Source organism: Pleurodeles waltl, chromosome 3_1 (assembly GCF_031143425.1).
Source record: "Pleurodeles waltl isolate 20211129_DDA chromosome 3_1, aPleWal1.hap1.20221129, whole genome shotgun sequence".
Lineage (NCBI taxonomy): Eukaryota > Metazoa > Chordata > Amphibia > Caudata > Salamandridae > Pleurodeles > Pleurodeles waltl.
In genome coordinates this window covers 533,250,946-533,827,661 of record NC_090440.1, presented here as the reverse complement: position 1 = coordinate 533,827,661, position 576,716 = coordinate 533,250,946, and the positions used below count along the sequence as shown (strand labels likewise).

Sequence of the window (576,716 nt, the reverse complement as noted above, 5' to 3'; positions counted from 1 at the left end):
TACTTGTTGACATTGAGCCATATAATTCCTCTTCCTCTGACATGTCTTCATTAAATTATTCTGAACATTCCTGCCTATATTACTACACCCCCACTCCCCACCACTCCTCTCCCATCCTCCCACCCCTTGCCACCCAACCCTACTACCAACCACACCCCCCCACCCACCCACACTCCCCCATTCCCCTACCCTTACACCCAGTTTATGGAAAGTATGGGATCTCATTATCCCTGATGATGGTAAAGCATCCGCTCCGACCGTCCCAGCCAGTGCCTGTTTTTTGGCTTTTTTTTTTTTTTAGACCTTTTCTCTCTTTTCTCCCTTTCTTTATCTCTATCACTCTCTATCTAAGTACTATTTTATCTGAGTTTTGTAAAGGGGGAATTAATCCTAAGGGGGGAGCACTAAGGGGTTATTTACCACCGCCTCATCTTCTCAACTCTCAGCTCCTAGCCCTTTCTGCTTTCCCCCACCCTTTGCCTTAATCAAAGAACTCTAACTTAAGAAACCGGACCACTGAGTCCACCCATAAAAGCTCTTGCTTTCACCTCTGACGTGAAGTAGTGGGTCCTGTTGTCCATTACTACTTTCAGTTTAGCTGGGTTTGATCAAAAAGCCTGTGCCCCCTTAATTTGAAGTGGTTGAATTAGCTGACGGAGCCTCCACCTTTTTTCAACGGTACTGTGGCAAAAATCAGGTCTCACAAAAAACTTGCATCCCTTAGCCTTACTTCTAGAATTGGGTCGAGCTCGATCATATATGGCCTGTCTTGCCTGATAATTAAGCAAAGAGATTAATATTGCTCTGGGTCTACCACTTCCTCCTTCTGAGTTTGACCCTACTTTGCTAAAGGGAAATCGGTGGGCTCTTTGAATCTCTCTGTCCCAGTCCCAATGATGTAAGTCCGGAAAAGCCTCCTTAAAAAGTGCGACCATAAAGCTATGTGTATCTGATCTTTCAAGTCCTTCTGGCACACCCAGTACGCGCAAATTATTCCTCCTTAATCTATCCTCTAAATCTGTCAATTTCCACTGAGTGTCCTCAAGTTGTTTCTCCATAGCTTCTCGAGTCGATTGGTGAGATCCAGCCTCATCCTCCAGATGCGAAATACGGGTCTCCACTTCTTCCATCCGTGTAGTGAACTCCGAACATGTCTTTGCCACCCGACGAATTTGAATTTGCATCTTACGGCAAGCCAATTGAGTCCTACGGCTCTCAGATTTGGATTCCTCTCGATGTTCCATGATACTTTGATATATGGTTTCCAGCGACACAGGATTAGGCTGTTTTTCACCATTGTCATATAGAGTTAAATCGTCCTTAGAATACTCCCACTGAAGACCCTGAAGACCCTTAGTGTCCAGTGAGTTAATAGAGTGCTTGTTAGGTCCTACTTGCTCACTTCTCTTCCTCTGTTTTTTTCTAACCGTAGCATTCTTGCTACTTTCATGTGATTCCCTCCCAAGTGCCAAGGCGGATACCTCGGAATCAAGTTCAGAAGACGTTTTATCCGCCTCTAAGTCCAGCTGCTCATTACTTGACCAACTTGAATGATCCGATAATGAAAAAAACTTGTCCCCTTGTGTTGTCTCATTATCACGTAACATCACAGGCCCCCGCTTTAACAAACTTATTCCGGCAAGGTGTGGCGAATCTCCATTACCGCTGAGAAGTTCTTGTTGTGATTGTTGTTGACTTCCCTCATCTACCTGCGGCAGTATCATATCACCTTGAGAGTTCTTCCTCTGTTCCACCTGACTTCCAGTAACTTGTTTTTCTAAAGCCGCCACGTCTACAACATCACTCTGCCTCCCGCCATCTTCCTGTCGTGGAGGCCCTTCCGCAGCCGCCATCTCACCGGTTACTAGTTGATCGACCTCCACAGCAATGGGGGGGTATCTATACCCCCCACCAGTATGTCCTTCCCTCTCTCAAGAAACCTGTCCAATGAGGCATTCTTAATTTTAGAGACAACCTTCTCCCCCGAGCCATGCTTTGTATCCATAGTTCCCCCCTGCCGAGATGACAAACTAGCCCTTACCGGCTTACCCCGTCCAGACAAAGTCACATTTTTCGCCCCTTTTGGCGGCATTTTTACTTTCTTTGCTTTCTGAAGCACAGATGCGTTATTATAGTATATACCAAATGCCAAACGTCTATAATAAAGAAAAGAAACTCTGCCCGTTTTCTGAGTCCACATCTGATATTGTCCCCAATTGGTGTCCGGGAGCACAAACCAGACGTTGCCTTCAGGCAGAAGCAGGAGCGAACCAGACCGCATTCCAGGGGGGCGATATGTAATCCTTTGACCCCGTCAGCAATATCCACGTTATTTTACTCCCCTCAAGAAAAAAAACAGGAACCGAGCAAGCTAGAGCACTTCTCGCGAAGGTAACATGTAATCCTTTAGCATTAGCAACAGTATCCACAATTTTTCTTAAAAGCAACAATTCTGCCGGTTGTAAATATCCAGTCAAAAGCGAAGCCGCTACATTGTATCCGAGGACGCCGTTGCTGCTAAGAGAGCCTCTGGCTCGCAGGAAGGCTTCCGCTGCACTGGAGGGTTCCGGCCGGAGCAGACGTTTCGCGGCCGAATTACGCGGCCGCCATCTTGCTTTCCTTCATGAGACAGCATGCTTATTTTTCAATTGAGGATTAATGTTCTTTGGTATCCTCTTGACTTGTTGAAATTCTATAGGGTTTTAATTATCTTTTAGCTTAAGGCATTTTTTAGCTTCAGTTTAAACCACTTTCTACCGACAAGGGGAGGGTGTAGTGTAGCCATTTTTAATGTAGCTTTTTGCGCGTTTGCTTAAAGTATTAGGCCACTGTGCACTTTGCCCTAGATGCATTTTATTTAGCCTTGCACTGTTATTTTACAATAACCAGTTTCACGGTCTTGTTTTATTTTCTTCTATCACACTGTTTAGCTTACTTCAGCACTGAAGTTCTCAAACAATACATTCTTGCTCGCTCTGTGCTTCAGTCAACGATACAGTCTGGTACATTGCCAATAGACGTGGTAGAAGTTTAGTCTTTAGGGTTCATAGAAAGTACACATTCTTACGTAGGGACGTTTCTTAGAACACCAGCGTGTTAGTTATAAAAATACTTCCTAGTCCTGGTACACGTAAGAGGGAGATTCCGACCAGGAACCCACAACTAGACGCTGACTGCCCTGTTGCAGATGCTGATCCCGATCACAGGCCTTTGCTCAGGTATAAGGGTCGATGTCCTCCCGGGGGTACCTGAAAGGCAGGCTTAGAGCTTAACATGCTGTGCTCAAAATAGAACTTAGAAGAGAGAACGTAATCTAGTTGCACTATGATAGCGTTATTCTTATGTTTCACTCTTCTCGTTACTATTTCAATCCTACTGTGTTGTATGGTTCTGGTTAATGCGGCTCACGCCTTGTTATCTAAAATGCAGTCGTTTTATTAAACCAATCTTTAAAACTCAAAATGCCTTTGTCATTTATATATGAGACCACATTGTATATGAGAGAACTGGTTGGGATCTGAGTGACCACGACTTCCCTGGGAAGCACTAAGATGTCATGCGCTCGGCTATCCCAATTGTCTCTTCCCTTTGGGAGAGATGAGGCACTGCTAGTTAGCTGGATCTCAACTCGGATTTGGGGTGACAAGGGTCCTTCGCCGTGGGTTAGACTTAGTCCCCCACACTGTGAACGATCTTGCCGCCCAAAAATCCATTAGTCTCATTAGGATAATGAGAGCCTACGAGACAAAAGGATCACGAAGGAAAGGTGCAGCTGGATGGTTAAGGGAAAGGGAGGAAGCAAACAGGATTGGACAGGGGAGGAGGGATTAAAAGAGGCAGGCAAAAGCGCTTTTAGCAATCCAGCTCCAGGTAGTAGTACAATTTCATTATGACTATACATGTTCTCTGTTATTCTGGACATAAATTAAATAGTTGTACAATTATGTATTTTTGAGTGAATTCCAACGTTATGCTTTAACTTCAGTCAACGAGTGACCAAGACCCATAAAAGGCACCCAGACTGAAAACACAATTTGGACCATATACATGGTATTCCATCAAAGGGGAGCTGAAAACATTTAGGAAACAAGCGGTGATCTCCACTAAACAAAACAATGAACCCCTTATTTCAACACCCTGCGTGCTACGCTATCACATTAGAAAAACCTTTTAATTTGAAACACTGAGCGAGCGGAGCCTAGGGTCAGTTTCCACCTGTTCATAGAGGGTGCTAGTAAGGTAAAACCAGATAGTGGTGGGACTGTGCAAAGAGGTAGGAGACAGCTCACGTGAGCCACCACCTTTAGGCTTCTTAGCGTGCTACCTTTGTGACACATGCAACTATGGCCTCGTGGCGTCGGGAAGTAACCGCTCCTCTTGGGTGCAGGTGATTTCCAGCCTGGTCAGTTTGTTCAACAGAGGTCCAGTTGATAATAACCAGCCGTGGCCCGTCCTTTAGGGCAGAAGGGCCATGTCCACACCACCTTTTGCCCCTCACGAAGAGTGGCTGTCAGGCTGAGCAAAGGTCAGCCTGACAGACGCTCTCCATGTTCGGATCAGGCAGCCAGGAGTTAGACATGCGCGATTTGCGCAGACTCCTGGGTGTCTGGGCTGAAGAGGTCACAGCTCCTAAGGGCGTGACCTCCTCAGCTCAGCAAAGGTGCCTCAAGGCCCTTTCCCTCGGTGATGAGGGGAAGCGTCACCCATTGACTTCGACCTGGGTGCTTCAGGTTTAAGCCCTGAAGTGCCCAGGGCGAGTGTCAATCAGTGACACCTTGTCACAGAGTGGGGAGGGGACAGCAGTCTCAATGACCCCATCAGTGACGAATTAGTAAGGCAGCAGTCCCAACCCTCCTTGGACCTCCGAGGCTGAAGGAAAGTGTGTGTGTTTTTTAAATGAATGTTTGGTACGTGCGTGTATGTTTGAATGTTGATGAGTGCTGTGAATAGATGTGCATGCATGTGTGAATGCATGAGTGTGAGTGTGCTGCCCGCCCCCTCGGTCCTAAAATTACCGTCCGCCACTGAAGCGTTGATTGCACACAGTCTTGGACACCCAGCTGACAGTGAATAGTTATTTATAATACTAATAATCTTTTTTTATTTTTTATTCAGCACTAAGCCGTAGTTTACAAAAGTTCTCCAATCAGTCGACCTTCTATATTTGTGGCTTCAGAATTGAATGTGAAAAAAGCAGAATGTCAATTGTCTGTGCACTGAGTGGGTGAGATGGCGGATTTTACTACACAATAGCGGCTGATGAGCTAAAATCACTTGAGAATGCACTGAGCCTCGTCAAAGGAAACTCATTAGTGTATTTCTGCCATGCACAATAATCTAAGCATCTAAGTGCTCCTGGCACATACATTCTAGTGGTCAAGGGCCCAGCTCTGTGGGAGGGTGGTTCACCATCTTCCAAGGAGCCGGAGTGGGTTCTGCAGACAGCATTTTTCCATGCCAATATGAGGCACATTGTTAAGACTCCCAGGGCAGAGTAAGGATTAAATTAGAAAAATCATTTATTTTCAAATGCATTTAAAATAATTGATGTAATGTTGATGTGACAAACATGGCAAGGGCCATTGGAGGGCAAATAAATGTCATGCACTTTAATGCAGCATTTGCAACATCCATTGCCCAGTAAAGATGAACTTAGACTGTCACTCCTCCAGAATTTTCCCATCCAAATCCTTGAGTATCCGTCATATGCCACCAATCCCACATCACCTTCACAAATAAGGTGCATGCTTACCCTTAGAACGTATCAGCTCACCAACACTGCTGCCCCTTTAACGTTCAAACAGAACTAGTCGACGCACAATGATGGCTAAAGTAAGAGGAAACTAACATACCACTTCCACTGCATATACGTCAAAATGTTTCAACTAAGTAATTTCCCGAATCAAACACTCTTCCTTTCTTTCCCTCCAAACCATACACAATATTTCCACATCTACCATCCCTACTGTCCAGCTCGACTGTCAGTTGGGAATTACATCCCATCAGCTCCCTTTCGCTTTTCACCCTTCAGCAATGTCATCCCCTTCAGCATCATTCCTTTATCATGCACAATCGCATCTCTTAGTCCTTCCTTGCTCCTCTCCCTCCTCTTATACAACACATCCCTACCCACATTTTATTTCCCCTTCTCCTATACATTTTTATATTTATCATATTGGTTCCCTACAGCCTAAATACTTTGACAAACCCGAAGTAGGTGTCATAAGTGTTGTAAATTGACTAGATTGCACACAAACCCTTATAATAGAATGCTATCCACGAAAGACGCATTGCTTCTTTATTTTTGTGCTCCAAAATTCAGTTAATTTCCATATTTGGGGCTGGCCTGATAGCTCTTCTGATACCAAGATCTGGTATTCCCAATAGACATAGAATCGCCTTTGGATCAGCCCACTTCAGACCTCCACCTATTTGCGGGTTAGCAGCCTTCCAGACGTTACGTTGAGATGGTCATTCACATCTCTCACCTCCTACCTTTGGCTGTTTGGTGCATTAGTCTGTCACCAAGAGACCCCTTGTAATGAAATACATGAAGTCCACTTGTTTCATTTTGTGGCGGGAACTAGCTGGAAAATGCAGAAGCCATATTGACATGCTGATTCCCACTATATGTGCCCCGTAGTCTGAGGTTCACATCTGCTTCTGACATTTGAGCTCTCCTTTCCTTTTCTCCCTCACATACACACACAGAAGTTACAATTAGTCTAGCCATGATAGATTTACTCGCCACTACATTTCCATAGTCAATAACCCCAGAACATAGTGAAGCAGCAGAAAGTGCTGGGTGCTTAGAATATTAAAGTGAGTGGCCAAGTGGTATCAGCGTTATGGTCATCTGCCCAGTGGGATCTCTGCAGCAGTTTCTGCATAATACCACTGCACCCATGCTAATTGTTCAAGAAGGGAAGAAGCTTCTGTGATGTTTCATAGTAAGCAAGTAAGGTCATATTGTGCCCCACTCAGCTAGTAATACAGCAGCAGCCCCAAGATGCCTTCTTGGAAAGGGTTGCCAACCATAGATGCACATCTTGTGTAGAAGACATCTGAGAACTATAGTTCTCATGATTCTTCCCAAATTTACCAACCTCTATTTTGCAGAAGAGTCACCAATGCAGCTTTTGATTCTGAAACCCTCTTTACAAGGAAAATTAGCTAAGAAATTATGGAATCAATTACAAAAAACTAGTAAAAATCCCCTTGTGCAGAAAATGAAATGAAAACATGATTTCTTTGCAAAAACATTTGACAAGCATGTTGCAGTCTTATTTAATTTACTCTCAGGACACCTACCAAAAGTATGTGGTACTGAAGGCTTGTGCTCTTTGGGATACCTAGTGATAGCATGTGGTATTGCACTCTTGAGCTGCTCACTCTGGACACCCATCATTGGCAAATGCAGTAGGCCTGACTTTAATGGGTTAACACCTGTAAGCAGCATTTGCCCATGCCTTTCAAAGCATTAGCAAATTAAAACCGAACTTACTAGCTTTGTCAGTGCTTGTTACATTTTAAAACCAGTCTAGGTACATTACCAAAGACAGTTTTCTGCCTCTCAACATCTGATGAGACAATAAACCAATTTACACGTTGTGAATCATCACATGTTATCAACACATATCCAGGACAGCCTTTTCTTTTGCCTTTAATGCCTTTCCAATACATTTTTCACAGCTTTATTGACATATTTATACTTCATTGCTCGTTGCCTGATGGAATGCAACTCTGCCTTATAGTCAATTTTTAATGTGTCACTGGTCGCAGGCTTGACCCTGCATCACCCTTTTTAAAGTATCCCTTCTTGGATCTCATTGACCCTGGCAACTTCCCACCAATCTCTTTGTTGCTGATCGATACAAAAATACTGGAGACAAGTGTAGCCTTGTAGTTAAGATCTAATTTGGAACTCAATGGGCCCCTTGATGACTTATCAGACAGAAACAGCCTCTATCTACCATGCAGTCTTTACCACAAAGCCTTTACCATGCAGATGCCTTAAAAGGTAAGTGTGTACATATAGATTTATATTCACTGAAAAAAACGAAAGGTTAAAGTAATGTTATAGTTAGGCGACTATGTCAGTAACAACATTAACGGTTTGAACAAAATAAAACTGAGAAATTCATCAGTTATAGTTAGCAGAGCTACCTATAACTTTTGCCCCACAATGACCTGTTTATGACCTCACATATTATGTCACACGTGACATGACATGCTTTATGACATCATTTATGACATCACTGGTGACTTCCCAAATGACATAATTGATGACATCACTGATGACATCATGCAATGCGTGTGCTGGTTTGTTTTATAGTTTACATAGTGGCAGGTTGCTACCATATTACTTTCTTACCTAATTTTGTACAGCCTGCATCTAGCTAATGGGTTTAAGTGTTTACAAAACACACATGTTTCTGATGCATCATAGGTGTGTAGAGGAATTTAAACACCGTATAAATCTTTGTATTTTGTGTTTTTTTTAGTTCAAAACATTAATGTTGTTGCTGACATATTCACCTAATTATAACACTACTTTAACATTACATTAGTTTCAGTGACTTTCTAAGGTTTATTTTTAATATAAAGTAATATCTTATTACCATACTGTTTCTGGTTGGCTAAGGCATGCACTCAAGCCAGGCAGAACCCACCACTCTGGACTGGGTAAGTCAGATACACACCAAAGATAACCTGTGATCACCCTCTGGTAGCTTGGCGCAGAGCGGGCTGGCTTATCATCAGAGGCAATGTGTAAAGTATTTGTGCAATACACACTCACAGTAACACAATGAACACACCACAAAAAGTCTCCACCTAGGTTTTTAAAAATGGCATTCTACGTTATAAATAACACAAGACCAAAACAATGTAAATACAGTATACACTTTCCAATATATGCAGTTACAGGTGTTACTCATTATTCTGAAGAAAACAAGGTCAAACCATAGACAGCACATGTAGACTTTTCAAGTTATGAATATCGTACATATGCAGGAAAATACAGTGTTGCAGAACATTGACGTCTACAAAAATCACAGTTATACTTTTCACTTAGGAAATCCACACATATACGATAGGAATCAACTCAGCATTCCTTAAGGTGTGCACACTCGTCGTATGCCAATAAAAAAAGTGTGCAAGGAACCCTGACGCTTGGGCTGTTGATCGTGCCCCTCCGGCTGAACGCACTGGTATAGATCCCAGTAAAGGATCGGTTATTATGATTGCGGGCTAGCGTAGCTTTACACAAACAAGTCACCTCTGGGGTTGGGGAAGCCAGTCACTCGAAAATAAGGGGACCACATGGTTACGGCCTCCCACGTTGTTGCAGATAGAGCTACAGGGACCTTGCGCATACCGAGGGGACACAAAGGGGGTCATTCCGACCCCGGCGGGCGGCGGGCAGGGCCCGCCGGGCGGAGACCGCCAGAAGACTGCACCGCGGTCAAATGACCGCGGCGGTCATTCTGACTTTCCTGCTGGGCGGGCGGGCGACCGCCAAAAGGCCGCCCGCCCAGCGGGAAAGCCCCAGCAACGATGAATCCGGCTCCGAATGGAGCCGGCGGAGTTGCTGGTGTGCGACGGGTGCAGTGGCACCCGTCGCGATTTTCAGTGTCTGCTAGGCAGACACTGAAAATCATTATGGGGCCCTGTTAGGGGGCCCCTGCACTGCCCATGCCTTTGGCATGGGCAGTGCAGGGGCCCCCAGGGGCCCCACGACACCCGTTCCCGCCATCCTGTTCCTGGCGGTTTTTACCCCCAGGACCAGGATGGCGGGAAGGGGGTCGGAATCCCCATGGCGGTGCTGCGAGCAGCGCCGCCATGGAGGATTCTTTGGGGCAGGGGTAAACCGGCGGGAAACCGCCGGTTGCCCTTTTTGGACCGCGGCTTTACCGCCGCGGTCAGAATTGCCCATGAAGCACTGCCAGCCTGTTGGCGGTGCTTCTGCGGCACTCTGCCCTGGCGGTTTTCAACCGCCAGGGTCAGAATGACCGCCAAAGTGCCTTTCTTGTATGTGTGGGGTTACGTTGTTGGGGCCTCCCTCAAGGGGTGGGCTGAGAGTGCGGTGACGAACTGTTCACTAAGCAGGCACTGCAGTTGGGATGACTACTACAGACTTCCTCCATTGGATCAAATATGGCAAACAGGTGTAAACCAGTTATACCATGTTTAGAGGAGAGAGCACATGCACTTTAGCACTCGTTAGCAGTGGTAAAGTGCTCAGAGACCTGACACCAACAAAGAAAAACAAAAAAATAGGAAAAGGAAGGCAAAAATTGGGGGTAACCCTGCAAAAAGTGCTATTCCATCCAACACATACGTAAAGTCAACCCCCTGCTGCCTACGACCGGGACCTGCAGCAGGCAGCCACAGGCCTTTAGCAGTGAACAGTGGGAGGTTGGCAACAGGCCCTGTGGCCAACTCACCTGAAGTCAGCGAACCTCCCCTGCAGGCAGCCATCCTCACAATGCTCACGGCCTTTCATCATACATGACCTGGGGTTGGCCACAGGGCATAGTTTGCAGCAGGCTCTGCACCCAACTCCCTGCAGGCAGCCACCGGGTGGCAGCCAATCCCATGCTGTGCACTGCCTTTGCTCATGTGTGGCATAGGGTTAGCAGCATGGCCTGTGTTGCAGCCAAGCCCTGCATCCAACTCCCCAGTAGCAGCCAACCCCATGCTTCGCACAGTCTTTGATGGTGCGCAGCAGGGTTGATCACAGGGCTTGGCCTGCTGCCAGGTCCTGTGGCTAAACCTCCAGCAGGCTGCCAAACCCACACCACACACAACCTTTGCCGTGCGCAGCATAGGGTTTGCCTTCTGACCCCAGAGACCACATCTCTTCAGGACAAATATAATTAAAAAGGGGATGGAGTTGCACAGCCCCATCCCAAGACTTATTAGTCTTGAGGGATCCCAACCACGGGGTCTTACCAATAAAAAGTGGGAGGAGATTGTGTGGCCCTTCTCCCCAGACTTCATTAGGCACTGAGGACCAAATCTCTTAGGGCCTTATGGATTTAGGGGAGAGGGGCCGCATGGCCCCTCTCCCCAAACCTTTTTTGGTCCTGGGGCCTCCATCCCCAAGGCCTTAAAAAGTTTAAAGGAAAGGAGGCCACGTGGCCATTTCCTAGCGCTTCGTTAGGTCCTAGGGACCCCATCACCCAGGGCCTTTTTGTAAAGGGAAGGAGGCCACATGGCCCACCTCCTGAGCCTCATGAGGCCCTGTGGACCCCATCCCCCAGGGCCTTCCGTATTTTAAAGGGGAAGTGCACCACATGTCCCTCCTCCTCAAGCCTCATTAGGCCCTGGGGACCCCACCCCCCAGTGAAGTTTTTATTTATTTTAAGGGGAGGGAGATGACAAGGCCCTCCTCCCTGAGCCTTTAAAAAACACTGGGACCCCATCCCCTTGGGCCCAATTAATTATTTAAAGGTGAATGCCCAGGTGCCCACCCAGACCATCCACAATGTTGTTGGCTGCAGGGGGGGAGCCCACCTGCGGCCGCTGCCAAGCCATCATTCCTCCCGTCCGCAGGATACAGCTACTTATGCTGCTTCCTCCGAGCAGGAGCTATATCTTGATCTGCTTGCCTGCCCGCATCAGTGCGGGAAATGAAACAGATAAAAAGTCTGCTTTCAGCTGGTGGGAGCAGACTTTGTATTTGCTTCCATTTGGCGGGGCATTTGAAAATGCTTTCACCAGGTGGGAGCAAACACAAGTTTCCCCACTGAGGGTAGGGAAACTGCGGTGTCCTGGGGCTGGGCTCCCCAGGACTCAGCAAGTGAGTCATCCCTGGGGGATGGGGTCCCCAGGGCCTTTTAAAGGCTTGGGGAGGCGGGGGTGTCACATGGCTCTCTCCCTTTTTTGTAAGTTTTGATCCCAGGGTGGGCTCCCTGGGGCATATATTGGTTTGGGGAAGGTGGCCCCACAGCCTCCCTCGCCTTGATTAATAAAATGGGTCTTGGGAGATGGCTCTGCTGGGCCTTTGGAGGCTCGGTTAGGGGAGCATGTGGCCCCCTCCCTTTTTCTCCCCTTTTCGACCTGGGTGGGCTCCCTGGGGCCTATGATGGGTACAGTGTGGGGGCGTCACGTACTCCCTTTCCTTTATGAAACGCAGCCTCGGTAGCGGGCTCCCAGGTGCCTATATTGGCTTGGGGAGACTAAGGGTCTGATTTAGATCTCAGCAGAGGGGTTACTCCCTCTCAGCGGTAACATATATCCCATTTGCCAAAATCTAAATAGCATTCTTTTCTAAAGTATTTAGATTTTGACGGACAGGATATCTGCCACTGTTGCAATAGCGTAACTCGTCCGCTGGGATATAAATCAGGCCCTAAGTCCTACAATGGCTGCCAAAAATGTTTTCTCGTGTTGCTGGAACCCAATCAGAGCGCTCGCTCCTGCGGAAGTCTGACTGCTGTGGGAGTGAATTGGCCTAAGGGAAAAAGAGCTCCATGGCCCAATCAGAACCCTCTATTTCTGAATTGGCGCTCCACAAGACTCTTGAGAGCCTCTGACGGACCCAATTTCCCAGAAATAAAATTATTTTTTACCCTTAATTTCTGAAAATCCACTGAATGGATTTACACCAAATCAGAAAAAGCACTCTCTATGGACCCTGATCCAGCTTCCTGACAAATTTGATGTAAGTCTGTTCAGTTTTTGCTGTAGCCCTGCCTAAAGAAGTCTATGGAAAATGCATGGGGATTTTTGTATTTTGGGACCCCCCCCCTTTTTCTCAGTCTCTGCTTGACAGGTCACCCCGAAACATTACATGCACAAACTAGTCAAAACATTGCACCTTTTTGGAAACTTTTGTGGAGATTCGTTAAAAGGGGGAACAAAAAAGCTTTTCCTATGGAACAGCTGACCTAACTATAGCGACCGCCACATATAGATATAGAAATATAACAGTAAGGCAAAATGTAGGGCTATGGGTGGTTAATGGTATAGAGCAGTAAAGGTCATTTTAGGCTTTAGAGGTGGTAATGATAAAGGGTGGTAGGGTAATTTGAAGATTTAGAGGTGGGTAGTGGTAAAAGATGGTAAGGATAATATTAGAGTTTAAGGGTGGATAGTGCTGTAGGGAGGAAAGGGTAATTTTAGGGAGTAAGGTGCTTAGTAGTAAAGGGAAAGAGGGGCTCGGCTTCCAGCGCTGATCGTAGGAGAAATGCAAAAGCATTTCTCCTCCGATCACGTGGAGGGGGCGAGAGAAGCATGAAAGGAGAGGAAAGGCCTTTCCTCTCCTTTCATGTCTCGCTCAGCATTTCTGCTGCCCGATCACATCAATGCCACTAGACACCAAGGAATTTTATTTTTTTGTTGTTTATGTCATGAAGGGAGCAAGGGTCGCTCCCCAGGGGAGCAATTTATTTTTAGGCCATTTCTGCCCCCCCGGGGGGCAGATCAGCTTATTATAATTAGGCTGATCGGCCCCCAGGGGTGAGAGAAACCGCTAGACACCAAGGAGCATTTTTTTTGTTTTCTTTTGTTTTATGTATGTGGGGAGCGACCCCTTAGGCAAGGGTCGCTCCCTTGGGGGCAAATTTACTTTCAGGCAATTTCTGCCCCCCTTGGGGGCTCCCCAGGGGGGCAATTTAATTTTACGGTTTAAGATCTCTTTTATTGATTTTAAAATAGATTACATCTCCCACCTACAACCAATGGCAGGTGGGGGGAAACAGAAAAAATGGAAGAGGAGAAGGGGAGGAGTGTGGGGGGGACACCTTATTTTAGTGGTTTGCTGTTGTCAGTGGTTAGGCTCATCCAGAGCTCGAATTATCAGCCAGAATTGTTTGTCAGGGGTAAGTCTATGGTTCAGTCATGAGAATCTACTGTCCTTGTCAGCCACAGAATGCGGAGGTATGAGGAGCAGATCAGTTCCCTAAACTCTGCTGACATTTATCTAAGAGCTGGGCCCCTTGTTTTATCGAAGAGGGGCAGTGTACCTGCCGCTGCACCCGTCGGTTTTTCCATGCCCATAAGTGTCCACAATTTGTGTAGCCAGTCAGTGTGAGTGGGGATGGACTCCAAGCCCCAGCGAGCCAGCAGTAGCTGTTTAGCAGCTCCCAAGGCCAGAGTAATAGCTCAGCCCCTAGAGGAGCGGAGCGGGTATATTTGGGGGTTGGGGTGGGGGTCAGCAGGATATAACTAGGAAACTGTGGTATGTTGGTGTGGTAAATATCTTGGTAAATAGCTTGGAGAATCGGGCCCCAAAAGGGGATGACTTTCGGACAGTGCCACAACAAGTGAGTGAGTGTGCCCTCCAGTCCACACCCACGCCAACACCTACCATCGCTATGCACTGCCCATTTAGTCATCCGAGCGGTGTATAATACATGTAGTGGGCTATTTTCAGGAACATTTCTTTGGTGGTTGGGGTGTGGGCTGTCACTCGTGCCCTGTGTAGGATAGCCCGCCACTCAAACTCCCATCAGCATTGGCTGGTGTGGCGAGAAGCTTGGTCGGCGTAACCAAAAAGGCATAAATATCGGACAGGAGTTGCTTGTCCGTTTCCCTAGTTAGGAGCCATTGTTCGAAGCAAGTTAGGGGTCTACTCGCATGGGGACATATTACGGGGGAGGTTACCCAGTGGTGGACAGCCAGGTATTGCCAGTATGCATTATCGGGGGACACCATACACTGCCTGTAGTCTACTAAAGGCCATGACACCTTTCTCATCAAAGAGGTCCCCGATTCTCTTGCACTGTGAATCCTGCCACATTAGGTAAGCTGGCTCCCCAATTGTGGGGGGGAAATCGGGGTTGCCGATAAGCGGTGTCTGGGGGAGATCGGCGTGGACAGCCCCTTTGCTGTCTGTACCCTGTCCCATGCCCCCATCATAACCCGAAGGACTGGGGAAACCTACACTGGGCGGTCTGTGCCATCTAGGTAACCGTGGCACCTTCCATATGTGCATTCCCGATACCGCCTGGTCGATAAAACACCAGTATTTTGCCATACTGGCCCATTCAACCATATAGCACAGCTGAGCTGCATAATAATAGCTAAGCAGATGCGGGACACCCAGGCCTCCCTCCACCTGAGGTAGGTATGCCTGGCCCTTCGACATTCTAGCCCTCTTACTGTTCCAAATATACTCCCATATAAGTGCCTGCAATTTGTCCAGCAGGTGGGGGGTGGAGGGGGCTGCAGCGGCAGAGTCTGCATGAGGTAAAGTATTTTAGGCAGAAGAGTCATCTTAATTGCGGCTATACGACCCAGCCACGAGAAGCCGTAGGCCCTCCATTTCTTCAGGTCAGTGCGAGCACTGTTCAATATCCTAGTGTAGTTACATGCTGCCGGCGCTTCGGGCAAGGGATGTATTTTCTGGCCCAGATACTTGATGTCTTGTGCAGCCGAAGAGAAGGAGAGCCTCGTCTCTAGGGAGCAACGCTCAGCCTCTGGGATAGTTAAGTTCAGTATCGATGATTTGATGAGATTAGTTTTAAAGCCTGATACCTTACCAAATGTTGCCGGTTCTGTCATGACCACTGCCAGGGAGATTTGAGGTTGAGAGAGATGGAGCGGCACGTCGTCTGCATAGAGAGCCAGTTTATGTGTTCTACAACTCATCAGTAGGACAGTTATATCTGGATTATTGCATATACGTTCAGCAAAGTGCTCCATGTATAGGGCAAATAGTAGGGGCGAGAGGGGGCAGCCCTGCAGTGTGCCCCTTGAAAAAGAAAACTGCTGGGACAATCTGCCGTTCACAGATACCATACCTCTAGGTTTTTCATAATTGCAGCGTATCCAGTTGCGAAATCTGGAACCAAGTCTGAAACGCCCCAGAACCTCATGAAGGTACTGCCAGTGGACCCGGTCAAAGGCCTTTTCTGCATCAATAGAAAGAAGAAGGACTGAGATTTGGGTGCAATGTACCTTGTCCAGTAAATGGCATAATCTTTTAGTATTATCCCTAAAGTAGCGCTCAGGGATGATCCCGTTTTGGTCCGGGTCAATCGGGCTCTGCATGTATGGGTTCAGTCTGTGGGCCAGGACTCCCGTAAAGATCTTGGCGTCCACATTCAGTAATGTGATGGGTCGGTATGAGAAGCACAAGCACGGGTCCTTCCCTGGCTTAGGGATGACAGTCACCACACCTAGTTGCATCATGGGGGGAAGAGGGGAGCCGCGCTTAAAGTATTGTATAATCCAGCCAGCATTGGCGCTAGCTGGGTGCTAAAAGACTTATAGAATTCCGCTCCAAAGCCATCTGCACCAGGCACTTTACCCGGTTATAGACACTGTATGGCCGCACGGACCTCCGCTGTAGTGCTATCCCGTCCATTAGTTCACTAGCAGCTGGAGGGATTCGGGTCACGGAGACAGAGTTCAGATAGTCTTCCACTCCCTCCTCATCAAGTTCTTCCGCTGTGTATAAGTCAGAGTAGAACCGCTCAAACTGATGTAAGATTTGCTCCTCTTGGCAGGTCCGCGTGCCATCAGGCAATTGGAGCTCCACCACACGTCATCCCGCAGCCTGCACACAGAGTTGGTGAGCCAGTAGGAGGCCCGCTTTATTACCCCCTGCATAGTATTTCTGCTTAGTCCGTAATAGGGTACATTCCGCCTTATCCCCGACTAAGGCTCTAGCTGCTTACAGAGAGTGGTAATTTGTCTCCGTACTACCAAAGACCCAGTCTGGCCATGGGTGACTTCCAGACTGCTGTTATTTTTCCCATCGGGCCTTATTTAGTCTTGCCGCTATCGCTATGAACTGTCCCCTAATAACTGCTTTAAGAGTTTCCCATAAAGTGGCAACACTAAGCTCAGGGGTATCATTTGTTTCTAGGTAATGCTTTATCATGTCCTCAATTTCCACTAGTGTATCCTTGTATGTCAGGAGTCTCATATTAAGGCGCCAACGTTTTGCGTCTGGGGCGTGCAGTGAAAAGGTGAGTGACAGCGTGAGCGGGGTGTGATCCGACAGGGATGCCACCCTGATCTTAGTCTTGGTTACCCGATTGGTAACGTGTGGTGAGGTGAGGAAAAGGTCAATGCGGGCGTAGGTCTGGTGCAGGGCGGAAAAGAAAGAGTATGCCCTCTCTGTCGGGTGTTGCTTACGCCAGACATCTATGAGTCCTGCCACCCCCACCCACTCCCAAAATTCCTTTGGGAAGGCACCCGTCTGGCCATATCTCTGAACTGATTTGTCAAGCTGGGTGTCTGGCACTAGGTTAAAGTCTCCCCCCACCACTATGTCCTCTTCCAGGATAGCCAGCACCCTCCCCAGGGCATCCCTTAAGAATCGTTCCTGCTGTTTGTTCGGACCGTAAATGGTAGCTACCGTCAGCCTATGGCCTTGAAGGTCTATGTGAAGGGAGAGAAGTCTCCCAGGAATCTCGGCTTGTACACCAAGTACCTTCCGCCCCGGGAAGTTGGTGACCAAAAGGATTGCTACACCTGCCCGCCTTCCGGGGCCTGAGGAGTGAAATTGTCTGTTAAACCAGTGTGATCCCAGCCTTTTCCAGTCTGAGTGAACTAGATGAGTTTCCTGTAACAGGTGAAGATCAGCCCTGGCATCTCTGAGCTGTATCAGTAGTGCTTGACGTTTTACAGTTGCATTAAGGCCCCTGACATTTAGGCTAAGGACAGTAGTCCTGGGGAAGGTGAGGCTTACTGCTACGGTGTTGATTGAACCTTCCACCAAATAGGAAAAGGACCCAGGCAGGTGTACCCGTGACTGGAGAGGGGGTAAGGTGTGGCCCCCTGCAAATTCAGGATAGAGGGATAGGGAATAGGAAAAGACACAACAAACAAGGTATAGGATTGAAAAGTGTTCCCCGCCTGGGAACAAACGCAGATTAACCTGGGGGTGAGCCCGGTCCTAATTCCGTCATCAGGCGACCACCACTCTGGAGGGGATCGGAGCTCCGCCACACGGCCGTCTCAATCAAGTATCCCTTTACCTTCACTAGATCATGCTCTGTTTCTCTAACTGCCCATCGGGCCACAGTTCTCTATCAACAAGAGGATTTTATGTGGATCCTGTGGGTCTTCATTGGTCCGAATCCACATCTGTGATGCTGTCCTGGCTGTGTAGACGTCTAAGTAGTGCTGCCCTCTCTTTTTTTGGCTCTATGCCGTTGAAGGCTTATGATGTTTGGTTCGTCTGGCCTGAGGTTTTGAGGGGCCCACATCAGTTCGAGGTCACTGCTCTCGTTCCTTTGGAGACTGTACCATGTCTCCGAGGGGGGATGGCATTCCCTCCATAGCCTGTGCCTCCTCCAGTGTGCGGATGCTACGAGTTTCATTTTGCCAGATGAAGTGGAGGTAGAAATGATGGCCCCACTTATATCTAATACCACTTTCTCTTAGGAAGTCTGTTACAGGTCGGAGCGCTCTTCGACGCTGTAACAACAGCATCGATAAATCCTGGAATAAGCCAACTCGAAAGCCCTCTAAGTCAATTAATGGTTGGTCCAGGACCACTGCCATTATGGTCTCCCTTTGTTTGTAGTGGTGGAAGCATGTCAGTTTGTCCTGAGCTTGACCTTGTGAGCGGGCCGGATGGCCAACCCTATGTATTCTAACAAGCACCACAGTCTTGTTAGGGCCGGTATCACATGTTGGAAAAGGCGCACCACAAAGTCCTCTTGCACTCCTGTCACCGCCTGCGATGGTACACCCTTTATTCGGATATTGGAGCGCCCTGACCTATTCTCCAAGTCCTCAAACTGGTAATGCAGTTCTTGATTCTTCTCCTGTAGGGTAAGGAGCTCCCTCCTGTGGCAGTCCAGTTCTTCCTCTCGCGCATCACAAGCTTGTTCTAGTGTGTCTACTCATTGTCCCAGCTCCAAAACTTCTCGTTTAAGTTCTTTGACCTCCACCGCTATTTCTTGTTTCAGGGTGGCAAAGTCTCCACGTAGGGACCCAAATAGCTGTTCCATGAAGGACCTAGTCATGGGTGCTTCTCTGTCCCCCTTCGCTCCTTGGTCTACCGACTTTCCACCTTACCTAGCCAGGTGCTCGACTGGCTGCGCCTTTTTGCCAGGAGTCTTGTTGAAGAGGTCCTTGAGGGAACCCTCCTTCTTGTTATGTCTCTGTGACGTCATCGCCGCCATCTTGTGAGCAATCACTGACCTTATTGGAAATATAGTCCACCAGCTGCGTCCTCAGCTTGTTGAGTGTTTCTGTACCGTCGCTGATACTTGAGTCGTCAGGTCCGGTGTCGGCCCTCAGTTTAATCTCCGGGCTGTGCAGAGTGCCCCTTTCCGAGTTCCAAGTTTGCCCCCAAATTTGTCCTCTGTCGCAGTTCTTGTGCTGGGTTGAAGGTGCCCAAGAAAGTCCCACCTCATTCACCTGCCTCGCCGTTGGTGGCCAAACACAGCAGCAGTCACGTAGGTCTCTGGGTCGGGGTGTCCACTCACCCCTCCCCTTGCCAATCCATAGCCCAGGGCCCCAGGCAGTCTCTGGTCCGATCGGTAGGCCACCCTGTCCCAGATCCTCACGTGGAAGGCCGGCTTACTTCTCCGGACGCGCAATGCAGCCACTCTTATTGCATGTCCTCCAATGGCCTCGGTGCTCCTAGGCAGCCATAGGCCCGTATTATGTCCCAGATGCTCCTTTCCTCGCCAGGCCCTGACCTGCTCCCGCTCTCTGCCGTCTGATCACGCCGCCTCCTACCTGCCCAGTAGCCACTCAAGCACCCACGGGCCTCCGATCCGCTAGGCCCGTCTTGATCCTCCTTCAGGCCATTGCGGCTCCGGCACCTCTCGTCCGCTCGATCGACGATCAGGGGGCCAGTCCGACTGCCCCTCGGCATCCGGCTAGGCCTCGAAGGCCCCCAGCAGTCCCCACGTCACACGCGGTCCTCCGCAGCCCACTCCAGGTGGCAACCGGCCAACGCCCAGGTCCTGCGATTCCACACAAGGGCCCCCTGTCCCAGGATACACCCACCAAGCAGATGGGGTACGCGCTGGGGGGTGCTTGACACGACGTCCCCCCATAGACCGGCCCTCCTCACTCCTTCGCCGCCAGCAGGGACACAGAAGGCCCCCGCGCCACTCGTGACCTGCCTCGGCCTCGCTTTCGCCGTCCGCCGGGACATGCTCTGGTTCTGCGGCCTGTCACAGGGGACCTCAAGGCACCAGGGGACACCTCCCATGCCCACTGGCTGCACAATGGGGCGCACAAGCTGGTTTTTCTCACGGCCAGTGGCAGAGCTCCGGAGAAAGGCTCTTACGTGGCCCGGGGGGAGGTGGGGCAGAAACCGCTAGACACCAGGGATCTTTTTTTTTGTTTATTTTAGTTTTATGTATATGGGGAGCACCCCCTTAGGCAAGGGTCGCTCCCTTGGGGGCAAAATATTTTTAGGCCTTTTCTGCCCCCGGGGGCAGATCAGCCTCTTGTAATTAGGTGGGGCAGAAACCCTTAGAAACCAGGGATATATATTTTTTATGTTTACTTTTTTTTATATATATATTGGGGTGCGACCCCTTAGGCAAGGGTCGCTCCCCTGAGGGGCAAATTGTATTTAGGCCATTTCTGCCCCCCTTGGAGGCAGATCAGTCTATTTTTGTTCGGTCGATCTGCCCCCAAGCGGGGGAGAAACCACTAGACACCAGGGATTTTTATTTTTTTGCGTCAATTTCACGCAAGGGGAGTGACCCCTTAGGCAAGGGTCGTTCCCCTGGGGATCGTTCCCCTTTGGGGCAGATCAGCCTATTTTTATTAGGCCGACTAGGCACCAGGGATTTTTTTCTGCGCTAATTTCACACAAATGGAGCGACCCATTAGGCAAGGGTCACTCCCTTGGGGGAAAATTTACTTTTAGGCCGTTACTGCCCCCCTGGGGGCAGATCAGCATATTTTTATTAGGCCAATCTGCCCCCAAGGGGGGGCAGAAACCACTAGACACCAGGGAGTTTTGTTTTTTATTTATGTTTATACATAAGGGGAGCGGCCCCTCGGGCGCTAGGCCTACCCACACAAGTAAGGTACCATGTTTATCGGGAGACTTGGGGGAACGCTGGGCGGAAGGAAATTTGTGGCTCCTCTCAAATTCCAGGACTTTGTGTCACTGAAATGTGATGAAAAAGTGTCTTTTTAGCTAAATTCTGAGGTTTGCAAAGGATTCTGGGTAACAGAACCTGGTCAGAGCCTCACAAGTCAACCCATATTGGATTCCCCTAGATGTCTAGGTTTTACAAATGTGCAGGTTTGATAGGTTTCCTTAGGTGCCGGCTGAGCTAGAGGCCAAAATCAACAGCTAGGCACTTTCCAAAAACAGCTCTGTTTTCTTTGGGAAAATGTGATGTGTCCATGTTGTGTTTTGGAGCATTTCCTGTTGCGGGCCCTAGGCCTACTCACACAAATGAGGTACCATTTTTAGCGGGACACTTAGGGGAACGCTAGGTGGAAATAAATTTGTGGCTCCTCTCAGATTCCAGAACTTTCTGTCACTGAAATGTGAGGAAAAAGTATTTTTGGGCCAAATGTTGAGGTTTGCAAAGGATTCTGTGTAACAGAACCTGGTGAGAGCCCCATAAGTCACCCCATCTTGGATTCCCATAGGTGTCTAGTCTTCACATATGTGCAGGTTTGGTAGGTTTCCCTAGGTGCCGGCTATGCTAGAGGCCAAAATCCTTAGCTAGGCACTTTGCAAAAAACAGGTCTGTTTTCTTTGGCAGAATGTGATGTGTCCACGCTCTGTTTTGGGGCATTTCCTTACACAGGCGCCAGGCCTACCCACACAAGTGAGGTACCATTTTTATTGGGAGACTTGGGGAACTTTGGGTGGAAGGAAATTTGTGGCTCCTCTCAGATTCCAGAACTTTGTATGACTGAAATGTGAGGAAAAATTGTTTTGTAGCCAAATTTTTCAGGTTTGCAAAGGATTCTGGGTAACAGAACCTGGTGAGAGTCCCACAAGTCACCCCATCTTGGATTCCGTAAGGTGTATAGTTTTAAAAAATTCACAGGTTTGGTAGGTTTCCCCAGGTGCTGGCTGAGGTAGAGGCCAAAATCTACAGATATGGCACTTTGTAAAAAGCACGTCATATTTCAATGTAAAAATGTGATGTGCCAATGTTGTGTTTCCTGTCGCGAGCATTAGGCCTACCCACGCAAGTGAGGTACCATTTTTATCAGGAGACATTGGGGAACACAGAATAGCAAAACAAGTGGTATTGCCCCTTGTCTTTCTCTAAAGTGTTTCCTTCCAAATGTAAGACATTGTGTGTGAAAGAAGTCTATTTGAGAAATGCCCTGTAATTCACATGCTAGTATGGGCACCCCAGAGTTCAGAGATGTGCAAATAACCACTGCTTCTCAACACCTTAACTTGTGCCCATTTTGGAAATACAAAGGTTTTCTTGATACCTATTTTTAACTCTTTATATTTCAGCAAATGAATTGCTGTATATCCAGTATAGAATAAAACCCCATTGCAAGGTGCAGCTCATTTATTGGCTCTGGGTACTTGGGGTTCTTGATGAACTTACAAGCTCTATATATCCACACAACCAGAAGAGTCCAGCAGACGTAACTGTATATTGCTTTCAAAAATCTGACATTCCAGAAAGTTACAGAGTTTTACACCCATTTCTGTCACTATCTGGAAGGAGGCTGAAAGCACAGAAAATAGTAAAAATGGGGTATGACCCAGTAAAATGCCAAGATTGTGTTGAATAATTGGGTTTTCTGATTCAAGTCTGCCTGTTCCTGAAAGCTGGGAAGTTGGTGATTTTTGCACTGCAAACCCTTCGTTGATGACATTTTCAGGGGGAAAAAATGCAAGCCATCTTCTGCAGCCCTTTTTCCCATTTAAAAACAAAAACAAATGTATCACTATATTTTGGTTAATGCCATACTCTCCTTCAGGGGAACCCACAAAGTCTGGGTACCTCTAGAATCCCTAGGATGTTAGAAAAAAAGGCCGCAATTTTGGCATGGGTAGCTTATGTGGACAAAAAGTTATGAGGGCCTAAGCGCGAACTGCCCCAAATAGCCAAAAAAAAGGCCTTGCACCTGAGGGGAAATGGCCTGGCAGTGAAGGGGTTGATATAGTATCATTTTGTTATGCTGTCTTTTTGTACTGTTTTATATTTGTATTCTTAATATATATGTGATTGCAAAATGTGTTTTTGTTAACCTGTTAACATGTTACAGTTTTTCTGGGTGGTTTGGTTTAATGGAGAATTTTTTAAATGTATATTCTATTTAATGTTAATTGATTAATATATTAATTAGTTTATTCATTTAAATTATGCAGTTTTTTTACAAAATGTTTATATTTTTTATAAGTATGAAGTAAATCTGAATTTCAGGTTGTGGTCTTTATTGGAGGATTGGGTGGGTTGGATTGCTTTTGCTTTGTAGCCTCTCAGGGCCGATCTACCATTAATACCATGTTGACCAGGGAGCATGTGCCATGCTAGTTTTCTGACAACTGCAGTTAGACTAGTAAATTATAACATCTCTCTGCCCTTCCTCTCTCAATTTATGGACTCACCCCAATGTTTTTGGACTGGAGTTAGAATGGTATATCTGTCCCCATGCTCCAAATGTATGTACTTCCGGCAATGGTTGTTGGGCTGGAGTTAAAATACTAAGGGCCATATTTATACTTTTTGACGCACAACTGCGCCAACGCAGTTGTGCGTCAAATATTTTAACGCCGGCTAACGCCATTACAAAGCGCCATGCGGGTGCCTTATTTATGGAATGACGTTAGCCGGCGGAGCTGACTGGTGTGCGTCAAAAAAAATGACCCACACCAGGCAGCGCCGGCGTAGGGGAAAATGGAGCTTGGCCGTCAAAAAATGGGGCAAGTCGGTCTGAGGCAAAAAATCTACCTCAACCCGATTTGCGCCATTTTGTTTGACTCCCACCCTCCATTGACATGACTCCTGTCTTAGCAAAGACAGGAGTCATGCCCCCTTGCCCAATGGCTATGCCCAGGGGACTTATGTCCCCTGGGCATGGTCACTGGGCATAGTGGCATGTAGGGGGGCACAAATCAGGCCCCCCTATGCCACACAAAAAAATATATATATATACTTACCTGAACTTACCTTAAGTTCCCTGGGATGGGTCCCTCCATCCTTGGGCGTCGTCCTGGGGTGGGCAAGGGTGGCAGGGGGTGTCCCTGGGGGCATGGTAGGGCACCTCTGGGCTCCTTCCGAGCCCACAGGTCCCTTAACGCCTGCCCTGACCAGGCGTTAAAAAATGACGCAAAAGCGGCTGGATGTCATTTTTTTTGACCCGCCCACTCCTGTGCGTCATTTTTGCACAGGAGTTTAAATAAGGTGCACATGCCTTGGAGTCATTTTTTAGACGGGAACGCCTACCTTGCATATCATTAACGCAAGGTAGGTGTCCACGCTAAAAAATGACGCAAACTCCAAGATCTTTGGCGCTAGACGGGTCTAACGCCAAAGTATAAATATGGAGTTAGCTTTGCGTCAGATTTTCCTCAAAAAAAAGACGCAATTCCGGCGCAAACAGAGTATAAATATGCCCCTTAATATAATCAATCCATCCCCCAATGTATGCTCTTTCCCTAGTGTTTGTTGGACTGGGGTTAGAATAGTAAATATGAACAACCCATCCCCCAATGCAACCCATCCCCGAATGTATGCGCTTCCCCCAATGTATGCATTTTTTCCTACATTTGTTAAATTGGAGTTAGCATAGTAAATCTTACCCACCCATTGCAGCTTTTTCCTGAACATCTGTTAGATTACAGTTAGAATATTAAATCTGACCTCTTCACTCGCCCACTATATATATTGTCCCCAGTGTTTGTAGGAATTTAGTTAGAGTAGTGGATTTGAACAGTTTTTAGTGCATTTAGAGTTACTTATGTTATATCAGTAGGATGATATATTTACTACATTCTGTTTTTTTGTTTAGCTCATTTATTTATAATGGTTTGATTAGTATATAGTATTTTTGTAATAAATATAAAATATTTGTGTTTTGAAAAATGATTAATAACTATGAATAATTACATTGCATTATATCTATATTACATTATTAGAGTTGGCTTTTAAAATATATTTATTTGTATAGTACTTTTATTTTAATTTATAATTTTGTATTCGATTTTGTATAATTTGTAAATTGTTTTGTTACATGTATGTTTAAGAATTATTTTTTGAAAGTTAATATATTGTTTATTTATTTTTTGATGTTATATCATCATTCAAATGTATTCTAAAAAATGAATTTCAGAATATTAATTACATTTACATACATATAATAACCCATCCAATGTCCATATTTATGTCCACAATAATTTTGTTGTTGACGTTCTTGTGCTTTATATTATACGTATGTAAAGTCAATTCTTGGGTTGTTGATGTTTTGATAACAATATTTTGTCCACAATATCTTTGTAGTCAAATTTTCTGTGCTTTACATTATATGTATGTAAAGGCAATGCTTTGGTTGTTGATGTTTTGACAACAGTATTATTGTACTACAATAGTTTGATAGTTGATATTTCATCAAACAACTACCTGATAGTGTTTCTGCAATGCGTGAGTAGTTTCTAACCCTCTTCTCTTGCCAGACTGCCAGCCGCTCAGGATGGTAAAAGTGGTTTGAGAATCTGCATACGGGGAAGTCTCTTGTAAAGAATATAAAAAATCTGATGATCTGAAATCTGAAAAAGTTGAATCATCACAATTTTTTGCTTTTCAGTAACTATGAGGTTCTTTGCAAACTGGAATAAATTAGTGTCATGAACATCAGATTTATATGGAGACAGGATCTAATCGTAAACCTGTACCACTTTCGCACTGGCCTTAAGAATAAAATACAGTGATATGAAAGCAATGATCAGGTGCATAAGAATCTGGAGTACTGTAAACGGGCACAACCAGCAGCAGCTCCTCTACTAAGGTGGTGGAACGTCACCCTCTGCTTGCAGCAGAAAGAAAAATAAAATGACAATAACGGAGCGTTATTATCATTTTTATTTTTCGCTGAGCCAGGTTAGGGCGGGGCGGGCTGGAGGGGGCTTAAGGAGGAGTGGTTTGCGCACCATATATGTGCATGTGTGTTTGGCCGGCCGTGTTGGGCTCATGCAGGCGGGAGGAAAAAGTGCAAAAGCCTTCACTCCCTCTGTGAGCACCGAAGCAGGCAGCTCACACGAATCACGACGCTGCTGTCATGCTGGTGACAGCAGCATGCTGGTGACAGCAGCTTTGTTAATGGCTATGGGGAGTCTGGGAGCCTGTGTGCTTCCCAACTAGGATGGAGGAGACAAACCCGTCTAGTTGCGGAGAAGGTAAGGGTTTAAAAATATATATTATCCTCGCCCTGCCACCCTCGTTCAGTGGCAGCCGCCACTGGGAGCAACAAGGCAAAATGCACCACAACCTCTCCTACTCTGCTATTCCGCATCATCAAAAATGTTGAAACGAAAGCATGGTGTGGATCCTAAAGAAGAAAGTGTGATGATAGGAACTAGACCACAGCAAACCCCATTCCCAATTAATTAATTTGTAAGTCATGTATTGTTTCACATGAAACTATAACATGGCTGTTCAGCTTCAGTGCTCAATTCACTCTTCATTTCATATTCCCCCCATGATTACATCCTCTATTGGATCTTCAGGATGAACAAATGTATTGTCTCATATTCAAAACCCTTTCCCTGTGCTACTCCCCTCAAACTCTGCCTATTTATAGGGTCTATTCATACAGACATTACTCCTACCCATCGGTTCTTCCTATTTAATGGTGGGCAGCCTAAGCATTACACGTATGCTGTATGTTGTCTCCGTGCAAAGAGGCACATCAACATTTTGTAGCATTTGCTTCTGTGGGCCACTTTCCCTAAATTGTATACATGAGCTCTTGGAGAAAGGGTTTTACAGTTCATGTACAGTTCAATGAAAACCTTTCTGGTTTCAGAAAAAAATAGCTCTCAGAGATAAAAGCAGCCTCAGATTGAAACATTTGATTTGTTAAAAATAAAAATGAAACCAGAAAAGGTTTGGATGAATTGGATTGCACTGTTACCAGAGTTGATTTTAAACATTTTGGCCCATATTTATACTTTTTGACGCACAACTGCGCCAACGCAGTTGTGCGTCAAAAGTTCTAACGCCATTCCAACGCGCCATGTGGGCGCCTTATTAATGGAATGACGTTAGCCGGCGCTGCGGACTGGTGTGCGTAAAAAAAAAGACTCACACCAGGCAGCGCCGGCATATGGGAAAATGGGGGTTGTGCGCCAAAAAATGGTGCAAGTCAGGTCTGAGGCAAAATTCAGGCCTCAAACCGGATTTGCGCCATTTTTTTTTACGCCCAACCTCCATTGACATGATTCCTGTCTTAGCAAAGACAGGAGTCATGCCCCCTTGCCCAATGGCCATGCCCAGGGGACTTATGTCCCCTGGGCATGGCCATTGGGCATAGGGGCATTTAGGGGTGCCCAAATCAGGCCCTCCTATGCCACAAAAAAAATCGGAAAAAAATACTTACCGAACTTACCTTTACTTCCCTGGGATGGGTCCCTCCATTCTTGGGTGTCCTCCTGGGGTGGGCAAGGGTGGCAGGGGGTGTCCCTGGGGGAAGGGGAGGGCACCTCTGGGCTCCTTCCGAGCCCACAGGTCCCTTAACGCCTGCCCTGACCCAGGCGTTAAAAAACGGCACACATCAGCCTGTGTGCCGTTTTTTAAGGCCCACCCTCTCCTGTGCATCAAAATGACGCCAGAGTATAAATAAGGGGCACAGGCCTTAAAGTCATTTTTTGGAAGGGAACGCCTACCTTGCATATAATTAACGCAAGGCTGGTTCCCCCTTCCAGAAAATGACGCACATGGTGGAATTTTGACGCCCACGGGGTCGGACGTCAAAGTATAAATATGGGGCAGGGTTTGCGCCGATTGTGCGTCACAAATTTTGACGCACATTCGGCGCAAACAGAGTATAAATATGCCCCTTTATTTTTACATATGAAACTGAAACCAGAGAGGTTTTCAGTTGAAATGTAGATGAACTGTATAACCGTTTCTCCAAGAGCTGATTTATGGCCAAGCTGTGGGCTTTTTTTGTATTTCCCAAACCAGCAGAGCTTTCTGCAGAAGCCTGTGTAAACAGAAAAACACTCAGTTAAATAAGATGAAATGTTATACAGCCTTGAATACACTGGAAACAAACAAACAGTTGCATTTCCTCTCCTCCCTCTTCACCCAGCACATGCAATGAGTAGGATGTTTCTCAGTGAAATAGAATGCAGGCCTCTCTCAAAACTCTGATTGGTGTGTTTCACAAAGCTGAAAATGTGTTGTATGACTGAGGGATGAGGAATGAGGAGTAGGGATGATGGATGAGGAGTAGGGATGATGGCTGAGGCATGAGAGGTAGAAATGATGGAAGATGGATGAGAAGTAGGGATGAGAAGCAGGGATGAGAAGAAGGAGTGAAGGAAGAGAAGTAGGGATGATGGAAAAGAAGTATGGATGAGAAGCAGGGATGAGGGATGAGAAGTATGGATGATAGAAGAGAAGTAAGGATGATGGATGACAAGTAGGGATGATGTATGATGGATGAGAAGTAGGGCTGATGGATGAGAAGTAGGGATGATGGATGAGAAATAAGGATGATGTATGATGGAAGACAATTAGGAATGATGGCTGAATAGTAGGGATGAGGGATGAGAAGTAGGGATAATGTATGATGGATGAGAAGTAGGGATGATGGAAGAGAAGTAAGGATGATGTAGGATGGATGAGAAGTAGGGATGATGGATGAGAAGTAAGGATGATGTATGATGGATGAGAAGTAGGGATGATGGATGAGAATTAGGGATGATATGTGATAGATGAGAAGTAGGTGTGATGGAAGAGAAGCGGGGATGATAGAAAAGAAGTAGGGGTGATGTATGATGGATGAGAAGTACGGATGATCTATGAGAAGTAGGGATGAGAAGTGAGGAATTAGGAGGTCCTAAAATGGATGCTGTACATGCCAGTGATTCAGCATTTGATACCTTGTTTTAGGAAAGAAAGGCTACAGTCGCAATATGTAGAGGCAGCATGTCTGATTGAAAGTCGAGGAGTAGCCGCTGGAAAGAGACAAAGGTCTTATTTTACAGACAAAAGTACAGTTATTCCACAGGTTCAGTGAAGGGATACAATATCATACTTCACAACATAAGGTGAGTAAAATGCCTGAGAGATTACTTGTGTTAAAGAAAGTAACGTGAGCAACTATTTCCTATCGCTTGTGTCAAAACAGAAAACTCCATATCAGGATAGAATATACAGATGATATACAATAGCGATGATTACGCGTAGAATGGATAGTTGTAGAAAGGAGAAAATAGAATTGTTTCTGTACTTATTACAGCAACATTGTGAACCCTGGCTTGCCACAAATGCCTTTGAATCAGTAGAATTACAAGGAACCTGGTAATTTAACTGCAAAGAATTGCTTAGATTTGGGATTTAGTATGAAGTTACCTTTTTATATTTTCCCCTAGTTCCAAAAGGTAGAGGCAATCTCCATGGCAAGAAATCTAAGTTTCTGTTTTCCTTCCTGTCAAAAGCATATTGACACTAATAATAAGGATGCTGGTGTGGATCCTGAAGAAGCAGGTGTGACGAGAGGAACTAGACCACAACAAACCCCGCCCCCAATGGGCAGGATAGAGCCCTTGCACCACAAAACCTAGTGCACTCAGAAGAATGCAAAACAAGGCTACGAAACACGGTCTTGTACAAAACCCCAAATGAATTTCAGTACAATCCCCAAATCACAATTTTCAAGTCACCAGAGAAATGAAGACATAAGTAGCCACAGCGGCAGGGCACATGATGAAGGTAGAAAAAGGGGCAATGGAGACTAGGGAATTACATCCTCAGAACTACAACTTTCAGACAGACATTCCCTACAGGCGCACCCACAGGTTGCTAGTACCAAAGAGTATATAGGACCGTCCAGTTACCAGGGCAAGTTGTCTGGCAACATCAGCTATTTTGATTCTCTTGATATTTGCTATAATTCGCATTTGGCTATTTTACTCACCCCGCCTTTCTTGTTTTCTACAAATTAGGTTCCCTCTGTCTCCATGTGTATCTCTGAACTGTGATGTATTTGTACACTACATTGTGACTTTCATATGACAGTTCTCTTCCCTCTATCAGGCTCCCTCCTATCCAATGCTGCAGTGACCTTCCATCCTTGTTGTTCCTAAGCTCGACTCCTGGTATGCCCATGGACTAGATGCAGCTTATCTTCTGCTTGCAATGGGTGGATGCCTGTTCTGCTTTCATTTGTGATCAAAGGCTTTGAGCCCTGTCAACCAATAAGGATATTCTGACAACCATGCCATAGAAGTGTATCCCTCTTTCTCTTGCTAGACACTTTTTCCCTCTACGTGTGGCTCCTCCATATCACCTTTGATAGCTTAGCTGGACGATAGAGCATTAGGTGGAGTCCTAAGGTGGCAAAGGAGGGATTGGTATCAAGCTCCACACATCAGAGCTCCGAGATCTTGTTAAATTGTCAGACCCAAAATAATGGAGTTTTTGAGGCCAATCCTTCGCATGCAATGGCACAAACTATAACCAAGATTCATGAGGATCTTTGATTTTCTCAAAAAGCGTGTTATCCCTGATGAAAATATTAAATCATGTTATTGAGCCCAAACAATACCTTCTTTGTTCTCGGATGACGGAGGAAGTGATTCCATGCTGGGTACTGTTACCATGTCACTTTCAACAGTGCCAATTCTGGTGCCTCCATAAAAGTTTTCAGGTGATCCACATCATTTTAAAGCCTTCACAGCACAGTACAATCTGCATTTCCTGGCAAAATCACAGCAGTTTATCTCTGACCAAGCCAAGGTTGCACTTATGTTATTAAACATGACCAAGAATATCTTGTGTTGGGCTAATCCTTTAATTTCTAAATATTTGATCTTTGTCTGACATTTTACAGTGACTATTGGGAAGAAGCAGGAGCTCTCCATTGCTGATAAAGCACTAATTAGCCTTCGATAAGCGAGAGAGAGAGAAAAAAATTGGTCTCCTAAGTAAGTCACTTCCAGCAATTTGTTTCTGAAGCATTGTGGAAGAGCAAGACTGCTGCAGGGGCATTCTATCAAGACCTTTGGAAAGATCTGAAGGAAGTGCTTTCTTTGGTCATTAATAGACCTACCACTTCTACAGCCCCAATTGACCTCACTCTACAAATAGATGCCCAACAAAGCCAGTGGTGACAAGAATGGGGGGGGGGGGGGTGTTTCCACAGAAACCTCTGGTATCTCTCCAAACAGATTATCCTAAAGAAGAAACAAGTTCTTTGGCAGAGTCACTGCAGTTGGCAAACATCCATCAAACTTTCAAAAGAAGAATGGACAAAGAAAAGAGGGGTTGTGAATATACTGCAGGCAGCCTGAGCATTTTGTCCGAGACTATCCAGTTTGGTGGAAAGCCCCAACTCGACTGACAATGGTGAAACCCAGTGAAGTCTGTGTTTCACACCCTAATATAAGACCAAAAAAAGGGAGCACACTGCCTCACACTCCAGCAAAAAGTTGGCCCCAATGCATCTTGGTAAATGCAGTCAGATTCGTTTCACATTAACAAAAGTAATAAAAGTCTTTCACCTTAGTAGGTGCAGCAAGTGCTGTGTATCTCTGGACACGTGTTTCTGGGTTTCGCCCGTCATCAGCAGAGAGCAGCATACTTTGTGGGGTTGCTTGAAATGCCACCAAACGTCTTCTCAGGTTATGTATCATTCTGGTGCGCAGGTGCCTCACCAAGGCTCGTCAGCCCGTTAGCTCAAGGGAGCCGTCATTCGACACAGTGCAAAAAAAAGGGAGCACACCGCCTCACACTCCAGCAAAAAGTTGGTCCCAATGCATCTTGGTAAATGCAGTCAGATTCGTTTCACATTAACAAAATTAATCAAAGTCTTTCACCTTAGTAGGTGCAGCAAGTGCTGTGTATCTCTGGACACGTGTTTCTGGGTTTCGCCCGTCATCAGCAGAGAGCAGCATGAGTGATACAAAAACCTGAGAATATGTTTAGGCAGCATTTCCAGCAACCCCATCTGCCACACTTTGCTCTCCGCTGATGACGGCCGAAAGCCAGAAACACGTGTCCGGAGATATGGCATTTGCCGCACCAATTTATGGTGAAAAACTTTCTACAACGTTATAGCACTTGCTGCACCCATTTATGGTGAAATACTTTTTGAGATATTATTCAAATTCATTCTAATGACTGCATTTATCATGATGCTTTCGGGCTATTCGAGCTGAAATGTAAGACAGGGTGCTCCCTTTTTGGATTGTGACCCTAATATAAGACTTTAGGAAGAAACATTTCCATTTGAGGATTCAGCACATATGACAACATTTTGAAACAGCAAGAGGAAGATTCTTTTTTTAAATCAGGAGACTTAATTTTTCCCTTTGACATACATTGCAGCAAAGATTACTGGTGAATCAGGTCTGTTGGCATGTATGGTGTGACAGGGCACGGGAACCACTGCAGGACAGTCCGATGTTTGAGTCCCCCAGGGGGGACTCAAAGGAACCTATTTGACACTACCAAGAAGGAACGTGCTAACATCACCTGGGGTGCCTTTTTGCCGGGAGAAGCAGGACGCGAGAAGAAGGAGAGACGTGAGCAAGAAGCAGGACGCAAGGAGAAGGTGAGATGCCAGGACGAAGCAGAACGCCAGGAGGAGGAGAGACACGAGGAGAAGGAGAGCGAAGACCTGGGAGAGCCGGGCCGACACAAAGCCGGAGCAAATCTGGAGAGCTGGGAAGCAGCTGCAAGGAATGGGGAGAGTGGAAAAGCCAACCATATCCCAGGAGGGAGGTGGCTATTCCAGGTACGTGATCCCTTGCGCAATCAACTATCAGAGCTGGTGGGGAAGGCTGGGATGGGCCGGGAGGAGGGCTGGGGAAGTGGGAATCAGGGGCACAAAGAGGTGGAAATGGCAAAGACCTCATTAGCCATTCCAGAAAAGGGGAAGGCATGTTTGAAGCACTATAGAATGTTTTTTATTTCTATAATTATTATTTTATTAAACTGCACCAATTAAACAAACTTAAAAGAAAGCACAAGAAAAAGAAACTACTGAGAAATAAAAAAACAACACTGAGCCCTTGGGCAGCACTAATAAGAAAAAACTCTTGTGTGTTCACAAGGAGGATCACCCCCCCATCTCCCCAATCACCCAAACCTGCATGCTCATAGTAAACATAAAAGAAAATAAGTTAAACGAAGGGAAATACAGAGAAAAGATTTACCTGACAACCGCTTGTCATTTGTTTTTCTCCCCTTCTCTCGCTGGCTACCTGGGAGTGAAAGGAAGAAGAATTCCTGACGTCCTATGGAGACAAACAAAGAGACTGTCACACTGAGAAGGAAACAAGAGATATGATAAATATAGTGTCACAGCATGATCTAAGGAAACATTAGAACTTTGTATTGGGGTACAAATAAAGACCTTCTGTTCAAATATACCTAGTGTAGAGCACTTTATAGACTTAATAGAAGCACTAGGGACCTCCTTGGATACAAACCCTCTATCACAGTGGTGCCAGAAGTGAGATTTAAAGACATTCAGTATAGGAGAGAGAGAGAGCCATGGAGGTGAAACCAACCCTTGCTGACATGATCGCCCAGTTGGCCAAAGGGTAAAGACACCTACAGCTCTGATGGGAAGAACAAGCTAAGGAGGCTCGTTCTGATAGAGACACTCTGCAGAACGCCTTAAAGGATCAAGCTACCATAATAGCCAGTAATCAATTGGTACATGAAACGGCCCAAGAGAAACTGACAGAAACCATTGCTACTTCTAGGGTACACTCAACGGTACCCAGCACTGTGCTGCAAAAATATCAGGAAGGAGAAGACCCTGACTCATTCTTCACTAATTACGAGAGGGTTGCCACATCCGCCACTTGGCCACCTGAGCACTGGGTCCAGTGTATAGCATACCTTTTAACATTAACTCTAGAATCGGCCTACCAAGCTGTCAACCTAGGGGGAGTGACACCTTATGGGGACATAAATAAGGCTATACTAGAGCAGGTGGGACTGGATAAGGAGAGTTATCGCCTATGTTTCAGTCTAACCAAGTGGAATCCATCGGAGAATCCCCAGGCTCTGTTTTATTGAGTACAGGATGAGGGATGTAAGTGGTTGAACCCCACAGAGAGTACCAAAGAGGAACTTTTACAGGCCATATTACTGGAACAATATTTAGATGCCCTGCCAGCAAACACAAGAAATTGGATAAGGCAACATCCCGATATTACTATTTCTTCTGCATGCGCATATCACAGAGCCCCAGACTTTCGAGTGACCCAAGGAATAAGTCTACCGCCAGTCCAAAAGGCTCCACATCCTCCCACATTCACGAAGATACCTACGGGATTCCCCATATATAAAACCCTAGCTTTCCGATTAAGGAACCCCTTCCAACTGAACAATGTTATAATTGTGTGGAGTGGGGACACATAGGGGGTCATTCCGACCCTGGCGGTCAAGGACCGCCGGGGCCGGGGTCAGCGGGAGCACCGCCAACAGGCTGACGGTGCCCCGCAGGGCATTCTGACCGCGGCGGTTTGGCCGCGGTCAGAACAGGAAAACCGCCGGTCTCCCGCCGGTTTTCCGCTGCCCTCTGGAATCCTCCATGGCGGCGCAGCTTGCTGCGCCGCCATGGGGATTCCGACACCCCATACCGCCATCCTGTTCCTGGCGGTTCGCCCGCCAGGAACAGGATGGCGGTATGGGGTGTCGTGGGGCCCCTGGGGGCCCCTGCAGTGCCCATGCCAATGGCATGGGCACTGCAGGGGCCCCCGTAAGAGGGCCCCACAAAGAATTTCAGTGTCTGCTGAGCAGACACTGAAATTCGCGACGGGTGCAACTGCACCCGTCGCACCTTCCCACTCCGCCGGCTCCATTCGGAGCCGGCTTCCTCGTGGGAAGGGGTTTCCCGCTGGGCTGGCGGGCGGCCTCCTGGCGGTCGCCCGCCAGCCCAGCGGGAAACACAGAATCACCGCGGCGGTCTTCAGACCGCGGAGCGGTGTTCTGTCGGGGGAACTCTGGCGGGCGGCCTCCGCCGCCCGCCAGAGTTAGAATGACCCCCATAGTCTGGAATTGCCCCCACAAACTCCCACCCCCTCAACCAATGGAAATAGGTCTGGCAAGAGGAAGATTCTTGTGGGCTGGTGGGAAAACTCCCCGATACATGAGCAGCTTGACTGTAAACTCAACACCCAAACAAGCCCTAGTAGATTCCGGATGTGGCCAGAGCGTCATTAACGAAAACCTCGTTACTAGGGAACAATGGTTACAAGAAGATACTGTGGTCATCACATGCGTACATGGGGACAGCAAGAGATGACCAGTGGCAGAAATATCAATAAGCTGGAGAGGCTGGGAAGAAAAAGTCAGGGTGGGAGGGATTCCCAATCTAGTAGAAGACATTATCATAGGCACTGATTACTCTGCTTTCTAGTTCCTATTGGATAGCATCAACATGCAAAATTCCATGAAGCTGTGGTTGCAAGAGGCACCTTTCTCACAGGAGGAAATTGAACAGTCTAAATTTAAGGATCAAATGACCAGAAGTCAGAAAAGGTATCAAAAAGCAGTATACCGGTTGAATAAAACAAGGGGAGATGTGGGAAGCATTCCTGAAGAGAAAAGAGTACTGTCTAATTTGGGGGAGTTCAGAGTATGCCAGAGGGATGACCCTACCCTTAAGCATGCTTAGACTATGCTACTGCTAGCCCTAACTTTCTTGTCAAAATGGGTTGTTATATAGGTGTGTCCAACAACAAGGATCCCAGAAAATACAGCTGGTCTTTCCCCGAGTATACAGGGAACAGATCCTACATTTGGCCCATTGTCAGGTAGGGGAAGGTCACTTTGGTAGAGACAAGACAGAGGAATACTTACTACGCCATTTCTATTGGCCAGGAGTATTCGGTGACATCAGGAGATACTTTTGAGCCTGTCCCAATTGTCACTTGATTAACCCAAGTAATGAGCCACAAGCCCCACTATTCCCATTACTCATAATCAAAACACCTTTTTCCAGAGTGGGAATGGACTTGGTGGGTCCACTTGTAGCTTCATCTAAGGGTTACCAGTACATATTAGTATTGGTGGATTATGCTACTAGATAACCTGAAGCCATACCACTCACTAGTAAGACAACCAAAAGCATAGCACAGGCCAAGATTGGCTTCTTTTCTAGAGTGGGTTTTCCTAGAGAAATCCTTAGGGACCAATGAATCCCCTTCATGCCCCGCTTAATGTCAGTTGCTAGGTGTCCGACAAATACGTACCTCTGTCTATCATCCACAGACGGATGGGCTGGTAGAGAGGTACAATAAAACTATCAAAAGCTTGTTAAGAAAGACCATAACTGAGACAGGGAAAGACTAGGACAAAAAGTTACCTTTGGTCTTATATGCTATCCAGACTCATGTTCAGGCATCCACTGGACACAGTCCGTTTGAATTGTTCTTTGGGAGACAGCCACAAACTCTTTTAGATGTGGCCGAAGAGCAGTGGGAAGAGACAGAGGAAGAGTCTCGAGATATACTGACCTATACCAGAAAGTTAAAAGAAAATCTACACAATGTATGGGAGGATGTAAGATCCCATGTCGAAGAGAGTCAGGAGAGACAAAAGAAATAATATGACGTGGAAAAGAAATTAAGAAACCTGCCAATAGATAGTAAGGTCCTGATTCTTTTACCCACAAACGACAACAAACTTCTTGCGAAATGCAGGGACCATATAGAGTAATGGAGAAAATAATCCCTCCAGCCTATAGTATTGAAATCCCACAGGGTTAAAAAAAAGCCAAATATACCATATTAATTTGTTGAAAAATTGGGAAGAGGATGATACACCTATCACTAAGAATAACGCAGCCTTACTCATTACAAAAACAAAACCCTTAGATATTCCTCTACTTCCTATACTTCAAGAAGAAGACCAGGTAACAGAACCCTCCTAAGGAGTAGAATTAACCGAAGAACAAAAACACAAAAAAAAATGGTGATCGAAAGAAACAAAGAAGGTATTCTCAAAAAACCCAGGTAGAACTAATTTGATATAACATCGAATTAGAACTACAGAAGGGATGATTGGTAGACAGAAACCCTATCGCCTTCCCAAAGCCCGACGACAGCTGGTAGAAAAAGAAGTGAAAGACATGTTAGAGGCGGGTATTATAGAGGCATCCACTAGTCCATGGTGTTCTCCAGTGGTTTTGGTACCAAAACCAAGTGGAAATATCAGATTTTGCATTGATTTTCACCAGCCTAATTCCATTTCACAGTTTGATACTCATCCCATGCCCTGGGTCGATGAATTAATTGAGCGCCTAGGCCAGGCCTGATTTCTATCTACCATAGATCTAACTAAAGGGTACTGGCAAATCCCTCTGAACTCCTCGGATAAAGAGAAGACGGCATTCTCTACACCTTCCGGACTTTATCAATTCACAGTATTGCCTTTCGGACTACATGGAGCCCCTGCCACGTTTCAAACGCTGATGGATGTAATTTTAAGACCCCACCAGGAATACGCAGCAGCGTATCTGGATGACATTGTTTTATATAGTCGCACCTGGGACCAACATTTGGAACAACTGACTAGAGTTCTACAAGCCCTACAAGAGGCAGGATTGACCGCAAATGCAGAAAAGTGTAACATAGCCAAGACTTCCATTAATTATCTTGGCTATGTTTTTGAGGGTGGGAAAATTAAACCTCAGTTGGATAAGGTCGATGCCATCAAGCGAATACCTGTACCTAAAAGTAAACGTGAAATAAGGGCCTTCTTAGGGATGGTACGGTACTATAGGTGATTTATACCACAATACTCCACCCTAGCAGCGCCCCTAACAAACCTTCTAGAAAAGGTCCAACCCAACAAGATAACTCAGTTGACCGATTCCCAGTATCAAAGTTATCTGACGCTGAAAGAACTCCTGACAACTGAATCCATGTTACAGTGTCCCGACTTTAATAAATGTTTTTCTTTACAGACAGATGCTGTCTTTTCACAGAATGCTGACAAAGGACACCCACATCCTATTGTGTACATTAGCAGAAAGATGCTGCCAAGGGAGAAGAACTATCCCATCTTGGATAAAGAATGTTTAGCTATCAAATGGGCTGTTGAGGCCCTCCAATACTACTTGTTAGGTAGACCTTTCTTGTTCCTCACAGATCAGGCCCCTTTAACCTGGTTGGCTGGACATAAGGACTTGAATGTGAGGGTTCTTAGGTGGTTCTTATCCCTCCAACCCTTTATGTCTCAGGTCCAACATACTCCGGGATCCCTATTGACCAATGTTGACTATCTGTCCTGATATCCTACTGACTCGTGGCTAAAACAGCTACTCTCTGGGGAGAGCGAGTGTGACAGGCCCCGGGAACCACCACAGGGAGGGCTATGTTTGAGTCCCCTAGGGGGACTCAAAGAAACCTATTCAATGCTAGCAAGAAGGAACTTGCTTACATCACCTGGGGTGCAGTTTCGCTGTGAGAATCTGGACGCAAGGAGAAGGAGAGACGCGAGCAAGAACCGGGACACAAGGAGAAGGAGAGATATGAGGAGGAAGCAGGACACCAGGAGGAGGAGAGATGCGAGGAGAAGTAGAGCGAAGACCCAGGAGATCCGGGCCACCACAAAGCCAGAGCAGAACAGGAGAGCCAGGAAGCAGCCGCGAGGAAAAGCCAGCCACGTACCTGGAGAAAGGTGGCTATTCCAGGCACGTGATCGCTTGAGCGGTCAACTGTCAAAGCTGGTGGGGAAGGCCGAGAGGGACAAGGGAGGAGGGATGGGGAAGTGGGAATCATGGGCACAAAGAGATGTAAACCGTAAAAGACCTCATTAGCCGTTCCAGAAAAGGGGAAGGCATGTTTTAAGCACTATAGTATTTTTTTTATTGATTTCTTATTATTATTTTATAAAACTGCACCAATTAAACAAACTTAAAAGAAAGCAAAAGAAAAAGAAACTACTGAGAAATAAAAAAACAACACCTGGCCCTTGGGCAGCAATGATTACAAAAACCCCTTGAGTGTTCACAAAGAGGATTATCCCCCCCCCCCATCACCCCAACCTGCATGCTCATAGTAAAAATAAAAGAAAATAAGTTAAACGAAGGGGAATACAGAGAACGCACTTACCTGACAATGGCTTGTCATTTGTTTTTCTCCCCTTCTCTCGCTGGCTACTTGGGAGTGGAAGGAAGAAGAATTCCTGATGTCCTATCGAGATAAACAAAGAGACTGTCACACTGAGAAGGAAACGAGAGACATGATAAATACAGCATCACAGCATAATCTAAGGAAACATTAGAACTCTGTATTGGGATACAAATGAAGACCTTTTTGCTCAAATACACCTAGTGCAGAGCACTTTATAGACCTAAAAGAAGCACTAGGGACCTCCTTGGATACAAACCCCCATCACATATGGTTAAGCTACTTACTAGATAATGTCCCTTAACAATTCTGGCTCTCATTGATTATGGTGCTTATGGATGTTTTATGAACATAAAGTTTCAATAACAGGACTATCTTCCAAGACAGTCCAAGGAGACACATGACGATAGATTTAGAATAGATTGAAAACACCTGACATCCAGTCAAGTGTGTTGGGAGACACCTTGGTTAGGCATGACATTGAAGAATTAATATTTTGAAATTTGTAAGTTTAATCTTATTGAACTCTGCCCTTGCTATTGTCTTAAGAACTCCATAGCTCAGGAAATATAATTGTTACATAGATTGGGATAAACACACTGTCACATTTTCCACTCAGAAGTGCACGCTGAACTATTTCCCTAGGGAATGGTTGAATAGAGCTCTAACTTTAATTTGCTGTGCCATTCATAAGGAGAAGGATTCAATAATGTTGCTAGAGGTCTATAAAGAATTCCAATATGTGTTTAGAAAGAGGGAGCAGATCAGTTGCCTCCTCATCACCCTTACGGCTACCCCATTGACTTGGCTTCCAAAGCAAAGATCTGGCAAGGGAGAATGTATCCCATACCAGTAAAAGAGAATGTGGCACCCAAGTAATACCTATAACAAATTATACAGAAGGTCTTCATCTGACATTGCACCTGGACTGCAGGTTTTCAGATCAAAACCAGGAGGAAGGTTAAGGCCATGTATAGATCATAGAGAACTCAATTACATTACAATAAGGACTAGATATCCGCTGCCTTTAATCTATGTACTGGTGGACCAAATGAAATCAGCAAGATTTGAGTTTATCTTGAGAGTGGCCTATAGTCTTGTGACAAATGAAAGATCGCTTTCAACACCAGATATGGTCATTTCAAATATCTGGTAATTCCGTTGGTTTAATACCAGCTAATTAGTCAATGACATATTCAGAGATATACTGGATACTACATCACCACCTATCTCAAAAACATTTTGATATTTTCAGAAAACCTTGAAGACCATTATCTGACATGTAAAAGAGGTCTTGAAAAGGTTGCAATACTCCTGCTCCTAACCAGGTTAGAAAGAAATCTCTTTTAGAAGTGGCAGAAGTAGTCTTTTTGGGTCCTTAGATCTCTGAAAGGGAATACACACAGATTCAAGGAATGTAAACACTGTCAAGGACTGACCTGCCATGTCGCCCAAATTGTGGAAGAGATTCAATGATTCTTGAGATCCTCAAGTTTTTATCGATATTTATTACAATATAGTAGTCCTTTAATTACATTTTCTCTTTCTCCCCTCCTTCCTTCTAGTTCCTACGTGGTTGCCTGGTCCATGATCCATCCTCAGGTCGTGGGAGAGGGTTGAATGGTATCTCTTGGTGGAGCTTCGAAAACAACCAATTTTTTGTTTTAGTCTTTTCTTCCATCTCCTCCTCTGCTTTGGCTTTCTGACTCTTAGTCTTCTCACAGTTTCCCCAAAGCACCACCCCTTTCGTCTGCTTTTTCTCCCTCTTCCTGTGACCTCCTGACATCTGTTCTGCTTCTTTTGGTCTCCTGTGGTGGCTTCTCATCCTGCACCATGCACCACTCTTGGTGCATCATCCTGTCTCCCAGGTCCTGTGGGATTCTACACATTTGAGTAACTTCACACTGGTAAATGATTAATAGCTAAAAGTAGTAAAATTACCTAACAGTGCAAAAGTTACTTTACATGTGCGTCACTGATCCTTTAAAACAGACCTGGGAAACAGACCTCATTAGGAAAATCCCCTATAAAGACTGGGCATGTATATGTGAATATCCCAAACGCGTCTCCCGTAATTATAGATTCAAATTTATCCAGTTTTCTATTCTGCACAGGGAGTATCTAACACCATATAGGCTTGCTAGGATGTTCCCCACCGCCTCCTCTGGATTCCCCAATGTAAGGCTCTAGAATATGCTATGGACTTGTCAACGTTTATTTGAATACTGGGCAAGAGTAGCATTGGCCTTGTCGGATGTTATGGGGCTGGATCAATGTGGTACACAGCGAAGTGTCTTCTTGGCCTCCATCCACGGCCACAAGGTTACAAGGTGATATTGTGGGTTGTGGATCTGGCCTTATTATTGGCGAAGAGGCTTATAAGGCAAGTGGAAATTCCAGATAGCCCTGAGGTTGAGCAAATGGAGAGACCAGTTGGCCCACTGGGGACTTATGGAGAGTGATGCTCTTTGTCAAGATGAGTATCGAGGCCTCCACAAATAGCCCATCTCCCTGGAGTGGGATGCTCTTTTAGTGGGGTTTAAAGAGCAGGACATGGCACCTGATTAACCGACCTTTGCACATATTTTACAACAATCTTGGTGCAAGAGCTGCTTTTTTGGCAACCTCCTTACACCCAGTGAGTCTGTCAATGATGCTGTGGGTACCCTTTCAGATGCCGTTTATGATAGAAGTTTAGTCGGGTCCCCTCTCTATCCCCTGTCTGATCAGGCATGGTATCATGTTTTGTTTCCCCCTGCATGTTTATATCACTTCTATATCCCCTATAGGATGTTGATGCATATTTGGATTTCATAGCTTAGGTGACGTGGTCAATGGGTTGAGGGGGAGGGAGGATAGAGTTCATTGTTGCTTCGTTTGCAACACCAAGATATATCCTCTAATATTTATGACTCGACTAGGGCTCTACGTAACTACTCTGCTTCATCGATGTTATTACTATGTCAGTCGTTGTCAGCAATGTCATGTCATAACAAAATGCAATAAACTTTGCTTTAAAAAAACCAGAATGTACTGAACCTTGAACTCTGATTTCTACAGACTTTATAATGAATGTTCTGCCTTCAGAACCATATTGTGTAAGAAAGTTTACTGTTATACATGGCCTTCTTAGGGGATTTTCCTTAACATTTTTGCTTTCTTCTACCAGTTTTTTTTGCTGACTCTCTTCGTGTGGCCTTGGGACTCTGGGCACTTTCCCACTGTACTGCAGTGGGAAATTGCGCACACCCTTCCTATGCATGCCAGGAAGGGGCGCTCAAGGGCATGGTTGTGGTGCTGTACCCAGGAGTGCCCTGTAAAAATGTACACCACATACCTGGGTGGGCATGGTCCGGGCTACTAGTGGGATGCTGCACTGAATGTGCCACTCACTAGAAGAGCCTGTTTACCATGTCTTAGGCCTGACAGTGCAGGCCTGTGGTGGCCGATGAACCTGTGCCCAGGGTGGCATCTTTCATGCTTAGGACAACCCTGAGTAGACCTTATGTTCTCTAGGGCAGGTACACCCAGGTACGCCATGCCCAGGTACAGAAGAACCCCTATAGGGGTGTTACCTGGGGGGTCAGTCTTTCCCAGAGGGTGGGCTGATTCTCTTCTAGCGGCCTTAGGGCCTTGGGCATTATCCCCCTGCCCTGTGTGCACAGGGTGGAAGTGTGTGCGCCCTTTGCCCACCAGTTAAGGAAATGGCACTAACCAGTGGGTACAGGACCTGCTGCAGCAGGCCAGTGTGTGTGCACTTGTACAATAGCATTTTTTCTATGTGCTGAGCCTCTCATTGCAGGCCACTCTGTGTTCACTTGCACAATGGTTTTCAATAAGGTATTGAGTCTGCCATTGTGTCCCAGCTGTGCACCCTTGCACAATGGGGTTTTCATACATATTGAGCCTGGCCTAGCTGGTCAATATATGCACACTTGCACAATTGTGTTTTCATATATACTGAGTCTGGCATCCCTTGCCAATGTGTGCACAATGGCGTTTTCATATATACTGAGCCTGGCACAACTTCCCAGGGGTTGCACACTTGCACACTGGTATTTCGTACACACTGAGCCTGTCACAGAAGGTCTGTATGGGTGCACTTGCACCTTTTTGGTGATCCTAAACTTGTGTCCATCCTGCCCCTGCAGGCTTGTGCGTGTGCCAGGGCACATGTGCCCAGGGAGTGCAGAATGCCCATGTGTGTTCTCATTACCCATGAGGGCTGCTTTGCCCATAGTGTAACATGGGAGGATGTTTAATCCTGACTGTAATAATGGATTGTTATGGAACAGACTCATGATGTTTATATCACTGGATTTCCAATAACAAACCCCTTCTCATGGTAAAGGTGGTTTTGTCAATAATACCCTAGAAATGCCACTTCTAGAAAGTGGACATTTCTATGTTCTAAAAACTCTTTTAGTGTGTCTTTTAATTCAGCTTGATTCCACTGGAAGTGGAGAAAAAGCACATCTGTGCATTCCCCAGCAACAGCTATAAGACATAGGCAACTGGAACAACAGACCGCTGTCATTTGAGGGCCTGGCTGGATAGACTGGAGGGAGAGGTTCTGACACTTGGCCTTTTGGCACCAGATCATGGCACCACTAAAGATAAACATCTGCATTCCAAAGCCCCATGGCAGACAGGACTGAAATTTAGGGGAGACACCTGTGGCTCAAAGTGGACCCCTTTGAACTACCCCCAACTTCAAAGGCACACTTCAGGTATAACTATCAGTACAGCACTTCATAAACTTAGAGATACAGTAGCAGGGACATGGGACTGGTACAGTTGGAGCGTGCGGTGCACACCGCCAGAGGAATCTGTTGTGCACCAGAGTATTTACTGTCCTCGGAAGGGATCTGCACACCCTTCCTGCATCAACATCTGGTTTGTTTTGAGCGGGTTCACCCGTTGCAGGACCCTACGTGGCCTGCTTTTGTCAAGTGCATCGCATTTCTCTTGTGCGACAGCCAACTGAATGCTCATTGTGCGTAGTACACGATTCATAGATCGCGACCCTCGGAGGTGGGGGTGCATCTGGAGCAGTACTGCATTCTAGCTCATGTGACACCACTGAACTTGCTTCTTTGTATGTGACCGGATTGTCTGGTACAATTCAAATCATCGCACACCAGTGTTGTGCCTCATTCCAGGGAGGTACGGAATTGGAGCTCCTTGTGTGTGACCAGACTCTGTGGTGCGACTCAAGTCATCGCACACCAGGCATTGTGCCTCATTCCACGGAGGTACTTAATTGGAGCCCTTTTCATGTGTGATCGAACTGTCTGAGGTGACTCAAGTCATTGCACCCCAGACTTTGTGCCTCATTCCAGGGAGGCACAGCATTGAGCACTTTACTTGTGGGATCGGAATCATCTGGTGTGACTCAAGTCATCGCGCAACAGCCGTAGTGCCTCCTTCCCCAGATATACAGACCTGTTAACTCATCACATACAACCGGAATCATCAGGGCAACTTAAATCGTCACGCCCCAGATGTGTGCCTCCTTCCTGGGAGGTGGAGATTTGGTAACTATTTGGGTACTGGGGTGCCTGGCAGGGCGCCGCTGTGACTATCTTGTGGCCTCTTCCCGCATACTTTGCAGACTTCTGAGTGAACCTCCTGATTGGTGCCTGAACTTCCATATGTTAACTGTTACCTGATCAGCCCTTATCTCTGTCTTCCCCCACCGAGTCCCCAAGATCCTGAAAAGTGTGACTTCAGCTGCGAGCGGCCTAGTATTCGGGGAAAGGTTGCTTCATCCCCAGCAGGCACAGGCGCGGGCGTGGTAACAGAAACAGGTTGGTGGATGGAGGGCAGTTTGGGGCCTCAGGTGTCTGCGAACACAGTACATTAACCAGCCAGATATTAGTGCACCGCATTAGGGTGCTAGGAGCGAGTATGTGGGAGTGTGTCAGTGCTTAATTTGAGCTGGTGGTTTCTGGTGGAGGGCACTGGCACTTATTTTTGGGGGCCGGCACTTATTTTTCTGCATCTGGCATTTACTTAGAGCAAAAGACACATATGGGAATGATAGAGGAATAGAAAGATAAAAAAGTGTCACCAAAGGGAGAAAGCTACAAGAGTGAGCTGAAGGGGCAGGGAGTGGCTGTAATGGATTAAACAGGCCTGAGATGGCTTTAGGATTACGCTCCCTCAGTATTCTGTGCTCGCACATTTAATTGGAGCAGCTGTATGTTTCAAGAAGAGCTTTGGGCACCAGCACATTTTTATTTACAAATTAAGCACTGGAGTGTGTGTTTACGAACCGCTAGATATCCGTGGCACCGCATAGCGGTGCAGAGTGAAGGTAAGGGAGTGAGTGCGGATGATTGATAGAACAACACAGTGGTGTTGCCGTACACAATATTTCTTGCCACTGGCCTTTCATGATTGACATTGAGTTCTGCTTGTGCGGCCCAGGCCGCGGAGCTAATTAAAAGTGCTGCAAGTCTTAGTATGTACATATTGCTGCTAACGTTGTGAACCGGGGTGCACCCTGCAACAGTGTTTTATTAAACTGGGGTAATCTGTAGGGTGGGTCTTGTGCTGACAATGTTTGGCACAGCATGAGGGTGCTGGGAGGGAAAGTATTATTTTTCTCACGGGTACATACTGTTTATGGTGTTTACCAGAGTTGGGCCTTGTACTGCGAGTAATAATTCTAAATGTGATTTATGCCCAGATTTACATGATGATCATGCTGCGTTAATAATGTTTGTGTTGAATACAAATTCTATTTGCATACACCCTTTCTGAAGTCTCTTTTGTGGTGCACAGTATTTGTTGTGTGGAAGTTCTGTGCCATTGCTTTACACATTGCCCCGTGATAAGCATGACTGCTTTGTGCCAAGCTACCTAAGGGTGAGCACAGGTTATACAGTGAGTGTAATCACTCACCCCTGACAGGAGTGGTAGGTTCTGCCTGGCTAGGGCTTCACCTCAGCCAACCAGAACATGCCACCTCCAACAGTGACCATAGAAACTTTTTCAAAGAATGCTAATGTCTCACCTTTGTTCAAATTACTACAGCTCAATAAAAAGGTCATAGTTTTCTCCTTTATATTTTTTTAACTTCATGCTTACCTCACAATATCATTCCTGAGAGAGGTACTTAGTATATTTCTTGTTTTTGGAGATTCTGTATAAAATATGTGGAGTTGAACAATATGTTACTTTGGTTTTCATCCTCAGACAGACAGGCAGTAAAGTGGTCAAAGGCTACAGCAAGATCTGTGATGTTACTATAATATAATTCAAGATAATTGAGCATTCCATGTATAAATGGATGAATGTTCATAGTAATAGAGTTCATAGTGACACCAAAGCTTTCCATTTCCTTTATAGGCAAGATTTTCATTCAATTGTATTTCGTTCTTCTCTTTGCATTAATCATTTGACTTCAGCAGCCACTCAGTACTTGGATGAATTCCAGAAAGACAGACAACTTGTTTCTAAAAATGTATGTCATGACAAAGTCAAGAAGAAGGAATATGCTGATAAATCAAGATCGAATTGTTTTTGTTGCCTAAAAAAAGTTAGGCTGTCTTCTCATTTTGTACCTATTATTTTATTGGCAGTCAAGTTTCAACCGTAATTTTATGGCCCGTTTTTGGTAAGTTATCAGATCAAGCAAGAGACCTTTCAACTAAAATGTACTGTGCTGGGACGATTCCCTCTGCCTTTTTTAATCTGAACCAAAGCTATATATTCCTAATCCTAATTATCAGCTTCCACCTGAAGTTCTGTCAGTTTAGTTTAAGGTAAACTAGAGTATGGGGTTCGAGAAATTTGCGATACTCAAATGTTTCAAGTTCATTTTCTATTTCTCATCCACTGGAAAGTTTTTCCACCTAGTGAGAGTCCTTGGAAAGATGCTTCATCTGTCCATGCTCCCTTGCCAGTTTGTACTTTCTTTGAATGACATCCTGACAAACTCTGAGGTTCAGAAGTATGGCATACTGTTACACCAGCACCAACAACGCCAAGAGTCTTAAGAGCTTACCAGAGGATAGAGGCATGCAGGCAGCATGCTCATGTGTGGCTGGCAGATGTGTGGCGGAACACCACACTCTAGGCATGCTCGGGTGTGCCCGCTATGCAGACAGCAGTTGTATTATCATACTTGTGTTCATCTGGGATGTGTTCTGCTAGTTGTGTAGAACTTCTGAAAGGAAATATGGCAGCATAGCACAATGTGAAACAAACAATGGCAAACTGAGCCTCTTCATATGCATGACTGATGTAATGAGCTTCAGGAAGAAGGCATAGACAAACCTTATAGTTTGCTCTTTCCAAGATGGTAGTGTATGGAGGGAAACCTATCCGAGATTTGTAATCCAAAGTGGATGAAAGGTTTTTGCTGTGATATTAGTTCCTGTTTAAAACATATATAATAAGGCATCTACAAGTGATGAATGCATCACAATACATTTGTTTCCTTATTTTTCATTGCATTCGTTGCCCATTTGCTACTACTTTTGTCCCTGATTTTTTATACTTTGTAGCTAGAGATTCTGCTGGATTTCTTTGGATTCTTCTTGCTTGGTACTTCCACCTACCTAATGTCAGGAACAGCTATGTGTCTTCCAAGATTCACTACATAAATCTTTAGCTATAATCAAGAGCTACGGGACCATCAGCAAAAGGTGGTATTCTTTGCGGTTTCTCATACTGTTTGGGACTCTATTAATGAAACACTTGACATCTTTCACATGTAGTACTACTAAGTTTAGGGTGGCACCGTGGCTACTGGGAGGAGTCACCCTTTTCTCTGGCAATCATAAAGGTGATTCCACAGACCTTTTCATTGTACACATTTTACACTGACACCTTTGCATGCATAGAACTCATAAAACCAGCGGAGACTCCTCCGCAATGGCAGAGGAGCGTTGCCCTGCTGGCTCAGAGCCAGCAGCAGAAAAATAAAACAATATTTCACTATTGTTTTATTTTTGTGCTGCTGGCTGAGCCAGCCTGAACAGGGAGGGGCCGGGCCACGGCAGGGGGGAGGCACTAGGGAGAAGTGGAGTGTGCCCCTAACTGAGCATGTCTATTTGGCCGGCCGTTCTGGGCCAGCCAGACATCATGCACTGTTAGGTTTCTCCAACCCAGCTGTATTTGGCAGCCCGGTTTGAGAAACAGCACAGACTCCCCGTGCCTAAGTGAGCTGCAAACAAGTCCACTCAGGCAATTCCCTGCACTCCTCTCATGCCAGGTAATAGCATGAGAGCAGCACATGGATTGAAAAGGGAGTCTTTGATGCTGGGACCAGGAAGCAGAGGAGTGTGAGGTGGCCGGCAGCATCAGGTAAGTGTTTTTTTTTACTGCTACCCCCTGTGCTCACCCCCCCCCCCGTGTTCTCCCCGCACTCCCCTGTGGCCCCTCCACCTGCCCCACCACTTTTGATTTATGTCAGCCGCCGCTGCATACAACCTTAGCTCTCATGAGATTTATGTGGGCTATAAATGGAAACACTAAGCAACTTTTCCCACCCATGATAATTACACTGATCACATCTATTTATATAGTGTACAATACGACTGAATGTTTTTGATACTTCATCATAAAGGTTCATTATTAGCTAACTCAGCCTTAGAGTAAAGAACTATTGAGTTCAAACCTGGAAGAATCCAAACGTCACCCTTTCAGGTTCCTTGCAGTTTCATTCTAGTGCATAACACACTAAGCTATTGTACCATGAATGTAACCTGTTACAGAAGGATTAACCTGCTAAAGTTCTGCAGCAAGAACATTAATACTGTAAGTGGCAAACTTCTACACTCAAGCCAGTGACAGGAGATCACACACAGAGCACCACCTAAGATATCGAACCAGTATTATACCTTGAAACTTTCTGGCTACACAGGGATATCTGCTGCAGGTGCTTTAAGCCCCTCAGCTGTCTTAAAATATATCCAGTCTGTAGCCAATCACGTAAACCAGAACAGTTGTATTTTTAAGTTCTTATCAATTGCTTTCAGGGTCGAGTTTGTAACAGAATACATCTGTAATGGCAGAACACAGGCAAAGTCTGATTGGCCGTGCTACTAATTATGACACCCCACCCTCCCAATGAAACGGGACCTTTAGATCCCACCCACCATCACCACCCCCTTTTTCGGTCCCCAACTGATTTATGAGTTTCTGGAGAAAGTTATTTCCATTGCTGCAAGGCCAAACCTTTGGAGAGGCGGGAGATAACTTCCCTGATAACTCTCCCGAGTGTGACCAGCCGCCAGGTAAACTTTAGCAGAAACAAATAGTAGTTTAAGGCATGTTATTAAATGTTTCCTGATACTTTTTCAGAGAAAAAAAAGGTTGATGCTGATCTATTCATCGAGAATTCTCGCTTTGCCGTACCAAGAACACAAGGTCTGTGGCTGTCAGAACTGAGAGAACTCAAACCCGTCAATATGAGGTATCCATGTAAAATGGCGGCGGGTTAATCAACTTGGCAGTTCTTTATATAGTATTGAATTGTTATAAAACAGCAAAAACGAGTTCACGGAAGATTTTGTGTTCACATACTTACTCAATATTTAACCCCATCAATTGCAGTTCAATGTTGAGTTAGGCTAGGCTCCCATGGGGGAAGTCAAGGCTGATGCTAGTGAATCGTTTTTCTTTGATAAGCCATCCCATCCTCTTGAAGGAACATTACCAGGTGACAGAAGTGAACCCCACTGATTGTGCCTGTCCATTAGAGCTCTGCCTCCAGTTCAATACTCCGTTGCTAGCTTCATACTAAACAAATACTAGCAGATACTTACATACAAACATGCCAGTGGAAAGGCAAGAGCTGTAATTAAATTTGCCTTTGCACTGGAGAACCACAATCATGAGGAAAGAGGGGCTCAATCGGTCATTGATACGTGTAACCTTCTTCAGTTATGCAAAGTAAACAGCCTCTCACCTCCTGGACCCATAATATAAAAACTGCATTTTGGACATATTAATGATTGTATAAAGTATTTGAATTCTAGTAGCAGTATCAGGAAACATTGGCCCTCATTACGACCTTGGCGGTCGGCAGTAATTTGGGGAAAGCTACTGCCAACAGGCTGGCGTTACCTTTTCCCAAATTATGACATTGGCGGTTTGGCTCAAGCCAAACCGCCAATGTACCACTCCGTCCGCCAGGGTGGTAACAGCTGCTGGGCTGGAGATTTCGGACTCCAGCCAGGCGGCCGTCACAATCCCACCCTCGGGATTATGACCCCGCCTACAGCAATGGTTTTAGTGACAAGCGCACCGCCACGAAAACCATGGCGGTAGGCACTATGAGTGCTAGGAAATTCCTTCCATGGCACTGATAGGGGTCACCCGACCCCCTCCCTAGAGTTCTCCCCCACCCTCTCCCTTCCCCTCCTGCCCCCCTGCACATTGACACACCCACACATACACACTCATACACACACGCATACTCACATCCACCCACGCATGCACACATACATACCCACACGCCGCAACACACACCAACATACATTGTCGCACACATGCATTCACAACACATAACATACACGTACACTCACATTCAGTCATTCACGCACTCATTCACACCCACATGCACGCATACAAAAACAGACCAAACCCCACACACACACACACAACACCCCCACACACGCACTCACCACCCCCTCTCCTGTCAGAAAACCTGACTTACCTGCTTGCAGGGGGTCCCCCGGCAGGAGACGGGATGCGGTGCTGCTGCCAGCAGCAGCGTCCGGCAGCAAAGCACCGCCAGGTCGTATCATTGCTCAGGATACGGTCGGCGGTGTTTTGCTGGCGTGGCGCTGCTACTGACAACAACGCCACCTTACCGCCGTCCGCCGCCATGACTGTCGACGGTATTCCGCCAGCTTTCTGGCGGAATTCCATCTACGGTCATAATGTGGGTGCGCGGCTGGTAGCCACGGCGACAGTATGTTGGCTGCTGTTGCCGTGGCGGTAGGCGGTCAATAGCGCCAATGTTGTAATGAGGGCCATTGTGTGCTTTCCAAACCATTTCCTCTGTCCCGTTATTAATATCTTAGGTGCATGACTCTTCGCAGAAAACATGCAGATGTGTCAAGATTATTATATTAGATATCAGGGCCAAAAATTACGTATTCAAAATGTCATAGAAATATTGATTATTTTGATGTCTTCTGCAGTCAGGCCGCTGAAAATCATTACAACGGAAAGGAGTCACACGCAGAACGGTTTACCACAGAGTCATTCCACTAACGCTTGAATTGTGGCGACGTAATTTGTAGGTAAAGCGGATACAGACAGAAATAATGCTTGGAAGAGGGCTCCTCGACAATGAAGCGCGCCAATTCCCATGGTCTGGAGCAAAACATTTCATATATTGAGAGGTGATGCATGCCTAATGCCTGAAGTGTTTGCTTATGTTCCTAGTTCTGGATACGGGATTTGAAAGATTTGAACAGTCTATGGTGAAACCGAGAGAATTGGTGCTGCATATGATTTCAGGACAGATGCCTTTGTTATGAATGTCTTGTTGCCAGGAAACAGCCGCGCTGCTGTTGAGGGTCTGAGCTGTTATGCGAAACTCTACTTTATGAGAGATAAGCTGAAGCTGTTGCTTCGTCCTTTCCTATATTTGTGCGAGGTGTTTATTGGCATAGTTAATGGATGTGTCTTAGGTTACTGTTAGATAAATTGGTGTATCATATTCACATTGTTTATGTGAGATTCTAGGCTTGTTTAGGAGTTCCCCTAAATCGAAGATTATTAGAGCTAAATGACATGGAACTAAGCTGTAACCGAAGGCTGTGTATTATAAACATCTATCTCCCTGTTAGGATGGATTCAAAGTACTGAAGACCACTCCGCCAAACCCATATTTGGTTGAAGGTATATTTAGTAAGCCTGTGAAGGTAAACAGTATCATAAATGGAAATAGGTCTAGCAGCATCAATCAGCAAGCTTCCATACCATTGAGCCTCTGTTTAGCATCGCCCACAATTCTGAGCAAGATGTGTTTTTTTAACTGCGACCTTAACAGATGCCTAAATGGCTTTCACTGAGTATAGCATTGTTATTTATTAATAATATAACTGTTGGGATACATATTTCTCCAGACGTTTGGCTAAAAATTGGAGGCCTGGGAGAGGTTGTTTTAAATTTTTATTTAATCCAGGATCCGAGTTTGGGATTTTCAGAACTGGCCTTAGTTGTATGGTTTTTCAGGATTGGTGAAAACGTTCAATAAGCAGTGAGGTATGAACTAATTTATCAAAACTGGAAAGAAAAGAGTCTCAGAAATAATATTAGAATTCTTCTATGAAGATTGCTTCTTCAAGCATATCCAGACTGAGTGGTATTAAGAAAGGGCAGTGATCAGTATGTGTTTTGAGTTTAGAAATGTTAGCCGGGGCTTGGCTTGACTGGCCATGGAATGAGAGTGAGCTCCCACTGAAAATGGGGCCCCATGGTCTAATATCCTGATAAACAGGTGGATTTACCATCCTGGTGGAGGCAGTGAGTATCCCGAGGTGCAGGGAGTGAAATCAGCCAAGCTGAGCAACCTGGGACCGAATCCCGGACTGGCGCAGAGGCAGTGGCTGCAAGTGATCAGCAGGATAGGTGGCATACCCGTCACAGCAGCTGGCGCCCTTAAAGTACTGTCAGTGGTGGCGAGGGATGAAGCTGAGGTGCCCAAACAACCTTGGAGAGAGGAGGAGAGGGCGGTCGCAGGTGCATGATCAAGCCGTGAACAAAGGGGGGGCAGGCCCAGAACCTGCTGGAATACTGAAGGGCAGGCTCTCCCGAGCATGGAGTCCGAAATAGTGGCTGCAACAGGCAGTGGCTGAGCGTGTGGATCGCCAGGGCCACCTCTGAGGTGGTCGCAAACCAAGAGGCAGCAATGTCAGATCTGCCTGATTTATTATGTAGTCCCCCCCCAATGGAGAGACTGCAAGGGCCGCGGCTGTGACGGTGGGCCCTAGGGACACTTGAATACTAGCTGACTGAGGATCAGAGGAGCTTGTGGATTGGGGAACTTGCTGGGCACATTGACACAGGCCAGATTGCAAAGGGCTGAAACACAGGGGCCAGGCTGTTTCGGCACATGACAGCTGCTTTCTGAGAAGAGACAGGGCACAGAACGTCTAGGCCTCCATTGCCCCCCTCCCTTCTCCAGCCTGTAAATTGGTGACAAGGGGGGAAGACCCATGCACTAAAGAGCGGGTCTCATGAAGAAATGGCAGAAGTGGAGAAAGCTGCACACAAACAGGCAGAGGGTTCGGATGCCCCCCGGGCCAAGCATACAGCGATGATACTGGAGGCCATCAGGGACACTAAGTTCAGCTCGTTGCAGTTGTCAATGAGGTGGGTTTCTTGTGTGAGGACCACAAAAAACTGCCCGACTGAGTGATGGAGACTGATTCACAGTTCAGCACTCAAATGTCAAGGACCTCATAACAAGGTGCTTGGGCATGGAGAGAGAGATGAAAATGTTGGTGAGCTACTTAGAAGATGTGGAAGACAGGTCCCGACAGCATAACGTGAGGCTGGTGGGGGCCTAAGAAGGGACAGAAGGCTCCAACGTAGAACTGTTTATGGAAGACTGGCCGGCAGAGACTGTACTACAGGGGTAACTGGTTCTTGTCAGTTGAGAGAACACACTAAATACCAGCAACACGACCGGTGCCGGAGCAGGCCCAAGGCTGTTCACAGCCCAGCTAATTAACTTTAGAGACAGAGATGTTATACTGCAGGCATCTCAGAAGCATGCCCTATGGATGCTGGGTGGCTGTGAAGTCAACCTGTACCCGGACTACACCACCCTGGTCCAGAGGCAGAGAGAGCATTTGTACTGATTAAAAAAGTCCTATGTCAGCCGAACTTGAAATACTTGCTCATTTACCCGGCGAAACTGAGGATTGTGAAAGGGTACAAGGCCCATTTCCTTCTGATGGTGCAAGAGGCATGAAACTTATTGGAATATCAGGGCCTGTGGTCGGGCCCGATGCCCAGCACACGGGGAGACACAGGATGGTGGCCAGTGCCTGCCAGACGTCATAAGACATAAGAACTAAGGCTTCACCGAAGAAGGAACAAATGAGAAATGAGCAAGAGAAAATGTGCAAGAGGTCAAGAGCTGCAATTCCAACTTGACCAACAACAAATGGAGAAAGAGAGCAGTGAGTCCGATTGCACAGAGTCTGACCGGATACGTAGGAAAAAAGATTGCAGAAGTTCACGCCGATGACTGCAGCAGACTTTGGGTAAGGGAACCTCCATGGGTGGTGGAATGCTCCCCCCTACACACTGTTGAACTGGGATGCCCACGACCTATGGTAAGACTTGGAAAGCACTCTCAAGCGCCAGATGGCATGGACCTTGCAAAAGTACGTTGGGAACCCAAAGACTGAGGCGCTAAGGTGGCAGAGACAATATCTGTGACTCCTACACAATCTCCCAGCAGCACCCCAGCCAAGGGCATTCAGAAGTTGAAATTATGTTTGTGTTAGGGGTTTACACATACCGTGAATTGGGGGGGATGGTCAGTTACAGGGTCATTGCATGGTAAGGTAAGGAGGGGGGTAGTTAGAGGGGAAGTTTGCAACACATAAGGATATCATGACTTCAGGACAGCAGCTAGACAGGTACCCCAGGGCGCAGGGTGGGGTGGGAAGCATGAGATCTGAAACCACAATGACACAGATACAGCACCTGACGTTGCTCACATGACACACAACAGGCTCAGCAACAGGATGAAGAGAGGCTTGGTTAATAAGGCACTCAACTGGTACAAAGCGGAAAAATTGTGTTTCTGCAGGAAACGCACCTGCTAGATAGTCAGCCCTGCAGCTTAGGGAAAGGACAACATAGTATGGCATGCTACAACACTACACTTCAGGTTTCCAGGGAGTGGTCATTCTCCTTCAGAGGGTGTGGCCTACACACGGTCAGATACCAGTGGTTGTTACGCAGCCCTTATGGGTGAATGGGAGGGAGAGACTATATTGCTAATTATCTATGCTCCTCCGGGACTGCAGCTAGCAATGCTAAAAAAAGCTACGGAGCATCCTAATAGATGCACCACAGGCACTTTCGATCCTGAGGGGGATTTTAACCTAATTATGGACATACACAGGCTGAGCAAAAGAAGTGAAGGAAAAGCAAAATGGGGGAAACTGGAGGGGTTTGCACAAGCACTAGGTTTGTGCGATATCTGGAGGACCCTAAACGAGCAAGAGAGGGGCTACTCATACCACTCGCATGAACATGATATGCAGTCTAGGCTTGACTGCTTCCTCACCCCAGGGGATGACAGCTTCACAGAGGCCAGATACCTGGCATGGAGGATAAGTAACAACACCCCTCTGCAGGTCACATACTCCACTAATAGGAAGATGGAAACCTGGCACCTCACCAATAAGCAGGAGGTCTGGAGACTGGACAAAGCCACAAAGTTTTATTTTAAGGAGAACAAGGGGACAGTGCAGAGCCCGATCACATTGTGGGAGGCACACAAGAACACGATCAGGGAGTTATTATCTTGGGTGAGGTACGAGATAGAAGGGAATGACTCAGCTGATTGACCACCCTGGAGAGGAGGCTGATGCAACTAGAGAGAGATTATGCTCCATGTCCTACTCCCCAGACGAAAAGGGATAAAGGTGTGACACGGGAGGAGTACCAAATAGTGGCCCGGAATGAGGCAAAAATGGAATACATTGCCAGTCAAAGGCGCATTTGTAACGCACGGGCTAAGGCAGGCAAGTTACTGGCATGAGTAAGGAGTAGGAGTGACTGCATGTGTGAGAGCTTATTCTGGAGTTAGGGGCATTTGTGATGGGAAGTTAGCAATTAGTAGAGGTGTTTGTGGGCCAGATGGAATCATTCAGAGGTACTAAAATGCAGGCCTCTGATGAAGGGTGTGGCGTTTGTTAATGGATGCCCGGTGCAACGTCTCAGGCCATATCAGAGAAGGGGGCTGGAGGCAGACATATCAGTGCAGTAGGTGGTATTGGCAATCATATTGGAATCATACAGGCCGATATCTTTGTTAAATGCTCAACCCAAAATCCTGGCAAAGGTGTTAGCAACAAGACTGCGGGTGGTAATAACTGATCGAGTACTCCTGGATCAAAACAAGCTAATGCCGGTCTGTTCGACTAAATTGAACCTAAGGCGGCTTCATAACAACATTGTCGAGGTGGAGAGAATGAGGGAACTGAGAGCCATAGTGTCGTTGGATGTCAACAAGGCATTTGACTCAATGGAGTGGCCCTACCTGTTTGGGATTCCTATCTAAAATGGGGTTCGACCCTAAATACATTAGGTGTATAAAATTGTATAAAAGACCCAGAGCTAGGTTGAAACTCAACAGGTGCATTTCTTAAGGCTTTCAGGTGTGGAGGGGAACCAGACAAGGGTGTCTGCTGCCAGCAATGCTCTTCGCGTTGGCGATGGAGGCACTGGCAGTGGGGGTGCGCATAGATGCCCAGGCATGGGGATGGCTGAGAGGTACAGGATGGGAGGAGCATATTTCGATATACGCAGATGACATTCCACTCTACCTTTACTTAGGCAGTCGATCACCTGCCTAAGTGATATCTTCCAGATCTTTGGTAGATACTCTGGCTTTGCTATTAATTGGGAAAAGCCCCTACTGTACCTGGTGGAGGGTGGGAGCTGGTGGGGACATTGCCTCTTCCACTACCGGTGAAGCGTCAAAAATTCAAATACTTGGGGATTTGGATCACTAGGGATGCAGCCTCCCACTAGGATGTGAATTTGCTGCCCTTGGCTCAGCAACTGAAGGGGGGCGTGAGGCACTGGCATACTCTCCTACTGCCTATTATGGGCAGGTTGGCTATGTTTTTTTGTTTTTTGTTACATTTATATTTTATTGGCATTTCAAAGATTACATTTAGTTTACAACACGTATTCTCAACCATTGTGCATGTATAGTTGCTTCAGGTGTACACAGGTCCAGGGCACCGGCCCAGGCATAACAGCAAACATGTCCCAATTAGTATAGTACCTCAATTTTCAAACATGCCGCCTGTATGTATGATAGTGATTAGAATTGATATCTACATGTTTGGGTTAATGGAGTCAACGGCCGGGCTAAGGCCGGGGTTGTAGGTACTCAGGGAGAAGAGTATTATGTGTTGCCATACCTGCCAATGCATTTTTGACATATATGTGGAACTAACCAAACTTCAAAGACTAGAAACAATGAACTCGCCTGTGGTGTATACCCATCTCAGGTGCCATAAGTAGCCGTATCCTAGCTACATTGTACCACCCATTCAATGCCAACTAAAGGAGCCATGGGGGGTAGGCAATGGAGAGGGGAGGGAAAGGGGGAAGGGGGGTTAGAGGGGCTCCAAACTTCAAGCCCACCAACAACTCATGCCCTCAGTGTGTAAACCTCCTCTACTAAGTCATCACTGTCTGGCTCCGTCTTCACTTCCTGAGGTTCCCTCCGAGTCAGGGTGGCTATGTTCAAAATGATTGCACTGCCCCGGCTACAAAACAACCTCCAAAATTGTCCGCATATGGTCCCAGATGCTCTTTTTAATAAGGTGGATGCGCTGTTCAGAACACTGCTGTGGGTGGGTCAATCCCGAATCGCAATGAATGTCCTCCAGCGACCCAAATACGAGGGGGTGTAGCTCTTCTGAATAGTAGAACGTACTGTGAGGCGGTGCAGGTTGGCGTGGTCAATGAATAGGCTTATTCAGACTGGGACAACCGTGCGTTTCATCTAGACAGGCAGGAAATGGGAGACAGGAGCTATCTTCATGTGCTATATGGGGAGAAGTTAGACCCACAGGTGGTACCAGCAACAATGATTGTGACGTATCTTTGGTGCAGACTACACAGGAAGATGAGGTGAAACAAAAGGGTGATCCCCAAAATACCACTGTGGAAGGGAACTAGACTGTGACCAGTGGCTGCACTACGGGGCTTTTGTGGCTGTGATGCCATCCATCTCTCTGTGCTGGCGGATGTCTGGGATGTAAATGGCATTGTTCTGTTTGATTACCTGCAGAAAGAAAATAGGATGTCAGTGACACAGTGGCTGAGGGATGGACAGCTGCAGCATGCGCTCTAGGAGTGCAAATCCAGTGAGAAAGAAACTAAGAAGGACTCCCCTCTGGAGGGGAGAATATTGCGTGGTCGAATTGGGAAAAAACTCATCTCACTGATGTACAGACTAGCAGGATGTGGGAGAGCTCTATGAAGAGGACTGACGGATGGCACCTGGATTTCCTGCAGAAGTTGTGATAAAGACAAGTTACTGCCTGATCCAACTCAAAATAGTCCACAGGACATACTACCCCAGGGCCTTACTCTACAAAATTTGGAGGGCGGAGAATGCGCTATGCTTGCAGGCACGTAGGATGGAGGGCACACTGCTGCACACACTATGGAGCTGCCCAAGCTTGTGCTCCTTTTGGGAGGCAGTGAGTGAATCCCCAGAGGATGCTACAGGGGTACCCCTGGATTTTCAGCCTAAGCTCATACTACTGGGAATGTGGGGTCCTCAAATCAGACGGAGTAATAGAGGATAATGGTTTACACGGGATGCATTGTGGCCATGTGAGATATAGCCCAAAAGTGGGGTGATGGGTCCCCCAGATATCGGTTCTGGGAGACTGGCATGGAACAGTGTAAGCTTACGGTAAGAGAGATATAGAAGGGAAGAGGATGTCAGCGAAAGTTCAAGACATTCTGGGGCACCTGAGTTGAGGCCAGAATGTAACAGACGGGATGAACACAAGTGTGGGAAGCTTTCCAGAGTGGAGAACTCGCAAGGGAGGAAAGGTGAGGCTTGTTGCCCAATGTGCAGCAGAGATTAAGGATTAGACTCAGCCTGGTTTCTATGGGAGGGGGTTGGTGTGGGATGGACTACAGCACTGAGATATTACTGTTCAGAGAGTCATGGTAATTGGTTCCTTTAAGAATACAGGGGAACAAAGATGGTGTTCAGCACTAGACAACAATGCAGAGGCTGATAAGGCTAACAAATGTTTTGGTCAAAAATGTGCAAATGCATAACTGTGATCTGTTGTTTGATCTGATTGAAGCCACATATGAGAGTGTTCAAAGCGCTGAAAGATGATATGCTTGGACCGCACTTTGATACTCTGTAAGAGAAACAAAGTTTTTAAAAAAAGCTGAGTATGACACATAGGCCAGCATTTGACACAATTTCGTAAATCTTAAATCTTTTGTCTGAGAAGAATTTGGGCAGTTTGGTGGTTGTGTTATCAGACACTGGGGGTGTTTTGAGTAAAGAGAGTGGAGCCTTTATGATTTTGAACAATCTCCTCAGTTGATACTTTGTTGATTTTATCTGGGATTCCAAAACTCTGGACTTGGATTTGGTATTGTTTTACACCTTTTCTTCTCTTTTTATGATCTTGGGCTATAGAAGTGACAGGCCTTTTCTCCATTTACATTCCAAGGAACAGATGTAATATCTCTGTTTTCAGGTGATGGGAGAACCCTCCTTTGACAATTCTAGTCTTGACTCTTTTCTTTGTTGGGGTGAGGAGGGCTAGATCTTGAATAATAAGGAAGAGAGACTAGAAATACAATGATTAACTTGTGAGTCAGTGTTTGCAGGTTCACTGTTTATCTTAAGGGATATTCAAATCCTAGTTTGCAGAGATGTGAGAAGGGTCTTTTTTGTATTCCTGACCCTAGCATATTTGAGATAAGATTTATTTTGGGAGCTTCTGTTTGGAGTATGATAGAACTAGGAATTAAAATAATGAGTGACCAGCCAGGTTCTCTATTTTGATACTGTTGCTGGGAGTAATGATAAGATCTATTGTGATCTCGTCTTTACATATTGCTTTTTGGGCAATTGGAATATGTTGTTTTCACCCAGGGCAGCAATGTTTGACTTTGGCAATTGACGGATAACGTATCTAAGCAATAGGTTATCATTAAATGTTAGCACATGGCTACTTTTAAAATAAATCAGATCTTCATTAGATACTTAATTATCACCCGACAAGTGAGAAACAAGATTAGTTTTGAAAAATCAAGTTTTGGAGACTTGAATGTTAATTTTCTAAGCTCTCTAAATCCGTAACAGTGGCATTTTAATTTGTAACCATTGTTTGTTTAACATTTGTACATTCTTTGTAAATTACAACCACTCACCTTGAATTATGTTTTCCTATATTGTAGTATGACCAAGTATCTCTAAGGGACAATTAGATCCACCTGCCACTAATTCTTAACAAATCACTTAATTTATGGTTCTGTTTATCACTCACTGAAAGCAAGGCAGCAACAGCAGCACTTTCAGATATTTTAAGAGTAGGGCTCAGTTGAACTGTGATTGCTGAGACAATGAGGAATTATTCATGATGGATACATTTATTGGGTCTAAAGGGCCACAGCTTTCTTTTCCAACAGAATTAATTGAGTGTGACAGTTTTCACAGGAATGCAGGATTGTATGAGAAAGAACTATGGAGATACAAGCATTGAATCACTGATATAGTAAAGGGTTTCAGTGCATCTTTTAAAATCAGAAGAAGTCAGCAATGTAGGTCTTGGAAAATGAGTAGTTTGAGGTTAACCTATAAGGCCCAAAAAGGCTTTAAGGTGCCTACAAAGTGTACAGAACCTACTCATGGCTGGGCATAGCCACACATCTGTCTGGGCATCCAGTTGCAATGAGAAAGCATTTTGGTTGCTTATCCCAACTGGAGGAAGACTTGAAAAGTGGAGACAGGAAGTATCAGGGGAATTTGAGAATATACAAGCAACACGAGTCAGGGAATTCCTTTTCTTCATCTATGAGTTCTCTAGGCTCAGAACAGGTGAACGCCTGCAAGACCCTGAAATAAATCTGCTAGAAAATGCCTCTTTTTGACATGGTTAGCCCCCAATTTTTGACTGATGTAGCCTTGAAGTTGTAGTGCCCAGGGCCCCTACTAACCAGGTTCCCTGGTCCAAATCTCTTTCCCCAAAACTGTTGTGATGAATTGGCACAATTGGATACACCCTTAGCTACCACTTTAAGCCCCTAGTAAAAGGATATTTAGGTACCAAGGCATGGGGTACTATGGTTAGGCCCCTGAGGACAGCAGCACTGATTGTGCCACCCTCTAGGGCCATGCATCTAGATGCACCCAGCACTGCCATCACAGGCTGAGTGTCCTGGTGCACATCTAAAACACAAACTCGATATGGCACACTGCCTGTGTGCACTGTCCACCATAAAGTGCATTTACTATGGATCACACACCCCTCTGGCAGGCCTTACAGCCTGCCTTTGAAACTCGACCCCAGGCTGGCTGCAAGAAGGAGATGCTCAACCCCTTTGCAAACCTCCACTTTTGGCTGCAGCAAAGGCGGGAAACCACATAAAGGGTAGGAAGAATGACCCCACCTGGCATGCACCACCTCTAAGATGTTGCCTGCGAGGTGGACACGTCATTTAATTTTCCTCCATCTTGGGTGGAAGGAAAATGGCCAATCAGGTATAGGGAAGTGATGCTTTCCACTATAGAAACTATAGTTGGTGTAGCCACCAAAGGTAGGTGTCCCATTGGAAACTACCAGGTTCCCCCTACAACGCCCACCAAATTCAGTATTTAGTGGGCATCTCTAGACGAAGAAGTTAGATTCAAAGGACACAAACAGGACCAGCACAAATAAGATCCAAGGCATGAGAACTGTGGACCTGCTGCACAAAGAAAAAGGCACCAAGCCCTGCCTGCTGCACCCAGGACCAACAATCGCCACTGAGGAGCTGCTTGTAAAACAGTGCCCTTCCTGGGTGCCTGGGTGGAAGTGCTAACACCCCCTCTGTCAGGAATGTGCACTGCCCTGGCACTGAGCTTCAAAGGGCTTACTGTCATTGAAACTCGACCCTCAGACCTGCTGCTAGCAGCAGATGGTCAACCCTTTTGCAAACCCCCGCTTTTGGCAGGAGCAAAGGCGGGAAGCCACACAAAGGGTAGGAGGAGTGGCCCCACCTGGCATGCACCACCCCTAAGGTGTTGCCTGCAAGGTGGACACTCCATTTCATTTTCCTCCATCTTACATGGAAGGAAAATAGCCAATCAGGGATAGGTAAGTGACCCTTCCCACTATAGTCACTATAGTGGGTGTAGCCACCCAAAGGTAGGTTTCCCATTGAACACTTTCAGGATCTCCCTAAAACACCCAGTAAATTCAGTATTTAGTGGGCATCCCTAGACCAAGAAGCCAGATTTGAAGGACACAAAGAAGGCCATCACAAAGAAGATCCAAGGCACGAGAACTATGGACCTGCTGCACAAAGAAAAAAGGCACCAAATCCTGCCTGCTTCACCCAGGACCTGACAATCGCCGCTGAGGAGTTGCTGGACAACTGGACTGACCTCAAGAAATTCAGAGGCCCTCCAGGCTTTGCCAATTGTCCTAGAACTCCCTCCAGAGTGGAGGTACCACCCTGCAACAAAAAACAAACCAACAACCCATTGAGGGTCACTTCACTGACTGGCCACTAACTCCTGAACCAAACGTTGCAGTCAGGCCAGACAACACTCCAACAACCACAAGGACAAACCCTGCCAGTGTGCCAAGTTTAGTGGCACTGTGCCCTCCAGTGGCTGAACTGTGCCAATACCCTGGGTGCTGGACAGCTGACATTGGACACCAAGAAAACCAGTCTACCAGGGACTGGAAAAAGACCAGTTGGGAGCCCCAGTTGAGGGACTTCAGGAACACCCTAGACCACCTGTCAGAGTGCCCCTGTTGTCCTGCAAGCAGCTCTTAAAGTGACGTACCTCCAGATCCCAAAGGCATATTTGTGCGCAGCTCTTGGCTCACCCATTTGCTCTGCACCCAGCCGCCTGTGCCCTCCAACGAAGAACCTGTTGTGCCCTAAGGGTTCCTCACCCCTTGCAACCTCGACACTCCAAGCAAACCTCAAGGAACCACCTCTAAACCTACCTGTGCAGTGCTTTTCCAAGTGGTCCACTGCAGTGGCCTTGCACCAGCTCCAGGGATTTTCCATTGCTGCTCCCGCCGGCGCAGGGAGCTGGCCGAACTTCTCCAGCTGGCACAGTGTGCGCACTGACGACCTCAACCAAATTGCAAAAGAAGAACTTGGCAACACCACAGTATGATTTTATATGTATTTTTCAGGGGGACTTTCCATTGTTTCCTATAGTGCGTAATTACGCACAAAAAGATTATTTTCATTAAACTTCAAAAGTCCATATCTCCAAAAGTACTTAAGCAATTATAATATCCTTGGTCTTAAAATTTATATAAAACTCTGAAGTACTTTTATAAATTGGTCTTGAGTTATTCTTTTGAATATGTGAGTTGCATGATTGATACTGTGAGTACAACAAATGCTTTGCACTTCTCCAAGATTGGCCTAACTGCTCGACCAAGCTACCATAAAAATTAGAGCATTAGGTGATCTAGTTTTCACCTCTGTAAACCAATGTGTGGTTGCCTGGAACCCCTGCACGGTGTGCCTAACTTTGCACACTACTTAGGGGGGCAGCATCCTACAAAATCTTGGCAGGGTGAGTAGTCTGTTCCTCAAGCACGGAACTAAGAATGTTTTTTCGCTCACTCTGCATGCAAACTCTTGTCCCCACTCTAAATCCCATTGCATTAGGAGTGGGTGAGCAAGTGAGGCCAAGTTAATTTGTAAGTCATATAATAATTTACATGAAACTATAACATGGCTACTCAACTTGAGTGCTCAACTTACTTTTGAATCCCTCGTGTCATGTCTTTGTTTGCAATTCCCCCACATGTTTACCTCCTATAGGCAAGTGCCCTTTTTGTATGGCCACCACCACATTTTTTCTCTAATGCTAAACGCTTTGACTCTGAAAGTACACTGAAGCCTACTACCCAGGCTCCAGTGCCAGTGCTCTCTCCCTAAAATGCATGTGAATTGGTAACCCCATTTGGCAAGGACTTTGATCTCCTCATATGTACCTGGTACCAGTGTTACCCACGGCATGTAAATTAAAGTCACAAGGGCCTTAAGCACTGATTGTGCCACCCAGAGTGACCCATGTAAAAGGATGACAACAGTTCTGCCATTGCAGACTGCATGAGCACTGCAAACTGCTCAAACTTCAATTTGCCCTCACCATGACTGGCAAGATCACAACACTATTTTCAATATATGCCAGTCACCCCTAAGGCAGGCTTCTGGAGCCCAAGAGGCAGGGTGCATTATATTAAAAGTGTGGCCATATAACTGCAAGCGTATATGTACCTATAGTTATCTATTTCCCTTAAGGACTACTATAAGTGTTCAGGGGGCCTTAGGATAACATGGCCTGACAGTTGGACATCCAGAGGTTGCCCGTTCCATTTTGGTCCCACTGAAAAGTGTCATGTTTGGTATCAAACAACTTGTCTCATATAAATCAAACTCGACTTCTTCCCCTGGTCGTATTTGATGTGCCATGCACCCAGGTGGCTACCTTGGAGGTTGCCCACCTGGCTGCTCCACCCTTTCCTGTGCCCTGGCTGACAGCCTGTAGCTGCTGCCACCAAGACAAGAAACTGACCCCATGCTACGAGGTCTGAATACTCCCAGGAGTCAGAAATAAAGGCTTGCCTGGGCAGGAGATGCCACCACCCTCCTTGACAGGATGGCTAGTGAAGTGGAATATCAGAGTGATGAGCTTCAAAGTACACATCACCTCTGATATGCAAGTAGGCTGCCTCCTAGAGGAGAAAAAAGAGAGTTCCTTGCCCCAGGCATATTTGCAACCCAGACAGGTGAGAACATTAGATAGTCAAGAGGTGAACACACCACACCCCTAGGGTGGTCTGCCTGGTCTGTACAGCCGAAGAAGGGTTCTGCCATTTTTTTAAAGTGGCAGAATAGAGGCATCTGGGTACAAAAGATGCCACACTCCTCAGGAAGCAGATTAGTCACATTAGCTCCTTACACCCACACCCCTACCACCCCTAAATCTAGGATTTAAGAAGCTCCCCTGGTCCCAGAACCTCTGATCTCATCTGCTGGCAACACAATACAAAGAAGAGACCAAAGTTTGCGACTTCAGGGCCTGCCCAAATAAAAAGGCACCTTAGACTACCACCCTGCAACTGCACGTCTGTGACCCGTCCAGGACAAGAGATTGGTTCCAAAAAAAAGAGAAACCCTAATGCAAGCCAACGGAAACTCCTAACTCCCTCGGACTAGAGGTACTAGCCCCCTGCAGCAGCACCCAAAAATCGCATTCCAGGAGCCAAAGAATCACTGGCCATCAGGCCTGCCGTGATATTTCTCAAAATTAAATGGTCTATTGTGTTGTGGGAAAATGTAGCACTGAGCTCCAGTAAGTTTCAGGCGGCTACTATTTTCCCTCGGACTCCAGAACATCAAAGTGACCAGAGGCTGAAGATGCTGTTACCAACGGTTGTTGGTAGCCATTTGGGATACCACTATCTTTATCTGATATTGTGCCTCAAGGGAATCCTGCAGCATCTTCAACCCAATGCTCTAGTGGCCTCGTTGTCAAGATTTTGCATCCTTGTCCTCCCCAGCCATGTCTAAGTGGCAAAATCAGCACCCGTGGCTCCCACGTTTAGCACCAGGGACAGCCAGGACTAATCTGCACCTATGCCCTATGAGCCAGGCAAAAATGAGGTGACTGTCTGAGCCTGGTCTTGGGTCCTGCCTCACCTTATGACCTAGTGATTTCCAGTGAACTTGATCTGCAAGTGACTGATTGTCACTAGTGCATTTTGCCATTAACCGCGACATTATCATTTTGCAAGATTTTATTTACTGATTTATTTTTCCTTTAAAAATCCATAACTCTGGTTATACTCATCCAATTGTCTTCATATTGGTGTCTAAAATTATATACAAATCTGCTTTATTTTTATAAATTGATGTTGGACTTCCTTCGAGTTGTGTCAATTACTTACCTTCCATGTTGGTCCTCTCAAATGCTTAAGAGGTTCCTATAGTAAAGCCTGAATACTCTGTGCCACACTACTAGGACTGAGCTTGTGATTTATTAGTGTGAATCTAAAAGATATTTTTGGGGTAATGTAAAGGTATTGCATAGTGAAGGCTAGCCATCTTATTGCATAATACCCCAATCTCCTACTACTCCTCCATTGGATGTTCAGGATGAACAAATGTACTGTCTCTAGTATTCCAAGCCCTCTTCCTGTGCTACTTCCTTCAAACTCTACCTGTGTATGGGGCCTTTTCGGACAGGGATTACTCCTCCCCCTTGGTTCTTCCTAGTTATTGGTGGGTAGCCTATACAGTACACTTATGTTTTGCAGCATTTTGATGAAGGTTCAGAAGTTACGAACATGGTCTTTATTGTCCAGTTGTTCAAACTCCTCTATCTCCTCTTTTGGACAGTTTCTCTAAATGGTATACACTTGTCAAAATAAACTGGACAAAAACGACTGAATAACACTCCTTAGCACTGTTTTGTTACTTTAAAATGTATCATTTTAAAATACTAACACAGAAGGGCTATAAGTGTGCTTCATTATGCTATTTTAGTCGAAGTCTACCCACACAACACTGTATGCTAATTGAAGTGACAAGTGTACAGTGCATGTGTGTCTGCACGCCAGATTACAAAACACCGTCTTTACAAAAGCATATTAGTACATTAGAACACAAAATACATTCTTGCAGCAAATCTATTCATGATGAAATGTTTCAACTGCACCTGCTGGATCTTATTACAGGAATGCATAGTATGAAAGTTTACACTTTTGTTTTTTGCAATATTGTTTCTGAATGTTAATGTGTGATTTTTACAATATTTTTTGTGGATGAGGAGGGGAACAATTCGGCTTATTATATTTTGCCCTTCCAAAATCACAGAGTAAGGACTGTGGCTAATTTCAGAAACCGTAGGCTTCTGTGACCACTGCACACTTCTGTAGTGATTTGGCTCCCAACAAGTAATGGCTCATTTCCTCAATAGATCTCTTAATGGCTAAGAGTTTCTTAACAGTGTCATTTAACTCTGCTAGCGATTTCCTTTTTAGAAATATAAGCTACTGCATGAGCCTGTTCAGCTTTTGTATTTCTTTGAGGTAAAACAACCTCTTCACATGGTAGGAAGCATCAGCTTTGAAAATAAAAGGACATTCCACACTAGGATGTTGCAAAATAGGAGCACTAGAAAAAAGTTTCTTTAAAGAAACAAAAAGTTTCTTCTGCTTTGTTTGACCAAACAAATATGTCCTTCTTTTAGTAACTTGATAATGTGTTTTATGACCTCGGAAAACTGATGAATGAGCCTCTTATAAAAAATGGCAAAACAAAAAAAGTTCAATAGCCTGAACCGAGGATTGCGCGGGCTACAGAACAATTGCTGATACTTTCTTTTCATCCATTTGAATACTTTCATGCGTAATTGTGTATCCCAAAAGCCCTGCATTATTGGTTGGGGAAATACATGTATTCAGCTTAGCAAAAGGATGATGATGTCTGAATCATTGTAGAAGCACTTTAACATGAAGTATGTGAATTTCCAAGGCGGCGGAATACATTAAAATGCCAATTACATAGACAATAAAGAGCACATGCACAATTCCTTCGAAAACCTCATAAAAAAGCACTAAAAATGCTCCTGAAACGTTGCAGGGTTCAAAGCCATAACCTGGTATTCAAATTACCCACACTTAGTGCAAACTGAAATTTTCTATTTGTCTCTCTAAGATTCTGACTAAATGGTAAGTTCCTTTAACACCCATCTTCATGAATACCTGTAAGTTTCGGACGTGCTGCAACAGATATTATGGCAGGAGGTAAAAGCATTTCACTGTGACTCTATTGAAGTCTCAATTGTTTATACACCTTCTCAGTTCACCCCCTTTTGGGAACAAAAAAATAACAGGGAAGAAGCAGAGAACTGTGAGGGATTATCAAACTCATTAACCAGGATTTCCGCTAAGTACTGCTAAAGCTATTCTGTTTAAGCTATTTTGTTTCTGATTGAGTGAGAGCACACTCTTAACTGTATTTGTGCACATGGTCCCCAATGAGTCTTGCAATAATTACTTCATGGGGGTGGGAGGAGGATACATTAGCTTTTTATCTTGCTGAATACATCACTAGGCTCCATATATTAAAAGGGTAGGCAAACTTTGCAATCAATTACTAGTAAAATATTAATTACTGCAAACACTTTAGAGGGACAGCTTTCTCCATATTTAAATGAGGTCAAACAACTAACTTGACAGTAAGCAGAATTCAGTTGTACTGTTCTTGAAGCCCAATCAATACAGGGGTTATGCAAAGTCAACGAAGGCTTTCCAAGATTATGTTGAACTGAGGAGCATTCATGCAATCAAAACACATCATTTTACAATAGTACCAAAGCAGACCAAATAATGTATGTGTGTATGAAACCATTGAGTACATTGGGACAGAATAGAATTATCCAGTGCCTTGACCTCCATGAGACTCTTTTTCTTGATTACAGTGATTTAGCAAACGTAATATCATCTAGATTCCTGAGGCTGCTAAATCAAAAAGCTTGAGAACCACATTCTCCTAACAATTTTCATGGGAACTAACATAGAAACTACAGCTGACTGCATTGTATTCACTACCCATTTGGGAATTGACGATGTTTTTGATCAATAAAATACACATGCAAAACCTTCATGATCGCTCATTGTAGATGGCCAAGCATGTTTTGTTTGTGCATCCTTGTAGCCACCCCCTTGAGTCCACATTTGCAGACACCACTGTTCTGATGGCCTCACAATGTAAGAAACCGTAGTAAACCATGTTTTTAGAGCCATTAAGGTGGTGAATGTCAACAGATGTAGTAAAATTATTTTAGATGGCAAGTGTTGGAACATGAGAAGAGATACCAAATGTAGGGAAATTAAATCCCCATATCATCTAAGGTGTATTCTGAGGATGCTACATGAGCAGATTGGATGATATTCCCCAAAGTATACCATAATACAGCTCCTGATGGGGCCAATGAGAGCTCATGGAACAAATCCAATGTCTATAAATCAGAAAATGTTGAACAAAATGAGAATGCAGTGGTGTAGAAAGTACAGTTGGAGACAAATTAAATGATTTAAAAGTAGCAGGGTGCGGACCTTATATCGAGTGGGAGGGCTTTCCAGATGCAGGGGCCAAATACAGGGAATCTGGAACTGCCAAGTTTCTTACTGTTGAAGGAAGGAATGATGAGGAGATTCAAGGGCATAGATCTCAAAATACAAGTGGGCGTGTTCTTTTGAATGTGGGATGAAATAAAGGCTGGACTGCTACTCTGTAATGATTTATAATAATGCAGTCTGTCTTGAATATGTACCTCTGTTCTACTGGCAACCAGTGTAAATTTCCTCATCAGCGGGATGATGTGGCAGTTCCAAAGTTGCTGTTATAATAGCCTGGTTGCCTGATTTTATACTAATTGAATACTGCGGTTCAAGCCCTGTGGAAGGCCCAAGTTGAGGGAGTTTGCATAGTCTATTCTTGAGGTAACCAATGCAATAATTACCTGAGTAGGAACCTCAAAGGAAAGAAGTTTATCAATCTTTTTGATTTTGCTGAGCTGTAAAAAAGCAATCTGAAATTACAGACCCTAACTGGGTTTCATAGACAAGCTCTTATCAATCAGAATTCTGAGGTTCCTAACTGATTTCTTGGGCACTCATAGTGGCTGGCCAGAGTGTGGAGTTCCACAGACCATATTAGCTTCTAATAATAACAATTTCTGTCTTATCAGAGTTTAATTTGAGTTGACTGTTATCCATCTAATTATGAATATTTTGTATTAATGTTCACAGTTTCTTTGTTGGTTAATTTTCTTTTTATTTAATATTGTGTTTTCCATTCACCTCCCTTCCCCAACCCCCCATCTTTTCCCTTTGGGAGTCTGCATGATTTCATTTGGTGTTATGTTAAAATGTTGGGGACTCTAAAGAGCAGTTGAGGGGGACCATTGGTCCATAGGACTTCAGCCTCACCAGATGCTGTTCATGGGTATTCTTCCTGATATAAAATGTATCTTTATTTATTTACCTGGTTTTTTTTATTACAACTACTGCTTGTTCTACTTCTTTCACACCGATGCCATATTGTGAAGGCCCTGCTGCCTCTTGGGTGCAATGGAACGTGAAACTGCTTTCCTTATTTGACCACTCTTCTTCACCGGCACCCAGTCACCCACTGTTACTCCTTGCATATTTTCCAATATTTGCAAAGGGCAGCATGTCTCATACTTACCACATTCTTCAACTTGCTCACATTCAATTCCTTCTGTCCCATCCACTCCTTATTCATACCAGTATCAGACACTCTACCTGCCAGGAACAGGAAAGATGAGACCCCCGTGTTCACATCTGCTATAGTCTTCATTGCCCACAGCATTTCTCTTACTGTATTCTTCCAGCTCAACCCATTCGCCAAAATCATCTGTAACTGTTTGTTCATTGGCCACCTAGTTAAGGAGTTCCACCAGTCTATTATACTGGAAATTAAACAACAGTGTCCTAGTGTGCTTGATCCCAAATGAAGTACTCCTGCATGGTAGAAGAGGTCAATTGAGTGCCAATATTGGTAACTAACTCCTTGGAAAACCATCACTGCTGAATACATCCCACAAGAACTCCGCTATGTTTTCATACTGGCATTGTAAATAAATGTAATCTTCGGCCACTTGGACACGCAATCAAACAACACTAATTCAAATTTAGGGAATATGCCTTAGAATCCCTAGGATCTCGCTAAATCTAGCACTGATTTGTTCCACGGTAACATGGGCAACTCCACAGACATACTTGTGACATAGACCTGACCTGTGTTTTGTTGCTCAGCAGACATGCAGTAGTGCCTCTCACAAAATGTTCAATGGCCTTAACTAAACTTGATCACAAAACATCCTCAAGTACCCCTATTTTCACTGGACGAATCCCAGTGTGCCCACCCATGGGCTAGTTCTAACACTCTATGCTTCCCTTTCAGGGTTAGAAATAATCCCTTGCAACAGATCAACACTCCATCACATTTAAGTTCTTCTGCCATGCGTATGGAAGTACTGAACTCTTTGCCCAAATGTCTCGTCAGATGCCAATTTTTTATTATGTATTTTCTCACATTGACCAGAACTTAATCCATTATGCTTAATACAACACTTCTCCGAGACATGCTCTATTTGATTCACACTGCATATCACCTCTTGGACTTCACTGTCCTCACACTCTCTCTCTGTCACAAGCCAATGTTACTGCTGTTGAAAAGGCTTAAAGCTGGCCCTATAGTTTGAGTAATTGTAGACCATATTTCATTCTTGCCTGCAATTTCAAAGATTCTTGAGAAACTCGTTAATAGAAAACTACCCCATGAGGTTGAATTTAATAACCTTTTGCAGGAGTCACAATCAGGGTTTCAGCATGAAGTCAGCACTAATGGAAGTTACTGAATTTATCAAATGCAGTCTTGATCAAGGCCTGTTGGTTACAGTGGCCCTGTTAGTTGTGCTGGCTGCTTTTGAAACGGTGTCCCTTTCCAATATGATGGTAGACTGGGAAGCTAGGGATTCAAGGACAGGTATTAGCCTGGATTAAATCCGTTCTGGAGGATAGATCCCGAGTAGCCTACCTTCCTCCCTACACTTCCGCCCCTAAACCATTCTCATAAAGTGCTCCTCAGGGATCGGTATTGTAACCTACATTGTTTATTGCTTATCTGGAACCATAGGCAAGTCTGATTGAACCTTAGCGACTCCAGATGGTATCATCTGCAGTTGACACTCAACTGCTTTTGACTTTTCATTAGGCGTGGGTGGTGTTATTTCAATTACATCAGAGTAATCAGAGTAATTTTGATAATCCTGCGTTACTCTTTGACGCAGAATTACTGATTATAACGGGATTACGCCGTCTTTTGTAATTAAGAGTAGTTTGGGGGAAAAAAATCCAACTGCAAGAGCACATTAGCTCATAATTTGTGTTCTTTTGCATTTAGAGCTATTTTTCGTGCAAAATGCATCCTCGCCTCCAAAATGGCACTAAATGCTGAATTACTTTTCTTGTGCTAAATGCAGAGTTACTCTTCTCGCATTATTCTGTGTAATCTTGGTGAAAGTTTGGGTAATCCTGTGTGATTACACTACACAAAATTACGTAAGATACACCCACCCATACTTTTCATGAGACTCACATAGATACCCTGCCCATATTTAAAAGCTACCATAGAGGAGTCTCTGAAAGGGTTTATAATACCTGTCTCAAATTAAATTCACAGAAAACTGAAATTTTCTTTTTTTGAACTTAATGTCCTCTGCCACTAGTCGAGCAGCAAAATAATTAGTCCCCCTACTCCCACTCCTACATCTAGGAACTTAGCAATGAAATTCGATACCAACCTTACTTTTGCAACACAAATTCAGACAGTTTCCCCTATCTACTTTGCCAAACTCAAATCACTAAACAACAGTTTCTGCATTTAGTCACAGGACACATGCTATGGGCACCTCCGGATTGGATCATTCTAACTTTTTAACTTCGAGTCTCCCTGCATATCTAGAACACTGGTTGCCAATTGTCAAAAATGGTGAGGTGAGGCTTATTCTTTTAGCAAGGACATTGTTACCTTAGGAAAAGGCTTCTCTTTGATCTAACAATCTTTTTTTGAGCGAGTCTCCAACGTGCACAGAACTAGAAGTGGATACATTCTTTCACACTCTTGGCAGCCAAATTAGGGAATGCTCTCCTTACTGCTCTTAGGAAAGCTCCATCTGAATCCATCTTTAAAAATGTTCTAAAACCTTCCTTTTCAACTAATTCAGATTCTATCGTCATTTCTTTTTCCCTGGATGCCTTTCTTTACGGTATTTTGTTGAGAGAATACAGACGAGGGCTTGACAAAGGGGCTGCAGGAGGAGGTAAAAATCCTGAGAGGACAACAGGTGTGTTCAACCAAGGTCACTGTCATCCTGGAGGACCACCCAGAGGTCTCCGAGAGCTGCTCCCGGCGGAACACTCCGGCCTCGTCTGGACCACTGGCGGTTCGGATATTGCCCAGATCTTTCGATTTCTGTTCAAACTTGAACTCAGATTGCACACAGTTGAATTCTGCAATTAGAGTCCTGGAGGGAGGAAGGGACAGTAAGGTGCTGTGTATTGGGGGTGTTTACAATACACCTGGGTAAGCTATCAGTTGGGGAGGAGATTTGTTTGCTCGATGGGAGAGTGGATCAGGAAGTATGGCTATAATGCCCTGGGGGTTGGGGAGGGGGTGTTCAAAAGACATTAGGCCTGATTTAGAGTTTGGCCGATGCGGTTACTCCGTCACATGCATGACGGATACCGTCCGACATATTACAATCCCATTATAGCCTATGTAGATCGTAATACAGTGGGCGGCATATACGTCACATTTGTGGGTGAGGTGGGGTTAGTTCTCAGAATGTGACAGGCGACTAGTATAGATGAAACAACCATGACATGAAATGTACACTTACGACCTGGAATGTCCAGGGCATGAATGGTTGACCCAAGCACTACATAGTACATTCATATCTGAATTATTATAATCTACAGATAGCTTTGCTGCTGGAAACACTTCTTGAGGGTGCGGAAGTGAAAGGTGTGAAACAAATGGAGAGGGTCACTGTATTCTGCTACATATTCAAATTATGCCAGCTGTGTACTGACATGGATTGCTGCTGGGGTCCCCTTTGTCAAATCAAATCAAATCATTAACATTTATAAAGCGCGCTACTCACCCGGGCGGGTCTCAAGGCGCTATGGGAAAGTGGGGGTTACTGCTGCTCGAATAGCCAGGTTTTCAGGAGTCTCCGGAAAGCGGGGTGGTCCTGGGTGGTCCTGAGGCTGGTGGGGAGGGAGTTCCAGGTCTTGGCCGCCAGGAAGGAAAAAGATCTCCCACCCGCCGTGGAGCGGCGGATGCGAGGGACGGCAGCGAGTGCGAGACCAGAAGAACGGAGGAGGCGGGTGGGGACGTAGAAGCTGAGGCGTCGGTTGAGGTATTCCGGTCCCTTGTTGTGGAGGGCTTTGTGTGCGTGGGTGAGAAGTCGAAAGGTGATCCTTTTGCTGACTGGGAGCCAATGCAGGTGTCTCAGGTGTGCGGAGATGTGGCTTTTGCGGGGTACGTCGAGGATGAGGCGTGCCGATGCGTTTTGAATACGTTGCAGGCGATTTTGGAGTTTGGCTGTGGTCCCGGCGTAGAGGGTGTTGCCGTAGTCCAGGTGGCTCGTGACGAGGGCGTGGGTCACGGTTTTTCTAGTGTCGGCGGGGATCCAGCGGAAGATCTTGCAGAGCATGCGGAGGGTGAGGAAGCAGGCGGAGGACACGGCGTTGACTTGCTTGGTCATGGTGAGAAGAGGGTCCAAGATGAAGCCGAGGTTGCGGGCGTGGTCTGTGGGGGTCGGTGCGGTGCCGAGGGCCGTGGGCCACCAGGAGTCGTCCCAGGCGGACGGGGTGTTGCAGAGGATGAGGACTTCCGTTTTTCAGAGTTCATACCCTCTTGTAGGTTGGTCTTGGCGCTGGCGGGGTCCTTGGTGAGGGAGAGTATAAGTTGGGTGTCGTCGGCATAGGAGGTGATGATGATGTCGTGCTTGCGAACGATGTTGGCGAGGGGGCTCATGTAGACATTGAAGAGTGTCGGGCTTAGCGATGAGCCTTGAGGTACGCCGCAGATGATCTCGGTGGGTTCTGAGCGAAACGGAGGGAGGTAAACTCTTTGGGAACGGTTTGAGAGGAAGGAGGCGATCCAGTCCAGGGCCTGGCCTTGGATCCCGGTGGAGCGGAGGCGGGTGATTAGGGTGCGGTGACAGACGGTGTCGAAGGCAGCCGAGAGGTCAAAGAGAATGAGGGCGACTGTTTCACCGTTGTCCATCCGGGTTCTGATGTCGTCAGTGACTGAGATGAGGACGGTTTCCGTGCTGTGGTTGGTTCGGAATCCGGTTTGTGAAGGGTCGAGCAGGTTGTTGTTTTCCAGGAATGTGGTCAGCTGTTTGTTGACGGTCTTCTCTATTACCTTGGCTGGGAAAGGCAGAAGAGAGATGGGGCGGAAGTTTTTCAGGTCGCTCGGGTCAGCCGTAGGTTTCTTTAGTAGGGCGTTGACTTTGGCGTGTTTCCAGCATTCGGGGAAGGTAGCAGAAGAAAAAGAAGAGTTGATGACGGTCTGGAGGTGCGGGGCGATGATGTCATCGGCTTTGTTAAAGATGAAGTGAGGGCAGGGGTCCGAAGGGGCGCCGGAGTGGATAGAGTTCATGATGGATTTGGTTTCTTCAGTGTTGATGTGGGTCCAGTTGTTGAGGGTAATGGCCGGGGGTGCGGGGGTGCGTGTTCGGTGGTGTTATGTTGGGTCTGGTGTCCGAAGCTGTCGTGGAGGTCGCTGATCTTGCGATGGAAGAAAGTGGTGAGGGATTCGCACAAATCCTGTGAGGGCGTGACGGCGTTGGCGTTGGGGTTGGAGAACTCCTTGACGATGCTGAAGAGTTCTCTGCTGTTGTGGCTGTTTTTGTCCAGTCTGTCGGTGAAAAAAGTTCTTTTTAGCAGCACGGATCAGGCAGTGGTGTTCGCGGGTAGCGTTCTTGAGGGCGGTCATGTTGTCAGCGGTGTGGTCCTTGCGCCAGGCCTTCTCGAGGGGGCGACAAGTTTTCTTTGATTCTTTGAGGGTGTCAGAGAACCAGAGAGGTTTTTTGGTGTTGGTCTGTCGATGCGTGCGTTTGAGGGGAGCAAGGTTGTCTGCGCAATTGGAGATCCAGTTTGTGAGGCTGAGGGCTGCGTCATTGGGGTCGGTGGTGAGGGTGGGTTGGTTGGCGGCGAGTGCTGAGAAGAGTTGCTCTTCGGGGATCTTGTTCCACTGTCGACGAGGGATGGGTTGAGTGCGGAGGTGGCGGGTCTCGCGTCGGAATGTGAAGTGGACACAGCTGTGGTCGGTCCAGTGTAGAGCGGAGGTGTGGCTGAAGAAGACGTGTTTGCTGGCGGAGAAGATAGGGTCAAGCGTGTGTCCGGCGATGTGGGTGGCGGTGTTCACCAGTTGTTTGAGGCCGAGGTTGGCGAGGTTGTCGAGCAGGGTGGTGGTGTTGGGGTCGTTGTTTTGTTCCAGATGGAAGTTGAGGTCGCCTAGGAGGATGTAGTCCAGTGAGGCGAGGGCGTGCGGGGAGATGAAGTCGGCTATGGCGTCGCTGAAGAGGGCGCGCTGTCCGGGAGGACGGTAGACGAGGGATCCTCTGAGGGTGGTCCTCGGGTCGGTGCGAATCTGAAAATGCAGGTGTTCAGCGGCGAGAGGGGTGTCTTCGGTGGAGGTGGTGACGCTGATGGAGTCTTTGAAGACGATGGCGATACCTCCTCCTACTTGGTTGGTGTGGTCTTTTCTGGAGATCTTGTAGCCTTCGGGGATGGCGGTGGCGATGTCTGGAGCAGAGGAGGCGTTCATCCAGGTCTCCGTGATGAAGGCGACGTCCGGTGCTGTGGAGTCCAGGAGGTCCCAGAGTTCAACGGCGTGCTTGTGGACTGATCGAGCGTTGACCAGGATGCACTTGAGGTGGTTGATGGCGCCTGGGCTTGTGGTCGTGGTAGTTGCGTGGTGGAAGATGCGTTTGCAGGAGTTGCAGGCGAAGGGTCCATGGGTGCGTTTGGGGTGAGCTTGGAAGCAGGTGTTGGAGCGTCCTGGGTTGAGGGCGAGGAGGGTGGTGGGGTCGTAGCGGATCAGCGGGGTTTGGGAGAGCTGGGGACCAGGGGTCGTGGCGCTGGGCATGGGCCAGGCGCGGACGGGTGCAGACGGGCTTGCCTCTGGCGCGCCGGCGCGCCTGCTGCGCGGTCGCGCAGCGGCCGGCATATGAGGTAGGAGGGGGGAGGGGTCAGCTGGGGGCGAATGGGAGCTGGGGGGGTGGGGGCATGCAGGAGGTCGCGGCGGGAAAGCGCGAGGGAGGGGGGACAGGTAGAGTGAGAAGAGTGTGGAGAGGAAGGTGGTCCGAGACCCAGGCGGGCAATACCTGCTGGTGTCCTGGGTGTTGGACAGAGTGGAGACCTGTTTTGTTAACACGTATGCACCCAACATAGGCAATAAGACCTTTTACTTGGAACTGACAAGGCCTAAGGCCCCGTACTTGCAGACGAGGCTCATGTGGGTGGTAGACTTCAATTATTTGTTTGATTAGAGAGTGCATCGGCATCTCCCCAGGACACATATGGTGACAACCCTTCTGAGGGGGATACAAGATTTTATCCTCCTTACAGGCTCCTTAGTCCTTCTTGGGACTGGATTTACTCCAATTATTCAGTGGTCCACGGGGGACATAGCAGGATAGATTATGTGCTGGGGTGCAGAGAGGATATGGGGATGTATCAACATTCATCGTACTTGAATTGATACCTCTGAGATCATTCCCCGCTGCCTGGTCACGGTGCTTCCAAGAGAGTTCAGGCCCAAGATTCCACAGTGGATGATTAGGGTTGAAATCCTGATGGATTTGCAGCTCACATCACTTTCTGGTTTTTCCAGGATATCCGGGGGACTCCTGTGAGCAGGGCCCCAGAGCGGGAGGCCTACAAAGTGGTGCTGCACTGAGAATGTATCACAAATGTGTTTGAAGTGTGGCGGAAGCTGGAACGGTAGCTGCAAGCACTGGAGAGGGCGCAGGTGGACTTGGATATAAAAAATGACCTGGATCCAGATGAGAGACTCGAGTTCACAGCACTTAAGCAACGTTTAGCAACGGAGGTTTGGAGTAAATTAGAAAAATATGCGCACAAGACCTACCAGCATTCTTCAGGGAGAAAAGGCGGGGAGGATGTACATCCTTATTCTGAGAGGGGACACAAGAGAAAACATTGTAGATCGAACCAGAATAAACAGTGCCTGTGCATAGTACCATAGTTTTTGGATGACTCTTATGAAGGAACTAGTATTTAGTATGGCAATTAGGGTGGAGAGGACGTCACAGATCTGCCTGCTGGGCATCCTTAAGGCTTGGAGGAAGCGAAAAATGGGAAAGCGGATGGTGGTGCTTGATCTAGTGTTGGCTAAACGCAGAATAGCGATACATTAGGTACCATCATAAGCCCCTCAGGTGCAGGTGGTGGAATGGGCAATTGCTGGTACACAGCACATGCGACGAACAAACCACAACAAAAAGGTGGAACAAGCCCTTGAGAAATGGAGAAGGACTAAGGAACATCTTGACGATCACATGCCTGGTGAGGCCACACAGGAGAGTGGCGACACTGACTAACATGCAGCACAGCTTGTGTCCAATAGAGCAGCAAGTGAGATGGACATGTGTGAGCCTGGGATACTGTTCAATCACAATGCCTGATGCCTCTGAATCCTACCGAAATGGTTGCAACTACAATGTTTATCTGTCTAGTATTTTGTAAAGTCTTATAAAGAGACTTAAAAAAATGTTACTTATAACCTGTGCAATCTGTTACTTACAACTCAAGTATTCATTTTGTTCTTAACAGCTCAGTTTACATTTTACGGCCTCAATTTGAGTTTGGTGGACTTGTTACTTTGTCACAAATGTGACGGATATCCCGTCCGCCATTTTATGATTTCCATAGGATATTATGGAATTGTAATACAGCGGATGGGATATCTGTCACATTTGTGAAGAAGTATCCCCAACTGCCATACTCTAAATCAGGCCCTAAGTCTTTGCACTTGCAAAGATGCCGTCTCTGATGCCTGCAGCATCACTTCCCTGTTGATATGGCACATGTGCCACTCCTCCTTCTATTTGTTCATGAGCTTCGTCCAGCTCTTGCATTGGCACACATTGCTGTAATTCAACATGGTGCAGTGTGGCAAAGCATATTTGGATTGTACCCCAAGGCCCCACCAGTATGGTGAAGGTACTTGAAAACCTTTTCAGAATTCCAAAAGAATGCTCAGTGATGTTTTGGGTCCAGATGTGGACCCACTTGTATGCCTACTCCTAGGCAGTCAGTGGTTCACATACAGGAGTCATGAGCCATGGTTTGAGGGGCTAACCAGAGTCTTCTCCATGGGATGTACAGATGAGTAATTAGGAGCAGAAATACGTGGACACACACCAACATGCTAGCTCAAATGCATTTCATTTTTCAAATGGTGACACACATGGGTTATTGTTACATAGTGAAATATATTGTTTTGAACACTGGTTCTCATGCACTTCTAATGAACAACATTGCTGTTGATTGAGTTATGTCAGTCATTATGTCAATACTGTGGTACACAGTTATAAGGGGCGAGGAATGTTGTACTAACTTAGTACCCATGCTCTGAAAGGGTCCTGTGTTTCCACAGTGTAATGTGCATAGTGTGAGTTCTTCATAGCAAGCTCTGTAGATCTTTGATCCCTGTCTGAGCACATACAACTCTCATTGGTGTGTGTTGAAAGCCTTACTGTGGCATGGAATGTGACCCACAGCAGGGTTCTGTGGTCTGCAAGAGCACATCAATTGCGGCTTCCTTGTCGAGCATGATTACTGCCATCTCACCAGGTGGTGGAGGACTGACAGTGATGGCAAAGGTAGACCTTTTTACCCGTTTCTGCCAGGGAGAGCAGCTTCCTGTCCTCTTCCACTTTTCTATATTGGTCTGCCAATGCCCTGCAACCCAATACTTTGTCCAGCCATGTGGAACAATGATGTTGCCTATTTTTACCTTATTTTTGTTCATGAAGGATGCATATGGCGCTTGTGTGACACAAGTGGTGATAGCCACCCTGGAATCCATTTTGTTTTTGTAAATAAGAATGGTACCTGCGATGAAGGGTGGAGAGTGCCCCAGACAACAGATGAAAGTTGCAGGGCTCTTCCTGCACATTCCAGAGATCTTTTGTTCTGGTTTAGACTTTTGAGTGTATGGAAAGGGAGACAGAGAGCACCTGTGAATTTTAACGAATTTCCCCTGTCCTTTCCTGCCCCATTCTTCACTTGAAGGACCTACTCCTATAAGTTAAAAGGTAGCTGAGAAGGACACAGTCCCTCTCTATGACATCCTTTTTTAGATCTCTTCTGAAAGGAGACTGCCAGCTCCAACCCACTTTCCTGTTAACACTTGACAACAAAGAGCATGGCTTGAATAGTCTAAGTATATTAAGCAGGTCCTGCCCAGAACTGGTGCCAAAGCTGACTGCTAGAATACATAACTACTACATAACTACTACCTGCAACTTTGCCATAAAGATAGTATTGCAACTTGCAGCCAGTATGCCAATATTTATCCACCAGAATCTGTCATTTCCACACCTGGTAACATTTACGTGCTCTAGGGTTGGGTTACCTACTGCCAACCTTCCTTGTCAAGTTTGGGACCAGAAACCTAGGGACTTTGACCGACACTGCAAGGATGGCCTACCTGGACCTTCCATCTACAGAAACTGAAGGTTGCCTTGCATGAGAGAGATGGTGACGGTGCCCATGCACAAAGGAGATGCTGTTCAAAAGGGGATGAACCAAAATCATCCTCTAGAACATGATGGATGAAAATGCACCACGTTACAGAAGTATTTCCATAACACTGACTAAATTGTGTAGCCCCATGAATGAAGGGTGTGAACTTTGCCCAAAGTGAAATACCAAAAAGTACCAGGCCACTAGAAAAATTTGGAACATGACCTGCAGTCTCTCTGCAAGAAGAACCAGGGTTCCGGAAGAAGCCTTGCATCGATAAAGAGGGCTGTGCTAATCTCTAAGTACTCAAAGCTACAACCTCGGGCAGCATCTCACTTGTTTTGGTGGTGGGTTTTGTGAGCAAAGCTCAGGAAGAACCCAATCTGTAACACATGTTAGACTGCAAGCTCCAGCACAATGAAGCAGACTCTTCAACTGGTGGTGATGCTGCCTCTGCCTACCTGGATCAGCTGGTGCAGGTACCATAGATGCTGAACATGAATAAGATGCCTGGGCTGGGGCAAGAACATTGCCATTCTCATCCAGAGGGCTCTGCAGCAGCCTGAAGAATAAGTAACACTGCAGGTGCTACCTGCACCCAGAGGCGGAGGAGTGTCATGCACTGTGCACTCTCCTCAGTGTGCATGTATGTTTGGCCGGCCGGCTTGGGCGGCTAAACACACATGCGCACTCTGCTTTCTCCAGCCCGGCACTGTGTTGCTGGGCTGGAAAGAGGAGGCATACGCTCCCAGCCAATCCTATTGCTGCTTTGAGCAGCATCAGGATTGGCAGCAGGGCAGGCTGGAAGCCTGTGTCTGCCTGCTGCTGAGAAGACGAGGATTGATGGAGCGGCGGTAAGTTTTAAAAAAAAATATTTATTGTAATCTTTTAATCATCCTCCCCTGTGCGACGCCCGCCACCTGTAATCTCCACAAGCTGCCACTGTGCATAACATATGCTTTTTTGAGCAGAAAAAAGTGTAAAAGTGCATCCAGGCAGAGTCATAGAGGTCCATCTGTACTTTTTACTTTTTTTGTGAATCAGGTTCAGTAAGTGTTTTGTGGGTGCTTTCTAGTGTTGTCCACACAAATGTTAGGTTATTTCAATAAAGTAAATGCATAAAGTTTAAGATTAATTAAATACATAAAGCTTAAGATTAATTAAACCAATTATTATATCGCACTAACGGTGTTATATTAGTGGGAGTCCACAATATCCCCTATCTCTACCTCCCGACCACCTTCACCCTCCTTTCTTATCTTCCTGTTGTTGAAAACCTATTATGTATATAAGCTGTTAGCGTTACGTGGAAAGTGCTTTAGTTCCAACTGATGAAATGGCTCTTTAGAAAATCTATGTAGTAAATAAAAATATACATAAAATTGGTAATAATCAAGAAGGCAAACAAATAGGTCTTTGCCTTTTTAATGTGTGTCAACTAATATATCCTGTGACTTTGCCTTCAAAATGGGTGTTTACCATTTTTCCTGTAACTGCCACTACCATTACTTTCACTTTTTAGGTTGAGCGCACAAGCTCTTTGACTTGTTGGAATCTATCTGTGGGCTTTTAACTACGCCCACCGCACGCCCATCACTATCACTCAGTTATGGGCTTGCCTTTCAAAACTCCTTTGTTATCATTGGTAAATGCTTTACATTTGTCCCTCCTTGGGGCGGTTTTGTTGCCGCCTTGGACACCGACCCTGTTACTTGGATAATTGCACGATTGCCGATACATTTGACTGGAAGCGAACCTCTTTTTCCTTCTGTGTCTCTCCTTTGCGCTCATGCTCATGGCGGCCGTGGCTCTTTGAATCGGCTTGCTTATGTCAACTGCTTTAATTTTCATTTTCAATTTATGTGGCAAGAAAAGTCCAGTAAGGAATTTACAACGCTAATAGCTCTAACTCGAGCAAACACGAGACCCATTGCATTGTAAATGCTTGTTGAATAATAGAGCGTGGCTTGGGAAACAATGCTCCCCTGCCCTTCCCTTTTGACTGCCCCAGTTTTGGGATCAATAGTGAGGTTAAGACCTGGGACGGCCGATTAACACAAAATGAGCACAGTGATACCTGCCTGCCCCATAGTTGCTAAGTTTCTCACGTCCATGCAGGACTAGTTATTCCAAGTCCCGGAGTTTCTTAGAATTCTAGGATTTATAGTTCTGATTTTACATTGGCTTAAATAAGGCTACAAGTCCCAGAATTCTAAGAAAGAAAACGGGACTGGACTAGCGAATAGTGCATGGACCTGAGAAACTTGCCAGCTATGTTGCTCTGGGGCTCTTCAAAAGGTTCTCACGGTATCCGTGTAGAATGTAATAGTTATTTATGTTTTTTTATGCTGTTTGTTAGTGCATTTCTTGCCTAGCTTTTAGGCCTTATTTCCTCCTCGTGGCAGGTTTTTAAAATGCCAGTCAACAAAAGATAGCTCCCCTCCGACCTTAAAGACCCTTGGGAATTTAAAAAACAAACTCTTTCTTTACTTTTACTTTGTACCGAATTTTCGGTGGAATCGCAGGTCTACCCTACCTTCTCTCGGACATATATTGAACATAAACTAACTTTCGAGTACAAACATTGACTTAGTGATTGTTTACGGGGTTCAACATTCTGCTTTGCTACTCTAGTTTTCTCAATACATTTAGTCATTCATAAACTTCTCCTTCAATCTTAATCAATAATCTGTCATGCATATGTGTCCTTTCTAAATGCTTTCCACCGATAATGGTTTGGAGCATTCAAAATTTTGTTCACCTCACGATTTGTGCAGTTGCTCCTTAAATGTAGGCACGGTCCAAAAAGTATTTTTATAATTCTGGCATTTTGAATGATAACGTTTATAATGTAGCATGGTGTTCCTTTCTGTGGGCTTTGTATAAACTTTCACCTTGAAATGCCCTTCTACTTATTTTACCTTGATGTCTAACAAATTACACTGGTCTCTAGTCACCAGTGATGTGAGTATCAAATTTGGGTTCCCCCCATATTGAGGCAATCTAGAAAATATTTCAAGGTATCAGCATGTACATCTCAAATGAAGAACACATCATCAATAAATCTCGACCATTAGGCGATGTTTAAAACAAAACAGAAAGGGGCTTGAAGTATGTTTGTTTTCAGACTCCCCCAAATACAAACATGCTAGACTTGGTGTGCAAGTGGTCCCAAGTTATTACTTAATCTCATGATAAAAAATAAAAAAACATTTTAAATAAGATGGCGTTCTTCTTCAGATTTATTTTCACACACTCTATTTCAAAGTCAGCATAAGGGACCATTTCATTTAGGATCCTATCTATCACAACGGCCCTCCGCTCGAATACAGGGGTTGCTGACTCAAATGGGTGATGACCTGATCGGTGCAGCTGTTGTCCCCTCACACCTCGCTACAAGGATCCAATCACAAAGATCCCCCACTGGACCTCATTCCATCTAACGCTCTTCTCTTCCTCACAGAGCACACTGGTCTTGGCAAGCAGGCAGGCTCTGGTGCTCCAGGCTCCAGGATTCAGGTGGTATTGAAGTACCTCTGTGATCTGTGATGTCCCCTCACCCAGCTAGGAGACTGGCAGGCATTGGTCCCTCAGTCCTGGCCACAGGCAGAAGTCTTGCAGAACTTTTCTCCTTGCACAGCCCGTCTGGCTACTTGACAGTTGAAATTGTTTGGGGGCCTCAAGCTCCCCTTCTTATATTCCAATTCCATGCACCAAATGTCATTTACAGTATAGGTCTTTGAAGTTTATGTTGTGGGTACTACTTCCCTTTGAAGTGCCCTGTCTTCTGCACTGCCCTCCCACCAGAAAGTAGTCTGTTAAAGCAGGAGTGACTCCAAATCTGGTATCCTCACAACACATGAAAGAGATGAGATTTCCAAACCTGGATGTCAGCCCTAGTGATAAGTGTATCAAACAGTTATCCCAGAGGCTCAGCCCCACTCTTAATGAGCCTTGCATCAGCCCTATCTTCTTCCTGAGATGTGTTCAGGCCTCTTCCCAGTGATCTATCCCTGGATCAAAGAGCACCCTTTGAAGTGTAGTGAAGGGCCTGACTCTACCTTCTTCCAGTGTGTTCCACCCAGCTTACAGTAATGAAGCAATACACACATCCATCTGGGGGGATTCCTCTACCTCCTCTTCTCATGTTCCTCCAGTCAGTGCTTGGTCTCCCAAAATGGAATCCAGAGTCTTCCATGTACAATCTCATTAACAGGCACGCATAAACCAGGCACATGCATGTAGCATACATGCACTGCACAGCACTACGTCTTTCATGAATTGCACCATTCACAGGCATAGCATGTGCCCATTAAGGCTGCTCTCTCAGACACCTCATTCAGGTCCTGAGCCTTATAAGTGACCTCAAAGCTCCAAGCCATTCCAAGATGTCCTGCCATCCCACATACACATGCACAAAACTTCTTGGAACATTGGCTACAACCTGGCCTGAAAAGGATATACAGTTACTTATCTAAGATGGAGTTGTTACTGCTGTGATTCTACGTATCTCTCAAGGGATATTCTTTCCCTCTCCAGCTCTCTTTTCTTTTGCTTCTGTTTCTTCTCCCACTCTCTTTGTTTCTCTTCCCTCTCTCACAATTTCTCTTCCCAGGCCTATTCCTCCTCTTTCTCCCATCTCCTATACTGTTGTGAGCTAGTCTTAGCTTCTTCCACTCTGACTCACTGGCCTTCCCGTCTTCAAAGAGCCAGCTGCAATATCAGGGTCTCCGTTAGACTCAACCCACGCAAGGGATTTACTCATGGAACTAGTGACAGTGGGTCCCTTGAAACTGAGGTGGTGTACACCCCCGAGGCATTCTAGAAACTAGAGGTGGTGAGTATTTTGGTGAAACTCTGGAAAATTAATAAGAGTGCACATCAAGCATGTGTCTGGAATAGATATGTCCTATGGGGATCCTAGAGCCTGAATCCACAGCGCTTTCTTCCTGGGTTTGTACCATGGTTCCCTCCTCACAGTCAAATTGAGGCCTCATCCCTTGCACCCAGTGTCTCAAACTGGTACCTAAAGCAGTTAGTAAGGTCCTCTCTTTCCCTACTCCTAGGAACCCTCCACCCTCTGTCCCTAAATAAATCCTTCATCTTATCTATGGACATGGTGCTCAGGTCTTTTCCCAACCCTGTGTTTTCCATTGTCTAGTGTTTCATAGGTGGGTCCCTGAGTCCCAGTCCCCTCTTTTTCTGGCAGTAGTGGTTATTCCGAATTCACTATAGGTGACACACGACCAGTAGCCTGAGTCTCAGGAGTCCCACAACTGTTCCTGTGCCAAAGCACTATATGGCAGGCAGGTTTCCACAGAGCCATCAGGCCTGTAATCAGTCTTACCTGCACAAGCAGAATCCGAGCAACCAGAGACTTTGAGTGCATCCCCTTCACAGATACTCAAGCTGCAGGGCCTCCAGTATGTCTTTCATATGTGGCCTGGAAGGGGTGCATTCAGGTATCCCCGAGTTCCTTCCATGCAGTCCTCTAACAATCGTGGCTGGGGGTTTCTTGATGCTCCTCCGATGCTGCTAAGTTACTTGGGATCCTCCCCACAGGTGGGGTTTCAGGGATTGCAATGCTCTCAGTGCTGGTCTCCAGTCACAGCTTGTGCCCACTTAGATCACCACAGTGGACTCCTTCTACTGATGACTCACTTGACCAGACGATCCTCCTTGCCTTGTCCCGGTGGCCCACATGGCATATGTGGTCACCATTCCTCCTCTGTACACGGACTATGGCCCAAGCAGCACACTTCATGGCAGCCTCACCTAGTATACGGGTTTCCGACTAAGTTCCACACATGGGCTATGGCCTGATCGGCATGGCAACCCCCGCTGACATACAAGGTTGCTGACTTACAACCTGAAGACGAGTGATAACTCACTCAGTGCAGCAATGTTTATGGGTCACTTCATGATGGCCCTCCTATGGCATACAGGGGTTGACAACTTTTCTCTGCACATGGGCAACAACCCGATTGGTGCACCAGCTGCCACCTCGCTACAGGGATCCAATCACCAGAATCTCCCCTTGGGCCTCGCTCCTTCCAACTCTCTCCCTCACAGATCATACTGGTCTTAACAAGCAAGCAGGTGCTGGTGCTCCAGGGGCAGGTGGTCTTGAAGCCCCTAGGTGATATCCCCTCACCAAACAGAGAGTCTGGCAGGCCTTGGCCTCCAGTCCTGGTCACAGGCAGAAGTCTTGCAGAGCATCTCCTCCCCGCACAGCCTGACTGGCTGCTTGACAGTTGACAATTTTGGGGGCCTCAAGCTGCCCTCATTATAGTCCATTTCCAGACAGCAAATGTGATTTAGAGTCTGAGTCTTTTGAGGTTTATTTTGGGAGCCTGGTTCTTTTTTTAACTACCCTCTCCTCTGGCCTTCTCTTCCTTCAAAAGGAAGACTGTCACAGCTGGGGTGACTCCAAATCTGATAGACCCACAACAAGGCCATGGGAGCAATGAGAGGGTCACACCTGGCTGACAGCCACAGTGATATGTGTATCAAAAGGTTTCCCCAGGGCCTCATCCCTACTCTTTATGATCCTCTGATCACCCTCATCTCCTTTCTGAGAAGTGCCAGTTCTCCTTTCCAGTGACCTCTCTGTGAAGCAAAGCACACCCTTTGAAGTGTACTGAAGAGCCAGGCTCCCCCTTCCTCCAGTGTGTCCCACCCAGCTTACAGGAGCGCGGCAATCTACAAATTTGCCTGGGGGGATTTCTCTGCCTCCTTTCCTCATGTTTTTCCAGGCAGCCCTGAGTCTCCCAAAATGGAACCCAGTATCCTCCCTGTATTGTACCATTCATAGGGACACATACACCTTGCACATGCATATTGGCACTGCACAGCACCTCATCCTTCATGTATTGTACTCTTCACAGACATACCTATCACATGCATAAAATACGCACATGCTGCACAGCACTCCGTTACCCTGTGTTATGCCACTCATAAGCGCACATACACCCAGCACACATGTACTACATGCACTGCGCAGCACTACACATCAACCCAATGTAGGCCATATGTGAGTTAAGCACACAGGAGCAGCAGAACTTTGAATGAGTAAACCTGTAGGCTCCACTCCTGTGACACAGGTAACAGGCATTTGCAATGCAATTGGTCTCAAATTTGTGAAAGTTCGAGCTCTTGGCATTGTAAATGGAATTTTTTTAAAGTTTTTTTTGTATGCAGTGGAATGATGATATTTGATTAGCGCTATTGACATAAGTATGACCTTGCAGCACTCGAGAACCAGAAAATGGGAAATAGACTATGAGGGAGGGGAGACAAGAGTAATATGCTTGCTGAGGAAAAAAGCAATCAACTACATCCTGGAAAAAGCAAACACTCATAGAGAATAATACATTAAGTAAAGCATGTGAAATGTAAGCAGGAACAAGTTGGTTATGTTAACGCTTTTACACTTAGGCTGGCTGAAAAAAACCTGGAACATTTACCGTTCTAATGTGCACAAAGCAGGGAAAGGGTGCAGTACCACATGTTATCACTAGGTGTCCCTTGGGACCTCTTTTGGCCACATAAAGTACTGCACCCTGCAATCTTGAATTCCACACATCCGCAATGACTTTCGGGTGCCGTGCTGAAAAATGGATTGCAGCATCCGTTATAGGCTACTTTTTTTAAAGCACTTAATGGAGCCTTGTGGCTGTCTGAAAGCTCTGGCCTAGAGGAGAAGGGAGATGATATCAGAGTAGAATGAAACCTTCCAAAAACACACAGCAATTACCCAATAAAGCAATTGTTATAAAAAGGCACACATATTATGATTACAGATTCAGAATGTTAGCAACGTGATCATGGAGTTGGTGTTTCAGCAACATAAACACTGAATCAACCATAACTGAAAGTAGCTCTTTAAAATTACCTAATAAAACATGAAATAGCAGAGAAGGCACTTCTGACCAAAACACAGAAGAAAAAATATTATAAATGTGTTTGTAAAGTGCATATGTAAGAAAGTCGCTGTTGAGTGAATTGCATTTTTTTTGCCCTATACATGTATAATGCAGACATATGGTAAGTACTGCCTAGGTTTAAGACATCAAAGTGAAAACAAAGCTTCTGAAATGATGTTAAATGTGCCTGGCTCTTTCATGTCTGAAGATCTTATCTTGTGCGGCAAACATTGCCAAAGACTGGGCTGTCAAAAGGCTGTTACCAATATACATTGGCCTAAATCACTATGGGGGTCATTCTAACTCTGGCGGGCGGCGGAGGCCGCCCGCCAGAGTTCCCCAAACAGAACACCGCTCCGCGGTCTGAAGACCGCCGCAGTGATTCTATGTTTCCCGCTGGGCTGGCGGGCGACCGCCAGAAGGCCGCCCGCCAGCCCAGCGGGAAACCCCTTCCCACGAGGAAGCCGGCTCCGAATGGAGCCGGCGGAGTGGGAAGGTGCGACGGGTGCAGTTGCACCCGTCGCGAATTTCAGTGTCTGCTGAGCAGACACTGAAATTCTTTGTGGGGCCCTCTTACGGGGGCCCCTGCAGTGCCCATGCCATTGGCATGGGCACTGCAGGGGCCCCCAGGGGCCCCACGACACCCCATACCGCCATCCTGTTCCTGGCGGGCGAACCGCCAGGAACAGGATGGCGGTATGGGGAGTCGGAATCCCCATGGCATGGAGGATTCCTGAGGGCAGCGGAAAACCGGCGGGAGGCCGCCGGTTTTCCTGTTCTGACCGCGGCCAAACCGCCGCGGTCAGAATGCCCTGCGGGGCACCGCCAGCCTGTTGGCGGTGCTCCCGCCGACCCCGGCCGCCGGGGTCGGAATGACCCCCTATATGTTACAGTGACCCTAACACAGAAAAAGAGTGTGTTTATTTTCTATTGGAATTTACCAACCAAGTGCTTTACTTTGTAAAACACCCTGTTCCTGAAAATTTTTCATCCCAAAAGAATAACCAGTAGACTTTATTTGCAAAATGTGAAAAATAAAATGAAAACAGCCAGTGTTAAAAAAGCTATTCAGACTAAAACACACATACAGCACAGGCAGGACGTTCTAAGCCCAGCAACATGAGTTGTGAAAAATAGATAGCTAAGTGAGTTGAAAACTCCATGTAAAAATGTATGAAATTAAGCTGTGCGAGAGACTGCTAAATATCTGTTGGTGAATAGGCTGTCCACAGTGCCAGTTCTAGGGTGGTGTGGCTGGCGTCACTGTACCAGGTGTTGACTTTGGATGGGGGTGCGCAGTTTTTTGTAAGTGTATAATAATTTTAAAAGCACCTGCTGTTAGTGTTTTTTGCCACCAGCTACTTTCAGACAACAACAAAAATATCAACGTAACTCCGTGATTAATGTGCTTTCTGGAAAGAGATCGGAAATCTGTCTAGTGTATGTTTTGACTCTATCATAACATAGCGTTGAGGGTTAATATGCCTGTCGCAAAGAACGGTGGTGCCACCGGTGCCAGTGCACCGGGTGTTGGCTTTGGGTGAGTATGCAGTTTTTGCATGTGTATTGTAATTTTAAAAGCACCTGCTGTTAGCGTTTCTTGCCACCAGCTATTTTCAGGCAACAATAAAAATGTCAACATAACTCTGTGATTGCTGAAAGGAACAGTGGTGCGGCTGGTGCCACCTCACTGGGTGTTGACTTCAGGCGGGGTACAGTTTTTGCAAGTGTATTATAATTTTAAAAGCACCTCCTGTTGGATTTTCTTACCACCAGCTATTTTCAGGCAACAATAGCAATGCCAACATAACTCCTTGATTAATGTTCATTCTGGACGGAGAGATCGGAAATCTGTCTAGCATAAGTTTTGACTCTATTGTAAGGTAGCGTATAAGGTCAGTATGCCTGCTGCAAAGAACGGTGATGTGACCATGCCACCGCACCGGGTATTGACTTTGGGTTAAGGGCGCAGTTTTTTCAGGTGTATTATAATTTTAAAAGCACCTGCTGTTGGTGTTTCTTGCCACCGTCTATTTTCAGGCAACAATACAAATGTCAACATAACTCTGTGATTAATGTTCTTTCTGAAGAGTGATAGGAAATCTGTCTAGTGTAAGTTATGACTCAATCGTAAGGTTGCGCAGAGGGTTAATATGCCTGCTGAAAAGATAGGCGGTGCAACCGGTGCCACCACACCGGATGTTGATTTCAGGTGGGGATGCTGTTTTTGCAAGTGTATTATCATTTTAAAACCACCTACTGTTGGGGTTTCTTGCCACCAGCTATTTTACTGTCTAGGTTTAAGACATCAAAGTGAAAACAAAGCTTTTGAATAGTGTTAAATGTGCCTGGCTTTTCCAAGTCTGAATATCTTATCTTGTGCAAGAACTGTTGTCAGAGATTGGGCGGTGAATATGCTGCTAACAATGTAAAGTGGCCTAAATCACCCTATGTTACAGTGACGCCAACACAGAACAAGAGGCCGCCATGATCTGTGATAAAGCACAGCGGCCCTGAAGCGGCAGAGAGCGAACATGTGAATAAAGCCCTAGGGCAGTGGAGTGGGAGAGTGGTAGAAGAAATAGTACCTGATCAAAGCGGATGGACACTGTATTAAGGGGAATTAATCTCTAGTTGAGCAGTGCTTCTCAGCTACAAAAGGAAGCAATGTCTCGGGTGCAGCAACCAATCAGGAGCCAGCAAAGAAGAGCGACGCTGGAGCCAACCTATAGGAAGCAACATGTGGGATCAAAGCCCTTTTAGTAAATACATGTCTCACAGGTAGTGCATGTGCGCTGCCGGGCTCGATCTAAAAATGAATTGCTGACTCCTACTGATCACTACATGGTATGCTAGTGCCACCATCCACGACATTCATGCTGCTTAACTCCTGGTAAAGCCAGTAAGTACATAAGTAAGTAAGTTTGTTCATGTTTGATTAATTAAAATCGCTACATGCAAGTGCAAAACATGGCATGACACTTAGTAGTTAATTCAACTGACACATTGATAAAAAACAGGAGGAAGAAGACAACAGTTTTGCACCTTTCAAAAAGCAAATCAATCTTAAAACTAAAAATGAAAAGACGGGGTCTGCGAAATTAAAATAGCGGTTAAAATAAAAAACACTACTAGCAGCCCAATGAAAAAAAATCACCAAAACAACTAAGCACCATGTGTGGCTCTTACGGTTAAAAGGAACAGGGAATTACTCCTCCGGCATAAAATAGGATTAAAAATTGATGTTAGCAAGTTTAGGGAGTGACTGGCGGATAATGTGCATAAATGTCCGTAGTCTGGCAAGGGAACTGGGGGATGATCCTGTGAAAGCACAGATCCGATGTCTCCCTAGAGTGTCTTACACCTTTGAGGTGAAACAAGGGTGTAAGCAAGAGACATCTCGCCTCGACACAATTGTGACAGCAGCACAACAGGTCATGCCATGATTTGTTACGATAATTACAAAACCTGAATGCGACTGTCTTCCCACCATAGGCCCATCTCTGGTTGAAATCCTGGCAAGGTGACTAATCTCAGATAAAGAATTTTACTGCGGGTCTGGGCTGAAAGAGCTTGACAGATATGAGGCTGTGCTTTCCCCATGGAGTAAGATGCATCTAGGGCCTTAGTCAGGTTACTAGAGCGAAGGCTTTCAATGACCCGCACAAAGGAGACGATCTTTGCCCGCCTGTTAACTATATGTTTCCCGACTGAGTAGGTGGTTTCAGGGAGATGCAGCATATCAGCCTCGATCTTCAAACTGCTACAAGCTTTTGCCAACCAAACCTTCCATGGTGAGCCCAGCTCCTCAAAGATTGCTTTAAGGTGATTCTCAAGCGAGGTCTCAGGGGCACGCCGAACCCTCAGATAGTACTTTAAAATGTCCTCCTGACATGCAAGATCAAAAGTCCCCAAACCCAGTTCTAGTCTCACCCTAGCTCTGCTAGCATGCCAAGGAACAAGCAAAACTTTCTTATACACCTGGCACTGAGCGCCAGTTAGAAGCTTGTCAAAGGTCCACAGAAAAGCCAGGTTGCCATAATTGAGAGCTGGAATCAATCTTGCTCTAAGCAGAGTTAGCAAGGGTTCAGCAGTAGGGCTGTGCAAGCCAACACTTAAATGCTTCAATAAATTAATAACACTGAGGGATTTAATTTTTAGATGCTCTAAGTGGGCAGCCAGGGTGGACCTTTCTGAGAACCATACTCTGAAATAATCTTAAATGGAGGATGTTGAATTCCGTAGACCACCCAGCAGCCAGTATGATTTTTTAAATGTGGGTACTTGCCAAAAACGATAATCTTTGTTTTGCTCTGGTTCACTTCCAGATTGTTCGCCTAGTTCTAACTCTGTAAGGCGTTCAAAGCCCTTTGCAGCCCTCCTTAGGTGTGGTCGAGGATAACGGTGTTGCCAGCATACTGCAGGATTGGCAAGCGCATCTGTTCCAGCTTTGTGGTTACTAAGCAGGCTCTATCCAGGGAACTGCCCAGGTTGGCTGCATAGAGGTTGAATAGGAGAGGAGACAGAACTCAGCCCTGCTTGAGCCAGTTGTTGGTTGGTATTCTGGCGGTGACTGTGTTTGAGCTTGTTTTTACCTGGACCCAGGTCCCCTGGTGTAGGGACATGATTGCCTTAAGAAGCTGGGATGGGATTCCCCACGCAGTTAGCTTCCCCCTATCGAAGGATGTGCTGTAGTCCACAAAACAATGGGGGTGCTCCTTCCTAGTCACCTGGGTGGCTAGGTATGCTAGTGCCATGATATTATCTGTTGAAGAACAATCTGGCCTAAAGCCTGATTGAAATAACGGAAGAATTTATTTTTCCTTAACCCATGATCCTAGGTCCCTCAGGAGGATATGTGCCTATGCCTTTGCATCAGTAACCAAGAGTGCCATCAGTCGATAGTTAGCTCAGTTCGAGCGCGTGCCCTTTTTATAAATGGGGAAGAGGTTGGAGCCCCTCCAACAGAATGGAATTGTGACGGAGGCATACGCATAGTTAAAGAGAGGTGCAAGGGCGGCCACCCTAAAGTCTTCTGCCATTTTATATACTGCTGATGGAATCCCACTGGGACCAGGTGCACCATCAGATCTCATTTGCTTAAGTGCTTCTCTTACAGCATCTTCGGAGATTGATGCCCTCTGCTGGAGATGAGGAACGAGGACCTCTGAAACGGGGGAGAGGGCTCATCCATGTCCTGGTCGACGGTATATAACTTTTTGACATGGCTGATCCAAGCAATTTACGCCACACCATTTACCTTGGGTAGTCCCAGATTACCTAAATGGTTGAGGTGCTGCCACAGGTGCGAGTGGTTTTTCTGCTTTATTAGGGTGAAAATGATGAGCCAAATTCAATGTGCTTTCTTTTGTGCTGTCAGACTTTCAGCTTGTGAGCCGCCCTGAGTCAGTAATTCCTGATTTGTCTCCTACTTTGCTGCATCTTCTGGCAGCCAGTGCTCTGTGGAGTGCGCGTTTGCTGTCTACTAACGCCTTGGGGCATCTAGAAGTAAGAGATGAGAGTCCGCTACAACTTCCTCCAAGTGCCTCAAAGCTGTTATTGCACTTAACGTTTGTCCTACCAACTTTTCTGCTCTCTATCCAGAGTAGTAGTTTGTCACCAAGGCTGCTAGAACGCCATAAGCTTCAACGGAGAAGCTTATGGTGCTCTTCGCCTGTTGGTTCGTCAAGGGCAGGAAGAAAAGTAAGTGGGAGTTTAATGAAACCAGTTGCGTGGTTGCCGCCAGGGGTCTATTGTCTTTTCCGTCCCTGTTATCAACTTCAAAGACTTGGAGCATGAGAGCCAGCTCTGTGCTGATGAAGATGTAGTCAATTGTAGAAATGTTCTTAAAGGTGGGATTTGCATACCATAAATGAGAACGAGCTTCTTTTAGGGACTGAGATGATCTCAGGCTGTGGTTATGAAAAAGAGCATGTACAGGGAGTGCAGAATTATTAGGCAAATGAGTATTTTGACCACATCATCCTCTTTATGCATGTTGTCTGACTCCAAGCTGTATAGGCTCGAAAGCCTACTACCAATTAAGCATATTAGGTGATGTGCATCTCTGTAATGAGAAGGGGTGTGGTCTAATGACATCAACACCCTATATCAGGTGTGCATAATTATTAGGCAACTTCCTTTCCTTTGGCAAAATGGGTCAAAAGAAGGACTTGACAGGCTCAGAAAAGTCAAAAATAGTGAGATATCTTGCAGAGGGATGCAGCACTCTTAAAATTGCAAAGCTTCTGAAGCGTGATCATCGAACAATCAAGTGTTTCATTCAAAATAGTCAACAGGGTCGCAAGAAGCGTGTGGAAAAACCAAGGCGCAAAATAACTGCCCATGAACTGAGAAAAGTCAAGCGTGCAGCTGCCACGATGCCACTTGCCACCAGTTTGGCCATATTTCAGAGCTGCAACATCACTGGAGTGCCCAAAAGCACAAGGTGTGCAATACTCAGAGACATGGCCAAGGTAAGAAAGGCTGAAAGACGACCACCACTGAACAAGACACACAAGCTGAAACGTCAAGACTGGGCCAAGAAATATCTCAAGACTGATTTTTCTAAGGTTTTATGGACTGATGAAATGAGAGTGAGTCTTGATGGGCCAGATGGATGGGCCCGTGGCTGGATTGGTAAAGGGCAGAGAGCTCCAGTCCGACTCAGACGCCAGCAAGGTGGAGGTGGAGTACTGGTTTGGGCTGGTATCATCAAAGATGAGCTTGTGGGACCTTTTCGGGTTGAGGATGGAGTCAAGCTCAACTCCCAGTCCTACTGCCAGTTCCTGGAAGACACCTTCTTCAAGCAGTGGTACAGGAAGAAGTCTGCATCCTTCAAGAAAAACATGATTTTCATGCAGGACAATGCTCCATCACACGCGTCCAAGTACTCCACACCGTGGCTGGCAAGAAAGGGTATAAAAGAAGGAAATCTAATGACATGGCCTCCTTGTTCACCTGATCTGAACCCCATTGAGAACCTGTGGTCCATCATCAAATGTGAGATTTACAAGGAGGGAAAACAGTACACCTCTCTGAACAGTGTCTGGGAGGCTGTGGTTGCTGCTGCACGCAATGTTGATGGTGAACAGATCAAAACACTGACAGAATCCATGGATGGCAGGCTTTTGAGTGTCCTTGCAAAGAAAGGTGGCTATATTGGTCACGGATTTGTTTTTGTTTTGTTTTTGAATGTCAGAAATGTATATTTGTGAATGTTGAGATGTTATATTGGTTTCACTGGTAATAATAAATAATTGAAATGGGTATATATTTTTTTTTGTTAAGTTGCCTAATAATTATGCACAGTAATAGTCACCTGCACACACAGATATCCCCCTAACATAGCTAAAACTAAAAACAAACTAAAAACTACTTCCAAAAATATTCAGTTTTGATATTAATGAGTTTTTTGGGTTCATTGAGAACATGGTTGTTGTTCAATAATAAAATTAATCCTCAAAAATACAACTTGCCTAATAATTCTGCACTCCCTGTAGAGGCGCTAACCTTCCTAGTGGCCCAGAAGGTTTGTGCGGTTTGTTCAGGTCCCTGAGTAGCCAGTATTCTTTCACCACTATGAGGGTAACACTTCGGGTGCGTCTCTCAGTCCACAAAGACTGCAGTCCGTACGACAGGAGTATATCATAGCACACACGCATACTCCCTTGACAATAAAAAGCAGCCTCAGGGATCCAGACATCAGGGTAAGGATGCACGTCCATCGCCATCCATCATCGCGCGTGGGACTTTTCTGTTCCAAACCACGGATTTTATTAAACACGTTTATTTTAAGTTTTGGAATACTGAAGAAACAATAAAAGATGAGTATAGAAAGTAACTGTTCGCTGTGAACCCAGCAGGTGGCGCTCGGGCCCCTTTCATCCCTCAGACCTTGCTACTGCAGCAGTCTCGCCACCCGTTCTGGGGGCTTCGTGCACAACAGCAGCTAGGTCCGCGCACGGCCTGCAAGGGGGCAGCCCCCACCCATCTGAGCCTTGACTGCACCGGGGGACTGCTCACACAAGATGGCCCCCGAGAAGAGGCAGCTCCCGCCTGCGCCGGACACCCTTGACCTGTGACACCCTGGAGGTTCCTGGGGGGCTCCTATGGAGGGCCATTGGCTCATGTGCTTTTGCCTTAGCTGCGCTTGCTGGCTCCTGACAGGTAAGTGTCCACCGCCCTGTTTTCCACCTCAGTAGAGGTGCTTTTTTCAGGGAAAGAGGGACACCCCACCCTACTATGTGTTGGGAAGAGAGGGTGCATGCAACGCACACGGCACGCGCTGCCTCGAACGCATCTGCAGTGGGTTTTTTTCTTTGTCTTCATCTTGTAAATAAAACTGGATAGTGGTATCAAACGCGATACCGTGAGAATGAGATTTCGAAGACACCACCACATGTAAAACATGCTGCACGATAATGAAAGCGTCCCTGTGTATGGGGGCGGTTTTAGGGTAGTTGTGAAAGTTGAGATAGAGAAACCGAGGTTTTTTGGGGGGAGGCAGGGGTCCAGCTCCTGGGGATTCCCCCCTAGGTGTTTTCTCCATTTGGAGGGGACAAGGGATAGGGAGAAAAAGTCAACCTTTAATGTATCTAAACAAGGACTGAAACACGAGTCAGCATTTGTACGCCTGCCTGCATATGCTAGCGTGTGTCTCGTCTTTATGTGTAGAACTTTGTACGCCCGTTTTAACCAGTGGGTGTGTCTGTGTTGTTGTGTGTAGGTCTGGCTGTAGTTGTGTCTGTGGGTGTGTTACTTTGCATGCCCCTTAGACGGCCAGCGGGTGTTTCTAAGGTGGAGGGGTTTGCTCTGGGTTGTGAAAGAGGTGGCAGAGCCTGTCCCGCGTCATGTTTTTTCGGCACCGGGCGGAGGAGGAGCCGTCAGTTACCAGGAGCATCTCTTCAGAAAAGAGGCGGAACCATCGGTGCGGATTCTCAGGCATGGGTGGTGGGCCGTGGAAAAGCGGAGTCTATTCTACTACTCCCGCCAACTCACACGGTGCCACCATGCGACACACAATGTTGGTTACCCCCACACGGTCCGCCGGCGAGGAGCCACTATCACACGGTGGCAGGGAAAACGAGCTGAAAACCACTGTAAGCCGTGGTTTCAGCTCGTTTTCTGACGCTTCTAACCGCCGATGTCTATTACTGGGTTTGAAAACACCCTAAAACATTGGCAACAGCCTCCGCAAGATTTTTTTCTTTTTGTTTGTTAGAGGAGGGGGTTTGGAGTCGGTGTAAAAGTTCTTTTAGGTACTCCTCGGCACGAGGCCGCGCCCCCTTCAAGGCCCCGCCCCTCTTTACACAGGGATTTTTTTGGGGAAGTTGGCAGGTCTGCTACTGAGTTGTGACGGAGTCAAACTGATGCCCACTGGTGAAACAGGCGGGCGAGAATGATGCATCTCGGGTTTTACGTGGGAGTGAAATACTTTTTTAAATATATTTCAAGGTGCAATATGCTCAGTTGGTATGCTCAGAAAGTTTTGCATATGTTAGTTTTGATGACGGCAGACGTATTTTATATTTTAATAATGTATCTTTGTGCGTAGAAATACTGAGAAGAAAGTGTGAAAACGGTGTATCTTTGCTGCGCAAGTCAGAAGCTGCCCAAGTCCACAGGTCCATGTCTGACTAGCTACTTCTGGGTTTTTATTTGCAGTCTGGGACTCGTAGTCCTGGTTTTAATAAGGAGTAACAAAACTACAAGCCCCAGAATTGAAAGTAAAAACACGGACTGGGTCGCCTAGTCAAGCGTGGGCCTGTGTACTCGTTTGAGGAGAACGACGTGCCTGGCACAAGGAGGTGTGAGGAGTGTACGTGTTTATTTATGTAAGTATACTGCTTCAGAAAGCATGTGTTTTTAAAACCCTGCGCGTGTTGGAAGAAGAGTTTGGAGGGTGGATGGTGTGTGTAAGTGCACGCTTTTGTTCGGGTGTGTTGGCGACTGCATGAAGTTTGCTAGTGAGTGTCGGTTGATGCTCGGAGCCTGGGTCTCCTGGTGGTTTCTTACAGCAGTCCATCATGTGGGTAGTCTTTGATGCTGAGCTCCCTGTCGGTTTATAGTTGGAAAGAACGAGGCCGTGGACTGATCGGTTGGTTAGTCTTCTGGGACACGCTGCGGGACATCAGCTTTTGAGAATCATCATTTTCAACCTGTTTCGCAGCTCTGATGCTTTTACATATACTAGCAGTTTTCCCTTTGGATGACTGTCACTTCAGCGTGGATTGGCCTAGTCAGGTTGTGTTCAGAAGGCAGTCCTTAGTTTATCTAGTATTAAACCACAGGATTAAATCCTTTACTCTTGGACCTTTACTAACGCCACATCATCGTGGAATAATCCTCGCCCTCTATTTCCCATTGTTTTTCGGTTTAGCTGCTCACTGGCCTTGCTGGTTCATTTGCTTGGGGCTTCATTCTTTCTGTATGTGGACCACACTCGCCGGTCCATCTGTTTTATGTTCCCATTTGACCCTTGCAGATCTGCCAACTTCAACAAAACAATTGTAGTGTGAGGAGGGGACGTGGCTTCGTGCCGAGAAGCACCTAAGAGGCACCTTTGCCTCCACTTTGGTCCCAAACCCCCTTTTCTGAAAAAACAAAAGCTTGCTGAGGCTGATGCCAATTTTCTGGGGTGTTTTCACACCCATTAATGGCCATTAGCAGTTAAAATCCTCCACAAACATGTTTTTTAGCTTGTTTTCCCTGCCACTGTGTGACCTTGTGATGGGAGCCAATATTGTGTGTCACGTGTTGGAACTGTGTGAGTTGGCAGGTCTGCACTTGACTGTTGATACAGCAACTTACTCGACCTGAACCTGCCTACTAGAATAGAGGGGGCTCACAGCAGGTGAACACCCCAGCTATGGATAAAAGATCTCTGGTTTCCTTTGGTGGATGACCGTTTTATGCCCCCAGACTTTTGCCAACTCCATCTGTGAGCGATAGTGTGCGTGTGGTCAAATCCTCACTCTGACCACTCAAATAGATGATGCCTTTTGTGAGTGGTTCTTTCCTTCTTTTGGAAATATGGAAGACCCCTCAACCCTTTACACCCCGCCCCCAGATGCAGAAGGAACACATCCATTCCCTCTAGGTTAAACAACTGTGTCTTGACAAATCCATCATGCTTCCGAAGTAGATACATGTATACAAGGTAGCAGTATAGAACATTATATGATGTAGGGCAAAGAAGAGAATGCAGCTCTGACTTCCCCCTCCCCAGGCTTCATTGTGCCTGAAATGTTATTGCTATGTAGTTAGGGACTAGCACAATCTAGAACCCACATTTTTTAGGTCTCACTAGGACAGTGCACGCGCTGTCTGATACATATTATCTTACAGCCGTAGAGCTCGCCCATTGCTTACAATTGGGTGGTTTCATTGTCATTTGCTTGCTTCTCATTTGCCAGATTCCATAGGCTTTCCTTTCTCTTCTTGTGTTTGTTCCTCCCCTGGAGCATGAATGATTTACTTGTGTCCTTCTACTTCTCATTTTTCAGTCGCTACTTTTTCTTTTTGTTAATGCACTCTACAAGAGTACATATGTATTCCATCTATATCCCTTGTGTTCTCCCACTTTAGTCTTCCTTGCTTTCCCTTCCTCAGTTGCTGTTCTTGCTTCCTCCTTGCTCACTTTTCCTTTCTTGCTTCCCCACCACCCTCCATAGTATGTTTCCCCAACCCACCGCCATAGTCTGCGTGCTTCTATAGCCCCTCTCACCCACATTGTGTAGTCAGTTCTACCTCTCCCGCTTCCATGTTCCTCTTCCTAGCCCTCCCTCAGTTGTTGTTCTTGCTTCTTCTCTGCCCACCATCCCTTCCTTGCTTCCACACCACCCTTCAAAGTCTGTGTGTTCCTAGCCCACCTGTCGTAGTCCATGTGTTTCCCTAGCTCCTCTCACCCACACTCTGTCGTTCCTGTATTATGCAAGACCCCACGGCCCACCCTCTGTAGTCAGCGTATTATCACTAGTCTGCATGTTTCAGCAGCCCCTCCAGCCCACCTTCCATAGTCCCCGTGTTTCGCCAGCCCCTCCCAAAATCACTCTGTAGTCTGCATGTTTCCCTAGCCCCTCCCGCCCACTATTTGTCTGTGTGCTTCCCCATCCCTTCCACCAGCCTTTCATTGTCTGTTTCCCTCATGTCCTCCTGACTACCCTCTGTTGTCAGCTTGCTCTCCATTACCACCCAGTCTGTTTCCCCATCACTCCCACCTTTGTCCGTGTGCTTCCCATTCGTCCCACCTTTGTCTGTGTGCTTCCCCATCCTTTCCACCCACCCTCCTTTGGCCATGTGCTTCACTATTCTCTCCCTCCCTCTGTTATCACCTTGCTCTTAGCCCCTTCCACCCCTCCATTATCCGTTGCTTCCCCAGCCCCTGCTCACCCTCTGTTGTCCATGTTTTTCATTATCTCCTGTGATTTTCTTCTCTCCACCATTGTTTTTCTCTCCCGTCCTCCTTTCATATTGCCTTGTCTCCCACAGTAATTATTATTATTATTTTTTTTAATAAAAAAGGGCTTTGGGGCTGACTGCGTTGTAGCGCTTTAAAAAAAAAATATTTAAAAAACATTTTGTATTCATGCTGCACAGCAGCAGTGCTCCTGTACAGCAAGGATAAGCCATTGCCAGAGCCACTAGTTCTCATATGTGAGACCTATTGGCTCTGCCAATGATTGTTTATTTACTGTTGAGTTCCAAGTTATCAACTAAAGATAGCCCTCAGATCTGCTGAATAAATAATTTTTAATGGTACTGGACCATCCTGTTGCTTGTGTTGCTGGTCATTTCTCATCTTTTTTTTGGCCAATGAAAAAGGACGTTTTTCTGCTGGTGGTGGATGACTTGGCTATGCTCTCAGTAGACTACTGCATTGAGCAGCCTGTAGATGCACATTTTTTCAGTACCATGATACATTACATGCAGAAAACGAATTGACAAAGTCCACTCTACTCTCATTTAGACTTCCTTTTTAGGTCGAGTGCAAGCACTTTCATCTGTTGTAAGTATTGTGGGCTTTTAATTGCGCCAAGCACTTTCACTCGTTCGTGTGCTTGCCTTTCAAAAATCCTTTGATGTCATTGGTAATTGTTTTATGTTTGTCCTGCCTTGGAGCCTCGCAAATTAACCATGATAGATAGATAATTGCACAATTGCCGATATACTTCAACGTGGGTAAACTATTTTTTTCTGTTGTGTCTCCCCGTCGTGCTTCATGGCAGCCATGGCCCTCCGAGCACTCACAGAGCCAACAGCGCAAACTCTGTCGGCTGTATTGCAGCATATTGTTCTCACTGTTACCTAATTAGAGTAATTCACATTGTTACCTAATCAGAATAATTTCTTTTGGCTCTCCACTTCACCCTCCATAGCTTTCCCAGAAACACTTATAATTGATAACTGCTTTATTAAAAAAAAAAAAAAAAAAGAAATCCACAATGCGAATCTCCCAGCACAGCAGGAGAGCCAATACTACAATATTCACTGCCCCTGTGAAAAGCAGCCCCATAATGCTTTGCAGGCATTATTTTTCAGAACATTTTTGCTCATAACAGTCTGTGGTGGTCCTAGGACAATGGGACTGCCACCAAAATGTTCAGCATTACACACTTGTTCTGTTTAGGTCATCTGTGGGTCCACAACGTGTGGTGAGTTATTGGCAAAATTGTTTTGTTAAACTAACGCCCTGCATAGTATTATGGTGTGAGTTTCCGAGTGCAGCGACTATTGTAGTATCATGACTGTAATGCCCAGAAAAGCCCCTAGAGGGCACCATTATAAAAAAAATGGTCATATAACCATATATTCAGCCCCTAGAGAGCATAACCACACGATAACAGATTGGCAGAACGTAATGCAGTGTAACCATATATTTAGCCCCTAGAGGGCATAGTCCATTTCACATTTTCAGGCCTAGCAGGTCTACTAGAATAATATTACAGACGAGGCCCTTAAAACACAGACTTCTCCCAGGTGTAAAACAAAAGTTCCAGCCATGAGAGAACTTAAAAAGACACTGAGTGTGCCCCCCCCCAAACTAGTGTGGGGATCCAGAGATGACCCAGACAGAACGAGTGCATCGTGCTGCACATTTTGATTGTGGTCCCATTGTCCTACAACCACCACATGGTGAGTTATGGGCAAAAATCTTTTGTAAAAGGAATACCTTGCAAAGGTTATGGGGCAAGTTTGCGAGTGCAGCGACTATTGTACTACCTTGATTGTAATGCTTAGAACAACCCCTAGAAGACACCATATAGTCAGCCCCTAGAGGGCATAATGACCTGAAAACAGAACGCCAGGAGGTAATGCAGTGTAACCATATATGTTGCTCCTAGAGGGCGCAGGGCCTAACACATTTTCGGGTCTACGTCAATACTATTACAAATAAGGTCCTTAAAACACAAACTACTCCCAGCTGTAAAACAAAGGTTCCAGCCATGGGAGAGCTTTAAAAGACATTGGAGAGGTTACTATTTTGCCCCGCCCCAACCTGGTGTGGGGACCCAGAGATGACCCAGACAGAACGAGTGCATCGTGCTGCACGTTTTGATTGTGGTCCGATTGTCATAGGACACCACACGGCGAGTTATGGGCAAAAATGTTTTGTAAGAGGAATGCCCCGCAAAGCATTATGAGACGAGTTTCCGAAGTGCAGTGAATATTGTAGTATTGGCTCTCCCGCTGTGCCGGGAGAGCTGCTTTGAGGATTTCTGTGTGGTTTTTTTTCTGCGTTAAATGCTCCAGCTTGTATATTTTTCAACTGCTAAACTTGTTGAGGTGGTACTCACATAAAGCGCTCCTTAGATTGGGGTCGCGCTATATGAAACTTCATGTAGGCATGTAAAGCACTCCTCTGATCGAGTTTGCGCTACATGAAACTTCACATCCTCGTGTAAAGTGCTCCAAGTTATCTGATCAAGTTAGCACTATATGAACCTTTAAAAAAAAAAAAAAAAATCCAGCTTGCAATCTTTGTGCGCAGACACCACAAAGAAACAGCAGCATGCCCAAAAACAAGGAAGAGGTAGAAACAACATACCGCCAAGAGCGCGAAGACAAAAGAGAAAAGTAGTGTGCCACACTAAGGTATATGGCCAATCATGCAATAATCCACATAACAGGGTCAGTCTCCAAGGCGATAACAAAGCAGCCTGAAGGCAAGACAAATGCAAAGCATTTACTTAAAAACATCAAGGGAATTTTGAAAGGAAGGCCAAGGAGTGAATGAAAGTGATGGGTGTGAGATGGGCGTGTTGCAAGCCCGCAGATGTAGTTTGCAACATGTTGGGAGACAGAGCTTGCGCGCTGCCTAGGCTTGACCTAAAAAAAGACCTTTGGAGCCAAACACTGCCTCCGTTGCGCATTTGTGGGTGGAGAATGAAGTGAAAGGAAGGACAGGAGGCAGAAGTCACACAAATGCTCAGTTCATTTGAGGTTGGAGACCCATAGTAGCCTCGGGCTGAGCCACTTCGGCACATCTAGCTTGAGCCTTAAGGGCCTTGCCTGCACAATGCATGTGGGATTATATTACATCCCAAAAGTACACTGGATGATCACTCATTACATTATTTTTCTCCTAGTTGTTTTGTTTACAGAAAGTAACTGCTTTCTTTTTTTTAGCTGTAGCATCCTTTCTTAAAGGACTCAAAATGCAAATTCGGCATATTGGCTTTGCCAATGCTTGTTCCTTTTCCTGCACACTCACTGTTTTCATTCCTTGTTCAGTTATTTCATGTTTTCACCTTCATGCTTTCTCGTTTTGACCTTTATTTCAAACATAATTTATTTTCTCCTAAATTTCTTCTCAACATGTTCTTTCTTGTCCTTCACTGTCTTTAGCATTTGTGGCGTCCGAGTAAGTACCAATAAACAAAATACCAACAATAATTTCTTGTTTTCGTTTTAAGTTGTCGACTTTCTATCTGCTGCTATCCTTTCTGAGCTCTCGTCTTTTTTCCTGCACTCCGATTATGTTTTCTCCTTCTTCCCTGTACTTTCACTTGTTATTTTCTTCACTTAATTCATGCTATTTCTTTGTGTATACCACACAGAGTCACTCTTTGTCTCAATGTTTACTAGAGCTGGGTGAGCCAACAAATCAACAGAGTGAGTCGAACCAAGAGTTGACTCGGGCTCTAAAAGAAGGCTCACAAGCCGACCCTTGACAATTATTAAGCAAATAAATCATGCAATAAATATTGTGTTAATAAATTATCAGGTGTCTTCAAATTCAGAAAAATGTATTTCATTAACAGGCAGACATGTTTCAGTACATCAGTTATATCTCTTCATTGAGAAGTATTTATTAAAAGGGTCAGTTGTTAAACCTGCATAAAGAAGCATGCCTGCCATGGCCCTCATGACAATGCTATTAGTGAACTAAGAGGCAAGTCAGTTGCCATGTGTAATCCTATATGTGTTGTAAATTCTTACTATACATGGACCAACATTATAGGCTATTAAACAAGAGGTTTTGTACCCTGCCCACCTGAACTCATGTATTTGAAGGTGTTCTCATATGTGATAATGAACAAAAACCAAGGCTCTGTGCAATATAGTATTTGCCTTGAATCATGTAATTTGGTCAATCACGGAAACTGGGACGGAGCCTATATTTTCCCAGTTTCACACTGTTGGGTGGCAGGGTGGGGTGGCGCGTGCGGGGGGGGCAGGTGGGTGGAGGGGAGGATAGTAATAAAATTAAGAAGTCACCCCCGTGGCTGCACCCCTTTACAAGGGAACAATAACAAAAACTGTTTGTTATTGTTTCCTTGCAAAGGTTTTGCAGCTGTCGCTGCTGGCGGGGGTGGGGGGTGGGGAGGGCACACTCCTCCGTCCTCATGGAGTAGCCGCCCCTGTCTTTCTTACATCAGAGGTTAATGCTTTGTCCCTAATCCCTGGAGGATGAGATTAGAGGTGTGACCGCAGAATCCACATTTTGATTTTGGCAGTTTTACATAGTGTGATTTTTGCCCAAGGACATAAGATCACTACTCAAGCGACACAGACTATGTTACACTTTTTTTGGGGCACTGTGAGATGTACACTTATTCACAGGATGCTGAACCAGGGCTGGGATCCCAACTTGGTTCCTCATGTTGCTTGATGGATCACATCGCTACCTCTGCAAGCTCAGCTATTTTTGGTCTGAAGGTTCCCAGAGGGCCTTTAGCTGAACTGAGCCAAGCCAGAGCCAGGCTTCTGGCTCAGGCTGTCAGTGGCTCTGCTACCTCTGCAGTTGCCACTATCTCCCTTTCTGTATTTCCCACCTGTTTTGTTGTGGCAGCCATTTGCCAGAAGTAAGGAGGAGGAATTGCAGGTCATTCCCTATGGAGAATTGAGCTTCAAATTGAGCAGTCAAGTTTTGACTGAGTGTGTTTTTTTTTTTTTTTTTTTACTTCTGGGGGTAAGTTTGGAGGTGAGTAGTAGTACCTTGTGCATCATGTAGGGGCAAAGGGCCAGGGGTGTTGACACGTAGAACTTGTCACAGATGGACTAGTGTGTTATTCCTACCCAGTCCCTTTACCCAAACCATGTCATTGATACCTCCAACTCCTAGTGTGTACTTTAATAATCTGCTTCACCCACACTGCCCACCCAACTGACTGCACTTTTTTCTCAGAGCTAGGTGAAGCCCAATGTCTGTCCTTATCTCTTGAAAATCAGAAAGCATTTCGGAGTACATTTCTGAATTCTGGTAACCCACGAACAGTAAATCATCCATGTAGTTAGTCACATTCCCATGCCTGGTATATCTTTCAAGGACCTATTGTAGAAAGTAGCTAAACTTCTCAAACGGGGCACGAGAAATGAAACAACCCTTGGGTAACACCTTATCCATAAATAAATTCCCTTGAAATTGAATCCACAACAGCTGAAAGTCCTCTGGGTGTACCGGCAGTAACTAGAAAGCTGATTTGATATCAGACTTGGCCAAGTAAGCTCCAACCACCACCACCAATTGGAAGGCCACATCATTAAAAGCATGAGAACCTTTGTCAGCTTGTGCTCTGTGTGATCATTGACAGAGCTACCTTCTGGCCATGATAGGTGCTGAATCAACCTGTTCTCACCTTGGTCGTTTTTATGAAACAACTCGGATCTGCAAAGGCCATTCCTTGAATGGTCCTTTTATGACCCCTTCCCGTACCACCTTCATCAGCTTAGACCAAATCACATCGGGCAAAGCCCTAGCAGAGTGCAAATTCTCCACTCATCTAGCGTTTTGGAGCCCACTGTAACTCAACTTAAAACCACTTGAAAAATACTGCATCACCCCTTGTTATAACTCCAACACAATCCCTGCCCCCCTGGCACTTCAACCATTCCATTTGTGGCACCCAACACTATTTGGGTGCGGCACCCCTGACCGGGCTAATAAATCTACAGAAATCCACTAGCAGTATAAGTCATGGGGACCGGCCTGCTAAGCACCATTGTATGCAGCCATAAATCATTATCTAGCTTTCCACATTTTCCCTCTGCATCTGCTGAGACTCTGGCCCTAAATTCCTCACCATAACATACCCATGCTAGACCTCCTTTCCTCCACCGACTAGTTTCAACATCATCAGCTGACTATTCTTTTTCCTGGTACATTGCATTGGCTAGTGAAAGGTTATAAACCGCTGCTGTGATGCTTCCAAACCTCTGCTGATCTGTCAGTTTGTTAATCCCAGATCTCGGAGTAGTGGGACTCCAGGCCACATCATATTATTGCTGGTTCTATTTCAAAGTGCTGGTGCTAACACATTTTACCTTCCAGTACAATTTAGAAGTAAGCGTGGGTCTGGCTTGGTGCTAAGAGTACAAGAGCTGAGGCATGAGAACATCTGCCATGTAAAGGGTGCAACAGCCATCATGTAGAAATATAATAAAGTCTCTTCAAAACTGAAAATGTGTATTCTTTAACATGCAGAAGTGTTTCAGTTTAGTACATCAGGTTAAATCACTGCCTTTTGGAAGAGTTTATTAAAATTGATAGTTTTTAAACATGAACTTATAAACACTTTTGCCCCTGCCTTGACGACAATGCCATTAGTGAAGTTAGAGGCAAGTCAGTTGTCAAACCAAATGAAGGTTCCAATCAAGAAAAGGAGAAATATACATGCTCTAGAAAATAGGTTTATGAGCAGGAATATAAGGATCATTGAGGTTCAGGAAAGGAAATGAGATGTCCGTGTGGAAAGTTGGACATGAGCAAGTCTTTAAAACCAAAGCAGAGAATGAAGTCGTCAAATTCAAGAGACGATGCGTCTCCCACAGTTCCGACCGTAATAGGATCCAATCACAATTCAGTGTTCCCGCTGTACTTGATGCCTGCCTTCTTCCCACTGATAATACATGCCAGATTTTTCCATCATTGCGGCCTTCGTGAAATCTCACAAAAGAGTGTTTACCTCCTCTGCCTCTTATCCCATGCAGATGCCGAAAATCATTGTCCAGCCAATCATTTGTAACAAACATGATCTTCAGACAGTAAGCTCACAAAAATAATACAGTTAATGAAAAAACAGTGACTCTGATGCCTGAAACAAAAATAGAGTTATGCACATCAAGCTGGAATGCAGTGTTTTTATTTTCAATATGGAGTCAAGTGCGTAGGCCCATGTCGACATATGTCAATTTTAAGATGCACATATCGTAACTATAATTATTTTAAAAAAACATAGAAATCTTTTCAATTACGCTGTGCCCTAAGGTGGCACTCCCTAGGGATAATGGACAATTAGGCTGCTAAATAAATATCAACGGACACCCCCACCACTCCCCAGTCAGCTGGAGCAGGGGTATGAACTTCTGTTGCAGAGCAGAATAAGAAATGTGTAAATGCTGAGATTGCACCAAAGCACTTGAAGATCTCGGGTGCTTGGATCTCTCTTTCTTTGTAAACCATGAAATGATGTGTGATTCTGTATGTTTGAAATATGCTGTTTTTTCCAGGGCCCAGTGGCCACTAATGGTGTTGAATCTCCTCTGCGGGGCTTGCTGGCAAGTGTGTGTGTGTGTATGTATGTATGTATGTGTATATATATGTATTAGTTATAACCTTGCACTGTTATTGCATGTTTAATTTGGAAACCTGATAAAAAGGAGTTATGTTAAAACAACATAGATCCAAATCACTCATTTTTGTAAATATAAATGTAAAATAATGTGTGCACGCTTACAAGTACTGGTTAAGCATGTTGCAAGTTAAGGTTATATTAAGTGCTAATAAATGATGATAACTTTGTCACCAGTTTCAAGTTGTGTAGTTCAGCCACTAAATGAGTACAGTTTTCTCGTGTTTTACAGCAAAGGTTAACACCTTTTCTTTTATTCTTGGTGTATAGGTTAGTGCTTGGGTATCAGTCAAAAGCCACATGAAAGCTCAGTGCATTTTGGCCTCGAGAGTCCAAGAGTACCTTGTGCTGTGTCAAAGCCAAGCATCTGGCTGGAGTCTTCAGCAGCTTGCCCACCTCTGGCCATACTTAACTCCTTACGCTGAAGTTTTCTTCTTTAGTTGCTACTTGGTGAAATTTTACCAAAATCCATGGCTGGTATTTTCATGTCGAAGCATGCAGAAAGAAAATAATACAGTCAAAAACAGTATTTCTCCACTTTGAGCTATAAACACATTCAGCGAATACAAGTGCAAACCAATGTAAATTTACTTTAATTTAAAGTTCTCCAAACCTATGTAATCTTTTTTTTAATTTTATTATTTACAAATGCTTTATTATATGAAAGTATGAACAAAAAGGAACAATAACTTACAGAAAAAAATGATCACTTATTCCAAAAAGCAATACACGAAAATGTAATGTATACAGAGTTTAAGAATAACGCAGGAATTTAGTACTGGCAATAAATACTGAATTATGAGCTAAAAGAAAAGAATGAACCACTTCTAGACTCGCAATTTATATTTTCTTTTTTTTGTTTGTTTCAGAAAAGAAAAGAGAGGATATAAGATAGATACAGCAAAGAGAAGTAAGAAGGAAAAAGTTATAGAAAGAAGAAAAGGAAAAAGAGAGAAATGAATAGATAATAAAATGAAAATACATGATCAGAACCAGCAATTATCATGAAACGACAAACAATAAGAACAGTCATTAAATAGTATCTTAAATATGTATTGAAACTATAATTTCATGGTGGCTGGAAAACGAAAGTGTTATTACGAAATTGAGATGTTGGGAGACATAAAAAAAAGTCGTAAGAGGTGACCAAAATTAGTCTTTTCGAAGAAGTTGTTATGTAGAGAGAGCAGATGCTCTGTCTAATCTGTGATGATGACAAAGCAAGTTCCACCATCCATTAAAAGTGATCTTAGTAGTATCCTTCCAGTTTGACGTGATAACTTGTAATGCTAGAGCAGTGGGCAAATCCACATAACGGCCCACTTTACGGGCGCCAATCCAAATAGGAGAGGAAAAAGATGTTGACAATTTCAAAAGGAAAATTAACATTGCATATCTGTGCAATTTTATTACAAAATTTTCACCAAAAAGAAGCAATAGCTGGGCACTGGAAGAAAGAGTGTAGGTAGGTGCCTGGTCTATCAGAGCAATTACAACAAAAATCCAGAATGCTTGGGTTATACTTAGAGAGACAGAGAGGAGTTTAAAAAAGTCTATGATAAAAATAATAAGTGGTCTGTGTAGTGCTGGCTTTAAAGGATGTATGATGGATTTTGGGCCAAATGCAATTCCATGTTTGAACAGAGAGAGAGCAATTGAGGTCCGATTCCCAAGTAAGCTCTATTTTATTTTTAACACGGCTTAAGAAGTTATAATGTAGGTATTTATATATGTGAGAGACTTTGATAGGGGTGCTGGGAGAAAGCTGCATAGGGAATAAAGTTGGAGCGGGGGTTGTATCTAGCAATAAGATATTTAGTTGTTGTGCCAGAAGCTTTATTAAGCTTTGATATTTTGACACGTGGGAGGCTGATAAATGAAATTTAATTTGGAGTTCAGAAAAAGAGAGGTAGCATACACTCAAACAATTGTTTGACTTGTAACATACCTTTAATTACCCACTGTCTCCAGAATAGAGTACGATTAAATAACTTGATATTTCTATTATGCCAAATAGAGGAGTCCAGGAATGTTTGTAAGGATGATAATGGTTTAGTAAAGAGTGGATAAACAATCAAGATGGAGTGCTTAAGACAAGGAGATGAGAACCCTCTAGGAGAGTACGAAAAATATGATATTGATTGAAATGGGAAAGGAAAAATAATTGCCTCCTCCAATTTATACCAAAGCGATGGAGGAATTTCTTGAGGAGAATAGATATCAGGTAAGACTTGTTTCGATATAAAGGAGGAATGATATTGACGAAGATTCAGAAAATTAACTCCATTTACATCCTTAGGTTTGCACAGTGAGGAAAGAGCAATGCGTGCTTTGCGTCCATTCCATAGAAAGTTCATCAATATGCTATTAAGCGATTAATTTTTTTTAAAAGGTATTTTGACTAGTAACATAGACAGATAAAAATTGATCATTGGGAGCATCATCATTTTGATGGATTCCAACCTACCCCACCAGGATAAATACAGAGGGGACCACTTATCCGTCATGCTACACATTTTTTTAACAAGATCTGCCAAATTAAGCTGAATAGTAGCCGGAATTGAAGAGGTGTACTTAATCCCTAGACATTTTATATGTGTGGGGGTCCATTTAAAATCTGTGTCTTCAAACATATGTTTTAAACAAAATGTATTTAAAGGAAGAACTTTGGATTTATTTGAGTTTAATTTATAGCCTGAGAGGCTAGAGTATGAGTTCAGTAGTTCAATAAATACAGGTAACGATGTCGGCGGATTAGAAACATACAAGATAACATTATCAGCATAAGCAGTAAATTTGATTTGCAAATCTTTATGCACGAACATGGTAACAAATTAGAGTGCTTCAAGGAATATAAGAAAGGTTCCGAAGATAAAATGAATAGTAAAGGGGATAATGGACACCCTTGCCTAGTACCTTGATAAAGGGAAAAATAAGAAGATCGAACTCCATTTAAAAAAATTGATGTGGATGGAGAAGAATATAATATATTAATATATTTTAAAATTACAGGTCCAAAACCGTGCCATTTCAGGGCTCGCATCATAAAAAGCCAATTTATATATTTGAAAGCTGTTTCTGCATCCAAAGAAATGGCAGCCATTAGAAATAGTACTTGTAGAAACAAGAAGTAAAATATTTAGTAAGGCTCTGGAATTATTAGTAATATATCTGCAAATATTTAACAAAGCCAGTTTGTTCAAAACCAATTAAATCCTGTCTAATCTGATTTACCCGAAGAGCTAATATCTTAGCAAATATCTTACAGTCTAAATATATGAGAGAAATTGGCCGATAATTAGCACACAGAGAAAGGTCCTTATCTTTTTTTGGGATGAGGCAAAGCATTGCTTGAGAAAACGTACCTTGAGCCCTATCATTCTGAATAAATTGATAATAAAGAGTATGCAAATGTGGAAGAAGAATGTGTGAAAAACAAATGTAAAATTCAGCTGTAAAGCCATCCGGGACCAGAGCTTTATCTTTTGGTAATTTTGCTAAAGCGGTCTTAATATCCTGCATAGGTATTTCTTTATCTAGGCAAGAACGGTCTTTAGACTGATTTGGTCGAGATGGGAGAGATTTAAAAAAGGATTCAAGAGCTTCCTCAGAGGGGGATGATTCAGGTGTATAGAGATTTTGATAAAAATCAGAAAAACATTGCAAAATATCCTCATTTCTAAAATTATTATTCACCTTGTCGTCTATGATATGTGAAATCTTGGATTTGGGGGATTTAACTTTAAGATAATTTGCAAGCATCTTTCCAGCTTTATTACGCCCACCATAAAATTTGAATTAATTTTTAAAAGCATGCCTGAGGCTTGTTCAGTGGACTTCTTATTAAAATCCAGTTTGGATTCAATAAGGAGTTTGAGTATCATTATCATTTGATGTAAAGTATTTATGCTCCAGAGTTTTAATAGATGATAAGAGAAGAGCCAACTCTGTGAGAAACTTTTTCTTCTTTGTAGCCACATAGTCAATAATGAAGCCTCTGGCTGAGGCTTTCAAAGCGTCCCAGACAGTATGGAATTGCAAAGAAGGCGTCAGATTGAGATCAAAATATTCCGTAAGAAATACTTCAAATTTATCTACAAAGACCTGATCCTTCAGCAAATAATTAGTAAATCGCAATCTCCTTGACCTACAAGATTCAGTTGTTAAATCAATATCTATAAACATAGAAAGGTGAATTCTAAACTATCTGGATTGTATATCCTCCAAGCATCTTTCAAGCCTCTGGAATGAATGGCATTCTTGAATGTTTTTTGCATTTTATAGGGATATATCTGGAAAGGAAGTGCCTGTCGGTAGAGGGGTCCATGACTTGATTACAATCTCCGCCCAATAGAAGATTATCATTCGGACAGGAACGTAAAACCCGTGAAATATTTTCCCAAAATTTTAGATTACCTGTAGGGCCATAAATGTTGACTAAGGTGTATGGGACATTATTGATAGTAAGGTGAAGAACAAGTCACCTCCCTTCATCATCTCTCTCCTCTCTCTCTATCTGTATGGAAAGTGATTTATGAAATAAAATAAGAACCCCATTTTTATTATGGAGTGCCAGAGAACAAAAAATATGTCCCACCCACTGCCGCCTCAAAGAATTAATATCCTTATCAGAGGTATGGGTTTCTTATAACATGGCAACCTTGCAATTTAACTTGGAAAGATGTGAAAGGACTCTCTGCTTCTTAACAGGATTGTGTAAACCTTTCACATTCCAAGAAACAACACGCATGACTTTAACCATTTTGCAGAACACCAAAAAGATATATCTGTAGCAACATTATCAATATAAAATAATTTATATAACAGTAAATTAAAAAACACTGGATCTTATGATACCAAAAGGTATGTAGAATAAACAACCAAATCTCAGTCAAATAAGAAAGAAGGAAGGAAGAAAAGAAAGAAGAAAAAGAGAGCAAAAGGTGATAAAAACAGAGTAGATGGCAAGGATCCTAATGGCTTGAGCCATAGTAAGACAAAGTAAAAACAATACATTGACAATAAAGTAGGAGAGTGGGGAAGCACGGAAAAAGCTAAGATGGTCCACAACCGGAACTACACACGAGACGAAACAGAGGCCACGAAGACATTATTATCAGAAGAAATAAATAATGCAGCATAAATATGAACAGTAATGACTTATAAAAAACACTTACCGACAACTGAGAACAAATTAAGACAATGGGGTCTGGAACATGACACAGGAAAGGGACACATATCGGATTTAGGGAAACAAATGAAGCGTGAGGTATCTGTAAAAAGAATAAAAATAATAAATAAATAAAAATAAAAGTGATCAGTAACGTAGGACAATGCATCAGCAAATAACTTCTTAAGAACCAACAATGAGTAATCAAGATTTGCCACATTTTATTTCATCACCCTTGCATTTGCTACTAAACTTTTTCAGATCAGCAGGAGAGGCAAATGAAAAAGTATGATCTTTGTATGTTACTTTAAAGAAGCAAGGATGAACCAGTCCATAACGAGCGTTTAGTGATGTCAACCCTGGATGCAGTGAAAGAAACTCTTTGTGACGAGCAGCCGTAGCACGTGCCACATCCTGTGAGAAGAAAATCCTATGACCAGACCACAGCATCTGTTTCCTTTGCTTGACTACTTCCAAAACCATGAGTAACTCAGTATACTCCAAAAAAAAGGACAATTATGCCTCTCCGTTGATCAGGTGATGAGGCACCGGAAGATCTGGGCCCCACACGATGTGCACGTTGTTTATTAAGAGCAGTACCATCTTTGAGCCCAATTATTTTTGGAATATTAGTTTTCATGAAAGCGATTATGTTATTGCCTTCCGCCTCCTCAGGAATGCCATAAATTCTAAGATTGTTACGTCGTTTACGATTTTCCAAGTCCTCAGTTTGCTGCTTCAGAAGCAAAATTTCTTTAGACATGGCATCAATCTTAGTAACCTCATCCTGCATATTACTGATCCTTTGCACAGCCTCTGAGACCCTGCATTCCAGACTTGACCACTTTTCTTCAATCCTTTGAAGGGTAGCATTAGTATCCATCACAAAGGGCTTCAAGTGTTTTATTTCATCCATAAGGTCTTCCAGGGTCAGAGGCAAAGGAGATTTTGTCAGAGAGGAAGGATCCTTATTTTGTCGTTTAGAGGTATTATTATAGTCCTTCCGTGACGAGGACATGGTTCCAGAAACCGTTTCAACCGTTGGAGAAGAAAAGGAGGGAGGCTCCATAGAAAATAAGTATGCAGAGAATAATCTCCGAACTAACAGATAACATAAAAATTATCTTAAATGCAGCACTGCAGTCTGAAAAACGCGCAATACACAAAATCTCTTGACCAGCAAAATTATTAATGACACTTATAGCTCCTGAGGCTGTAGATGCTGTCCATATCCCAATTGTAGAGGAAAGTGGCTGGATAAGAGTAATCCAATTTCAAAGGAGACAAAATAAGCTCCATAGAGTACCTGAGTCCTGCAACATTAAAGTATGCAGTCGTTTTTCTCTTCTTTTTTTTCCTTAAAAAAAAAAAAAGAAATTTAAAAAATCGAAATGGCGGCCACCAAAGCTGAGGAGGGGCCAAAAAACACTACAAAACACTCTCCAAAATTATTTCAGCAGTAAAATGCCTGTTGCCCTCATGTTCCCATCTCTGTGCCTCTAATTATCTCTGTCCATAGTGCCCAAATGCCACCAAACGAAGCTAAAACGTCTGTGACGACGTGGAGCTTCAACGGAGAGTGGCCATCTTGCAGGTGTCTCGGCCACGCCCCAAACCTATGTACTCTAAAATGAAACCAAGAGAGAATTGCCATGATGAATTATAATACATGGAGAAACTATAACAACCCTACTACCTAGTAACAGTGTATGTGGCATCAACACACAGTGACTTTTTTTAAAACTTAAATAGGCCCTGGTGCAGGAGGCAGGGTCGGTAGCAGAAAGTCCTGTCGGTAAGTTGCTATTGGTCTTCCTTAGGCAAGCCTCTGTCCTAAGAGGGCTTCATCTTAGGTCTGGGAAGAGTTGATGGCAAGTACAGGTCCGGTCTGATGGGGTTGCGAATGGGACTTTAACGAGCACTGGAAAAGGGCTGATACTGGTCTGGTCCAGGAAGAAGAGTAACTGGTGAAACAAACTCATTCACATTCGAGGACTGGAGAGGTTTTGTGCTGAACATGCCTTTAGTTCAGCCAAGCGACGGCTCGTGCTCCGGGAGAATTAGCACTGGCCTCGACAGATGCAAAGCCAATATACCTTCTATTGTACGGTTTGGAAACCGGCTGTGTGAGCAAGTGATCTGTGTGAATGTGGGCAAAGGTGGCTTATGTCTGTGCTGATGGGATTGTGTGTGATTGCACAAATCCTGTTTTAATGCAGGTGGTGTGTGCTGGCTATCCGTTTATACGCAAGGTGGTTTGACTGTCCTGTTGGATGAACAGACTACACAAGCAAAATGACAAGCTGCATTCCAGCCCATGTTTTGGCCAGTTATATAGTTTAATGCTGACTCTGGGAGTAATATGTGGTTGCCGCTGTCCACGAAGTGACCAGCCGGTAACCTATATAGCTCTAGGTAGATGGGCCAGAAGAAAGCTCCTGATGCAACCAAGAGTCTAGCAGCTGGTGACTGCAGTTGTTGCTCTTATGGAGCATGGGATGGATTAACTTACAGCGGACCCAAGAAAGATGCTTGAGTGGTGACTTTGTCCTGGCTCCCTCAGATAAGAAGTCATCTCAGTTAAGAAGTGTCTCTCTCCTCCCTCTTTACCATGTGACCCCTGCCGTGACTCCCAGGTCACCAGTCCCATTTGTTTTGGCCAAATCGCACACAGGAGCCATTGCAAAGACTGAGAGAGACACAGCATAGGATCTGGTTTCTGTAGGAAGTCCAGAAAAGAAGTGCAGAGGCCTAAGAGAAGAAGGTGAGGTGTCCGAATAAGACCAGTGCTTACAAGTTGTTTTATATCGAACATCTGTACCTTATTGTTTTCTAGTTTTGACTTTTCATTCTGATACTTGCAGTCCTGATTTTACATCAATGAACACGCAGCAGTTAACAGAATGCAAAGTAAACAAGCATTTGCACTGCAACGGGTCTCGCATTTTCTAGAGTTAGAGCTATTAGCGTTGTAAACTCCTAACCAGACTTTTCTTGCCACACAAATTGAACAAAAAAAATTAGCACAATCGCGCTATGTAAAACATAACGCGATCGTGCTGAAATTGAAAACCAAAAAAACACCAGCGTGATTGTGCTGCGTGGTAAAGAAAAAGATAAAGTAGTCTGGAAACCATGCTGAAAACATGGAGCCTCTTATGTTTTCAGTAGTTGGCTGGTGCACTCGAGGAGGGCTAAACCCCGGAAAAGACATGACATATGCATGCCTTTCACTAATGAAATGAAGCAGATTTTAAAAGGCAAGCCCACGAAACAATGAAAGTGACAGGCGTGACATGGGCATGATTAAAAGCCCAAAGAGAGATTACAACAGGGACGCAGCGCTTGTGCGCTCGGCCCTAAAAAACGGCACTGGATGCATAACTAGTGCTTGGCATAGGTTGAATGGGGACCCTCTGTAAGACCGGTGCATGAGGGGCACAGGACTTGGACGCGGGCATGGAGCCTAGAGCTACAGGGAGAACAGAACAGTCAGGGAAGCTGCAAACTAGGAAATGCAGCAGCAGTACAGATCACAAACGGAGTCAAGACCTGTAGCGGCAGTATGCATCTGTAATGTCAGCAACAAGGCAGGGGGGGAACACACCTCAAGATCCTCAGAGAAGACAGGGACTGAAGGGAATCTTCATTGAAAAATAGTAGGGCAGATGGGGTCTCCTTTCAGGGCGCATGACCTGCATGAAGATCATGAAGCTTGGACTGTAAAGAGAGCCAGGAGCTCCAAGAAGAGACTCTAGTTTCAGAGAGAACGATGACCTGAAGGAAAAGCCAGGACTTTCATGATGATCTGCAGTTGTAATGAAGCCAGAAGCTGAAGAAAGGTGAAGAAATGCAGTGACCAGATACGTGTACAGGGTGCTGAAGATTTGCAGGGAGGACAGGTTCTGAAAGGAGATTGATAATAGCAAAGGTAGGACAGTTAGTCTCAGGAAATGCAGTACCACGGATGCTGATGGGAACTTGACACTCGCAACCCTTATTGAGATAAAATACTGCAGTGGAAGTCAGCTGGTGCAGGATTTGCGGTCATAGGTCAGGTGAGAAGGGCACCTACGAGTTAGGTGGAGGCGCTGTAGGGAGCCCCTAAAGCAGACCTCCAGAAATTGAGACCAGGAACGACAGGAGGAAGGTTTGAAGTTTTAGGGAGCACCAAAACCTGAAGACAGAACCAGTCCTGTAAGGTGACCACAAGTTGCAGGGGGTTATTAAGCTGAAGGGATGCCTCAAATTGCATTGGAAAAATAGGAATGCAGTGGCTACAGAAACTGCTATCAGTTTAAGAGCTTAAGGGAGGCCAGATGTGAAGGACAGCAAAAACTGCCAGGGGACCTAGAATAACGAAGTTAGAGAAGATGGAAGATGGATAGGGGCATGAGAAATTCAAGAACAAGAGATAGAGCGTGAGCTGTCTGTGTGAGTACCTTCCAAGAGCGAGTTAGTATTTATGATTAGTATATTGTAGTGCATTCTTTATAGTACAGTTTTGTATAATACATGAGTACAATTTTGCGCAGGCGTTGTCTGCCTCATTTATTTTATAAATATTTATATTGGGTAGAACAATAACAAAGTGACATCAGAATACCTCACACTAATAATTACAAGCAATATACATCTTCAGAATTGATGTGGGCAATGCCACCTTAGCTTACCTTCCTGCAGGTGTCCTGCCTTTCCCACCCCTCCTTAGTACTATCCTCTATTGCCTGATTGCAGAGAAAAATAAATCTAATATCGCTCCAGCTCTATCTTTGTTGAATTGCATTAGAAGCGTGGACAAATTTTAAAATCAATGGTCTCCTTTTCAAAGCTATACACACAGGCAGAGCGAGATACCTAGTTAATCTCATGACCATCTCAGGTTGCTCGAGTCATTCCTGGTGCAAGAACTTGCTTCTTTTGGCGACACAGAAATTCCAAACATTTCAGGCTCCTTTTCTGGGCCTAACACTCCCATCTGGAACTCTGTACCATCACATCTGAGATTAGTACCGAACATCCTGTCATCCTGAAAAGTTCTACAGACTCACTTTGTCAAGATGCACCGTAGTGAAATAGGTCCTAGTGAAAAGTCTTGCAGATAGGAACTCGAGTGTAATAAGTGACTCTGAATGCTTTCTCAGCACACCAGTCCATGGTTCTTTCTTGTTCACCACATTAACCATTAATTTTTAAGTTTCAAAGTAAATTCTCTCCACCTGTCTTCTGCTCCTGTCCTTTCCAGCCTTCCTTCCCCTCTACTCTTCCTCCCTTCGTTGTATCCGAGCCTCTGTTCCTCCACTTCCCACCTTCATTGTTTCTTACCCCCTTTTTTCTTTATGGACACATATGCTTGCATAAGTTTCACCTGGGTTCTGAGTTACGCACCACAATACCGCATTGGTGCAGTAATGCTATAGAACAAATTGTAACTCATATGGATGTAGCAGTCATTTCAACACAATTGAATTAGAGAAAAAGAGCTAGAGGTTTCATTGATTTAATCTATCCAAGTGGTAACTCGTGGAACACGATTTCTTATGGCATTAGAAGAGTTTACGTTTTTCTAAATATCCACTTTAACAGTTTTCTAGATGCATACTCGAAAATTAATTTTTAGATTACGTGATCATTTAAAAATTAACAGCAGGATCATGAATATGGGCTGTACCGCCAAGGTAGTTCCGGAGTAGGTGTATTTTCATGAAGTGCTTAAACTGATAGAAGAAGTTAAGCAGTCTAATGCATACAGGTAAAGAGTTCCGTGAATTAGGTGCATGGTCAGAAAAAGACTGAGAAATGGAGCGTCTTTTCTTGAATCATCAGATTCATAGGCAGTAGTTTCCTGTTGTCTCTCAAGCATAGTGGGGTCCCCAGAGTGGCCAGTTACTACAGGAGATACTTAGACAGGCAATTTAGTAGATGTGTCTCACCTCAATCGAGAGACATTTTTAGAAAGAAATAACTGGTCCGTTATGGCCATACCTAAGGGAATTTGAGACCAGCCTAGTTATCGAATGGACAGCAGTTAAAGTAGTATGCTCTTCGGTGAAAGTCTGGTGAGAAGAGAATTTCCCTAATCGATGAAGAAGAGGACAAGACATTGCTCTGCAGTTTTTGGTCAACAGATTGTTGAAAAGGTTTAAAGTTGTGAAGTAATTGTGCAGAGTTTGCAGATTGTTCTACAGATTCACAATTCATTTATATATTTAGTTGTCATTTATGTGGAAATTGTGGAGTAAGAGAAGAATATATTTTGTTTTTAGTTCTTTCAATTTCAAGTGTCTACTTTTCAGTCACTCTTATAGACAAGCTAAACACAAAGACAGAATTCAGTTATCAGAGCCCGAGGTCACATCAATGTACAACTTTGCATCATCTGCATAGAGATCATCCTGCGTCACCAGTTCTGTCAGAAAGGACCAAAGAGGTTTGTCAGAGATAATTAACAATAAGAGGTGACAATGTTGAGTCATGAGGATTCAACATGTTACAGTGATAGGATTCCAAGCCGTGTAATACAGTCCTAATGCAGAGCCTTTGTACGAGGACAATAGAGGATAGTTTGTGCAACCTATCAAAGGCCAAGAATAAGTCTAGAAGAATTAAGAGCTTAGTGTCATTGCCAAAACTATGGGTTTTAAGATGACACCAATGCAACGAAAGCGGTTTAGGTGGTCACTCCCAAGAGAAAACTTGATTGAAAGTTGCCAATAAGGTTGTTGTTAGGTCTTGCCTGCTGACAGTGCATACGCTGTCACTGCGAGGGGTATTGCTTACAGTGAAGCTTGCTGATTGCTTACCATTCGTTGGCTTCTTTGCTAGCTCCTAATTGGCCAGCACATGCTTAGCGTCACATCCCTTTCTTTCTGTAAAGCATGGACTAAGCACAGATTGCTTTCTCTTGATTAGTGTCTGTCTGCTGTTTGTGTGGTGATTAAGGTACTAGTGCTTCCCATCCCACCCACCCTTTCTCTGTGTTGCTTCTTCCCCTTCCTACCCACCCATTCTTTGTGTTGCTTCTTCCCCCTCTCGTTCCCCCTTCTCTGTGTTGCAGCCCTCCCTTCATCAATGCTTGTTGTAACCCCATTACCACTCTCCATCCTTGCCTGTCCATTCTGCCTGAAAAAAAGCACTATGACATGTCGCCAGCGCTGACAATGTTGTACCACTTTTTTTTCTAACATTACTTATGAAACACACAAAAGTTGATGGGAGGAATGCTTGCAAATTGTTAAACCACTGGTAATAGATCGGAGTAGCAGCCCAAACTATGCCACCTCACTTTGGACCCAGCCATTTGTAAATCAGTCTTGACCCTGCTCCTCATGGGAACAATCCAACCCAAACTGCCTGGCCAGCTCCTCTCTGAACTGAAACACAAGCAACCCAGGACTGGCTCTCCCTGGCTATAACCTCATCAACCGGGTACAACTTGGTTCCAGTGACACAATGAGCATGGGACCCACGTCTGGGAATACCAGTGCCACTTAGGATAGCACATGAAACACACAAAACTAAAAACTTCACTTTTAGCCATGCTGGTGTACAACATATCTAAAAGGCGTCGCCAAGACCAGTAGCTCTTGCTTAGATGAAACCTACTGGTTTTGCCAGTGCTTGTTTTCTTTGAGCTGAGATGCAGCCCAGTTTGTCATGAACTTCTACAGCAAAGGATAAGATGGACATTTTTAAAGCCATTTGGGTCATCAGCGGTTGTCTGAGTAGAGGTTTGATATGTCCAGTTTTTAATAGCTCAAGAACAGTACCACATTCCAGGGAAGAATTATTAATTTCTACCAAATTAGGGTTTTTAGTGTGGGTGATCTGTTTTAGCCAGGTTTGGCGGCATCGGGTTGGGTTCACAGCTAGAGGGTTTCATGTGACTCACTATCTTAGAGTAAAGCCTCTGAAATGAGTGTGAAATAAGTGAAAGATGTATTTGTGTTCTTCAGTACACTTGTCCGTCCTAATTTCACAATTTTTATACTTGTGTATGCATTTGTTTCAACATTTGAAATAATTTTCTAGGAGGTCTGTTTATGCCTCATAGGGTTGGCACTAAATTTGCTCACCTTGAAGGTAGAGCTCTGTTATATTTTTGAAAATGCCTGTTAAAGGCAGGGTGGCATTTTCTCCATTTTATTTCAACACATCAAATGTTTTTTCACCCCAGTAGCAGATAGTGGATCTTTTTACCTTTTTTCATTTTCAGGGAGAGCTGCCTTGTTGCGTGAAGTTAATGCCATATCGTCATATTGAGAGTGGAGGAAGGCTGTGTGGTTAAAAGGGACATCTACTACCTTTGCTTTGAAGGCATCAAGTTCACGTTGTACATCATCCTCTGTAGACTATCAGCATTTAGGTCCTTTAAGGTTGATTCATGTCAACTTTTGTAGTTGTTGTTTGATAGATTTGACATATATATTTAAGACGGGAATGTGATCAAAAGTTGAACCGAACAGTCAATTGCCTGGAAGTAAACAATCATCAGAGAACGTGATTAAGCAATGACAGAGCCCATTCGGTGGGAGCTGGCAGGCAGGGGCTACTGGGCCAAAACAGTGGGGGGCTGAAGCCATTTGCTTCTGTGTCCAAACGCCCGTTACCGGGTACAACCATTTGGCCAAGTACAATCCTTTCTCCACTTGACTCTCAGTGATAGTAATGTTGAGCTGTCACATGCTTTGCAGGGAAGTTAATGTGAGGATACTCAGGAGTAGCAACCAACACTACACCCAGCAACTTAAAAAGATAATTTCCCAGTCCAGTACATCTCCTTGGAAAAGACAAGTACTTTATTATACCAAAAAGCACAATAATACACACTATAATCATGCTAGATAACAGACTTGTCAGTGAAAGTCTCATGCTCTTCTAAGTGGGATCCCAAACTAGGGACTTCATTCACCCTACCTCTCTCTGTCCATGCGTGAGGTCTTGGGGTTTCTTGTGGTGTAGTCTCTAGATTTAGGTATAGTGCCCCCCCCTCACCTTTCGTAGGACAAAGTCTCTTCTGAATACTTTGGCCCGAATAGTCTCATATCTGTGTCCTTCTTGTCCAGCGCTCAACCATGATGGGTATTCTCATATGTGGCTTTTTCTTGGGTGATGCTCTTCAAAGCGGGGCTGTCTCCACTTTGGTGCACCCGCAACAGAGGTGCAAAGAGGTGTGAGCAGCCTGCTCTTTGACTATCAACACCCGTGTTTGACAGTGACCAGGCAGAAAGACCTAGGGCTGCTTTCCTTCTGTAGGACACACTCTAGCAATAGGTTCTGCAGTCCCTCTCATCCTCCTTCCCATCTACCAAATGGCAGTCTCAAGAAGACATGATCAGCCCTCTTTATCAGAAAGGACCCAACTGAATTTCTAGGGGGAAGCATGCCTCCTCTTTCCCCACTTCAGTGTCTGGGTTCCCTCAGCAGTACACTTTCACTGTCTGGAAAGCAACCTCACCTTCATCTTGTGCAAATGGACAGAAAATGGAAATCACAGGCCTGTGTTACCTTGGTTTGCTCATGACTTCATGAACTGCTTACCAACTGCACTAGCACACATGGTTATATTCAGTTGTATGGAATCTCTGTGCTAGGATTGTGGGTTACCGATTAGCAGCAGAACTGGGTGCATGGACCAGTAGGCTTCCACTTTCATGATGCAGGAAAAAGGGCTTGGTCAGACTATAATTACTTCAAGGCACTGTGTGAGTGAAACCGGTGAAAGGGGAAATAGATCTGCTTTCACTATGAGGACTTGCTTGGTGCATCCCTCCAGGTCCATAACGAAGTCCAGAACCCTTTCTAGGTCAAGGGCGGGTCTAGGCCTTCGCGCACATACACTTGGACAACATAGTCTCATTTCTAGCATGCAGGACAGGCTACATAACCATGCAAGAAACATTCTGATCCTAACAATCAATGAAGAGGTCAAGAATGTCTCCTTTGGTGTGTTAATGTGGGGGATTTACCACAAATTTTAAATTGTTATGATTATTTAGAAAGGAATTTAAGTTGTAAGTGGCCTGTTAAAATCTCCCAGATGTTCAGCTGTTATGTATCCCAGACATCAGTAAATTTACCTTACTTTATTGCCAAGGGTGGCTGACAGATGAAGGGGATTATTAATCCATTTTGAGACTGGATATCCACTTGTTTTTAAGAACTTCAGTTCAGTCTCATGAACTAAAGCAACCCTACCAACCACTTTTCCAGTTCTATCAGGTTTTATAACTGCATATCTTGGTGGAGTGAGTAGTTCCATACATGGTGGGACTTGTCCGGGCACCAGGATTTATTTAGCGCCATAAGGGGTACTTACTTTACTTGTAGTTGTCTATTTGAGGACCATGGTTACTGATATATTTCCACAGTATGGAGAGCACTGTATAATTTTCTCTTGGATTGCTCACTTATGTCTGCTGATTACAAGGTTCTTATATGAATTAAGTTTGGATTATTAGTAAATCTTGGGCATTTGTGGCAACAGTTGAGTATGTGTGTGTGGTAGGTCTAGGTACTGTAATCAATGATACATATGTACTAAGAAACTTCACATATCAATAAGTGATTTGTGTTGTTGTATTTTCATGTTAATAAGAATTTTTAGCACCAGGGTGCTAAAGAGGTTACTAAGAAAAGAGAGTAGTGTCATAAAGGAAAGAGCCAGCCCTCCGGCTCTCTGTCCTAGATCGTGGGTCTATATAATTAAGTAGTGGTGTGTGGTTAGCATGCCTTGTCTATGTTCTGCACCTCTTGCTTACAATGTAAGTAAATGGGTCTTGTGTTTGCAGTAGGCATTATAAAGGAGAGACGCTATAAATCAAGGAGCAGCATGCAAACATAACTTAACTCTAACATGACCTTCGGGAGGGAGAGTTTAATGCCTTGGTCCATACTCAGAAGTTCAAGAAAGGAAACGAAGCGCAAAGAGATTACTCCATTTGGCCCCGTATTTTACAAAGTAGTCAAGAGGAGATGCTTAGCCAGTGATTCATCTCCGTGACCATGCATTGCCAATTCGGGCCATAGACTGCATGTATGTTGTGGGGTTGTTATGCATGGCTCCCATAGAAAGCATCGCTTGTTTATTTCAGTTTCTAATTGTCATACCTCATTGTTTTGACATACCAACAGTTGATAACAAAACTGGTTACTCAGTGTTGTGATGTCATAATGGCCTGCTAGACCAGGCTGACAGGCCTCCCCGAGAGCCAGTCAGTGTGGCGCTACATTTTTGCTTTATCTGAAGGCAGAACTCACAGCTGCAGGAGGGGGAAGGAAGCCAAGCAAGGTGGTGAGATAGCTAGGAATTGCAGGTATTTTTTTTTCTAAAGTTGAGACAGGGAGGGGAGGCAGTTTTATTTATGGGTCCCCCCCTTTTACTCCCCTGCCCCTGTGTAGCAGTTGACAACAGAGAAAGATGATTTTGGAGCTATGCATAGCATAAAATTATAGATGAGTAAAAAGTGAATTACAAGCATGTTTTCACCTCTGGGTTCTAAGTAACATCAAGGCAACTCAAGCTTTACTCTTGTCTATATTCAGTGCCTGGAACTGAACTCCTTCATTCCACTTTAGCTTATGATCTGTGCTTGTAATTGTAAGTAATCACAAACCATGGAAACATTTTTGCTCATCTGGTTAACTCTCACAACAATTTCATGAATTACTTTCCTGCCCAACGCCACAATATTGTTGCAACTAAGATGAAGAATACTCATATCCTAGGACAAGAGCCCCTCACAATACAGAATGCTACTGTTGCTTTATGGCGCTGACATGGATGTAGTTGTGGCCTGACTACTGGGACTATAAGTGGCTGCTACTTCACCTTGAGGCTGCCGTGCCCCGTTTAAACATGCCAATTCAACACGCTCTACAGGAGATTTGTGATTGTTGTCAAGTCTCTCCTTGAAAGGGAGCTCAAGCAGTTGGGTCAGGATTGGAGTAATGTGCTGCTGTGTCTGAATATACCTCAATCATTCAGCAGTTACTGTGTGAGGCTCAATCCGAGCCCTCGGCTATAATGAAGCCTGGAGAAAGTGTGTTTGGAGGTGAACACAATTCGAGAGAATTCCAGAAGCACTCTCCTGAAAAGATACTCCTAACAATGGCAAGGTCTAGCACCACTTTCAGAGTGACTCTAGTGTTTTTATCGATTTCTGTGCACCCGTCCCCTTTTCCACTCATCTCTCTTTGCTGGCTGCTATTCTGGTGCTCTTATATATGTATATAGTTCACTGAAAAAGCCAAGGTTAAAGTGGGGTTATGGTTAACCTAACAATATCTTAACATATCTCAAAAATTCACCGTAAAATCACAATTAAAAAACAGTTATGCACTGGTTCTCTGTGGTGGCTACTCTAGTCAAGCACTGCTTTCCTTTTGGGCATCCCCCCTGTGCGGCTCCCACAGCTGCAAGCTTTTTTCTCCTACCCTGTTTACCTAGCTATGATGCTTAATTTGAGCTGGTGGGGATCACCAACACTCATTTTTGGGAACCACCACTTATTTTTCAGCATCAGACATTTACGGAGAGAAAAAGGGAACTCGGATAAAGTGAACTATGTGACAATCTTACTGAAGTACAAGAAGTGTGAAAGGAAAGGCTGTAGGATTCTGGTTCTAACACACAGCATAACATTTAAATACCTAGTAAATGAACTGTACATATATTTCAAAATATCTCAGCAGTCAAGGAAGCAAAAATAAAGCACTTTTTGTAATTCTGAAGTGAGATGTAAACAAATGTTTTAATTAGGATCAAAACAAATAATGACACTTAGTAATGTGCAAATGATAATTTTTCACTTGTCTGATTTCCATACATTATTTGTGCACAATGTCGCCTTCACAGTAAAACTGCATGTCTGTGCACATTTAGTGGCGATATCAATGAAAACTACAGTGATCCACCACACCATGCTTTTAGTCACATATTTGTGACATTGTGCTCCAAAATACATGGAGTGACTCACTTGCTACACTTGCTTTTTGTGAAACGCTCGGATTTTTCACAACCCCTACGACCTGAGTGATGTAAGCAGTGCTTAATTGGTAAATAAAAACGTGCCGGTGCCTCTCTGAAACACGCGGCTGCGAGCGAGCATGGAATACAGAGGCAGCGTAATCCTGAAGCCACCTCCGTCCTCTTTAATGCATTTAGAGCTACTCCTTGCCCTATCAGTTTACTGTTACAGCTTTCTCCCTTTGTGGCCCTTTTTCGTTTTTTTCTTCCTCCGTCTTTCCCATGTGTCTTTTGCTTGCAGTAAATGCTTGAGGCAGAAAAGTGGCGGCCCGCACCGGAAACCACCTGCTCAATGTAAGCACTGGGTGTAGGATTAATGGCGGTACCCCCACTCTGAACATTGATCCAGCACCACTGCTGGTTTCTGTGGTTGACTGCTCACCTCCTGCACTGGCTGGTTTCCTTTGGCAGTTGGTCCCGGCCCCCCCCCCCCCCCCCCCCCCCCAACGCTGTGCAAAGTGGCCCCAACCATTAAGGCTTCTCCCTCGTGCACTGTCCTTGCTGTAAAGAGGAACTGAGAGCCGTACGGGCTCTCTGTATCACGTTAACGTGCTCAACGTGTCTGGGAGGGGCACAGAGCACGAGGGTACAAATAAAGGACGGAACTGTGGTGACGCAGTTCCGAGTGTGGCTGCAACACGAAAGGGTCTGTGCGTGGTCTTTGCATGCAGCGCTGCGTCACGTGTCTACAATGGCGACGAGGATGGGATCGGAGACATTGCGTTACATTTAAGCGAACATCGTAAGGTGGTTGAGGTGTAACGACATACCTGAAAAGTGGTGTGGTGTCGGCCCCGGAAAAACAAAGAAGACCACGTGGTGCGGTGTCGGCCGCTGGGAAGAGGCGAAGGCCGCTGGTGGTGCCCGGGCTCCTTGTGTGGAGTCCTACGTCGGCGAAGGTGGTGCGGTTTGGCTTCCCGATCGGGGAAGCCCAAGACGGTGAGCCCTGCCCCGCCCCGTCGGGCGTGTCCTCGCTGCTATCGGAGCAGCTGAAATTGAAGCCGGGCCCCGGCCCCGCCTTCGTGTCGACTGCCACGTGGGGCAGTGATCGCTTCAAAAAGGAAAAACGCTCTGCTCGCGGGAGCGAAGCAGCGCGTCTGACACGTGGGGTCGTGAGGCCCTGAAGAACGCTCTGCTCGCTGGAGCGAGGCAGCGCGTCTGCCACGTGGGGCTGTAAGGCCTTGAAGAGCGCTCAGCTCGCTGGAGCGAGGCAGCGCGTCTGCCACGTGGGGCTGAAAGGCCGTAAAAAGCACTCCGTTTGCTGGAGGAGGCAGCGGATGTGCTGAAGAGAAGACGTGTAAGCTGAACGCTGCCCATAACAGCGTCTCAGCTATAACGGAGGTGAAACTGACACGCATGTGGGAGCGTGTTGAATAAAAAAAAATTTTTTTTAAAAAATATATATATATATTTTTTTAAATCAAAAAAAAAAAAAAAACAACAAATTCAAACACAGTTAAGAAAAGAAAAGAACATTATTGACTCGGGAAAGACACTATATTGAAGGGGTGTAAAAATGAGTGCACCACCGCCAGACAATGCAAACAATGCCAATCCCCCTCAACCCCCAGGGAATCCCCATCTGCCAGCTCCACTAAACAATAGCGTTCACTCCTCGATTACCTCTTTGCCACCGTTTAGCCAACTGATTGACCCGGCCACTGCTGCGCCAAGGTGGCGTCTATGGATTAATCGCCTAGAAAACTATTTTTGTGCAACCCGAGAAACGGATGGTGAAGTGCGCAGGTCGGTGATGCTGCTGATGGGGGGAGACGAGCTACAAGAGTTGTTTGATTCTTTGCCGGATACAGGTGAAAGGTCGGACTTTGATGCAGCAGTGACTGCGTTGAATAGATATTTTGATCCTCAGCTTAACTCGGATTACGAAAGGTTCAAACTGAGACAGGCGCAACAGACTGAAGTAGAGTCTATGGATATGTTTTACGCCCGATTGAGGAAACTAGCGAGTTCGTGCACGGGACTGAACCAGCAAGAAGAGATCCGAGCGCAGATTATTCAAGGATGTCGGTCCAATGCCTTAAGAAAGCTTATCCTTCGGCAACAGGGCATGTCCCTTGACGATATTCTGATTTTAGCGAGGTCACATGAGTTATCGGCAGTGCGAGCTGATGCGATGGCGGCGGTGAGAGGACAGTCGTTGGCTGCTGCTTCTTCGACTCGTGCAGTTCAAGTCAAAGAGGAACAAGTAGAGGCCGTCCAGACACGTCCGGCCACACCTCGCAAGATGAACCCCAGCAAACCCGGTGAGAGAGTCTGCGGGAGTTGTGGTTATGAACATCGACAGAATGCGGGGTGTCCGGCCAAAGGTCAGTCGTGCAATCGCTGTGGGAAAGCTAATCATTTTGCGAAGGTGTGCAGATCCAGGAGGAACAATCCAGGAGAGCCGAAAGGAAGGGACACGAATGTCCGGGCTGTATCGAAAAGTGTGGAGGATGCAAGGGATCAAGCGATGGCGAGTGGTCCAGTTTGTGAAGAGGATGACGAAGAAGACATTTTTGTAATATCCTTTACGGGAGGAAAGTCGGGGAAAAAGAGACCCCCACCCATGAGTGAGGTGCACGTCAATGGCACGCTGGTGTCTGTACTCATTGATACGGGAGCGTCTGTCAATGTTATGGATGAAACCCTCTTCAAAAAGCTGGTACCTGCCCCGCCACTTACCATGACAGCAACTAAAATATACAATTATGGGGGTAAAGATCCACTCCCCCTTAAAGGAACGGTAGAAGTGGCTGTGAGTAGTGGAAACAGATCGACAGAGGCGAAGTTTTATGTGGTAGCTGGAGATCGTGGCACGTTGCTAGGATGTCACACGGCCGAAGATTTGGAGTTGGTGTTCTTTGCGCGTCAAATATATGATAATCAAGTGGAACGCCTTCTCCAGGAGTTTCCGCAGCTGTTCGAAGGACTGGGTCGTTTGAAAGGAAGGTGCATCAAATTGCACATAGACCCCAATGTAGTCCCTGTGGCTTTGCGACATCGTCGAGTGCCGTTTCATCTTCGCCCGATTGTTGAGAAAGAGCTGCTGTCTTTGGAGGAACAAGGAGTCATTGAAAAAGTGGATGGGCCGACACCATGGGTGTCACCGTTAGTGATAGCGCCGAAACCCAAACAGCCGGGGGCGATCCGTCTGTGTGTAGACATGCGCTTGCCTAATAAGGCTATCAAGAGAGAGAGACATATAACCCCTACTATGGACGATATTATTGCCGATTTGAACGGAGCCCAATGGTTTTCCAAATTAGATCTTAATGCCGGTTACCATCAGCTAGAGCTAGAGCCGGAAAGTCGGAACATTACTACTTTCTCGACGCATGTAGGGCTGCGACGGTACAAACGATTAAGTTTTGGAGTGTCGTCAGCTGCCGAAGTGTTTCAGAATGCAATTCGAGAAACGCTGTCCGGATTACCAGGAGTAATTAACTTGAGTGATGACATTCTGATATACTCTAAAACGAGAGAAGAACACCATCGTCATCTGAGGGCGACCTTGAAAAGATTGGCTGGAGCAGGGCTAACACTTCATAAGAAGAAATGTGCTTTCTTTCAAAACTCGGTAGAGTTTTTTGGGTACGTGTTTTCTAAAGAAGGTTTGCAAGTGGATCCCAGGAAGGCTGAAGCCATCCGTCAAGCCCCTGTTCCGCTGAACCCAACAGAAGTTCGTAGCTTTCTGGGAATGGCTACTTATTGTGGAAGATTCATACCCCAACTTGCCACCATGTCTGAACCGCTTAGACAGCTCACGAAAGGGCAGCACCGGTGGGAATGGACTTCCAGTGCTCAGCAGGCCTTTATAGAGATTAAAAATGCCTTACTGGATAAAGCAACGATGGCATATTTTGACCCAAGTAGGAAAACGGAAGTGGTAGTTGATGCGAGCCCCGTTGGGCTTGGAGCCGTGCTCTTACAGGAACAGCGACATCAGGAGTGGATCCCTGTTGCATACGCCAGCCGGGCATTGTCGGCGGTGGAAACCCGATATGCTCAGATCGAGAGGGAGGCGCTAGCAATTCGATGGGCATGCCGCCATTTTCATCTGTATTTGTATGGACACGAGTTTACAGTAGTAACCGATCACAAGCCTCTGGTCCCGTTGTTTATGGGAAGTCCGCGTCTTGCACCTCCGAGAATAGAGCGGTGGACTGTTTTGCTTCAGCCGTATAGATTCACAGTGGTGTATCGGCCTGGGGCTAATAATCCGGCGGATTATCTGTCTCGACATCCGTCTCCTGATATTGTTGATGGTCACCAGAAACAAGAAGAAGAGAATACGGAAGTTTTTGTGAGCATGGTGGTACAGTCGGCATGTCCAAATGCTCTCCTCGTGACTGACATTGTGAGTGCCACACGGGATGATATGCTGTTGAATAGCGTCAAAGAGGCCTTAGGTCGCAAACAATGGAAGTATTTTCTAGAGAAGACCCAGGTGTCATGCCCTGTGCAAAAGGTGGCCATGCAGAGCCTCTGGAGGGTGCGAAATGAGCTGTCTATGGATGGTGATGGGTTAGTTCTAAGAGGACGGCGAATTGTGCTTCCACAGTGTCTCTGGTCAAGGGTCATCGATTTGGCTCATCAAGGACATCAAGGGGCTGCCAAAACAAAAGCGAGGTTACGAGCTAAGGTCTGGTTTCCAGGAATGGATACGCAGGTGGATGAGATGGTAGGGAAATGCCATTCGTGTGTCATCACGTCTATAGAACCTCCGACTTGCCCAGTAATAACTGAACCGGCCACTCTGAAACCGTGGGCTAAAGTAAGCATGGACTTTGGGAGTTTCCCAGATGGAAGACTGACGGTAGTGTTAATCGACTCTTATACCAAATTCCCAGTAGTGGAGGTGGTGGCGTCGACGTCGTTTGAAAATATAAGGCCCATTCTACAAAAGACTTTTGCTTTGTTTGGTCTGCCGGATGAAATCCGAATGGATAATGGTCCCCCTTTTCATGGACAAGAGTTTAAGTCATATCTCGATGGACTGGCGATTCGTCATCGTAAGATAATGCCTTATTGGCCTCAAGCCAATGGAGACGTAGAAAGGTTCATGCGAACTCTGAATAGGGCTCTTAGGATTGGAGTGGAGAAAAATGAGAACAGTGAACAATGTCTTTATCAATTTTTAAGTGCTTACCGTCAAACCCCTCATAGCACGACTGGTTGTGCTCCCTCATCGTTGATGTTCAAGGTGTCTCCGCGCGATTACATTCCCGCCTACCCTAAATGGAAACCTCCAGCATTGGATATAAAAGCTACTCAAAACAAGCGAAAAGCCACCAACCTAAGGGCGAGTAGCCAACGTCGATCAAAGTTTAGGGGTTTCCAAGAAGGAGATCGAGTGGTTGTGCGATGTCGCCGCGGAGGATGGAAGTTCCGAACGCCTTTTGAGCCTGAGGTGTGGGAGGTGATCGGCATAAGAGGATCCATGATAACAGCAGCGCGAGGGAGACAAAGAGTCACGAGAAATGTGTCACATTTTAAAAGGGCTGGTCTACGAGAGTTCACCAGCGAAAGTGAAGAGATGGAGGACACCTTTGAGGAGTCACCTACTCTGAGTGAAGAGAGGAAATATGGCCTGGAGCCTGCTGGGATTGACCCGGTGGGACCTGGTTCGGTTCCGGAACATGGAAGTGGTAACACCAGAAAGGGAAGATATAACTTACGCCCTAATCCGGCGCCGAGTAGTCATCTAAAAGATTTCGTTTGGTGAACAGTTTGCTACCGCATAAATACCCTGCATGATGAACAGAATGGGGGTGGTTTTAAAAAAAAAATGTGTTAGTAGCGAGAACGAGTTAGTTTGAAAATTGGCATTTAAAAGTGTGTAGTGTTATTACGTTTATTGTTTATTTAAGTTCCGTTGATTAAGCTCTCCCCATGTGGAGTAAAACATGGGGGAGATGTAAAGAGGAACTGAGAGCCGTACGGGCTCTCTGTATCACGTTAACGTGCTCAACGTGTCCGGGAGGGGCATGGAGCACGAGGGTACAAATAAAGGACGGAACTGTGGTGACGCAGTTCCGAGTGTGGCTGCAACACGAAAGGGTCTGTGCGTGGTCTTTGCATGCAGCGCTGCGTCACGTGTCTACACTTGCGGCTGCTCAACTTGCGTGCTGGCTGGCCCCTTCTATGAATAATGGCACTGAGTCCAAATTATGAAGAAAATGGCGGGGTGGAGGGGGGAGAGATGATAACCGCTGCCTCCAAGGGCCCTGTAAATGACTACGATGGTCATTGATGGATTGTCAACCACCCACCTCACTTTATATCTTTGATGGAAAGTTCTACCAATTGTGTGTGAGACGCGTCACGTCTGCAGCCATTTCTCAACCTAATGTGCCCTTGACTCACACTTTCCATTCTTTCAAGCAAAGGTCATTTATATGTTTTAAAATAATTGCTGTCCGGATGAATTGAGAATTTCGACCGACAATAAGACGTGGCTCTTAAAAAAATCATTATATTAATAGAACACTGGGTTCTTGATAACTTTTATTTGGGGGCTGGTTGTATTCTATGCTCACTAGGTGTGCTTTTCCTAAGAAATCTGGTATATTTTATTTTCCGAGCGGTACGTATTTGTATTAACTGATTGAAATTTCTTGAATGAACTGAGTCTATTTTGTTAGGCAGCCTGGGTTTCTCTTTGTGGCACTTAGTATATTTTCTTTATGTGCTGGATATGTTTTACAGTGTAGTGCCAGTGAAGTGCCTATATTTTCGGCGGGTGGTGTGTGTACACATTTTATTAACTGTGATGGAAAGATTTTATTTGAGGGTATGCCTGTTTTATTTAGCTCACTTAATATTTTGTTTAGGGGGCAAGGTGTGATACCTGGGTAGCCGAACATCACTTTTTTGTTGGCTTTGGCAACCTGTGGAAAACTACTCAAAGTTATCTGCTGTTTTTTAGTTCGAATTTACTTATTTGGCAAGTTTTTTGGGAAAATAACCCCAGTTTACGGAGTACTACAAAGTTGTTTAATTACACAGTGAAACCTGTAATTCTTGCTACCCTGACTGTCATGTTCGTTTCTGGAAGATTAAACTGGGTGAACGCGGAAATAAAAGTTCAGTAAAAGAGGTGTAAGGGACACACCTTTATAGAAGCCAAATTGAATGGAAATATGACATTGTACCATTTTGATTTAAAAAAAAAACATTTGTTTTATATTCAAGTAATCCTGGATACTTTATGAAAATAAACAAAATGGATCATTAAAATGACATCAAAATGTTAAAAACAATCTGTATGCCAAGATATTGACTTGCACAGTGCTGTCATCTTTTGGTCAGGATATTTTAGGGATAATGAAAACAGCAAGCACGCACAAAACTCAGCAGTCCCATCCCGACTAGGAGACACAGAAGAGTCTGTTCTTTGGTTAATCTCAATCTTGTACCACACCTTCCAAGTTCTCACACTGAGTTCCGTTTCCAGGTCTTCACACTTTCACAAGGATGCAGCTCGACAGCTGGGAAGGCACATTTCTATTATACTCCGATGAGTACACACCATAGCCAAGAGCTGAAAATTGATAACTCTGAAGGTGGCACATTCCTTGCAGCCGAGCGTGGCATTCTGCCCTTTCAGTGGATCTGTGGTAAAATGGAAGATTCCTTACCTGGTAGCGCAGGGGACTTGCTTCTTCACACATTTCACTGTGGTTTGGTTGTGGGAGGCACATCCCATACAGATGGTTTCAAATTTGAGATGAGCATAGGGCCTAGTTTTTCTAGTGATGTGTCATGGGGGGCAGCTATGTCTGGAGTATTTCGTCAGCAGGCCCCAGTGGCATCTAAAGGGCCAAAGGGGAAGGACGGGTTGGTGGTAAGATGAATAGGAGACCAGAATGCTCCTCTGGGGAACAAGGACCCCTTCTGGGCCACCTCTCTTGGTTTACAGTGTTTTCACTCTACATGGAGATAACAAGGACCTCGATTATGTGTCTTTCAACTAAACCAATGCAGAATGGGGGCAGGAGCATTCACATGGGTAGTCTGGGGAAATGTAAGAGTGGTGAAGTTCTCAGAACAGTTCTCAAGATACATCCTCATTCTTAACATAAGATAGTAATGATCAAGATACTTGCTTTGTAAAGGAAAACATTTAGGGCCTGATTACAACTTTGGAGGAGGTGTTAATCCGTCCCAAAAGTGACGGTAAAGTGACGGATATACCACCAGCCGTATTACGAGTTCCACGGTAAAGTGACGGATATACCACCAGCCGTATTACGAGTTCCATAGGATATAATGGACTCGTAATACGGCTGGTGGTATATCCATCACTTTACCATCACTTTTGGGACGGATTAACACCTCCTCCAAAGTTGTAATCAGGCACTTAGTCTAGTATAAAATGCACAACTCCCACATGAAGGTGCGTTGACCAAGTGTATCCCAACTTTAGCAAAAAAAACAAAATCAGAACTGATATCAAGTTCTCAACCTTATCATCACCCAAATAAATGTAGCTGCCTCTGATGACGCCCTGCAAAAGACTGACCTTTAATAGAGTAATCAGTGCCAAAGGGAAGCCTTCAGCAGATTTCTCAAAGTCTTCCCCTCGCTGTTGCAAGGAATAACTGCCTCAAAACCTGCAGCGCGACAACCATAACAAGAATACCCCAACATCAATCTTTAATTTACACTATAGCCTGTCACTGTCCACCGCCTTATGGCAGAACAATAAAGAAAGGTCTCCTCTAAACAAAAACCTGCTGTTTGCTTAACAAAGAATCTTCTATCTGATTTTTGGCACTGTGAGATTTACAGCGTGCTTCAAGAACAGTAAACTCAAGAGGAAATGTCAAGTGTCTTCAGGTCATCGAGTCAAGCACCATGATCAAATTGGATTTGTCCCAGAACCAGCACAGCAATTTTAACTCATCAAAAACAGTTTCACTTTCCTTGGGTAGGGTGAGACAATCAGTCAGATAGCTTCATTCAGAGCAACAGTAGAACTCAAAATAAATAATCACTAACCACTGTTCAAATAAATAACACTATGCAAAAACTGATTTCTTCTCCTATAATGTTTGTACCTGGAAGGGAGAGAAAAATATAAAGAACAGCCAGGAGGAATTAATATATTGGAGGCAAAGCTGCAACAAGTCACTAGTTTTAAGACGTCTGGTTTTGGCATTGAGTGTGTGAGAAACTGGGGTCTTAGGTGAAGGGGTTGAATACCCACCTCAAATAATAACCTCAGTCCTTGTCAGGGTAAACCACTAAATTCACTAAATGAACCTGAACTCAACCCCCTGGATGCTATTGGACAAAGCAGAAGACTTAACTTTAAGGCAATGTGCAGGTCGACCATAATTGTAATGCCCTTGACCCGTAAACGGGTCTCAAATTTTGCGATCCTAGTCAAATATTTTACTTTACAGAGCTGCCTTTATCCTTATTGTCAGATACGAGTGTACCTTCAAATATGTGAGCTCAGCATTTCTGCTGTTCAAAAAAGTATTTGTTTGATTAAATAGACTAAACATTTGTGCCAAATATAAAAATAATCTGTCCCACATTTAGGGAACGCATGATCGATCATTTGCCTCTTAGTTTACAAATAGCATTGGCATCAGTGAGTGCTTCTCAGTTTGTTTAAACACTCACTTTTCATAAATATATTACTAAAGCACTATTTGGTTGTACATTGTCATCTACAGACAGAACATTTCTAAGAAATGTCCAAAGACCTTCCCTCTAACTTGCAGCTTTACGGATCAAACGATAATGTATTAACAATCTGGAAAAACAGGTTTCAGAAAAACATATTTATGCTTTGCACATACCCAAGTAAAGTGTTCTGATTTGTTTTCATCCTATTATTTAAAAAAAACTCATCACACACAAGTTCAAACAATGGACTTTGACAGCTACTGAAATATATTTTGGAAATGTTTGTACAGTTGACTTAGCTACCTAAATGTTGTGTGTTAGGAAAAACCTCACAAAATCCTGCAACTCTGCAGTGAGAAGGAAAATTTAATTGTAAGACTAACTGACTTTTGACCTCTGTTTCTGAACACAGAGCAAATGTGACAAGAACAAGATTTAAAGGCATCTTTATTGCTCTTTCACTCTCTGACTGACCATAACACCAGTTCTCTGTCAACTCCAAAATGTGAGTAGGTCCTAAAAATAGCTTGACCTGATAAAATATGACTCCCAGTAGAGAGTGGGGGCGAGTAGATTTTTCAAGGCCTGTGTATGCAGTACTTAGAAAATAATAAAGTCAAAACATAAGACAAAAACAATCCCAAAACAATTTTGTAAAAGAGGGTAAATTGTAATGAATAAAATGACACCAAATAGAAAGATTCCAATAAGTAAAACCAGTGTTATGAATTTTTCAAGTTTAAGGTTCAAAATAACTCAAAGCTGTTAAGCGCCAAGCATGGTCATCTAGTTCCACTTGACCAAGACAAGGGCAAGGTTTAAGGCTGACCACGATGGAACTCCAGTCGGATACAGGGATCAGGTTCGTTCCAGTGAAAAGTTTTGCCTTCTGAGTCAGCCTCTAGAGCGGAAGTCAAACATGCTCAGCTGGGCAAAGCAGTGAAGCTTGTATGTGTCCCTGTATCCCAAACAGGATGTTAGCCTTAAGACCGTTGGAATCCACTTCTTTGTCCTGGGTACACGAGATAGAGCAGGCCCAGTCTTCAGGGCTCTTCTCAGATAAGACAGCAGACCAAGTCCTCTTCTGTTTTTCTACTGGTCCAGAAGTGTTTGAGGAGGGTAATGTGGGTGCCACTTTTAGGCCCAGTGCTTGCCTGTGGATGGGGCAAACTCCTGGCCACCTCCTACCCAATGGAGTAAACGTTCCCAGGGGTGACCCAACTCACTGTGTGTTTCACTGCAAATAATCTCACATTGCTCCTTTCTGTGCAAAACCAACATGACAGAATCGTTCTTGCCCTGGGCAGACCTTCTGTGCTACTGTAGAGGTGTGGCCAGGGAAATGAGCACCCACTCCTTTCTGCCACTTAAAACGGGTTCTGGTAGCAGCTTCTCTTTTACTAGGCCTGGTGCCTGACTGACTAGGAGGACAAAGGAAGGGGGCAGGCCCAGATATTAGCTACATATACCTGTGACAGATTAGGCCCCTTCGAGGTAATTAATGTTCCTTAGCAGAGCCCAGGCTTGTCAGCCTGCCAGAAAAATAGAACACTTTACCACACCCAAAGCCTTTGCCGCAGGTCTAGGAGCAAGTTCACATCTCATTAAGGGAGCCATCCAGCGCCATCCATTCCACTGTGACAGTTGGAAGCTCATGCAATTGGGCTTCAAGAAGCTTTAGGCCGGTAAAAGGAAACATTTGAAAAGTACCTGTTCTAAAATATTTATTACAAATCCGACTTTACCAATGAAATGGGCTTGTAGTAAATATTTTAAAAAGTCCAAATTTGCAAAGATAGCAAATATTATTACATTTAATATTGTACCTCTGTGTTTTCCTATGGAAGAGTTACACCTGCTATTGTCAAAATAGGCCTGAGGGCTATTTCACTGCGAGGACATATTTAACATTAAACCGTTACATGTCCTATTTTTAAATACAATGCACCCTGCCTTATGGGCATGTAAGGTCAACTTAGGAGGTAACTTATTAGTACAAAACATGTGAACAAAGGGCTTGTTACAAGGGGTTATTTTGACAGGTTGAATTTGCAGTCTAAAACTGCACGAACGGGTTACTGGTGGTAGGCATGTGGTCATGTTCACACTGCTAGTACAGTGGATGGCAATTAAATGTCACAAGTGGACTGAAGCACTTAACTTACAGGTCCTCGGTACATGGTGGCACCATGTAATCGGGACTTCTAGGTAAGTTAGAGATGCAAATTTCATCATGTTGAAAGGGGGAGCAATAGCACGTTACTACTGGTTAGAAGGGGTAAGGTGCATAGAGTTCTACAGCCATGCAAAAGCAGTCAAGGCAACAATCTTGGGTGGTAACACGCAAAAGATAGTAATTTCAAACAATGTGATAATAATGTTTAAAATATCTTGTATAATAACTTTGGTTTCCCTTAGCATTATTCTTATTTTTTTTTAAAATGTTTTATTTTATTTTTATTATTTGAAGTTTATCCAACCATACAAGCAATTAACATTGATAACATCCAGTCCCACCTTCAGCACCTCCCGGATCCCACCCACAGATGTTGTTCAGTCCAGTTACTTGTATGAATATGTTTTCTCCTCAAAGCTGTCCCATAGTTCTTTATGCTGTCCAGCTTTTATATTTAGTAGGTTGAAGGATTACATCTTTCATGAGTCTGTGTCCGTACACATATCCGTATTCAATCCTCCCCATATTTTTTCATACATCCTCTACCCTGGTACACTTCTTTTTCTATAATACTACAATATTCCATTCCCATTTCCAGTTCTGGTGTGTAGGATGCAAGCCCGAACCCCCATCTCTGAGCTATGTCTCTTTTAGCCACCATGCAACCCAAATCTATAAGTATTTTTTGATAGCGCCTGTGATCTGACATCTCCCATACGCCCAGTAGTGCTAATCTCGGTGTCAGACTTAAGGTCGTGCCTGTTGCACCCCCTAGAGAGCTCTCCACCCTCCTCCAAAACCCTTGAATTTGTGGGCACCTCCACAATATATGTGTAAAGGAGCCTTCTAGTCCACAACCTCTCTTACAGCCTTCCTTGTTTATCCACCCTACTTTATATAGGAAGGTTCGTGTGTAGTAGACCCGGTGTACTAATGTGAGCTGGATCAGCTGAAAGCTTGCTTTAATACCCAATTTTGTTGGGAATTCTAATGCCTCTCTCCATTCTTCTTCTTCTAAATTCCCTATGTCTATTGTCCATCTATCTTGTAGTTTTGTCAATGGGCTTTGTGTATTCCTCATCCCCTTGCTGTACGTCTGTGACACCAGTTATTTCTCAACTCTCCCATCCAACAATCTGTTTTCTAGTGGGGAATCTTCTTGCGTCTCTTCGCCTGGAGGTATGCCATTTTTGAGGGCATGGGACAACTGTTCATATTTGAGCCACTGTGAATTGGCCATTTGGTATTCTTTCTGTAAATATGAGAATGGAACCACCCCATTAACGTCCCACACATCCGCCAGTGTGCACATGCCTATGGCATCCCAACCCGTAACCCCTGCAATGACGAGATCTTTTATTTTGGTACCCTCACATAATGGAGTTCTGGAAGTCAGTCTCTCGTTCCAGCCCATTTCTCATGTGAGTCTCCTCCAACATTCCACAACCCTACGTGTTGCCCAGTACATTTTTAGAGGGAGTCTACCTCCGTATAATGCATGTAGGTAGCCATGTGTCGCAATCCCTGTCGAGTCTCTCCAGAATGCGGGGTTATCAGCCTCTGTAAATGCTCAGTCATTTACTACGCTCACTTGCGCTGCCTCATTGTTCCTTCGCACAACAGGCAGAGCAATGCCCCCATCGAATCTGGACTTTGTAGGGTTTTCAGAGATATTCTGGGTTGTCGCCCCCCCCCCACAGCAGCATTCTTTCTAGGCTATCTTGGTGAAGACTCTTTCTGGTATCTTGTATGGTGTGTTCTGTAGAACGTACAGCACTCTGGGGAATGCCAACATTTTAAACATGACTGCTTTTCCTAGTAAGGAGAGTGACAGCGACTGCCAGTGTTCCACATCTTGTTCAAGGCGATGAAGAAGCGGTGCCAGATTTGCCTCATAATATTAATCCGTGGAGCATGTTATCCATATCCCCAAGTATTTAAATGTGATTTGTTCAACCATTAGGATGAGCTGGGTTCCTAACAGACCGTCACCTACTGGGAACACTAACGATTTATCCCAGTTAATTGTGAATCCTGAATCCTGCTCCAAATATGTCAAATATCTGTCAGAGTCTGTCCATTGTTTGCATCATGTTGGTCAAGTACAGCTGAATATCATCGGCATATAGCGAGACACAATTGCCTTCCCCCTTCCCACCCGGCCACCGCCAAACTTGTGTGTCTACTCTAATCCATGCTGTTAGAGCTTCAATAGCCAGCGTGAAGAGCATCGAAGATAATGGGCAGCCTTGTCTGATGCCTCTCCGGATACTAGACTTCCGTGAGATATGGCCATTAACCCTCACCCTTGCACTAGGATGGTCAAAAAGGAGTCTGACCCATTATATATATTTAGGCCCAAATCCCTTCCCCTTCAATATTCCAAAGCGGTCGATCCATTCTACTGAATCAAATGCTTTGTTGGCATCCAGGGAGACAATTACTGGGTCTGCCATGTTTGGCGGTTAGCCAGGCCACCCAATCCCTTTTTTAGAAGCGAGCGCAAAGCGCTCTGTCCCGTGTTGTAATCTCTCTTTGGGTTTCAAACCATGTCATGTCAGTTTCTTTCATTGGTTCGTGAGCTTGCCTTTTAAAACCTACTTGCTTTCCTTAGTGAAAGGCGTGCATAAATCATGCCTTTTCGAGTGTTTAGCCCTCCTCGAGCGCAGCGACCAAGTACTGAAAACATACGAGGCTCCACGTTTTCCGTCCAGTTTCTGGACTACTTTTTCTCTTTTTTCACAGCACGATCTCGCTGGGCAGAAGTCGAGCGCTATGCATGACATCGACCCTGTTACATAGTTTAGTGCACTTTTGCCGGTTACGTAGATAATTGCACTTTTGCCGGTTACATGAATAATTGCACTTTTGCCTATAGGTTTCACTGCAAGTGAACTTTTATTTCCCTTTGTGTGTCTGCTTTACACTGATGGAGGCCGTCAGCTCGCTTATGTGAAACTTTTACTTTTCATTTTATATGTCAAGAAAAGTCCAGGTATGTGAAACTGTTTTATTTTCATTTTCAATTTATGTTTCAAGAAAAGTCCGATTAGGAGTTTACAATGGTAATTGCTCTAGCTCAAGCAAACGCAAGACCGGTTGCATTGCAAATGCTTGTTATGTTGGCTATTGTTTGCAGTTACATCTGAATTTTTGCCTTACTTATTTTTTACAGCCCTCTTAGCTTTCTTTTACTCCAGTTTTTATCCCACTTCTTCCTCCCTTTTTTGATGTACATTTCTTATTCTGCTGTGATTTTTTCAGTAAAGAACAGTCTGTTTCAATATTGTGTGTAGGGGGGAAATCGGTTTTTCTATGTTATTTTATGATGTATTATGGATTTCTCTGAAAGTGCCAATTTACATTTATTCCAAAAAAGAATAAAAATAAAGACTTGCCCAATGGAGATGGGTTAAAAAGGCTCAGCACCACAGGGCAAATAGATCAATCTGTGTATTCTTCAAGTGTGCTTGTAAATGAAGGTTAGAGGAGGGAAAGGCTTCAAGCACAGATTTCAGTAATCCAGTTAACAGGTCTATTGTAAGTGAAGTTAGTACCCATTCAGTGAAATTCGAAAACTGGGGGCAACGAAAGCCAGAAAGTTTTAGAGTTCACACAACTCCTGGATTGCCAATCTTTTTGTCAGGAATGGCAGTCGTAATGGCACAGAAGGGCTATGATATCCATCTTCATAGAAGGGAAGGAACTATGGGCCAGATGTATCATACAACCGATTTGCGATTCTCAAATAGCGATTTTTAAGAAATCGCTATTTCAGAAAAGCAAAAAGTTATGTATGATTTTAGTGATTTGGTAATAGCGATTTCTAAAAAATCGCAAATGCTATTACCGAATCGCAAATAGAGAATCTGTCCCCATTCGCACCTAAGGGCCTATTAGCCCATATCTGCGAATATTTTGCATTTCCAAAATTGCGATTTCATGACCAGAAATCGCAATTTTAGAAATGCAAAACTCCAGGGTGCTGGGGGCCTTAGGGCATGTGTGCTTTACATGTACATTTTAAAAATGCATTTTAAATGCATTTTTAAATTTTGCACATGGTTACCACCAGGCTCAACCTGGTGGTAAATAGCTGTTCCTAAATGCCCAAATCGCATTTAGGAATGGCTTCATACATGTGCTAAGAAATCGCAAATAAGGAATCCTTATTTGCGATTTCTTATTTAGAGAGTCTCTAAACAGGGTCGCAATTTTAAGGAATCGCTATTTTTGCGATTCCTTAAAATTGCGTTCAGAATGTCTTTCATACATTCTGAACTGGCTTTTTGCATTCCCAAACTGGCATTAGCACTGTTTGCGAATGCAAAAAACCTTGATACATCTGGCCCTATGTTTGCAGATGTGCTTCGTGGTCTTCAAGGAGTTAAGGGGTACTACTCGAGATGAGAACCTACCAACCTCTTAATCTACTGAGATGGTTGGGCTGGTAACTGGCCCAGAAGTTAATTGCAGAGGAACACAAAGATAATCTCTGACTTTATTTGGGCCAAATTGAGCAGTGACGACTGGTAAACTTGGAAAGTAGTGGGGCTCAAGTAACTTCTTGAAATCTGAACATGCAATCATACAAGAATCTAGAGAGCCCAACCTACTTCAGGGGTTCTTTCTGAGAAATGTTTGTAAAACAAAAATAGGGACAAATTGTGCATGCATTTCGGAGCACAACTTCTGCATAAATTAGCTTGAAACCTGGGGATTTGGAAAGGGTTCTAATGACATATTCCCAACGTTTTGTCATGTGCCAGTGTTGTAAAGACTCTTGTTATAGTAACAGGTTTGCTGGATTTGGGCGGCAGCACCACTGGGCGTGAGGGACTGAGTCTGATCCTGCGCAGTGTAACAGCTGTTGGCCTAATCCTTCCAGCCAGCTGGCAGCATCTCACTAGTACCCAAGAGTAAAAGGTGATTTGTGTCAGTCCTTAGCATGTCATATGGATTTCTCAGGGAAATTGTGGTGGACCAAATCTTACCCATTTCTCTCAGTCACATATATCTCACACATACAAAGGCAAAACAGAAGCAGGTCTAGGTTCAATACGTTTTATTGAATCAAATGCATTCTACGTAAAACAGCATGTATTGCAATTACAAGGGTGATAATAAAAGCAAGGCAGTGATGAGAAAAGTGAAACATAGGTAAAGTCCGACCATACTGTCACAACAACGGTTCTAAAATCCCTACCTGCACTACAAAGGTTCACTACAAGAGCATGCAGCCGTAAGCCCTAAACTGCCCATCAGGCGTCCGGGAGAGCCCCCATCCTCTATACCTGTGATGTAAAGAAAAGGTCCATAGGTCTACTGTAAGTTCTCCCACATGGAGGGAGCGACTGCATCAGGTCTCAACAGAAACTTGAAAAGACGACATGCAGTGTATGATAGCAACGGGTTGGAATCCCTCTCTATCGTGTAGGGGGCAGTGAGGTGTTTTATAATAAACCATCTGTTTTTTTTAGAAAACCGCCCTGGCGTGACAGCACGTATATTTCTGTGTATAAGAGTTGGGGACATGAACGCTTTGTGCCAGCAATAATTCGTAACTTATCACATACAACCTTGAATGAGGCACAGAATTAAAATGTCGTGCAGAGAAAAGAATAGCAGACGTCTGTGTAAAAGGATAAGCTGATAAAATAATAAAAACATCTGCACTAAAATAAGGCTTCTGCTAAAATAATAGAAGAATAAAAATGCATGCCTCGGAGTGAAAGGGCACAAGCTACAGGCCTAGGCTAAAATAACGTGTGTGTGTGTAATAGCTAAAGGAACCTCACACCAGGCAATCATGGTGTCTCGGGGCATGTTGCCAATACACATTCTCCAGAAAACATTGACAAATGATTGCAAAACCAGCCACGCTTTAATATTATGTCTAGTCCATGTTGGTTAACTGCCTCTATTAGAGATAATTCAGAAAATAGGGTTACTTGAGGCCAATTGCCTAATAGTTTCAAAATATTTTTATCCTCTTTCTTCACTTCAGTTTTCCATCGAGTCCCTCCTAAGTAGTTCTCATTTATGTCTTATGGCATACTGTACATGGAACAGGAATGGTAAACAAATCAGAGTAACGCAAATGTTACAAATCTTAGCATGTAGAGCTCACAGGATGACACAACAGTCTGATTACAACAGTCTTACATTCGCACGGTTCAGGCAGCAGTAATAGTAGGGAAACAGCTCTGTCACTATAGATGATGAATGTCTCCATGTATTCACAAAATAGCACCTATAGGAGAAAGTACCCTTTAGCACCAAGGAACCAATATAAGCAAACTATTGCAAACTCAATTCAATATAAATTATCACGTAAATATACGCAATAGAGATGTTTCAGAAATGCTGTTATTTTGTCAACCTGCAAATTTGTAAAAATATACTACACTTTGGAAAAAAACGTTTTTAATAACTGCGTCCCCAGACATAAGCATACCATTTTTCAAGAACAAATCTAATTTCGCCCCAAAATATCAGATTTTCATTTTTAGAAAGTGTTTGTTTGGTCCCCAGCTATCAGCATGTTACTTTCACTAAACACTCATTAGTTTCTGTCCTACGTGAATAGATTCTGTGTTTCTTGTCCCTCTAACAGAGGGATACCCAAAGTATGTGTAACTCCGGACCTTTACATATGGCCCTCAGTTGGGCAGCAGCACGGGGCTGCTGATTACTCGAGAGAACACTAACATTCAGAAAGCTGATTATCGGGCAAGCATTTCTGTACACTTAACTGCAGTAGATTAAAAGAAGTAAGAAGCGTGTCCTGCACCCCTTATCTTTAGGAACACATTCGTTCTTAAAGACATTGTGTAACAAACATATAAATATGACAAACTTTCTTCAGAATTCAAAAAAGTTCATTTCCAATAAAATTAATCAGATAATATCACTGCATTGATAAGCATTTAATAAAGGTGATATTTTTCAAACATGAACTTAGAAACATTGATGCCGCCCTCTGATCAAGCAACAATGCCATTAATAACCCAAGAGGTAAGCCATCTTTCATGTACACCCTTCTGGGTGACCTGGGTTGTTGTTATGCTTGGAACAACATTTTAGTTTATAAAAACAAATACAAGAGAAAGTTTTGTACTGCCTAAATCCTGAACGTATGTATTTCGAGGTGTGCTCATATGTGATAATGAAGGAAAAGGTGGCAAAGGGAAATAAAACGATTGCCTGGAATGACCTGATTTAGTCAAGTGGGGAAGCCGGAATTGATCTCAGATTTTCTGGTTTCACATTGTGCCATTCAACGAGGTGAGTAACTTTTTCCTTTGCACGTTTTACATTTAAACGTAACACTTTGTCATTGATTCTTGAGGTTAGAACGTGGGTGTCAGACAGACGCCACATGACGATTTGGTTGGTTTTGTACTTGAAGATCCAAGAGAGCCAAAAGCTGAACCAGAGCCAGGCTCTAGCCTTCTGTGGCTTACCCTCCTCTATTACACAATAGGAATTAGGGGACAAAGTCATCCAAAGGTTATTATTTGACTCTCAAAATACCTCCACGATTGGCTTTCCACACCACATGCTTTGCTTCCTCTACAACCAATTTATACGACCCCGACCTTACTAGCATTATTTTGGCCCTCAGTCTGCCCACCAACCACACATTTTGGCCGCTGGGAAAATGTTTGCGCGTACCCATGTTTTAACATCACCCAATACCTGGGAAAGCAATAATATGGCAGTGGTGTTCTTCTCAATTATGTCACTGATAGCCAAAACTATGCCAAGAATATCCTTGATAAGTCAAGGATGTGCCATTTATCAATGGTTAAATTTTGTAATGAATGCAGACAACGAGTTATGGAAAGGCCAGTGTTATGCAGATGCCAGCATGTCACCACGATTTCCCACATTATGTCACTGATGGGGCACTGATATACAAGGGATGGCATGTGTTGCCATGAATGCTCACAAATGTCACTGATGGGTTTCATAGAGTACGGGTGAGCCCTTCTAGCCCTTCTAGCCCCAGTTACACCACACACATCCACGCACTCACTTAAACAAACACATTCAGTTTACTTAAGGATTTTCTTGCGTCCCTAAAAGAGTTTAGTGGGTTGTCAAAAATTACTGCTTGGGGTTCTTGAAAATGCAGAAACTCTGTTGCTTGTTATTTGGAGGTCGGTTTATTTCCTGGAAGAGCCATATTAACTTGCTGCATTAAATATCTGCAGGTCAGGTGGGTGATAGCAGATATTGGTGCGGCGCTGAGGGCTCTGAGGGGTAGCATGGCATTCTGGCGTACTTTACATCATGCCATTATTGCCCGTGTACCACTGATGCAGACAATCATTTTGCCTTGCCTGCGTTATTTCTTAGCCAACCTCCCAGTCTGTGTTCCCTGGAAATGGTTCCACTCCCTCAGTGTGCTATCACGCAACTTTGTGTGGAACAGGAAATGCAACAGAGGATATCTGCAGACACTGCAGAGGCTGCCACTGAAGGCAGGGTGGGGGGGGGGGGGGGACTAGATTTCAAATTGTATTTCTGCGCAGCAGAACTGCATTGGATGGCCTGATGGGTTAGACAAAGCAGAATTGGGGGAGTTTGGGGACGCCCACGGAGAAGGAGGCCTCATTGTAATGACCTTAGGACAGAGGTATTTAGTGAGAGGAAACTGAGGCTTCTGGCAGTGTCCTTGCACTGCTTGAAGGGGGTGATTAAGCATCTGGGGGAACAACGCTGTAAGCCCCGGCTGTGTCACTGATGGAGGTTATCTCATGGTGGTCCGAATGGCAGATTGGTCGGAGGCTAACTTGACGACCATAGGAAACTGCTACGAAGAGGACACTCTCGGACAGTCTGACGCTCTGATGGAGCACCGCCATCTACCTGGAGTGCAATTCCTGGTGTATGGGGCACTCAACCGGACAATCTGATGGCTCTCTGGGAATCTCGATCGGGAGCCACCTGCCCAGGACCAAACGGTGTTGACATTTGGCAGCCACCAGCACCTAGTGTTGTGGCTGTACTGAATGATGACCGCTATGACCGGGGCTGGGTACCCGCTGCACTGGCCAGATGGGAGGCTGTACTGGGGCAGTAATTTATAGGTAAGGAATGAGGTTGAACTTTGGAACACACCAGGAGGTCCTTGAGAAATGTGCGTTTTAAATATACACAATTTATCTATCGGCACACTACCTACTTGACACCCCATTGAGTGATCGTGATGTATCCCCTGACCGATAGAGGTTGCCCAGGTGTGCCTACCCTGATGCGGACTTTGACCACTTGGTGTGGAGCTATCCAGTGATTATGCGTTTCTGGGGGTGAGAACCTACCTATCTGTTAATCTACCCAGATTGATGGGCTGGTAACTGGCCCTGGAGTTAATTGCAGAGGAGTGCAAAGATAATATCTCACTTGAATTGGGTTCAATTCAGAAGTGACGACTGGTGAACTTTGAAAGTAGTGAGGCTCTTGTAACTTCTTGAAATCTGAGCATGCAAGCATACAAAAATCTAGACAGGCCAGCTTACTTCAGTTTTTTTGGGGCTGTAGGTGGCTAAACAGTAGGGCCTGGAGACCTCAGTGGTCTGCCTTTTTAGGCCTTTATGGCCAACGGCCAGCTGCGAGTAGGGAAAAATACATTTCTGAATCTAGCACTTGGCGCACGCAGGGACATTGCCCGGCATTGAACATTCAAGAGTCCCACCATATGGTAGATGGAAAGTATCGATGCAGACCTGGGTGAGGGGAAGAGGGAAGGTTTGCTGCGACTGGAGGACTATAGAGGGCTCAGTAGGAATCAAATCGCGGATCGATGGCAGGAGGTAATAACCAGCTTCAAAAAGGTGGGTAGAGTGGAGATGTGAGCGCTCAGGGACTTCAAGGCGGTGGCACCCACCTGTGTGAGAAGGGACTGACAGAAGGCGGGCTGTAACGTGGCAGTGCAGGCAGGAGTACTCTCACAACACCCCATACAAAACAGCGACACCTTACTCCTGTCTCTCCATGAATGAACAACCCAGAATCTAAATAGACGTGGACAGTACTTAACTTGTGCTTGTTGTTTCCGGTGCTGGGCACCGGTACTTATTTTTGAGGGCCGGCCCCTATATTTCTGCCTCAAGCATTCACTGCGAGCAAAAGACATATGGTAAAGACAGAGGAAGAGAAAAACGAAAAAGCGTCACAATGGAGAAAGCAGAAAGCTGCAAGAGTGAGCTGAAGGGGCAGCGAGTGGCTGTAAATAGATTGAAGAGGTCCGAAATGGTTTCAGGATTACACTGCCTCATTATACCGTGCTCGCACATTTAATTGCAGCAGCCACGTGCTTTGGGCACCGGCACTTTTTTATTTACAAATTAAGCACTGGGCATGGGAAAGTTAAATGTTGTGCTTGTTATGTTGACGATGTACAGAGGGGAACTTCTAAAGTGGTTAGTAGAGATGAACATGCACTGTGATGACGTGTACCTTAACAAAACTCACTGCTCTACAAGTAAGTGTACTGCTAAAAATAAGAAAATGCAATGAATTAAGATTTATTTATTTTAAGTTGGTTGATACCAGAATATCATTTTTATTTATTATGATGGTCCAGTGTTGCCCCCGTAGCAGCTGTTTTGGGTGTCTGCAGGCACTCTTGTAGTTGTCTTCAGAATGCCAATGGAGTGCTTACTTTAGCCCAGTTGAATGCCTACATGAGCTCATTTGAGGGCCTACTCAGAGTCAGCTGTATGATGGAGTTCGGGTGCCTTCATCATCTCATTTGATTCGTGCATGAGCTCCGTGGAGTTCCTGAACAAACTCACTTCTTTGGCTGCCTGAACTTAGGCCAGTGGAGTGGCTGCAGGAGCTCATTTGGGTGCATGTGTGAACTCAGTGGATTATATGCATAATATAGGTGAAGTGCCTACCTGATCTGCAGGACCTTAGTGATTGAGCACTTCAGTCACACATTTATAAAATCAGCTCAGCATTTGTATCAGACAACACATTCCTACCCATATTACCACCCAATATCACTATACAAAGGTATTGAAATCTCTCATGAAAATATTGGGGATAAAGAGAGGGGGACATATGCAGAAATGGGTCTCCCTCTCTTCTGCATTTTAGCATGGACTCTACTTGTGCCTTGAAACTATTGTTGAAACAGGGGGAATCTTGAAAGAAGTGAATGAATAGCATCGAGCCCCTAGGAGCAGCTGGCGTTGAAGGATTGCAAGAAAAGATGTACATTGTGCAACCAATATGAACTGCAGATCAATTTCCTATATACAATTTGATGCTATTGCACAGTATTCAAAATGTCTGTAGGTTGTACGTTCGCACTGAGCCGGCAGAGTCTTTCATCAATCTGAGGGTGATAACATTTGCTGCACTTATGTGGGTGATGATAACACTTGTTTAATGATAAATCCGATCGTTGCATATGTTCTACAGTCCAACCTTCTTATTATTACTCAACTTCATTCAGACAACCTGTCACTGAAGCCAAAAGCAAACTATTTTGCTCCCTCAAAAACACAGCAAACATACTCTTATAATACAGATATTCGGTTTCTAGGCCACCTACAAATCTGTGTGTTTCTGCTCATAAGCACACAGAAAATGGCACTAAGTGAACCTGGCAACTCTCAGTTGCTGATGGCAGACACTGCGCCGTACTTTCAATCACTTCCACCCGCAGGTATTCAGTGATAACTTTTGGGGTTATTTACACAGGTTTAGATTGCTTTCAATGCATTCGTCCGTTGCCTCCCAGATGAATCTAAGAAATGTTTTGAACTAAAATGCAAATAGCCTCGGCTAACGTTTACGTCACCATTTACTATTGCATCTGATAAATCGGTATGCCCCGCCCTGGCGCTGTCTACTTTTAGAATGAAAGATGCAGCGACTATGTTAGGTTTCGAATGTTCGGTTGCTGCCAGTGCGGTAGCTGTAGGCTCCAGATGCCTATAGCTAGAAGCCTAATGTTACCATCTGTCATTTAACATTCACTAGTTCAAAGCACAGTACGGCCGACTCGCCCAGCTGTCTGAGGATGTTATTGCTGACACAGAAGACGCCCCCCCCCCCCCTTTGCGATGTGCACTCTTTATATAAAGAGTATTATTAATCTTCTCTCCTGGTAAAGAAGAAGAGGCCTACAATTTGCGCTGATTAAAAACTATGGTGAAGCAAAAGGCGCGAAAGAAAGGTAAATGGACTTGGATCTCCCTGAAGGCCAAGTTGGATCACCACAGACATGTGATGCGCAGGGATAGAAAGCTCATGGTTTAGACAATACACTTTTGGGGATTGCAGAAGATTCAGTTCTCATTGCACAGTGCACAGAGCTAGCACATTGCGTGCAGTGCCTGGTGTGACCTGACTCATGCCTTATCTTCAGAGGCACCGCAGACACCCTCCGCAATCCCAGTGTACCTAGAATGTGGGGATGAGGGATATTCTGGTCAGAAAGGACCATTTACAAGGACGTTTAATCACATAATAATAATTTCTGAATGTAATATCTGTACTTTTCAAGCTCCCAGTCATCACGAATTATTAGAAATGAAATGAATTATCGACCCCCAAACGCCAACCTCTCTGGCCAGCTTACTTGCTGGTGACCTTAGCCTCGACTTTTCCTCTTCTTCCATGTGTCCTGTGAGCCTGCGCCTCTACAGGGCAGGAGTGTGCCTGGTTCTAGCTGCCAGATCAGGAGCCAGGATACAGATGTTCTATGACCCTTCACGCATGCTTTATCCTATCTTATAATATGGCGCTGTCCTAAATAGACTCCTGTCTTTCATCTTGCTGCGCTGGGCATATGTAGCTTGTCGAAGGATTGTGAATGTGAGCCAGGGGCTAAAATGAAACCCCCCCCCCCCACACACACACACACACACATGCGCAATTAATGCGGACTTCCGCCCTGTGCGTCGAGTGCGCTTTGAGCTGTCCTCTGTACAGGCCTCGTAAAAGTAACCAGACGCACTGAGAAAAATGTCCGTTCATCTGTTTACGGTTCTGCCGCCCGAAACTGCAGTTAGCAGCTCCTCTTTCCACTGGCGGACATCCTTTCTTCCCCAGTGTACAAGATGCCAAGGCAAGCCGTGGTTAAGGTTTGAGCCCGATATGCAGTCAGCTCTCTTCATCTCCGACAGCGAGCTCGGCTGTGACAAGGCCTGAGAGACTTAGATTAGCCAAAGCGCCCAGGATAGCGGAAGTGACAACACAGGCGCCTTGACCTTGAAGACATAACACGACTGCGCCAGTCCCTTCTAGACTCTCTTGTTTGTTGCTGAAGATTTGAAGAAAGGGAAGATAATGTGAGCTATTGATTGTGAAGAGGAACCTTGAAGCACTTTTTATTACTTTTTCTTGGAAGGGACACAGGTCTGTCACAAGTGGGGGGGCATAGTGGTCATTAAGCCCAGCCCCCCACATTTCTCAGAGCCCTGCGCTCCTGCTGCGCATTTAATTGATACATTTAAAAGCAAGGCTGCCTGCTTATTAATGCTGAGGCACTAAATATGGTCGTACTAATAGTTGGTGCCAGATGCGTGCGCTGCGGCTTCTCTCTCCCATTTGGGTAATTTTTAGTTCTTGCGTTTAGACACTTTTACTTGTTGTGAAATCCCTGTTGTGTACTATATCAATACTTATATTGGGTTTCAGTTTAGTCCGTTCATTATAATTGGTTGGCATTCTTGTCAATCTCATTTGCTTGCTTCTTACTCGGGGGCTTTCCTCTCTCCTGGTTGTTCCTCCCCTTGGTATAGATTATTTACCAAACGTTTGATTGGATACCATGTATGCTTCCACTGCTTACATAGGGAGAGCTACATTTTTCTTTTGCTTTTAGCAGTCCATGGGAGTGCATGTGTTTTCTTGCATCCTCCCCCTTCATATCCCTGCCCTCCATGTTGCTCTGCCTCCCCTAGCTCATCTGGTGCTTTCCTCTACCACTCCCTGTCCTGCTCACTTTTTTTTTTTTAATAGGGGCTCCTCCATTGCTATCCGCCCCTTCTGTGCTCATGCCTGTCTGTTGACAGTGTTGATTTGCTCCCTCGTCTGTCTTCCCTGCTCATTCATTCACCTCTCCCCCCATTGCTCCATGGATCCTTCACTCCATCTGTGGGCTACCAGGCCACTCCATTATATAAATAGGCTTTTTTAATTCACCTCTACAGGGTGGGATTCTGCCATCTTGGAACGAGATATTTTTTTAAATGGGTGCTGCATTATGAGACATACATGTCGGTGCATCGCGATGCTTATAAGTTATCGTTCCGGTGCCAGCACCGTGTCATTACACCTGATGCTTGGTTACATATGTATACGTATTTGTGGTGGGCCTGGCTGTTGTGGCTTTTTTTTTTTTTTAATGCTGTTCAATATAAGTAAAAAACATTGCCAAAGCCAAAAGGTCAGCTAGCATATTTAAAAGCCGAGGCCTGTTGGCTCATGGCAATGCTTGATGTGTACTTAGGAGCAAGTATTCCTGCCACTTGGCATAAACTGAAGAACTGGTAAGGAGGGCTGGCACCTGGCAAGCCTTTTACTGGCCCAGAGAGCATTTTCATGCCAAGGCAAGTGCAATCATGAAAGTCCATTTTTTTTTTTTAATGTTCTCTTGAAAACGATGTTTTAAACAACAAATTGAATATGTAATTCATTTAAAAACAAATGTATTTTGATTTGATCAAATCAAATGCATTTTAAAGCTCTCTGGACCATTCCCAAATGCAATTTAAAGCAATTTGAGGCAGAATATCTGTTCAGAAAATGAAAAGTAACTCTCACACAAAAAAAGCACCCCTCAATGCAGAGGATTTTACAGAATCTGGTACCAGCTCCAGAACCGCAAAACACCAACAACGGGCTAGTTTTCCCACGAGAAGGATGGAACCCTATCACCATTTGATGGGCACCACCATCGTGCGCTGCATGATGTATTTGACCTGGATGCAGCAGAAACATCTTAACGGTATGGTGTGCCCTTTCCTAAAACAACTTCTTGCACCTCCTGAAAACATTTTTTCCTCTCAATGTCATTTTGTTTTACAAAATTGGAGAGTATGCCCACCTCTTTTAAATTATAGTATATCCTGTCCCTGCGTATTCATTACATTGAGGCCAGCTCTGTAGCCTGACATCAGTATACTGGATTTCCCTGTCTACTGTCTCCTAGAGACAGGCACACCACACCTCACTCCAACATGCTGGTACAGATGTAGTTCACCCTCTTTGCCTGCTGCTCCTTACCGCCCTCTCCCCCAGTCCGCTAACACACTCACTGTGTGTCTGGTAGCTGAAGGGGGCAGTTCTTCAAGCTCCGCTTCCTTGACACTGCCGTCCCTAGCCTATGCCATTACAAGGGGTACAACCCCTCCCCCAGGGAAGGAACTTTCTTCTGGGGCTGTTACCAACAATAAGGATCCCACACTATTACTCTCTGCGGCCTTCATTTGTTTCACCACTGGATGGCGAACATGTCAACCCCGCATCTGGAACCCTGCCCTCTCCCTCTCTCTTGGGCCTTGCTAGGCCTACCCAAGCACCAAATGCCAAGCTTAAGTAGATCTTCCCTCTTGACATCTCAAACAAGCATTTGCAATGCAACGGGTCTCACATTTGTTCGAGTGAGAGATATTAGCTTTGTTAACTCCTAACTGGACTTTTCTTGCCACATACATTGAAAGGAAAAAAACAAGCGTGATCGCGCTATGTCAAACCCAGCACGATCGTGCTGAAATTAAAAAAACAAAAAAACAGCACGATCGTGCTATGTAAAACCCAGCGGGATCACGCTGCGTGGAAAATAATAAGATATGGTAGTGCAGAAACCGAGCTGAAAACATGGAGCCTGGTATGTTTTCAGAAGTTGGCCGGTGCACTCGAGGAGGGCTAAACACCGGGAAAAAAGCATGACCTATGCATGCATTTCATTAATGAAATCAGGCAGATGTTAAAAGGCAAGCCCACGAACCAATGAAAGTGATAGGCATGGTTAAAAGCCCAAAGAAAGATTACAACAGGGATGGAGCACTTGTGCGCTCGACCCTAAAAACGCAAAGCACCTCCCTAACAGCCATAATTTCTGCCACGCTACTTAGATACCGCCTCAAAACGAAAGCACAATTGCTACGAATAAACATTTGAAACTACCAACCGAGCAACTCAAAATCATTGACATCACTTAAATAACTAGCAATACCTACCCAAAAGAATAAAGCACGGTATGGAGAAAGGAACTTGGCCCTGGGTTTCCCTGAGCTCTCACTAGAACGACGCCCCTGCCTTAAAGTAACCCATCCCCTGCTGCCCTGTCCCTGGATGGTGCGACTCGCCTGAAAAACCCCGATGAGGTGTCCTAGGGACTCCCCGTACTCCCATTAGAAACACCCGCAGTTCCAGCCCACATGGACAAAATAGTTCTTAAGTAAACACTTAGAAATGTCTACATTCTCGTGCAATGCGTTTCTGGCCCTTCAACTGCTCCTTACAGCTTTGGTAATTTTGACAATTTGACGTGTAAAAAAAAAATGCTGTATCCTCGCATCATATATTAGCAGTGAGGGTTCTTGTCAGCGAATGGCGGGGATGGGTTCTTTCTCCATGCTGATTCTGTAGGAGGCCTGACCTGTGCCGTTGAAAAATACTGTAAATATGATCGCAAGGCCCCACTGCTGTCCATGATTGACTCTGACGGGCAACTTACATAAATAATAAGTCGTATGTAGTCATTGCTGCCACTTTCTTCACTTTCCAAGCTCTCTAAGCCTCTTATTTAATATTCTTTTTTTTAATGTGACAAGACCCAAGGGCGTCAAATTGGCCAAATCATGATATCAAAATATCATGAGGCGATCTATCACAATATTATGAAATCACCATACTAGAATAATTATACAACAGCCAACAATAACTTCAATTGGTTACAATTAAAGGTCAGTAGGGCCACATGCTGTATTTTAAGTGTCCCTGATTTACATCATTGGTACTCTGGAGATGCAAGGGTTATTTCCATAAGGTTTTGCTTAAGTCAATTTTACAAGGCTTCATGTAGGCTCAGTAATTGATATACATTATATGAGAGGTGGGAGGCATGTAGTTCATAGATTTTAGCTAATCACTATTTTGAAATCATCATTTAGGAGTGTTGGAGTAAGCTGTTGACCTAATACCATCAAAACGAAAATTCAGAAAGACGTTCGCAGGAATCTTGCTCGATTGTTATTATTGTTTTTAATACTTTTAATGTTTATTCAGTGCAACTCTGCCAAAGCATCTTGGCACTAGAAAAGGTGATCCCGAAGATATGGTAATGGAATAATTGTCCATGAGAGAGACAAATGCATGATTTACAAGCTGTGACATGGCCAAGAAGCAGGCAATTAAGAGTGACAGGAAAGCTAACCAGTGATAAGCAATAGGTGGGCTCTGTGTACTTGGTAAGCCACAAAATGCCTCACAAAAGACATTGCATGCGTTGTCTAGGAGTCTTGACCTAATGATACCCAACTTTTTAATCTTGGTTATGTGCATTGGGAAATGGCTTAGCTGAGTGAGGCAAAACCTCTTATGACACCAGCACCATACAACATGCCATATTGGCAGGATTTCGCTCTATTTTGTCCCCATTTAGCTTCTGAAATCTGCTTTCTCAGTAGACAATCCTGCAGCCGACCAATGGTGTTAGAAGAGGCCTGACCAAATTTTAGCAGCACCTGGATGTTTACTGGCTTGCATTTTTTAAAAACTTATTTTTATTGAGTTTTTTTTAGAACATAAACATCATTGCATTAGTACACGGCGTGAGTTTGTCATAACAAATGTACCAGTATACAGGATGTTTACGATGCATAATATGAGCAAGCAAATGCATGCACATAGTTACAGAAAGAGGGAGAAAGATAGGGTGGGGGGGGTGAACAACAGAACAGCACACAACCAGCGCACAAGGCGCCAGGGCCCTAACACACACACACACACCTCCCCCATTAATGCAAGGGAAAAGATTGAAAAAATGTTTCACCTGTATTGCAGGTAAGTGACAGAATCCGGGGGAGGCAATGAGTCAGGCCTGCTGCGATGGGCAGTCAGGCAATGCAGCGGCCAAGGCATCTCTGGGAGACAGCAGGTCAGGGGTGCTGATCAGTGAAGCAGATGCTGCGCTAAGGGGGGACAAGCGGGTTCGCTGGTGGGGGAGGGTCAGGAGCAGCCCTGGTTTTGAAAGCCTCTAGCAGGGCATCCCACTGATGTGAGATTGGGTACTTCCAGAGACCCTGCAGTTCTTCTGACTGCTGGGCAGTGCCCTCTGCCTCTGCCCACACCTCCACCGGCTGAGCCCAGGCAAGTGGCTGAGGTGGGGCCTTAAACTTCCAGACGCCTGTGATCCCCGCTTAGCTAAGAGGAGCATCAGGTCAAGAAACCTGGTGGCAGCCGTGTCTTTTTGTGTGCATTTAAATGGACCAAGGGCACGCACACCTCAGGGGCACAGCGAGGGAACTCCAGTGGTATGAGAAAGGCAGGCAGTAACAGCCAGTATTCTGTCACCTGAGGACAGGGCCAAAATATGAACAAAATCCGCATCCACTCACTAGCAGTGGGGGCAGCAGGCATCCGTATGGTGAAAGAACTAATTAATCTGTGCAGGAGTGAGATACGCTCTATGCAGGATAGAAAATTGTGTTCGTTTGAATTGCACATTCTGTGGCAGGGTAAGTCAGAATCACGGCCCACTCCACGTCGCTTCACGCCCTTCCCACGTCCTCGCTCCACCGGTCGCAAAGCTTCGAGATGGGTAGAGAGGTGTGTTCGCACAGGGCCTTGGTGAACCACGTAACCAGGTGACTCCCAGTGCGCAGTACGTGTAGGTTTTGAATCACCTAGTGTGTACTCGGTTCAGGTTGCAGTGACCCCTAGCATGCTCATAAAGTTTCTATGATTGAATTGTACTTGAGAACCTGTCCAGGGTGGAGATCTGTCTGGTCGCTCAAGTCAGCAAATAGGATGAGCGCAGTGTTGGAGAAGAGGTCTCCCAAGGTAAGGATGCTTACTTGGTTTCAGGGGCAGCAGCCACTGTTGTGAGGTGCACTCACCTCCTGGGCGTGTCGATGATTGGGATTAAGTGGACACAGGGCGGCACCAAGGTATTAGTAAGACGTAGACAACGGCAGAAGCAGTGAAGCGCCACAGACAGGAGGCGCATTGGTGGGATGCGAGCACGTATGAGGGGATGAAAGAGAGGTGCAGTAGGCTTGCCGGTGTCCAAAAGGGGAACATCGATGTCGCTGTGTCTTCCAGATTGCGTTTGGAAAACCACCACGGCCCCCACTGCAGCTGAGCAGCAATGTAATAATCCTCGAAATTGGGAGCTCTCAGCTGCCTATGTCGATTGGCAGTTACAGTTTCAGTAGTGCCACTTGGCGGCAAGTGCCATGCCAGATGAAGTCGCCTAGCAGGCTCACAAGTGTAGTAACAAGCATTTGCAATGCAACAGGTCTTGCATTCCTCCGAGTTAGGCCTATTAGCAGTTGTAAACTCCCAACCGAACTTTTCTTGCCTCATTAAATGGAGAAAAAAAAAGTGCGCAATTGCGCTGCTAAACAAGCAAGATCGCGCTGCGAAAAAAGAGAAAAAGTAGTCCACAAACCGGACGGAAAACAGCGAGCCTCGTATGTTTTCAGTACTTGGTCGCTTCGCTCGAGGAGGGCTAACCACCGGAAAAGGCATGACGTATGCATGCCTTCCACTAATGGAAGCAAGCAGATGTGAAAAGGCAAGCCCACGAACCAGTGAAAGACACTGACGTGACATGGACGGGGCTCCGAGCCCTTTTCTAACTACTACAGCGTCTCGCAAGCAATGCGCATGCGCATGCTAAGCAGGCTCGACCCTAAAAAAGGATTTTTGCAAGTAAATTGGGATATTGACAAAATAATAACTTAGGCGTGGCAGCATCACCATTTTAGATAGGGCAATGCGTCCTGGCAACGACAGCGGCAGAGTCATCCAGAAGGAAATTAGCTCAGGGAGGGAAGACCACACTGCGCACATTTCCATCCGCCAGTGTGTCTGCGTCATGATAAATTTGAATACTGAGGTAACGGATCGGGTCCGGCTGCGCACTGCACTAGCCCCTCCCCCAGGTGGAGGGTGGGGTCTATTGCCCTAGCTGGCAAGAGGCAAGATTTGCCTCAATTAACTCAGAGACCCGGGACAGCAGCAAAGGTGGCGAGCAGTCTTTTGATTGCAGGCAGAGGCTCAATAATATCTTGCGTGTAATGGAGCAGGTCATCAGCAAAGAACTAGACAACATGTATTCTATCTCATAGCGGGATCCCCCAGTCTCGCCCTGAGCTCTCAGTCCATAAGCTTGGGGCTCCACAGCCGCAGAGAAAAGGAGAGGGGAGAGAAGACCGCCCTGGCGAGTGCCACATACTATACAGATGGGTTCGGAGATGTGCCTGCCTGGCTTGACGTGGGCAGCAGTGGAGTATAGGAGTTTGATAAGCCTGAGCATGCGGGGACCTTGGCCAATTACAGTCAGCACGGCAAAAAGACAATTCCACTCCAGCGGCCCAGCTCCTGCGCGCAGAAGAGGCGACGGAGATTCTACTCTAATGGCTCGCGTCGTTAGAGTAATATGTTTCTGTTCTTCTATTTTGATATTTTCACTTGCTCTCATTTAATGTACCTTTCGGGTTCTCAATTGTAATGTAAAACAATACTGTGATGCTAGATATTGTTCCGTGTGGATTAGCCCTACAACTTTAATACTGAGATCCTTAATTTTAATTTACGAAAATTCATTATTTTAGAAAACACAACCTTTTCTGTTAATGCCTTCGTTTTCTTTGTTTAATAAAAAAAAAAAAAATTAACCTAAGGAGAAACCAACACTTAGGACCATTAAGGTCTCGGGATCGGCTTAAAAAAGAAAACATAGGCCAAGATATTCATAGATAAGGAGTGTTTTTTCATGGAACGTTTACGTTGGTTGAAGTGACAGTGTAACGCATTTGGTGAAAGTTTTCCATCATGTAGGTGCATGACATGAGAATGCTTATGGAGATGATCCTGAAGGTTCACGTTGTAGCTTAGATGATTACCTGTGCTTCTGAGAATGCAAGAGGTCTCAGAGACTGCCGTTTTGAGGGAAATGTTTTGGGTAGTCACGCACACATACGTGTAGCTAAAACAAACAATTTTACAGACCCACCTCGGTCTGAGCCATTTTATGAAGGAACGGACAGGTGTAACATGGTTCATGACTAGCCAGGAAGTAGCATGCAGGGCAGTTTTTAAAGGTTGACATCTCTTTTAGGTAATCCAGTTGGGATCGCATTGCCCCAATTTAAAAAGGAGAGTACCGATGTTTGCACCTCAGGTTTAGATCCAGTTACAAAGTCACTTTAGTTTAAAAATACCCACAACTCTGCCTGGGTTTTATAAGGGCACCCAGGTTGTGTTTCTTTTCTAATATGAACCCTAAACATTTGGCACAATCTGATGTCTCTACCACCGAACTCAGGGGTACACAAATTGTTGATCTCAGAAGAACGAAAGGCTGAGTATTGTGAATAAGATGCAAGCAAGCAACATTCAGGATATATACGTAGATCACTTCACTGATTAATGAAAACACAGAGCCTATGTGCCAACAATATATCAGGCATTTTTTTTTACCCAGGGCTCTGGAATTACATGGTTGTGAAGGACCAAATTATGCGACAAGAAAGGGTTGACTGTATTAGGCAGGAAGCAGTATTATCTCATTTTTTGTCATTTTAACACACATTGATAGAAACAGGACACCAAATACTGTGTAAGATGCAAAGGTGTCTTAGGAAAGAAAAGTGTGCTTATGTACCTGATCAGACTGAAATTGTTATTCACCAATAAATGATGTTGTCTTGCTTAGGAGCGCATGAACACAATTTAATTCACACTTTTCCCATCTAACTTAAAAAAAAAATACAAGATGTGTGTGCACATCAGCATTTGTTCTTCATAAAAGGCGTGCTTTTCTCATCTGCATATCCGAGTTATGGCTCACAAATGGGGTTCAGTTTGAGTTTCCTCCCCATCTACACCTCTTCCTGTAAAGAAATAAACCTGCTAAACAGTATAATACATATGTCATAAGATAACTGTTTTGCGTAGAGGCTGTGCAGTATTCAGGTCTTAAAAATATATATAAAATGTTGGGAACATTCTGTACTTATATCCCTCTTGGAATAACTTCTTCTCTGAGAATGGTATCTTTATGTCATATTAATTAACAACAATAATGAACATTTTCAGCACTAAAAAGCAATTATTGCCACCCTATTTAAATTACCTTTAATTATGAAAGGATTTTTCAGGATGCAGACAACAGTTCTTCTCAAGTCCATCAACTGGGGTCATTAATGCAGTCTGGGCAACAGTTTAGTTTCATTTGTACCAGTTTAAATCCTGAGTACAGCAATCAACAGCTAAAACGTGAACTCTTAACTTTTGCATAGTGTCCGAGCATTGCACCACGAATGCCTTGCTTTTACAAACTTGGTCCTTTTGAGCTAGGAATACTTTTCATTGAAACGTGCAATTTAAGCAGTGGATAGTGGAATATTCAACAATTCTAGTAAAGCCATAATTATGCAGGAAATGCCACATACGCATAATAGTCCAGTTTCAGTGGCCATGCCTGTACTCCACTCAGGGGCGTGCACAAGGTTACGTCACAGAATCCCATCAGTATCGACAGAAACGTAATGGTGACAAAGGGGATGTGTTTATCTACAAACCGTCACGATTCTTATACATGCATTGAGCAGCTGCAGAACATTAGCGCATGAGTTTCATCACTAAAACATCTGAATGAACGTTTAGAAATGTGCCTGGAAGCCCCGCACAAGAGAGTGGCCACAGAGTAATCTATTTGTTCTTCCTAGCCCCTTCCCTGGGCCTGCTCTCTGTTTATCCTTCTCCTCAGATACACAAGACATTCAGTCATGTTCCAAGTCTGCGGCATCACCGTTCCAATGCGAGACTTCCTGGTTAGAAGCACATTTCAGTGTCTAGAGAGATCTGTTAATCTGCTGTAGCATTTTGTGTTTAGAACCAAATAACTGGGTTCTTGTTAGACTGCTCTTATGCCGTGGAAGACATTATTATTTATTTATTTTACGTTAATCCAACCCCCTCCTCACAAAATTATAAAAATGTTATTAGACCTGCTGTTTTAATGACTCAATATACTCAACCTAATTATAATGCTCTTGACCCATAACCTGATTTCAAATGATGTGATCCTGGGCAACTATTTTACTTCAATGAGCTGCCATTTTCTTCTTTATCACATATGAGAGCATATTCAAACATGCGAGTTCCGCATGCCTGCTGTACAAAAAACAGTTTTGTTTCATTTAATAGACTAAACATTTGCTCCATATATAATACAGTATGAATACCTACACATAGGATACACATGACCACTTACTTGCCTCTTAGTTCATTAACTGCATTGTCATCAGGGCGGGGGCAGGAATGTTTCTTCAGTCATGTTTAAAATCTAGCACTTTTAGTAAATATATACCAGAAGCATGAAGTGATAGCACACTTATTTGCAATTGGCAGATTTTACATTGAAATGGCCACAACATTTCCTACTGACATGTGGTTTTACTGATAAAACTATATAGTGTACAATGTTTGGAAATTTAGTTTCTGCAAATATTTGTTGTTTGCACATCACCAAGTTCAGTGTTCTGGATTGTTTTTCTCCTGAATTGTTGTGCATCACACTTTTGAATTACAAAAAAGTTATTTTGTAATTCCTGATATATTTTTAAATCCTTGTACTATTCATTTACGAGCTGTTTAAATGTTGTGTTTGGAAAAAAAACAGTCATCTTACAGCCTTTTGTTTCACAATGATTGTCAGACAACTCACTTGACAAAAATCTGTAACTGGAATAAGAGAAAGAAAAGTAAACACCATTTTCTAGGATAAGATAAGAAACAATTAGTAAAAAGACAAACTAGCCATTGATATCTGTCCTCGAACAGACAGCAACTGTGTAAAGATATAAACAAGATTTAAAGGTGTCTTTATTGCTCATTCACTTTCTAAATGAACAAAACACCTGTTGCTTCCTTCTTAAGTTCACTGCAATATATGTGTTTGTATTTATATATATTCACTTTCCTTTTTGTTTAGAAAAATCCATTCTGTCAAACGTCACTTTTTTTGTATCGTTAGAGTGAAAATCACAGGACCTGTTGGTACTTTAATTGTCCTGTTAATTGTCCACAGGCTCCTATATTCAACCTCCCAAGACATTACCTATTTCACACCTTCTCATAACTTACTGTGTTTTTTTTTTTCTAATCTGGTTTCATACACACGCCACATGCAGTATTATGTTCTTTGTAAAATACCTTAAGTTGTAGATTCTGCTGCAATAAAGATGTTCTTTTTCTAGCACCCAGCAACTCTTCCGAGTTGGTTTCACACTATTTGAAATACCAAATGTAATATTTGTGCAACTTTGAGGACTCACACAAATGCAAACACAAAGACAGACAACAAGTGCATTAGCCAACTTAGCTCTCCTACTACTGTTGGAATTTGAAACTTCCAGGAGACATACAGATCTTTGCACCAGACACTCAACTTCCTGAGGTCTCTCACTGGAATTTAAGCTTGCAACCTTCATGTAAAATACTTTAAGTGCCTCCATGTGATCAATTTTACAATCTTTTGCTAGTTTTTCTCAAGGGTTTCTGTAAAATTCACACGCACCTTCATAGATTTTTAGTACACTGTCAAAATAAACAAAATAATGTGAAGTGGGGAGACAAAGAAAGGGGAATAATGCCCATCATTGGATGTCATATAAGAAAGTGTTTAACAGATGAGCACATTTTTTAAAATTGTAACTGGTTGTTTTGCATTCTTAGCAATCATGTGAATGATGTTTGATAATAAATAAGTATTTGCAATCACTATCAGCTACATCAGTGTTCTCTCTAATAGGTTACATTGTGGTCCTTCACATGGTTGTCATTAACCATCACCATGATAGTGTCATATATCCCCACACTGCTAACTTGTTTTGGAAGGGCACGTACTGAATAAATTTTGTAGTTGCGGGTGAAGAGGGAGATTATTATGGCACATTGATTTCACATAATGACGATTTCTGTTCCTAGAAAGGGAGTCAGAATACCATGATGGAATTCAAGAAATGAAAGCCTTTGCAGGCAGCAAGAATAAGTGGGATCTCAAACTTCTAATGTGTGTCTGTAGGGTACTCCATGAAAAGTTCAGAGGTATCAGAAATAGACCTGTCTCTGCAGTGATTTGAAGATGCGAAATAAGGCTGTCTGACCTCGGAATGGGTTATGTAGTCCTGGCGCAACATCTGCCAAGTCATACAAGTTACTACTTAATAAATAAAGAATCAATTAGAAAAAGCCCATGTGATTCCCTATGGGTTGTCCAAAAAAACAATCAGTATATGGATTTTGTGTTGCACAGTGCATGAACCTGTTCTGTAAGAGAAACCAGCTGGGGCTTTGATCTCTTGAAAAATACAGTAGGAATATATATGATAGAGACTTCTAGTTGCAGATTCCTTACCTTAGAATTTCTCCCAGGCATCAGACTGGATCCATAGATTTTTCATCGAGCAGTACCCCTGCACGCAGTTATGTGGCGTTGGGTCGACTCCATGGGCGTCGTTGGCGTTGTGGTTGCAGTGATGACATTGGGGTTGTATATAGGTGCCACCCTGGTGCAGTGACATCAGTTCTTTTCTTTCCGTGCCAGCCTACGTGCAGATCTGGAGAAGAGCTACCCCTAGCCATTTTTTTAACTAACTGCAACACTTTAGTCCATTCGTTTTGATGAGTTTTGGATGCGTCAAGGGATTTCCCGAATGACGGGATTCAAGCCCTGCAACTCCTGTCACTGAATGATGACCATGACCCGGAGTCGTGCTCAGAGTGTCTAGCCCTGAATCCAAAAGCTTTGAGGGAGCGGTCCCTGAAGCTCATGGTGGCCTGGCACTCGACTCTGCGTCGCTCCCGGTCTCGTTTGAGAGGAAGGTCAGGAGGCCGGTTGCGGAGTCATCATCACTCTTCCTCGTCCAAGTCATCTGGACATTCAGGTCACAAGAAGAAGTCAAAGTAGGGCAAACGTTCTTCGACTTTGCCCCGCCCTCCGGATGACGCAACACAGGAAGAGCGTCAATGTTCTAGGCCTCTGTCTTCGGAGACTCTGTCTGGGTCAGCTCCGCGCCTCCCCAACTTTCCAGGATCCGGTGCCACCCCTGCCTAACTCAAGGAATTTTATGAGCCCATGCGCCTCATATTTGGGCAGACCGACCAACCCTCTGTGTGTTCGGGCCCAGGACAGTTGGTGAGGGCCCCCTTGGGTTCCAAATGGATGGATTCCGCCCACACTCCGGAGGGTACCTCCGGATCCGTTTCCAGATCTGCCCCGATACCATGCATGCCAGGCTGACCTTCCCTGGGGTCGGGTCAGACGTCAATGCTCCTGATGTCGGTTGGGCCCACAATCGACGTCGACCCTTTACTGATCCCTGACAACCCGTAGCCGGAACGGCATCCCTCTACGCCAATTCTATTTTCCATCGGCTGTCCTGGGCCCAGGGCGGATCCTGACCCCTATAGTGTAGAGGGTTAGCTGGACCCTTTAGAATACCAGCTTGACCATGACATGGACTTGGTTCATGATCTGGGTGACGCCAGCGGGTTGGACTCCTCCCCTGATGCTGGCATGCTTTCTCCCCCTACCGTGGCTATGGAGGAGGGAGCGTCATACTCCCTGGTGGTGAGAAGGGCTGCTGAGGTTTTGGACCTTGAGCTTCCTTCTGTGGAGGTCAGGACTAACCTCCTGACTGAGGTGCTCCAGCCTGGGGCCCCCAATTTGGAACCCCTCCTTCTTTTTAATGAAGTCCAGACCCAGCACAGGGGCTCCTGTGAATAGGATGCTTTCCCCTCTGCCATTGGCCCGCGCTGCCGACCCAAAATTCCTGATGCAACACCCTACGCCTGAGAGCCTTGTCATCCTCTGGCGCATTACCTACCATTCCTCCGGAAAGGGAATCAAAAAGACTGGATAACTTGGGGATAAAGATGTTTTCTTCCGCCAGTCTAGTGCTGTGGTCTGTGAACACCTCATGTCTTTTGGGACTATATTACATACTCTCTGGGATACGGTCACACAAGTGCTGCCTTGAGTCCCGGAGGAGGCCTGGACCATTCTCCCCTAAGCCATTACGGATGGGAGAGATGCAGCCAAGTTCATGATTCGTTGTGGATTGAATATGACCGACTCACTGGGCAGATCGCCATAACCATCACTGAGAATCCATTACCACAGACAGTTGGGCGTTACAAATTGTCCAAAGGGGTTAATCCCTCCCCTTCAAGACTTCTCCTCCAGCCATGCCACCATCATATGATCCTCTATCGGAGGATCATATGGCACTTCTCCACAAGGAGGTCAAGTCTCTCTTGGACAAGGGAGCCATAGAGATAGTCCCTGTGCCAGAAGTAGGTTGTGGTTGTTATTCCTGCTACTTTCTGGTGCCCAAAAAGTTCAAGGACCTTCACCCTATCCTAGATCTCCGGTCCCTCAATCCCTTCCTCAAGAAGGAGAAGTTCAAGATGCTAACCCTAGCTCAGGTCCTTTCTGCCCTGGACCCTGGAGACTGGATGGTAGTGTTTGACTTACAGGACGCCTATTTTCACATTGCCATCCTGCTGGCCCATATGTTATCTTGGCAGCCAGGCGTCCCTCCACTAAAACAGTATACACCTGTCATTGGAGGAAATTTGTGGCATGGTGTATCAACAAGTCTGTTCATCCACTCTCTGCACCTCTCTCAGAGGTTCTCCTCTTTTTTCACTCTCTTGCCCAGCAGGGCTGTGCTCTGGGCACCCTTAAGGGATATTTGTCTACCATCTCTGCCTTTTTAAGGCTACCAGACCAACTTTCTTTGTTCAAATCTCCCATTGTTGGGAGGTTTCTCAAAGGACTCACACATATGTTTCCTCCTATCCCATTCATAATGCCCCAGTTGGATTTGAACTTGGTCCTCACATACCTCATGTGTGCTCCTTTCGAGCCATTCCACAACGGTCCTGTATGGCTCTTGACCCTTAAAACTGCCTTCTTGATTGCCATCACCTCTGCTCGCAGAGTGAGTGAGCTCCAGACTCTCTCTTCGAAGCCACCATTCCTAGTAGTACATCCTGACAAGTTGGTACTTTGTACCAGGTCTTCCTTCCTTCCCAAAGTGGTGACACCTTTTCACGTAAACCAATCGATCACCTTGCCTACTTTTACGCACCCCCACATCCCTCTCATGAGGAGGAAAAACTCCACCGCCTGGATCCAAAAAGAGCATTGACGTTCTACCTAAATTGTACCAAAGATGTCTGGGTCGACGATCAACGCTTTGTGGGTTATGTGGATTCTGAAGAAAGGACCATCTTGCGATGGGTAGTCCTCTGCATCAAGATGTGCTACGTTTTGGCGAAAAAGCAACCCCTTGAGGGTTTGCATGCTCATTCCACCAAAGCAACTGCTGCTACCACAGTGATAGCACGCGGAGTTCCAGTCCTGGATATCTGTTAGGCAGCAACTTGGGTGTCTTTGCATATGTTCACCAAGCATTACTGCCTGGACAGTCAGGTCCGCAGAGACGGCTTCTTTGGCCGCTCGGTCCGGCAGGATTTTTTGGTGTGATCTTAGTTTGTAGCCCACCACCAGGGATCGTATTGCTCGGGCATCTGTTCTAAGGTAAGGAATGTGCAACTTGAAGTCTCTATCAGATTTTCAAGTTACTTACCTTCGGTAATGATATATCTTGTTGAGACATATTGTAGTTTCAGATTCCTTACCGACTTGCCCATCCTCCCTGCACTGCAAACTGATTTCTAGGGACAGGAACTTCCCTTTCAGGGACCTAGTTTTGGCACACCATTCTCAGTATTATTCATGGGTCCACGCTACTGGCTTGGAAAGTCGTGCAAAGAAGCTAACATCCATGTGCCACGGTGGCACCAATATATGACTGCGATGTCATCAAGACGCTCGCGGAGTCGACTGATGCCACCTAACGGCGTGAGAGGTACTGCTCGAAGAAAAATCTCCTGATCCAGACTGACGCCTGGGGAAAATTCTAAGGTAAGGAATCTGCAACTAGAATATGTCCCTACCATATATATCGTTACCGAAGGTAAGTAACTTGCACATTAAGAAGGTTTCTGCATTTCACAATCAAGGTAGACCTTTCCCTGATCACTCGTGGAAGGGCCCTGCCTTTGGCACCGCATTGTCACTTACAGATGTATTGAAGTGCAATGGCTCAGCTTGGGCCGAGGCGCTGAGCAATTTCAATAATGGAAGATCAAAGTCTTGGCAGAGCCTCGATAAATGTTTTGGAGAGCACTGACTAAGGACCTCATCAGATATAAATGTGTGGAGGAGGAGCAGCGGCTTCGATTGAGTCGAGTCACTTATTGAAGAGCAGAGGCAACACTTCGCCTCATCTCTTAAAGCCGTATGAGAGTGCTTGCTCTTACCGAGAGCAGAGGCTGCGGTCAACCATTATAACAAAAGAGGGGGCGTTCCCTAAAGCAGCCAGCTAATCCGGTGCCCATCCCATCTGGTCCACCCTTGCATGTGAAGGCTATTTAACTCTGTGCTGAAAGACAGGTAGGCCACATCAGTTGTCATTCCCTGGTCACCTCTCGCAAACTCATTTCCTCCTTGACAAGAAGGTGAAATGTTTTCGCCCCTAGACGCCCCAGCACACATCCACTTTTAAAAGGAAATGATTGGAAAGTTCTCTTGGGCCCACTTGACTGAAAGTCATAATGTACAGCGGAGTCCGCCATCGGAGCGGCTCCGAGCATCTCGACACTGTCTGATGTTGCCAACTATGAAACATCTTTAAAATATTTACCAGCTGAATAGTATATATTTCAAGCCGAACTGCTTCTTGTCACATAGATGATAGGTGTTTGTTTCATTAAACACTGTCGAAGGTGGTCCAGCCTGTACTGCACTGACTACGAATGAGACTGTGCGTGCGTTTTATCTGGGATTTTTGCAGCAAGCGCCCTAAAAACATACACAAAGAAACAAGGGGGTATTAAAATGTAATTGGATAAAACGGCAACTGAAGAGCCGCAAATTAATACCGCCTCGTCGATTGGGTCTCTACCTTGCTAGTGGCTTTCGTTGTGACCAGGCACTCGGATTAGTAAAGGTCCTCTCGGATCAGCGTCAGCGCCCCGGGCCAAGCATCGTCTTTAATGCCATTCTCCCAGTCAGATTGTGGGGTGAGTCTTCGGTGACTGCCTCGGTCTCTTGTGCAGTACCCTGACTTGAATAGTGCATTTTGTGTTTGACCGTTCGTGCTATCCTCCTTCCACTGGGCTTCAGGGCTGAGGGCTTCAGTGACTGCATCAGATTAGTGTTTTGCCCATGGGGGACAAAATTACAGTAGTATTTGATATGAGCCATTCTGAACAGAAATACTCTTTCTGAGACATTTCAAGCCACCCCTGGCCCAAGAGACTGCTTTGGCGAAGCTAGTTCCTTGTTTGTAGGGACTCTGATGGTGTCAGTTATATATATATATATATATATATTTTTTTTTTTAATAAATTGGGAAGGGCAGCCTTGATATTCAGGATATGATCGCATTGGCTCTTGACCCATGACGACTGTAGGACTATTTATTTTCTGCTTACTGGTGGCCATGTGTGGATCGGTTGATGGGCTCGGAGAGCTTGACTTGTGTTTGGGCAGTTTTCTGGTTAGCTAACCCTGCAGTTGTCTCACGTGCTTCAGTCAGAGGTGCTGCCTGGGTACATTGCTTCTTCATGGTTGATGTAGAATAATTCATCGTAGCTATCTTTTTTAGTGGTCTTTTCCTACATTTGCATTAGCCTCTCAAGCACCTCCTAGCATGGTCAGACTGGGATAGGAAATAGGCCGAGGTACCAAGATAGGAGTGTCCCTGTTTAAACCCTGTAGCTAAGGAAAAAATGACCCACAATTGCAAATCGGAGCAGCTTTGAACTCGTATAAACACAATGTATAGATGTTTTGCAAGGTGTAGGCGACTGCACACATTTGTGCTTGCTGTAGACAATGTTTGTGGTAACACCAGCGAAAATCAACAGTAAAGGGCGGCTCACCAGGCAATAAAGAAGGCCCACAGACAGCCAAGAAAACGGCCCACTAACAGTTAAAATTATCGGCCCACACTCTGACCGGTCAGACCAGCCCTTCTTGCATTGCCCTGTAGGCAAGTCAGGCACCGCTGCGTAGACATTATCCCAATTGGTGTACCCATGTGTTCCTGTCTAATTCCTGGCGCTGAGGATCTCAAGTGCTGTTAAAAGTGGCTCTGATGTGGAATGAGGTTCACTACTAATAGGGTAGATTTCTATTATATAATTCTTTTCTCTTATTTCTGGTGTATAAACCACATTGTTATGGAATTGGGCATTTGGCTATCAAAGCTTGATTGATTTAAGGTGCAAATGATTAGTAGCAAAATTACATATTTGAAGATTTGGGCTGGTCAAGGGTATCTTAGTTTGATTGCATTTAAGTGCCGAACTGATGGCTTCTTCCACATTATATTGTTCCTTCCTTCCAGAATCAAACACTGCATCCTTTGTTCGCTCTGCTCTTGCCTCTGAGTGAGGGTGATCCATGGAGGGGAAGCCTGGCAGGTGCCAGTGTTGGGTAATCGTGCAGGCTGTGATCCCACTTTTCATGGAACCTGGACATTGGAACCTATTGAGGGCAAGGGAGTTTTTAAGTCTAAGGAATGCTTTGTAATGCCATTGCTGTAGGAAGCAGACTCTAACAAGTGCGGTTTAAGTTTGGTGAAGAAATCCCTGCGAGAGCTTTGTAAATCTGGTTACTTGTATCATCGTATTTAACTCACCATTTCATTTCATATTATTTTCATTTTTTTTATTGTCTTCGCTCTTACGAAGACCAAGGGGTTTTGTCCTGAGCTGCCATTTTTAAATTTGCTTTTAATGGAATTAAGCCATCCAGGTTCTTTGTAATCCATTTTTTTTAGTCCTTTATAGATAACGAGACCTCTCTGTCTGCAGTTATGCTGAGGACTGATTTACATAAAGCTTGCTCCCATCTGGCTGCATTCAGTTTACACCATTGCTGGGAAGACGAAAGGTATGTGGCCCTAGGTATGTGATTCCCAACCTTTGGAATCGAGAATAGGATAATAAAATGATCTCTCCATACTGTTGGCACCAGCTAGTCTAATATCATATCGTGAAGATTGGGTCCAAAATGTGACCCCTATAGAGTGTTGGAAAATTAACCATCTGGATTAGCTGGATCACTGATAGATCATGCAGAAAATTGACAACCTGTACACTGTCTGTAGTCTCTACGTGAATATTTAAGTCATTTAGTATCGTACACTTAGCTGTCTGAAGGCTATATGCAGCTCGTATATATCCAGCACAGTAATAATAAACTCTGTGATTGGACCTGGACGCAGATATATCAGTATCCATGCAAAAGTAACATTATGGTACAGTCTGATAGAGAAGGCCGAACTTCCACTACCTGGAATAGACATTGGGGTGAACTTGAAACCTAGATCCTTTTTTTTTTTTTTACTATTATTGAACTCCAACACCTTTCTTATCCGCCCAGTCACATCTGGCGATTTCATAGCCTGGTGGCAGGACTTCTACAATGTCAGGCCCACTATCCTCATTAAGCCACGTTTCTGTTAGAAACAGAGAAACTGGCTGAGTTTCCTCAAGGAAGGTAAACAATTCTAATCTATGCATAGGAGAGATCTGCAGTTAACTAAGTACATATGCCAATTTTAGTTGATGCTCTGTCTCAAAGAAATGCAGTATTCACAAAGAATCATTCTATTCAAGCAATATCTTGCGCTTTCATGGTACATTATCTTTATTGTATGGGATGCTTTTTACATGCATTGAAGTGTAACTAGTGGCTGTGAAGTGAACAGACAGCCTCTCTAGACCTGCCAGTGCTCAGCTCCTCTTCCTGCAGGATAGCCTAGCTGCTCCAATTTGAAGGGTCTCCGGGAACGTATGGTTGGCCCCAGCTTGAAAGAACGCCATCTACCAGGAAAGCTTCTATACCAGGTAGTGTATCTGCCCATCTCTGATGCGAGAGGTCTCCTTGATGTCCAATTGATGTGAAGGCAGCAAATGTTTATCCTTCGTTGTTGGTCAGCGCGAGATGCCCAAATCAGCCAGTGCTGTACTTTATTTAATATCCATTCGGGGAGAAGTGCACCTTCCTTCTTTGTAGTCTTCCGTTTTGGCTCCCTGAAGCAGGCCAGGGCGCTTTGTAGATCGGAGCTAAGACACGAGAATAAGAGCAAGCTACCGTTGCTAGGCAACAGCAGCAGAGAATAGGGCGAGGGATTTGGCCGAAAAATCCTCCACTAAACAAAAGAAGGGGGTGGGAACCTCCTCCTCTCCCCAGTAACTGGTTTTGAGTATGGAGTCCTAAGCTTATGGCCTTGGTAGGATGTAGTGTCTATTATGAACATAGATCTACCTGCTTGGAGACTACCATCTTGCCCACCTGTGCACACAGTGTTTCTTATGAACACGTCCGAGTTATTTTTACACATCACAGCATGCACGGGCACCATAACCCATTTCTCCCATGTCGAACAAGTGGCAAAAGATAAGACCGCATTTACTAAGACTAACCCTCTCCCACACTTAGGAATAGTTACAGGATTAGAGCTGAAGGCGAGTAACTTGCCCTTCAGAGGCGAGAGCCGGAAGGCAGTCTTCTTACATGGGTAGAGGTTAAAAGGCCTGTCTGTGCTTCTGAGTAAAATCCTGCAATCGCCACGGGTCATGTTGGCATCCTGGAAAGAGGCCCCGAACACCTTTATTCTAACTGTAGCTACGAAATCGTTTCAAAGAGTCAGCCTATTGTACATGCGGAACGCCCAACAGCAACTTCCAGGTATTAATGCAGCAAATACAAAAAAAATCTAATTTTCAGTATAATTAAGGATGAAATGTATATTTGTTTTAAAAATATTTTCCTTCCATCCATGTATACGGCTACCACGTTGCCCTTGTACTGTATGATACCTTTAAAATACATTTGCTTCTTAGCCTGCGAATATTGCAATCTGAGACTTACATTTATTTTACCTTAATATGTATAGGTCACAAATACTCAACATGCCAAATGCTGCTGGGCAAAAATGACTGTCCGAGTCTCTTACACACGACATGGAACCTGTTGAGGAGGTGTATTAATGACTGTTGGTTTACGTCATCTGTCTAAATGGGTGCTCATACAAAACATTTTGTATTAAATGTGACTATACAAATGCTAGGAATGCACTATACAAATTCACTTATCATGAGATAACATCTGTCTTTAATGCTTTTTCTTTGTATTCTGGTAGTTACAGTCCTGAGGTTCTAATGGAAAACGGTGCATGTTCTAGAGTGCTGTCGTGACTGTTTGAACTTCTCGCACGTGATCTGTGCCCAAGTACCACACATCAACAGATGCCCCATATCGTACTTCACTGTGTTCCATGCTGTGCATCACCCTGCAATCCCATAATGTACACAGCTCTTTGCCCAGGAGTTGCAGATTACCGAGTGCTTCCCTGATCTACAGCCTGATCAGTGCACTCCTCAAGAACCTCTCCAGTGCTGTCTAGCGGTACATCAATTAGTGCTTCCCTTAGAAGTAGGACACAATTCCTCCCACAAGCACATTGGCAAGAACTCTCTCAGGCGCACCACCCAATGCTCCTCAGAAGCGCACCAGCCACTGCCCATGGGAGTCGCACATTCAGTGCTATTTTGAGATGCTTCAAAGAGTGCACCCCAGAGGCATACCATGGAATGCTCCCGGGAGGCGCATCACCCAGCATTCCCCTGCGGCGGCACTTTTCCACTGTTGCCTGGTGCATATCTAATCTCCGCATCTTCCTGCATAGTGTTGTGTTTGATGGTTGTTCTGGATGCATTGATGCCGCAAAGCATGTGTTTGTATGCAAGGGTGCCTATATTTTTTAAATAGAGTGTTTGTGGAAATGTTGGTTTGTGTGTACATATGCATATTTAAGCCAACCCTGTTGATGCGTTAATCTTTACATGGTTTCTGGTATTATTGTCTGGGTTTCACACTAGGGTTGTGTCTTCTCCGGTTTGGGTTCACTGTTGATTTCACCTGCGCAGCACTATGATGGTGACGGACCCAGGTATGAAATAGTGAACCATCCATATCATCTCTGCCTGCCTTTCTTTCCTTCTGTGACTTGCCCCACTCCCCTCTCTTTGTATATTTCATCTGTAGTGTAGTTTAACGCAGAGTTGCCTGATCACACTATCAGGCAGTCACCTCATTTCTAGTTCTTGGCTTTCCTTTTAGAATTTGCCATCAGATGTATAATTCCAAATAGTTGAAAGATAGGAAACAAATAGGCGTTCTTACCGTTGGCGGCTTGTACCTTTTAAAGTGGTGGGGCGAGTGAAGTGCCCTACCACTTCACAAAAAAAAAACATCCCCCTCCCAAATCCCAAAGTAAACCACCCCTACCTCCAAAGCCCAGATAACACCAACTATAACATAAACACAACCACAAGACTTACATGCACTACATAATTACATACATTACTCACATGCATTACACATTTTGAAAAAAAGGAACCCACCCACTTACCCTAGGCCCTGGAGGCATGTGCCTGGTCTCCACCCAGGTGTCTTAACACAGCTGAGTGGAGAGCTTCAAAGTGCGCATGGCACTTTGGCCGGCACAAATCAGCCGGCCAAAGTGACATGCGCACTTTGGAGCGTTCATTCCAGGCACTGCTCCAGCCTCTGCTGCCGGCAGCAGAGGACACGCCCAGGATGTTGCTGGGTTGGTGCACGGAAAAAATAAAATGGCAATTAAATCTTTTCTTTGCCATTCTATTTTTTCCTGTGTGGCTCTCAGCGGGTGGCGGTAGACACTCTTCCAAACTCGAGAAGGACCCGCCGCTGCTTCTTACCGGGAGAGGGTGTCATGTGTATCACCTTTTTCACTGCCACCCTCTTCTACAGGGATTTGTTGAGGCCTCGAAGCAGGCCCTGGATAGGGTAAGGGAAGGTTAGGGTGCTATCTGGTGCCTTTTAGTCCCGGAAGTAGTGCATCTAGCCTTGTTAGCTCTTCATATTTAGAATGGAATTCACATCTTTCTAAAATACAATGGTTTCAACATACGTTGTTTGTAAAACAACTGCCATCCACCTCACAAACCCACAGGTTCTTGACATAGTGTCAGCAATCTGAGTGGGGAAGATAGGGTACCTTTTTGTACTAGACTACTTTTGTGGTGAAGTACCCATTAGGCCAAACTCTAAATTGGGCCCCAAGTCTACTAGTCTTGTTAGGTTTGGTCATAATTATATGGATACATATTTTTCCTTACAAAAGTCAAATATAAACTGTAGCCCACTAAGTGCTCTTTTATCTGACACGTTCCAAGATATTAGTTTAATGTTGTAGGTTGTAACACCAGACTTACCGTGGACTATTGTGAGCTCACACACCAGCCAGAGAAAATTGTTGGCAACGTCACCCAATACAAAATATATCATCCCAAAATAAAGAGTGATTATCTTGTTGATACGGATAAACAAATTCGTGTTTATTATGATTTTACCTAATTCTTTGCATTAATCAGTGGCGGCCCGTCCTTTAGGGCGGAGGGGCCACGCCCCTCCACCCCATGAAGAGTGTCTGTCAGGCTGAACAAAGGTCAGCCTGACAGACACTCTTCATGTTCAGGTCAGGCAGCCAGGAGTGAGCCATGCGCGATTTGCGCAGACTCCTGGCTGCCTGCGCTGAACTTTGCTGGGCTGAGGAGATCACAGCTCCAATGGGCGTGACCTCCTCGGCCCAGCAAAGGTGCCTCGAGGCCCTCCCCTGGGTGACGAGGAAAGCGTCACCCATTGACACTCTCCCTGGGCGCTTCAGGTTTAAGCCCTGAAGCGCCCAGGGCGAGTGTCAATCAGTGACACTTGGTCACAGAGTGGAGTAGGGTCAGCAGTCTCACTGACTTCATCCCACTCTGTGACGAGGCTGGGACTGCTGACTTCCCTCATTGGCTGACCTCATGTCAGCCAATGAGGGAAGGCAGCAGTCCCAACCCTCCTGGGACCTGGAGGCTAAAGGTAAGTGTGTGTGTGTGTGTGTGTGTGTATGTATGTGTGTTATGTTTTACATTGAATGAGTGTTGTTTATGGATGTGCGTGCGTGTGTGTGAAAGAATGAATGTGTGTGATCTTGTAAAATGAATGATTGGTGTGTGCGTGCATGTTTGAATGGAATGAGTGTTGTTAATGGATGAGCGTGCGTGCGTGCGTGTCTGTGTGTGAAAGAATGAGTCTGTGTGTGTGTGTGTGTGAATGTGTGTGTGTGTTTGTGAGTGTGCCCCGCCCGCCCCCCTCCCAAAGCTGCCGGCCGCCCCTGGCATTAATGGTTCCAAAATAAGTGCAAAGGTCAGTGAGACATATTTACTTTTGTGCTACAATTGTCGGGGATAAAGTCAAACAAACAAAATAAAGATTGAGTGTCAACGCGTCATAACCAGCTATCAGATGTTTGTGTGTCTATGTGACAATGATGAGGAAACTAATCGTTTTCATATGTTCATTCCTAGCTTTTGTTAGCATACATTAAGCCTATGTATTTATTTAGGTACCTCTACATAGTTGTAAATGGGAGTCATTCTTTGACCATAACCTGGAGACAAAGGAGAATGAGGTGTTAGCGCCTGCTCAGAGGGACTTAGGCTGATTTATTTTTTCTTCTTGAATGAGCTCTGTTGAAGCATCTCGTGTAATATCCTGATTTTCTGTGCTCAGCTCCCAGAGAGCTGTATTAATTTCCTGTGTTACCTTCAGGGGCCCTGGTGCCGGTTTGTGAGTAAATGTACACTTTTGTATAGTTTCTCTTGTATGATCAATTGATATAGTCAGGATACAACTTTTACCACAAAGACTGGAGTTGACTGATTTTTATTAAATGAAAGGCAGTGATCTCCTCTCTTTTCCTTAATCACAAATTAAATGCCACAATCCCTTGCGCATGGTAGGCACCTGATATTGTGCCATTACATAATTACAGAATGGAAACTGCATACTCCTGATGTATAAATTCTGTGTGCTTGCGTGAGGAAATTGCAGCACGGGTAGCACTTTTTCAAGTGTTTCTGGTCCACACCTCCTGCACAGCTATCTTCCCCTTACCGATTCTATTTTATCCTCAGATAAATGCTGTACTCTTTGATGGAGCCGCCATTTTGGAAGGGGTACTTTCTCATATGGTGAAGCGGAACAGGCTAGAGCAAAACGCGTGTGCCTTACATGACGTCTTCCTGCGACGTGCACGGAGTTTCACACTAGGAATGTGCGTTCCTCGGTCTGGTTCACTGTTGATTTCACTTGCACAGCACTGTGTTGGTGACAGGTTCAGGAATGAAATAGGGAACTATCCATATCATCTCTGCTTGCCTTTCTTTCCTTCTGAGACTTGCCCAACTCTCTCCTCTACTTGTACATATCATCTGTAGTATAGTTGAGCGTAGGGTCGCCTGATCGCACTGTCAGCAAGGCAACTCCTCATCCCTATCTAGTTTTTGGCTCTGCTGATCTGTTTTCTGACATCTTTGCACGCTAAAACTGTTTATTTGTATTTCCACGGTCCCTACACCAAAGTGCTGTACAGTTGACAAGCAATCATAAACTTACATTACCCTCAACGGAGAAATGGTCAACAAGAAGCAAGTGGCAGTCCAGAGTGAAGTCTGCTGTGGGGTCTAATTCAGAAAATGGAGGTGAAGCTCCCTGGGAAAGCCTGATGAAAGAGCCTTGAAGATTAGGATGCAGTCATCTGCTCACATCCAGGAATCAGTGCTTAATTTGTGCTCGTTGTTTCCGGTGCTGAGCACCGGCACTTATTTGTGAGGGCCGGGGCTATTCTTATGCCTCAAGCATTTGCTGCGAGCAAAAGACACATATGGGAAAGACGGAAGAAGGAAAAACTAAAAAGCGTCATAAAGGGAGAAAGTAGAAAGTTGCAGGATGAGGTGAAGGGGCAGGGGTGGCCGTAAAAGGATTGAAGAGGCCCGAGATGGTTTGAGGATTACGCTGCCTCAGTATTCAGTGCTGGCAGATTTAATTACTGCAGCCTCGTGTTTAAGAGAAGGGCTTTGAGCACGGGCACCTCTTTATTTACAAATTAAGCACTGCCAGAAATGAATTGATGACAGGTGGGTAGAGAGTAGTAGAGGAAACAAAAAGTGAGATAAATAAATATATAACTAGTGTGCTTCTACATGGGCCTTGCATATTTTGAAACTAATGCACACAATTAGCACAATTTTTCTACACTTCCGTGTACTTCTTTTAATACATTTCTTTTATTTGAATGTTATCTACTCAGGCAATGGTCCCCTCCACAGAACGGTTGAATGTTTATTTTGGTGGTGGCTGAAATTGAGTGTTCTGCAAAGCAGCTCTTATTAATCTGAGCCAGATGTTGGTGCAGTGGGTTAGAAATCCCTCCTTTGTCTGTTGTCCTTGGCAGAGGCATAAAACATGACACCTCGTCTGAAAAAAAGGATTTTCTAGACAATTACACCAAGTACATGATGCTCTGTCTGGCAAAAGTAGATGATGTTTCAATTCCCTTTCAATCTCTGTAGGTACTGGGAATAGAGCGTACTAATACTACCTAGTGACTCTGCTAATAGCTTGGAAAACTGGTCCTGCACCTATGCCTCTGACCACACCACTGTGACACTGGAAACTGGACAACACCCGCCATGACACCTAGGTGAATAGTGCCCCAGGCGTCCTCTGTGCTAGCCCTTTTCTCACACACGACAGCACAGACCCAGACATGAAGGCTACGGACCAATAGAGGTTCCAGGCTGCTCGGAGCGCCTCAGAACCACCCCAGACTGCCACCCAGGCAGAAGCACTGTAAACGTAGGCCAGGCCTGTCCGGAGGCCTCTGCCCTGCTGAAAAACCTGGAAACAGGACGTGTTGCTGGTCTCGTCCGTGGTCCTGGGAGCTCACCAACGGATGGAGATCCAGGCAAAATGCTGGAGTCTCCTTATGGAAGAAAATAAGTCTTCCTGCCTACATTTATTGAAGAAAAACGTATACATATTAAGCAATCAGTGAGACAGCCCGTCGTCCCCTGAGATGACGAGCAATACAGAGCTAACGTCTCCCTCAGCTTACTTTTTTTTAATACATTTTTAGCCCAAAGTAGCAGTAAAAAAACACACACGTGGCAGAAACAAACGCTGAACAGTGGGAGTTCAGCAGGAGTCAGTCTTTCTCATGAGCAGGACAGAAAGTCTTTGAAAAGTTATAAATAATACACAATATACATTGCGAAGACTCTGAAGTAGTCATCTGTGTACCCTTTCTTACATGTGCCGATACGAAAAGGAGACTAAACAAGTCAGAAGCGCGAGTACAGAGCAAGTACAGAAGGGGCATACAAAACAACTTGGTGCTTTCATTAAAATGCATTATTTATAGGCATAGATCATGAGAAAGACTGAATGAGTTCACAGTTCCACAGTTCTATACCCTTAGGTACAAACCAAAGTATAGGCCTACAGCCATCTTTGTATTTACTGCAGTAGCACATTCTTCATGATGTCTCACATGATGAGGACTGCAAGAGTTTGCATCACTAGGGTACATTTTCAGCAGTCGTTAAGGTATAAGCAAGGGCAGGTCAGTGCCTTTATCAGCTCCAATAAGATTAATAATTCACATGCATAACTGTATGAGAAAATAAACAACCAACAAAAAAAAAACAAGTATGGCAAGTAATATTTTAAAGATTTTAACTCCCCAACCCCTGAAGATACCCTTCTGTCAGGACCGGACTCCTCGTGCATCTAAGCTGAAAGTATTGTGTATTTTTATTTGACTCTTGTATACTATTGATGCCTATCTGCTTGTGAATACTAAGGGGTGTATTGGGAATGTAACATATATAAAAAAAAACATAAATTTAAAATAAGTACATGCCTCAAAAAACACCAAAAAAGTGAACTAAATTATAAATAAAACATTAAAATATTTATGAAATAAAAACATAAAAAACAAATAATAAATATAAAATGTATTTTAAAACGTTTAATGTTACATACACTAATCAAGAAATTAACAATGAAAATGCAACAAATCTTTGACATAACAAATAACCAGTTACATAATTTACTTTATTATTTAGTAATCTTTTAATTAACCAAAAAACGTTATGACAAAAAAAAATTGCAATACGTTCCCACCATATTCCCTTGCAAACCCACTAGTACATTACAAATTAGTACTTACACAGAATTACACGTGAAACAAAAATACAAAATACACTTGTTATTTCGATAGCAATTAATTAAACAATTTACATAATGGATGACCATTTACAAGTTTAACATAAAAATAATTTAAATAAAAACAATAACTTATAATTTAAATAATGTTCTACTCTATTCTACACCCAACAACCCTCTACTAAACTATAAATTAATTGTTCAAATAATAATTTAATACATATTTATATTTTAAATAACTTCTCACCTTATTTCCCAACAAACCCACTACTAAATTATAAATTACTAACTAAATGTAAACTAATTCTAATTGCACATTAACACCTACAAACTGCGTTAAAAGTTAGTTAGAATAATACTAATGCCTAGAATAACATAACTAATAAATATTAGATTAAGTAAGCACTGTACTGTGATGGAGAAGACAGTTGTGCTTCAGAGGACAGCTCCTCCCAATAAGTATGCATGTGAAGACTCAACCAGAAATCATGTTTGGCGGTACTAAGATCCAAAGTAAGACGGACAAGCTTAGTATTGTTATGAGGTATTTTTCGATTTAAGATTGTGCTTGCATCTGTGGACAAGCACAAGGTAATGGGAGGAACTTGGAAGTCGTAGGGGCAGATTGTTTTGCACCAGTATCAATTAAACACGTGGTGAGTTTAGCACTGATAAAACATTTAACATGAGACCTGTTTTCATCTACTGGAATGAGGGTGTTTACAGCACAGTCAGCACCTCTTGGGCTGTCCTTGTAATCAGGGTATTGGTTGTACATATGTTGCGTAAATGTGGGAGGGCGGGGTTGTAAAGCAATTAGATTAGGGCAATATCTTGTCTCAAGTTACCACAGTTGAAGCATTGCCCTCCAGGAGGGTTTTATTCATTCCTCCCCCTTACATTTGGTTGATCTGTCCACCCCCCTACCCGGCCCATCTCTGAGCACCTTTCCCTATTACTGTTCCCTTTATTATTTGTTGCATCTGTTGCATCTGCAGAGACAATTTTGATTCATTTGATTCTTTTTTGTTCCTCAATGGCAATAGCCCTTATCTACTGTGACCAGTTTAGCTAAACCTTTAGTTTGCTCCCCAATGCAAAGAGTGTGTAATTGATTCTGAACATTGGAAAACAATCCCTGTACAAAGGCTGTCCTCGCAGCTGCCTGAGCAGAATCCCTGGTGTGGCCGATACTGGAGTACTGTTTGAATGATTCTTAAACTTGTCTTAAGTAATGCACTGATTGTTTACCCTCGTTTTGCTTACAGTTAGAGATCTCGGTCATTCGATCTTGACTGGGCACATGTACATCACAGCATAAAATAACCTACCCTTTCCTGCTGCTAGAGCAGCCTAATCCCCTAGAACCTGTTGCCGCCAATCACTTTTATCGACCAACCAGCCTAGAACCTGGTGCCGCCAATCACTTTTATCGACCAACCAGCCTAGAACCTGGTGCCGCCAATCGGTTTTATCCACCAACCAGTCTCTCGTTTCACTCGGTGCCACCAGTCTTGATAACTGAGTCACATCCACCCAATTCGGCTTATACACTTCTAACCCAATTTGCGGCTCCTCACTGTACTTTATGGGATTGTCACTAATACTGGGGAACTGTTTCTTGATGGTAATTAAATCAAATGGGACCAAGGGACATGAACGATGATTCTTCCTGCTGCGCTACGATAGTCGTTGTTTAAGTCAAGGCTGTGAGTGAGTTGCCCAAGCCCCTCATCCTCAGTGTCACTGCTACATGGGGTGTTGTGATTACCTCTGTCACTTCAACTTCTGTGTCTAGCCATACGATTTATAGTGTGTCTCAAACATGTGCAAGTAATAGTTGGGTTACTGTCCCGGTATGTCTGGCACCTCTTGAAGTCCAAACAACAATGCGCTGTGGTTATAGGAAGGATGAGTGGTGGAGTCAGCATCTCATTGTGCGTGCAGCGCTGTCCTCTAACGGTTTATTGCTAATCACTGGTCGTGCCACGCTTGCCCGTGCGTAGCCTCCATGTGGCCCTCCTGCTGGCGGGACTGCTGGCGCTGCCTCATTTCCAGGTTCTCCCCAGTGTCTCCCACGGCCATGTGGAAACTCGAGACATCGAGAATGTCTTTACCTTCTGGTGTTTTTCTCCGGTGGTTTAGCAATTTGGAGAAATGCGTGGGGAGGAGAAGGGGCTGTGGGAGCACAGGAGAACCTTACCCTGCCCTTTAAGTGACTAATTTGATATTGAAGCTTCTTGTGATCTTCCTCATCCTGCCAACTTGAGGCTCATACTTGTGCTTCCTCATACTAATTCAGAAGCACTGGCCATTGTTCTGCATCTATCTTATGTTTAGGGTCCTTTGGCTGTTTTCTAGAATTAGGTAAATATTCTAAGTGAAAGCTACCTCCTTGAGGTAAGGTATTCTTTCTGTCCTCATTAGTGAGCCCCACCCACTTTTTTAAAATACTTGCTAGTACTTTTTTCCACACTGCTGACAAATAGCATGTGCAGGAGCCCTTTTTGTCAGGGCTTTTCTTTCACTTTGGATTGCTAGATTTTGTGGAGGTGGGTAGGGAAGTATTATTTCCTTCATTGACCTCCTTGCGTTCAACCTACCTCAGTTGACAAAACATTACTGGCTGAGTAACCGGACGGCTGTATGAGTGAATTTCTTTCATGCATCCTTATAGGGTCTTTGTGAGGGTTCTGGCACTCTTGACTATCTTTTATGCTGTTGGATGCTCTTGACGTTTCTATCAGCGACTCCTCCCTACTAACTAGTATAAATGCGCTGTTTCCTACTCACTCTACTGATGCTTATCCTTTAGACCAGTGTTTCCCAACCTGTGGTCCGGGGACCCCTGGGGGTCTGCGAAGCCTCCTCAGGGGGTCTGTGACTGCCGAGAAAAATTAAATAATAATAACCGATTAGATCCCCAGCTTTCAGTAACGACTCAGTGGGGGTCCCCGGATTCCAATAATGATGATTCAGTGGGGGTCTCCGGGATCCAGTATTGAAAAAGTGGGGGTCCACAGAAGTCAAAAGGTTGGGAACCACTGCTTTAGACCCAACAAATAGGCATACAAAGCAACAAGAAATAAGCATGTTTCAATTCCACCTCGCACGTAAGCAGCGCTAATGGTGTCAGACCTGATTCTTGGGTCGGGTGCTGGGCCGCGCTCCTCCACAGTTCCCCTGGTGAAATCTCTCCCTTACCTTTGGCGTCTGGGTTTGTTGTGGTGAGTCCTTACAAGCGCTCTTCCCTCCTCAGGCAAAGAGCAGGCGAGTCCCAGCAAATACACCATTTTCTGTGGAAGAAAATCAGTCTTCATGCTTACTTGAAGACTGAACAAGGTTAAAAAAGCAAAAGTATAAATATGAAACACCCTTTGAGACAGTGCTTCACCGCCTGAGGTAATGAGGAACGCAGTGCTAACTTCTCCCACAGCGCACGTGATTTTGTACATTTTTGACCCATAAGCAGCAGTAGAAAAGACACATCTGACAGAAACTGTGAACAGTGGGAGTTTTAGGTGGTGTCGGCCTTTCTTATGACATGGACGGGAACACCCTGAAAATATATAGATAATACACATTTCTGAGGTGCTGAGACAGTCACTCATGAATCCTCACTTACAAAATACGAAGAGGAGGCAGAATATGTCGCAAGTACAGTGTAGACTTGAGTATAACATAGTCATACAGCATGGCTATAATTAAACAACACAGCGCTTTCATTAAATACTTTATAAATCGACATAAATCATTGAAAAAGGCCAAATGAGTTCACCTCCTCCTCCAAATGTAGTCGCGGATCCTCCAGACTTCTAACCTACTGCTGTCATAAGGGCTCCCTGTGCTCATGGAAAGTCAGATGTACTGCAACGAGAAAACCTTCTCCAGGTATGGAGAAACTCCACGTTCCTGTATGCAAACTTCCCACCCACAGGATGCCATATACTGTGATTGCATGAAAGAATCACCTGACCCACATGTTATGCCCATATCCCTCCTCTTTCAAAACTGGAGGTGCAGCTCTGGCTTTGCTCTTATCTTTCACTTACTGCACAACTTTCTGTTCTTTTACTACTGTTCTTATCTCCGCCTTTGCGACAAAGTGTGTTCATGCTTTGACCATTTTTTTCTGCAAAGAAAATGGCAGAAAAAACACCTGGTCCTACCATTGGACGCCCCATGTCACGAATCCTCTTCCATAGCAAGATAAATAGCTATTATTTATATTGGTCACACTGTGCCACTACTGTGATCTTGCACCTCTGACGTAAGTACGTACGTGACGTCGTTTTGGTTGGACTGCTGTCTCTCACGAAACGAATCGTTTATTATAAAGCAGGCAGGTGTAAACTCTAATTCACGCCAAAGGGGCCTTACTATGAACAGGTGACCCGGGAGTCTCTCTGTTTAACTCCATTCATGCAACAGTGAGTGCTGCTCGGCAGTGCTGGGTGTTCACGTTCTATCTGAAAGTGCAGGGATCCAACATACTTCGGCAGTAATTTTGGGAAATCTTGGCTCTGATTTCCCGGTCTCCGCTTTTTCTAAGGCCCGCTTCATATTTTTCTCCTTCCCGCTTTATATGTTCTTCGCCGAACATTGACAGCTTGGCGAGACGAGCTTTCTTTCCTCGGGGCGACTTTGATCTCATGCACGAGACAAGAAAGCTGAGTTGTGAAAGCGCCGATTGTAGCCAGGCCGCAAATGTTTGTTATTCTCCAGATGTCCACAGCAGTCTGTCCCTCGTGCTCTCTTGTCCTGCTGCTTCCATTATGAGGAGATTGGCTGCTTCGCTTTGTTCCTCGATTCGAACAGAAGAACCTGACCCAACAACAGTTTTTTCGTTCTAAATTTCCGTCAAAAACGTGTTTTGATGCAGTTTAAAAACTTAGAATCTGGGCGTGCATTTATGTGCATTTGTGCTTTTTGGTAAACGCACGCATACGTCTTCTTGAATTACATGTCTTCCACATGAATATTATTATTCATGGCTTTGCATGTATTTACATCGGGAGTCTTCACACTGCCATAAGTACAAGAGGAGTATTTTTATATGACGTTATGTTACTCCACAGGAACGGTAGTATTACTTCTGTCCCTACTAAAAAAAACAAAGTTTACAGGGAATTTGTAGTTAGGAAATACAGGTAAAAAAGCCAAAGGTTACAAGAACCTTATAGCTAGGCTGACATTTTAAAGGATTCATAACCAAAGAAAAGCACTTGTTATAGTTATTTCAAGTAACTATAACTCGTGCCCTAACTATAACTCGCGTCCTCGCCATGCACTGTTTTTGCTAAATAATTTACTGCAAATATTTAATTAATATTATCAGTAATGTTATCCAAGATGTAATGAATGCTGTAATAAGTGAGGTAATTAGCAATGCATGGCGAGGGCAAGAGCTATAGTTACGTTAGGGGATGAGTTACAGTTCTTGAAATAACTCTAATAGGTGAATTTATTTGGTTTTGTATGTTTAAACGTGAGCCTTTCTAAAATATCCTTGTTACTTTTGCATTTTTTTAAGTGAACTTCTCTTTTTAAAAAAATTCTATTTCTTAACTATAACGTCCCTGTAACCTTTGTTTTTTTTTTCAGTGAATTTTTATTTTTTCAATGTAAGTAAATTAATTACTATACATTAACCCAGCCACGCAGGGCTTTGGCCATACGTGGCGGAGGTTGGCCTCAAGGCCTGGCCTACGTCCAACTCCATATGACCACCCAGATCACTTTCAAGGTGAGAAAACTGCAGAGAAAACACACTAGGATGATTTGTACTTTACAGTAGTGCTCCATTATTTCTATTTAGCAAAGGGACCGGGGGAGGGGGAAGAGGGTCTGGGGAGCCATTGAAGATTCGTTAAACAGCGCCAAAGATATAGGCAAGTCAAAAAACACTTTTTCTATGGAAACTAGGATCCAACTATAACTACGTACTGGCAACCGCCAGTAGGTTTATATATATATAAACACTACCTATCACTGAACCCTAAAAATCCCATACTGCCCCTAAACATGAATCCTAATAAACCCCTCAGTAGCCCTAAACTATACCCTTCCAGAAGCCCTCTTTACTACTAAACACTACTCATCCGTGTACCCTAAAACACCTTATTGCAGCTAAATACTAAGTATTGCTGAATCCTAAAACCTTTTACTATCTCTTAAAAAAAAAACTGCCCGTCCCTGAACCCTAAAAAAAAATTATTACCCCTAAACACTACATTTCCCTGATGCCTGAAAACTCCTTACTACCCCAAACCTTACCCATCCCTGAACCGTAAAATCTAACTCATCCTTGAACCCTGAAAACTCCCTACTAATCCTATACGTTACTAAGGGTGGGAAGAGCTCACAGAGTTCTACTCTGTAGAATTCTGCTAAGTTGACTAAAAACTTGGTGGAGTTCCACATGCTGTGGAGTGCCGCCTGGCCTGAATGCGCCTGATGTCAGAAGCGCTAAGTAGGGTTGGGTGGCTCGACCCTGCTTAGCGATACTGGGATCGGACACATTCGGGCCAGAGTGGTATGCTGTAGGCAGCGAAAGCTGCTGTTTCAGGCCTCTTGTACTGACACATCCCACCGGCCTGGAGCCTACTGCTCTCCATACCCACACACTTCCCTTCACCAACTGCCCTCCTTCAAAAACTTGTACAGAGTGCCAAGCACCCCCCTGTCTTGCACCAGCCTTACAATTGCTCCCTCTGCACTTACAGCCTCAGATCGCCCTCTCTTTAGGACCCAGCAGCAAACCAACTCACCACCAGCAGCCTGGTATTTTCAGAGTGCCTAGCCTGGCTTGCAGATGGGCTGTAAGGTACTCTCTCAGGCCACACACATCTCTATCTGGCAGGGGCTGCCGGACTACCACTCAGCAGCTGATGGTCGCCAGCTCTCTCTGCTGGCTTCAGCAGGAGCGCACCCCATAACACCACTTCCTTTCCAAGGGACTCTGGGGAGACTGCACGTTTCCTTTTTCCCAAGCACAGACCCCCCTGATATGCAAATACTGTCCATGCCCAGTGCCAGCTGCTGTGTGCACATAGAAGAGAAAGCAAAATTAGGATTTAACCTAGGGCCAGTGTTCAAGAGGGTTCCCGTTGCCAGCAGCCTGGCCCCCTTGCTCCTGGGCTGCTGATGCCAGATAAAGGAGGGAGGCCTAGATCCGGAGCTGGCACTGGTGCAGCCCATCAGCAGCAGCTTGCAGAAGCTCCACACCGACCGTCAGAATAAAGTGCAGCCTGGTTACAGACCATACAGCGCAAGCACAGACTGTGTTTGTGCTGTGTGGCCCATAACTGGGCTGCAGACTAGTGCGCAGACACACTTATGAGCTCTGCTCTGTTCCGTTGCTGGGGCTAGCAGAGTTTTAGGCTGAACTTTGTGCTCCAAGCAGAGGTCGGAGTGCCAAAAACTCTTTTAACTGTGCCAGAGGAGTGGAGCTCACTGCCCACACTAATACATTAGCCATCCCTGAACACATAAAAGTCCTTACGACTCTTATCACTATCCATCATTGAAACCTATACCCATACATCAGATTAAATATTTTTAAAATATTAAAATGTAATCACAACTAAAATTAGTATTCTTTTTTTCGTTCCAGTTCACTTAATATTTTAATGATCTCACCTTAGTTGAAAAAAAAAAAAATTACATGGTCTTACAAACTGTTTTGAAACTAGATTTCATTTCATTTAGAGAACTACTATACATCAGTAACACTAATTTTTAATATTATGTATATATGTGTATATATATGTGTGTATGTATATATATATATATATATATATATGTGTGTATCTACATATATATTTGGGTTCACACAGAATGTATATACACATACACATATGTATATACAGACTCACACATACGTATACTCATTTATGATGTTAAAATATAAAAAAAAAAAAAGAGAAATCTCACCTGTAAAGTGAAGGACTTAAAAGTTACCTGCGATGTAATGACTCCTAATGCAAATCCTGCTATTTAGAGCCTCCAGATGTAGAACTTGGCAACAAAAATGTAACATATCTAACAGGCATTTGTTGTTTACTTTAGGTGGCCTCTGCTCTCTGTTACGCCATCCCACATCAGTTTCCACTCTTCCTGGCCATTGGTGGTATGAGGCACTTTTACCCTGGACTACATCTGTAATGCCTTCATCTCAGATGGGATAATTTGTTGTTGATGTGTCCAGAGGTCCCTCCCTACAGAGTCTACCATTTACATCATCTCCTCCTAGGGTATGCAGCTGGGCGTCCAGGTTGAAGGCTTATTCTTGTGTCTTCTTCCCTATTTGGACATCTGGGAGCAAGGGAGGGGCGTAGGGCCAGAACCACAACCTGTTTCACCACCTGTGCCTCCTCTCATTCACCCTTCAAGGTCCTAATCTAACAACAGCTTTTCTTTGGAATAGTAACCATTGCACCCTAGCTTTAACCCTATTATTGTGCATTCCTCTATTATGAAGAATTAGAAGTTCAACATAAATACAGTAGACTGGTGTTTCTTCTCTTCTTTAGAAGAATTATCTCTGCTTTGTATTTGATGTGAAAATGTCAGCACTGAGTTGGAAAATAAAGAAAACAGCTTTAAAACACTTGCAGATATTAAAGGTTAAACCAGATTTTGGAAACCATTTATTGCATATTAGCACATCATAAATGTACATAACATATTTCCAATCAGTGGTTTAAATTAGTCCTTTGATAAGAAATGCCCATACAGAAAATGAATGGACTTTCGCATGCCCAAATTGCAGTTATTGTAATAAGATATTAGGAGCAGCTCAAAAACTCTTACAGTGACAGAAGCATCAAAATCAAACATTTTTCTACTTGAAACACAGCATATTACATACATTTTATTGATGTCCCTGTGAGAATCTTTATGTTTAAAAAACAGAGATGAAAATGAAAGTGTGCTTAAAAGAACACAGATACAATATTTGGAATACAATTTTTAAATCTACAGTTGCCATTCATTTTGAGGAAGCAAAGCACAACATTAGTCAATTGTTCACATTAATAAAGGCAGTTTTTATTTCCTGCATAAGCGTGCAGCCTCTTGCATACTTTTAGAATACTTACTTCTGTGGGCTTAAAGCCATTTCATCTGTTCATTTCAGTGTCATCTAAAAATCCTTGCTTGCTAGTGGTCAGTCATGCCTGTTTGTCCCTCTTTTTCTCTTTGGGAGCAGGGAATAACTACTGTATAGTTAAGCTTTGTCTTGTTTATCTGTTCTTTGGGGGACTTTTATTGTTTTGGCTTCCTTCTCCTGTGAGTCAATGTGCTTACAATGCTAGGCTCGAGGGCACTGTACAAGCACCCTACTACTTTGTCCAAAGTGCTTAAATCCTGCTCCCCTCTGCCGTATTCTTACTTATCCCTCCACCCAATCACCATTCTCCTCCTGTTGCTTGTTAACTCCTGTGTCACCTTTGCCACTTGCCGGTACCCCCTTGCTTTCTTTTGCCTCACCGTTTTGCACTCATGGTGGTATGTTTTTTCTTCCTCTTCCTTGTTTTCGGGCATCTTGCTATTTCTTTGCAATGTCTGTGGGTTATTTTTTATTTATTTATTTATTTTGCAGTTTTAGTAGCGTGAACTCGATACAAAGGTATTACGGCACTTTACTTGAGCACTGGTTACATTACACAAGAACACATACATTTTTGGTAGCAAGGGGAGATTATGTGATTTGCCTAGAATTACAGGATGTTGAGCCGGGGCCGAGACTTGAACTGCGTTCCCTAGCTCCAAAGTTGTCAGCTCTTGCCCTTATGCCACATCCTCTCCCCTGTGGTCTTTGTCTGGTGCATGTTGGGTCAGTCTGGGAATAACGTGTTTTTTTTAAAATATAGCGCTTGTTAATACAGGTTCTGCCATTTCATAGCGCTGCAAAGCAGATGCTATTATTAACAAAATTGATATAATTCATTTGCTTCAACCGTGCAGAGATGAAGAGGTGAAAAAGCTATGTCAGATTTGTAATCTGTGACATTCTTTTCTGTCAAGACCTGTACAGTGGGTGCATCAACCAACTGACTTGAGTAGAGCTTAACCCTAGGCATAGCACGTGCTCTTGATAACATCTGGAGGTCACCCACCAAGCAAATAGGTTAGTTCTAGGCAAGAAGATGGTGAAAGTTGTCTCCAAAATGGTGGAAAAGTGGTCATGACTCCAGACCCAAGCACTTCACGGCCTCAAGTTTGATAGCAAAAAACATTTAGCCTTTGGATTTAAATTGGGCCTCTTCAAATAGAGTTCAGTTAGTAGAGGCCACCATTTTTCTAACCCTGTAGCACAAAGAAGATAACACAAGGGTGCCGCCGTGAGAGGGGCAGAATCTCATAGGGCACAAAAGTGGAGCAATCTCCGTCACTTCCTCCTTTCAGAATTCAGTGGTCAAGTCTTTGACAGTCCCCTAACAGCTACTGTGGCCTTGCAGATGCCACTTCCAGAAGCGCTGTCTAAAACAGCACTCGAATGGCACTGCTTCCAGTATGAAGAGGCCCCACCTTAAATACCCCACACAGTCGCTGTCACAGGTGCAGAGCGCTTCCCCATCACCCTCTGGACACCTGTGTATAATGATTCACGCATCGTCTTTCACAGTCCTGTAATATTTAATCTGCTCTCCTCTTTTTTCCAACCCCAGGCTTCATGTAACCACTTCACTACATTCCCATACATCATTTGATGTAAACTCTATGCATTATTTCTGATTGCTGTGGTTACCAAGTACATGAAAAATCAATGTCAAGAAAATATCCTTCTAACCCTATCAAGTGGCTGTTTGCTCACTTCTGCTTCTACTGATGCTCCTCTCACAGCTTCTCCACTCCTCCTGTGTCTATAGGAATATACTTGTGACTTGTGTTTGTTTATATGGGTACACACCCTAAGGACTACATCTCAAATCAATCCTGGGCAGTAACAGTAAAGACTCCATGGGCAGGAGATGTTTTAAACAGGAGAACTGTTGTTCCCCAAACTGTGGCCACCAAGACCAGCCATTGCTTGTACTTATGTAACCCAAATGTGTTGTTGTGAAGTCTTTTTTTGTCTAAGACAACACATAGGCAGGATACATACCAGGCTTGCAGTGTAACCACTGTGTAAATAAGTTCCATAAAAATTATTTTTACGTGATTTGTCTTATGTGAGTATCAAGAAACTATGACATGTTTCTGGACCTACCTTGGATCCCCAAAACAAAAAAACATGTGAATCCTTTTCATAGCCTGAGAAAATGGTAGTAAACCAGCCCTGTAGGAGCCTCACTGAGCACCACTGGTCTAGGTGAAAAACACTAGATCGTCCAAACCCCGCTCTACTCTGAGTGGTCCAGATGGCAAGGCCAAGACTTCAAATTTTGAGCAGCCACCCCAACAGAGATAATTCTGACTTCAAAACCATCAGCCAGTGCACAAATGTATGCACCAAAAAGGCACTGTCAAGGCCCAGGAGATTCAGGTACACATATCTGTTCTACAGAGTCCAGTCCTGAGCCAAGGATGTCATAGGAATACTAACCGAAGGCAGTGCTTTAAATGAATACAGAGTACCAGCCCTTCTGTATTGCCATTTAAAACACTGACCCAAGGTCACCGATGTCACACGTCTGGAACCTATCCTGCCGTCCCATCTACCACTGAAGCTCTGTTTCACCAGTCCGTACACATTTGAAGCCTCCTGTTCAGTTAAGGTTCCTCTTCTGTTATTCTCTTTGTATACAATCAATGTTTTTAAAAGTTAGGCTGGTATTGCCAATCTTGAGGAATAATTCCTTAAAAAGTTTAACACACAAATATATGTCTGCCCCCTTTTCTTTGCTCCTAACTCTTTTGACCCCCTCATTCTGTGGGTTAAATGTCACAAAGGTGCCTCTTTGTGGCTTGTTTGGTGCTATAAAAGTTTAGGTAAACACACTAGAAAGGGTTGCATCTCTAGGGTATCACAGCCAGTCTGTAGAAATGAGGCAAAATCAAGATGGCGGCCTTGTTGTGTCCTCTCTCCTGCAGCGACAGGCCTCGGAGTGTTGCTGTGGCACCTGGCATATATCCACTACCCTCCAAACTAAAATACATAGGTAAAAGACATTGTAATTTACACTGCTAATAGCTCGAACTCTCACACATGCAAGATCTATTGCATTGCAAATGCTTGTTTATTCTGATGTCACTGGTGGTAGGACATCTTTCATAGTGATACCACTGCAATAAGGGTAGCATCAAGTGTGATGTTACAAGACGTAGGCACCTAATGTGAATGTGTTATAGTAAAGGAAGCTAACTCCCTGTACGATGTCCCTGCATTAAACTAAGTCCATATTGTTAGGTTAAAGCGTCTGCCACTCAAGGAATCTTCCCAGAAGTTCTCAAGAGAGGCCAGATCCTCCCGCTCCCAAAGAAACCTACTCTAGACCCTGATGACCTGGCCAGCTACTGGCCCATCACTCACCAACCATTCATTGGCAAGATCTTTGAAAAATCAGTTCACGTTCAACTTCAAGATCACACTAATACTAACCTTCACATACAAGATACCCAGTCTGGCTTCAGATCATGTTACAGCACATAGGTTGCTACCTTGCACATAGTAGACGATGTGCTCATGACCACAAATGAAGATGACCCCTGCCTCCTAATATTGATGGGCCTTTCAACTGAATTTGACTCGAGGTCTCAAATGGAATCACTGGAAAGCCCTTCACTGGTTCTCCTCCTGCCTCTTTATCCAGCAACTGTATGTTCACTTGGGAACACCAGGTCCCAAAAGATTTCTTTCACCAGTGGAGTCTCCTAGGGTTCCATATTTTCTCCTGTCAACTTCAACTTGGAGATACGTGGTGCTGTTCTTACAAATAGCAGCATAATTATTTATGAATATGCTGATGTACAACTCTACCGGAAAGTCTTGTCTGATTCAAGCATCCAATCCCTCAAACGCTGCTTGCATATCATCCAGACCTGGGTAATCATTGTCTATCTGAAACTCAATCCTACAAAGATAGAATTCCTGTTATTGCCAAGAACTGCAAACAGGAAACAGTACAAATCTAGCCCAGCGACATGAACTTTCACAGCTTCGAACCTCAATGTTCACAGATTGCCAAATCACTTTTATTCACTCAGAACACCAGGCTGACACTCAAGGAACAAATTACCAAAAACAAAGACTGCCTATGACTATCTCTCTCTTCTGAAGAAAGTGAAACCTTTTCTTTTAGAAAGTGACTTGTGATCTGCTGTTCAAGCCCTTTTACTCTTGCATGGATGGTGGATACACCCTTCTCGATATACTCCCAGACTCCACTGTCTCCCCTTAAGGGCATATTACCTGCCACATCACGTCTCCCTGAACCCAGAAGAAATATGATCATAGTACTACCATCTTGATGGAACTCCATTGGCTCCTCTTTCCAAACTGCACCATCTTCAAAACCAGCTGCATCATTTACTTAGCAATCACAACCCTTATCTTGCAGACAAGCTCACCATCTCTTGTGGTTCTTTGCACACCTCCACCAGGACACCTTCAGACTGCAGATTAAGAAGTGTAAAAGAGAAAACAGTGCAGCGTACACTTTTCATCAAGGCACGCAGAATCGAAACAACATTCCTGTATCTTTTAGGACCGCGTCAATGCTGCTGCAGTTTAGAAACACATTGAAAACTGACCCCCTTAAAGAACACATCACATTGCATTAACAGTCCACAAACCAGCTGCCTCTCCTATGACACATTGACTTAGTTAGACTTTGGCAGTGTACAAACCTCTGCTGCCTTTTGGCTAGGTTTGCGCTATTCAAATACCACATCCAAACATGCCTGCATGCATGTTAATATGTAAACCACAGCTTTCATTGTCATGTTCCTGACATGTCTTGTCAGTACAATATCAGTAGCTTTTATTGTGATGTCACTTCAGAAAAGGTTTCAGTCAGAGTGCTGTCACTGCAGTGAAATAACTCAAATTGTGATGTCGCTTTAATAAACGTAGCTCTGTAGTACACACATTAGAGCTAGTGTGATACCACTGGAGTATGAACAGCTTTCAGTACTACAGTAAGTGTAGCGCCCAGTGTGATCCCACTACAGTTTGGGAGCTCCCAGTGTACCATAATTCAAAATCGTCACCTGGTGATCACCTCTTTGTTCCAGCGGAAAACGTTCAGCCCACTGAGCTATCCCTTCCCCTTCATTTCTAAAGTAGTCTCATTCAAGCACTCATCCTAGTATATATGAATCACTTATTCCGTTCAATGCATAAAGCAACACCTTTTAAACTTGAGGCCGGAGTGGGGTGACTGCATGAATCAAGCAAGTATTTGTCTCCAAGAGACGCAACACTGTGAGGAAGAGATAGGGAATTTAGAGGGAATCTGACGTGAGTCTGCAGGGTACACCAACACTCTTGGAACACGGGGGATTGGACATACAGGAGTCTAGCACTCAGCGCAAGGAACAAGCTGCCACATTGAACCTGATCTACAGGAGCCTCGCATTAGAGTCTTGGACTAAACTCTGTACTCTGGACTGAGAGTATATGGAACAATATTCTGGCATCCATTACCAAGAATACGCCAATTAACAGAACTAAGCGTACATGAATCAAGCGTCCGTCACCTGGTACAAACCAGTATTCTGAGGGAATGTGTAACTTAGTCCACAGAAATATAACATGAATTCTCAGGACTTGAGTACGCGGGTGTGAATATACTGGAATCTAGCATCGATTGGCAGCATTCAACCAATATGCTTTGAATACAGAGCCCTTATTCCCTTGGAACCGAGCATCCGTCTAGAGGAATCGGAAACCACCTAAGACCACATTGTACCAAGGCTAAGGGATTCAAGACTGGATCAAACCATTTCTGTTCAAACACATGTAGCAGAACGTACTGCAAACAAATGAATGGATGTACACTTGCTGCTCACAGGACAGAGTCTCCGATGAGGTATGGGCAGGTACTTGCAAGAATGCTGAGCGGATGGTAAGTAAGAACTTCCTGGGCATAACCCTTGTGTTTCCACGGACATCTTTCTAGTAGATGATAGGTTGCTAGCATCCATGTATTTCGCTGCATTGTATGTGTGTGCAGTTATTGGTAGACTGTTACAATCCATGCTTTTCTTAGTGTACATGATCGCAGTTGCTGGACAGCTAAAATCCATTTAATTCTTGTTGTGTGTGCACAGAAGCACTGCTAGAATCGCTTCATTTCCAGATGTGCGTTTCCAGTTGATTGACTTAAAATCCGTGCACATATAATTGTGTTTATGCTCAGGACATGTACAGCTAAAATCCAAGTTTTGTGGACAGCTAATGTAAAGCTACTCTCCATGCATTTCTAGATGCCTATGGGCATTTGGTGGCCTGATGAGGTGTTAAGTTACTAACACCAAGATCACTGGAAGTCTTTACACTCCTTCCACTAATCGCGCTCCTTGTAGCTGCGGTTTCTTTTGGCTTAGGGTCTGCTAACTCTTGGCCTGGATCCCGGTAAGGCGCGCAGTCAGGTTGGAGCATGCCAGCACTGCCTGTGACAGGAAGCCTGCTGGCCTCCCTCCAGGCAGGGGGAGACCGAGTAGACAGCTTAGTAGCCTTCTAGGAAAATAAAATAACATGTTAATGCCAAAAAAATCCATTCTGATGCCAGCTATAGCTACAGCTTACTGCAGTAGCACAGGTTCTTTCTAGGATCCGGCCATGACCGAGACATGTCTGCTTTATTGCCTGTTATAATAACTGTGGCCTGGGGTTTCCTCTTTTTGTGTCTGCCAGCGACAGAGGTGGAAACCCTAACCTGTTCCGTTTGTATACATCCGCAGTACAGCACACTACTGTGGGAAGAGCTGTCTGCCATGCCATGGCCCGCCGAGCACCCAGGAGGTGGTCAGTGCCAATGCCGCAAGAGGCTGGAGAATCCCACAGGCACTTAGTGCCACAGTGAGGTGGTGTGAACAAAACTTTCACCCACACGGGCTTGGTAAGCAGAGAGTGGAGGGGTTGGTGCCCGCCATGTCACACTCATGACACCGGTGGGGCGGCTCCTCCTACTCATTTGCAAGAACAGCACATAAAACCGCTCACTGTTCCCCCGACGTGCTGATGTGACCCACTTCACATTCCAGGACTAGTCTCAACATAGAGAGTGACAAAAGCTCTCCTTCAGCGCTGGTCCAAGGATGTTTTCTGCCCTTGACGAAGCACTGTATCCCTCACTTGCTGACATTCTATGACCAAAAGCCTTTCGATTTTCAAATTTGAAATATGCTAGTTTGCATAACTTGAACTTTAACCTGACTATAACATCATAGTTAATTGTCTCACATGCGTTTTAGCCTAAATCATATTGCAGGCAAAGACTGTGTGGTCTTTAATACTGACGAGACAGCCATGAGAGGGTAAGGCTGGGCTAACCTGATAAAAATATCTTTGTGTGCGCCACAGAAACATGGCAGCATCTAGTGTACCTATTTGCTACCCATTCTCCATCATCATGCAGTACCCATGTTTACCTTTGCTTTTTGTCTAGTTCTGTGTCTAAGGGGCATCTTGTGTGCCTGTTTCTTATTACGCTCACACCCTACATGGCACACAGTGTAACCCTTCCTCCCTCAGGTACAGAAGCAGTATTGCTGGTACCTTTTTTGGGGTGTGGATATTTATAAAGTATCTACCTGCTCAAAGAACCACGTGTGTCATAAAGCTACTGGCCCATAAAAAAAAGTCGACTTGTCTGATTTGGGACCAGCTGTATGAAGCCTTTTTGCATTTGCAAACGGCCCAGTTCACAGAATCGGGCCTTTTGCGATCGCATAAAAGTTTTTTTATTATGCGTGAACTTCTAATTGCAATACTAAACCACCTCACCTAATCACAATTTGGGTCTGCAACCAATGCTGCAATTGAGTGTGCGATTCACTAATTAGAAGGGGAATATTTAGGGTGTCTCTTCCAAATACCGAATTGGATAGGTAAGTATTAATTTTCTGCGACTGAAATCCGGTTGCAAAACATTAATAGTCTACTGACTATTGAAAGGTAGTGGTAAGGCATTTGCAAATAGAAAGTGGTCGCCAAGGGACCGATTCCCCGTTGAGAATGTTAAAAAAAAATAGTAATAATAAGAGTAAGCAGTACTTCCATGGACCTCTGTCTTCTCTTAAAAATGTTAAACTTTTAGGAAAATGATCTTCATTTAAAAAAAAATGATTTACTTAAAAGCAACCACCAGCGTAGTGGTCAGCTGACCTCAGTAGGCCATCATGCCTGTGATGGCCGCAATTCCTAGTGGGCCACAATTTGCAATCTACTTCTTCAATGTTCATGAGGTAGGCCGAATTGCGGCCCACTAGGAATTGCTTCCATTTTCTTGCGATAATGGCATTACTCCTAGTCCTACTCCCTCGCCTTCCTTTTAAACCAATGAGGCCTCCCGCCTCCCCCCTAGACCCTCCCTTCCCTTATTAAAACCCCCCCCACCCTTATCTCCTCCTGTACAAAAACCAAGCCCGAGCAGCAACTCGGACAGTCCGTACCGGGAGGGCGGGAGGGAACGGAAAAGGAAGGTGAGGGAGTAGGACTAGGAGTAATGCCATTATCGCAAGAAAATGGAAGCATTACCTCCCGTCCCTCCCTCGCCTTCCTTTTAAACCAATGAGACATAGCAAGAAAAACACAGGAGACGGACACAGAGTTGCAAGAACTTTATTCATATCCTGCACCAAGGCCACCAAAAAAAAACCTTACCCCTATTACTTCATAGAGGATAAGACTCGGTGACCTAATACCGACTCCAAACTACCCAAGTCCGATAGCTTATAATGACGTACAAACGTCGAAGGAGAAGCCCAAGTGGCGGCCCTGCAAATTTCCACCACGGAAGTCCCCTGAAGCTTTGCCACCGTTGCCGCCATACCTCTGGTAGACCGACCCTGAATCCCTTGAGGAGGAACCAGCCCTTTTAAGGAATAGGCCAACAGAACCAATGACCGCACCCACCGACTCAAGGAAGCCGTGGAAGGTTTCTCACCTTTACGTGCCGGACCAAAATGAACAAAAAGCGAATCCCCCTTACGAAAAGGAGCCACCACCCGCAGGTACTCCAACAAAGCCCTGCGTACATCCAACAAATGCAAACGGACCTCCTCCCTTGAGGAGGGATTTGGACAAAAAGAAGGCAGGATGACCTCCTGACGAGAATGGAACGAAGAATTGATTTTCGGAATAAAGGAAGGAACCGGAACCAGAACCACCCGATCGTGAAAAACCTTACAAAAAGGAAAGGAATAGGCCAAGGCCCCCAACTCCCCTAACCGCGAGCCGAAGTAATGGCTACCAAAAAGAACGTCTTCAAGGACAGATGGCGCAAATCACAGTCCCCCAGTGGTTCAAATGGGCCTCTGTCAAAAAATCCAAAACCAGAGAAAGATCCCATGAAGGAAAAGAACGTACCGGGCGAGGAAACAAATTAACAAGACCTTGAAAAAATCTAGGCATCAGGCGCCCTTCATCCTGAAGATTACGCCATGGCCCTCTGAATGCCTGAATAGCCGCCCACTGTACCCGTAGAGATGCTACTGACAAACCCAATTTAGCACCGTCCTGCAGGAACTGCATCACCTCAAAGATAGACGCGCAGGTAGGATCCAACTCATGACTCAAACACCAAGAAGAAAAAACCCTCCACTGTCTACCATAGGAAAGTAAAGTGGAACGCCGCCTGGAAGCCAGTAAGGTAGAACTCAAAGCTACAGGTACCCCCATACCCGTCAAGCCCTGTCGTTCAACTTCCAGGCCGTCAAGTGCAACCTCCTCAACGACTCCAATGGGAGGCAGGGAAACTCCAGGGGAGACGGACAAAGAGGCAGAGGCCACATCCTCCCGTCTGCCATCTGCCTCAACAACGGGAACCAATTCGCCCGCGGCCAAAGTGGCGCAATCAGGATAACTCTGGACCCCAGATCCCTCACCCGCAACAGAAAAGACCTGAGTAGTTGAAACGGAGGGAATGCATACAAAAGACCCCTCGGCCAAGGACATGACATCCCGTCCACCTCCCAGGCCTGAGGACACCAAAACCGGGAGCAGAAGCGATCCAACTTTGCATTCTCTGCAGACGCAAACACATCCAGCACTGGAAGCCCCCAAAGCCGAACCAGATGCAGAAACAGAGACTTCCGGAGGGAGAAAAAGTTGAGAGGAAGGAATCACCCTGCTCAGTAGATCCGCCCGAACATTGACCACCCCTCGAATGTTCGTAGCCCTGAGAGAAGGAACCCACTCCTGAGCCCACACAAAAATCTCCCTGGCTAGACTGAACAGAGCCCTTGACCTGGTCCCCCCCTTGTCGGTTGACATAAGCTTTGGCCACTAAGTTGTCCGTCCGAATAAGAACCGCCGCCCCCTTCAGGGACCCCTGGAAATGGACCAGAGCCAGAAAGACCGCTCTCAATTCACGCCAATTCGACGACCGACTCGCCTCCCGAGGTGACCAAAACCCCTGAACCTGAGCCGACCCCATCCACGCCCCCCAACCGGAGAGGTTGGCATCTGTAGTCACCACCACAGGTCTCAGAGGTGACAAAGAAACCCCTACCTTTAGACGATCTGCATCCAACCACCATTGCAATTCCCTGTGAATCAATCCGGACCCCGGATCCGTGTCCTTCAGAGAACCGGACCCCGGCGCCCACCTTCTCAAGAACCATGTCATCAAGCACAGAAGATGGAAACGCGCCCAAGGAACCAGAAATATCACCAACACCAAATGACCCTGCAGACGTAACCATAGAAGAGCTCGTGGTGCAGTCATTAATACAACCTTCTTTACCAAGGACTGGAGCACACCCAACCTCTTCTCTGACACCAACACTAAGCCTAGAAGAGTCTGAAATCGAGCCCCCAGAAAAACCAGATCCTGGGACGGAACTAAATCTGATTTCTCCCAGTTGATTAAAAACCCGTGGTTTTGCAGGACCCCCAGAACTTGGGCCACCTGCCTCTGCAACAGGACCCGTGACTGGGCATGAATCAAGATGTCGTCCAGATATGGATGAATAAACACCCCCTCTAAATGTAGCAAAGCCACCAGGGGGGCCAGCACCTTCGTAAAAATTAGAGGAGAAGATTTTAAACCGAAAGGCAGAACGCAAAACTGGTAGTGGTCCTGATCCACAGCAAACCTCAGGAACCTCTGAGAAGACCTGGCACGTGCAGGTAAGCATCCTGCAGATCCAGCGACACTAGAAAGTCCCCTTGCCTGACCAATGGAAATATAGTCTGAATAGACAGCATGCGGAAATGCACCGTCCTGATCCAAGCATTCACCTCCTTCAGATTGAGCACCGGTCAAAATCCCCCTGAAACTTTCTGCACAAGAAATAAGACCGAATAAGTGCCCTGACCCCGTTCCTCCAGCGGAACGTGGGAAATGGCCCCTTTGACCAGCAAGTCCCGAACTCCGTCCAATAATGCTCTTCTCCTTGACCCCCCTGAAGGCAGAGGGGAGGGACGTACCCCTGAATCTGGAGGTACTACCCCAAAATCGATGACATAACCATTGGCCACAATGTCTAGCACCCAACGATCGTTGACACTCTCCTCCCAAGCTGAAAGAAAGTGACTCAGCCTTCCCCCAACCGGCCCTATGCCAGGCCCACAGTGATTGTCAGGACCCCTTCTTGAACCCACCCCGGTTCGTAGGAGCTGACTTCTTAGGAGAAAAACGTGGTTGAAAACGCTGTTTCCTAAATGAAAAGGATTTGGTATCCCTATTCGGAGAAGATCGGGAATGCTTCTTCCATCCCTTACTTGAAATAGAAACCCCTTTATAAGGCAAGGCATGCTTCCTTTCCTTAAACGCTTTGGAAAGCATGGATGGCAACTGCTCTCCAAACAGGCTACGACCTTCAAACGGCAGTCTCAGCAAGGCCGCCTTTTCCCCTGGGTCAGCTTTCCATGAACGCAACCAGAGGGACCTACGAGCCCCAATCAAAGCACCAGAGGCCAGAGCCGAAGTACGGACCACATCCGATGACACATCCGCCAACAATCTGGCCTGCTGTTCCATACCAGCCAGGAGCTCTGAACATTCTGCCCCTTCCTGAACAGCCACCGCCAGCTTATCAAAGTCTTGCACCAACGACTGGGCCGCATAAGCCGAATATATACCTGCCCTTAGTGCCAGATTCTCAGCGGCAAACGCCCATTTTAGACCTGAATCCACTTTACGGTCCGTGGCATCCGTAGGCACACAATCCTCCGGATTTACTGCCGTTTTGCCAATCAGGGTAGCTAGAAATTGAATCCAGGCGGACCGAAGGAGGCAATACCTCCTCCCCCTCAAGCAAATACAGTTTCTGCAGGAAGCGTGGAACCTGAGCTCTATCCACATCCTTCCATTCACGAAATACCATATCCTTCACAGGTCCCTGAAAAGGCATGGCAAACTTGGCTGGCGTCTGATATTGTGGAAATAAGTGAGAATCCGCGTTTGAAGGTTGAAACACTGGGAAACCCAAATTGTCCCGAACATGTGCCATCACCTCCCACAATTCTTCTCTGGATACATATTTACCCCCAGATGACGTAGAAGGGGCCTCATCACCCTCACTATCTGATGAGGACTTCCTTGCAGCAGCCGATGTATGAGAAACTTTAGACTGACCAGTCCAGGCCACCCCTGCTTGAAGAGCCCTGGTAACAGCCACCTCAATCATCCCCTGCACTTAATCTCTAGACATGAGGGGAGTACCCCTATCCTGTAATTGTGAGCCCCCAGGAGTGGAAACTCCAGCAGCACCCTCTAAAAGGTCAAACACAACTGCCCACACCATAAAACTGCGGGCAGAACGCCCATCCTACCTGAACATCTTCCAAAAAATCGCCGTCCCGCAGTTCCCCGCCGCTCTGCAGCGCGGAAACCTGGAAACCGACGCCCCAGCCACAGAGGGCCGGTTGACCCCGTCAGCCGGCCCTCAGTCCGCGTTTTCCCGAGCAGCCCGGCTGCTCGTCACAGACGCGACCAGCTGCAGCACTCCTCGCGGAGCTCCGCGTCCCGAGGAGTGCCTCCATCGTAGACCTCCAGGCCCCGCCATGCAGGTAAGGGAAAAGAAAACGTCTAGCGTGGGCTAGACAAAAGAAACAGGAGGAGATAAGGGTGGGGGGGGGGGTTTAATAAGGGAAGGGAGGGTCTAGGGGGGAGGCCTCATTGGTTTAAAAGGAAGGCGAGGGAGGGACGGGAGGTAATGTTATTTAGCAAACTGACCTATTAGTACATAGGTTCATTCACAAAATAGCTCACTGGTCGCAAAAATAGTGATTGCAAATTGCAAGCAGTATTTTGTGTCCAGTGCTTTGTATATCTGGCCCTTGGTGCCACGTAACAAGGGTAAAAGTTATGGCAGCATTTTAAAACTATTGGAGCTATGATAATAGCCTCTGTGGTTATGGCAGAGCTCATTTTAGGTCATGGTTTCTTTCTAGGAAGGCTTATGAGCCTTTCTGATTATAAAGGACACTGAACATACCAAGACTCTATCTATTTCGAATCTTTTAATATTCACAGGCTGCGCTATATGCAAAAGGCTTTAAGTATTAATGGGCTGTCTTAAGGTTAGCTCTCTGATCACTGATGGGCTCTGAATATGCCACCATTTTTATTATATCAGAGTTCTAATGATATCAGAGATTATGATACATCCTTACCCGCTTTCTCTCTGTACTTTCTGAGGAAGTGTTTTGTGAAGTGTTCTGGCAGATTTACTTTTAAGCTTCCACTTGATTTTGCAAAATGTTACAGCAAATACAATCATTCTTGTTGCAACTGAGGATCATGGAGATGGCCAACGTTGTGTAATTCTTGGGCAGATTACTTAATTTAATTGTGCCACACTTCTCTTACCTGACATTATTGTAAACACATACTAAGTGTTATATCAGTGCCTGGACATTTGCATTTTACAGCTAGTTAAACTCTGAAAAGTATTGTCAGACTGAAGATGCTATGGGCTGTTTACACATGTGGGTTTTCCTGCACAAACAAAAGTTGTTTTTCACTCATAAAAGGATATACTCCCATGAAGACTTTGGTCTCAGCAGATCTATTTATGGTATTGAGGTTCGTGGGAAATAGTCGTTCCAAAACGGAAATGCCCTGTGAGTTTTCCCGAACCTACAGACTTACATATTTAAGAGCATCCATAAACTTTTCTCAGAAGTTTACACCTGATGGACTGGCTTAAAACGTTTTCCATGGCGGGAAGGGAGTTTCTCCAAGCTGAACAATGTTTTTCCCCCAGAGGAAAAATAGATGCATTTCTATAAGTGAATCTGCACTTGCAATGCAGACATTAGCAGGCACATGCATATTTGTTCATGTGAAAATGGAATTCTCAAAGGTCTGCTAAAAATATGGATTTAAACCTCTGACATCACAGGGTTCAAGGCCTACTTATTTAAACTATAATGAAATCTCCTAAAACGTTAATCTGCATCAGTGCAAGATCATAAACCGTTGAATGCTCTTTTCTGACTTTCTTTAAGCATGTGGTCCACATTGGGGTTTTTCAATCTTTGTTTATTGATGTTCCAGAGCGAACAATGTGTACTACTGTACAAAGTATTTACAGTGACACAAATTACACAGCTTCCTATTATAAATTCAGTGTTTTTTATCTGTACATTTGCACCACAAGTTTGCAGTAGTTGGAAATGCAGGACTCTCGCAAGGCTTAACCTACAATTATGGCTTTGCTGCTCATGTTTGCATAAAACAGAAACTACAAACAGTGATTACAGCGGGTCAGGCTGATTACCCAGCATTACACAACAGAGGGGATGCTTTAGGCAACACAGTAATACACAGTATTTCAGATTAACAGAAGAAAGCAGCAACGCTCATGCAAATCTACGTTTGTTAATTTGTGGCGATACAAAAGAAGAGGACTAAATGTGGCCAGCAGTATCGCTCAGCATGAAACAGTCACAGCCTGCAATAAAAGTCCGAAGTAAAACTTGGTGTGTCCAAAAACACACTAAAGTATACTCCAGATTGAACTGTGTTTTATTACAGATCAATATCTTGGCCAAGGCGGGCGGGCATCATTCCTGGCAGCAGCCTGGAACTCAAGCAGAAGTGTGTTGGGGTTCATATTGGCTTTACAATTACTCTCCAAGATTATTTTTTTAAACGTGTGTACATTAAAGCTGCTTAATTAAATGCAAACCTATGTGAGCTTGTAGAGGGTCGCTGGGACTGTAAGAAAACAGTGAGGGTTAGAAAAATAGCCCACCCCAAGACCCTGAAAAGTAGGTGTAAAGTGCACCTATATTCCCCAGAGAGCACAGAAGTCGTGATAGGGGAATTCTGCAAGGAAGACCAACACCAGCAATGCAACCAAAGTGGATTTCCGGACGAGAGTACCTGTGGAACAAGGGGACCAAGTCCAAGAGTCGCGACAAAGTCGAGATTGGGCAGATGCCCAAGAAATGCCAGCTGAGGGTGCAAAGAAGCTGCCACCGGATGGTAGAAGCTGTGGTTTCTGCAAGAACGAAGAGGACTAGGAACTTCCCCTTTGGAGGATGGATGTCCCACGTCGTGAAGAAGCTTGCAGAGGTGTTCCCACGCAGAAAGACCGCAAACAAGCCTTGCTAGCTGCAAGGGTCGCGGTTAGGGTTTTTGGATGCTGCTGTGGCCCAGGAGGGACCAGGATGTCGCCACTTGGATGAGGAGACAGAGGGGGCGCCCAGCAAGTCAGGGAGCCCTCACATGAGCAGGCAGCACCCGCAGAAGTGCCAGAACAGGCACTATGAAGAGGAGTGAATGGGAGCTCACCCGAAGACACAAAAGGGAGTCCCACGACGCCGGAGGACAACTCAGGAGATCGTGCACTGCAGGTTAGAGTGTCAGGGACCCAGGCTTGGCTGTGCACAAAGGAAATCCTGGAAGAGTGCACAGGAGCCGGAGCAGCTGCAAATCACGTGGTACCCAACAATGCATCTAGCATGGGGAAGCAAGGACTTACCTCCACCAAACTTGGACTGAAGAGTCACTGGACTGTGGGAGTCACTTGGACAGAGTTGCTGAGTTCCAGGGACCACGCTCGTCGTGCTGAGAGGGTACCCAGAGGACCGGTGATGCAGTCTTTTGTTGCCTGCGGTTGCAGGGGGAAGATTCCGTCGACCCACAGGAGATTTCTTCAGAGCTCCTAGTGCAGAGAGGAGGCAGGCTACCCCCAGAGCATGCACCACCAGGAAAACAGTCGAGAAGGCGGCAGGATCAGCGATACAAGGTTGCAGTAGCCGTCTTTGCTACTTTGTTGCGGTTTTGCAGGCGTCCTGAGCAGTCAGCGGTCGATCCTTTGGCAGAAGGTGAAGAGAGAGATGCAGAGGAACTCTGATGAGCTCTTGCATTCGTTATCTAAAGAATTCCCCAAAGCAGAGACCATAAATAGCCAGAAAAGGAGGTTTGGCTACTTAGGAAGGAGGATAGGCTAGCAACACAGGCAAAGAGCCTATCAGAAGGAGTCTCTGACGTCACCTGCTGGCACTGGCCACTCAGAGCAGTCCAGTGTGCCAGCAGCACCTCTGTTTCCAAGATGGCAGAGGTCTGGAACACACTCGAGGAGCTCTGGGCACCTCCCCTGGGAGTTGCAGGTCAGGAGAGTGGTCACTCCCCTTTCCTTTGTCCAGTTTCGCGCCAGAGCAGGGCTGGGGGATCCCTGAACCGGTGTAGACTGGCTTATGCAGAGATGGGCACCATCTGTGCCCATCAAAGCATTTCCAGAGGCTGGGGGAGGCTACTCCTCCCCAGCCCTGACACCTTTTTCCAAAGGGAGAGGGTGTAACACCCTCTCTCTGAGGAAGTTCTTTGTTCTGCCTTCCTGGTCCAAGCCTGGCTGACCCCAGGAGGGCAGAAACCTGTCTGAGGGGTTGGCAGCAGCAGCAGCTGCAGTGAAATCCTGGGAAAGGTAGTTTGGCAGTACCCAGGTCTGTGCTAGAGACTCGGGATCATGGAATTGTCTCCCCAATGCCAGAATGGCAGTGGGATGACAATTCCATGATCTTAGACATGTTACATGGCCATGTTCGGAGTTACCATTGTGACGCTATACATAGGTAGTGACCTATGTGTAGTGCACACGTGTAATGGTGTCCCCGCACTCACAAAGTCCGGGGAATTTGCCCTGAACGATGTGGGGGCAACTTGGCTAGTGCCAGGGTGCCCACACACTAAGTAACTTAGCACCCAAACTTTACTAGGTAAAGGTTAGACATATAGGTGACTTATAAGTTACTTAAGTGCAGTGGTAAATGGCTGTGAAATAACGTGGACGTTATTTCACTCAGGCTGCAGTGACAGGCCTGTGTAAGAATTGTCAGAGCTCCCTATGGGTGGCAAAAGAAATGCTGCAGCCCATAGGGATCTCCTGGAACCCCAATACCCTGGGTACCTCAGTAACATATACTAGGGAATTATAAGGGTGTTCCAGTATGCCAATGTGAATTGGTGAAATTGGTCACTAGCCTATTAGTGACAATTTGGAAAGCAAAGAGAGAGCATAACCACTGAGGTTCTGGTTAGCAGAGCCTCAGTGAGACAGTTAGTCATCACACAGGGAACACATACAGGGCACACTTAAGAGCACTGGGGCCCTGGCTGGCAGGGACCCAGTGACACATACACTAAAACAACATATATACAGTGAAATATGGGGGTAACATGCCAGACAAGATGGTACTTCCTACACAACCCCCCCCCCCCCCCAAACGAAGGACAATAAGACTAGCCATGACCTGGTGAGTCTTCATTGTCTAAGTGGAAATATCTGGAGAGTCCATCTGCATTGGAGTGGGTACTCCCAGGTCTATGTTCCACTGTATAGTCCATTCCCTGTAGAGATATGGACCACCTCAACAATTTAGGGTTTTCACCTTCCATTTGTTTTAGCCAAAGTAGAGGTTTGTGGTCTGTTTGAACAATGAAGTGAGTGCCAAACAGGTATGGCCTCAACTTCTTCAGTGCCCAGACCACAGCAAAGGCCTCCCTCTCTATGGCAGACCAACGCTTTTCTCTAGGGGTCAACCTCATGCTGATAAAAGCAACAGGTTGATCCTGGCCCTCAGAATGGAGTTGTGACAAGACTGCCCCTACCCCTATTTCAGATGCATCAGTTTGAACAATGATTTTCTTGGAGTAACATGGGCTTTTTAGGACAGGTGCAGAGCACATGGCCTGTTTCAGCTCCTCTAAAGCTTTCTGACAGCTAGCTGTCCACAATACCTTTTTAGACATTTTCTTAGAAGTGAGGTCATTCAGAGGGGCTGCAATGGAGCTATAGTTCTTTATGAACCTCCTGTAATACCCAGTGAGGCCTAAGAAGGCTCTCACCTGGGTCTGAGTTGTAGGGGGAACCCAATATATGATAGTTTGGATTTTCCCCTGAAGTGGTGCAATCTGTTCTCCACCTACAAGATGTCCCAGATAAACCACTTTCCCCTGCCCTATCTGGCACTTTGAAGCCTTGATAGTGAGGCCTGCCTTTTGCAGGGCTTCCAAAACTTTCCATAGGTGGACCAGGTGATCATCCCAGGTGGAGCTAAAGACAGCTATATCATCTAGATATGCTGCACTAGAAGCCTCCAACCCTTGCAGGACTGCATTCACCAACCTCTGAAAAGTGGCAGGTGCATTTTTCAAATCAAAGGGCATTACTGTGAATTGGTAGTGCCCTCCAATAGTCGAAAATGCAGTTTTTGCTTTAGCATCCTCTGATAACTTGATCTGCCAATACCCTGCAGTCAAATCAAAGGTGCTTAGATACTTGGCAGATGCCAGTGTATCTATTAGCTCATCTGCCCTGGGTATAGGGTGAGCATCAGTTTTAGTTACCTGGTTGAGACCTCTGTAATCTACACAAAACCTCATCTCTCTTTTCCCATCTTTAGAGTGAGGCTTTGGTACAAGCACCACAGGAGAGGCCCATGGGCTTTCAGAGTGCTTAACCACTCCCAGTTCAAGCATTTTCTGAACCTCTTCTTTTATGCAGTCTCTGGCATGGTCAGGCTGCCTATAGATCTTACTTTTGACAGGCATGCTGTCTCCAGTATCTATAGTGAGCTCACACCAAGAAGTGGTGCCTGGCACAGTAGAGAAGAGTTCAGAAAACTGACCCAGGAGATTTATGCAGTGGTCTTTCTGCTCAGCAGTAAGACAATCTGCTAAAACTACACCTTCCACTAGAGCATCTTGTTCTGTGGAAGAGAAGAGATCAGGGAGAGGGTCACTCTCTTCTTCCTGCCCTTCATCTGTTGCCATGAGCAGGGTGAGATCAGCCCTGTCATAGTAGGGTTTTAGGCGATTGACATGGAGCACCCTAAGGGGACTCCTGGCAGTGCCCAAGTCAACCAAGTAGGTGACTTCTCCCTTCTTTTCAACAATAATGTGGGGTCCACTCCATTTGTCTTGGAGTGCTCTGGGGGCCACAGGCTCCAAGACCCACACCTTCTGTCCTGGTTGGTACTGAATCAGAACAGCCTTCTGGTCATGCCATTGCTTTTGGAGCTCTTGGCTGGCCTGAAGGTTTTTACTGGCCTTTTTCATATACTCAGCCATTCTGGATCTTAGGCCAAGCACATAGTCCACTATGTCTTGCTTAGGAGCTTTTAAAGGTGGTTCCCAACCCTCCTTTACAAGTGTTAGAGGACCTCTTACAGGGTGTCCAAATAGGAGTTCAAAGGGGCTGAAGCCCACTCCTTTTTGGGGCACCTCCCTGTAAGCAAAAAGGAGGCAAGGTAACAGGAAATCCCATCTCCTCCTGAGTTTTTCAGGGAGTCCCATTATCATTCCTTTGAGAGTTTTGTTAAACCTCTCAACCAGTCCATTTGTTTGTGGATGATAAGGTGTGGTGAATTTGTATGTTACACCACATTCCTTCCACATGGCCTTCAAGTATGCAGACATAAAGTTGCTACCCCTGTCTGATACCACCTCTTTTGGAAAACCCACCCTGGAAAAGATTCCCAGGAGGCCTTTTGCCACTGCAGGAGCTGTAGTGGTCCTTAGAGGAATTGCTTCAGGATATCTTGTGGCATGGTCCACTACCACCAAGATAGACCTATTGCCTGAAGCAGTAGGAGGGTCAAGGGGGCCAACTATGTCAACCCTTACCCTTTCAAAGGGAACACCAACCACAGGCAGTGGAATAAGGGGAGCCTTTGGGGTGACACCAGTCTTGCCACTGGCTTGACAGGTGACACAGGACATACAAAAATCTTTTGTGTCCTCTGACATCCTAGGCCAATGAAACAGGGGGACAAGCCTTTCCCATGTTTTCATTTGACCCAAATGTCCAGCCAAGGGAATGTCGTGGGCTAGAGTTAGGAGGAACTCTCTGTATTGCAGGGGAATGACCAATCTCCTGGCTGCTCCAGGTTTGGGGTCCCTTGCCTCTGTATACAAGAGGTTGTCCTCCCAGTAAACTCTGTGAGTCACTGACATCCCCATTTTGCTGTTTGACAGCTTGCTGTCTTAGACCCTCTAATGTGGGACAGCTTTGCTGTGCCACACTCAGCTCCTCCCTGGCAGGCCCCCCTCCACCCAAAAGCTCAGCAGTGTCTGCTTCCAGCTCCTCTGGTGAAGGTTCTGCACAGGGGTGAAATTGTTCTTCCTCAGAAGTAGAATCATCTGTAGAGGGAGGGATAGTACATAGGGATTTACCTTTACTAACACTAGCTTTAGGGAGCACTTGGTCCATTGTTCCAGGATCTATGTCACCCTCTCCTTTTTGCTTTTTGGCCTGAGCCCTGGTCAAAGCAAAAATATGCCCAGGAATGCCCAGCATTGCTGCATGAGCCTCCAACTCCACTTCTGCCCAAGCTGATGTCTCTAAATCGTTCCCTAGTAGACAGTCTACAGGTAAAACTGAGGCAACCACAACTTTCTTTGGACCAGTAACCCCTCCCCAGTTGAGAGTCACAACAGCCATGGGGTGGCTAAGAGTGCTGTTATGAGCAACAATCACTTGGTACTGGTGACCAAGTAGGTGTTGTTCAGGGTGTACCAGTTTCTCTATTACCATGGTAACACTGGCACCTGTGTCCCTGTAGGCCTGAACCTCAACACCATTTATTAGGGGAAGTTGCTTGTACTTATCCATATTAAGGGGACAAGCAACGAAGGTGGCCAAATCAATGGCACCTTCAGAGACTAACACAGCCTCTGTGGTCTCCCTAACAAGACCAACCCCAACTAAATTACCAAAAGTGAGCCCAGCTACTCCCTTGGATTGGTTATTAGTAGGTTTGCTCCCACCACCACTGCTATTACTAGGGGCACTAGGTGTAGCAGTAGGGGTTGTGGTAGTGGGAGGCTTGGTGCTTTTCTTTGGACAACTGGCATCAGTTGTCCAATGGCCAATGGCCTGTCACTGGGTCCCTGGCTGGCAGGGACCCAGTGACACATACACTAAAACAACATATATACAGTGAAATATGGGGGTAACATGCCAGGCAAGATGGTACTTTCCTACACATAGTCATTGGTGATTGCAAATTTTGCAACCTACCCAGGACAGGGAAGGCAGCATCAGAAGCCTTTGTTTGTATTTTGGAGAAGGCAGGAGTGACTGCTGAGGAAGTGCCTGACCCAAAATTCCTACTTCTTTCCATGGTCTTGACCTTTCAATACTCCATACAGGGCTGCATCCCTTCAAGGCTGGTTGGTCCTCCTGTCCCTCCTCTTTTCCTGGGCTCACAGTGTGAAACTATTTCGAGGTTGGGGTGATCTTTGAATATCAGACAATACGGACTACTTTCATTACAAATGTTGCAGGCATATATTGTTTTCAGATTTCACTATTTATTGTGGACTGGTTGCTGTCCTGACAACTTTGATGCTACAATCATTGCTGCATAGCAGGACGAGGATATTAGCTATCTACCTTTTTAGTGACAAACCTTGTTAAAAGCTAGGCTGGAAAGGTAGTGGTCAAACCCATAACCCATCTTGCACCTGTTCACAATGATGCATCACATACAAAACACTAGTGTGTGGCAGAACATGGAGAGGTGTTCAATCCCTCCTCCCTTTTCCCCTCAGCTGTATGCCCTCACTGATTCTACACGCAGGCCTATTAGGCACCACTCCCTTCTCCTCAGATGATGTCTCCTGACACACAGGAAAATATTTGTGACCCGACCCTTTATCCCCATACTGTGGTTAGATTTGCTTCAGTCCTTTAAGCTGTGTATCTGGCTTATGGATCCACACAGTGGAAAAACAGATGGGTGGAAAGAACTCTTCCCAACCTTCTGCTTGGGTGTAGTTCACAGGGAGGGACTAGTATGGAATCTACCTCAGACGTACCAGAGAATCTGTAGGATAGTTGGTGTTCAGAGTTTATGGCATGGTTCTCAGCCAACCAGCATACTCACACCTGGAATCAACAAACATTTGTAATGCAATAGGTCTCACATTTGCTTGAGTTAGATCTATTGGCATTGTAAATTTATAACCTGAGATTTCTTGCCACATAAATTGGTCAACCGTGCCTCATAATTTCATCTTTACCTGCCTCATAATTCCAGTGGCCCTGCATATAACTAATACACTTACATTTACCTTCTTCCTCTATCAGCAGCAAAAATGAAAATGTTGCCATTTAGCATCCTAATTTAAATCAGCCATGCTAATTCCAATAGAATACCACTTTCACCACCCCACCATCAGAGTTGCTGGCTGGCTAACGCAATTCCCCCAAAAAAGACACAAGACAGCCACAGAGGAGAAATAAACTAGCAGGGTCACCCAAACATATCAAGAGTGTTCCAACAGTCATAGTGTAATAGGGATGTTAATCTGGCCTGAATTATGGTCATAATTGTAATAAAGAGAGATTATTAAAACAATTACAATTATCGTATAAACCTTTATCAGAAATACACTTTCGGCGGGACAAATGTGAAGCATTTACCAATGACATCCAGTGATTTTTGAAAGGCAAGCCCACAAATGAGTGAAAGTGATGGGCACGGTTAATGCTTCCACATGCGACTAATGACTTAAACCTGGCAGCTTTATACACTGTTTCTCTCTAAAAATGAGAGAACTGTCCTTATCGCCCTCCGTCAACAAACATCATTTCACTACACGAGAAGTTGTACTTGCTTGAGATACTGAGAAAAATTATGCAAGGAGGACACCTGTCAAAGCCTACCTAAACGTTTTCTCGTAATATTGCTTAAAACATTCATGGGATAATTTACAATCACAGCGTGCATTCCGGTAATTTAAAACCATCCTGAACCAGCAAAATCCTTTGCTTTAGTGTATAAGCATTTCATATTAGATAATTGAGGAGCAGAGATTAGAGGTAATAAGTCATAAATGGTGACAACTCATGACAGCTACGAAGAGGCTTACTGATGAACATAATCCAGCACAGCCGGAATATTCATTAACTGGCTATGCAGTGCAACATTAGCTCTTGCAACCATGAGTTATTTATCACACATACACATTTGCTAGATAAAGGGCACTCTTACTAACCCAGGAGCTATGTAAACAATCTCAAATAAAAAGTCACAGCTAGTTGAAATTGACATACTCACCCCATTCTTACAACAGCAGATCCCACAGCTACATGTGCTGTGTTGTAGGACCTCTTGCCGATGTGTAGAGTGTACTCTTTTGGAATCTGTCGACAAGTCCCCCTCCCTGTGCCGTGACCCATCTATTCTCAGTCACCCACTGCCTTCTGCTTTGTCAGTGACCACCCGTGTGAGAAGGTCTTGCCGTGTTCACACTCCTACTGTTCTCTGCACCAAACTCACTGCATTCCGCAGTGGAGTTCTTGAGTTAAACTCCGTGTCCAGAACTCAGTTAGCCTTTGTATATGCATGTCTCGCTATGTACAATGTAACTGCAGCTGGTGGGCTCTTCATAGCTCTTCTCATCTCTAATCTGACAGAAAGGATACCAGAGATGCTTGCCCTCTAGAATTTCATCTGGTCCATCTGTTCTCATCACCGGAGCGGGCCAGGAAGCATCCAGAAAGGCTGGTGGTTCCAGTGAGAAGTTAGATGATAGTGGTTGTTAGTTGGCTGATGGTGGTGGTGTCCTCAACTGCAACGTCTCATGAGCTCTTCTCTATATTCTGGTCTGCAACATTTCAGTGAACCTCAAGCAACTCCTCTGTGACGCCAACCACACCATTAGACATCCTTTTTCCTTTTTTGCTGCCATGAAAGGCAGGTGTAAATCATGTAAATGGTAGGTATTGTATAGTGAACAAAGTATAAACTAAGTATGAAAATGAAACCCTAATACACAATCTTGTTTTTTTTTTCCACATCATGTTTGCTGTCCTGGCCTTGCCACTTTGTAACTCTGTACCTATTGGTTGTAGCTATTACCAACCTCAAGGGACTTATTTTATTGATATCAAAAGGATAAACAACTATGCGTGACTTTCCATAATTTAGCCTGTGATACGCAAAGTATACAGTGATTTTTTTACCTTGTCAGAATCACTTTTAGGTCGAGCGCACAAGCACTCCGACGGGTTGTAATCTATCTGTGGGCTTTTAACCAAGCCTACCGCATGCCCATCACTATCACTCCGTTCCTGGGCTTGCCTTTCAAAATCCGTTATCATCATTGGTAAATGCGTTATGTTTGTCCCTCCTTGGGGTGGTTTTGTTATCGCCTTGGCTATCGACCGTGTTACATGGATAATTGCACGATTGCCGATACGTTTGACTGCGAGCAAACTTCTTTTTCCTTTTGTGTGTCTCCTTCGCGCTCACGGCGGCAATGGCACTTTGAATTGGCTTGCTTATGTCAACTGTTTTTCTTTTCATTTTCAATTTATGTGGCAACAAAAGTCCAGTTAGGAATTTACAACGCTAATAGCTCTAACTCGAGCAAACGCGAGACCCATTGCATTGCAAATGCTTGTTATATAAAGTCAATCAAATCATACAGGTTGTAGTCATGTTGTTACATAGTCATCGATTCCTAAAGCAAACCAATAATGTAACCATTAACATTAACAAAATGGGTGAAACCAGAGATGGTGACATTGATGGAATAAAGCCACCAACTGCGATGGCTGTTGGGCAGAGAAGTACAGCTCCATTTTGGGCGCCTGCCTTGAGGCCTACAAACAGCTTCTCAGTCTTTAGTCAGGGTTTGAACTCTTCCCCTTACACATTTTCTGCCACCACCATCCTCATAACAGATGGGTGTATGTCCAAGGGACTCATCAGTTAATCATCGCACTCAGTGCTTCGAAAGATGTTAGATGACACTGCTTCTGGACCTTCATACCCTTCTTCTCTGGGTCTCTGTGCACTCTAATTGGGATACATTTCTCTTATCCCCAAATTCCAAAACTTATTCTCAGGCTTCTAAAGATACTCCGGCTTTTTATGCATTTCCAAGGGTTCTGTTATTGCATGTGCACGACTTTCAAAACGTTATATGCTTTTCTTAGATTTTGTTTTTACAACATGTCTTGCTGTCTTTATGCACAATCGCGTCCACTGGCACTAAACTGATCTAATTTGCACACCTTTCTGGCTGGCGCCCTTCCACATTGTGAAACAGCTTGGATACTTTCTTCACCTTGCGCAAAGAGTATTCAGGTGTGTGCAGCATTATGCAGTGTAAGTGAAGAAAGGATGGAAAGCTTTATGTGTGCAGGAAAGGGATCTGGGTTAAAGCATGATTAACTGGAGTATATGTATATACATTAACCTTAGGTTGAGTGCCAGGCCTTGTTGAGAGCTGCGTGACCAGCGTAGTGTAAAAGGCAGCTCAGCTGACCAATGGATGAAGAGATTTGACCCTCATGTGCATACATTCAATACAATACAATACATTTGTATTGTTTTCTTTTTACTTATTTGTTATATATTCTTCGATGTTTTGCCATAAGTACATTTCCTGGCCCAGATCCTTCTTATGTTCCATGGAGAAAGCTCCATTCTACTCAGTTGAATGTTTTTAGAGGCAAGAGTGAGCGTGACCTACTGGTCTTTGGCGTTCCTGTCCTCCGACAAGGCATAACACCTACGATTCGAAGATGCAACAGGTGCTCAACACACTGAGAATAAAGATTTACACAAAACACAAATCAGAGAGGAACTTATAAACTACAAATGGACTAAGCCTAATTTATAGTTCTCAAAACTATCCTCTTCCTCTGGTGAGGAGGAGATGGTAGCATTCACTCCTCAATCAGATCCCAGTGATATACATCCAATGCATAAAGGATGCAGTACATGTAACTGAAAGATATTAGGCTGTATCGGGACTCTAAGACTGAAGCGGGCAAGGTGGCACTCAGCATCCTTTGTGAAGTCACACAACTCGATACTTTAGACCCAGTAGAGATGCTTTCTCTTGTCATCCTTCTGAGTTTGCTGAAAACGTACGTATCTTTTTGCACTGTGCTTGTTCTCTTTAATGATTTCAGTGTCTGTCACATTCTCCATCGCTACATTGTACTAATGTTTAGAATCCTAACCGTCTTGGTGGGCCTGGACGTTAAACAATTTACAGTTAGTGTTGCCTATCCCCTGACACCCTAGATCCGGCTTGTCCATAGATAGATGTAGCCCTTAGAGTTCCAGATACAGTCACCAGAACTAGAGACAAAAATGCAGCTCAGACTCCCAGAACTAGATTCAAAACTTCAGGTATTGCTCCCAGAACTAAACAGGATACTTCAGGTGTGGCCTCCATAATTGGACACAGTATTCCATGTGTGGTATTCAGAGCTAGGCACAGTACTCTAGGTGTAGCACTCTGTATGATACTCCATGTGTGGTCGATAGTTAATCTTGATACTTCAGACACATGGCCTCTAGAACTAGACACAGTACCCCAAGTAGGGTCTTTGGAGTGCTGCGCAGTACTCTAGATGGAGTCTCTAGCATTCCCTGTGATGCTCCAGGTGTGGTTGATAGTTAATCATGATATTTCTGACATAGTCTCTAGAATTAGTATTATAGGTGTGGTCTTTAGAATTGGGCACAGTACTCCAAGCGTGGTCTTTGGAGTGCGGCATAATCCTCCAGCTGTAGTCTCCAGCATTCCGTATGATGCTCCAGGTGTGGTCGATAGTTAATTATGATACTTCTGCCCTGGCATCTAGAATTAGACGCAGTACGCCAGGTGTGGTCTTTAAAATTAGACACAGCATTATAGGCATGGTCTTCTAGAATTGGACACAGTACTCTAGATGCGGCCTCCAGCAATCAGCATGACGTTGCAGGTGTAGTTGATAATTAATCATGATACTCAAGGGGTGGCCTCTAAGATTAGACTTGATACCCAAGGTGTGGCCTTCAGAACTCAGCACTATTTTCCACAAGAGGCCTCTCTTGAAATATGTTCTTGTCCAGCATTTCTTTTGTTCTGTTTATGGATCTGTCACACTGTTAATCATTTTGACGTACAGGCCCCAAGGTTCGTTTTTCTGTGAAGATCTCATCTTCTGTCATGGACTTTCCCCTGACGTTTCTCTTTCTTAAGTGTTTCTAAAACGTGATAGAACTATAAACAGATAAAATAAAGGGTTAAAATGAATCCATTTTTGTATTGTGCTGCGTTGCTTTCTTCCGTATCTTAACACCCTCCCCTCTCCTAACCAATCCAGTGGTAGCAACTTTAAACCGCTCTGAGAAGTTTCATATGTTTTGCTGTGAGTACTGTATAGACTATATTTGTTCATCCTTGGCAGTCCTAATGGCTCACTGCATCTTATTTTACGAGCCCTTTGAGTTACCATGTGCTCTCACTTTTATTATGACTGTGTCGTTGCTCTAATTGAAAGCACAAGACTGAGTGGGTTTATTACGACCATTGGTAGTTAATATATAAATTATGTTATTGATATTTGGTCAAATTAAGTGCTCTTTCTCTTGGGTCTTACTATGCCTATTTTATTTAGTGTTGCTCGATGTATAAATCATAATAATTTATAATAATATTATTGTGGAATTCTTATGCGATTCCTTTTTAGAAATGCAGTTTTTTACAGTGGTATTTTAATTGTAGACTTTGTTCTGATACAGCGTTTCTACTATCGCCTTTTAGGATAATACCATTTACTCTAACTACAGCACTTTATTTATGTTGACTATTGATGTGTGAGGCTTTAATTATAATTATGTTTTTTATCTTAATTTTATTCTGTAAATTCTATGAAACGTTTCTCCAAAATGAATCAATATAACTATGACATTTTGTTTATCTAGAACAATTGAACCAGTGACGTTTTGTGAGTTCAGTGGCACATTTAGTTGCACAGAAAGCAGTAGCAGTGCTTCCTAACCTCCGCATGTGTTTCTTTTCTACGTTTAGGATCCTCGGAGCCTGTGAGCGTGGGCTGCGGTGTGGGCCCTGTGCACGTGATCCTGGAGCCCGGACGCCCGCTAGTGCTGGACTGCCAACTGGGGCCTGCGGATCAGCCTGCCAATATCAGCTGGTGGAAGGATGGGCAGCAGATCCCAGAGCAGACATATGTGCAGACTTTAGCCAATGGGTCCCTCTCCATCTCCCAGGCACCCTTTGACCCTGGACAAGTGGAGCTGAGCGACGACAGTGAGGGGAGCTACTCCTGCGTTCGACAGAGCGCTGTTGGCACAGTGATCAGCCGTGGTGTCGTCGTTAGACTATCAAGTATGTCCTACTTTTTGTTGAGTACGGATGCCAGGCCTGATTGGATGAGTGTACAACTGCATGCATGTAGTAGTACTGGAGTAGCAGAGATCTGCTTAAGTAATGTGGGTCTATCATTGATTTATGAGTGTTGGGTCACAAGGCATAGCATTCTATACCATCAGCTGAAATGGGGATCCCTTACATTGTCGTGATTGCCCGGAAAATAATAAGTTATGGCTACAGCTTACTAGGTCTCCAGCTTTAAAAACCGTGGCTGTTCACTTGCAAGATTTGAAGCGAGCCTCCTGATTGGTTGCTGGAGTTTTGAAAACTGCAAATTTAGTTTGAACTAGGTTATGAGTGGGAACCTTCACCTTAATTTACAAATCTATAGTTCGCTGTTATTCTCAATGTATTTACTTTTTTACCATACTGCAAGATATTTATTTTCTATTTAAATTACACTTGAGACGTTTCCTTTCTTCCTCTTCCCTTGCATTCCTGGATTTGTTAGTCAGTTCCTCATGAGTGATGGGGTTAATTACTCATGGGTATGTTAGCCAGGTGTTAAGGCTGGTACAGTTTGGGACTACATGCACCCATTGACGTGCTTTTGAGATTTCTGACTGTCCCAGTGCAATCCTACGCAGAGGTGGAGTCCAGTCTTCAAATTGATCTGCCCATCTCTGTCATACCAAACATTTACACATTCGTGCATCTGCGACCTGTGGGCTGAAAAGGGATGGGCCCTGGGGGTGTGGAAGGATGAAGGGCACTGGATCCCACTGAAGTTACAGCTTTCAAAAACAGGCTCGGTTTGGTATGTTGAAGAACTGGTATGACCTTGCAGCTGGGTTGGTCCAAGTTGAGGGACCGTCCCACCCTGGTCTTCCACTCTTCCACAGAGCAGAGTCTATTTTCAGTTTTCTTTGTCACTTAATTCAGCACAAATCTCGATCTTACGAGCATGTGTTTGGTTGTAGGTGTGTAGTAATGATTACTGATTTGGATGTGTGCAGCTAAAGGGCTTAACCAGTTCGGGGTGTGCCTTTTGGGGGGTTGGTATGTTTTGTTGTGTCCTCCAGTGATATATTTTTTTGTGAAGAGTGGAGAGTTATTGTGAGAGCACAGGGTAAAATTGTATGCTAGCTCTGACCTGCGATGGTTGCATATGCGTTGTTCTGACTAAAGTGTTCTCGTGTGGGCTTTAATTGTATTTTTATTATTATGGTTGGTACTGTTGTAAACTCCTTGATAACTAACTTTATGAAATACCTGACCTGTGTTGGATTTCTGCTCCATGGTATGCCTACTGTGTTCTGTTGGATAGATGACTGCGAACATTCGACCTCTGTGCTTCGAAACTGATAGTTTCACAATGTCTGCCGTCAAACCATTCGTTGTGTGAGTCCAGTTTCTGTTTGTTCTCATGCATTTATTATAGCTGGGCACAGGACCCAGCATATGACAAGAGAAAGACACCCCAGGCCACATTCTGGGAAGGTAAGACGAGAGTAAAGCCACATGCTGGGCAGGAAAGAAGAGCAACCACTGTATATTATAGAGATTCTGAGAGTCATAATTTTCAAATGTGAAGCACCAAATTTAATTGTAGCAGTAGACAGAACCAGAATCTAGCGAGAAAATGGAGCACTGGTATGTGATGTAGCACCTGGAAGTAACTTTTCCATTATGGCTGTTTGAGGGGTGGGCCTTATGGGGTCTCTGCAAATTGAGTGGTTACCAAGAATAAACATGAAAATATGCTTTTTAAAGAGATGTTTTAATGGATAACAGTATTGTAGGGTTGCCAGCGCCTTTTATACATGATGGCAAACAATACAAAAACAAAATTTGAGCCTTCTTAGAGGAGACCTTAGTTGAATTTTTTATTTAGAAGCACTGAAACTAATAAAACACCAAATTACCGGGCAACCTAGGATGAGAGTTCTTGAGTTCTGGAAGCCCAGGCCACACAAGGCCATGCTAGTGCTACCATTTAGCCTTCTGCACTCCAATAGGGATCACTGACATAACATATGAGAACCAACAATATTCTGCAACAAAATGCTGTGCTAAAAAAAAAAACAATTACAAAAATATTATTTTTCTAACCTTATAGTGGTAAGGACAAAAATATCGAAAAAAATATAGTTTCACCCTAATATCATTCAAAAACATATAGAAATATTGTTTTGTAAATATATATATAGTTTAAAATAGTAAATCCTAAATATCATATTATATAACGTTAATATAATGTAAATTAAATGTAAATATTTGATTCTATATATACATTTATACTCATATAAACACATGCATATGTGTGTGTTTATATACACACACATATATATTATATACATGCACTGTAACTATTATTAAAAACATATCTTTGACATTATAATACATTTTTTTCAATTACTTCTATAAAAAGAAGTGTGTATATATATATATATATATATATAACAGAAGAGAGAACTCTGGGTAGTTCCCAAGATTAGGTGGAGAGCAGCTCCAGTAAGGAGCCCACTGCGACGCTCTAGATTTGCTCACCTCAAATATCTGTTTTTCTAGCAAAGTTTTTAAGCATATGATTGAAACAGTGCCATCTACTCTGAGCTAGAAAGCGGCAGTCTTTTGCCATTTGTACAGCAAAATCTTAAAGCATAGGATTGACACAGTGTCATCCTTCATGAGCTGTAAAATGACAAAAGCCTTTCACCAAACCATGCACAGTATTATAGCTTTGGACTTGCAAAATACCATCCAAGCCAACCTGGAATGAGCAAAAACAATCCCTGGCATGTGTTTTGATGTCATTGCATCTCTTCAGAGAGCTTTGTTCAGACACAAGGGAGCACCCATTATAAGTCAAAACAACACCCTTTCAGGGTTAGAGTGACACATAAATTATGCAAAACTGAAGAGAGAACTCTGGATAGTTCTAAGTTTAGGGTAGGAAGCAGCTCCAATAAGAAGCACCCTGAAACACCACCACCATTCTAGATTTGCTTACCTCAAATGTCTGTTTTTCTAGCAAAGTTTTTAAGCATAGGATTGACACAGTGCCATCCACGCTGAGCTAGAAAGTGACATAGAAAGTGACAGTCTTTTGCCATTTGTACAGCAAAATCTTTAAGTATAGGATTGACCCATTGTCATCCTTGCTGAGATGTAAAATGACAAGGTCCATTTTCCAGATATATTTATTTAGACAATATTAAGAAAAGTATTGGAGTCTGGGAATAATAGACAAAATATTCCCACTCCAGTTTATGCAGCACTAGTGAAAGTGTAGGCTTTCAAAGAGGTAAAATTTACTATTTCCACTCCAGTCTGCGCAACAGTAGGGAAAGCATTAGACTTCGGAGGGGTTACATTTACTACTCTGACTCCAGTCTGAGCAATAGTAGGGAAAGCGTTGGACTTCAGAGAGATTACATTTACTATTTCCTCTCCAGTGTGTGCAACAGTAGGGAAAGTGTTGGGCTTTGGAGGAGTTAAATGTACTATTCCCACTCCTGACTGCGATTCAGTAAGGAAAGTATTAGACTTCAGAAGGGTTAAATGTACTATTCCCACTCCAGCCTGAGGGAAAGTACTTCACTTCAAACACAACATTTTTGAATAACCCAATATTTTACAATAAATATAAAACTGTTAATATTAACTATATTAATTAACCAAAACATATTGTATATATAAAAATAAAAAATATTTAAACACTTTACCTGATTATTAAACACTTCAATAATTATTAATGGGCCTATTTCCTGGTTGCAATGTTCAATCACATGCTTACAACAGGAATTGTCCCAGCAACCTGGAGAGGTTCAGTAATCCACCCCATATACAAGGGAGGGAAGGCTGCTTTGCCAAGCAATTACAGATGAAACTCCCTCTTTGGCGTCGACCTCAAGTATTTTTCATCTAGTGTGCTACAACACTTAGAGACGTGGATTGCAGATAACAACATACTGCCCTTAAATCAATGCGGCTTCAACAGAGTTTATTATCCCTTCCTTCTGAAATGATTTGCAGTGGTTGCTGCTGGCAGGGGGGTGACGCTCCTCCCCCCAAACGGAGGAGCCGCACCTGGTACGTTTATGTAGTCTTCCAAAAAATTGTGGATGACATTATGCAACCACAGATCTTACTGTCCTGGTAACTGCAGCACCTTACTGCGCTCCATCATTTCATTGCTCTTAAGGTTATGTGACATTAAATATGTCATCCCTGAGAGTCCCGATGAAATCACATATCATGACACACCCCTTACATAATTGATTGTAAATCCAACATTTTAGTCTGTTGCCATCTATTCCTGTAAGGCCTAATAAGCATTTTTCTGAAGCATTGCTACATTTCGTTACCATTCTTAATGCACCATGCTCAAGAAGTTGAGGGAACAACTACAACTAGGCACACTTTCTCCCTGACTAAATCAGGTGCACCTTGAGGCTTTACTTCTGCAAAGTCCTTCTGTACTGATAAACACAATTCCTGTCTCTGCTTTATTATTTGCCAGAAATTGCATTATGTTCACGAATAAATTTGTTCACATCAGAACAAACATTGCCAATGAACACATTCAAGCACATAATGTTATTAACCATTTACTTTCCCTTTTCGTTTACAGACTCGACTTCAGCACATATGCTCCGATCTCAAGTAGCATTTTGTCTACTATCATCGGAGCAGACCCTCTGGTTCTCGTTTAGACTTTGGTCCGGCCATCTAGCCCTGACTTTTCTTTTAACAAAAGAACTATGTTATTCAACATCTCTCTTACATGTGGCAGTGGTCCTAGAAGCTTGGAAATCTGTTGTAACACATCCACTTTTAAAAGAAAAAACCCAAGCTGGACCTCTCTGATCATAATACATTTTGCCTGATCTCATAAGTACCATATTGGTCAAAGCGGTTAGATGATTTTTGTATTTAGTCAGTTCCAGCATTATATTGAATCTCACGACCTTCTGGAGTCCTTCTAGTGTGGCATTCAACCTGGCAGGAACATTGAACGTGTGGGCGTGTCTGTAGTGGACATCTGTCAGCTAGTAGATAATAATCCAACCATAGATTAGGCCCTTGCAGACTTGTTGGCTGTTTGATTCCATCAATCATTCTATTCTTATTTCTCGACTACAGGAAATAGGAATTTCACCCATTACTCTTTCCTGGTTCTCCTCTTATCTTTCTAATCGGACCGGATTGGTAGCAATTCTTCCCTACGAAAAAAAGCTCAGAGCACTCAACTGTCGTGCCCCACAGCGTTACACATTTTCACGGTTGCCTTTTGAAATCTATATGTGCCCTTTGGTCCAATTGCTATCTAAATTGATGGTCACATATCCCAAGTATGCAGATGACACCCAGTTGATCTTTGGCTTCGAACAACACTCCTCTTCCTCCCTAGTTCTGCCTCATGCTCTCCGTTTGGTCTGTTGGTGGTTTGCCAAGAACTTTCTCAGATTGAACCCTTCCAAGACAGAACTACTGGTATTTCCAGAAGGGACATCAGGTTATAATGTCCTCAAATAGCCATCCGTTATGTGGCCCCCACAAGAAATTCTTTCTACGATACACAGTCTCGGGTCACTCTAAATTGTTTTTTGGTCCACCCATGAAGAAGATTGCCAGTGCTTGCTTTTACCACCTGAAAACTGTCTGCAGCATTGTAGCTTTTTCTTTTAAATAGCTATCACAATAAAACAGTAATAACTGCTCTGATCGAGAAACTCTCCCAAAATAAACTTCAGTCTATATAGAAGTGAAAGTTACATTGCGTTACTAAATATTAGTTGCTTGAAAATATGAGTACTGATTGCAGGAATTCAATCCTATTAATTGCCTGCGCAAAGACAATGCAATATCTCCAGCTTGTTCAAAACACTGCAGCACTGCTAGTGTGTAACACATCAAAGTTCTGCCATATTTCATAAGGCACCTACATTGAATTCCCATAGTCAACAGATGATTTTCAAGGCTATCATTATTGTCCTTTTGGGCTCTCTATTTTCAGGCTTCTGGCTTCCACTTCGCCTTGTCACTTCGCCTCTTTCACCTTAAATCTAAATGATCTGTCCCTTCTATGCATTCCCAGTATTAAAACAGAGTTGGCTATCACTCTTTTTCTGTGACCACAGCACACCTGTAAACTCCCTCCCATTGTCCCTATCCATTGACTCATCCTTAGCACGCTTTAGACAACTGCAAAGTCTTACTTGTTTCCTAGGTAACTGCCTGGCCCGACTATGTATATTTAGCTCCCGTGCATCATTAGCATCATGAAACTTCATTATACGTGCACTGTATAAATTGATTTAACGTACCATAATTTCCAGCCCATCACAATCCTGTTGCCAAGACAGGAGAGAATGTTGAAAAGTGATGCTAGATTCACAGGCTCATTTTAATTGCTTGTATTTCTTTCCTTTGTACCAGTTTGGGTCATTACCACCCATTGAGGTCCTGGGAGTGGATAAAACACCCCAACAGTGGTGGCATTGGTCTACTGGTGGTGATGTTTCTCATCAAAAGGGCCTTAGGGCCTTGTTTTGTCTTCCCTCGTCAGCTTGAAAGATGTTGTCTTGGACTGATTTGTTTGCTGTCTATATGTTATGTGTGTTTGTAAGGTGCACAACTCTCTCAAGAGGGTGTCCTGGTGCTAAAGCAGGAGATGTATGGGCCGACTCGTGGTCAGGGCTAGGTGAAGAGCCAGATCGTCAGTTTCTTATAGAATTCAAGAACTGAGCAGGTTTTAGGATCGAGGTAGGAGAAGGCTCGACCTCTCGATCTGGTTCTCTGTATATTGGGGACTGGGTACCAATAGGAGTCCGGCTGAGCAAGGTGTCTGGTTGTTTTGTGGACGTTTAGGTTGTTGTGGTGTGTGGGGCCAATGTTGTGTATTGTCTTATGTGTGTATCTGACAGTTCTGCAAACATTGCTGGTGAGTCATTTGAATAACTTCTTGAGCATCATCTCCATGTGTGGGGAAGCAGGAAATGGAGACTGCATTCCCTTGGTCGGTCATGGTGGTTGGTTGTCGATTATTATTTTGAGGTTCTTTACGCGGGTTGCCATGAGAGGTGTCTGCTTTGAGCTTGGGGCAGTTGGTTTTCATCCATCTGGGGATTTTACTCATACAGGTGGAGAAAGAGTCCAGGTGTTTGTCATAGAGTCATAAAAGTCATAAAGAAGACTGTCAACAAGCAACTTACCAACTTCCTTGAAGACAACAGCCTACTCGACCCCTCTAAGTCCGGATTCCGAGCCAATTACAGCACAGAAACCGCCCTCATCTCAGTCACAGACGACATCAGAACCCTGATGGACAATGGAGAAACAGTCGCCCTCATCCTCCTCGACCTCTCGGCTGCCTTGGCACCGCACCGACCCCCTCAGACCACGCACGCAACCTCGGCTTCATCTTGGACCCACTTCTCACCATGACCAAACAAGTCAACGCCCTATCATCCTCCTGCTTCCTCACCCTCCGCATGCTCCGAAAGATCTTCCGTTGGATCCCCGCCGACACCAGAAAGACCGTGACCCACGCCCTCGTCACGAGCCGCCTGGACTACGGCAACACCCTATACGCAGGAACCACTGCTAAACTCCAGAAACGTCTGCAACAAATTCAAAGCGCCTCCGCCCGCCTCATCCTCAACATACCCCGCAACAGCCACATCTCCGCCCACCTGAGACACCTGCACTGGCTTCCCGTCAACAAAAGGATCACCTTCCGACTCCTCACCCACGCACACAAAGCCCTCCACAACAAGGGACCCAAATACCTCAACCGCCGCCTCAGCTTCTACACACCCACCCGTCCTCTTCGCTCCGCCAACCTCGCTCTCGCCGCCGTTCCTCGCATCCGCCGCACCACGGCGGGTGGGAGTTCCTTCTCCTACCTGGCGGCCAAGACATGGAACTCCCTCCCCACCATCCTCAGGACCACCCAGGACCACTCCGCTTTCCGGAGACTACTCAAGACCTGGCTCTTCGAGCAGCAGTAACCCCTTCCCCCTAGCGCCTTGAAACCCGCACGGGTGAGTAGCGCATTTTATAAATATTTATGATTTGATTTGATTTGTCGTCTTGTTGAAGAAGGAGAGTATTAGCTGGATGTCACCAGCATAGAATATGATGTTGATTCCGTGGGTGCAGATGATGCTGGTGAGTGAGGTCATGTAGGAGTTGAAGAGAATGGGGCTGAGTGAGGATGTTTGTGGAACTCTCTAGATAAGGTTGGTGCTTTGGAAGGTGAGGTGGGCTAGACAGACCGACTGGATCCAATAATATTCTAAGTATGAATTCAAATACCAGTCAGACATGGATTCTGTTTCTAGGAATAAGGGAAAAAAACATTTAAATCTCGAAGTATGAAATCAAAAATAGTCTGACCTGGAGACTGCTAAAACTAATAAAAGTTTAATCTGCTGGAAAACATCCCCAAAACAACACTTCTTATAGCATTTCAGTGGCAGAGAATCAGGTCCTAAGCATGGTGTGATATTTCCCCAGGGGTTATACACCTTATGTTGCATTAATAAAATGTAAGTAGTTCTCAGAATTTTCATTAGGTAAAACAAGCTCACTCTAGAAACTCTCCCAAAATAAACAAGTGAAGCCTTCAGCCTATATAGAAGTGGAAGTGACATCGCATTACTAAATAATAGCTGCTTGAAAATATGAGTAAAATACAGTTCTGCTAGCAAAGACAGCAAACTTGAAACATTATATGCATCTTTTTTCGCAACAGGCAGGTTTTCTTTGGAGCTAGTAAATTGTTACAGTGAAAAATAAACACCACCACAGAACAGGACAGATTTTGTCTGTTAATGAAGAAAGGAAAAACATTGTATACATGAACGCAGTGAATGGTGCAACTTTTAAAAGCCACGTTGTCAGTACAGTCAGGCTAAGGCCCAATAGATAGTTTGTGACCTACTCACGCTAATTTAGAAAGACAATTTTATTAATTCTTATTTCGCATTCTCAGTAGTCCGATTCTCCTCCATTAGATTGCCCATAATTCAAGGGATCTTGTAATCTTCCTATAAACGCCCATCTCAAATGTCCTTATTACAGATGACTTGTGGTGCATTAAGTTGCCTGTAATAAAGAAATGATCCAACTGCTCAACTGTAATAGTGTATTACAGTTGAGATCCGACAACACAGTGTCTGCTGCCAAAGTCAACAGCAAAGGTGTAAAGCAGGTAATGGAGCACAGTTGCAGCCTCATTTTAAACAAGGGAAGGGGAACTTCTAGTGTGTTTTTGAAAAATGAAAAGCAGAAAGTAGATATTTATGGCAACCTGTTTATTTTTGTCCATGTTCTAGGTCAGTGCTTTCCAAACTTTACAGAACCATGACCCAGTTTTTAGAACAGCAAATTTACGTGACCCACCTAGTTTTAAAAGACATTAATCGGGCAATTTTTTAATGCAATAGAAGACATGCTTTCAAAATGCTATGAATTACCAAAATAACATAATCTTTACAATTTTCTTAATGTCTCTCCAGCAGCAATTGTCTGTAAATGTCATGCCTTGTTCTCGCCCTTTGATATGTCTTTTTCTATCTGTGGGCAAGATAATGTTCTGCACATAAATGTGGCAGATAGTGAACTACATTGAAGCTTGAATACGTTTCAGAGTGGAGTCCTAGTCTGTGGCATCTGTTTGCTAAAACCATAAGGCTGCTGAGTGTGGGGTAAGGCCTTGTGTTCATTTATGTGTTAACATTAGTTCCAGTGGCACATTTTGGACTATTTGTTGCACTTTTATGTAGCACAAATACTGCCCAAAGGACGATGGAACACTTTACATGAGCATGAGATTACATTACATAAGGTCAGATACATTTTATTTTTTGCACAAGAGATTACATGATTTTCCCAGAGCCAACGCTGGAATTCAATCCTGGTTCCCCAGATCTAAAGTTGGCAGCTCTGGCCGATAAGCCATATCCATATTTCTTACCTTATGTGTAAAAGTCATACACAAGTGGGATGATTTTGCATGATCATACATAGTGAGCACATTTACTGTTGAAATGGCTTTGTGAATTAAAGAAAACAGCAGCAAAGAATACTAGAAGTTTCACCTGGAGTCTTACTTCGGAATACTTGCAAGGGTGTGTTTTAAAACTGGACTTAGTAACAAAGTTCAGCACCTTTTCACCAGTGGTCCTAGAACCATTTTCAGAGTGGATGTCCTGCCATCAGTGTCACATCATTGAAGTCATAGTGACTGTGAAAAATCCTAGCTTCACACAAAGTGTAATGTACTCACCAGGACAGTGGTAACTAGTGTGCATTTTGGAACACACTCGCAAATATATTAGTAAAGCATTGTGCGGTGGTGCACTTCAGTTACAGACAGCACATTTTTAATTGAAATGGCCACTAAATTTGCACAGACTTACGGTTTCACTAATAAAACTATATAGCACACAAATGATAATACGTGGAAATCTGGTTTCATTGAGTATCTTTTGCACATCATCAAGTAAAACTGTCTTGATTTGTTTTGATCCTATAAAGATCTTTGTGTCCATCATACTTCAGGATAACAAAAAAGCGCTTCATTTTTGCTTGTTTGACTGCTGACATACTCTGAATTATATGTTAAGTTCATTTAAAGAAGTCTAACTTTTGATATGTGTTATGACAAAATGACATCCCATAGCCATTGCTTTCTCACTCCCAGCAACTCAGCAAGATTGTTACATAGTTCACTTTAAAAACTCCTCTTACATTGCAGTCAGAGAAAGAAAAGTAAACACCAACACTAAAAGAATAAGCAGCTGTTTGTCAGAAGACATAGCCTGATGTTTAACCTCAGTCTTCGAAGTACAGCAAATTTGAGACGATACATACAAAATGTAAAGGCATCTTTATTTATTGCTCTTCCATGACCCACTAGAAATCACCTGGCAACCCACCAGTGGGTCATGACCCAGAGTTTGGTAAACCTTGGGATAGGTCATTTCAGGAAAGATAGAATCCCACTATGTTTCAATACAGCAACAGAGACTAATCTCTTTTGGCAAAAAGTTAAAACTCTTTTTTGGTGTGTTAAATGTTGCAGTACATGTTCTGCTGTCATTCATTTTGCCTGCAATTAACAAGAAAGAACAAGGCATCAAGGATGCATGTGATTTGTGTAAAGAACGATGGTATGACCATGTATTATAAGGAATAAAGTACCACCTATTTTGCATTACAAAGATGTGGCAAGTCATCTGGGAGTTCCATAACCTTATAAAGGACCTCTGCGTTGGTCTTGTTCCTCTTTATGGCCTGGAACTCCTTGGTGGGTGTGATATCCTTATAATGTACGGAAAGGGGTAATTTATCCCATATATAATACATGGTATTCTGTAATCCCTGTATAAATACCAGTGTCTAATTTCTTTATAATCTGCAACTGGTGACACACGTAGTCGCCGATTATAAAGAAATGACATCAGAACTCTGCTATTGCACTCCTGCTTTTCAGGGGTAAAATTCCTGTTCTTTCTTCCCCATTCAAAATGATAAAATCGGCATATCCCTAATCAGTATATTTAATTTAGCCTGTAAGGGATAAGTACATGGAAAAAGTATATTCAAGGCCTGCAAGTTAAGTGTCACCAGTGAACTGCATCACCCATTGTGTCAGCCACTACAGTTACAGTGCAAACATGACTGCATGCCTACAGTTTGTAACCTGGTTGTTTTAGTTTTAAACTGCAAATTCGACCTGTCAATATAACCCCTTTTGACAGGTCAAAACCTTCTCTTAAATATTTATAAGTCACATATAAGTAGGCCCTATTACTCATAAGGCAGTGTGCATGATAGTTAAAAGTAGGAAATGCAAAAGCTTAATGTTAAAAATGTCCTTGCAGTGGAAATGCCCAATAAGCTGTTTTCACTGTCAGGGGTGTGGAATTCCTATAGCCCGACGCCCAGGAATTATTGTTTGGGGTCAAGGACAACAAGTTTTTAAGGTTATTTTGTCCTTGGGACAAGTAGGCCCCAAACTCCTGCAGCTCAAAACCCTATGGCTGCCAGTTTACAGGGAAGGGAAGTGTCTGCAGTTGAGGTAATATTTGTGTCCATATGATAATGCTGTTCGAACTTGCATTTATGGTTCATTAATGCAGAGTCTTCATTATTACGGTGATAGCTGTAAATCAACACTGTAAGGTCACACTGCACAGTGGTTTCAGTAAAAATAAGTGTACACACATTTGAAAAGTTTAACAATATGAAGCTACGTATAATGCTCCCAGAATGCTGTCTGGTTGGATGCAAATTGTTGCAGAAGCTTGTAAGCAAGATTAATGATGCTTTGCTTTCAAAATAAAAATGTTCAGAAACAAATGCAAGCGCGTAAACTGTTTTGTTAAATTACTGACGCTATTTCTTTGAAGCATCATTTAGTAAAATGTGTTGATGCATGCTAAGATTTTTAAAAAAAAACATTCATAATGGAAAATCAGTGTAACTGTTTTCAACAAGCTTATGGGAAACATGAAAATAAACAAGCCCTGCAAAGCCAACCCATCTGACATTGGCTGTCAGTCTTTTGGTTTTATCAATGAGTGTCTTGTTTTGACATGGCTTTTGAAACAGTTTATTGTTGTGGGAGCTGCCAGACCCTCACCCTCGTAACAAACATTGGCAAAAAGCAAAAAAAGTTTTTTCTTCTCAAACATACATTGCCACAGTAATTCCTGGTACTGAACAGACTTAGTGTGCCAATACGCTCTTTGTGGAAGAGAAGAATGCAATCACTCACAGAAAAGCCAGCTGTTGGCTAGAGAAATAGAATTTTAATAAAAACAAAATGTCTTTGTTAACGCCAAACCTAATCCGGGGCCCAATTCTTAAAGAAAGTCACAAAAGTGCACCCATGGTGTATGTCTTTGCCATAGTGGCTTTCATGAATTTACAAGAATTTACAGACATACACCAGGAAATCGTGCTCTTAGAAAATATTTGTGAACTGTATTTTAGCATGAGCAAATATGCATGTGTAGATTTGCTCATGTGAAAATCTACTGAGCGTTTACAAGTTTACTTTCCCCCTCCAACCACTTTTTCCCCAGCCCTGGAAGAACTTCTTCTACCCTTGTCAGGAGTAAATGTCCAACCTTTCTCATTATGGGAAAAGATTAGAGAAGAGCTGGTGCAAATCCTTAAAACATGCAAATTTGTAGAGTTGCACAGACAAAAAGGCATTCCAGCCGTGCAGCTAGTGCTTACTGCTTCCTCCAGCCCAGGTATGTAGATTTGCGGAAAGGTGGCAAAATAAGGACATTGCTATAGTAGGGGTTGAATTGCTAGAACTCGAGGCCTACTATAGTATTAGCCCTGGCATAATCAGAGAGTATATCATCTGAGCTTTTATATAGTGAGGTTGCTGCCATAATTTGTCGAGGACTACATGGCACCAGAGGGACAAGTAGATTTTTTTAATAGGACAAGTAGATTTAAGAAGCAACCTGTCCCATGGACAAGTAGATATTTTATTAAATTCCACACCCCTGCATTGTGGCAAGGCTGGTTGTTCATTGGAAAACAGTGGGTTACTTTGGTAGGAAACAACTAGAAATATATTCAAAGACTCTTTTTCATCGTTATTCAAAATTTGATTAACAGGATTGGTACTTTTAGAAAGTTAACTTTTCTCTGCCTAAAGCCTCTGGAGGCCCTCACACCTCATGCAGGCCACTTCTTTTGTCCCATTAGCCAGGCAGGCTCCAAACACAGTAGTTATCTTTTTGACATTGCAGTGTCCGGTCCTGCTGGAGTGCCTAATCCTGCATAACATGTCTGCTGGGGTATACATCTAACACATGGGGTGCACTCAAAAGGGCGAGAACAGGATTCCAAAACAAATCTTTTGTATTCACTGTCTGGTTGCTATAAAAATCTGCTTTGTTGTACCACATTTCTGTTTCTGGGTTTATTGAGGGTACAGTGACTCTCCCAAACTGGATTTTATTGTTAGATGTGGGAAGGCACTAGGATTACCATAGTACACTCCCACCTCCCCACCAACACACACACACACCTAGAACCCAGGTTTGTTTTAGCCAAAGACGTCCACTATCTTGAAAATGGGCAAAGTTGGTAGGGTTGGCCCCAGGAGCATTTACCCCATTGGTTAGGGTGTGTCCAGGAGTCTGTGACCTATACCAACCTGGTTGGTGTATCCGACCTGTACTCCATGACAGTCATCTGCGAATTGCGCCTCGGTCATGGTCTTCCTTGACTATTGACCATCACTGGCACTTTATGCTTCTTGATGCCATTCCTATTTAAAAACTAACAGTTTTATAGCTCCGGTTCCACTATTAGATTTTTGTCATTTTGTTTATTCTAACCCCATTTGGTGTTTTTATTGTTCTGCATTTTGAATTTATTAGTGGTTCAGGTCTGCATAAATGCTTTACACATTTCCCTAAGTTAATCCTGTCTGCGCTGTACTAAAGCTACCAGGAGGTGTAATCATCACGGCTAGATGCCCTTCTACAAAGTCCATGTATACTAGGCGCTTGAGCAGGTTTGTGGCTTGGTGTGGTAGCCACAAGACTCTATAAGCTAAGCTGTTTAAGTTTATTTTGTTTGTTTTTTGTCTGTGTCCCAGCAAAGCTTTGCGTTGGCACTAAAAGGTTGTTGACCTTTTTATGGTTACCGAACCAACCGTCGTTGTTTAAATCACTTGTTGTGGTGACGTTTATAAAAGGTTTGTCCCACATTTCCTCACAAACCTTTTGTGATGCCACAATGGCACTGTAATTGGGTCATAACCTTTCTCATGTGCATGCTGTTCAAACCAGCGCATAGCTGTTTGCTACATCTCTTTACTTTGAAGACTTTCATCATCTTTGTGATTACTTCAGCTTGTTGTGTGAGTGTGTTTCAGGCACTTTCAGTGCATATGCCCTCCACCACCTTTTTTCCAGACAAACTGGTGTTGAGAAGGCCTTCTTGTTCAGGGTTGTGATTTATTTCTACATTTGGACAATATGTCACCCTCCCTGTGTTCCTTGCACCTCCTTAACCCTTTAAAAAAGATGAGAGGCTTCATCAGCTGGACCCTATAAGAGTTTTAGTCTTTTTTATTAATCGTACTAATGAACACTGTGTGGACAATCAGCTTTTGTGAGGTTCTCCGAGGGGACAATGGGAAGGCTGTGCAGAACAGGTCCTCTTCGTTAAGATCTGGCCCTGAAGCTGCGATCACAAAGTCTTAGAGCCCATTCTACTAGGGCTAAGGCTGCCTCGACTTAGTTGGAATGTAGAGTGGCTGTCCTTGACATCTTCCAGGCTCTGGCATGGTCGTTAGTGAATACGTTTACAGAGCACTATTGCATTGGTAGTCATGTCCAGCATCAAGGACGGTTTGCATGCACAGTCCTGCAAGCCTGTTTGGTTTGAGTCCTTTCCACAGACCATCCACCTGGAGGAGGTACTGCTTTGGTGTCTATTCTAAGGTGAGAAATCTGTGGTTAGAGGTAACCATCAGATACTTACCTGCTGTAATGCTCTTTCTGACCGATATTCTATCTAACCGCAGATTCCACTACCCTCCTACCTCTCGGTTTTGTGGACTGCCTCTTTTTAACATCTAAAAATAACAAAAGGTAGGAATCTGCACAGGGTTACTGAGAGTTGTTTGTGCTCCGCATCTGAGGTCGCAGAAAGAAACGAGCAAAAAACGGATTTCAGCATGCAAGGGTGGTGCTTATGTGCTGCTCCGCTCCGTCACTTCTGGGGTGGCATGGAACCATCTAGCTGCATTCTGGAGCTTTGCTGAAAAAAAGGTGCTGTATCCAGTGTGGTACCTGGAGTATTGTAGGAAATTGTGGTTAAATACAGAATTTTCCAAAAAGAACATTACCAATGGTAAGTAACGTGTTCATTTCACCCAGCGATCTGCGAAGTGAATCTGTGCAGGACACACCAGCCTCCACTTTCAAATAAAGCCATACATTTTTTATAATTCTTTGTAAACTCAGCGCCATCAAAAGCTGCACGATGCTCCGGCCTTTTGTACAACTAAGCAATGCCCATCTATCCTGATTCACACGATTCATCAGTACCAACACATTCACAAGATCTCACAGTTCACCTCTACCCTGACTGGCAATGTTCTTTAGATCTTATTCCTCAGGCACTCACGTGGCTCTCACAGCCGAACTGTATCCTGACTGGAACATGCTCTATTGTCTTATTTACTGAAACACTCACAACACTCATAGAAATGGCTGAATGTATTTCATTAGGGTTTTGAAGCGCATCCCTGTTTCTGGTCAAATAACTAAAGGATCAATGCGCCTGCTGCAAAAATCTATATAACTTTGTTGTGTAGCCATTTTAGTTATAGCTCCATATATGTTATTTTAGCAAACCAGGCCTGTCGCTGTGCACTTTACCGTAGATATATTTTATTCAGCTTTGTTTATTATTTTAACAATAGCCACATTTGTGGTCTTGTTTTATTTCTCTCTATATAGCTGTTCTTTGCCTAGGTCAGCTCTGCATTCTTAAACAAGACATTTCTTTCACTCTGTGCTTTTCTGAAGGCTGCAGTAAGATAGGTTGTCTGTAAACGTAGTAACACTTTGTCTTTGGTGTTCACAGAAACATACACGTTCTTACATGGGGCCATTTTCTTAGAACATCAGCTGTTTTATTATAAAAACACTTCTCTGTCCCATACGTGCTAGAGGGAGATTCCAGTCAGATGACAACGACTGTATGCTGATTGCTGAACGCTTCGCTGCAGCTGCTTCTGTAGACTACAGGCCTCTTGCTCAGGAATGAAGGATGATTTCTTCCCAGGGGAACCTGAAGGGCAGAACTAGAGCTTAACATGCGGTGCTCTAATATAGTTTAGGTAGGAATTATTTTAATGACTCTAGTGACAACATGGTAGTGTTATTTTTAAGCTTTACTCTCCTTTCACAATTTTAATCCTGTCATGCTTCATCGTCCTGGTTATTGCAGTGTATGCTTGATTTATCTAAGATGCAGTTGCTTCAATAAAATCTTATTGAAACAAATGCTGCCTCTGATTGTCCTTGCATATGTGAGACTAATGTAACTGAGAGAAACAGATGCAACCTGAGTGACCACGATTTCCCTGAGGAGTCATTTGTGTCATGCGCTCGGCTGTCCAATCATCCCTGCTCTTGGGTGGAGATGAAGCACTGCTAGTTAGCCGGAGCAAAACCCGGATTAGGCCGACAGGTGTCACCTGTAGTAGGTGAGACTCATTCCCCCACACCGCAGGTGATTCTGCTGCTCAAATCCAGTAGTCGCATTAGAATAATGAGAGCCTATGCAACATGGCGCCGACAACGTTTGGTTAGGCTCTAATTTTCGGGTCCTCCTGAGTATCTGTCTCACTACATAGAAAGACACCTCAGTACTATATACGGAGTCGTCCGTGGTACTGAGGAGTTTCCTCCTCAGCTAAGTAGGGAGTACCTAACCAAAGCTGTAGGTTGTTCACGCTTGAACCATTTAAAGGATAATACCCATTTGGTGTGCTTATCTCTGAACAAATTCAAACCCTTCAAATCTTAACCAGATGATTTGTCCTGTCATCCTTCTGAGGTTGATAATATATATACTCACAAGAAAACACCATTTATTAAACACCTTGAGGTAATTCATTTTTTTATGTATTATAAAAAGTCTATTTCGATAATTACTCCATGTATTTATATGAAACACTGCATGAATCGGTTATAAAGAAGCCATTTGATTATAGTGAGACGAGTGATGCGCTAAGGAGTGCATAAAATGTGCTACCAAAGCTGTTCAGTGAGGTGAGCACATGCTGATATATGTAACTACGAGTCCACTAGTTCAAGCCCCAGTGAGTGGGCAGAAGTGATCCGAGTGTAGCTTGCAGGTCACGGGTTTCAGTCTCCGCAAGACCGTGCCCTGTACCTCCTGCACGGATGTATGTGTACTCCAGGGTTGAGATTGCAATCTCCGATCGCTCGGGATGCGACCAGTATCTTGGACATGGTTCATAGGTGATTTCGCTACCCTTAATTTTTTTGATGTACAAAGATGTCAAATACAGCGTGTCAGCTGTTGGAATGAAAATCTGAATTTCTTTTGCTGTGGGCTGGAGAGTTGTGGATAAATATATAAATTATTTTTAAGTGTTCTGTTCGATTCATCCTGAGTGCTTTTTGCCAGTTTGAATTAAAATGTAGACGATCCACACCACATGCTCGTGTTTTGTCAAAATGCCACTCAGCGTGAATAACCTCAGAGAAAACACCGCAGCGCTCAGGTGCAGGAGATAGGAGATGGGTCGTGTGTGCGGCGCGATCGGAGTTTGTCGCAGAACTGGTTTATGTTAAAAGTAATGCTGGGGGGAGCGAGTGGGGGCGGGCTGTGGTAGTTACCGTGTGCCATAATGCTTAACTGCCAGTCAGACTGATGTCGGGCCATTCAACATACAGTTCAGCTGAAAATGTCCCAAGCTAAGAAAACAGAAGACGAAAGAGTCTGCGTTCAGGTCAAAGATAGCAAAAGCTGCACATGCCCACTCTCTGACGTCACTTCCCAACACCCTTCCGTGCGCCATAAGTAAAAATGCTCCTGCCACAGTGAACAGAAATGTGATGGCAAAGAAAGCCCATGAGGACATTCAAAGTGAAGCCACCTGACACAATGGCAAACAGCAGTTGGCATTGTAGCGTCGCGCGGGTCAGCTAGCGCGCGGCTACTCAATAAACACACGGAGTCGCGTGTGTTTTAACTCGGTTTATTCTCTCACCAGTACTCCGTCTTCTACTAACCTTCCCGCTCTTCCCACACCCCTTTTATGCCCTCCCCCTCCCGCCAATGGTGCAAACCACCTTGCACCTGTTTCGGAGGGGTCGGGCTCTAGACCCCCCTCTCCTGCTTCCTTCCTCTGGTGTTGACCGCTTCCGCTGTCAACACTACAGGCATGAAGTAAACCTGGAATTATTGCTTTTTTTTTTTTTTTTTTTTTTTTTTTTAAGTGTTTCCCTTCACACCTTGGCACAGTCCTCTCATCCCGGCCCTCCGAGGTTTCACTTTCATGGTGTAATTCAGGGCTCAACAGGGCTAGCAGCAGCACTTGCTGCTTCTCGTCTCGAGTTATGAAGGCTGTGGTAAAAATGGAATGAAAATAAGACTGAAAGAGCTGTGTTTACATTCAGTAGTTTCCAGTCCTTGACCTTCCATTAGTCGCTTAACAAATAGGAGGAAAGTGAAGGGTAAAGTGTGTGGGAACAAGTACTCAACCCTGTGAAGTCATCAGGTGTCAAAGGGGTGTATGGTCCCAGATCTGGAACTCATAGCATTTGGTGAATCGACATCCATGTTCCATTTCCCCTGAGATATAATTCCATCTGATCTGTGTATTATGTACCTTGTGTAGCATAGTCTCAAGGGTAGAATTTCTGAAGTGTTATATTCAATATCCCATAAGGATACATGAAAGAACATCTGTTGTGGGGCTACTATCTCAGAATCGGCGGAAGCAAAGAGGCACAATAAAAATAAGATAAATAGTGTCCTACGTGCAGTGGCAGCTTACTTCAATACAGCCACGTGCATAGTTGTGCACTCGGTGCACAGAACCTGTGACGTGCTGCACAGGGTAAGTGACAGGACTGAACGTTGACACACAGTAGAGGGATCTTGGAGTAATTTTGCAGACGACTTCAGTTCTCCACAGCAGCAAGGCAACGAGGAGAGAGAAGGATGCTTGATATAGTGACATAACGAGCCTTTAAAAAGACGTTCTGTTAGATACACTTTCCTGAACATTTATAATCGTAGGAATATTCCCCAAGCATCAAAATTGCTTTGGGAAAAGATTTTCCAGTAACTCTCCAGTACCACCAGCTGGCGCCATGCAACTTGAGCCGCGACTTCACATGGCAGTCATGACGTCTCTGGCCTATAACCGATGCTAATCAGTGTGCCAATGTTAGTTTCTGCTTTTCTGCACCTCGTTAACGCTCTCCATTGCTATCTTTGGTGCTTCACTGACAACATTTTTCCTTTGCTTGAAGAACACCTAGGTTAAATGTCTACTCTCCAGCTTTCAGGGCTCAAACCCTGAAATGCTTTGCAGCTTTATCAATTATCAATAAGCATGGGAAATTAATCCGGAATAATCACAGCCCCAACAAGGTAATTTACATATTTATTTCATTATTTATAAATCCCGATCAGTTTAATTCATTTTTTTATATCTTTCAAAACACTTTTCCACCTTTCTAATAAAAGGCATCCTAATTACAGTCCTTTACAACACAAGATTTACACATACTTGGTCATTCTGATAAAGCACTAATTGTACTCGATACAGAATTAGCTACAAACCACCCCACTCATTTATACCTGACCACCATACTCATACAAACCCAAGACAAACATCTCCCATAAACCCAGGGTTTTCTTAACAGCCCACCATGGAGATCACTCCTTTGAATATGCTATTGTTGCGTCTAAACTTGGGGACTTCAAACAACATCGATCAATTCACTTTTAAGTGGACTCGATATTTCCTTGACCACCTTATTCATGACCTACATCTGTATATTTACTTCACCAAGAAAAGAAGTTAGGCATGCTAACTTATATTCTATCCATGTGTCAGTACTTCAAAATGGACTTATGTTTCCCTGTGTGATATTCCCCCACCAGAAAGGAGACTAGCAGGCATTGGCACATCACACGCAGAAGTCTTGCAGAGCTTCACAATGTCACACAGCCGGTCTGGCTGCTTGGTAGATTAACCATTCAGAGGAATTTTCGGTCCCAACTGTCCTCTCTTCTTTGTGGTTTCCTGGGCGATGTGTTCAAGTTCAGATGGTCTCAGGAGCTGCTGTACGGGTTACTGCCAATTCTACTTCAGGCCTTTCAGAAGGTGTGGGAGGATCAAGCACAATTCATCCTGATTCACCGGATTTTGGCAAGAAGCCTCTGGTATGCCATCTGTTGGTAGTCGTTTGGCCGCCTCTTACTCTCCTTCACAGAGTAGACCTGGTCTCACAGCAGGATGGTCAAGTCCTTCTTCCTATTTTCTGTGGCTGCACGTGTCGATTGAGCAGTGCTACCTAGATTAATTTTGTCTTCTGGCTTACAGTTACAGATGCTTGAAAACACAGAGGGGAATCCATTTATGCAGGTTTTTGGTTCAGATTTGTGCAGTGGTGGGAGTAAGAATGCTTAGATCTCTGTAAATCACACCATTCTGATGTCCTTCTTTTTGCACTGTCTCTTGCATAGCCAGGGCTCATAGGGGCTACGGTCAGGGATCAAAAGGCTATTCTATTGACTTTAATGTTTCTCCATGTTTGGCCATCATTGTTTAGGTCAGCTTTAGTGCCACGTTTTCTGAAAAGTTTCCTTTGTATGTTTCCTCCTACTCTGTTCATTGTTCCTTAGTAGGATTTTAATTGTGTTTTCATATTCTTGATGGTGTTCTCTTTTGAGCTGAGTTGTCCAGTTAGACTTCTTACTCTGAACACAGTATTGTTGGTTGCAATAACCTATGCTTGTAAGGTCAGAGAACTACCGGCTGTCTCAGATTATCCACCTTTTGTTTGGTATGCTTGCACACTGTGTCCTCTCTTCAGTCGCTGGGCGCTCCCAAGGGACGTGCCTGCCAATGAGAGGTTTTCCCTCTCATGGTATTGCGGGTGCTCTTGCAGGACGGGCTCGCAAGGTAACTTACCTGCAGCATCCATCCAGGGTAGTGGGGTTCTTAGGGAGACCACATGGCGGTTTGGATATTGGGGGGGAGGGGTGTAGTGACAAGAAATGATGGTGCCATGGTGGCGCAGGATCTAATAATCATTGACTCAATCCATCATGAGCGCCATCTCAATTGATTCTATTAGAGTCTTCCCTAATAAATATACAGAAGTAGTAATCCTTTGGTTCTAGTTCTATTTCAAGGTCATATTTGACTATAAAGGCCTGCAAGCGTCTTCGTGCTGTGCGTCGCAACACTCCTGAATTTCAACCTGGTTATTGTCTCCCAGTGTTCCTGCTTAGCCCTATGATTTATCTCTGTTGTTGCTGTTTGCACATTTCTGGAGTTTTCTTTTTGGTGCTGGCTTTTTTCTTCCTGGCAGTTTCCTTTTAGAGCACATTCCAGCTTTGTGTTTCTTTCACTGGCTGGCAAAGTGGCTTCCAGAGGAGATCGTCCTGTCTTCAAGCCAAGAACCTACAGGCCAAAATGATTTTTTATGCACCCAGATCTTGAAACATTTCACCATTTTCTACCCTGACAATTTTTATCTTGAATCCCTGTTCAGCCTTATTGACTTAGGTTGCATCAGCCTTTCACATGACCCAGTTTAAAACTATACCATCCTTCTTTCTTCCCCCTCATCCCACCAAGTAGAAAGAGTGACTGCACAGACTGGATCCCAGGCCCTGACTGCATTTGGCAGGACTGAGAGAATGATGAGCTGTTTGTAGGTTTTGCCAGAGCCAAGAAAGGCAAGGTGGTGATCACATGAACCCTTTCACATTTGGTAATCCTAGGTGCCAATATCTGTTACGCCTTAGCCAAGGAAGACCATCTGGAAGGTGTTTTTGCCCACGCCACTAATGCCATGTCTGCTTTCAATAGTTCCGATTGTTGACATCTGCCGAAGTAGCCATGTGGCCATCCTTGCACACTATTGCTAATCATAACTGCCTCGTAGCCCAAGCTGATACTTCAACAGAGCTATGATGCATGACATCCTTAGTTAATTGGGACTACTCATTGCCACCATCCAGAGGGTACTGCTTTGGACTCATTCTTAAGGTGAGGAATCTGCAGGAAGATGTAGTCACCAGAAGTAACAATATGTTTGATGGCATGTGTAGCTGTATATATTGCCATCTAGAGTTGGGCTTGGAGTATTACAAGTTGTTTTTCTTCAAAGAAGCTTTTTTCGAGTCACTGGATTGAATTGACTCCTCCTCTCGGTGATAGTGTGCATGGGCATCGACTCCTTTGTTAGATTGTTTTCTTTCCACCATTTGGTTCGGACGTGTTCCCTCTCGCTCCGGTACTTTTGGTTTGGTACTATCAGAACTTCTATGTCTTTTATCTTACTGTCGGTATAGTTTTGATCGCGGTTTCCCACTACACTTGATTCGATTGTAACATCGGGATTGATTAAACGTCCTTTCGGGTGCCCGCACCCTTCTCAGGCCTCTTCGGGCCTATTGCGTCACAGCTCTTGGATCGGACTGCATTCCGATTCTGTCCTCGGTGCCACATCAAGTTCCCCTACACCGACCAGCATTCGGTGTGTAACCTCTGCCTTTCTCCAGACCACTGAGAAGAAAGCTGCAAGGCGTGTCGGTCTTTTAGATCTAAGAAGACATTACAAGATCAGAGAGCAAAGCGGGTAGAGATGGCGTTGAAATCCACAGAGCCCATGCCCAACATCCTTGGTGAAGAACAGGCTCAGACGGCAGTGTCCTTTCTAGATTCGGATTCTGACTGACATTCAGAAGAGGACAGCCAGGCACTCCCTGCGGCACAGTACGTGAGTACACCAGCCCCTACCCATCAATCTAAAAGACCATACAAGGCCTTGGGGACACCCCTGCTTGTAAGCTATGGTTCCACCTGAAAACATGAACTCGTCGACCGCCCATCAGGTTCGGTGCCGAAGAAGGCCAAAACTCACCCCCAGCAACAGACTGCCACACCTGTTTCGGTGTCGAGTCGAAAGATCGAGTCTTCCACTTCCGCACCAAGTCGGCTTCCAAGTACATCCGAATAGAAACATCCACGCTCCTCTTCGGAGCCAAGACATCGAAGTCCATCTTCGGAGCCGAAAAAACTTTTTCTATCAACTCAAACTGTTTTTTCGGCCAGTACGAAGCATACTGCCACCAAACTTTCGGAGCATTCTCTAAAAGGCAAAAAGCATGCTTCATCTTCAAAACAAGAGGGGAATGAGTCGGACATCAGACCCATTCTTGAGGTCATGGACCAGAAACAAAGGAGGATTCAAATCCAGAAAGATTATTGCCTCTCCCACTCCATTCACAAAGAGGAAATTAGCATTCCAGGAGAGTTTGGATGCTGGACCTTCACCAGCGAAAATATTTAAGCATAAGGAAAAGCCAAAGACTATTCAGCTTTCTCCTCCACATTCGCCTTATCTTTCCTCTTTTCCACCACCTCCTACTCTACCACCACCAACTTCACCCACACAATCTCATGCTTCTTCACATGGGGACAATATGGGTGATAGTATTTATAAAATGGATCCATAGGACATGTATGACTCGGATCCAATCCCACCTAATGATCCTGAGTTGTATCCCACAAGACCATCTCCACCTGAGGATACCACAGCATATAACCAGGTCATCTCCAGGACAGCAGCATACCATAGTGTGCAGATGCACTCTGAGCCACTGGAAGAGGATTTTATTTTTAACACTCTTTCCTCACCACACAAGCAATACCAATGTTTGCCTGTGCTGCCTGGTATGCTCAAACACGCAGATTACATTTTTAAAGAGCCAGTCAAAGCCATGGTGTTAACACCTAGAATAGACAAGAAATATAAACCAGCACCAACAGATCCAGTTTTCATTTCCTGACAGCTACCATCAGACTCCATTGTAGGCAGTGCAGCCAGGAAACGCGCTAACAGCCAGTCCAGACGGAACGCTCCTCCCCCTGATAAAGAAAGCCGCAAGTTTGGCGCAGCAGGCAAAAGGGTGGCAACCCAGGCTGCAAATCACTGGTGTATTGCTAATTCACAAGCCCTTTTAGCTAGATATGACAGAGCACATTGGGATGAGATGCAGGAGTTCCTGCAATACCTCCCAATGGAACACCAGAACAGGGCACAGCAGGTGGTGGAAGAGGGGCAAGCCATTGCCAATAACCAGATCAGGTCAGCATTAGATGCAGCTGACACAGCAGCTAGAGGCATAAACACTAGCATTACAATTAGAAGACATGCTAGGTTGAGGTCCTCAGGCTTTAAGTCTGAAATACAGCAAGCGGTCCTTAACATGCCCTTTAAAAAGCAGCAACTCTTTGGACAGGAAGTGGACACAACCATTGAAAAAATTAAAAAAAGGTACTCAGAAACAGCAAAAGCATGGGAACCCTTTATACAACGCCTTTCTGTGGATCATTTCGCAAACCTCAATTTAGAGGAGGCTTTAAACCACAAGTTCAGAGGCCTCTATGTCCCAACCAAAACAGGGACAACAATATTTTCCCTGGGGATCTTTCAGGGGCTCTTATAGAGCACACAATTTTAGATCCAGAGGTAAATCTCCTGTCACAAGAGGTGCTTGTACCTCATCGAAGCAGTGACTTCCCTGCATTCCCAAACAGCACACATTTCCTGTGGGAGGAAGACTGCAATATTTCCATCCTCACTGGCAACAAATTACAACAGATTAATGGGTACTGCCAATTATCCTCAGTGGTTATTGCCTAGAACTCATCTCCACTCCACCAAACATTCCACCCCATTCAAAACTGTCAACAGCATACACAGTACACAATAGATACCCTACCCAGGTTAGGGTTCACAATCAATTACCAGAAATCTCACCTTCAGCTAGCATAAATTCAACCACATCTAGGAGCAATTCTGAACACTCAGTCAGCATTAGCCTACCTAAATCCACAACAAATCCAAGCTTTTCACAGTGTCGTATCCCAATTACAAGTCAATCAAACCTATACAGTAACATTTGTCATGAAGCTATTAGAAGTGATGGCATCATGCATAGCAATAGTGCCCAATGCATGTCTAAACATGAGACCACTACAACAGTGTCTCTCGCGACAGTGGTCTCAGGCACAGGGTCAATTACAGGATCTAGTGTTAGACCACCAAACTTACAAATCTCTGCAATGATGGAATCACACCAACTTATCAAAAGGGCGGCCATTTCAGCCCTGTGCCACAGACCATAATTACCACGGATGCATCAATGACAGGTTGGGGAGCCCAACTCAACAATCTTACAATAATACAGGAAGAATTGGACTCAATCCAGCAGACTTATCACATAAACCACTTGGAAGTGCTGGCAATGTTCTTAGCCATAAAAGCATTTGAACCACAGACTGTACACAAAACAATCTTAATAAGTGCAGACAACATGACAAAAATGTATTATCTTCAAAAACAGGGGAGGGGGACTCACTCATCCCAATTGTCACTCCTAGCACAAACAATTTGGAATGTGCAATTCACAATCACATTCACCTGCTACGAAGTACATCCCAGGGATACACAACCGGTTAGCAGACCTCCTAAGCAGGACGCAGCAACAAATACACAAATGGGAGATTCACCCACAAGTAATTCAACATTACTTTCAAATGTGGGGAACACCAAACTTAGACCTTTTTGCAACAAGCAAACATCCAAATGACAAAACCTCACGTCCAGATACCAACACCCTTAATCCAAGGGCAATATTTGATTACGCGTTTCTCCCTCTCCCATTCATTCTGTTTCTAATCAACAAAGTCCATCACACTTTTCCAGCTATACTCATAGCTCCCACATGGGCACGTCAACATTGGTACACAACATTATTGGATCTGTTGGTAGAACCACATCAAAAGGTCCCAAACTGGCCAGACCTACTGACTCAGAACAAAGGTCAGGTCAGGCATTCCAATCCCAGTATGCTCAACCTGGCGATTTGGCTCCTTATGTCATAGAATTTGGATATCTACAGCTTCCACCAGAATGTGTGGACATTCTAAAACAGGCATGTAAACCTACAATCAGGTAGTGTTACGTAAATAAATGGAAATGTTTTGTATATTACTGCCATCCTAAAAACATTGAACCACTTAAAGTATCAGTACAGGATATTGTATGTTATTTGCCTCACTTACAGAAAGCAAATCTGGCATATTCATGTATTAAAATTCATTTAACAGCAATATCAGCCTATCTCCAAAGCAGACAACATACCTCTCTGTTTAGAATCCCTGTATTAAAAGCTTTCATGAAAGGTCTTAAGAGTTATTCCACCTACAGTTCCACCAGCTCCTGCATGGAATCTTTACTCATGCTCACAAGACTTATGTGCCCATCTTTTGAGCCCATGCATTCTTGCGCCCTTCAGTTTCTCTCATGGAAGGTTGCTTTCCTAGTATCAATTACTTCCTTAAGAAGAGTAAGTGAAATTCAAGCATTCACTTTAGAAGAACCCTTCTTCCAAGTACACAAACAAAAAATAGTACTTAGGACAAACCCAAATGTTTTACCCAAAATGGTTTCGCCATTTCACATTAATCAGTGAGTGGAATTGCCAGCGTTCTTTCCACAGCCAGATTCAGTTGCTGAAAGAGCTCTCCACACTCTTGGTCTTAAAATAGCTCTCATGTATTATATAGACAGAACAAAAGACTGTAGAAAATCTCAACAACTTTTTGTGGCTTTCCAACAACCCCATAAGGGTAATCCCATTTCCAAACAAGGATTAGCCAGATGGATAGTAAAGTTTATCCAAACTTTCTATCTTAAAGCTAAAAGGCAACTATTCGTAACTCCTAAAGCACATTCAACTAGAAAGAAAGGAGCTCCAATGGCATTTTTAGGAAATGTACCAATGGTAGACATATGCAGAGCAGCCACATGGTTCACACCACACACATTTACTAAACTCTACTGTGTGGATTTGTTATCTCGACAACAAGCAAATGTTGGCCAAGCAGTGCTTAAGACACTGTTTCAAACTACTTCAACTCCTACAGGCTAACCACCGCTTACTTGGGAGAGGGACTGCTTTTCAGTCTATGCACAGCATGTTTATCTGCAGCTACACATGCAATCAAATGGAAAATGTCACTTACCCAGTGTACATCTGTTCGTGGCACGTAGTGCTGCAGATTCACACGCGCCCTACCTCCTCCCCGGAAACCTGTAGCCATTGTAGTGCTTTATTATGTAAATATGTATAAACATTGCATGGATATCATCTTTACTATATATATATATGTTCGATGGCATGTGTAGCTGCAGATACACATGCTGTGCACATCCCGCCATTTAGTGTTGGGCTCGGAGTGTTACAAGTTGTTTTTCTTCGAAGAAGTCTTTTCGAGTCACGAGATCGAGGGACTCCTCCCATTTCGGCTCCATTGCGCATGGGCGTCGACTCCATCTTAGATTGTTTTCCGCCATCGGGTTCGGACGTGTTCCTTTTCGTTCCGTGTTTCGGGTCGGAAAGTTAGTTAGAATCTCGGAAAAATCGTCGGTATTGTTTGCGTTCGGTATCGGGTTAGTTATAACAGATCTACACCGATTTTTGAAGAGCTCTGGTGGCCCTTCGGGGTTTTTTTGATCCCCGTCGGGGCCTGGTCGGCCCGGCCACGTGTCTCTTCAAGGCTGATCCAACGGACCCCATTCCGCTTCTGCCCAAAATGTCATAACAAGTATCCGTATACAGATCAGCATCTGGTCTGTAACTTGTGTTTGTCTCCAGAGCACAAGGAAGATACTTGTGAAGCCTGTCGAGCGTTTCGGTCCAGAAAGACATTAAGAGACCGAAGAGCGAGAAGACTGCAGATGGCGTCGGCGCCGACAGGACAAGGGCGTTTCGAGGAGGAAGAAGAAACTTTCTCCATCCAGGAGTCGGACTCGGACGAGCTCGATCCAGAAGAAACGCCGAAAACCGTGAGTAAGACGTCGAAACATAAAACTCACGAAAAGACCATGAAAGCCCAGGGGACGCCACCGCCAACAGGCCATGGCTTAACCCGAAAAATAGGTGACCGATCATCGGCACCGAAAAAGGGCACGCTGGTGTCGAAGTCATCCAACTCCGGTCGAGCTACCGTCACTCAGCAATCTCGGGCCCGAGACAGCGGACCGAAATAAGTCGGCACCGAGAGACCACGACGCCGAAAATAAAAAAGGTTTCGTCGGAACCGAAAAGAGCAGCCGAAAAGGTTTCGATACCGAAACATCCGGCCTCGGAACCGAAATTAAGTTCCTACACAGAGAAACAAGGACTGTCCTCACAAATGAAAACACACAGATTTGGACAGGAACTAGAGACAATAGAGCCAGACTACACCCAAAGAAGGCTCCACATCCAAAAAGAAACGGGGAAGATCAGCACTCTCCCTCCTATTAGAATGAAACGCAAACTTGCCTTCCAGGAAAAGACAAGCAGCCACAGGCAAAGGTGGCTAAACAAGTAAGCCCGCCACCGTCCCCACAACGCTCTCCACAACCATCACCGATAGCCACTCCACCAATGATGCAATCCCCGACTCATAAAGGGATGAGTCATGACGATCCAGACGCGTGGGATCTTTATGATGCGTCAGTGTCAGATAATAGTCCTGACTGTTATCCAGCTAGACCGTCATCAACAGAAGATAGTACAGCTTACGCGCAGGTGGTGTCTAGGGCAGTTGGGTTTCATAATGTCAGCCTACATTCAGAGCCAATTGAAGACGACTTTCTATTCAATACACTGTCGTCCACACACAGCCAGTACCAGAGTCTCCCCATGCTACCTGGAATGTTAAAGCACTCCAAAAAGTGTTTGAGGAGCCTGTAAAAGGAAGGGCCATTACTCCAAGAGTGGAGAAAAAATGTAAACCGCCACCAACTGACCCCGTGTACATCACACAACAATTAACACCGGACTCAGTAGTAGTAGGGGCAGCTCGCAAGAGGGCAAACTCACACACTTCAGGAGATGCACCACTTCCAGATAAAGAGAGTCGTAAATTTGACGCGGCAGGAAAAAGAGTGGTGGCACAGGCAGCAAACCAGTGGCGTATTGCAAACTCACAGGCTTTGTTGGCCAGATACGATAGAGCTCATTGGGACGAAATGCAACATTTTATAGAAAATTTGCCCAAGGAGTTCCAAAAGAGAGCACAGCAAGTAGTGGAAGAAGGACAGAGTATCTCAAACAATCAGATACGGTCAGCAATAGATGCAGCAGATACAGCTGCTAGAACTGTAAACACAGCAGTGACAATAAGGAGACATGCATGGCTGCGTACATCAGGATTCAAGCCGGAAATACAACAAGCTGTGCTGAATATGCCATTTAACGGACAGCAGTTGTTTGGGCCGGAGGTGGACACTGCCATCGAAAAGCTTAAAAAAGACACAGATACGGCCAAAGCCATGGGCGCACTCTACTCCCCACAGAGCAGAGGCACATTTCGAAAGACACAGTTTCGAGGGGGGTTTCGAGGACAAAGCACAGAACCCACAACCTCACAAACAAGGCCCACTTATCAAAGCCAATATCAGCGGGGAAGTTTTCGGGGACAATATAGAGGGGGACAGTTCCAAAAAAGTAGAGGAAAATTCCAAAGTCCCAAAACACCACAAAGCAAGCAGTGACTTACACGTCACAAATCCCCAACATATAACACCTGTGGGGGGGAGACTGACCAAGTTCTACAAACAATGGGAGGAGATAACAACGGATACTTGGGTCTTAGCAATTATCCAGCATGGTTATTGCACAGAATTTCTCAATTTCCCACCAAATGTCCCACCGAAGACACACAATATGTCAAAACAACACATGGATCTTCTACAAATAGAGGTCCAAGCGTTGTTACAAAAACAAGCAATAGAATTAGTACCAATTCATCAAGGAACAGGAGTTTACTCTCTGTACTTTCTCATACCCAAAAAGGACAAAACTCTAAGACCTATATTAGATCTCAGAACGTTAAATACCTACATCAAATCAGATCACTTTCACATGGTGACATTACAGGACGTAATCCCATTGATCAAACAGCAAGACTACATGACAACACTAGACCTAAAGGATGCATACTTCCATATACCGATACATCCTTCACACAGAAAGTACCTAAGGTTTGTATTCCAAGGGGTACATTACCAATTCAAAGTGTTGCCATTTGGGATAACAACTGCGCCAAGAGTTTTCACAAAATGCCTGGCAGTGGTAGCGGCGCATATCAGAAGACAGCAAATACACGTCTTCCCGTACCTAGACGATTGGTTAATCAAAACCAACACGCAAAACCAGTGTTCACAACACACAAGGTACGTTATCGAGACCCTCCACAAACTAGGTTTCTCACTCAACTACACAAAGTCGCACATTCAGCCGTGCCAAACACAGCAGTATTTAGGGGCGACAATCGACACAACAAAAGGGGTTGCCACTCCAAGTCCACAAAGGGTACAAGCATTTCACAAGGTAATACAGGTCATGTATCCAAATCAAAGAATACAGGTCAAGATGGTAATGAAACTACTAGGCATGATGTCCTCATGCATAGCCATTGTCCCAAACGCCAGATTGTACATGCAGCCCTTACAACAGTGCCTAATCACAATGGTCACAGGCACAGGGTCAACTTCTAGATCTAGTGTTGATAGACCGCCAAACATACACCTTGCTTCTATGGTGGAACAGCATAAATTTAAACCAAGGGCGGCCTTTCCAAGACCCAGTGCCTCAATACGTAATAACTACAGATGCCTCCATGATAGGGTGTGGAGCTCATCTCAATCAACACAGCAACCAGGGACAATGGGACACTCAGCAAAGACAATTTCACAAAAATCACTTAGAACTACTGCCAGTATTTCTAGCGCTAAAAGCATTTCAACCCATAATAAGCCACAAACACATCCTTGTCAAAACAATACATCGTTGTCATGTTGTCTATCTGAACAAGCAGGGAGGAACACACTCAACTCAGTTATGTCTCCTAGCACAAAGAATATGGCATTGGGCGATTCACAACCACATTCGCCTAATAGCACAGTTTATTCCAGGGATTCAGAATCAGTTAGCAGACAATCTTTCTCGGGATCACCAACAGATCCACGAATGGGAGATTCACCCCAAAATACTAAACTCTTACTTCCAGAGATGGGGAACACCACAAATAGACCTATTTGCAACAAAAGAAAACGCAAAATGCCAAAACTTCGCATCCAGATACCCACAAGATCAGTCTCAGGGCAATGCGTTATGGATGAGTTGGTCAGGGATATTTGCATACGCTTTTCCCCCTCTCCCACTCCTTCCATATCTAGTAAACAAATTGAGTCAAAACAAACTCAAACTCATACTAATAGCACCAACTTGGGCAAGACAACCTTGGTACACAACACTATTAGACCTCTCAGTGGTGCCTCATGTCAAACTACCAAACAAACCAGATCTGTTGACTCAACACAAACAACAGATCAGACACCCAAATCCAGCATCACTGAATCTAGCAATTTGGCTCCTGAAATCTTAGAATTCGGACACTTAGACCTTACACAGGAATGTATGGAGGTCATAAAACAAGCTAGGAAACCAACCACTAGACATTGCTATGCAAATAAGTGGAAGAGATTTGTTTATTATTGCCACAATAATCAAATCCAACCATTACACGCATCTGCTAATTACATTGTAAGCTACTTACTACATTTGCAAAAGTCAAAGCTAGCTTTTTCATCCATTAAAATACATCCCACCGCGATTTCAGCTTATCTGCAAATTACACACTCAACTTCTTTATTTAGGATACCAGTCATTAAAGCGTTTATGGAAGGCCTGAAGAGAATTATACCACCAAGAACACCACCAGTTCCTTCATGGAACCTCAATATTGTCTTAACTCGCCTTATGGGTCCACCTTTCGAACCTATGCACTCATGTGAAATGCAATATTTAACATGGAAAGTTGCATTTCTAATTGCTATCACATCTCTAAGAAGAGTAAGTGAGATACAAGCATTTACCATACAAGAACCATTTATTCAGATATACAAGCATAAAGTAGTCTTACGAACAAATCCTAAATTCTTACCAAAAGTCATATCACCGTTCCACTTGAATCAAACAGTAGAACTTCCAGTGTTCTTTCCACAGCCAGATTCTGTAGCTGAAAGAGCACTACATACATTAGACATCAAAAGAGCGTTAATGTACTACATTGACAGAACAAAACTAATTCAGAAGACAAAAAAAATATTTATTGCTTTCCAAAAACCCCATACAGGAAATCCAATATCTAAACAAGGCATTGCTAGATGGATAGTTAAGTGCATTCAAACTTGTTATCTTAAAGCAAAAAGAGAACTGCCTATTACACCAAAGGCACACTCAACTAGAAAGAAAGGTGCTACCATGGCCTTTCTAGGAAATATTCCAATGACCAAAATATGTAAGGCAGCCACATGGTCTACGCCTCATACATTTACCAAACACTACTGTGTAGATGTGTTAACGGTACAACAAGCCACAGTAGGCCAAGCAGTACTACGAACATTGTTTCAAAGAACTTCAACTCCTACAGGCTGAACCACCGCTTTTGGGGAGATAACTGCTTACTAGTCTATGCACAGCATGTGTATCTGCAGCTACACATGCCATCGAACAGAAAATGTCACTTACCCAGTGTACATCTGTTCGTGGCATTAGTCGCTGCAGATTCACATGCGCCCACCCGCCTCCCCGGTAGCCTGTAGCCGTTTAGAAGTTGATCTTGAACATTTGTAAATTTGTAAATATATCACTTTAAACTACATTATGTACATACGTATTCACTCCATTGCATGGGCACTATTACTATAATACACAACTCCTACCTCACCCTCTGCGGGGAAAACAATCTAAGATGGAGTCGACACCCATGCGCAATGGAGCCGAAATGGGAGGAGTCCCTCGATCTCGTGACTCGAAAAGACTTCTTCGAAGAAAAACAACTTGTAACACTCCGAGCCCAACACTAGATGGCGGGATGTGCATAGCATGTGAATCTGCAGCGACTAATGCCACGAACAGATGTACACTGGGTAAGTGACATTTTCCATATATATATATATGTGTTTGTACATACACAATTCTTCACTCCTTACTTCACTCTCCTGCGGGAAAACAATCTAACAAAGGAGTTGATGGCCATGCGCACTATCACCGAGAGGAGGAGTCACTCGATCCTGTGACTCGAAAAAAGCTTCTTCGAAGAAAAACAACTTGTAATACTCCAAGCCCAACATTAGATGGCGACATATGCACAGCATGTGAATCTTCAGCACTACATGCCACTAACAGATGTACACTGGGTAAGTGACATTTGCCTTCTGGTGGATATGTAATATTCTATAGATTCTCGCCACCTGTCGTCCTCTTTGCTAAATTGGTGCTGATATAAGATCTGAAGGTATGCAAATGTGTTATAAGCTGCTGTTGATTCTTTCTCGGTTGTTCCTCACATGACTCATAGCGGTGCAGAAAAAAAGCCAAGAACTGACATCAGTGCACAGGATGGCACATATTTTAAGCCTGTGGCACCATGCCTGACTGGTGGAGATGAGCCTGAAGCTGCATGACACCACCTGGTGGCAATCGAGAGCTACTGTGGGGAAAGCTCTACTAGACCAGTCTGATTCCTGGGGGGATATTCTGAAGGTGAGGAATCTGAAGGAAAATTATCCACCAGAAATATTGTTACTGAAGGGGAGTATATGTTACTTATTTTGCCACTGGATATATAAGTTACCTCTTCTGGAATATTTTGTAATTCTGTGGGCCCCCTATAGAGTCTTGCACCATTCCACTGAAAACCAGATGGCTGCAAGCATAAAGACAAATATGGGGAATGATGCTAGATTTGTGGAAGACACAAAAAACATATTTCACAGTGAGAGGGTCACATTTAAATAGGTGTATGTGAGAGAAGAGGTGTGAGGGAAGGGTATGCTGGTAACATTCCAGAAACAAGCTTAGAACTAACAGTGAGGATCTGAGCATAGAGGGGATGCAAAGGGATGGCACTAGAAAATATTGAGGATAAAACGAGGGGGAAAAAGGTTGCCCCTGCTTTGAGCAGAAGTGCCTTTTATGCAGAGCTAAGAAGGCAATAAATCTGAAGAAACCATTGTTTGATCAAGTTTGTTTTACTGGTGTGTGTGAGTTAGAGTTTTCTACAGTATTTAGATTCAAAATGGTTAGTGTAGGTTAGTGTGATAGTGAATCAAGTTTATCTAGGAAAATCTTTGTGGTGTTTTACAGGTATCCTTTGGTGTGGAAAAGGCTTTCCCTTGATTGATGGGATCCTTTGTTGCTGTGCCACAGTACAGGGCACACAAGTGAGGTTGGTGACTTACGGAATGCCGTTACTGTGAAGCTGTCATATCTTTCTGCTGAAATGTGTTTCAAGGGTTTATGTTGGTCTAGGGTGTGACATTGCCATGATTTTGTCAATTGCTAACTGTTGACTTTGGAGCTGTGTTCTGTGCATGATGGTGCAGGGATCTGTCTAGCTCGATTTGTCAGCGGGTGGACAATGGTAGGTTACATTTGAATGATGGTGTATGGTGTTGTATTTGGTTGTAGAATGGTTGTAGAATGCGAATTATCAGAGGTGTGTTGGTTTCATCTGGTGAGGTGTAATGATTGAATGCAAGTTCTGTATTTGGATGGTAGGAGTAGCATTTAAAACTAGCTGCTGTAGCTCACCTGCTCACTCCTCCCATCAAACGTTGCATGAAGACATTTCAACTGGGATTTGTTCAATGAAGAGCTTTCAGTTTCAAGGTGATTTGTGATGTCGCCCCAAAACTCTCAATGCACCTGGAGACTGCCCTATAAACTGTTTGTTTTTTTCTGGCATTGATTTTGGGCATATCTTTGAGTCCTCTGCCACCTTCTGGGCTACTGAAACTGAAAACTTTAATGCAGGTGTGGCCCAGAACCCCGAGCTACAGCAAGTGAGGGCTTTGTGTGACCGTCCGGTGCTTCATTACCGATAAGTCATGGTAAGACTCAAGATCATATGAGAATGACTTGTGTGGTGAGAGGGAATGGAGAACACACCTTGTATGTTCTGCTCCATCTGTAACAAGTTCCCATAGTTGGGCTACCATAGCATCTGTAACCTCTGCCTCCTGAGGGACCATGATGAGTCCATCTGTTCGGCCTGTAAAACCGTTGGATGCAAAAAGATCATTTGGCACTGATGGGATAAACAGGAAGTACCTTACAGGATGCACTACCAGAGCTGTTTAGAGCCACCATGCAAATTAGTCATCAAATTCTTTGAGAAAGCTCACTCTGATGGCTGAAGAGTGCAGGTTTTCTGATAGTTCGGAGATCCATGGGGAGCAGACTGCTCAATATATATCATCTAATGAAAAAAGGAAATTCTTTCCACCATACCTAGAGCATACTACGTGCGGACCACTTATCAGAGAATGGAACTTATCATGGTCTGTTGCACTATTACTTGTACCTAAAGATTTTGAACATTGTATCCTACTTATGCAGGCAATGCTACAGAACACACTACTTTTGAACCAGGCTGCTCATATAAAATAGCCGAATGCAGCTTACTCATCTTTGACGTTATCCTAGTACATAGGGACCTTACGTTTCGCTCGATCGGCCTTAAAAAAGTCACTGTGTGATGAAACACGTGTTGGCTGTTGTTTTTTGGACCTCATACGAGCTGTTACTGTATGTACTGTGTGTACATTTTTGGATACAAATAAGCCAAGAAGATTACAAGGAAAAATAATTGATATTGCGCTGCAGTTTCTACTGTGTACTTAAGAACGTGAGCGATTTACTTAACCTGCTATATAATGTTTTGATTGAGTGCTGTGGTTCTTATTTAATTATGGACATGTTGTGTATCCATGTGATACATAAAAAAAAAAATCGGTAGTAAGACAATTGGGCCACATTGCACCACCATATACTGATCTACGTTTACTTTCAGATACTTGTGGGAAGTGCACTGTTGTTACCATGACTACCATTTCTTATTGATGTTCATATCATCTAATGACTCTGACTTCAGAGAGCAATTTTCTCCAGGTCCCTCTATGAAATCCACACGCAGGACTTAGATACACACAGAGCATCTTTGCGCCAGAATTCACCCTCGACCAAAGCCACTGCTCAAGGGCATGAAATGGGCCCAAAAGCGCTATACATTACCCTCCAAACTGCCTTGAGGCAGAGTACCCGCCCATCTCTGAACTGATATTGACCCCAGAGTTGACATGTAGGTCAGCCTCAATCTCAGCTCAGACTGACCACCCTGCCAGCCTGATTAACTACATTGAAGGATTTACATTGGCACAGTCTCCGGCCTTCCTCCCACAGGCCAACCACTTATAAAAAAAAAAAGCATCACTTCACCCTTCAGATAATTGTGGAGGATCCTAGGCCTACTCCCATACAAACGAAGAAGCCCAGGGAACCTCCACTGCCATCACCTACCCCCCCAGTGTTTTTTAGTTCAAGATAGATTTAGACCAGCATCCTCTGCAGATCAGCCATACCCAATGCCAGGATCTAGTGCCCACAGTTTACGGGGCCGACTCGTGGCATGGATTATATTGTGGACCCTCTAGGTGACCCATATTTGGAGCTATATCCAGTTAAACCATCCTCGCCTTACCATATATCATGCAGTCATAAGATGAGCTGCAGACCACTATAAAGTTGAACTCCATATGGTGGAAGACGAGGATGACTTCTTATTGAGAACCTCTCTAAAACAGAATATACGGGTCAGCTGATGCTCGAAAGTATTGTCAAATGTTTCACCCAAAACTACAGGGACAAAGTGAAAGCATGCTTGATCGTGGCTTGCATGGAGAATAAATGCAAAGCTGCTGTCCAAGACCCTGTTTCCGTGTGCAGACATGGACCATCTGATTCCTTCTTTGTTTACACGGCATGAAAAAGGATCATCATGCAGGTCATGAAGGATACCCCTTCACCTGATAAGTAGGGCAAAAGGATTGATGCTGTGAACAAGCAAGTAGCTGTGTGGGCTATTATGGAATTATAAATTGCCATCTCAATTGGCTCGCTATCCAGGTATGAAAATAAGCTGTGGAAGGAAATAGAGGAGGATATCAAGCACATTTTTGATGCGTACTATAACCCAGGGCAATAAATTGTCTAAGAGGGCAACATAATTTCATATGCAGATTTCAGGTGCACCTCCAAAGCTGCTGATACTGCCTCCCAAGAGGCAAACTCTGTATCCTACTTCAATGCCACACTTAACTTACAGTATCTGGCTTTTAACCAGAGGTGCAATAGCCTGGTGAACAACTTTTGGGCAACAAGTTAACTCTATGCCAGAGCAAATAAAGGAGGACGCTGAAACGGCAAAGGCCATGTGAGCCCTCTAGAACAAACCATCAAAGTCAGTATACGTTTTCCCCAAAAAATGATCCTTCACACATTCCCCTCAGCCTCTCAACACTTTTTTGGGGGACTCATTAGGCTACACGTTCCCCAGTGAAAATATGTTACATCACATCAGTGGGTGCCTTTCATCATCATCTAAGGCTTTGGCCTGAAACTCGACACCATCCCACCCAGTATACCACTCTGCTGGCACAGCATCAGGCAAGACTATCTAGAACTGTTGCTTGAAGAAATGCAGTCAATACTTCAAAAGAAAGTATCAAACATTTCCCTCCAGTGAGGACAAGGAATCTATTCTCTGTACTTTCCAATCTCCTAAAAAGATGGGACATTGTATTATGGCCAACATTTGGTTTCAGAGCACTTCCAGATGACAACTTTCAAAGATGTTATTTTGCTACTCTGCATCGAGGACTAGATGATGACCCTTGGTCTTTACTAACTCATACATACATATCCCTATCCTCCCAGCTCACCGCCAGTTTCTAAGGTTTGTGGTAAGTGGAGTTCATTATCAAGTCAAAGCCCTATCCTAGTCAACAGCTCCTTGAGTGTCAAACAAATTCCTGGCATTTGTAGCAGCGCATCTTCAGTGCAATGCAGTCATGTCTTACCATACATGGATGATGGGCTGTTAAAGAGTGGCAGCCATGCACAATACCTCTCTCACACTCAGTAAGCCATTTCACTCTTCCACACATTTGGGTTCACATTCTCTTGTCAAAACATCTCATGTTTGCCCCAGCAAATGTAATACAGTAGTTCTTGGGAGCCATAGCCAATACAGAGACTGCCAAATGCAACCCCTGCAATGAAACAGTGATGGCATTTCAAAGGCTGCTTCCCCCTTTGCAGATGTTGCATCCTCTGACATTAAGAATGATGATGAAACTGTTAGGAATGTTGGCTTCTTGCATTGCATTATTCTCAAATGCATGATTGGAAATGCGCCCTCTGCCAGAATGCTTTGTTAGATAGTGAACACAAGCGACTGGTAAGTGGATAGATCTAGTATTGGTGGAAGCCATTGTTCAGCCCAAACTGCATTGGTGGAATAAAAACAATCTGTTACTAAGCAGGTCGTTCCTGAAGACCTGCTGTAATTGACCATCAACACAGATGCTTCCCTCAGTGGGTGGGGAAGCCCACATGGACCAGCTCACAGACCAGGGCCAGTGGTCTCCTCTGCAACATCATTTGCATTTCCATGTACTGAAACTAATGGCAGTTCAGCTAGCTACGTGAGTTTCTTAGCAACAACAGTGCTCATTCACTCAAACATGACCGCTACGGGCTACTTAAGTAAAACACAAGAGAGTATACACTAATGACAGCTGCCAAGCTAGTGCAGATGATTTGGCACCCAGCGATTTCTCACTAGGTCCTTCCCCCCGTGTGAGCTCACAGTACAGTGTTTATCAAGCACTATCATTATTAATACATATTCTTCTACCAGTACACACAGACTTTACTGCTTTCAATATACGTGCACTTTGCCATAAGCGAAAACACAATTTAAAATGGAATGTGTGACCTGGTGCATTGTGAGTTTTAGGGGAGCTATCACGAGTCACCTCAAATCCGACTGCACAGCACTACAAGCTGCAAACGAATTGTTACAGGTTATTAATATTTTGCTTATATTTATACTTAAGTGTGTTGCTTGGTAAGGGTGTGTAGTACCTGCTTTGATGGCCGGTGTTCGAAATGCACAGAGAAAACCAAAACAAATCTGGCGATACATATTCACCGTCACAGATGCACACATCCTCCTACAGCCTTAAGCTTGGAATTCCACCATTAAGAAACACTGAATAAGTGACTGTACGGTTGTCCATCCTACAGTTACGTGATAGATTATCTGCATTTCTATAACAACTTCAAGTTTCAGTTTAGCGCTGAAGCTCTTCCCAATTATAACCACAGAAAGCTGGAATCCGAAGTGGCTGTTAGAGTGAGTGTGTGTGTGTGTGGTGAGGAGGAATGGGCCTGTCTTTGATATTGGCACTTGGAGAATGTGTAGGTCAGACTGAGCTGAAAGAGGTGGACGGGGATGATCTTCGTTCAGCTGCTACCGAGGAGATAATTCCACAAGTTTGCTTTAAGATGCTTTTCTAAGCAAGGGAAAGTATCTGATCTTGGCCTGTAGGGGAAATGTGCTCTAGAGCTCAGCTGATCGCTTCGGAGCCAGTGAGACCGGGATTCTGATCTCACTTCACTCCATGCCCAGATTCTGTGATCCTAAGAAAATTGGTTCGCTCCTGTCAGTATTCTGTGTGCTTGTAAACAGACGAAGCACTTTTACTAAATGCTGTTTAATCGAAGGTTTTGAGAAACGCACTAAGTGAGTTAATCTGCATTGTTGCAATATCCATTTTATGGCACGATACACAGTTTTGTGTGCCGCACATCTTTCATTTACTGTGCTGTTTGTCACTTCTTGTTGCAGAGCCCAGGGCTGTGATTCTGAGTTTACCCATACAGATCCTCACGGGGGTGTCTGCGTAGCTGCCCTTAACTGATTGAGTGATGTGGCTCATGGGCATCCGTTTGCGAGCAACCAACTAAACCTGTAGTGGGTGTAACTTTAGCATTGTCTCAGTAGGTTTTATGACACTGTGGGTTCAGATTTATGTCACTACTGCCCTTTCTTAGAATTGTAGTGTTTGTTAGTGCGGTGTTTGCAACAGCGATGTACAAGCGTGGTTGTTGTAATTGACCATCCGCATTACTACCCTAGTGCTGATTCTGATGACCTTCTCTATTCATGGTGATTGCTTGGACTGCCTTTTCTAGCTCACTTGGTAGTCTAACTAGGGTTAGTTGGTCTTAGAATCCTAGTTAGTGTTTGCTAGAGTAGGCTTTGTGTAATCGTTTGCAACAGTGAAGTGCTAGTGTAGTTGTTTTGGAATTGAACATCCGCACAGAAATATCGCATTAGCACCCTAATACTGATCCTGCTGGTCTTTTCTATTCATGGTGCTTGCTTGGCCTGTCTTTTCTAGCTCACTTGGTAGTCTACTTCAGGTTACTTTTTGGTGTTGGTATCGCCTACTCTGTCTGGACCATCACACATTTTCCTGTGTTTTAAGTACCTGTCTGTACCTGCTTCTCAATGTTTCCCTTTCTGGCTCAGGTTGCCTCTACTCTTAACCTCCAGCTTTTTTATTCCCAAGACTGTATGAAGGTGGACTTTCTTAACTATGTATCCTTGTTACTATGATCCTTACTTCCTTTTGTTGCATGTCCTTCACTTTTGGCTAGTTTTGTGCACACTGAGCCCCCCCAACACTCCCCCTCCCATTCTGAAGTTAGCCATATTTCTACGTATGGTATTTATTTTAGCTTCTGCTTATTGATTTTTTTCTATAAACAATACATGTATGGTACATATCAGCATTTTTTCTGTTTATATGCGTTAACGGCTTCTTAACATACATATGAGGTCTGTGAATGTGTATGATCGATTATATGCATACTAATACCCATGTAACATCTCCCAGTTCATTATAGAGGCATCTTGAGCTGTGTGAGGAGATGAAAATGAACTACATTCATCATCCGCGGGGTCTGCCACCCCTTCCCTACCATTCAGCATATACTGTCTAAAAGAGCCCCATATGTATTTAGGCAGCACTCCCTGGGGCTTGAGGGTGGCATAGTTATATGTGTTTTATTGTAAAGTATAGCATCTTTGAGTCTATTACACACCTTGGGAGTGCGCCACTCTGCACTTAGCGAGTGCTAAACTGGCTACCAGCTAAGTAGTAGTGTGCAGGGCATCCGCAACATAAACAAGGGTGTGCAAGCAACATTAGTGGAAGCTCTCTTCAACTGTCTCCTTGACATCCGCCAAAAATCGTGGACAGCAAAAGGCTAGGTGTAAAAAATCCGCTGGGTCGATCTAGCATCATGAGCACCTGGAAGGGCATCTAGGGTCTATATTATGCAAAAAAATGGGCTTATAATATAACCTGTAAAGGAAATGGAGGTGTATCAGTTTATGTCTGTAGTTTATTGACACACACTTTGTCTGCTTACAGACACATTCAGGTGCCTTGCAGCGAGCCTTAAGATTTTGGCCAGGAGGAGGGTAAGACCCTCACTGTAAAGTTGTTTGAGCTTCAAGTCCCACCCCTTGTGGTAGGAGCAAGAAAAATGTTTGTCAGCAGGTTTAAGCTCCCAGACTCATCGGGGTAAGAATACCATTAAGCTGTGACAGCCTGTTTTAGGTGAGTACATCTAAAGCATTGGTAACACCAAGGCTGCAAAACTGCTTCTGAAAAGGGAACCATCCCTTTATGAAGAGCTGACTTATCATCAACAAGCCAAGACGGTTGAGTACGCTTCATCAGCCTATCCATCGATGGGAGCAATATTGAGTTTTTAGCAATGGGTAATTTGGGAGAGATTAGGCAACTTCCTGATCTCTTGGTGATAGACCATATTGATCAATCTGTGCTCTTAAATGTTTCTATGAATCTGCTTGATCTAACCCGCATGGTGGTGGGAGCAATATCCAGTGACCCTGTTGTGACTTGTCCCTCTCTAATTTCCAGTTCTGGTAATCCAGTCAACTGCATGGTGCAGAGTCAAATGAACTTCTTGTGTGGCCGCCGGGTAGAGAATCCTGTCAAGAGGCAGTCTAAACATTATTCCTGGTTCTACCACTGAGAAAGTAAGCACATAGAGGATTCTTAATTCTGACCCAGACTCAGGCTCTGGCTCTCAGTCCCGCACAAATTCTGGAGCTTATTCCAGAGGCAAAAAGGAGATAGGTGACAATTTGAGTGCGTTTAATTTCAGTTTGGTTTATTTGTTTTAGGTTGATAGTGAATTGGCTGATTTATGTGCTTGTATGGACGGAGGTTAAATTGAAGGCATGTACACTTCTTGCAGCTAGCTATGGGACCTGGACACAGTTATTAGGTAATACTTCAGTTGATTGTAGATTAAAAGTCACTTTGATGACTTTTAATCCAGAATCAGCCCTAAACGGTACAGATTCAAATGAAGTATTGATTAATTACTGAGTATTGATACCATTGGCAATGTGGAGCTGTGCTGAAGACCAATTGATGTGTCTTTTTTAGTTCTTCCTATAAGGTTTTGTGTTTCTGATACAGACTTCTTTCCACAGATTCCTCACTTTGTGAATATTCCCTAGGTGTCAGACTAGATACAGAAGCTTCTCAGCAGTACCACTGCACCAGTAGGTGATGCTGTGTGTCTCCACACTGACCCTGTTCTGCTCCGGAAATGATATGCAAAGCTTATATAAGTGCCACTCCTTCACACTGACATCAGTTCCTTTCTTTCGGCACCTTCTGACGCTGATGCAGAGCTCCTTCTCGTCTCTCAGAGACACTTTACCTCAATATTTTTCCAAATTTCCAACAGTGTGCAAAAGTTGAAGTGCTGCTTGCTCTTCTACCTTCACACGGAAGACAACATACCTACATTGACTTTTTGGCACAAACTCGGGCAATGATTAGGACACAGGTGATTAGTTTGCTTAGACCTATCAAGATGACAATTAGTATGATCACATGCAAGAGGCTAGTGGACTTGATACCTCCCCTGAAATGGCCGTCTCTTATCCCCTGGACCACCCACAGAGAAGCCCACTTTCTACGCCATGGTAATGTGTAGGACAGCTGAAGTCCTTGATCTCCAGCTACCCACTTTAGAGGTAAAGACAAAAGTATTGATAGAAGTTTTCCAGCTGGGGCAAATATCATATGAGCCTCTCCTGCCATTTAACGAGGCCTTAACAGACACATTATTGGGGGCATGAGCCAAACCTTGCTGTCGTCCACAGTCAACCGCTATATTGCTCAATGCCATCGCCCTGCCCAAGGCAATCCTACCTTTCTATTTCAGGACCGCTCTCCTGAAATTTAGTGGTGCCAGCACCCTCAAGCAAGTGACAATCCCAACATATTGACAAAAGCTCCTCCAAACAGAGAGTCTAAATGGGTTGAAACCTTTGGCAAACAAGTATTTTCTTCCAGCAGCTTGTTGCTCAGGTCAGTGAATGCCTGCTTGCTGGGCGATATTCTCACACCCTTTGGGACTCAGTGTCTCAAATCCTGCCAGGTGTCTCTGAATATCTCTGATTTGTCCTTACTCAGGCTATTTATGATGAATGGAATGATGCATCCAGTTTACGATTCGCTGTGACTTGAATGCTACCAATTTAATCAGGCAGGTCATCAGTACTAGCGTTGCCATTTGCCACCAGGCCTGGTTGCAGTCCATCGTTTTTCCAGATGTACATGCCTTTCGATGGGACTCACCTTCTTGGGGACAAGGCAGACTCAGATCTCAAGCAGTTAAGAGCAGGCCCACGCCATGCTCCCTGAGCTTATTTGCCATACCTCTCCAGCTGCATCAGCCATACAACTACTTTTGCAGTTTCAGCAGAGGTACCCAGTACCACCAGCCAATCCAACCCTAGCATGACACCCAGTGGTTTTACAGCTGTGGTGCCACCTCCCCCATGGACAGGGTCAACGGGCCACCCAGTCCACTAACACTCCTGCAGCCACGCCTGCAGAACCACTTTAGCGTTCTCTCAGTGGAGCACGGCCACCCGGTGGAAGGCAGGATCCGATGATTCTAGCTGAGTTGGCAGGCTATAACATCAGACAGATGAGTCCTAAAAATTGTTCATAAGGGTTATGCTCTTCCCTTCCTTTGTGCACCTCCACACCTTCCACTGCCTCTCCAACAACTGACAGAGGAATATCTTTCCATTTTGTGGTAGGAAGTGCAAGCCCTTTTGGCTAAGTGGGCCATTGAGATGGTGCCTGCGCCAGAAGTAGGACTTGATTGTCTTTTTTAGGCACCAGGAACTAGCAGAAAGTAACAAAGGCCCCTGGCCTGTTTTAGACCTGCGCTCTCTCAGTGCCTTCCTCTGGAAGGAAAAATTCTAAATGCTCACACTGGTCTAGGCCTTGTATGCCCTAGACCCTGGAGAATACATGGTAGCGTTGGACCTGCAGTACCCCTATTTCCATATAACTGGCTTGTTGTCCGACTGACATTACCTGCGGTTCATGATGGGACAGTAGCGTTTTCAGTTTGCTGTGTTTCCAGTGTCCTTCAGGTGTTCACAAAAGCAATGTCAGGGGTGGCAGCACATCTTTTGAGATCAGGGTGTCAGTATTCCCCTTCTTCGATAAACTAGCTCTTGAGGGCGGGCTCACCCCAGGCAGTCATCAACCACCTGCGGTGAACCTCCTGTCCTATTTGGGGTTCACTAGCAACATGCTGACGTCACACCTGACTCCTTCTCGGACACTCCCTTTCATCGGAGCCATTTTGGAAACGGCTTGGTTTTGTGCTTTTTTCTTGGGAAAGAGTCCAGGGCATCCTGGCTATGATCCCAATCTTTCAGCCTTGTTTCTAGATTTCAGTAAGATCGACTGTGATGCTGGGACTGATGGCCACCTGCATCCTGCTTCCTGGTGGTCGAGCACACAAAGTGGAATATGCAGGCTCTGCAGTGGGATCTGAAGTCTGAGGGCCCACCATCAAGGGGACCTCTCCAGCCATGTTCAGATTTCAGAAGAGACTGCTAAAGAGATGCGCTGGTGGTTACTGCAATGCAGTTGGGTCAGCGGTAGACCCCTTTCCCTTGCCCAACCAGAGCTGACAGTGTTAACTGATGTGTCGCTTCTGCATTGGGGAGGCCATCTAGGAAAGGGGGGGAGATCAGGCGTCTGGTCTCTGACACTGTCTAGGTTCCACATCAGCCTTCTGGAGCTGAGGGCCATCCTTATGGTGTCAAAATGGCATTCCTTCCATCCATCAAGATGAGGCTGGTACAGGTACTCACAGACAACACCACACCACCATGTGGCACTGCGACAGACAGGGTGGAGTGGAGTCACACATTTGGTGCCAGGAGGCTTTATGCTTTTGGACCTGGCTGGACCAGCCACGGAGAATGAGCTCAGCCCTCGACGCCTAGCGAATCACAAGTGACAGTTACACCTGGAGGTAGCTCAGGGTCTCTTTGGTGAATGGGGTGAATCTTGACTTAACTTGTTCACCACAGCCTAGAATGCGCAGTTTCAGCACTTGTGCACAAAGGAGTTTCCAAGGTGTCTTTTGCTTGGAGACGTGTTCTTTGTTGAGTGTAACTTAGGAGGCCTGTATGCCTTTCTGCCAGTAGCACTCCTGCCCTGAGTTCTCATGAAAATCAGGACTGATTGGGCCCAAGTCATCCCACTGGCCATGGATTGAGCACGGATAGTATGGTATCCAGAACTTCTGGGCTTAAGCATTTGTCCTCTGATCAGGCCGAGCCTTTGGGATGACCAGCTGTTGCAGCAGCAGGGCAGGGCTGGGATCTGCACCTGGGACTTTGCAATCTCCACCTTCATGCATGGAGATGAGATTGTACAGCAACAGCTGAACACATTTGACCTTCCTCCAGAGGTGGTTGATGTAATCTTGGCAGCAGCCATGTGTTCCTTGACTAAAACTATGTATGCTTGTTGTTGAGGCAAATTTGAGGCTCAGTGCAGTACTCCGCAGGTTGACCCTCTTCAGGCTAAGTTGTCTTTTGGTTTGTGTTGTCCTTAACCTGGCAAGGCCTTGCCCCAGGCACATTTAAAAGATACCTTTTGCCCCTTTCTGCTTTTATTTACAGCTGCCTGATCAGCCCTCTCAAGTCCCTGTTGTTATGAGATTTTTAAAAAGATTACAACATTTGTTGCCTCCCTCTCCCTTTACATTCCACAGTGGATACATTAACTTGGTCCTCTCCTATCTAATGTGTGTTCCATTTGAGCTACTTCACAGCTGTCCCTTGCAGCCCTTCACCCTCAAGACAGTCTTCCTCGTTGCCATAACATCGGTGAGGCTTGTGAGTGACCTTGAGGTTCTCTGTGTCAACCCTTCACACACCACCTTCTTCCCAGATAAACTGGCTCTGCAGACTCCCACATCCTTTCTGCCAGATGTTGTGACGCTGTTCCACGTTGGTCAAACAATCACCCTGCCAGTGTTCTGTGCACTTCCTCACCTCTCTAAGGAGGAGAAGAAACTCTATCACTAGCACTCCAAAAGAGCACTGAGCTTTTACATAGATGGTGCCATAGACCATTGGGTAGACAATCAGCTCTTTGTGGGGTTCTCTGAGGTGAAAAAAGACAATGCTGTGCAGAAGAGAACCATCTCCTGCTGAATTGTGCTCTGCATTGCATTCACCAAAAAGCAACTTCTGAAAGAACTACATGCTCAATCTACCAGGGCCAAAGCTACTACCACTACATCAGCATGTGGAGTCCCAGTCCTAAGCATTTACCAGGCGGCTACGTAGGCATCTCTCCATACATTCAGAAATCACTATTATCTGGACAGTTAGATCTGACCAAAAGGGCATGTTGCAGCTCGGTTCTGTCGACGTTCTGGTTTAAGTCCATCACAGCCCCCCTCCAATTTAGTACTGCCTTGGTATCTCTTTAGAATATTAGGAATCTGCAGCTATGATTGGACTCTATCCATTAATAAGATCCCAAGTCTAGGAATTGGTACACTGGTCCACCAATTTGCTTTTAATGGCTCTACGGACAGTCTCAAAAGTAAGTGACTTCTGCATGCGGGAGTGGTGCCTGAATAGGCTCTGCACATCATTTCTGGAGCGGAATAGCATCAGTGTGGAACAGCACTGTGCCACCTACTGCCATGTAGAGGTACTGCTGAGAAGTTTCCACATCCAGTCTAATGCTTGCAGAATATTGAAAAGGTGAGCAATCTGCACCTAGATAGAGTCCCTACCAGAAAGAATATTACCAAAGGTAAGTAACTTGTTCTTTAGGAATTGTGTTTATTTGTATGTCTATATTTATTGTAATAATTTTGAAATCAATGTATATATTGACTATGTATGATTAAGAGTTTTTTGCACGGGATTTCACAATTTCGTCAAAGTTTTATATGCAGGATTATATACAATTCATTTGGTTATTGCCTTCGGAAGGTTATTGCTGTTTGGTTTCTAACCCTGTGCCCTTCTGAGGGATTAGTCTCTTTCTGATTCTTTGTGTTGGAGGCACAGCCAACGGCAGATGTGAATTGCAGGGTTCTCTCCAGGACATTTCAAGGATCCTTTGTGCTGGATCTGACTGAGGGCTGTTTAGGAGGTGAGTAAAAGGCCCCTTTGAAGCTAAGGAGTTTCCCCTAGCTCCTTTACACCCTTTGTTCTCTGGAAGGGCTTACCCCTGCCCTATGAGTAATATGTGGCTAAGTGGGAATGCGTTTCTTGACTTGTTTTGGTTTGTTTTGGTTTCTGAATCCCACCTTGCAGCTCACTCTTAGCAAATACCTTCACTGGACCAGTCCAAGAGGAATAAGCAAAATACAGAACTGCCCAATACCTGTCTAAGAACTGACCTATTGGATTAAACATTTCTTGTCTGCAACTTTAGACTAATGGTGGTGCTGAAATTTCATGCCTGTGTGCCAAAATGTATCTACTAGAAACCAAGTTTCCACACCAGTGGTGATATGAAAGTCTCATGCTCCAGGGTTGGATTATCCACATCCAACTCCCTTTGCCAGCTTCAGCACCCCAACCTGGAACTTTGATCAAGTATGAGAATTAACCTACTGCTCAGGAGAGAAATATGAGGTGTCCTTGCATGAGGGAGACACTACTCAAGAGAAGAAGGGTAAAGACAAAGAGGTCACTGGGAGGGATCTGCAATATTGCATAAGGGTGAGGAGTCCCAAGGTCCCCAAAGTGCTGTCGCAGCATGACTAAGCTCCGTGACTCTGTGGTCCCAGCTTTATCAGTTGCTCTCATGAGATTTTTTTCGACCCTTTTCTTACATACTACGTTACGATCCTTTAGCTGGTGCATTTTTTATTATTATAAACACCTGTTGCATTTTTGTCCATGCTACATCTGAACCATTTATGTATACTGTTACCTTGTGTGTGTATGTGATGTGATTTAAGTAAATTACTTATTCTTTTTAAAGAACTAGGCACTGATTGGACAGTCCGTTATTAACTTGCTTTGGTTGGTTTGTTGAATTATGTGTCTCTAACCCAAGAATACCTCCATGAGTAAGCATTGGGTTGCTGGACTTCACTACCCTGAGAGTCAGGTGCTAAAGCGGTGTATTTGGTGCTCAGTTTTGTGACTAGTACTAAGGTTCTTCCCCAAGGCATCAGTGGTAAGCTGATGTGATTGACACAGTAACCCCTTTCTGTTCTGGAGATCCTAAAAAGGTTCTCGCAGGCAGCATTCAATAGCGTGATAAACACAGTGATCCTTAGCAAGGGGCCTAACTATGAGTGCCTGACTCTAGAGTGCATATTTCATGAAAGGTGGTCAGAGGCAGACCCTGGAGAAAGTATACACAAAGAATAAGAGGAAGTCCAAGGGGAGAGGCCACTATATCTCTGTTATAGTTAGGGGGAGGGAAGAGCATTATGTCTGAATAAGTGCAAATATTTATGTAGCTTATGGTAGGAAAAATCCATCGGACATCTCTACCATGAGAAAAGTTGGGGTGGGACCCCTTTACGAGAGTGGTCCAGAACACTGAAGCCTTCTCTAAGTGTTATGCTGCCCGGGTGCCGAAAGTTGCTTGAGTGACCAGGCTCGACCTGGGTGACTGACATGTGCATGGAAGAGATGAAGCTGTTAGCAGTAGCATTAAACTTGGGGTCGTACTCTCTGTGGAACAGGGCTGGATAAAAGGAAGCTTTGTAAATGAAAACAGCCATCTAATGTACCACAAAATGAAGAGCAGGGTATTCCACAGATTGCTCCCCTGCAATGCAATGTAGCACCCCCCAGATTATTGTTTAATCTTGTTGCTTTACCCAGGTTCACCCACTGGGTGAGTATATGTTGCTGCTCCAGGTTTTCACTGGTGAAAATACTGACAAGTTAATTCTGTTTCCTCTTTTATGTCCAGGTTTGTCACGCTTTCACCAGCACCCAGAGTCTCAGACGGTTTGGGAGCATGGCTTGGCACACTTCGAGTGCAGTGTTGAAGGTCTGCCAGTGCCCATGATCACTTGGGAGAAGGATCAGAAGAGCCTGCCCCCTGACACCAGGTGAGCATGTCCTTCTACTAAACATGTCCTACACCCAGCACTGGGTGAGCAGGCCCGTCTTTCTAGAACTGTTTAAACATCCCCTGCCCCTTTTCTTCCCATCACTGTGTGAGCAGGCTTTAGAGCAGGGGACCTGTATTGATGGGCTAGACTTAATTTGTTGTTCCTGTTGTGCACAGTTTCAAACTTCTGCTGCCTGTCATCAGTGAAACTTTGACATAACACGAGACAAGCCAAAGCAAGATCTGCTTTTAAGGAGGATTCTCTTTATTGCAGGAATTACTTCCAGTGAATGTTATTCACTCATGCAGCATAACCTACTAAGTAACTACCAGTATGGATCTGGGATGCAATGCTGAGACTGCAACCCTGCATATGTGGATCCTGCTGTGATGGCTGTTGATAGTAGGGACACATCTCCTGGTACTTTTGGACTCTTCAGATGCCATTTACCATGGGAGTTTGCTTCACATACTGGCTATTTGCTTGGAAATATTAGTCAGAACTCCACATTCCTCATCTGAAGAGGCTGACTTGCCCAAATATAATACTCAAACTCTAGAGGCTTTCCTTATGCTTTTGGAGTACCTCAGAGGTTGCTGCTGAACCCCTCAATCTGCATCCTTACTTGCTGACGTCACTGATCTCAGAAGGCCGAGAAGCACCCCCACATCAACATGACAACCAACTGCACTTCTCCCTTTCATTTCTAAATGACATGCAAAATCTAGAAAACTTTCTGTTCAAGTCCTAAAATCGAGCTCCTTCAACCTTCAAAAAGATTCCTTCTCCCAAACTGTGGAAAAGAGCTGCCAGACCATCGATCAACTCTTGTGGAATTTGAACCTTTGATTGTCTCTCCGGCCATAATGTCATGTGCTAAATCTGTGAGCTTCATGATTCCGCAGATCTAAACATAGAAGTTCATGTAGGTAAGATCACCAAAACAAACTTCAATGGCACAGACTTTGAAAAAGTGAGCTACCCATCCTGATAGTCAACATCCTAATCCACATTTGTCTTGATGCAGGAATGTTCATATTGATGGTCAAAGCCGTGGTACACTCACTAGAGCATAGAACATGTACTGTATGTCTCCTGTCTTGATTGACAATTTTGTTTTGAATGCACCTCTCAACGCTCTGAGCTGCTGTGCTGCATTTGGCGAGACTCTGCTTTAAGTATACTTTGCAATGCTCACACCAGATACAAAAGCTTCAAGGTATAAAATGCCATCAATGTGCCCAGACTGGTTTGCAGAATTGGACATTGCAGACTGGGAGCTAGGATTGACTAGCGGGACCCCCTGGGAGGAAGCCCGAAGCATTGCAGCACACTGTACAATTCCAGGCTCCAATTTGTGTGACAGTGGCAGAAGAGGCCGTGCTCAAGGGACCCAAGATACATTGTAAAAATGTACTTATTAGGAGATGGTTTATTTTGTAATGGATGAGTAACTACCCAGCAGCGCAGCCTCAATCTCACTCGGTATCTAGGGGACTTCTTTTGGTTCATAAAGACGCTAGCCAAACCTAAAACCTGCCTGGGCCAAATATACAATAGAGCTCTTAGAGGGAAAAATGTAATTGCTGCTTTTGGTCCTGGCACTTTTTGCAGGGTTATCCCCAAACCTTTTGCCGTCTTCCTCCTATTTGTTCTGACCTGTTTTTGTTGTCTTTGGGACTCTGGGCACTTTGCCATTGCTAACCAGTGGTAAAGTGCATACGCTCTCTGTTCAACATGTATTGGTGAGTGGTTTATCAATGATTGGCATATTTGATTTACTAGCAAGTCCCTATTATAGTGCATCATGTGTGCCCAGGGCCTGTAAATCAAATGCTACTAGTGGGCCTGCAACATTGATTGTGCCACCCACATGAGTAGCCCTGTAAACGTGTCTCAGACCTGCCACTGTAGTGTCTGTGTGGGTAGTTTTCAACTGTCATTTCAACCTGGCAACAGCACCCACTTGCCAAACCTTCCCTTTTATTACATGTAACTCACCCTAATGTAGGCCTAAGGCAGCCCCTTGGGCAGGGTGCAGTGTATTTAAAAGGTAGGACATGTACTGGTGTGTTTTACATTTCCTGATAGTGAAATACTGCTACATTCGGTTTTCACTTTTGCAAGACCTGTCTTGCCCCTATAGTAACATGGGATTGCCTTGAAATAACTTTTAAGTGTCATTTTCCATTGGAAGCAGACGGGGATATGGAGTTTGGGGTCTCTGAGCTCACAATTTAAAAATACATCTTTTAGTAAAGTTGGTTTTTGAATTGTAGGTTTGAAAATGCCAATTTTGGAAAGTGGGCATTTTCTTGCTTAACCATTCCATGCCTCGGTCTGTGGAATTCACGTCTGGGTCACGATAACGGTTAGGCTGTTTGAGAATTCTCTCTAGGCAGTCACACAAAGGGAGCTGAGGTGCTCCCTGCATTTCCTGATGGGTCTTCCTGAGAACTAGAGTGGTGGGAGGGGCTGACGCTTGCACCCAAATAGGACTGTGCCTGTCCTTACACAAAGCAGTCTCCTATTGCCTGGAGTGTGTCTGGGGCCAGGGAAAGGAAAGGCAGGGTCTTGTGCACTACAAAGAATTCTCTTTGAAGTTTGCCTACTTTAAAGACAGAAATGGGTATAAGTACTGTATCTCTGACACCACATGGTTAGAACACTTCTGGACTGAGGACATTTTGCCAGGCAGAAACACTGAATGCTGTAGGAGGGACAGGTGCTCTACCTGTTGCTTTGTTGTGCTGGTCTGCTGCTTGCTGCTTCTGTCCTGGGAATGAAAGAAATGGACATTGCCTTATTCATCCTGCTTTCCAGGATTCTCCAAGGGAATGAGTTGAGCTTGCCTCCTGTTAGGAAGTCTCAAGGCCATCAAAGACTTCACCTGCCAGTGCCTGGGCTCTCTTGCTGAGTCTCTAAATGGTGCCAAATCAAGTCCCTGGGTCACAGGAAGTGAACTCTGATGCAACTAAGAAGAAGCTAGGCACATCAACTCCAAAGCGAGTTCAGAACCAGTGGCACTCTCTGACTCTGCGCTGCCACCTGCACCGGAAATGTGGTCTCTGCTGAGTGCAACGACCACGACCTGCAACCCAGGCCCGCCGCAGCGCCTCCGAAGTCTGGCCACAGTGTAAGTCCAGAGCACTGTGTCACCGATGTCCCAGGCTCTGTGCAGCAGCTGTGGCCCTGTGGTGTGATTGTGACATTGCAAAGTCGACACCTTGTGTCTTCACCTGCTGGATTCATCGACCCCGCCTTGTACGGAACTGATGCCTCGCCACCGACACCACATCACCTCCCCTGCAACTGTAAGGAACCAACGCCTCACCTTCCCTGCCTAGCAGTAAGGAAACAACGCCTCACTGTAGCAGTAAGGAACCAACGCCGCACTGGCTCCAGCGACACCTTACCTCCCCGACTCCATGCAGCGTCTTTGTTTCCTTATCATTTCCCAAGGTACTTTGCCTGGGTTCCGTACAACCCTTTGACTGGCCTGCACTCCCTCACGAGTGGCGTTGGACTGTTGTAAACGACTCTGTCAAGACGTTGTGATAGTCCCAGTTGGAGCGATTGTGTTTCTAAGTGCTATACTACATTTATTCTTTAAAATTCGTATGTCTGCTTGTGTAGGTTGGATTTTTGTTGTTTCGGTCTTGTTTTACTCAGATAAATATTAGCTATTGTTCTATTTGTTAGTGAGTGTGTGCAAATACTTTACACATTGCCTGTGAGACAAGCCTTACTTCTCATACCAGGCTACAAAGGGGGTGAGCAGGGGCTATCTTAGCTGTTTGGCTCCCTTACCCTGACTAGAGTGAGGGTCCATACTTGGACAGGCAGCAAACACCACTGCCAACTAGAGACCCCATTTCTAACAGCTGTCAGTCCACTGCCTCCATGCAGGCAGGTTGAGCACACGCATGCAGTCTCTGAGGAGACATAGAAATCATGTTCCCTGCCTTCAGAGGGCCCGAACCACTCACAAGCTGTCAGCTGGTGTTGTCTGTTGATGCCCCTGTCGCTGAACATCTGACAGCTAGAAGGAGCGAAGTCCATGTTCTCAGAGTACATTTTTGCCTCAAGTTTATAGACATGCGAGTCTGACTCTCTGTTTGCTCTTCAGAACAAAGTACATTTTGGTTGGTCTTACGATATTTTAGAATCTCTGAATAATTAACTTTTTTTATCACCTGATTTCTCTAAATTACTTATCACTTAATGAACAGATGGGAGCACGCAGCATAACACATTTTTCCCTAATTGTTTCCAGCGTGAGGGACAAAAAAACTTGAGCTACTGTCTGGAGTGCTTAGTTTTCAGCTTGTTCCACGAGGCAGAAAAACGTGTGTTTATTTTGCAGATATGTGCAATGTACTGACTCCTACATCACAGAAGTTTGCCAGATGTGTACACTCTACAAAATCGAACACATCTGAAACAGCCGCAGGGGTCTGTGCAGATGATCAGAGAGAATGTGTTTTACTGCAGTCTTGAAAAACAGACGTGCTGCTCTGATATCCTTGATGTTCCCTGTGACTTCATATTATCACGTGCACTGCTTCCATGTGCAGCACTGCTCACAGACATCCCTCCAGGAGAGTCGGGCATCTGGCTATCTACAGGTGATTGCTGGAGGTTGATTTTCAGAAAAACGAAGGCCTCTCTGAAATGGCTGACAATTCGTCACTAACAAAGTAGAAAACTTTAGGATCCAGCATCCAATGGTAGAAAAAAACATCTTCTACTTGTGATTTATTGGACTTCTGAAATGAAAACAAGTTGTACTGTTCCGACACCAACACAAGATTTTAAAACAAATTTTAAAAAGTGTTGGGACGGAAGAGTCCAGTGCATGGTGACAGCATTCACCCCTACTGTGAATGCTCTAGGTGCATGAATATCTGGCTCCCTGGTATAGATCATGCTTGTGCACCATGGCTCATGTCTCATTGTGATGCTGGAGAGGCGCACCAAGTGCTACCCTTGTGTAGATAGAGGACTACTGACCTTACCTGGAGTTAAGTGACATGCGTTTTGTGGTGGCAGCATATCCGTTTTGTGTTCAGTACAATCAGTAATATGAACAGGCCTTTTTTCCCTGTGTTATTGGAGTGGGGCCTACTGGTGCACTTGTGTAAAGTTCAGTGGCTGTGTGCTTAACTCACCCTTGGCCTGCGTGGATGGGGTGCGGCCCGGACAGATCGAATACGTTTGTGTGCCTGCTTTTACACATACTTTCATGTGCGTGCCAGGCTGCACTTTGCCTGTGAATGCTATATAACATGGAGACTTGTTGAGGTCCATTTTAGAAGCACTGGGGTCAGCAGAGGCAGGAGATGTGAGGACTGCAACCCCCATACAGAAGATGTGTATTACTGAGGGCTTGGGAGGGACACATACACACACCACACATACCACAAACCTGTCCACATCGAAGATATCTCTGTTTCCAGAAAGAGATAACTGGTCAGTGGGGCCTGAGCTCATTGTTAGGGATATATTGTGACCAATAAGGTTGGCACTTCCAGGGAAACTGAGGGGAAGGCTTAGACCTTTAAACCTTTATGGGCGTATTTCAGTGGAGGCCGATATGATCCCCGGTTACTCCTGTGTTGTGCATCTATCAGAATTGAAGCCACTCCTTCTATGGCAGACCATCCCTTTGACAAAGGACAGTGCAGAGGAGAGAGCACTTCAAAGGAGCTGACACCCCAAACACAAGTTTCAAAGGCCAGACACGAAATCACATCTGTGTCTGAATTTGGACTACAAAGGTGGGAGCATGAGTTCATCCTAGGTTGAAAAGCTCCATCTCACCATGCAAGAGAAGATTGCCAAGATTTCTTGCTGTTGGAACCAGGTCCGGGGATTATGGTCTGCCAGTCTCCCTGCTGGATGAGGGGACATCACCCAGGAAGTCAAGACTGCCTCCCCTGAATGTGAGTAGAGGAGAAACGCCTAGAGTATGTCTTGCTTCCAAGACCAGTGTACCCTGTGTGGATGAGATCACCTAGAATCTGTCTGTCTGTCAGGACCAGAGAGCCCTGTGTGGAGGAGGAGAGTGTCTTGAGGGATTAAGGCCCACTGAGGATCCTTTCAAGTGGATCCTGGTGAGCAAAGTGTGAGACACTTGATTTTGTCGGGACTGTTGTGGGAGTGCAGGCCTTCTGCTGGAACTTGTGGAAGCAAGAGCCATTGCACCTGTGTGTGATTGCTGTGGTCGGTGACACCCTATGTAGAGCGGTCAATTACTTGTGGGGGAACTGTATTCAGTGACCCCATGTGGCAGGAGGTGGTCACTGGAAAGTGCGGACTGTCGCTCCTGGAAGTGCTGTACTCTGTGTCCCCATGTGCTGTGAGAGGGCTACCATGAAGTGCATGCCATCTCTCGTGGGAGCACTGTAGTCATTGACCCTTTGTACCGGGGGTGAGCACCGTTAAGTTGGGCCTTTGACTGTGAGAGTGCTGTAGTCGGTGGCCCATGTGCCTGGTGAGAGCCACCGTGGAGAGAGGGTCATTCCTCTGGTTCATTGTGTCAAGGATGTTAAAAGAACACTTACTGATTGCTTCTGGAGATGCAACGGATGTCCAAATCCAACGCAGACTGTCCCAGAGCTGAAGAGGTCCGAAGCAATGCTGAGGAAAGACCACAAAAGGACACTGACCCTCTGAGAGGGGAGACTGAAGCTAGCAAAGTAGCTTCCTGGTCCTCCCATGATTGCTTCCTGCCACTGGGTCCGGTAAGGCTGTTCTGGGCCATTGAGGCCGCTAAGGATTTGCACAAACTAAACACTGATCTTAAGAGGGCTGTGTGAATGATTTAGTGTGTTGTACATGCTTTCTGTGTTTACATTAGTACTCCTTTTTGATATAAAAGGTAGTATTTGACTCAACAGTCATCTTATTACTGCTACTGTGCTATTATGCTTATGTTGAGTTATGAGCCTGTGTATACCTGAAGAGCTTTTGACTACTCGGCCCGTGCTAACACTGAGAGTCAAGTGCTGGATGGGATTGTACTTGGCCCAGTTACTTAGGACCCATAGTGGGTTGCGCCCTGAGACTATTTGAGTAAATGACCTCATCACCCACTTTTGGGCCCAGTAGACACTGCTTGCACTGTGCCCCTCTGACTGATGTTCTGACAATGAACATCTTACTTTTAACAATGCTTATCTATCTGTCTGCCTGTCTATCTCTCCATCTATCTATCTATTCATATTAATAAATCTAGCCACTTCATCTATGTGGCCATAGCATATACTGTATAAAACACATGGGTTATTTCAGACACTTTCTTTCTTTGGCTATTGACCATTCCTTGCCATGAGGTATAAAACTGCCCAGTGGTACAGTGTCCTGGGGATATCCACCAGCTGGTTCCCAATCCTCTGTGTTTAAAATGAGAAACCGTGATAAATTTGGGTGGCGTGGAATGCAGAAGTTCCAGAGTGGATGGAAAAAATTTAAATCCTGAGATATAGTCTGACACCCACTTCCAAACAGTGATCTTGCAGAGCCTAGAATCCCCGTGAGGTGACCGCCTCCCATAGAAAAGGCCATTACCATACAAAGTGCTGCACCCTGTGGTGGGTAATTTGTACCACACCAAGATCTGCAGCACTCAGTGGATGGAATCCATTTCCACATCTATCTCCCCTGCTGGTTTCATCTTTTTTCTGTATTGCCTTTGATTTCAATGAAGACACTTCATGCTGTGTCACTCAGTGCATTTACTGTCAGCCAGTGCTTCATTGGGGTATTTGTATGCCTGTTGAGACACGGCAGCTAAACCGTTTTGTATTAATATTAGTGGCCATTTCCTCAAAGGCAGTGTGTTTAGTGTAAGCTCTCCGTGTGCGTGTTTTCGTTGCTGCCGCCCTGTTTCCTGTGTGAAGAATGAGCTTTGGCTCATCGTGTGCACGGAGACCTCCCCTACTAAAGCTCCGCCATTTTCCCTTCTCTAGGAGGAGTGGACTTGTGCTGAAGATGTCAGTGTTGACAAGTTCCTGTCAGTGATACCGCTTGGCTTCTGTACTTCTCAAATTATGTAATTTGGTGAAATTAGAGATAGTCTGAAAGATATCAATGAAGTACAGAAGAAACCCTTGTGGAGAAAGATCTGTTTCCCCAACCGTGACCCTCCATTTCATGTTACCTCCTGCAGTGTTGATGTTCATCAGATCCATATTAGGCACCCATAAGGAATGCACCATTGCTTGGACCAGATTTTACCACTGTCTGTCTGTCTGTCTGTCTGTCTGTCTGTCTGTCTGTCTGTCTGTCTGTCTGTCTGTCTGTCTGTCTGTCTGTCTGTCTGTCTATCTATCTAACTACCTATCTATCTATCCCTCTGTCTATCTATAGATATATACATATATCTATATGTATATATATATGTGTGTGTTCGATGGCATGTGTACACACATACATATGTGTGTGTGTGTGTGTAGATAGGTATTCACTGGAAAAATAACAAAGGTTACAGAGTCATTATAGTTAGATGCACAATTAACTCGCTCAAAACCATAGAAATTCAGCAGTTATAGTTAGGTATCTCAAGTAACTACAAATGGTGCCCTAAGGTGAATATAACTCACGCCCCCGCCATGCACAGCTTTTTCATCAATAATTTTACAGCAATTGTTGCAGTGATATTGCCAATGATGTCATATGTATATATACACTAAAAACAAACAAAGGTTACAGGGATGTTATAGTTAAGAATTAGAATTGTTTTTAAAAAACATAGAAATTCACTTACAAATGTAAAGGTTACAGGGACGTTATAGTTAGGTTTTGAATTTACTCTCACAAAACCATAGAAATTCAACAGTTATAGTTATGGTTATCTGAAGTAACTATAACTAGGGCCCCATGGTAACTATAACTTGCGCCCCCGACATGAGCAGTTTTATCCTCATTAATTTTACTGCACCTATTACATTAATGTTATCAAAGATGTCATGAGTGTTGTAAAATGTGGGGTAATTAGCAGTGCTTGGCAAGGGGAGAGCCTACCCTTATATATACCAAGCCCTGAGCCACGCACGGCCTTTGGCTGTTTGCTGTGGGGTTGGCCGCAGGGCCTGGCCACTGGCCAATCCCTTATAAGCACCAAATCCCGCGCCACGCCTTGCCTTTGGCTGTGCGTGGCAGGAGTTGGCTGCAGGCCAGGCCCTTCAGCCAGACCCTGTGGCCTACCCTCCATAACCACCCAAGCATGCACCACACACTGCCTTTGGCCGTGCGTGGCCGGGGTTGGCCACAAGGCCTAGCCCACAGCCATCCTCCTATAAGCACCAAATCCCATGGCAGAGTTGGCTGCAGCCTACCCCCTATAACCACCCAAGCCCACACTACACAGGCCTTTGGCTGTGTGTGGCCAACACCTATAAGCACCCAACCCCGGCCGTGCGTGGCAGGGGTTGCCCACAGGGCCTGTGGGAATCCCCTAACCCCCTAGCCTTGGTGCTGGGTTCCCCTGGGATCACGCTAAGACAAAACATATTTTTTTTAAACTTTATACCACAAATTTGTGGGTAGAAAAATGCACAGTCTGTGTGCTTATATACAAAAAAAAAAAAAGGCCTGGGTGGGCCGGATCCCAGGGGCATAGACAATTGTGTAAAATAAAAGGGCGGGATTCATGGGCCCCCCTCCTAGGGCTCTTTTTTGCCCAAGGGACCGCCACCTCCCCGGGGCTTTATTTAAAAAGGGAAGGGGCTGTGCAGACCCCCATCCCTCCATTAGACTCAATGAGCCCGGGGATCACCACCTCCCCGGAGTTTTATTTTATTGATGAAGGAGGGGAGCACGGACCCCCATCTTAGGGCTTAAATATGCCCTGGGGACCACCTCCTCCCTGGGGCAAAATAAAGACTAGTGGGGGGACGCACAGACCCCTAGAGCCCCAGAGAAAATCACCTCCCTACTGCCAAACTCCTAAATTAAATTGGGAAGGGGGCATCGTGGGCCCCCTCCCAGGGTCCGGCCACATCCTACTGGGTCCCCTTGCCCCACCTAGGGCACCCACTTTACCATGATGGGGACCGCGGGGGAGCCTTCTCCTGAGGGAGCTGTCATTGCTCCCACATGCAGGGAGCTGCTAAATATGCAGCACCCTGCTTGCTGGAGCGAGCTTTCATCTGTTCCATGAAACAAAAGAAAACTCCTCTCCCAGCAAGCGGGAGCAGGTTTCAAGCTCTTGCCTGCAGGGAGCGGAGTTAGTGCTTGCTTTGAGATTGGTGGGAGCTGTCACAGCATACTCATTAGGGTTTAGATATCAGGAGCTGGCCCTGAGGGGTGGCGGTCCTAGGGCCATAAATGGCTCTAGGAGAGGGGGCCATGTGGCCCCCCTCCTTTGTTGTGCAGGGGCCGGCCTCGGGGAGATGGTGGTCCAGGACATGCATATGGCCCGGGACGCGCCCCCCTCCCGCTTCAAAAAATGGAAATGGAGAGTGTACTTTCCTGGGGCGTTGGGGGGTGTCTGTGCACTAATTTATATTTAGCCCCGGGGAGGTGGTGGTCTCTGGGGCTTCCAACAGCCCCAGGAGGGGGTTTGTGCGACCCCTCAATTAATGAAATAAAGCTCTGGGGAGGTGCTGGCCCCAGCGCCCATTTGAGCCCATTGAGAGGGGTCCTCTTGGCTCCCCCTCCAAAATAATAATTTTTAAGCACTTGGGAGGTGGTGGTACCCGGGGCTCTTAGGAGCCCTAGGAGGGGCCCCCGTGTGCCTCCCTCTTTTTATATATTTTGGTATGCCCCCGGGATCTGGCCCACCTGTTGGCTTTCTTTGAAAACAAGAGCGGAAGTCCAAACTTTTTATTTTCTTTCATGCTGCAAGTTTGCGGCAAAAAATGTAAAGAAAAATGCATTTTTGCCTTTGCCTGGCCCCCAAGGGGCAGCAGGACCAAGACTAGGATGTCAGGGTATGTATGCCCTGTCCCCTGTTCATTATTTTTTATGTTTTTGTTTGGGACTCGGCTGAGTCAGATCTCTGCACAAGATCAGTAGAATTTGCGAATTATCCGCACACTTAGGTAAACAAATTTGGATTTTCTTTAAAATCTCAAACTACTGAACACCAAATAACAATTAGCATGCTTTTTGGACCAGGAGCTACCTTTCTGCCAACTTTAGTGTTATTCCGTCCAGCGTGTCGGGCTGTAGTTGTGTCTAAAATCTTTATGGTAATTAACATGGGAAAGCCGCTTTTTTTTTTTACGCCCCATCTGTTTCTCGGCCCCCGCTTGACAAATCACAGCAAAACTTTCCATGCACAATAAGATCCTAGAGGACACTTTCATGAAGATTCCTCATACAATGCCAAAGAGAGCCAAGTCAAAAAAAGCTTTTCCTATAGAACCTAGGTCCTAACTATAACTACCTACTGACAACTGCCAGTAGGCGATATATCAATCTAAGACCCACAATAGTGACAAAACTGGGTTTTTATGGATATTGGCATGCCCTGTGGGCTACCTGTGGTGGTAGGTGCTTGGGGTGGATGGAAGCTGCCCTTGCCAGTATGCCCAGCTGTGTCTTCGGGCAGTCTCTCAAGATACCGCTCCGTATCTGTCAGTTTGTTTAAAGTCTTGCAATCATTGTTCTGAAGGGCTAGGAGCTGGAAGCAGCGCGGGGTCAGAGAAGTTGTGGTGCTTCCTTTTCATAGGGTATTCAGGAATCCTGTTGTGTCAAATTCACCCTATACTTTAGTTTGAATAGAGGCCTATTTCCACAGTAGAAAGAATATCATGTGCTCTCAGTGCTCACCCTACATTGTTCAACATCAAGAACCCCAGTGTACTTCTTCCAGGACATTTTTGTAACCTTTGTATGCACATGAAGGCAGTGAGGGAAAGTTTCCTGAATGGGGGTAATGTATGGTAGCAAATGAGCTCTCTCTGAAGGATGAAAAGCTGATCCTCATCTGTTGGTAGCCTATGACCTGCACATTACTCTGAGATTGTAATGGATTCTAACAATGCAGCGGCCCATTAACCCCTCTGCTGCCAGGCCTTTCCCCCTCAGGTGCCAGGACTTTTTTGGGCTATTTTGGGCAGTTTGCGCTTAGGCCCTCATAACTTTTTGTCCTCATAAGCTACTCAGGCCAAATTTGCGTCCTCTTTTCCGACATCCTAGGGATTCAGACGTACCCAGAGTTTGTGGATTCCTCTGAAGGAGACCAAGAAATTAGCCAAAATACAGCAAATTTTTTTGTTTGTTTTTTAAATGGAAAAAAGGGCTGCAGAAGAAGGCTTGTGTTTTTTTCCCCTCAAAATGGTATTAACAAAGGGTTTGCGGTGCTGAAATCACCATCTTCCCAGCTTTCAGGAACAGGCAGACTTGAATCAGAAAACCACATATTTCAACTCAATGTTTGCATTTTACTGGGACATACCCCATTTTTACTATTATTTGTACTTTTAGCCTCCTTTCAGTTAGTGACAGAAATAGGTAAGACACCAACGCTGGATCCCAGAAAGCTAAACATTTCTGAAAAGTATACGAAATTCTGAATTTAGCAAGGGGTCATTTGTGTAGGTCCTACAAGGTTTTCCTACAGAAAATAACATCTGAAATACAAAAATATTGAAATTGAGGCAAAAAAAGCAGCAATTTCTCTCCACGTTTTACTATGTAACTTTTTCCTGTCATGTCAGATTTTCAAAAGCAATATATCTTTACATCTGCTGGACTCTTCTGGTTGCGGGGATATATAGGGCTTGTAGGTTCATCAAGAACCCTAGGTACCCAGAGCCAATGAATGAGGTGCACCTTGCAATGGGTTTTCATTGTATACCGGGTATACAGCAATTTATTTGGTAAAATATAAAGAGTCAAAAATAGGTATCAAGGAAACCTTTGTATTTCCAATATGGGCACTAGATAAGGTGCTGAAAAGCAGTGGTTATTTGCACATCTCTGAATTCCAGGGTCTCTATAATAGCATGTGAAGTACAGGGCATTTCTCAAACACACGTCATTTTTAGACACTGTCTTACATTTGGAAGGAAAAAATGTAGAGAAAGACAAGGAGCAATAACACTTGTTCTGCTATACTGTGTTCTCCCAGGTCTCCCGATAAAAATCGTACCTCACTTGTGTGGGTAGACCTAATGCCTGCAACAGGAAATGCAACATGGACACATCACATTTTCCTAAAGAAAAATGACCTGTTTTTTGCAAAGTGCAAAGCTGTGGATTTTGGCCTCTAGCTCAGCTGGCACCTCGGAAAACCTAGCAAAGCTGGACATTTCTAAAAACTAAACACCTAGGGGAATTCAGAATGGGGTGACTCGTGGGGCTCTCACCAGGTTCTGTTACCATTAATCCTTTGCAAACCTCAATATTTGTCAAAAACAAAAAAAAACTTTTTCCACACATTCCGGTGATGGAAAGTTCTGGAATCTTAGAGGAGTCACAAATTTCCTTCCACCCAGCGTTCCCCGACGTCTCCTGATAAAAATTGTACCTCATTTGTATGGGTAGGCCTAGTGCCCACGACAGGAAATGCCCCAAAACACAACGTGGACACATCACATTTTCCTAAAGAAAACTGACATGTTTTTTGCAAAGTGCAAAGCTGTGGATTTTGGCCTCTAGCTCAGCCGGCACCTAGGAAAACCTAGCAAAGCTGGACATTTCTAAAAACTAAACACCTAGGGGAATTCAGAATGGGGTGACTTGTGGGGCTCTCACCAGGTTCTGTTACCCAGAATCCTTTGCAAACCTCAATATTTGTAAAAAAGAAAAAAAAAATCCACACATTCTGGTGATGGAAAGTTCTGGAATCTAAGAGGAGTCACAAATTTCCTTCTACTCAGTGTTCCCCGAAGTCTCCTGATAAAAACTGTACCTCATTTGTGTGGGTAGGCCTAGTGCCCACGACAGGAAATGCCCCAAAACACAACGTGGACACATCACATTTTCTTAAAGAAAACTGACCTGTTTTTTGCAAAGTGCGTAGCTGTTGATTTTGGCCTCTAGCTCAGCCGGTTCCTAGGAAAACCTACCAAACCTGGACATTTCTAAAAACTAGACACCTAGGGGAATTCAGAATGGGGTGACTTGTTGGGCTCTCACCAGGTTCTGTTACCCAGAATCCTTTGCAAACCTCACAATTTGGCTAAAAAACACTTTTTCCGCACATTTCAGTGATGGAAAGTTCTGGAATCTAAGAGGAGCCACAAATGTATTTCCACCCAGCGTTCCCACAAGCCTCCCGATAAAAATGGTACCTCACTTGTGTGGGTAGGCCTAGTGCCCACAACAGGAAATGCCCCAAAACACAACGTGGATACATCACATTTTCCTAAAGAAAACTGACCTGTTTTTTGCAAAGTGCCTAGCTGTGGATTTTGGCCTCTAGCTCAGCCAGCACCATGAAAACCTACCAAACCCCAGACATTTAAAAAAACTAGACATCGCGGGGAATTTAGAATGGGGTGACTTGTGAGGCTCTCACCAGGTTCTGTAACCCAGAATCCTTTGCAAACCTCAATATTTGTAAAAAAAAATAAAAAAAACTTTTTCCGCACATTCCGGTGATGGAAAGTTCTGGAATCTAAGAGGAGTCACAAATTTCCTTCCACCCAGCGTTTCCCGAAGTCTCCCGATAAAAATTGTACCTCATTTGTGTGGGTAGGCCTAGTGCCCACAACAGGAAATGCCCCAAAACACAACGTGGACACATCAACATGATCTATTACAAAACTACCTGTTTTTGGAGTGGGGGAGCACCTGCGTTTTTGGTCCCAGGTGCAGCGGTCATCTAGGGAAGCCTACCAAACCCAGACATTTTTTAAAACTAGACACCTGGAGGAGCCCCTGGAGGTGTGGCATGCATGGATCCCTCAACATTTTCTTACTGCAAACGTCCAATATAGCTAAAGAAAATCAAATTTTCCACACTTTTCTTCGTAGGATCTCTGTGCCGGCATAAATTTCCTACCACCCAATGTTCCCTTCGGTCTGCCAATAAAAATTATACCTCACTTGTGTGGGTGGGCCAGGTGCCTGCAACAGAAAAAGGCCAAAAACCTGTATATAGGGATAGGGATAGCACAGCGAGTTGATAAGCACGCATTTTTCTTTTATACATCTTTAGGCTGACTCTGCTTTGGGGACCCACATAAGTGAGGTATCATTTTACTTGGCAGACTGAGGGGAACGCTGGCTGGTAGGAAATTTGTGCCGGAACGGTGATCCTACAAAGAAAAGTGAGGAAAATATGCTTTTTTAAGCACATTTTGAGATTTGCAGGGGAGTCTGGGTAAGAAAATGTTTGGGGATCCACTCAAGCCACACCTCCCTGGACTCCTCCAGGGGTCTAGTTTTAAAACATGTGTAGGCTTGGTAGGTTTCCCTAGATGAAGGCCGTACCCGGGACCAAAAATGTAGGTGCCCCTATACCCCCAAACACAGGCAGTTTTGTAATAGATCATTTTGATATGTCCACGTACTTCTGTGATGTACCAAACTCAAAAATTGTGAAAAGAAATGCACTTAGGTTATGTTAAAAAGACCCCTCACACATCAACCAAGTCGGTGGCATGCTTCATCATCGGGGTCCCAACCGAGACACCTAGCATGTCACTGGTGTGCTGCAACGTCTGATTACAGAGGAGCAGGTTTTGTTATTTTTACCATACATACTGGTTGGATTTAGCGCAAGGGTGAGTGATGGTTCAGTAGATCAAATTTTATTAACAAGAGATTTCACAAAAATGAAATGCACTGTTAATAACTGAAAGGCCAAAAAACTGAACCAATGACTCACAGCTCGTGAGCTGTAAAGCCGCGACAAGGCACCAACCACTATACAGTCCATTCAGACACCTTTCACACATGACATGTACAAGACGATTCACGCCACGGGCCCAGCACATTACAACACTTACATCGACAGCGCCATTCAAGGGCCTGTCACTTTCGTACTCCCACATGCCTGATACAGCAATCACACCAGCTGATGGGAGTGTGTGGACTGGCGTTTGGCTGGCACGCAAACCACCAGCCAAGCACCATCCCATGCACAACACCAGACAAGTACCACTCCATGCACACTGCCAGCCAAGCACCACTCCACGCACACCGCCAGCCAAGAGCCACTCCACGCACACTGCCAGCCAAGCACCACTCCACGCACACTGCGAGCCAAGCGCCACGCCATGCACACCACTATCACTTTTTTTTTTTAAACAACAAAGAAACCACTAACTAATTATAAATAAGTACAAAACTACAAACACAAATGTTCGAATTGAATACATGACAGTAAGGCAAATAGTGAAACTAAACATATGAAAATATAAAACAGCAGTTTTCATCTCACAGTAGTTCCCAGTAATTCTTCTGTGTGTGGTAGCTCCTGAAACAGCCAGCCACACACACCTCAGGCTTTGAAGGACAGTCCGGGCAGTACATCCAGCTCTCCCTCCAGATACCTCTTTGGGCACAGACTCTACATTTCTTAGTGGGCAAGTCTTTTTTGGGAGTGGGAGGAATGTGATGAGGAAAGTGGCAATCTTTCAATCTACCCACATCCTCAACCACCATGTGCTTATAGTCCAAAATGCATGCAGGTTTGCGCACTTCTGCAACCTGACCTCAAACAGTCACAGGGGAAGTACTCTTGTCTCATCATGGATGGTAGTTAGCATATACACATCCCTCTTGTCTGCAAATTTCAGAGCTAACAGCTCATTATTACGCCAGGCACTGCACTGTCCCCTCTCAATTTTTTTTTTTTTTTTTTTTACAGACAATCTCCCTTGGATAGCCTTTCCGGTTAGAACAGATAGTGCCACAAGCAACAGTGTCCACTACGAACAATTCCTTGAACTGCACTCCAGTGTAGAAGTTATCTACCTACAAATAGTGATCTTTGTTAAACAGTCGTCTACCAAGTTCCCACACAATTTTCTCACTAACTTCAAAAGTGGGCGGACAACCAGGGGGGTCAATACTGGAACCCCTACCAGTGTAGACCCGGAAATTATACGCATATCCTGTACTACTTTCAGACAGCATACACTTCTTAATTCCACACTGTGTCCTCTTGCTAGGAATGTACTGCTTAAAAACGCCCCTTGAACAGGACCAAAGACTCTTCCACACTTATTTCTTTGCCTGGAACATAGACCTCTGAAAACCGATCTACAAAATGATCAAGGATAGGCCTTATCTTAAATAGATGGTCACAATCAGGGTGATCTTGTGGCAAGGCTAAAGCATTGTCAACAAAATACAGGATCCGAAGAAGAAGCAAATACCAATTACGAGTCATGGTTGCATGAAATATAGCTGTTGTCATCAAGGGACTAGTAGACCAATGAGAAGCCAGTGACGGCTTCCTTATCAACCACATCAAAAAGGTGAAACCTAAGAACTTTTTAATCTCTTCCAGATTTGTGGGAATCTACTGGGTAGCTCTAGACCATGGGTACTCGCAAACATTTTCCCAGGGGCCAAAAAGTTTGGTCTGTGATGTGACCGAGTGCCGCATCAATGCCAGCGGAATGGTGGTCGGGTGAGGGGGGTGGGAGGACTGGCGGTTAAGTATTGGTAGGTGAAGCAAAGGGTATACATCTAGTGGCAGAATTGAGCAATATGAAACCAGAAAACCTGGGATTAATGTTAGCTTCCCCACTTTTCCAAATTGTGTGATCCTAAGCAATTGCTTAATTTTAGGTACTGGGTTGGCACCGTACAAATCTGCTTCTGTGTTTGATTTAATAAACTATAATGTTTTTCATCTATAATAGGAACCCAGACCACTCAAAAACTGCACATAACATCTGGCTTGCTTGTTTAATTCACTATTGGTGTATTTGTCAGGGTAGAAGTGTAAATTAATGTTTCTAAATTCTAGTTTGAAAACTATCACATTTAAATTAATACTTCTCATTGCACTGATACAATAAATTATACTTAGGTGAAATGGACTGCGTGTTACCCTAATACACTTTTTGAATTTTGAAGTGACTGTTATATTTGTACACTTTTTCTGCAAGATGTCTTTAAAAATCAACTTGCTTCTAAAGTGAAGCTCAGGACTCCCTGGTTACTTCCTTTCCTTAACACCAGTTAACCTTGAAATTAACAATTGCCTCTTTATTTACGATCGAGTGAAGAGCAACCCTGTACCCCTGTTGTCCCGGGGTCCACATGTAAAGGTCAAGTAGGCCGCATGCGGCCCCCGGGCCGTACTTTGAGTAGTCATGCTCTAGACTGAGGCCTAAGTCTGGCAGCGTTGTCCCTCAAATACTACTCTGCATACAAAATTAGTCTGCTCAACGATCTCTTCCAAAAATATATCACCCACAAACAACTGAAAGAAATTGAACGGCAAATGTTTTCTGTATTCACTCTACACCTGGGAGTCCAGTAAAGGCAGGCAACTGTGGCTGCTCCATGTTTGGGGCAACCCAGAGTTCAGGTCTTCCAATGAGAAACCTTTCAGACCCAGGCTGCTGCACTTATTGGCACATCAGTGTCCTCCTCTAAAACAGGCCCTTCATCTGCATTAAGAGTGGCTTCCTCATCAGAAGATTGCTGTTGGACAGAAAACTCACTGCCAGAAAATCTCACTTCCTCCTCTGCCTCAGATGCAGAGTCAGTCTCATTATCATGGTCAGAAGATGACTCAAAAAGCATGCCAACAACCTGCTGAGCGGTCACTCTGCGGCTAGCCATGATCCTTTCTAAGAGGTGTAACTTGACAAATGCACCAATAACAACAAGCAATGTCTAAAATAAGTAATAAACAAAGTGTGGCTTTATCACAAAGAGTTATGTACTCAAAAACTATACCACACACTTGCCTGAAAAAGCTAGACTCACCAGCAAATACTATGCCGAAACACAGCGATCACCAATGATATCCCACTAATAAGAAAAAAGAAAAGCAAATTAGACATAAGACAACACAAATATTATTGTGCACAAATCTAAGGACAATTTCAATTTAGTACGCCACCTACAAACATGTCATTCATGCATGGCAACAATACTCCTTTGGAGTAAATTGTTTTTACTTACCTAAAACATGCAACTACGTAAACGGCAGGTCAACCAGTGCCAAAACCGCAAGGAGCCACAGCAAAGGAAGCAAAAGCTTTGAACTAGAACAAAAAGAAGAACTAAACTGCTATAATCACAAATGCAAAACCTTCTCCACTTGACAAATACCCCGCCACCAAGCATTTAGAAATTTTCCATGGTGCCTAAGTGGATTCTGGCCCCATTGGGGCAGATGGGCCTACAAAAAATAGGCCGATCTGCCCCCAAGGGTGGCAGAAATGGCCATCACTAATGTGCCCCTTTTGGAGGGTGACCCTTGCCCAAGCGGTGTCCCCCAAGAGACAAAAAACACACACACACAACACAATCCCTGGGGCCTAGTGGGTTTTGACCCCCTACCCCCCCTTCCGGGGGCGAGATCGGCCAAAAACATGGCCGATCTAGTCCCAGGGGGGCCAAAACATATAAAAAAAATCTTGCCACCAAGGCAGCGACCTTTGCCTAAGACATTATAATTCATATAATCCCTGGTTTCTAGTGGGTTTTGACCCCTCCTCCCGTGGGGCAGATCGGCTGAAAAAACAGCCGATTTAGCCCCCAGGCAGGCTGAAACACAGATACAATATTGCCCCCAGGGGAGTGACCCTTGCCCAAGGGGTCGCTCCCCAAAATAAACAAATAAAATATCCCTGGTGCCTAGTGGTGGATACCTGCTCCACGATCGCAGGTCGTGGAGCAGGAATCCATTGAAAACAGGCACAGGGGGAAAGGAAAACTGTTTCCTTTCCCCCTGTGTCTGTTTTCTCCCCCTAAACCACCCCCCAGGAGAAGAACTCACCTTTTCCTTGTCCTCTCTCCTAACGCGCTGGAAGCAAATGGCTTCCAGCGCGTCCCCTGCACCATTTGATGACGTCAGTGCGCTGACATCAGATTGCCAGGAAGGGGAAGAGATTCCCCTTCCATCCCTGATGGGGTGTGTGGGTGGGAGGCCCATGGTGGGAGGGCTAGCGCACCTCCTGTGGGCCAAGTGCAGGACGAGCTGGTCTCATCCCCGGCACACGGGAACCGTGGCCGAGACCATCTCCACCCAGGGGGTTAAAGTGTATGTGTATTAAAATATGTGTGTATTGGAGTCATAGATGAAGCTGCATTAGAGGGTAACCCGACCACAAGTGTCTTCTGGCGTGAAAGGAAGGGTTTCACTTTTAGCTGTGAGTTAGTTAAGTCTGCTCGTTACTCAGCCATAGGTTGTTGTATTTGCATGGAATGATTGGTTTATATCCCATGTTGTTCAGACTCGGAGAACACCCGACCACGTGGCTATGGGCAGAGCACTGGACACCAAGCAGCCAAGTGTGTTTCTCTTCCTTGGCGCTAATTAGTAATATCCTGTTTAATTGCAGGTCTCATATCCAGTCATTAAGGAACGTACTCATTAGGGTTTAGTCACAGCTCCCGGAGGTGTTTTTGGAAAGTCTCAGCATTAAAATTGATAGGAAAATCCAGGCTAATGTTCAGTTGGCAAAATGCGTGATTAGAATGCCTTGAAAAAACGTATTTTCAGTATTTTGTCCCTAGAAAGGATTGAGTTCAGAGCTGGAAACGGAAGACTTATTACTCTTAGCCAATCAGCTTGCAGCTGGGCTCGGTACACAGAGCATCTGTTTGTTACCAGCAGTGCATCATGTCGTTTCTAAATCCTGTTTACCTAACCTCTCGTTACAGACAGTGGAACCCTAACAAGCATTGGCATAGCCAATAGGTCTTGCCTTTGGGACTTATTAGCTTTGACAGTTGCTTTTTGCGGATGCTTACAGAGGCAGGGGTGATATGTGGACGGGGCATCCCGTAGCAGTGTTCCTCGTTCCGACAGCGTTGCAACAAGCTGCGGACATACTGAGGCAGATGGGAGAGCCTGGAGCAAAGTCCCACGAGGTCTGCACAGAGCATGCTCGGTAGGGAGTAGGACTGATCCTGCTGCTGGCGAGAGGCTGGGCTCTGGTTAGAGAATAAAAACAAGGGGGAGGGTTGGGCGGTGAGCCCAAATGTAAAATGGGGAATGGAATGGGATATTAATGTGAAAGCAACACTGGCTTGGGTGGGATGATGGATATGAAAGAAACACAGCTGATGAGTGGGTCTGCTTCCAATGTCCTACGAACTGTGATTAAATGTAGCACCGTGGTTGTTCGATTACTGACTAAGCAAAATGGCATAGCCCAGTTGTGGAATGCTAATAAGTTGTACTGGATGTCAGGCTCCGGGTTTGGCACCGGCATAGCTGCTTCAGCTGACAAGCTGCGGACCAGGTAAGGCAGACAGGAGAGCCTGGAGGAAAGTCCCATGACGCCTGTGTGGAGCATGGATAAAGCTGGGGGGTTTGAAAGCAGTGATTCCAGATGGCAGAGCCTGGAGCAAAGTTCCATGAGGCTTGGGCAGAGCATGTCCTGGGCCAGAGTAGGACTGTTTCTTCAGTGGCTGAAAGGCTAGACTCTGGTCGCAGAATACAAAAAAAATCAAGGGGGAGGATTGGGCAGTGAGCGAAGAGGAAATACAGGGAAGGATGGGGGGATGGATGTGAAAGTAGTATGGGGTTTGGTGGTGAGATAGACACGAAAGCAACAAGAGCAAGGAGCAGGGCTACTTCCAAAGTCCTACATATTGCGATTAAATGTAGCACTGTGTATGCTCAATCACTAACTAAACAGGATGGCATAGCCCAGATGTGGAATGCCGATAAGTTGTACTGGATGTCAGGCTCCAGGTTGGGCACTGTGATGGCGGCTGCAGCCAACAAGCTCCGGACCGGGTGAGGCAGATGGGAAAGCCTTGAGCAAAGTCCCAGGACTCCTGTGCAGAGCATAGATACAACTGGAGGTTTTGAAAGCGGAAATGGGAACACGGGGCAATACAGCAACTGGGGGTCATGGATTCAGGTGGAATTAATTCAGAATCCAGGAATGTTTCTCATACCTAATCTTTTGCAACTCCAGACAATGAGTTCCAGTTCCATTGATGACTGGAGTTAGATAGAGGGGCAGACAAGTCGCACCCCCTTTAATACATCCCACAGAGGCAACCCAAACATACACCATTTTCAGGCACATTTGGGTGGCGGGTTTCAAGGTCACCCCCTGAGGACCTCATCAACTTTGAAAGCCTTCACCCATTTGGTACCACGTTGACATAAATAGACCAGGACATGCCCACAGGCATTCTGCTCACTGAGTCCCCTTCCCTGTGTGCAGACCCTAAATGACAAACAAACTCAGTACCACATGCTAACAAACCAACTACTTCTTGAATATGAGCAATACAAAACTGAGTTACATTACATTGCAGCAAGAAATTATTTCTCTCTTCAACTGATGTAATTGCTTAGCCGGTGATGTTCCCCACTGTAAGGGCAGATAGTGTTCCTCATTTTCCGTGCCCATTCTGACACAAGCCTCTCAGCTGTCACTCGGTCATTGTGCTACTCGTGACAGCGTATTAATTTCTGTGCCATAGGACTCAGGGAAGATTTATTTTAATTATTCATGTTTTTTCTTTGTCCCAATGAGTACTTCAGTTGTTGGCCTGGTTATCCCACTGGTTACCATTCTGAGGTGAGTACTGCTTGCTTATGATTCAAGTCAGGTGAACTCACAGTGAAAATAAGTAACACGGCTTTTTGTGTCATTCTTGGAACGATAATGTTGCCACCATACCATTACTTTCACAGATATTTTCAACTCATTTGCACATTTTATATCCTTGAGAAAATAAATGGTTGTGGAAGTTATGCCATGATTTTTCTCTCTATAGATACTGCAAGATAATGCCCAGATCGCTGCATGAAGCTTTTGTACACTTTCAGATTATAGCGTTACTTGCACTTCATGAATTTCCATTTGTTTTATGGTTTATTACCAATGGAAGTTATTCATATAACGCTGTCTTTGTAAAGCGCTAAACACTTGAAATGTTTAAGGGTCTTTCCTTTCAAGCTTAATGACTTGTGTGCCATTTTCTCCAGTTAGTGATACTTCTTAATATTGAAGGGACTGGAGGTTCTTCCTGGCAAAAAGTTGATATGTTCTACCTTCCACATGATATGTGGTGGTCTTCTTTCCTGAAGATAAGTGGTGGTGCTCTGTCCTGGAGATCTGTATTTTTGATATTCATCTTTCCTTGTGTGTTTGCCCTGTTGTTCTGTATGTGGGGAACCACAATCCTTCTAATATATTGTGAGATCTTCAGTCTGAGATTGTTGGCAGGTTGATTGTAATAAAAGGTTCTTTGGGTTAGCCCTAGTGAAACCTGGTCATCCTCTGCCCTCATGGTTGTGTTTCTTAATTCGCCTGTGAGCATAGGTTTGGATGGTGGTCTTCTGTCCACGTGGCTGTGTGTGGTAGTTCTCAGTTTCTAAGTGGGACTAGCTAACTTAGAATAGGATCCTGCTTGTGATGTTTGTTGTTTTCCTGTCTTCGCGGTAGTGATTGCTGAAAGTGGCTTCGGGTCATGGTTGGTTTCTTAGAAAAGGAGGATTTTGAGATTCCTCCTGGTGCAATATGGTGGCCCTCTGTGTTTGAGATGCTAGTTTTCTGGAATAGAAATGGTGTAAAATCAAAGGGAAACTACTCACCCTTCATGCAGCATCCATGTCAATTTTTCGTCGTTTTACCCCTTCAATCCTCATCACTTTATTTAGATTTTTTATTGGTGGATTCCTTTGGGTGATATTGTTGATGGATGAACTCTGTTTTTGCCCTTAAGCTTCCTCTCAGGGGTTTGTTAGATTAATGTTTGACCAGGCTGACATTTTGTACCCATACGCAAAGATTAATAGGCGCCTTTTAGCTTTGTTATGGTCATTGGGCTGTCTTACATATGTGTAGTCGTTTGCAAACAAGCCTTACTTAATGTTTGTATCTGCAGAAGCAGTAAGTTGGCATTTCTTTAGGACATACTGACTTCTTTTTTTTAAGGATTTTCGTTCTTGCTGTTTTTAAAACGTTCAAACGCTTCCAGATTAAAATATAGTCGTTTCCCCTTGCTTTCCCAAAGAAATCTGACCAATTGCAATTTGTGCAGTACATTCAAGCGAGATATTGCCTGCTTAACAGGAAAAACATGCGAGTTCAGAAAAAAAACATTCTGAACAAATCCGTTTCAGCGGTGTTTTTAGTGGTCTGGTCCTGCCGGTGTATCGGTGAAGCAAAAAAACAGGTGATGGGATGGGTCCCTCCTGGATCCTCTTGTATTTTTATCCTTGATAACTTCTCACTGCATTAAAAAACAAACCTGTGACACAGGCCTGGAGACTGTACCTGTCTCTCCTCCCTTCTGCCTGGCTGCACCACTTCTAGTCTCTGCCGGAAGTGAGAGAAGCAGGTTATATAGCGCAATGGCTCTGTTCTCTGCCTGCACTATTCTCAGTGAAACCATGTCCTGTGTGGACTTCCAGTAGGGCGGGCCTCGAAATAATCTCTTCCCTCAACTCAGAATAGCCAAAGCAGTGAATGAGGCCTAGTACTGTGGCCAGTAAATGAGTTTGCCAGTCACACAGTGCCTCTTTGACACGCATAACGTCGATTGCTGGTCAGGAATATATGAGAGCCAGTCGATGGCCTGATTCAGACCACTTATGTTGCTGTGTCTGTTTTAAATGTGTGCTGACAAATCACTTCATGAATGTAAACGTCGAAATGCAATGCCGAAAGTTATCATCTGCACATACTTTTTTGTAATCTTTGTGTTTACTTATGCAATGCGTGTCTGATTTAGCTTGCAAATTTAAAAATTATAGTTTACCACATGGTTGACTGCCTCGCCCTTGTCAGCTTCTGAACGGTGAGTGGGGCTGGGGAGCTGTCAGTAACACATTTGCGTAGTGCCCACGTGTCAGGGTTAAATCTGCAGCCAGTGCTGGCTTATTAGTAAACAACACTTCATTTGCTGAGATGAGGAAGAGCACACTTATTAAGGATAAATAAAAACTGCAGATCACAGGGGTGGTCAGGTGTTAAATTACATGACACCTGTGAAAGGCTTGTATGGCAGACAGCTAGCAGTAATTAACAATAGCATTCATGTAAAATCTAAGTAGGGCATTCATATCCTTAACATTTACTGATGGGGTACCACCGTTATGTAAAGGAAAATCCAGTCTGTAAACCCCTCCTGTATGTACAAGGGACTAGCCTCTATTCATCACTAACTTATCACACAATGTATATTTACATGTACATTTCTTTTTTTTTTTAAAGTTGAGAGAGAGAGTTTATGTGAACAAACATGTTAACACCTGCCTCGCTTATAAAACTAAAAAATACATGAAATTCACCAGTGAGGTGCTGCCTGCACCTCGTCCGCCATCCGGTTGTATTAAGTTTACCAGTGTGAGATATGACAGTCCAGATCTGTTCCACAGAGGTGGGGTCCATTCTACTGACGTTGGTAATGCTGTCTTTGTGCATAACCTCCAATGTATTTGTATAGTCATTGGCCTTAGCATGTTTCCTCAAAACACAATGACGCTTCCGTGAACTGCTGTTTTGTTTAAATCTATCTTAATTCATACTTCTACTTTATTTAATGATTGTTAATGTCTGCGAACATCAAATGCGTGTCCACACACATTAGATACAAAATAAAACATTTTAGTATCTTAACTTTAATGTTCTCTTCTGCTTTTCAACAGGTTAGCCGCCCATAGGGGAACCTTGGGTAGGATGATAGGCAGTGAGGCTCTGTGCATCTATGTGGGTGCGTTTTTCTTAAGTGGTGCTTGTTACTTACCACTTTTATTATCCAGCCAGGTAGGACTCCTGTTATTAACCCTAGAAGGATGCAAAACTGTTGACATTAAAAGGTGTAAAACGTAAAGTTGCCTACAGATATCCATTGTAGGAACAACAATCCACTGAGCTTTTCTGGCTTTATCCTTAGACAGCGCAACAGTTTAAGACTTGCTGCCAACATCTCCAGTGATCTGCAGATCACAGTTCAAAATCTGACAAGCACAGCTAAGCCATCCATTCCACCTGCATTCTTAGATTGCACCTGACACTTACCAACTTAGTAAATTGCAGAAGTAGAGCATGAATCACTAAATAAAATGTGAAGAGATGCTTAGTAAGTTATGATACTTGCAGAGATGTGTGTACTGAACAGGGCTCATCATTCAATGCTGGTAAAATATCTCAAGTGGTTAAAATGTGTCTGTTGCAATGGAGTCCTGCATTTGTTGCTGGACACCAGGCTACGGGCTAGAAGGTAAGGCACAAGCTGGTAAGTACTGCCTGTAAAGCAAATGGCACACTTTGAACCCCAGCAAGGATACGTCAAACCTTCATTCATCTGATGGTTCTTACATGCGTGTCATTGAGTAACAGGTAGTGATTTCCACTTATTACTGTCTGCTAAGAAATCATTACCTTTATATTGTTTGCTATCCATGTGGCCATTGATACTTCCACTTTCAAAACAGTTCATTTATTGTTAATTCATCAGTAAACAGTTCCATTTATTGATGCAGCACATCTTCGTCTATTGCTAACGTCTCTTTGTTCTGTACACATTTTATTCACTTTATATGGAAAATGTTTTTTCCAGAGAGCTTGGGACAGTTACATCACTTTTATGACTCAGTTTAGCCCTTGGCTTTCAGAAATGAGGCAAAGTGTAATTGTACCATCCAGCTGTGGTACCTCACTCCTCATTTTAGCCAGGACACCAAACTACCCCAAATAAAACTGACTAAATGGTGCTATTGATGTCGAAGGGGAAATCCGGGAAGTCCAGCCCGTACGTGAAGAGATTATGAAAGTTTACCCACGGGAGGCAGTAGGACTGAGCTCCTGCTTCACATCTCTCAGTCACATGGGGCAGTGACCATGTTCATTGTGCACACATCAAGACAAACTTCACTAGTCATGCCTCCTGTGACCCCTCCCACTTGAATGTTTTTGTCGTTAGGTTAACAGAGGGCACTTTAGAGGAGGTCACATTTATTTTCCAGCAAGACCCACCCTACCTGGAATGCTGCCAGAATATTTGAAAGAGTTCTGCATTTAACTTTCTGCTCCAGATAACACTGCCCTCAGTTGACGTGGAGATGGTTGACATTTTAATCAGCTCAGCTCTGCACATCTGAGAGAACTGCTGCTGCCTTGAAGCAGAAGTGGGCGAACACTTACTAATGCATTGTGTGCTTGTGCTATGCATTTAAGTATTACTCGCTCCACCTTTAGTCAGTTCCCAGAGAAGAAACGTTGTTTGCTTAAAAAAATTAAAACAAATAAAAGCTTCCAGGCCCATTCATTTAATGGCGGAATAATGCACCGCGTAAGAAACCAAAATGGTTTCAAGTTACAGGTCAGTAACTAGTTTCATTGTCAGCTGCTCTTGTACTGGGTCATCTTTGTAATGATCAGGAGTGGGATGAAAGCCGGACTTCAAACTAAGACTGGGTGGTATTGGTTGTGAAAAGTTGTACCATTTGAAGAGGGGGGCACCAACCCCTGAGATAAAAACAAAGTTGACAAGTTTCTAATTTTCATCACCCTGATTTTGCAGATAAATCTACCTGTGTACTCTCTGAAGGTGAGCAGGGTTAAAGGTAATTTACAAACTGTGAGGCTGGCCTCACTCACTGAAGGCTTTGTAGTTTTTCACGGGTTCTTGGAGGAGCATTGGGTGATTATATTCAAATATTGTAACATACATATTAATGGCCATTCCTTTCCAGGGCCTGAATGACTATGACAGACACAAGTCAGAAGTGCATACATCTGTACATAAACAAGAGATGTGAGTGATTGAGAGAACCTCTTCTAACCCACAGACTGTTATCAAACCATGTCTTTTATTCAGTCGTGTGGTTTTTAATATTTTACTAGTAGCCCCGGTGGACATATGTTTCAGTTAAGATAGCGTGACCATGTATTTTTCTGAGACAGTGGCCCATATTTCCATGGGGCAGTTTCCAGGGATTCTGAAGCAAGGAATGCATAATGTCAGTGTTTTGTAATTCTACTCACACTTGTTATCTGAAGAGTCTCTTGTGCGGATGGCAGATCATTCGTTCTGTGCAGTTACATTACCAAAGTGTCACATTACAGGTCCTGTGGCTCAAGATGTCTTCTGTACAAGTTTGTTGTATTTCAGTTCTGGTTTTTGCAGCCTTCTGTGCACGAGGAACCTGCAGTTTGTTATCTCTCACTGACCATAGTCTAAGAGCGTAACACAGCCAGTGCATGGTATTGTGGGGTGTGATCATAATGGTATAAGGTAGTAACTCTTTGTCCGTTTTCCTCAGATTCATCTTTTTTCCAAGTGGCATCCTTCAGATTGTGGATGTGCAGGTGTGGGATGCTGGGAGTTATCGTTGCTTGGCATCAAACGTTGCACGTAAACTCTACAGCAATGAAGCTACACTCAATGTGCTGGAAGGTATGTTTCTTTCTAAATGTTCTGCGTCCTTGTACTTTACCAACTCTTTGTTTTCCTTTGACTTTCCTCCGTCTGCCTGTGTTCTTTCAACCCATTAATCTCCTCCCTCTTTTGTCTTCGTCCGCCCTTCCTTAGTATCATCTTTCTCCACGTTCCTCTTATCTGTACTACTCTGTCATCGTTTCTCTCTTATTCTTGTTTTGCTTTTCATGTCTCACTGCCAATGCCTGGTCCTAACCCATATATATCTCCACCTGTGACTCCCATTATTTGCCTTTCTTCTTCTATCTCCAATCAACGTTTACTTGGTTAGTCTCTTTAATTTGCTTTTCCAGTCAGTCTTTGCCAGTTCTTATGGATACATCTTCCAATAGAAATTCCTTTCACTTTGAAAGCGACTAGGTCAAATGTCTTCTCCAAATGTTTTAGGGTAAAACCCTGTCACAGATGCTGCAACTAGATGGCCTTGTCTGACTCGCATTACATCGGTACGTGATGTCTGATTTTGGAGCATGACACCTCAATCTGTGATTCCTTGAATCCGAAGGCAATCAAGAAGTGGAAGGCTAAGATGCTCTGTGTTTAGCCCCACAGCGAGATGGAAAAGCTCTCTTCCTCAACCCCAAATAAGTCCACTTTCGTGTCGGAGAACAATTCCTTGTGAGATCTTCCTATAAAAAATACTAAAAGCACAATAAAAGCCTCCTTCCTCTGGGGAATGGTCCCACTCCCAGTGCCATTCAAAGTCTTGATGCCATTACCTGGCACTGGACTCTCCAGATCCTGATGCCAAAAAGATGTGACTGGAGTATCCTGATTTATCTGCTGACCCATGCAGGTGGGAGGCCTTCTGCGTGGCTATTTTGTATCTTTTCAGGATTGCTGCCGTAGCCCCTGGGATAGTATTCAAGGGGGAGCGTGTGACTCTGAAGGCCATAAGACCAAGACTGCACGGCCTGGGACCCTACAAAGAAGTCAAAGCATGCCAGTGTGCTGCCCCCCAGTTAGTTGAAGCCTCCTTCATTGTGGATGCCACCTACGGATCCGGCTATGCTACCATCCTCAAAGACTCTAATGTAATTGAAAATTGCTTGTGTCGCAAAAAGATACAGTTATGGTGAACTTCAGTGTTGTCCCTTTGGTTGAGCTTGTTCCTAGGGCTCAGAGATTCATCATGATGGAAAGGTTGTTTGGCTCTGACTCCATCCCCTAAGTCAAAATATTATGATGGGGCAGAGTCTCTCTCATTTTGGAGACGACTTACTCCACTATTTCAAAATCTTCTGGCTGTAAGAAGGTGTCCTATTTTTCCACTTACTAGGAGATGAACATGACAGAATACTGGTTCATTCAGCTAATCCACGAGCTATGACCTACCCTTCCTATTCATTCCTCTATACTGCCCACATCCTACCAGGATGTGCTCCAGAGCTCATGCAGTATTTTTGGGATAAACATCCTTGCACTTCTGAGCAAAGGGGTCAAAGAGGTGGTACCCCTGGAAGAAATGGGAATGAGATTCTTCTCCATTCGCTTCTAGATCCCCCAAGAACGAAGAGGTTTGAAACCCAGCTTGGATCTTTGCCCTCTGAATTTGTTTATTCAGCAGAACAAGTTCAAAATGCCAACTCTAGGCCAAGTTGTGCTTGCACTGAATGCTGAAGATAGGTTGATGCCACTAAATCCAAAGAAACCTGCATCCACTTTCCAATCCTTCCTGCCCTAAAGACACTACTTCGGTTTCACTGTGAGAACCAGCATCATCAGTTCACGGTTCTGCTGTTCGGACTTTCAACCATTTAACAAATATGAAAGCAGTCAAGGCAGTGTCCAGAGGCCTTGTATTTCTATATTTAGAGAACCCCACTAGTAAAAGCAGAGGGCCCGGGATTGGTCAGGGAACACCTGTAACAGACAGTGACTCTCCTTCATAACTTGAACTTTACCATCAATGCCTAGAAGTCGCACCCCTCTTAAACGCAAAGGCTAACCTTGATAGTGGTGTACTGGACATGGCCCACATTAAAACCTTTCTTTCTCAGAGTTTCACAGCTGTTTGAGAGATGATTCGCAGTTTCTGACTCAGACGTGGAGTCAGATTCTGCAAGTCTTGCATGGTTGTGGCCTTATGCATCCTGTGCCACATGTTGAAAGGTGGATGATGGCCTTTCCTTGTTGCCTTAGATCACAGTGGCTGCAGCATCTGGGAGCCTCATAGCTGATGTGCATGCCTCCCACTCTGTTCATACATATGTGTACCGGTGGATAGACCCCTCCAACCTTTTGTTGGGTCATAATTTCAGCCCTTCTCACTTAGGCTACCCTGGTCATGGATGCCTTCACACTGGGCTGACGTGCAACCCAAAAGCAGAGTGAATTTGATCCATGTTGCAGATGCACCTGTCCATATATGTGCTCGATCAGCAGGCAGTCCACTTTGCCAAGAAGACATTTCTCACTCATCTCAGGGAGCAACATTCAGATTCTTTCGGCAAAACCACAATCCAATATAGCAAGAGACAGGGTGATGTCGGGTTGTAGACCGCATGTTTTGATGTGATTCAGCTGTGGTAGTGCGTACAGTGGTGGGGAATTCTCCTGGTAGCAACTCATCTCACAGGTCCCCTCTTAAAGAGGGCAGATTCTCTCATTCTTCATACTGTAGAAACACCAGTGATTACTTCCGGATTGGGGTTTGCAACCATGAATTTTTTTTTTTAAGTGTCCTAGTTTTTGTGACATACACTTCATTCTGAATGTTTTTGGGGGGAATTTCTTCAGGTTTGGTTGCTCTTAGGGCTTATTGTATGCGCTAATGCTGATTCTGTCAAACGTCCTAGACAAGGTTTGGAAGGATGAAATGTTGCTGATTCTGATTGCCTCAGATTAGGCAGGGAGGATGTGCTACACCAATCTGCTAGCAGTCAACTTTCATCCAACGTTTTCTCTCTCGCACAGGGCCGAACTGCTCATGCAGTAGGATGGTCGTGTCTATCACCCTAATCCCCAAACACTGCAGATGCATGCGTGATGAAGTTTCAGAAGTTATTTTGGAGGCTAGGGAGCCTGTGACCACATCCATCTACATAGGTTGCTGAAACAAATATTTTCAGTGTTGAGTCGAAAAGCCTAAAACCCTTCAACTCTCACCTTCCCAGTGTCTTGTGATTTGCGTGCCTTTTCCCAGCAGTGTCTGCAAGTGGCTACAGTTAAGACTTACTTGGCTGTGCTGTCTATACTCTTGTTTTGGTAGTTAACATTGGTGCGTTCTTTAAAAGATTTGCTTTACTTGTTTCCTCTCATTATGTTTATTGCTCCTCAGTTCAGTTTGAATCTTGCGTTAATTTTCTCATTGGCATACCCAATTGAGTCGATGCACAGTGCTCTGTTTGGCTTCTTATTCCAAACACACGATTGTTGGTGACAATTACTTCAACTCGTAAGGTTGGAGGAGTTAATTCACTCTGTTAGGCCACTTTTCACAGTTTGCATTCCAGATAAGTTGGTCCTTCGTATCTACCCATTTTTTCCCAAAGTGGGAATCATGATTTGCTACGCTCGGGCCGAGAAAGATCCTTTGAGCATCTGTGCTCACTCCAGTAGGGCAATGGCTGCTCCGTGACGCTTTCTAGGGGAGCCCCAATTACCCACAACAGTTTTGTGACAACATGGTCAGCCTTGCATACTTTACGGAGCACTGTGGTCTTGCATCTGAAGCGTGCAGTCATGGGCACTTTGCCGAACTGCGCTTCATGGCTTCTTTGTTTGGCTGGCACTACCACTAACCACCTCCCATTGCAGTGTTGCTTTGGGACACATTCATAAGGCGATGCGATCTCGATGGGTTGCAAAAAAGGTCTCAGAACTGACACCAGCATGCTGCTTAAAGCTATTCTCCAGAGTCAGCATGTCCGGAGATAAGGTGGGGGCTTAAGCTACATAGAGTCACTGGCTGTGCTGGAGAGATGATTTTTAGGAAAGTATTGTTGACCAGCCTAAAGCCTAGAAATTATAATCATAGGTTTGGGGAATCTGCAGAAAGATTGTGTATCAACCAGAAATATTGCCCAGAGGTACCTAAACTTTTTTATTCAACTCCATCTTCCTAACACTATTTCTTCTCTCTCTCCTCCTCACTTTCCTTATTTCATCCTCCCGTTAGTCACCTACTAGTGCCACCATTTCTACTTCCTGACGTTCATGCTCAATCCTTGGCTTACACCTTGTCCATCTTTTTTTAATTCTTCAGAGGTCCTTGCGTTATCTTGTGCTCTGTTTTTTAGATTAATTTATGTTCTCCCTGTTAGTGCCCTCTGCTCTAGATCCTCTGTGGTGTCTCCCTCTTTGTTCTTCTTGTTTTTGAAACTGTCCTTTTGGTCACTTAGAGTAAGTAGAGTCCATGTATCCCTGGTTATGCCTTTAAAAACGTATTCTGCTGTACCACATTTTCCCATCCATTTTACCACGGATTATTGTGTGTTTGTCTAGATATGCACTGAACCCATCAGCAAATCCACTCCAGGTTTGGTCTGGGTAACATGTTAGGGTTAAACATGTTTTCGACAACTTTGATTAGGATTGTTTCATCTTTCCATTACATAAGTGGACCAAAAATGCTTTTTTCTGTCCTTCTATTTGATCCAGGAAGAGAGGATGAAAATGTAAACATAACAAAGTCTGTCCTTGTTTTCTTGGTGTTTAGTAACAGCTGTGCGTCAGTGACCACAACTCCTAATGCCAAACTTTATTCTGTGTCCCCCCCTTTTCGGTAATCTGTAATCCAAGTCAAAATGTAGATTGAAGTACTTGGTATCCTATAGCTTTTACCTTTTAAATGCTCTTCTATAAATACATCAACTTATTTCTCGTTAATAGGTTACGTTTGTTTTTATACTGTAAAGACATAGATGACTCAATACAAATCTTGTTTCCGATGATGAAGGCACATTTATTAGTTGCATTTAATCCTGATCTGCACACGGTTGCATTTAATCCTAGTCTGCACACATACCCACTGCGATCAACGATTTTGATTAATCCATATGGGAGAAACAGGTGACTGTAGGAAGAGGACAAATGAGCAATTATCACAGATGCTACAGAGCACATGCCATTGGCAGCAGTGCAACAACAGGGCACTGCGAAGAATGCGCTCCATCTAATGGGCCAAGAAGATGTGTCAACCACCTCCTAACTCTAGCGTGTAGTCTGTGAAGTACCCATGCATGTGCATAAATGGCCATAGCAGGACTCGGTGTCTCACCTTTGCCTTTGGATGGTGATGGCACAAAGACCATTGGCAAATTCCTCTGAAAAAAAAATTCTGGCGCTCAAGACTGTTGATTATCATTCCTGCTCTTTGCCTGAGATTTTATGGTGTAATAGTTGTCTGCTCCTTATTCACTTCTGCTAAATTCTAAACTTGGTTTTATTTGTATGTAATAGGACAAAAATATACAAGATGTCAGCAGTTCTTTTGGGCTGTTGGGTCGGGGCACACTAGATTGCCATCGCTCCCATCCTTGGACTTTTCTTTTTTTCTTTTTGGAAACACTAGATTGGCATCACTTCTATCCTTGGACTTTTCTTTTTTTGCTTTTTGGAACCCATCAACCCATCAGTTAATGTGTTCCTGCTCCAGCAGCTTATTTGGGATGCTGCACGGTTGGATGATGGTGTCATTGTTGCTTTTTAAACTGCTTGTTAGGAGACCAGAGGACCCCTCTAGATTATAGATTTTGAGCATAACACCCCTTCAGACATGCCCCAAGGCCTATTTGGAAATTATACAGTAGACAGCTGAAGATTGTGGGTTTTGTTTCGAAAGAGGTGGTTGAGCAATGTTGTCAGGTTCACACATAATGGCTTTGGTTTCACACTTGAAGAAAAAAAGTTTAATTTTTTGGTCAAAAGTAGATTGATCATTCTAACTCCAGCTACTAGTTCTAAGGTATGAATGACGTCGCCTGAATCGAAGAGACAGTGAAGCTGCACAACCTCTGTTAAGGGTAATTAATGTGTTTCTTAAATAATGTGTTCAAGCTAGAGAACATCTCTCATCACTAGAATGTTCATCCTATTAAAAGGAGTCCTTTGAGAAGCAATTATTGGTAGTGGTGTGTCATGGAAGGTTAGGCGTCCTTTGTGGTAGTCCCCTTTTAAGGTACGGAGACATGCCTTTCCCATCCAGTGCAACGTCACTTTAAGGTTTTTTGGTGTCCCTGGCAAGGCGTTTTGTGGAGCTTCCTGTTCACAACTACTTTAAATGTTATTGCCCATTTATTCTAATTAAAACACACATAATGGCGAACAATATTGAATATATTGAATCATATTTTTTCAGAAAAGCTGAAATAGGTCTTGGCTTGTTTCCGGTCCAGGGAGGACCTGGCCTGACATTTTGGGCTGGACTGCTCCCATGGGGAACAGGGTCAAGACTGATTTGCATATGGCTGGGTCCAAACTGGGGTGGCGTGGTGAGCAAAAAAATAATGAATTAAACACAGATCTGTGACTGGGGGTGAGTGGTTGAAAAGTTTCAGCACTCCGTCCATCATCCTTTTGTGTTGCCCCTGCTTGGCTGGGGCCCTAAATATCTAAAAATGACACTAAGTATTGGGGAGAAGGAGGGAGAAAGAGAAAGAGGTTGAGACAGAGGAATATCGGTGTTATAGTGAGAAAATTCACCTTCCCATGGGGTCCCTTGGAAGGGTATGCAGACTTTGTGGCACATTTATATTGGAGAGACACATTTTGCCTCCTGCACAGCAGCGCCTAACACCACAGTGCTGCAGTTGGAGGTGGCGAAATACCCTCGGGCAGGGTGTAGAGTGGAGCGGGGGCAAAGAGAACACCTCCCATACATAAAGCAAAAACAGCAGCCCCCATGGAGCAAACACCAATGACGAGAGTGTGCCAGTGTTTCCCCGGCGGTGAAATGTCTGCACATCCTAATGATGTCCTTATAGTGAACATTATGCTGTTGAAACATTAGCAGTTTTGCTTGAATACACTCGCACCAAAGTCAGTCAAATGCATCATTGCGCACAGGACTTCACCCTGTGCAGGGAGGCACCACACTTCGTTGAGTAGAGCAACGCGCAGATTCAGCACTGTTTTTACAAATGTAACATCTTTTTTGTTCTAAAATGTCTTCAGAACAATATAAGTGACTCAAGTAAGCCTTCTGGGTTTTACTGTAGTATATTACGACATTGCAGCTTTTGCGCACTGGACAGTGTATGCACCCAAAGTCCATCAAAATTTAAATGACAGAAAAAGCTTTAAAAATGGGAGAAGTGGTTTAAGTGTTGTACTAGATTAGCAGTGGCGTAACGTAACTTGAGTCCCCCCTGCACAGTACATGGAGGGGGGCCCCCTCCAGACTCATGCAGGAGCTCCGAAGCCAGAGAACTGTGCTAAGGGAACCCCCTGAAGACCCACCCCCAACCCCCCCATCCCATCCCTCCCAGCTCCCCCTGCCACGACGGGGTCCTTTGTTACGCCATTGTAGATTAGAGCCTTCTTATGGAGCATGGGCAAAGTGAGCAGTCTCTCAGGACCACCATCTTTCAAACTTTCAAAGCTGTGATACTCAAAGTAGGGCCTGGGGTCACATGCGGTCCTCCGTTCAACAGCAGCACTGGGCTGCTGTTTACTGACTCAGCACTATGATTAAGAAGATGCTAACTAAATATACAAGCCTTCATTTAAACGTTAATTGAAGTTAAAGAAAGGAAGTGACTAGTTTGTCATTCACCTTCAAATTTAGGAATACCTTCATTTTTAAAGACATATTGCAGCAAAAGTGTAATATATGATAAGGTCTCTTAAAAAATCAAAAAGTATATTTCATTAACATGCAGACGTGTCACCTTAGTGCATTGAATTATAGCAGTGCATTGCAGAGTATTTTCTTATTAAGTGAAGAAAAATGAGGGAAAGTGAAATAAAACAATTGCCTAGGATAACACAATTTGGTAATGTAGGGAAGCCAGGATTAATCCCAGGTTTTCTGGTTTCACATTGTGCGGTTCAGCCATTCGGTGAATATGCCTCGCTTCCCTATACCCACCATAATGACCCCCACCCAACACTCTTCCAACCATCCTTCCCCATTCGAACCCTACTGGCATCAATGCAGCCCTCTGTCAATCAAAAAACAAACTTTGAAGCACAAGAAAAAAAAGTTTGTGAGTACTCATGTTCCAAAGGATTTGCAACAATTTGGCCGAAGGGGGTGCAAACAGATGTTTGTGCCCGAACTGGAATTGCAAGCTGTGCACAGATTTTTCAAATACCCGGCGAATGTTTCCTGCACACGTTTTTCTAGTTAAAATCAGGTGGAGTTGATGAAGGGAAAGAACTACGTTAGTCAGAGTTTTGCTGCTCGGAGTAGGAGAAAACTTAACATTACTGCATTATTTCCCATTCTGTCCTCCGAACTCAGATGGTAACACCACGCTGGTGAAAAGCCGAACCCCTGAGCATCTTTATTTTCTGAGTGGTATTGCCGTATAATAATGTCTAATACCTAAGAATGAGGCCTAATTGTTTAGGTACATTTAAAAAATGTGTTTCGAGTTCCTGCGTGAAAAGTTGCCCTTATCTAAATTCTGAGCAACGTACGTGTGTCATGTGAGAATGCACGTGCAGAGAAGCCTCACGAGCGTATATGTGACAAATGACTGAGTCGGCATAATGCAGCGATAAAGAACCGTAGATCCTTATTTTGACTGTGATAAGAATCGATCCTCTGAAGAAAAAAATTCTGTAATACTTTGTTACCACGCACTGTGAGGCTTGAGAAAACACTACTGAATTTGTGAACCTTTCTTGATACTCTTGCATTCATATTACATGTGTGTGTGAGTGTTTGTACTTTATATTCTCTGATATGGGTGCTTACCTGTCCGGCTTGTGCCGCAGACTGAAGCTACCAAAGGGTCTGTTTCTTCTTCCTTCATCCCCTATAATTTATTGCCAGCCTCTGGCACAATGGTTTATTCCATCCTTCTGGGCTAGTCAGCTGCCGCATTTTTGTGATGTTTGGTGTGGTTCACATTTTTTCTTTCTGACTGCAGGAAGTAGGAGAGGCTTGTGATTTTTTTGTTTTATCTGATCCCAAGAGTGTTGAGGGGTGCTGCTCTAAAGGGCTCATCCTTCCTGATGAATTTCTAAAGAACATTTTTAGGTCTGACCTCCAGAGGGCTTTTAGCTGTCTATTGTCGAAAAGACCTATTGTGGACATTACATATACTTACAGTGGGATTTGGTTCTAGCCCGTTGCTTAGCATGGGCTGGCTTCCTTGACAATCGCATGTGCTTGCTTCCTATTTGATGGCCTCCTTCCTTCTTTTGTTTGTCCCGCCCCTCGAGCATAGTTTCTTTACCATTCTTTTGACTGAAAGATTTGTATTTTTCACTGCTCACATTCAGAAAACTACTTTTTTTCTTTCTCTATCGGCATTTCATGGTAATGCATGCCTTTTCCTCATGTGCGGCTTCCCTCCCAAACACCCGCTCCCCACGCACGCACAGAGTTGCACCCTCCTCCCTATCACGTTTGGTACCTTGGAGAACTTCGCTGTGTAGGCTCCAAGGACCTTTGTTCTTCCCTCCCTCAAAGTGCCCACCCTGTCAGGTCATTACATTTGCAAACTGCAGATGGCTAGTTTGATAGGAACTACCTGTCTTATTTATGACTTCTTTGTTTCTGTGGACCAGTAGCAGCTATGGCAGTGGTGTTATTACTCCGATAAGCTATCCATCTTTATCAAGTCAGTTCTAGACTGAACACTTTCACAACAGCCTTCACAACTAAGCCACAACTACACTGTAGTTGTAGTCCAATCTTGAATGCCTGCAGCGATGGGATGAGGAGATGGCAGGCCCAGTGTGACAATCAAAATACTGACTGCAAGGCATCTCTGAGAGTACACACGACTACAGGAGCAGCAGACGTTGGCATTTTCTCAACAATTCCTTTTGAATACGGTAGCTAAAGGGTAGCGAGAGGTGCAATGGCAAGGCAGTCGCGACAAATTAAACGTAATAATTAATAGCAAATTTAAAATGACCCCTCTCACTTACTTTAGCACTAGATCCCCACCAAAATCTTTCAAAACCAGCAACTCCATCAGAAGGCGACCTGGTTCTACTGGAGTGTAAAAACACACAAAGGCGTAATTAAAACACTTGAAAGACAGTGGAGAAAAAAACGAATGTGAAAACTTCAACTACAGTGGCTGCAGGATGGATAAGGCCACCCTAAATAAAGCTGTGAGGTACCACTACTCACGCCATGTTCTGGAGGTCCCAGGCCAGACCAAAGAGCTCTTCAAAATGATATCCGAATTCTTTAACCAGGACTTTAGCTGAAACTGCAAAACACTCCTCGGGGACTCTGCAACTGCTTGGCTGATCACTTCATCAATAAAGCTAACAGTATGAAGTATCACTTCCTATTAAATGGCTGACAGCTCTATCTAATACTCCAAGTATCAAAACTTTTCACTTTCAATATACTTTCCACAAACGTAACTACAAATATGTCTGTCACTGGATAACTGACTCACCCATAGTCTAAAAGGTAATCATAAATATTCCTCTAGCACTGACTGTCATCATTCCTGCCAGAACAATCATGATTTCATCCCTCTCAACTGACCAGTTCCCCAATGAGCTAAACATCTCCTCCTTTAAGCCAGTTCAATAGAAGGAAATTGACTGGCCTGTAGCAAACCGACGATGCCATGGCAATCTGTGTGAAAAGGAGATTGCATAAAACTCTCGGATTTCATCAAGCACAGCTACTATCAGTCTGACAACTATAACTTTTTTCCATCCCAGTCGACATTATCAGCAGTAATTTGAGCTATGTCCTCAGGAAACAATACATTTTATTGATGTGCCAGCATTACTCCTTATTGATCAGTCATCACCACTGGACACATTTGACCAATCAACTGCTACTCCAAAGAATGAACGTCACTGGAATCAAAGGCATTGGTATGAGCTGGATAAGGGCCTGTTTTGGAAGAAAAAGTCCAAATAGCCATGCTGTCTCGTTCCTGTCTACCACCATTTTCCAGCAGAGTAGGGTCCATCAAGGCACCCTGATTGCCTGCAACATGTAATGCTTACCTACCGACCCACATAAATCATACAGACTTGCTGCGACTGCTAACAATATCCAAATCATCCTAAAACAGTAAAAAGACACTTGATGTGAAAACATTGAGAGTCAACTAATGCTTGCGAGCAGTAGACACATTGATGCTCCATAACAACCTGGATTGCAACTCTTCAGAACAGAAGTCCTCACATGTGGGCTAGGAAAATAGACTGCCCCAGGCAGCTCCGCTGTGGTAAAGAACAAACCTTGCTGTGATCTGGAACTCGAACCTGTTACTCCCACCAAACACACTAAGGGCCAGATGTATCAAAGCATTATTCCCATTTTGTGTCTATGGGGAAATGCTTTAGTACATATGACCCTAAGTGACTAAAAATGTTTTCTTCTCAGTGTAAATCACATGCAGGCTGTTTCCTCACCAGGGGTTTACCCACAGAGTATTGGCCTCAAGAGATCTAGTTTTGTCACTCCTCAGTTATGCCAGCAGGCTTTTCATTGGACACCCAAAACACTTAATTTGCAAATTACAGTGGATCCAGAATGCTCGAGCAATACAAGGGTTACATTTAAGAAGACATGACCACATCACCCCTGAACTCAAAGCTTTGCACTGTTTACATGGCCAGCAGAATGTTTTTAGCAGCTCTCTGGATTGCCCACTCAGCAGTCCACTAGGTGGGGACCCATTTTCTTTAATCAGACCTCAGGCTCTGCTCCAAAAGAGAAATCTCGGATCCAGAATTGCTCCACTCATATTCGTCCCCTCTTCAAAAATACTCTATTGAGTGGTTCTTTTTTGTATGTAAAGACGCACACAATTAAGAAAGGTTACAAAGAGCTGGATGGTTCCGAAAACATAGCACCAGCTGGACAGAAGCTACAGAACTACTGGTCTGTGTATGCCAGCCGCTATCCTGTCTTTCTCATTCTCGCTATTCCACACGTAACGCTGCACAGGACATGCCTGCCAAGACACCACTGCAGCACATCTCCAGTCTTCATGCATGACACAAAGACATCTTCCATGATAACCTGCTTTACAGATGGAGCATGCAGTACCTTCTCCGCCTGGAGAAACCTTGCAAACGGTATAGAAAGCGCTATATAAATGTCATACAAAACTATTAATCAAACCCTCAAAGTTATAGCGAGTTTACACTTAGACAAAAGTGAATAAATATAATTTAAAAATGTCAAACAGAATTTCTGAAACACTGGTGAAAATGTTGGCGATTCAGCATCGAGCTTGTAACCAAGACCACGGAAATTACATGATTTGGGGCCACCAATGTTTCTATCTGAAATGGACAAAAGGTTACTCCAAACGCCAATAATGCAACGCAGTGTGCAGTCCCTAAAACTTTATAAAACGCAGCCTGACAACTTTCACCGGTTAATTGCTGTATTTAAGATTGAAGAAGTGACTCGGGTCATGGTATTTGTCATGAGTGTATATATAATGATCAGGGTAAGGCTCGTAGTCTAAAGAAGTAATATAAAATCACACCTATTTAAATGTAATACCCCGGAGAGCGAAGAATGAGTTTAAATTATTTGGTTTCACAATTTCTGCTCATTCATATCCATCTCGTGTTCTGAAAGCAACAGTTGTTTCTAGGCGGAGCTCAGGATTTACAGGAATCCCCAAAAATGGGCATCTCTGTATACAGTCTGGTGCTTCCAATATTGTCTCCTGATGTTATGTTAAGTTATCGTAGTTTTTATAGCGCGCTAATCGCCCCTGAGGGTATCCAGAGGCTCTGAGGTAGGTGTGGGAGGCCAGCATAGGTGGAGGGGGCGTATTCGGAAAAAAGCCAGTTCTTCAGCGTCTTGCGAAAGTCCAGAAGAGAGGAGGAGGAGGCTCTGATGTGTTGTGGGAGGTCATTCCAGGCGTTAGCGGCCAGGTACGACAAGGCCCGGCCCCCTGCTCTACTTTTTTTTGTACGCGTGGGGTGTGTCCTAGTGAGAGACTGGCAGAGCAAAGGTGCCTGAAAGTTGGTGGAATTGAATGCTGCTTGTCAGATAGACAGGGCCAGGAGTGCTCTGTAGGTGGGATGTATTGGGTAAAAATAATAAATATGCAGTGTGCAATGCAGTTCTGCAGTGCAGTTTCTTGTTAGTGATGTTTCCTAAACCCAGAAGGTGCAGATGCAGAATGACCCTGAGAGCCGTGCGTTAGACAGAAGGCCGATTTGAAAACATCCAGGCTTGTTTTTCGTGGCGTGAAATGCAGAATCTTAGTCTAGAAAATGGAGAGCTGAGATTGATCAAAACTGCACTGACATGCTTCCTTGCAATAAAAATATTTGTTACTAACACTTTGAATGGTGTTAACTGGCCGAAGAGCTCTCAGGTGGTCCTGGGGCAGCACAGCTCGCTCATGCAGTCCAGGCTTTTGCTTTGCAGGCCTGGACTTCCTTTGATTTTATAATAGGGTAAATAGGACTTAAAGGCCAAAACATCCAAGCACAAAGCCTGTCTGGTTGAGCTACCCATGTACCAGGGAAACTCTGGGTGCCCGTGACCGTGTACAGTTTTCTTTCGTAAAAAAACACAGGATTTTATTTAACATTGTGATCCTTTTTGTGTCTGTATCTGCATCAAAGTCATCGAGTAATAATGCCACGGTACGTGCCGCATAATTTTCTTTTGCTAACATTACCTGCCGAATAATGCACTCAAGCGGGTGTGCTACCGCCCTCCCCGGTAGGAACCTGTAGCGTTGAGATAAAGATGCTGGGATTGTCTGGTTGTGGATTAAAGAGGCATGAGGTGGAATCAAGATTATGCGGCCTTGGTATTTGCCTTATCTACATTCACTAGCTCCAGCTGGAAGCTTCTGGGCACCCGCACTTATTCCTGTTTTTTTTAGAGCAGCTGGGTGTACTTGTTTTCAACATAACGAGCGCTATATAGTCTATACAGTACAGTTTGGTGTGTTTAAAAGGTATGCATGCTTATCACAATTAGGCATAATTTCCTCTAAACTTTATGAAATGTCGCAGTAGTTACTTTCCAGTAGCAAAATATTTCAGTTAGTGCTACTGTATCCTGGAGTTAGGTATTCAGTAACAATTAAAATAAAATAAACGAACATTGACAAAACCAAAATGTGTTTTCTTTCGAACCTATTGGCTTTCCCAGTACAGTGTGCCGATGCTGCACATCAGAAAACTATGCAATGAAGCAAAGGCTGGCTGTGGCTGGTCTCGTCGTTCTATGAGCGTACACGTGTATCACCACGAGACATAAAAACAGAGGAGGTGACATTTTACCTCAGAAATCCAGTTCACCGAAAATAGAGCAACATGTGGATTGTTCTAAGTGGGCCAGGGCTCCGTTTCACACACCTGCCTGCAGGTTAAATGCCCAGAGAGCCAGAGATGCATATGGGGTGGGGTGAAGTGAAATACTGGTATTTGTACCCTGTAAGTGGCACAGGTGTCTAGAGTAAAGTCTTTGGTGCGGCACTGCCCCCTTGTGGACTTTGGTGGGAACCAGGCCTACAGTGGATTCGAGACTGACAGGCCTAAGGGAATTCTCACGGAACACGAGTTGCCAAGCGCTCAGCAGAAACCTAGATAGGATGCTCTTCTTACTAACATAGTTGGGAGGCAATGTTTTCACACTCGATCTGTTCCAGGGGAGAATAGATCTGTCCATGCTGGTGCGCCTAGAGGCGATTCGGCTCGTAGCTTGGTTGCATCTTGAAATCGACAGAAATAAGCAAAATTGTTAGATGAAGTTAGATCGCCGATAACTCCAGGGATTTCGTGACGGCCTGGTTGCTGTTTTTGCGGGGTGAGAGAGAGTTAACTTCTAAGATATGGCTATCCAAGTTTTCTGACCGTGTAAAATCGATGATTTACATGACACAGAAGTTGAACCTTTTATCAATTAATTCTCCACAGCAAATCAAAAAGTTGTACATCTTTCCTTACTTTGTTGGTGCCATTAGATGTCACGTGCATTAGATCGTTTTACAGACACTGACACCGATTTGCATGTATTACAGGACACGGGGGAGTTGCTGACTTTATCGCTTGGGAAACAAATCTGCTGCTTTAGGTGCATTTTATCATCGAGAAATGTGGCTCTATTGAGTCTACCAAGAAGACCCTAAAACGCAGCCCCTCCGTAGGGGGAGACAGAGGTATGATGGTTAGTACACGGCGTTGAGTGAATAGCGCAGACTCGGGCTGGACTCCTTTCTCACACTCCATCTGGGGCAGGTCCCCGCCCTACCCCAGCACCAGTGCTTCGAAAGGGCGCATCAGTGAGCAATTCATAGCCGTTTCTTCGACAGGGAATAACCACAAAACACTGGGCGAGCTCCGATGTGGTATCACCATCAGCCAAAAATCACCGGGCATGAGGACATGATGAAAAGGTTTAGCATGACATGAAGTTGACTAATTCCTCCTTCTTGTAAGATATTTGTGACTTCAGCCCATACGCGTCAATTCACCAAAAGGCAAGGGGTAGCGGAAGTGACGTCAGTCGTCATTTAACCTTTACATTTGTTCACACACACTTACACATGCCCACACATACACACTCTCTCTCACATAAACACGTTCTCACCTGCATGCATGCACACTACAAACATTTAAATAACCTTGTTTACTTATTTCAACTGCTAGGGAGGTTCATATTCCAGCTAATTGTTCTCCATTTCTATTAAACAAATAGCGAATAATATGTTATTATTCAATATTAATGTAATGACAAATTGACAAAAAACGAAGATTGCAGTCCCAGCCTATGTCCATTAGGACGAGCTGCTCCTGTGTTTCTGGCGCTGAATTTGCCACCTATGAGTCCAGGGGTCGCAGATGGTGCGCCAGGGGTCGTAGGTGAACAGCTGCGACCCCTAAATGACGTCCATGCTTCGGCCTCGTGAAACTGAGAAAGGGATTTACGACCATGTGATCAGGCTGCATGTCTTGCACAATATCTCAGGTCAGACATCTCTTCGCTGGCTCATTGACTGCTACCCAAGGCATACAAGTGGTTTTGTATTGTTACAGGCATTGCTCAGCAAGGCCTTGGCAAGATGGTACAGTGGTCTTTTTTCTATTTTTATTGAAAGCATTTGCCACAAAAATAAAACAAGTATTGGCAAAGCCAATAGTCCTCGCGTATGAGAACTATTGACTTCGTCAATGTCTTATACTCATGTTGTACAGCAGTGTGGTTGCTGTGCAGCCTAGCTGAAAGTTAGGAAAAATGAGTTAGCTGCATCATAGCATTTGTTTCTGGCGGGACAGAGGGTAAGCGAACAACGTTCAGCTGTTAAAACGTAGTCACTGAGGCATCCATGAGGCAGCAGTTACTGCAAGGGCGCACCGTAGAAATTCCTTTTCCAAGAAAATCCGTGTTCTCAGGTCTTAAAAAGTAAGGCTAGTTGTCTATTAAAAGCCTATACACAACTGTGCACAAGTAGATGAATTAGAACTTCTTGGGCACAGAGTGAGCTTACAAAAGCCACATGGGCCAAATTCATTGGACCCAGTGGGTAGTGATTTGGGGCCATATGTACAAACACATTTTCCCATAGTCGCAGAATGGGTAAAACCATTTGCTACATCTGGCCCTTGGTTCTGTGTATACGGAGTTCCATATACTTTAAGAGTGAACAGCTAGAAGCTCAATTAAAAAATAGATTTATCCATCCGGCATCCTCCACCAATATTTTACTATGTACACGGAGGCTTGACACTTCTGTTAGTGACAAAGTTCTTTGGGGTGCGTGTGCACCGAATAAATTATTCACTTGAAAATAGGCTTATTTGTGCAGTGAAAGAAGCATCTGGGCCAGACCGAGGCAGGCATCGGACATTTCTCAGGGAGGCTGGAAGGATGGGTTTGCAATGGTGCTGCAATATTGGCCTCCAGTAATAAAAGCAGCAATCCAGCATAATCCACTCACGCTCATTTCCAGTCTCCGTGCGGTGGCTGGTCTGACAAAATTGCTGGGCTGCTTTAGGGTCCCAGTCTGGCCTGAGGCCAGTGCCGAACATCTGCAGAAACGAAACATCTCAACCTCGCTGTATGACTCTGTTGGTGTTCAGCTTGTTTCGAGGCTCTTCCCTTTTTCATGGATGGTATAACCGAGGTACAGTAAATGAACTGACCTGTCCACACTAACATGATTTGATCAAGTGAGAAATTCTGTTCCTGGTTGCATGACAAACAGCTGTGCACAACACATTATCACTCCTGTGGAAAGCTTACAGCCAGATTTATGTCAGTTATTTGTTCGTTCATTAACTCGTTCATTCATTTAGTAGGTCATTCAGAACAGCATGCCTTTCAAGTGGACTGAGCGGGAGATTGATTTAGTAGAGGAAATGTAGTCTATGGGAGGGTGATGTGTTTTTGTGCAGGTGGCTGGCTAGTCTGCAGAAGGGTGATGCATTGGCACAGTAAGGTATTGGGCCACTATCCCTAGCACTGAACTGCACTTCTTTTTAGGTAGAAGTCCACATGATCAGGCAAAATGCTGCCAGTTGAGTTGCAAGACAAACAATGGCTGAAAAGAGCTGACTCGTTGACCCGTGCTCTATGCTGTGGTGAATGGAAGCAAAATGTGAATGGCAGCTGAACAGACCAATGCATGAAGAGGGCTGACCCAAGGACTGACTATCTATCTATCTATCTATCTATCTATCTATCTATCTATCTATCTATCTATCTATCTATCTATCTATCTATCTATCATTTTTTATTTTATTTTTTCATTACATGAGGTTTGCCAGACAGAAATGAGACAAAAATATTATGGCTTGGAGCCATTTGCTCACTCCAGCAATATCCAATCCTTTTTGCACCTCACAGATCCATTGCCACTCTCTATGATTGGATCTCAGCCTAAAATAAAAGCACAAGCAAAAGCTGGGAAGAACACTTTTTCTCTGCAGAACGCATAATTGTAAGTTTCCCTGGACCCACAGAAAAAGATGAGAATTTGCATATCACGAACGCCTGCTTGCATCTTGATTTTTGGTATGAAATGCTTTGATACTGATGGGGCTCAGTTTGTACTGTTTATCTGCACGTTGGGTAGGTTGCTCATTACAGTGGATGCTTTTTTAAAATTCATTTTCTGCACACAAAATAAAAAAATAAACTTCTTTACATAGTATGCACCAATGGTGGCTTCGACAGTACCCAACTTTGTGGTTTCTTATTTCATTAATCTCAAAAATGTGAAATTTAGAGACGACCCTGCTGGGGTTTTCACATAGAAGCTTTGGTTCTAGTTAGATTGCGTGATCCTTTTGTGGCTGGCTAAAGTGACTAGACTCTCAGAATATTTCCTGGGAGGTGGGGGACGGTTTGAGAGGGGAGCTGAAGGTGAGGAAACCTGTAGCCAGCTCCCGCTATCTTTTATGTTTTTTGCAAAGTTAGTTATTCTGCAAAAACAAGTAACTGCTTGTGGCAAAAGACTGAAAGTGGAGTTATGGACGATCCTTTACCTACAAAATAGTTTGGAGTACATTGTTGGACTTCTGCTTGCAGAGCGTTGCAGTTTTTGGATAGAAGGCCTAGAAAGCGCAAATGTTGTTTGTCGTGGGTTGAGAAGGGCCTTTTCATAGCCTTGGATATGCAGCAGAAAGTGCTTAGGAGAAGCAGGGCTGCCATGCTCCACCAATGATATGTAAACCGATGCCTCGCTAGAGTCATTCAAGGTCCCATCACAGTGACTGCAGAACATGCATGTTCCCAGGAGTCTCTGTCACCACAGATCTGATGTTCACTTCCAGCCAGAGGCAACCTTACTCACCAGTGCCTATCTCTACTCGGGTAGAAGGTAGAAGAATGCGGTGAACTGTAAGCACAGCATCCAGCATCTCCGAAGAGAGGCTGCCGCATACTCTCTGCAGAAATTCATCAAAGCAAGAAAACATTGTAAGCAAGCTTGGATCCCAAGTAGGCACTTGACTCAGGTCAAGTTAAGAATCAAAAGGTCACACTCAGTCTTGCCTTAAAACGGGTGAGTAGGTACGCATGTTGTTGGTACAGGTTGTTGACATGTTCCAGTGTGAATGAATGCCTAGGCGGCTATTCATCTGACCTCTTAACTTTTCTGTGGAACTCCCTTGCCTCCCAGGCCCACCTTCAGATGAGGTGCGGTACCTACCCCCTCTAACCCTTCTTTTCTTCGAAATGTGGAGCAATGACTCTGCTGTGGCATAGTTCTTCCACACGACTCCATACATCTCCGTTGGTCTTGCCTTGCCGTATTAGGGTCCATTTAAAATAAGACCGTTCTTTAGTTACTGTAATGTGTTAATCAAGTTAGCAGCTAGTTTCTAGCCAGGCTTGTAAGTAGTGTTGCTTGTCATTGAGTCTCAAAGAGATACTGTTGGTCAAGGTGATATATCTGCAGATGTGTTGTGTTGCTGTCTTGCAAAATATCTGACTTCCAGAAGAGTTCACACAAACTCAATGTAAAAATCATTCATGCACACAAAACCTCGCCGAGAGACCACACCTGGTGTTACTGACATGCTTTAAACAGCTCCGTTCTGCTTCGTAGAGGTCACCATTTTCTGGAGGCTGTGCCTTGGAACATCTTTCTATCATAAGTTTGTGTAAACTCTAGAATCAAACCAGACATCACCAAGTATCATATGCAGGTTCCGAGGACTCAACCTAGGTAGGTTGTTGTAGGAAAGTAGCCTCTTTCTAGCATGGTTACCCCCCTTTTTTTTGGCCTGTTTGTGAGTGTGTGTCAGTGTGTTTTTACTGTGTCACTGGGATCCTGCTAGCCAGGACCCCAGTGCTCATAGATAAAAACCTATGTCAGTGTGTTTTGCCTGTCTCACTGGGATTCTGCTAGTCAGGACCCCAGTGCTCATAGTTTATGGCCTAATATGTATGCCTGTGTAGTGCCTAACTGTGTCACTGAGGCTCTGCTAACCAGAACCTCAGTGCTTATGCTCTCTCTGCTTTTAAATTTGTCACAAGGCCAGTGACTACATTTACCAATTTCAATTGGCATACCGGACTGCCCTTATAAGTCCCTAGTATATGGTACCTAGGTACCCAGGGCATTGGGGTTCCAGGAGATCCATATGGGCTGCAGCATTTCTTTTGCCACCCATAGGGCGCTCAGACAAACCCTTGCACAGGCCTGCCATTGCAGCCTGCGTAAAATAACACACACATAATTTCACAGCCATTTTCACTGCACTTAAGTAACTTATAAGTCACCTATATGTCTAACCTTCACTTGATGAAGGTTAGGTGCAAAGTTACTAACTGTGAGGGCACCCTTGTACTAGCAAAGGTGCCCCCACATAGTTCAGGGGCATTTCCACGGACTTTGAGTGCGGGGACACCATTACACGCGTGCACTACATATAGGTCAATACCTATATGTAGCTTCACAATGGTAACTCCGAATATGGCCATGTAACATGTCTAAGATCATGGAATTGTCCCCCCATTCCAAATCTGATATTGGGGAGCCAATTCCATGCATCTGGGGGGCTCCACCATGGACCCCCAGTACTGCCAAACCAGCTCTCTGAGGCTTGCACTGCAGCTACAGCTGCTGCCACCTCACAGACAGGGTTCTGCCCTCCTGGGGCCTGGGCAGCCCAGTCCCAGGAAGGCAGAACAAAGCATTTCCTCTGAGAGCAGGGTGTTACACCCTTTCCCTTTGGAAATAGGTGTTACAGGCTGGGGAGGGGTAGCCTCCCCCAGCCTCTGGAAATGCTTTGAAGGGCACAGATGGTGCCCTCCTTGCATAAACCAGTCTACACCGGTTCAGGTACCCCTTCTCCCCTGCTCTGGCGGGAAACTGGACAAAAGAAAGGTGAGTGACCACTCCCCTGTCCATCACCACCCCAGGGGTGATGCCCAGAGCTCCTCCAGTGTATCCCAGACTTCAGCCATCTTGCTTTGCAAGGTGTGGAGGCACTCAGGAGGGCTCTGAGTGGCCAGTGCCAGCAGGTGATGTCAGAGACCCCTCCTGATAGGTCCATACCAGAAAAGGTAGCCATTCCCCCTCTCAGGGCTATTTAGGGTCTCTCCTGTGGGTTCTCTTCAGATTCTGCTTGCAAGTTTCCTTCAGGAATGCTCTGCAACAACTTCAGACTCTTCTGACCTTGGATCAACCGCAGCCTGCTCCAAGAAACGCGGTAACTGCAACAAAGTGTCTACAAGAGGCACTTTTCTTCAGCAACCTCAGATCCAAGTCAGCAACTGCAACAGTTTCCATGGTGTGCATGCTCTGGGGACTCCCTGTCTTCATCCTGCACCAGAAGGACCAAGGAAATCTCCCGTGAAGTGACGGACTGGTACCCTGGGACTCCTCTAACTGCGACGAGCGTGCTCCTAAGGACACAGAGGGTGGACATCATCGACATAGACTGTCCTGAGGTCCTGCTGACACAATTTGGAGGAGGTAAGACCTTGCCTTCCCCCGAGAACAACGGTACCCCTGTGTAATGTGCCTTCTTCACCTCCTGAGGCCTCTGTGTACTCTTTGCAAAATTCCTTCATGCACAGTCTGGCCCAGGTCCCCAGCACTCCACCCTATGACGCTCAACTCTCTGAGTTGTTCTCTGGCGGCGTGGGACCTTCTTTTGTTGTGCTGCATCAACCGCGTTTTGCACCTCCTTTGAACCCAGATCCTGTGACTTCTGGGGGTGCTGGCTGGCATCCTGAGGGCTCTCTAAAGTGCTGAGAGCCCCCTCTTCCTCCTCACACAGAGTTAAGGCCCCCACGTCCCTCCTGGGTCCACCCAACACCATTTTGATGAAAAATTCACTTTTTTCGTAGCCAAGGCTTGTTGGTGCCTTCCAACGCGAAATCTCATCTGCAACGATCGTCACGCTGTGGGACATCTTTTGCATCTCACACAGGAACCAGCTGGCATCATCCTAGGGTGCATTTCTGCAGTCTTCAACAAACCAGGGACTCTTCTTTTGCACCCTCTTCTGGGTTGGCAGGGGCTCCTGTCCTTCCTGGAACTTCTTTTGACTTCTGGACTTGGTCCCCTTCCTTTGCAGGTCTTCAGGTCCAATAATCCAGCAGTTGTTCTTTGCAGACTTGATTGGATGCTGCAAAATCCCCAAAACGAAGTGTATTGTGTCCTAGGGAAACTTGCAGTACTTTACTCCAGCTTTTCTGGGCTCTGGGGTGGGGTAATTTACTTACCTTTACTGTATTCTTACTCTCCCAGCGATTCTGCACACACTACACTTGTCTAGGGGGAATTTGTGATTCACATTCCACTTTTTTAATATATGGTTTGTGTTGCCCCTAGACCTATTTTCTCCCATTGCATTCTGTAGGATTTCCGACTGTTTGCATTGTTCTATGGCTATTTACTTGTCTAATTTTGGTGTCTAGTGTATATATTGTGTATAATACTTACCTCCAGAAGGAGTATTGTCTCTAAGATATTTTTGGTACTGTGTCACCCAAATAAATACCTTTATTTTTGGTAATGCTGAGTATTATCTTTACATGTGTATAAGTACTGTGTAACTATAAGTGGTATTGTATGAGCTTTGCATGTCTCCTAGTTCAGCCTAAGCTGCTCTGCTCTAGCTACCTCTATCAACCTAAGCTGCTAGAACACTACTACTTCACTAATAAGGGATAAGTGGACCTGGTTTAAGGTGTAAGTACCCAAGGTACCCACTACAAACCAGGTCATCCTCCTATAGCTGTAAACATGAGAAAGGAAGAATCTATGGATGGAATTCTCAAATAATCCCTTTGGCCTTTACGCATCTTCTGAGATTTGCAAAGGATTATTATCTTAAAATACAGAGACAGAGTTTGATGCGGGAGGTGGAAATAGGAATGCAAATGTGCACACTTGGTCTAAGTGCGCTTAGAACTTTTCTCTCTATGCATAGACAGAAATAAATTACTAAAATACAATGATCAGAGAATTTCTCTGCTTTGAATTGAAAACCTGCGTGAGGTGCATCTGCAAGCTTTTATGAAGATTGCAGTATTACAGTAGAGAAAGCGTTTGCAGATCAGGGCTGAGCTGTACCAGCAGAGCTGCAAGTGGGTCTCCGTTTTCAAACATCAAGGAGGCCTCCTTGGTAGAGCTATGTTGTGGCTGGAATGCTTCAGTAGGAAGGCAGTAGGTCAGGGAGTGGGATGCCTTAGCATACATTTGTGTGGTCCCCATACCTGACCATTATAAGTTGCTTCGGGTTACGATCGGATTGGGAGGGGGAGGTAGCAGTCAGTAATCTGTGTGTATAACAACAAGCATTGGCAAAGCTGATAGGTCTCGCCTATGAAAGAGCTATTGGCTTTGCCAATATGTTTTAGCCATGTTGTTCAGCAGCGTGGCTATTGTTCAGCATGGCTCAAGGTTAGTGGCATAGAGGAAAGTGGTGTGGAGTGTCATAGAGTGGAATGGCAAAGAGTGGAGTAGAATGTTGTAAGGTGGAGGGGCAGAGAGTGTTGTGTATTGGAGCGGCATAGTGCGGAGTCACATAGTGTGGCATACACTGGAGTGGCATAGAGTAGAGTGGACCGGTTTAGAGTGCAATGGCGTTGAGTGTTGCAGAGTATAGTGGCGTAGAGTACAGTGGCATTAAATTCAGCAACGTACAATGCAGCATCATAGGATGTAGTGGCATAGATTAGAGTGGTGCATAGGTGAGTACAGTGGCCTAGAGTGTAGTGACATAGAGTACAGGGGCATAGAGTGGCGTAGACTGCAGTGGCGTAGAGTAGTGCAGAGTGGACTGGCATGGTTGAGTGATCGAGAGTAGAGTTGAGTAGCATAGAGTGCAGTGGCGTAGAGTGGTGCAGTGTTGAGTGTACTGCCTTACAGTACAGTGGCTTAGAGTGGAGTAGAGTGGCGTAGAGTTCAGTGTTGCAGAGTAGAGTGTCCGAGTGCAGTGATGTAGAGTGAAGCAGAGTGGTATGGATTACAGTGATGCAGAATAGAGTGCAGTGATTAAGAGTAGTGTGGCGTAGAGTGCTATGACATACAGTGGAGTGGTGTAGAGTGGAGTGGCATAGAGTGAAATTTCGTAGAGTAAAGTGGTGTAGAGTGCAGTGGCACAGTCTGCAGTGGCGCAGAAGAAGTTAGAGTGGGATAGAGTGGATTAGCATAGAGTGCAGAGGCAAAACGCTGAGTATTATAGAGTTAAGTGCATTGGCTTAGAGTGTATTGACATACAGTGCAGTGCTGCAGAGTGTCATAGAGTAGATTGGTGTGGTCTAGACTTAAGTGGTGTAGAGTGCAGTAGAGTAGAGTGGCGAAGAGTGCACTAGCATAAAGTAGAGTGGTGCAGAGTTGAGTAGAGAGGCGTAGCGTTAAGTGGCATAGAATGCAGTGGCATATAGTGGAATGATGCAGAGTGCAGTTGCATAGAGTGGTGTAAAGTACAATGGTGTGGAGTGGTGCGGAGTAGAGTGGTGTGGCGGATTCATGGTGTGGTAGCACACTGCCTTTATTGGCACATTTTCAATTGTAATGACCGTTACATTTGCACATACATGCAGTTTTACTATTAAAACTATACAGTCCACAGACGAAAATGTGTGGAAATTGCATCATCTAGTGTAACGATTGTTTTGACCATATTACAGTATTTGTATCCAAAAAACTTCAGAAATAACTAAACATGTGCCTCATTTGTGTTCCTAACTCTGATGTATTCTGAAATACTTACACAGTTCATTTAAATGTTGTCGTTGGCTAGAACAAACCTCTCCTATGGCCAGTATCCAGCAAGGCTGTTGCATAATTCCTCTCACTTTGAAGTCAAAGAAAGAAAATTATATACGCGCCCTTGGAAGACAGTGCCTGGCATTTGACCTCGGTCTTTCAATGCACAGCAAATATGATGACATAAGAACAAGATATACAGGCCTATATACAGAAAGGGAGCACTGGGAAAGATACTGTAAATAAAGTTTAGTGAAGGGAATGTACAAACTCAAGTTGGACAGCTTAAAACAAATGCAAATTGAAGGCAAGAAAATGTGAGTTACAAACCACAAAGCCAATGGCAAGCAGTGGGCAGAATGCATTCCTAGGTCAACCTTCTGAGTGTTCTCAAGATGTCTCTAGCAAACCAAACAGTTGTGCTGTCTGGTAGGCTGCGACCTAAAAATGTGTGCCCCGGAAATGGAATAGCAGGAGCTACACTAGTGCTGAGGGTTGATATCCGTATCTGATAGACACATCTAGCCGCAGATTCCTTATCTTAGAATTCTTCCCCAGGCGTCAAACTGGATCCAGAAATTTTGTCCTCAGCATTACCTCTGCGCGTCAGTAGAGGGCATCAAGCGACTCTGCAGCAACGTCATTCCCGTACATGACGTCTGCGGAGTCCATATATTCCCTCCTCCGACGCGCTAATGTCAGTTTCTTCTTTTCTGTGCAGCAATGCAGATCTGGTGTCTCGAGTACGTCAGGCCGTTTGGCCTTTTCTACCCGACGTCAGGTATTTTATGTCATTTCCTAACACATAATAATGTATATGCCTTCTGGGTGTAAGTCCTGTGGATCCTGTTCCCGGTAGATGTCGGCCACGGATCCTCATTCCATCTGTTTGTGGTGTCTGGGATCTCAGCATGACGCCAAAGACTGCAACGCCTGCCATCGTTTGAAGCTGAAGTCTTTGAGGGAGCATTGCATGAAGCTCTTTGCATCACGGGTGGACAAGTCCTCTTCGCGCCGATGTTGCAGTTCGTCTTTGTTTTTATGGTCCCAGGAGAGCTCCAGGAGTCATTCACAGAAGGTTCCGTTGACCTCTGTTGCATCTCTAGATAGGTCTATCCAGGTGCCTGCACGCTCTTCGACGTCTCCGTCTCCGTCTCCTTGTTCTCCTCCAATGGAGTCCGGGCCCATGTCGACCCCATTCCTTCCGCTGTATCCCAGCGCCGGGGCGACTATGGACCAAATGCGATGTTATTACACATCCTTCCATTCTATCTTTGCTCCTTCCCCTCCCTCTGGAGCACCTTTGGGCCCTATGGAGGTGGTGAGTGTTTTGGCAGGGTCATCACCGGCGGTTTCCACCTCAGTGCCTGCTCACACTCTCGAATCCCACTCCGGAGTTGGGTCGGCACACGGCCTCGTATGACCTTTGTCGCCTTCGCCTGATCCTCTTGTCTCGACGCCCCTCACGGCACCGTTGGACCAGTTGACTTCGCTTGACGCACCTATATTGATCTCTCCGGAGTCTGACGATGACGCTTCCAAGGAAGCTTCCCCCATTGGACGTCGGTTGATGTTGCCACTGACGCCGGGAGTGGTGCCGGGGACTTTACATGAGGATTCTGTGCTTCCGCTTTCTGAACCTCTTGCACATCCTCTTGCTCCCCTTATGGGGCCCATTCCTAGTTCATCTTCGGATTGGGTACTTGATTTCGGAACTGCTAGTGGTCTAGACTCTCCAGACCCCCCACCCCCCCAGCGTCTAGCCTGCTCTCGTCCCATGGCTTGGCGATGGAAGCCAGCACTGCCTTTGCAGATGTTTTGAGGCGGGTGTCTGATGTTTTGGGTTTGCATCTTCCTGCGGTGCAATTGTCTATTGATCCATTATCTTTTACTCCAGATCATTCTGACACCGAACCAGTTCTGCCTTTTTGCAAGGCTCCCTTCAACATCCTTCTAGGTGTCTGGACTCAGCCTGTCTCTGGTCCTTTGGTGGATCGTTCTGTTTCTCGCAGGCATCAGCCGGCGCAGACAGACCCCTTGTGTGTTCGCCACCACCCTCCTTCTCAAGGGTTTGTTACTCAAACTGCTTTGGGCGTGCCTGCTCTGGAGCAGGTTCCACCTACTCCGCCGCACAGAGATTCTAGGTAGCTGGATGCTGCTGGGAGGCCTATTTCCACCTCTTCTAGTGCCTCTCTTCGTTCCACCAACACTTCCTGTGTGTTGGCCCACTTATCCCATGCTCCCTGGGACTCTGTGAAACGTTTACTACCATCGCTTTCTGACGTTGTTCGCCCTGCTCTGATGTCTTTGCTCAGAGATGGTCAGCAAGTTGCTCGACTTGCAGTTCGGTCCGGTATGGATTCTACTGATTCCATTGGACAGATTATGGCTGCTTCTGTGGCCATTTGTCGCAGGGCTTGGTTGGCAGTTGCCAACTTCTCATCTCCAGTGCATGATGCTCTCCTTCATATGCCATTTGATGGCAAGTTGCTTTTTGGGGCGCATGCAGATTCTGCCCTGTGTTGTTTCTGTGATTCTCATGGTGGGGACTAGTGTTCTTCCTCTCCTAGCACACATCATCGTCTGTTGTGATTATATGTGGACTGTCATGTTCCTCTCTGGTGTGGCATCCTCATCCCTTCTCTATTGTTAGGGTGCTCGTTGCGTCAGTTGGGTCGCTTGTTATCCACGTTGGATCTGTTTGCACTTCCTTTGGTGCGCACAGTGCTATTTCTATACTGCTGCTCCTGTCAGCGGTGCAGTGCTTTTGGGGCATATCTCTGCTGGAGCAGCCTCCTCTGTACAGTCGGTTACTTCCACAGCTCTTACAGTATGGCCACCATAATGTTCAGGATGAGTTTCCTCTATTCCTGTCTCTTCTATTTGGCGAGACCTCGCAGTGCATGGCAGTATACATGCATTTGAAATGGGCAGGGTTCCCTCTTCTTGTTTGCCCTGCTTCCTAGCGGTACGTCTGCCTTCGCCCAGTCTTTTCTTCCATGGTTCGTGGTTTTCTTTCTGTTGTACATTACTGCCAACATGCCTCTTCTTTGATTTCCCCTTCGCCTTTTGCCGTTCATCTCTGTTGATAAGAGATTGGGTTGGACATTCGCTCTTTGAGCTTTTGGTGGAGGATGCTATTTTACGCATCTTTCTTGTTTGTTCCCCATGTGGACATATATTATCGTACTCCTTCGGAGACAATTCTTTCCTACTTTTGATAGGGTCTTTCACGTCTGGTGTTCCTTCCTAGGAAGGTTTATTTTCCCATCCCTCCAATGGGTTCTCCATATTCTTGCTTTTCCTCTGCCACTGGCTCATATTTGTGCTTGTTGCAGGTTCCACTCCCTGCCCTTTAGGATCAAGGAGCTATGGCTCAGTGGCAATGTCTTCTGCCTCTGGCGGTACAGGCTCCGCAGGACAAGGGTTCACATCCTGCCACTGCTATCAGGGGCTGCTACCCTTTACCAGAGCCATTATGGCCTAGCTGAATGGTTGTACCTTCTACCTTTTGAGACACGGGCTTCCCCGTTCTGGGGATTCCGTGCTTCCTTTAATATATTTTTTTTTAAAAAAACAGTGTTGTTATGCTGCTGTACTGTCCTGGTGCTGTACATTTCATTATGGGGTACTTTCCTCTACTTCACATTGTTTTCTTGCCAGCTCCTTTCTGCTCCTTCCTGAGCTGGATCCTCCCCATGTTGTCGTTCACGGGTTCTTGTTTTCTGTTCCACAGGATGTTGTGGATTCTTTTCTCGTACTCCCTCTTCTTCAGGCAGTGCGGTTTCTCTCTTTGGCCTTTACAGAGGTATCCTTTATTCTTGGATTACTTCCTGGCTCCACTTTCTACTGTTCCCCCCCTAATTGGCGGGGTATGGTGCTAATTCCATTACTAGCTTCTGCAAGATTTTACAAATTCCTTGGTGCACTTTTTGTCCCTCACCCTCCTTGTTCATGGTGATGACCTGGGAGGTGTACTATATTTTGTTTCCTGTTGTCAGTACTCCTTACGTTGCGTTGGTATTTTGCAGCCGACGTATTGTTTGGTCCCCTTCTGGGCATGCCTCTAGGGTCCCTTCCCTAGTGTTCTTATCTGCTTAGTATTGTTAATTAACATGGATCCTTTCAGATCCCTCCCGGGCCCACTATCCTTCTGCTTCCGGGATGGTTCTATATGTTTTCTTCCAGCTGGTGACACCTTGCGTATTTACTATCTTTCTTCCTTGGCATGTGCCATGGTTGTCTTTCAACATCTTTTTACATCTTTTGGGACCTCCTCACTCTTTCAGTCTTATGTCTCTTTACGGGTCTCAGATTCCATGTTCTTTCTCCCCTCATATTCCTTACGGGGTGCCATGTTTGGTTTCTTTGCCATGTAAAGGACCTCTAGCTTGGTGGCTAGGTCCACTGTCTTTGGTGCAGCAGGTCGCCTCTACAGGGGTTCGTATATTGCCAACGCTCTTACATATTAGCAGGCTCCTTCCTTTATTATCTGTGCTTTCTATAGCACAGTTATTTGGCTGCCTTGTTTTGCGGTTGATAATTCTGCCTCCAGTTCCACTGTCAGCTTATTTACTGGCATACATTTTTGCTCTGTGCTCTCACAGGAACGTCTGCTCCTTTTACCTTGTTGTTCCAGTTCTCCTTCAGTGCATCTCTACTTCCCCTCTATCATTCCATGCCTAGTGTATATCTATACACTTTGCACTTGCTCTAGGCCTTACTGGTCTTTCCCATTTTTTTGTTCCTTTTGAGCCTGGAGCTGTTTCTCTGCTCCTTCTGAGCCTACCATCCAGTCTATCTGGGCTATTTCAGTTTCTTCATTTGCTTCTCTCACCGGAGTACTCTCTCATTCTAACTGTGAGATTGTTGTATGTCACAGTTTTGCTGGTCTTTCTCCTTTGCCTCTTTTACACGTTTTATATCACACGTGTGTCTGTTTTTTCAGGTGTCCCTTTACAGGGTTCCATTTCCTCATGCTGCTAGTTTTTTTGCAGATTTCCCTCCCCTATGGGGGTGGTTGCTGCCTAGTCTCTGGTGGAGGCTTTTCCTTACCAGCCACGGCTTAGCTTTTCCATGGTGGATTTGCAGTTTCTTTTCTCGTATGAGTCACATATTTTTCTCTTGCACTCTGTCTTGAGCCTAGTTATTCCTCTGTGTTACCGGACTGTTCTGTGCGAGACTGGTGTAGTCTGTTCACCTCCCCTCTGCCAGGGGTTGGGATTGCTTGGGTATCTAATTCTAAGATAAGGTATCTGCGGCTAGTTGTCTCTATAGATGAACAAGTTACTTACCTTCGGTAACGCCTTATCTGGTAGCGACACAGACTAGCTGCAGATTCCTTATCGACTCACCCATCCTCCCCGCTTGCGAACTGTGTCATCTTCAGTCTTGCTTAGGGTGGTTTTGGGTGGTTTGTGGTTCTGATACGTCCCACGACTTATCTTTTCCTTTCTGGTTGGCATATACACTATTACGCTGTTTCATTGCCAGTTTCTCTGTGGCGCCGCGTTGTTCTGCGGCTTCAAGTCACCAAAAAAATGACGTCAGCGCGTCGGAGAAGGGAATATTTGGACTTCGCTGACATCATGTCCGGGGCCGACGTTGCTGCGGAGTTACTCGACGCCCTCTACCGACGCGCAGAGGTACTGCTGAGGAAAATTTTCCGGATCCAGTCTGACGCCTGGGGAAGAATTGTAAGATAAGGAATCTGCGGCTAGTCTGTGTCTCTACCAGATGAGGCGTTACCGAAGGTAAGTAACTGTTGGCCTAAGTACTGGGCTCCATGCTTAGCAAGCTTAGAGACTGTGACCAGGAAGAACGTAGTGCAGTTTGCTACGACCTGAGCAGTGAGAACAGCAGGCTATATGTGCTCATGATAATTTGGTCCTGAACATTACTTGGTAATTGTGGGCATGAACTCAGTGATGCAGATACACAGGGAGGACTGGGAGGGTGTCTGATGTTTACAGAGGTCATGAACCACTTACATGTAGGATGTGGAGGGCTCTTCAGAGCTGGTGCATTGCTGTACACAGGTGTGCACACAGTGTCTGGAATAAAGGTAAAGTCAGTGGATGCATTAGATGCTACCTAGAATGATTTGGAAACATAAACTTACTGCAACAAAGTTGGAGTTGTTTGTTTGCAGTTAAGCAGACTGCGCTATAAAATATTATTTGAAAGATGTGGGCATGTCCATAAAGAGGAGACACTGTTCTATTGAAAAACTGCCTGTCTTAGCCCTATAAAAGTAGTCAGTCATTCCTTTCTTTCTGGCGAAGTACTGCTGGGTTTCACATTTCTTACATGCCCTTTCCCTTAAATGACTGCTAAGAGTATGGAGTATTGCCTTTGAACAGCTTGCCTTACCTAGTTATGGCCAGCTAAGGGATTGATCGACAGTCAGCTGCAAGACAGGATCCTTACATCAAGGCCCTACAAGTTAATGGCAGCTTCCTGATAAGTTATTTGTCTCATCCTCAAAATACAATGCACATAAATCATGAGTGGATAAGTTTCTTTGAGAAAACAGTGAATTTAATAACATAAAACAAAACATAAGAGTTACAATCTATGCATTGAAATTTGGAATAAAATATTTTCTAGCTGACATGTCAGGAATGTTCAATTCTAATAAGGACATGGCGGTGGGAATTATGCTTCTCTTTCTTTACTGATACATTTAACAGCAGCCAATTAGAACATTACCAAGTCAAACTACTTCTCCCATGATCTCCTGTAGTCCATGATTGTGCCCAATCAGGGGGCCGCTTTCCTTGTATGTCTCTGCAACCATAGATCCTCATCTTTCTTTGCAACTCAAGCAAAACATAAAGATAACCTGAATCACATGTAGAACCTCAGAACACGAGACCATCAGCATGGATAATTCCAAATGGGAATGAGAACTGGAAACGCTGTTGTGCAATGAAATCTGCCTTCCCAGACTCACTCGATCATTCACACAGATTTATTGTCTGACCCTGGAAAAAAGAAATCAAACAGGCAAATAACTAGTTGTGTATCTCCAAACCACACTGGGCGGGCATAGAGAATCACAGAATGGCAAAAAATGAACATTAATCAGAATCCATCATATATGGCAATCATATGCAAACACTTTGTTATATGGATGGGATAATCCTCGCATCTGTGTCCTTAATAGAAATGAAAATTCTTGATGTGTCGGCTAGAAAATGTTTTAATCTATGGCAGGACCGGAGGCTTCGGAATATGTTAGTTCAAAGCTGAGCCACAACCGTGAATGGTACATCAACAATTGGTTTATTATAAAACATTTTGAATGTATAATCTGAAGACCAATTAGCAGCGGTCATGATGTCCACCAGACGAGGACCTGTCTCAAAAGCTTTAGTGGCCATGGCCCAACACACAGAGTGGGCTCCAAACAGTAAAATGTGAATTCGCGCCCCCCCCCCAAACAATCACCTAAGCCACCGGGCCAGAGTAGCTGCTGAGAGCGGACCAAAAGTATTCTGCAAGGAAATAAGCAACTGAGCAGAAACATCTCTGCAAAACTCACAAGTAAATCTTCATAAGTTTTTAAACATTTAACCATACAAAGCTTCTGGTTACGGGGAAAAGCAGGATAGGAAATACAGCAGGATGCAGTTTTTTTAGGTCTAGAAATAGAAAAAAATACACCAGGTGGAGTAAATACTCCACCTGCTAGATCCAAGGCCCGCACGTCAGATGCGCTCCTGCAGAAGACCAAGTACAGCAGAAGAGTTAGCTTTGCCGACAGTTGTTTGCAAGAGAGATCCTCATTCCCAGGCCCTCAAAAAACATAAAGCTGCATTCACGTCTCATAAAGTGCTGTATTTCAGTTGAAGGGGGCGTACCATCTGAATGCCCGTAAGAAGTTTACAAACCAAGGGGTGTTCTCTGACCGGTTTGCCGTCTAAGTGCAAGTGACCTACTGAGACAGCAACTAAAAATTAATGGTTCTATACACTAGGCCATGAGAGGCAAAATCCGAAAGGTAATTGACAGTCCTATGTATCCCTGACTCCAAGGGATCAACACTCCGTTCGCCGCACCAACATACCAATCTCCTCCAGGCTGCCTCGTAGCATTTGAGTGGAAGGAGTCCAGGATTGTGATAAAAAAAACATTGAGGTCTCCAAAGCTCCCGGCTTTAGCAAACATCACCTGAAAGCCTTCACACCACGAGAAACAGTTGATCCGCTGATATCAACGGATGAGGAAGACCCTACGGATCTGAAAAAGGCTGGGAAGGATTGATTGCGTGCTGGGGGAGCACAAGACAAGGACATTGCTACTGGAAACCAGGCCCGTGCTTTCCCACTGTGGGGTCACCAAGACCATCTCTTCTAATTCTCTCCTCACCTGTGAGAGTACTCTGAATCATGGAGAAGGGGCAAAAGGCATAGAGGAGCCCCTCCGTCCAAGACCGAAGGAATACATCGCAACCCGCTGCAATAGGGTTCAGTTTCCAATTGTAGAAGAGAGATAGCGGAGTATTCAGATGAGACGCAAACAGGTCTAAAGCACATGGACCCCACATCTGATTTAAGAAGTGGAAGACTCTAGAGTTGAGTTTCCAGTTGCTGGCTTCTCTCAGGGGCCGAGAGTTTCAGTCCGCTACCACATTGGAGCATCTCGGAATGTAGTCTGCTGTCACTGAAATTTGGTGCTGGAGACAGTAATACCAGAATTCCTTGGCGATCTCTGCCAGAACCCATGATCTTGTCCCCTCTAGGCGACTGATGTAATGAACTGCTGAAACATTGTCCATGCGAAGAAGAATACAGCAGCTCGCTTTGCATGGAGACAGGGAGTGAATCGCAAACGCTCCCGCTAGTAACTTTAAACAGTTGATGTTGAGACGCAGTTCCTCAGGGACCATCTGCCAACCCTCCTCCCCCCCACACACACATTTCCACCAAGCCCCTCAGCCCTAACGGATGGCATCCAACTCTATTATCATTTCCGGAGTCGATGCAAAAATGGCCTTGCTGTTACATGCATCCATGTGCTCAAACCATCAGGCTACCTCTGTCCTGGCATCTATTGCTAAAATTATCTGTTCTGAGTAAGTCAATCCTTTCTGAAGATGTAAAATTTTCAGACATTGAAGGGTCGATAATGAAGGGGCCCTGGAAAAATGGCATGGATTGAAGCAGCTAACAGATGCACCAGGCGTGCCAGGGTCCTTAAGGATATAGTCGGAGAGGCAAGGGCTCTCTTTAACTCTTTGTTGATAGAAATCTGTTTTTTGCCAGAGGCAAACGTAATTGGGCTCTGACAGAGTCCGCCTGAAAGCCTAAGAATCCTATGAACTGGGATGGCTTTATGATCGATTTGTCTGAGTTGATGACAAACAAAGTTCTTGTAATAGTTGGACAGCCCAAGAGAGATAAAGATGGGCTTTATCCTCACTTTTCGCCATGATCAAAATATAATTAAGATAAATAATGAGTCAAACTCCTCTCTCTGAGATATTGAACTACTGGCTGAAGCAGTTTGGTGAAACACCAAGGGGCCGAAGACAGGCCAAAGGGTTGGGCAGTGAACTCGTACCATTGATTTCGTCAATGAAACTGAAGAAAACATTGATGGGGGCATAGATTGAAACGTATGTTTCTTTGAGGTCGAGACGTACTAGCCAGTTGCCCTGCAAGAGGAGATTGTGTAGAATACGAATGCCTTCCATTATGGTATGGAGGTACATGATCCAAGAATTGAAGGCTTTGAGATTCAGGACCAGACGGGAACCGCTGCCCTTCTTCTGAACCAAGAAAATTGTACTTACAAAGCCTTAGGGATGTGGAACAGACTTGGCTATTGCTCGTTGCAGAAGAAGCAAGCCACTTTTGTTGTCTATGAAAGAGCTCTCTGTTTGGGAAAAAAGATGAGAGGGAGGAAGAGTTTCTTGATGCTGGGTGGAAAAAAATTCCTGTTTGTAGCCTGCACTGTCCTGAGGACCCATGATCCAGCGTAATTCGCTCCCAGGCATGCAAATACAACCCTATCCTTTCCCCCGTATAATCTCCGAAAAAGGGATCACTCTTACCTGGTAACTAGTATCCAAGGAGCTGGAGCAACATCAGTTTCCAATCCTGTATGCATGAGTATGACCTCTTCTGCTGCGGGAGGGTAAGAAGTTGGAATTGGCATAGTAACTTCCCTGTTCACGTTGGGAGAATCCTCTTGAAGTCTGGCTAAAACCACAGCCTGGTGCTTGGCCTCAGAAGCATCCATCCCTGCCAAAAAGGCCACCACTGAACATCTTTTTGATGGACATGTGGGCCTTATCCTATGCGGTAAAGGTGGCAACATATTTTCCTAGGTCCTTAACACATTTGTTGCCGAACAACATGCCATTCGCTAGAGTGCATGCTTCTGCAGAAACCAACTCTGCCAATTCCGGGTTAATGTGCATCAAGAGCGATTTCTGGTGCTCCTTGGACATGGCGCAGTTGGCATTCCCCAAAAGGCATATGGCCCTTCGGGGCCATTCCAGGATCGTTTCAGGGTCTGGTTGAGAGATTGTCTCCTTCGTTTAAACCGCAAGCTCAATGATTTTTGTAATGGGATCAGAAATGTCCAAAAGTTTGTCCTGGTACCCTCACCATGCTCTGTCTAGACCCTTCTTAGGGTCCTTCACAAATCCCTTAATGAAGGTCACCTTATTGGGGTCACCTTATTGGGGTCTAAGGGGTGCCAAGGAGAGAGGGGTGAGGACATTCTGAGCACAAAGCACATCACGTTCAAATCCTTTTCTCAGTCTGTCTTGCACATTGAGCGTGACCTCCATACAAGAGACCCGTTCTGTGGAGCATGGGTGTATGATAGTTTCTGGGTCGAAAACCAGGTTACGTGGACCTGGGACATCCTCATCTACGTGATGAGTTTTGCGCTTGCGTTTAGCTGGAGGCTTTGGCTCACCTTGAGCCTGGTCAGAGTCTGAGGATTGAGAGGAGGGCAAGGGAGGAGCCTTTGTCGACTGGGAGGAAGGAACCAAGAAGGTTCCGGAAGAGTTTAAAGCGGTAAAACCCCTCATTGGCATAGTACACCATAGCAGTGAGTAAAGCATGAGGAATGGGAGGAGTTCAGGGGGGGAATAAGCTCCAGCAGGTCCAAAATAGCTCAGAAGAGCAGAAGATTAAATGAGATTAATAGTCTCTGCCAGCAACACTAGAGTATGGAGGGAGCAGCCTGCTATTATTCCCTATGACAAAGCCCTTGCAATTTAATGAGGACCCATCGGCGTTCACTGGGAATAAAAGTGCCGAAATCCATTTGTGCGCTGCGTTTTGAGACGATCGGTTATAAATTCACACTCTGGTCGGCTTTGTGCGCATCCACGACATGGAGATAAAAAGAGGACAGCATCCTCTGAAAGTGCAGAGCGTTCACTGCGATAAATCCATGCTCCCGCTCCACAGCTGGCAATATGACGAGGGAACCACGTGGGAACCCCCGAGGGCAAATAACTTGATCGCACAGTCAAGCATCAAGAAAACATGTACAGTTCAATAAGGAGTAAATGTACTTATCTCAGGCTGCAAGCAGCAAAGAAAGAGGAGGATCTATGGTCGAAGAGACATATATAAGGGGAGCGCCTCCCTGATTGGGCAAGATCATGGACTACAGGAGTTCATGGGAGAAGTAGTTTGACTCCATGATGTTCTAATTGCCTGCTGTTAAATTTATCAGAAAAGAAAGAGAAGCATAATCTGAAGCCTCCTGTTCTGGTATAGAATTTTACTTTTTCTAACTATTTTTGTTTTTCCCTTGACTTGCTTTGAAAAATATTCCACCAAATACAGTCAATTGAATATGTAATGTGCTCCCTCTTCGGAACATATGTCCCTTTTGACATATAGGGCCTCATTACGACCCTGGCGGTCTAATGACTGCACGCTTGCGGTGGCGGTCGGACCACTGCTAATGTAATGGTCCAACTGCCACATTATGACCACAGCTGTAGCGCCGCGGTAGGCAACGTTGCCCTGGGGATTAGGACCTCCATCTCCACCAGCAGTTTCATGGCGGTAACCCTGGCATGGAAAGGCTGGCAGAGACGGGGTGCAGGGTGCCCCAAGGGGGCCCTTGCACTGCCCATGCACTTAACATGGCGCCCCTGGCCAGCCCCGTCACAATGTTCACTGTCTGCTTAGCAAACAGTGAACTTTGCCATGGGTGCTGGTGTACCCCACGCTCTACAGCATTGCTGCTGGCTCTATTACGAGCCTGAGATAATGCTGTAGGCCGTTTCCCGCTGGGCCAGTAGGCAGAAACTGAGTTTCTGCCCACTGACCCAGAGAAAAACTCGTAATGGTCCCGGTTGGAAGGCAACCACAGGGGCAGCAACCTCCCCGTCCAAATTTCGGCCGATGGGCTTTTCCGTTCGCTGAAGTCATAATGAGGGCCATAGTGAGGTTGAGAAGTATGCACTGTTCGTACATAAGGAATTATTTTTGTGATTGAAATTGCAAGATGTCATTTTATGCTCTACTGTTCCTGATAGTTGAAATGTTGCAGTCTGGCCACAACATAGATCTGTAAACATGAAATGATCAGTTTCCAGGTATCCTGATCATTCTCTCTTGGATGCAAGTTTGGTTATACTACGCTTTGTAAACGGCAATAAGAGCAGATTATCGGAAGTTGAGGATGCCTCGTTTACAAGTCAGTAAATTCTACAATCCCTCTGTGTTGCTGACTTCTCAAATGAGGATGTCCCGAGACCCTGATTTTGAAAATGAGGTAAAGGCGTCATAGTCTCCTTTTAATGAGGACCACAAGGAAATTCGAACCATCGACCATCTAGAAAAAATACTTCAAATCTTCTAATCAATAGCAGCATCTCTAACACTGTTATGGTTGGAGGTTTTAATAACACCTGTCTTGGTCCTCGTTATTACCCTGAAGTATAAGAAGCCCTACACAATAGATTTGGGGTTGTGCCACTATTTTCTGGCTTTTACAAGAAACCTGAATTTATTAACTAGATGTTTGCTTTTGACTCTTATTCCATTGTATTTGGAAGATGGTTATTTCCCTGATCTATGTCCACAAAGCCTACCTTTGGAACCGCTTCTAAAAGTACATCTACTTAAGTACATGTTCATTAGCAATTGATTGATGACAAAGAAATGATCATTATCACTATTCCATAGAATGTAGATTCCAAGACCAGTGCCTACTGAGGATGGATAATAAAGCATCTAATAGATGACAAATCGAATAGGAATCCTGTAGTTAGAAGATATCATGTCCTTCCTTTGTAAATAAAGTCCCGGAATTCTGTACATATTTTTTTACCCCGCACACTCTTTTTGCTGAAGTCTCCAGCCACTATGCAGACTACTTTTTAGTGTTTGGCCATCATCCCTATGAAAACTACCTATAGTAATATGCAGCTTGTTGAACTGTGGTTCAATGGAGAGTGTTGCTCAGAAAAGAAGGTGCTAATGAATACACATTTCCTCCGATCATTACACCCTTGTAAAGTAGTGCAGGTAGCTGTGGACTAGAAGCACTGTTTTGACACAAGAAAATGGATTTAGCATAATAATTTGGCACTGTTGCACCATATTATAGTTAGTAACCATCGCGTCTTATGGAAATTTGGCTCCTATGGACTCTGTGTGAAACAAGGCACAAACCCCATAACCTACCATTTATATTGATGGGAATTATTGGGTCGAATGCCCAGTGTGTTGTGATTCATTAAGCAGATAGATGTACAAGCCCCCTCCCCCACGTATCCTGTCTCACAGACTCCATAACACCTACATGCATTCGAGCAGCTTAAAGTTAGTCATGACACAACCACAACCACGCCACGCATGAGGAACTCACGCTTCACAGCAGCGTTGCACACAGATGACCTGGTTCCACCACACACTCCCCCAGCCAAAGATACAGGTTTGGGCTCTATGATGTAACACAAGTGGCTGCAACTATATGTTATATAAATGCTTGAAAATACTGAGAATTTATTTGTGGTGTCTGCCGCTGGACCAGGCAAACTGACCACCAGCAGTGAGAAATAGATGTTTCCTGAAGCTGTTATTGATCAAGTTAACTCGGTGAATTGATAAATCAAGTAAATCATATTTTCAGGCTTGCTGCAGACTTTTATTTGTGGTACCATTGTGGGCATGGGAATTTTTTCTATTTTGCATTGACTTGGACAATACACTTTGGGAGAACTCAAAATATTGTTTCACCTGTTGGTTTTAGTTTTTGAAAGTTGAAGTTAGACTTGCAGCACCTTTTCATGGTCCTGATGATGATTAGCGGACACAAGCCTAAGGGCTGAAATGTCTGAAAATACATTAACAGACTGAATCTACATGTACTCAGCCTTAAACGTTTGTGCCAAATTGATTTTAGTCTGGTATTTAATGCTTTTATGTCATCGTGAACTGGGAGACAGTGTTCACTCTTTTACATTGAGTTTCACATAGTGTAATCAGCACCGATTGGTTCGTTTCATTCACACCTATAATGGAATTCTAAATTGTGATTGAAATAAATTGTTAAAAACCACCCTTGATAAAACGATTGTCTTATAGCTGAGTATTGATATTTGTCATGTTAAGACAAGATAATGAAGGTTTTTGAAATAGTATTCGTTTGTAGACTTATTCTAAAATGATCATGGGCAAAAAAAATAGCATTGATATGAACTAAATAGCAGGAAACTCTTGTTTCTTGAATTTATATGTACAGCCAGTTTCCTTGACAGGAATACAGCGTCTACATGTATTTTATAACAGGTAACATAATATATACTACAGTTAGACCATACCGGTGTTTAGCTCAGCAGTCATAGTGAATATATCTAACTCAGCGAATTGCCACATTTTAACAATTGTAATATGCATACTCTCTTGAAGCAGTTAACTCGAGCAGGGCTCACGACCCAGGTGATGTAGTAGTAAATTGGTGCACCAGTGGATTGGTGCAAGCTGGACACAATCTCCGGCTCCTAGTTAATAGTGTTCTTGTAATGGTGAAGACGCACTGCAGATCTGGCAGTTGGTTCAACAATGAGACCAAACCGGTGCATTTTAATTCACTGCTTTTAAAATCCATTGTAATGTAGACGAAAAACATTGAGCTCCAGTGCTCCTCAGAAAAACAGTCTGTACATTTTATACCCTAAAGAATAGTGATCCCAGGTCTTTATCTTTCTGTCTGAAGTGCACTTATACAGTGCTGTGGATGTTACTTAAAATGCCCTTGGCCTCATGCTGTGGTGTTGTTTTGTAAATCATTGTGCAGTGTTGTTTACATGTACAGGTGCACAAATACAAACGTGTCGCCTACATTGTGCATCCAAGTGCCAGTCGTTGCTTCTGTGGGACAACTGCTTTTTTAAAGTAGTGAAAGTTCGCTACAATAGTCAAATTACCATTTCTTTTGCTTGTTGTAACAAAATCCTTCTAGTGCAGACCTGAAGAATAATGTTGCAGTTTTTATGCGAGTCAGTAATTGACCATAATAAAACAATCTTTAGTAGTGAAATGTACTTTCAATGTATACCTTGCCTGCGTTGTGAAAGGTCACTTGCCCCCCTTTGAACAAATAAACAACACTTTGCTGCATGTCTTGTTGGCAGTGCTTGCCAATGAACTTTGGAAACCTTTTTAGGTGCACAGTTAGCATAACAAGGAGCTAATTAGGCCCCAGAGTCCTTCAGTACATATCTCTGTTTTTATTTAATTGTAGAAAGATGAGTTGCTAGAAGATGTGAAAAAGGAAGTCGAGAAATGCCACTGCTGCACCCTCATCCTGGCTTTTGTGCCTTGAATGCATTAACAAACAGGCCACCTGCAGCAAATTTCTGCCTGGTGGAGACAACTGTTGGCTATCTCATTCTTGTTTGTCAAGCATCCTTTTCATTACTGTAGTTAATTTCCCTTTTTAGGGTCGAGCCTGCATTGCATGCGCTCGCGTATGCGTATCGCAGCGAGACTCTTTAGTATTCAGAAAAGGGCTCGGAGCCCTGTCAATGTCACGTCAGTGTTTTTTATTGGTTCGTGGGCTTGCCTAATAAAATGTGCTTGCTTTCATTAGTTGAAGGCATGCATATGTCATGCCTTTTCCGGTGGCTAGCCCTCCTCGAGCGCAGCGACCAAGTACAGAAACCATGCGAGGCTCGCTGTTTTCCATCGGGCTCATGGACTTATTTTTCTCTAATTTATGAGCGCGATCTCTCTTAGCAGAAGTCGAGTGCTTTACATAGTTAATTGCACTTTTTCGGGTTACGTATATAAATGCACTTTTGCCCGATAGGTGAAAAGTCGGTTTAGGAGTTTACAACGCTATCAGCTCTAACATGAGCAAACTCGAGACCCGTTGCATTGTAAATGCTTGTTTTGATGTGTCATGTGGAGTTACCAAAACAGCAGAATATAGTGATGTCTGGATATGTTTAAAGCTTTGACCATCGATCGATAGGCCAGATTTGTAATTCTTCAGTGCATTTTTGTACGTAACTCAGGGCCACTGGAAAAATGTGATTCTTTGACAAAGAATTTTTTTCTGTGTAGATATTTCACTATCTTATATATAATTTGCATATTTTTTAAAGGTTTGTATCTTTGACGTAAAAGTTATTGAAATTGTTGCTCATTGCTACAAAACTGTCCCTGACACTTTGAACTAGGTAGATGGTCGCCTAGCAGCTCTTGATTGCTATATTTAGTGAGGACAGTATTGCTCAGGTAGTGCAATCATCCCTAACTGATGAACTGTAGCATATGATTTGTACTTGAATTTATTTCAGATAGTGTAGAAAGATAGAGTAGAAATAATGATCCCTTGATCCCTCATTTTCAGATAGCGTAGAAAGAATGATCCCTTGAATGACTGAAACCAGACAGTTTAAAGTCAAGTCCCAGGAGTTTGGAAACAATGCCTGGAGGACCTAAGAATGATCCCTAGTAGATATCTAGGAATACAGATGACCGAGACAGGCGGACAACGTTAACGTTTTAGTGAACATACAGAACAAGCTAGATTACTGGATATCCCTCCCCCTGTTCATGGCAGGCAGAATAGCCACAGTGAAAATGCTGGTGCTCCCCAGGTGCTTATTCCTATTTCAATGTTCTGTGTTCCCTGTCCCTCTTGACATACTCACAAAGCCTAAATCGGCACTGACTGGCCTCATTTGAGGGAAAAAGTGGAGCAGAGTTAAAATGGAAATGCTGAAATACACATATAAACAGGGCGGACTTCGGTCCCTGACCTTGAAGCAAACTACCAGGTCTCTCAATTACAATTCATGACAGGCTGGTATGGCGCAGGTGCTGGTATAGACTAGTCTTTACTATGAGGCTAAAAACACAATGAGAACTCTCACAGAAAGACTATGTATAGAAAGAGAGGCACGCAAAGGCCAGATGAAAGGATTCTGAAACTGTCATTCCATGCGTGGGACATGTTCGGAGCACCTTGGGGGCGTGCTATGCCCCATTCCAGAGAAACATCACTAGGGGATCTATCCAGGATCCAACGTTTAGATAAGGATTTGAACATGAGAAGTTGGAGGACGGGGAAGTGTTTCCGGACCGTGGGCGACTTGTAAGATGAGAGACACATTCTTACATGGGACCAGGCAGAAAACCTCTTCCAGGTCGACACTGTACAATTTATCCATTATGTGGCTGTTCTCCAAAAGGCCCGAAGGACATGGGGCTTCGAGACTCTGAACCACAGGTCTCAGTCACGCTGGCATTGCTTACGCAGCGAGATGGAGAGGCAAGGATAATAACACACCTCTGTTAGGCTATAGAGTGGATACTGACAGGCCTGTGTCACATGCCAAACAGAAATGGGAAACAGATTGTAGCTTGCAGTTCCAGGACAAACAGTGGCAGGACACACACACACTCATTAAAACTGCAGCCAGCAACATTAGATTCTGCATCATACACTTCAACTTTGTACACTTTTAGATGTATAACCGAAGCCATGCTCCATAAACTGGATAGCACAAAGTCACTACTCTGCCCCAGATGTGGTAAGGATGGGGCGACATACCACCACCTAACATGGACGTGCAACAAAGTCCGGGACTACTGGTAACAGGTGGCAGCCACTTATCAAAACAGATTAAAAGTAAACTTGCAGCACATCCTGCAACTCTTCTTACTAGGTATTGGGCTGCGCACTATGGTACACCCAACCAAAAAAGTAATTTGACTGTACCCTGCTGCTGGCCAGGTGCCAGCTGGCGATCCAGCGGAGAGCTGGTTACAGGAGGCAGCTGAGTGTTGTATGGCTGAGGGTGTGCGAATTAAACAGATCAGCACCTAAACTTATGGAAGACCTGGAACTATTGCACCAACTGCTAACCCTCCCCACTTCCGAAAGAAGGGACCATCATGAAGGGCAGCAGTGATAGAACACATAGGCCCCCATTATGACATTGGCGGTAAAGACCAAATACTGCCGTGGTGACTTCCACCAATATACTGCCGCGGAGGCAAGCATCCGTCTGCCAGATAATGACACATGCACACAAAACTGGCAGAAACCATCCACAACCACAAATCCGCTACACTCACTGAATGCAATAAACTGTTGGAACTACCTCCCATACTGTTATGCCACCAAAACAATGCCCTCCAAAGAATGACCCACAAATCACCACAGTGGACACTCAACAGTGGTAAACCATTGGCGTTGCACACCACTGCAGCGGAAACGGCCACCCTAAAACAAAACAAGACAACATTGGCCTGAACAAAATAACCCATATCTGACACAAATACGCAAACCTCACACACCTACCACCAGCACTATAAAACACAGCCTGCAACACCCACAAACCTTTGCAAATACAATAAGACCGCTACACCTTGCCACGCCAATCCCAGAGAGCAATGCACACACATACCACAACTACCCATTTATCCTTCACACACCCCACCACATCACCCTCTGCACAACACACACACCACACAGCACCCATGTCCCCACAAAGGCACCCCTGTTTCACTGATGGGGAGTTGCGGGTCGTGTTTGAGAAAATAGTCGGTGTAGAGCCATAGGTGTTTGGAGTACAGGTACAGCAGATCTCCATTACAAGGAAGATGGAGTTATGGCAGAGAATCGTGGACAGGGTGAATGCCGTGGGACAACGTCCATGTACAAGGGACGACATAAGGAAGAGGTGGAACGACCTACGGGGGAAGGTGCGTTCCATTACAGGAAGGCACCAGCTCACCATCAGGAGGACTGGTGGTGGACCCCCACTTCCTCACCAACAGCTGACATCATGGGAGGAGCAAGTCTTGGCAAAACTGCATCCTGAGGGACTCACTGGAGTAGCCGGAGGACTGGACACTGGTGAGTCACCATTTACAACATATCACCCCCATACCTGCATGCCATCTCACCCCCTCACCCTGACTGTCTTCACCCCACTCCATCCCACACAGTGCACTACCCCAATTACCATACCTAAATGTCCACCCCTGCATGCCATAACCACTGCAAGCATATCCTTTTCAGCTCTGCATGCACACCCACCACACAGCATGAACAGGTACCAATCCCACAATCCATCAGCACACACTACCAAAGGTGCGAGGACAACACCATTAACAGTGGGAACGCTAGGAATGCAGAAAATGTGACAGACATGTACCCTAACACATCACTTACGCCCCCACAGCTGCCCCAGCCAATATCAGCAGCGAGGAGGTGCCACGGCAACCCAGTCCCTCAACAGAAGATGCCATCAGTGATGACAGCAACTCTGCATGTCCTGAGCTGGATGAACTCCCTGGCCCATCAGGGACCACTGGTCAGTCGGCTACCCCATCCCACAGCCAATCCACTATAGAGCCCCCCACTCCCAGAATCTAACACCACAGCAGCCAGCCAACGCCCCCAGACCTCTGTCCCCAGCACACGTCAATCAGTAGTGTGCCCACCTGTACAGGGACCAGAGTCAACACCTCATAAACAAGACAATGAGGGTCCTGGTGTCAGTGGGAGTGGGGACACCATTCAGGCACAGGGGGCCAGAGACGGTCAAAGGACAGCTGTGCGCCAGGGGGAGGACAGGCTCAGGGAACCAACTTCCCAGGAGGCACTCAGAAATGTCCTGGAGGCATAACAACAATCCCAGGACAGGATGGGTCAGGTGTTAAACATCATGCAGGAGAACCAGCTGCTGCAGGGGGAACATCACCAGGAGGTCATGCAACAATTGCAGGCCTTGAATACCACCATGGCCTCCATTGCAGGGGTGCTGGGTGACATGGCCAGCATCATGCGGGAGTACACAGTACACCAGCGGGCCCCTACCACTAGCCAGTGCACTGACCAGCCCTCCACATCTGCTGCAGCTAGTGGACAGAAGGCCCTGCCACAGGACCCACATGCCACCAGCACCCCTCCCCTGCAGAAGGTGAACCACCCCACAAACGTTCCCTGCGACCCAGACAGACACCAGAGACAGTTGCCAAGACCAAGACCACTGCCACGAAATGAGCCTCTCCAGGATGTCCCCCTTGTGCCACCATGGCCACTTTGAAATGCCATTGCTCCTCTTCTTATGGCCCCTTTGACACTGGACCTGTGCTACAAACAGACTGGGCCAATACACTGGACTTTTCCCAACCATCACCCCACCCTATTGCACGTTTCTTTGTAAACCCAATTTATTAATAAATACCCTTGGACACAACTTGAGTAATAGTGCTTTATCTGAAGGAAATGTACACTGTATTGAACTTTATTGAACTGCATGGTCCTGTGAAAATGTCCTGTAATGTGTTCATCCATCCTACATATGCATTACACTTTTGTAACCACACCAACATCTGCAATAAGGGAAGGCCTAGGTGACAGTAAGTTGGGATCCAAAGGTAGTGACAGGCATTATACTACTGTCACACAGCACAACACTTAAATGGAGAAATGTATAGTTCAACAGTCTTACCTGAGTGTCACTGTAAGTACTGTGTGTGATGTGTGTCCTGTTGTCCACATCCTCCCCCTCTTCCTCCTCCTCGCTGTCCTCACTGTCCTCACTGTCCACTGCTGCCACAGGTGCATTGTCAGCCCCTTCCTCTTGGAGATAGGGCACATGCATCTGAGGGCCAAACTGTGCAGCATGCAGCACACAACAACAGTTTTGCAGACCTTTTCAGGGGAGTGGCTTAGGGATCCACCTTTCAGATGGAGACACCTGAACCTGGCCCTCAGGAGAACTAAGGTCCATTCAACAATCCTTCTTATAAGCCCATGAGCATCATTGTAGCTATTCACAGCCCCTGATCTCTGATTCCTACCAGGGGTCAAGAGCCAGGACAGATTTGGGTAGCCGGAGTCACCTGGAAGAAGTAAGGGACACACATTAGCCTTGCACAATGAAATGAGGTATGACTGCTGCAGGCATACACTGACATACATTGGGCGGGGACTCAGGCTAACCTATAAGCAACACTCTGTGCCTCTGTAGTCGTGCCGTCAGCTGTGGGACGCTGCTATTCCGCAGGACAAGGCCTCATGCACAGACCCTGGACACTTGGCAGTGACGTGAGAGATATACTGGTCAGCAAGCCACATCATCGGGACACTGAGTGAGTGGAAACTCTCCCTATTCCTGTACACCTGTTCATTGGCCCTGGTGGGGACTAAGGCAATATGGGTGCTGTCAGTGGCCCCAATCACATGTGGTATGTGTCCCACTGCATAGAATCCAGCCTTCAGAGTGGGCAAATCATCAACCTGGGGTAATGCAATGTAGCTGCACATGTGTTTGAGCAAGGCAGCCAAAATCCTTGCAAGCACAATCGAGAACATTGGTTGTGACATTCTTGTAGCCAAGCCCACTGTCACCTGGAAAGAGCCTATTACCAGGAAATGGAGCACTGATAGTACCTGCACAAGAGAGGGTATTACTGTGGTGCAAGGGATAGCAGGTAGCAGATCAGGCTCCAATTGTGCACAGAGCTCTGTGATTGTGGCCCTGTCCAGACGATAGGTGAGTATGATTTGCCTGTCTTCCAGTGCAGCCAACTTCACAAGGGGTCTGTACACGGGTAATTGCCTCCTCCACCTATTCGTCTGCAGTGGTTGGTACCTAAGGGACCCAAAAGTATGAAGGGAGTGACAACAGGATCAATTAACACACAACATCAAAGTGCACAGAGCATGTATGTATGTTGGGCACTAGAATTTCCTAGGCGTGTACAGTCGACACCAATGACAAACTATTAAATCAATACATGTGTACTAGCAGTAGGAAATGGCAACTGCCTGTCCTGTATGCAGGGACAGGTGGAAGTGACCTCACTCTGCCGGCGTGAGACATCATGGCGGATGGCGGTTTGCACCGCTGTTCAATTCCTCATCGGCTAACATGGGGCTCTGTTGAGTACAGGAACCAATGATGATCAACGCCAGTGGTAACGGTGTTCACCTCCGTGGATGTGACAGCCATTTTCTTCCTACTTCTTCACTTGATTCCTGACTTTCCACTGGACTACATCCCCACTACGTGTACTGCTGTGACCTGTGTCTGGAACCTGCCATGGCCTGTGCTACAGGGGAACGGGCCTCAGCCTTCACGTTGGAGGAGTTGGAGAGGCTTATGAATGGGTCCTACCCCTGTATGTGCAGCTGTATGGGCCTCCAGACCAACAGGTGGGTACATCATGTGTATGTTGCATGTGACATGGATGCATGTTGATGTATGTCTGTGCTGGCAGTGTGTCATATGGGGGGTATGGCTGCAGGCACTGTGAATGAAGAGGTACGGTGATGTGTGTGCCTGATGAGGGACAAATGGTGTATGTAGGCCATATGTGTGACAGGCTGGATTGTCTGGTTCATGGTGTTCATCTGTCTGTGTTTCCTCTGCAGGTCAGCGCCCATCAGAACAAGGGGTTGTGGCATACAATCGGCAAGGACGTGCAGACCCTGCGGGTCCATAGCCGGCGGGGCACCCACTGCAGAAAATGGTGGGAGGACCTGAGATGCTGGGCCGGAAGACCACGGAGTCCCAGCTGGCGACGCCCTCCCAACAAGGGAGGGGTGCCCATCGGAGTCTAACCCCCCCCCCTCCCCCCCCATGGCCTGTATACTGGCCGTGGCCAATCCTGAGTTGGGTGGGTGCTTGAGGGCAGCACAGCAGCCACAAGGGGGTGAGTACAGTGTGTGTGACATTCATCATTTGTTGCCTGGCATGGGATTTGGGTGTAGGGTTATAGGCAGTGGATGCCTCAATATGGCAGTTTAGACATTGCTGTGTGGTCCAGCTACGGTATGCTGGGTGGTATGCATATTTTAAATTGCTAGATAGTTGGTTTTCCATGGCAGACATGGCTTAGTTGGTCCCAGTAGGCGTGCAGGTGCCAGTGTTTGGCTCCTACCAGCTGTAGTACCTAGCCAATGGTATGCCAGTGTGGTCCTTGCTTTCCATTCTTAGTCCCAGTGAGTGATAGTGATGTGTATGCCATCTGTGCTGTTGGTGCTGTCATTGACCCCGTGTTCCCTTTCTTTCTCCCCCGTCTCCTTTTGTCATCCTGTCCATGTGTGCATTAGCATCATCTAGCGAAGGAGCAGGGGCACCGGCCAGTGAGGGAGCTGCAGCCCACAGGACTTAGGAGGCAGAGTCCACCGACGCCGAGGGGACCAGTGGGACGGAGGGCAAGGGGAGCACCACGGGGGGACAGGAGCAAATACTACTGACTCTGATTCTGCCTCTGATGGGAGCTCCCTGGTGGTGGTGGACCTCTCTGGGACCAGCCCAGCTACTCCATCTTCCGCCACCCCGTACCAGCACCGCCCTCCCAATAGCCCCCCACCCAGTTGCCCATGCCCGCTCACCCAGGAGGGTGGGCATGTCCTTCGCCCCAGGCACCTCAGGCCCTGCCCCAGTCAGCCCTGCTGCCCTCAGTGAGGAGGCTATTGACCTCTTGAGATCCATCTCTGTAGGGCAGTCAACCATAGTGAATGCCATCCAGGGGCTGGCATCCCAGATGCAACAATGCAGTGCCGTCCTAGAGGGCATTCACAGTGGCTTGGCGGCCCTACAGAGATCATTTCAGGCTCTGGCCTCCTCTATGATGGCAGCCAGTGACCCTGTTTTTTACGTCCCCCTTCCAACTACCTCTTCCCAGTCCCATTCTCCTCTCCCCAATCCATCCCACGTACACATTCTGACAAGCATGCACCCAAAGCAACAGACAAGACTTGCACAGACAAACACAGGCAGCACACTTCAGTCCACAAGCACACACACAGCCAACATACAGTTCAACACACAACAGCCACTGCCTCCACTGTCTTCCCCCTCCTCCTCCTCCCTCAAAGTCACATCAGCACTCACACCTGCATGCACAGCATCAACAGTCCCAGATCCTGCCACCTGCACAACCTTGCCCACAGTCACCACAACAGCAGACCCACAGACATGCACCCCACACGCGCAGTCACCACCACCTCATGCAGCACACCCACCTCACTTGCAGACACCACCACAACATCCATCCACACATCCTGTTTGACTTCTCCCCCACCCTGTCTGCCCCCTCCAAAGCCACACAAACGCTCCCACTCAGACTCCCAACAGCCATCCTCCTCACACACGCACACTGTCCATGCACCTGCACCCAAGTCCAGCACACCTCCTCCTCCTCTTCCTACAACCACTCCCTCTACCTCCACTCCCATCCCTCTTCCCCAACCCACCCCATTGGTCCTAAGAAGCTTTTCTTTTCCCGCTGTGACCTCTTCCCACCCCTTCCCATTTCCCCTCGTCCTGCCTGTAAGAGGAATGCCCCCCCCAGCCCAGTACCTTCAGCTCCAAATCGAGCCCTGTTCCTCCCCCTAAGACTTCATCTGCCACTAAGGGGCCCAAGAGTGGCACTCCAGCCCCCTGCTCCAAGCCCACTCCTCAGCCCCCTAAACGGAAGGGTAAAGACCCGCCCCTTCCAAAACCCAAGCCAAGGACCCCCTCCCAAAAAGAAGCCCCCTCACCACCCCACTCCACCCCCTGAGGTGCCTGCCTATTTCCAACATGATGCCCCTACCCAGTGGAGTCCCGTTGTTGTCAGGAGTCAAGTTGGGCCCTTGGACGTTGCTCTGTGGCCATATGTGGACTTTGGACTGGCCAGTGGGCCTGCTTGTACATATGTATTTTATCATATTTAAGCTTTACACTCATTCTCCAACATGATTACAGTGGTTGGGCGAGAGGTATGTGTTCAAGCTTTCTTTGTTCCTGGGTTATGTTGCTGTCGATTTACAGTGCAGATTGTCCTGGGTGTGTGTGTTGTGCGTGTGTGTGTGTCACTCTCCCCTTCCTCCCTCCCTCCCTTGTGTGCTAGGCGGCTGTACTCACCGTTGCCGTCTTCATCTGCGTTGGTGCTCCTGGACAGCCATGGTGTGGTACAGCATTGGGAAGACTTCCAGTTCTGGTTCCATGGCGGCCGCTGACTCCTCCGTGTCCCTGGAGGTGAGTGTCTCTTTTTATATGATGTGTTTCCGCCAGGCTTTTGGTGGCATTGCTACTGCCCCAGAAATCCTGGCGGTGTGCGATGTCATAATATGGTGGGCTGTTCCTTATCTTCCGCCTGCCTGGAGATTGCTACCGCCGTGTTCAGCGGTTGTACTGCATTGGCAGTTGGGGTGGTACATTGGCTGTCTATGGGAGGGATCGCTGCCATGGTCATAATTTGGCGGTCATTACCGACGGCCTGGCGGCAGTACTACTGCCATCGCTGGCGTGGTGATCACCTGACCGCTAATGTCATAATGACCACCGTAGTCCTCTATCCCCTGATGAGACACTTAATAACACATGTGATCGGGGATCGGGCCCCCACCAACCTAATTGTAGGCCACAGCTATGCAAGCTTACTTCCTAGCCTTTGATTTATGTATTCCGAAGACCTAACAACAAGTCCATATGCATGACGCATAAAAGTGTACTTCTCTGTTCATTGTTGAGAACAGATTTGTTCATATTCATGTTTTGGCAATGTTGCAGTAGTGCAGCCTTAACAACAAAATAAGACCATCTGCAACGAAGATGTTGTGTTTGGTGTAATATTTGAAAAAAGCAACAAATAAAGTTTTAAAAAGTGATCTCTAATCCGATATCATTTAGACTCTATATACCTTACCTTTCAAATTAAGTCTATCAATCTCAATACAGCCATACCGTCACTATTGCTGCTGCACCTGTTCACTGACATTGGTCATTATACAATGTAGTATTTTTCATGTAAAGCTCAGTAACCCGTGAAGCGATGACAGCACTATTTAAATACAGTTGATGATAAATGAAATAATTTATCATTAAAATGTTTTGTTTCAATATTCATAAACATAATCATAAAACATCATGTTAACTGTAGTCACTGTTCTCAAAACTGTAGTTATTTCAATAGAGCACTCAGACTTAGAAGAACCCTTTGTGTTGCTTCTCTTTTTAATGTGTGATATTTTAAATCGTAAAATACCTGGGAGTGAGAATCGCACAAAATAAACATCAAATGTGCTGTAATCATTTGCTGTGCTAAACTGAAGCTGAAAAAAAGTGTTAGAAAATATTATTGATGCACTGAATAAATGAAGCAAACCTTTTATTTAATTACTTGTGTACATATAGGCTTTTTTCTGTGGTGTGTAATATTGAATATTTTTCACACAGTATTTCTTACTCTGAGAGGTAGAAGAGAATGTCCTAATAAAATGTTATGTTCAAGGTGGGTGTGGCTGTAGATACACATGCTCTGCATAGTCGTGCCTTGTTGTGTTGGGCTTAGACATCACAACTTCTTTGTTTCGAATAAGCTTCAAATCAAATTTTCCTTCTCTGCTATCTCTCTGCACGCTTTCAAGCAAAACTAGTTCTTGTTGGTGAATGTTATGCATATTTGTAAAGCTCACTATTACCCATGAGGTTATCCTGGCGCTGAGTAGGTGTGTGTGTGCCTAGTTCAACCTATGGTAGGTTGGTTAATTGAAAATTGGTTAATTGAAAAGCCAGCTCTTCCGCTTGTTGCGGAATTCAAGAAAAAAGGGAAGGTCATTCCACACTGTAAGAGCGATGTACGAGAACGCTCATCCTCCTGATCTGGTTCTGTGTATGCTTGGGCTTTTGATGAGTAGGAATCCTAGATAGGTGGAGGCTGAGTTTTGGAGTGCCTGAAATGTGTGTTTGAGGAGTTTGAATTGAGCATGTTTGTGCATTGGACGTCAATGTAGTTCCTTGATGTGTGGTGTAATGAGAGTTCTGTATTGGGAGGTTGAGGATGAGTTTGACTCTTGAGTTCTGGATGGTCTATAGTCTTCTAGTGAGTTGCTTTGTGATCTTAGCATAGAGGGTGGTTCCGTAGTCTAACTTTCTGGTGACTAAGGCATGAGTGAATAGCTTTTTTGATAGGATATTCTGACTGTCTATAGTTTTCTTTCTTATGGGACATGTATTTTAAATTCTCAAAATTAATTTATAGCAATCAACGGAATACCAAATAATTTGCCTTTAATTGCATAGTATCCCATAATTTTCATGTCCTTGCCAAATACATTTTTTTCTTTGTAAGGTAATTTATTTAAATGTGCTGCATTATTTGGTCCTTCATTTGCACATAATTCCAGTAATGTCTGATGGTTGTTTACATGTTGTTGTGTTCCATTACCCTGCATTATTGTGCTGCTGTTTCCTGCTTTAAGGCCTGTCCGAATGTCTTGATGCCAGCTGTACAAATGTTAGTGTCCAAATTATACCTAAGGGGAGAAAATGCCACCCCTAACTATCCCCATTATCATACTAATTGCTAAATAAGGAAGCATGGATCCATTCCTGCAAAGCGTAATCTGTTTTTCACAGAGGGGTGTGGGCAGGGGAAGGATTCTTGGAAAATCCTAATGTGATTACGATAGACTGTTAGCCACCTTCCCACAAGAAGTGAGCAGTGATGCTTGGGTTCTAGTGCTGGAGGACCTCATCAGGGTGCATATTCTGGCTAAATGAGAGGGCATTTTCATGCTCTTCTTGAACCGTTTGTAGTTGGCTTCAGTAAAGGGGTGTTACATATGGACCTACAAATTCCAGATCCCTGGTAGTTTTGTACGAAATCTGCATGTGTTACATTTCCATAATGTGCATCTAAATGAGACTAATTACATATTTTCCATATATCCTTTAAACCTGGCATGAGACCACATGCACCAGTGCTGGACACCCTGGCACTAGAAAGAACTTTCAGCAATTGTCCAGTGCAGGACTGTGCTAAACACATTCACATTTGTTTCATCAGCAAAATGATCTTCTCCCCAACTGGCCTGAAAGTAGAATTCTCTTTGCATCTACAAAACCCTTTAAACTAAGGTAATTCAGTATACCCTGTTGTTTGTCTGCAACTGTGTAGAGTGAGATCATAGTTTCTGCATGTTCATTTATGTGGTGCCATCTAACACCCTTCTAAACCCATTCATCATTGACAGGTTTTAGAGGTCTGTTAGTTATGCTTATTACTGAGGGTCTTTGGCCCCAGGGTAGTCCTTATGTCTGTGAGAGTGAAAGATGAAGGGGGTATTCTGCAATTTTATTTGAAAACCATTGCCTCTCTGGCATGTCATGGCGGATTGATGATGATCTGCCAGTGGGCCTTCCGTAGCTAGGGGCTTACTGAGAGTTGGCTGCAATTAACTTAAGCCACATTTTTAGGTCAAGCGTGCAAGCGCTTTTCAACCTGTTGTAAGTATTCTCTGGGCTTTAACCACGCCCATCACTTTCACTCATTCATGGGCTTGCCTTTCAAAAAACCATTGATGTCATTGGTAAATGCTTTGCGTTTGTCCCGCCTTGAAGACTGACCCTGTTACATAGATTATTGCATGATTGCTGATATGTTCTACTATGGGCAAACTACCTTTTCTTTAGTCACTCTCCTTCGTGCTCGTTCTCATGGCGGCCATGGCGCTTTGAAGTTTTATACAGTGCGAACTCGATCGGCAGTATTTGAGTGCTTTGCATGACTACCAGTTACGTCACATTGTTTCTTTTGTCTCTCCTTTGTGCTTCGTGGCAGCCATGCTGCTTTGAAGTTCATAGAGTGTGAACTTGTTCGTTTTGTAGGTTTCATAGGCTCCCGCTGCTGATCAGATGCTAGCCGACGGAGGGGTGGAGTTGCCGCTGCTGATCAGATGGTAGTTTTGTGCAGTTGTCATCCGGTGTCCCCCACGGGGTGCTGTTAATCGTAGTGTACATCAGCAACATCACAGCTGTCTTCTGTGCGACCAAGCAGACGCAAGTTTCTGGTTTTCAACAGTAGAAATACTGTAAGGGCATTTGTACCTTATATGAAGTTCGCTGTGCATTTGGTGGGGTGATTAATATGCCTACAGACATACCTTATATAATCTGTTGTGTCTTACTTTATCGACAGCGCCTCCATTGTGCCCCGCTTTAAGAGCAGCGACAACTCTATCATATCTGGTTTTAAAAGCAGCAGTTACTGTATCGAGCCTCACTTTAATAGCAGCACCACCATTATGCCCCAGCGACGCCATGGTGGCCCACTTTCCTTATTTACAGCGGTTTCGTCTTCTCACTTTAATAGCTGCTGCACCTCTGTCATGCCTCATTTGAATATCAGCAGTGGTTTCCTCACGCCTCACTTTAATGCATGGGTCACACTGTTTCCATTTACGTTCTCAGCTCTGTGTTTTACCGAGGATGTCCTGTCAATCACCGAACACAGTGCCAAGTGTAAACAGTGTTTGCTTTTGGTGTCAAAGGTACTGGGTTCTTTCAGGAACACGTTCCTCACAGGCAGCAGTTCATATATGCTATTCTCCACCTTCTGAACATTCACAAAGCAGTGCTAAATAAATCACCTCGTGCCCCAATGCCTCGAGGGGAGCGTAACTGGAAGTACTTTGGTTATGTGCAGGGCCATTGGAATTATGTGGCAGGAAAAGACCAAATTATAATGCAGTGTTGACCAATGTATGTGCAACAAAAGTCCACTTATGAATTTACAACGCCAATAGCTCTAACTCAAGCAACTGTGAGACCCATTGCATTCCAAATGCTTTTTACTATGTGGTTTCTATACCCAATAGATCCCGGATGGTACAGAGCCATTTGGAAACATTGCAGCTACAGAAATATAGATGTGGTGTTTTATTAGGGAGGGATTGAAATGAGCCAGTACCTGCAGGGACATGACATACTGGGCTGAAATCCGAATTGAGGGACGCTGCTAACCACACAGGGAGATGGACAAGGTTAATTGAACTATCTGCAGAAAGGTTTAAACATCTAGAAAGCAACCAGAGTGGATGCTGACATCAAGGAAGGAACTGTGATCGATGCACGGGCATTGAAAACAAACAATATTACAATGAAATCATAAAAAATATCATTCAGTTCCTCGAGCACATCAAGGGGCCCACTACCTCCTGTTTTACCTAATTTTCAGAGCTCCGCGAGCGGGACAGGTGTCGTCTTGCTGCGGTCCTCACACTAATCGGTCCTCATGGAAGCAGTTGACTGGTACTTGAGAAATTTCTGGAGAGGTTGGTGCCGGACACTGCCCAATCCGTGAGTGAACACTCACACAATGCCAGTACAGTCAGTCTTGGCTAAAAATTTCTCTTAAAGCAGTGACTGCTGATGAACTAGCTCAGTGGGCAAATGTATCAATTGCTTAGAACGATGGTCTTACCTGAAGCAGATCATTGGTTGGTGTGAATATAAGCTAGGCGGACGTGGCATCAGGCTTCCACGATCAATAAAAGTTGCGTCCATGAGTTTGATAATTTCAATATCTGTTTTCAGCAGCTAGATCAACTCAAGTCATGGAGTTAGTGCTTCATATATGTGGTGATAATTTTAATTTTAATTATACCGTACAGTTAGTGCATAGTGTATTTTCAACCAGTCAGGATAGCTAGAGCGCAGCCAATAAGTACTGTTAGAACTTCTGACAGAAGTCTAGAAGTTTTCTCACCTCTTTTCTTGAGAAACTTCCCAACATCTACACAAACCACTTCTTGTGTGTCGCGGCAGCGCAACTTTTAGCAAATGCTGCTCTTGCAACTGGAGAAATAACACCTGTCATTGGCCACAAATGTGTAATCTCATTTTTCTGAATTGTCACAAACATGCATCCAGAGCAAACATACTTCACGTTGACAGAACATCTATCAAATCACAGCCTCTGCCCCTGTTCTTCTACTCTACATCTTATTTCTGCTATGGTTCCCTATGTCATAAATGTTTCAGGCGCTTACAATATAAGAGTACTCATTTCTGACAAGCCCTGAAACATGAAATGTGTTGTATCTTTTTTAAGGAACTTTATTGCATCTTTGTAAACAATAAACAGTAGCATTCACATGACAGTACACCCAGCAACACATCCAACAATTACATTTCCTTGATGTGCATCATCGGTTCTTATCTGATATGACCCCATACCATGCATGTTCAAGCTCTCTGAAGGTCTGTGGTGTCAGCTGTCCTGCACATCACCATCACTTTCTTGAGGTGTTTACCAGTAAACCACCATCCATCATCACTGGTATCTCTACAATTCTTTCACTGCAAAATGAAAGTGCTCCTGTGTTTTGCCATTGCATGAGACACCAGTATAAACAGCTTTGGCTCCAGTGTTCACTTTTATGAGTAAATCCTAAAAGTGTTGTAGATCGTAGCAGTGGTTGCTACCGCTTTGTGTTAAATCACCTACATAGGTAATGCACCTTCGCCTGCACCTCCATTCTGTGACTCGTGGTAAAAGGGTGCAAGAGCCTTCGCAGGTAGAATTCATTTTCTTTGCACAGTGTGGGTCGACGAGGAAGAGCGTGGTGGGTTGTTTGTGTGGGGTGGAGAAGCAGTGTGAGGATACAGACATCGCCCCCACAAGAGGAAGCGGCCAGGGCTACCGACCGTTTACATAGCCCGACGCAGTCACTGCTAAATATATTGATATATCCAAAAAGCAGACTTACTTAGCTTGGTTTTGTGGTTTATTATTGAGTAAGGTAGGTAACTTAAGACTACGTGCTACCGTAATACCAACGAAGGGCCTCGCAACACTTTTGTGACCCGAGCCACACAAAAACAAGCCTGCAGGCAGGCAGGAACATCACAAAAAGTGTGATGAGCAGGACATGACTGGAGGTGAGGGTGAGGGACTGAGAGGCTTCCAAGACACTCTGATATTCTTGGGATACTTCTGGGTAGAGGCGAAGAGGGGGCTGCAAAAGGAGGAGGATGCGTGGATAAGAAAGGCAGGCGAGCATGCCAGTAGCCTTATTGCCATACCCATTCGTCTTCTTAGCCATGGCCATAACAGCAGGACGGGCAGCAACTGTTAATGCCTGCACCGGAGGGCAATACTAAGTAATTCATATTTCGGTTCTCACTGGGTACCACCCTAACATCACAGTGCATGCCTCTATCGGGCATCAAAGTGGCAAGGAGATGTGCCAATGCCTGTGATGTGATATAAGGCAGATTGGCATTACTGCACAAAAGCCGCAGTTAAGAGCTGTCCTCACTGCCATCAGGGCCGGTTCTAGGATTTATGGGGCCCTGGGCAGAATAGCGATATGCAGGGTCCCTGTATTTTGCATAAGATGTAGCCTCACATGAAATGGCATCACAGAAAGTAGCATCATTTAGCCATTACTTTTCTGGCGTCATTGAAGCCAGATTGCCACGCTTATTACCTAGTTTGGATAGCAGTAAAATGATTAAACATATAATTAATAATCCTAATTAAGCACATAGATCACAACATCACAAGGAGAACCGCCCTCACTGCAGAGACCTCACATTGGAAACCAGCGGTACTGCCCATAGTGCACTTACAGCGCAGTTACACAGCTCTGGTCCTTCCTTCAGAGGTGGGTTCATGCTGCACTCACCCTTCATAGTGAAAAATAAACAGAATCTAAAATTAAAAATGAGAAGGAGAAGTGAGTGGCGGGAAAGTAGGAGGCTGAGGAGACGGGCCATTGATGGCGAGAGAGGTCCCTGACTGGTGGGGGCGTGAATGACTGACTGCATACCGACCACGGGAGTGTGGCTGGCAGGGGGCGGTGTGGCTGTCAGTCAGCGCGGACAGGTGGCTGGCTGGAAAAGAAAGTGTGAATGATGGGGAGAGAAGGGCAATTGACTCGGACAGTGCTGAGTGAAAAAGGAAGGGCTTTCTGAATGGGACAGAGCTGAGTGATGTGGAGAGGAAATGGTTGGAAGTGATGAAGGTCATGGAGACGATGTTCTGAGGCATGGATACTCAAAGTACGGCCCGCGGGGCGCATGCGGCCCCTCTGACCTTTACATGCGGCCCCTTGGGCATCAGGAGCACTGGGCAGCTGTTTGCTCGACTCCGCACTAACAATAAAAATATTGAATATACACACATTTATTTCAAACATAATTGGTGTTAAAGAAAGGAAGTAACTAGGGACTCCTGCACGTATCTTTAGAAACTCCTTCATTTTTAAAGACATCTTGCAGCACAAGTGTAAAACTAAGACAGTCTCTTCAAAATTAAAAAAAGTGTATTTAGTTAACATACACAACCTTTTCGCCTTAGTACAATTTATTTTATCAGTGAATTGAGATGTATTCATTTAAAAGTGATAGTTTTCAAGCATAAATTTGGAAACATTAATTATTTCCCTTACCCTGAGAACACCACCAATAGTAAATTAAATAGGCAAGTCACTTGGTATGTGCACTTTATGGGTGGCCTGGGTTCCTATCATACATGAACAACATTATAGTTTATTAAATCAAACATAGAAGCAGGTTTTGTGCAGCGCACACCATGAATCATGTATTTCGAGGTCATCTTAAATGTGATAATGCAGAAAAGGGAGGGACTGAACAATTGCCTAGGATCACACAATTTGGAAAAATGGTTAAGCCGGGATTAATTCCAGGTTTTCTGGTTTCCCATTGTTTATTTCAGCCACTAGATGTATATCATTTGCTACTCCTACACCTACCTTGCCACCAATACCCCTAGCTACCCCACCCAACTGCCACTGCCCTGGCATCAGTGCGGCCCCCAGGCACAGACCAAATGTTTTGGCCCCTGGGAAAATGTTTGCGCGTACCCATGTTCTAAGGTGAGGCCTGACCGAGGGGAGGATCAGGAGATATGAGGACCCAGTGTTGAGATGTGTATTGACAGGGAGAGGTGTGACCCAAGGGCTGGTGAGGCGGAAGTGTGTGTCACTTCTTCAGCTTGTCAGATGCAAGACCCTGTTGGCCGGCCAAGCGTTCGCATGCCTTAAGCTTTAACGTGCAGCAGCGCAGCACTGCTTGTGCTGTGAGAGAGATGTCAGGCCTCATCTCTTCACGCGATGACTCTGCGGTTGACAGAAGAAGCCTCCGCACGGTCAAGTGCATAGTATTAGGTCACAGAAGTGCCCAGCAATCGGTCTTATGATCCACCATACAGCCCAGCCAGAGGCAGTGGAGAATTGCATATATTCTATTTTGTATTTTTGTATTAATGTAATACTGAAATAACCGAAAGCAGGGCTGCCTCGGGGGTATCCTTCAGGGCATAGCTTCAGGGGGCATGTGGGGTGTTACACCCCTCCTAATAATAGCATTTTCTGGAAAATAGTTGGGTACAGGTGCTTTCAGTTGGGTATGGTGTGGTATTTGTCGGATTTGAGAAGACATTTTCAAATACACACAGACAAAAACGCACACACACTCTCTCCCTCTCTGATTTGAGTCTTCAAAAATTGTTATTTTACAAGATATTGTGTTTCTCTCCTTAGTACTCCTACCAACCTGCATTCCTCTCCCTCTCCACTGCCCCTTAAGCCCCTGTTGTGCGCCCTGCTTGTCCTATAATGCATTTTGACATGTGCCAGTGTGATTACTCGGAAATCTGAAGCTCACCCCCTCCAGGCCTCACCCACTTTACTCACCAAGCTACGCCCGTGCTTACATCTCATATCGCCCATTTTACTCGGCATTTCTGTGCAACCCTGTGCCAAGTACCATTTAAGTACTCTTTTACCTGCCTTTTTCACGCTTTTTCGGGATCAGAGCAGTATCTGACCCAAACATGCATTGGCAAAGCCAGTGGGTTGCAGCAAAACTTTTGGATTTGTCAATGCTTGTTTTGTCACATGTTTTAGAAAACGTTTAGTAATGTGGGGACTGGCCTTGCCCTTGACAAAAAATTGCTGAGAAGAGAAACCATTTTTGATCTTAAAAAGCACAATTCACCATTTTAGTCCCTGCTGCTGAAGAAAACTACACTGTGACCGTATGTGCACCTTCAGAAAGAGCAGAATGAAGTCACTTACTGTGAAGTTAGCCAATGGCTGAAGTGGGCTGGTCCTCTGTCCAAGCCTTATGCTGTAGTGGGCAGAAGCAAAAAAAAAAGAAAAAGTGAATGATACAAAAATATACCAGTGGATGAAGAAGGCTGCTTGAAAGCCCTGTATGTATGTATATATGTGTGTGTATATATATATATATATATATATATATATATATATACATATATATATATATATATTTTATAAAAATAGAAAAACAAAAAGTCAAAGCTAATATTCAAGTCACTGGGGTCTATTCAGGGCCACTTTAATTAAGTGGCAGAAGAGGGCCGAATTATGCAGCAGGGTTGAGTAAATTATGCTGCAAGAAAAGGCAAATTATACAGCATAATGCAGCACATTTTTTAATAGTATTACTTCATTATTTCATCATATCGTCACTTGGTAACAATGGCTGTACATTGGTTGCACCTCATTATTACTCGTTTAACACCCAAATATAGCAATAAGCACCATAAAGATGACCAGTTCAGCTTTGCTAAAGGGCCTTCCCATTGCGCGGCAACATGTGTCACTGCATTTTAAGTAACGTTTGAACCATTTGAGCTAGAAACAATTTTTTGGGTTAAAATCTGAGGATTATGCAGCAGATGATGGTTTATGTGGAAATACCACCAAATCTATAATTATGAAAAAATTTGCTGTGACCGCACAATCGCATAATTCCAGTGGCCCTATGCGTCCACCTCCGTTGGACCTGGACAAAGGAAGGAAATCATAAAAGAAAGAAAACGAAGAAAAAACACACGATAACTCACACTCACTCACACTTGTTCTCTCTTTCTCTCTCCGTTTACTTAGGTATGTACTTATGGGTATGTGCATGTTTATATATCTATGGATCTATACTGTTGCCCTGTTTGGGTGATTTTAATGCACGCAATGCAGGGTGGCAAAAACTCATATTTTACAGTGACCCGTTAAATGCTCTCCAAATTTTGCAGACATTATGTCCTAATGAGAGCCCCTGCAGACCTTCCTCATTGCCGGTTCTTTAATTAGTAGCCTGTTAATGAAAGCTAAAGGAAAATCAAGATATTCGAAATCCATACCTTTGTTCTGGAACTTATTTACTCACAACATTTTAAGCAGAAAAGTATTAAGGCTTAGATCTTTCTTCACAGACACGGCGAATTGTGAATATCCACTAAAGATCTTAGTTCTGTTTTCTTTAGCACTAACAAGCCATTTTGCTGCACTTCATGGTGCGGATGACATATGGGCTGGGGAGGGATGCTCCAGCTTGCTGCTCTTCGGGGTGGGTGCAGCCGTCAGTGGCCTTCTAGGCCAGTATCGTCTTCTCATAGACTCTCGGTTGTGGGCTGGCTGAAAGTGAACCACTCTCTGAGCATTTTCTGCTGGGTAGGTGCCCTGTGGCTTTGCTGAGTCCAGAGTTCTGCTCCATGAATCTAAGAGCCACAGGGTCATCTGAACAGAACAGTGTTAAGGCCCTTTCCATGCTGGCCGTAACTGTAGTCATTTATTGCCATGCTAGTTCTGGCATATGTGAAGGAGATAGGAATGTCTAGGAAATGCTGGGAGAAAGGGTTTCTCATCAATCCAGAAACCTTAACAGAGAAAATGTCATGTATTGTGCATATTACGATAAATTTAACTCTGTACTGGAAACCAAATCACGAGCAGAAACACTGTAAAAGCGGGCATCACATTTATTTAATGTCAGGCTGATCTAATGCAGCATCAGCTGTTTTTGCACATCTTTCTTTTTTGGACGATGTGAAAGTATTTCAGTCTTGACTACACCAGTTTTCCGATCTCATGATCTTCACCCCGGAAACAGGGTGCACATCCTTGCCTGCATGTCTAAATGAGAGATCCCTTAGCAACACCTGCAGGGAGCAGGGTTTCCAATCAGATATGATGAAGTGGATTCTCCATTTCTGTACCAAACTAAAGATGGCTCATCTCACCTACCACTAGCACTAGGGTAAGTGCAAGTATATGTAGTTATTCTTAACCCAATAAGATGTGGGTGAGGGTGTCGTGGGGTTTTCCTGGTTGCCTTGATTCTGAGATCCGTCGTCCAACTGAGGATCTATTTGAATGTTGTAGGTGTTCATTCTGCAGTACACATAGTGCTGTCCCTTAATCACTTATGGCTTTTTGTGTGATTTAGTTGTCATGGTTTGAGAGTAATGAAGAACATTGAGTGGCTGATATGAAAAAAGGAGTAACATGAGGAGATGCATGATGCGAGAAATCATCCTCTTCAGTGGAATGATACTTGCACTTTACATGTTTGCCCCTAAGATTGCAAATTATGCAAGGAAAACCTAGATTGCCTTCTTTCTGCTGAGCACAAAATTAATTTTTACGTTCTGTTATCCTTCAAATATCTCTACATTTGCCATTTTACAATCAATAAAAACTTACTTGCCCCTATCGAAAATGGACCATTGGCTAAGCACAACATATATTGTCTGATTTCTTATTTAATTGTGTCATTCTTGACTTAGTTGGTTCCGTTTTATGGGCGAGCGCAGAGCGCTCCGTCCATTCTGTAATCTCTCTTTGGGCTTCAAACCACGCCCATGTCACGTCAGTCACTTACATTGGTTTGTGGGCTTGCCTTTTAAAAATCCGCTTGCTTTCATTTGTGAAAGGCATGCATAGGTCATGCCTTTTCCGGTGTTTAGCCCACCTAGACAGCACTGATAAACTAATAAAAACATGTGAGGCTCGATGTTTTCAGCCTGGGGTCCAGACTATTTCATCTGTTTATTTTCCACACAGCGCAATCGCGCTGCATTTTACATAGCGCAATCGTGCTGCGTTTTTTTTTTTTTTGTTTACAACGCTAATAGCTCTAACTCGAGCAAATGCGAGACCGTTGCATTGAAAATGCTTGTTTAATTTCTTACTATGTGCTGTTCCATTTACTTGATATATAAACTATTTGGAATAAACTGTGCCCCTTTCTATCCCACTCACCACTTGTATTTCCAAGTATCCTGTGAACTAATTTGCCCAGCCAGCAAACATTTATTTAGACCTTGGTGTGTGTGTGTGTGTGTGGCACAGAAACACATTGCAACGGGAGAATCGACACAGCCCTCCTTCGTACTTATGTTACTGGATAATCTGCTGGAAGTGATTTTAGAAGCAGAAATGCGGTTGTCTGCTGGAATGCAGGATAATTCTGTGGGAATCTCATGTACTTCTGGTTGGTCGTAAAGCTTTCGATGCATCCCTGAGACCACCCCAGAGCGCTGGCTGGAGGATAGGAATGGGGATTCTTCTTCTTTTTTTTTTTTTTTTTTTTTTTTTTTTTGTCTTCCAGGCACAGATGTCTTTGAGGCACTGCCTTTTCACCAGTCCTGTCTCGTACCCTCTGCCACTCCTTGCTTTATGACTCCCTGATACAGTATTTTAAATCAAAATACAGAATCCCAGGCACTCACTTCCTCCTCGGTAATGCCAGTCTTCCCCATTAAAAGTATTGCACCGATGCTGGGAAGTGCTGACACTCCCTCCTTTCACAAAAAGAGGAGCAGGTACTCAGTTCCTGCACATTTATAGAGCTCCTGTTGCCCCTCCTTTCCTCTCATGGGATCCCCCCTCCTCCCCCAGCTGTGCGAGCCTCTCACAGGCCCTCCCGCCATTCCTTCTTTCCCCTCAATTATGTAACCAGGACTTTTCGTGGTGTTAGAAAAGCTGCAGTTTATTCACATCACAATTGATACACACTCGTCTTGATGGCATTGGCCATTAACATGCTCATTTCTTGCTTATCTTGGACTATAACATAAGGCATTTTCACAACAGGCTATACAGTATACATTATTGCATATTAATAACCATAACTTGCCTAATCCTGTAATGCATCATCCTTACAGACATAGGCCCTCATGACGAGTTTGGGGGGCAGCAAAGGCGCCCGCCAAACTCATACCGCCATTAGGCCACCTGTGCGGCCTGAACACCGCCAGCCAGATTAGAAGTTCACCACAGGGCCTTAACATTGACGCTGGCTCGTAATCGAGCCGGTGCCAATGTGGCGGTGCGGGGGTGCAGCAGCCCTGTCGCGCTTTCCACTGCCCGTAATTCGGGCAGTGAAAAGCGCAATGGGGCTGTCCATGGGGGGCCCTGCGCTGCCTATGCCAAGTGCAGGGGCAGTGCAGGGGCCTCAATGGGGCCCCTGGCACCCTCTTTCCCCAAGGAAAGGGGACTCGTAATCCCCAGGGCAGCGCTGCAAGCAGCACTGCCCTGGCGCATTACAACCGCTGAGGATGCCAGACTATCTCCTGGTGGCAACCAGGCAGTGCCAGTGGTCTGACCATGGCGCTTTCGCCACAGTCGTAATGTCGCGGTCGGACCGCCACTTTGGCGGCAGTCTGACCATGACCCTGGCAGTCTGGTGACCGCCTGGGTCATAATGAGGCCCATAATGTCTTTTCAAGGCTGTCATAAATCACTTTTCAACTGCTGTGACAGCTTTACTTCAGTCACTTTGAACAGAAGATCGAGGCTTCAACTTACTACCAAATGTCTGGCATTTGTGGCCCCGTGGCCATGTCTTGCCTGGGTTGCAAGTGCTATGTTCACCCAGCACTGACTATTTCTTACCTTGCTGTCTGCCCTCAAGTATCCCTGTCGTGAGGCATCCCAAGGACCTTGTCCGGGCAAATGTCTCAAGTGTCCCCGCCGTAAGGCATCCCAAGGACCTTGTTCAGGCAGTTGCCCTTTTATGTTCTTATGTGAAGATATTTATTGCTAAAACGTGTGACTCCCCACCATGCTGGAGCGTGGGGCCAGATGTAGCAAAGGTTTTTACCCATTCTGTGTCTATGGGAAAAAGTGTTCGTACATATGGCCCTTGGTTCCTGACCACCGACAGCTCCCCCGAAGACTTAAAGAAAACCAGCAGTTCTAGTGTTGCTGTGATGTTTGGGAGGAACCAGTCGAGCTCTCTGCTAGTCATATGAACCTTGTCATCTGTGTCCTCCTCATGGACACAACCGGGGGAAATTCCCTGACTTCTGCAGTTGTAGCCATCCGTGATATTGAGTTTCGTGTCTCCACCCCAATGCAACAGCCTGAAGGGATTCCCTGATTTTCCTAAGGATTGCCTTGTGGCCAAGGTTAATTTATGCTAGGGCTCATGCCCTGCCGTACCCCATGGAGATTCATGTGCTCCTAACGTAATATGCCCATATGATCCTGACCAGGAGGGTGCAGTCCGAGTATGGCCAGGCTTATCTCTGTTCTATCGGGTATTGTGCGTAACTTAGCTCATCGTTCGCATCCGTCCCACCTCTCCCTTCTTCGAGGGAAGAGGCCCACCAACGTGTTCCAACTGAACTCCTGATGACATGGCTCCGATTGTGGACAGCTCACTCTACTTTCCCTCGTCTGTTGAGGTTCAAACAAATGACCCAGCCCGTGGTGGACTGAATACCCGACCTCATCATGTGCAAAAAGCGAAGTTTGTCAGTTGGGACAAGGTTTAGGTTCTCAGCCACCCTAAACTCCCCATCCACAATGAAAGCTTTCAGTGGTCTTTGAGTAAACCGGGGATTCCACAGACCCTCAGTAATATCAGGCAATATTTTAATATCCTGTATCAGTAAAACTGCAGCAGAGAGGCTGAAATTCCCCCACCAGAGCACTCCAGTTTGAATTAGAAGTTAAAGCATGTGAATTCCGACTATTGCACGAAAGAAAGTGGCTCCTTAGGAAAACATGAAGTAGCCACTAATTTCCACCGGTGTGAACTCTGTCTATCGCAGGTACACTTGTGTAATCATCAAGCATGCTCGGTAAGATATAATGGAGTGTGTTCGTGACCCCCCTTGGTCAAGTGAAAAACATTTCTTCACATATAAATACTAATGATACTTAATAACTTAACACTGGAGCGAATGGCCCTGGAGACATGCTGCACTACTACCCACAGATTCGGCCCCTGTGCTATTTAGAGTGTCTGAAATGCCCTTAAGCATTGCTTCCTTTGCTACTGTTAACCCCTTCGCTGCCAGGCCTTTTCCCCCTCAGGTGCCTAGCCTTTTTTTGTCGATATGGGGCAATTTGCACTTAGACCTTCAGAACTTTTTGTCCACATAAGATACCCACGCCAAATTAGCATCCTTTTTTCCCAACATCCTAGGGATTTTAGAGGTACTCAGACTTTTGTGGGTTCCCCTGAAGGAGACCAAGAAATTAGCCAAAATACAGCGAAAATTTCGTTTAGAAAAAAAAAGGGAAAAAACTGCAGAAGAAGGCTTGTGTTTTTTTCCCTGGAAATGGCATCAACAAAGGGTTTGCGGTGCTAAAATCACTATGTTCCCAGCTTTCAGGAACAGGCAGACTTGAATCAGAAAACCCAATTAATTTTTCAGCACAATTTTGGCATTTTACTGGGAAATACCCCATTTTTACTATTTTTTGTGCTTTCAGACTCCCAACCACTTAGTGACAGAAATGGGTGTGAAACCAATGCTGAATCCCAGAAAGCTAAACATTCCTGAAAAGTAGACCCAATTCTGAATTCAGCAAGGGGTCATTTGTGTAGATCCTACAAGTGTTTCCTACAGGAAAATAACAGCTGAAATAAAAAAATATTGAAATTGAGGTGGAAAAAATAGCCATTTTTCTCCAGGTTTTACTCTGTAATTTTTTCCTGTGATGTCAGATTTTTGAAAGCAATATACCGTTACGTCTGCTGGACTCTTCTTGTTGTGGGGGTATATAGGGCTTGAAGGTTCATCAAGAATCCTAGTTGCCCAGAGCCAATAAATGAGCTGCACCTTGCAATGGGTTTTCATTCTATACACGGTATTCAGTAATTAATTTTCTCAAATATAAAAAGTGAAAAATAGGTATCAAGAAAACCATTGTATTTCCAAAATGGGCACAAGATAAGGTGATGAGAAGCAGTGGTTATTTCCACATCTCTGAATTCCGGGGTGCCCATACTAGCATGTGAATTACAGGCCATTTCTCAAATAGACGTCTTTTTTACACACTGTCTTACATTTGGAAGGAAAAAATTTAGAGAAAGACAAGGAGCAGTAACACTGTGTTCCCCCAAGTCTCCCGACAAAAATGGTACCTCACTTGCGTGGGTAGGCCTAATGCTCGCAACAGGAAACACAACATGGACACATCACATTTTTACATTGAAATCTGACATGTTTTTTGCAAAGTGCATAGCTGTAGATGTGGGCCTCTAGCTCAGCCGGCACCTAGGGAAACCTACCAAACCTGTGCATTTTTTAAAACTAGACACCCTGAGGGGAATCCAAGATGGGGTGACTTGTGGGGCGCTCACCAGGTTCTGTTACCCAGAATCCTTTGCAAACCTCAAAATTTGGCCCAAAAAACACTTTTTCCTCTCATTTCGGTGACAGAAAGTTCTGGAATCTGAGAGGAGCCACAAATTTCCTTCCACCCAGCGTTCCCCCAAGTCTCCCAATAAAAATGGTACTTCACTTGTGTGGTTAGGCCTAGTGCTCGTGAAAGGAAATGACCCAAAATACTATCTGGACACATCAAAATTATCAAACACAAAACTACCTGTTTTTTTTGGAAGGGGGACATCTGCGTTTTTGGTCCTGGGCTCAGCAGCAATCTAGGGTAACCTACCAAACCCAGACATTTCTGAAAACTAGACACCCGAGGGAGTCCATGGAGGTGTGACTTGCGTGGACCCCCCCCAATGTTTTCATACCCAGAATCCTCAGCAAACCTCAAATTTAGCTAAAAAAGCACTTTTTTCCCACATTTCTGTGTGGGATCACTGCACCAGGAGAAATTTCCTACCACCCAACGTTCCCCTCAGTCTCCTGGTAAAAATGATACCTCACTTATGTAGGTGGGCTAAGTGCCTGTGACAGGAAAGAGACAAAAACATGTCAAAATTGAGGGGGGAACCAAAGCGGGTCCAAAAGGGCAGTTTGAAAAACAACATTTTTAGGCTGACAAGTGGAGCAGAATTTTTATCGGTATGAATGAGACAATGTTAGGTGGTAGGAATTTTGTGGATTCCTGCAGATTCCGGAAGGTTCCATTACAAAAATGTGGGAAAAATGTGTGATTTCCAGCAAAGTTGAAGGTTTGCAGGGCAGTGAGGGTAAGAAATGGTGCGGGGTGCATGTGAAGCACACCACCCTGGAATCATCCAGATGTTTAGTTTTCAGAAGTGTCAGGGTCTTGTGGATTTTATTACATGTCAGCATCCCAAAGAAAAAAAAAAGTGCAGCCCTCACCATTCCAAGTGGGACAGTTTTGAGTTACCAAGCTCTCATGGCCCAAATGTAAAACCAAAACCCAAAATAATCAAATGTCCTCTTGCTAGCCGATGGATAAGATGTTTTAGTGTGCAGGGGGAGAGCTGAAATACTGTTACCCCCTTCAGTTGGGGTGGGGGCTTAACCAGGCCCATACTGGTTGGTAGCCACCACCCCACTATTTTTTTTTCCATGCCATCTAGTAGACTTTCTGCCCCCCGGGTGTGGATGGGGGGTAATTGTCATTTGTTTGGGGTAGGGGTATGGCCATACCCCCAACCTCTTATTTTGAAAAAAAATCACCTCTGGTGGGCTTTCTGCCCCCTTGGTGGCAGATGGGCCTTCCAAAAATAGGCCGATCTGCCCCCAAGGGGGGCAGATATGGCCAACAGTAATTTGCCCCCATGGGGAGCGACCCTTGCCCAAGGAGCAGCCCCCCCAAACAAAACACACACATACACACACACCAATCCCTGGAGTCTAGTGGTTTCTGCCCCCCTTGGGGGAGGATTGACCTAACAAAAATAGGCCGATCTCCCCCAAGGGGGGCTGAAATGGCCTAAATACAATTTGCCCCCCAGAGGAGCAACCCTTGCCTAAGGGGTCGCTCCCTGCACTTGAATGAAAAATAAATAAATTATGTGTCTATGGGTTTTCTGCCCACAGGGGGGCAGAAATGGCATAAAAATATTATGCCCAGCAGAAATGCTTGCAGAGAGATGAAAGGAAAGGCCTTTCCTTTCATGCTTCTGCCGGCCCCCTCCTCCTCCTGTGCGGAAGAGAAATGCTCTTGCATTTCTCTTCCGCATCGCGCTGGAAGCATGCTTCCAGCGCAATGGGAGGTTACCTCTGATGAGGTCAGCACGCTATCGCGTACCAGATGCCCGCCGTCTTCAACCGGGCACCGCCGTTCTGGCTCCAGGTGCCTGCATGGCGGGATAGGCGTGTTTCACCTGTGATTCAATGTTTGTGGCGCCTAGGGAAGCACGGATCTCTGGACAAGTAGATGCCCGTTTTCTTGCTCCTGGGAGATTGAAATGTCGATCCAGTGCTGCTCGGAGTCAAACCCAAGACCCAGAGTTTTCTCGCTATCCTAGACAGCAGGCTCGCGACCCATCAGCTCTTAGATTGTTGCACTATATTTAAAAAAGGAGCCTAATTAAACTGAAACCAATAACGGTAAGAAGTGTTGGAAATGGAAATAATTCACTCTTTTTACTCCTCATTTGAGGTGAGTTGACAGCAGAGATGGGGTTGGGGGGTGGGGCAGAGGGAGCAAGACCAACAGCAAAGTGAGTGCCAGGCAGCAAATGGTCTGCGAGCACACAAGTTAGATTACAGTATTATTCAATACCTCAGTCTTATAACATCCTTCTTTTTCACACCTGTTGTCAGGTGAAAGAGACGCTCCCAGCTGCACCACCACTTGTATGTAGAAACTCTAGGGGTACGCAAGTCTCAGCCAAATATTCAATGCTGGGAGGCTGATTCTGACCATTTTCGGTCCTGGTCGGAAGAGAAAACCAACTGGCCTGACAGAAATCCTCCTGTGCCCATAAAAAAGCATGCAATCCAAGGTTTCAAAACAGTGGGCCTGGACAGGGCTGTGGCTATATCTATGCGTCAGGGAGGTCAGAGCCTGAAAAATGTCAAATTGGAAGGGAACGGAGGCCTATGTCGAGTGACATTGTTCTGTCGGCATCAGATTTGTGTTGTATGGCGTACTCAAGATAAAAACTCTGGACTGTGAATAAGACACAGGAATTTGAAGTGACTGATGTGCCTATTCAGATATGATCAGATTCTGAGCAACAGAATCAAAGAGCATTCTTCAAGAGGATAGCTGCAAAAGAAATATCCCAAAAATTAACAAGCAAAGGGCTGGCATAAAAGCGATACTATATAGTGAGTATTGCAGCATTTATATAGCTCTTATTAGCCCTGTGTGGGGCACTGAGGCGCTTGCCTACATGGGCAGTAGGCTACGTCATGTAGGTGGTGGGTGAAAGGTTTTCTGTTTTTTTTGTGATCCACTGTGGGAAGTGTTTCCATGTTGTGTGTGATGACAGGGGTATGGTCACCTGGGACTCAGCGCTTAGCAGTGTTGTGGATGATGAGGTGTGAGAGATAGATGGGGAGTCTATGATTTTCAATAAACTGGCAGCTTTGACAGTAGGCTCCTTAGCTGATTACTGCACTGAGTTGTCCAACCTAAAGTTTTGTTTATAGTTTTGGTCCTCAGCTGGCATAGCTGGAAAGAAAACAAGTGGAGACATCTGCTAGTATGGGCTTTGCTACTATCATCCTATCTTGTGAAATGCAAAGAAACAGTCATAATATTTAGATATTTTGGGACCTGCAATGGTGGCTTAAGTTAAAGTCCTCCAGTGGACCAGCAGTGCATGACAGATCTCTTCAGTTTTGTGGTACATGTTCATTTGGTGATGGCTGGTTTACTAGCTGGTACAGTAATGGTGATGGACAAGCCCGTATTAGATATGTCTTATGTGAGTGTAAGAGGGGTTACAGGTGCTGCTGAGTGTTATGGTAGTAATACGTGCGGGCGAGAAATGTTATAAATGTTTTGACATAAGTATATAATACTCCGGCACAGAGTATCTCTGCCATTTGTGGCTCAACTGCCTATAGAATATAGTTTGCTGGTTGGGTTCTCCCTTATCTGTGGGTTGTAAGCTAAAGATTGAACTGGGAAGCACTGTTAGAAATTGGGTCTCTAGTTGGCAGCGGTGTGCACTCTGCTCAAGTAGGGGCCACAATCCTACTCAGGACAAATCTATTACACAAGTTAATTAACCTGTGCTCACCATATGGTAGCTTGGCGCAGAGCAGGCAGGCTTAACTTAGAAGGCAATGTGTAAACTATTTGTGCAACATGTACATAATGACACAGTAAAAGCACCACAAACGAGGCTCCATACAGATTTAGAAAAGTAATTATCTGGTTTAAAGAAGACCAATACAACCAAGGGACTTACAGGTAAATTAAATAAGCCAATTTTGGATACACCAGTGTTACTCTGTTTAGGGAAGAGCACATGCACTTTGGCACTGGTTAGCAGTAGTAAAGTGCTCAGATTCCTAAGACCAACAAAAATATACTGTGACAAAACAGGAGGTAAAAAGGGAAAACATCTGGGGTAAGACCACCCTAAGAATGTCAGGTCTAACAGACACAATTGTCTTTCTGGGTTTATTCAGGGGATGTGGGGGAAGATGTAGTCATCACAGAAACAGCTTTGTTTTCAACCGTCTTCTGAATTGTATATGCTCCTACATGCTACAAATGTTGGCTGGTAGCGAGTTCCATAGCTTGGCGGCTGAGGAAGCAGTGCTGCCTATGGATTTCCTATAGTAAGATAGTATGGTGATAAATGGTGCAAGCCTGGAGTTCAGTGTCCTGTTTTATTTGTTTTGCTTGAATTCAACTTGTAGGTAGACTGGTTTTTTTCTTCCTTGGATGGCTCTGTGGACAATGAAGAATGTCTTCAAAATTGTCCTTCTTGCAAGTGTCAGGATGGCTTACTGTTTCTATTGGTAGCCATTGTGTGGGACGATATAACGCAGAATGTTTATTGTGTAGAAGGACCTCATTGTGGCATTGTTAACATGTGGTATCTAGGATAGGTCTGAACCCATGGTTACCCCTAGGTTTCTGGCTTCTCCATATTTGGTATTTTTGCCAGTGTCCACAGGTCTTTGTGGTGTTGAGCTTTGGATGGTTATTCATCATCCATGTATTTATGGTGTGAAGGCAGTCATCAAGTTTTGTGCTCTAGATGTCTTCCAGGCCATTCTTTGTTTCAGTGATTGTCTGTGTCAGCTACATAGTTATAACAAAGGAGTATGAATGATTTATTCAGGTTTGGTAAAGGGGTTGGGTAGAGGTTGATATGGTATGATGGACTTCTGAGGGGCATCAAAAAGTTTGGTGTTGGAAGTTGATGTGGAAGGTGGTAGGTAAACTGACATAGTATTCAAACAATTTTAGAGCTTTTTAACATACTCTGAGATTATGGAGACTTTGTAGTAGCTTGTGGTGGTGGGCAGTTTAGAATGCAGCTGATAAATCCAGAAGTAATAAGGCACCCACTCAATGGCTGGCCGTGTGCCTCTGCATGGTCTGAAGTCAGTATGTTGGTCTGACATTGTCACTATCTTCCATAATATTTGAAAGTTGTGTAAACATTGATGTTTCAAATACTTTTCTTATAAATGGTCCATTTGATGTAGACCTGTAGTTTGCTGGTTTGGATGCTTTGAGATTTTTCCTTTTGAGGAGCGGTCTAGCATAGGAGGCTTTCAGTTCGGGTGGGAATGACCCTAGTTCCAAGGACTTGTTAAGTAAGCAACAGGGACCTCCCCTACCCGGGCTGTGTCAAGAATATCTTTAAAGAGTTTTGGTTGTTCTGGGTCTGAAAGTGATCCTGAAGGTCTGCTTGTGATGATAATTTCGAAGAAAACTTGTACTGAGTGGATGTGAAGGTATGTTGTGATGAAAAATTGATTTGGTCTCTTTCTCTAATGGTTGGGTCAAGTGGTGGTGGTGTCTGTGTTCTCCTTAAGGTAATTTTCTATCTTTTTAGTTTTTGAGATCAGTGGTCTGTTATGGTGGGTAGTGTGCTTTTGCCTGTTTCATTTCTTGTCTTTTTTCCACTGACATTGTAGTATGTTGTTCTGTTTTCATTCTGTTGATATCATCATTAATCTGTATTGTGTTCTTTTTGTGGAGAGCGCTGGATGAGGCCTTTATTGTTATCTGTCTGGTTCAGTGGAGATCCATTTGTTGAAGGTGTGTATTCCTTTTTTTCACATGGTTCTATCAAGATAGGAATAGAGTTTGTGGATGTCTAGTTTTCTCCATTGTTTGTATGAACGTTTGTTGTTGTTGGTTTATGGTCTCATTGAAGTGCTGTTGTTGATACGTATGTTGATCTTGAAGGTGATGATGTTATAGTCGCTCCAGCATTTCAAACATATGGGGGAGTTATTTCTAACTGTGACTTGTCTAAAGGGTGCAAAGATGACATATATAGTGTGTCAGGCAGAGTGAGTTTGATCCGGAATCAATTTATTGGAAGTTAAACGCTTCAGGTGGGTTGTAATAGCTCTAATTGTGGTTAGATTCTTCATGCCAAACCGTATGTTGAGGTCTCCATAACTATATATTTCTGGGTGATCCAGAGTCATGGTCACTGTAGCTAGTAAGACATCTTTAAAGTTTGCATTACTGGTTGTTAGTCTATATATCAAAAGGAACAAATAAGTCATAGTTGAAGTGGGGGTGACATCTTGTCATCAAGGATTCACAGCTGTCCATGGTTGCTTTTCAATCAATTTGTGTTATTTTTTATGGGTGACAGCCATACCTCCTCCAATTTTGCCAATATGTTTTTTGTTGACATTGTGAAAATCTGGTTGGATGGCTTTGTGAAATGTTGGTACAAAGTCTTCAGTGATCATCATTCCGAATACCGGCGCGAACCGGCACGGTCACACTTGGTGGACAGGGCTTATCAGGGCCATTTTTCGTTCCTTACCACTTGGATATCCCTGGCCGAACAGGGCTGGATCCTTTATCTGCCTTGGATGGTGGACTTTCTCTCCAATTCTTGAATACTTTTGATCAGCATTTTATCAGCCTTGAGAAAGTCTAGGAGTCGAAACACGTGTCAGCATTACCTTTGCACATTGTCAATAAAACTCTACTTGCACCTAAGTCGCTGTCCTCGACCTTGACTTTACGACCACTCGGATCCATCACACAGGACTGCTTGCAGTGTGCCCTGGTACTCCATATACCTACTCTTCAGTGACCAATGTTTTTGTAATGAAGGTGAGGCCTAGTTTGGTTCCTGAGAGTAGGTTAAAATTCATGAATCTTGTATTGAAGAGTAAGTGCTGTACTTGTTGTTTCTTTCCTCTTTGTGTCAAGGTGCTAAGGTTGTGGTGTTATTTAGTGTGGGAGGAGGACAGGGGCAAAATAGATTTTGATGTTGGGGTTGGTTTGCTTGCACCTCGGGTTAGAGGTGGAAAGGAAGTTCTAAATAATTCAGAAGTTTGAGATTTTTTGTGTGTGGGGGAGGTGCTTTTTCTGGCATTATAACTGCTATGTTGTCTGGTGGTTTGAATATGGTATGGTGGGTTCTTGTGGAGAAGGTACAATCAGGGAACCTAGGGGACCATATGTTTGCACTTCCCCTTGATTTTGAGTTTTCTTCAGGCAACTGACATTGTGTTTGTCAGTTCTGTGGACTGTGGTTTTAGAGTTTGCGTCTTGTTTTGTGTTTGTTGTGTTGTGTAATTTATGTTGGTTTTATTGTTGAAGAGGTTATATGGTTGACTGGAATGGTTTAGTAATAGTTATGGTCACACAGCGAATGTATGAGAGGCGTGCATTTAGTATAGGTAGTATTTATTGAGGAGCAAAAGATACAAATGTTGTGAATGAGAGGTCGCTTACCTGTAATACTTATGGCGGAGTTGCAGAGTCTCTGGGCCTAGGCCATTTCCAGGCCCAAACTGACAGCAACTTAACCCTTTAAGGGTGGAGCTTGACCTCCCTGTAAACAGGCCGCGTAGCTCCGGATCTCCCTGGGATTAAACCCAATATGTCCTATTGTCCTGGTTCATATGGGGTGACTCTAGAGCAATCCATATAATGGAGAGTAGCTGAGGAGTGAGTGACTGCGACTGCTGTGGCTTTTTCCGGCTGCCCGGGGTCTAGATGGGCGTGCAGAGCATCCACCAAGATGAGGATTGCGGTGAAGGAGGAGCACGCCTAGGCTCATGTGCACAAGAATGGCAACTGCACAGTCCTGACCTTAGAGGAGATGAGCATGGATGGCCTGGATAAGGAAAGATGGAGCCCCATACCCTGGCCGAGGAGAGCCAACAAAAGGAGCATTGCAGCAGATGGTGCTTGGGGGAATGATGTCAGCAGCTGCAAGGATGTGGCTCATTGAGCACTCGTGAACAGAAGTACTGCTGTGGGCCACAATTATGAACTAAAGAGACTGAATCCCATTTAAAGAGGGGTTGATGGCACAGTGCTCCTCTGCGGAGAAATGCTGCTACTCCCGGCGTATTGGTTGAGACACTGAGGGCCTGATTATGAGTCTGGCTGTCACTAGACTGTCTGACCTCCACATTACGACCCTGGCGGTCAAACCGCCAGTGTACCACCATCTCAGCCGGGATCGGTGATCCCGATGGGTTGAGGGCAGGTGCAGGTCGCAATCAGCCAGGGAGGTTCTGCATGTAGTGCTGCTTTGCTGATTACGACCTGGTTCTCCACCAGCCTTTTCATGGTGATTCTACTGCCATGAAAAGGCTGGTGGAGAAGAGCTGCACCTGGCCATAGGGGTCCCCCAGCCCATGCACTTGGCATGGGCAGTGCAGGGGTCCCCTTGCCCAGCACCCTTGCAATGCTCACCGTCTGATGCTGTGCAGACAAGCATTGCGAGGGTTCCAGTACACCCTGCGGGTGGCAGCATTGCTGCTGGCTCGATTACGAGGCGGCGACAATGCTGCTACCACTTTCTCACTGGTTTCCACCAGTCAGTCCAGCGGGAAAGTCGTAATGGACCCGGTGGGGAGGTAGCCAGTAAGGTGGCAGACAGGTCTTCTCACCCGCCGAATTTTCAATGAGGCCCTGAGTCATTGGCTGAAAATGAGGTAGTATACCTTGGCCTCACACACACTGAGCACAATGAGTAAACCAAATTGGTATGGCACTGAGACTAAGGGCGCTATATGCAATAATAGAGGAAGGATTGCTGGTGGCATTTGGCTTATAGGTATCTGTTCATGTGACTTGCAGTGTATAAGGGCAGAGCAGGATCCTGAGGGACACAGGGGCAGCTGGAGTCAATATCTGATAGTAGTGAGGTGCTTAACCACATTGCAGAGGGCCTGAGGAGCAAATGCTGTGCTACTTCTAAATGCAGCAACTTGAGGAACCACATACATAAATGCAGCACTGTCCAGAGTCACAAACAAAAAGATGACAAACAGGCAGTGGGGGTACTTGGACCAAGCAGACGTGTGAACAAGGACTCACAAACATCTGCTGTGCCACCAATACAGGCTGATAAATTAAAATACTATATTGAAGGCAATTAGTTCTACCAGGGACTTGCTACTTGAAGGTAAGATTAATTCCCTTGCTGTGGAGATGGGGTTATTGAGAGATCAGTAAAATAAAATAAGGGAGAGACTACACAAGGTGGAAAAGACTGTTCTTGAACTAGCACCTGTTACTGATAATCTCAAGGCTTAACTGATTGAAACGCAGCACTATCTGAGGATTCTGGGGGCAAATGTAGATGATCAAGAAGGGTGCGCCTGCCAAAACAATATATAAGTGATTGAACTGTCAAAGAAGGCAAGGGTGCGTCAGTAGTCTCCTACTTGGAGGATTGGTTAAAAAAGTTGTAGCCCTATAGGGACTATCCAAATTCTGTGCTCTGAAAACCTGGGGTCGCTGAGGCCTGTGGTAGCCATACTGTTATATTGTAAGGATTCAGACTTCTTGCTGCGCCTGCAAGGCGCGGAACACCGGCCCCTTAAGTGTACAAAAAAAAGTTTTGATATGTCTAGATTTCACTGCAGCAGTCCAAAAACAGAGAACGTCCTATACAGCCGTGAAACGAAGAATGTGGGAGATTGGACTCCAATACACTTTGCTATACCCAGCAAACTTGATAATGCAAGTTGATGGCGAGGCAATGTTCTTTCCTACAGTGCATGAGGCCTGGGACTGGGTAGGTAAGTATAGTGCAGAGAATAGAACACGGAGAAAGGGAGATCTCCCAAAACAGCAAAAAATGCAAAAGTCAACGAGCACGGTTAGTGCTTGAGGAACACCTGATGAACCAACACACACTTTAGGGGCAAGAACAGGTGGTTGCAGCGTCTCTATTAATACAGGACCAGAGCAGTACTCTGTAGTGACATCAGATGAAGAATTAGGAACGAGCGAGGATGAAGTGGAAGCATTTGAAATCTCCGACGAGGCCCTTAAGGTGCCACCCGGTATAGCAGGCAAAATAGTCCAGTATGCGGCTGAGGATCTATCTGGATGCTTTGTGCTTTAGAACTTGGTTAGAAACCGGGATGAAACTTCCAACTGTATGTCCGAGATGCGTGTGGCACTTTAGTGCCCATCACCCCCAACACACACACACAGCATTTCCTGTGAAACCTCTGGAACTTTGGAGCTCCTAGAAGTGCATATGAAAGAAGCAGTGGACACAGTTCGGACAGAATGTTCTTTATGTTCTGTCCGGGAAAGGGAAAGTTGGGGAAGTTTGTGATGTTCAAGAAGTTGTGGAGCTGGGGACGAGAGCTTCTATAGTGTGGGCCGTGAAAGTATTGTAAGGGTGGTTTGCAGGAAATATAACATAAAGATGTCTGCGTCAACCAGAATATCATAAAATATATAGGTATCTATATTAAAATATCTGTATATACAAATATATATGTATGTATAGCATTATATTTGACCTATTTTAAATATTAATTTTAAAAATAATTAATTAAAAATAAATATAAAAAGTATGTACAAGTATTGTAAAATATATATACATTAAACATTAAAACAATATGTAAGCAAATAAACAAATTAAAATTAAGAATAAAAAAACATTTAACAAACGTATATGTATAACAAAACATATATCAACATTTATTTAACATAAAATTAGTACAAAACCAACAAAAGTAAAATATAAATAAAAATACAAATTATTGATTGTTATAAATATTTTATGAATTATTTAAAAGAATAAAACAAAATAAATAAATAATTATCCTAATTAAGCAATAGTAGGGAAAGTGCTGACTTTTGAAGCAGACAGATTTACTGCTGCCACTCCAACATAAGCAAAATAAGGGGAAGTGTCGGTCTTTTGAGGATTTAAGACTATTCCTACTCCAACATGAGCAACAGTGGGGAAAGCTTTGGACTTTGGAGGGGTCAAACATACTATTTCCTCTCTAATCTAGGCAACAGTAGGAAATGTGTTGGACTGGGGGAGTTAGATTTACTATTCCCACTCCAATCTGAGCAACAGTATGAAAAGTGTTGGACTTTGGAGGTGCCAAATTTACTATTCCTACTCCAGCGTAAGCAAAAGCAGAAAAGTGTTGGACATTGGAGAGGTTGTATTTAATATTCCCACTCTTGCATAAACCAAAGAAGGTGAAAGTGGTGGACTTTGGATGGGTTAGATTTAATATTCCAACTACCAATTTTGTTTTTTAAGAAAAATACACATAGCACGTACTAATAAAAAATAACAATTTAAAATAAAAATACATTCAGTAAATATAAACCAATAAAATTAAATTCCAAAGTTGTGATTTGTATAGTATAAATATTTTTTTTAAATATATACATAAACCTTTAAATTAATGTTTAAATAAATACTTCCCCCCATTATAAGAACAAAGCTTTTTCATTTAAAAATAAAATTTAACAATTACAATTAAAACAAATGTTAGATGAATTTAAACCTTTATTAAATAAACCTATCATCCAATTAGCAGTTGATTAAAAAGCAAATAATTGGTAAATAAATTACATTGTGTTTCAAATTAATTGGAAACAATAATTTACACTTTGAGTATCTTCCCACTTTAGTCATCTTTAAGCCCAACAACCTGTTGCTAAATTAAAAATGAGTATTTAAAATAAAAAGAGAGAGATTTCACATTCAAAATTGCAAACTATGCTGAAAAAAATGCAAAAATATACATTATGTGTTGAAAGCTAATATTTATCAAATTACTGATTAAACAATATTTATATGATTATATAAAATAAAACGATAATATACACCTACAAAAATGATAGTCTTAACCTTCTATATTTGATCCCACTATATATTTCTGTTGAAGATATTTTTCACACAATATTTGAGTATCATAGTATTCTTTCCACAATATTTTGGTAATTCATTATAAGTATACCTAGGGACGTATGTAATAACAATTCTTATTTCCACATCTAGGTACCTTGACTATATATGTACATTATCAAGGTACATGGAGGGGAAGTTCAGAGTATTACTTTCACAATATAGTAGTATTCAATATTTATTAGTCTATATTTTTGTGAAGTTATTGATAGTCTCGTAGTGCATTTTCGAAAACAGACCCACTGATAATTTGGAGCGAGATTTCTCAGAATTCATAAGCAAAATCTTGTGTGGGGGTCACACAAAGAAAGACACAGGTGAAGCCGTGGCAATGGTCTGGTTTAATCTACCCTGCAAGTAGGCCCAGGAAACAAGAGCCCTATTGCCCCACGGGTCTGTCATAGATGTGTCTGCACATCTTTTGTGAGTTTCTTAACTGATCTAGGTTCCAAACATGTATGTACACGTGCAAGCAGCGTTTTAAGAGGTCTTATGGCCCTGACTTAGATGAAACTTCAGGTAACATGCTTCTAAACCAAAGAAGGTCTTCCCCTCTGCTGCCACGATCTCTAGATTTCTTAAGCCACATTCTCTTGGATGTCAGTAATTATAGAACTTTGGGATGTTGTTGTCTGTAGCACACAATAATGTTTTGATGCAGTCCTTGTAGCTTGATTAGGATAATGCATTATGTAGCACTGCTCTGCTGCCTCACAAGCTGAGGAAGGTCACCGAGTTAATATTCAGTGGTGACCCGTTTTCTGAAATTCTACGACGATCATCGATCTGACAGCTACTTCCAGAGGCAACATGTTTACTGTGCCGCCTCCCTAGAGGAAGTAAACAAAGGCATGGTTATTATAAAAAACAAAAATGAGGGTCTCTGAAAACATATCTGACCATCCCCATATCCCGGAGTGTAATCTGTTGTACATTAAAGATCTTTAAAACCGAGCTGTTAATTCAGTCCATCTATATTGGAGCTTTAAACCCAATCCACGACACACTGTGGTAATAGTCTGCCAGATAATCTGAAGCGTTGGTGCCCGCAGTCAGCATCTTTACTGAAATGAGAGTCTCACCAGTCGTGTAAATTAGAATTCCCTTTGATGGTCCAAGGAACTTTTTTGAATATTCAGAAAGAACAGTGAGATAATCCTGGGTACCAGATGGTGCAGGAATCACTCAGAACCAGATGTAGGTTTCAATACTTCACTTCGGGTATCAGGTCACAGGCAGAAACCCCATCTGGCACTAGACCTTTCTTGCTCAGCCTCCAGGTCTACACTGCTTGGGCACAGAGGTCACTGGTAGAATCAGGTGAGGCCTAACCAGAATCCCGCACTCCATGCACCCACTCATTCATGCAGGGAATGGGAACACACACACCACCCTGCAGAACCCACCCACTCTAGGTGATGTGGGTCCAATGATGAAGCAGGCCACAGGTGGTACCTGTGGGTGAGGATCCTACAAATGTATCCAAGAAATGTGGCAAGAGCACTAGTTATCTGGGTGCTGACCTCTCACTCACTTGAGATATTTGTGCGGTCACGCACATAGTTGAGTATTAGACAGAATTTAAGAGAGCTGTGTTAACCCGCCTTTGTGTATATTGTACATGTCATCATGCACTGGTGATAAAGACATGCCTCCAAAACGCCTTTCAACACCACACACAGTGTATTTTCTATAAAACATGCAGGGACAGATGTTCTTCTTGGAAACATGACCAGAACCGGTTCCTTTCAGTCCTACCTATATTGTACATCTTAACATATTGCAGTTCCCTTCTACCTATACTCAGTGTCAAGTATCTTGCAGACTTCGGTATAATCAGAACAGCATCTCAACCCACGCAGAATGTTGCTATGTTAGGTTCATATGCGGAACACAGCTATAAAACAAAATGATCTTTAATACTGCGCTTCCCCAAACACACATGTGCCAACTGTAACTGCGCAGCCAGGAGGTTGCATAGATTAAGCATCCCTGTAAACATTTAAATAACTGAAACTCAGGCTCATCCAATTGATATTGGCTCCCTAAATAACAGTATAAATATCACCCCAACAGTACATTATGACAATCCAAAATAGTGGAAATCAGTGCCAATGAATGAGCTGATGTGTGGCATAAACACTCTTGCATACTGAAGAGCGTGCGAATCCCTGATTGGCTTATTATGATCCACGTTTTCAGCTAAACTCGCGTGAAGCCATGACGTAGACCTCTAGACAGAGAAAACCAAAGTCCGGGCACTTGAAAATGGTCGTGAAGCACAACGGAGAGGTTCGAGTGTCAAGAGAGCATTTTTGAGCAGAGGTCGCGGGGGAGTACACAACATGCATCACTCTCAAACACTCCACAGGCGCTTGAAAACAAACAAGCCTTAGAGTCGCTTGTAATTACTCATTTCGGCTCCTTCCCAAGCATTTGCCAATCCCGCTTGGGGCAGATGCACCGTTAATGTAAAAGTGAGAGCAACTCGTTAAGTCAATTGAAAGTGACAATAACAGTAATTTGGCCGTGGTAACCCTTTAATACAAAGCCTGCTGGCACATATGAGGAACTGTAAAACGTCAACACTACAAGCAAAATTCAGACTAGAAACCAGTCTGCCCCACCATGTTCGCGCCTTAAAACACCAACAATGATAGGCAGAGGACGAATTTAAAATCATACTTTGAGCCTCTCCTTCTCTAAAGGATGTCTCTAAAAATGTTTTAATACCCGCAGAGCAACCGCTCACATCTCTGTCGTTCATGTATTTGTTTCTTTTTTTTTTGCATGATACACTCTTGAAGGTCGAGGCTTTAGATTGGTTCTGCATACAGGCAGCTCGCTTAACTTTTCTGCATTTTTGTTTTTTGCATCTTGGTAGCCTCTTGTTTTCCCAGCTGGCCCTGCGTCTAGTCTGTAATAAACAGACACAGATGTTTTTTTTATAGTAGTGCTACTAACGTAGTCTTCTTGTTTTCGTTCTTCTCTCTCTTGGGCTGCCAGGTGTACTTTGGCACTGGTTGGGCCTGTCCTGATATCTCCTCTTTTTATAGTCTACACTGCAGTACTTTTCGTCCTAGCTACATCTCACTCCTCTCGGTTATCTTCAAGACAACCCCGTCTGTCTACTTCATACCAGTTACCATGTGGTGCAGAAATCATGCAGAGGCAGATGTCGGTCTCTGTACTTCAAATATCCGGTCACAGCGTGCAGCCCCGCGAGGACCTGGATGGATCTCCCTCTCTGCACTGCCTGGACCGAGCTGTCACTGGTGACATCAGAGGAGAAGAGCGTCCCACGCGCTGGCATCACACAATCATTGCAGCAACCCAGCTATGCAGGAAATGTGGCCGCACAGGATGCCACAGTTTCCCCTCGGGCAGTCTTCCCTAGGGTCACATGCTTGCATACTTCTGCAGTGAGGCTGGAACATGCAACATATGGGATCAATAGCCTTTCTGGGGAACGGATGTTGCAGGCAAGTAGCCTTTCCCTCCCACTGTGATAGAGGAAACCACATACATTCCACCTGTCATTCGTTGGCCTGCTTTAACTTCCAGTCTATTGAGTCTGACTTATGGAACCTGCATAGTTGCCGAAACTCGATGGATCCTTGGAGAATTCTTGAAGTTAGGCAAATTCAGTGTGTTGTCCTGCCCACCTTGGGTCTCATGAAGTGTGGCACCCGCCCCCAGTTGTGGTGTGGGAATGCTCCTTCCTGAGCGAACCCTAAGGTGCCCACATTTTTTTATTTATTTAAAACACCTCTCTGGTAGCTCTTCTGGGACTGGTGCCTATCACTGCCCCTCTTGCCACTTCTACCATGCACTTCAGCAGTTTCACCTCATCTTCCTTTCCTCTGTCATCCTGTCTTTAAGATTGAAATGACCATTAGTTGGTGCCATCTTTGCATTTGGACTTTTACCAGATCCCTAAGGCTTAAACATAACCCTCCGTTTTGCCAATAATAAATGTTCATTAATGTTCGTATTAATCAAATCATTTGAATTGGATTCATTTAAATAATCTACCCTTCCCTTGGCCCAGTTGCTAATCCTAACTCTACCCCTTAGCCGTGGTAAGCAGGTAGTAAACAGGAGGGGCGCGGGCACCGCGGGTTGCAGCGCTGCTCGTGGGGGGAGGACGGTGCTGCTGGAGAGAGGACCGCATGCTTCCCCAGGGTGAAGGTGATGTGGGGGGACAGCCACAGAGTGCGACACTAGTTTTACCACAGTGACTGTATCCGCTGTGGTTTTGCACTCGGTAAAATTCGGCCACTTGTTTTCACACCCAGGTGCAAGAACACCTGGTCACTCTGAATGGGCCTTTGTGATACTCCCCTCCCCCGCACCCCCTACGCACCCCCGGGGGGATTGATGCTCTGGCCAGATAAAATGGTGGAAGGAGCTTAACGTTTGGATGTGAGCATTAGTTTCATTGTAACTAGTTAGAAATCTCTGCTCCTGGTATTATGATGGGACTATAGCTCCGGGTCATGTTTGTGTTTCTCCGAGCTTCTGAAGCGACAAGTTCCGGTTGACGTGAGAAGCTATCTGGCGCTCTCATGGTTTTGTTTGCGAATTCTTGTTTCAACACTCGTATTGTGCAAGGGATTAGAGGTGAGGAGGAAAGAATTTCTAATGTAAATACTCCTGACCCTCACAGGGCACACGTGGAAGAATTTAATGGTCTCTGCTGCCACCTCCTGGGCAGCTGGATACAGGTTGAAATAAGTTCAAAGTGACGGCTTTTAATCTTTTTTTTTTTTTTTTTTAAAAGGCCGAGCGAGACGAGATGCTTATTTTTTGCTGCTCGTTTCTGCTTCTAGTGTGCTTTCTTCACTTTTCTGTGCTCGTGATTTCTGTCCCTTTTCTGCTTCCAGTTACCAATTTACTCCTATATGTGCTCCTGGTTTCCAGACATTGTCTCACCAGGGCCTTCACAGACGCAGTTCCAGAGTACACTCCATCGCAGCATTCATTCATACAGTATAGAGTTTATAAGATTTGTTTTGGGTGCACCTGATATAGACATAGACGTAGTTATGCACACGTGTTTCTTGAAAGGTCCACACTAGAGTTGCCGACATTGGAACTGGGGAACCGAGTTCGAGTCTCGGTGTTGGGTCAAGGCCCTGTGGTTGTGGGCAAATCACTTAAGGTTCCCATATCTTAACAAGCATTTGCAATGCAATGGGTCTCGCGTTTGCTCGAGTTAAAGCTATTAGCATTGTAAACTCCTAACCGGATTTTTCTTGCCACATAAACTGAAAAATAAAACTGTTTCACATAAGCAAGCCAACGGCCACCATGAGTGCAAAGCAAACACACAAAAGGAAACAGAAGCACGCTTGCTGTGAAACATATCAGCAAAAGTGCAATTATCCATGTAACCGACAAAAGTGCAATTATCCATATAACTGTCAAAAGTGCAAATATCCATGTAACATGGTCCAATGTCTTGCAAAGCGCTCTACACAGGGGCGTAGGAGACAATACATTTCTGGGGGGGACAGGGACAGCCTTGGGGACTTTCAATCAACCCTATACAAATTGCTCGTTGTTTACGAACTGCAGGCTCCGATAAATATACACAATCACATATATTGGAAGTGAAATAGGGAAAAAGGAAGGCATGTTTACACAGTCTGAAAGTATCTTTTATTGTTATTTATATTCACAAAGTAATTAGCTCAAATGTGAAAATAACATGTTGATTAACCTTGCATCTTTATGCACCAAGCAAATCAAGGTAGGAGGGTAAAAAGGAAGAACATACCCTTTGCGCCCCACACCCATCATGCCCTTCGCCTCATGCCAATTGGAACCGCACTGGAGAGATCAAAAGCGATTAGGTACAATAGTTGTAAACTGTGCTGGGAAACCATATTTCTAATAACACTTCTACTCCTGTGTGTGATCTTGGGAAGCTCAGCTCCACATCAGTCATAACTAGAAGCATTTCAATTGAAGAAACTCATGGAGCTACAGTCTATATAAACATGGATTCTCTAATCTCTGTATAAACTGTAGTCACTAATTTCTTTAGAAACGGCTGTTTGTGATGCACCAAGTCACAGCGTGTAAAGAAGACATTCACTGATTATAAAGAAAATACATCAGAAAATGACTATGATAGGGTTATTACAGTCGAGTTCTGACATTACAATGCCTTCTGCCAGAGCTAGCAGCCAAGGTAAAAGGCAGATCAGGTCAAGGAGCATAATTAATAAAGTTGTTTAAAGCAAAAAAAATAATGTTGCTTTTCTTTCTTTTGCTCTACTTTAATAGTTTGGAATGACAGAACCTATGCACTAAGGTTTTAAGTGGTTTGTGGGAAAGTTGGTGGTGTGACCATGTATTATATGGGGTAAAATACCCCCTGTGTACATAAGGATATTGCAAGTCACCTTAAAGTTCATACCTTATAAACAAGCAGTGGCAAAGCCAGTAGGTCTCGCCTATGTAAGTTCTATTGCCTTTGCCAATGTGTTTTAGACATGCTGTACACCAGTGAGACTACTATTCAGCATGGCTCAAAGTTAATGCCATAAAGGAGAATGATGTGTCATCGACTGGTGTGGCATAGTATCATGGAGTAAGTAGAGTGTCCTAGAATGGAGCAGTAAACTTAACTTTGAAGGAACAGGGGTCCCTGGAAAAAATGCAACACCACTCCCATAAACAATTATATTAAAGTAGTATGCATATGGAATGTTTTATGCATTTATTCAATCAAAATATAAAAGATCAAATGTAGTGGGAAAACATCTACAAGTTATCTGGATGACCCAATGTCGCCAATTACAAGAAAAATTAAAAAAGTAACCTATATAGTGCAGTGGTTTGGAGGAGGCTGGCCTGGTTTGTAGTGGGTACCTATGGTACTTACACCTTATACCACATCCAGTTATCCCTTATTAGTGAAATGTAGGCAGTGCCTAGACGCCAGGCTCTCTAGGGGTGGCTGTAGCCAAGGCTCATCTTGGAGACATGCAAAGCTCATGCAATACCACTGTAGTCACACAGTACTCACACACATGAAAGAAAATACTCATTGTTACAAAAATAAAGGTACTTTATTTTAGTGACACAAATGCCCAAAATACCATAGAGACTATACTCCCGTAGGAGGCAAGTAATACACCAATTATATACACTAGTATGCAGCAATAGCAATAAAAACAGAAAACAGTGCAAGTAGTGAAAATCACAATGGTTAGAAATGGGCCTAGGGGCAACACAAACTATGTACTAAGAAAGTGGAATGCGAATGTCGGCTTCCCACCTAGGCAAGTGTAGTGTGTAGAGGGGCACCAGGAGTATTAGAAAATACCAAAGGTAAGTAATAGAACCCACCTCAGAGCCCAGGAAAGCAGGAGTAAATCACAGTAACTTTCCCAGAACACACAAGAACACGAGAAAGAAGATGATGGAAGAACCAGAAGATACTTCAAGACACAAAGGGTGGATTCCTGGACCTAAAGACCTGTGGAAGAATGGGACTAAGTCCAAGAAGCACAGAAGAGTCCAGGGAGGACAGGAGCCCCAACTAACCCGAATCAAGGTGCAAAAGAAGAACCACTGGTGAAGAACAACAGTCAGTACTGCACTCAAGAAGATGGATGCAGGTTGGTGCAGATGATATCCCACACCGGATGGATGATTGCAGTCTTGTTTGCATCGCTGGATTCCACCAACAAGCCTTGGCACACGCAAAGCTCTCACGGTTAGCGGAAAATGGCACTGCCCGGGACCAGGAGGGACCCAGGAGGAGGAGTCAGAGGGGGCTCTCAGCAACTCAGAGAGCCCACAGAATACCAGCCAGCACACACAGGAGTCCCCCAGCACGGGGACAAAGGAGTTGCAAAAGGAGGCCCACGCAGCACAAAAACAAAGGATCCCACGCCACCAGAGAACCACTCAGGAAGCTGGGCATCTCAGGAAGGAATGCTGGGGGCCGGAGCTACATTGTGCACAAAGAATTTCATAGAAGGATGCCACACGCCTTGGCAACTGAAAAACACGTGGTGCACGGGGTACTGTCTTGCGTGAGAAGGCAAGCTCTTACCTCCACCAAAGTTGGACAGTAGGATGTCAGGACCATCGGGACAACTTCAGTCTACCACCTGTGATGCAGGATCCATGCAACTCGTCAGGAGAGGGGACCCATGCAGATGGTTGTCATTGCAGAGAGGTGCCTGCTGAAGCAGGGGAGTGACTCCTTCACTCCAAGGGAGATTCGTTCATTCTTCTGGTGCAGACTGAAGACAGGCTGTCCTCTGAGGATGCACGACCGTGAAACAGCTGCAGTTGCTGGCAGGAGCTGAAGTTACAATGTTGCAGAAGTCGTCTTTGCTTCGTTGTTGCAGTTGAGTTCCTGGAGGGTCCAGATGCAGTTTCTTCGGTGAGAAGGTGAAGTAAAGGATGCAGAGGATTCCTGCTGGAGTCTTGCAATCTGAATATGAAGATCCTCCCAAAGGAGAGACCCTAAATAGCCCTGAAAGAGGGATTGGTCAGCTAAACAGGTAAGCACCTATCAGGGGACGGCTCTGACCCCACCTGCTGGCACTGGCCACTCAGATGCTCCCAGAGTTCGCTGCCAACTTGGAATCCAAGATGGCAAAACCCAGGGACCCACTGGAGGAGCTCTGAGCACCACACCTGGGGTGGTGATGGACAGGGGAGTGGCCACTCCCCTTTCCTTTGTCCAGTTTCGTGCCAGAGCAGGGGCTGGGGGTACCTGAACTGATGTAGACTGGATTATGTAAGTAGGGCACCAAATGTGCCCTTCAAAGCATTTCCAGTAGCCTGGGGAAGGAAGCTACCCCTTCCAAACCTATTTCCAAAGGGAGAGGGTGTAACACCCCCTCCCCCAAAGGAAATCCTTTGTTCTACCTTCCTGGGCTTGAGCTTCTCAAGCAACAGGAGGGAAGAAACCTGTCTGAGAGGTGGCAGCAGCTGGGGCTACCTGGAAAACCTCAGAAGGCTGGAATGGCAATACTGGGGGTCCTCTAAGGAGCCACCAAGAGTGCATGAAATCATACGACCAATGCTTGCAAAAGCCTTGGGGTATGATTCCAACATGTTTGATACCAAACATACCTATGTTCGGAGTTACCATTATGTAGCTGGGATTAGGGAGTGACCTATTTCCAGTACACATGTAAAATGGCATCCCCGCACTCCTGAAGTCTGGGGAAATGGTCCTGGAGGTCGTGGGGGCACCTCTGCTAGTGCAGGGGTGCCCTCACACACAGGTACTCTGCACCCTGCCCTCAGGGCTGGAGGGCCTGCTATAGGGGTGACTTATAAGTGACCTGGTGCAGTGTAACTGGCAGTGAAAGGGCGCATGCACCTTTTCACGCAGGCTGCAATGGCAGTCCCGCAGAAGCCTTTGCATGGGCACCCTATGGCAAAAGAAATGCTGCAGCTCATAGGGATCTCCTGGAACCCCAATGCTCTGGGTACCCAAGTACCATATAATAGGGACTTATAAGGGGGCACCAGTATGCCAATCTTGGGTGAAATACTGAGTTACCAGTATGCAACAACCATAATTTAAGGGAGAGAGTATAACTGTTGGGGTCCTGATTAGCAGGGTCCCAGTAGACACACTCAAACACACTGGCAAACAGGCCAAATGTGGGGGTAACCAATCTAGAAAGAGGCTACTTTCCTACAAGGTAAGCATCCACAATACTGATTTACAAGCTTTTATACACCCACTTTTACATGAATGACTCAAATAGTGAATCAAGAAGTCATTAGCTCATAGTACCTATGCTTATGCCAACTTATGTACAATATCACAAATTCAAGTCAAGGTACTTTGGCCGACGAAATTTCGATCCCCTAGACAAGTATCAGGATCATCCTAAGCCTTCGTTAAGCTTGAGTTAAAAGGGTTACAGAGTGCTTGTAACCAAAACGGCCAAGATAAATCTGACTCACGTCTCATATGAGTGACAAGGCAATCAATGGAGATCTGAATCTCTAATCAAGCGCCAATGCCATAAAGTAGTAGTAGAGTGGAGTAGTGTCACAGTGTAATAGAGTGTCATATAGTGGAGTGGCAGAGTGTCGTAGAGTGGAAAGGCATAAATATGAGTGAACTGGGGTAGAGTGAAGTAAAGTAACGTGAACTTGCATAGAGAAAGTTGGGTAGAGTGCTGTTGAGCATAGTACATTGTTGTATAGTGGAGTGGCATAGAGGGTTGTGCAGTGGCGTTGAGTAGAGTATCGTAGATTGAAGTGGCGTAGAGTGGTGTGGAGTGGCATAGAGTGGAGTAAAGTGGAATGGAGTGGCGTATAGGGAGTTGTGTAGGGAGTTACAGAGTGGAGAAAGTGTTAGAGTTTAATGGAATAGAGTGTCAGAGTCTAGTATCATGGAGTGTAATGTCAGAGGGAAGTGTCATAGAGTGGAGTTGGGTGGTCTAGAGTGAAGTGGCATAGAGTACAGTGGTGCAAAGTAGATTGGTGTAGAGTGGTGGTATAGAGTGCGTTGGTTTTGAGTAAAGTGGTGTAGAGTGCATTGACGAAGACTGCACTGGTTTAGCGTACAGTGCAGTAGCATAGAGAGGTGAAGAGTAGAGGGGAGCAGAGTGGAGTGGCACAGCATAGATTGCAGTGGTTCAGAGTGATGTGTCATAGAGTGATGCAGTGCATGGTAGAGTGGAGTGGTGCAAGGTAGAGTAGACTGGTGCAGAGTGCAGTGATGCATGGTAGAGTGGCATAGAGTGTAGTGGCATATAGTACATTGGCGTAGAGTGCAGTAGAGTGGCAAATAGTTGAGCGGTGCAGAGTAGAGTGCAGTGGTGCAGAGTAGAGAGGAGTATAGTTCAGTGGCAGAGTGCAGTGTTGCAGAGCAGAGTGTCAAAAAGGGCAGTGGTGTAGAGTAAAGTGGCATAGAATGCATTGGTGTAGAGTGCAGTGATGTAGAGTAATGCAGAGTAGAGAAGAGTGGCTTAGAGTACAGTGGTGCAGAGTAGAATAGAGTTGCATAGAGTGCCGTGGCATAGAGTAGATTGCTGCAGAGTACAGTATAGTGAAGAGTAGATTGTTGCAGAGTGGAGCACAGTGATGTAGACTGCAGTAGCATAGAGCAGTGCAGAGCAGATTGAAGTGGTGCAGGATACATTGGAGTGGTGCAGGGTAGATTAGACTGGCATAGCAAAAAGTGGAATTGCGTAGATTGCAGTGGCATAGAGGAGATGATTTCAAAGTAGAGTGAAGTGCCTACAGTGGAGTGGTGTAGAGTAGAGTAGATTAGAGTGCCGTGGTGCAGAAAAGAGTGCATTGGGACAGAGTACAGTGGCATTGAATCCAGTGGTGCAGAGTAGAGTTGCGTGGAGTTCAGTGGCAGAGTGTAATGTTGCAGATTAGAGGGTCGCAGAGTACAGTGGTGTATTGTAGAGTGGCATAGAGTGCAGTCGCCTAGAGTGCAGTGGGGCAGAGTACAGTGGCATTGAGTGCAGTGGTGCAGAGTAGAGTGGTATGGAGTTCAGTGGCGGAGAGTGCAGTGTTGCAGATTAGAGGTTCGTAGAGTACAGTGGTGTATTGTAGAGTGACATAGTGTGCTGTGGCGCAGAGTACAGTGGCATTGAAAGCAGTGGAATAGAGTGCTGTGGTGCAGAGTAGATTGGCATAGAGTGCATTGGTTTTGAGTAAAGTCGTGAAGAGTGCACTGGCAGAGTGCAGGGGTGTAGTGTACAGTGGTTAGAGTAGAATAGCATAGATTGCAGTGGCGTAGAGTAGAGTGCTGCAGAGTAGAGTGATGTAGAATGGAGTGGTACAGCATAGATTGCAGTGGCGTAGAGTAGCACAGAGTGGAGAAAAGAGGTATAGGGTGCAGTGGCATAGGGTAGATTGTTTCAGAGTAGAGTGAAGAAAAGATAAAGAAAAGATAATATACTTCAATATGCTTAAGTATGTAACGATAACAACAACATAAATAATAACGCTAGGCATAAGGGCCCAAAATGAAATATGGCTTTTACCCTGTTAGCCACGTTATAATCAAGCCCTTCATTACCTAGATAAAAAAGCATTAAGCATAAATCTTAGAAAAATATACCCTTCTAAAACCTAAATTGTTGTGGGAAAGGGTAAAATCTGGGTCCAATTTCGACTTCACTGTTTCACCAACTGGTGTGATCTTAGGCAAATACAAATACTGTGGTTCACAGTCTCCTTTCTAGCCAGCCGGCACCAGGCTGAGTGGGACTCTGTTTCCTCTTTAGATCTTCTTCATTGTTCTGCAGCTCCTCTTAAAGGCCTCCTGCAGTGCTCCTTTTCAAGGCGGCAGCAGGTGATGCAGACAATAATCATCCAAAACTCTTCTCCTCCTCGTGCCCTTTGTTCTTAAGAGCACCCTTAATGCCCACATCTGTGAACAGGACAAACAAAATGGCAGAGGGCCTCCTGACTCACCTTCATTCTGTTACCATCAGATTGGAGGATGGTCCCTACAGGCCTATTATAAGTAGCGCTTTTGTGCGCTAATGGCCCTCTGAATAATAGATGTAAAAGGGGAAATGTTGTCCCCTTGTCCCCCCCACCTTCGTCCCCGGTGTCCCCCCACCCTCCACAATCTGGGGGGGATACGTCCCCCGCACCCCCCACACTTCCTACGCCCATGGCTCTACGACTGCCCAGCGAGATTGCGCTGCCTACGAAATAAAGAGAAAAAGTAGTGGAGAAACTATTCAGAAAACATGGGGCCTCGTATGTTTTCAGTAGCTGGCCAGTGCGCTCGAGGTGGCTACACACTAGAAAAGGCATGACATATGCATGCCTTTCACTAATTAAATCAAGCTAATTTTAAAAGGCAAGCCCACAAACCAACCAAACTGATGGGCTTGACATGGGCGTGGTAAAAGCCCACAAAGAGATTACACCAGGTACAGAGTGCTTTGCACTCCACCCTAAAAAAATGTGTAATTGTGTAATGTAACTGGTATTCATCTAAAGTGCTCCAGAACCTTCGGGACAAGGTCACGCTATATAAAACTGCAAAAAAATACGGTCTTGTGGCTGAACTAGGAGAGCTCCATAACATCAGCTTAACACTTCATAATTACCCAGCGGTTGAAGTGCATTAGAAAAGTATGGGAACTGTGATAATGCACGCAATGTGAGCGGGGTGAGTGAGCATTGAGGCGGGGGCAAAGGCATGACTAAAAAACTAAATATTCTGTAACATTTTTCTGTGGTTCAGCTAGGTAACTACATATAAAATAAGCCACAGCTTAAGTGAAAAATAAATGCATGTTAAGATAATCATTGGGTAATGCACTATCACACAATATGAAACCTCTAATAGTTAATGCGCTGCAGAGGTTTGAGGCTGTAACCATGGAGCCCGAAAGTGAATCCTGGTTGATGCAGGGGTGAATGGTGACTTGTGCATGTTTAGCTGCAAGGCCCAGTCTGCAACAGAAAGTACTGTGGATATGTAAGTCAATATTTTGACTTGAATTACACACTTTAAAAGATAGGCTGCTACAAAAAGCACAAAAAAGTGCTTTCAAGATATATATATCAGTAATACCCTGACTGTATGTAGTGCATTTATTTTATAACGGTCCTTTAAAAGCACACACTTCACAGCTCAGCTGGTAACTCCCTTCCAACACCGCTCAAAAAGAATAAATCTGTGTCAGGTGGAAGCCTTAAGTGATACCATCACTTAAAGCAATATCAGCTTCCAAACACCCTTTACATTTGCAGATTAACCAGTTGTACACATTAGCATTTCTTTCAGGCAAGCAGGCACCCTGGCAGGAATGCTTGTTTAGCTGTCTGCTCCGCCCTCGATTTCACAGCACTCTGCCTTATTCTTCAGCTGAAGCATTTTAACTGTCGGAATTAACTGACCTGGGGTGGTTGTATTTTCACAAAAAGTAGGAGGACTGCTTCTCTTAAATTTTTTTAAAAAAAGAACGGGTGCGTCTTGCTCCTCAGATCCCACCAACTTCAACCACTGTGCTTACCCTAGTACCTTGACATCTGTATCAACTCAAAAGTCAGTCACTACACTGACACCACTACGTTTTGTAAAGTGCTATACCGAACTCACCTCGCCTCTCATCGTAATTGCAGTCCCAAGCGCCGACTGTAACCCTTAGTATTTTGGGTTACTGTAGTGCTATCTTTGTAGTGATTTGCTGATGTAGTTGAATCAATGTATTGAAATTGCCCTGGTTGAAGACAAAAGAAAACAGACCAGACAGTGCAAGGGAAGGGGGTGGTGATAAAACAGACCCCATGGACTGGTAGCTGGAGAAAAGGCTCACAACTTGATGGCAAGTAGCCTGGCCTTGTTTACCTCCCTTTGTATCTTCCTCAAGTCGACCCGGTCCTAACTCCTTGGATTCCGCAGTCACTTAAGATTTCTACCTTTCTCTCTCCAACTCATACATTGCCCCAGGCACTGTCTCAGGCCAAGCACCTGCTGGCTGTGACTAGAGAGCAGCCTTCTACATTGTACGTTGTACAGTCAGCAGTCAGCTCTGGGCACATGTCCACTTGTACCATGTATACACACAAGCCTGCCATCAAAGAGACAGATCTTCTAGAGTTCTGTGCTCTAAATGGAAAAAGAGAAGTGCTGCTACTCACGAAATTGTTTTGGGTAGGCCTTGAGGGTCTGGTAGGGGGTGTGGCTTTGAGACAGGCATTTAACAATATCAGCATTTTCTTCTTCGGTGTAAAGCACCTTAGGGGCCTTCAGCCAAGGTTGACTCATATGTGCAGGGTGTAATTCATAATTGTTGCAGTTTTATATAGCGCAGTGATACTCACAGTACGGCCTGACCTTCACATGCAGCCTTTAGCTCAACCTCAGCACTGGCTGATGTTTACTTGACTCCTCATTAACACTCAGAAATGTGTTATATAAACAGGCGAACTTTTATTTACCGGTTAACAGAAGTTAAAGAAAGGAAGTAACTAAAGTGTCCTGCACCACTTAACTTTAGGAACACCTTCATTATTGGATACATCGTGCAACATATGTGTAAAAATATGATAGTCTCTTCAAAATTCAAAAACTACATTTTGTTAATATTCAGAAGCCTTTAACCTTAGTACATCTGATTACATCTGAGCATTGAGATTTTTTTTAAAGTGATAACTTTCAAACTGGTATTCAGAAACATTCATGCCTCCTCCCCTCCCCCCAATCCAGCCAACAATGGCAATCCTGAACTAAGAGGTACAAAGGTTATGTGAACCCTCTTGGGTGGCCTGGGTTGCTTTTATAAACAGACACCATTTTAGTTTAATAACACAAACACAAGACAAGGTTTTCTACAGCAAACATCCAGAAGTCATGTATTTCCAGGTCCCTTTATATGTGGTGATGGGAAAAAAGGATGGAAAGTGAAATCAAACATTTGGATCGCACGATTTATTCAAGTGGGGAAGCCAAGATTACTCCTGTATTTTCTGAATTCACATTGTGCAGTTCAGTCAATAGATGTAATTGCTTTGAGTCTCCTATGTCCACCTTATATACTCCGCTACAAACTGCACCCTGCAGACCCCATCACACCACACACCAAAGGTTTTGGCTCCTGGGAACATTTTGCGATTGCCCATGATATAGTGCCAATTTGGCCCGAGGGCAATAAAGATTTTACATGAGAAGCAGAAGGTTTACATGAAAGCATATTTTTTTTGTTTTTATGTCTCGGGGAGTTTAAGTGATTTGCCCAGAACAACAGGATGTTGAATGGATGCTGGGATTTCACCTCCCCTTACCATAAAAACAAAAAATGGCTCAGTTTTGCACCACATGTTACCTTCATGATTGTTCATCAACAATGAAACATGACATTTAGTTCCTATAGAAATCACAGTACTGGCGCTTCAGCCTGCTTATAAGCAATGGGCCCCTGCCTTCAACTATTTCATAGTTATTAATTGGAGCTGATGATTGCAGGAGCTGTCCGTCTGCACTTTTCTTTGGTAACCAAAATGTATTTTTCCTCATCAAACTTTAGCCAAGCAAGAGATTGAAAAACATGAAATGGGGGAAGAAGGAGGAAGAAAAAAGACAGGAAATGTGAGATAAAGGAATAGGGAGCATCTGGTGGTGGATTATAGCAGAATCAGATGGAATCAGGACTAGGCAGCCTTGGAATTCGCCCCCAATATTAGCAGCATGGGCTTCTGGGTAAAACCTTGGACCGCTGCACTTACTGTTTTTCAAATTAAGCACTGTTGTTTCATAATACATCTCAAAACCTCACTCTCACCTTTTTAAACATTATTTTGTGTTCAAAATTCTTCAAAAAATTCTAACCTCTTTGTGAAAACTTTGTGTAACCTCTTGATGGCACCTACCCCACCAATCACTTTATCTACTAATATCGACAGTTTTACTGTGCTGCTATTCAGCTTTAATCCTAACTTCTGCTGGTATCACCACCCTTATAGGCTGTAACTTTGTTGGAGCTTTTCCAGTTATACAGCAACCTTATATGACCTCACCATCTTGACGAACCCCATATCAATACACACATTACATTTACCGCTCAGGTTGATCCCGAGTTTAATCAATTTGACTCTATCCATTCCATGAATATTATCAAGGTTTTCCTTTCATACTAAGTGTAAGGTGAACCCAAATCTACTGGTACTTTCACCACAATATCTTGCAACACGATTTCACATTTCTGCATCATCACAGCTTCCTCTCCATTTTGCCCTGCCTTCTTCATTTGCAGCACAATAGTGTCCACCTTATCTCTCAGCACCTCCATCGCCTGCAACGGGCTTGTTGGTTTCTTCCCTGCAGTCTCTGGCCTAATGTCCTCTTTTACCACAATTAAAAGGCCGGGTATTAATCACAAAATAGTTGACATACGTGACTAAATTTCTAGGAGTTTCCTAAGGGAAAGGTTTACTTTTATTCTCCGTTGTAGCTTCAGCTTTCTCACTCTCAGCATTCCCGATTGATACCTTAAAAGCTCAGGTCGTCTCTGTAACACCCCCTTTGATTTCCTTCACACACACTGCCACGTGCACCACCCCACCCTGAGAAGGAAACTTCTTCATGAAAACTCTGATTTCACTGAGTAAGTAGCATATGTTGTTAGGCTGGTTGTTGGTGCATTTCACCAATTAGACACTGATTGACACTCCATATAGCCCCCCAAAATATATGTATGTGAATGTCCCTTCAAACCGACGAAATATCCTCCCACTCTTTCATAGAACTTGTGTTCTCGCGAATAAAATGTAGGTCTCGCCAAAACACGTGCATTTTCCCTCTAAAGTCCTTTTTGCGTCTTTAAGGACATTTTGAAGTACCTCCCAGGCATCTCCGACAACCTCAACAGGGGTGTTCTCATGAATCTTCCTGCCACAGCCAGGTCATGCAGATTAATGCCTGTTTGTGAAGAGCCATTTATTTCTTCCCAGCATGGCAGCCAAGACATATGAAAACATGTTTGCTAGGGTTTCCGTTGAATTGTCGGGTTTTTTCCCTCCAAAAAAACATTTAATCGAACAACAATGAATTATTTCGTGAGATTCCCATAAAATTGATACTTAGAAAATGCACTATACGTGTCAAAATAATGTAGTACATTCATAAAACAATTTTGGAAAGTAGAGTATTGGTAGTATCTAGCCACTTCCGGTATAACAGCACTGTTAGAAAAGGGCTTACAATTTACATTGCAGTTGTGGAAAACATTAGGCGAAAAGACCAATGCTGTAGCATCTGTGAGAGGTAAACCAGTATCTATTCTAGGTGTCCTGTTCTCCTGACAGTCCTGGATAAGTGTTTCACACTTTCCAGAATTAAAAACACGGGGTGTGACATGCGGGCTATTGTCACAACTCAACAAAGCCTAAGGGAAATCACTAAAATAGAAATGTCAGCACAACTAGCTAAAAACAAGAACCAAAGTTTCAGACCTACCATTACAGTATTGTAGCAAATCGGTTCCGCCCATTTAGTCCACCAAGATTTTTCAGTTATGACTACCCAGTTTTTGAACCCTTACTTGTGAGTGAGTCTCACTAATGTTAAATTCATGGTAATTGATTGGAGGATGTTAATCACCAGTTAAACTGTTGTTTAACCACCATTGTCCGCCATATGGTCACTTTTGTGTAGCTAGAGTGAGAGACATTGGGCTGGTAACACTCACGGTGGGCGGGTTACATGTGCAGGCTGCAGGTCTGAGACTGCCGTTGTGTACAGCCCGGAATTTGCATCTGCGCACAGGTAGCTTGTTGCAGCAGGGTCTCAGCCAGGATTTCTGCTGACCTATGGTCGGCCTTATAGTATGAGTTCTGTAGGGTTTAGGTCTGTAGGGTTTACTGGAAAATCTTTAGTACTTTAATTGTATTTTACATGTAGGCAAAAACTGTCCTAAAGTGCAGTTTCGGTATCAGGGTACAGCAATGTAGCAAACTGGGATAAAACATGCATGGCAAGTTTGAAATTGCAGTTCCGAACACACTACATCCACATCTTATGGGGCTTCTGAAATTGTAATATTTCTCTGGCAGTGCTGTCCTCTAGAGGTGGAGTTGAGACCCTCAAATGAGCTATTTCCAGAGAAAACCTGAAATTACCGTTTTGGACTTATCCCAGAATGCTGTGCAGGAGACTTGCAACAGAGGAAGAGGGGTGGTCCTAGGATTTGCCAGGCATGCCTGGCATCTAGTACTTTTCACCCACACTTAAAAAACTCCTACACATGAGAAAGACAGTTGAGAAGACCCTGGAACTAGGAGCTAACAACAGTGGGAAAATGCTGAGCAGGAAATAGGAGCCACCTGATGCCCTACAAAGATGGACTAAGGACCTTGTCACCAGCTGACCTCCAAGGCTAGGATAGATCTCTCCAGGGCCAGTGGCACTGACCCCCTAGTCACTGCCCTTCTCTACAAGACAGGCAGGAGTCTCTGGGTTCTGGAGAATGTGGGCAGGAGGGTGTTCTGCTGGCTGGATGCAAGATGCCCGACCAGCAGGAGAGGAGCACCAGGAGCGAGGCAGAGGAAAGGCTTGCAAAGCAAGCCACACAATCCAGCTCTCCGAAAAATGTGTCCCTTTAGAGACCAGGGAAATGAGTATGCCTGCCACCAGGAGCAAAACCAGCCCAAGATGGAGAGAATTGGCCCAACAGGGCCCAAGATATGGCTGCTTGAAGATGTGCCCCTTTTTAAATTACGAACATGCGCTGCTGCCTCGCTGTTTCAAAACTCCCCGGGATGGGCCTTTGGGGGCTGGGCATACGTGGGGCTTCTTCCCTGAATCTTTGCTTCTGGGGGCTCCTTTATTCCCAGGGGCAGGCACATTACCAGTGGGCCCTTGGACCCCACCGCCTGGGCCCACAACAAAGAGGCAGTGGAGGCCCAGCACAATGTTCTCTGCCCCAGGACCCCATCCCCTGTGATGCCGGTGACTGAGTGTGTTGACTGCCCTCGTGCCCATATACGTAGGTAGGGGATGAAGGAGGGAAGAGGGGTTTACAGAGATATCCAGTATGCTCCCACCACGGACAGGAGCCAGAAACAAACGTTGCACCTGCCTGGTGGAATATATAGGAGAAGATGCTGTGGGAGAGGACATGGTCATGGGGGCCTTGGGGCTACCACCAGGGCCGGCAACTAAGAACAAGCATTTACAATGCAACGGGTCTCGCGTTTGCTCATGTTAGAGCTGATTGCGTTGTAAACTCCTAACCCGACTTTTCACCTATCGGGCAAAAGTGCATTTATGTACGTAACCCGAAAAAGTGAAATTAACTATGTAAAGCGCTCGACTTCTGCCAAGCGAGATCGCGCTCGTAAATTCGAGAAAAAGAAGTCCACGAGCCCGATGGAAAACAGCGAGCCTCGCATGTTTTCTGTACTTGGTCGCTGCACTCGAGGAGGGCTAGCCACCGGAAAAGGCATGACGTATGCGCGCCTTCGACTAATGAAAGCAAGCAGATTTTATTAGGCAAGCCCACGAACCAATAAAAAACACTGACGTGAAGTTGACAGGGCTCCGAGCCCTTTTCTATATACTAAAGCGTCTCGCTGCGATACGCATGCACGAGCGCATGCAATGCAGGCTCGACCCTAAAAAAGGCTTATGAGGGCTGCAGGTGGGACCGGGGGACCCCATGACAAGTAGTAAAGGCCATGACAAGCAGGCCAGAGCAGTTAAACAAAGCAGAAGAATCCGCTAATCAAATGTGCACAAAACTAGCCTGTAGAGCCCCTTAATGCCCCCGGGAGATAATTTGAATATTCTTTCTGCCTATGGTGCCCCAAAAGGGGCAGGGCACCACCAAAATAGTCCCTAGGTGTTGCCAATGGCTACAGGAAAAGCAGCAGCCCCCACTGAAAAAGTGATTGAAAAACTTACCCTAAGTCTCAAGGTAAACAGAATTTAAGACCCCAAGAGAGGCCTACCTTGTTTTCAAGGCTCCCAGAGCTGGAACACTTGCTCTTCAGTTCAGGGGTGTGGGAACCCCTGGTGGTTGTTCTTATGGCGTTATTATGTGGCACAGATTTGTGATCGCTTTGAACATGTATGCTGTATTGAGACTATTGCTGATGCACAATGCAATGCCTGTAATTATGATTGTTTTCGAGTATGGGTATCATCACAGTCCTTTTCAGTGATGACACACTGGTGAATCATAACTGTATGCGTATCATCATAGTCCCTTTCAGTGGTGACACACTGGTGAATCATAACGGGGTTATTATTATTATTATTATTAACATGGTGATTCCTTGACAAAGCCAGAATGCCTGCCTTGTTTGAATAGACCTCCCTTATATTGTGATGTTGCATTTAGTACAGGTGAGGGCATTGTGAATATGGTGTTCAAAGTTCACTGGGGGTGGAATTTGTTATGAGGGTATCACCTTAGGCAATTTCCTATACCCAAATGCATCTATTTGTAATTTAATGTGTAGTACTTAGTAGTATGTGTAATAAAAGTACATTGCCTTTTTAAAAGTAAAAACAACGAATGGATAGTACTTTTAGTGTTGTTTTTGTGTGCCAGTGAATTGAAATTACTAGCCCAGACCACCTCCTCTGAGTAGGCCTTGGACTGCTCTGCTACCCTAAGAGAGTCAAGTGTTACAATGAGGTACTTGGTTCCCAATACAAAACAAACATTTGCAATGCAACAGGTCTCGCATTTGCTCGAGTTAGAGCTATTAGCGTTGTAAACTCCTAACCAGACTTTTCTTGTCACACAAATTGAAAGAAAAAAAAACGAGTACGGTAGCGCTATGTAAAACCCAGCGCAATCACGCTGCATGGAAAATAAAAAGATAAAGTTGTCCGGAAACCATGCTGAAACCATGGAGCCTCGTATGTTTTCAGTACTTGGCTGGTGCGCTCTAGGAGGGCTAAACACCAGAAAAGGCGGAATGGGCATGGTTAAAACACCAAAGAGAGATTACAACTGGGACAGAGTGCTTGTGCGCTCGACCCTAAAAATAAAAAAGAACAGTTGCAGACTTATTACTTGAGCAGGACTCACATCCTTTACAAATAATAACCAATTTTTTTACAACCATACTGATCACTGAATTTGCATATTCTTCTCTCATTATTTCTCAGGCAAAATTCTCTTTTGATATGGATGTGCAAAAGATTGTTTACCACAAGACTCCTCATCCACTGCTGTGATCATCGATGTCCTGACTACATTTTTACATATAGACTAACTTATACCTGTTACAAAACATGGGAAACTACAGGCTGTTCCACACGATTGCTCTGCATTCATGGTGGCAGCATGCTCTTCAAGCAGCAGTAGCACTCTTCATAATAAACCTCCGCAGCACAGCGTTACACATTTTCTACCTACTAATGTGCATGTGAGTAAGCCGTCACTAACTAACATTGACACACACTGGGACTGTTCAGACAGTGACACATCTTGGCAGGAGCTAGTGCCAGGGTGAAGTGTATGGCCTCATAGCTGGTCATTCTTGGTAGTAAGAACAAAACAGCACTGCCAAGTGTATACCTGAATTTTCAATTGCTCAAAAGCAACTGCTCAGTAAAGGTGTAGACTCTTACAAGCACGCATCCGCATAACTTCCTCAAACAACACTGATACCCACACTTGGCATATGCATTTATGCACACATTATTACACATGTATACATGAACGCTGTCAGTGTTCACATATATGTTCTCACAAACTCCTGTCTTCCTTGATCTAATTTCTTCATGATGAAACGGTTAACTGGGACCAGGCGGGAGCGAAATTGAGTGGATATCGTTCTAGTGAAGTTCGGTGATTGTGTGTAGATAAAACTGTGCAAACACATGCAGCCACACAAAAAATGGCACACTGGATGGCTAGCAGTGACCTGCAGATTCTAGAACTTTCAAACGATAGGGACATCAAATGCCTCATGCAGATCACTCCTGAATGATCTAGAGACCATGAACTCCTAACCTCAAAATGACGGCCAGTCAAAGGCCTCGACGGACACCTGTTTGCACGGGACCCTGGGGACACCAGGTGCACGCTGACCAGCAAATCACAGTCTTTAATTACAGTAGCATAGTGAATAGGCCTTGTAGATTGAAATGAATCTCCCCAGACCCATGCTTCCCAGGGGCTTCATAACAGGGCTCAGTTGCCTGTAACGTCAGAGGAGACCATGAAACAATCATCTGACCGAGGCAGGTGCCTTACTGCAATAACAACCACTGTGAAAACACCCACTGTAATAACACCCTCGCTGTGGATCTCCTGGGGATCCCTTCAAGGAGAGGCTTTGGCAGACGATGCGTTGATTAATCAGCTGCTGAATGTCTATAGGAGCTAAATCCAAAATTCGTTCTGCGCGTTCGCTGTCGGGGTCATCTTTGTCATACTCACCCGCCAGCCTTCCCAACCCAAATGTTAGTTGACGCTTTAGGGTGACAGGCACATAGGAAATCTGAGGTGCTTTTTCCACGCATACAAGAGTGTCCCTTTAGGTCCCTTAAGGTGTGCAATATGTCCAGTTTTCGAAATTGACATGGTTCCTACTCGAAATAATTGTATATAGTTGTATTTCATAGTGCTTGCCTGAAAAGCCCTGCATTGCCCTTGAAGGCCATAGCTGGGCATCCCTCCTTGACGTCATTTGGGGGGGTCCCCTTGTGACCCCTGGCACTGCCTTTACGACCTCTGGCTTCAGAGATGGTCAAATCAGCGCCAGGAACACTGTGACAACTCTTCCTTATGGACGTTGATTGGAGCTCCAATCTTTATAGTCTTTCATCTTTCTTATATTACATTAATAGTGAATGATATTGTATTATTCACTATTAGAGTAATGAAATAAGAAGTACAATTAGCTGGAATTTGATTTTCCCTGGCAGTGGAGGTGAGTACAAAAAATGCTTTTTAATGTTGTGTGCGTGCTTGCGGGTTGTGTCTATGTGAGAGAGTGTGCGTGTCTAAGTGCGAATGTATGAGTCAGCATGTTTTTGTGAGTGAAATTGAAGGTCAAAGAGCATGTGATGTCACTTCTGCTACCACAGGCATTTTGTTGAATTGGCATTCATGGCACTGCTAATCTAATCTAATGCCCGCAAGAGTGTCTACAGCTCTCCACTGCTTCCGTTCATCAACTCAACTCATATAACATATGCCAGTTCAGCCCATGCTGCCTCGGTACACTATTTGGACAGCTAAAGCTCTCTTCCCAGGGAGCTGTGCCATGCTGAGTCTCCACGTGCAAAAAGAACAGATGATGGACGGAATGCTGAACAATGCAGACATTCACCCCCCGTCGCAAAGATCTGGGTTTTATCCATCGTTTTTGCACGCTGAGTCTCCACGGCCTCGCCATGTTCCAGTTTTTTGCCCATGTAACACCTTGCCAGACAGAGCCTCTACTGCTATTCTCTGAACCAGCACAGGCACCGCTAAAGTGCGCAAAACAATAGCGCCTACTCCAGCCAGAGCCAACCCAACCAGCTAAATACTACCCTAGCACCCTGCATGCACAGATAAAGCTTTCTACTCTCTGTGACGAGCTGTCTGTACAGCCTGCACCCATGTGACACAGGTCATACGTGCCCTCTTTCACTTTTTGAAAACGCATAGTTGTAATTAAGTCTGTTTAAAGCTCTCTGACAACCCCTGAGTGTCTGTGTGCTCTAAACATTATAAAGGTGGTGCATATCCAGATAAGCTGCATGAGCCAGATTGCCACCCAAGCAGGCAAGGGAGGATAGCGCGGGTGGGGTACTTTACGTGCTCCCCTACAAGCCCCAGAGACTACAGCTAGGCTGGCAAGCACTTAGACCTGGCACCTGGGCGGCCTATTCCAAGAGGTGAAAAAAAACGAATGGGCGAAAACTCTAAGATTCAAGGTAGAAAGCCCCTGGCGTAGTAGCATACTACTTATTTTCTTATTTTGAATCATGGTGTGTGTTTTCCTGAGGGGATGAGGTGTGTCCAAGCCTCCAGCTAGGTGCTGTACATGGTTTTGGCTGTTGCTCACCAACAGATTAGTAGGCTTTCTTGGGCAATAGCGATACACCCCAAAACTATACTCCTTTTAACATAAGTGACTGTCCCCACGTACAGGCTGTGACACAACTATGGTTAATGTCAGCTTTTTACTTGCACCCCATTGAGGAGACTACCTTCAGACTCTTCCTGTGAAAATCTGTCACGACTTTGATCAATTCTCTGATTGTATGTGGTGTGCACGAGTAGTGCTTGTGTACATGAGTGGTGTGGTAGCTCTAGGTTGGGGCCCCTCTGACTATACGTGGCTTTCAAGTTTGCATGGTGCTTTATTGAGTTTGGAGGTATTCCGTGCTCTTTCTTCGCTCCCTGTCATCTTGAGCGGCTTCTTTCTTTCTGTTTAATTCTACATTCAAGTGTACATGTTTGGTCTGAAATCATCTGACTGGAGCACAGGGACCCTTTATGTTCACCTCCACGGGTCGGAGCAACTTCCTGCAAGTCAGCTTGTGGCCTGACAGAAGCAACACTTGAAGAAACACTGTGTCATAGGGCATGGCAAAAACTTAGAGAGGGGCTGGCTGCCTAGGTCCTCCATATTGTGTCCTGTTTTGCCAGAGAAGCCAGAATCCAGCATCAGCATCTTATTGGTAAGAGGATGACAGATTTATTTCCAATCCACAACCTGAGAGTGACCATTCTACTGACCGGGAGTCGGCATAGCGCTGTGATACATCTGAAGAGTGTGCATTTTGTAAGGAATTGTCTCCCCTGAAAGATTGGGACCATCTTTGAATATAAGTGGCCAGTTTCTTTATGGCTACCTACCCTTGTCCTGGGTATAAGTTAAGCCCTTTAGCTTATTCTTTGTTCTTCGTTTGTTTAGAAGATTTCCACACTCCTTTTCGGAGGAAGTGTGAGATCAGAGACAGGAATCTTAGATGTCTTCCCTGGAGGGTTCAGGAATATGAGTCAGGTTTCGGAAGAGGAGGTGACAGACTGCTTGATTTGTGGAGGATTGGCCTTCCCTTTGATCAGTACCTGAGTAAAGCAACCAGCACATTGCAATAAGGATGATTTGGTAGACCCAAGTCTGCTGAGGCTAAGAAGGCATGCAAATTCTCTCCTCCGCAAATACCTGTGATTCTCTGTCGCGGTCTGATTGCTGCCATCAGTCATCGCTCGAGCTTGTCTTCTTCTGACCTTCAGCATGGGTGAGGGCCTGCATGATTCCTTATTTAACACCAAGCCATAGAGCATCTGCCAGTAACTATGACTCTGCATGATGGTTTGGGTTTGCACGGATTGTTTCCAATACAAATTGTGAACGCAAGCCTGAGTTGAGGGGTCGTGGGGCTCTATATTCTTCATCCTCTCTGAGAACGCCTGCAAGTGACTCTGCCTCCACCTGGCACTTCTTCATCTCCTGCTCCCTGAACCTAGCATCATCCACCCAGCAGGAGGGCCTATGTGCCACCTTCTCTACTGCCACCCCCTCTTTCCCCTCTTAAGATTGTCTAGAGACACCACGGGGAAAGAGGTAGCTGTTGGCACTGATGGTGCTGAGTGAGCATATTCCCCCATGACATGAGACCGGAGACTGTGAGTGAACTCCACCTGTAGAACTGGGTGAGATACTCAACTGTGTGGCCATCCATGGCTGTAGCTGTCAGGCTACTCACTTGTCATTTTATCTGTGCTTACGTCTGTGTAGATGTTAGAGACAAAGAATTAGTTCCAGAGTAACTGTAATACTTTTCGGAGTAATAAACATGCCTTTAGAGTTCCTGAAGGATCCATATCCTTATTTGTAAGTAACTTCTTATTCCGTTTTCTAAAAAAAATAACTCTGCTTCAGTAATATAGTCATTGTGAGTGATTCAAGTAAAAGCAGAGCTTAACTTTATTGTTGTCAATACCCTTCAAGAGTAAGCCTTGACCTTTAACCTGGGTATGCCTGGAAAGTCAGAGAAATTATTTGGCAATTCAGTGGCCTTGCAGTAGTACTATTATGCTGTGGCACCAAGGAAACTGTCAATATTACTTACGGGGATTTCTTAATTTCCCTATAGTCACACAGGCCCTGCAGAGCTGCATGATCGGTGTGGCATTTAGCCGTGGACTTTCACCTTTACATTTGGGCTCCTTCCCACTAGAATGAATGGGGCTAGGCGTACCGGCGGGCAGGCACCGAAAGACATCGACTGTCCCAAATTACCCATCTCTATAAATCTCTTAATGGTGGGCTTTCCTAGATCAAATGACCCCTGCTGTTGTCAGTTTTAAAAACACCAGATAGAAAATTATTTAAACACGTAGCACAGTGAGACTGAGTTACACCAGATGACACATGGTAACCAAGAACTTAATTTTGACAGGCCATAGTTCTTTGAATGTTAAATGGATCATTTAATAGGGGGTGGAGTTCCCTTGTGCTACTGGAGCCTCCTGTTCTGCACCTTCCCCCATGAGCACTGCAGTCTTTGAATTCTGATGCACAAAGCGCCGTGCACATTTTGACCAGGATTTCTGATGCCTAGGGCTGAGTGCACATTGTTGTTACGGATTGGGACGCCAGGAAGGCGAACAGGAATATGCCGCTGAAAGTACCAGTTGTGTCCAGATTTTCTTCCTCCTGGATGTGCTTGCCTCTGTAGCCTCTCTTTCCGAGGTAGGGACTTGGATCAATAACTGACTAGTAATAATCAGAAACACTAAAACTGGTGCACGGGATGTTGTTTTCTGGAGAACACCTGATGCACACTTGCTGTGCACAAACGGAGTTCACGAATCTACTTGTCTCCAGCCTAGGCATAGGGAAGGTAGTGTGGTAAGTGAATCTCTAGAAAGCATCCTTTGATGGATGGGGGATGTGAGACCCTCGTGCCTCCACAATTTCACATTGCATAGAGGAAGGCAATTTGTAATGGGCAGTTATGCTGCCAGGCAGGGTGCTACTTGGATTGCTTACCTGAAATTATAGCCCTTGTTGGCCAGCTGGTCAGTCTTCTGCTTTGGACTGTTGGGTCTGGTTGCTTGTGACAACAGCACTGCCACTGTTGGTGGACTTGACTTGTCCTGGGCTAATGGCAGGTGTCCTCTTTACCGTGACTTGTGCTCCTTACAGACAGGCACATAGACCATGGTCCTTATAGAGAACTTTGTCCAGCATGAGAAAGATGACACCGTGCAGATCCAAGTTCAGGAAGGCACTTTATATATCTTTTAGATTATATATTTTTATATATATATATTTCAGTTTAGGGAAGATTCACTCTAGGCGTAGAGAGGGTACCTTGTTGTCTCTGGTCTAGATCACTTAAAAAACTCTTGCAGCTAAATAGTAACAAAATCCAGCATACAACAGCATTGTCCGAGGGCTTAGAACTTTCCCACCTAGTGAGTGAGTCCTCCTGATAAATCCTCCTGGATCCTGGGCCCGAATCCAGCTCAATGCCTTCCAAAGGCCTGTCTGTGTCGAGGTGCACCATCCACATAGAGTGGTACAACCCCACGTTTTATCTCAAAGCTGTGGGCAGCAGTGTCTTTGTTGCCTACCTTCCGAGAGCCCACAGCAGCTGTGTTACAGCACCTTGCACTGGAAGCACAGTTTGTCTAAACCGGTGTTTCAAACGGACCAACTCAAATCAAGTTAATTGATTCAGATCTCGACTGAGATCAATCATTACAAAACAAAAAAAAGATTTGTCATTTATTTCCATGCATCATCACCAATAATATTTACAAAAGTTTCAAAAATGTACTAAAAAACGTAAAATATTGTAAAAGACATATTCATTTGTAGGAAACATTATTGAGTAATCAATTCATCAACTCTTGTTACATTAAATTATTAAATTTAAAATATAAATAACCGCTATGTGGTACTGCAACTGAGGGGCAGAAATTGCAAAACTAGTCTCATTGCTCAAACTGAAACATACATTGCCTTTTATGTGCATTCAGTGGTAAAACACCCAACCTAAGTGTGAGCTTAACCCGCCTAACTCTATGATCTAATAAGAGTGATAAAGGGGACACTTATACTCTATGAGATATACATGTGTGTGTGTCTATATATATATATGTGTATATATGTGTGTGTGTGTATATATATATATATATATATATATGTATATATATATATATACACACACACACATGTATATCTCATAGAGAATAAGTGTCACCTTTATCACTCTCATTAGATCATAGAGATACACACAACTTCAGTTTCTTATACTTCTTAGGCTACTGTCCTCAAACTAACTAGGATCTCATTTTTAAAAGATGTCTGATTTTACTGTGAGACCATGATTTCAAGAGCTCTATCTTGCAAGCTATTTTTTCTAAAACAAACGTGAGATTTCAAATAAAAGCAAAGTTTTTCTTAAATGCTGCAAATGTTGCTTGCCTTAATAAATCTCTATGGGTGTCCTCTGATGCATGTAGTAGACAGTAGGCCCGATGTACTATATTTGCCACTGCGGTAGAAAGAAAAAGAGATAGTTAGTGCAAGTTTGATATCCAACTCCTGGAATGGAATTGCTAGCTTACTGTTAATTGTCACAAAACCTTCCCTTCACGTTGATTTAAAGGTAACTGTTTGCTAATTGGAATGTACTCAAGTGCCTGTGTGAGTATCGGAGGAATTTTTACTCAATAGATTTCTAATAAAATAATTAAAATGTCTCTTTCCAGAAGGTGTATAAAAGTTATTTTAAACTCCTTAAAAACTCTTTATAAAGCCTTATTCCCCAGATATGAGAGGTGTAGTTGACTAACTAGGCTCTGGGAAAACACTCTACTGAGATTTGTTCAAGTTTTTAACATTTACCACTGTTTCCGCCTAGCTTCCATGGAAAGGGACACCAGTGTTTTCTTCCCTTACAGGACAATAATTTAGTTTTAGATATGTTAATATTTTAAAAATTCTTCTCTGCATAGGTATTTTGAGGCACACAAATTTCGCTGAAGGCCACTGGGATTGAGATCGAATAAAACCATGTCATCTGCATACATGAACACATGAAAATCATAGGATGCAATACTCAGTGGGAAGTTTTGAATGTTTGCAAACTGTGATAGTACATCATGTAGAAAATAAGAACAAATTGGAGGAGCCAGTAGGCAGCCCTGTTTTAAGCCATTCTTTGTTTGGATTTGAGGGGCAAGGCCTCTAGCCCCAGTCATCAGTACTGTGCACCATGTAAAAAATTAAGTGCTATTTTCAGTCTTAGAAGATTTGTAAGACTATCTAGCAAAAGTATTTTCCTCCATAGAATCGGCCTATCCACTTTGCTGAATGCTGCTGAAATGTCAGTACCAAAAAGTTTACTAAATGTGTGACTTTACGATGAAGTACTTGTCAATAATAGTTTGAACAAAATCAGCGTTATCATTTACTGAATGTTTGGATCTGAAACAGGACTGTTCATGTAGAATCAGCAGTGGCTCCTCCGCTATGGCTCTGACCAGTGTCAGGATTGGCTGCAGGGCAGGCTGGGAGCCTGTGTTGCCTGCTGAGGGTACAGACGATCGGTGGCGGCAGGCACGTACATTTTTTCCCTTTTATTTTGTAATATTATTAATATTCCCCCTCACCTCTCCCCAGGTGCCGCCCCACCCCTGGTAACCCCCGTGAGCCGCGACTGTGTAGAATTATTCTTTTTGTGAAAGCCCAATCCTGAGGCTGCTCCAGTATACTTGCAGCAAAGATCTTTTCTGTGGCATCAAGAAGAGCAGTCTCACGAAAATTGCTGAGAGTGTTTAAGAGCCTTTCTTATGTAGTGGTATTATGGTACTGACTTTCCAAGAATTAGGTATTTAACTTGTCTGACAACAATATTCAAGGAGCAAAGTTAAGAATTTTCCTTCTGCCGTGGGATCCCTTGTGTGGGATAGAGATAGTGGGTGAAGCTTTATTAGTTTCACTGTGTGCCACAATTAAACTTAAGAATCGCTCTGAGTTTTTATTTTGCCCTGCCTACTGTAAGTCCACACTTCTGGTCAGCTATTTCCTGTTTTAGGTTAGGTGAATCCTTTCCCATTTTTTCTGATGAGTGTGAATTTCTTTATTTCAGGAGACACAATATTCATTAGAAGTGAGTTTGTTTATTTCTAAGAAAATGTTCCTATCATGGGCATTCCTTTGTGCTAGTTCACTCTTTTTGAGTGACTTGCTGACGTACCTTATCTCATATGTAACTTAAGCCATAACATTTTCAAAATGACCAATTAAGTTATCCTAATTTTTCATAGGAGTTCTAGCGAGAAAGAAGTGATTTATTCAATTAATCAATTAAATGAGAATTCCAAGATATCGTACCCTGTTTCAGGTCTATGGATGGTTTCTGTTGACTGTCTCCAAAGACCAGTTTGCTGTTTGTTGCAGCAGAGAGTCCAGGATTATACAAAGAATGGCATAGTCACTGCCTGGGTGGAATTGGACAACAACATCGAGAAATGTAGAATACAGGTCACAGCTAGCAATTATTTCATTGTTGATGGAAAAGCATGCGTGGCCTCCTCTTGTGGGTAGTGCTGGGTTGTCTGGATCCACCCTTCCATTTATTATTACTGCGTTTATCCTGCTTAGTGATTCGGGGGACTGACTTGAGATCTGTTTTGCCACTCCTATGGAGAAGTTAAACGTAATTTTCTAAAAATATTTACATGATGGAACCCCAGTTCAGGGCTGTTGTGGATCAAGTGTAGATTATTACAAGATCTTAATCTAGACATCAAAATGCTATTACGAAATCCTTTGCACAGTTGACAATGTACATTGTGGTGTGCTCAGCGCTCAATGAGGTACTGCAAAAAACGGTGCTAGATATAATTAAAAGCATCAAGAAATGTGTGTCATTGAATTTGTTTTGCAGTAAGGATACCACTACAGTTTAGCAAACATTGCCACAGTGGCCACCATGCCTGAAAACTCAAGTGCCGTTTTACATGTATGATGTGATATATTCAGCTTTTGGTTTCTAAGTATCTTGTGGCAACCCTGCATGGTTTTCCGGTGGCCCTAATATATCTCAGTAAGCAGGTCTGATGCTGGTAATCTAAAAGTGCCTCACAGGGATCTATTTTGATTTTAAATATGTTGACAATACTCTGTTCAGCAGAACATCTTTTTTTCTTAGAAAAAAGGGATGCATGCAGCAGCTCCAAACATTGCTTATGGAGCATTTGCTTTGGGGTAATTTTGCTTCCAAGAACCGGTGCCCATGCAGCTGCACCCGCCAAGTTCCTTCAAATGTACTGCTTGGATTGGAGCCCACTAGCTCCTTCAAGACACTCCATATCAAGTGGGGCTGTGGTTGTGTATCCCAGCTGCATTTGATAGACTGTTGTAGTAGCTGCTCCCTGTTGGTGAAGTATCACCCTGCAAGTTCACCAAGCATCACAGGTTCCTACTGTCCGCCATGAGTCTCCTCACGTCTGCCATCCTCATATTTCCACTCATTGTAATCTGCCATTGATAATGCCAGCAAAATGATCAGAGAGACATTGGCTGTTGCTATTGGTAACGCGTCCAGCCCTTATAAATTACCTGTATCTGGACACGTTGGAGGTCGGTGAACCTTTTAGCCAAGTTGGGCTCTCCTCATCCTTGAATAGTCGGGTTATTTAAATCAATAATCAATAACTGTTGTACGCGAAAGCTAATCCTCGATTAGTAGATCAAAATAACACATCAGGGATCAATAACAGGTGATATTTCGACGCACCATGACCTTTCAGTCATGAATAACCACACCGGTTTATTCAAAGTTAGTGAATTTATTTCTCTATATTAACAAAGCTAATACAATGTACATAAGTCTGAAAACCAAATGATATATGTATACGAACATTACTAGCTGTCCATAGCGGCGGAAGAAACGCAATCTACAAAATATCTGAACGATAGTACATTCAGTTATGGCAATACAAATCACTAATATAAGCAACTGAATTTGACTAATTTCATACATCGGTCAGCATGACAAGATTTCAATTCTACATGGGGCATCAAGTTCATACCTCGACTAAACTCTAATTAGCATTGGCATGTGGGGCTTCATGCAAAACGAATTTAGTCAACACAAATTTGGAAAACTTCTAGCTTGGGCCCTATCAAAATAGCAGTTGGTACCTGAAAGGAAAAACACAATGCATAATACAATTATCCTTTCATATTTACCAATTACAGTCAGCATTCAAGAAAGTCTTCGTCCTTCAGGTACCGGTTTGATCAGCATGGGGCAGAGTTTCAAAAGGGCAAAGTTGAGGGCAAGTTTCCTTGCGGCAGCAAGGTAAGTAGGGCAAAATTACTGCCTGGGAAAGATGGGGCAAATTAAAGTTAAAGTCTCTAGGGTGAGAATTCTTAAAGTCTCTTTCTCTCTAATAGAGAAAAGGGCATCAGGGTGTCGTCCAAAATGGAGTCTGGCATCTGGCTTCAAATTGGCATCAAGGAAAATGGCTGACTTCTCTTTGCCCAGTGGGTTTAAGTAAGAAACATTCCAAATTCTGCAGAGTCTTCCATTGGAGGGTTCATAGGTTGGCTTCAAATTGTCCAATGAAAATTGTCTTTTTACTAGCGCTCATTTATGCATACATTGTCCTTGGGGCCTTTAAACACAAGTTGCAACATGGGTTGCCAATTATTTTACTATCTGTACCTTCATTGTCCGCACCTGCAGAGACTGACCTTGTATCAAAGGGGATGAAACCGGCCTAGTACGAAACCTTGGAGATAAGTGTATTAGTCATCTCTACTGGAAAAATACAACTTTAAGCAAGAATATATGTTTCATTAGTTCAAGGAAAAGCCACGCAGTTAGAATTTGAGACCAGGCAACTAGGCCAAAGCCTCTACTAAATTTAAGCTAAGCAAAACAGTTTCAACTAAGAAATCATGGCATACATTTGCAATTATGACGGATTACTACATTTTTCAATTCTTCATGATTAATAAAGCTCGTTTATAATGATGGCGAACTACCCCGAGGGCACAATTTCTCTCGTACATTATTTTCTTTACTAAATTCACACTACATTATACAATTTTGATTACATGACATATGTGAATATATGTTGGACCCTCTTTTCTCCGTCATCAATCCCCCCTTTGATGACTAATTATGTCATCACATCAAATCTACCCACAAATTTTATTCCATTAAAATTCTGTTTAGTAATTTGGCATGTCAATCAATTCCCTCTTTCTTTTGGTTCCCTTTGATTTTTCTCTGTATATTTCTACTAATTGGTTTTCTATTTTCTCTTCTCTTTTCCTTTTGTTCCTTGTTTTCAATATTTTGATAGCTTTCCATATTCCCCAAAAGCCTAATAAACAAATTAATTATATCAATATTCCCTTCACTATATTTAGTAACAATCCGTTCCAAACGTTGCTGAGCCAATTTCCCACAGAAGCAAATCCCTTTCCAACCTTTTCCCAGACTCCTGGTTCTTTCAATTCCTCCAAATCTGTACTTTCATTAGTTAAATTTGTAAGCATCTTTCTAATTTTTCCACTGCTGTCTGGTATATATGTACAACAGTGACGTGTACCAAGCATTTTGCAAACGCCACCATCCTTTGCTAAAAGAATGTCCAAGGCAAGCCGATTTTGAAGAGTCATAGCTCTTTCTGCAGCGAGTTCAGCATCCATCAGGATTATAGCTCCTGAAAATTTTGTCAGCATGTTATCCACAATAGTAGACAACTTTCGTATTTTGATTGAATTCAATATGACTCCCACTGAAGGAATCAAAGCTCCAAATATATCTCCTACCACACCAGAAGCTGTCTCCCTTTCCTGAACATGATGTGATTCAGACAGCTTTGGAAATTTCTCTAAGTCGTCCAGTTGATAAATCTTTGGGAACACTATTCCCAAATAACATCTCCCTTACCATCCTTTAGGAAGACGATAATAGGCGTTAAGTCCACAAATATAATATATCCCAGGAATAACTGGCTCTTGTCCATTCAGCATGAACGTCCACTTAGGTTGAAACAAAAACGTATGTTTGCATTCACTCGTTCCCACAAAAACGGTGTCATAATATGATTTATGTCTATGTATACAAAATCTCCCTACGTGCAATGTATCTAAAGCTTTTTTCCCTTGTGTCTTTACTGCGGCAAAAGCATAGTTATCTACAGATGTCCTTTTGTGTAATTCCCTTTCTAACTCTTCCTTCATTTCTTTTCTCCTATCGTCAGTGCGGTCTAAGAAGTTTATCTCCACTGGTGAAAGCAAGCATGTAAGGTTCTCTCTATGTGCGTGAGCTGTGTGAAAAGGTGATAATGGCTCAAAGAAGTCCCTCATCAATTTTATATAATAATCTCTGGCCACTTTGCTCAGGTACTCGATTATGGGGACATATGCAAATGTAACATCATAATTAGAGTAGAAATAATGAATGTACGTCTGACCATAAAATCTGGACATTATTATACTACATGTAATTCCATACATAAGAGTCATGCTATGATACGTCACTCCTTCCACTACTGAGGTAGGTATTTGTGTGCACACATAACAATCTTTCGCATCCATGGTCTCAACATACTCACTCAGCAAGCGATAGAAAACATTAGACGAAAGTTCCTTTTTATCATGCAGATGCCTTTCATCTTGCTCAAGTTTCTTTAAAGCTGTTAGTTCAGTAGTAGTAGCAGGTCTAGAAGTAAAAGCATCATTCGTCCCTCTCTCATCCTTTCCATGCATTCCAAGAACTATTGCTACAATGATCAATACACATGCAGTTATTAGACCTATACACACGTATTTACAACACTTCATTTTATGTCCCTGTGTAGTGTAGCCTGTCATGATCTGTATAGAATCAGAAAGTTGAAGACACTTTATCAAATCGGATTTGCAGATATATACAGCGCTTGAACGAGTTCAATGTTCACACAGTCTTCTTTAGCAGCTTCGTCTTTTATCGGTTTAGCAGCTTTATCTCAAAATCGGTTAGCAGCTTTGTCTCAAAATCGGTTTCAAAGTCAATCATGTTTAGCAATGTCTTAGCCGGTTTAAAGTCAATCAGGTTCTTAATGTCTTATTCGGTAAAGTTCATGGAGTTTCACTTCTCAAGTCCCAAAGTGAAGTTCTGCCTCTTCATTCTCGAGACTGAGATACAAGAACTCGTCTGACCAATCGTTAGCGGCTATGTTTGCCCACTCCGGACCAGAATACCTTCTGCTCGGTATTCTTTTTCTTTTCAACTTTGCATCTCCCTTCGATTCTCTCTCACGGGTGCTTTCTTCCTTGGCTGAGACTTTCTTTTCACTTGGTGTTGCTGTTTCAACAGACACTTCTTTTCTTTTCTCTTTCAGCTTTGGCTCTTCGTTCTCATTTGGTATTTCTTTAATCGTTTCACTGGTGATATACTTTGCCTCCGTTTCGCACTGTTTTCACCCGAGGGACCTGCAACTGGTTCCAGAAGGGGTTGAGCGATCTCACTTTGTCCCTCCTCCTTTTCTTCCTCCAGGAGATCGATCAGATTTTCCTTTTCTTTTTCTGTATCGTCCGCTTCTAGGAAAGCCCTCCTCTGATCGGGCTCTCCTGTTTCTTCACTTGTTGCAGGCTCTTTGTCACCCTCAAGGTCTCCGTCACTTTCTGATGTCTCTCCTCCGTTCTCCTCAAATGGATCGACTGTTTCTTCCTCAGAGAGTATCTCTCCCTCCTCTAATTCTGCTTGTTCACCTCTGGGTTCTCGTTGCTTCGTCTCAGTGCCTAGTACTTTCTTGTCAGTCACTGGTGATTTCAGTGCTTCAACTTCCTCTTCTGTGGGGCACGTCACCCTTTTCGTGTGACTGGCGTGAACCCAGTTGGGAACTCCCGCACATTTCACAGCGTAGTAGTCGTCAGAATCACTTGGAAAGGCCCTTTCCAACGAGGTTCCAGACACGACTTCCTCACGTCCTTCTTTATCACGACCCAGTCGCCTGCTCTCAGGGCGTGTCCTGGATCTTGGATCAGTGGCAAGGTGGTTGCCTCCACCTGGTGAGAAAAAGAGCGTACCACATCAGCTAGACCTTTGCAGTAGTCCAATACCATATAATCTGTAATATTCAAAAGAGCATTTGCAGGGTCTGCTGGAAGTCTCATGGCTCTGCCCATGAGGATTTCGTGCGGGGACAGTCCAGTTTTCCTATCAGGGGTGTTTCTCATAGACATTAACACCAAAGGCAGTGCATCAGGCCATTTCAAGTTTGTTGATGCACATATTTTCACCATCCTTGACTTCAATGTGCTGTTCATTTGCTCCACTAGACCTGAGGCTTCAGGGCGGTAGCTACAATGCAATTTTTGCTCAATGTTCAGCGCTGCACACAGTAATTTTATTACTTTGTTATTGAAGTGACTTCCCCTATCTGATTCTAAAGAGATCGGGAATCCGAAACGTGGTATTAGTTCCCTCAAGAGCAATTTGGCAATTGTGAGACTGTCATTTCTACGTATGGGGTATTCTTCAATCCAGTGACTAAAAATACACACAATCACCAGCACATACTTCAAGCCTCCATGCACAGGCATTTCAATAAAATCCATTTGCATCCTGCTGAATGGACCTCCAACTCTCCCAATGTGGCTCAAATTTACTACTGTTCCTTTCCCCGCGTTCATTTGTTGACAAATGACGCAACAATGGCAAACTGCTTCAGCAACTTGGCGGAATTTGGGGTTAAACCAATCAGTTTTGAATAGTCTGACCATGGCATCCCTTCCAAGATGAGCCTGTCCATGGTAGAACCTGGCCAATTGTGTCAACAGGCTGTTGGGTAGAACCAATTTCCCTTCACTTGAGACCCACAAATCATCTGGTTTCTTTACACATTGCAATTTACTCCATGAGAGTTTCTCATCCTCACTAACATCGTTTTGTAAAGACTTCAATTCATCTATCGTATCTACAACCTTTAGAGCAAAGGCTTCGCTTGGTTCAAGTTCTGGTTCGTTTATCAAGTTCCATTCATCTCTAAGCAATATACAGTTCAATGCGCAAAACCTTGCGACTTGATCTGCATACCCATTTCCCAAAGAAACGTAGTTTTGTGACTTTGAGTGTGCACTGCACTTTACCACTGCAACTTCTCCTGGCAACTGAATGGCATGTAACAACTCTCTTATTCTTTCACCATTTTTCACTGGTGATCCTGAAGAAGTCATGAAGCCTCTTTGTGACCACAACTGTCCAAAGTCATGCACTATTCCAAATCCGTACTGACTGTCAGTATAAATGGTAACTTTCATCAATGCGGAAAGTTGGCAAGCTCTGGTAAGTGCTACCAATTCCGCTACTTGTGCAGAGTAAACTCCCTGAAGCCAAGATGCTTCCAGAACACCTGTTATTGTACATACAGCATATCCTGCTTTCAATATTCCCAACGCATCTCTTAAACATGAACCATCGACAAAAAGGACTTGATCGTTGTCTTCCAATCGGGTGTCTTTGATGTCAGGTCTTGGTTTTGTACAAAATTCAGTCACCTGAAGACAGTCGTGCTCGACGTCTTCAGCGTTCTCAATTTCGACATTTTCACTGGGAAACAAGGTTGCTGGATTCAACGTAGTGCACCTTTTCAGCTGCACATTCGGTGAACCCAAAATTATCATCTCGTACCTTGTAAGCCTAGCACCAGTCATGTGCTGTGTTCGGGAACGTGTCAGAAGTATCTTGACTGAGTGAGGGACCATGACTGTTAAAGGATGTCCCATCACTATTCCTTCACTCTGGGTTAGGCTGATACCAACTGCTGCTATGGCACGCAAGCACCCTGGCAGTGCTGCTGCGACCGGACCCAAAGTAGCTGAAAAATATGCTACTGGTCTGTTAACGCCACCATGGGCTTGAGTCAAGACAGAGAGGGAACATGCATCACGTTCATGACAAAACAATGTGAAAGGCTTTGTGTAATCAGGCATACCTAACGCTGGAGCCCTGCACATGCATTCCTTTAATTCAATAAAAGCATCCATCTCATCTCCTTTCAACTCTATTTCATCCAGCGCATCTTTCTGGGTCAGTTTCAGTAAAGGTTTTGCTAGAGTTGAGAAATTGGGAATCCATTGGAGACAATAGCTCACCATTCCCAAAAACTTCCTCACCTCTCTTCTCGTCTTTGGTGGACTCATCTGAAGTACACTTGTTATCCTTTCTTTCATAATTCTTCGGGACCCTTTTTCTATTTGGTGACCCAAATATTTCACTTTCTTCTGGCAGAATTGTAATTTTGAAGGGGACACTTTGTGTCCGTTCCTTCCCAAATGATTCAGTAGGGCAATGGTATCAGCTGTACAGTCACTTTCTGTCTTGGATGCAATTAGCAGATCATCAATGTATTGCACCAAGGTTGATTCGAAAGGTAATTCCAACGATTCCAAATCTTTCTTTAGAATCTGATTGAAAATTGATGGTGACTCCGAAAACCCTTGAGGAATTCGACACCAACTGTAGTCTCTGTCTAGGAATTTGAAACAAAAGAGAAATTGGCTGTCCTCATGAAGAGGCACAGAAAAGAATGCTTGTGACAAGTCGATGACTGAGAACCACTCAGCATCACAGGGAACTTGAAACATTATCACAGCTGGATTTGTTACTACAGGACAGCATTTGACTATTATGTCATTTATCTTCCTCAAATCCTGAACAATCCGGACCTTTTCACTCGGTTTTATTAGTCCCATAATTGGTGAATTACATGGACTGCTTAACACTTCCTTTAGTACTCCCTGTTTTACGAACTCATCAATGAGTTGGGCGACTTTCATGAGGGTGTCTTGCGCCATATGGTATTGTGGGGTCTGAGGGAAAATTACATTGGGTTTTACAGTCACTTTCACTGGTTCTACACCTTTGACCAATCCTACTTCCTTCCCTGTCATATCCCACACTTCCTTTCTGACTGTTTCCTGTAACTCAGCAGGAATGTCTGCTTCAGTGAGCATTGGGTAAAGAGTAATCAGGGGATATTCTTCATCAACAGTTTCCACTTCGTCCCCTACTACACTGTCCTCTTCTTCCCCGTCACTGTTTGTCTGGATTTTAATTCCATCATTTGAACACATAATTGAACATCCCAATTTGCACAATAGGTCTCTCCCTAACAGTGATATCGGGCTTGGGTCACACACCACAAATTTATGTGACCCTTGATAGTTACCAATTCTGACTTTCACTGGATCAGTGATTGGGTTTGTCAGGTACCTATTTGCTACTCCCACTACTTGAACTGTTCTCCCTGAAAGTGGCAAATTTGGTACTTCGATGCTCCTAACAGTAGAGCGTGTAGCTCCTGTGTCAACCAAGAATGAAACTCGATGACCCATAACTCTTCCTTCCACATACGGACCCTTTTGATCAACTTCCAAAGATGCTGCAAGCATACAATTTCCCTCCTCATCTGAACTTTCACTCTCCCATACATCATTTATTCCATCCTCGCTGTGTAAAGGGAATTGGTGTACTGTGTCATTTTGGTTCATCACTTGACCCGTGACCTGTTGAGGAAGCATTACCTGTTGCTGATTCATTGGTGCTAAGGGTATTTGCATTTGCTGATTAGGTACCATGGGAAACTGCTGTTGCATTGGCTGCAACTGCGCCATCTGCGCACGGGGCATTTGCACCTGTTGCGGTTGTATGGGTTGTAAACCCTGCATCTGATTCATATTGTTCTGAAAATTTGGGTTTGGACCCCTCAATTTCGGTCCTCTCATATTCTGAAATGCATTGACATCATTGTTTTGCTGACCTACACCTTCCTGCACCATCATTGGGCACTCCCGTTTCCAATGCCCGACGATTCCGCACGTGTGACATGGCATCACCTTCTTCATTGCCTGTATACCATTTGGAATCATAACAGTATTTATGTCAGGACCATTATTCACAAAACCTCCTCGACCTCTGCCTCTCATCTGCGGCTGAAACATAGCATTTCCCTGCTGCTGTGGCATCTGTTGTTGAAACCCTTGCAAACCTGGCAAACCTGTCTGAGCTGCTCTAAGCTGCATCACCATCACCTTTTCTTTCAACTTCTTCTGTTTTGTCTCAATCTCATCACTGCAGTACTTTGCATAGTGCAACACTTCATCGATTGACTTTGACTGCCAACAAATCAAATGCATTTTAATCATCTGACTGACCTCGGGTCTCAGCCCTTCCACAAATCTGAACACGAAATGGAGCATGTCCTTTGCCTCAATCGTCTCCGTGCCACTGTAATTTTTAAACGCTTTCAACAATCTCTCATAGTACGCATGTATCGATTCTTTAGCCTCTTGTGCTGTTCTGTCAATCCTCTGCCAATCCACATTTTTCGACGCAACCTTGGTTTTCAAGTGCTCAATCACCTTATGATATAAGCTCATTACCGTAGGTGATGGTGCACCTGTGTCCCTATCTCTCTCTGGTTCACTCGTCGGCCAACCTACAGCTCTTTTACAGTCTTCCCATAAATCTGCCGGAACCACTATTTAAAACAAGGTATTCAGGTCTTCCCAGAGACATTTTGCGAGTTTCACAAATCTATCTGTCTGTTGATACCATTCAATCGGTTTCTCCCTCAATTTGGGGAAATCATCTGTAAAGGATTGAATATCGCATCTGTGCCATGGTACATGTACAAGTTTTCCCCCTGCCGTCTCTCTCATTGGCAACATGGTTATCAGATCGTCATTCTGTTGTGACTTTTCATTCCGATCTGGGGTACTTTCCTTCTTTTTGTCCTTTTTCTTAACCTATCTGCTTTCCCACTTATCTAAGCATCTCCATACCTGCACGCTCTGCAGTATCTCCTTGAGGTGCGTTTTCATCCCTGCCGATCTCATGTGTTCAAAATCTTTTGTCTCAAAATCTAACCTGTAACTTCTGCTCAAGTGTTTAGTTTTACCTATATCGATCTCGTTTCTGTCTGCAATTTCTTGTAACTTCTTATGTATGTTGCTCACTTCTCTTGTAATCCGGGGGCACATGTATCTCAGCTCTTCTTCTGTGTATGACTCTAACCTATTCAGACCCATTGTTCCCTCTACTAGTTCATCTGCTTCCATGCCCAATCTTATCCTATTCAGGTATTCTTCTCCCTTCCCACTGGATGTACTCTGTGGGGAGTTCAGACTGTTGAACCATTGTGCTAGCTGTTGCGCGTTCAGTCCCGTCAATGTAGCACTTACATCAACTGCTACTGATGGTTGCGGTAACGTTTCAGTCTTTGAGGTTAACGGTATTAATAGTGGTGGATTTGACCTTACCACAGTTGACAGAGCACAAATCGGAATTGGACTAAATTCCGACAACGACCCAGATCCATTTGGCAGTGTTGCTATCCGAGTTGTTTCTGGAGTAATTTCTATGCATCTTTTCCCCGTCTCATTTTGTGTCATTATCCCTTGGTCACATGCGTTTGAGTTTGCCTGTATATACAGGGGTACTGGCGGACCCACAGTAATAGGCAGAGATATTGCATCTGGATTCTGTCTGTTCCCTGAATTCTGTGGCATGTTAATCCCCACATTATGATTCATCATTGCTGGCAAACCTAACTGACCCTCTATTACTCGAGTGTGCCTCTGCACTTCTTGTACCTGCTTTTGAGGCATCAAGAATTGTGTTGATTCGGCTTGGATCAATGTCGGTCTTTGGTAGCTCTGTCCTCCCTGAGCCCCTAAGCCAGAAGTTGTCTCCAAGTTGTGCTCATCACAGCAGTGTCTTTGAATCTGTGGCTGATAATTATCAACAGGTTTCAATAAAGGCACGTCAGGATATATTCTCTGAACTTGTGGTATTTGTGGTGAAAAAGGCATATCGTAACTGTTCTGCCTTTGTGATATTCTCAAATTCGGTGTTATATTACCCTGCGTTGGTTCTGGTGGGGCAGTACTAATGCTTGATCCTTTTTCGCTTTCCACATATGGTGGCGGGCGATCATTCAGCAATTGTATAATAAAATCCTCATCATCTGACTCATCTGACCTTTTCGAGTTTCTGTTATTCTCTTTATCTCTGGACTGACTCCTATTTGTTTTATAGGTAGCTTTCCTTCCTTCCGTCTCTGCCTCATCAGTAATTGCTGGGAACAATTTAATTCCCTGCAGTACGTCTGATCTCCAAACCTTTTGTGTGCTATCCCATCTAGCATCCGCTAGTGTCTTTTCTACTTTTCTTATCCTTGTCTCAAATTTCTTTTGTTGTTGGTTTCTAGCTATCAGCTCCCAAATTGCTAGTGCCTCAAACTGTGCTGGCCTTGGAGGTACTTTCATGTCGTATAGCGCAAATCTTAAATTCTCCAAAACCCTTAGGTTAAACGACCCATGGATAGGAAACGCTACACTTCTATGCTTTTCTGTTGATTTGCACCATTGTTTTAGCCAAAGACATGGTGCTACACCCCTTTCCTCAATCACGATGTAAGCTGGTGTACCCTCAGGCGGTGTTTCTTCTCCTACATTTGCTTTAATATAAACGTCTCCCCTCATGGCACTCTTAAATGCTTTGAAAAATTTAATCTTTCAGTCTTTTATTTTTCTAAAATATGTAATCAATAAGTGACTTTAATTCCCGGAATACTCTTCGCTTGCCCTTCCCTTCCAACTGCGCTTTCACGGACTGCGTCCAATCCGTGCGCGACCCTTCTCACCAACCAACCTATCCCAGCGCGGCTCCTAGTGACGTCACACTCACACACTGCGGCTGACAAAGTCCCGCGGCTTGTCCTCTTTCATTCAGCTTCACTCAAAACTAATTTCCGCAATATCGCGAGCATTAACCAAAAGAAGAAAACAAATCTGTCGGTTTACTACAGGAAGGGTAACACAATCGCTTCAGAAACCTTAGGGATTTTTCGCTAGCCTCGGCAGTTATTCCATCTTTCTCGGTCTCCCACTTTCGCAAGTAAAATTTGGCCCGCAAACTTTACCCTCAACTGATCAATGAACTATTCTAGCGTGCTTTAGAATTCGTCAAATCTCAAAGTCAAAAATTTTCTTTCATGCCTCAATATTCATACTAACTTGTTGACCACGCCCGATCGACCTATTAAACCGAACAGATTACAACATCAATCAAGTGTTTCATACACTTTTTAACATACTCCGGAGTCTCTTGACCTCGCAGGGCCCGTCTCAACAACAACAACCACGTGGACAATTTTCCTGCATAAAGCGCTACACACATATGAAGTTCGACGACTTCCCTACTCTCACACTTTGGAGTCACACTCCTCTAAAGCTTCAACTAGAGTTCTCCACCCTCCCCCTAAAATCCTCACAAACTTCTCAATTCATCTGCGGCAATAAGCTGTGCAAGCGCAAAAACCCTAACTTCACTCATACCATCACTGGAAACGCCGAAAACATTCTCACACCTCCATGTCCTCCATTCGCAAGCTCCGAGATCCCGGGAAAGTCATTGGGGACTTAGGGCATCATCATCTCTCCAACTTGTTTTATCAAAGAAAATTCTAACCTAACTCCGTCTATTGCTCGGATGGGGTCCCAAAGGGCGTAACCATCAATCTCTGCTACCATCTACTGGTAACGCGTCCAGCCCTTATAAATTACCTGTATCTGGACACGTTGGAGGTCGGTGAACCTTTTAGCCAAGTTGGGCTCTCCTCATCCTTGAATAGTCGGGTTATTTAAATCAATAATCAATAACTGTTGTACGCGATAGCTAATACTCGATTAGTAGATCAAAATAACACATCAGGGATCAATAACAGTTGATATTTCGACGCACCATGACCTTTCAGTCATGAATAACCACACCGGTTTATTCAAAGTTAGTGAATTTATTTCTCTATATTAACAAAGCTAATACAATGTACATAAGTCTGAAAACCAAATGATATATGTATACGAACATTACTAGCTGTCCATAGCGGTGGAAGAAACGCAATCTACGAAATATCTGAACGATAGTACATTCAGTTATGGCAATACAAATCACTAATATAAGCAAATTAATTTGATTAATTTCATACATCGGTCAGCATGACAAGATTTCAATTCTACATGGGGCATCAAGTTCATACCTCGACTAACCTCTAATTAACATTGGCATGTGGGGCTTCATTCAAAACGAATTTAGTCAACACAAATTTGGAAAACTTCTAGCTTGGGCCCTATCAAAATAGCAGTTGGTACCTAAAAGGAAAAACACAATGCATAATACAATTATCCTTTCATATTTACCAATTACAATCAGCATTCAAGAAAGTCTTCGTCCTTCAGGTACCGGTTTGATCAGCATGGGGCAGAGTTTCAAAAGGGCAAAGTTGAGGGCAAGTTTCCTTGCAGCAGCAAGGTAAGTAGGGCAAAATTACTGCATGGGAAAGACGGGCAAATTAAAGTTAAAGTCTCTAAGGTGAGAATTCTTAAAGTCTCTTTCTCTCGAATAGAGAAAAGGGCATCAGGGTGTCGTCCAAAATGAAGTCTGGCATCTGGCTTCAAATTGGCATCAAGGAAAATGGCTGACTTCTCTTTGTCCAGTGGGTTTAAGTAAGAAACATTCCAAATTCTTCAGAGTCTTCCATTGGAGGGTTCATAGGTTGGCTTCAAATTGTCCAATGAAAATTGTCTTTTTACTAGCGCTCATTTATGCATACATTGTCCTTGGGGCCTTGGAACACAAGTTGCAACATGGGTTGCCAATTATTTTACTATCTGTACCTTCATTGTCCGCACCTGCAGAGACTGACCTTGTATTAAAGGTGATGAAACCGGCCTAGTACGAAACCTTGGAGATAAGTATATTAGTCATCTCTACTGGAAAAATACAATTTTAAGCAAGAATATATGTTTCATTAGTTCAAGGAAAAGCCACGCAGTTAGAATTTGAGACCAGGCAACTAGGCCAAAGCCTCTACTAATTTTAAGCTAAGCAAAACAGTTTCAACTAAGAAATCATGGCATACATTTGCAATTATGACGGATTACTACATTTTTCAATTCTTCATGATTAATAAAGCTCATTTATAATGATGGCGAACTACCCCGAGGGCACAATTTCCCTCGTACATTATTTTCTTTACTAAATTCACACTACATTATACGATTTTGATTACATGACATATGTGAATATATGTTGGACCCTCTTTTCTGCGTCATCACTATATTCACCCTTGTTGATCATAAGCAGCATAGAAGATGAAAGTGATGAAACTCCAACCATTCAGTAGGCAGCCCCATTTCTTTAATAATTCGGCCACAATCTACTACATCTTTTTGAGTGCCAATCTGACTGAAGCAGTACTGGGCTTTCGGATAGGCCAGTGGGCAGAAAGTGACCATGCCATGTTGACAGCACAACTGAATTTACACGGAAAGATTCATGATAGGATAGCAGCAATTGATAAAACAAAAGGTGAGGGATACTACAAACTGATAAGAAGGATAAAATGGATGACCCAAACTACAATCTGGATAGAGGGCTGGAAAAGACGGTGGGAGGGCTGATCAACTAAATCAGTGAATGAATGTATCATCAAAGGCTGGTCCAACCAGGTCTCTTTCCTGGGTTCTACTCAACAAGGGTCCGAAAACCAAAACTGCCAGCCCAAATACAATAATATAAAACAGGAGGCTAAAACACAACCGTAAATTAAGTAGAGCCACGCGGGCAATGAAAAGATTAGGTACCTGACAAGAGCTTACAAAGATTAAAAAGAACCACAAACATCTTGTGTAGGTGCAAAAGAGAAAACATCAAGAGGTAGAATGGATCAACGTTTTCAACCTAATATTAAGGAACAAACGTTGTTGTCGCTCTATACTCTGAGAATCCAACTAAGCTAGTGGAGCACGATGAATCCTCATGGACCCTGTGCACAGCAACACACACTAATGCGTCCACACATCGAGTAAAGACGGAACACATATTGCTGCATGTACAGGCTGTAGCCAAAGTCTTGACCATACAAACAGAAGGAGCACCGGGACCTAATGGCCTCCCGCTGTGTCTATCCAGAGAGGACCCTACTTTTTGGGTGACAATCCTCACTCCGCTGTACCAAGAGTGCAAACTAAAAAAGGATGTTCCAGACTCCTGGTATGGCTCCCTACTTCATCCAGTATATAAGAAGGGGGCTAATACAAACCCCAACTACAAGCGAATTGCCTTATTGGACATCAAGGGGAAGGCATACGCAAGCTAACGAGAAGAGTTAGCTAAATGGGTTGCAGAAGAGTTCCTGTTTACATTTTATCAAACCAGGTTCCACGAGGGACGATCGACAATAGATACAATTGTGTCCCTCTCCTATATAGTACAGTAACCAGCTGCTCCTAACAGCCTTCCCTTTTTTGCCTGTTTCATCGACTACTTCACCGCCTTTGACAGAGTAGTGCGGAATAAACTTTGGCAGAAGCTGCAAAACTGCAATATACCAAACAAACTGTCCATTATGTCATTCTACACCAAGACATGGGATGCATAAAGCTCTCGGGCGATACTGCAACCCCAAAAATTCCAACAGATCATGGGCTCAAACAAGGATATGTTCTTGCCCCTATTTAATTTAATTTATATACGGCAGACCTGGGCCCCACCCAGTCAAGAGCTGACCTGGTGACCCCGAGGATTGCACAAAACAAGGTCTTCCTTATGCAGTACGCCAATGATCTTATCCTTTTAGACCATACGAAAATAGGACTTCAGAAAGCACTGGACACATTGAACAAATACAATGAAAGGAATGACCTGCTGGCCAACGCAATTAAAAGAAAAGTGGTTATTTTGGGGTGCTATCCAAATAGAGGACCCAGAAAATTAAGGCTTGGGTCTCAGAAAATAGAGTGTGCCCGGAACTACAACCACTTTGGCTCATAGTATGGCGACACTGGAAATCCCACACACCAGCAAAAGATGAAAATAATGGGAAAAACACTTATATATGCTTTGTGCAAATTACATACTAGCCTGCTCAGTCCTATGTCTGAAGCCGTCCAGTGGGTGATAAAAACAAAACTCATACCTACAGTCACCTACGCCCAACAAGAGTTTCCTGGTGTACTGGTGCCATAACTAGATAAAATACAATGATTGGGGTACAAACGAATCCTTCAACTACCTCCATGTACGCTGAACAGATTGATTTACCTGGAGTTCGGCCCTGTAACACAAAAACTTGGAAGCATGGCCGCACATGCAAAATATTTCTTTCAGATAATTTCAGCCCCCGATAACGCAATAAAAGTGGTTTTAAAACCAATCTTCATTACTTGGAACAATCCAGGCCTGATTACCTAAACACACCAGCGGAAACGTTAAATCTGGCCATAGAAAATTGGGCTGAAGCCTCAATCGCTTACAATGCAATTAAAGCATCTATATAAAAGTAACTGTCGACAGAAACCAACACCAAGGCTTTGTCTGAGAAAAGCATTTACTTTTCATTAATAACATCTTACATCAAGAACAACACGCAACCTTATCTGCACCAGGCATTGGGAAAGCCATGCTTGAAACAAATACTCTGGGCCAGGTTAGTACCACTTCTAATAAAAGGGATGAATTCAGACTGGAATATTGTATGGTGCAGATTGTGTGACTACTAAAAAGAGACGTTGATACACTTGATATGCTGCTGCCAGCTGTTTCACACCCTCAACGTTGGTTTTTGAAGCCCATCTTCCCACATTATGGGGCACGTATCGTGTTAGAGGCACAAAACCTCTTATATTCCTTGGAAACAACACCGCACCTGGCAGAGTTTGGCAAATGTATGCACTGGGTGCAGACCTTGGTAAATGAAGGATTACTTGAACCGCACACCGAGGCTCTGCTGTACTACCTCTAAATTCTTAGGACGTTGTATATCACACACACAAGTTCCTAGCCACGGGCTCCACGAACCATAAGTAATGTACTCTAAGAAACAAATACGTACCAGGCTGTGGGCAGTCTGCAAACAAGCATGAAAAGCAGGTGGGTTGCACTAATAGCTGGACAACGCATTGTGCACTATCTTAAGATCCATAGTCGGGGGCGGCTCCTCCACTGGGGCGTAGGAGCGTCAAACCCCCTGCTAGCAGCTGCAAACCCTTTAATACAAAACAACAATAAACTATGTCTATTATCGTCTTGTATGAAAAGGGGCGGGGCCACGGTCAGTGATGAGGATGAGGGGAGTGCACCGTGCACTCCCGCCAGAGTGCATGTGTGTTTGGCAGCCGGCTCGGGTCGGCCAAACACACACACGCAGTGTGCTTTCTCCAGCACAGCACTGTGTTGCCGGGCTGGAGAGAGCAGGCACAGGCTCCCAGTCTGCATGTGAGTGCCCTGGCTAGGTGCTCCCAGCCAGCAGCGTCAGGACTGGCCGCAGAGCAGGCTGGGAGCCTGTGCCTGCACTCGAGGGCGCAGGAGTGGAGGAGCGCGTCATTTAGGTTAGTTTTTTTAAATATTATTTTATTTTATTTCTCCTGCCAACCCCCCCTCCACGTGCCGCGCCACCCCACCCCTTTTGCATCCAACAAGCCACCACTGTCCACAGTGGGATACTGGATGCACATATAGATTGTCAAGTAAGGTCTTTTGGTAAGTAGGAAAATCGATTTTTTTTATTTTCTATGAATGAATTCTATCTGTATGTTTTATTGCTGTGACTGTTTAATGTTGTTTTTGTAATGATTTTAAGTAATCACAATAAATTCAATTCAATTCAATTATCACGGAAAGTGCCAGGGGGCCTTGCAATACAGGGAGGAGGGCTCCTGGGGCTGCCTTCAGGGGTTTAACAACGACGGCTGTGTGCTGCGCTTCACTGCTCGCCGTGCACAGAATGCCCTCACATTGAATGTCACTGTAGAGAGACATGGCATAAACAAGCACTGACAAAGCCATGAGGGTAGAGTTTGTTTAGTCACTGCCCTCCAACCTCCTTGACTAGGGTGATCAGTAATCGCAGATTTGCCAGGCCAGTCCCTGTTTTCCACCAGCTGTCCCGGCAGACTTTGGGAAATTTAGATGTGTCCAGGTTTTTAGAGAGAATCGACTGAAAACGGTGGGAAGTGCGTTTTTATATTTTCCAAAGCAGGGATAGTTTAATTAAGCAATTTAATTAACAGGCATGATACTGGCTTAAAAATGCATTTTATTTATGTTCTGAGTGCCTCTTCTGTAATTCTGTGCTGATAAGCACTGTCACTCTGTGCGCTCAGTTAAAGTGTAGTCCTTCTATTTTTTTGTGGAATGTCTCTGTTTTTGCCTTTAAAATTTTGGTCACCCAGTACTTGAATCAAAAGCCATTCAAGATATGTATACTAACAGGTGGTACCGCACATTTTGTAATTTAACAGAGCATGTGTGCCTGGATACTATATGTGAAAATGGAAACTCTGCACTACTGGCTGCCATGTCTTTGAGTTTGGGAATCAGAGGAGAATAGGGGAGGTGATAGGGTTGGTGTAGCTGGATTTAGACTTTGGGGTTGGGCCACAATCCCAAATCCGCTCTGATGCTGTTACCACCTGAGCGGGTTCCTACTCTATGGCACGATGTAGCCCGTGAGGTAAAGCTTGAGGTGTAGCTTCAGGGAGGGTTTTAGGGTGTCTCACTCCCCCTAATAAATGTATTTTCTGACGAATAGTTGGGTAGAGTTGATTTCAACCAGGTATGGTGAGGTGCCTGTCAGATTTCACGTGGGATTGTTAAAAGCACACACTGACGAAAGCACACACTCTCATCTCTGTTTTGAAAGCCCTAATAAATAGATTATTTTACAAAATATTGCATTTCTCTCACGTAGTACTCCTACCAATCTGCAGCCCTTTCCCTTTCCATTGCTTTATAAGCCACTCTCATGCACCCTGCTTGTCCCGTACTGTATGTTAACATTATATGCCAGCATGATCTTACTGACCAAGCTACGCCCTTGGGTGTAGCCCAGAGCGTGCCAGGTGAGCACTTCCTTCCGCCATCACTAGGCGGCCTCCTTCCAGGATGTCAGTCACGCTGCTCTCTGATGATGCAAGCAGGCAGGCGATGCACCCCAGGGGCCTTGCCTTACTGGAAGGATGGGTGCCAGGGGCTGCCTTCAGGGGTTTAACAGCAACGGCTGTTTGCGTGTTGGGCTTTACTGCTCGCCTTGCATAGAATACGCTCACAAAGAATGTGACTGTGGAGATGCATGGTATAAACAAGCACTGACAAAGCCAGGGTAGAGTTTGTCTAGCCACTGCCCTCTGCCTCCAACCTCCTTGAATCAAAGGACATTCAAGAAACGCATGCTAACACACCACACATTTTGGAATTTAACAGGGCACGTGTGTTCATATACTATATATCAAAATGGCAACTGCAGTGCTAGTTGCCATGTCTTTGGGTTCAGGAATTTAGGGGGAAAGGGTGAGGGTGTGGATATAAGCGTTGAGTATATGTATTTTTAAATGCAGATACATTTTTGGACTATAATAGGACTACAATTAAGGCTACCTCAGGTGCGTTTCCCTTCCAGAGGACTTCTTCTGAGGTTTACCTGCGAGGGCGGCTTCACTGCTCGCCTTGCACAGAATAAGCTCATATTGAATGTGATTGTGGTAACGACTGGTGTAAACCAACATTGACAAAGCCACCAGGGTAGCGTTGGCCATAGTCACCGCCCGCCACCTCCAACCTCCTCGAATCATAAGCCATTCAAGGAAACAGCATTTATTGGAGTTGTAAAGTAATGCATTTTATACTAACTCAAAAACTGTATAAAAATACAGGCACCCTATTGAAAACTTCAAATATGGCTTTTATCGGTGTTAATCATTCAGTATTCAAAATAGCAACACCTACAAAACATTCCTGGTGGCGAGTGAAACAATGTTAAGGGACGTGTTTGAGCGTGATTATGCGCAACCTACTACTTCTTGTAAAGAGTTACTATCAGGAAGGCTCTCGGCATGCTCACATATATCTCACTGTCAATCTTTTACCACCCTTGGCTTGATTAAACTCTAGACAGGATGAACAACTCCCTATACTTACATTTTTTTCAATATGTTGTGCGATTGACTTCCAGTCAATTCAGGCGTCTCCAACGAGTGGCTTGTGAGCTGCTAATAGCCCCCAGGTTCCTGTAAGCAGCCCATTGTGTGCAGCCCAGTCAACTAAATTAGAAGCTTTCGGTTAGTTGCATTAATATGTGTATTCCAAAATTGAAAAGTGTGTATTCTAATAACGCGTAAGCTTATCTTTAGAGAAAAATGGCTGAATTTCCAAATTAGTTTTTAAACCTTACATTTCAGTTTGTTACTTGTGAGACTAAGTACTATTATGATTACCTTGGTGCCATGAAAGTTGCAATTAGCTATACAAAGACATTCAAAAACATTTTTAAGTCGAGCATGCAAGCGCTCTGACGTGTTGTAATCAGTGCTTGAAATGGAAAAATAGAAGTGCAAGTACTCTGTATCAGAGTACCTGCTTGTTTCTGAGAAGTGCTGGTACTCTCCAATTAAAAGTATTATTCTTATCTTGAGAAGTGCAGGTACTCTACCTCTCAAAATAAAAAAGTGCTGGGAGTCAGTACCTTACTGTACCGGCCCATTTAAAGCACTGGTTCTAATCAATCTATGAGCTTTTAACCACGCCCACCAACCAATCATCATGGGCTTGCCTTTCACAAATCCTTGGTAAATGCTTTACATTTGTCCCTCTTTGGGGCAGTTTTGTTACCGCCTTGGCCATCGACCCTGGTACATGGATAATTGCATGTTTGCCGATACGTTTGACTGCGAGCTAAATTCTTTTTCCTTTTGTGTGTCTCCGTCGTGCTCATGCTCAATGGCGGCCGCGGTGCTTTGAATCGGCTTATTTATGTCAACTGTTCTACTTTTAATTTTCTGTTTTTGTGGCAAGAAAGGTCCGGTTAGGAGTTTACAACGCTAATAGCTGTAACTCGAGCAAATGCGAGACCCACTGCATTGCAAATGCTTGTTTACATTTTTGCTGGCAACCTTGCCTGATTCCCTGAGGTTATCACTGCTGGTAAATGTGCATAGGATGGCCACTTATCTAATCTTCTTGTATGTCACTACTACAATAATAATATTAGTAACTCAGAATGATTTTGACTGAATATCAGCAGTTCTTATTACAGAAAAAGTTGGAGAACCCTGATTTATCAAACCTCTAGACTTTTTATCTACTGTTCAGACTGTCTCGCCTCCCTGTTCAGCCATGGTCTACACTCAGTCTTCATTCTAGAATATTTTAAATGTGCAGTCAGGAGGCCTCCCTTGAAGGAAAAAAGCACGGTGGACACTTGTTTTACCCTAGTTACAGTTCCTTTTTCTTTTCTTTACATTTCTTAAATGACTGGTATTCAATTGATATAGAATTGAATGTAATGCCTTCACTCCCACAACCTGCTCATTCCACTGTATTTAGGCTTCTGCCAACCCCACCAAGACAGCACTCTGATCTTATCACCTCTGAGTGAGTGAGATTTTGCCACACAATGTTCACTAACCTGCATCTTGGTGCTAGGACGAATCCGACCCAAGGGCCACACCCATAAGAATCATCCTAACAGAACATGTGTACCTTAAGGGCAAAATGAACAGGTTTAGTGATTTTACATCAAATTTATAGCAATGGGAAGCTGATGGCAAATCCGGTGGTCCAGTACACAGAAAACCCGTAACCAAGACGAGCAAGCTTAAAGCACAGAACGGACAACAGTGGAAGAACACATAAACAGATAGGCCAAAGGAAGCACATCACTGCAGTATAGTCTAAATACACTTGGGCTGTCATCCCCTCAAAGCTCTAAATGCCAGACAGTCTCCAATTTCTAGATCTTTTGAGCAACAGGGAGCCAGTGCAACCCACAATGAGCTTCTTTTGGGCACTGCGACTACTGGATAAGTGCCAACAACAGTAAGAACATCTCAGTAGTAGATGTTGTTGTGGTCATTGTTGAGGGATGAATTGTAGTATTTTTCAAATAAGCCTCATCGGTGGAAACCTAAAAACCCCAGAAAGTTTACCTGCTCTCACCATTGCCAAATGCAGCTAAGACTTTTAACCTTGGTGGCTGGCAAGGGAACAAGTTGCATCCCAACTGGCCAAAAAGTAAGAACCAATAGCTTGCCATGGTGCAAAATAAGCATCACTGTCTTTTCGGCATTGAGCTTCAGTAGGTTACTGCAAATCCACCCCCAAATGGCAAATAGAGCTGCTTTAAGGGCAAGGCCGAACTGGCCGTACCGGGTATCGGGTGTTTCCCCAGGAGGCTGGAAGGGTTGGGGACCCTTTTGTTACGGGGGCTACTTATGTAGCAGTGCAGCAGTTTTAAAAGCCCTGCAGAGTTCCTTGTATATCCAACAACTTTCAGGAAACAATAAAAGTGGCAAGATAACTCTGTTGATTGATGTGCCTGCTGGAGGGAGATCAGATTTTTCTCTAGTGGCAATTTTGACTCATCTATGGTAGTGCAGAGGGTTAATAAGCTTGCTGCAAAGAACGTGTATTATGCAGATCACAGAAAAGTATTTTATGTGCATAGCTGAGTGGGTTACTGCTTTTGTCACAGAGATCCTTTTGTCATTGTGCAGTTCATAGGTTGCAATCATAGTCTAGCACAGTGACCTATGAACTACTATTAAAGAGCCGCTTTCAAATTGCATGGTGCAGATTATGTGTTTTCCCAGTATTTCATTATCCTAACTCTGCAAAAAGGTATTTGTTTTGGTAGAAACACATTGTTATTAGTAAGGTCAACCATAACCACTGTGCTACATTCTGAATCCTGAGTTTATGCTTCCCCAGACCAAGCAGTCCTAAAAACTACCGACCTTTGTGGATGACATGTGAATCCTACACTTTATAGTCCCCTTTGTCCTATGTAACATTTTCTATCCACTGATTTAGAAATGTATGAGTCATTGTTTCTGTATGTGTGTGAGATGTAAAGTGCTGTGGCATTCCGCACTGGTAAGAGAGGTGCTATAAAACAAATTAAATAAATGTGAGAGAAAGGCTGTGGATAGACAAGAGTCACTGTTGGAGGGTGATAGTGAGGGAATCATTGAAGAGCCCTAATAAAGATTGTCATATCCTCGTGCACTGTACAGTCATCATTTACTTTGCTTGAGACACTAATATTTTATATATATATATATATATATATATATATATATATATATATATATATATATATATATATATATATATATATATATATATATATATATATATATATATATATATATATATATATATATATATATATATATATATATATATATAAAAAATGTGTTGTAGAGTGCACCATTTCTGCCATTTTTCCCCAAATTGTCTTTGGGAGGAAGAACCCCCAAGCACCTTTGTAGTGGTCAGGCTTGCTCGCTTGCTACATACCCTATGGGGCCTAGTCTGACAAAATTTGACAGGGCTGCTTTGGGTTCCAAGTCCGGCCCTGTTTAAGGGAATCCGGAAATTTAGACAGAGTCTATTAAAGTGCAGGATCAGCTTAGCATTATCCTATGAGTCTGATGTTTGCCCTTTCTCAAGCCTTTCAACCCTGCTTGCAAGTCTAGACTCTCAGAGAATGAGAGGCAAGGGTTTGGAATGGCTTTCATCCTACCACCTAGTGCCCACTCTACCCTGAGTACCCTGAGCCTTTTACCCCACCCCTTTCTCCCTTTACACTACCGTTCTGTGATATTATCTGCTCTTCCAGTTTATTTCATTGTCATTTAAAGCTGATAGAACAGATTTTCTTTTCCTTCCCTTAATCACTTTTCCTCTAATCTAGGTTTTGCAGCATGAATCCTTTTCTGGATTCACATGTGTGCATTATTCCACTATGTTGTGGTTGGATCCGGAAACATTGAGTTCTAGTCTTTTTCTTTTTTTCTCCCTCACTTGGGCATTGCCGGCCACCATTTGGTGCTAAGCCTATCCTCTGTGTCAGACGGCGCCCCAGAATTTCCTGTGTGTGGTCGCCATCTTCAGATTCTTTTTTCTGCCGTTAGGTCTGGAAGCATGACTGAGGAGCTTACGGAGATTTTTTGGATATTTTGAAAATTGTTTTTGAATAACATTAAAGAAAATCAAAAAGGTTGTCAGGAGAGATGAAAGAAAATCAGCAGAGGAGAGGGGAAACCTCCTCGGACCCATTGGGGTACCCCGCCAGTAAATTATACAGTTGACATAGAATAAAGACAGAGGGGACAAAAAAGGGTAATGAAAAAGACTCCTTTTAAATTTTGTCCCAATTGTCACCACATATTTGCCAAGAACGACCCTCAGGAGGTCTGCAACCGAGGGACCACAGGGATAAAGAGTGTGAGGCATGCTTCAAATTTGTCCTGAAGTCATGAAAGGTATGTTGCAGGCAAAGACGTGAGCACTACACTATGGGAGCAACTCAGAAGCAGAAATCCCATTGACACCTAGGCTTTTCAATTGATGAAGAGCAGAACATGGAGGAGGCCGAACCAGCAAGAGGGTGAGACTCGGGGTTCGAAGTTTTTGAGCCGATGCAAAGACTCAGCCATGGAGAAAGGGGACAAAGGACGACAACAGGAAAAAGGTAAAGCTGCTGAAAGACAGGGACTCTTAAGTCCACAGAACAAAAGCATCCAAAAGCAGCCTCAGCACCGAAACCAATGGTGACTTAAGGTCAGCCAAAGCTGAAAGCGTTGCATTGATCCCAACCAAAGGATTCTGACGGCCTCAAGGCACCATTGAAAGCCTTGATGAAAGCCTTTGCTCGAGAGGGAGCGAGAGAGAAAGTGAGAGCATCGGAGATGGGGGAGCAATCTACACTGAAAAGAAAAACATCTCTGGCAGCCAAAATGGAACGCAAGGCACAGGAGCGCAAAAAAAAAGAAAAGGAAGCCCAAAGCAGAAATGGCCACTCTCATTCAGAGAAAGAAAGAATTTGATGATTCCTTGAAAAAATTCCGTATTCCCTCAAGGCCTTTGAGGACTACGGAGGCTGAAGATGATGAGTCTGCTTTGGAGGCACAGGCAATCTCAGGAACCCATGACAAAGAACAAGAAGAGTTCTTTGAAACTGAAGAGGCAGAATATGCACAGGGCTTTGACGACTCAAGACATTTTGAGGAAACATGGCAGGACCTTGATGCTGGATCACCCGAGGACACCATCCCCAATGACCTGCTGGTGTACAACAGTCTGGTAAAGAGAGAAGGGGAGAAGGAGGGTTTGTGCTTTCTCCTAGAGACCCTGAGGCCAGCCCAAAAGGGGAACTTGTATCTCCCCAGGCTGCCTAGCATCCTGCCTTCTGAGAACCAGCCACTACAAGGGAAGTCACACCCAGAGTGGAGAAGAAATATACAAATTCCACTCAGGACTCAAAATACATCAAGGGTAATGTTCCTCCAGATTCAATTATTGTCACCCCTGCAAGGCAAAAGAAACAACACACCCTCCTCCATGGGACCACCACCCGAGAATGAAAGTAAGTGGTTGGACTAGATGGGCAGAAATACAGAAAGGGAGGCCACTACACAATGGAGGATTGGTAACTCCAACGTCCACATGTGTACAGGAATCACCCTAAGAAGACACACTTGGTTTAGGATCTCAGGTTTCAAACCAGAGGTACTGGTGTCAATAATAAACATGCCCTTCACAGGAGATGCTCTTTTTGGACAGGTAGTGGATGATATCCTTCAATAGATAAAGAAAGACAATGAAGCAGCAAGAGTAGTGGGAGCACTGTAATTCAGGGGCACACACAAGAGGGGCATCCCCGCCAAAGACCCATTGGTAGGGCACCTATTATTACAGGGCAGCAACAACACCAACAACAGAGTTTCTCACACAAAGCCACACAACCTCTGGTTTACTAACACTGGCACCATCCAGCGAGGCAGCCCTTTCGAGGAAGGGAACAACACCCCCACCTCCCAGGGCACTGTAACATCAAACAAATGACTCCCACAACGAAAGCACCCAACACATAACACTAATGAGAGACCGAATCAAAGGGTATCTCCGGGAGAGGAGAAACATGATAGACAAGTGGATCCTGAATATAATCTTTCATGGATACGGCCTAGAACTAATCAAACAAACTCCACAAATACCTCCGACGGTGAAGGTCTTCAACGGAGAGGAACTAATACAACTCAGAGAGGAGGTCAAGGAATTATTCTTAAGAAGAGCCATAGAGCACATGCCAATGCAGGAGGAAAACATGGGGAACTACTCACCATATTTTCTGTTTCCAAAACAAGACCTAAACTTGAGCCCGATCTAGAGCATCACGTTTATAAACAAATTTATTCGAACACAACACTTCAAAATGACAACATTACAAGAGGTAATACCGCTGCTGCGAGAAGGAGATTACATGGCTACCTTAGATCAGAAGGATGCATACCTACATATTCCTATGACCCTAGGTGACAAATATCTACGGTTTCTCGTAGACAAAGGACACTACCAATTGACAGTATTGATCTTTGGCATAAAACCTGCAACCTAAGTCTTCAAGATCCTCTGTGCAGTAGCAGCACACTTGAGAAGACAAGGAATCTGTGTCTAACCATACCTAGACGACTGCCTGGTAAAAGCACAATCAAAGACATGCAAACAGTCATGCACACACTACAGCTCCTGGGTTTCACAGTCATTGCCTCAACCAGAGGAAGTAAAGGTGTTCATAGGAGCCACACTAAACTCCAATACAGCAAGGGTGCATCCGGTTCAGAAGAGAATAGAGGCCATCAAGAAAGAAACTCGCCTGTACCAGAAGTTTCTGACAGTGAGGACTGTCATGAAACGCATGAGAATGATTGCATCATGCACCCCATTGATCCCACATGCAAGAATGCACATGCTTCTCATCCAGGAATGGATCTGCAACAAATGGTCATGAGCCACGGGGAGCTGGGAGGATCTAGTGGTTGTCACACCAAAGGTTACTGGTTCTACTCAAACCAACCCAAAGGACTCCAGAGAAGGATATTGCAAGACCCAGAGAAGACTGCAAGAAACCAGAGGTGGATCCTGAAAGAGGAAGACCCGGAAAAAAAAGGGACCAAGTCCAGTTCCATTTGGAATGTCCGGTGGTGGCAGGAGCCACTACCGACCCGTCTGTTGATGGAGTTGGTCGAACAGTGAGATGAAGACGGTCAGCAGTGCAGCACTGGAGCCGGTGAGGAGTTCCTGGGTGATACATTCGACGTCCCACGCTGGATGGAGGTTTGCAGTCAGTCTGTGGGGTGGAAAAATCACCAACAAGCCTTGGCAAAGGCAAATGTTGCAGTTGGTGCAAAAGTGGAGCTGCCAGGGACCAGCAAAGTCCAAGGGGGACTCAATCCATGGGGGGAGTCCCAGGCAACCCTCAGTATTGCACCAAGTCCAAACACGAGGAGGCAGCCCCCACAGAAGACCCACAGGCGAGAAGCCCAGGAGTCGCAGAGAGGCCCACGCAGCACACCTGAAGGGAGGTCTCACATCTCAGGAGAAGCACGCAGAGGGCTGTGCATCGCAGGGAAGAGTGCTGGGGGCTGGAGCTACACAAAGCCTGAAGATCCGTTTGGAGGAGATGCCAACAAGCCTTGGTACCTGCAAGAGACGTGGTGCACAGGGGTACTGTCCTGTGTGAGAAGGGAAGGGCTTATCTTCACCAAAGTTGGATAGCTTGCAGAGAGGACCAAGGGGATCACTCAAGACAACCACCTGTGATGCAGGATCCATGCAGCTCAGGATTAGAGGAGATCCACGCAGCTGGTCGTCATTGCAGTTGGTGCCTGCGGATGTAGGGAAGTGACTCCTTTACACTTCAAGGGAGATTCCTTCTTGCTTATTGTGCAGACTCAAGACTTGCCACCCTCAGAGGAAGCCGGGGAAATGTTGCAGTTGCTGGAAGGAACCAGAGAAACAATGTTGAAAGCAGAGTTGTTGCTGTAGGTTCTTGTGGATCCCAGTTGCGGTTCTAGTGGCCAGAAGTCAAAGTAAATGGTGCAGAGGAGTCCTGCTGAAGTTTTGCCAGTCAAATCTGATGACCCACCAAAGAGGGAGACCCTAAATAGCCCTGTAAGGGGTATTGGTCACCTAGCCAGGTGACCAACTATCTGGAGAGGGCTCTGACATCACCTGCCTGACCTGGCCACCCAGATGCTCCCAGAGGCTTCTGTCCACTTTGGATTCAAGATGGCAGAATTAAGGGGCACTGTGGAGGAGCTCTGGGCACCACCCATGGGCTGGTGATGGACCGGGGAATGGTCACTCCCCTTTCCATTGTCCAGTTTTGTGCCAGAGCAGGAACTGGAGGTCCCTGAACCAGTGCAGACTGGTTTATGCAAAGAGGGCACCAAATGTGCCCTCCAAAGCCTACCAGTGGCTTGGGGAGGCTACCCCTCCAAAGCCATGTAACACCTATTTCAAGAGGGAAAGAGTGTTACCCCCGTGTCCCAAAGGAAATCCTTTGTTCTGCCTTCCTTGACTAGAGCTGGTCAAGCAGCAGGAGGGCAGAAAACCCTAGAATGTTGGTAGGAGCAATGCTGGGGGTCCTCTAAGGAGCCCCCAGAGTGCATGGAATTATACAACCAATACTGGCAACAGTATTGGTGTATGATTCCGACATGTTTGATACCAAACATGCCCAGGTTCAGAGTTAACATTATGTAGCTAGACATAGGTAGTGACCTATGTCCAGTTCATGTGTAAAATGGCATTCCTGCACTCACAAAGTCCAAGAAAATGGAGCTGGAGTTCGTGGAGGCACCTCTGATCATGCAAGGGTGCCCTTACACATAGGTACCTGCACTCTCTCCCCTCTGGGCTAGGAGGGCCTACCATAGGGGTGACTTACAGTGACCTGGTGCAGTGACCTGTAGTGAAAAGGGTGCATGCACCCTTTCACGCAGGCTGCAATGGCAGATCTGCAGATACACTTTGCATGGGCTCCCCATGGGTGGCATAATACATGCTGCAGTCCATGGGGGACCCCTGGTGCCCCAATGCCCTGGTACCAGATACAGGGGATTTATAAGGGGCACCAGTATGCCAAATGTGGGGTGTTTGTGGTCCAAGCAACCAAGTTTAAAGGGGAGTGCAGTCACTGGGGTCCTGGTTAGCAGGATCCGAGTGAACACGTCAATACATACTGACAACAGGCAAAAAATGTGGGTAACCATGCCAGAAAGAGGGTACTTTCCTACAGCGACCACCACACACAAGAACTTCCGGGGTGTCGTCTGACATCACACAGAGGCTTTGATGCCCAAGAGAGGAGAAAAAAAGAGACTAGAACACAACGTTTCTGAACCCAACCACTAGATGGCGTAATAATGCATAGCATGTGAATCCAGAAAACTCTTCAAGCTGCAAAACTACTCCCACAGGTAAAAAAAAAACATTTTGGCCCCAATTTTGAACACTGTGGGATTTCCCGCCGTGTTCAGGCTGGCGGTCTTTTCATTGACCGCCAGCCCCCTGTAAAACCCGCCGGCCGTATTATGTTTTCCCCGCCAGGCCGGTGGGCGGAGACATTGTCTCCGCCCGCTGGCCTGGCAGGGAACACGGCCGTAACATTGAGGGCGGCTCCATTAGGAGCAGCCGCCAATTTTAGTGTGCGGCGGGTGCAGCAGCACCGGTCGCTCATGTCACTGCTCGTAAATTGGGCAGTGACATGCGCGATGGAGGCCTGCACGGGGGCCCCTGCACTGCCCATGCAAAGTGCATGGGCAGTGCAGGGACCCCCAGGGGTGCCCCGGGGCTCCCCTTCCGCCAGCCTTTTCCTGGCAGGATATCCCACCAGGAAAAGGCTTGTGGCAAATGAAACATTATCCACAGGGTAGCGCAGCTACCCTTGCGGATGGTGTTTCATCCAGCCGCCAGGCTGCCTGGCCGCGGGAGCATGGCGGTGGGTGATGGCTGCCACTGGCGGGCGTCAACCAGTTCATTATGTAGCGGTTCGGCCCGCCATGCCGGCTGGCGGGTTCGGCCCGCTATGCCGGCTGGCGGCTTCAGCCGCCACTGCCGGCATGGCGGCCCGAACCGCCAGGTTCATAATGACCGCCTTTGTTCTTAGTCCTCAGTAACTGAATGAACGTTGCTACCAGAATACTGCACATTCCACTCAGTCGCATATGCCATATCCCTCTGACACCATTTCTTAACGTTCTTCACAGACTATCAAGCTCACTACAAACTACTCATCCTTATGTTCCAAGCTACCTTGAGCATTACTTGGGATTAATTATCTGCCTAATTGAACAGTACTGTAATCATCCAAATTCCACCTACAACACATCCCCAACATGTTCCCCTTCTTTCTCCCCCCTTTCCCCTGCCATTCATTAAATTATTCCAGAAGATCAGACAAGAATTCTGGTACCTTCCCTATGAAGTTTATGGCAGCCTAGTCCATTACTGAATGTCAGTGGACAACGAAAGCTTGCTTAACAGTACTCAACATACGAGGCCTTTGACTACCCCAGTCCTTTCTCTTACATCACCCTATTCACTGACCTTAGAAGTGAAAATATGTGGTATTTGTAAATATGTCCTAGTCTATATTTTGGTTGTCTAATTTGTTTAAGCATCACAGTCCTTTAATGACTGTGTTTCCATTATTTAACCCATGTTCCATCACTACTTTGTGTAACTACCAAATTCCGACCCAGACCTTGTGTATTAACTTTTTATTATGTACTACACTTTGATTGATGGACTCCTCAGTATGTACACATTTATAGTACAAATACGAACTGCTCAACTGGATGTGAAGGAGAACACCTGCCTCCTCCCTTCCCTTGGAACTGGAGGGTACACCACGTGGGAGTCAGTGGTAAGAGCCCCTTATTTTAGGGGGAAAACCCCATTGCTGCCTCCTCTTGATTCCTTAGCCCACCCAACCTTACCCATTTATGCTGATAAGAGTGGTATGGCATTCATCTGCACTTTTCTTGATCAGTTGTAGAATTAAAACCAGAAGATGTTCAAGAGCGTAACCGCATTGAGTCATAGGGCTGTGCAGAGCACACTAGCCATTGACCATTCCCAAAACCGCAAAAGCCAATGTTTGCAAAATTGTCCATCATGCTATGGCTATTTATTACTGTTCTTTTGGAGCATACTTTGTTAATGTGGTGTTTTTAAAATGCATTGTTCACTTTGAGGACCTTCTTGGTGCTTGGCTAGACAAAAGCAGTAGAGAGTGTGAGACGTCTAGTTCATGGAGCAAGCATACGTATGTAGGGAAATCCAAAACTGGAAGGGGTGTAGAGCCACTAGATATCATCTAATACCACATTTGGACCTTTTTATGACACTGGAGATGATTCCTAAACGGGTGAACCTGAGAGACAAGAGATATCCTGACAGTGGGTGCTTGCACACTCAACTTACCTTTCATTTCTTCATCTAGTTCATTCCAGTTGAGAAATGGAGGCACATTATAAAGCAAAATGATGATTTTGCCCTTTATGAACCAGGGGTTTGCCCATAAAGAGACTTGTAAAGAATGCACAAAGGATCTTGAAATCCAAGCGCTTAGCAGTCAGGGAGCCAATAAGGGGCTTGAAAATGCAGACTGACATGGTCAGTGAAGGTGAGGAAGCTCTGGATGTCTTATGCATGCCTGTGGAATAAGAATATTTGCATCTAGATGACAAAAGTCAGGGGCTTAACAAGTCTTGCTGTCTCAAGGTTTTTATAGACATATTCTCTAAACAACATTTTCCATTAGTTATTTTTAGTGTTTTTGGTATTTAGCTACTCAACAGATCCATTGTGAGCACACCAATGGATCACTGGTGTGCAGTTTCGCCCTGGCATCATATGGGACGATGGATTGATGGACTTAAGAAACTTATTTGCCAACAAAGAAATTCCTTGAAAACTGACCACATTCATATCATTTCTCAAATCAGTGCCACCTACACGAAGGATAAACATGCAGGAGCCCTCATGATTTAGGGCCATCATCACTGTTCAATGCAGAGAGGCTCAGCGATGACAAGTGTATTGTAAGTGCATTTATATAGCACCTAATACCCTTAAAAAGGCATTGAATCACTTTACACTGGGCATCATGCTGCTCTGGAACCTATGATTAGTGGGTAGTCTAGTGCAGTGGTTCCCAACCTTTTGACCTCTCTGGACCCCCTCTTTATCATTACTGGAAACCGGGGACCCCCACTGAAGCATTATAGGAATCCAGGGACCCCCCACTGAGTCATTACTGAAAGCTAGTGGACCTAATTTGTTAATATTATTTAATTTTCTAAGCAGTCGCGGACCCCCCTGAGGAGGCTTCGCGGACCACCAGTGGTCCCCGGACCACAGGTTGGGAACCACTGGTCTAGTGGTTATTGTTCATTATTCTGATTTAGTCTTGGGTTGTCAATGAGACCATTTCAATCACTTGCTCCAATGTCTTTGTGGTGGATTAAATTAGTGGGAGTTAGGTGTTGACATTAGTGGTGGAAGTGGCCAGGTGAGTTCATACACTTGGTTGATGGAATTAGTAGATGAGTTACCGGGGTTTCAGGTGCAGGGTATGACTTTCAAAGAAGGACAGGTTGTCATCTTTGAGATGAGGTGTGAGCAATTTGTAGAAGTGGAATAAGAGCTATTAAGGCAAACATGCACATCTTAGAGTAGGATGTGCTCAGTAAGAGGAGTCATGCAGAGGAGCATTCAAAGGAACAAGCATTTGTAATGTAATAGGTCTCGCATTTGCTTAAGTTAGAGCTATTGACGTTGTAAATTCATAACTGGACTTTTCTTGCCACATAAATTGGTGAACCCTACCTCATAAGTTTGTCTTTTCGTGCCACATAATTCCAGTGGCCCTGCATATAACTAAAGCACTTCCATTTACATTTTTCATCTATCTGCAGCCAAAAATGAAAATGTTGCCATTTAGCACCCTGATTTAAATCTGCCAATCTAATTACAATAAAATACCCCTTTCACCACCCCACCATCAGAGTTGCCAGTTGGCTAACACAATCCCTAAAAAAAGACACAAGACAGCCACGGAGAAGTAACAAGAGAAATAAACTAGAAAGGTCACCCAAACATATCAAGAGTGTTCAGTCATAGTGTAATAAGGATATTAAGTTGACCTGAATCATGGTCATAATTGCAATAAGGAAAGAGTAATAAAACATATACAATTCTAATGTAAACCCAATAAAAACCTTTATCAGAAATACAATTCTGGCACTAGACTGTAATGCTCAGAATAGCCCTTAGAGGACACCACAATGAAAACAGCATTTGTAAGAAACATGGTCATGAAAACCATATAGTTAGCCCCTAGAGGGCATAACCACATGAAAAGAAAATGTCAGAAAGTAATGCGCTGTAACCATATATATAGCCTCTTGAGGGCATAACGCATTGCACATTTTTAGGGCTAGCAAGTCTACTGCAATGAAATTACAAACAAGGCCCTTAAAACACAAACTACTCCCAACTGTAAAACAAAAGTTCCACCCATGACAGAGCTTAAACAAACACTGATTGGTGGGAGGGTTTATTTTGGGCTCCCCATTAACCTAGTGTGGGAACCCAGAGACAGAAAGAGTGTGTTATCATTAACGTTTTGGTGGTGGTCCCATTGTCCTAGGACCACCACAGGCTGAGTTATGAGTAAAAATGTTTTCTAAAAGTAAGGGCTTTCAAAGCATTATGGGGCGAGTTTCCCGAGTGCAGTGAATATTGTAATATCGGCTCTCCCGCTGTGTCAGGAGAGCAGCTTTGAGGATTTCTTTGTTTTTTACGGAAAGCATTTATCAATTACAAGTGTTTTTGTGAAAACTATGGAGCGTGAAGGGGAGAGCCAAAAGAAATGCCTCTGATTAGGTAACAGTATGAACCGTGTGACCAGCGATTCATTACCGCCATTGGAGTTCGCGCAATGGCTGCCATCGTTCAATAATCCATGTAACAGAGTCAGTCTGCAAGGCGGTAACAAAAGCTCCGCAAGTCGGGACAAACATAAAGCATTTTCCAATTACATTAAGGGACTTTTGAAAGGCAAGCCCACAAACTAGTGAAAGCGATGGGTGTGAGATGGGCATGTTTAAAAGCCCACAGAATACTCACAACAGGTCGAAAAGCGCTTGCTCGCATGACCTAAAAAAAAGAGGTGTCAATCGGAAGCTATAAGTAAAGGTTATAAATTTCATGTAGATTTTAGGAACTCGTAGTACCCTTTTCAGGCATGCTCTCTGAGGATGCAAAACCGTACAATTACCATCATTGTTTGCATGTGAGATAGTGTTATATGAGGTACTCTGATAGGCCCTACAATCAGGCAAACAGTCTGTCTGCTACTAGGCTGGTGCTAGACCACTTCTTAAGCAGAGAGAGACGATCAGCTCAGGGGCTGGAAGCTTACAGTAATGGATGGATGCGTCAATAGGAAATTATTGAGAGCTTTAGTTTGTGCTTAAATGAAGAAGTAACCTCATGATCAAAGCAATGTTTGAGAATATAGAGGGCAAATAATACAAACATTCAACACAAACGTTGACAAGGAGATACTGCAACTGTTGGAGCAGTTGTCTTCTTGTGTTTACCCTTAGACGTTGCCTCACAGTATTAATCACCAAGGGAAAAGTGGGATCAATTTCAGTGCCTCTGGCAGAGGATGGAAGTGGGGGCAGCTTCCCAGACAGTGGAAGTGTATTGTCTGCATTGCTGTAGCTGAAGGGAAGATGCCCCGACACTGAAGCGAAGAGGGAGAGACTAGGTTACCTTTAGAAATGTCAGTCCATGTCTTCCAGGGTCCTTGGTGTTTACTTTTCTTTCTCTGATTTCAAAGTGAGTGGTTTCATGTTGCAATCATGCTGGCTACTAGGGGTTTGCACGAGGAAGGCTGCAAGATGTTATTATTATTTATTTTTTTAGCACAAAAGAAAATTAAATTGTCTGTAAATGAACTGTGACGATTTTTCAGTATATATCAGAATTAGAAAAGCACGAATGAAGCACAATTTTTGGTAATTCTGAAGTGGGGTTAATACAAATTAATATAATCAAAACAAACCAATACAGTAGGTGATGACATTTCCACCATTTTACTTTGTGCACTGAATACTTCTATCAGTAAAACTGTACGTTTGTGCAAATGTAATGGTATTTTCTGTTGAAAATGTGTTGTCTGCAATGGCAGTGCTCTACCACTCCATGCATACCTAACTTTACCTCACTCCACTGCCCTACTATGCACTACGCCACTCCACGCCATGTCTCTGCACTCTACTCTTCACCACTTCACACCTCCTACTGTAAACCACTCTACGCCAATGCACTCTACCCCAAACTACTCTGCTGTGCACCACTGCACCCTTCACCACCCACTCTATGCTACTGTACTCTGCAATAGTGCAATCTACACCAATGCACTCCACTCTATACTACTCCACTCTATGCCAGTGCACTCTACGCCAGTCCACTCTATGCCACTCTTATCTACATTGCACTCTACACCCCTATACTCTACCATGCACTTCTCCACTCTTCTTTGAAACAATCTACCCCACACCATTGCACTCAGTGCCATTCCACTCGGCTCTGCTACATTCTACTCTGTGCCTCTGCACTCTACTCTGCACCACCGGACTCTACCCCAAAGCATTCTGCACCACTTTACTCAAAACCAATGTACTCTACGCCACTCTATGCCACTCAATTGCACTCCGTGCCATTCCACTCTACGCCACTGCAATGTACTCTGCATCACTCCACATCACGCCACTCTATTCAACGCCGCTATACTCTACGGGACTGCACTCAATGCCAATGCACTTTACACTACTTTACTCAAAACCTGTATACTGTATGCCACTGCACTCTATGCCATTCTACTATATGCCATTTCACTCTGTGCCACTTTAGTCTTCCCCACTCTATGCCGCTGCTGTCTATGCCAGTCAACTCTTCTCTATTCCTCTCTACACCAATACACTCTCTGCCATTCTACTCTTCACCACTGCACTCTACTATGCATCACTCTACGCCACTGCCATCTACGCTATGCTACTCTAAACCACTGCACTTTATGCCACTAAACTCTACACCACTCTAACCTACTGTGCACTACTGCATTCTATATCACTTCACTCTGCCTTTCTATTATACACCTGTCTACTCTATGCCAGTGCACTGTACCCCATCCTACTATGCACAGCTGCACTCTACGCCACTCCACTCTACTCTGCACTACTCCACTTTACGCCACTCCACTCTGTGCCACTCTACTCTGCAGCACTGCCCTCTGTGCCAAGGCACTCTACACCACTTCTCTTTGCCACTGCACTCTACCCTGCACCACTCCATTCTACATCACTTCACTTCACTTCACTCTGACACAATCTACTCTACGCCACTCTCCACCACTTTGCCCACTCTACGCCATTGCCATCTGTTATTCTACTCTAAACTCCTGCACTTTAGGCTAACGCACTCAACAACACTTTAGTCAAAAAAATTCACTCTATGCCACTGCACTCTATGCCAACTACTCTACACCAGTGCACTGTATTCCACTATACTCTGCAACACTCTACGCCACTCCACTTATGTCACTGCAAACTATGCCACTCTATTCTACTCTGCATCACTGTACTGTGCACTACTGCTCTCTGCATCACTCTACTCTGAGCCACTCTTCTCTGTGCCCCTCTACTCTACACCAGTGCACTCTACGCCACTGCACTCTGTGCCCCTCTACTGTGCAAGACTGCACTGTCTGCCACTGAACTCAGCACCACTGTACTCTACACCACTGCACTGTTCGCCACCCTACACAGTTGCAATCCACATCTCTGCACTCTACACCACTCTATTCTACTCTGCACCACTGTACTTAACAACACTGCTGTGCGCCATTGTCTTCTATGCCAGTGCACTCTATGCACTGCACTCCAAGTATGATGACCAGGCATCCCAGATTTGCCAGGACAGTCCCAGTTTTTCACCAGCTTTCCCAGTAGGCTTTAGCAAATTTGGCTTATGTACCAGTTTTTAGAGGTAGACGACTGGAAACAGTGAAATACACTTTTTAGGTGTTACAAAGATGTGCTAGTTAGCAGCTGTTATAAGTAAGCAATGTAATTACCAGGTATGATGCTGGTTCTAAAAATTATATATTATTTATTTCCATAGTGCCTCCTCTGTGTTCCTATGTTGATGACAGCTATCACTCCACGCCATTACGTTGATGTAAAATTGTAGTCCTTCCTCTATTTTTGCAAATGCCCCGTTTTTTTTATTCTTAAGATCTGGTCACCCTAACTCCATGCCACTGAACTCTGCTCTGCACCACTCATGTCTATGCCACTCTACTGCACTCTACACCAATGCACTCCACGCCACTACATTCTGCAACACTCCATGCCACTTTATTCTGCACCACTGCACTCCACTGAACTTTACACCACTGCACTCTATTTCACTCTATTCAACACCTCTGCACTCTATCCTGCACCACTCCAGTCTACCCGGAACGACTCTACTCACCGCCACTTCACTGTACTCTGAAACAATTTACTCTACACCACTGCACTCTGCTCTGCACGACCCTGCTCTATGCCAATGCACTCCATGCCAATCCACTCTACACCACTTCACTCAAAACCAATGCACTTTATATGACTGCACTCTATGCCAGTCTTCCCTGCACCACTGTACCTTACGCCACTTCACTCTAGGCCATTCTACTCCACTCTGTGACACTACACTCTACTCCATTAACTCCTGGACACCTTTCCGCCTCTACCCCTTCTGCCCAGAGTTGCGGTAGCCTCGTCTGTTCCTCTCATATCTTGAGCCACAGAGGGAAAGTCAGCTTGTAGCAGCATCCGGGCCCAGAACCCCTGAGGTCCCTAATGGATTTCTGAGCGTGTAACCAGCCCCGAACCCACTTGGCCACCTCCTCAGTTCGGTTTTAGATGAGCTATATAATGGTTACAACTACACAGTAACTTCTGTTCCATTCCTTCTCTCTCTGGCTTTCTTAACTGATCACTATTGGCTGGCTGTCTCCATCATCCTCTCCATTCTTTCCTCATCCTTTTTCCTTCAGCAGACTTCCCTCGTTGCTCAGACCTTTTTTCCCCAGCTTTGTGTTGAGTTCACAAAAGATAATAAATGCCTGGCTCTTTGCTTCCAATATATTTTCAATTTCAGTTATGAGATTTATTGAAAGAAACAAGTAAGATAAAACACTGCTTTAGAAAAAATGTTTTAATTTATTCCTATATCCCTTCATCTCCCTCAAAATATTTGACTTGCTTACTTTCTAAAACCCTGCACGTATCTTGTAAAAATAACATAAAAGGCCTGCTTGCAAATCAGTTATATTTATTAGAGGACGTACCTTCAAGCCCTATGAAATTCTTTAACTTGCTCGTAGTATTTAATATATTCTAGAATTATTGTGAGAAGTTATGTTGGTTAGGTCTGGAGGGGGAGTGATGAGTTTAGTATACGCAGGGTTGGGAAAGCAGATCAAAAAGCATTAATGCCCATTGCAGTAAATACCGCAGAACAGTTGATCTGGTTGTATCTCATGGTTGCTTTTTCTCTTGTGTTTCTCAGCTAGTTCCCGGCCTGACGGTGACAGTGTGGCCATCACGGCAGCCCCAAGGAACACCACAGTGATCGCCGGGCAGAGCGCAGTCATGGAGTGTCAAGCAGCTGCCAACCCACCTCCCATGGTTTCCTGGATAAGGCAGGGTAAGTAAAGGTTTTCTAGGGAGAGGCTTTCAGCATATCCGTGTCCGAGCTTGTGAATACGTCCGCTATCCTACTCGGTACTAGCTAAATTGTTCAGACAATGGAAGTACTGGGCAGAGTGCGCCATCAACAGCGCTGCACAGCTCAAAAATGCACTATGATAAACACGCCTTTCAGCTCAAAGCTTGATTTATTGTGAGGAATGCAGCAAATCTTTAATCCTGAAGAACCCACTTCTTAGGATGTTAGAAACAGAAGAAGTCGTTTAGCTATAGAACTGACACTTTTCAGCATACTAAGTACTTCATATAATCATTTGGGAATTATGGTGACTCATTTATAACTCAATACATGATACATTTCGCCTTAGCGTGTGTGTGCACAGTTAAAAGTTTGTTATGGTTCAGTTAACACAAAAGTGAAAAAAGGCCATGACATTCACCAACTGTGGTGCTAACATTAACTCACACATTCACTATGTTTTGCTGCTTCTTGATGGGCTTTTTTTTAATTTGCCATTGGCTGTAGTAAACAAGGCGGGGTTTGTGATTTATGCTGTGCAGCAATATTTGGTGACCACCATAACTGGTGAATTTCAGGGCCTTTTTGATTTTGTGTTCAGTAACTGTGTTATGCACTTTGCTTAATTTGCTGACTCTGCTAAATATCAGGCAGATTCATCTAATAGTGCAAAATTTATTAGTTAATGGAACTTTTATTCCTCCTTTTATCTTTGCCCCCCTCGGTGATTTGTTTAAGGCTTGACATAGCCAACATGAAGCTAAGCCAGCAAACTCCATGTGATTTAGCAAACTGTGCCGGATTAATTAGCAGATGAAAATTCCTTTGACACCCTGCCTTTAAATACCCCTCACCACCAGTGCTTAATTTGCACTTTTCGTTTCCGGTGCTGAGCACCGGCACCTTTTTTTGAGGGCCGGGGCTTATTCTTCGGCCTCAAGCATTTGCTGCGAGCAAAACACACATGTGGGAAAGACAGATGAAGGGAAAAACGAAGAACCGTCAAAAAGGAGAAAGTAGAAAGCTGCAAGAGTGAGCTGAAGGGGCAAGGAGTGGCTTTATATGGATTGAAGAGTCCCGAGATGGCTTCAGGATTACGCCGCTCAGTATTCCATGTTCACACATTTAATTGCGGCAGCCGCGTGTTTAAGAGTGAGGGCTTTGGGCACTGGCACCTTTTTATTTACAAATGAAGCACTGCTCACCACCCAGTGTAACTTGTAGAAATTGGGAAAGCCAAGATTAGGCTAAATACGCAGCTTCTCTGCTAAATATTGTGCAGATCCATCAGACGGTACCAAAGTTATTAGTAAATCAAACATGTTTTGATCTCTCCATTAACCCTCCCAGCCCCACTTGTGTCCACATGAAACCTGAAAAAACTGCCCTGGGTATAACTTGACAACTGCCTGCCACAGTTGATGCAGATTCACTAAACAGCGCCAGAGTTGGAAACAAAGAAAAGTTTTATTGCCCCACCCTCAACTCTTCCCCTCCTTGAATGACTGGCACATAGCTGGACATACCTATAGAAAACTAATGCTTTCAAGCATCTGCCAAATGCTTTTGCTAAGTTTAGCTCCATGTGAAGCATCTACACAGAATACTGTTTTGCCCTGTGCCCCCTTTTTAAGTGGGCCTACCTCTTGCTGTATTGGCATGAATTTGAAAATACAAAGAGTACTCGCAACATACCAAGTGTCACCTGATTTCATTGTTAACCCTTTCAAGCCCACCTGCCACCTACCTATCTTAAATGCTGATATCTCAAGAACTACTGAATGGAGTTACGCTTACTAAGTGAAGTTCTACTTTCACTCCAAGTTTGGTGAAAATCTGTTCAGAGTTTTTTTTTAGAAGGTGTGAGTAAAATTTCCTAATAGAGCTAAAATTTCAAAAGACAACGTTTTTGACAAACCCCTGTTTAAAATATTTTCCCACTCAAATACGCCTTTGTTGACACAGTTTATTGAACTCCATGCTATTGCACATACCTGCAGCGAAGAAAACTACAATTTTTGCTATGCTTTGTTTTTGAAGAAACAATATTTTATGTTCTTCAAAATGGCTTCTGGACAAAAAGATGTTGGAAGATATGCAGAACAAGAGAGGGAAGAAGAAGAACTGAAAGTTAATGAGGCTGATGTTTCCAGATCACTTCCTTTATCTGGTGTGTGGAAAATCGTCAGTTTCACCTGGTGGAAATTGACATCCACATTACTTGCATTTTGCTGCAACAAGAAGCTCAGCTGGAGAAACCAAACGAAGTACAACTTCGGAACAACACTGATGCAAAAGCTTCTTAATGCTTGGTATGAACAGCAGTTCACTGAAGAAAAAATGAAGACACTATTTACGATTTAAAGGAACCAACTCAAGATGAATGATTGCGATTGTCGATGCTCTATGAGTTAAGCAAGTCAATTCAAAAAAGGGTTATGTGTCTTCTTTTTGGGCTACCGGAGCTGCGAATTATATCTTCGAAGAAATATGTATGACCACTATGGACACACACGTCCTAAAATATGGTTTTGATAGGCCAAAGAAAGCTGTGTTTGTTTTTTAATTATAAAAGCCTTTGTACTGTGATGTATAGATATGTTGTGTATAGTAGATGTTTTAAAAAATGTTATTTGAACCCACAATTGCAGTAGGAAAAGACAAATAATGTTTGATGTAATAAATGAAAAAGAACGGAAAACTATGTGTTTTTGAGTCAGTGTGAAAACAGTTCTGTACACAAATTTGCTTTGTGTCTCACAAACATATTTAAGTGGTGTTTGTTTGAGGAGTTGTTGTCTAAATAATTATTCCTGTCTCTCATGTTCCTTTGGTTTTGGTTTTCAGTCCCAAAGGACCAGTGATCAATGGGTCACCTTCTTCTTTTTGACTGAAGACATTTTTCAGCTGGAGCAAGAACTCAGCAATCCCTTTTATCAGTCTGTGGCATTGCATTGTTTTGTGCGTGGCACAGTCATCTGCTGTGGTGATCAAAATGTGGATGCTTAGTTCAGGAAAAATTAGAAATACCACAAGATTTACAAAAATCATTTTTGTTCTAGAATTATTCCAGTTTTTGATTTCCTTTTTCTACTTGTTATGAGAAATACTATTGATGTGGAACTAAGACTGTTCTTCTTTTCACCATAAAATACATTTTACAAAAAGTATATCTATAATCCTAAAAAAAGATTCTTTTCAAAACCAACTTTGAAAAGTTTAAAACATGTGTTTTGGACGTGAGTGAGTGAAAGTGCAAAGAGAAAGCAATTGGGTGAAAAAGGAGGAAGAGTGAATGCATAAAAGAGGATTACTAAGAATGTGCTTGAGAGACTAAATGAGAGGTGGTGAATAAAGAGTTGAGTGAGAGATAGTGAGTAAAAGTAATTGAGTGAGTGAGTGTCTGTGAATGAAAATGTGGGAGTGAGTGAACAGTAAGTGGATGAATGTGGAAGTGAGAGTGAGACTGAGTGAAAGTGAAGGAAGGTGTGAAAGAAGCAACGTGTAATAGCATGTATGTGTGAGAAAATGGGTAAAAGCTGGATTGTGTAGTAGAAAGAGAAAAAGGAGGGAAGTCAGTGAGTTAAATGATGTGGTGGGGCAATGGTAAATGGGTACCACTGAGTGTATGGAGTTCATGATGGCTGTGGAGTACTGTGCAGTAACTTTGAAAATGACATCTGAGGGGGTGTGGAGGTTGAGGGTCGTGGTGGGTTGGGGTTCGAAGTTTTTAACCATAGTGGCGATCTTCTCGTGAAAGAAGTCCGTCAGGGAATAGCAGAGTTCCTGAGAGGGGGTAATGGTGTTTTAGGTGTATGAAGGGTTGGAGAACTCCCTGATGATTTTGAAGACTTCCTTACTGCAGTTGGAGCTTTCTTCGATGCGGTTGGCTAGGGCGTTCATTTTAGTTTTTTCATTAGTTGGTGGTTTTGATTGAGGGAGGATTTGAAGGCTGCTCAGTCTGTGGGCTCTTTGCTTTTGTGTCATTTCCTTTCCAGTTGCTTGCTGTTGCGTTTCACAGTTCTGAGTTCAGGGGTGTACCAGCTGGTTTGTCTTGTGGGTCTCTTGGGTTTGGTGTGCTTGACTGGGGCAACTGTGTCAGTGCAGATAGTGAACCAGTCGGAGAAATTCTTGACAGAGGTGCTGAGGGTGTTGGTCCACTGGCTCTCTGATACTTTGTGTCAGGTGCAGTGGGAGGTGCTGGGTGGCTTGGAGGCAGTGCTGGGGGGGATCCTGCGTTGGTGAGGAGGACATTGGCGTGGTCTGTCCAGAGGAGCTTGGTGACATGGCTGAATTTGACTCTGGCCGTGAAGGAATAAAATACTCCAAAACCCTAGGAAGCTTTAATTAACAAAATCTGACAAAATTGGAATAGGGACAAAAATCGGGCGATCTACAATACAATACAAAAATCTGGCAACAACAAACCAATTTTGTGGGTTTTCAGTTTTATTTTATAACCATAACTTCACTTTAACAGAGTTTATAAAGGGATAGCTGAGACTTTAGAAAAAAAAACAAGTTCAGGCCCGATATTGAGGGTAGGAGTGCTGAATCAACCGGAGCCCTGGCAGAAATGATGAAACCAGCCTCCTGCCCGACGTCTACTTGGGCAATCTCTCTTTCCATCAATCCATTCTCTCTCTCCTCCATGTCTATTTTCTCCCTCCATCCCTCTCTATCTCTTGAAGCCTCCCCGTGCCTGCTGTAATTAACCTTAGGGAGCTCTGAAAGGTGACAGAGGCAGCAAGAGCGGGAATGAACTTTCAAAACCTGGCCTTCAATGGCTCCAGCCACCAAGGAAAGACCCGTGGAATAAAAGGCCTGTCCAGCCCTGACAGCATTCAAACTTTTTTAGGTAACCAAATCCCAAGTGTGCATGGCTTTCAGCTGTGTGCACAGAGGGTTAGATACAGGAGGTACCCTAGCCCTCCATGGGTGACCAAGTCAACCCCCACTGAGCAAAGCTTCCAGCTATGCATAGCTGCATCGTGAATCTTTTTTTCTCGATTCAGTTTTTTTCAGAACTTTCAAAGAAGAAATTTGATTTTTCAAAAAAATGTGTAGTTCTACCTGCATATTTGCCGATAGCTTGGATCCCCAAATACCAGGAGAATGTGGACTTTTTCATCATCTGTATCAGGATGCTTTCCAGCCCAGTTAAAGGACATCTGTTTTGTTTTAAAGACATAGTCTAAAGTCTCTGGCTGCCTCTCCTGCCATGAGAAGCTCAGTAAAGGCTAGGCTCAAGTCATCCAAGTTGCTCTGGACTGGGCCAGAGAGTATGGTACCTGGAGCTTCTGGACCTGAGTGTCTGTCCTTTGATCAGGCTGCTGCTTTGGTAAGGTTTTCTGCTTCAGCAGCAAGGCAGGCTCCTGCACCCTGCCCTGCACAGTCTACTCCTCCATGCATGGAGAATGAATGACAGCAATTCACTGCATTCAATCTACCGCCTGAAGTAGTTGATGTCATTCTGGCAGCCAGGCACAGTTCTACAAAATCTGTTAACTTGAGATGATGGAATACGTTTGTGGCTTAGTGTGGCAACTGTAACACAGACCAGTTGCAGTCGGGTGTGTTACTGTTTGTTTTGCCTTTGGCCCAGCAATGACTTGTAGTGTGAGCTGTTAACGGATATTTGGTAGCCCCTTCCACCTTTTTACTTTTACCGGACCAACCGTCCTTGTTTAAATCATGTCCTATGATGCGTTTTATCAAAGGTTTGCTCCACAGACCTCAATTGCATGTTTACTTCCCTTATGTGTACCCCTTTTGAGCCATTGCACAACTGTTCCCTACGTCTCCAGATCATGAGGACAGTCTTTCGTGATCAACACAGTTTGTCCCATGAGTGAGCTCCAGGCTTTGTTAATCCAACCACTATACACAGCCTTCTTCCTGGACACATTGGTGCAGAGGACTAGCATGATCTTTCTAACGAAAGTTGTGACTCCCTTGCACATTGCACACGCCATCACTCGTCTGATGTTGTTTGCCCATCTCATCCCTTGAAAAAGGAGGATAGACTCCATCACTTGAACCCCTAAAGAGTGCTCAGCTTTTACATTGATTGTACCAAAGACCATCGGGTAGACAATCAACTCTTTGTAGGGCTGTCTGGGGCAAAGAAAGGAAAGGCAGTACAAAAGAGGACTTTATCAAGGTGGTTAGTCTTCGGCATCAAGAGCTGCTATGTGTTGGCCAAAAAGCAACCTCCTGAGGGATTGAGGGCCCACTTCACCAGGGACAAGGTTGCTACCACTGTGCTGGCATGCAAAAGGCCTGTCCTGCATATTTCTCAGGCTGCTATGTAGGCATCAGCGCACATGTTCACAAAAAATTATTGCCTTGACAGCCAGGCCTGATGGAAAGGGCATTTTGGCTGCTCGGTCCTGTGGGACTTTTTGATCTGAGTCATTCCACAGACTCACCTCTGGGGGTTGGTATTTCTTTGGTGTCTATTCTAAGGTGATGAACCTTTGGTCAAAAGAACACATTATTTACCGCTGGTAAAACACTTTCTGGTGATGTCTTTATCTACTGTAGATTCCTCACAGCCCTCCCACCTCACCATTTTTTGGAACGGGCTCTTTCCATCTAAAAAGACCCCAAATTAGACGTCTCTATAGTAGCTTGAATATTTGGTGTTTGTGCAGGTGACTTTGTGAGCCTTCAGCTTCTTCTCACCTTGTGGGTGAGTGAATATTTTCCAGGCCAGGGACTCTTTGAGTGTTTGCTCAGTTCCTCTTGACATGTTTGGTATCTCAACCATGTTTTCGTCTGCAAGCTGGGTTGATAGTTCCTGAAAACTGGAGCCTGACGTGGTCTGACTGTGTAGCTTTCTTGTTGTGACATTTTCCCTTCTGATTAAGTTGATGCTTCTCTTTTGTGTATTCTACTCAATCATGTGTTGGCTACAAAATGATGTCTGCAGAAGGTAGGGTGCTCACTTCTTAAGGACTGGAGCTTGTTTTTGAGGGTATGGTGACTAGAGGCAAGTTTTTAAGTGTTTCAGGATTCGCAGATCCACTAACAGACCACGGGACTGCAATTTTTTATGGATCTGAATCGCAGAGGCAGGACTTACTTTTGAGATCATGACTCAAAAAACAAGTTCTGCAAACCCTGTAATTTTTCTAAAAGTTGTGTGTGGTATGACAATTTGTTGTTAGAACCAGGGTTATCTAAATTGAACTAAAAAAGTCACATATTTGTTTTATATTTCAATTTTTCAACACTTTAAGCATTCCAGGATTTGTGGAACCTATAACCGCAGATTGCAGATCCATAGCATGCTAGACCCAAACATGACTTGATCCACAAATCCTTATGGACCATTTCAGAGGTCTGAATTATTCCAGAGAACAATTTATTTATGAGTCCAAATAGTTCTTTACTTTTTGCACAGATCATTTCACTCTCTGACACAAGAAAGATTTGCAGCTAGAGAAACTGTATAATAGTTTTGTAGTGAGTTTCTTTTTTGGGGAATCAAAAAGTTCTGTTCCTTTCCAAGAAGAAGAAAAACAGGGGAGTGTATATCCAGATGAACATGAGAGGAATGAGATGAAGAACTGGAAGATTTTCAAACTGATGATTAAAAATCACCACCAGAATCAATTGTCGGGAAAATGTTGACGTGACATGCGCTTTGTTCAAGATTCTGACTTGTGGTAGTCAAGGAAATTCAACTTGGAACATTTTAGTCTTTACGCACCTTATTGCTTGGTATGAACATCTGTTAAAAAAAAAAAAACATGAGGTGCCTCCATTACCCTAAAATAGATGGAGGAAACTGAAATACCTGGAGCGAACATACTCTCAAAAGGAAGGCTAAAGACCTTGGAGGGTGCTGTGTGTAGATTGCAGCAGACCCTGGGGAACTGCAAATCTTTCTTTTCACACACTTTTGGGTGTGGAAGCCCCACTAACGTAGCAGAGAGCACACCTCTGGGCCCACGTTACCTTGCATTTTGCCCGACTGGCTGCTCCTGGATTGCTGAATAAATGCGAAGGGGCTGTTTTGTACTCTGATCCTGCATACCTGTGTTGAGACCACCCACATTTGGTTTACTTTATGGTTCTTGAAATCCTCCTGATGAGACCATAAAGCAGTCTACAGTCCGAAACACGTTAACACCTCTACTGAGCCACCCCACCATAAGGAAACTAATAAATTATTAAGGAATATTGTTATGATGTTATTGATTAAGGGATAAAGTACACCATCCCATATAACTGTGTACCTCCTTTTAGTGAATAAGCTCTAACACTGAGCATTGATGTTCTAAAGATTTCTTCAAAGACTACCGTTTTTTATATTTTTTATACTCTTATTTGATGTGTGCATGTTTCAATTTCTCATGGACCTTTTTTTTATCATTTTCTTTGCAAAATAAACTGTGATAAATGCACAAAATGTTTTCAAACGTCTAGAATCCTTGCCTGTAAAGTAGTGTGTTTGATTAATGGATTAATTTCATATAGTGGATTATTCTTGGTGTGTTGTAAATTATAAGTAACCTATACATAACACCTCCACCTGCTTAATACTTCACCTCCAGAGTATGTTTGGTCTATTAGGCATGAACAGCATTCATTGCTGAAAAAACGAAGAGGGATGCAAAAGAGGTGGGTATGTCTTCCTCAGCGATGCAATCCTCTACCCTTGCTTGAAGAGAAATGGCCTGGATATGTCCTGCAGGAGGAGCAACAAGAGAATAATCCTTGCTGTGCAAGTGTGGGCTTGCATTGCCTAATGTGCTGCAAGGTCAGCAGCACAGTGGAGGAGTGTGCAAAAACCAAGTGCTTCTCCGTCAGAACAGTTTTTACTCAGTTTTTCTTTAGTTATTCGGGTTGTATTTTTGTTTCCCAAAAAAAGTTAACAAAAACCTTTTTTTAAAGTTTTTTTCAGAACCCACTTTAATGGTTTACAAAAAGATAAAACAATATGTTGCTTGCTTTTCATGTGAGTGAGTACGATTGAAAATGATGAGTGGGGGAGAGATGGTGAAAGTGAGTGAGATGTGTGAAAATGGGCCCAAACACATTGCAGGTGGCCAACCTCTCCACTGCACATAGTCTTTGAATCCTGTCAGGCTGTGCGATACTTGTCTGTTTAATGTGGACCCGGCTGCTGTTTAAGGCATTGGGGTTTGTGAACCCAGATAAAAGGATCAGAGTAGCCTGCGACTTTTTTCCTTTTTTTTTGATGTACCTGGGTACTTTTAGTGGGTGGCACCACTATGCCTTGTTGCTCACTCTGCCCTTTTACAGAGCCTTTTTTTTAAACTTTTTTCAGGATGCTGGTACTGTGCCCCGAATCTTGAAATAGCTACTGCAAGAGACATTTATTTTCTTGTGGCAACCAGTCAGATCACTCGAATCCACAGTACTAGCTCTGGAATCGCAGGTTTTTAAAAATGCTTACACCTCACAACAACAAAAACACACTTTATGAGAAAAGCTCTACTTGCATGCCAGGGTTGGTGAAAATCCATCCAGTGGTTTAGGCTTTAGGGGTCAGTAAAAATTCCTCTTGGAGCTAAAGTGGAGAAATACAACTTAATTTACCCCTTAACATTTTGTCCTTGCACGGATCTGCTTGAAAATTGGAATGCTGGACCATACCTGCTTGTGCAAGCAATTGCTAAATTTGGTGCAAATCAGTCAGAGGGGTCAAAGGTTTTAGGCAAATCAAACAAGCATTTGCAATGCAATGGGTCTTGCATTGCTTGAGTTAGAGCTATTGGTGTTGCAAATATCTTGCCTCTTAAATTGGTCAACTGTGCCGCATAATGTGCTCCTCTCTGCCACATAATTCTAGTGACCCTGCATATAACTAAAGCACTTCCTTACCTTTTAGCTCTATCTGCAGCAAAAAATGAAAATATTGCCATTTAGCATCCAAATTTAAATCTGACATGTTTATTAGATTAGAATACCACTTTACCGCCCCACCATCTGAGTTGCTGACTGACTAACAGACACGCTGGTTGGAGGCTAGGAGTAGTAATACTAAAGAGGATGGTAAATGGACAAACTAGGATTTGAACATGTGATCATGGAGTCCAACACAGAGCCCTGACGTGAATGCATTAGGTCACAGATGTTTGTTGTTTTAGAAATCTGTTGGTGGGGGGAGGGGGCAGATAAGGTATGGCCATGGGCTACTGGATACTTTTGCTTGGGTGATAGCTAAGTAATACTGCACCATGTAGAGAAATGGACACTACATTATGTGGCAGGGGAGGGCCAAATTATGTGTCAGAGTTGACTAGATTATGCAGCAAGAAAAGTAAAATTATGCAAATCGATCAAGCTGCACTGATGAAACTAGCACAGTCACAACTATCAATCAAGATGATCCTGAAAAGACAGACAAAAATCCTTTCCCGTGCATGTGATCTGGGGAAATTGAGCAACACAGCAGTGCAAAGAGCGGTGGCGGCTTCCTATAAGAGTCATATACAGCATCTGGCACCCCAGCCCTACTTAGCTTGCACAATCAGGAAGGCCTGCCTGACAACAACTGGCTTTGCCAGACTGCTTGGCCTAAAAATAACGAACTGAATCCAAATTGGCGCTCCCTCACCAGCATAAACGGTTGCAGACTTTGTGGCTATAAAACAGAGACATTTATCCATCTATTATTATTATGCTTCTGTCTGGCATTGCTGAATGCACAACACACTTTACTAATACCTCTCTTCCTCCACTACGGCAAAAGATCTTGCTCTGAGGCTAGAACTTTGGTATTCACTCTAAAAGAGCCAGTAGAGCTGGGAAAATTTGGGAAATATATCTCACAACTGCAAGCAAAATTAAATTAAAACTACATGTCGAACTGATTCAATTTTTAAACTATTTAACTGACATAAACTAATACCCTATTTTTAAAAGTATGACACAAGAAATATACCAATATTATTTATTGCTGCACCTCTTATTTTTCTTTAACTTTATTAGGCCTCAATTTTAACAATTTTATAAATTAAGAAGTGAGATTATTGTTTAATAGTAGCCCATTATTTGTATTAATAGCTGATGTCTGTAACTTGGTACGTTATGTGTTCCTTTTACATAGATTTTAAGTAATCATGCAATAAAGTTTTTTAAATGAAATTATGCAGTGTAATGTGGCATATTTTGTGACAGTATTGTTACATCGTGTGTAACAACAACAATTACATTGTAAGTATTATATTAGGGTCCGTGCTATAGAAAACTGGCAAAAAGAGGAATGGGCCTTATAGACCCAGCAAAATGTATGTTCTTTTAGGTCACCATGGAGCGCATGAGGAAAAAATACCAAGCATGCTTATGTGAGGAAGCAGCACCCCCGCCCTCTCTGCACATCAGCAAAGGCTTCTTCTTTAGGTGAATATTTCTAAGACAGATCCATTCGTACCTGTTGTTTTCTTGAGAAACAGGTCCATTTTGAATCTGGTACCACTGGGGCCAATAAAAGTTTGATAATTAAACTAATACTGACTTCTTTTTCAAATAGCTCTTACTGCTAGAGAAGTGTGGCATCATAGCACTGAAGAAAAACAGCTGTAGTATTAACCATTAGATAGACAAATGCATCGAGAGACAGAAAGATGATAGATAAAAACAAAAACAGGGCACAAACTAGACAGATAAAACACTCGGTAGACATGTATCTAGGAAGAGAGATACGGACAGAGGCAGATGGATAAAGACAGCCAGGTGGGCACCGAGGTGCAGACATAGACACAGATAGACAGGCAGCCAAATGTAGGTAGGCCCAGATAGATATCTCTATTTTTTAACACCCCACGTTAGCAATGGCCTCACATGTTGTATTCAGGACAAGCCTTCCTCACATGGGACCGTGACCAATCGCCCTTTCTTTCCCATATCAACCCTCGGTTCCTGGGGGAGGGGCCCAGTCCGAAGGGAAGGTCTCTAGCGAGGAGCCTGATGCAGGGAGATCCGGGGGAGGCAGGTATTGTAGCCGGTCCGTGGAGAGCTGCTAATGGCCCATAAAGCCTGGAAAGTTAATATTTTGTGATTCGGGTCCCTCTCATCCCAATAAACGACCAGGGTCTGTGCCGGTTCACTGCCAGCAGCCTTGACAGCACCACCCAAGGTGTGTGATGAACGGGACTCGCCGACAGGGAGAAACAAGTCCATTTTATACTGTTGAGATAGCTCGGAAGGAGGGTTTTATTTCATATTTTAGACCTGGGTGTGAAATTACCCAAATCTGTTAGCACTGTGACTTCTTAATAATGGCAGACAGCGCTTTACTAATTGGTGCGAACAGTATGCTCATGGAATTCAATATGCTTCTGCAGGGTAGGTAGGACTGGGAGAGCAAAACAACCCTGTTTTGTGTGTTTTTAGACCTGTTCAGGTAGCACTGAGGGATTAATTGTCTCTATGTCAGCAATAGACTGCACAGGCAGTCATGAGTGAGAAAACATGCGATAAAACAGCACCATCGCCAGGCGAGTTCCATACTGCACCGCCATGCAAACAGGGGAGCCATGCAGCGCAAACATGTAGAGTGAAATAACCTGGCCAGTTTCCACAATGTCCCAGTATGGAAAGCATCATAGCCTGACCATTTTCAAGAAAGGGGGTAGGGTTATGAAGTGGAGCTCGAGGATTGTTAAAGGGGCAGGCACCGGTCATGCGGAGGAGTCGACAAACATGAGCAGAAAACAATGGTTTGGGGGTTGGTGGAAATCCTCTCACTTAAGATCATGAAAATTACCTTGCGTCTGGCATTGGATCTTGGTCTTTGAAGGCACAGAAGATGTGAGGGGATAACAAGAATTACAGTCCTGTTCACATAAACAGGATTCAGAGCACAGGCAAACAGTAACAGGAGCAGGGAAGAAATCAAGTGCTCTGGTCAAATGCTCTTAGAGAAAGGGAAAGGTAGTCCCTAAACACTTCCTACAGTGACAAAAGTGGAAGGGGTACAAGTACTGGGCAAATAGGAAAAATTGACCACTAGCAAACAAGGATTTTTAAAAGACACTGAAACAAGCCAATGAAAAGCAGTAAGCCCACAAAGAAGCATACATTAAAGTATATATAAGAGGTCTCGAAAGCTCGATCTAATAAAAAGTATATACTAAATTCTATCCAAGAGGTCTTGAAAGCGCGACCAAAAACTGACTTTTCTCTGGAAAGTGCAGCTGAACCGTAACTACACAGTTTCACAGGCCATTGTTTAATGTGATATATACCTTTTACACAGCTGTGGTCATGACTTTGTAATTATGGTTCAGCTGTGCTTTCCATGGAAAATGTTTTTTGATTTGCCTATATTTTTTTGACTCAGTGAGCTTGATTCCGGCATGCCAAGTTTTGTGAAAATCCGTCCATGGGAAAAATGTTTATGGGAATGAAAAAGTGTATAATTGCCCATTCTATCTTTGATAGGAAATTTTGCCGAAAGATAGAGCAAAAACCGCAAAAAGCCTTAGCATCAAATTTGGCATGAAAACTGAACTTTTCTCAGAAAGCATGCTTTTTTAGGTGAACCCTTCCAGACAGCACAGATGGCAGTTGGAGCGAGTTATGCTGTGTTGTATGCGTTGCTAACAACAACTGGTGAATTTTCATTGGTGGTTTGACGAATTGATATAGTTACTTTTAGGTAGTTTATAGCAGTAGTGCAACAACTGAATTAATGTCAGTGACTGATCGGTAGTAAGCCTGGCTGCAGACTGCAGGCTTTAGTGGGCTGTGTATCTGTATAGTGTGCTGCTTGAAATTCAGGAATAATAACTTTGTTTTAGACAGTTTGAATAAGAGATCTGCTACCAAGGCCTTCATCAGAGTAGGGGCTTGATTTCTGTAATCCATATACAGTGTATGGTTGCTCTCCTGGGTGATATAGCAGGAGGAAAGCATATTAGAGGTCATAGGTTATCATACATTTTAGTTAGTGTTAGAATTGGTGTCTCTAGTTGGCATTGATTTGCACCCTAAGTAGGGACCCTCCCTCTACTCCGGGTCAAGGAGTCACACAGCTAAGATAACCCTTGCTCACCTCCTTGGTAGCTTGGCACAAGCAGTCAGGCTTATCTCAAAGGCAATGCGTAAAGTATTTGTACCCACACACAGTAACTCAGTGAAAACACAACAAAAGTACTCCACACTAGTTTAGGAAAATAGCCAATATTTGTGAGTAAAATAAGACCAAAACGACAAAACTCTAACATACACAAGTAAAGATATCACTTTTTAAAGGATTTAATGAGTCCTTATCCATTGTAATCAATGGTTGTATCTTTTTAGCACAAAGTACCTGGAATGCATCAAAAACAAAGACCATGTAGGCCACAGGGAAGGTGAGGTGCTGAAAAGCAAAGCAATGCACTGGTTCCTTACTGTGCAGGGGAGGTGATGCTTCAATTCTTTCCTTGCAGGAGAGGTGATGCGTCGGTTCCTTACTGGCAGGGGAGGTGATGCATCAATTCTTTCCCTATAGGAAAGGCGATGTGTTGATTTCCTGACACAGTTCCTTACTACGATGCGGGGTAGATGAGAAATTGACACCCGGGGATGATGCGTGGAAAGTCCAAATGCGCTGTGTTGATGAAGCCGTGGTGAAACAGGCGCTGCATCAATTCTGCAGCTGTGAGACAGGCGCTGCATAGATTCTTCAGCTGCAGGACAGGTGCTGCGTTGATTTTTCTGCAGCAGCGCATCGATGCATGGATTTCCTTCTTCAGGTCACCAGCTTGTACTTCCATTGGCCCAGAGACTGGAGTTGGCACCACTTGGCAAGTTAGGACTCTCAGCAGAAGAGCCCAGGCACTGGCAGATTCTGTCCCTGAGACTTGTAATGGGAGGCAAGCTCAGTTCAAGCCCCTGGAGTACCTTGGAAAGTAGGATTTAGAAAGCAAAGTCCAGTCCCTTCACTTCCTGGACAGAAGCAGCAGGCCAGCACAACAAACCAACAGGTAGAGTGGCAGTCCCTCCTACAGCATCGAACTCTTCTTCCTGGCAGAATGTCCTCAGTCCAGACGTGTTCTAAAGTTGTGGTCTCAGAGGTCCAATACTTATACTCGTGTCTGCCTTTGAAGTAGGCAGACTTCAGGGGAAAGTCTTTGTAGCGCACAAGACCCTGCCTTTCCTTCCCTGGCCCTAGACACACTCCAGGGGGTTGTAGGCTGCTTTGTGTAAGGACAGGCACAACCCTATTCAGTACAAGTGTCCGCTCCTCCCACCACTCTAGCCCAGGAAGACCCATCAAGAAATGGAGGGCACACCTAAGCTCCCTTTGTGTGACTGTCTAGAGTGATTTTACAAACAGCCCAACTGTCATCCTGACCCAGACGTGTATTTCACAACCAGGCAGAGGCACAGATTGGTTAAGCAAGAAAATGCCCACTTTCTAAAAGTTACATTTTCAAACTTACAATTTAAAAAACAACTTCACCAAAAGATGTATTTTAAAATTGTGATTCAGAGACCCCAAACAACAAACCTCTATCTTCTCCCAGTGTGAAATTGTTCTTCAAAGATATTTAAAGGCAATCCCCATGTTATCCTATGGGGGAGAGAGTCCTTGCAATAGTGAAAAACAAATTTAGCAGTATTTCACCATCAGGACACGTAAAACACACCACAGTACATGTCTTATCTTTTATATACATCACACTCTGCCCATGGGGCTGCCTTGGGCCTACCTTAGGGGTGACTTATATGTAGTAAAAGAGACGATATGGGACTGGCAGTTAAAACTGCACACACAGACACTGCAGTGACAGGTCTGAAACATGTTTACAAGACTAATAATGTGGGTGGCACAATCAGTGCTGCGGGCTCACTAGTAGCATTTGATGTACAGCCCCTAGGCACCCATAGTGCACATTACTATGGACTTACTAGTAAATCAGATATGTCAATCATGGATAAACCAGTTGCCAATACCATTTAGATAAAGAGCACTTGCAACTTAGCACTGGTTAGCAGTGGTAAAGTGAATAGAGTCCTAAAAACAGCAACAACGAAATTCAGCATAGGATCAAAACAGCGTGTCATAAAGACAGGGGAAACACTGCAGAAAGGGCCATTTCCAACACTTAGGGGGTCATTCTGACCCCGGCCGGCGGCAGTAGCCGCCGGCCTGGCGAGGCCCGCCAGAATACCGCTGCGCGGTCAAAAGACCGCCGCGGGTATTCTGGGTTTCCCGATGGGCTGGCGGGCGACCGCCAGAAGGCCGCCCGCCAGCCCAGCGGGAAACACCCTTCCATGGAGATGCCGGCTCTGAATGGAGCCGGCGGAGTGGAAGGGGTGCGACGGGTGCAGTTGCACCCGTCGCGATTTTCAGTGTCTGCATGGCAGACACTGAAAATCTTTGTGTTGCCCTGTTACGGGGGCCCCTGCAGTGCCCATGCCATTGGCATGGGCACTGCAGGGGCCCCCAGGGGCCCCACGACACCCCATACCGCCATTCTCTTCCTGGAAGCCAAAACCGCCAGGAACAGGATGGCGGTATGGGGGTCGCAATCCCCATGGCGGCGCAGCAAGCTGCGCCGCCATGGAGGATTCCCCAGGGCAGCGGGTTGGTTTTCCGTTTCTGACCGCGGCGGTGCCCATGGGAGCACCGCCAGCCTGTTGGCGGTGCTCCCGCGGTCGTTGGCCCTGGCAGTTTTTACCGCCAGGGTCCGAATGACCCCCTTAGACTTTAATTTGTAACATAGCTTACACATGTTACAAATAGTGCACATTTGCTAGATGTATATGGATGTAATCATGGTAACAAATGCTAATAATCAACTTATCATTAAGATATTTCTTTAGATCTGTCCAAGAGGAGAGAATGTAGCTCTTTTGTAAAGTGTATTAGTGATGACAAAATGTATCTTGCAAAGTGTAGTGGTTCTATATTTAATCGCACGCAGTTGATCCTTGTTTAGTATGACCATGAAGCAAGACTTTGTCAAATGACAGAAAGAAGTGGGCGTGGGGTGCAAATCTTATTTTGTATCTTGGCTTTATCAGCCTATTGCTATAAGAGGGCTTGCTCAAGCCTGCGCTTTCCTCAGTCCTGGGGTTGAATGACGCCAATTCCAGCTAAATGAAATGAAATGAAAAGGCAGCATATCTAGGTCCTGTTATTGGAATATGGTGAAAAGGTGGCATGCGCTTTTCAGATTATATAGCATAACAGATGCATATGTTTTGTTGTTGTCTGTGTAGGCATTAACAAAAAAAGACCAGAAAATATATCAAGCTAGTCAAGGGATCTCACAAACATCGCAAGGGCGAGGAGGATGTAAAAAAAACCAATGGGAATTGGCTTGTAATTGATCGATCATTCTTCCTTTCAGAATGATAAAGAACCTCTGCTTCTAGTCATTTGGGCCTTGTCTTCAGCATACACTCATCTCAGGACTGACTGGCCTGGGGGATACTGAGCGTTTCCGGCCTACCGGTGAATTGCTCTGGGAAATGGCACAGGGACACAGCCTTTCTTCACAAATACTTTCTGGGATTGGCAAATGACTAGCTCTTTCTCTTCTAAGATTGGCTGGTCTAGATATTTATCTAACACAGTTGTAGAAATATGTGCTGGTTCAGCCCTCATTAAAGGTTTGTAGAATCTCTTGTGGGTGCTGAACCAGGATAGATTGTCAACTCTGGTACAAGTTGAACCAATGATTTTCCTTGGTATACAGACCTTTAACATCTTTATATTGATGAGGGTATTAATACAGATACAGAGTATACCGCTCTGGGGCTGCGTGAGATCCATATTCAGGGCCAGGAATGGGGACGCTCTCATCTCTATGGTCCTGATTACAAGCTGGAGGATAAATCCTGCTCCATGTGCAAACATGCTTTGGCACCGGTTTGGAATTACTAGCTCAGTTATAATTATCGCACCCTCCCTGTTCCCCTTGAAAGACTCCAGCAGATTTATTGGGAGTAAAACACTGAAAAAAGGCAAAACATGCAGTTTGGTATTGTTAAATACTGTTTCTGCATGGTATGTCTGATTTTCTAGGGTAAAACTTGGAACACGAGCTATTCAAGGCACACACTGTAAAGACCTCAGTCCGAGGTAATGGTATTTACAAAGTATGGTAAATACCTCACCTTTTACCTCACACTTGTGATCAGGGCCTAAGTGGTTCTGATGTTCCAACATATCAGATGCTGCTGAAGGCTGTCCGATGCCCGGCCGCGACTGTCCAGTGACTTATGCAGACCAGTGGGTTGTACCTAAAGGTGGATGAGACACTCCCTGCTGAGTGAACAGCGAATGGTGTTGGGTTCTCTTGATGGATGGTGGTTTGCTTGATGTTGGTACATTTCACACCACCTGACCATGTCTATTGGGATCATGCGTAGACTCCCTTATTATAAGTATTAAATGGGGCAACATTTTTCTGCACTCTCCCCTCTGAGGAAAGACTGGCTTCCCTGGACACCAGTTGTCAAGACCTTTAGGTGCAAGTGCCTTGGTTGCCTGGCTTGGTAACTCGGTAGATTAATGCAAGAACTCCAGGAATCTGTGTTTGATCTTTTAGGTTCAAATCCCGGATCCACTCAGCCTTTCAGACTTCCAAGGTCCACAAAACGAGTACCATTGAGTTGGGTAACAATCAACCTAGCTTTACAAATGTATATTATGTTACTTTCCCTTCACACAAGACCCCTTCCACTAATGGAGGCACATATAAACACTCTGTCTTACCATGCAATTCATAAACTTTCAGATGGAGAGGCCGAATTGTTCATATCCGATCTCACTTGATCCACCCATCTGACGCCAGTGTGGCGCCATCGCACCCTCATAAAATGCTGAAAATATTGCCCAGGGTTCAGGGGCCCGTCTGCGCCCTGCCTGGGGCGGTGACCTCAAACTCAGGCCTGCTATTTCAATCAAGAGAGGCAGTGCCCAGTTCGGCGGCGGCGCCTCGTCGACTGTCCCGTAAAACACACTTCCGGGCCGGCCTTTGATCTGCGTCGGATTCGCTAATGTTTGCGACGTGACACCTTGAAAGTTGTGGAGAGGCGTCAAACCCATGAGGCCTCGTTTCTGTATGCCCACGGAGCCCGAGAGAGCACTCGACATCTGTTGCTGCTTTGGGAGCCTCATTTATCTTCGATTATTACAAAGTGTGACGTGGGGACAGCGTGTAACGCGAGACGGAGGAGTTGCTTGTTTACCTTCAGATGCCAGCTAAGCTAGTATGATTTAGTATGTAATGGCTTTTCAGGGTAACACGTGGCCCACCCTGGGAAGCTGAGAACAACTTGACTGTTGCAGCGGGGGGAGGTCACATAAGTCATCCTCTCTGTGGTGACCAGAGTTCGAAAACCAAAAAGCGAGACGTTCCACAAATATACCTGTAGGACTACAAGTTTGCACTGACTGAATGGCCCAGTATTAATTGGCTGGTAGCATTTATCAACGTAGGAAACACAGACAATGAGACGTTAAGAGCAATTAAGTGCAACACACACATGTTAAATTGCTTTCCGATAAGTGCCGATAACTAATTCTGCACTGAAATACAGTAAAACTTGCCCTCCTTTGTGATCTGTCCGAAAAAGGGGACGTGCTAAATTTAGGAAAATTTACTAGGACAGCCGGTGAAAAACCAAGACTATCAAGCCAAATCCGGGATGCCTGGTTAGACTGCACCACCCTGCAGGCAGAAGGAACATTAGACTGCACAATAAACTGCATGTCCTTAACCACCCAAAAACGAAATTCGCTTTTGAATCACGTATTAATTAATTAAGTATTCGTGTTGCCTAATTCACTGGTAGTTCTGTTATCGGTGTTAGTTGCCCTGCAAGAATTTAAACATCAAATCTGCAGGTTACATGAAGGTTTCTGACTGAACTAATATACCATGGTTTCTACCTCAGTTTTGGGATTGCTTGTTGCTGTGGCTGCAGTTATGAGCAATGTTGAATGATAACATGACGGTAAGAAAGCAACGGTCCGAGGTAAAGGCGGGAAACCAAACCTATGAAAGGGGGAGTCAGCTCATCTGGTAGTTGCACCAGGAACACCACATGTGGGGTTCGTCAAGGGCAATTTGATGAGGGCCCTGCAGTTTTGTCAACCACATCTTTTCTCCGCCTGTTACTTATTTCTCACCTTATGAAGTTGGTTGTTGCGGTGCATCTTTCCACCTTCACTCAAGTGCTTGCATTGGATTGCTTACCAACTATACCCTTCATTATTTGGAATAGAATTAAAAGCCAGTAGGTCTGTGTTAAATGTGCTAATGCATGAAACATATGCATATTAAAACCAAACAAGCAATGAAAGACTGTATTGAAGGGAAAGGAGCCTTCAATTCAGCCTTCCTTTGGTTTCTTGTTTGATTTTAATGTGATTTCACTGCATATATTATCACATTAAACATAGGCCTATGGGCTTCGCCAGAACTTGTTATATTAATGATGTGGGAGCAAGCAAGGAAACACTGCTAAATGGCTCCAGATGCTGTTGAAAAAAACCTTAGGAATACATGTCCCTGGAGGATAATGTTAGTTGTGGTCTTGAGCTTTTTCTCCAGCCTCACATTTTCCATTCATAGTAAAGCAGTACATATGTATATCATTACATATGCTTCCAGTCAGCCCTCTACTTTCATTGATCTGTTCAGGTGTCATTCACATTTTGCATGTGCCCACCATGGCATACAGCATGGGGCAATGGGTAATCCCATTTTAACCACTGGCTCTTTTCACCGTGAGTAACTGCATTTCTCTTATGCACATGTGTAAATAAGCCACAAAAATAATCCACCTCAGTGTCAACACTGATGGGCCAATCTCAGCTTTAATGTCTACGTTCATTTAATGTTTTATTTATTACTTTTGCACAGGGATTTTTTTTTTTTTAGCAAACAGATGCCAGACACCTTTAGATAGAAAGTTTTTTGTAATGTTTATTTACTTTCTGCTCTGCCGTTGTTATACTGAAAGTGCATTTCCTGGCATCCGGTTGCCACTACGTTGCCAGATACCTTGCCAGCCAAGTGCCACTTCCCTGTGCGTCATGATTTCAGGTACCAGTGTGTCCTACACCAAAGGAAGCATTCGAATAGTCTCTGTCACAAGTACAGTTCTGCTGCTGTTAGTGCGTTTATCGCACCACTGACTGGTCATTCGACCTGCTCCGTGCTCAGGCTACTTGACGTTTTGCTACCTGCGCTCAGCAATGCACTATGCACAGTCTGTTAGATGACCGTGCTCCGCCTCCCATTGCAGCTTACTTGTGGCCTGAGTGGCAGGCAGTTGGCCCAACCTGGGGCAGAACAATACAGCCCCAGCAGATCTGTGATGTGATTCAATGTGAGTAACAAAGCATCTCAAATTAGGAGCTATATAGAATTGTAGCAACTTTAGTTCGGCATGTGAGAGTTATTTAATGACTTTAGAGCAGTGGTTCCCAACCTGTGGTCCGGGGACCCCTGGGACGCCGTGAAGCCTCCTCAGGGGGTCCGCGGTGGCTTAAAAAAATTAATAATATTAACAGATTAGGTCCCCAGCTTTCAGTATTAACTCAATGGGGGGGGGTCCCCAGATTCCAAAAATGATTCAGTGGGGGTCCCTGGGTTCCAGTATTGATAAAGTGGGGGTCCACAGAAGTCAAAAGGTTGGGAACCACTGCTTTAGAGGTTAACTGAGAGATTGAGAAATTAAATAAATTGCCATTGGGTCATTGTTCTGGAAGAAATACTGGATTTTGTTTGAGAGTTATGGCAGAGGATTAAGTTGTAACCCTTTATTTACAATGGTAGGTAAGTACATTTGGCCAGAGAAATTTGGAACACTTTTGGTTTGTGATCATCATGGACAGGTCAGGTCATTCTCTAAAGAGCAGAACTGATTTTTCTGGAGATCACAGTTGAGGCAGAGGCACTGAAGCTCACTAGGTCCCATCAGTTCAAGCCGTTTTTCTGTAACAACTCTATTATCAGATATTACACCTCTGGGAGAGTTTTTGAAAAGGTTTGTCTCACCCTTTATTAACACTAAGTTAGCTTTAAGTCATGGCACAGAATGTAGGCATTCCTAGTTCCTATAGAAGGAAGCCTACATTCTTTTAAGGGCACAAAGGCAACCATTACACAGATATTGTTTAGGAATATTTGGTTGGGCACTTGTTGATGCTTACAATGTTCAAAGCCAGTTTTACAGGATGGTTTTGCATTGTTGCTTAGGAGTAGAGATTATGCAAACCTGATTAGTGAGGCCTGTATTTCGTAGTGCAGCTGCCCACTGCAAAACCACGGGATGTGGAAAACGAACCGATATTATTGTGAATTGACGAAGTTACTTCAACTGTTCATTTTTTTCCAGGTTCATGGTATGTGACTTAGGCAGTTAAATGATTAGGTTTGTAATTGCAACGGGCAAGAAACAAAGTATAATGCTTGTCTCCAGCTTTCAAATGACTTGTCGTTTGACAAAATGATCGTTGAGGAGAGGGTTTGCGATTCCATTTGTTATTAATAAGTAAAAAAATGACAATGCACCTATCATTTGTATAATTTAATTAAAAAAAATCAGCAACTTTATACAGTGTGTTACGCTGCACTGCGCATTAGGATGAGTAAATTACGGCTCAGTAATTAGCAAAAACCAAACCTGCAGGACTGAAATGATGCGTCTCAAGGGTTAGAGCGTCACTCGTGATCTTTCCCATCATTGTGATGGTATTTGTCGTGCTTCATTTGTGCAGGGGTTTAGCAAGGCCTAGACTCGCACAGGATACCCAGAGCAGTTACCTGTCTGCAAAGGCACAGTGTTGGTTTGAACAATGTTCCTCAGGAGATAACCTCACTCTATGCACCTAATATCTGAATGGTGGGAGTAACCTGAAAATGTGCTAATCGAAAGTTTTTTCTTTTTGTTTGCAGATGGAAGGCCTATCGCACCGGATGTGATAGTTCTTGGTGAAGCCAACCTCCTCATCGCGCACGCACAGCCACATCACTCTGGGGTCTATGTCTGCCGTGCTAACCGGCCACACACCAGGCACTTTGTCAATGCATCAGCAGAGCTGCGGGTGCTTGGTAAGTACAGCGGTAAGAAGGCAGGAAAGTCTTCAAAACGAATTATGACTCACTGCAAATGCAGCATCACATTTGAGGTAACAATTCCTTCATGTTATTGTGCAGGCCAGAGTAATACTGGAAACTAAATAGGATCTGCTTTTCCTCACTATGTTTGAAGAAAAAATGCACGAATAGACTCCAGCACAATTCCTAAAATCAAATAACAAATGCATTTGTATTTGTTAGCAAGCATTCAGATATTACTTGAATGTCTCTGTGATCCTATCGAATATCCTTACCAACAGAGAAGTGTTTTGTTTAATCCTTATTGGCAGTAGTGTATTTTTGGGTGTCCTCTCAGTAGTGACTGTCACACATTATTTCATATCTCAGCTCCTCCAGTTATCACCCACCATCCCGAGAATGTGTCCCGCCCTCCAGCCAGCACGGCCAGGTTTGTCTGCAACGCAGAAGGAGAGCCAACCCCGTCCATTTTCTGGCTGAAGAATGGCTCACCAGTCCTGCCTAATGGGCGGGTGAAAACCCCCAGCACCGGCAGCCTGGTCATCACCCAGATTGGACTGGAGGATGCGGGATACTACCAGTGCATTGCAGACAACAGCCTTGGGACAGCATGCGCCACCACTCAGCTATCCGTCATTGTCCGTGAAGGTTTACCCAGTGCCCCAAAGGGTGTCACTGCAGTGCCTCTGTCAAGCACCATTATAGTTGTGTCATGGGAGAGGCCAGAGTACAACAGTGAGCAGATCATCGGGTTCTCTCTTCATTACCAGAAAGCTGTTGGTAAGTAGAGGCTCTATGCAATATGTGAAGGCTGTATACAGTGGGTTAAGGTTTCTTAGTCTGTTGCCTTCTACATGCAATATGGTGTATTCTTTCCACAAAAGGTGGAGCTTCCCACAGTGGGTGGAGCCTCCCTGTGCTGGGCGTAGATTATCTGTTCTGGGTGCCAACTGTGCTCAGGGGCTCTTTGTAGTTGGTGATGGCTTCCTATAGTGGATGGTAACTCGGTGTGGTGGGTGGGGGATCTCTAGTGACAGCGAAAGCTACCCGTGGTCTGGAAGTTCCGTATCCTAGTTAGACTCTTTTTCCTGATGAGTCTGTGTCTCTCTCAAGCCTGTGTTCTCTTCTACAGTGTATCTTCAGTGGTCTCTTAGGTTTTCCGAAATCATTAGCCTCGTGTATCTCAACTGCATATTGAGCATTTCCTACATCAATAGCTTTGCACACTGCTGTGGAATTGCACTAATTTCCTGTAGCTCCATCCTCGTACACTTCAATGAGATCTCATCATTCCACATTACTGAATTATTAGTGTTGAACAGAGAATCGTATTTCCTAAACTAAACTGCTCTTCAGTGAAATCTCATTATCCCCTTGACCATCTTCCTTCTTGTAGACTTTACAATGCACGAGTGAGTTATAATGTTGTAGAGAAAAAACTAATTTTCTTCCTCTGGAGTTTGAAAGAAATTTGTTCCTTGCCTCTTTTTATTCAACTTAGGGCTCTGTCCCTTCTTCCTGTAACTTGGCCGTCTGCCTATCCCACCAACTGTATTTTGCTTCCTTCGGAATCTAGTTACTTTGTATTTTCCGTTGCCAAGCTTGTTGGTAATTTCTTGAAAGCACCTGGCCAAGAGCATGCGTGCTGTAAGGGGCTATTGCTGTGCCCTCTCTACAACATTAATGGCCGGGTGTTCCTGTGGGGCTTGTTCTGCCACCCAGTCGTAGTAAGTGATGCCTCAGTTGGAGTGGGTGTCATCCTCAAGAGTGTCTGATTCTTTCATGGTCCCCAGCTCGCACTGCAGCCTTACATGTCGACTCTGTTGGAATCCACACTACAGCCTTGTGATGTAGTTTGTAGAAGTAGTGCTTGTGGTGTTACTACAGTCCGCAGTCTGGTACATGCTACCTGTTGGTGGTTCCAGGCCATGTGCAGACCAAGCATGTGATACTCGACCACTTGGTGGTTTTTACTGTTCACCTCAGGAAGTTTGAAACAGTCATTGTACTCACTGGATGCTAGTGGTGGGCTGTTTTCTTCTTTGCTGTTGTAAAGATAAGCAGTGCCTGCTTAACTTATGGTTCCTGCCTTTGGCTCTTGGAGCTGTCTGGGTCTTTGTCGTGGTAAAACTGTGGACTGTGTTCTGATAGCTCAGCGCACTCTTGGGCGATGGGACATTATCCATTGGCTCCATAGAGTGTGCCTTATTTTACTCCCCGGCCAGACTGTAGCTTGGTTCTCTCTCTTGCTGAGCCAGGCTGTCTTTTGCTACAGTATCTGGGCTTTCCGGTGCCCTCTCGTTCAGTTGTGTTGTAATGTTAAGTTCCACTGAGCACAGATGGAGACAGTGGGCATCTGCACACTCCTTTAATCTCTCTGGGGATGCCCAATTACCATCAGATGTCTGGTAATACAGACTTACAAGATAACTTCGAAGGTAATTCCAGCAAAAGATTGGCTCCAGGGCTACCAGGCACTGTACTAATAAGCCGTCCCAAGGCTCTTTGCACTGCCCTTCCTTAGTGTTCCTGGATTTGAGCATCTGCATTGCCTTGTTCAATTCAAGGCCCACACGGTCTGCCTAGGCACAGCCTGTGGTAGATCTGAATGCTTGGTTTTTACGTAGGCTATCAACACACTCCTGGTGTGCTTCTACAAGAGCAACCCACGTGTTCACAGTGTGGTAGTGATCACCTCTGGCAACTACTCTGTCACTAAACATGATGATATGAGACGCATCAATACCTCATACCTGAGGCTGTGATCACACCTTCTTTAAACACAGGAACATCATAGATTTGCATTTTGGTTTATTCTTTAAGTGCCTCCCTAGCCCATGACCAGTGCTCTAGGCAGGTTTGCTGTATTATGTCCTAGTTGGTCCCTACACTGGCATGAAGCTTATGAATCCTGTTCCTAGGTTACCACTGTCTGGCAGTCCTCCAATAAAATTGATGATGGTTGATGGACCCATGAACTGATTCCACTGGTCCAGACCTTGTGATTCTACAACTTAAAGCAACGCTGCTCACATCTGGGAATCTGCAGACCATAAACATGAAACCAGTCAGTTTTTCAAGTTGATAAGTGGTGTACTAATTGAGTTAGTTAAAAATACCAGCACACACTGAAGTGATACATGCCGTATACAAGCAAGCTAATATTACTTCCCTCTGGAGTTCACTTTGCACACTGAATTCTTCAGGTGGTCCTGCAAATTCTTTCAGTACACACTCATCTTTCTATATGGATGTAGCATAGTTAGCAAGCCGAGAAAATTGCAGTGCAGTCTGTCCCAACGTATATCCTCAAACAAGGAGAACCTTTAAAATATGCTAGTCTGTTGTACTGTTTTTTTTTTTTTTTTTTTAATGTTCATGAGGCACTTTTACTTCCAAGGTACATATCTTGAGTGTACATACCTTTTCTAAGTTAACGTTCCAGATTGACACAACTTGTATTGCTTTTGTCGTCTGTGTGTTTGCACTGCCAGACTCTGCAGGTGGGGTCAGAACAGGACCATGTGTCATTGCGGTCAAGGTCCTGGGTTATTACATGCCCCATTTCTCATGTTTATTGGGATGTGTTGTTGGTTTTCTACTCCTTTGATGGGGATATCAGGTTAGTGATGTCTGGGCATCCTTTGCAGTCACTCGTAAATAAGGGTTGATGGTGTGGTCCTGCTCCACTGGCTCGGTGACTCTTGGCCTTTAGTTACTTGCACATTACTGTTGGTGTAGTGTCAATAAGGCTGTCCTGCCCAGGTGTCCTGTCTCGGATAAGCAGTACTGATCTAGACATAGTGGCAAATCTATTATCCTAAGTAGACTCAACAAGCATTTCTGTTTGAGATGATGGCTGCCTCGCGTGAACTAGTGCTATGCCACTGGCTTTATTTCAAAGAGTCGCATTAAAGGATTTTAGTCACAAGTCATCTGTCCTACACTTGATTTTCATGGATTTAATTTCAGCTTTTACTGTTGGATGGTTGTCCACACATGGCACAGTTCTGTAGCTTTGTTTTTTTCCTCTTCCTGTATGGTGAAGGACCATCAGGGGAGATGGGTGATGTGTTAATAGGCTGAGTACGTATGTGTAATTTTCAGTGCTCTAAGTCCAAGGCTTTCTGATCATTGTTCTGCATTATTGCTCACATGGACTCTTATTCAGCATCCACCTACTTTGCATTTTCAAGTCTGATATTAATAGCAGGAGAGAAAAAGTACGAGAAGGCCATGTATAAGCCAACTGAGTAAGAACAGAATTTAAAAAAATGAATAAAAATAAAGTTATGGGGAAGAATTTCTCATTTCATGGTAGGAAATACTTTCTTGTCTCCTGTGTGAGGATCTACCCACATAAAGAAAGAGTCTTGACCTCTTCAATGAAGTTTCACTCATTGTCCATCATCACTGCCTTAGGTACTTTTCTGGATTGGAGGCTTATTCATTCAACCAAATCAGGACCCTCATACAGTTCAATGGATTTCAGTTTTATGCACAACAAAGCGACTATCTGCATTTATATTGTTATTCTGTTACTTCTACTGATCTTCAGCTCACAAGTAGACCAATTTGTTGTATGTATCTAGTAGGAATTGCTCAGTGAGAAGTGATTATCTCATGCACATCCCTCTCCACTGTTAACCCATGTGACCTGTGTGGTGCTCTCGTAGGAGGCATACAATGATGTGTGTGACTTTTGGCCACACTCACTTCTTACCTGATGTTCTGAGCTGTGTCTTCTAGGCACGGATAACATAGAGTACCAGTATGCTGTGAACAACGATACCCTGGAGTTTCACGTCAAAGACCTGCAGCCTAGCACCAGCTATGTCTTCTATGTCGTTGCCTACTCTCAGCTGGGGGCCAGCCGCTCCTCCTCGCCCATCACTGTGCAGACCTGGGATGATGGTAAGTGTCATCGCTCGCTGCATGGTTTTTGAGTAGCTGGATATTTTTCAAAGAATGGAGAATCTAAAATTGAATTTGCAATATTAATAGCTTGCTTTTATATAACACTGAATACTGCAATATGGCTATTAGTAAATGCTGTAAGTTAACCAATTAATGGTACTCATTTGATGAAAGATGGGAAGTTGAAAGGAGGATCCTTTAACTGTCATCCTGCAGGCCCCACTTACAGGCATCAGATATATTCGTTGAACTCAATGAGCCATCTTGGGGTTCCCACTTCAGCTATCTTCTATTAGTGACTTTTAGCCCTTTTAACCTAAACGGCATATCCCTGAATAGACAACCTATGCTACTTGTTCCTCTTTCGGGGAACAGCTGATTTGAAATTGTAAAATAATCACCTTTCTACTAAACGTGTGCAAGTTTTCTGGTCAAAATGAAGGAAAACAGGGCAAGCTTCCTTCACCACAGGGTTGTATGATGAAACCACGCATGCGGCAACCACGCATGCCTGAACAACCGTGATTTTTCTTTGTATAGGCATGCTTAGTAAAGGCATGTGTGGAAACAGCATGCGTGGTTGTCGCATGCCACCCCCCACCCTAAAAATAGAAGTACCCCGATTCCCCCACCCTTAAAAAAGACCCCAATACCCCCCACCCACCCTGTGCCCTAAAACCGACCCCCACCCCCAAAAATAAAACAATCCAACCCCTAAAAATAAAATTACCGTGACCCTCCACCCCTGCCCCTAAAAACAGAAGTAACCTGACCCCCTCCTTTAAAAACTACCCCAATACCCCCACCCACCCTGAGCCCTAAAACCGACCCCACCCCAAGAATAAAATTACCCAACCCCTAAAAACAAAATTACCCTGACTCCCAACCCCTAAAAACCCGCTGCCCACCCACCGTAAATACAAACTTACCCTAACCCCCACACCTAAAAACCGACCCCACCCGCCCTTAATAAAAAATTACGCCAACGCCCCACCCCGCCCCTAAAAACCCAACCCCCTACCTGCCCTGAATACAAAATTACTCCAACCCCACACCTCCACCCCTAAAAACCCGACCCCCCCCACCTGCCCTGAACACAAAATTACCCCTACCCCGCCCCTAAAAACCAGATCCACCCACCCGTCCTAAATACAAAATTACCCCAACCCCAACCCTAAAAACCCGCCCACCCTAAATACAAAATGACCACACTCCTAATAACCTGCCCCCCACCTGCACTAAATACAAAATTACTCCAACCCCGCCCCTAAAAATCCGACCCCCCACCCCTAAAAACCCACCCTAAAAACATAATTAGCCCAACCCCCCAAATTCAAAATTACCCTGACTCCCCACCCCACCTCTAAAAACCCAACCCCGCCACCCGCCCTAAATACAAAATTACCCCGACCCACCGCCCCTAAAAACCCGAGCCCCACCCCTAAAAACAAAATAACCCGACACCCCACCCTAAAAACCATAGTTCCGACCCCCACCCCTAAAAAAAAAATAACCTAACCACCCCAACCCCATTCATCCCCTGCCCCCACCCCTAAAAACTACCCCCAAGCCTACCCCAGCCCCACTTACCTGACCGCGTCCTATCCCGATAGGTCTTGCTTTTTCTTTCCCCTAACCACGCATGTGCGTTGTTCAGCTCATGGTGGTTAAGGCAGAGAAAAATGCCTGCTTTGTTCAGGCAAGCGCAGTTCCACTTACCTCAACAACGCAGGTGTGGTTCCGGACGCGTTGTTCTGGATCTTTCCCTCGCCATAGCATTACATAGCCTTGTGTTTCTTTGCCCCGACATGCCATTCCTTAATACAAAAAAAAAAATACACTGACAATGTCTGAGGCAAGTTTAGGAAGACAGAAGGATGCACACACTGCAGAAAGTATGATTAGATTCTATAATACAGTGCTGGACTTGCATGAAGGAGTGATGACACCACGGTGATATGAGCAGTCTAGACCGGTTTGGTTCCGTCGGGTCAGTTTGGGGTATCACCCTTGCTTGTGCAGGTTACCACTCTCGATATAGCGCATCTTTGCAAGTCCCATTGGTCTGCGCTACCAGGCACCCATGCTGCGCTCATCAGTCTCCACCTTGTCCAGTCTGAGGTACAGGCAAAAGACAGATTAATGGGAACCCGTGCACCATCATCACACATCAGCTTCTCAGCTGGCCCGGACTTTCACCGTGCATAAATCTTGTCCAAAATTGTTTTTATGAAATAGCAATTTATTTATCTAAATTAAAAAAATAATTGCACGTTTTTCCAGCTCATTAAGTTGCGCAGTGCGACAACCCTTGCTTCACACCAGCACGGCGTGTTTCGGGAGAAGCCATCTCCCTTCCTCGGTTTTACCAGAGCAAAATGGGTAAACTACTGAATGTAGTTCTAAGCGTGACCCACATGGTGGTTTGCAACTGAAGACCAGCTTTCAGGAGTTTTGAGAGGAGATTGGGACATAACTCCCTGTTCAGAAATCACCTGTTTAATTTAGTGGGGCGGCATCTACGGGCACCGGGGGCTGGGAGGTGCTGCAGGAACCCCAGATTATCTTCAAGAAGTTCAGTCTGAAAATTAGCAAAAAAGAGGCATTTTCATATTTGTTTCAGAACATGTTATATTTTTTTCAAAGATAGATTGTCAGATGTCAAGGAGCTTCCACTGACCAGCTGCTGATAATTCTTTTAATATAATGTTTACTTTACTTATCTCTATCTCAAAAGTGAGTGTTATGTAACCTGAGACTGTTGCTGGGGGTACACTAGGGTATAACAGAAGGCCGCAGTGTGTCAGTGTTTTTAGCATACATAAATATAAACCGCTATTTTTGAACAAATCACAAATCAAACACAAATTTCAGGGCAGAAACATTCACTCTACGTTTTAGCCATACATTTGCTCCCAAAAAGCATCACTAGACCTTGGCCACCATTTGCGTTACGGTGACTCCTTGATTACGCTCTGTTGCTGGGAAAACGCAATTTACCGGAAGAAAAATACGTAAGGGTATTGCGTTTTCCTCAATGAGCACTAGAGGGCAGTGGCAGTCTACGAGGCTTAATCCCTTTTGCCACCATTCCACAATTGTCTTGGTTATTTGTGTGTGAAAGGACCTTATTGCGACAGAAGAGAGCCTGCTCTTCCCATAATGGAATAAGGAAACACCCAGAGGCATAATGCTGCTCTAAATTAGGGAAGAGTTAATACAGCAAACGAGCTGCCTTTTTTCACCCTTGATGGCAGCAGCTTGGACATTTGGAAGACCTGGATATTCTCAATGACGCCTCTTTAGCAACCTGAGGGCTGTCACAATTACTTCTTTTGAGGCCATACATACCATGCATTCTCAGGCCAAAGAGTGTAGCCCAGAGCAGTCAAATAAGAAGTGACATTTTACTATCTTACCATGACAGAAATACCTAGCGTTATGAATGGCATAGTGATACATAGTATGTTTTCCATTTGTATTACTCTGGGCAGTCCAAAATGAAAAAAATATTTAAGGCTAGAATGGAACTAAAATGCTTCTCTTTTCATATCTACAGACCATTGCCCTTCTAGAACGTTTTCACATTGTATTCTGTCAAAGGAAAATAGTCCTCATATAAACCAAAAGTGTTTGGTAACCTATACCTCCAGACATGAGATCAGCAGAATACTTACCGGCACGAGCACCGATGCCTTTGTGGGATTCAAACCCTCACCCAAAGCACCAGTGTTAAAAGTTATTTCGGGCAGAACTCTTTCCCACTGGGCTTGTAGCTAATTCTACAGATCCGCGCCATTCCAGGCATGATGGAAGCCTTCTAGCCCATCACCTCTAGTCCTTCTGTCGGCACTAACTGGGTTATTCTCCATGTGTCCATCAGTATTCCCTGAGAGGATGGAAGAGAGAGGTGTAAGAAGGTGGGGATTGTACTGTTACCTCGGGAGGTGGGGGGAGGTAGAGGCTATCGATCGCAATACCAGGACCTTTACCACACTAAAGTAACAGACAAACCTTCTCAGGTTCACATCTCTAAAATAAGAATTTAAATCTAATTTGTGTCACTTCACTGCCATGTCACAAAATCCCACCTACAATCCTTGTAAATCCAATCCTTCTTGTGGCCCCTACTCAACTCAGTCACAGGCAAAGCCTACCCCCACCAGCAGAGGGTGATGGCGTTCTAGCAGCTCTTACCTCTTTTGCAGTCTAATCGTCAAAGCGGTCAGATCTGTCATGCTCCTCCTAGGGTTGATGGCCTGCTTCATCGTCGTGGTACCCGTTTGCCCAGCTACATTTGCGCCTCTTCCAAGAATGCCTCTTGGCTCAGTGATAACAAGTGGAGGGTCACTTGGAATATCTAGTGTTAGTAAAGACCAGCGCCAATTGCTCGCTGCAGTGGTGGAACAGCAACAATATGTTGCACGGCAGGCCTTTCTTAGACCCCATTCCACAAGTCACCATTACCACAGATGCTTATATTGTTGACTAGAGGGGGTACATCTCCATCATATCACAATACAGGAGATGTGCCACACCCCTAATCCCCCAGTCACCAAAATGGAAGAGGTTCATCTATTATAGTAGAGCCAATCACCTGGATCCTCTTAAACTTAGCATTCAGGACATTGTTTCTGATCGCTTCTAGCTACACTTGTGTATGGCTATATACAGCCGCGATGACTTGCATTCATGCAAAATAGGGAACACTCCTTCATCTTTTGCATCCATGTCATCCAGGGCCGGATTAAGATCTTTAGAGGCCCTCAGCGCCTTAAAGAGTTTGGTGCCCCCCCATATATCTAATTCAAAATATTAACAATAATAAACCATAAAATAACATTTTATTTTTCGAAATGAAACAAAACTTACAGCAACATGAAAAATAATGTTTATTTTTGTATGCTTTCAATTTATTTATATTTGAAAAGTTTTCCCCTACGTTTTCTAATTGCAAAGTTTTTGATCAGATCCTTAAAACTAATTTTATGGAACACATCCGCTTCTATACTTAGTAAAAATAAGGCATCCAGCCTGCCTTGTTGCAAATTTGTTCTGCTGGGATTTTTAATATACTTCAACTGAGAAAATGAACACTCAGCTGAGCAATTTGTGACCACTAATGTTAAAAATATACAAAAGCAAGTGCCTACCATTGGAAAGGCACATCCAATATTGTCTTCTACAATTATTTTATAAAGTTCAGCATGACTTAATCTTGTTTTTGCATTTTTCATTGCACTGAACTTATGACGCACATATGAGTGAAACTGCTGAAGCTCAGCTGAGGAATTAGTGTTCAGGTCCTCTGGGTAAGTAGCAATCAGCTTTTTACAACACTGAGAATACTTTTCAATTTCAGCAGATGATGAAGTGACATTATGTGGCACATCACTTCTCATTTCAATTTCAAGTTTGTCAACAATTTGTAAAAGGCGCTGATACAAATTGTGTCACTGGCATTCAGATATACTTCTGGTGCAGCATCTCCGTCATTGGGAAGCTTCTTTCTGAAACATTGGCGAGTTTGAGCTGCCATGCAATCTACATCGGGCAGCATTTCCTTTGTAGCTGCTTCATATCTTTCAGACTTCTCTCTTGAAGTGTACAGTTGGTCAGCTAATGACCCACACAGATCTGCATGTTTTTAAGATCACAGCCTCATTCTGTAGAACCTGGCTTACTCTATGAAACGTTTGCAAAATCTCATCCCAGAAATTCAGCATAAAAACGAATTCTAGCTCCTGCATCTTATTTCCAATATTATTTGCTTCTTTTTTAGTGTATCCCTTTTGCGACTGGTCTTCAGCTATACATTCCAATGCTTCTAAAATGTTGAGAAAAGATTTCAAAATTGCTGCTGTTGCCATAACATGTGCCTCCCATCTGGTATCAAAGAGGGATTTTAAGACACTCATTTCAAATACAGCCTTTAAGAATGTTCCACCTGCTGGTTGAGGCTAAAAAAAGAATAGGCAAACCGCTCTGTAGAGAATAAATTATCCACCCCTTGACAGCAGCCATCAGCACTTTGCCCTACAGGATTTAGTGAATGGGTTGCACAGGGCACATATACAGCAAACTTGTTTGTTTCTAAATATGTTTGCTGCATTCCCTTATAACTCCCAGACATGTTAGCAGTGTTATCATAAGATTGACCCCTACACTTTGAAAAGTTTAGCTTACAAGATTCACTTAAGTACGGTAACGCCTGATTTGCCACTTCCTCACCGGTATGGTTTTTCATTTCCAGAAAGGTTAAAAAGCATTCAATAGGTTGTCCATCTCTTAACCTCTTAAGTGCGGGCGTCGGCCACTGGCCGACGCCCACACACCCTCCCTGGTGCGGGTCACGACCAGTGGCCGACACCAGGAAGGGCATTAATAAATCCTCGGGTGCGTCGCACCCGAGGATTTTTTTATTTTATTTTTCCCCCCCCCCGGGAGACACGGAAGCTACCGTGTCTCCCCCCGCCCCCTACCCGCCCCTTTGTGACGCGCTGACGTTGCAAAGGTGTTTTCCCCATGAAAGCAGGAAGCAGCCTTGCAGCCGCTTCCTGCTTTCATGGGGAAAACGGCCTTTTACACGTTCGGGAAGGCCTCGTAAGAAAGGGGAGAGTCTCCCCTTTCTTACAAGGCCTTCCTGAAAGTGTTTCCTGGCCCCCGGTCGCAGCTGTGCTGCGATCGGGGGCCAGGAAACACTTTCAGGTTTCCTGGCTCCCCCGATCGCAGGACAGCTGCGATCGGGGGGGTCAGGAAACATTTTGAAAAGGCCTCGTAAGAAAGGGGAGACTCTCCCCTTTCTTACGAGGCCTTCTGAAACGGTTTCCTGGCCCCCGATCGCAGCACAGCTGCGATCGGGGGCCAGGAAACCCCACTAGACACCAGGGATTTCACTTTTGGGGGGCGGCCCCCCCCGGAAAACGGGCCTCCCCCCCCCCCCCCGGCATAATTTTCTTAAAAAAAAAAAAAGGTAGGTGCCCCCATGGGATTTTTTTTTTTTCAAAAAAAAAAAAAAAATGAAATGACAGGGGGTCGCCCGTGGGTGGGGGCAATTTTTTTTTTTAGATGTTGTAGGGTTTCCCTGGGGGCCATTTTGGCCCCCAAGGAAACCATACAACAACTAAAAAAAAATATATCTTTATATATATATCTATGTAGATAGATATATCTAGGTACATGGATATATCTATAGATATATCTATGTAGATATATATTTATATATATATATATATATATATATATATAGGTAGATCTGTATCAAAGAGATTTATAATGCGCTCTACTCACCTGTGAGGGTCTCAAGGCGCTGGGGGGGACACGGGGGGAGGGAAAGGGGCTAGGAGGTTCACTGTTCAAAAAGCCAGGTTTTGAGGCCCTTCCTGAAAAGAAGTAGGTTTTGGGTCTTGCGAATGTGGGTTGTGAGTGCGTTCCATGTTTTGGGTGCAATGTAGGAGAAGGATCTGCCCCCGGTGGTGGTGTGTTTGATGCGGGGGACAGAGGCGAGAGAGAGGTCAGCTGAACGGACGTTTCGTGTGGGGGTGTGGAAGGCGACTCTCGTTGAGGTAGGCAGGGCCTGTGTTGTGGAGTGATTTGTGTGTGAGGATGAGGATCTTGAAGGTGATCCTTTTGTCAATGGGGAGCCAGTGGAGGGATTTGAGGTGTGGAGAGATGTGTTCGTGTCGGTGGAGGTCGAGGATGAGTCGTGCTGCTGAGTTCTGGATGCGTGTAGTTTGCACTTGAGTTTTAGAGTGGTGCCGGCGTAGAGGGCGTTTCTGTAATCAAGCCTGCTGCTGATGAGTGCGTGAGTGACAGTTTTTCTGGTCTCTGTGGGGATCCATTTGAATGTTTTTCAGTATACGGAGTTTGTTGAAGCATGAGGAGGTAAGAGCGTTGATTTGTTGGGTCATAGAGAGGGAGGAGTCTAGGATGATGCTGAGGTTGCGTGCGTAGTTGGCGGGGGTGGGTGCAGGGCCTAGCGTGGTGGGCCACCATGGGGGGTCCCAGGTTTTTTTGGTGAGGGCCAAAGAGGATTATTTCGGTTTTGCTTGAGTTGAGTTTCAGGTGGTTGGCTGTCATATATACATCACTTTTGTCAATATGTGTGTTGTTTCCCTGGGGGAAAAAGGGTCCGACTTGTCTAGTGGCAGTTTTAGTGCCATAAAGAAGCGCAGAAGGTTTATATGCCTACTGCAAAGAGCACATCTGTATTTTATGTAAATAGCTGAGTACATTAGTAAAGTCTATGGAGAGATGAAGGGCACTTTTGCTGGGTGGTAATGAGGGAATCCGAGGAGGAGGGAGTGGGAGCACCAATAATGATTGTTGGACTGGGCGCAGGAGGTGCTAAAGACTGTGACGAATGGTATGTGACAAGGTGTTTTTTGAGTGTCTTGAAAGTACGTGCTGATTGAGGGAAGAAGCGCAGGTAAGGTGGCCTCTACTGTTGCACGTATCTCACACACACCATCGATTTTGTGACTGTCTACGTAGGCTTGTGTTTTAGAGCAACAGTTTAGCCAATAGCAGAGATGGCATCTTGATGGATGACTGCTGCCTGCACTCGGGTTATAGAGGACCGCTCTGACATAGGATCAGAGACTGAGACATCAGATACTGAGACAGCATCTGAGGGATAGGACAATGGCGCAGACTCTGGGAGTGATTTTTCAGTCAGAGGAGTCCCATTCGAAAACTCCTCTTCCAGTACATTATGAGGGAGGTGATGAGGACAGTCCTGCTGTCCCTTCGCAAGCTGTTCGTGCAACTGGGTAATAGTGGGTTAGGCCAACCCAGAGAGCAGGTGAATGCGGCGGCAAGCAGAGAGAGAGTGCTCTCTTGGGAGCTCACCAATTTAGTTCAGCCCCAAATTCCACCACCCAAATCATATTGTGGAGACATCAAAATTGTCTATGGCAAAACAAACTGGTTTTGTAAGGCAGGCACCTGTGTTTTTGGTCCTGGATTCGGCGGCCATATAGAGAAACACACTAAACCCAAACATTTCTGGAAACTAGACATTCGGGGGAGTCCACAGAGGTGTGACTTGTGTGGAATGCCCAAAGTTTTCTTACCCAGAATACCCTGCAAAGCTGAAATGTTGAAAAAAACTCTATTTTTCTCGCATTTCTGTCACACAAACTACAGGAATATGCTGGGATCCACAACATTCCTACCACCCAGTGACTCCTCACCTGTCCTGATAAAAACACTACCCCACTTGAGTGCCTACACCTAGTGCCTGTGTCAGGAATGGATCACCCCAGGGTCAACAGCTGCCTCACGTAAGGACCAACATTGACCGTTGTGTGATCTATTCCTGTCGCAGGCACCAGGCCTAACCACACAAGTGAGGTATCATATTTATCGGGAGACTTGGGGGAACGCTGGGTGGAAGGAAATTTGTGGCTCCTCTCAGATTCCAGAACTTTCTGTCACCGAAATGTGAGGAAAACGTGGTATTTTAGCCACATTTTGAGGTTTGCAAAGGATTCTGGGTAACAGAACCTGGTCCGAGCCCCACAAGTCACCTCATCTTGGATTCCCCTGGGTTTCTAGTTTTCAAAAATGTGCTGGTTTGCTAGGTTTCCCCAGGTGCCGGCTGAGCTAGAGACCAAAATCCACAGGTAGGCACTGTTTTCTATGAAAAAATGTGATGTGTCCACGTTCTGTTTTGGGGCATTTCCTGTCGCGGGCGCTAGGCCTACCCACACAAGTGAGGTATCATTTTTATCGGGAGACTTAGGGGAACGCCGGGTGGAAGGAAATTTGTGGCTCCTCTCAGATTCCAGAACTTTCTGTCACCGACATGTGAGGAAAACTTGTTTTTTTAGCCACTTTTTGAGGTTTGCAAAGGATTCTGGGTAACAGAACCTGGTCCGAGCCCCGCAAGTCACCCCTCCTTGGATTCCCCTAGGTCTCTAGTTTTCAGAAATGCACAGGTTTGGTAGGTTTCCCTATGTGCCGGCTGAGCTAGAGGCCAAAATCTACAGGTAGGCACTTCTCAAAAAACACCTCTGTTTTCTTCCAAAAATTTGGATGTGTCCACGTTGCGCTTTGGGGCGTTTTCTGTCGCGGGCGCTAGGCCTACCCACACAAGTGAGGTATCATTTTTATCGGGAGACTTGGGGGAACGCTGGGTGGAAGGAAATTTGTGGCTCCTCTCAGATTCCAGAACTTTCTGTCACCGAAATGTGAGGAAAACTTGTTTTTTTAGCCACTTTTTGAGGTTTGCAAAGGATTCTGGGTAACAGAACCTGGTCCGAGCCCCGCGAGTCACCCCTCCTTGGATTGCCCTAGGTCTCTAGTTATCAGAAATGCACAGGTTTGGTAGGTTTCCCTAGGTGCCGGCTGAGCTAGAGGCCAAAATCTACAGGTAGGCACTTCTCAAAAAACACCTCTGTTTTCTTCCAAAAATTTGGATGTGTCCATGTTGCGCTTTGGGGCGTTTCCTGTCGCGGGCGCTAGGCCTACCCACACAAGTGAGGTATCATTTTTATCGGGAGACTTGGGGGAACGCCAGGTGGAAGGACATTTGTGTCTCCTCTCAGATTCCAGAACTTTCTGTCACCGAAATGTGAGGAAAACTTGTTTTTTTAGCCACTTTTTGAGGTTTGCAAAGGATTCTGGGTAACAGAACCTTGTCCGAGCCCCGCAAGTCACCCCTCCTTGGATTCCCCTAGGTCTCTAGTTTTCAGAAATGCACAGGTTTGGTAGGTTTCCCTATGTGCCGGCTGAGCTAGAGGCCAAAATCTACAGGTAGGCACTTCTCAAAAAACACCTCTGTTTTCTTCCAAAAATTTGGATGTGTCCACGTTGCGCTTTGGGGCGTTTTCTGTCGCGGGCGCTAGGCCTACCCACACAAGTGAGGTATCATTTTTATCGGGAGACTTGGGGGAACGCTGGGTGGAAGGAAATTTGTGGCTCCTCTCAGATTCCAGAACTTTCTGTCACCGAAATGTGAGGAAAACTTGTTTTTTTAGCCACTTTTTGAGGTTTGCAAAGGATTCTGGGTAACAGAACCTGGTCCGAGCCCCGCGAGTCACCCCTCCTTGGATTGCCCTAGGTCTCTAGTTATCAGAAATGCACAGGTTTGGTAGGTTTCCCTAGGTGCCGGCTGAGCTAGAGGCCAAAATCTACAGGTAGGCACTTCTCAAAAAACACCTCTGTTTTCTTCCAAAAATTTGGATGTGTCCATGTTGCGCTTTGGGGCGTTTCCTGTCGCGGGCGCTAGGCCTACCCACACAAGTGAGGTATCATTTTTATCGGGAGACTTGGGGGAACGCCAGGTGGAAGGACATTTGTGGCTCCTCTCAGATTCCAGAACTTTCTGTCACCGAAATGTGAGGAAAACTTGTTTTTTTAGCCACTTTTTGAGGTTTGCAAAGGATTCTGGGTAACAGAACCTTGTCCGAGCCCCGCAAGTCACCCCTCCTTGGATTCCCCTAGGTCTCTAGTTTTCAGAAATGCACAGGTTTGGTAGGTTTCCCTATGTGCCGGCTGAGCTAGAGGCCAAAATCTACAGGTAGGCACTTTGGAAAAAACAGCTGTGTTTTCTATAAAAAAAATAGGATGTGTCCATGTTGTGTTTTGGGGCATTTCCTGTCGCGGGCACTAGGCCTACCCACACAAGTGAGGTATCATTTTTATCGGGAGACTTGGGGGAACACAGAATAGCAAAACAAGTGTTATTGCCCCTTATCTTTCTCTACATTTTTTCCTTCCAAATATAAGAGAGTGTGTAAAAAAGACGTCTATTTGAGAAATGCCCTGCAATTCACATGCTAGTATGGGCACCTCGGAATTCAGCGATGTGCAAATAACCACTGCTCCTCAAAACCTTATCTTGATCCCATTTTGGAAATGCAAAGGTTTTCTTGATACCTCTTTTTCACTCTTCATTTTTCAGCAAATGAATTGCTGTATACCCAGTATAGAATGAAAACCAACTGCAGGGTGCAGCTCATTTATTGGCGCTGGGTACCTAGGGTTCTTGATGAACCTACAAGCCCTTTATATCCCCGCAACCAGAAGAGTCCAGCAGATAAAACGGTATATTGCTTTCAGAAATCTGACATCGCAGGAAAAAGTTACAGAGTAAAACATAAAGAAAAATGGCTGTTGTTTTCAGTTCAATTTCAATATTTTTTTATTTCAGCTGTTATTTTCTGTAGGAAAACCTTGTAGGATCTACACAAATGACCCCTTGCTGAATTCAGAATTTTGTCTAGTTTTCAGAAATGTTTAGCATTCCGGGATCCAGCATTGGTTTCACACCCATTCCTGTCACTAACTGGAAGGAGGCTGAAAGCACCAAATATAGTAGAAATGGGGTATGTCCCAGTAAAATGCCAAATTTGTGTTGAAAAATTTGGTTTTCTGATTCAAGTCTGCCCGTTCCTGAAAGGTGGGAAGATAGTGATTTCAGCACCAGAAACCCTTTGTTGATGGCATTTTCAGGGAAAAAACCACAAGCCTTCTTCGGCAGCCCTTTTTTCCAATTTTTTTGGAAAAAACTAAATTTTCACTGTATTTCGGCTATTTTCTTGGTCTTCTCCAGGGGAAACCACCAACTCTGGGTACCATTAGAATCCCTAGGATGTTGGAAAAAAAGGACGCAAATTTGGCGTGGTTAGTTTATGTGGACAAAAAGTTATGAAGCCCTAAGCGCGAACTACCCCAAATAGCCAAAAAAGGGCTCAGCACTGGGGGGGGGGAAAGGCCCAGCAGCTAAGGGGTTAAGCACCTCAGTACAATACTTAACTGATCGATACGTGATGGACCTGGTGCTGATTCAACTGATAAACTAAAATAACCAGATTTTAGTTCGTCAACAATGAGCGTGTAGATCTTTTGAGCCATTAATTGAATTAGTTCCTCACAGGTGGTTATGGACAGGTTAGAAGGATTTCCTTTGCCAGAGTTTCTATATTTTGAAATGTGAACTGCTAAAAAATTGATCAATCTGACTAACGAGTTCAACCAACGATAACAAAATCCCACTCTGCAATGATCCAAATCGTTCTTCTGTTCCTCGAAAAGCAAAGCCACGTTCACCTAACATACAAATAACAGCTATGACATGCCTCAAGACATGTTCCCAGTAATCACACTCTTCCTGAATTTGTTTTTCCGACTGTTGTACCATCCCGGCACCTTGTCTGCGAGTTAAGTATGTTAGCATAGTCTTGGTAAGTATTACTTTTGTGCCATTTGCAGTTTTGCAACATATGGTCCATGGTAAATCCGGCAATTAAAAAATTCAGTGGTGCCCCCTTCCCTTGATGCCCTTAGCACATGTTTTTTTTGCCCAATGTTTAATGCAGCCTTGATGTCATCACAACCTTTATAGAGGCCCTGAAGAGGGTCATTACCCTGCCCCCAAAGTACCCCCTACCGCTCCATGGAACCTCAGTGTTGTCCTTACCAGACATCCACCCCCTGCCCTATACTATGTCCCCTCTAAGCTCTTGCATTCTTGCCCCTGGCAGTTCCTGTCCTGGAAAGCAGATCTCCATAGCTATAACCTCCCCCAGGTGTATTCATGAGTCACAGGCCCTCATGCTCCAAAAACCCTTCATTCAGGTTCACAAGAACAGGGTCATTCTCAGAACCAAGCAACATTTTCTTCCCAAAGTGGTCTCCCCTTTACACCTCATCTAAATGACAAATTGCTGGTATAATTGCTGGTATTTTTCCCTCAACCAGACTCTATCATGGAGATAGCCCCTCATGCCCTATATGTTAAATGTACTCTTATCGAAAGGATAAATGCCTTCCACAGGTCTACTCAGTTTGTAGCCTTTGCAAAAACAAAAACAAAAGCCAGTCTGTTTCTAAGGCAGGAATTGTCAAGTACATCAAAACACGTTACCATAAAGCCAAAAGAGCCCTGCCTGTTACCCCGAGGGAGCACTCTGCATGCTAGAAACCATGGCCTTCCTTAGCAATATCAGGCTGACTGACATATGTAAGGCAGGCCAGACATTTTTTCGGACATCTGCATCATATTTACTTTAGCCACTACTTGTGGGGATCTGCTTTACAGTCTGTGCAGAGCATGTGTTTCTACATCAACACACCATACGAACTGAAAGAGTTGCTTACATTGTAAGGCTGTGTTTGTAGCCTGTAGTGCTGTTGAGTCACATTGTCTCGCCCCCTTCACCAGAAGCGTGTGTTTTTACTTGCAGATCTGTTCTTCTATTACTCAACTTACTTTCCCAGTGCACATTGTGAACCATGCTGCATTCATTCACCACTGCATACTCGATCTCATCCGCAGTGCGAATGACAATCTAACATGGAGTCGCTACCCATGCGCATTGCTCACTAAGGGCGGCTAAGTCACAGTGCATCCTGAGACTCCAGAGCCGCCTTTGAAGAAAAAAAGAGCAAACACCCAAGCCCAGCACTAGATGGCAGGAGTGTGCTGCGCATGCGGATACGCAGCACTACTCTCTGCGAACCAATGCTTACAGGGTAAGTAACATTTTCAAAGAACTAAACGTTATTTTATAAGTAAAGTCTGTATCAAATATTATCACATATCAGCAGTAACCCTTCCTCGACGGAATATATGTGGAGGGAAGCGATCTGTGTAGTGATTTCTTACTGAAGTTGATTAGGTCTCTCTTATTGATGTTACTACTCAGCATATGAAATGGTTGATCTAGGCCAAGGTTGTGCAACGTGGTTTCAGGGATGCTGAATCAGGACCAGATTTTCATAATATCCATAAAAGACAGATTTCCATAGCATGAAATGAAAGGAACTAATTGTCATAAAGATTATCTGGAAAATCTGACATGACGCTTCTTTAGCTCCTGAACTGATTGGCTTTTTGGTTGCTGTACAGAAATTGTCCTACATTGGTTTTTCCTTTGATTCTCCTGTAGACTCCTGTAGACTTGTTGCATTTCATTAATCTGCATAAGTTCTGTGTATATATTAGCGGGTGAGATTGGTTAATATACGGCAGAACAAATTGGGCAAAAAAACTACCCCTCACCCCATTACACTGTAATGACACTGACTACATACAGCATGCAGTAACAAATGTAGCCCCACTTCCGCCTCAGAGGATCTATGACTTGCGAGACAAGTTCCTTCTCCAGGCATCACAGAATAAATGTTAAGACGGGTGCTGAGGAATGCTTTTCTTGTCATACAGCGCTCCAGCAGAGGCACCATTGGAACCACCAAATGGTTGAAAAGCCTTACAGAATGACTGGAAATACACCCGTCTGTGGGGGAAGGCAGCACGTGATGCATTCCCTCCTTGTGTATTCAGTTCTGTTCAGTATTTGTGTTCTCCTGTGCTGTCTCACTCTTCCATCTGTAGCAGAGCTCTACCTCCTGTCACTGTGTTTTACATGTGGGCATGCATGCTCGGCTGATACACGCAATTAATGTATTCCATTCCATGATTTACTATCTTCTATCTTTTCATCTCCAGTTCCAGAAGCTGCCCCCCAGCACTCCTTGTCCAGCAACACTCCCACTGATATCCATGTGAGCTGGCTCCCTCTTCAACCAGAAGTGAGCAACGGGAAAGTCATAAAATATCAAATTGACTATTGCACTGTGAAGGAAGGTAAGCCTTGTTTTTGAGCTGAAATGGTACAAAGGGAAGGAGACCTAAATGTAACACTAAAGGAATGCGAGATCATCCCGTAATAGGGCCTAGAGTGTCACTTGAACAGTTTGCAACAAGAGCTGTGACCAATCATGTTGCTTGTTGTAATAGTTGCAAGGAGATTTTTTGAAGCAGCAAAGGCCTCGTATTTAGCAGATCACGTGGCCAACAAAGTCAGACTATTCGCCATTTCATGAAATAGGATGTCTCAAAGTGCAGGGTACACCCTTCATTTAAGCACATTTGTCACTCCTGCAACCTTTGTCATCCATGATGTTCGTAGATCATTTCTATAGTGGGACATACTGCAGTCAATGTAATGATACACTGTTTGTCGGACTGAACTTATTAGGAAAGGCTGAAAATGTGTCTCAAGCCAGAGCATCTCAAATATTGGAACTAAACTAGGACTTTGCTGCCTTCAAATTATTTGTAACTGTGAAGGTTGATTAAATTTTTCCAGTGGCTTGGCAATAGAAATGTGAACTGGCTTCTAACACTGATCATTTCTACAAATCTTTGGTTCTTCAACTTTTATGTAAATATGAGCATGTTTTTTTAATTTCAAGTTCATTTTCTGTATGTTTGGAAATGTTTCACCCAGATGTGGTGATGTTGTGATGTTTTGTCACCTCTAGTCCGTGATGGTAGCGAGGTTTGGGTGTCCTATGGCCTCTTTCATGATACCATCTAGTCCGTGGGAGCGGTTGTTTCCTGTCCCAAGGAATGAGAATGAGAACCGTAATGTTGCATGGTTCCTGCAGTAGAAAAATGTTGAATACTTAACCGTGGTAAATGGTATGCTGGGTTAGTTGGTATGTATACCAAATAGTGTGGTAACAGGGGTACGTAGTATATTTGGCCCGGATACGTGTAAGGGAATGTTTGGTTAGACTTGGTTGGAGGGATGTCATGCTGGGCCAAGAGTGTGGTATGCTGATTAGCAACTTTACTGTTCAGTGCTGTGTTTGTTTACACCAAGACTTAGGTTTTGTTCTGCTGAGCCTGACCTGTGGTTTGCTTGGTTGATGGTGTCTTCTTAAGCAGAGCAAGGTGATGTGACCTCAGGTTAAGAGGTGTGGTTGCTTGTCTACACCTCTAATTGGTCATTGGATGAATGGATCCATTGCAGGATTCTGGGTTTAACCTCATGGTTACAGATTTGAATCCTGCTGGTTCTTTGTAGCCTCTCATCATCCTGGGATAAAGTGAGTACTATTGAGCTTGGTAGCAACAAAGACGTGTCCTTCAAGGTTAAGATATGTGCTGTACAAGTTAATGTAGACGCCAATCAATTACACTTTATGATGTTAAGTTTCATTATGACTTTTTAAAATAAGAGAAGCCCATAGATGCGAAAGTCCATGACCATTTGGCGGTGGTTGTATTCTCCAGCCTCAGCAGTGTACTTTCTTGGCCAGTAACTATGGTGAGAGCAACAACCAGCCCCAGAATGTAAGCTGATGTTGGGGGGAAAAAGACTGAGCTGATTGAACGAGTGATACATCACATGCAATCACTTGGCACCACATGATGTAACTTCTCCCAGGTAAAGTTAGAGGCAGAACAAAAGTTTGTTCAAAGTAATAACTATTTGACTTTTTTTTCAGTGTAATCAACGAAATAACGGGTATCGTCCACTAGTCACCTAATGACAAGCCCTGTAGTAATAAAAACATAGGCACAAGACTAAACTACAAGTCTTCGATCTTTAGAGTCAATTACAAATCAAGGGATAACAGAGGCATCCAGAAATCATCCCTTTCTTTAGTGGCACAGCTCACGTTTTGAAGTTCCTAAAGGAGATGTTTGCCACTTTAAATCCATGTGTTACCTGTGGTTGGATGGTAAATTGAACCAGCCGAAGCCTGTCTGCTTGAAACGGCTTCTTAAATTGTTTGGTGGCTGGCCATTATACAGAGAGGTTTCTGGACTCAGTAATTAAGGCAGGTTTGGTAACAGCTTGAGTATCCTATCTTATGGGCTAGCAACCAGTGGGGACCACTCTCCTCTTTATGGTAAATTGAGGACATACTCAATCAGAGCAACATAAAATTGAGTACTGTGCAGGGGTCTTTGCTTTTTCTAGTGTCCCAGATATCTGAAACCTTTTGATTTGCAGCCACCCCTGTCACCCAGAAAATGGTAGCCAGTGATACTTATGACCTGTATCGCTAGCCACCTGGTCATACATGAGCTCTAGTTCCAACACATCCATTTTGTGACGGCATTGAACCACACAGTCAAGCCTAAGTTTATTCTTTTACACCTTTCCTATCATCAAAAAGAATACGAACAGTAAGTGTTTAGTTAGCGAACAGCACAAGCTGACATACCATAAAAAGCTGTGAAGCATTGGTGCCAAATTAGAATATGTCTGTTTGGGATAGAGCTGGCTTTATCTGGCATCTTTCCTTGAGTTCTGGCATTTGAAGTTACAAATTTGTATATCTTACTTTGTCCAGTTTGATTGGTTAGCTGAAATAATTTGTTTTTCAGATTGTGCTTGCTGCTACTGTCTTGTGGCTTGTTAGATTTGTAGCAGGTGTTCTTATGACACATCTCCTTGGGACGGTCTTTATCAGCCATTAAAGCTTGCAGATCTGGGCCCATCAATATTCCAACCAGCGAACTCCAGGTGTCACTCATATGTCAGTAGCAGATGCACTAATTCACTGACCCATCTTACTGTGGCATGCTCTTCTCTCCTTACAGTGGATAAGGTGTACTCTGTGGAGGTTAGTGGGAATGAAACTGAGGTGACCCTGGACTCTCTGCATCCAAACCGGGCTTACAAAGTTCGGATCGCAGCTGGCACAATCGCTGGATATGGCGCTCCCTCGGAGTGGATGCAGCACCGCACCCCTGAAAAGTTCAATAAGACACATGGTAAGTTTCCATGCAGTAAACAGATATGAACTAGAGTTAGAGATCACCTGTAAATCTCCCCAACAAATCAAAAGATCAACATCTTTCATTCTTTCCTTTCCCTCTGATTGTGGTCCTTCCCTCTGTGCCCATTTTCTGATGAGATTCTTTCTCTCCCCTTGTCTTCGGTCCATAGATTAGGGTCTTTACATATCTCTCTATGTTACATGGGCTGTCCCTTTCTGTTCGTCAGCCATTGTCTACTTTTCTCTTCGCGTTGTCCATCATCTACACACGTTAACCATGCTCTTTCCTTCTATCCCTTATTTCTTTGTTCTTTCTTAGTTGTTCCTTCTCACTGTTGATCCCTCTCCTTCCTTCATCTTCTCTCTACTCCGTTATTCGTTTTCTTTCTTTCATTTCGCACTGTTGTTCCGTCTCTCTCAAGTACAAGAGGAAGGCCCTTCCTGCTCTTGTTGTTGTTTATTATACTTTACTTTTCTATGCCTATTGCTCCAGTCCTTCTTCTCTTCCCTGTGTTTATTATCCTCTTTTTCTCGTCATTGTTAATAATATTTCCTTCTTCACACATTCTACATGGTACGTCCTTCACATAGTGCATGTTCATCCTTCCTCTTTCCATTCTCCATGTCATTCTACCTACCCCGGCTGTTAAAGCTGTGATCTTCTTCTCTTCTTGGTCATATTCATTAATTTCCTTCCTTTTATGTGTAATTCTTGTTTCTATCCTTATCGGCAATCCACCTTATTTCTGTCCATGCTATGCCTCAACACCCCTTCCTTCTTTCCCTTCTGCTTATTGAACGCCATTCCTTCAAAGGTCTACCACACTTCCTCTTATCGTTTGATTCATCGTCCGTTCTCCCTCTGATATTCAGGGTGATTCATTTTCTTTATTTGGTCTCAGTTCGTCTTCCAATCCAAGTGTATTGGCTTTGTTTTTCCCTTTTATTCACTCCTCCACTCTTACAGTTGTTCTTTTCTTCCTAATAGTTGTTTTCCTTATTCCAGTTTTCTCTCTCTGCTCTTCATAATCTTCCTTATCATGACATTCTCCACGTGCCTTTCTTCTTTACGTCTCGTAGATGATACTTGCATTGTATTGCAACAATGCAATCGATGGTACTTCCTTTTCTCAGTGCTAATTCATTTATCTCCTTTCTGTTGTGCACTTGTTTTTCTTTCTCTCCCATTCACAGCGACCTTCCGTCCCTGTTGTTCACTCATAATCTTACCTTCTCTTTCTCTCTTTCCATAGTTCCATTTGCTCCCACAGAGTTGAAGGTTCGGTCTAGGCTTGATTCCCTGTTATTAAGCTGGCTGCCTCCATCTAATTATGCTCAGATCTCAGGGTACAAGCTCTTCTACCGGGCTGTGAGCACAGATGAGTCCAGTAGTGAACATCCCTTGAAGGGCGACGAGGAAAGCTGGGATGCAGGGCCAATCAAACTCAAGAAGAAACTGAAACAATACCAGATTCTTCAGCTGGGTAAGGATAGACACACCTTTCCCTCTGGCCATGGCAGGGCACAATTCTACACATTATTGCAGAGAGCAAAATATACAAGCATTTCTGATGAAGGCTTATTAGTGGATCCCCAAGCTAAAACTATGTTATTATATTTTTTAATAATCTGTAAGTAAAGGTGGAGTAGCTTCATACAGTTTTGTGTTTGTAGGAATCTAATAAGTCTGATCTAAAAAAAAAGCCACTGTGCATTATTACATCACGCTGCTCACCCCGAATATTTGTCACAATGATTGGTTGCTAATATTTCATCAGGTTTGTTTACTTTGTAGGTACAAGTGCTCCCTTCAGATTAGATAACATTAAATATAGTTTTATTTTGTTTACATACACAAATTATAAAACCTTAAAAAGCATTACAGCATCTAATGCATTAGCATCATAAAAAAAATCAAATAATAAACTTTTAAAGAAGTTTAAAAAATCATAAAAGGGTGTAATCAATTTCAGTTGCTTGAGTAACATCAGTTATGCAGTCGCACAGTCCTAACAAATCGGAGAACTGTATATCTTAGCATTATATAATCAGTGGTTTCTGCTTCAACTTTGCAAAGACATCAAAAACACTGAGGGCCTGATTTAGATATTGGTGAATGAGTTACTCTGTCACAACGGTGACGGATATCCCGTTCGCCAAAATCTAAATCCCATTATATCCTATAGGATTTAGATTTGGCAGACGGGATATCAGTCACTGTTGTGACGGAGTAGCTCATCCGCCAATATCTAAATCAGGCCCTGAGTTGTATTCATGACCATACTTGACTCAAGCATGGCCAAAAGTTTGCCTCAGCTACCAAACAAAAGGAGGTGTATTTATCTAGTGCTATGATCTTGGGCACTTCCAAATAAATATGAAAAGTGTAAGATACCTTAGTATCTGGGTAGCGCAACTGGTGCTTCTGTACGCTTTATTATTGACCTGCATCTACAGTCAAACTCAAATATATTCAAAACCGTGAACGTTTTCGACCATATCGGATAGCACTGGGATTTGTTCTGGTTTGCTAATCATATACTCTAATATGCATAGTTTTTAATTGACTCAAGAAGAAACTCTTCAGCAGCCCCTGCATTGATTACGTTAATCACAACCAACGTAACATATTGTAAAATCGTAAAATTAGTTGAATGAATCCCCACCTCAGTTTAGGACCTTGAATTAGAATGGAATTGTGTAATTAAAGCGTCGCCCTTATTAAAACACCAACCATTTTGGAATCCACCATAAAGGGGATCCTTATGACAACGAGGGAACATTTTTGATAGTGAAAAAGGTCTCTGATGACCGAAGAGACAACCATCCCATATTTTCTATGAAACCTGATCAGATCTTACATTATGGTAAGGGCTAGTACAGTCACAGAATCCATATTGGGCAACCATGTTCATTTGCTGTCTTAACTTTAAACCAAGGTAACAGCACTCATAAACATGCTCCAGTGCAATTCCATTCAGGCAAAATTTGTGAGCCTGCATTTTATCACGTACGTCCATGGTCTTCCCTATGCATATGGTAATTTTGCACTCACTTATAATGAAATACTCAAATAGAGCCTCAAAGAAACACTGTAGGCCAAAATGTATAGAATATATTAAAATAATGTAATGCATAGCAGAGGGTCAAAAGATAGTCGCCCCTACCTTTTGAAGAATGGTTTGCAACGAGGTGCAGGGCTAGGTTAGAATCTGCCAAAAAGAATATCTAAAATCAGGGGATCCACGCACCCTTCCTTGCCTATCTCTTCAGCCTTGATGGTCCTAAAATTAATTCCTCATTGGTGGACAGCTACCTAATTAAAATATTAAATCATTTGTTTCCTAGACAGTAGACCATTTGGGATGCCCAACAAGCTATGGTTTTGCCACAGCTTAAATCGATTACGTCAAAACCTCTCACATATTTTGTGAAGTCATTAGGTTTTATTCTAATTAATTTCATTGCTGTTTATAAGGAACAAATCTGTTATTATTTAAACAGATTTAGTCGTAATCTTTCAGCTCATCACTATTGTTTTCCAGCCCGTTCTGTGAATTCACTTAATGTGAGTCAATAGGATGCCTGTCCAAATCTCTACAAGGATGTTTTTCTTCTTGGGAATCATTCTCGTAGCCATCCTGGATTTATTCACCCAGGTCTCAGCTTAAAAATAGGGATGTCTGATTGTTGAGTGGTATATGTGACTGAATTTACCATAAACTGTGTAAGCATGTCAAAAAACACCAACTCTATATAAATGTAACTGTATTTCAAACAAGAGACAGGTTTAGAAGTCCCAGCAATAAAATCATGTTTCTATGGAGACTTTTTGCCACAGATTCCTCACAGGGATCTGGAAGCATTTCAGCAACTTCAGCACACCGTCGGGTGGTGCCATGCGGCTCAGCACCGATGCTTTTCCGCTCCCGAAATGACCTGGGAAGTCTGTATAGGCATAACCGCTGCACGCTGACTTCATTTCCTTCCTTTATGCCACCAGACATGGATTGGAGCTCTCTCTTTGTCTCTCAACATTTACCTCAAAAATCTTCTCAATGTGCATGGGATGTCTCCCTCAAAATCAACCGGTTTCAAACCCTGCAGATACTGTCGCAAACAAATGTCCATGACCGAGCCCCACCTGATATGCCAATGGTGTCTTGGGTCTAAGGCCTGCAGCAAATGTGCATCAATGAACCTAGTGGCCGCCAGGATCTGAAAGGTGAAGCCTTACTTCACCAAGCATAAAACGACTCCTCAGTGGGACCGCTCCAAGTCGTGGTTTACATTCAAAAATTGATCCCGGTCCTGAAGCTGACAAAGTTGTTGCAGAAGCTGGTTTTCTTTGTGGTCCAAATCATTGAGTAAGTCTAAAAAGCAGGAATCCACCACCTTATGCCACTCACATTTACCTAAACTGGTGCGGAGGCAGCGCCACAACTCTTGATCTCTCTCCCAGAGTTGGCCAACATCGGAGCTGATCCTGCAGCTGGCACAGCCACAATTTCATTGGCCGTCAGCCATGGCACATCCGATCGAAGAGTTCTGTGCAGCTGTGCTCCAGCTCTTCGGATCTTTACCAACTCCCTCTGGCACGTCTATGGGCCCCAAGGCGTCAAAAGGCCTTCCATCTGGAGTATGCCCAGTGGGTTTGCCCTTGGTGCCATTTGGACCCTACAAGCCGATCTTGCCTTGACTGAAGTTGCACTCAATACCATCTAAGGTGCCACTTCCACCACTTGGATTACTGCCTTCACAAGGGAGAACACACACTCTGCATTTCCTTTTGGTACAGATTCATGCAACACATATGACCCAAGTGATGAATTTGCTCAGTCCAACCTGGATGACAAGTGGTAAAATGACTTACAGGAGACTAGTGGTTTCACTGTCTACCTGAAACAGGCCTCCCTCATTCCCTAGACCAGCCACAGAGGAATCTGCTTCCTATGTCTTGGTCATGAATAGGGTGGCCGAAGATGCTACTTTTGCAGCCTATTAGTGATTCTTTTCAGCAGACTAGTATAAATTATGTTGCAATAATCTAGGATCACTGCATTCATTCACTGCAGCTTGGAGATAAGTATTCTTAAATTCCTCAGTCTTACAGTGTTTGAAGAAGGGAGACAAACTGCTTCTCCTAATCATGTGACCTCAGTATTGACTCCACTGATGCTAAGGGTTCTTTCTTCCAGTTTTTTTTTTCTTTCAAGCATGTTGAAATGCTAGTCTGGTTTGGCCCACTATTCACTTGAAAATGGATTTGGTTGTCTTCAGGGTACATCCAGGGCCGTACTGGCCCTTTCGCTACTCTTGACATTTTCCCAGTGGACATAATACCTGGGGTGGGGGGCTGCTTTCAAGTGCTGGAGGGGCTTCCATGACCAAACCATGAAAGCACCAATGTTCTCTTTATAGCCGTCTCCTACATTATGGGTCTACTTTGCGTTTATTTGTCAAGGTTGAGTTTGGTTTCCAGCCAAGTTTTGCATAGCTCTTGTGTTTCACCTTGAATTGATCTAGTATTGAAGCTAGAGGATAAATATATATATATATATATATATATATATATATATATATATATATATATATATATATGTTCGATGGCATGTGTAGCTGCAGATACACATGCTGTGCACATCCCGCCATCTAGTGTTGGGCTCGGAGTGTTACAAGTTGTTTTTCTTCGAAGAAGTCTTTTCGAGTCACGAGATCGAGGGACTCCTCCCCTTTCGGCTCCATTGCGCATGGGCGTCGACTCCATCTTAGATTGTTTTCTTTCTGCCATCGGGTTCGGACGTGTTCCTCTACGCTCCGTGTTTCGGTTCGGAAAATTAGTTAGATATCGGAAGAATTCGACGGTATTGTTTGCGTTCGGTATCGGGTTAGTTAATACAGATCGACACCGAATTTGAAGAGCCCTTTGGGGTTTCGGTTCCCCGGTGGGGCCTGGTCGGCCCGACCACGTGCGTCAACAAGACTAATGGAACAGACCCCATTCAGCTTCTGCCCCGAATGCCACAACAAGTATCCTTACACAGATCAACATTTGGTCTGTAACTTGTGTTTGTCTCCCGAACACAAGGAGGATACCTGTGAGGCCTGTCAAGCGTTTCGATCGAGGAAAATCCTAAGGGACCGAAGAGCTAGAAGACTGCAAATGGCGTCGGCGACGTCAGGACACCAACATTTGGAGGAAGAAGAAACCTTCTCCATTGCTGACACGGACTCTGACGAGGCCGAAACAGAAGAGACGCCGAAAATCGTGAGTAAAACTGACCCAGCCAAAACTCACGGTAAATTTATCAGAGCCCAGGGGACGAAAAAGGGCACACATGTGTCGAAGTCATCCGACTCCGGTCGAGATACCGGCACAGAAAAGATTCAACACCGAGACACCGGGTCAGAACAATCTCGACATCGGCACCGAGATATCGGGACACCGAAACACAAAAAAGTGGCTTCGGAGCCGAAAAAGATGTTGAAAAGGTTTCGATACCGAAACATCCGGCTTCGGAGCCAAAATCAAGTTCCTACACTGAGGAACAAGGCCTGTCCTCACAAATGCTAGGACACAAATTCGGACAGGAACTAGAAGCAGGGGAGCCAGATTACACACAAAGAAGGCTCCACATTCAAAAGGAAACAGGGAAAATCAGAACTCTCCCTCCAATCCGAATGAAAAGGAAACTTGCTTTCCAAGAAAAAGACAAACAACCACAGGCAAAGGTGGCAAAACAAGTATCTCCGCCACCATCACCACATCACTCACCACAACCATCACCAATGGCTACCCCACCGATGATGCAGTCTCCAATGCACACAGGGATGAGCCAAGATGATCCTGATGCATGGGATCTTTATGATGTGCCTGTTTCAGACAACAGTCCCGACAGTTATCCAGCAAGACCATCACCACCTGAAGACAGTACTGCTTACACACAGGTGGTGTCCAGAGCAGCCGCATTTCACAATGTCACCCTGCACTCAGAACCAATTCAAGATGACTTTTTGTTTAATACTCTGTCGTCCACACATAGTCAGTACCAGAGTCTTCCTATGTTACCAGGAATGTTGAAACATGCAAAGCAAGTGTTTCAAGAGCCTGTGAAAGGCAGGGCCATCACTACTAGGGTGGAGAAAAAGTACAAATCTCCCCTAACAGACCCTGTGTACATCACGCAGCAACTGACACCGGACTCAGTGGTAGTAGGTGGAGCTCGCAAAAGGGCCAACTCACACACCTCGGGAGATGCACCACCACCCGACAAAGAAAGTCGCAAGTTCGATGCAGCAGGGAAAAGGGTTGCGGCACAAGCAGCCAACCAATGGCGCATTGCCAATTCGCAGGCCTTGCTATCGAGATATGATAGAGCTCATTGGGACGAAATGCAACACTTCATAGAACATCTACCCAAAGAGTTCCAAAAGCGTGCACAACAGGTGGTGGAAGAGGGCCAGAGTATCTCTAATAACCCGATACGGTCAGCAATGGATGCAGCAGATACAGCTGCAAGGACTGTAAATACAGCGGTCACCATTCGGAGACACGCACCTCAGGATTCAAGCCCGAAATTCAGCAGGCGGTGCTTAACATGCCTTTTAACGGACAGCAGTTGTTTGGGCCGGAGGTGGACACTGCTATCGAGAAACTTAAAAAGGACATGGATATGGCCAAGGCCATGGGCGCGCTCTACTCCCCACAGGGCAGAGGCACATTTCGGAAAACACCATTTAGAGGGGGGTTTCGGGGACAAAGCACAGAACCCTCAACCTCACAAGCCAGACCCACATACCAGGGCCAGTATCAGAGAGGAAGTTTTTGGGGACAATACAGAGGTGGACACTTCCCTAAAACTAGGGGAAAGTTCCAAAGTCCCAAGACCACTCAAAATAAACAGTGACTTCAGTGTCACAAATCCCCAACACATGACACCAGTGGGGGGAGGTTAACAGATTTTTAACAAAACTGGGAAGAAATAACAACAGACACGTGGGTTCTAGCCATTATCCAACATGGTTACTGCATAGAATTCCTACAATTTCCACCAAATGTGCCACCAAAAACACACAACATGTCCAAACAACACATGGATCTATTACAGCTGGAGGTCCAAGCGTTGTTACAAAAGATGCAATAGAACTAGTACCCAAACATCAAAAAGGAACAGGGGTTTACTCCCTGTACTTTCTTATACCCAAAAAAAGACAAAACTCTAAGACCCATCTTAGATCTCAGAACACTAAATCTTTACATCAAATCAGATCATTTTCACATGGTGACACTTCAAGACGTAATCCCCTTGCTCAAACAACAAGACTACATGACAACATTAGACCTCAAGGATGCGTATTTCCATATACCCATACATCCTTCCCACAGAAAATACTTAAGGTTTATAATCCAAGGGGTACATTACCAGTTCAAAGTGTTGCCATTCGGGATAACAACAGCGCCAAGAGTCTTTACAAAATGCCGCGCCGTAGTGGCAGCCCATATCAGAAGACAGCAAATACATGTGTTCCCGTATCTGGACGATTGGTTAATCAAAAGCAATACGCAAGAACGGTGTTCTCAACATACAAAATACGTTATAAAAACCCTTTACAAGCTAGGGTTCTCACTCAACTACCAAAAATCACACCTACAGCCGTGTCAAATACAACAGTACTTAGGAGCAACAATCAACACAAAAAAGGGATTGCCACTCCAAGTCCACAAAGGGTACAGGCATTCCAAAAAGTAATACAGGCCATGCACCCAAACCTAAAGTTCCAGGTAAAATTAGTGATGAAACTACTAGGCGTGATGTCCTCATGCATAGCCATTGTCCCAAACGCAAGATTACACATGCGGCCCTTACAACAGTGCCTAGCATCACAATGGTCACAAGCACAGGGTCAACTTCAAGATCTAGTGTTAATAGACCGCCAAACATACACCTCGCTTCAATGGTGGAATACTATAAATTTAAACCAAGGGCTGCCTTTCCAAGACCCAGTGCCCCAATACGTGATCACAACAGATGCTTCCATGGTAGGGTGGGGAGCACACCTCAACCAACACAGCATCCAGGGACAATGGGACACTCAACAGAAACAACTTCATATAAATCACTTAGAACTACTAGCAGTATTTCTAGCAATGAAGCATTTCAGCCACTAATAACCCACAAACATATTCTTGTCAAAACAGACAACATGACAACAATGTATTATTTGAACAAACAAGGAGGGACACACTCGACACAATTGTAACTCTTAGCTCAAAAAATATGGCATTGGGCGATTCACAACCACATTTGCCTAATAGTGCAGTTCATACCAGGAATTCAAAACCAGTTAGCCGACAATCTCTCTCGGGATCACCAACAGATCCACGAATGGGAAATTCATCCCCAAATACTGCAAACGTACTTCCAAAAGTGGGGAACACCGCAAATAGACCTATTTGCAACAAAAGAAAACGCAAAATGCCAAAACTTCGCATCCAGGTACCCACAGCCTCACTCCAAAGGCAATGCGTTATGGATGAGTTGGTCAGGGATATTTGCTTACGCTTTTCCCTCTCTCCCACTCCTTCCGTATCTGGTAAACAAGTTGAGTCAAAACAAACTCAAACTAATACTAATAGCACCAACTTGGGCACGACAACCTTGGTACACAACATTACTAGACCTGTCAGTAGTGCTCATATCAAACTACCAAACAGACCAGATCTGTTAACTCAACACAAACAGCAGATCAGACACCCGAGTCCAGCATCGCTCAATCTAGCGATCTGGCTCCTCAAGTCTTAGAATTTGGACACCTAGACCTTACACAAGAATGTATGGAAGTCATCAAACAGGCTAGAAAACCTACTACACGACATTGCTACGCAAATAAATGGAAACGGTTTGTTTATTACTGCCATAATAATCAAATCCAACCATTACATGCCTCTGCAAAAAACATCGTAAGCTATCTACTACACTTACAAAAATCCAAGTTAGCTTTCTCATCCATTAAAATACACCTAACAGCAATTTTGGCTTATCTGCAAATTACCCATTCAACTTCATTATTCAGAATCCCAGTCATAAAAGCATTTATGGAGGGTCTGAAAAGGATTATCCCACCAAGAACACCACCAGTTCCTTCGTGGAACCTCAACATCGTATTAACACGACTCATGGGTCCACCATTTGAACCCATGCACTCATGTGAGATACAGTACTTAACATGGAAAGTAGCCTTTCTAATAGCTATCACATCTCTCAGAAGAGTAAGTGAAATACAAGCCTTTACCATACAAGAACCCTTTTTACAAATACACAAACATAAAGTAGTTCTACGCACAAATCCTAAATTCTTACCTAAAGTCATATCACCGTTCCACTAAAATCAAACAGTGGAACTCCCAGTGTTCTTTCCAGAACCAGATTCTATAGCTGAGAGAGCATTACATACATTAGACATCAAAAGGGCACGAATGTACTACATTGATAGAACCAAACAAATTCGTAAAACAAAACAATTGTTTGTTGCTTTCCAAAAACCTCATACAGGGAATCCAATATCCAAACAAGGCATTGCCTGATGGAAAGTTAAATGTATTCGAACCTGTTATATAAAAGCAAAAAGAGAACTGCCTATTACCCCAAAGGCACACTCCACTAGAAAGAAAGGTGCCACCATGGCCTTTCTAGGAAACATACCAATGACTGAAATCTGTAAGGCAGCCACATGGTCTACGCCTCATACATTTACCAAGCATTACTGCGTGGATGTGTTAACAACACAGCAAGCCACAGTAGGACAAGCAGTATTACGGACATTATTTCAAACAACTTCAACTCCTACAGGCTGAACCACCGCTTTTGGGGAGATAACTGCTTACTAGTCTATGCACAGCATGTGTATCTGCAGCTACACATGCCATCGAACGGAAAATGTCACTTACCCAGTGTACATCTGTTCGTGGCATGGGACGCTGCAGATTCACATGCGCCCTCCCACTTCCCCGGGAGCCTGTAGCCGTTTTAAGTTGACCAAAAAAAAAAAAAAGGAAAAATTGTACATTTGTAAATTTGTAAATATATCACTTTTAATCACATTATGTACATACATACTTACTCCATTGCATGGGCACTATTACTATATACACAACTCCTACCTCACCCTCTGCGGGGAAAACAATCTAAGATGGAGTCGACGGCCATGCGCAATGGAGCCGAAAGGGGAGGAGTCCCTTGATCTTGTGACTCGAAAAGACTTCTTCGAAGAAAAACAACTTGTAACACTCCGAGCCCAACACTAGATGGCGGGATGTGCACAGCATGTGAATCTGCAGCGTCCCATGCCACGAACAGATGTACACTGGGTAAGTGACATTTTCCATATATATATTGTTCAATGGCATGTGTAGCTGCAGATACACATGCTGTGCATATATCTCTATCTTGTGTTGGGCTCGGAGTGTTACATGTTTTTTTTCTTCAAAGAAGTCTTTTTTCGAGTCACCGGATCAAGTGACTCCTCTCGGTGATAGTGCACATGGGCATCTACTCCTTTGTTAGATTGTTTTCTTTCCACCGTCGGGTTCAGACGTCTCCCTCTCGCTCTGGGATTTTCGGTCCAGAAATTCTCTAATCTTTCAACCTTTTTCTCATACCGTGGGTATGGTTTCGAACGCGGTTTCCTTCTGCACTCAATCCGATAGTGCCGCCAGGATCAAATGAAGGCCCTTTCGGGTGCCGGTGCCCGCGCCCTACTATGGCCTGTTCGGGTCTACTGCATCATAGGCTAATCGATCGGACTCCATTCCAATTCTGTCCTCTGTGCCACGCCAAGTTTCCATACACCGACCAGCACTTGATATGTAATCTCTGCCTTTCTCCAGAACATCAAGAGGAAAGGTGTGAGGTATGTCAGTCTTTTTGATCGAAGAAAACGTTACGTGATAGAAGGGCAAGAAGATTAGAGATGGCGTAAAAACTCAGAGCTCACCACTGCCGTCCTTGGCGAAGATCAGGCACAAACAGCAGTTTTGATCGCAGACTCTGACTCCGAGCAGGATTCAGAGGAGGACAGCCAGGCAATATCGACGGCGCAGTACAGGAGAACACCTGCCCCAACCCCAATAACTAAAACATCAGGTAAGGCCTTGAGTGCATCACTGCTTTTAAGCCATGATTCCACCCAGAAAAAATTCAACGTCGACTGACCCTCTGGTTCGGTGCCGAAAAAGGCCAGGGCACTCCCTCAACAGGCTACCACGCCTGTTTTGTGTCGGGGTCAAGCCACAAAATGCAACCCTCCACCTCCGAACCGAGTTGACGTCCCACACCATCTGATCCGAAACAAGTGCGCTCTGTTTCGGAGCTGAAACCTCGGCTAACAGTTTCGGACCCGAAACATCTTGGTCCAACTTCAGACACATAAAAAACATCTTACCCAGAAGAAATGGGGCTTTCGACTCAAATTAAGCATGTGCCCAAGACATTTACCGAACATTCCTCTAAAAGCACAAAACATGCTTCTGAACATCAAACGGAGGAATCAGGCATTCAACCCATTCTGGAGGTCATAGACAGCAAACAAAGGAGAATTCAAATCCAGAAAGAGACTGGAATAATTATTACTTCTCCGCCTCCACATACTAAAAGGAAGTTAGCATTCCAGGAATCTCTCGATACTGCCCCACCACTGGCAAAAATCGACAAGCAAAAGGAAAAGTCAAAACCTGTTGAGCTTTTTCCACCACATTCACCACAAGTTTCCTTTTCACCACAACCTCTGACTCCACCACCGCCTTCTCCCTCACACTCTCACACTTCCTCACAAGAAGAAGAAAGGGTTGATTCTAGCTACACCATAGATCCATGGGATATGTACGATTCAGATCCAATCCCACCTAACGATCTGGATTTGTATCCCAACAGACCATCTCCACCTGAGGATAGTACAGCATACAACTAGGTTATCTCCAGAGCAGCTGCATACCATGGAGTGCAAATGCATGCAGAACCTTTAGAGGAGGACTTCCTTTTCAATACCCTATCATCAACTCATAAGCAATACCAGTGTCTATTCATGCTTCCTGGTATGCTTAAACACGCAGACGATATTTTGAAAGAGCCAGTTTATGCTATGGTTCTAACACCAAGAATTGACAAAAAATATATACCTGCACCAACAGACCCAATTTACATTTCCCAGCAATTACCGCCAGATTCTATTGTGGTCAGTGCAGCCAGGAAGCACGCCAATAGTAATTCTTCTGGGGATACACCCGACAAGGAAAGCCATAAATTTGATGTGGCAGGGAAAAGGGTAGCAACACGAGCAGCCAATCAATGGCGTATTGCCAATTCTCAGGCCCTGTTATCAAGATACGCAGGGCACACTGGGATGAGATGCAAGAATTCTTGCAATATTTCCCCAAAGAACACCAAAAAAAGGCACAGCAAGTTGTAGAGGAAGGTCAGGCCATCACAAATAATCAAATGAAGTCTACTCTAGATGCAGCTGACACTGCAGCTAGAGGAATTAATACCAGCTTTACATTAGGCGACATGCGTGGTTGAGGTCCTCCAATTTCAAACCTGAAATACAGCAGCCGGTCCTTAATATGCCATTTAACAAACAACAGCTTTTTGGACCAGAGGTGAATACAACTATAGAAAAACTTTTAAAAGATTCAGACACAGCAAAAGCCATGGGAGCTCTTTATACCGCACCATTTCAGGGTTCCTTTTGAAAACCACAATTTAGGGGAGGATTTAAAACATGAACTACAGAGGCTTCCACCTCCCATTCAAAGCAGGGCCAGCAGTATTACACAAGGGGGTCATTCAGAGGCTCTTACAGAGGACAGCATTTCAGATCAGGTAAATTCCCAGCCTCAAAGGGTACTTCTACATCCACAAAACAATGACTTCCCAGACATTCCACAGCACCATACATCTCATGTGAGAGGAAGACTGCAACAATTCCATTCTCACTGGCAACAAATTACTACAGATAAATGGGTACTCTCTATTATCCGCAATGGTTATTGCCTAGAGCTCATCTCTACTCCACCAAACATTCCACCTCATTCTCACAGACTCTCTCTAGAACACACTATTCTACTAAAACAAGAGGTACAATCTCTACGACTCAAGGAGGCAATATAAATAGTTCCCATCACACAGCAAGGAACAGTAGTATATTCCCTATACTTCCTTATACCAAAAAAAGGATGGTACTCTCAGACCCACTCTTTATCTCAGGCCTCTAAATCTATATATCCTGTCAGAGCATTTTCACATTGTCACTCAACAGGATGTCTTTCCCTTGCTACAAAAACAAGACTACATGACAGCGATAGACCTAAAGGACGCTTACTTCCAAATTCCTATACACCCAGCTCACCGGAAGTATCTAAGGTTCGTAATAGCATGCAAGCACTATCAATTCAAGGTTCCACCGTTTGGGGTAACAACAGTACCAAGAGTGTTCCCAAAATGTCTAGCTGTAATCGCAGCATACCTCAGAAGGCAGCACATACATGTCTTCCCTTATCTAGACGACTGGTTAATAAAATCCATCACCATTCCAAAATGCCAACAGCACACTCAATTCACAATAGATACCCTACACAAATTAGTGTTCACAATCCCAGAAATCTCACCTTCAGCCAGCAGAAATCCAACCTTATCTAGGAGCAATTCTGAACACTCAGCCAGCATTAGCCTACCCAAATCCACAACGAAAACAAGTGTTTCACTCCCTTATATTCCAATTACAGGCCAATCTAATTTACACAGTCAGGTTTGTCATGAAACTATTGGGAATGATGGCATCATGCATAGCAATAGTGCCAAATGCATGTCTAAACATGAGACCACTGCAACAGTGTTTCTCGTGACAATGGTCTCAGGCCCAGGATCAACTACAGGATGTAGTGTTGTTAGACCGCCAAACTTACAAATCTCTGCAATGGTGGAATCACAACAAATACACAAATAGGAGATTCACCACAAGTAATTCAATTTTACTCTCAGAAGTGGGGAACACCAAACATAGACCTTTTTGCAACAAGCGAAAATGCAAAATGCCAAACCTTTGCATCCAGATACCCACACCCTTAATCCAAGGGCAATGCTCTATGATCTATGGATCTATGGATCAACTGGTCAGGGATATTTTCTTAAAGTTTTCCCCCTCTCCAGTTAATTCCATTTCTGGTCAACAAGATGCATCACACTTCCCTCACTATGATACTCATAGCTCCCACATGGGCACGTCAACCCTGGTACACAACACTGTTGGATTTGTCAGTAGTATCACATCACAAGCTTCCAAACAGACCAGACCTGTTAACTCAGAACAGAGGTCAAATCAGGCATCCCATTCCCAGTGTGCTGAACTTGACGATTTGGCTCCTGACGTCATAGAATTTGGATTCCAGAGCTTCCATTAGAATGTATGGACATTCTAAAACAAGCTTGAAAACCTACAACCAAGCAGTGCTACGCAAAAAAGTGGAAACGTTTTGTTGCCAACCTAAAAATGTTGATCCACTGAAAGCATCAGTACAAGATATTGGGCCATATGTATGAGCACATTTTCCCATAGAGACAGAATGGGTAAAACCCTTTGATACACCTGGCCCATTGTGTGTAATTTGCTTCATTTACAAAAAGCAAATCTTGCCTATTCGTCTATTAAAAAACAGCAATATCAGCCTACCTACAAAACAGACAACATACCTCTCTGTTTAGAATTCCTGTCATAAAAGCATTTATGAAAGGGCTTAAAGGAGTTATTCCACCTAGAGTACCATTAGCTCCTGCCTGGAATCTTAATATTGTGCTCACACGACTTATGGGTCCATCATTTGAACCAATGCACTCTTGCACTATTCAAGTTCTCACATGGAAGGTTGCTTTCTTGGTAACAATTACTTCCTTAAGAAGAGCAAGTGAAATTCAAGAATTTACTTTAGAAGAACCCTTATTCCAAGTACACAAACACAAAGTAATACTTCGGACACATCCAAAGTTTTTGCCTAAAGTGGTTTCACCCTTCCATATTAATCAGTCAGTCGAATTGACAGTCTTCTTTCCACAGCCAGATTCTATTGCTGAAAGAGCTGTCCACACTCTTGATCTCAAAAGAGCTCTAATGTATTACGTAGACAGAACTAAAGACTTTAGGAAAACGAAATATAGTTTTGTTGCTTTCCAACAACCTTGTAAAGGTAATCCTATTTCAAAACAAGGATTAGCTAGATGGATTTCTAAAATGTATTCAAACCTGCTATCTTAAAGCGATAAGGCATCTACAAGTAACTCCAAAAGCACATTCCACTAGGAAAAAGGGTGCCCCAATAGCATTTTTAGGAAATATACCAATGGCGTACATATGTAAAGCAGCCACATGGTCCACATCACACATATTTACTAAACACTACTGTGTGGATGTGTTATCTTGACAACAAGCAAATGTTGGTCAAGCAGTGCTTAAAACACTATTTCAAACTACTTCAACTCCTACGAGCTAACCACCGCTTATTTGGGAGAACAGCTTTTCAGTCTATGCACAGCATGTGTATCTGCAGCTACACATGCCATCGAACGGAAAATGTCACTTACCCAGTGTACATCTGTTCGTGGCATGTAGTGCTGCAGATTCACATGTGCCCTTTCTCCTCCCCAGAAGCCTGTAGTCATTGTAGCACTTAACTATGTAAATATGTATATACATCGCATGGACATCTTCTTTACTTTCTCTATATATTTGTACATACACAATTCTTCACTCCTTACTTCACCCTCATGTGGAAAATAATCTAACAAAGGAGTCGATACCTATGTGTACTATCACCAAGAGGAGGAGTCACTGGATCCCATGACTCAAAAAAAGACATCTTTGAAGAAAAACAACTTGTAACACTCCGAGCCCGACACTAGATGGCGATATATGCACAGCATGTGAATCTGCAGCACTAAATGCCACGAACAGATGTACACTGGGCAAGTGAAATTTTCCATATATATATATATATATATATATATATATATATATATATATATATATATTTGAAAAAACAAAGGTTACAGGGACATTATAGTTAGGTTCAGATTTTAAGATTTTACACATAAAACCATAGAAGTTTTTACACTACATTACAAAAAGAGCTCTTTCTGAACCAATATCTGGCTTTCTGCCAACTTTGTTGTAGTTCCGTCCAGCGGCTCGGCCGTAGTGGTTTTTAAAATCCCTATAGGAAATTGCCTTGGGAAAACGTGTTTTGGGACCCCCCCTTTTTTCTCGTCCCACACTTGACGAATCACCCCAGAACTTTCCAGAAAGCAGCTGAAGTGGCTGGCAGACTAGTTTTGAAAAGTTTGTTAAGAATCGTCAAATAGCACTAAAGTTATTAGCAAAACAAAAAAATATTTTACTATGGAAACTAGGATCTAACTATAACTACTTACTCACAACTGCCGGTCTCCCCAGGTGGGCCAGGTCCAGCAGGGAGACAATATGTATATTTAGTGCCCCCACCGCCCCATTGACCTATTAATGGCCCCGGGGACCCCATCCCCCAGGGCTGGCTAAAATGCTATGTCCATGGGGAGCCTAACCCCAGAACATAGCGGTTAACCTGCCCTCACTGATGCGGGCAGGAAAGCAGTGTTTGCTCTCGCTTGGTGGGAGCAGTTTCAAACACTAAGGTCCTGATTTAGGTCTTGGTGGAGGGAATACTCTGTCACAAATGTGACGGATATCCCATCCGCCTTATTACAGTTCCATGATAGCCTATGGAGATCGTAAAAAGGCAGACGGGATTTCCTTTACGGTTGTGAAAACCCCCAAGACCTAAATCAAGCCTGAAGTCCCCTCCCAGTGGGCGTACCCCTCTCCCCCATAAATATGGTGGTGGGCTCTGGGGGAGGGGGATACCGTGGCCAAAAATGGCCCTCGGGGTGCAGCCATGTGCCCCCCTCCTAAAAAAAAAATTCAAAAATGCGCCAGGCCCTGTGAGATGGGCCCATGGGGTCAAAATCAGCCCAGGGAGGTGGGGCACGTGCATCCCTCCCCCACAAAATGTGCCCCCCCCATTAAATAGTCATGACATCTTCTATGACATCATTGACAATATCACTGCAACATTTGCAATAAAATTATTGATGATAAAACTGCATGGCGAGGGTGCGAGTTATAATTACCGTAGGGCACGAGTTACAGTTTCTTGAGATAATTATAACTTCTGAATTTCTGGGGTTTTATGTGTGAAAAATCTGAACCAGCTATAACGACCAGTAACCTGTGTTTTTTTTGTGAATTTATATTATATTATATTACACTACACTACATTATATTATATTATATATCAAAGGAGGGCCCAGAGAAATGTTGCATAATACCATGCAGGTAGATGATTCACAGTCCTATACGGACTTGATTGCTACAGTTCAAAAGGAAGGATCTGATACATTCCTTGGCTTCAAAGCACTCTCTTATGAACTTTCCAACTGGATATGTGCATGGAGATCCATCCCATATGTCTATCTGAACTTGGTTCCTTCTGTCTAACTAGGTAAATTAATATTATCATATATACATGTAGTTGTATATGCATCAAAGTTGAGTAACCACATTCAAAGTCACCCTTTACTTACATAAAGAATAAAAAGCAACAAGGTTCTGCCAGACCACCCACACAGATGTCGTCTGCAGATGAGCCACACATCTGTACATGTATGTAAGCTCTGCAGTGGCACACCTTGTTAAAAAAACAGAAATATAAGTAAGCAAAAACCTACTTTCCTAGTTTATGGCATGCTATTCTTATCTATATCTGAACAGAATTCAACCTCTCACAGTTCATAAACAAACTTAAAATGCACTTCTTCTGAGACACCGTTGCTTAATTGATCCCACTCCCCTTCCACGTGAGTAAGTTATCTAGGTCCAAACCAAAAAATCTTCAAGTAACTACAGAACAAAATGTACAATATATGCAACTAATATGCCTACTACTTTGGCTGATACAGCTTCAACAATACAAAGCAACAAATGTTGGGATACTCTGTGATACACAGCAATTACATACATTGGGTATGTGCATGTCAGTTCTACCTGAAAAGGTGTGTACATACTTACTACAGAAAGACAGTTTAAGGCCCACCCAGAAAGACTGTGGTTATGTTCCTGCTTCCTTACTCCATGAACACATTTAAATCACAGCAGTTCACACAGTCACAAGTGAGTTACCGTTCACAAATTCCCTACAAATTACAGTGCATTCATACAAAGTGACTGAGTACTCACATACAGTTAGGTGTGAGTCTGCTATGTGCACATTCAATGTAAATACTCACAAATCCGCCTAACTGGCTCCAACATTCCTGCAAAGTGCATAATCTCGCTTGGATTCCCATCATAGGGCAGTGTCATGATCTGACATGAGTGCCTTTTTTATGTTCAGGAAGGGTGCTACACTCAGTTCTCTTTCTCTACCCACAGTGCCTGACACAATGTACGAGGTGAAGTTAGTGGCCTATAACAAGCATGAGGATGGATATGCAGCTTTGTGGAAGGGAAAGACTGACAAGGTGTCCGCTCTTGGAACAGGTGAGTACAACATGCTTTGTATAAATAAAAGTTGATCTTGTGTCTGTTTTAAAATATGTGATTCAGCTGGGAGTTGGGCAGGGGCAGACTGTCATTTACTGGGTTCACAAAAGAATACAAATAAAAACAGTTTTCTTTATCGTTGAGTCCTACAACTCACAGCCTGCTTCTGGTTGCATATATTTTACTGTTTTGTTCTGTAAGAAACTGTTGTTGCTAAAGGAGCCTGGCCTCATTGTCTTGTGTTACCGCAGAACATTAGTATCAGACCTTGACATCAACATTTTCAGGTTCTGACATGTCCAGTTGAACTAAGATCTAACTTTGTACCTCTCCCCCAACACTGCTTTCAGACCCACAGGTTTCAAAAGGTCCCCCGCTGCCTCCTTCATATTTAGAAGTCCAACCCAGAAGTTCCACATCAGTTTGGCTAAAATGGAGGAAACCGGACTTTAACAGCGTCAAGATTGCTAACTACACTGTGCGCTGCAACCTGTGGGGGCAACAGAATGCCTCTCTGGTCACATATCACACTAGGTAAGGAAAGGTATGAGCCCATAGGGGCATTGAAATGAGGGGGGGAGGAATGCTTGTACAGTAAGAAAACTTGGTGTAGTGGTGGCATGTCTGGACACCAGGAGGTTCATTTTAGCATGGTTATACATGACCTATGTAAAAAAAAAAAATGTTTTTTATTAATTATTTTTCACTATTGCACAAGGCTTCTTCCCTTTAGTACAGTATGCTGTTTTTTTCTTTCTCTAATTCCTCCCTTTGGCTCCACCCTGTACTCAATGCTTTTTCGCTTTACGCAATATATATTCATCCCCATCTAGCTCCTAGTTTCATATGTCTGTGTTTCAAGCGTAAGTAAACAAAATAAATTGATGCGTGGGATGCTTGAATTAATCTCAGCCACTGGTAATTACACTGGGCCGCATCCCAGAGCATCGTTATTTTGTACACCATGCCACCTCAGCCATTGATCCTGCTCTAATAGGAACAGCCCAGCTTCTATGCCAAGCCAGGTCCTCTCTCAACCAGAACACAAGCAAGTCTAGACAGATTTTGCCCTAGTTTGGGCTTTTCAATTGGGTGCAGCACAGTGTGAGCACAGGATCTACATCTGGGCATACCCATTGCACTAATGACATTACTCTGAAGTAAACAAAAAATGTATTGATGGGATGCATCATTTATTGTCGGCCACTGGCAATTATTCAGGGTTGCATACCAGGCCGTAGTTTTTTTTTTACCCACCATGCCACTTCACATTAGACCCTGCCATGTGCAAACCAGCCTTGATCCTGCTCCAATAGGAACAGTCCAGCTCAATGTGCCAAACCAGTTCCTCTCTGAACTGGAACACAAGCACCCCAATACTTGGTCTTGCCCTGAATGGGTCTCACTTGTCAAGTGTTGAGGGGGGTGCAGCACACTTGGGGGAGGGGGAGACCAGGAGGGGACAGAAACGATGAGGAGAAGGAGGATGCATGTGGCTGGGAGCAACAGAGAGTGTGTGGGTAGGGGAAACAATGGAGAGAAACACACGGGCAAGCACAACATGGAGGGAGCAGGGAGAAGCACAAATGTAACAAAGCAGCACAGAGGGGGAGAGAAGTACATGAAGGAGGCAGCTTAAATACACAAGCACTCTCATGGAGTGCTTAACTGAAAAGGAAAAAAGTAGTTCCTGAAAAGCAAGCATTGGAGGCAGCGAAGGCGACCAACTAAAGACGATGTAAAGAGGGATTGCTCCATGGCAGGGACCAACAGAAACCTGACAAGCCGAATAAGAAGCAGGCGAATGAGAGTGAGAAGGAAAGCAGGCCAATGGCAAGCGATGCAAGGGCTTCAAGCCCAAATGTTCTTGATAAGCCACAATGTCTTGCAACAGACTGCAAAAGTGCTGTCTCGTAGTCTGCAACGTAAAATTGAGACCGGGAACCTATGTAGAACTGAAAGTAACCACAAAGAACGACAGGGAGCCAGAGTAGTACAAGACTGGCAGAAGCTGGATACTGGTTTTGTGCAAGAAACAACATTAGAGTGCTGGTATCCAACCAAAAGTAAAAATCAAACCAAAAACCCAAGACTCACTCATAGCCTGCCAAGATTTGGAATTTATTTGCTTGTTTGGCTGTCGCCGAATTAATTTAGTTTTGATCTAATACTTTTTACACAGCATAAATGTGCCTGACTTTATTTTGGTAAACAGATAACATTTACAGATAATATATTTGCTTCCAATTTTTAACATGAGCAAGAGCTTACTTAAAATGTTTCTTTTCAGATTTAAAGAACATCAGCAGTATGGAAATACAACAAAAAACGTCAGTTTCCCTTCGGGATCTGAAAGGGAAAAGCTGCTCTGACACATCAGATCGGTGGTTGCTCTAAAGAATCATTTATTCTAATAATTACTGAGCTTTTTAAGCACCATCACTATTATTTGTGTTTTCTTTTACTCAAATTAATCTGGCCAGAAATCTTCACAAAACTATCAGTCCGAGGGCTCTCCTTGTCCAATTTGAGAGCAGCTTCGCCTTCCTACCTAATCAGACTGTCCTTTATATACGTCAAAAACAAACCCATAGACCGTCCCATGTGGGATCGCTATAAATACTGCTGTTTGGAAGGCCTTGGGTTGACAAGATAATTTTGCAGAAAACCGCCGAGACCGTTTACCACAGAAAATTCCAACTGTTGTCTGTATACTGGAGCATCAGTGATACTTTGCACTAGCACAAAACAACAAACATTTGTTGGCTGGGATGCCTCTGTGACTCCCGGGGAATAAACAGAGACAATCTGCCCCAGATTGTTAACATAAAAAGAACAGGGAGAAGAGCAGGCCACGACATCCTGGGCATGGACTTCTGATTAGGGAGGTCTTGTAAAGGGAGACCTATGTGCAGGAGACAGAAATTAGAATCTGCAGCAGCAGGTCCTGCAGCAGTGACAGCAGGGACTTGTGGTATGGTTGGTGCATTATAAGTAGTAACAGGCTCGCCTCCTGTTTCTTCCTCATTTTCACTAAGTGGGGGCGAAAAAACAACCATGGCTGCTCATAGACGGCCGTTCTGCCTGCACTACCCTGCTTGTGGCCTCTAGTAAACTGGCAAGACCACCCAGGGTGACCCTGGGACATGTAGTTTTTCACAGAGCATGGATATAGGTCTGGAATCCTTAGGTATCAGACACATGAGCAGAAATAGAATTATCACCAATTGTTTGCTTCCAGTAAGGCCTTATATTGCACTGCTTGGTTACTGAAGCATATGTTAGTTTTCCAACACAAGCTTGTCACACTGTTCTTGTGATGCATGCAACACTCACAGTTGTGCCAAGACCCCCAATGTATCAGAATACACGTCTATGTGCCCACCAGCTTCTCTGTGTTGTGCTTGGATCCTGTGGAGAATGGTGAATCCAACTTCATGCTGGAAAGTTACCTTACTTTCCTGTGCTGTATTGGCTGTTCAAAACAACAGTTTGTGTTTGTGAAATTAATGCATATACAATGTCCAATTTGGACTCCTTTTGTGTTTACTTAAAACATGAAAGTTGGGAAACCTCCAGAAGCATGGCTAGCAGTGATCCTGAATGATCAAACTGCAAATATTTTTAGGTCAAGTTTAGGCAGCGAGCAAGCTCTGTCTCTCGACAACCACGCCCATATCACGCCCATCACTTTCATTTTCACTTTCATTTGTTCCTTGCCCTGCGTTTCAAAATTCCCTTGATTTTGTAGGTAAATGCTTCATGTTTTTCCCGCCTTGAGGCTGCTTTGTTACCACCTTGCAGACTGACCCTGTTACATGGATGATTGCACGATCGGCCATATAGCTTAGTGTGGTGCACTATTTTTTTCTTTTGCCTTGCAGCTTCGCGCTGCGTGGCCGTATGTTGTTTCTTCTGCATTCTTGCTTTGGGCATGCCGCTGTTTCTTTGTGGTGTCTGAGCGCTTTACATGAGGATGTGATGTTTCATATAGTGCAAACTCGATCGGAAGAGCGCTTTACATGACTATGTGAAGTTGCATATAGCGAGACCTTGTACTTATTTTTTTTATTAAAATAGCATGTTACTCTTGTCTCCTCTCCCTCTTAAGCTAAATATACAGTGTGCAACCTTACTCAAAATGGGTGCCGCGCTTCATTTTTCAGCACGACGCCCAAAAGTCATTGGGGATGTGTTGAATTCAAGATTGCAGGGTGCAGTCACTTATGTGGCCAAAAGAAGGATAGCCTGTGGTACTGCACCCTTTCCCTGGTATTATAAGTGTAAAAACGTTAATGTAACCATGTTCTTCCTGATTACATTTCACATGTCTTACTTAATCTTGTTTTTTTTGGTCCATGCTATCCAAAGCGTTCCCGCTGTAATTAATGCTCTCCATAAGCAGATGTCACAAATATGGTGTAGCACCAAAGCTGCTCCCTTTGGAACTGGGGAACAAGGTTTGAGTATCAGAGTTGGTTCACCATCCCGTGATTCTTGGCAATTCACTTAATCTCCCCGTGCCTCCCCTCGCCCCCAAAAAAAATGAATCACCACTTGTGTAATATAATTGCTGCTCCTGTGAATTGCTTCAACGCCTGCTGGTTGAGTTTATGCTATATAAAACTTCAAAATAACCACAGTGATTTTGGAGACGATTTTAAGCCATAAGTTGTCCAGCACCAAGAATTCACATAGATGCCAAGCTTGAAGTCGCTTTAAAATGTATACGCTGTCATCCTTTGTTGCATGGAAAGGTGCTTTCAGTCGGGTACTGTGCGTTGTCTGTCGGATTTCACCAGGAATTTTTACACACAGGCAAAAACACGCCCAGTTTCTCTCCCTCTCTTTGTTTGGAAAGACTTCAAAAATGTTGGTCATTTCACAAAGTAATGTGCTTTATCCCACTTAATACATCTACAAATCTGCATTCCTCTCTCTTTCCGCTGCTCCTTAAGCCCCTCTTGTGCACCCTGCTTACCATAGGCCAGTAACTTTCAGCCACTGAAAGTGTGGGATGAAAAAGTGTGTTTACACAGATTAGCGCTTGTCACGTTGATCAAAACAATCAAGTTTCAACTTCTTAGTGATAGCAGCGAGGAGATATAAGGATGTTGCTACTTTTTTTTTCAGCCAGCATATTACTCTTGTCTCCCCTCTCACTCATAACCCGAATCCACAGTGTCAAACTTTACTCAAAACGTGCGCTGCGCTTCATTTTTCAGGATGTGTGGAATTCAAGATTGCAGGGTGCAGTACCTTTTGTGGTCAAAAGAGGTTCCAAGGCACCCTTGTAATTGTGCTATGCAAATATCATCACTCCACTGCATACAGACAAAACAAAAGTAAAAAAAGTGCTATTTTCATCATGAATAGCTCAAAGTTTCACAAATGCGAGACCTATTGCATTGCAAATGCTTGTTTTTCCGCAGCTCGGCAGAAGGTATCCTGATCAGCGGATTGAAGCCATACACAAAGTACGAGTTTGCTGTGCAGTCAAATGGGCTTGACGTTGATGGGCCCTTCAGCAGCGTTGTGGAGCAGGTCACCCTTCCAGATAGTGAGTAATAAGGCATGAATATATTTAAGTGATTTTAGGGTTCTGTGCTCCTGTGGCTATGGTTGGGGCAGCACAAGGAAGCCTTTGGTGGTGGTGATGAGTATCTGGTTGTCTGGAATGAGCCGCATGGTGCCTGGTAAGAATAGAAAAATGTCCATCTATTCTAAAAATGGGTTTGGAATATCACTCATCACCTCACAGGAATTCCTGAAGAAAATTCAGTGTTTCAGCCAGTAACAGTGCTCTGTATCTTTCATTGGTGATCAAAGCAGCAATGGCTGCATTATAATATTAATTTCAATGTGGAAACATAATTTTGATGAACAATTAAGAATGATAATTTAAGGATAACTAAGTTGTATTTTCTATTTGAAGACAAATTGGAGGTCAGCTAAATTTTTGTTTATGTATTTTTCCTTCACATTAAAATTTGGTGTGAAAGCCAAAAAGGGTTATTCTTCGAGAAAGAGATTAAAACCATAGGCGCTAGAACTAGGTATGTGGGGGATGCTGCAGCACCCCCAAAATAACTATGCTGGATTTCACAAGGTGAATGAACTCTAAAAATACCTATGAACTTTGTTTTTGTATCTTGTCACATTTGCTATGCGTTCAACGACAGAGGTAATATATTAGGCTATATCTCCTTACAAATTGCTGTTTATTCTTTTAATATGGCGATTAGTGTTATTCTTTCTCTGGCTTAAAATTAGGAGAATTTTGTAACGTGTACTATGTGAGAATCTTTCTTGGGTACATGGAGGGTAAATTGAAAGGCTGTAAGATGTCAATTACTTTAACAACAAAATTTAAATATCTGAAAACGAGCTGTTCAAATGTTTCAAAATATATTGGCAAATATGAAAGCACAAATTAAGCAAATGTTCTGTAATTCTGAAGTATGATAGAAAAAAGTATTTTAATAGGATTAAAACAAATCAAGAAATTTTTCATGGTAATGCGCACACGATAAATATTCGCTGAAACCCAATTTCCACACTTGATTATCGTTGGTGCCCTATACCTTTTATCAGTAAAACTGCACGTCTGGGCAAATGTAGTGGTTATTACAATGAAAATTGTGCTGTTTGCAAATGACAATGTGTCACCGCACCATGCTTTAGTAATGTAGTTGCAACAGTGTGCACCTTAATGCACCGCTGGCTACTTGGTACACCCTTATCACTCTCATGCAAAATGGGCATGGCTCATTTGCTAGACTTATCATTTGTGTGACGCTTGGATTTTTCACAAACCCTGCGGCTTCAGTGACGTAACATCGATGGCAGCACCTCCACTCTGAAAATTGTCCCAGCACCTGTGATAAAAAATGTTTCTCATTTATTCAACGGATCATGTGTGGCCTATTGGAGTCAAGAACTTGAAACAGATTCTCCTGTGAGTTCCCACTGAAGAAAACTTACAATTCGAGACAGAAAACGATCAGTCGCTTATCAAATGCCTGTCATAAATAGAACTCTTTCCAATCAGTTTCTGTGTTGAATGGGAAATTGTGAAAAAATATTTAGTAATATGCAGTAGAAAAGAGACATTGTCAGGCTATCATGCGCGTAGTGAAACTGGTTTGTGATTTGAGAGGTGTGTCTCAGTGTCTACAGGTTCAGTGTCTAGAGGTTGCCATATTCTAAGGAGAAATATCTCATCAAGGGCTTCATTCGGGCTGTGTATATTGATAATAGGGTATGTATTTTTTTCTGCTGAACATTGCAATTCATGTGTTTGTCCATTTTCTCGTACGTTTCCTTGTACTGAGTTTCTTCCTGAGGCAGTCAGTAAGGGTGCAAATTGTGGTCTTTTTGCTCACAGATTATTAGCACATGATACCAAGCCATTTATTCCATGGGTTTGTATCTCATCTCTGCTTTCAGTATCCCAGAGGGCGCGTGGTTCGGGGTTTACAGCAGTTGACATTACTTACTTGATACCTTTAAACTGGTGAAAAGTGAAACTTTCCAAGAGCACTGCCTGGCACTGAAAAAATGGCTAGAAGGGGTAGTTCCTAAGTGACTGAAGGTATAACATAGGTAGTGTGTCAAATTTAGTAGGATGCCTCATCTTTATTTTTCCCTTTAGGGCCATCGTCTCCTCCCTCGGAACTCCAGGTAAACCCAATCAGCTCATATGCTGTTAGGGTGGTGTGGCGCCCCCCTATGGAGCCTAACGGTGTCATCATGGAGTACATTATCCTGTATGTAGCAAACAGCACCCAGCCCGACCACATGTGGATGCAGTTGACCAAAGAAGGTACATTTGAATAGAACTCTTGGAAAAAAATCCTGTTTTACGTCCTACTTAATGAGTCGAAAACCTTTTCAAAATTGTTCATCATTTCCTTATGATTACGTGAGTTGTCTGCTGTCGCACCGCCAAATGCACATTGTTTTCTGTTTCATCTTCTCCACGTGAATCATCTTTTGGTGCCCTATTACGATGTATTCTGACTTTTTTTCACCATTTCCTTCCTCCACCGACCAGTAAATGCCTAGAACTTGAGCTCCATCAGCCACTCCCAAGCCCCACATTTTTATTTTACCAGACATACTGCTGACGCATTACACCTTCAAACCTGTAGTCAACCATTGCTCATCCCCATGCATTCTGATGTTGTACAGAAATTGACTTTCCCATCCTTTTTCCTTGGGATACACACCTGAAAATGTATGTTTTGTTTTGTCTTCACATTTGATTTTAAACAGGAAATATTTCGAGCACAGAGATCCTGGGCCTAGAGAGTGGAACTAGGTACTTCTTCAAGATGGGAGCAAAGACGAGTGCCGGAACTGGGCCATTCTCTGTTGTGAAAGATGTCCAAACTTTGCCCGCAAAGGCTGCAGGTACTGAGGCTCCATTTCCATCTTTCCATCCAAGCGTAGCCTGTGCCCCTGATTTGGCGGCAAGTACTTTAATGAGCATGCACCCAGTTAGAGGCAGACGGGTTTGTAGTGAAACTGGAGAACTTCTCAACAAACCTGGGCCTCTGAAAGACTGGGGAAGAGTCAGTTGCATGCCTCTGAAGTTCCCTATTGACCAGTCCGCTTCAAAATGCAGCAGTCCACCAAGAGCGAGGAGTCAGAAAGACTGTGCACATTAACGATTCAGCAAACATGGAATGCATTGGCATGCAAATGAACTCTTAGCAATAAATTGCTTAGTCTCACCCAACCAGTGTATATCCCAAGTTATATCCCAGCAGATACTTCCTGGTCCAAAAAATCATTGGTATTTCCCCTGGAATGCTGTGGTGATGTTTGAAATCATTCCAGTTGTCCTTTTTTTTAACCTACCTCAGGTGCATTTCCACTTTTAATAAATAGCAGTTTCTTGATGTGTCTTGTGTTATTACTTTACGTAGTAAGTGCAGCCAGTGACAATAGAGCGTTGTGCTGACTGCCATCAAACCAGGAAACTCAGTAGTGCGAGTGCCCCATCACAGGTGGCATCAAACAATGGGTCATAGGTTTCAATCCTGGCAAGGCTGACTTAGTCTGGGCCAGACTGCCAGGCAGTTCTTTGTGTACAGATCCGCCTGTCTCACTTGCCATTCTAACCGATCCGCTTGTCTTTTTCTCTCTACCCACTAGAAGTCCTCGACATTCATTCAGTGACTGGCATCATTGTGGGAGTCTGCCTCGGGCTGCTGTGCATCCTCTTTTGCATGTGCGCCAGCTTCCGCAACAGCAAGCACAGGTATGCAAGGGTGAAAGGATGATGTGGGGTGTGAAAGGATTGGAAATTTGATTATGAAATGTGAGGAGAGGAGGGGAGGAAATCACAAAGGGGCCACAACAGCTGTCTCCTCTGTGGCCTCGAGTGTTTCAACTCTATGGCCCTTGTACGGCATGGAGTCAAACCCTCAAAAGATGGTCAATTAATTCCTCAAACAGCAATCAGAGGTTGAGAGGCAGTGCACACTATATGCTGTAAACATGGCAAGAAGACAGCCATGCAGAGAATACTGCATTCAAGTCACTGGGCAAGAGTGCCAAATATTCGACAGGCCCTTGCACGGATCGTATACACACTAGGCAGGGTGTGTGATGGGCACAGCATACCACAAATTGGGCACACAACAGGTTGACTTTACAGCAGATGGCACATGCAGCTCATGGACCATGAAGTATTAGGGTGCATGGCGTCTGGTAAAGTATCAGCGTGGGGACAAGTTGGATTATTCAATCCACTGACAGCCCATACCATAGATATAAAGGGCTTTCGGTAAAGGAGGCATACAGCAGAATGTCTGAATTCCTGAGCCTCATTAAGTACATTAAATCTAAAAGTACATTTCAAATGCAGAGCTATTAAACATTGAGCATTGGTGGGACCAATTCCTTCCCTTCAGCGAGGTATGTAAAGGAATGCCCCCTTCTCCTGATCTCACTCGAAATAGCACTAAAAGATGCAAGTCTGATAGAGAACACATGCTGTACCACTTGTGCTCCACAGAAGGCAGCATCTCCCCAAAAAGAAATCTCTCAGGTCACATGAATCATCCGCCCCTGTTGCTCTCCTTTTTGAGCTGCATTTTCCCTCCTCTGCCCAGCCTCTGCTGCTTCCCTCTAACCGCACCCCTGTTGCCCATCCCCCAATGACCACGGTCTTTGTTTTTTTATGTTTTTTAATGTTTTGGGAGGGGCAGGCAGAAAATTACTGCTGGCCCTTCAGCATTCAAATACAGCATGTTTGTGCTTCTACTTTTTATGGTCTGGCTTCACAGGGCATCTGTCATGAAACCATTTTGTAAGAATCACTAGGAGAGGGGATTTGTCTCCGCCCACACGTTGAGAGCTAGGAGTACATGTTTTGATTGGTCAGAAGTTGTGTTTCTAAAAAAAAAGGTGCTTGCCCTCCATACAGCTGTGATCATCTTGTTTATCCAGTTGCTTGAACTTGAACTTTCAGGGGCAAACACATGCCATTGCAATGTTATTAAAGTGTCTAAGATAACGAGATAATTTATGATGTATTTCTTTGACAGCAGCACAGATGGGAGGAGCACAGTCATTAAATTACATGGCTTTTTAGGTCTGGCATGACAGGGTGTAGGACAGCAGGCTTTTTGCAGCCCCTCCCCCCCACACACACATCTTGCCGCCATTTGGACTACTAGCTGCTGTGTTTTGACTCTGACAGTGCACTGAAGCCTCCTAACAAGGCCCCCGCGTCGTCTCACTAAAATTGAAATGTATGAATTGGTTTCTCCAACTGGCAAGGATTTTAACCACCTTATAAGCCCCTAGTAAATGGTACCAGTGGCATGGGAGTTAAAGGAGTCACCAGGCCTGAATCACTATTTGTGCCACCCTGAGGGACCCACATAAACCTATGACAGAAGGCCTGCCATTGCAGACTGTAGGAACAGTGCAAACTGGTCCACTCGACTCTGTCCTCTACATGTGTGGCAAGGTCAAGGCACTGTTTTTAATATATGCCAGTCACTCCTAAGGTAGGACTCCTGACCCCAGGAGGCAGGGTGCATTATATTAAAAGTGTGCAAATATAAGTGCAAGCTTATGTGTCCCTCTAGTAGCCATTTCCACTAAAGAGTTTACACTTCAAACAACCACCTTCAAGTGCATTTCATAAACAAGCCTTTTTTTCTGTCTGTGTTGTGATGGACGGTGATCATCCTTGTTGAACATTTCTCTTTTTTTCTTCTCTAGAGAGAGCACAGTGGGCTTGGAACCCCAGGTATCTGGAACCCCATCCTACTGCCACAGGGGAAGGCAGAGTGTGGGGACTCAGGGCCCCAGTTCAAATTCACATGAGCTGGAATCTCTCATGCCTCCTCGGGTTGAGGAAGTGTGCCCGACACCAACAGAGATTACAGAGCTGTCTGATGGGCACCCACTGACCAGCATTGGCCATCCAGAAGATGGTGTGCTTGTTAAGCTAAAGGTACGTCTGCTTTTGATAAACTGTGGTATTAGTGACTTTGTCAGAATTCATTGAAAACCACTTCAGAGCTTGGTTCACCTTTATTAGATTGCAGGCCAAGTTTATATTTAAGAGTCTACAATAACACCACTCCTTTCACAACCTCCAACCATATTAACACCAGCATGAACATTTCCGGCACAAGCAACCTCTTATGAGGTCATGCTTATCATCATGCTTACACACACACACCATAGTAACATAGACTACCAAGCAAACTATGCAACTCTTCCATCATCACACCACCATCCACATTACAGTGCCCTCGCAACATTACAAGGCCACTTATGCCCATCACAGAAACTTCGACCAGTAATAATAATACTCAAACCACAACCACTAGCAACACCCACTCCACTGTCACTGCCACCCAGCACAGGCCACTCCATAAATTCTAACTGCCTGTGACCAAAAACAGCCAAAGGACAGTGTTTGTATTTTTTTTTTATTGACGCAGCACACACATTAGATAAAACTGCAACGGAGCTGGGAGATAGACTGTTTAGTCTAGTCCTGCAGCAGGAAAGAAGGTTCGGAGCGAGGCCACAGAAAGAAAACACTCATTACGAACCTTGATATTGGAATAATGACAGTCAACAATGTGAAAGTGAAGTCCAGCCCTGCACCCTAAGAGAGACATAACAAAGCTTATTCACTTTATCTCCCCTGTCTCTATCTCTTTTGATTCTTATAATAGGTGTACACAGTTGCAGCCTTAAGAATGAAATAAATGCATGAATTTGACCTTTAACAAAAATCTGAATCTCTTTCACATACAAATCGATGTGTTCCTACAGTAAATCGAACATGAAGGGTTACCAATCTATCGTAAGACCGATGAAGAATGGAGAGGGTGATTGTAGCTCTAGCAACCGTGTTGCCAGAGAACATATATCATCTTCAACCTTAGTGAAGTATACACAGTTCTGTCTCTGTGTCTCCAATAAGCAGCTGTTTGTGGTACAACTTTGTACATATCCTCATAAAACCAATGGCATATCAGAGGGCAAATTTAGGTAGACTATTAACGAATACTAAAGTTGTCTGCTCCATGGTGGTGAGCATCATCACCTACAATGGCGAAAATGGTTCCACTCTTCACCTTAGATCATTTGTTTCAATTTGTCCAGCTAGGGGAGGTGGTTCTCTACCCTGCCATTAATATCTCTTCTATTGTCAAGATTAGGGTTGGGGATATTTAACTGTGTTTTCCTCGGAAATAATAAACATTTTCATTTAATGTATTTAGTTAAACAACTATTTATACTTGATTAAAACTCTGTAACTCCTGCTCCCCCAAAATGACTATTTCCTTTGAAAATCCTTTCACTGTGCATCCTTTTTTAAAGATTGCAAAATATGACAATTCAAAACATGTATCTCTGGTTTCACTTTCCTGTCCCAACAAATCTTTCACTTAAAAACTAGTGATCTTTGCATTCACTTGATCCTGATTTGTGAACAGCAGATTGGGCAGTTTGGTTTCGTTATTAATAACAATCAAGATGTTTTCTTTAATTACATGTATGATGTTTGCTTTAGTAGCCCATCATGGAAATGTGATGCTACTATAGACATATCTGACAATTAATTAAACACGTTTCGTTTTGGCTACCCTTAACAAGCATGTTTGATTATTTAGGCACTGTCTTTGTTATGTCTAAGCATCTTCAAACATCTTCCTGTATTCAGCACTGTTCATCATACAAACAAATCATTATTCATACTGCATCAGTAAACGTGTGACAATAGGCAAACTGCAGAACTATCCAAGTACTACACTCCTCGCTGTGGGCACATGATTACACACCCGCATTGCTACACACCACCACATTCCTTATTCTGACTAGGCGTTTTAGATCATTACCATATACTCATTTGCTCATACACAAGTATTTGGACATATTACTGCACACAGCATTACTAACCACTAAATTGCTGCATCACAACACTGGCAGAAACACCACACACTGCTGCTGCTAGTTGGGCTGGTTGTACTGATGTGCACTATACATACAGTGCATCCTCTGTGCCTTGGGATCCCAGCGTGCTTATGATGAGTGTCCAATATTTGTACTCAAGGATGCAGAAGGATTGACGCTCTCTCTCCCACACCATTTCCCAGCATCACGATCCACTTCAACTGGCCTCGACTGTCCTCAGGGCCGGAAATGCCCCGTGTTTGATACGGTGCTGAAGTTGAAACTGAGCAAGCAATAACTTTCAGTTAAGCTTACTGAGTTGATTTCCCAGATTATTTAAAGAAGTAGCAAAGGAGTAGCAAAACCTACCTTAGCCCTATTTTTGTGGGATTCTTAAATAAAGTTATCCAAACATACCTTAGTGGATGCCTTAGTATGTGGCATACTTCACGTAATTTTGCCTAATCAAAAATACCACCTAAAAGAAGAGGGTGTACTGAATAGCAATGACAGGCACTCTGTACTCATTTTGCTGTAGTAATGGAGCCTAGAAGCTGTAAAACAAAGCAGCAGAGCATAACCGAGGTTCACAAATCCAGTACAAGAGGCAGAAAACCTAACCAAAAAGTAGCGAGATATAACAGCCACAGAGGGTGTGCTTAACAGTGACAACAATCAAGCAAAACAGTTGATAAAGTGTCGTCCCTTGTGAAGATATGAAATATACATGTCAATGGATGTAGTGGAGGCAGCTCCCGAGTGTGTCTTCTCTTTCTAACAAACATCTAGGAGGAAGAATAAGAAAGATGCTGAATGGCAAGAAAAGCAACTGTGTTACCTGAGGAAACAACATTTAGGACAAAAATGGATATACGGATGTAACAATAGAAAACTAGACAGTGTTTCAGCTTTCACACTGCCTAAAACTACTACAGATGAAATAAATGGTGTAATAAGAATTCTACCTGGGGCGTGGCTTCAGGCGTCAAGATATGGCGGTCGCACTCTGAAAGTGCTCCGGACCCCTCCACCATCCGCCAGCAGAAGCCCCGATATCCTGCACTTAAAATTGCATCCGCTGTGATCATGGCCCCCCTGTGACGAGGTAAATGGGTTGCGGCGATCGAAGTATCTGCAGGGCCCAGAGGACTGCAGAAGCGCCCAGCCGAGGGGTCGGGCCGGGTTGGGGAGCCCAGGCAGGGTCCGAGAGTGCAGCGTAGCACTTCAAGTGGGTGGCTTCTGGTGCACGCGAGGAAGCCAAAGGGACTGAGGAGGACCACCGCAGGGAGGAAATCGGCGAAGCAGAGGCCCGGGCCATATGCCCATCCGCCACACAGTAAGCAGGGACGCGACTGGGGCCTGGGCGGATCAGCAAGATAAGCCTGGGCTGCGGCAGACTCCTGCGACTGGCGCCTGACTCGGAGGGGCGACTGAGGGAGATCCTGAGGCCTGGAGGTAGCCGGACCCCCGGAGCCGAGGAGGGTCACCCGGTCAGGAGCCATTGCAGGCGAAGGACTCGGCCGGAAGTGAGAGGCAACAGCCAGAGACAGAGCATAACTGAGCAAGAAGGCTGAAAGGGCCAGAGTGCCCACAGTGTACGCTCCGATTGAAGGAAGGGGCCGGAACTGGGCCCACAGAGTACCCCCCCTCTTTGGGCCAGAGGTGCTGTGCGGTTGGACTCGTGGCCGGGCACGTGGGATGGGCTGGAGCAAGGACGCAAGCGAGGACCCAAGGGTGTGCACCGAGGTGATGGCACAAAAAGAAACCGCCCAAGAAGAATAAACTGGCCAGACCACCCAGATGAGGAAGTGTGAATGCAGTGAAGGTGCAGCCTGGGGTGAGACAGCAGGTCGTACCCCGCCCCGGTGCCACAGGCCAGGGGCACCCATGAGGGCCCAGCTAGCATGCTGATAGATCCTTACACACGACCAGCAGTAAACACGTGACCACGGGGAGTGGTGGGGACGGGGTCAACCAAAGAGACGGGGAAGATGGGAAGGGCCCCCACCTAGGGTGTTTGCCTGGGTTTTCTCCACCTCTCCTCCCTTCCCCATTTTCATTTATTGTCCCAGGGAGACCTCTTGGACTAGGGTACATCCTAGGACTGCACCAGGACTCAGCTCATACCCACCAGACAATAATTGGTATACCCCGCGTCGAGGTAAAAGGGGTAGGGAGGCATCTGTACCCAAGGACAAACTCAATAAACAACCACTGGTATCACAGCAGCCCACTGATCAGTATGCCACCCAGTTGAACCCCCAGGGGAATAGTGCATCGACACCTGGGACCCCAGCGGCGGAAGGGCTGGACACCATCCTCCAGGCGATTCAGTCCTCGCAACAAGCTGTTGAGAATAAAATCGGCGAAGTGCACAAAGATGTATGCTTACTTCGGCAAGATCTCCCAACAGCAGTAGGCCATATTGAAGAGGCAGAAGACTGCCTCTCAACAATTGAAGATGAAATAATTTACCTTAAATCCAAAATGGCTCGGCTGCTGAAACGCACAGGTGAACTCCACCACAGAGCTGAAGACGCAGAAAACCGCTCCCGGCACAATAATTTGCGCTTTGTAGGATTCCCTGAAGACATGGAGAAGAACCAGGCCGCTGAGTTCTTGAAGAAGTGGCTCCTAACCTAGCTACCGGCACAAAAGCTGTCCCCATGGTTTGCGGTTGAGCGTGTTCACAGATCACTGGCACCCAATCCTCCGCTGGGAGGGCAAAGGAGGCCAATAATTGCCAGGTGTCTACGCTTCTAGGACCGAAATGCCGTCCTCAGGGAAGCGAGAATGCAGACTGACCTCCGGTGGGAGAACCACAAAATCCCTATATTTCCGGATTACACGCGGGAGGAGCAGAACAAGCGCGTTGTTATGAATCGGTCACTCAGAAACTCAGAGCGATGCAACTGTCATATATGCTGGTGTTCCCTGCATGCCTCAAGGTCCTCTTCAACCGGAAATCCTTTTTTTTCGACACACCAGAAACTGCCTGGGACTAGCTCACTAAAGAGCACCAAGTTGCCAGAAGAGGACCTCCCCCTCACCCGGGAGGTTCTCTGACGTTCAGATGCAATGACACAATGGGTCTGAGGCATAAGCAAGAACGCACATGGTCCCGCCGCAGGAAACGTGAGGAGACCAGGATATCCGAGACTGGCCCTGTGAGACCCTTGGCTCAGTCGGAGCTAGCCGTGACCGCTCGATTGGTGACAGGACTTGGTGTCTCAAGTAGATGACTGCCTTAGCCAAACTCCCTCTCTACTATGATGTACAAAACAAACGTTGCTCCTTGTGAGCCTTGAGGAACTCAGAGGGAGATTTCATGGCCAGCAAGAGAAGCGGGATAGGGGCCTTATTGCAGAACTCAAACTATATGGAGGGGTCCACCACTTCACACCTACGACAGACACTTTGGTTTGGGGGTTTTAGTTGTGTTTTTGGGTGACAGATGCTTCGGGATGGAAGCATGGGTTGGGGGCCAGTTGGGGGGGGTTTGGGGAAGTAAGCTTTAAAGTCATGTTACGGTTGTGTTTCATATGTATTAACACTTTTCTTTCAGTTGGTCACAATTGACACACACAAAGTCCTAAATGCATTCAAACACTGTTCCCCCGCACACTTAGGTGCTCCTTAAAAAGGTCCTTTCCTGGAATGTCAGTGGACTCCTAGACTAGATTAAGCGTTCTGCGTTTTTTTTCACCGTTCGTCGCTTTGCCCCCTCTATAGTATTTCTCCAGGAAACACACTTACTGGGCACTTGTTGCCATATGCTCTTGCGAGGTGGCTACAACAGGGTATATACCACGCGGGCTGCTCTGGATGCTCTAGAGGAGTGGCGATCCTATTGCACTGTTCGTTACCCCTAGTGATCAACGCAACTAAGCTAGACCCGCAAGGCTGATATTTCACCATGTGTGGCACAATAAGCGGCCAGTCGGTTAATCTCCTGAGTGTGTACGCCCAGTCCCGGTGCACTCAAATGATTCCTGGAGACCCTCCAGGAGGTTATAGTGCAACTCCCCCCGGGCTTGACACTCCCAGGGGGTGACTTTAATGCTGTCATGAACCCAGAGGCTGACGCCACTGGTACGCCATCAGTGAGTCGGCACACCCAAGCCAAGCAACTACACCGATGGGAGGATGGGATGGGTTGGCACCCCAGAACGTGGCAGTACACACATATCGGTGGTGCATCACACGCACGCGAGAATAGACCTCCTTTTCCTGCCAGCTCCAGATGTCCTTCGGGTCACAAGCACAGAGATACTCCAGTACGGGATCTCTGATCATGCACCACTTCTTGTGCAGATAGACGACCCTGGCAGGGCCCAACACCCCCCTGCGGCGGCTGAACACTTGGTACCTTCAGACACCGCCTATGTCCAAAGCCTGAGAAAGGAACTCACCCACTACTTCACACACAATATTTGTTCCGTGCAATCATCGGGCACAATATGGGCCACCTGCAAGTCCACCCTCCGAGGGCATGCCAGACATCTTCTCCAGGTGCAAGAGCGCGTGAGGAACCAGCAAGTAACGAACCTCAAGGCACTACATCTGGAAATGCAACTCTCCCCCACCAATCATGCGTCCGCTATTAGGCAGTTGGGACTAATTAGGGAGGAAATCCGCCATTTTAACCTTGAATTTTGAAGCACATGTGGCATGCCTTGACAGCTCGAGTATATGGGTGGGGTGACAAAAATGGTAAGCTACTGCACTGGCTGGCGCCCCGACCCCTAGCTGGTAGAACTGTCCCCGACATCATTGACGACTTGGGCATCTCTTGCATGACGACTTGGGCATCTCTTGCAAGACAACCCAATCTAACACCCAGGGCTTTGCCGCCTACTACGCAGGCTTTATACAGAACGTCCGCGACCCCAATCAGAACAGGAGGCCCCACTGTTGTGCAATGTGTCCGTCCCCAGCATCTCGACCGCAGGGAAAAAGGACCTTGCTGAACCCATAGCGCTGGAGGAAATTAGAGAGGCTATTTCAGAATTGGCCCCGGGTAAGACCCCAGGCCTGGATGGGTTTTCGGCAGAGCTCTATAGTCGGTCCAGTGACCTTTTAGCCCCACATTTGTTGACCCTGTATGCGGAAGCCGAGCACACAGGAAACATCCCCTCGGACCTCTATCAGGCCACTATTATAGTGATTCCAAAGTCCCATCCACCCTCAATATCCTACTCTGCTTACCACCCATTTCGCTCCTTAAGAGCAAAATAAAAATTCTCTCCACAATACTGGCTACTAAATTGAAGAGGGTGCTACCCTCCCTAATCCACCCAGATTAATGTGGATTTATGCCTACCAAAAACACCCAGCACTACCTTCGGCGGCCTCATACAGCATTGGCCGACTGTCCTTCTTTCCCCCCACACCTTGCGCTGCTCCTCATAGACTTTGAAAAAGCATTTGTTACGGTTGACTGGTCGTATCTCTCACAGGTGCTCATAAAAGCAGGGATTGGTCCTAGATATGGGGGGCTGGTGCGGCTCCTTTATTCCAACCCAACTGCCCGCATACAGGTAAACAGGGTAGTTTCAGCCCCCTTCCCTATCCACCGGGGGACCCACCAGGGATGGCCATTATCCCTGCATCTTTTCACCCTAGCGATCGAACTGCTGGCAAGAATCATAAGGGAAGACCCACTAACCAGCGGATGGGCTTGTCCCACCGGATGTGAGGACTGCATCGTCCTGTACACCGACGATGTACTCCTTTATCTGTCCAACCCAGCCAGTAGTGGACCCAGGTGTCTGCAACTACTGAAACTATTCTCTGAGGCCTCAAGCCTGACGCTTAACCCCGGCAAATCCGTACTGGTCCAGTTTCATCCTGCAAGGGTCTGCCATGATTGGCAGGACAACATACCTATTTGACATAAAATTTCCAATACCTGGGTATTACTGTGGTCCTTTTGCCTGAGTTAGCATGGTCACTTAACATCCCACCGCTCACCCAGAAGATTAGGGATGACCTCAAAAGATGGCAGATCCTACCCCTTAATGTCCCGGGAAGAATAGCGCTGTATAAGGTGATGATCCTACCCCATTTCCTTGATCTTATCCAGAACTTTCACTATCAGCTCTTCAAGCGATGGTTTAAAGAAATGGATGCAGTGACACAGCAATTTCTGTGGCATGTCTCACGACTCGCACTCCACACCTTTCAGCTCGACGTACACAAAGGGGGGCTTGGAATGTCCACCTTATATCTCTATTATCTTTCTACACAACTGCTGGTACTTAATGATTGGCTGGGAGGCTGGTGGTCAGTCCTAGCGTACCAGCTCCTGACAATGGGCTTCCCCGAGTTCCTTGAGTGGTTATACGGTGCCCCACTCCCACGAGAGATTCCTGAAGTGACGAGAATGGTACTTACAGGGTGGAGAGCAGCGCAACTGGAAACAGGGTGGTGGGCATGTCTCACCCAGCAAACTCCATTGTGGGGGGGAATGTGGCTACGTGAAGTCTCCGCCTTGGAGGGGTTCCATACATGGGATAACATAGGCATTTTACTTCTAGGGGACGTCTGGGTGGGTTCCCATATGCTGTCCTTCCTGGAAATCCAGCAGCAGTACTCACTCTCCAAGACCCTGTTTCATAAATACTTGCAGCTCCGACATGCACCATGTGCCAACATCCAGGCTGGTACAGTCCTCTCTAAGTTTAGTCCAGCAGAGACGAAGGTCCTAATGAGTGACTTGGGCAGGGGTGGCGTGTCCCAGGTATACCATACCTTGACCACCAACACGGCAAAGCCGCTCACGAGTCTCAGAGAATGATGGGAGGGTTGGCTGGGTCAGATGGAAGAAGAGGACTGTCAGGATGCCTTAATGGCACAAAGGAGCTTGACTATAACTAAACACCTCTGATTGGTATAAGAATATTACCTACACACTTACCCCCGACAAAATGCAAAGAGCGGGTCTCTGACCTCATACTGACTGCCCTCCTTTCTCAGGACCCAATGCAGACTTTTACCACATGGTGTGGGCTTGTCCACGCATAGCAGCCTATTGGCGAGCTGTGACCTCTGAACTCTCCAGAGTACTGGCGGTAGAGGTAGAGATGGCCCCGTTGCCAATCCTTTTGGGTGCACTCGAGGGAGTGGGTAACAGCGGGGCACACCGTACCTTCCTGGGGATAACATGCCTGGTGGCCAAGCCTGATATAGCTGCCAGCTGGAACTCAGAGTGACCTGTTGTTATTACATTGTGTCAGCAATAAAATAAAAAAAAGAAGAGTCCTACCTATGAATTTCTTTAAACAGTATAGGGGCCAGTTTAACAATTGGTGATCGGCACCTAGTTGGCAGTCTCATGTTAAATGATGTAATTAACCTTCAAAAGATGTTATTTATTTAGTAATGTCTATTTAGTTATTTTTTTGTAGCACATGCTAGACATAAGAGCATCACAGCACTTTGTGTGTCATAAGCCGGGTGGAGTAATAGTGGGTATATAGATCATACACAAAATGTACAAATAAACAATTATATAGAAGATACACTGGGGGAATAAGCAATAATCAGGACAGAGACATAAATTCATGGTGTAAAGGAAAACCTCAGATTTGCAGAAAGTAGAGTAAATACCCTAGCATGCGTTATCCCATGCAATGGAAACAATGCTGTAAATTTTCTACCAGTTTGTTCACCTGAGCACCACTAGGTCCCAAAAGATTCTTATCACCTGCAGAGTCCCTCAGGGTCCTTACTATCTTCTATCATTTTAAAGCTCTTAATTGGAGGCACTTGGTGCTCTACTCTCTGATAACAGAATCAAGATTCACTAATATGCCAGTGATGGACAACTTTACTTGAAAGCATCCTCTGCCTCAGATGTCCAATGCCTGACACTGCCTGCACATCACCCAAACTGGATATCCAGCACCTACCGTAAGCTTAAACCAACCAAGACAGAATTCCTGTTATTTTCCAAGGAGAACAAACAAGAAATAGTACAAACCTAGCTTAATGAAATGAACCTTGATGCCTTCAAACGCTAACTATCACTGAGTAGCGGTCACTAGGAGGCACCCTGGAAACCAACCTAGCGCCCTCAAGGCACACATTGCCAAAAAAGTGAAGAAGACCTGATAACATATCTGTTTGAAAAAGAACAGTGAAACCATTTATTGTTGAAAGGGAATTCAGAACTGCCATTGAAGTGCTGTTACACTTACATCCTGATGGTGGTAATGCCCTGCTCCATGACCTTCCAGGCTCCACACAGGCACTCCTTAAGGGGTGCTCTGTATGCTGCAGCATGCTCATGCAGGACCTGAGAAAATATGATCACATCACCTCCAACCTCATGGAAATAAATTGGCTCCCCTTGCCAGCCCCCACCATCTTCAGAATCAACTGCATTATACATAAAGCCATCATAGACTCACCCCTGCTTATTTTGTAGTCAAGCATCTGCAGCCACAACACTTATCAGACTGCAGTGTAAAAAAGAAACTAGGCAGCAGGCCTTTTCTGTCTGTGCAGCCAGGATCCGGAACAAAATACCTGTATCCATTGCAACCATCCCAAAGCTGCTCCAATTTTGGAAAGAGTTGAAGACTTATAATGCAATAAACATCCAAAACCCAGCTATGTCTTGTCACTTGTTGACTTTATTCTTGTCTTTGACTCTGGACAGGGCTCCACTTCATTTTGACTAAGTTCACTCAACAGAAATAACATATACATACATACATTCAAACAAGTCTTATCCAAATCAAATTAAAGTCAAATCAGGTACTCTTATTGAACCTATGTTATGTGACAATCAAGAACAAGGTAATCCAATAAGTGTTGTGCTCAATAACAGACAGCAATCCATTGGACAATGTGGAAGAAAATCGAAGGTATTAGTGGCACGGGTGGGTGCGGAGGACAAAATATTTGGTGCACATTTAGAGAAGGTCTAATTCAGTGTCTGGATTTTGTTGAATGCAGGGGCCTCAACAAGAGGAGTGTCAGCACTGTATGATCCCCAAATAAATATTTAGCAAGCCTATTCCTAATTGAATATGGGTGTTTGCATAATGAGTGTGATGTGATTTAAGAAAACATGTATTTTTGAAATAGTTATCCTATTTTTTATGCTGTTTCTAGTATTGTTTTTAGAGAAAGCAATATCTCTAACAGTTTGGTATGGGTAGCAAATCCTGTTACATTTTCTTAATACAGTCTTTGTCGTGTGTCTTTAAGATATACTTCTCAAATTAATGACAAGCATTTTTTAACTTTAGTTCACTAATGGAGGGCTAATTGAGTTTGATTAATTAATGGTTGCCTGGCAAGTCGAGTATTGGTTACTGGTGTGTTTCCTATTGCAATTTCAATTTCATTGGGTGTAGTAATTTCTCCTTTCTTGAGTAGTCATGAGTGATGCCTGCAAGGGATGTCTGCTGGCACACTTGCATTTGTGATGGGTTGTGCATTGGAACTGATTGTTCGGTGGCATGTGTAGCTGCAGATACACATGCTGTGCATAGTCCGCCGTCTGGTGTTGGGTCGGAGTGTTACAAGTTGTTTTTCTTCGAAGAAGTCTTTTAGAGTCACGAGACCGAGGGACTCCTCCCACTTCGGTTCCATTGCGCATGGGCGTCGACTCCATCTTAGATTGTTTTTTTTCCGCCATCGGGTTCGGACGTGTTCCTTTTCGCTCCGTGTTTCAGGTCGGAAAGTTAGTCAGAATCAACGGAAAATTTGTCGGTATTGTTTCGTTCGGTATCGGGATAGTTAGGGCAAATCGACACCGAGCCTTAAAGAGCTCCGGTAGCCCTTCGGGGTATTTTCGATCCCCCGTCGGGGCCTGGTCGGCCCGACCGCGTGCAACATCGAGACTGATGGAACGGACCCCGTTCCGATTCTGTCCTAAATGCCACAGTAAATATCCTTATACAGACCAACATTTGGTCTGTAACTTGTGCCTGTCCCCCGAGCACAAGGAAGAGTCGTGTGAGGCCTGTCGCGCGTTTCGGTCGAGAAAAACGCTCAGGGACCGAAGAGCCAGGAGGTTGCAGATGGCTTCCACGCCGACAGGACAACAAGAATTCGAGGAGGAGGAAGAAGAAGAAATTTTCTCCATCCGCGAATCGGATTCCGAAGAATTCGACGTCGACGAGCAACCAACCGTGAGTAAGACGTCGAAAGAAAGATCACACGACAAAACACACAAAGCCCAGGGGACGCCACTGCCAACAGGCTATGGCATAACCCATAAAGTAGGTGACCGTCCATCGGCACCGAAAAAGGGCGAGCTGGTGCCGAAGTCGTCCGACTCAGGTCGAGACACAGGCACGCAACACTCTCGGGACCGAGAGAGTAGTGCAGAAAAGGCTTGACACCGAGACAGCGGCACCGAAGCTGCTCGGCACAGAGACAGCTGCACCGAAGCTGCTCGGCACAGAGACAGCGGCACCGAAGCTGCTCGGCACAGAGACAGCGCACCGAAGCTGCTCGGCACAGAGATAGCGGCACCGAAGATGGTCGGCACCGAGAGGCCAAGACACCGAAAAAGAGAAAGATCTCGTCGGAGCCGAAAACCACTAAAGACACGGTTTTGGTGCCAAAACACCCGGCAACCGAACCAAAAACCAGTTCCTACTCAGAGGAACAATCACTGTCCTCCCAACCAAAAAGACATAGATTTGAGGAGGAATTGCAAACTACAGAGGTAGATCATACGCAAAAGCGGATCTTTATCCAAAGGGGTACAGGGAAAATCAGCACTCTTCCCCCAATCAGAAGGAAAAGGAAGCTTGACTTCCAGCAACAAGACAAGCCACCACAAGCAAAGGTGGTAAAGAGGGTAACTCCACCACCCTCTCCACCACAGTCAACTCATGTATCACCGGCACAGACTCCACCACAATCACCCGCTCATACCACCATGACCCAGGATGATCAGGAAGCATGGGACCTCTATGATGCTCCAGTATCGGACAATAGTCCAGAGTCGTACCCAACTAAACCCTCACCACCTGAGGACACTACAGCATATGCACAGGTGGTAGCTAGGGCAGCCGAATTTCATAATGTATCTCTACACTCGGAGCCTATTGAGGATGACTTCCTCTTTAACACCCCGTCCTCCACCCACAGCCATTATCAAAGCCTTCCCATGCTCCCGGGAATGCTAAGGCACGCTAAACAGGTTTTCAAGGAGCCTGTTAAAAGCAGAGCAATAACTCCAAGGGTGGAGAAAAAATACAAGGCACCGCCCACAGACCCTGCTTTTATTACATCACAACTGACACCAGATTCAGTAGTCGTAGGAGCAGCTCGTAAAAGAGCCAACTCGCATACATCAGGCGACGCACCACCTCCGGACAAGGAGAGCCGCAAGTTTGATGCAGTTGGGAAAAGGGTTGCAGCACAAGCTGCAAATCAGTGGCACATCGCCAACTCGCAAGCACTCCTAGCGCGATACGACAGGGCCCATTGGGACGAGATGCAGCATCTCATCGAGCACCTCCCAAAAGAATTCCAGAAACGAGCGAAACAAGTGGTTGAAGAGGGGCAAAATATCTCCAACAACCAAATACGTTCTTCTATGGATGCAGCAGATACAGCTGCAAGAACAATAAATACTGCTGTGACAATAAGGAGGCACGCATGGCTGCGCACATCTGGCTTCAAACCTGAGATACAACAGGCGGTGCTCAATATGCCGTTCAATGAACAGCAATTGTTCGGCCCAGAAGTGGACACTGCAATTGAAAAATTAAAGAAGGATACTGACACAGCCAAAGCCATGGGCGCACTCTATTCCCCGCAGGGCAGAGGCACATTTGGCACATTTCGCAAAACAACTTTTAGAGGAGGGTTTCGAGGTCAAGCCACAGAAGCCAGCACCTCACAAACAAGACCACCCACCTATCAGGGACAATATCAAAGGGGTGGTTTTCGAGGCCAATACAGAGGGGGCCAATTCCCAAGAAACCGGGGAAAATTTCAAGGTCCCAAAACCCCTCAAAATAAACAGTGACTCACAGGTCACACAACCCCTTCACACAACACCAGTGGGGGGAAGACTAAGCCAGTTCCACAAATCATGGGAAGAAATAACAACAGACACTTGGGTCTTAGCAATTATCCAACATGGTTATTGCATAGAATTTCTCCAACTCCCTCCAAACGTCCCACCAAAAACACACAATATGTCAAAACAGCATATAGACCTTCTAGGACTAGAAGTTCAAGCATTACTGCAAAAAGACGCAATAGAATTAGTACCAAAAACACAAAAGAACACAGGAGTTTACTCACTGTACTTTCTAATACCGAAAAAGGACAAAAGTCTGAGACCAATATTAGATCTCAGAACACTAAACACCTACATCAAATCAGACCACTTTCACATGGTCACGTTACAAGACGTAATACCACTACTGAAACAGCAAGACTACATGACAACGTTAGATCTAAAAGACGCGTATTTCCATATACCGATACATCCCTCGCACAGGAAATACCTAAGGTTCGTATTCAAAGGAATACATTACCAATTCAAAGTGTTGCCATTCGGAATAACAACAGCACCAAGAGTCTTTACAAAATGTCTAGCAGTAGTAGCTGCACATATCAGGAGGCAGCAAATACACGTGTTCCCGTACCTAGACGATTGGTTAATCAAGACCAACTCACTAACAAAGTGTTCACACCACACAAATTATGTTATACAAACCCTTTACAAACTGGGTTTCTCCATCAACAATGCAAAGTCACACCTTTTGCCGTGTCAAACACAGCAATACTTAGGAGCGACAATCAACACAACAAAAGGGATAGCCACTCCAAGTCCACAAAGGGTTCAAAATTTTCACAAGGTGATACAAGCTATGTATCCAACACAAAAGATACACGCAAAGATGGTATTAAAACTCCTAGGCATGATGTCCTCATGCATAGCCATTGTTCCAAACGCAAGATTGCACATGCGGCCCTTACAACAGTGCCTAGCATCACAATGGTCACAGGCACAGGGTCAACTTCTAGATCTGGTGTTGATAGACCGCCAAACATACATCTCGCTTCTATGGTGGAACAGTACAAATTTAAACAAAGGGCAGCCTTTCCAAGACCCAGTGCCACAATACGTGATAACAACAGATGCTTCCATGACAGGGTGGGGAGCACACCTCAATCAACACAGCATCCAAGGACAATGGGACGTACATCAAAGAAAGTTTCATATAAATCACCTAGAATTATTAGCAGTATTTCTAGCGCTGAAAGCATTCCAACCAATGATAACCCACAAATACATTCTTGTCAAAACAGACAACATGACGACAATGTATTATTTAAACAAACAGGGGGGAACACACTCGACACAGTTGTGTCTCCTAACACAAAAAATATGGCATTGGGGAATTCACAACCACATTCGCCTTATAGCACAGTTTATTCCAGGGATCCAGAACCAGCTGGCAGACAATCTCTCTCGGGATCACCAACAAATCCACGAATGGGAAATTCACCCCCAAATCCTAAACACTTACTTCCAAATTTGGGGAACACCTCAAATAGATCTATTTGCAACAAAAGAAAACGCAAAATGCCAAAACTTCGCATCCAGGTACCCACACCGGTAATCTCAAGGCAATGCTCTATGGATGAATTGGTCAGGGATATTTGCGTACGCTTTTCCCCCTCTCCCTCTCCTTCCATATCTAGTAAACAGATTGAGTCAAAACAAACTCAAACTCATACTAATAGCACCAACATGGGCAAGACAACCTTGGTATACCACACTACTAGACCTGTCAGTAGTACCTCATGTCAAACTACCCAACAGGCCAGATCTGTTAACACAACACAAACAACAGATCAGGCATCCAAACCCAGCATCGCTGAATCTAGCAATTTGGCTCCTGAAATCCTAGAATTTGGACACTTAAACCTCACACAAGAGTGTATGGAGGTCATAAAACAAGCTAGAAGACCATCCACTAGACACTGCTATGCAAGTAAATGGAAAAGATTTGTTTGTTACTGCCATAATAATCAAGTCCAACCATTGCATGCATCTCCAAAAGATGTAGTAGGATATTTACTACATTTACAAAAATCAAATCTAGCTTTCTCTTCCATAAAAATACATCTCGCAGCAATATCTGCTTACCTGCAGATTACTCATTCAACTTCCCTATTTAGAATACCTGTCATTAAAGCGTTTATGGAGGGCCTAAAGAGAATTATACCACCAAGGACACTACCTGTTCCTTCATGGAACCTCAACATTGTCTTAACAAGGCTCATGGGTCCACCTTTCGAACCCATGCATTCTTGTGAAATGCAATACTTAACGTGGAAAGTTGCATTTCTCATTGCCATCACATCTCTAAGAAGAGTAAGTGAAATACAGGCGTTTACCATCCAAGAACCATTTATTCAAATACACAAAAATAAGGTAGTTCTAAGAACAAATCCAAAATTCTTACCAAAGGTTTTCTCACCGTTCCACTTAAACCAAACAGTGGAATTACCAGTGTTCTTCCCACAGCCAGATTCAATAGCTGAAAGAGCACTACATACCTTAGACATCAAAAGAGCGCTAATGTACTACATTGACAGGACAAAAGAAATTAGGAAGACAAAACAACTATTTATTGCCTTCCAAAAACCTCATACAGGAAATCCAATTTCAAAACAAGGTATCGCCAGATGGATAGTAAAGTGTATCCAAACCTGCTATCTTAAAGCAAAGAGAGAACTGCCTATTACACCAAAGGCACACTCAACCAGAAAGAAAGGTGCGACTATGGCCTTTCTAGGAGATATTCCAATGACCGAAATATGTAAGGCAGCAACATGGTCTACGCCTCATACATTTACTAAACACTACTGTGTAGATGTGTTATCTGCACAACAGGCCACAGTAGGTCAAACCGTACTAAGAACTTTATTTCAAACTACTTCCACTCCTACAGGCTGAACCACCGCTTTTGGGGAGATAACTGCTTACTAGTCTATGCACGGCATGTGTATCTGCAGCTACACATGCCACCGAACGGAAAATGTCACTTACCCAGTGTACATCTGTTCGTGGCATTAGTCGCTGCAGATTCACATGCGCCCACCCTCCTCCCCGGGAGCCTGTAGCCGTTTAGAAGTAGATCTTGAACATTTGTACATTTGTAAATATATATCATTAAACCTTCATTTTATACATACGTATTTATTCCATTGCATGGGCACTATTATTAGCATACACAACTCCTACCTCACCCTCTGCGGGGAAAACAATCTAAGATGGAGTCGACGCCCATGCACAATGGAACCGAAGTGGGAGGAGTCCCTCGGTCTCGTGACTCGAAAAGACTTCTTCGAAGAAAAACAACTTGTAACACTCCGACCCAACACCAGACGGCGGACTATGCAAAGATGCTTCAATGACAGGGTGGGGAGCACACCTCAATCAACACAGCATCCAAGGACAATGGGACGTACATCAAAGAAAGTTTCATATAAATCACCTAGAACTGTTAGCAGTATTTCTAGCGCTGAAAGCATTCCAACCAATGATAACCCACAAATACATTCTTGTCAAAACAGACAACATGACGACAATGTATTATTTAAACAAACAGGGGGGAACACACTCGACACAGTTGTGTCTACTAACACAAAAAATATGGCATTGGGCAATTCACAACCACATTCGCCTAATAGCACAGTTTATTCCAGGGATCCAGAACCAGCTAGCAGACAATCTCTCTCGGGATCACCAACAGGTCCACGAATGGGAAATTCACCCCCAAATCCTAAACACTTACTTCCAAATTTGGGGAACACCTCAAATAGATCTATTTGCAACAAAAGAAAACGCAAAATGCCAAAACTTCGCATCCAGGTACCCACACCGGCAATCTCAAGGCAATGCTCTATGGATGAATTGGTCAGGGATATTTGCGTACGCTTTTCCCCCTCTCCCTCTCCTTCCATATCTAGTAAACAGATTGAGTCAAAACAAACTCAAACTCAAACTCATACTAATAGCACCAACATGGGCAAGACAACCTTGGTATACCACACTACTAGACCTGTCAGTAGTACCTCATGTCAAACTACCCAACAGGCCAGATCTGTTAACACAACACAAACAACAGATCAGGCATCCAAACCCAGCATCGCTGAATCTAGCAATTTGGCTCCTGAAATCCTAGAATTTGGACACTTAAACCTCACACAAGAGTGTATGGAGGTCATGAAACAAGCTAGAAGACCATCCACTAGACACTGCTATGCAAGTAAATGGAAAAGATTTGTTTGTTACTGTCATAATAATCAAGTCCAACCATTGCATGCATCTCCAAAAGATGTAGTAGGATATTTACTACGTTTACAAAAATCAAATCTAGCTTTCTCTTCCATAAAAATACATCTCGCAGCAATATCTGCTTACCTGCAGATTACTCATTCAACTTCCCTGTTTAGAATACCTGTCATTAAAGCGTTTATGGAGGGCCTAAAGAGAATTATACCACCAAGGACACCACCTGTTCCTTCATGGAACCTCAACATTGTCTTAACAAGGCTCATGGGTCCACCTTTCGAACCCATGCATTCTTGTGAAATGCAATACTTAACGTGGAAAGTTGCATTTCTCTTTGCCATCACATCTCTAAGAAGAGTAAGTGAAATACAGGCATTTACCATACAAGAACCATTTATTCAAATACACAAAAATAAGGTCGTTCTAAGAACAAATCCAAAATTCTTACCAAAGGTTATCTCACCGTTCCACTTAAACCAAACAGTGGAATTACCAGTGTTCTTCCCACAGCCAGATTCAATAGCTGAAAGAGCACTACATACATTAGACATCAAGAGAGCGCTAATGTACTACATTGACAGGACAAAAGAAATTAGGAAGACAAAACAATAATTTATTGCCTTCCAAAAACCTCATACAGGAAATCCAATTTCAAAACAAGGTATCGCCAGATGGATAGTAAAGTGCATCCAAACCTGCTATCTTAAAGCAAAGAGAGAACTGCCTATTACACCAAAGGCACACTCAACCAGAAAGAAAGGTGCTACTATGGCCTTTCTAGGAAATATTCCAATGACCGAAATATGTAAGGCAGCAACATGGTCTACGCCTCATACATTTACTAAACACTACTGTGTAGATGTGTTATCTGCACAACAGGCCACAGTAGGTCAAGCCGTACTAAGAACTTTATTTCAAACTACTTCCACTCCTACAGGCTGAACCACCGCTTTTGGGGAGATAACTGCTTACTAGTCTATGCACAGCATGTGTATCTGCAGCTACACATGCCACCGAACGGAAAATGTCACTTACCCAGTGTACATCTGTTCGTGGCATTAGTCGCTGCAGATTCACATGCGCCCACCCTCCTCCCCGGGAGCCTGTAGCCGTTTAGAAGTAGATCTTGAACATTTGTACATTTGTAAATATATTACATTAAACCTTCATTTTGTACATACATATTTATTCCATTGCATGGGCACTATTATTAGCATACACAACTCCTACCTCACCCTCTGCGGGTAAAACAATCTAAGATGGAGTCGACGCCCATGCGCAATGGAACGGAAGTGGGAGGAGTCCCTCGGTCTCGTGACTCTAAAAGACTTCTTCGAAGAAAAACAACTTGTAACACTCCGACCCAACACCAGACGGCGGACTATGCACAGCATGTGAATCTGCAGCGACTAATGCCACGAACAGATGTACACTGGGTAAGTGACATTTTCCTTCCTTGGCATTGTGATGAGTAGATGACTGGTGTGGTGATTGTATTGTAGAATTAGTTCAGGTTGTCCCGATTAGATGATTGAATGTTATCAACCAAGGTTCTGTTGGTTGCCCTAGAAGACTCCTTTCATATATATCCTAAGGTTTCACAATACCAGAAAGGGATATCAGCTGGCTTACTTGAGCTGAAGACGAGGGAGAAAGAAGTACGACTGATCCTTGTAGAGGCTGACAGCTGGTCAATCAACTGCATAGGTTCTCTTCCATATTACTTGGTATTTTTCTATGCCAGGCTGGTATGTCAACTTGGTGACAGAGGAGGCTGGTAGCAGATATGACTCTAGTCCATGCCAAGATGGAAAGTCAGCCGGCATGACAATTGTATTGCAAAAGATGTATGTCTGGGTTGTACCACTCCCTGATGGGATGTCAGGTGGCTTTCAATTGTTTGTGTTCTTGGAAAAGGAGAAGCTTGGGTTTTGACTTAACTGTAGGAAGAGGTTGGTAGGTTAACTTAGTGAAGTAGAATGTGGCACTTAATTTTAGAAGGGACTAGTTGTAGGTTTTGTGATAGGCTTGGTTATTGTCTAGTCTTACACTTTAGAGGGCGGAAGAACAACTAAGAATGAGATGGTTTAGTATCTATTTTCATTGATGAGTGGAGAAGGCAGTGAAGAGTGATTAATGGAGGGAGTAGCATGTCAGATTTAGAGGGATGCTAAAAGGGGTGCATTTAAGATGATGAGAGATAAGCAAGGAAAATAGAATGAAGAGGGTCAGCCTGTCATGTGTGGGTATGAGTGAACTGAAAAGAGGAGGATGAGACATGAGAAAAGGTATTAGTAACTTGACTCGGTTAGGTATGCAGGATGGGATGGAGTAAACAGGATTACAAGTTAAAATGTCATTGAAGTGGCTCATTAGTCAAGGTCAAAGGTCACCTGAATAGTTGTGTAACAGTGTAACTTCCTGGAGGAGGAGGTGATTTTTTTTTATAGGATGAGGCATGTGGCTTTGATGAGCATTCAGTGAAGAGAGTGAAGGCATTGGGGGCATATTGGTAGTGGTACTGTTGGTCATCAGGCTGCCCTGTGTAGATTGTGGAGCCAAATGTGAGAATAGTTTTTCATAAAACAAAACCAGTCTGTGTCTTTCTGTGTTAAAGTGGTCAGTAAGTGCTTGGTGCAGAGGGAAGATAAGGATGCAGGACAATCTGAATCCAGTGTTGGTGTAACCCAAGCAAGAGCAGGTATATACCACAATGGTTAGTCTGTGCTGTATGCCCAGAAGTACCCACTCTAGTGCATTTGTAGGTTCCACCCAGAACCAGAGGTTGTACTATCAGTGAAGAAAAATAAAATTAACTCAGTTGTGGGTCTGTGGGACACCCCCAGTACAACAATGGCTCTATCCACTAAAATGATACCACAGTAGGTGTCCTTGAGATGTACTTTGGAGCACCAATGGCTCCGCCCGAGGAAGCCTTTCACCCAGTAGTGGATTTCTGAGTTGTAGCCAGATGTGGCAAAGGTATTACAAAAGGGAGTGCACTACTACTAGATGACAGCTGAGAGTTGGTGCTGAATGAAGGTCCTCTAATCTTACAATAGTTATAAGAGGCCTCAGCATGGGATGGAGTGAGTGAGGGGCTAGGCGTTTGGCCCTAGGTTTGTCCTAGTCCTACAAGACCCAATGTGGATATCTTCACACTTCTCCTTAATGTCTCCACTCTTTTACTGGATTTGTGCTTTGGATGCTCTGAGAGGAGATGTGAAGTATTTATAAAGGGTATTCACACATAGATGATAGGAAAGTCATGTGATCTACGTAAATTAGAGGGTTAAACTAGAAAGCATCCTGGCCAAAAAGTTGCCCTCGAAATGACCAAGTGGACTAAACTTGGGCAAGAGTTGAAAAGAAATGCAGCCAGGCCTGCAGGACTGGGGATGAAAACTGCTGTCCATAGAGAAAAGTCCTATAAGAGCAGGGTAGAAAAATTGTTCTGAGCGATATATTACATCTGCCGAGATAAACCATCTCCTTCACTTTGCATGCACAAACCCCCAAGACATGCAACTACATGTTTTAACCCTATTGTCAAAATATTTCAATAGAATCAGGCACAGAAACCCGGCTATGGCAGTCTGTCAGATAACACCCTAGTAATAAGTTGAATTTCATCACAGAGGTCTAATGAACAGCTAGAGAGCTAACATTCTATGTGTATGACAACATTGTGCCTCACCTGAATGTCATCTTGATGGAATCAAAGCTGTAAAACTGAAAGCATTTCTTACAGAGGATACTGGTGTAAATGAACAAAATGAGGGGTTTCTTTTGGTCATAGAAATTATGGTTAGTGATCCGGAAACTTAAAATGAGGTGCATTTTCTATGAGTTCTCCTATCTTTCTCATCCATTTCAGTGAAACACTATGACATGCAGAGTGAAACAGACTGCTTCTGGTACTAGGAGTAGAAGTACATGTCAGTTAACTCCCTGTTAATCAACTGCAGCGTCACAATAGTTTGAATGTACAGTTGTGGTAACATTTTGTATTCAAGATAAAAGTGGGCACTCCTGAACGTCATTTTGTTGGACTAGGAGCTGTTGAATTTAAAGCCTTTTCCGAGGAGCAGGCTGAAGTTAACGAATATTGACGTGTTAATACAAATATGGAACTAGAGGGCTAAAAATGTGAGGGGAGAGCTTAGGGTTTTTAACAATTTGCATTATAATGTATTTTTAAAGGGGCGAAAACATTTTAAGACAGAAAAGGTTGCATAAATACTGCATTCCCTTTGCACATGTTTACTCAGCTTACCCATCTTATCAGATGCTTAACAGGTCCCTAATCTTAAAATAGTATATGTTGGTAGACAAATATATTTACATATTCGCAGAATAACCAAAGTTATAGTTAAGTGCCAAGACCTTAACTTAACAGAAACTCACTGCTAAAAACAGTGATTAAAATAACGTTATAGTTAGATGTTGAAATGAGGCACAAGCTAATAAAACTTAAAAACCACTGAAATGTGCCAGTTGTAATTTAATGAACTAACTATAACTTGCACCCCATCATGCACTACTTATGACTTAACATATGACATCACTCATAACATGTTAAATGACATTGTTGATGACCTGTCAGTCATAGCCTCTGGCCAGACCTAGCATTCAGTCCGTATTAGGACTTGGAGTCAGTACAATAAACACAGTGGTGCATGTCTGTCTGTTATGTACGCATATAGATATTCACTGGAAAAAAAACAAGTGGAGTTATATTTGAGGAAAGTAGTAAAATTGTAACTTTCATTACAAAAAAACGTAAAAAGTCACTGAAAAAGCATGACCATTCAAAAACTTCCATAGACTCAGATGTAATATGAGAAGTCATAAGCAGAGCATCACAGAGGTGCAAGTTATATTTATGTCAGTCCAACCCCCTGCGAGCGGCCGACACTGCACTGCGCTCAACTTTCATTCAACTGACCCAGGGGGAGGAGGAATCAGGGTAGCCCTAACCTGCCTTCTACTACCTTATATTTTTAACATTTTTGGAACCAGGTCCCGCAATGGTGGCTTCAACATTTTCTTTCATGTCACAGGCAGACAATCAGATCGCTTGCTCCATCATGGGAGCAAGCCGCCTGACGAGAAAAATAGCACTCTAGGCCATTCAGAAAATGTCAGTTGTTCATTTTTGGGAATCACTCAGGGGTCCACTAGATCAACTATCAATATCTCTTCTAATTTTGAACCTTATTTTCTCAAACCTAAGGAACGATTTTACACCAAATCAAAAAACAAGCTTTCTGGGTAAAGATCTAGTTTGCTGCTTAACTTGGTATAATTCTATTTAGTAGTTTTCTCTCTATTCGGATCTAATCTTTCCTACGGAAAGCGCATGGGGGAAAAGTGTTTTAGGACCCCCTTTTTTCTCAACCCCTGCTTGCCGGATCACCCTGAAACTTTACAGTAAGAAACTGTGGTGAATAAACCTGGTTTTAAAAAGGTTTGCGAAGATTCGTCAAACGGCGCCAAAGTTATTAAAGCAAATAACGCTCTTCGAATGGTAACTTTGACTCACGTATAACTACACAGTGTCGACGACCACTGTGCAACATACAATTTCAGCCCTTTCTTACAACATTGTTTATACAAATCTAGACACCATAGAAAGATGCTTTAAATGTACAAGTTTTTCTGGGCGCTCGCAGTTAAGTCCCAATTATCCTTTTGCTGATTAGTTTGCAGCCTTGTTGCATTTAAAGAATTCTCTATTCATTGCTTCAGTAACATTTATGGTACCCTAAGGCAGTGTACAAGTCCTCAAAAATGATTGGGGAGTGTTAATTAGCATAGGCAGTGGGCATAATGAAGCTTCATGGGATTTTGTCATAGGAAGTTATGTTATAGTTCTCTATTATCACTAACTTATAGAGGAATAGGCAATTCTTCCCTGACCAGCTCTCCCGGCCACCTGATGTGACAAATACACATTTAGTGAAGGAGAAGCACCAGAAGTGGCTATTGGCAGTTTCAACTGATGCAATTCCAAGGCTGTGATTGTTCGGTCTATGCACATTCACATCTTTTTATCATGAGGGTGGTAGGTGCGTAAATGGCTAAAGAGTAGTTTCTTGGGTGGTAGCTGGGGTTCTTCAAATAAAATTATCTGCCAAGTGTCTGGTACCATTTCTCGTGTGTTGCCTTCAGTCAATCCCAGCTTTTGTTTTAACATCACTCTGCATGTTGTGTTAGGGTAGGCTCATCATGCAGGACAGAGTTAAGAGCATAACTGTAAGCCGCAGAGCGCAATACGCTCTTGACTAGCAAGTTATGACTCGCTGATAGCAATGCAAGTGCCTTGAAGCCACTAGTCATTGGAAAAAAGGAAAAGGTCTGTGCTTTCTTCCTTTTTTCTTTTTTCACCACATATGTAATTCTTACATTATTGGGTGGTAAGTAAAAGCAAAAAAAATATTTTTATTGCAAGCAGACCCAAGTCATCACGCCGTCGAGGAGCACATCCAATTGCTGTAACATTTATGGCAATATGACGTGGCTTACAGGGCAAGAGGGGGTGGAGTGGAGGTGACATTTGGAGTGCAGATGCTTGCATTATGTTTGCGCTCCCCTGAAAACAATTGTAGATGTTAGATACACCTTTATTGTCCAGAGAAATTAGAACCCACGTGGGGTTTGGGTCATGGGATACAGCACCACGTGCAAAGTCCATCCCTTATGTCATTTGGCTGTGTTGAAGCAGGACCAGGGTACCTGAAGAGACGCGAGCAAAGGAAACCAATATACTGCCAGCACCCAGACTTCCACTGTGCAAACTCACAATAAAATTGACACCTCTCAAGCCCTCAGGGGGCTGAGTCCCCTCCCTAAAATTAGTGGGCTGACTCTGCACCCACAGCAACCCCGACTGATTCCCTACCGTAAGTTTACCTCAAAGTGCCAATGGAGCACAGGGTACATAGAAGGGGGAGGGGGAGAATGAGAAAGGAACCTTGTAAATTGTATGAGTGATACTTGCTGCAATGAGAGTGATTCTGTGGGATGGGGATCATCTGAGCCGTCAAGGAATCTGCAGTGGCAGGAGGACAGCTAGAACGCAGATACGAACCCATGTCTTCCACACTGGACAGAAAGCACTCCGTTGCAACTCAGCTTCCGTTCAGACTGTATCAAGTAATCCAGCTGCCGAAACGCTGTTTCTTTAAGAGAAATTACACCCAGAAGTAATCTTATTGATGCCCGAGGGGAGACATTTCTATGCCCCTGGTAGCCAGCCACTGTGTCTTAAAACAAAAATGAAAGTAATGAAAAAGTACGTTTTGTGATTGCTGGGCTCACCCCCACCATCCAGACCTTCAAAATGTATGATTTTTACTGTGGCTCGAAGGAAATTTAAAAGTGAGACATATTCCAGAAAACTGAAGGCTCTATTCCTTGGACTGATACATTTACTCCAGTGAAACTCAGATAATCAATGCTGTGGATTCTTGTTTAAACAGGAATGACTCACTTCCCTTGCAGAGATTCAGCGAAATAGGGGGAAGTCAAACTGGGGAACCAAGCTAGACTTGGGGAGGAGTTGTGCCCCAGCACAGAACAAAGGCTAATACAGATATACCAGCGTTACAGGCAACTTTACTTGCATTAGAAGTTGTGTTTTTCCAGGTTTATTTGTTCCTATATTTTTATCTATCCACAGAGATACTTGCAGCAGTAGAAATCTTAATCCATAGCAGTCATGATAGCAAGAAAACCGGGCAGTCTACTTTCACTGCTACCAAAGTGCATTGCGCTGCGCATTTCATTGTTGTTACTTTTTCACTAGGAGCATAAATAATGTTTTTGTTGTTGTTATCAATGATATTGTTCTTAGTTCCCCAGTATCTCGTGTCTATAAATCTAGTACAGTTGTTGAGGTCACGGCAGTGCCTATTTTCTCTTTTCATTTTAAAATGTTTCTTGCAGCCCACATGGAATGGGTCGATAAACCCAAACTGGGTGAACAACATTACCATTTATGGAGACGCAAAGAGCCCGGGAAGCACCTCTAATGGGCTTCTTCTACCGCATACCGACATTGGGAAGAAACATGCCATGTCAGCGGTGATTTCGCCCTCGGATATTGCTCAGGTGAGTATGTGGGATGCTAGGGTTCGTACCTTTTCTTTGTGTGGTCTTTTAGCTTCTGGTGTACAATCCAGCCCTCTTGTGTCTGAGTCTGGTGTAAATGCTCAATAGATTATCTGATTGTTGCAATTTGGGGCACTGTGAGTAAGCAGAGAACACTTGTTGATTCAGAGCACCTACTACTTAAGCAAGGCCTAATGGTCTTCCATTAATCTCCTGCATTTCTTTTTACAGTGAATCATTTATTTCATATATCTCATTTTTGTCACTGGGAATCTTATTTTCTGTAACTAAAGCCCTTTTTTGTGGTATGGCTTGACAGCGCAGATGTTGTCAGACAATTTTTATGGTCTGGTTTGAAAGCACAGCTGTTGCCAGACAATTATGTGAGAACAACCAAGAACCAGGAGAGGGACTTTGGCTCTGTCCACATTGTGGGAGTTAGGAGTATATTTTTTTAAGGCAGAAGTTATATGCTTTCTCAAAAAAGTGCTTGCCCTCTATGCAGCTGTGATCATTTTGTTCATCCATCTGCCTGAGCTTGAATTTACAGGGTCATACAGGTGACACTATTGCTATTCAAGTGTCTTAGATAACTACATAAGTTATGATGATGTATTTCTCTGGCAGCAGCACGGATGGGAGGAGGACAGCTGTGAAGAATGCATTGCAGTCACCACATTCTCCCCTTCCATCATGAACATTAGCTTTCAGAATGCAGATTTGTGTTTGAGAGCAGTATGGGATGTCCAGGGCAACATCAACTTACATTTAGTTTAATATCTGGCTTGGCAGTGCTCCTGTTGCTTGAACTTGTATGATAAACAAAAACAGAACTTTCAGAGTATTACCGAGAGATGAGATTAGGCTCCATCCACATGTTGGTTCCCAAGAGTACAGGATTGTATTGGGAGAATTTTGTGCGCCTTCACTAAAAAGATTGCTTGGTGGCCCTTTTTGGCTTGTGTTAAAGCTTATATTCGATACAGCAGAACTGACTTGATAATGGTGGTAAGCCCAAAGATCATGCTTATAGGCCTGATCTATTTATTATGATGTTATTATAAAGACACAGTGCCTGACATATTTATTGTGAAAAGCATATGTTAAAGCCAATAGGCATTTAAGTGTGAATGTCTAACTCTATATCAAAGCCTGCTAATAGATATTCTTTTACATGCAATCTCACAAATTACTGTATTAGGTAAGGGTTTTGGCGTCAGCCTCCCACTCACACAAACCTGGGGGTTTGCACTGTGATGATTCTTGCTAGGCCTTGTTGAATGGAGTTGTATATTCTTTTGCAAGCAGCATTTTTCTACACATGTGTAATTTTATAACTGTTTGCACAGTGGTTCCCAGTTTGTGTGCGCGTGAATAGGCCAGTGTGGGTAAGGTTTAAAGGCTTGGTTTTAAAGGTTTAAAGGCTTCATTGGGAAAAGTCATGCCACATTTCAGAGGTTTGATTTGTTTATTATGAAATGTTATAACAAAGCCAGAAGGTCTTACCTGCTTATTATGTAAGGCATGTATTAAAGACAACAGGGTTTTAAAGATCGATTTTTAAACCGTGCTAAAGCCTGTAGGCAAGTATTTTGTCACACAGAATTTCACAGATGACCATAGAAAGCAAGGGTTGTTGGTGATTCACCCGATCAAAATGTGAGGATAAAAGATATAGGTGGTCATTACAACCTCAGCTGTCTTTTTACAAGACCGCCGAGGGACCGCCGTGCGGAAGACCGCCAGTAGTGGCGGTTTGCCGCTCGGCGTATTATGACTGTTGGCTGCTCTCCGTCCTTTTTCGGACAGAGAGCCGCCAACAGCCATACTGGCGGGCGGCGGGGAAGTGGAGGTTGCTCCACCTCCACCGCCACGCCAACAGAACACCGCCCACCGAATCACGTCCTGTGATTCGGCGCAGCGGTGTTCTGTTGGCGGTGTGGTGTCGGTGGAGCAGCCCCCATGGCTCCCGTCCCCTCCCGGAGGATCGACGGAACAGGTAAGTTGATCGTCCGTTAGGGGAGGGGGTGGGGGGGTGTTGTGTGGGTGCATGGGGGTGTGCGTCTGTGTATGTAGAGGGGGTGTGTGAGTGCGTGTATGCTTGCGGGGGTGTTGCGTGTTTTGGGAATGAGTGCGTGTATGTCTGTGGGTAAGTCTGTATGGATGTGTGCGTGTATGTGGGTGTGCGTGTCTGACTGTGTGTGTGGATGTAGGCATGTATGTCGGTGTGTGTGCGTGTGTGTGTGTTGGTGGTGCCTGCGTGCGTGTCGTGTGTGTTCTGTGATGTTGGGGGTAGGGGTGGGGAGGGGGGCCCTGCCACATTTGGGGGGTGGTGGGGGTGTAGGGGAGGGGGTCGGGGTGGGTGTGGTGGTGGGGGGTGGGGGAGACCCCTATCAGTGCCAGGGAAGGAATTCCATGGCACTGATAGTGCTTACCGTCATGGATTTCATGGCGGTTCCAACCGCAGGAAATCCACGGTGGTTAGCCGGGTCAAAATACCGCCGGCGGTATAGTGACGGCTGCCGGGCTGGAGACCCATGTCTCCAGCCCGGCGGGCGGAACGGAGAAGCGGCGGATGACCATGGCAGTAACCGCCATGGTCATAATACAAAAAAAAAGACCGCCAGCCTGTTGGCGGTCTTACCGCCGCTTCTCCGCCTTCCGCCAGGGTCATAATGACCCCCATAATCTTCAATAATCCTTGCTAGGTTCTATTAGGAGAGGTAATCTGTTGGTTTGCCAACTGTAATTGCATATACATTTGTACTTTTATATCAGTATGCTGGATGGTTGCCATGTAGAAAGCTTGCACTCAATACAGTAACTTTGAGTTGGTTTTGGTGACATGCCACTGATAAAGGCAGTAGGCCTGGTTATGGTGTTTATTATGAAAAGTTATTATAAAGGCAGTAGACCTGGTATATTGATTATGAAAAGCATATGTTAAAGTCAATGTTACTGTGAATCTCTAAATTAAAGCCTACAGGTTTTTTTTATTACATGGAATCTCACATACTACTTCAGTAGGCACAAGATTTGGTGTTGGTTATCCCCCTGACAAACCATGGGTGTGGGAGATTTGCAGTGTGAGAATCCTTGTTAGGCCCTGTTATGAGAGATACTATTTTGCCATGCCAACTGTAATTCTTTGTACATTTGCAGTTTTATGACTGCATGCCTGATGTTTAGCTTGAGAGAAAGCTTATGATCAATACAGTGGGTCTGAGTTGGTTATGGTGACAAGCCAATTATAACCGGCATAGGTTTGACCGGTGTGCAGGGAAATGTTATGCCATATACCATAGATTTGGGCTGTTTGTTATGAAATGTTATTACAAATGCAACAGGCCTGACACATGGTAATTTTATACATATTTGTAATGTTACAGCTGTACGCATGATGGTTGACATTTTATGCACACGTCAGTAGGCCTGTGTTGTATATGGTGTCAAGCCACTGCTAAAGACTAGAGGCCTTTTCAGTACACTGGAAAAAGTTATGTCAGATTTCTTAGATGCGATCTGTTTATAGGGAAAAGTTATGACAAACCAAGGAGACTTGCTTTTTGTGAAAACTTGAAAAAGGCATTAGGTTTAATGGGTGAATTGTTATTACACTGTGCTAAAGTCTGTAAGCAGGTATTTTGTTACATGGAATAACAGGCAAGGGTTTGGGGTTTGTGGCCCAGCTTTACAAACCGTGGGGATAGACAAATTGCACTACTGTATTCCTTATTAGGCTTATTAGTAGGGATTTTCTATAGTTTTAACAACTTTGTGTACATATTTGTACTTGTATTATGGTATACCTGATGGTTGCTTTGTGGGAAGGCTTATAACCAACACAGTGGGGGTTATTCTAACTTTGGAGGAGTGTTAATCCGTCCCAAAAGTGACGGTAAAGTGACGGATATACCACCAGCCGTATTACGAGTTCCATAGGATATAATGGACTCGTAATACGGCTGGTGGTAAATCCGTCACTTTTCCGTCACTTTTGGGACGGATTAACACCTCCTCCAAAGTTAGAATAACCCCCAGTATGTCTGAGCTGCTTATGGTGATACACCAATTACAACAGATAAAGGCTTGATTGGTTTACTAGGAAAACCTATTTCTGGTGACATAGATCTGACCTGTTTGTTATGAAGAGCTGTCATAAATACAGCAGATCTGACATGTTGATAGTAACAATCATATGTTAAAGCATGTGTTAAAGTTAATAGGCACTTATGGGTGGATTGTTATTTCTCGCCATTAAAGCCTACGGATAGTTTTTTGTGAAATGAAATGCCACAGATTACCTTTGATGGTAATGCTTTTGGTTTTGGTTACCACCTCTGGCTTAAGTTAGAGAATATTTGCACTGTAATAATTCTTGCTAGGTTCTCTTCCTAGGTTGTTTCATGGACCACGTAACAAGGAACATCATTAAATGATACCTACACACACATATATATATAACATTATATTGATATAGGTACATAGAGGGACTTAGGTTCAGCTCTGTTGTGCCACTCTTCTGTTTAATGTCCTCTGGTTCCATCATGACAGCGTACTGCATGCGGTAATTGTTCAGACTGCATTATTCATAGGCTCTCTTGCCCTGAAAATCATTGTATTTACTGATCACATGTGTACATCGACCTAAAAATTTGTATGTTTCAGTTTTAAGGCCGTTTGGACAGTCCTTTAATTTTCAATTTCCTCTTTTTATGGTTACTTTACTTCTTCTCTGCTGTGTGAGCCATTTTTTAGTGGTTCGCGAAAGTATAAGCAATAAATAAAGATGCTTTTAATTCTGTATGTATCTTGTCACATTCGCAGGCAGAGGACAAATGTCAGGATCTGTTTTCTGCTGATTATGTCTTATTAAAACAGGACAGGTGTTTAGAAACACTTCAGATGTGGTACCTGGAATACACTCACTCTTTTCTCTCGAAGTGGTTTTGTGTACAAACTATTCTCACTTTGCAGTCAGAGAAAGAAAAGTGAAGTGAATTATGTGACATTCTTGCAGGGGCACATAAAGTGTGAAAGGAAAGGCTCTAGGATGCAATTTCTTGCGCAACACACAACAAAATGTAAATGCCTGTATATAAACTGTACACATTTGGATGTTAGGAAAGTTCAAATAAAGCACATTGTTTTGTAATTCTGAAGTGTGATGGAAACAAAGATTTCGATAGGATCAGAACAATCAAGACACTTGGTGATGCACAAATAATAAATATTCAATGAAACCGGATTATTGTTTGTGTTCAATATAGTTGCATCAGTAAAACTGTATGCCTGTGCCAAATTTAGTGGCCATTTAAATGGAAAATGTGCTGGCTATTATTGACAGTGCGCTGCCACATGATGCGTTATAAAAAAAAAAAAAAAAAAAAAAATGCCTGACTCATGTCCGTTTAAGCTAGGTAGGTCACGAAAGTTTGTCGTGCTAAAAAGTGGGTCCTGGTTCTAAAATGTTTGGGGAGCACTGCTCTAAACCATGAGACATTACAATGCTGTTGTCCGTAGTGTATCATTGTTTTACCATTCCAAGATAGCAATCATGTTGGTTCAAAATGTGGCAGACATACTGGAACTTAAAAAAAAAAAGAATAGACTACTTATAATACCTCTGCAAGACTCACACCCCCTGCTATGTTTAGTTTAGTTATTGCAAGCATATGTCTGCAGTGTTTAGATATCAGCATATTGTATTCTTTTCATTTATTGTGCATATGTTGTTGATTTTTTGTGTGTTTTATTACACTTGTGTCAGAGGGTGAAAGCAAGAATAAGACTGTGGATAGATGAATGGATGCATTAGTGCAAAGATGAGAGACCGAATACATATATGATGACTTATTGACTGCCTAAATCCATCACTGACACAAAGGGCACTTTCATTCACAAGACAGACCCATTGGAATTGTCAATGCATGTCTTCATGTGAAATCTCACTTATGTACTGTTTTTCTCATTAAGCTTCCCACTTTCTCCATGTGGAATCCCAACATCCCCACAAGGAAACCCTTTCTTTACACAGTTCCTGCAATTCCAATTTTTATCACCTGCTGATTCCTAGTTTTTTCACTTGAAATTCGTTTTCTCTATTTTAACAACTTTTTATCCTTATGTGCTCTAGTTTAATTGGTGCATATACTGGTTTTATTATGGTCTGCCTTGACCACAAAGCTGTGGCTAGACAATTATCTGAGTATTACCAGAAGAGGGGCTTTGGCTCCACCCACATTTTGGGAGCCAGGAGCGCATGTTGTGATTGGGCTGGACTACTGTGCTTCCACACAAAAAAGTGCTTGCCCTCTACTCAGCTGTGATCATTTTGTTTATTTATCCAGATGCCTGTGCTTGAACGTTTAGGGGCAAAACATATCCTTCACCCTACTCAGATGGGTTTCAGGCCGCTTCATAGTACCAAGTCAGCTCTGATAGCTGTTATGGAAGATGCAAAGATGCGATGGATCAGGGTCAGATGACAGCCGTGATTCTCCTGGACCTGAGTGCGGCATTTGATACTGTGGACCACCTCACCCTCACCCATAGGATGAGGGATGTAGGAATTAATGGTTTAGCTCTCAGCTGGCTTACCTCATTCCTTCAGGATAGGTCCTTTCGGGTGCTGGACCGATCATATTTGTCTGATACGTTCAACTGGAACTGTGGGGTGCCACAGGGATCTTCTCTTAGCCCTACGCTATTTCATATTTACTTAGCCCCCTTGGCGGAGCTGGTGGAATCCTTTGGTCTCTCATTGGTTTCCTGTGCAGATGACACCCAGTTAGTGGTGTCTTTTTCCACTAATGGAGGGACAATAGGATCGTCCCTGTCTCCATGTCTATGTGCAGTTGCAGGTTGGATGACAAACAGTATGCGCCAACTGAATGGGAACAAAACAGAAATAATGATTTTAGGCTACTACTCTGATCCAGTCGACATTCCTCTACTTCCTTCCCTATTGGGGGACTTGCCTCCTCCCAAGAAGTACCTTAAAAATCTGGGAATCTGGTTAGATCCCCTTTTCACTCTATAACATCACGCCAATAAAATTTCCAGCTCTTGCTTTGGATCAGTAAGACTGCTAAGAAAGGTTTTTGGAATACTTCCTCCTCTCGCAAAAAGGCTTACTGTTCAAGCAATTATTATGTCTAAACTTGACTATGGCAATAGTTTGTTCCTTGGTTCCCCCAAATTTGTGATTAAGAAGTTACAGGTAGTCCAAAATGACGGAGCATGCCTCTTATTAGATATTCCAAGGCATATTTCAGCTAAACCGGCCTTGGCCTCCCTCCACTGGCTCCCTGTGGAGAAACGTATAAAATGTAAAACTTTATGCTTCATCCATAGATCACTTCATAACAGAGGTCCCCACCTATTAAAAAATCTTGCCACCTTCTATAAGCCCAACAGAGTCCTTAGATCTGCCACATTAGCCTTGGCCACTTTGCCTAAAATCAAAAAAGCTAGATGGGGCGGCACCACGATGGGATATTTAGGGGCAAAACTGTGGAACTCTCCCTCCTAGCATTCGGCTACTTAGCCATGAACTTGATTTCCGAAAGCCCATAAAAACTTGGCGCTTGTTGGCATTATTGTCCCGGCCCTCGGCTTATGTTGTTGTCCTTCAAGCGCTGCGAAGCCTTTCGGGTAGATGGCGCTATACAAGTCAATTAACATAACATAACATGCCATTAAAATGCTTTTAAGGTGTCTTAGATAACTAGATAATTTGTGGCGTTTTAGTCTGAGAGCAGCACAAGTGGGAGGAGGGCAGACATTAATGTACATTGTTTTTCAGGTGCTGCTTGACAGTGCATTCATAAGCCAGACTCCATATATATTTACATTTTCTTCTCACCACAGTCCATTTTTATCCAGTGCAATTTAATTTCCTCCAAGTGGAATGCAATTTCTTTCAGCTGGAATTCCATAATATTCTGATCGTTATAAAAGCAATTTAGGCATGTGACAGTAATTGTAAGTAGAAACCATTCCCCTTTTCTACACGTGACAATGTGGTAGAATTGACAGTGGCTACGTTGGGAAATATTGAAGAGGGATAAGCAGTGCAACAAAACGTGAAAACAGACCATAAACGAATGATTGGACCTTCTTGATCAATGATAATCACAGAGATATTCAAGACTGCATTTTGGGCAACGTGTATGTTGCAGATGGAAATACTGATCCTTGGGCAAGAGTCCCATCCAGTTCTTCTGCTTCTTGACTTGTTTTACCCAGACTCGCTAAACTCTGTGCTTTTGCATCCTAACATTCATTATAGGAACGTAAGGGTATTTCCCCCACAATAATAGAGTGTTTGTGAATGAGTTCCAGAAGCCTGGAGCGGGTAGATCAAGCATGCTTTCTGTACAGAAAGAGTGATGGTAGCATGGATTGCCTTTGGGGGAGGCAGTAACAAAAAGATCTATACTTTCTAAAATGCCATAATACATTCAGTGTAAAGAATGATCAGACAATGTATTCTTCAACATTAATCTTTAAGTAGTTAGGGAACACTGGCCAATCTTGATAACCCTGGTTGACTTTTTCGTAGGTTCTTTTTAATGAGGTCTGTACAGATCAATGTAGTGACTTCTATCAGAGCCTTCATTATTAACAGACACATTGAGAAGAGGCCTTGGCAGAGCTTTGGAGAAATCCGATTTTTTTTAAAAAGGGGGGGTGCAACTTTTACCAGACCGTTTGGATTGGTTCAATGTCAGGTGCATAAGTGGCACTCCAAGAACAGACTGTTACTTATTATCAAGCTCTCACTTTTCCATTTTGACTAATGTTTACATGTACATACAGAATGAAAACAATGTGTTTTCCTGTCTATTTATTTTTACAAAGGGAAAATAGAGAAAGTTGGTATTTTTTAATAACTCTGTGCTATCACTCAAGATTGCCAGGCCGAAGTCTGTTCAGATAGGCAGCATGGGAAGTCAACAAAAAAGGGAAAAGATTCCTCTAAACAACTAAAAGTGATCACATATGTTTGTACTGTAATGATAATGGCCTCATATTAGTGCTTATAGGGCTAGAAACTGATAAGCATTCAGGAGAAGTGCACCTCTGTTAGTTAAATGTGGAAATTCACTAGTTGCAACTTTATTAGTTTCCAGAAAACCTAATAAATATGGGTAATACAGATAGGATGAGCACAACATAAATGTAAATAAATACAGACTGAAATGTTAAAAAATAAATACCATAAAAACCAGGAGCCCTACTCATAACTCACAATGGTGCATTTTGCGCTACGAAAATAGCACTAAATGCAAGGTTATGCTCCTTGTGTAACTCTGCATAATCTCTCATAATTTTTCTGTAATTTCGTGGAACTACAATACAGTAAAGTGCGCAAGTTACTCCCACCCCTAGTGTTTTTTAGAGAATCTGATTGAATATGGTTTTTCTACTGCTCTTTGTAATGGTATCCAACCACAGATTTTAACAAATGGAGAAAAGCACTGCTCTAAGTAACGCAAATACTAATTCACAGTTGTGTTTATTAAACATTTGATTTAATATCCTTTTAATTACCCTTCATTTGTTTGGAGGGTTAAGGTTAAGATAGTTAACACATGATTACAGCGCAAACATTTGAAATCCCTTAAGGACCTTTTCAATATTTATTAGAAGTTATCTTTTTTTTGTAAATGCGTTTTATCAGTGCATGTCAAAGTTGTCTGAAACACAGGTGGGTGTATCTGTATACGGATGTAATGAGTATTTTTTTTAACATGATACAAAGTGATATTACATGGGTCGATGAGTAATGTTGATAAGTTAACAGCCACACCATGAGTGATTTTGTCCATAATTTCTGCCACCCCAATATTCACCCTGATTTCTGCACTGGTTTTATTACTTTGCAGAGGCCCATCTTGGCCTCCCTGTAACTTTAACATTAAGAATGTTCTACCCCTCAACAGACGTGCTCAGGCATTTTCAGCTTGTCTTGATGATGAACAATCTGTGTGTCCCCACCAAAGGTCGAAATATCGACTTTTCGAGAGATCACTGAGCAGAGATCAATTCAGTGGTTGTTAATGTTAACAAATTAAAGGTTGTTTTTCTTCTGTTTTTTTGCACATGAAATCATCATCTCACGTGTGGCTGTGCAGTTCGTTTAATGTGCTTCCTATAAATGTGCTCTGCTCAACATTAGTATTGAGCACTGCGTCGTCATGTACTGTGCACATATGAACAGTTTAACAATTGCTGTGATTTACTAAGTGATTTAGGGCCAGATGTAGCAAAGGTTTTTACCCATTCTGTGTCTATGGGAAAAAGTGTTCGTACATATGGCCCTTATAATGATAACATTAGGGCAGTCATTCCTAATATTTTGATTCAAGCATTGCATAAAAACGTTATTGTATGTTGTTTCAGTGGATGAACTATAGCTTTGAGTTTCATAGGAAGAATATTGTGTATTGCTGCCTGTTTCTGTTGTCCCTTTGCCTCCAGCCTAGGCCCGTGTGCATTACCGCCTCTTGGTCTTTCTGGGCAGATTCAAAGAATCAAAACTGGGGACTGTGCAGGCTGTTGAAAACCCTTCTGGCTTGCATGCTTCTGCCAGCACTTGAGAGAAGGATTTTCAAGCAGTCACTTGGGTGGCCTTGTCTGCAAGTCTTTGAAGAAGCAAATGTTTTTAACAGACAAATGAACTAGCTGTAGGAGCTACTGAAAGGGGCTGCCATCACTCAGTGTCTGTTTTATCATGGCTGAATGAGGAGACCAGCTAGCCATGAGAGCAGGCTTCTGCGCCGTGGTACCTTGTGGGAGGGGATGGATGCCTGCTTGCCTGGCACACCATTCGCTCTATGGCAATGGCAAGTACATTTTCTGTGTGCAGTAAACAAAGACATCTGACACCTAACATGCATTTGTTTATCTTTTTATTCCATGCAGAATGAAATTCAGAAAGCTGTCAACCATCAACCGGCCATTTGCAATCGTGTGGAAGCTGAGGTTATTGTCCATTCTGACTTTTCTGCCTCTGAAAGGAGTTGTGAGTGTGAGCAGAGCAGGTCGGAGAGTGAAGACGTCATTAGTGAGGTAGAGGATGTGCGCGCATTCAGTCCGTTAGAAGAGAATCTGCCTCAGCCTGCCACCTCCTCTCCTCCAGACAGAGAGGACATTGGGCACCACTATGAAAGACCAGAAGAAGCCCACCAAGTGCAAGAAGAACTCTTCCATGTAGAGAAAGATACAGAAAAATTGGAAGTCACCTTAGCGCCTAGGCTTGCCAACGGTTTCCACAGGGATTGTGAGAGCATCAGCCCTCTGTGCAACAGAGAAACAGACTTCCTCAAGGACAGCAGAGAGATCTCGCGGCTGGAAATGAGTTGCCTCGATGGAAGTCGAGTAATGTTGCAGGCAGAAACGAACTACATACAAGATAGAGGAAGCTCAGAGGCAGACAAACAGCCTCTTCTTTGTCCAGGTCTGCAAGATACCTCACTGTGCAATACCTCCTTTTCAAGCAATTCAACCTCAGCATCTGAGCAGGCATGTTCCTAAACCTCGCGGAGCCATCCCAAACTTTGATCATGCGGGTGCCTCTAGAAAAAATACAAGACAATATATCTTACCATGGGAGGAATTAAAATAGAAGTTTATAGGGGTGAGTTATAGTCAGGAGATTAGGGCGTGTATGATAGCTCGGTGGGTGAAGGGCAGCTTAAGAAAATTTTGTTTACTCTGCTGGCCAGAGTTTCAAATCGAAGTGTAGGGACACATTTTATTCTTTTGAGTTCAAATACGAGAATTCAGTTTCTCAGTGTGCTTTATAACTCATTAGCATCAATATTAAATTCATGGCTAAAGCAATAGGACCAGGGCAGCAAGCAGGAAGCTTTTCCATTTCTAATCATAACTTGAAAGGCTACAGTGCGAGAGCACAAGCATTTACACGCAATCAATGAAGGTAATACGTCTTTCTACTGTGGCTATATTGACTTTACTCATGTCAAATAATAATGTGCCTTTTGCTCACTTGCTGGTCTTTTCAGCTAAAGAAGTATAGCTAATGGTTGTCAGAGAAAAGCAGCAGTAACCCTGCACACCGTCTTAAAACCATGTGGTTTCTTGGTATAAAGTGTTTTTCTTGTTTCCTTTTGGCATCTGTCTATCCTCGTACAGAAGAAAGAAAGTGACCTCTACATGTACTGCAGATCCAGCAAGGAAGCCATCTGGTCATTCACTGCCAGCCTCCATATTGAGTTTTGCAGAGATTTTACTTCTATGAGTTCTTGGGAGTTTGTTTCACAGAGCCCAGATTTATTTCCAAATGCAAAGAAAATATTTTTTTACACCTTTTTCCAGACAGCTAGAGGTTAGGCGTTTTAAGGAATGAAGACCTTTTGAATCTGGTCACTTAGAGGCAATTCCCTGTTAATACTGCTGTCTTGGTTGGCTGCCAGGCACATATTCTGCCTTCTTTCATTTTGTGTGAATCGCAGTCCTCTGAGGTGTTACAAACAACACGCTTTGTTGTGACCAGAATTATATCACTTGCAAGTGAGAAGAAACAAAGTGGATACATACCTCCTCACACCAGGCGGAGCCTAAGCTGACTCTGGTAATTTTGACAGCTTCAGGGATGTAGCTATCATTAATGCAAAAGGTGCATTATAAGCAGGGCACGCAGACATGATAGGCCCACTGCAGCTCTGTTATGGATGCTTTTTACAGTCCAGCTGGTTGGGTGGAGACTCATTTTCCTTCTCCTCCATAAAGGCTGCCTTGCTTCATTCACTCTGCTGGGCTTCCAGAACCCTTTTGGTAAAGCCTCTCGTCAGCCTTTGGATCCACCTTCTCCCATAATTACATGTGATTACTAGCTTTTGTGGAAGTGACCATCCACATGGGAGCTTTTTCCAACATGTGGAGCCACACATTATCTTGGAGACATGGCACTGCTTGGTTCATTAAAGACCTTCTTCAAAAGATGGCTGGTAAAGTTTATTTTCAGTGAACTATTGCTGATATGGAGTCACCACCCCATCTTGTGATCCTTCACTGATTCTACAGGTTTATATTGCACCCTCGTGCAGCTCCCTAATGCCCTTTACATGTATTAGTATGTTGTCGTAATGCTCTGAAGGAACAAGCCAGTTTTTTCCCCAGGCCTTTCATCCGGCTAATAGTTGAATGGGCCACCAATAGCTTCTTACTTCTGGGCCCTTCCAAGACCAAAGTTAGGAATCGTAGTTCTCTTCCTTTACAGACACAAGCTCTAATTCTGATTGGGTCAGGGGAGCATGTGGAATAGGACTAGCCTCCTGAATGATTTATTTCATGCCTTGAGGTAATACGCTATGGACTTGGATTGGGCATTCAGAAAGTGCACTAGCCACCATCCTACATCGAGAAGAGTAAGAAGACCACACTCCCCCTTCACGGGGTCAAAATAAAGTTGTAAACAAAATCTGGCCCCAGTGACATCTTTTCTTTGTTGTAGTGAAAATAATGTCACACACGTATAGTTTTCCTCTGATGTGATCCTTATTAGTGCTTCTACCACTTCAGCACATTCTCATATTGTTTTTGCTGCCTGAGAGTAAGGAAGTCTTAAGTGCTTTGGTGCCGTTTGATAAAGATTCAATATTGTTTGGACAGCGCTTTTATCAGCGCGTATCTCTGCTCATCTCTGCTCCTCAGACAAGCCAAATGAGATGCAATGCTGTCTGCTTCTAGCCTGTAAGAGTCCATTGAAAATTTCAAGGAACATCACCCGCCTTTCTTCCAGAAGAAGTACATGGCATGCTTATTAAGACACACAGATCACAGAGATGTATATGCTGAGTGCCTCACGAATTACATTGATATGAATAAGGGGCATAGGCTTAAGGCTATCACTGATGTACAAGATGTTGCTGGACTTCTACTGCCTTACATAAGGAGCTCAACATTTATTCTATTTGGAAGGGTCTCTTTGGCTGTCAAGCAAAGAGAGCCTCACTCGGTTCAAGACCAGATTAGCTGTATCCAAATCAGCACATTTTATTTTTCAAATTAATCATTGAGTCTTGCTTTCAGTATAGGAGAGTCTTAGGATGTGTGGCTGTTGGAATAAAATTATCAAGGACCTTAAGGTTCTTTCAGTGGTGGCCAAGGATTTTGAATCTGCTTCATCTGATTAGTTGCCCATCTTTTCTACCCTAGGATCATCTTGTGACATCAGAAGTTTGGTCGGAAATTAAAAGAAAGTCTATTCTAGAGGCCATCAAGCCCGTTCCCTCAGTGGAGAATTCTTCCATATCCTTACAAAAAGACCCATACATTTGTGGTTTTGAGAAGGCACTTGCAGTAAATAGCTCTGTCCATTGGGCTAATTTTAACTTCTCAGTTTTCACCAAGGGAATGGCAGTGGCTCACTGTGCCACTGGAACCAAGCTACACCCGACCAAAGAACCCAATCAGAGCGAAACCGGTCTTGTGTTCTGGTTCAGAGTGGACCTGGCTTTGCAGTTCCAGCTGGACTGATCCCATTAAAGGAACCAAGAATGATTTGCATATGGCTGGGTCCAAACTGTGATGTCATGATGGGCAAAAGAACAATGGATTGGAATACTACCCAGAGCGATTGCCAGTGGTTAGACTTATTGCAATCATCCTCTCTTCACCTTTTGTGTGCTTGAGTTGCTGCAACCTGTCTGGGACAAATAGAAACACCTCTGTCCTTGTGTGGACTATTGGCTTATCAGGACTGATTCACTTCGGTGTTTGACATCACAAATAAAAAAAAAAGTATTATGACCAGGCCTACTATTTGAGAACTTCGTTCTGATTCCAGCATAATGTTTGTTGTTTTTGATTTATATTATGCTTACTGGACAATTCAAATGCATCCAAGCACTTTACAGGCGGATAGAGGACAGCCAGGAGATTAGTGTTATATGTAATGTTACTGCTCATGGTCCTGGCACAGCATATGTGCTGTTTGCTTTGAGTAACAGGTGGAAAGTCTGTTTACTTTTGTCTAGCCTCAAAGGCATTTGAATATGGATCCTTTTAGGCATTTTGTATGTGGCATAAAGGTTCTTGAACGTTACTCTTTGTTTGCGTGGGGATTCACTGGAGATTATTACTTAGGCTGCTAATGGGTGGCAGCTTTAAAATATAAGGCATCCCTGCCCGATTTTGGGGGTTTGTGATTGCTTTTGATTTGGTATGCAGGTTGTTCCGCATACACAGCATGGCCAAGGTGAAGATGTGAGTTGCTGTAACTTCCAAGATGTACTTCTCTAGGGTTATGGGTGGCAGGGTCCTTTTAGGAGTATGAGTAGTAAGAAGAAAGCCTTTACTACTGTTCCTATTTCTGTGTTTGGTTTGAGGTCATCACCCACATGATGCCACTTTGTGAACTCAGTTGAATGGAACAGCAGTGTACAAGAGATGAATGTCACCACATCAAGCTAAGGAAAATATGTGGGCCTCTGGTTAGGATTTTGCTTGATCTGCTAAACTTTAGACTGTGGAATCTCATCCAGACTTAATGACTTTCGGGTCATCTGATACTGCTAGTAATTGTTTTTTGTCCTGACAGATATAGGTTATTTGGTGTGCCATTTGCATGGAAGTGAAAAGCGAAGTGGAGGTGGTCATAGACAGAGGAGATCTATTGGGGTTTTAATGTACATATTTAAATGTCAGTGGAAAGAAGACCCGTCTGGTACCCCAGAAATGATTGTGCTGGTCAGAAAGGATAGGCTACTTCAGAAGTACAGTACGGTTTGGCAGAGTGGGAGTCCTGCTCTAATTCAGGGATGCTCTACCTGCAGTTGTATACCTCTTTCGGAGTTGGGAAAACCACTAGGTTTAGAGTGGCCGAATCTCTGCTTGTTCTGCCATCAGACAATTATGACCCTTTCGTCCATCTGCCGCAGGGCAATTGAGCCAGTAGGTTAGAACACCCACCTCTTTCAGAGGCAGGCGTTCTAGTGCAATTTCACCCGCCTGAGACCGCTGTCAATGTGTGGTAGACCTGAGCAAAAAATACGCAGTGACCCCTAAGTGCAGTGTGAAAACTCCCTATGCGTAAGGGCCATTGATTTTTTTCTATTCAGAAATAGAAATCCTGACGCACTGGAGACGTCTAGATATAACGGACAGGCCTCTGTAGGTCTTGCAGAGACAAAGGCCTCTGACACACTACTAGGCTGGCGCACCACCTGCTGGAGCCTAAATAACCCTACAAGTCTTTACTGTCTGGCTGCGGTCAGATAGAAAGGATTTATGGTTCTGACCGCAGGCTATGGAGGAATATTTTGTGATATACCATGTTGCATGTGACTGATGGACCAGGGAGAATCAGCATGTTTGGTACTTACTTGATGCCATTTTGTGAGTGAAAACCTGATTGGAGAGTTTCTAGGATTTGGTTGGGTTCAGTGTGCACCATTTTGTCCACACATTTCAGACTTTTATAATGTCATGGACACCTAACTATGAAACAGTTGTGGTTCAGCTCTGCTGGGTCTAGGGTGCCTTTCTAAATTAATAGGGTCACCAGTAAGTTTTTCAGGACATCTGAGACTGCCCCAGCTTTGAAAGAGGTGTTTATGGCTAGAGGTCTTGCAAGTGCAGCAGAAAAGGCAACTGAGCAAGGGCTGGCACAGTATTTCAAGGTCTGAGGATGATTAGTTGTGCTGGTCTGGTGTGAGGGAGCAACAGTTGTAAGCGAGCAGCGGTGTCAATGTGGTGGTTGGGAAAGGTTTTGTTGATGAGAGTCCCATATTTGCCACAATGACAAATCTTGTTGTAGGGATAGCAGCTGGTGTACACTGGGGTGTAATTAATGTTTGCATTAGCTTGAATATGCAAGGGCATCTTAACTTTTTTATTTAGATTTTTATTATTCAGAAGTCATGGAAGTACACATGCAATTAGACATGGACATTTAGGCATGTATTAACAATACAGTGAAACAAAGACAATCTTGCTACTGCAGAAATGGTCTGGATGTATTGAATATTAGGGCCAGTCTTAGCTGGAACTCTTAAAAACAAGTCTACACCTGTGTCAGTGTGTGGATCTGAAGTATGTCCTTCTTGTGTCTTTCGCTTCTGTTCTGCCCTTCTCTTTCACTTGCTTATAAATAGGCTCTTTCTCCACCTCCTTAACGAGACCGGTTGTCAGGTAACACACTGGAACAAGGGGAATGCATCTTGTGGAGAGGGGCTGTAGAGGCGCAGGCCTCTTAGCAAGGGAAGCATCTAATGCCCTGGCCATTGGCAGTGAGTGTTTGTTATTTGTTGTTTGGAGTGATTGATGCAAGCTGTCCCTACACAGTAGGAATATATTGGGGCCAATATTTTGGTAAATAAAAGGGGCATTTTGATGGTGCTTGTGAATAATCCTCTGGATTTCATTTAGCTGTCTTATATTCATTGCCCACCAAGTTATTGACGAGGCTTCTTCTGATTTTCATATCGTGATGCAATTAATGGAAGCGGTGATGAGGAATCTTGATAATTCGGAAACTCTTTGTTGAAACAGTCTTTTACGCAACAAAAACGGAAAGCGGTCATGCTCGAGATACTTTCTCAAAGCTCTGGTAACTTTTGATGAAGCTTGGATCTGAACAGCCCAATCTTGGCACAGGTGCTCCTTCTGGACCACAGCCCCCAGAGTTCAGTTGGGCATGGTAGTGTACATATTGGCTGCACTAGTTCCCACTGAACGTCCCTGCTTTGTTCGCCTCTACAGAGAATGTGCTGTGCTCACTTTGTGTACTGGATGAACAAAGGCTTAAGGTCTTTGGGGAATGCCTTTATGCTTTTTCTACTCTGCCTTGAAGGTATTCAGGAAGTTTCAAAGAAAGAGGTTGTGCAAGGATTTATTTTACTCCCTGTTAACCCATAGTTTGAGTACGTTGTTGTGATTTCACCTCTGGCTTATGGAAAAGTGAATTCTCTTTCTAGACTTTAAGTACTTTGTAGATGTTGATCTTTCTTTTGCTTTACGCATATATGAACAGAATGAGTGGCCTCTTCATTCCGATGGAACCAGTAGCCGCATCCTTGCTACACAATTCTAGGAGCCTCGACAGTGTAAAGTTTACAAAGCAGTTTGGGGGCTTTCCTTGTGATGTTGAAACCCCTGTTTCACAGGAATGGTTTCGATATAGGGTGATTATATGTATTAAATGTGAGAGCAGGTTAGTACGATTTTCGGGAGAAGGGCAGAAAGGAGGATCGGAGGTCACCCTGGTGGCAGGCGGATCACCTTGGTTAACATTTCCCAGAGAGGGACGTGTGCTGCTCAGAAGTGCTCCACTGATGTTTCCTATCTCGAGACATTTACAAGGGCCAATAATAAATTAGCTGAAATCTTTTGCATTTGTCCCTCACATAGGAATAGAAAGCTAACAATACTTTGGCAGAAGTTAAACTTGATTAATGACTGGGTCTATGCCCCAGTGAAAAGAAGCAAGATAAAGGCTTGTGAGTAACAGAGCGGCTCCGCTCTGTTAGAGACATGTGGAATACCTGTCCTATTGAGACAATGCTGTTCTTTAGCAACAAAATTGTGAACTCTGGTGTGCTTTGTAGAAATCTGAAGTAAAGTAGCGCTAAAGCATAGCTCTTTGTTTTATCAGGTCTGCATTATGCCACACCTACCTAGCCTCACAGGAAACCCTCCCGGACCTGGCAGTACGACATCCTTTACCTCAAGCGTTCCACCTGGAGTAATTAAACATCTGACTAATCTGGTCAAAATATTACATAGTGTACCTCCATGCTCTGCCTTCTCTTCCCACTTGTAGTATCGTAAATGAGAAACGAATTCCCTTTACCAAGGGATGAGCACCACTTTCCCATTGCTATTTGCACCCACTTAAGAATTCCTTTGTGGAGGATTGCTAGATATCCTCAGGGGTTTACCCTTGCGATAGTTTGTAATCCCAATGTAAATGGGTGCAGAATGATATTTGGGTTGCTTTCCTCCCCAGTGGAGCAATTGCTACGGCTGCGGGCTGAGAGTTCTGCTTTGCGTCGTATCCTCAACAAATATTAAACAAGCATTTGCAGTGCAACAGGTCTCGCATTTGCTCGAGTTAGAGCTATTAGCGTTGTAAATTCATAACCGGACTTTTCTTGTCACACAAATAGAAATTTAAAAACGAGCGTGATCCAGCTGAAATTAAAAACTAAAAAACTAGCACAATAGTGCTATGTAAAACCCAGCACAATCATGATGCGTGGAAAAGATAAAGTAGTGCAGAAACCAGGCTGAAAACATCAAGCCTCGTAAGTTTTCAGTAGTTGGCCGGTGTGCTCGAGGAGGGGTAAACACCGGAAAAGGCATGACATATGCACTTCACTATTCACTAATGAAAGCAAGCGAAATTTAAAAGGCAAGCCCATGAACCAATGAAAGTGACAGGCATGACATGGGCGTGGTTAAAAGCCCAAAGAGAGATTACAACAGGGACAGATCACTTGTGCGCTCGACCCTAAAAAGACAGAATAGATCAGTGACATCTGGGAGTTAAGCCTGTCACAATTCCTGACCGTGGTGTGATAAATTCTAAAGGTCACAAGTTCATAGTTGCAATGCTACCTGTAGCATGCCAACTGTGACCACAAGCTCGATTTTACTTGACCCCTTGAACTAGTGGACACCTATCAACGAAAGAGAATTACTCCTGGTATAGTGCCATAAGTAACGTTGTTGTAATGTTACTAGAACTGTGCCATAGGGGACCTTTGTGTTTAATTGAATATTAAGGCTGCTTTTCCTGGTGATGCCCTTCTCGAAGTGTGGCACTGACACTGGCACTACATTGCTCCTTTTGGGCATCCATAATTTCTAGCTCTGGAAGTTGAGATTAAAATAGATATGTTCATGGAGGTATCAGACCTCCTCTGCTGGCCAAAGGCACTTGATGTGATTTCATTATTTAAGCAACCAATGATAGACTACATACTAAGTCTCTCGCCTTAGTGATGGAGAGATGAGATTCCAGGAGACGGCTCATGACTCAAGGTTTCTGTTAAAAGTGCAAGTCACATCTGAATAGCAAAGCCCAATGTGAGGCATTCTGTGCGTAAGCATCCGTGCATGTACAACTCAGTGTGTCATATGTAATGTTATGTTTGTTCCCATTTTTTACCCAGTCCAAAACATCCACCACTGCCCTCAATTTCATTCTAGCAATGGGTATATTATGAGTGGCTTGCTGATTGTCCACACAGTTCTTCTCCTTTGTGTAGGCTGTTGTCATTCTTGGTGCTTGCTAAATCAAATCAAATCATTAGCATTTGTAAAGCGCGCTACTCACCCGTGCGGGTCTCAAGGCGCTAGGGTGGAAAGGGGGGGTTATCGCTGCTCGAACAGCCAAGTCTTTAGGAGTCTCCGGAAAGCGGAGTGGTCCTGGGTGGTCCTGAGGCTGGTGGGGAGGGAGTTCCAGGTCTTGGCCGCCAGGAAGGAGAAAGATCTCCCACCCGCCGTGGAGCGGCGGGTGCGAGGGACGGCAGCAAGTGCGAGGCCAGCGGAGCGGAGGGGGCGGGTGGGGACGTAGAAGCTGAGGCGTCTGTTGAGGTATTCCGGTCCCTTGTTGTGGAGGGCTTTGTGTGCGTGGGTGAGAAGACGGAAGGTGATCCTTTTGCTGACTGGGAGCCAATGCAGGTGTCTCAGGTGTGCGGAGATGTGGCTGTTGCGGGGTACGTCGAGGATGAGGCGGGCCGAGGCGTTTTGGATGCGTTGCAGGCGGTTTTGGAGTTTGGCGGTGGTCCCGGCGTAGAGGGTGTTGCCGTAGTCCAGGCGACTCGTGACAAGGGCGTGGGTCACGGTTTTTCTGGTGTCGGCGGGGATCCAGCGGAAGATCTTGCGGAGCATGCGGAGAGTGAGGAAGCAGGCGGAGGACACGGCGTTGACTTGCTTGGTCATGGTGAGAAGAGGGTCCAAGATGAAGCCGAGGTTGCGGGCGTGGTCTGCGGGGGTCGGTGCGGTGCCGAGGGCCGTGGGCCACCAGGAGTCGTCCCAGGCGGACGGGGTGTTGCCGAGGATGAGGACTTCCGTTTTTTCAGAGTTCAGCTTTAGGCGGCTGAGCCTCATCCAATCTGCGACGTCCTTCATACCCTCTTGTAGGTTGGTCTTGGCGCTGGCGGGGTCCTTGGTGAGGGAGAGTACAAGTTGGGTGTCGTCGGCGTAGGAGGTGATGATGATGTCGTGCTTGCGTACGATGTCGGCGAGGGGGCTCATGTAGACATTGAAGAGTGTCGGGCTGAGCGATGAGCCTTGAGGTACGCCGCAGATGATCTTGGTGGGTTCTGAGCGAAACGGAGGGAGGTAAACTCTTTGGGAGCGGTTAGCGAGGAAGGAGGCGATCCAGTCCAGGGCCTGGCCTTGGATCCCGGTGGAGCGTAGGCGGGTGATTAGGGTGCGGTGACAGACGGTGTCAAAGGCAGCCGAGAGGTCGAGGAGAATGAGGGCGACTGTTTCACCGTTGTCCATCAGGGTTCTGATGTCGTCTGTGACTGAGATGAGGGCGGTTTCCGTGCTGTGGTTGGTTCGGAATCCGGTTTGTGAAGGGTCGAGCAGGTTGTTGTCTTCCAGGAAGGTGGTCAGCTGTTTGTTGACGGTCTTTTCTATTACCTTGGCTGGGAAAGGTAGAAGAGAGATGGGGCGGAAGTTTTTCAGGTCGCTTGGGTCAGCCGTAGGTTTCTTTAGTAGGGCGTTGACTTCAGCGTGCTTCCAGCATTCGGGGAAGGTAGCAGAAGAAAAAGAAGAGTTGATGACGGTCTGGAGGTGCGGGGCGATGATGTCGTCGGCTTTGTTAAAGATGAAGTGCGGGCAGGGGTCCGAAGGGGCGCCGGAGTGGATAGAGTTCATGATGGATTTGGTTTCTTCCGTGTTGATGTGGGTCCAGTTGTTGAGGGTGATGTCCGGGGAAGCGGGTTCAGTGGTGTATGGTTGGGTCTGGTGTCCGAAGCTGTCGTGGAGGTCGCTGATCTTGCGATGGAAGAAAGTGGCGAGGGATTCGCACAAATCCTGTGAGGGCGTGACGGCGTTGGCGCTGGCGCTGGGGTTGGAGAACTCTTTGACGATGCTGAAGAGTTCTCTGCTGTTGTGGCTGTTTTTGTCTAGTCTGTCGGTGAAAAAGTTCCTTTTGGCAGTGCGGATCAGGTGGTGGTGTTCGCGTGTAGCGTTCTTGAGGGCGGTCATGTTGTCAGCGGTGTGGTCCTTGCGCCAGGCCTTCTCAAGGGCACGACAAGTTTTCTTTGATTCTTTGAGGGTGTCAGAGAACCAGAGAGGTTTTTTGGTGTTGGTCTGTCGATGCGTGCGTTTGAGGGGAGCAAGGTTGTCAGCGCATTTGGAGATCCAGTTTGTGAGGTTGAGAGCTGCGTCGTTGGGGTCGGTGGTGAGGGTGGGTTGGTTGGCGGCGAGAGCGGAGAAGAGTTGCTCTTCAGGGATCTTGTTCCACTGTCGACGAGGGATGGGTTGAGTGCGGAGGTGGGAGGTCTCGCGTCGGAATGTGAAGTGGACGCAGCTGTGGTCGGTCCAGTGCAGGGCAGAGGTGTGGCTGAAGAAGACGTGTTTGCTGGCGGAGAAGATAGGGTCGAGCGTGTGTCCGGCGATGTGGGTGGCGGTGTTCACCAGTTGTTTGAGGCCGAGGTTGGCGAGGTTGTCGAGCAGGGTGGTGGTGTTGGGGTCGTTGTTTTGTTCCAGATGGAAGTTGAGGTCGCCTAGGAGGATGTAGTCCGGTGAGGCGAGGGCGTGCGGGGAGATGAAGTCGGCGATGGCGTCGCTGAAAGAGGCGCGAGGTCCGGGAGGACGGTAGACGAGGGATCCTCTGAGGGTGGTCCTTGGGTCGGTGCGAATCTGAAAATGCAGGTGTTCAGCGGCGAGGGGGGGGTCTTCGGTGGAGGTGGTGACGCTGATGGAGTCTTTGAAGATGATGGCGACACCTCCTCCTACTTGGTTGGTGCGGTCTTTTCTGGAGATCTTGTAGCCTTCGGGGATGGCGGTAGCGATGTCTGGAGCAGAGGAGGCGTTCATCCATGTCTCCGTGATGAAGGCGACGTCCGGGGCTGTGGAGTCCAGGAGGTCCCAAAGTTCAACGGCGTGCTTGTGGACGGAACGAGCGTTGACCAGGATGCACTTGAGGTGGTTGATGGCGCGTGGGCTTGTGGTCGTGGTAGTTGCGTGGTGGAAGATGCGTTTGCAGGAGTTGCAGGCGAAGGGTCCATGGGTGCGTTTGGGGTGAGCTAGGAAGCAGGTTTTGGAGCGCCCTGGGTTGAGGGCGTGGAGGGTGGTGGGGTCGTAGCGGATCAGCGGGGCTTGGGGGAGCTGGGGACCAGGGGTCGTGGCGCTGGGCGCGGGCCAGGCGCGGACGGGCGCCATAAGAGGTAGGAGGGGGGGGGAAGGGTCAGCTGGGGGCGAATGGGAGCTGGGGGGTGGGGGCGTGCAGGAGGTCGCGGCGGGAAAGCGCGAGGGAGGGGGGGGGACAGGTAGAGTGAGAGGAGCTGGGGGAGGGGGTTTAGGGTGGAGGAGGGTGAGTGTTAGGAGGTTTGGAGATTAGGGAGAGAGATAGGAGTAGGGTTGTGAAGATAGGGGAGGGGGGGTTGTAGAGGTGGGTGAGGGAGAGAGGTAGAGTGAGAGGATAGGGAGATAGGTAGTAGAGGGGGTGGCGGGAGGGGGGGAGAGATAGAGAAATAGATAGAGAAAATAGATAGAGAAGTCGATAGATAGGGAAATAGATAGATAGACAGATAGGTAGGTAGGAGGAGGTGGAGAGTGGGGGAGTTAGATAGTGAGATAGGGAGCTAGAGAGATAGGAAGATAGGAGGAGTGAGGGAGGTAGATAGCGAACGGGTTAGCTAGGGGTGAGAGAGGGGGAGGCGAGTGAGGGAGGGGGATGAGGAAGGAGCAGGAGGATCTATTGTAGTAGATGCACGCTATCATCATTGGTGGTACACTATTCTCGTTGATGGTTTACTGTATTTGAGAAGTCGGTTCATGGCAGTTTAGCTATTAGGTTTTTGTATGCCACTACTTAATACTCTGGAAATTGACGTTGTACATGTGAGCAGTTACCAGTATGTAAGTAGTGGGTATATCACATGCTTCTAGATAGATTGTACTCTAGACGTGCACACATTAGGCTCCTGGTGTCAAAATTGTGTATTATAGTGGTGGATTTACGTTATTCGGATTACAGAAATATGCAGGTCTGTTATGAAGTGTCCTACTGGTGGTATGCGTTAGTGGTAGGTATTCTATAACTAGTATGCTAAATGCTAGCACTGACTATATTCAGATTGATTATTGTATTCTCACAATGACTATTCTATGGGTGCAATTTCTTTGTAGATGTGGGTTATTCAGCATATGGGATGTTGTTTGCAAGTGGTGGATGTCCACGAGTTGTTTAAAATATTACAGGAGGTTCTTCAGTGCCTGGCTCTATGTATTCCAGGAATGGGTTAACAATTTCCGAGTCGGGGACCCACGGGGAATTGGACACTTCTCTAAATCTCCAATTGAAACCAAGATGAAAGGCAGTGTTGTAATTTGGGGTTAAGTGAAAATATTGTAACATTTTAAGGGAAATAGATTGTGAGACTACTAGGAGATTAAGTGGTGCGCCCATGTGTGTGACTGCATCACTGTGGCACACTGAGTTAAAATATCATTGAAGTTTGGTTATCCTCTGTTCCAGCCAAGCCTGAAGATAATATTGTCTTCAGTGGCCACAGCGAGGTTTTCAGACACATAGGCCACCATCCTCTTTACTTTCTGTGTGTCACATCTGTAAGCTATCAAGGCAAATGAAAGTGACCATTGAAAAGTATATGCATGAAATGCTACTTTATTATGTTCACCCTGCCTCAAGACGCACAGAGTCCATTCCAGTGGTTCAGTGGCCAATCCTTTCAGCTCCCGCATGATCAAAGTTCTGAGAGTCGCTCGTCAGGTTCAGTAGGGCAGAAAACTGCTCTGGCCAGCTGATGGACAGTACAAGTGCCGATATTACACACTCTGGGAGTGTCTGTGACCTCATGGACCAGCAAAGAAATCTCTTGCAACTTCTGGGTTCCTGCGATGATCTGGATTTTGTCTTGGATTCTCTGTGCCTAATAATTTAGGTGTGCATTATCTCTTTTGTGTATGACTGTACAGTATGTTTTAGGGGAAACATACCTAATATTTTAGGTGGACATTATCTCTGTACTGAGTGACTGTGCATTTTGTTGCTTAATGTCATCATACCTAAAAATTAGGTATGCGTTATCTTTTTCATGTATGACTATGTACATTATGTTTTTAGCCTTTTCATACCTAATATTTCAGGTACAGAAGCTCTCTTTTATTGTAAGACTGTATACAGTACGTTTTTAACACCATCTGGCTATCTGTATATTATTTAAACATATAACGTGAAGTAGCATGCAGACTTTGCAAACAAATTGTTTCGGACTGTCTCTCTTTTTCTTCCCTTTTTTATTTTATTTTTTACTTTCTTAACAACACAACTACCTCATGTACTTTATCAAGCAGTTGCATTTTTCTGTGTCCATTTTTTTCTTTTATCATGAGCCCTATTTTCATGCGAAGAGTACAGTGTGTTAGCAATAGCTGACTGAAGCGCTGATTAAAGAGGACTTATCCGTTGCCCATGAAGTCCCTTGCGACAGAATTGACACAACATGCAAGGTCTACTGGTTCTGTACAAAGCAGCTTCTGAAAGGTGAATTACATTGGTAAACAAATTTGTTGAATTATGAATGTTCTGAAAATGGCAGATTTTTCCCAGTGAACGAGAAATGTAAGATTTCTGAAGATACTAACAATGAGTTCTCCCAAAGGGATTCACCTTAAAATAAAAAAATGAAGGGGCTAGAGGCTGAATAGGACAAACTGAGGCATCTGGAAGAAGCACCTACAATTCTGGCACACCAGAACACAGTCGCAAACAGGCAGTATTGCTTCAGGTTCTTTTTATCTTGTCTCTCATTCAATCTCTGTTATACTGCCAAAGAATATTTGGGTTTTATTTTGAGTTTTTTTATGTTTGCAAATTAAAAGTGCCAATTGTAAAACTTAATTGAGACACTTCTTGCTGCACCACTTCCCAGAAAGGCCAATAATGTTGTCACTTGTGAGGCATTCACTCTTTCAGAGGCAACAGTGCCCGTGGTTGTAGCACAGAACAGGAATTTTATAAGTAATACATAGTGGTAATGTGTCTCAGCTGATGGTTTGAGAACGCCTTGCTGGATGTTTCTGTCAAAAAACAGTATTTTAGCTGTATTTTAGCGTGGGAATGTAGGTCCATCACTAAAGAGATGAGGCAGTTGTTACTGTAGAGAAGCTGTTATACTGTACAGAGTTTCATTGCTGCCTTTTTTGTTTCACATTGAGCTGACTATTCAGAGGAGGGAGGAGTTCTGCCACTGTGCCAAACAGCTACGTCATTCTCCTGTTACTCAACATGATTTCATTATAGTAACATATTAAATGAATGATTTGCTAACTATATCCATAAAACATGTTGAAAGAATAAAATTGATTGTGAGTGTCCTAGGTCACCACCTTGATATTTTAGGAGATCAAGACAATCGGGTGATAAGCGAAGAGCACTAGGTACAATGGCTGCTAGCGGTGTATCTTGCTTTAAGAGCCATGTTAGATGTCTGGCAGCAA

At 44.4% G+C, this 576,716-nt stretch overlaps 1 protein-coding gene across 1 annotated transcript; it reads left to right on the top strand.

The window, feature by feature from the left end:
- The first annotated feature begins 96,364 nt into the window (after window positions 1-96,364).
- Window positions 96,365-564,795, top strand: IGDCC4 (immunoglobulin superfamily DCC subclass member 4). The gene is made up of 20 exons (XM_069222840.1): window positions 96,365-96,641; window positions 217,421-217,738; window positions 267,895-268,036; window positions 296,379-296,512; window positions 445,902-446,039; window positions 468,953-469,108; window positions 469,484-469,894; window positions 473,864-474,028; window positions 489,489-489,626; window positions 492,384-492,557; window positions 493,816-494,046; window positions 512,072-512,179; window positions 512,533-512,716; window positions 517,615-517,742; window positions 519,837-520,007; window positions 520,460-520,597; window positions 521,345-521,450; window positions 523,427-523,661; window positions 549,870-550,034; window positions 560,967-564,795. The coding sequence occupies exons 1-20, from the start codon at window positions 96,584-96,586 to the stop codon at window positions 561,576-561,578; spliced, it is 3,912 nt and encodes a 1,303-aa protein (XP_069078941.1). The 5' UTR covers window positions 96,365-96,583; the 3' UTR covers window positions 561,579-564,795.
- The last annotated feature ends 11,921 nt before the right edge of the window (window positions 564,796-576,716 follow it).

What these genes read in the sequence shown, in the direction of transcription:
- IGDCC4 (XM_069222840.1), top strand. Translation starts at nt 96,584, where the DNA reads ATGGAGGGCCATTGGCTCATGTGCTTTTGCCTTAGCTGCGCTTGCTGG. An exon ending in CGCTTGCTGGCTCCTGACAG is followed by an intron (nt 96,642 to 217,420) that starts GTAAGTGTCCAC and finishes TTCTACGTTTAG; the next exon opens with GATCCTCGGAGCCTGTGAGC. An exon ending in CTGGTCACATATCACACTAG is followed by an intron (nt 512,717 to 517,614) that starts GTAAGGAAAGGT and finishes GTTTTTCCGCAG; the next exon opens with CTCGGCAGAAGGTATCCTGA.